Source organism: Hypanus sabinus, chromosome 25 (genome assembly GCF_030144855.1).
Source record: "Hypanus sabinus isolate sHypSab1 chromosome 25, sHypSab1.hap1, whole genome shotgun sequence".
NCBI classification, from domain to species: domain Eukaryota; kingdom Metazoa; phylum Chordata; class Chondrichthyes; order Myliobatiformes; family Dasyatidae; genus Hypanus; species Hypanus sabinus.
In genome coordinates, this window is record NC_082730.1 from 31,564,046 (window position 1) to 32,140,761 (window position 576,716).

The 576,716-nt window shown below is 39.4% G+C and overlaps 1 protein-coding gene across 3 annotated transcripts; it reads left to right on the forward strand.

Annotated features, from left to right (window-relative positions):
- Positions 1 to 96,214: 96,214 nt before the first annotated feature.
- Positions 96,215 to 442,495, forward strand: LOC132381142 (TBC1 domain family member 22B-like). Of its 3 annotated transcripts, XM_059950412.1 has the most exons (13): positions 96,215 to 96,426; positions 101,569 to 101,625; positions 133,100 to 133,413; positions 181,166 to 181,345; positions 228,313 to 228,383; positions 243,839 to 243,967; positions 245,057 to 245,122; positions 284,033 to 284,147; positions 335,776 to 335,882; positions 340,245 to 340,320; positions 359,208 to 359,335; positions 422,718 to 422,813; positions 438,967 to 442,495. In XM_059950412.1, exons 1-13 carry the CDS (start codon positions 96,371 to 96,373, stop codon positions 439,093 to 439,095), a joined length of 1,524 nt encoding a protein of 507 aa, XP_059806395.1. In that variant the 5' UTR covers positions 96,215 to 96,370; the 3' UTR covers positions 439,096 to 442,495. The 3 variants fall into 3 exon arrangements, with proteins under 3 accessions (XP_059806395.1, XP_059806397.1, XP_059806396.1); XM_059950414.1 differs by lacking the exon at positions 181,166 to 181,345; XM_059950413.1 differs by lacking the exon at positions 101,569 to 101,625.
- The last annotated feature ends 134,221 nt before the right edge of the window (positions 442,496 to 576,716 follow it).

The window sequence follows — 576,716 nt, forward strand, 5'->3', positions numbered from 1 at the left end:
AACATACATGCAGTATGTGAGAAGCACTTCTGATGGAAGACAAATTTTCATCCTAATTTCACTTCATTATATATGTGTTTGGGAGCTGAGTTTGATTGGCAGGCTTTCTTAGGGACCTGTCTGCTTTTCCAATAATGACAGTCAACCTTTGCTGGCACTTTGGTTTGAGACTGATGTGAAGATATGAGACTGAGGCTTCAAGACTGCCACCCACCTGCTGTTCCTACAGACAGATGCAACTTTGTTTACTGAACCAGGTCTGTGGTTTCCACTCACACGGGAAAGCAACACCGCTGGAGATAGCAGCATGGGTTTTGTTTAAATGTGCTTTGCAGCTGTGGGTGTCACAAGCAGGGGTACAGTTCACATGTACCTCTAGTTCAAAGATTTGTAAACATAAACTGGGATGAAAGCCATTCTTTTGACTTGGTATGTTGAAATCACTTGTACTGCTCAGATTAAGTAACTATGCAAAGTCTTGTACAGGCAATAATTATACCTGCATCACATTCTCCGAAGCCCCAATGAGTCCATTTCTTAAGCTCCCATCAGAGCTGTTGTATCTGAAAGGTGTGGTGACCTAATTCAACCTGATGATTTATTATTGACCAGAACAGACAGCGTGTCCAGGGCCCTTATTCCCTCTCTGTGTTGTTTGCATCTGGAACTGGTGACATCAAAGATGAAATATCATTGTTCACTGTTCAGGACAGAGAGCGGCAAACAGACAGCACCTATTGGAGGCTCATCAAACATAAACATATATGAGGTAATGCATAGCAACGCATTTTTGTGGCAAATACTATGAGTTCAACATGCAGACATGTTGGGAATCAGATTAAGGGTGCTAATGGCATATTAAAAAGAACACAGATAAATGACTGATACAGCATAGAAGACAGACTTTGAAAGGACCATTTAATTCTCCCCTTTTCCAATCAACCACTCATTCCACTACTCATCTACGCACTTGAGACAACTTCCAGGGGCCTAGTAACCTATCAATATGCATTTCTTCAGGGTATGAGAGGAAACACAGACAGAGAAACACAGGGAGAACATAGATATTCCACATGGACATCACCAGATGTCAGGATCAAACCCCAAGTCTCTTGATTTGTGAAGAAACCGTTCTACTTGCTGCAACAGATGCAACATATCTGTCGTTTTACCTCATTATCATCTTACTTCTCTGATTCTCCTCTATCTAGTTTACATAAGTAGTCAAGGTGATATTGCACAATTATGGTAGCATAGTGGCTAGTGTAACACTATTACAGCGTCAGAAATCTACGTTTAATTCCACACTATCTGTAAGGAGTTTCTATGTCCTCCCCATGACTATACGGGTTTCTTCCCACATACCAAAGATAAAGGTACAGGTTAGTAGGTTAGTATAGGTGTAATTGAGTGATGCTGGCTGGTGGGTTAGAAAGACCTGTTATTGTGCTGTATCTCTAGATAAAAACAAATTAAAATTTTATTTACAGTTCTGAAAGATGCAAACTAAAGATGGAGGTTAAAAGATTCAGGAGAGACAGAGATTTCTTGTAGTTTATAGGATTTCCCTCCCCTTTTTTGGTGGACTATTGGGAGTTGTAAGACCCCAGGAGAGAAATTCTTTCAACAATCGAGGAGAAGGAATGATTAGAAGTTGACAAAGAGAAAATGTGTAGGAATGAGATACAACAATCTTAATTCCAACGAACTCTTCATGACTGCTGATGCCATCTTGTGATGTCAGCTTGAAAGGTGCTTGGCACTGGGAAAAGAATTGGCATTGGTAGATGGGCAAATAAGACAAGAACCAGGGCAGGGAAGCTAAGGGCAGAGCAGTTTTTTAATGCTGATAAAGGTTCATCGATCCCTACAAGTCACCTGATCTGCCGAGCATTTCCAGCACTGGAGGCTTTTCAGGTATCTAGCATATTGACTTTGTAAAGCTGGGAATAATTGCACATTACCCACTATTCTCTGTGCCCCATCGCCCTAATTCCCAAGCCGACTCTATCACAGCAATCTACACACAGACTACCTTACAGGTCAAGTCTAGTCCCTTTTAACATTGTACTTTCCAAACAAGTGGTTTCAATACAAGGCTCAAAAAGGGCACTTTGTACCAGAGCAGATGAACAAAGCAAGTTGACAAACTTGTATCCTTTTTTGTTTTCCCTCATGAGGTGAGCTTTATTGCAAATCTATGGCCAGGTGGTTGATTCCACACATACTTTACGACAGCGACATAACAAACTGTATTCAGTCTTCATTTTGAGGTTTGTTATTTGGCCTCCTTGACTGAAGGGAAAACAAAGAAAATGGAAACCAATTTCATTCTTAACAATTTACTTTAAGGACTAATCACAGGAAAAACAGTACAGACATTAGAAAGGAAATGATCCATAAAGATGAAATAACACTTGGAATTAAAGGGAGCAATTTAAGAACTTTCTAAAGTACTATTTTCTAGTTGATTACCTTCCTACTTTATCGGCAATGAACTACTTCCCATTTAACACCCTCCTTCAAATGGTCCTTGGTTTAGCTTGAGTTTCTGCATTCCACCACAAACATCAGTAATTACTGTCAGACTGATCTAACCATGGTACTTTGCATCTACACTCTCAGCTGGAGCGATTCAGTTCTCTGTGGTTGTCTGCACAGTGTTCTAAATAATTATTGGCATCAATCACTGAAGGCTCACTGATGAACAAGTCTATAAACTGAACATGAAACAGCGTAGAGATTCTGATGGCAAAATGCAAGTTGTTTTTTTTTTCACCACGGTTAACACTCTCAATTTGCAAGTCTTTTTTTTTTTTGGTCTGTTTTTGTAGAGCATGTCAAACATTCATAATGTTGATATAAGCAACGGTCTGACAGGCTGTGTTCGGGCTCCAAGAGAAATCTCAATGGTTCATAAAATAGCAAGAGAAACAACACACACATTAGAGTAGCTAAAGCCTTTGTCCATGTCTGCCAAGTACGATTTCCCACTATAGTATGCCCACAAGTGGAACCGATAATTAGAATCATAGAGCAACTCTGCTCAGGGAGCATGACCTTCCTAGATTACATAACAAGTCACACTTAGTTCTCTATTAGCAAAAAGACTCAACAGAGCTTGTATTTCTTGTGGCGGTTGGTAAAAATCCATCTTCCCCAAAACATACTGGTGTAATTCTACACTGAGAGCATCACAGACAGCATTCTTGTAGCAACCATTACATTTTGGTCAGTGCAACATCTTCCCACAATATATGAAAACTACCATGATCGGTCAGGACAACAGAAAGACCATTGGCTGCAGACAGCGATATCATCACTGCAGGACTCGTACGTGTCCAGGACGACGAAGAGGGCAGGGGATAAAAATAATTGTGAATTTTACCCACCCAACAAATTGCCTTTTCCAATAGCTCCTTCTGGAAAGCACTGTAGGGATATTAAGACAAAAGCTTCACACCATCTTAAAAGTTTCTTCACCCAAACTGATAAACCTGATCAACCACTCAGTTGGCCACACCCCCTCCATCTATGACCTCAGTCACTGCTCTGCACTGTAAACACTTTAAACCACTTTTTATTACACTGCTTACATTGTAAATGCATGTTTGTATTTATGTATTTATGCACTTCTTATTCCATATCTGTACTTTATTTTTATCTAATTCTTTATTCTGTTTTATCATTAAACGCTGTCATTTTTTGTTGCATGTCGTGCTAACATACCACAGTAACTGCCTAATGGATGTAAATAATGTATGGTGAATAAAGTTGATCCTTAATCCTTAATCCTTACATTCACTGCAAGTTTACTTGTTATCACAAGTTAGAATGAAGGAAGAAATTAGTCAGGTATTTTTAGCTGCAATTAGTTCATGGCCTATTGGCATAAATTAAACCATTTAAATCACTTGATTGGAACCATGATAGCCTGGAAAGAGGTATATAATTTTCAGAACATCCTTTTCACATTTCTTTTGACATCAGAAGAAGGATTGAGGCCTGAAACTATGACTGTTTATTTATTTCCATAACCTGCAGAGTTCCTCCAGCATTTTGTCTGCAGGATCTGTTGTGTTTATAAGTAAACTCTGATGTAGTTTATTTTCAAAGAAAGATGGCCTATGTTTTCCTTGACACATTTACTTAAAAAACTGATTTTTTATTTCATTCATAATTTTGCCTTCTTCATTTCTGCATTTCCTCCTTCGTGAGAGTAGAACATATTAATCCACTGGTGAGATTGAGATCCAAGAAACCTCAACTAATTTGTCATTAGGGGAGGAAAATATTAACCATAAAGTCAAATGGAAAGTGGGACAATGCAGGGATGCTACAAGTTAAGTAGGATCTGCTCTCACCCAACAACCACACTCATAGCTCTTGCAGGGTTATCAAAGAAACAGAAATATCTTGCTTTGCAATTAAGCTCTGCTGAAAACACTTTAGTAGTGATAAGACATTAGATCAAAGCAGCTCATTTAGCACAGAGAAGTAAGCAGACCTTGAAATGTCAAAATCCACCCAGTTTCATTTTTCACTGTCTTATTTGACTAATCTGAGGAATTTCTAAGTCATAATAGATTTGATATAGATCATTTACATTATTTAAGTGTAGCTAATTTCAGACCTTTTAAAGAAATTACAATTAATTGGGTTCAATGGAAATGGGTTATTTGTAAAACAATTGCAATCAAAGCTCATGTGAATGAACTCTTCATATTTGATCTGAACTCAAGTGATGATTAATTCAGTAAACAAACATTATTGGAAGAATGCATCCCTTATACTGCTTTGATCTCCTTCTTGAGAAAGTCCACAAGCAAATTTTATTTATCACCCTTTGATGAATCAAGGTAAAACCAGTAAAGAGAAATGCATATGGCATAGAAACAGGCTCTGCCATCCAACTAGTCTATGCAGACTATGTTTCCCATCTAAACTAGTACCTTTTGCCCAAATTTGGCCTATATCCCTCTAAACCAGGGGTTGGCAACCTTTACCACTGAAACTGCCATTTGGACCCGTTTCCCACAGAAAAGAAAACACTGGGAGCCACAAAACCTGTTTGACATTTAAAATGAAATAACACTGCATACAACGTTTTTTTTGCCTTTATGCTATGTATAAACAAACTATAATGTGTTGCATTTATGAAATCAATGAACTCCTGCAGAGAAAATGAAATTACATTTCTGTATGCAACAAAAACATTTTGAACTCCGAAAAAAAGACATTGGGTTGAAGGTTACTTTTAAGTAAAATACTCAATGTCTATTTGAGTCCTTCTTGTATTTATGAAAAACGTCAAACTTAAATTGTCCACCAGCAGCAAACCAAAAATAACGTCAGCCAGCTGTCAACCTGAAAAATAAAAGGACTATTTCACTGAACAATGAAAAAATATGAATATACGTAAAACAATAGGCAATTAAAATATTTATCATACTTGGTTAATGGGATTTCTGCTCCTGGACCTCAGCGCACAGCGTCTGCACATCAGGGCTGTATGATGTCACCTTCATCTTTACACAGGATCACAAGCTGTCATCTGTGAGGCATGCGCGATGTTTGTTTTTAATAAAGTTCATTTTGGAGAACACCTGCTCACATACATATATGGATCCAAAGATCGACAGGACTCCAAGCGCATACTTTTTAATGTTTACATAAATGTCGGGGATAGCATTCCATGTTTCGAACACAAGTTTGTCCGGTTTGAAGAGGTTTTCAATATCACTCCATTTGTGATTCTGAGCAAGAACAGCCTTCTGACAGGCAACATCTTCAAGGTCTGCTGTCAAGCATCTAAACTTGGACACCCATATGTCTTTGTCGGCTATGTCAGCTAGTTCCATCTCAAGATCAAGTTGACTCACACCTGCCAATACAGTCGTATTCAGTAGGGATGGATCGATGCTTATGTGAGTGACCAGGAAGGATAATGTGTTTTTTCCCTCTCTGAACTCACAGAAGCGTTTCCCAAATGATGTTTGCATTGCGATGATTGCGGAATGTAAATACTCTGAATTTATCATGTCGTGAGCTTGTTTGAACTCTCTCAAATTGGGGAAGTGAGACAATGTGCCTTTCTGTAAATCTCTGGCAAGCACTGTCAACTTGCGCTTGAATGCCAAAACATCCTCCAACATGTGTAGGGCTGTACGTCCTTTCCCCTGAAGAGCTGTGTTCAGCATGTTCAGGTGCGCTGTCATGTCTACCATGAAGTGTAGCTTTTCCAGCCACTCTGGCTGTTCCAGCTCAGGAAAGGTGAGCCCTTTGCTGCCCAGGAAAGTTTTCACTTCTTCCAGACACGCGACAAAGCGTTTCAGCACCTCCCCTCTGCACAGCCACTGGACTTTGTTGTGCAGCAGGAGATCAGAATATGTGCTTTCCAGCTCGTCCAGTAACAAACGGAATTGACGGTGATTTAAACTTTTTGCTATTATTTTATTGACAGTCTGAATGACAACATCCATTACTTCTGTGTATTCTGGAGGAAATGCTTGAGTGCACAGTGCCTCTTGGTGCAAGATGCAGTGAAAAGTCAGCAGTTTTCTGTCCAGTGACTTCTGCAGTAAAGCCACAAATCCCTTGTGCGCTCCTATCAAACTTGGTGCCCCATCAGTAGCTACTGACACCAGGTGGGTGGTCCTTATTCCTTTGGCTCTTAAACAATTCAAGACAGCCTCACAGATGTCCTCCCCCCGTGTTTGGCCTTTTAGAGGTATCAACTCAATCATTTCTTCCTGTGGCCTGGCAGAGTTTACATACCGGCAGAACAACGCTATATGTTCAATATCACCTTTGTCTTTAGACTTGTCACAGGCAATTGAGTGGGCCACAGCTGAATTGATGTCATTAATTTGCTGTCTTGTGATGTCCTCTGCCATTTTTATGGTTCTGTCTTTGACAGACTTTGCAGAGAGGGGCATATCCCTGATTTTCTGCACAATTTCACTCTTGTTTTTAAAGTCCATGAATAGATGTTCTGAAATCTTAATGAAAGATTCTTTTATATATTCACCATCTGTAAACTGCTTCCCATGCCTGACTATTTCCTGAGCGGCAACAAAACTAGCATATGTAGTTGATTTTCCAGACTTCATCCACTTCTTGAAATGATTTTTGCTCAGATCAACCTTCCGCGTCAGTTCCGAAACGGCTTTTTTTCTCTCATCTCCATCGGGATATTTTTGAGCAAAGGCTGCGTGTTTATTCTGGAAATGTCTTGCGACATTTGACTTTTTGTTGTTTGCTAGTTCCTCATTGCATATTAAGCATATCGGTAAACCAGTCTCATCAGCAGTGAAAGCAAATGAATCTGCCCACGTATCATTAAACGTTCTGTTTTCTTCAGTCACTTTTCTTTTTTTAGAATTCTCCATAGTTAGCCTACCTTGGATCGAAAAATTAAAGAAATTGCGCACTGGCATTGGCAGCGGTGACTTATATTAATAGCGACAAAACACATTTTATTTAGATTGTACAAGATCACCATAATCTTCAAATTTAGAATTACATTTCATAAACTAACAAAAATACATTTTAATTAAATACTCATCATTTACTTTCCAAAGCCACAGGGAGCCGCAGCACGGAGATGAAAGAGGGTTGCCAACCCCTGCTCTAAACCATTAGTTCATAAACATTTTAGATTAATGCCTCCTTGGCTCCCAGATCACATCCCTAGCAACCCCCTCTCCCTTTCCAGCCATTATATAAAAACAACAAAGAATTTTGATTTACAATGGACAGTGAAAGAAAATAGGAACTACAAATTCAAAGCAGTGACACATAATTGCCAACAAAAAAAACAGATATTTTGAAGCTATAAATACAATTATTTCTTTATTTGATTACAATGAAACTATCTTCATCAACAATTTTGAGCATACATTAGTTAATCCAACTTTTCACTACTTCATTGCTTTTTCTCCTTTCAGTGAGGTGGATAGGCTTGATGTTGTGATATCAGCTTCTGAGCATCAGGCTGAAAGTCATGCAGAAGGAGTCTCAGATCCCCACGTTCAGTAATTTGCAGTCTGTTTTGTTGCTCAGAAAGAAGTTTGGTAACTGCACTGAAACCGTACTCCATGAAATATGAAGCTAGAAAAGCAATAAGGGACATCTCGACCATTTTCCAAGATAGCACTCAGAGATTTCTTTCTGCAACCAAAAGTCATAATATGATTTTTTTTGTACCTCAGCTTCAGCTCAGCTTTTGTAATGAGATCAGTTCTTCCTCCATTCTTCCTGTTAATTTCTCATTACAAGTGTTCAAGAATGGATTTATTACCCAATCTGAAACTTGGATTGTGAGAAGATCCTGAAATCTCTCTGACATGTCTTTATGCAGCTCACTCAGGTGGGCACAGTATACTTCAACATCATCATCTGATATTCGTTCTTTCTCTTCCACCTCAGAAATTGGAAAAGGCAGTGACAGCCAATGTTGCACTTAAATAGGGTTAACTTGGACAGAAATATGGAGACAACTGATCTGACTTTTATAAGATTTACATCATTTCCTTCCAATTGAAGACAGATTTCATAAATCTTTCCAATTATTTCTAACAAACAAGCAATGTCATGCTTGAGTCAATCACTGATGAAACATTCAAGTCAAAAGCATATAAAAATGTCTCAGGCCATTTCCTTTTGAGAGCCATCTGACTTCTGTGTGCAACAGCAAGCGTTCAAACTCTTCATCATTCTCAATACAAGGATTTCATAATAATTGAAGATTGTCAGTTTGGGGTACTTTATTTTATTTACCATTTGATAATACTATTTAATGATCTGTGTGGCCAATCACTTGGGATTTTTGTGCCAAGTTATTGTCTGTGATTTACACAGTGAATGGTAAATTTGTTCGGTTCAGCTTTTCTCAAGAAAGTAATAACCCCATGGTGATGTCCTGCCCATTGATAATGCATCTGTTGCACAAGCAAGAATGTCAGTGAGGGGAATGTCCTTCTGTTTGAAAAATTGCTCAACAACCTGAAGTATTGATTTTCCCTTTGTACTTGTTTTTAGTCCCTTTGCAAATAAGAACACTTGAACCATGCTTTCATCTTTTATGAGGCAAACATAACCAAGCAGGAAAGATTCATTGCATGACAAAGTTGACTTATCCAACTGCAAAGCAAATTCTGTTGGCCTAAGTATGTTGCAAAATGTGTCTTCCACATTTTCAGACATAATCTATTCGTCTTTGAAAAGATTTGTTGCTGAGCAGAGTTGCTTTAATTTTTTGGTCTAGTGACTGCAGAACTGCATTCAGAACCACCTTACTGCTGGGAATCAGTTCTTCTCCAATTGTATAGCAGCTCTTGTTATGGCTACTCATTCCAGAAAACTCCATAGAATTTGTTGACTGAGATTCCACATAATGTCAGATTAACGTATCAAAGAAATAGAGGAGGAACAAAAAACAACTTCTTCTTGATGGAATTGATTTCGAAACTCTAACTTAAAAATTGAAGTCCAGCTAAGTCTTATCTATTTGGCCTTCCTCAGCTTACCAGGGTCTGATGCAATGAATTAATGTCTGCTATTCACAAGGCTGCCTTTTGGATAATTTATTTGGTTTTGGGACAGGGACAATTTTACAACACTATTCAGGACCATTAGCAGCCATACATTTTGTGTAATTTGTAGTTCCTTGACCCAGTGGTGCAATAAACATTTCAAGAATACTAATATTTCATGGAATCAACTGAGCAAGGAAGGAAATGAATCGTTCACTGTTTCTCGTTCCTGGTGCTTAAACATAAGGCCACATACTGGTGCTGTTAAAAATTAATGCATGTTCTCAGTCAGCACATCACCTCTGAATCATAAAATTAGAAACTGCAACTGCCAAGTGGTTGCTGGACAATGTTGATTCATCAGCCTCAATTTTAATCCCTAGCAACTTGATTTCAAAGATATACAAGCAAGATATGCGATAACCTCAGACCACTCTGCACAAGAGCAATCGTCCATACCTTTAATAAAACTCTTTTTTTAATTGATTCATTTATTTTCTGAATCTGGATGTCATTGGCAAGTCCAAAAATCATCACTCATACTTAATGGATCAAAGGAAGCAAAAAAAAGACAGCTGCACCCAATGATCCTCATGTGATGGTCGACTAATTTTAACTGGCCTAACCATGGGGAGATGCTAGACAGAGCTGTAATCAGAAAGACTGTCACTTCAGCTACCTTTGAGTGATTTCTAGCTGTGATGATAGACTAGTAGTGTGAAAGCATCCAATATGCTGCAATCTTCATATTGGTGATTCCAGGCATTTGTTTTTTTCAAAAATGTTTTGATGAATGATACTGTAGTTTAGATTTTACATTAAGATCAGAACATGTGCTGTAGAAGTCCCTCTTTTTCTATCTTTCTACTGTGAACATAACACAGAGAGTCATTGTAGTGGCTAATTCTAACCAAACCAATTGCTGCTGATGGCAACCACCACAAATGTTATAATTGTATGATGAAACCTCAGTTCCAATAAAGTTAACGATATGTATTCGATCCTTCAGTAGCAATTAGCAAGCATGCAAACTTGAAACAATGAAACTTAAGCATACCCGAGTGTAAGTTAAGCGTTATTCTTATGGGCATAAGTCAGTGGTCGACAAAAGATAAAGAATGACATCTGTCAGCCCCCAGCTGAAAACTGCCCAGAACAAAGCATGAACACGTAACTTATTTCCTTCACTTTTACCACGCACCCAATCATGTGACTAGTTACCATAATAAACATGCAACACAGAATACAATGCAGATAGAAGACAGATACATGGCTCCTACTGGTCACCCAGCAAACTATACAGAACAGAGGTCATCAAGCAGAAAAACAAAGACGAGTGAGAAAAAACATCATGAGGGAGTAGCTTTCAAGGTGTTTTTGAAAAACAAATTAATAAAGTGGAGATGCTGATGTAACAATTCCTTCAGCAGGGACACACAGACAAACAAAAAAACACCTCTCATGGAATTTATGAAGTAAGAATTCAGAGAAAGGTGTGAAATAGACAATTCTACAAAGCAGCACAATTCGACCCAATGTTGATGACAACTGGAATAAGTTATGTTAGTGTCAATTCTGGCTGAATAGCAACAAGCACAAAACTGCACCAAGTACTTTAAATTGTGATCCGTAGAGGTGCATCTGACCTTATCACAGCATGACATGCATCTAATCACATCACACCTTATCTGCTTATCCTAACATAAATTGGATTAATAAATCAGAATACTACAACTTTCTCTGAAAACTATCCTTCAATTCTAAGATGTTAATTTCAGCATTGATCAAGGAGGTGGGACTTGGCAAAATTATTTCACCACTTTCTAAGGCGGGGTTAAGTAATTACCAATAGAAGAGAAGTTCTCTTTATTTTCTCTCTCTTCCCAGTTCTTTTCATCTCCCATGGTTTAGGCCGGGGGTCGGCAACCTGCGGCTCCCGAGCCATTTGTGGCTCTTTCACCTCTGTGCTGCGGCTCCCTGTGGCTTTGGGAAATAATTGGTCAGTATTTAATTAAAATGTATTTTATGTTAGTTTGTTAGCTTTTGAAATGTAATTCTAAATTTGAAGATTATGGTGATCTTGTACAATGTAAGTGTGGCGACACATTTTCTGACACATCCGAAACGGCTCTCAATTAGCCAGCATTCCGGCTAAGGGAGATTGCCTACGGGGGTTTGTGAGTACGTGTCTTTTGCAGCATCTGCGTCCATGGGGGCTGGGTTGAGGGAGGCTTAGAAGCAAGGCTGTTTAGTTCGAATAAAGTTATTCGACTGCAGTTTACTGACTGCCTGAACACACCGCTGCAACGTGTTTTTATCGCTATTAATATACGTCACCACTGCCAATACCTGACACCCGCCAGTGCGCGATTTCTTTAATTTTTCGATCCAAGGTAAGCCAACTATGGAGAATTCTAAAAAAAGAAAAATGACTGAAGAAAACAGAACGTTTAATGATACGTGGACAGATTCATTTGCTTTCACTGTTGACGAGACTGGTTTACCGGTATGCTTAATATGCAATGAGAAACTAGCAAACAACAAAAAGTCAAATGTCGCAAGGCATTTCCAGAGTAAACACGCAGCCTTTGCTCAAAAATATCCGGATGGAGATGAGAGAAAAAAAGCCGTTTCGGAACTGATGCGGAAGGTTGATCTGAGCAAAAATCATTTCCAGAAATGGATGAAGTCAGGAAAATCAACGACATACGCCAGTTATATTGCCGCTCAGGAAATAGTCAGGCACGGAAGCAGTTTACAGATGGTGAATATATAAAAGAATCTTTCATTAAGATTTCAGAACATCTATTCACGGACTTTAAAAACAAGAGTGAAATTGTGCAGAAAATCAGGGATATGCCCCTCTCTGCAAAGACTGTCAAAGACAGAACCATAAAAATGGCAGAAGACATCACAAGACAGCAAATTAAAGACATCAATTCAGCTGTGGCCTACTCAATTGCCTGTGACGAGTCTAAAGACAAAGGCGATATTGAACAAATAGCGTTGTTCTGCCGGTATGTAAACTCTGCCGGGCCACAGGAAGAACTGATTGAGTTGATACCTCTAAAAGACCAAACACGGGGGGAGGACATCTGTGAGGCTGTCTTGAATTGTTTAAGAGCCAAAGGAATAAAGACCACCCATCTGGTGTCAGTAGCTACTGATGGGGCTCCGAATATGACGGGAACGCACAAGGGATTTGTGGCTTTACTGCAGAAGTCGCTGGACAGAAAGCTGCTGACTTTTCACTGCATCTTGCACCAAGAGGCACTGTGCGCTCAAACATTTCCTCCGGAATGCACAGAAGTAATGGATGTTGTCATTCAGATTGTCAATAAAATAATGGCAAAAAGTTTAAATCACCGTCAATTCCGTTTGTTACTGGACGAGATGGAAAGCGCATATTCTGATCTCCTGCTGCACAACAAAGTCCGGTGGCTGTCCAAAGGGGAGGTGCTGAAACGCTTTGTCGCGTGTCTGGAAGAAGTGAAAACTTTCCTGGGCAGCAAAGGGCTCAACTTTCCTGAGCTGGAACAGCCAGAGTGGCTGGAAAAGCTACACTTCATGGTAGACATGACAGCGCACCTGAACACGCTGAACACAGCTCTTCAGGGGAAAGGACGCACAGCCCTGCACATGTTGGAGGATGTCTTGGCATTCGAGCGCAAGTTGACAGTGCTTGCCAGAGATTTACAGAAAGGCACTTTGTCTCACTTCCCCAATTTGAGAGAGTTCAAACAAGGTCACGACATGATAATTTCGGAGTATTTACATTCTGCAATCATCGCAATGCAAACATCGTTTGGGAAACGCTTCTGTGAGTTCAGAGAGGAAAAAAACACATTATCCTTCCCGGTCACTCCCTTAAGCATCGATCCTTCCCTACTGAATACGACTGCATTGGCAGGTGTGAGTCAACCTGATCTTGAGATGGAACTGGCCGACATAGCCGACAAAGACATATGGGTGTCCAAGTTTAGACGCTTGACAGCAGACCTTGAAGATGTTGCCCGTCAGAAGGCCGTTCTTGCTCAGAATCACAAATGGAGTGATATTGAAAACCTTCCAAATCCGGACCAACTTGTGTTTGAAACATGGAATGCTGTGCCCGACATTTATGTAAACATGAAAAAGTATGCGCTTGGAGTCCTGTCGATCTTTGGATCCACATATGTATGTGAGCAGGTGTTCTCCAACATGAACTTTATTAAAAACAAACATCGCGCATGCTTCACAGATGACAGCTTGCGATCCTGTGTAAAGATGAAGGTGACGTCATACAGCCCTGATGTGCAGACGCTGTGCGCTGAGGTCCAGGAGCAGAAATCCCATTAACCAAGTATGATAAATATTTTAATTGCCTATTATTTTATGTATATTCATATTTTTTCATTGTTCAGTGAAATAGTCCTTTTATTTTTCAGGCTGACAGCTGGCTGATGATATTTTTGGTTTGCTGCTGGCGGAAAATTTAAGTTCGGCGTTTTTCATAAATACAAGAAGGACTCAAATAGACATTGAGTATTTTACTTAAAAGTAACTTTCAACCCAACGTCTTTTTTTCGGAGTTCAAAATGTTTTTGTTGCATGCAGAAATGTAATTTCGTTTTCTCTGCAGGAGTTCATCAATTTCATAAATGCAACACATTATAGTTTGTTTATACATAGCATAAAGGCAAAAAAAACGTTGTATGCAGTGTTATTTCATTTTAAATGTCAAACGGGTTTTGCGGCTCCCAGTGTTTTCTTTTCTGTGGGAAACGGGTCCAAGTGGCTCTTTCAGTGGTAAAGGTTGCTGACCCCTGGTTTAGGCATTGATGTTAATGAAGTGGCATAGGTTTGGTTCGTTGTTCAATTGCGTGGTTCTACCAAAACAAGCACGCCATCAAATGTATGGAAGCACAAGCTCCCCTCACTTTATTGGACAATTGTGAAGTGTAGGACAGACATGTTAAATAGTGATACAGTATATTTGATAAAACGTTGACAGCATTGTTGAAAGATATTGAATAAAAATATAAGGGATGGACTACATTACAAGACTTTAGAAGAATTGCAAGATTTCAATAGATACTTCATTTGTTTTAAAATGTGCAGTTCAGACAGCACAATGGCGAGTCCGACATACTGTAGATCTAAAGCATTTGTATGCAGCCATAGTGTGAGACCCACAATTTAATAATGTTTCTGCTTGGAACTCCCAAACCCACACCTGTTCTTCTAGAACTGATTAATTTCCAGATACAGATTGAACTTCAACTGAAGTTCACCAGTGCATTGATCATAGCTTTGATGGCACGCCCATAGAAATCAAAAGACACGTCTTGTAAGGTGTTTCTCTATGATTTCTGCAAAACTTCTCACCGGAGGGCATGCATTTAAGGTGAAGGGGGAGGGGTAATTTCAAAGGAGAAATGAGGGGCAAGTTTTTTTACACAGAGAGTGCTGGGTGTCTGGAATGCACTGCCTGGGGTGGTGGTAGAGGCAGATACGTTAGAGAGTTTTAAGAGATATATAGATAGGAACATCAATGTGAGGGAATTGGAAGGATATAGACAGTGTGTAGGCAGACAGGAATAGTTTAGTTGGCCATTTGTTTACTAATTTAATTGGCTCAGCTCAACGTTGTGGGCCGAAGGGCCTGTTCTGGTGCTGTACTGTTCTATGTTCTATGATATCACAGCAGACAATTGGAATAACGCTTGGGAAGTTAAGGCCACACGTCTGTTACTTCAGATCAAATATAAGTTCTGAGATCTTATGGGTTTTGAGGGGGTGATGGGATGGTGGTGGCAAGGACAGCTGGACTCCGTCTCTTCTCTCTCATCAATAATCATTAAGAACTTGTGTGTTTATGTGCAGTATGCTTGCAAATGCTATCGTATTTAAGTTCCTGCTTGCCCCTGTAGCTGTGCACTCAAAGCAGATGTCGGGAAGGTGATTAAAGGTTGAAGCTCTGTCTGATTTGTTAACTGCCTCCCATCCCTCCTACTCCTGTTTCTGGAAGGACTAAATTTCTTAGTGCTTCATTATCTTCATAACTGAGGCTATGAGACATGGTCTAGGCTGGTAAATGAATTTGGATTTTTGTGTAATTCATGGGTCAGTGCCATGTTTAAGGCAATCTGTTGATGTGTCAGAGTCTTTCTGTAGTCCCAGAAAGACTGATGGAAGTTCCTTAAAGTATCAACAGCAATTTCTTACGCCCCTCCCCTTATCATTCCACCTTCCCCAGACCTCGATCTTGCACCAATACCAATTAATTTTCTTTCAGTTTGCTTTTAATGATTTGTTTTTAAAAATGAGCATAATGAATATAACCAGGAGTAGGTCAGGCAATCCCTTAGCCTACACACCACTCAATGTCATATCTGACAGCACTTTGCTGATTAACTTCCATGTCCATCTGAGTCTAAAAAATTCAGGGTAGCAAGCCTAATGATTCACAAAAATCCATCAAAGATATTTCTCTCCAACTTAACAATAATGTCCTCTTCTGAGTCTGCACCCCCAATTCAAGTTACAACACACACAAAATGCCAGAGGAATTTCACAGTTCAAGCAGCATCTATGGAAGTGAATAAACAGTTGACTTTTCAAGCTGAGATGCTTTGTCAGGACTGATGAAAGGTCTGGGCTCGATTATTTGCATGGATGTTGCCTAACCTGCAGAATTTCTCCAATATTTTGCGTATATTGCTCTGGGTTTCCAGCATCTCTAGAATCTCTCGTGTTTCCAGTTACAATAGCCAACTTTCCGTTTTCTACCATGTCAAAATAACTCAAGAATCACTTTGAAGGACTCAGTGGTTGGCTGAATTACAAATACAAATGGAAATCCTAATTATACTTTCTTTTCCCTGGCCTGGAGCTTTGGCCTTCAGAAGCACTGTCTGTATTACCTGTTCAAGTTGAAGTCATCTAACACAAACTATTGATCTTATTCTAACCCCAAGATGGAACCACCGTTCAGATCTCTATTTTTTCCACATAGCTTATTCAGCTCCGGCTCTGGTGTTGTCACATCTCTCCTGGAGTTCAAAATACCAGCAGCAGAGTGCAGTATAGCATCAATGTTACAAGCAGCTGAAGCTCTAGCGTTTAAGGTGTTTTGACAGATTATAATTTGTACACCTTGGGGACTCTCTCGCAATGTGCATAATAAATGCAGTTTTGAGCTTGTTTTACCTGGACTTCTGAAATTGAAAATGCTTACTGAATGCAAAATTTAGGTTAAAAGAATAAATAGTGCTTCCCATTTTGTAAAAGCAACCTCAGGCATAAAACCAGACCAAAAGGAACTCAGAGGTGGTGTGGTCCCCAAGCTTTTTGTTTGTTAATTGGTTTAGGACATTTTGCTGGAGAAATTTTAATGAATTGCTGGTGCATCTTCTGAATGCACTGTATGCTTTGCAAAAGTGGTTGGCAACAGTGAAGCGCAGTGCACACAAAATGCTGGAGGGACTCCACATGTCAGACAGCATCGATGAAAATGAATAAACCATTGACAGTTCAGTCTGAGACCTGAGACCTTGCTTCAAGGCTTCAAGGCTGGAAAGGAAGGGGAAATATGGCAGGATAAAATGCTGGGGGGGGGGGGGTAAGGAGAACTAAGGGTAAGGACTAGCGAGAAGGTGATAGGTGAAGCCAGGTGGGTGAGAGAGATAAAGGTCCAGAGGAGAAGGAATCTATAAGAAATGTGATGGACCATAGGAGAAATGAATGGAGGAGGGGACCCAGGAGGAGATGATAGGATGGTAAAGGGGAGAGGTAAGAGGCCAGAGTGCGGAATAGAAGATGAGAGAAGTGGGAGGGAAGTTTTGTTACCTGCTGTTGATATTTTAAGGAACCTCTGTCAACCTTTCTGGTATCACAGAAAGATCTGCTCTGACACATCAACAGATTGCCTTAAACATGGCACTGACCCATGCATTAAACGAAAATCCAAATTCATTTACTGGCCTAAGCCATGTCTCATAGCCTCAGTTATGAAGATAAAGAGGCACCAAGAAATTCAGTCCTTCCAGAAACAGGAGTAGGAGGGATGGGAGGCAGTTAACAAATCAGACAGAGCTTCAAACTTTAATCACTTTCAAGACGTCTGCTTTACGTGCACAGCTGCAGAGATTTTGATGTTCATTTCATCGGATTGGAGGCTAACTAGACAGAATATGAGGTGTTGCTCCTCCACACAGAGTGGCCTCATCGTGGCAAAACAGGAGACCATGGACTGACATTTCAAAATGGGAGTGGGGATACGAATTAAAATGGCTGGCCACCGGGAAATTTCAGGGAATGTTGTTTTAGCTGGTGACTGAGATATAGGCGCAGTTTTGTCCTGACTATGGTCACGACTGAGATTAAAATCTGAGTCAGCAATGCCCATGAAAATGAGTATGACCAAGCCATCTGTGTCTGAACTGGAAAACCAGTTCAGGTAACACTTTGCTCCTTATTGAACTGTGCGTCAAAATAAAGGTCTTGGCCCAAAACAGACTGTTTAGTCCTCTCCATTGATGCTGCCTAACTTGCTGATTTTCCTATCACATTTTGTGTGTGTTGCTCAAGAGTCATTGTTAAAAATGAAGCTGATCGTTTTCTACTTCTATTTGTGTAAGGATGGCTACCTTCTGTGATGATGACTACATCACAAATGCAAAGCTGAATGGGAATAGTACTGTTTCAGAGTCAACAAATGGACCAAAGGGCCTGGACTAGTTCCACAGTGGGCAAGTCTCCCATCAGAAGTGTGAACTGTAAAACAATTGTGCTAATCACTCTAATTCTTTGATGTCAGAAGTTTAAACCTCTTCATTTTTAATAAGATTTTAAATTCAAATGGATAATAATCAATCTGACACTGCCTCATTACGGAATGGATGGGTCACAGGCAGATCGCATTTTAAGTCCTTCTATCAGCCTCCTTTTTATAGTTCCCTGCATGCCTGCTCCTTGACTTTAATTCAATCAAATTTTTTTGTGCTACGTCAACCAGCACCTCATTTCTCTGGTGTTTTATAGCTTTAGAAGATCATTGGTTTGATTCATAAAGCATAAGAGAGAACACTCGACTGTTAAAGCTCCCCTGTCATATATCAATATCCCATGAGGATATCTCCAGCCAGCCCTGACCATACCATTCAGGATACTTTAATCAGACGAATTACTAATAAATCTTGAAATGCTAAGAATATTTCCTCATGACCTTGTTGATCATAATTTCAGGAGTTTGTAACTTGATTACCTCATTAATTTTCAAGTCACTCTCTTGTGTTTTTCTCAACTTTTGAGGAATCATTACAGACACATTTTATGCTAATAAAGTCTGATGACACAAGAGACTGCCGATGTTGGAATCTGGAGAAACATACAAAGTGATGGAGCAACTCTGAGGTCAGGTAGTATCTATGGAGGGAAATGGACTGTCACCATTTGGGGCAGAAACTCTTCATCTGGACCACGGATTCTCAACTTTGGTTCCACAGACCCTTTGCTTAATGGTATTGGTCCAAGGCATAAAAAAGTTTGGGAACTCCTGATCTGGACTCTACCAGTCCTGATGATAGGTCTCGACCTAAAACATCTACTATCCATTTCTCTCCATAGGTGAGCCAGACCTGCTGAATTTTTCCAGCCCTTTGTGTGCTGTTTCTCACTTGCTAATGCTGTATCAGCGTGACACAGTGGCACACCTGGCAGACTTGCTGGCGCTCACAGGTTCAATCCTGACTTCTGTTGCCAAATGTGGGAAGGTTCCCTGCGATCACATGGAGCTCCTCCTGACACTTCTGCTCTTCTTCCATATACCTACTGACTAGTCAGTTAATAGGCCACAGTTGCATTGGTGGGTGGTGAAATCTTAAGGGAGTGCTGGAAACGTGAGATTTTTTTTCAAAATGGGAATGGTTTCAGTTTTGTGTGAAGGGGGTCCTGATGGTAGGTGAAAATTTGATGGCTGAAAAGCCAGTGCCCATGCTGCAAGATTCTATGACACAACAAATTCAATAATTAATTCAATGATTCATTTGTGTGTGTGACATCTTTTATTTTCAGTGACATATTAACTTCTGAGATAACAAATTGCTGTCCTGTCTCTAACAATTGTTTCCATTCCTTTGGCAAATAATTTTTCAGGCTGTTGATACAGAAAAAAAATCATCTCTGCCCAACTGTTAGTTACTGTCATTTCTACTTGAGCAGTTTCTCCTCTTCCTTCTTCCCCAGAGGACATAGACTTGCAGCCAGATCGTAGGAAACATGTTACCATCTGCTACTTCTCTGGACATTAATTAAGACCGACCTTCAGTGTGCAATTAAATAGACTCATAGAGCATAGAACACTGTATCATAGAAACTGGCCCCTTGACCCATCTCGTCCAGAAGAGCAAATTTGTAAAGAGATCGCTGATTGTTGCAAGACAATAGAGATGTGATAGCAGTTGATTTTAACTTTCCACATATTGACTAGGACTCCCATGTTGTAAAAGGGCTGGATGGGAAAGAGTTTATCAAGTACATTCAGAGAAGTTTCCTTAATCAGTACATAGAAGTCCCAGCAAGAGAAAATACAATACTACTGGAAATCTCCTATTAGGGAATGAGACGGGGCAGGGGTTCCCAAACATTTTTTATGCCATGGACACCCCCATCAATCAAGGAGTCCGTAAACCCCAGGTTGGGAACCCCTGGTGTAGGGGAGCATTTTGAATCTACTGACCATAATGCATTAGTTTCAAGGTAATCATGGAAAAGGATAGGTCTGGTCTTTGTGGTGACATTCTAAATTGGAAAAAGGCCGATTTTGATGGTATCTAGCAAGTGTGGATTGGGACAGGTTGTTCTCTGGCAAAGATATACTTGGAAAATGGGAGGCCTTCAAAAGTAAAATTTTGAGAATATGGAGTTTGTATGTTCCTGTCATAATAAAGGCTGAGGATAACAGGTTTAGGGAACCTTAGTTTTCAAAAGATATTGAGGCCCTGGTTAAGAAAAAGAAGGAGGTGCATAAAGGAATAGGGAGGTAGGAACATACGAGGTACTTAAGGAGTATGAGAAATGCAAGAGAGCACTTAAAGAAGGAAATCAGGAAGGTTAAAAGAGGTCATGAGGTACTCTAGCAGACAAAGTGAAAGGGAATTCTACGGATTTCTACTGATAAATTAATTTCAAAACTTAGGGACAAAACTACTCCACTGAAAGATCAGAGTGATAATCTATGAGCTGAAAAGATGGGGGAGATCTTAAGTGGATTTTTTTGCATACATATTTATTTGGAAGATGGTTACAAAATCTATTGATGTGAGGCAAAGCAGCAGTAAGGTCATGGCCCCTATACAGAGGAGGAGGTGTTTACGGTCTTGAGGCAAATTAGCGCGGATTAAACCCCAGGGCCTGACAGTGTGTTTCCCCGGACCCTACAGAAGGCAAGTGCAGAAATTGTTAGGGCCCTTGCAGAGATAATTGAAACACTCCAACACCTTACCAAGGTAAGGTGCTGGAGGACTGGAGAATAGCTATTGTTCCCTTGTTTAAGAAAAGCTCTAAGAATAAACCAGGAAACTATAGACCTGTGAGTTTGACATCAGTAGTGTGAAAGTTATTGGGCAGTATTCAAAGAGACCAGATATACAAGTATTTGGATAGACAGGGACTGATTTGGGATAGTCAACATGGCTTTGTGAATGGTAAATCATGTCTAGCCAATCTTATAGAATTTTTCAAGGAAGTTACCAGGAAAGCTGATGAGGTCACATTAGTTGATGTTGTCTACATAGACCTTAGCAAGGCCATGGACAAAGTTCCACATGGGAGGTTAGTCAAGAAGGTTCAGTTGCTTGGCATTCAAGATGGGGTTGTAACTTGGATTAGACTTTGACTTTGCAGAAGAAGCCTGTGAGTGTTTGTAAATGGTTAACCTTTCTGACTGGAGGCTTGTGACTTGTGATGTGCTGCCAGGATTGGGGCTAAGCCTGTTGTTGTATTTCATCTGTATCAATGATCTGGATGACGACGTGGTAAACTGAGTTAGCAAATTTGCGAATGACACACAGGCTTCATCCACACTAGACCGGATAAATCTGTAAACAAAGCTTTTTCTCTTCGTTTTGACTCTCCATCCACACTGAAACGGTGTTTTCCTCCCCAGAAAATGGAGCTTTTCTAAAGGGCCCTCCAGAGTGTATAAATTTGAAAACAGCGATTGGGCAGAGCAGTGTGGACAGGGTAACCGGAGATTTCTAAAAACGCTGTCACAACATGCCGGAACAGATGGTGGTGGCAGCACGACATTTCATTGTTTTCTTGAACACAACCTCCCACACAACCTAACAATTTCAGAACAGACGGCAAAGAGACTGAAGCCAGAAGAGTTAGAAATGTACTCATTAAATACTTTGACCCATAACTTACTGAATAAATAAGTATACTCACTTTGCCCTGTTTTCTGTCCTTGCTTGTATGAAGGTGGTTTACCTATTTAGGTAAGTACTTCTCTGACAATAGATGTGTAACAGCCTAATGTAACATTGTATGGAAATACAAGATAACACTGATGCAGACATGTCTTATACATTTAAAAATATGCTTTATTACTGCAACAAAGTTAGTCAATTTTTCAACGTTCATCATCAGCCAGGTCATACTGTCCGTGAACTCCCCATCGGTTGCCTCCATATGCTCCAGTATTTTTTTTTAGTTTTAAGTCCTCCATCTTTACAAAGATGTTGCCAGTACTTGAGGACCTGAGTTATAGAGAAAGATTGAATAGGTTAGAACTTCATTCCCTAGAACATAGAAGATTGAGGGGAGATTTTACAAGAGATATAAAAAATTATGAGGTGTATAGATAGGGTGAATGAAAGCAGGCTTTTGCTACTGAGGTTGGCTGAGACTACCAACTAGATAGCATATGTTAAGGATTAAAGGTGAAATGTTTAATGGGAATATGAGAAGGAACTTCACTCAGAGGGCGGTAGGAGTGTTGAATGAGCTGCCAATGCAAATGGTGGAATTAGGTCAATTTCAACATTTATAAGAAATTTGGATAATTTAATTGAGCACAGATTAGGAATTGGTCTAACATCTCACCCACCAATCCTCCCCTTTACCAGGTTTTACTTATCACCTTCCAGCTTATATTCTTTCCCCTTCCCCCTCCCACCTTCTTGTTCTGGTTTCTTCTTCCTTCTCTGTCCAGTCTTAATGAAGGATTTCAGCCCAAAATGTTGGCTCTCCATTCATCTCTGTAGATGCTGCCTGACTTGTTGAGTTCTTCCAACATTTGTGTGTGTTATGGTTGGTTTAAAACCCTTTGTCTTTAGTTTATATCAATGAGGGTTTACATCAAAGTAGACTAATTAAATTTTAATTGGATTTAATAACATTGTAAGAGAACGATAACAGGGCAGATGTGGAGGGCAGCTAACCTTTGGAAAGGCTGTTATAGCTGATCTGTGAAGATCAGTAAAGTAAGGTTGCCCAGTTGATTACAGTGTTAATACTTACTCCCATGGATTCTTTAAGGACCCTTTACAACTCATGTTCTCAATATTAATTTTATTTACATCACTTGTCTTCTTTCACACGTTCACTGTCAGTCTTTGCTTATGAGCACTAGAGATTCTGGAAACACTAGAAATCCAATGGAACAAACACAAAATTCTAGAGGAACTCAACAGGTCAGGCAGCATCTATGGAAAGGTCAAGGTTTAGGGGAGACACCCTTCTTCAGGACCAGAAAGGAAGGGTCAATTTTTCATAAAATAGTATTGTATTTCTTTTTTTCTTCTTGTAAATGCCTGAAAGAAATTGAATCTCAAAGTAGTATATGGTAATATATAGATTCTTTGATAATAAATTTTCTTTGAACTTTGATCTACCAATGGAGAAACATGAAAGTAGCTGCCATTTTTTAAGAACAGCAATGTACATAAGGGAAACTCCCCTGTATTTGCAGCAACCTCTATAATCTACATTAGTTCTGTACAGCAGATGATGCTGGTATCTATCATCTCTGCACTACCTCTCTCTCTCTTTCAGCATGGCAAAAAGGATATTTCATACTTCCCTTCATCCTTTCCTCGTGAAGAAATGATTGTTTGATCAGTTTCATTTACTGATGATCCTTTGTCAAATCCTTAATGATCTGCTGGATAATGAAAATTATACTGCTTCAGAAACCATGGGTCTTAAATTCATTTCAGGTAAGAGAATACAGCGGGGGGAAATTAAACTGGTCACTCGTTTCTCATTTATTTTCTTCTGCTTTGAAATAAATAGAGATTAAATTCAGGTAGAGTGCAGAAGGATGAATACAATTTGCCATCACCCTACCCCTATCTCTTTCAACATGTGGCCGAGATCACCATCAGTATGACAGTTAAGGAAATCAAACAAGCAAGAGAATCATATACATTTTACTACTTCTTTTATGATCTCAGCAACTAATAAAGTATTGCAATGTACAAAGAACTGCAACAATTACATTCAGAGCAAATTTCCAGAAATAGTAGTGTAATAATGACCATTTGGTGTTACTTTCTTGATGGCCACATGTTGGCAAAGACACTGTGGAAAACCTCATCTGTTCATTGTTAAAATGGTATTATTTTTAAGTGCACCAAGGTAGTTGAGAAGTTAGTATTATGTTTGATCTGAAAGACTGCACCTTTAACATTACAGCGTCCACTCAGTGTTGTGCTGGACTGTAAGATCATCATTGTGAAGTGGGAATATAAGGTACTGGAGCACATCCATACCATCCGCCACAAGCAATGGCCAAACATTTTAATTCAGTTTACCATTCCCATACCGTTGTGTCGATCCAGGGAAGTAGACAGCAGGGCCCTCAAGAATGTTGAAGAGCAGAGAAACATAGGGGTACAAGTCCATGGCCTCCTCTTGTACTGAGATGAGGCTACCCTGAGGGTGGAGGATATTATATTCCATCTGGGTACCTTTCAAACTGATGGCATGAACATTAATTTCTCTATTTCTCCTTCTGGTGAGCAGATCTCTCCCCCACCTCCATTTCCCACTCTGAACTTTCACTTCTTCTCACCTGCCTATTGCTTCCCCCCCCCACCTGAGTCCCCTCCTCCTTCCCTTTCTCTTATGGTCCACTCTTTTTCTCCTCTATCAGATTCTTTCCTTTCCAATCCTCTACTTTTTCCAACCACTTGGCTTCATCTATCATCTTCCAGCGAGCATCTTTCCCCTCCCCCCTCCTTTTTAATCCAGCATCAGGCATCTTCCTCATTCCATCTCATTCCCGAAGAAGGGTCTCAGCCTGAAATGTCAACTATTTCCTTTTTTCCATAGGTTCCACCTGACCTGCAGAGTTCCTCCAGTATTTTGTATATGTTGCAAAGTACGAATGAATTTAAAGGCTTTTTTTTGCTCTTGTTTAATGATAACAGTGTATTTAAAGCTGGTGCAAAATTGAATATTGAGCAGAAAATGTCACTTCTCCTTCCCATTCCCCCAATTTATTCTTGATTTTTTTGCAAAGAATAGAGTAAAACCTTATTTTTTTTTAGTGTGTGTGTCATTGAAATATCTGCTATTGCTCTTCAAGGCTTTCTGGGGATTTTATTTTCTTTCTTCTTCAAAGAAAGAACTAGCAGATCTCCGCAGAGGAGAATTGATGTGACTGGGACCGGCTGCCATGAGTTCAAAAATGAGGCAGCAAAATCCTTTGACCTGGTAACGCTTTTGCTGTTGTACAAAGGTAGGATTAGAGTAACTGGTGACAGAGGAGCTGTTTGACAGTGGAAACCAGGCATCCATCCACATAGAGATTTTAAAACATTCTTTCATTTTCACCAGTTAAATGATGTTCTACCCATGACCTTTTTACAGATGCATATTCTTGGAGTCACACAGCACAGAAATAGGCCATCCAAGATGCCCATCTAAGATAGTCTAATTTGCCCATTTTCTCAATTTTTCTCAACTTCTTTTATCCTTGGATGATACTTGAGGTATTGGCACACTTGGAGTACTGCATGCTTTTCTGGTCACCCTATTTACAGGAAGGGTGTAAAAGCTTTGGAAAGAGTACAGAAAAGGTTTACCAAGATGCTGCCTGGATTATAGGGTCTTGGAGAGGCTGGACAAATGGGTTAATTTATCTGGAATGACAAATACTGAGGTGAAACATGACAAAAGTACCATATAGTGTTATAAGACACTCCCAACTGCACTAGCTATCGGGATTTAGATGCTCTTATTCTCCAGAGTATGGAGAGCTCGTACAGCCCCTTTCAAGGTTTAGGGCAGTCCTGCTAATTGGCAAACATATTTTGGGTGCCGAGAATTGAGTATTTAAAGAGCACCTGAACTGAGGTTTGGTGCACAATCGTAAGCCTACTAGTGGTATTGTCTAGTGCTTGTCTTGTGTTCAGTTCGTCCCCCAGCCCATGAGACAATGGAACTCCCTGCCATCACCCAAGTCTCGTCAATTATGACGTGCCAGTAGCATAATACTGTTTACTTTTAATTTGTGTCATAAATGCAACTTATGCTAAATGTTAGTCTTCCGGAATATGTATTTTTATTTGTGGTAATATTACTTTATGTGTTGTGTGTGAGTTATATGTACTGTGGTCCAGAGAGACATTGTTTCCTTTGACAATATGCAAGTATATGTGTAAATGACAATTAACATTTAACATGAACTTCAACGTGAGTTTGATTCACTCCATTCCCCACTCCCGCACCTTTCAAATCAGAACCAAATGTGCCTAGACTCAGATGCAGACATATGAATTGGGAGTAGAGGTAATCAATTCAGTTCTTCAAGCCAGTTCCACTATCTAATACGATCAGAGCTGATTTGCCAGTAAGGTCAACTCCATGTTCCGACCTTGTCTTGCAGCCTTTCAGTCCCTTGATTATCAACAATCTATCTGCCAAAGCATTGAAAATATTCAAAGGCTTTGTTTCCACTGCTATTTGAAGAAGAGTTCCAAGGAAAGAAGGAAAATGCCTTCTCTCTGTAATTTTTTAAATATTGATAAATATTATTGTGTATGTCCACACACACCAATCAAGATCCCTACTGGCTAGCACTTAACCGTTTCAGACCCTTATTAGTGGTCAGGAGGCTCCCCGTCCTGATCAGTGAGCTGCTAGAGCAGGCATGGGCAAACTAAGCTTAAACCCGTTAAGCTTTTTAATCCGGCCCACAGAACTTGATGAAATTATATTAATAAACCTTGTTAACATATTTTTCCCCGCAATTCTGGCGTTTTCCCAATAGATGACGCACTCTATATACATTGACCTTTGTTGAGGTGCAGTGTATTACTCCACATTTGCGCTTTACTCTTTGTTCGACTCGACCTATTTGTGTGAACAGGCGTTCAGCGTCATGAACATCAACAAAGCCAGCCACAGATCCAAGTTAACTGACCAACACCTCAGATCCATCCTGAGAATCGCCACAACAAAACTAAATCCAGACTTTGATGCGCTGGCTAAAAAGGGAGACCAACAACACTGTTACCACTGAAATTAAAAATAAGTTTCTTCGTTGTGTTGTGTAAAAAATGTATTTGAAAATATTTTTTTCAATAAGCCTTACATGTTACATGTCATTTCTGTTAAGTGATGGACATGAGTAGTGCACAGGTGCACGTACATTCTCAAAATAAAAAATGCACTCCAGATCAAATAACGCGCTCCGCATACTGGTGCGCTGTCACTGTTCTGCCTTTGTGCTGGTCGTTGATGAGTTTTGGCACAGTGGACAATTGAATAAGAAGGAGCAGGACAAGTAGACCTGCATCTCCTACCGTTTTTGAAATAAAGACAGTCAAGAGGAGAGTGATGATGATAATATCTTGAAGGATAACAGAATTTTCAGTGCTTTAAAATAATAACTGTTACTATTAAAAAAGCTGTATTTTATTCATTTAATTTTCAGTGTTTTAAAAGTCATTTCAATAAATAGCTAAATACCATGGGACTTCAAAGACAGATATTTTGTTGTAATGCATTTGTTCATTTTCAATTGAAATTAAAGCACATGTTTTCTACATATCCCATAATATTTTATTTTCTCTTATGAGGTGTATTACCAAAACACTCCATCCATCTGCTCCTGGTCCGGCCTCCCTGTCAAATTTTAGAACCCTTTGTGGCCCACAAGTCAAAAAGTTTGCCCACCCCTGTGCTAGAGCCTTGCCTTTTGAGATCAGTAAGCAAAGGAAGGCCTCCTCCCGAAAAAAAAAATCAGATTTTGTTTTTAAAATGCTGGCAAAGCCACAGCCCAGTTCAGCTAACCATATTTTAAATTCAAAGTATTACCCTAAAAATATGAACTTTACTGCATAGGACTTTTACTATGAATGGTCATGCACTAGGGAGTTGGGAGTGTAATGAAACAGAGGAGTTTAGGAGTATAAGTGTATTGAAAGTGGTGTCATGGGTAGCCAGGGTGATGTAAAAGATGTTTAGCACACTGGTCTTCATCAGTCACAGCACCGAGCAGAGGATTTGGACAAGTCAATGGTAAGGCTGCACTTGGGAGTATTGTGTCTTGCTCACCTTGTTATGGGAAAGATGCAGTTCAACTGGAAAGAGTGCAGGAAAGATTTACGAGGATGCTTCCAAGGCATATAGAGCTGTTTAAACTTATGAGAGGCATAGGTAGGTTGGAGGGGAGATCAGAACTAGAGGGCATAGATTTAAGATGAGAGGAGAAAGATTTAAAAGGTATCTGAGGGGCAACTTTTTCCACATGGTGGGTGGTGAGGAAATGGAACCAGCTGCTGGAGGAAGTGGTTCAATGGTATTACTCAAGAAAAACTTCTAGATGGTACATGGAGGGGTGAGACTTGGAGGGATATGGATCAAAGGCAGAAATTGTGATATGCTGGGTGGGCCACATAGTTAGCATGAACTTGATGGGCCCAAGAGCCTATATCTGTACTGTAATGCTCTATGTCTCCATGACCCCATAAGAAAACTGTAAGCTAAAATTAGCTTTCTTCCTTGCAACAATTGTACTTGTTCTGTCTCTGTATATCTGCTTCTGACGCAGCATTGCATTGTGACAATATAATTCTTTACTCTGACTTCCACACTCAGCAAGTATTAAACATAATTCTGATAAATTATTTGCAATTAGCATAATTTCTGACCACCTTTCTTCACCCTTTGACCTTGCACAATTTAAAGATAAAGAAAAATAAAAATAAAGATAAAACATGCTGCCTTTTCTCTAGCAATCTTCACAAAATTGTTCTGTCTCAGCAACAATATTATAATGTTAGCAATAGAGTTTCTGATATGTCTCAACATGAGATAATTTGCTGATGCTGTAATTCCAAAGCAACTCACACAAAATGTTAGAGAAACTGAGCAGGCCAGGCAACATCTATGGAAAAGAGTAAACAGTTGACATTTTGGACTGAGACCCTTCATCAGGTCTCTATTTGTAACTTCATTAATACAGAATACATTTCTTTGTTGAGCTTCTTTCCCTTGCACATAAGTTATAAATAAAGGGAAATAATCTTTAATCTTTTGAACTACATCATGAAATACAAGCAGATGAACACCATTAACCAGTTCAGATCGTTCAACCAGAGAGAGATAAAAACCCTTCCATTATGACACCACATACATATTAACTACATCAATAGACTCTATTTTCTTTTCAAGTTTTGATAATTCTTCTTGAAAAGAAAGTAATAAATTTGCCCTTTGCTGACAAAGATTGGGGTTTCAATACATTTGTTCATCTTCTTTATCAATACTGGCAATTATCTTACATGTTGATTGCCAGTAATGTTACATTTGAAAGTCGGGAGCATGTATCAATTTGAAGAGAAGCAAGTTTGGAGGATGTGAGTTAATTGGACCAGTGTGGAAGAAATTCTGTTTCTAATTTAATGACAATTGGAAAAATTGGAAAGCACATACTGTTTGTACGGTCAGGTGGAAACTATTTGCTGTTCAGACTGAGAAATAAGGAAGTGTGAAACAGAAGGGTTACATCTATACAAATACCAAGCTATAATTACAATGGGAATTTCACTTCGACAATTTCCATTTCTAATGTGAATACATGAAATGTGTTAATAGACTGAGTCAGCACTTAAATATACATCAAAATAAAAGAACAAAATTTATGGACAAGGCAATTGATCATATGTAAAATTTTAAAAATGTAAATATCAAGTAAGATCACACCATTTTGCCCATCTCACTATTTCTGCCATTCTGGTTCCTTGGGTTTTGCTTTATATATGAAATCACTGACCCTAGAGATCAGTTTTATGATTTTTCCCAGAAGTACCATAAAAGATTGAACATCTTCCCTATGTCTCAGTGGCCAAGGAGTTCAAGGACAATTTGTGTATTACTCATTCTGTCCTATTTTACCCCATTTGAGTCTTCAGTATGGTTTGTAGAGTGTTGTGCCATTGTGATTGGATGTACCAAATGCCAAGTTTCTAAAAATTGCAAGACCTTATTTCAACCTGACTTTGTTTTTGAACACAGCTCCTAAGGTACAATTTCCATTCCAAAGTGCACTCTTTACACCAGGAAGTGTATCTTAACTTGACAATTTGGCAGAGTTGAATTAACTTCACCAGTTGAAGTGAATTACAGTGGATACGTGGTTTGTTTTCATCAATGCCAATTCAGCTTCCTCACACTGTCAATTTAAATAACACATCAAATCAGCTTCTGTTTAGATTTTTATTGTACTTTGAAGCAATAATAAATAATTTGGAAGATTTTTATTTTGTTTTTAAGGACCAGGTTAAAGTTACAACAGGATTAGAAATGTAATTGACATTAAAGTTTCTAAGCCTGTTTGACTAGAATAATATTTGCTGTTCCTCCTCAAATTGTGTGATGTGAGATGTGTGAAGTGAAAGCCAAAATGTTGTGATAAGTTTTTTTTTCATTCAATGGACACTGGCAGATGGGCCAACATTTTCCTTAAAGAACTCAGAAAATTTAAATCTACTGATTTCAAGAAAATTAAAAAGTGACTGGTTTTCTTCAAGACCTACCTCTCTCTATACAGAAGTAGACAAAATAAAAATAAATGGCTCATTTTACAGAAGAGGAAACAGGGGAAGTGATAAATGAAAGATAAGATATATTTTTGAAAGGAACATGGTAAGAGAGTAAAACACAAAAAGGTTTGGAGAAACTCAGCAGGCCAGGCAGCATCTATGGAAAAGAGTACAGTCGATATTTCGGGCCGAGACCCTTCAGCAGGGTCTGTCCTGAAATGTCAGCTGCACTCTTTTTCCACAGATGCTGCCTGGCCTGCTGTGTTCCTCCAGCATTTTGTCTGTGTTACTTGGATTTCCAGCATCTGCAGATTTTATAAAAACACAAAATGCTGGCAGAACTCAGCAAGCCAGACAGCATCTATGGGAGGAGGTAGTGACGACTTTTCAGGCCGAAACCCTTCATCAAGACATTTCGGCCTGAAACGTCGTCACTACTTCCTCCAATAGATGCTGTCTGGCTTAATGAGTTCTGCCAGCATTTTGTGTTTTTATTTATTTCCAGCATCTGCAGATTCATTCATGTTGCATCTGCAGATTTTCTCTTGTCTGTGATAGGGTAAAAGAGTGCTGTGAATTGGCAGTTAACAGTGAAGACCAAAGAGAAAGCATGTATGAAGTACGGATTAAGTGAGAGAGAAAGAATGACTGGAAGGAGGAGAACTAGTATCCAACAGGGTACACCAACAGGAAATGAGAGATGTGCCACATTCACTTAGAGGAAATACCCCTTGGGTTTTGAGGAACAAACTGTGGCGAACTTCTTCATTGAGCATTGCTTCCTATACTGGGTGCAACTTATAACTTTATTGTTATTTGTAACCAACAGACCTGTGCCAGTTGTGTTAATTATAGTCAAAAACAAGTCTTGTGAGTTAAATAAGTCTGGATTGGCAAGTCTTTTGATTATTAAGATTATTAAGGGATTGGACACGCTAGAGGCAGGAAACATGATCCCGATGTTGGGGGAATCCAGGACCAGAGGCCACAGTTTAAGAATAAGGGGTAGGCCATTTAGAACAGAGTTCAGGAAAAACTTTTTCACCCAGAGAGTTGTGGATCTATGGAATGCTCTGCCTCAGAAGGCAGTGGAGGCCAATTCTCTAGATGCTTTCAAGAAAGAGTTAGATAGAGCTCTCAAAGATAGTGGAGTCAAAGGATATGGGGAGAAGGCAAGAACGGAGTACTGATTGTGGATGATCAGCCATGATCACAGTGAATGGCGGTGCTGGCTCGCAGGGCCAAATGGCCTACTCCTGCACCTATTGTCTATTAGAAATTCCAAAATAGTCTTCAAATTGAATTAAGGAGAAAATATAAAAGAAGAAGAGATAATTATACAGCAACCAAATATAATCTAGTAAAAGAAAAATAACCATTGAGATATCCAGGAAGACCACTTCTTGAAGTGGGTGAAAGCTCTTTTGGAAATCTTAGTGCTGCCTCATTTACTCGAAGGACTGCTGAAACCTTGCCGATAATTAGTGGCATCTATTGATGGAAGTTATTAAGATCTGATTTACAATACTCTGCAAAAGTCTAAGGCATATATAGTATATATAGCTAGGGTGCGTAAAAATTTTGCACCGTGTTATAGTAATTTGCACTGTACTGCCATTGCAAAAATAAACAAATTTCATGACATGTGTGATTGATGATAAACCTGATTCTGATATGGGTCTCTATTGTGGATTGAGAGTGGGAAGGAGTCAGAGAGAGGGGAATCATGGTTTGGATAAGGGGAAAGAAAAGGGGAGGGTGATGGAAGCACCTAAGAGACTTTCTGTAATGATCAATAAACCAATTATTTGCAATCAAATGCCTTTGCCTGATGTCTCAGGCTGGGTGTATCTACAACCGTGCCACGCCCTGTCCCTGGCACAACTTTGCCACCTGTCCCACATCCCTCACATGGTGCTTCACTGTCACCATTCCCAACACTCTTTACTCTTGCCAGACTTACTAACTTGCTCTCTGCTTCATACTGACGAACAGAGTACTGTGCTAAATCTTAGGCACCCTAGATATGTCCATATAGCCGGTCGACGGTGTAGAGGCTTCAGCTCTGGACTTCGAGGCGAATGGTCCAGGTTTAAATCTGGCTGGCTCCTTGCAAACATCCCATCTGTACTGGGTTGAGCATCAAGCTAACAACTCAGCCTTGTAAATACACACAAAAGCTAAAGAAATGGCAAGGTGGCTGCCCGATGCATCACAAGGCACAAAGAGGAACAAAAAACAAAAAAAAAAACTATATATATATATATATATATATATACATACACTTAAGACTTTTGTACAGCACTCTATGTACCAAGGATTCTTTAGCATTCAAGTGTTGTTTATGCTTTTGGTACTGTTGACACACCATTAGTGCATTTCTGGCATTTAAAAGTTTTAACAGGCCAAGTTATTTTAGGATAAATCATGCAGAAATGAAATTGCGATCTGCAATGAAAACAAGACCTTTTAAAAGCAGGTGGCACTTGAAAGATGTTGCAGCTTCCCTTGTCCTGTATACTAAACATCGGAACAAGGGTGCACCTCCGCAGTTACACTGCATGCAGTTTTCACGTCATAGACTTTATCCAAGATTCTGGAAGAACACCAGAAGTAGAACTACTGCTCCTACGTCAACAATGCCAGCTAGAATTCACAGTTAGTATGGAGGGTGGACCATTTTACAACTGATTTCCCTTGATAGGGTAGGAGCCAATTACAAATGGGAAATGTGTAAATTATCCCATTTCCGAGGGATTGGTTTTAAACAGCTCCACAGCACAGACACAGGAAGCATGGCACAGCTTCTGAATGTATGAAATAACAGGCAGGGGCCAGAATTGCTGTGTTGAGCCCTGATTCCTACTCTGCCATTCTACAAGATCATAGCTGATCGATAACACCTTTCTTCCGTTTCTCCACAGTCCATGTAGGGGATTATTCAGAAATAATGGAATTATATGGATTGCAAGCATTAATAAAATGAGAATCGATCTTCAAAAAAAAAACACGTTCAAACGTAAATGACAAGCAGTAATCGGTTTTGACATTATAAAGACAGTTTTGTAAACAAACAGTGCTGTCTATAAAGGACAGGTCACAGGGGTCTGGCTGTTCAAGAAATATGGTTTGTACTCTGATATGACCATGGGACATTCTTGTATGTATCAGTTAACGTTAAAACAATGGAGTTATGGTTATTTTCTATATCAAAACAGACATCAGACATCTTCATTTAAATGATTTTGCATTTTTCTAATAGAGATCAAGGGAGCCTTCAGAACCAATTTAATTTTGTTACATAGCATGTCCTATATGGTCATGTGCATATTTGCTCTTTCTACCAATAACTGAGATATTTGTGTACCCTTAGAGAATCAGCTCTCAGATCAGTAATTTGGGTGTCAGACTTCTCTGTCCTCAGACTTTGGAGTGCCCATGTGAATTATTTTGTCCCAACAAGAATGTTTTGACCCTCAGAGGTATTTTATCAGTTACAGTGTGCTTCTACTCTAAATACGTAATTCAACGGAACCATTTCTCAGACACAAAGTATTGAACTAAATAATGACACTAGGGTTAGAGTTTTGAATTAGACAGACAAAATACTGAGCAATTCAAGCAGTGTCTATGGAGAAGAATAAACAGTTAATGTTACAGTATGAGACCTTTTTTCAGGACTGAGTTCTTCCAGCATTTTGAGTGTGTTGTTCAAATTTCCAGCATCTGCAGAATCTCCTGTGTTGATGAATGTCATTGAATTACCTGCTGATACCTTTGTTCTCAAGAGTATAAGAATTTGATGTACTTTGAATTTAGGAAGATTTTTCAGAGGTTACCTCCAACAGAATGCTTGCTTGTCATGATCAATAATGACTCTTCACATCTATCATCTTCCAGCCACCAGAGACTACATCACAGTGGGAAGACTTGTGAAATTCAAATATCCCTGATTTCTGCCTTGAAAGCGTTCAGACGGTTCCAGGTGGGGTTAAGAGTTCTAAGAAGGTTCAACACTCTGAGGGAAGACATTCATAGAATCATAAAGTTATATTATTCCTCATCTCTTTCTTAAACCTTTGTCACTTCGTTCTGTAATGTTCCCATCAGGGGAAACCTCTTTTTAGTGTCCACCCTGTTAATAACCCTCAGATTCTTATGAATTTCAGTAAGATCACTGTTTATTCTTCTATCCTCCAATATCTCTCAACCCAGCCTGCTTAACATCTCTTTTTTTGTCAACCTCCTCATGCCAGCAACCAGTCCAGTGAAGGAACCTTTTCTGCACTGCTTTGAATGGAAGTATAACATGGTTAAAAATGAAGACAACAGCTGCACATATCACTCCTGGTGTGGCCTCACCAGCACCCCGTAAAGTTGCATCAAAACCTCCTACTTTTATACTCTGTTACCCCTTGTATAAAAGCCTACATCCTTCGGCCTTCTATTTACTTGCTTCATCTGCATTACATACACTAGGACCCTCAGATCCTTTTGTAGAATAAAATCAAATGATTAATAATCATGTAGGATTCCTCCAGCTGCTCCGGTTTCCTCCCACAATCCAAAGATGTACCAGTTAGTAGGGTAATTGGTCATTGTAAATTGCCCTGTGATTAGGCTAGGGTTAAATAGGTGGGGTGGTGGGTGGTGCAGCTTGTTGGGCCAGAAGGGCCTGTTTTGCACTGTACCTCTAAATAAAATAAATAAATAAAAATAAAGAGAATTAAGTGAATGAATAAATGTGGCCAATTAGAGCCATGGTCTTAAAAGGAGATTTAAAGATCTTCCATTTACATGGAACCTTTTTATGACCTTAAGATTGCTTTACAACCAGTTAAGTAGCTTTGAAGTATAGTTACCGTTGTAAGGCAAGAAAACGAGCAACGAGCTCATATATTCATCAAATTCATAATTCCATTTTTGCCTTCATGAAATTAAATATCAATGCTGAAGACTGCAAATGCAAGCCATGCTTATAATAGTGCTCTCATTAGGGTTATGAAAAGTTAAGTATCTGTACTTAAATCATTTCATGAAATTAAGCACTTTACAAATGATAAATATAATTACTCCCATTAATACTTTGAAAAATTAGCTATTGGCACTTAGGGGTCATCTCCAAAGCTTAAGTCTAATATGGAAAATATTTAAAACAAATTACATAGTGATTCTGGTTAATTGAAACTCAGGTGGCACATTTGAATTTTAATAGGTGCTTCAATATACTGTACCAAGAAAGAATAAGCTGCTCACTCATGCATGTTACTACGTATCCAGGAGACTTCACTCTTTTCCATCAATTTAACATCCTATCTGTAAAACTCAGTCGCCACAAAGTGAGACTAACTATTAAAATTAGAAAAGGTTTACTACTGCCTCATGTATCGAGGTATAGTGAAAATCTTGTACACTGTCCATATAGATCAATTCATTACACAGTGCACTGAGGTAAAACAATAACAGAAGGCAGAATACAGTGCAGTAGCTACAGAGAAACTATAGTGCAGGTAGGCAATAAGGTGCAAGATCATAACGAGATAGATTGTGATGTCATGAGTCCATTTACTACACTGGTGAACCATATGATAGTCTTTGCCAATGAGATTACAGAGGGGTCTAAATGGAGAACTGATGGTGATTTATTGAGGACAAAAAAGGAAACTGAAAGTCGAGTCAACCCACACAGTTTCTTCTTATTCCTGACCAAAAGCTGTCCCAACAGAGTTTTGAGTCCAAGTTCAAGTTTAATGGTCATTGAACTATACACATGTATAACAGCATTCCCCTGGGGCCAAGGTGCAAAACACCAATGCATCCAGTCACACACAGCACAGAGCACCTATATTTGTGATAGCAGATAGAGTCACAGAATAATATTAGCTCAAGTCCCTGAGTGGCATGGCCTGAAGATTGCTGGTGTATGGGATGTTGTCCTGGAGACAAGCGTGCAGCAGTTTCTCGTTTTGCACTGGGTCAGCTGCAGATGAAGGCAATCCAAACACCAGAGAGCAGCACCGACAGGAGAGACAGCACCAGCCCCCAGCTCAGCACGGATCCCAGCAAAACCCAAAAAACTCGATCTCAGAGCTGACCAGTGTAAAGCAATGCTGCATTATCATCCCAATGCTCTTTCCATTCAATCTTGCCTCAATACTGCATAATACCATGAAAAGATGCCTAGGCTTAGTGGAAAACCATCTTACTAACATCACTACTACTCCAGCTACTTCACAAAACTATCAAAATTGGTTTGCCTCCCTCCTGTCTTAACTCCATTTGGGATACTGTTCCTAAGGAGTAATTCTTCAGGTGTGAGGCTGTTCATTGAAACTGAACCAGCTGTTGCACAAAATATTAATTTTCTAAATGTGGCCAGTAGAAAGGGATGAGAAGATATGTTGCTGCTGCTTTTTGTGATCTTACACAAGGCCTACTCAAAGATACAGTACATGTGTTAGTCCTTTAAAACATGTGAAATGTAATCTCTTCTCAAACGTCAGTTCATGTATATGCCTCTTTGCATTCTAAACTTTCATTCTGTACATTGTATGATTTATTTGCAAATGAGGCAGCTTTGTCCTTAACAAAATTGTAGTATCTGTCAGACTGGCTGTGAACAATAAATCCTGCGTTAAAGTTTTCTCCTCTTTAAGGATTATATCATATGACTAATAGCTCTTTGGACTGCAACAATATTTGTGTAAATTTCCAAGGGCTTTCTGTGAGGAGCTATTAAACAGACACACCCTGTTTCAGCTCCAGACATTCCCATGTACAGTAGTTCAATGCTTACAATCTGCAGAGAAACAGTTTTCTTTCAATTATGTTTCCCTTTAATGTTGAAATAAAGTAAATACTACCACAAAAAGTATTCATTTAATGATTAAAAAATCACATAACTTCAGAATCAAGAACTAAAAGAATAAAAAGATGAAGAGTTTTGAGGCCTTTTTTGACCAGAGTCATTGCTGGCTTGCTGATTATTCTAATCACAGCATCAGAGAATCACAGATGACTGCGGTTTGGAAGGAAGACATTTAGCCTGGCAAGTCTGTACCAGCTCTATTTGACACCAATTAAGCTGGGGGTTCAGCTCCCCTGCTCTGCAGGTTCTTATGATTCAAGATGTTATGCAGTCCTCTTTTGAGCAGTATAATATACTCTGTGTGTCCCTTTGACCCTGTGCCTGCAGTCCAGATCCCAATCTCCAGCTCTGTTAAAAAAAAAAATTATGTCACTGCTGGTTCTTTTGCTAATCACTTTAATTCTTAACATATTGAAGTGCTTGGTTATTGACTGCAGTTTTGATGGAGTCTAGATCAAGGTCTCTTTGAGGGGCTTTTGCTGTTGTTTGTATGCTGGGGGGTGGGGGTGAGAGGGTCGGTGCTTCTGCTAGCATGGGTGGGGAGAAGAGTGCAGTTGGTGCTCTTACTGCTGCTTGTGAGAAGGCTGGGGCTTTGGGGCTTTGGGGCTTCGATGTTTCTGTCATTTATTCGATTGTTTTGTGGATGTCTGTGAAAAGTACAAATTTCAGGTTAAATACCGTATACACTCCCTGATATTAAATGAACTTTTCAATCTGAGTGGTTTTGGGCCCCTTATCTAAGAAAGGATGTGCTGGCATTGGAGAGGGACCAGTCAAGCTTCACGAGAATGATTCCAGAAATAAAAGGGTTAACATATCAGGAGTGTTCAATGACTCTGAATACACACTGGAGTTTAGAAAAATGAGATGGGATCTCATTGAAACATATCAAATATTGAAAGGCCTAGGTAGAGTGGGTGTGGAGAGCATGTTTCCTATAGTGGTAGAGTCTAGGACCAGGGAATTGTAAGTATGTCCCTTTCGAACAGAGATGAAGAGGAATTTCTTTAGCCAGAAGGTGATGAATCTATGGGGTCCATTGCCACAGACAGCTGTGGAGGTCAAGTTACTGAGTATATTTAAAGCAGAGGTTGAAAGGTTTTTAATTAGTCAGGGTGTCAAAGGTTACAGGAAGAAGTTAAATGAATGGGGTTGTAAGGGATAATAAATCAGCCATGGCGGAATGGTAGAGCAGACTCGATGGGCCAAATGGCCTAATTCTGCTCCTATGTCTTATGATCTTATGGTCTAACTCTATGAATAGACACATTTTCCTTCAATCTGCTTGGTCTAATTTTTTTGAAATATTAAATACCTGTAAGAAATCCCCTCTTTGCTTATTCCATGAATAACATCTCTAACTTTTACATTTTATGCAAATTAATAAAGTCCTCATGCTTGAAATCATTTTGACACATCTCTTCAGAAGCCCGTCACCAAGATAGTATACTCCATTCATCAGTGAACCAAGTTATTTATTGAGAATCATATAAAAGTTCATCACAACATTGTTCTTGCCCATACTTAATACCACTACTTCTAAATCCTATATGTTTCTTTAAGCACTTTCACAACTTAGCCTGCCATTTCATTGAAAATTGCGCAGTACTATAATAATCTTACGTATTGCACTGTAGTGCAGCTGTGAAGGAAAAACAAATTTCATGACATATGTGAGTGCTGATTAACCTGATTCTGATATGAGTCTCTGTTGTGGACTGACAGTGGGAAGGGAGGGTGGGTAGGGAGAGAGGAATCATGTTTGGGAAAAGGGGAAAGGAGAGGAGAGGGAGCGGGAAGACCCAGAGAGACATTCTGTAATGATCGATAAACCAAATGTTTGGAATCGAGTGACTCTGACCTTGCCTGGAGTCTTGGAGCTCGGTACATCTGCAGCCACACCACCCCTGCCCCAGCACTCCTTCTCTGCCGCCTATCCCACTCAACTTCCGTGAAGCTCCACCCTCACCATTCCCAACATTCTTTGCTCCCATCAACTTTACAAATGCTTTTTCTGCTCCATGTTGACAAATAAAGTATGTGCTTTCCACTCCCTCCGCACTCCTCATCTTGATGTCCAGGTTCCTGATTTTGATACCAAATCCCCAGGCTTCAAATCCTAATAGTAGTTTTATGACAAACAAGAGAAAATCTGCAGATGCTGGAAATCTGAGCAACTGTGTGTTGCTCAGTCATTTTATGATTTTGAATAGAAACAATATTCCAGCCAGTCTTGCAAACAACCTGCTAGCTAGATAAAGAGCAGTATACAGTATGCAAAATTATGTTATCAGCTCAGTGAGAAAATCCACAATGAGCTTGGAATTACTCTAATAGTTTTAACTAAATCATGTTTGATTTATGTTCAATATCATCTCTAGTTCGTTTATACAACTATGCATGAATCAGTCCTGCAATATAAAGTGCTTTCTTCCTTTTATTCATTTCAAATGCACAGTTCTCCAATTTAGTCTCCCCAGAATCTCTGCCCATCCCGGTTTCACTGTACATGGTGGTATCATTTTTACTGTTTGATTTCCTCCAAGAACAGAATTGATTGCCAATCTATAATAGTGAAATTATTATACAGATCTACAACAAATCCTGTCAAGCTGTACACCTGCTCAATTTATTTTAAATAGTATAAGGAAGACGCAATGGGCTTTTTATCCCAACTTGCTGTGTGATATCATGGAGTGCTCCAAGGTGGTCAAATGTATAAATGTACTGACATTTTTATCCAGATGGTTAAGCTCCATCTGCCTTACTGTAGGTCTGCTATTCAGGTAATGCTAAATTAAATTTGGTATCACATTGCTGTAAGCATAATTTACAGCAAATTGACCTTCTACGCAAGCAGCTGGAATGTACCCTGTCCATATTAAAGGACATTGAGGAGGAGGCTTGACACAAACACAGAAGCGTGGAGATGGTGATATACTGTAAAATAATAAGCCACAAGGGAACACAAAACAAGAAACAACTGATTTTTTAACATGAGGTAAATTAACGTTAGGAACAAATGGTTGAGGCTGACTGGTTTGTATGAATGACCATGGATTGTGGATGTGAGCTGGGTTTAAATAGGATGCAGGTTGGAAACGAGTGTCAGGTGACTCCTGTTATCTGGGTGGAGACTGGGAGGTGACAGCTTGTACCCTGTCACCTCCCTGTTCGACAGCTTTGAAAAACATAATTCATTGTACTCGCTCACAAACCGGTTGCATAATGAAAGGGTGGCATTTCTTCTAGTTGCCGCACAGTGTTGCTTTATTACACTGATCTCAAACTATCCCGAGTACAGGTAATCTCTGTATTTTGGCTATTCCAATAACAGAAAGTCACCCTTACAGAATTCACAATTTATGACCGAGATGCAGAATAAAATTCACTCTCACTGGATTTATGTGAAAAGCAATAAATAAGTAAAAACACATTTTATTTCTTTCTCTGCAGATGATGTGGCTTCACTCTTTGGAACATCACAATAGGGACCATTTTCTAGGAACACAACAATGCTGACACCTTTGTCTTTTGTTTTCTCTGGAGAGTTGCATGCATATCGTTAAGCATGTAGAGCATTTTTTGAATGCAGGGAATCAGTAGACTCTCTTTAGTAAGATGGATGGGAAAATGGGGCGTACTATAATGATATCTTTCAACCTACACTAAAAGAATCTAGTAAACAGAGATTGATGACAACCATGAACACAACCACAACTGAAAAACTGGCTGTTGTTCTCCACTACGGTGGAGTAATTACAGCAGAAGGTGACATGCTTCAGTGTGGATTTTACTCCTGTATTTAGGTCTCAGGTACTCGGCACTGTGAGGTGCATTTAGGAAAATATTCCCTGAACACCAGCGTTGGATATAACCAAACGGTGAGAGCAATTTTTTCCCCCTCCATCTTTCCTACACCTCCTCTTCTTCTTAAGCAGCCTGTCCTGCTCTGCCTGCTAATGGATTATTCATTGATATTATTCACGAACCAGTACCCCGAACAACCAGTTATTGCACTCATTCCTGAAGCCAAATAAAGCCAATAGAAATATGAAGCCATGCTTCATAATATTCTCTGCAGGGTGGCAAGCTCCTAAGAATTCTGAAAACACCAAATCCCAGATGAATCAAAGCAGCACCCAGTAGATACCAATCAAGAATGAACCCAAAAATAATTGATCAATCACTTAACTATCACTGGGTAGGTGAAGCCTTTCCTGCCACTGAAGTGTTTTCAGGTGTGGAAGGTGAACACGCAGTATCAGTTCATTTGTTATGATGCCATTTATCTGTACTGGTGTCAATTCAGTTAAGTGAGAGGATTGCCAGCATAATCTACACACTTCTAACACGGGGTAGTTGTGTCCTTCCCAGTTTGCGTCTCCTGCCATTAATTTGTCTTAGTGTACATCAGAAGCCATAAATTCAGAACTTTCAGTGTTTACCATTTCTGGCCTATGACATAAAAATGTATTTTCCTTAATAAAACATAATATTTCAAAATTTGCTTTCAGACAGGATCTTGAAGAGAAAGCCATATGAAACATTAAGTGGGAGATTCAGTGCTTTTTTAATCTCACTCTTTGCCCTGCAAACCAATTCACAATGGGAAATGGCTGCATTCAGGATGCAGACAATGATCCTTCAACCAGAAAGGTATGCCCCAGGGAACAGCCAATATCAACATAGAACATAGAACAGTACAGTTCAGGAACAGACACTTCAGCCCATAATGTTGCACGAAAAAAATAAGCTAATGACACCTCATTAAACTAATGGGTTCTGCACACTTATGCCCCCTATCCTTCCATTCCCCCTATTTTTATGTGCCTAGAGAAGCAGCTGTTAAATGCCTTTATATTATCTGCCTCTACAGCCACCTCTGGCAATGCATTCCAGGCACACATCTAGCATGTTAAAAAAAGTATTTTGGTTCTCTCTTTGTGCAAATTCTGGAAACTCTTACCCATCAACACCACGTGAGTAACCACACCAGAACAACTCAATTTCAAGAAGATGGCTCATCACCAATTTCTCAAGGATGGACAATACACATTTGCTTTCTCAGTGATGTCCACATTCAATGAAAGTGATACTTGCAAGCTGCTCGCTATTGAACTAATGTTGGTTTTCTGTCCGCTGCATCGTCATTTAAGCCATGAACAAAAAGAGAGGGAACACAATCGGAAGAGAGTAGTGAAGGGACTATAAGGGAAGGAGAAAGAGTGTATTCAGACAAGGAAGCAAAGAAAGTGATTCTTGAAACATTATTACTGATGCTCCCATGATCTTTTCAGCCATCTCTTTCAGAACTCTGGGGTGTAGACCATCTGGCCCAGGTGACTAATCTACCTTAAAACCTTTCCGTTTCCCAAGAACCTTCACTCTAGTGATGGTAACTTCACAGACTTCATGGCCCCTGACACCTGGAACATCCACCATACTGCTAGTGTCTTCCACAGTAAAGGCTGATGTAAAATACTTATTCAGTTCATATGCCATTTCATTATCTATTACTACCTCTCCAGTGTAATTTTCTGGTGGCTCAATATCTGCTCTTGCCTCTCTTACATTTATGTATCTGAAGAAAATTTTGGTATCTTTAATATTATTGCCTAACTTACTTTTGGATTCCATCTTTAGCTTCTTAATGACCTTTTTAGTTGTCTTCTGTTGGTTTTTAATAGTTTCCCAATCCTCTAGCTTCCCACTAATTTTTGCTCTATTATATGCCCTCTTACTGGCTTTTATGTTGGTTTTGACTTCTCTTGTTAGGCATAGTTGTGTCATCTTTCCTTTGGAATACCTCTTCCTCTTTGGGACATATATATCCTGTGCTTCTGAATTGCTTCCAGAAATTCCAGCCATTACTGCTCTGCCATCATCCCTGCCAGTGTTCTTTTCCAATCAATTCTGATCAACTCCGCTCTCATGCCTCTGTAATTCCCTTCACTCCACTGTAATACTGATACATCAGATTTTAGCCTCTCCTTCTCAAATTTCAGGGTGAATTTTTTCATATTATGATCACTTGCTCTAAGGGTTCTTTTACCTTAAGCTCGCTAATCAATTCTGGTTCAGTGCACAACACCCAAACCAGAATACCTGATCCCCTAGTGGGCTCAACCATGAGTTGCTCTAAAAAAAATCTCATAACACTCTTGAAATTCCCCCTCCTAGAATCCAGCACCAACCTGATTTTTCCAATCTACCTCCACATTGAAATCCCCAATGACTATTGTAACATTGCCCTTTTGGCATGCATTTTCTATCTCTTATTGTCATTTGCAGGGCACATTGTTTGCAGGTCTGTACACAATTCGCATCAGGGTCTTTTTGTCCTTGCATTTCCTTAACTCTATCCACAATAATTCAACACCTTCCAATCCTATTTCACCACTTCTAATGATTTGATTTCATTTTTTTCCAACAGAGCAACACCATCCCCCTCTGCCTTACTGCCTGTCCTTTCACTACAATGTGTATCCTTGAACATTAATCTCCCAGCTAGAATCTTCTCTCAGCCATGATTCAGTGATGCCTACAACATCACACTTGACAATCAGCATCTGTGCTGCTAGTTAATCTACCTTATTCCGTATACTGCGCACATTCAAATACATCTTCAGTCCTGTATTCACCTTTTCAAAGAGTTACTTAAAGAACTATTTAGGCATGAGCCCTTATCTCTTCTCCTGTAGTTACCAGTGTGTTGTGTGGCAGCTGATTATGATGAAATCTGACTTCCCTCAATTACCCTTGCAAGGACCAAACAGGAAATCAAATAGGAAGTAGACTCTTCACAATGGGAACAAGTGGCACAATTCTGAATGCTTCATCTGAAAATGATTTTAATTGTGCATGGTTTTCCCAAGATTCAATATGTTAACTGTAAAGTAAATGAGCTTACAGCTAAAAGTAGATGTAATATCTAGGAGAGATAGTCAAAAGAATGAGATAATAAAAGCAAAAAAATTCTAAGCTTATGATCCTATTCCCTCAATAAGCAGAGCAAACAAACATACAAATGAGTATTAATAGCTCATTGTGTGTGTTTGTAATAAGCAATAATAAAGCACGGCATGCAACAAAGAATTGAGGCAGATAGCTCATGCAAATAAGCACTTCAGTATGTCAGAAAGCAGTGAAGTAAGAAAAACAATTAAATGAAATAAAATAACTCTTCCATATCATCCTGCGATACAGATTTAAGTTTCACGGTTAAGGCTTAGAACATGATTAAAAATATATAGATGTTACTTTGGTTTCATAAATTTTTATGATTATGTTCAAACGGTTATTATTGTGCAATCATTTCATCTTTTCCGTTTTAGAGATTTAAGAAAATCAGTCCAAGTGCAAAATGATTTTTGGCTTGCAGTTAGAATTTCAGGCTTTGATCTGTATTGTGCATGGATTACATTTATTTTGAAATTCATTACTTTGCATGTCAAATTTCATTGTATACAAAAAATACTGACAGTCTAAATATCTCAAAGACATTTTTGACAGCAACACAGAGGTTTGTGCTGTTGAAATAGTTTATAGTTCAATGATCCTCGGCAGCAATTTGACTGTATTAAATTTGGATAAATGTTCATAGGAATTTTCCTCCTACGTAACAACCATTTCTAGAAGAGGGAATTTATTACCTACGTGGTCTCACAGCACTAGGAACTCCTCTTAATACCAAAAGTATTTCACAAATTGCAGGTAACAAATTGCTTTTAAACATGTTTTGATTGAACTTGTTGTTTCTGCTGACATTCCGTTTGATTCTGCAAGTCTCTGTCAAAAATTGGATCGCTCCTATTTTTTGATGTGGTTCTAGAACCAGGTTGAGTCTTTCTAAAACATCGATGGAATTATTTAAAGTAAGCATGTAAAATTGCAAGGACATTTAACAGTTGGCAGAAGCATTGTATGCAATCCTCATGGTTTCCAATGTGACCACACTCTGCTCAACCATTCCAACACCTTGTTGCGTGGCAATTGAAGGGAATGTCAGACTGAAAAGGAACAGCATCAAGGTGCAGTAATCTGTTATGGAAAGGAGTGAATGTGCCAAGATGAGGGACGGAATTGCAGAATTTCTGAAGAAAAATGGGAGGACAGAGACCCTGCACAGTAAGAGAGCTGAGAGAGCCACCAAGGTCATCATAAAAAGCTGACTTTTTGCCAGGTGACTTGCTCAAATGTCAGAAATTTCATGACTTTACAAGGTGAGCTGAAGACAATGAAAAGTTCTGTGCTATTCCCCAGTCTTCTCTCTCTCTCTCTCTCTCTCTCTCACACATATTCAAAGACACAAGCATGCACACACACAAATACACTACATATAACCAAACACAGTTCACACCCACATGTATCCACATCGCTTTTCCACGTACATACACAAACACACATACACCAATAAACACAAACCTTCACACACTCCAATATACAAATAGACAGGTTAGACATACAATACACACACACACACACACTTAAAGCGGTTGCTCGTGCCTACCTATCACACACATCCTATGCTTTTGTGTTTCTCTCTATACACCATCATTGGCTTTCTACCTTTACCTCCTCCAAGATCCACTCAAAGGTCAAGCTCCTAAAGGGATGATAATAAAAAGATTACTTAAAATCCTTCTTCATCTTTATCTAGGCAAAGATGTCATGTCCTGGAGCTTTGCTGTTCTTTAATTATTTAATTGCAGCAACAATCTCTTCTTTCTTGGGGGGGATTTGTGTTGATGTTGAGGTCCTCTGATGCCTCTTGCATGTCAGATTCTTTATTTGGTGGTGTTCTATTCAATAATTCTCTGAAATACTACATCTATCATACTTCTTGCTTTTTCTCAGTTGTCAAAAGCAAACCGTCTTATGTCTCGCGAGACAAGTGGATCTGGCATGGAAATTTCCGCATACCAATTTTGAAATTTTGTGTATAGTTCCTATATCGCCTCAAATGGCTGCTGCTTTGGCCTCCTCTACAAGATCTTCCATGTAGATTTTCATATTCTTTCTTACAAGTCTTCACTTTTTTGTTAGTTTCAGTATATGCTAGTTAAATTTTCTACTTAAATCGTGTTGATTTTGCATCTAACATTTTGTTCTTAATTTTCTGTCTGTCTTCTAAGGCTGTCCATGTTTCCTGCTGTATCCATTCTTTGTTCTTTCTAGCTCTGTACCCTGTACAAACCTTGCTGCTCTCCTTGAAGACTGAGGCAATCCACTTCCATATTGTGTTGATCCCGTTTACTGATCCATCCTCTTCTTGCAAGGCTTGCAATCTGTTCTTAAGCTGAATGGTAAAAGCAGTTATGACGCTGATGGAACTGAGGTTTCAACATCAAAACATCTTTGTACACGTGGTTCTGGTCCTAGTGCTTCTCATCACTACTATAATAAGGTGGTGATCACCTCCTGTATCTGCTTCTCTCTTCACCTTTACATCCAGCAAGGATCACCTCCACATACCATCAATGATTAAATGGTCAATATGATTCTTGTCACATCTGTTGGGTGAGCAACACTGTGGATTTCATAGTGTGGAATTGACCAGATCAGACATGGCACAAAATATCACCAATCTTTCACCATTGTTATTCATCATCCCTCATCCATGTGCACCCATGACCCCAATGATGTGCGAGTTGTTATTTCCCACTTTGGCATTCAGATATCCCATGACGATGACTATCTCATGGCTTGGGGTTAACTCTAACTACAATTTCAGCTATAGTAGAAAACAGCCTTTTCATCAATATCACTATCGTATCACTGGATCAGTCATGTTCACTTGCCTCTCTTTTAGCCTGACTCTCATCAGCATACTGTTCATTGGTTTCCGTTCCAGCAAGCACTTCTCAATGCTTTTCTTCAAAATGTTAGCTACACCATTATGATATTGACCATCTTCCCTTCCTGAGAATAAAACTGTTTCACTAGTTGCTGCCTTTAGCCTGCCAGATCCTGTCCATCTGCTTTCACAGATGCCCAGTATATGTAGTTGTAGCAACACATTTCTGGTTATTTGTGCAAGCTTGCCAATGTTGTACATGGTTCCTTCATTCCAAAAACTAATTTTGGTCTTGATTTTGGCCATGCTCAGGGCTTCCTTCATCATGGCAGTAGCTTCCTCTCGGTTTTCACAACTGTCAGTCATGCAAGTGGAGATTCAGGAATACCATTGCACTCAGATGTAGGATTCTTCATTGCTATTTCCATAACCATTTTTCTGATGAGTCGGGCCTGTTAGCCCTGAGCAGAACCCCCAAACTTGGAGGACCCATAGACCACTCTTGGTCTGGCCTCCACCTTTTGACATGTTTGGCATGGGTGACCCTACCAAGGTCCAAAGCACTAACCCCTGATTCCAGCCAATATAGCTTTCTGGGCCATTGAGGTATGCTAACCTGCAATCATTACGACAAAGTAGTGGTCCTCTCAAAGACTTTCTATAAAATAGAGGATAGCAAAACATAGGCAGTAAATCCCTCAACCATACTGTTTACTCAACAGGAAATTCTCAATGACTCAGTGCAGAAACAGCTCACTCAAATGATGTTGGTCAAGAGTTGATTCCTGTTTATCTAGTTGACAATTGACAGATAGTGATAGGAAAAATACAATTGATTTGAGAGGGTCTGAATGAATTGAGAGATTGGCATTTCTAGAAAGCTGTTCCTACAGAAACAACAGCCTTGTTCAACAATAGCCAACAGCCGGATTCAGCTTTGATTCTTTCCTTGTCAATCAACTTGCCCACATCTTTATTCCTTCTCACGTAAGCACCATACCACAAAAATAAAACAAAATAATCAACAATTTCAGGAGCAAAATGGAGAGAAGCATATCTACCTAGACATCAAACTCAAGTACTACCTAAAGACGCAAGCCCTTGAGGAAAGGGTCCTTTTTAATGAGGAAAAAGACAGAATTGCAACAAGGAGCTAGTTGAAGAAGAGGCAGCATTAAAACTGGTTTATCTTTGATACATGCAGCTAGATTGTGAAAGCTCACTCCCAGTTTATTAATAGCTCTATAGAAAGATCCATGGTACATCATTGTAAACCAAGTTATCCTCTCACTAATGTTTAACTAGCAGAACTTTGGTATATACATGTTATTCTTTTAAGACCATATCAGATGCCATAAGGCAATGGGAGAACTAAATATAAAATCAAGAAACTTTCACAAATACTGTTCTGGCTTGTCTCAAGGTCTACACAATCTTATATCATATGTCATATCTGGACCAATGGGCTAGGACCACCAATTGTATTATTTAAGTTACCAAAGTAAAGGAACTTTCTTAACTTTTGTTTGGCAGGTAAGAATCATTAACCTAAGATAAGACTAATGGTGACTGTGATTTTGTGGAAAATATTAAATAAGCAGATTTTACTTGCAACTTCCATATAATGTTGGAACTGTCCTTTAAAAACCATTCACCCGAAGTGAAGACAAATACCAATTATAATATAATTGGCTTGAAGAAAAAAGTGCTGAAGAAATTGAAACAGGATTTTCTTGGTATTCATCAAATCTAAGAACCCTCTTATTGCAATAGATTTCAAAAATGTTTTATTCTTTAAGCACAAGTTTTGTTTGATCAATGTGCAATTGTGAGACCTTGAGAAGACAGTGGTGAAGTACATTTCAATATTATTAATTACCTCATTTTGAATAAAATAAGAAACCAATAATGAAGTGTGTCCTTTACGTATTCTTCCATTTTTTCCCTCAACTTTCAAGGTTCCTTCCTGAGGAAGATCTTCAACGGATAACTGAAGACAAATTTTCACTGAACATAGATAAGGAATGTTTGACTGTGGGCCATATTATTCATACAAAGTTCCTCTTTACCAAATGTCTACTCACTGCTTTGCAATTAAGATCAAGAATTTTGAACAATTATTATCTCCTTCCCTATCAAAGTCAACAGTGATTATTTTGATTTTGTAAAAATATTCCACATCCAACAGCCATAGTTCCCTTTGCTTCTCAGGAAATCTCCACAAGTAAGTCAAAACCCCATTTTTGACTCCCAACTCTCTCTAATATTTTCGTTCAGTTTGCCATGGACATTTTCTGCATATGTTAGTTGTCTCATCAATTCCACCATCTACATTTTGATGGTATGATCCCAGGGTGAAATCTTGAAGTCACAAGTAACCCTTGACACTTTTCTCACTAAACTGCTCACCTTGAAATGCACCTGCCTCACGTTTATGTTATCCTCCATTTTAAAGAATTCCTTTCCTTCAAGTACTTTCTCTCAAACTGCATTCCTCCTTTTCAAAATACCATAGGTTTTGCTAAAATAAAATCCTCTTCACTCACTTCCACCACCCCATTTCCAACTTCCCCTTTCTCTCCAAAACTGTTGAATGTATTGTTGGCCCAAATCCAACACCACCTTTACTACAGACACATATTGAAAATACTGCTTTCAGCTCTTTAATCCTGCTGAAGAGCTGAGAAGGTGCTAATTAAAGTCTTCAATAACACTCCAGGTGACTATGATCAGGGTTCAGGTTTTCTCCTCATACTTGTGGAGCCCACACTCCCTGTGGTGTCATCAACAACACCCACGTGTTTCTTCTTCTGTTCAGTTTATTGGAAAAACTTCCCCAAGTTCCAGTCTTATGCTCACAGTTGTAACTAGAGCATCTTCTATCACACACTTGAATATATTACCAATGAAAATTTGGTCACCTCCCTCTCCCTTATTAGGGAGAGAAAGAACCTGTGGTTTGTCGAATGCCGGATGAAATGCGAAAGTCTGGGATAAATGCAAGTCTGTGTCTTTGTTATTGCCTAACTCACACTTGTGCTCAGTAACAGGAGCACTTATTTTTGTGAGGGGAGGGGAGATAGGTGCGGGAGTGGGGAGCTATGGGTGGGACTTTGAGATTCTCACGTTTAACTGTCATTCATTCTTTGAGGCATTTCTCTGTTTTCATGGATGGTTGCAAAAAGCATTTCAGGATGTATATCGTATACATTTCTCTGACATTAAATTGGACCTTTGAAACTGTGAACCTTTTGAAGAGCCCAAGAATATAACTAAATGCTGTCTTTGTTGATATCATTACAGGCATCAGATCAGCTTTCTGAAGAGTATTAGGAACAATAAATACATTATCTTGTACTCCTTCCTCAATTCCCCTGCTCTATTTGTGATATAGTGTGATAGTATTAGATACACAAAGCCCTAAACTCAAAAGGAGATCTTTAGCCCTATCTGATATGAGTATCTACAGGTGTCTTCACTATAAAGAGATTGCACTGTAACAACCCACTCACCAAACACTTACCTGTTTTGTCTCTGCAGTGAGGTCTGGCTGCCAATATCCATTATTTGAGTGGTGGGTCTCCCCAAGAAGGAGATAGTTCTAGCTAATGAAATTGCTTAAACAGTTTACTTTATGAATTTAGAATATACACATTCAAATTTAAACAGATATTTCTTAACACATATTTAAAATTCACCGAGGATCTCTGATTTATAATGAATTTTTGAATTGCAAAGGATTTATAAACGGAAAATGATTTTCAAACGCTGGGAAAATACAAATTAAAAAGAAAACTCCAATGAGTTTCAGGCAAACTTGTCATCCGTCATAGGAAATGAAGGTTGGGGGAATGAAATCTAGTTCTTCTTTCTATCTCCCCAATTTTCTGTCATTCCCCTTGTCATTCTTATCAATCCCCACTGCTTTCTAACGTTTGTGCCATTTTTCTATTAGTTGATGTTTCCAGCACGTGATGTGCTTCAGATGAGACAAAGCAATTCGCATAGGTGGTCTAAAAGTTTCTGGATGGAAATCCCAGGCATGCAAGATTAATGCACTGATGGCTGACTCTGTGAGTACACAAATATTTCAGCTATTGTGTGATCAACAATACCTGTGACTATCATTGATGTGCTAAATGAGAATATCAGTCTGAAATGCAAGATTCCTTGAACTAACTCACAATGGAGCAAGTAAGTTAGCCATTATAATCTGGTTTGATGTTGGCTAATTAACATAACCATTGTTTTATGATGATTAAATATTGGGCCTACAAGACATCACCTTTTAGTTGTTTACAACAAAAACTGTGCATGGAATATTGGTTAGATATTTAACTATGTAAAAAACATCCCTGACCCTTTGGAAAGATCATGTTGTGTGCCAGAAAGCTGAGGTTGCCAAGAAGCCTCTTGGGCTCTGGCAAGACAATATCCATCACAATAGAACTGAAATCTTGTTGAAACACCCTGCAGCCTAAGCAGCACTGTGTAAAGAGAAACAGAATTAATCCTTCATATTGTTGACTTTCCATGAGAATTACCTTAATGTTGCCAGGCTCGTTCTCAGTCTGAGAGAAGTTACAACTTAAGGCTGATTTATACTTGTGCTTACGGGCTGATTTTCACTTCTGCATAGCTCTACGCCGTAGCGAGCGTGCGTTGGTGTGCACTAAAACACTAGTTGGCGGTGTGGTTTCTATGCCACTGTGTTGAGTTTCTTCGTGAGAGACATGGACGAGGAAATGCATTTCAAACATTTTCGTATGTCAGCAGGTAGATTTGATGATTTGGTTCATCTATTTCCGGTGTACAGACATGACGGAGAAGAAGCAACCGGAAATGCGTAGGAGGAAATGCAATGCGACCAAACAGACCAATCACAGTTGTTGCAGTCTGCGTCGCCGCAATGCATGAGTTATTTTTTTGGGGAGGTGCATGTCACCCTACGGCGTAGGGTATGCAGTACCTACAGTGTAGATGCGACACACAAGTATAAATCAGCCTTTAGAATTAAATATTGGGAAAAACAAAGCTACCATCTTCAGCACCTGCCACAAAGTTCCTAACACTGGGGATGTGTTTTATGCACTTGTGGATAATTTCTAAATAGCTTATTTAGGATCATTATTGTTGACTGTATTGTTCATTCTCTGTAAGAAAACAGCCCACTTTGTAACTGATGATTAATCCTCAATGGCAATGTCATTCCTGACCAACAAATTGAAATTCCTTCACCACCTGAACCTTGACAAGGACCTTTAATTTGAATGCTGCCATTGTTAATACTTCAAACATCATTCACAATAATATTCTCTTTCGAGGTAAAGTGTACCTTGATGGTCTCAATTAATAATTCCTTTCCTAAATGATCAAGTTATCACTATGGAAACCATAGAAATGCTACTGAATATTTTATCAATTTGCTTTTAAGATTAACTGAACAGATGTCTAAATTCTGACAGTTACCTGAACTTACAAAGAAAGGGACACTTTAGTACCTTCATGAAATGTTAATGCCCACACCTGCATAATAGTGGAAATAATTATAATATAATTATTACTTTGAAGTTATTGACTGTTTCCAATCATTTTGCAAATGAATGATAAAAGTAAAAAAGGCTATACATTAGATGAATTAACATTAGAAGAGAGAAACATATTGTGTTCAAAAACATTCTTGTTTGCCTCACTAGCCTGAGTGAATTCTTTGAGGAGTGACAAAACAAACTAAAGAAGGTAGAGCAATGGATGAGGTGTATATGGATTTAATAAGGTATTTGACAGGTTCCTTATGGTAGGCTCATTAAAAAAATCTGGAGGCATGGGATCCAGGGGAACACGACTGCATGGATCCAGAACTGGCCTGTCAATTGAAGGCAAGGTACATGCTGTGTATGTTTACCTGAATGTCTGTAAACAGTGCTGGTCTGGGACCCTTTATCTTTAATATTATTGTAAATGATTTGGATGTGGAAGTGGAAGGGTGGGGTACTATTTTTGTCAATGACATGGTTGTGCTGTGGATAGTACAGAAGATTGTCATGAGTTACAATGGGACATTGGTAGGATGCAGGGCTGGGCTAACAAGTGGCAGATGAAGTCCAGTCCAGAGAAGTGTAAAGTGATACACTTTGGAAGGCCAAACTTGAAGGCAGAGTGCAGGGTTAATAGCAAGATTTTTAGCGTGGATTAACAAACAGATCTTGGGGTCCACATTCATAATTGCCATGCATGTTGACGGGGTGTTTAAGAAGGTGCATGTTGTGCTGGCCTTCATTAGGCAAGAGACTGAGTTCAAGAGCCAGAAGGTAATGCTGCGGGTCTATCAAACTCTGGTTAGAGTATTGTGTTCAATTCTGATCACCTCATTGTAGGAAGGATGTGGAAGCTTCAGATAGGGTGCAAAGGAGGTTTACTAGGAATCATGTCTTATCAGGAAAATTTGAACAAACTAGGGCTTTTCTCTATGGCGCGAAAGAGGAGGAAAGATGGCTTGATAAAGGTGTATAAAATGATGAGGAATAGAAAGAGGACAGCTCGTGCCCCTTCCCCTAAACAGCAATAGATAATATACGAAGGCATAATTTTTAGGTGATTGGTGGGAAGTACAGGGGAAATTCAGAGGTAAGTTTTGTTACACTGGGAGTGGTAAGTGTGTGGAACACACTGCCAGGGGTGGTGGTAGACTACATCTAAGAGATGCTTAGACAGTCAGGTGGATGAAACAAAATGGAGGGCTATGTGGGAGGGAAGGATTAGATTGATCTTTGAGTAGGTTCAAAGGTTGGCACAACATTGAAGGCCGAAGGTCATGTACTGTTCTATCATGTTCTATGTTCTATATTGTTGAAGTATACTACAGAACAGATGGAAGATTTCATTCCCTGAATAGTAGTTAAGGATTCTGTTCACGGTGGTAGAGAGAATCCATGGTTCAGGAAGAAGGGAGATATTTCAGCAGTGACTGTGCAGAAAGCCACATTGTTGGAATAAATATGAGGAAGTGAGAGAAAGAAATAGAATCCTTACAAAAGATAGGTTAATAGGTTAAACTATGAGCTTGCAATTGATGGTTGAGGCTAACTTATCTCCTGAGTTGGAAATGGAGAGACTAGAAAGGGAGGAGACAGATGAACCATTTGAAAGTGAAAGAAGGGTGAAAATTTACTGCAAACATTGTGAACATTTTGAGTTCTGTATGACCCCAGGAGGAAGAGTTGATGGAGTGGGCCTGTGTAGGAATGAAACAAAGACTGCTCCACATATCCCATAAAAGGCAAGGTTTAAAACAGAACTGAGGGCTAATTTTTTTCACCCAGAGGAGATGGGTATATGGAACAAGTTGCCGAAGGAAGTGGAAGAGGTGGTTACAACTGCAAGGTTTAAAAGATATTTTCACAGGTACCTGGATATGAAAGGATTAAAGGGGCAAATGTAGGTAAATGGGATTGGCCTAGACAGGCACCTTGGTCAGCATGGGTAAGTTCGACCAACAAGCCTGTTTCCACACTCTATATCTTGATGGTTCTATGACTATGCCTCTAAAAGGAAAAGCGTTTCTCATTTCTCATTAACTTTATTTCAGAAATTTTATATCCAGTGGGTGATATTCTGTTAATGTCATCTGACAGACTCAACATCATGCAAACAAATTTTTTGAATATATTATGATCAGTTAGTCAAAATTGGGAAACATAAATGAAATCATAATTATGTGAATTGACTATATTGTCTATCAATTTCTGCTTCTACTCAGTAGGTCATTTCTGATATGTGGGTAAATTTATGAAGCACAATCCCAGAGCAGATAATCTAAATTATATTGTAATGAATGGATTGGAAATTTTTACTGGGCAAGATTTTGCTGTATTAACAAGACAAAACTCTTCAATATACAGATGCAAGACATTAAATAAGGTAGGCATGAGATCATCTTCTTAGAGCTCTAGAATTAGATGTATAGATGTACACTCAATGGCCACGTTATTAGATACCTGCTCGATAATGCAAATATCTAATTAGCCAATCATATGGCAGCAACTCAATGCATCAAAGCATGCAGAGATAGTCCTGAGGTCCTGTTGTTGTTCAGACTAAACATTGGAATGGGGAAGAAATGTGATCTAAGTGACTTTGACCATGGAAATGTTGGTGCCAGATGGGCTGCTTTGAGTATCTCAGAAACTGCTGATCTCTTGGTTTTCATTCACAACAGCCTTTAGAGTTTACAGAGAATGGTGCAAGAACAAACAAAAAAAGCACACAGCCAGTGAGTGGCAGTTCTATGGTCGAAAGCACCTTGTTAATGAGAGAGGTCAGAGGAGAACAGCCAGACTGGTTCAAGCCAACAGTATCTCAAACAACGACATGTTACAAAAGTGGTGTGTGCAGAAGAACACCCTTGAATGCACAACACACCAAAATTTGGAATGGATGGTCTACAGCAACCAAAGACCACAAATGTACACTTAATACTGAGTATATTTACAAATTTGTTACATAATAGCAGACAAATAGTGCCTTAATATTCATGGTTTGTTTATATATATCTGTGGCAGAAAGAGCTGCTGCCTCTACAGTCTGGGTTTTATCATTATCTCATTTGCTGTTCTGTGTGGAGTTTGTACCTTCTCCCTGTGACTGTGCGTTTCTTCCTGCCTCGAATAAGTTACCACCATAGCAGGCAAGTGGATAGGTGGCAGGAGAACTTGAAAAAGCACGTGGAAGAAAATAGCTTGCAGGGCCTGACGAAGGGTCTCGGCCCGAAACGTCGACAGTGCTTCTCCCTATAGATGCTGCCTGGCCTGCTGTGTTCCACCAGCATTTTGTGTGTGTTGTTGCAGGGCAATAAGAAGGGTGCAAGCCTGATGAGATTGCTTTGCGCTAGCGGGGACTTAATAGGCCGAAATTCCATCTATAAAGAATATATGAAAAATGAAAAAAGTATTGAAAGTAGAAATTCATCATTTTGCAATATTATGTGGTAATCCATACCAGCAGCAAAACACTGGTATTCAGTTTTCTCCTGTCAAAAATAAAAATGTGTTCTGCAGGTGGAATGGGGTTGAGTTAATATAACAGCTAGGTAGATCATTAATTCCTTAAATGCAATCTTTCTTCTCATTTCTTCATATTTAGAGTTTTGCATTCAGTATCAACTTGCTCCCTTGCCCAGTGCAATAAACACTACTATTGTCTCCATGCCAAAGATACCACAGGACAGATCTTCCATTAGTTGTCCCGGGGGCTATGATGAGCATATTTATTCAGCATTTCATGGAACACCAAGCCTTTTTGTACACCAGTAAATAACAGGTCTCATTTTGGTAGGCTGCCAAATAAACTGTGGTATGTACTAGTGTATGTAGCAAAATGAACGATGCAGTATTTTCTGAAATATTGCAATTTAATATTCAGGTTTAATATCTGTCACTGGTAAAGGGATATAGATGTGTTTGTCCTACTGTAATGTAAGACTAACTAATGTTGAATGTCAAACCTTTTCATAAAACATACACAAATACTTACTTTTGGACATTCAGTGCACAGAACATGAAGCGTGAGACCTCACATGAGTTAGAGATCTGTTTGCTGATCTCACTCTTAGCAGGTAACTACTTCCTTCTACAAGGATCCTGGTGAGTCCAGGATTTCCATGAATATTCAAGTCCTATCAAATGCCAGGGAAATTGGCACATGCAAATATATTCTTGGCAGCGAATGTCATCTGTTCATAAACGGGAACGAGTTCTATATTATGTTAAAACTATGGAGCTCCCTGAAGATGCTCAGATGTGGTGGTAACAAACTAGGGAAAAAACCTATTGAGTTATGCAGCAACAGAAAATTAAATTTTCAAGTTATTTCATTCAGATGAGAAAAATAATAATGAATTTAGAACAGACTTACACTAATTTCCTGATGCTCCTATCTACAACTAATGTGTCTAGAGTATGAACTCCATATGTTCGCAAAGAAGATAAATGCCACAATTAACTTCACTCATGTCAGCATTTATTTTACATGAATTGGCTCCTAAAATCTATTTAAGTATTAAAATTCTTTCCAACATTCACATAGAGTTCATAGATTTCATCAAAAAGGTTTCATCAAGTGTTGAAGTGTTTCTCAGATAGCACCATTAGTTCAGACTATTTCAATATCATGTTTCCTTCTTTGCACATCCTGGTAACTTGCTGATTATGCCCAATCTTTTCCATCACACTGAGCACTGGTACCCTCAGGGATACGTGCGCATTCCGCTGACCACACTGCCAGATTCAGCTCAAACCGCACATCAAGTTCGCTGATGACACTACAGAGGTTGGCCTCATCTGAATACACAGAGGAGGCAGAGAGGATTGTCAAACGACACCAGAACAACAACCTCAGTCTCAACATGGACCAGACAAAAGAGATGATTGTAGGCTTCAAGGAGTTACAGTTCGACCATTCTCCATTGATCATCAATGGCTTTGCCATGGAGAGAGTGTAGAGTGCAATGTTCCTTGGTATGCACATAATGGATGATATAAGCTGGACCCACAACACCACTCACTCATCAAAATTGCACAGCTACATCTACACTTTCTGAGGAGACTGAGGGATACACAGTCAAGAGTGTTCTGTCTGGCAGCATCATTGTTTGGTATGGTAGCTGCAAGGCATCAGACTGCGAGACGCTACGGAGAACAGTAAAAATTGCTTGGAAGATCATCGGTGTCTCCCTCCCCTCCCCCTATAAGCTATTTTATTAGCTTATTTGTAGTATATCCTTGTGTGTTGGCATGTGGCCAAGCGGTTAAGGCATTCATCTAGTTATCCGAAGGTTGCTAGTTCGAGCCTTGGCTTGCGTGTGTGTCCTTGAGCAGGGCACTAAACCACACATTGCTCTGCGACGACACCGGTGCCAAGCTGTATGGGTCCTAATGCCCTTCCCTTGGACAACATCGGTGGCATGGAGAGGGGAGACTTGCAGCTTGGGCAACTGCCGGTCTCCCATAAAAAAAAACCTTACCCAGGCTTGTGCCCTGGAAGCTTTCCAAGGTGCAAATCCATGGTCTATCAAGACTAACGGAGGCCTACACAGTATATATTTGTGACATTTATCAGGAATATTACAGCTTAAATCATTGTTGAGGATCCCTACCAACCACCTCACAATCTCTATGACCGACTACCGTCAGAAGCAACAAGTCTAGGGCTACCAGACTAGGTAACAGCTTCTTCCCTCAAGCTGCCAGACTAATGAACACTTTGGCACCACCAAGCTCTTGTCAGTAGGACAGCAAAATGTTTATCGCAGCATTAACCTGTGCTGTGCATATTTTGAATCAAATTTTATTAGCTTATTTGTAGTGTAGTCTTTTGGTTTATCTGTTGTGTGTGATATATGTTGTGTGGGTTGTAGCATGGTCTGGAGGAATATTTATCAACACGAGAAAGCCTGCAGATGCTGAATCTTAAAATTGAAACTCTTAGCCAATGTCCTAATTGCGTTTGAAGACTGCTTTTGGAAGGCTGTTGATGAAAAAGAGAATTCATATGTAAATTTCATATTAATAATACAAGAAAGTTAACTTCTTGCTTCACTTATAATTCTATGAGTCTGTCCCAGCTGTTAAATTTGTATGTGAACATCATGTTTTCAAACATTGCTTTTGAATTTGACTTTGCATTTAATTATACTCAAGGAATTATATGCTTAATTTTCATCACTGTTGCTTATAAATAAGTTTGTTTTAGTTCTGGCTATAATATCAGTAAATTCTGAAGATCAATTACATAATTTTTTTCATGTACACAGAATTCCGTATTGACAAGATAATTTATAATAGCAGCCTAATAGAGTGCCCTAAGAATGCAGCATTTGAAATTTAGATAGTGACCAGTTAGGTTTATTCAAAGGGACAAGTGAAATTGGTAGTCAATATAGCAATGGGATAAAGTAAGAAAGAGGAAAGTATCCAAACTGGTAAAAATCTGCAAGTATTGTTTATCATTACCAATCTAACTGTGATTTATTATAGGAACCAGAAGTTGAGCCATTTGACCCAAACTTTTTTTTAAATGTTAACTACAAATATCCAATTTTAGCAAAGTATTAAGATCTCTTCAAACTGAATTAAAAATAAAAATATTGAACTATCATGATCTCAGATTCAGGTCCCTATAGAACTGGGTTTCTTCTTATTTTGTGAAAAAAAAAAGAGGATTTAAAATGCTTTGCAGAAAACCAGTTGTTTTCCCCAAAATTCCCTAAAATTCTGCAGGTGAAATTAAGAACATTCATGGATCTGCCAGATCTTGAAGAAACCAATTAGAAGAACAATTAGCCAATCCAGGTTCTGGATTAATAAATAAATTCCTTACATAATTTCTTGTTAAATCTAATAACCATCTCAGTTTAAAATGGAGTTTAAGACAGACAGGAGCACTTTTTGTCTTGGGTTCCCATTTTCTAACCCTTGGCAAGGATTTGTTTTGAATAATGGTTCTTTAGAGGGAGCATTGTGAGCTTAACCAGATAATAAAACTATCAGTCAGCATGTGAGAATGATGGATTTAATGAACAAATTATAGGTCTCAAATGAATCAGGATACAATCAAACTGATGTCAATGTTGTGAACTAGGTTACTTGTTTGTGATCTCATGCCTATCAGCAAAAAGATAAATGCTCAAGAATATAAGATCAATAGAAGCACAAAGTCTAATGCTGAGATGGCCATTTTCTTTGCGGCCACCTGTGCTATACTGAGCAAGGATGTCCACCTCATTGTTGCTTCTTCTTATCCACACAGGCATTTAAATATGGGCAATGAGTTAATTTCTTTCAGGACACTCTTGATGATTTGTTCCGGATGAGAATATTTTTAATACTTGGAGTTGTCAAGTTTCAGCCCATGGTTGGATAAGAGAGAAAAGGTTCTCAAGTTGATATTTACAAGTTTTGAGTTATGTGATCTTTTCATTGATGACTACAGCAGGAGAATAAGACAAGTAAGTTAGACATTATGTCTCTTTATTCATTGCCAGTTTCTCAGTTTGCTGTGATCATGTCTCTCAAGTGCCAAATCACTGAGGTCTGCAATAGTAGACCCATAAGCCACAGATCTTTTCTGATCAAGATCATCTGATAAACATCCATTTAACATGTTTTGATATTCCAACAAGAAGTTCATAATTAAGAAATAGCCAGCAAAGAAGTATTTGTAAACCCCTGTTTTCCAGAGTATACCTGATTGGGGCAAGTAGCCCTATGCAACCCCACCCTCAAAATCTAGTTGGTTGGACATCTAAATTGCTACCAAATGTAAGGGATTTTCCTTATCAAGGCTGATGACCCCCAACCTCATGGCTCAGGTTAAGGCCGTGAAAGGTAGGCCTTGTGATATGAGAGCTGCCAAGGAGCAAGTGGGTCTTCACAAACAGGCCATGCTGAGAGGACTTGAAGAAAGCCATTTATTTATTTAAAAAATACAGGCAGTTGTTTGAAATTCTGCAGCTTCAATGAAATTCCCAGATATTTTACATAACTAGAATTACAAAGATTTTGGATTTTCACCAATTCCAGAATGAAAAAGGATGAACATCTATATCTAGATCTCAGACCAATGTGTGTACCTGATTAGTATTGTTGAACTAGAACACTGAACCAATCTTATTTGCCGAAGAAAGTCCAGACCAAAGGGGGTACTTTTCTAATCAGAAGGCTCCCTTATTGCTATCTTAAAGAGGGAAGCATGAACGAAATATATATTTTACGGGTTATAACTCGGGTTTGACTAATATAATAGTAACACAAAAATGAAACAGCTGCCAGATAGTTCTCAGGGGGCCTATTATCAAACTAAAGTGCTTCTCCAGCTTCTTACTCTAATGCCAGGACTTCAATACATCATTTATGGATACATCGCCAATTTTCCCCAATGCAGGAAATCTTGAGCTCATTTTCAAAGCCAAAGCTTGAAAGTATTATATTTTACTAAATCTGTCACCTGTTATTTATATTCTTAAGGAACATTCTGTGAGGGGAAGATCAGCATAACAGCAAATTGTCTTTTCAGTTCAATAAAACACCAATAGAATCTTCACAAGATTTTTACTCAATAATTAAGTATTAAGATGGGGTAATTTGTTTACTGTGCATACATTTCCTGCTTTTTATTTATTATTGAAGATACTTTAAGGCTGAATTAACCAAAGTCTGATGAATTTTCAATAATAAATGATTAGAGAATTAGAACAGATTTTTAAATCATATACGGTCATTGTAAATATTCAGCACGACACTAAGTAATAACATTATTTCCACTTGTTGAGGATAATCTTGTAAAAATTATTTGAAAGCCCAAGTCTAGATTATATTTAACAAAATTGCCTTGTGAAAGTTTAACTTTGAGAATTAAGTATCACACAAAGAACAAAAGATTGAAACTTAACTGTCTTTACATGGCCAAGATTCAACATTGCTGAATTTCTTTTTCGGTGCTTGAGTACTGTATCTGAGTAGGTGTAACTATTAAAGTAACAGCTAATAATTTAATCTCATGTCACTATTTTCATTAATTGCACTTTATTATTTTGCGTAACTTATCTTCTGTCAAAATCTGTATTCATTCTGTTTGGAAATTTACACCATGTTGGTTCAGCATAAGCAGATTAAATATTAAATCAACTCAGTGGCCACCACTCGATCCAATTTAACTCTGCTAAGTTTCTTCAGTATTTTGTGTGTTGCTTCAGATTCCAGCATCTATGGTCTCTTGTGATTAGATTTTGAATTATTTGAGGCATTCTTCTGCAAAAAAAGAGTTAACAAATCTTGTTGCTAAATGTCTGACAGAACACGTTATCCAAGATTCATAAAGTGATAATGTTCAAAAAGGAGGCTAACTGTATATTTGCATCTGTGCAAAATGTATTTTCTTTTCTGAGTAAGATCAGGCATAAGAAGTATACAGTTCATGGAACACTAATAAAGTAATGTTTAGCAGAGGCAATTTCACATGAAAAAGTTGGCCTTAGAGACCAACCTGATTTCCACTGGGGTTGAAAATTGTTTCATCCAAAGTATAAGATACTTCATTGTACTCATCTGGTAGCATTCATGCCTCAGACACAAAGCTTGTGCGATCAAATCACACTTCAAAGACAGGGGCAAAAATGGATTAATAAAGAAATACTGCATTGTTCAAGATGCTGTCCATTAGATATCACAAATAGTCAAGGTTGCATGCTCTCTTTAGGAGAAAATAAATAAGCAGAATCAGGTTTATTATCATTGGCACGTGGCATGAAATTTGTTAACTTAGCAACAGCAGTTCAATGCAATACATAATCTAGCAGAGAAAAAATAATAAAAAATAAAATAAAAGTAATAATAATAAATAAACAAGTAAATCAATTACAGTATACATATATTGAATAGATTAAAAAATGTGCAAAAACAAAATTGCAATGGGTCCAGGTCCTTGCAGAGGCAAGAGTTCAGTCTAGTCATGACCAACCTCTCAAAGCATTTCATTACTTTTGATGTGAGTGCTTCCTGGCGATATTCATTAAGGCAGCCCACATTATTCTTCTTAGGCACTGGTACAATTGTTGCCTTTTTGAAGCAAGTGGAAACTTCTGCCCATAGGCTTGAGAGGCTGAAAATGTCCTTGAATACTCCCGCTAGTTGGTTGGCACAGGTTTTCAGGGCTTTACCAGGTACTCCATCTGGACCTTTAGCCTTGCAAGGGCTCTCTCTCTTTAACGACGGCCTAACATCGGCCGCTGAGACCAGGATCATGGGGTCATCAGGTGCAGCAGGGATCTACACAGCTGTAGTTGTGTTCTCCCTTTCAAAGTGTGTATAGAAGGCGTTGAGTTCATCTAGTAGTGAGGCGTTGAGTTCATCTGGTAGTGAAGCATCGCTGCCATTCATGCTTATGGGTTTCACTTTAGTAAACAAGTAAATAAGTCTTGCAATTCCATTTCAAAGAAGAGCCTGACTTAACATTTTCAAAACAGATTATCTTGTCATTATACTATTGTTATTCATAGGACCTTGATATGGCATATTGGTTACTGCATTTCTACATTATAACAGTGGCAATTATAAAGTGCAATATATTGTCACATCTCTGTAAAATACAACCAAACAGGACTTAAGTAATGCACAGTTATGGTTAACAACAGAGTAGAATCTATTTCTGAAAGTTGAATATTGACGTACTATAAGTAAACTAACTGCAACAAATATATATTATTTTTCTTGTTATTCAGCCATGATATAAATCTTTTAAACAGTCTAACGGCACTGACAACACAGAATGTGAGAAGATGGTGGAATTTCTGGTTATAAGAAAAACTTACCTCCATTTAATGAGTGACTTGTCTGATACCTCTATTTATTTCACAAAGGGGTGAAGAAGTTGGTTAGCAGCTTTTGTTACAGAATTATTTGTAGACAATTTGACTGGTGACCCTTAACAAAAATGTCACTTGTATCTCTCAAACAATACTTCTTCCATTTATAATACTCTGCTGAGAACCCAAAATATATCAAATAATATTTAAATAGAATATAGTGATTATACCACATATTTTGAACTTTCAAATGATTGATAACAAGGAAAAAGAAAATTGATCGTGAAACATTATTTGAACCTAGTGTATTCCATTAAGTTCTGCTGTGTTGCTAGCTTATTCTGGGGAAGAACTTTGTGTGACGTGTGGCGTTTCCTGAAGGAAAGGGATAGAAAAATGGACAAGGAAGTCCACGGACAAGAAAACATCTGCAGACATTGGAAATCCAAGCAACACACACAAAATGTTGTAGTAACTCAGCAGGCCAGACTGCACCAAAAGGAAAAAAGTACATTCATCCAAGACCCTTCAGCAGGTTAATTTTAGGCAATTTCTGTCATGGTAGTGTAGCAGTTAACACAATGCTATTACAGCTTGGGGTGTCAGCATTCAGTGTTGAGTGTTCAATTCCAAAATCATCTGTAAAATGTTTGTATGTCCTTCCTGTGAGCATATGGGGTTTCTCCTACTCCCACATTGGTACTGGTTAATTGGTCATTGTAAATTGTCCATGATTAGGCTAGGGTTAGATAGTTGGGTTGCAGAGCAATGCGGCTTATTTGGGCTGGAAGAGATTGCTTCACATGTATCTATAAGTAAAAAAATAAAGAGAATTTTTTTTAGCAATAGTATTGGAGCAGATTGCCTCCTATTCCAGCTGATCCTTATGCTGGAAGATGAAAGATTCTGTATAAAATATATATTAAAATTAAATTTTCATTTTATGTGTTTTTTTCAACCCTGGTATTTTATACGCAAGAGGTATCTATTTAGATTATGATGAAGATCTGTAATTCCAATTAATTTTCATTTTAAAAGTTACTGTTTATATAATAATATTGTTAAACAGCATAATGCCAGGCCTGCTTGTTCAGTTGCAGTTGATTGGCTGCAATATGTCAGCTTTTTATGTTACAGTTCATCTTGCAAATTTTAATAAGGCCCAAGGGATTTATTTGCAAACACTGTAGTCTGTTTGATATGTGGTATAAGCTTCAGTGACTCCATCTTAGCAGCTGTTAAATAAAGCACAATTAATAAATTCTTCATATGAATTTATAAGTATGCTATTGAACAATAAAACCAATAAAATGTTAATTTGACAAGAAAATTGGACATTTTACGACTGGTCAAAATTTATGGAGTGACATACGATAAGTAAGTAGGATTTTACAATGCCAAAATTCACAGGAACATTTCTACAGTTGGAAGATTACTGGGAAACAGCCTAATAATCTAATGAAGTGTAAAGCTGATGGTAAATTTTGTGAGCTCCTTATTGGTTCAGAACACTTGCTAGGGTGCAAGATTGTTTCTAAGAGCAAAACATATGTCAGATGTTACCACAAAGACATTTGAAACTGTTATGCAGACAATATAGTAGACTTACATTAATCTGGTACTGAATTTCAAGGGATCAAGTTTCTGAAGATGGAGCTTGACAATTGGTTATGAAGTATGGCAGAGTCAAGTAGTGGTTGGCAATACTGCCCACAGCCCCAGAGAGCTGGCTTCAACTTGTCTTTATGCACACTTTTGGCTTTCTCATTGTGATCATATGGCTTCCTCCTGGTGCTCTGGTTTTGTCCCACATGTCAAAGTTCCGCTGCTTGGTAAGTTAATTGGAGACTGTAAATGAGGTGGAAGGCCCACGGGTATACAAAGGGGTGGAGATTATGGGAATCGAAGAGGAAAAAATGCGATAAGTGGAGATGGATGCTTGATAGACGAAGAGCCCTTTTCTGTGCTGCATGATTCTATCATTTGCAAAACCTATTTGTGCTCATTCTTGAAGTCTCTGATCTTTAATCTGGGGACATAGTCATGAATGGTCCCCTGACAATTTTAGAAGGCTGAACAGCCCAAACCTTTTCTGTGGGCATATACGTACACACACACACACACACACACACACACACACACACACACACACACACACCTCTGCTTGTGGGAGAGGAGAAACAGCAGCAATTACCCTGGGGGTTTCCTAGCATTTTAAAAATAAATAAGCCACACTCCTTGAAATTTTTTACTAAAATTTTGGGAATTTTTTTAAGACCTCTGTAGAATTCATGCTTGGGCACAGAAAATAGTAAATAGCATATTTGCATTCAAGTCTATTTGTTGACAATAACTTACTTTATTCAAATCTTATGATAAATTGGAAGGAATCTTTTTTAAAAAGCCACAGTGAATTTTCTGGTTGAGTGAACTTGGCCTTTTCACCTTGGAGTGATGGAGGACGAGAGATGACCTGATAGAGATGTATAAGATGATGAGAGGCATTTATTGTGTGGATAGTCAGAGGCTTTTTCCCAAGGTTGAAAGGCTGCCACAAGAGGGCACAATTTTAAGGTGCTGGGGAGTAAGTACAGAGGAGATGTCAGGGGTAGGTTCTTTAGGGATTTTTGGATAGGTACATGGAGCTTAGAAAAATAGAGGGCTATGGGTAACCCTAGTAACTTCTAAGGTAGGGAAATGTTCGGCACAACTTTCTGGGCCGAAAGGCCTGCATTGTGCTGCACGTTTTCTATGTATCTACGAATTTTCCCCAAGCCGTTGATTAAAAATCACTTTCTTTTAAATGTTATAAAAATATTGCAACCATTAAATTTAAAGGCTTTTGACAAGGTGCCACACATGAGGCTGCTTAACAAGGTAAGCACCCATGGTATTGGAAGAAAGATGCCAGCATGGATAAAGAATCAGCTGACTGGCAAGTGGCAAAGCTTGGAAATAAATGGAGCCTTTTCTGGTTGGCAGCCAGTGAGTAGTGTTGCTCCACAGGTGTTGATGTTGGAACTGCTTCTTTTTATGTTATATGTCAATGACTTGGAAGACAGAATTGAAGACTTTGTTGCCAGATTTGCAGACAATGCACAGATAGGTGGACGGTCAGGTAGCATTGAGGAAGCAGAAGGCCTTAGACAGATTGGGAAATAGGCAAAGAAGTGGTAGATGGAATAAGGTGTCGGGAAATGTATGATCATGCACTATGGCAGAAGGAATAAAAGCAGAGACTGTTTTCTAAATGGAGAAAATTCAAAAATCTGAGGTGCAAAGGGACTTGGGAGGCCTTATGTAGAATTCCCTAAAGGTTAACTTGCAGATTGAGTTGCTGATGAGAAACGCAAATGAAGTGATAGCATTAATTTCAAGAGGACCAGAATATAAAAGAAAGGATGTAATGCTGAGGCTTTATAAGGCAATGGTGAGGCCTCGCATTGTCATGAAATTTCTTGTGATGCGCTAGAAGTACATTGCAATACATAATAATAAAAAATATAATTAAAAATAGTGCAAAAAGAGAAAAATAAAGCAGTGATGTAGTGTTCATGGGTTCAATATCCATTCAGAAAACTGATGGCAGAGGGGAAGAAGTTATACCTAAATTGTTGAGTGTGTACCTGTACTTCCTCCCTGATAGTAGCAATGAGAACATGGCATATCCTGGGTGATGGGGGAACCTTAATGGATATGGCCTTTTTGAGGCATCACTCCTTGAAAATGTCCTGGGTACTGACTGAGTTCACAGCTTTCTGCAGCTTATTTTACTTCTGTACCCCACCCCGGTCTACTCCAATACCAGACAGTGATACAGCTGGTTAAAATGCTCTCCACAGTACATCTGTAGAAATTTGCTAGTGTCTTTGGTGGCATACCAAATCTCCTCAAACTCCTAATGACATATAACTGCTGTCTTACCTTTTTTGTAACTGCATCGATATGTTGGGCCCAGAATAGTTCCTCAGAGATGTTGACACCCAGGAACTTGAAATTACACACCCTTACCATTTCTGATCCTTTGATGAGGTCTGGTATGTGTTCCTTCGTCTGACCCTTTCTGAGGTTCACAATCAATCATTTGGTCTTACTGACATTGAGTGCAAGGTTGTTGATGCAACACCACTCAACCAGCTTATCTATCTTGTTCCTGTATGCCTTCTCATCACCATCTGAAATTCTGCCAACAATAACTGTATTGTCAGCAAATTTATAGATAGTATTTGAAGCTGTGCCTAGCCACACAGTCATGGGCATAGAGAGAACAGAGCAGTAGGCTAAACACATATCCTTGAGGCGTGCTAGTGTTGATTGTCAGTGAGGTGGAGATGTTATTTCCAGTCTGCACAGACTGTGGTTTTCAGGTGAGGAAGTCGAGGATCCAGTTCCAGAGGGAGGTTCAGAGGCCCAGGTTTTTGAGAGCTTTTTGATCAAAACTGTTGGAATGATTGTGTTAAATGCTGTGCTGCAATTTAATAAACAGCAGCCTGACGCAAGTATTAGTATTTTCCAGGTGATCCAATTCCACGTGAAGAGCCACAGTAGACATGTTGTAGTGAAATGCAAATTGTAGTGCATCTAGGATCTTGCTTAGGCAGGAGTTGATTCTAACCATGACCAATCTCTCAAGGCATTTCATCACTGTAGCTCGACGATATTTGTTAAGGCAGCTCGCCCTGCTTTTCTTGGGCACTAGTATGATTGTTGTCCTTTAGCAGCAGGCGGCAACTTCTGACTGTAGCAATGGAAGGATGAAAATGTCTATGAACACCCCCACTATTTGGTTGGCACAGATTTCCAAAGCTGTACCATATACACTACCGAGGTCTGTCACCTTGCAATGCTTCACCCTCCTGAAAGATGTTCTGACATCGACCTCCGAGACAGAGATCACCGGGCCATTTGCTGCTGCAGGTCTCCTCATAGTTGTAGTTTTATTCTCTCTTTCAAAGTATATTGAGCTCATCTGGGAGTGGGACATCATTACTATTCATATCAGGTTTTGCTTTGTAGGAAGTAATTGCCTACTGTCAGACTTGACATGCATCCAATTCTTTCTCTAACCTCAATTGGAATTGTTATTTTGCTCTCGAGATAGCCCTCCACAAGTTGTACCTGATCTTCTTGGATAGCCCTAGATCACCACACTTGAATGCCACAGATCAGCCCTCAGCAGACTATGAGTACCTTGGTTCATCTACTGCTCTTGATTTGGATATAGACAGTATGTTCTCATAGGCACACCCTTATCCACACAGGTTTTAATGAAGTCAGTGACTACAGTGGTATATTCATTCAGACTTGAAGACGAACCCTTGAATACCGTCCAGTCCACCAACTCAAGTCCTATAAGTGCTCCTCCAACTCCTTTGTCCATACCTTCTTCGTCCCCTCTACTGATACTGCAGTCTTCAGTCTCTGTCGAAATCAGAGTGTAGAAGTAACTTGGCATATTGTGAGCAGATTTGGGCCCATTATCTAAGAAAGGATATGCTAGCATTGGAGAGGGTTCAGAGGAGGTTTACTAGATTGATGCTGGAAGGTTATCATAGGAGGAGTGTTTGATGGCTCTGGGCCTATGCTTTCTGAAACCCAGAAGTGGTATGAGTGATGAACAGACCTGATGGTCAATGGGGTGCAGAGTTAACCATTCCCAACCCCCCTCCTGAGAACAATGAACTATTGCTGTTGCTATGCTGCTACTGAGAGAGAGAGAGAGAGAGAGAGATAAAGCCCAGGCAAGAACATTTGCTACAGATAAGAGGGGGAGAGAGACTGTTGATTTACTGTATTATGACTCTTTCTGGATTATTTATCTTCCACTACAAGGACTTTACTTTGCTCATTAACGTTCCTCAGGAGATAGCAGGAGTGGCCTGATTTGATGGACACGGTCATTCAGAATTGATGGATAGCTGAGACCCCGTGAGTGGGGATAAAAGACAGGTCTGGAGAGACACCCTTCAGACACACCAGTGGACACTGACTGAGTGTTGGGAACCCACAGAAAGGTGGGGGCTTCGGAGACCGAACCAGGAGATTGGTCAGTAAAGCTCACAGTGTTAGGAAAGGTGGGGACTTGTGAATGTGTCCACTCATGCCAGAATGACGAGTCCACCACAGAAGAACTGTCTAGCTGAAGATCAGAGGGGTCATAACTGAATGGCCACAACGATACGACGGATTAAGAAAACAACGGAAAGTTTGCCTGCTGTTGCTGTTACATTTTGCTCGCTCTCTCTCTCTCTCTCTCTCTCTCTCTCTCTCTCTCTCCAACAATTTCAATACAACAACCATAACTACTTCAGTATTTATGAACTGAACTCTATACTTTCCTATGACAATTCATTTACCCCTAGACATCGATAGAGCTTGTCTGTTATTGATTATTATTATTTCTACACTTTTTGGTTTATTACTGCTAACTTGTTTTATATGTATATTTGCATTTTTGATATTGTATTGGGTAGTTTACTAATAAACACCTTTAGTTTGGTACCACCAGACTCCAACGGATTCTCCTTTCTCTGCTGTTCAGACACTGAGTTACGGGGTACGTGACCGAAGAATTTGTGGTTGGGGTTTCTCATTGAAACCTATCAAATCTTGAAAGGTCTAGATAGAGTGGACGAGAAGAGGATGCTTCATAGATTGGGGAAGTCTAGGACCAGAAGGCACTGCCTCAGATAGAGGGCCGTCCATTTATAACAGAGAGGAGGAGGAATTTTGTTAGCCAAAGGATGGTGAATCTGTGGAATTTGTATATTTAAGGCAGAGGCTGATAGATTTTGATTAGTCAGGGCATGAAAGGTTACGGAAAGAAGGAAGAAGAGGCTGAGAGTGAAAATGGATCAGTCATAATGAAATGGTGAGGCAGATTCAATGTGCTAAATGATCTATCTGCTCTTATGTCTTATAGTCTTATGGTCTTATTTTAAACATTAAAAAAAACAACAGAATAATAACATCAGCAAAAGCAGAAGAAAACATTACAGCAACTTCATTATCATGGGTGTCAGTGGGTCTGTTGCCTTAGTTTGTATTCCAGTTCTGGTGGTTACATAAAACATTCAGACAAAAATTAGTTTTTAGTAAATAGTTCTTTATTACCATAAGCTTATAAACATGTAATAATAGTAAATAAGTTATTTATGCAGATGTTATCATAAGTGGATGCATCCTTGATGAGGAAAGGTTATCAGAGGCTCAGAGACTCAGAGAGTCTTGAAGTCAATCCTACTGAAGACTCTCAGTCGGAAGCATTTTCCACTGATGCTACCTGATATAACCATATAACAATTACAGCACAGAAACAGGCCATCTCGGCCCTTCTAGTCCATGCCGAACGGTTACTCTCACCTAGTCCCACCGACCTGCATTCAGCCCATAACCCTCCATTCCTTTCCTGTCCATATACCTATCCAATTTTACTTTAAATGACAATATCAAACCTGCCTCTACCACTTCTACTGGAAGCTCGTTCCACACAGCTACCACTCTCTGAGTAAAGAAATTCCCCTTCGTGTTACCCCTAAACTTCTGCCCTTTAACTCTCAACTCATGTCCTCTTGTTTGAATCTCCCCTACTCTCAATTGAAAAAGCCTATCAATGTCAGCTCTATCTATCCCCCTCATAATTTTAAATATTGCTATCAAGTCCCCCCCTCAACCTTCTACGCTCCAAAGAATAAAGACATAACTTGTTCAAAGGCACCATGAGTGAATCACTCCTGATGAAGGGTTTTGACCCGAAACGTCATTATTACCTCTTCCCATAGATGCTGTCTGGCCTGCTGAGTTCTGCCAGCATTTTGTGTTTTTTACCTAACTTGTTCAACCTTTCTCTGTAACTTAGGTGCTGAAACCCAGGTAACATACTCGTAAATCTCCTCTGTACTCTCCCTATTTTGTTGACACCTTTCCTATAATTCGGTGACAGAACTGTACACAATACTCCAAATTTGGCCTCACCAATGCCTTGTACAATTTTAGCATTACATCCCAATTCCTATACTCGATGCTCTGATTTATAAAGGCCAGCATACCAAAAGCTTTCTTCACCACCTTATCCACATGAGATTCCACCTTCAGGGAACTATGCACCATTATTCCTAGATCATTCTGTTCTACTGCATTCTTCTATGCCCTACCATTTACCATGTATGTCCTATTTTGATTATTCCTACCAAAATGTAGCACCTCACACTTATCAGCATAAAACTCCATCTGCCATCTTTCAGCCCACTCTTCTAACTGGTCTAAATCTCTCTGCAAGCTTTGAAAATCTAATTCATTATCCACAACACCACCTATCTTAGGTGATCTGCTGAGTTCCTCCAGCACTCCGTAAGTGTTACTCTTGATAAAAGTTTAGTTATCAGTTATGATTCACGTATCCGGCATACATTTTTCAGCCATTTTCCAGTGCCTTTACCACTTTCTTTCAGCAGCAGTGCCAGATTAATTTCAAACTGAATCATTACTCTCCCACTGTTCTTGCTTAAGGTGCGTTCTGATATGCTGAGTATTTTCTAAAATTGTTTTATTTTAATTCAGCAATTTTAAGATGACATGTTGTATAGTAATACACAAGTTGGAACAAAATAAGAAAGCTTTTGATTTGGTTTAGATCAGAAAAGATGCCGATGATTGGTGTAACAAGAAGTTGGATTATTTCTGTGAGCTAAATTTAACCTTACACAAACACTAAAGAATGTTGCTTCCAAAATTGAGATGAATGCAGATATATATTTTCCAAGAAGCCAAGAGAGGATTTATAAATTGTTCAGGTGTGGCTGCTGAAGTATCGTCATCATTCTTGACAGATGAACTTACCTTTGTCAATGTCAAACAAGTTCCTCTCCCACCAGCACGTACTTGTTTTTCCTGATTGATGGACATTGATGCAATAGTGTGTCACTGATGAGTCATTTTCAGTAAATTTGTTCTGTCTGTCTTGCTCCTCTTTCCCTGCAATTCAGAACATACTGAAGAAAGTACTGAACATTATTTTACCTGAGAAGACTGAAAAGTTCAGGCATATGATCTGGTGGAGATCAGGAGATATTGAGCTACACAGCTGGTGGTTTATTTGCTGAAAGAGAATTTGAAAGGAATGTTTGGATGAGATGTGTGTAACCCTCTCACCATAGGCTCATGAGTTACCTATGAATGTGAACCCAACCTAGCAGCAGCATAACTTTACAATGCATGGGGAATAATGATGAGAAGGCCATCGTCAATAAATAAACAATACTAGGGTAAATATGATTCAGGTGTGCACAAAAGCAGAAAAGTTTGCAAGTTCCTTTAAGAGAAAACAAAGGCAATTACTTGTATGAATACTGACACACCCATGCAAATTTACTGATTGTCAGGATGCAATAATTTAACTCAAACCAATATAAACTTACATTGAAATTGTATTGGCAAAATATTTTAAGCTATAACAAACACAATACAGGGCCCATTGCACGTATCTTAGCCTAAGCATTGGAGCTCATTGTTGCATAGTCAATCTGGTTTGCTTCACTTCGTTTGCTCCTGGTACCAAACAATTCTGCCTGAAAACACAGTCCAAGCGAAACGTAGATAGAAATCCATGCAATATCCAAAGACAAGGTGTCGAACATTCTTGAAGGCTGTGTGATAAACTAATTAAACTTTATTTGTACATTCTCCATGAGAGCACTGTCTGCATGAGAATTTTCCCAGAAGCAGCATTTGCCCTTCAAAATGGGCTCTGTGAGCATTTCACCATGTTCTTCTACTCTGCCCATTGTCCATCGTCCACTTCCTTTTTCCTTCTTCCTCCAAAATTCCAAAACTCCTGCACTTTTTCCTGAAAGTGGCTACCCCCGATCACTCAAAAATATTCCAGAGCATCTTATTGGTGAAAATGTTAACAAGGCAAATTGTATTGGCTAATACAACTAAGCCTAAATTCATCCATTGAATTGTTACTTTAAACAGCAAAAAACTGAAATACATGATTTCAAAGGAACACATTGCATTTTGAGAAAATCTGCAGAACAAAATACTCAACAGCATAACTATATTAATAAAATAAAACATGGTCTTAAACCAGGGTATTACACATGAGTAGATTCCTAATGCATCATGACAAGTTCTGGGTGCCTGATCTGTTCCATTCTCTCTTTTAGGGATTCAGCTCAAAGAGAGTCCCCAGGATTACACCAGTTATAATCTCTACTTTAAGAGGTGTAGCATTGGGAGATGGTTTTATACCATGCAGTCATAAAATAATTTTGTCCCAATCATCAATGAAGTTGGCACTGACTGCACCTGGAGATTATGACTATGAACAGATTGTTCAAGATGCCAGTCTGCTGAAATTAGATTGTATGGACAAAGGATAATCTCACTCATCTTATACCTTATTAGTTCTTTATTATGGATTTTGGGAACTCATACAATTCATAACAGCAGGAATAAACAAAAGAATGGAGTCAATGTCAACTTTGTCATTTGGGATGTGTTTGTGCAAAGATGAGCTTAATCTGTCACATGTAGGTCGAAACATTGAAACATACAGTGAAATGTATTGCTTGCGTCAACAACCCAGCCAGTCTGAGGATGTGCTGGGGGCAGACTGCAAGCATTGCCATGCTTCCGGTGCTAATATAGCATGCCCACAACTTACTACCCCTAACCCAGTTGTCTTTGGAATGCGGGAATGAAACTGGAGCACCTGGAGGAAGCCCATGCTGTCACATGGAGAACGTACAAACTCCTTGTAGATAGCTGAGTAGATTTCCTCGTGTTTGCCTTGCAGACAGAGGCAGGAATTAAACCTGGATTGCTGGCACTGTGAAGCATTACACAAACTGCTATGCTTCCGTGCTGCCCGCAGTGCTACCGTGCCACCTGTGTATCATTTATAATTGCAGAAAATAGACCAATATACTGAAAAATAAAGTTTAATGGCAAAGTCAGACAGCAGGCTCTAAATATTATCATTTTAAAGAACTGACTGTTCTCTGACTGTATTTCAGTTTTCTAATAGCTAAGTTCACTGTGAACTACGAGGGTGGTTTTATGTACAATAAGCTTGTTGTATCTCAGAAAATCATAGCCTGGAATTGTTCCAGTAAATTGCAGGGAGTTGATCGCAGTTGTTTAGAGGAACTTGCTAAGTGCAAATTGACATTTGTAATTACGATACTGCAGCAGAGATAACATTTTCAAAGTATTTTGTTAGTTGAAAAATTGCTGAGGCCTTGAATACTGTCATACAAATGGCAGTCTTAATTTTTTATTTTCCTGATAACAAGTGATATCATATGAAGTTCTGACTTTTAATAAAGATTAGAAAAAAAAATTCCAGGGTAGTACCTAAATCTGAGGTCTTTCTGGTCAGTATAATCCAAATTGACAATAACACCCCTGCCCAGCCTTGGATAGATTGTAGCGCATTAAGACATGCCAGAACATTGAAGGTATTGGTTTTGAACAAATAAAAAAATAATTCCTTCATGCAAAGAGGGAACAGAAAGATGGGTAATATTCAAAAATTAGATTGCGAATGATTTAACTGTAAGTGAAGAGTTAGCTGCCAACAGTTCAGATATGTTGGTAGATAACTTGCCAAAATAAATGCAGAAGCTTCTATCCGTTAAGCTTTGCTTGTGAGAGAGCAGGAACAACAGGTAACACTTACCCTACCATGCCATTCTTGCCACCTGTGGTGAACTACATATACCTGTTTGGACACACCCCTCTGTTGACTGCTCCTGTGGCTCCTCCCACAGACCCCTGTATAAAGGTGGTTGGAGGCACTGCTCCTCCCTCAGTCTCCAGGATGTTGTGTGGTGGTCTCTTGGTACTAATCGTGGTCTCTTGCAGCTAATAAAAGCCTGTCGTTCGCCTCCTGTCTCCGAGTTATTGATGGTGCATCACCACCCCAAGATTTTACCCCTTGGCTTCAATCTCCATATCTCCAGTCAGTTCATTGTAATCTTCTCAACCCCACACTTCATCCCAATGTTCTGATATCAATTGGAACTTTTATCCTCCTCTCACTTCCTAGAATTCTCCCAGTAAGCTCTTGTTTGTTGCTGCTTGTAGCTTGTCCATTTTTTTATGTTTATGCTTATTAATTAGGCTATGAACTTGGCTAGTCACCAGATAAGTGTGTAATGGAACTGAAATAGTGTGTACTGTTAGATTATGTGATAAAGATTATCAGGGCCTCCACTACTACATTCCTGACTAGTTCATAACCAAAATTAAACAAATCCATTACAATTGTCCTGCAGACTACATCATGTTTACTTTAATCTCATATTTGCTGTAAGTCTCTGTAATAGTCCTTTCCTCCCCTCTATCAGCGAATATGGCCATCGTCATTTTGATAAAATGTCATCTTGTTTGATATTTTTCAACTACTTTAATACAAAAGTGTTTTGATGAGAAAAGTCGTGATAATAATCAGCAATGTTGAAGAGGAGATGAATGGGTTCAACACCAGAAATTATTTAGCATGAACATTTCCAATGGCACAGTGGAATTATGACTTAGAAGAGTTATAATTGTCACTTCTCTGTGGATTTGTAATTCACTAGACCGCATGCGTTCAGTGAAGGAATCAGATAGTTAAATTCCAATACTCACACATCAGTTTATGGTCGGGTAACTTTATTCATTTCCTTGTATTTGTGTGCTGTCCATCCCACATGTGACTTTGTATGAATAATTCCTCCTACATTTCTTTCAACAGATACCTGTTTTAAAAGCTTGTCTCAAAACCCTCTGGCTCCTAATGGTATGGACATGAATCTCAGTCTATTCTCACAAGTAAAGGCCACTGATGTACATCTATGGTATATCCAAATGACTGCTTTAATGTTGGTTATTCGAAATTGAAATATTTTTCCTGAATGTCTGGCTGCCTGAAGGGTCTCGGCCCGAAACATCGACAGTGCTTTTCCCTATAGATGCTGCCTGTCCTGCTGTGTTCCACCAGCATTTTGAGTGTGTTGTTCACATTCATCTTAATTGTTCAGGCAGGTTAATTGCTTTAAGAGTCAAGATTCAAAGGTTTAAAGCACATTTATTATCAAAGAATATATAAATTATACACCTTGAAATTTGTCTGCTTACAGGCAGCCACCAAGCAAGAAACCAAAAAAAAACACTGCACAGAGAAAAAAAAAACACACACACACACACACATCATGCAAATAATAGAAGCAAATCAACAGCATCCCAATCGAGACTGAGTCCTAGATCTGCTCCTGGAATAGCCAGTGTAGGCCCAAGTCTCAGTCCCCATTAGATCACACCAGTGGAGCAGAAATGCATGGCAGACTGGAGCAGTTTACAGCCTTGGTGCTGCAGAGAAAGGAATAAACATTCACAGAAGAGGAAGTGAAATCAGCCTGACTCTTGCCTCCATACCCGACACTTGAGCTTCCAGTCTATCTGGGCTGATGTTTAAATTATCCAAGCACTGGGTAGTGCCATGCTCCAGACCTGGATCCAGGCGTGGCAACACGCCCCGGCCGTCCAGCACAAATCCGTTCTTGATTTCACCAAATCTATTTGGCTCTTGGAGCAATCCAATCTCATACCTGGCTTAGGTGGATGGGGATCGAAACTCTTCTGCATCGACTCCTCTCCAAACCACTCACTCCATCTCCGGCAATGATACAACCTCCATTTACGACCCCGGCTTGAACACGTTGCACCTCGCAAAGCCCCCAGCGCAGCTCATACCCTGAGGCAGCCTCGCCTCAGCCTGCCTCCTCGCTGTCTGCAGTGAGAGTTCACCACAAGTTGTCTCAAAGAATGTCATAAGCAATATTTTTAGTCAAACCTCTTGGCTTATGATTTACCAGTAAGCTGTTGCACATCTTTGGTAGTGCAATCTTAAACCAGAATTCTTCTGGTTTAAAAGCATTCTTCCTCAGTTGTGGCTCTTCCTGGGAATCTTCAACCCTTATTCAAGAAACTCATCCTATTTTGGATGGTTTCATTTCTCTCCCAGTGATGCTGAATCCCAGGAACTCCCACCAATTTCTCTAGGTTTGGGAGCATCTGGCTTATGCAGAATGTTCTCCAAGCCACACTCTCGCCTTTGAAACTTAAAACAACTTTAGGAAGCACCAAATAATCACAGAATTGTGGGAAAAGCCGGAAGAAATATGGATTACTAATAAAATAATTTGCAATGTCTCTTCATACCATGGTCAATGAAAATTAAACTCCTGCCAGATACTCCCATTCAGGGGCTGAAACCATTTTTAGAATGGAGAGTATTTCAAGATAAGTTTAATTTATTTGGTAGTGACTGCAGCTGCTGGAACCTGGAGCAAAAAATGTGATGCAGGAGGAACTCAGTCAGTCAGGCATCATCTTATCATCTGTGGATGAGATAATGTTTTGGGTTGAGATTCTTCACCTAGAAGGCAAATTCTTTTTTTCCTGCTTTTATTTGTGACCTACATAATCAGTTAAGAAGCCATCCTAGTGAAATTAAAAAATTAAAATTAAAACATTTTAAAATACTGAAGTATCAATATGCTGTGCCTGACACTGGGCAGAAAAGTCATACAAGTGCAGTTAGCCAAAAACTAGAAAAAAAAGCTGATTTCCTTTGCTATAGTGACCAATTTCTATGGCATGCCACCTTGTCATTATCCATAGTAAAAGGATTAACATATCTGTCCACTCACAGAAGGTCAAAGGTCATGCACGTAAACTGTCCTTTCATTAAATGCTTCCTCGACTCTCTCTGTGAATACAGTATAAAAGTGCTTGTTTCAGCATTTCCCTAGAAAAGTGCTGCTTAAATTAGCCTAGGGCAGCAAAATCTGGCTGAATGATCATCCAATGAAAGCAAAATGGTTTCAGGAGTGTACTTTCTGTTCCATCCTTGCTTTCTTTAAGATTACTACAGGCTTTTACTCACCAATTATTTATCTTGGATAATAAGCATTGTATTAAATTAATTTTAGCGGTGCATTGTGTAACATCTAATTTCATATGCAAGAGAAATCATTTGAAGTTTGATCATTTGAAGACTTTTCAATGACTTACCTAAATTATTGCTGCATGAAAACCATTCACCAACCCTTCAATATGCTGATTGTTTCCAGAAATTTTCTGATCAAAACACATCTGCATGAACAAATCCAGCTTTTTCAGGACAATAGCACTTAGATCTCTATGACTCTCACTAGTAATTTAAACATCATGATACAAGTTCAGAGTTTCCAGTTTTCTTTAAATTGTCCTGTATTTAGTATTTCCAAACCTGTATTTCTTCCATACTTCTCAAATACTGTAGAAGGAAGCAATTTGGACAATAACACACACAAAATGATGAGGATCAGCAGATCAGGCAGCATCTATGGAAAGGAATAAACAGTCGACATTTCGGGTTGAGACCATTGTGTCTATATTCATGGTGTGAATTCTGTTGAAGTTAATTGTTTGAAGAATGGATACTTATTTGAATATTAAAACCAGGAGGATGCTCTTGAAGTGTGCACAGAACATGCTCTGCATTGGGAGCTCTACAGAGCTGTAATAGCAGTTGACTGTTGATTTGGATTATTCAAACAAAAGCACTCTTCCTTCATCAGTCAGAAATATACTCCTTTGTTAAGAGCCACTTTGCTTACAATTAGCATGATGTTGTGAAAGTAGACTATTTGGCTATGTATTGCGAAATAAGACATGCCTCTTTAAAACACACCCCTAGGAGTGGTTTTAATTGTAAACCTGTCCCTTCTTAATACAACAGCACACCGAAAAAGAAATTTACAGAAGGAAACCCTAGTTTCCTGTGAACCACTTTTTTTGGACTATTGCATTCTAAAGTTACTATTGAAATTAAATCCATTCTGGACAATTGAATAACCACCCTGATTGAAGTGTAAATTATTTAACTAGAGGAGAGCTAAAGGAGGAGATGGGTGTGGCTGCACCTAGGGAATAGCAGTTTTGCATAATTCTGCTTGTATGGTAATCAGGGACAAGAATGTGACTTCAGCCACACCCACTTCAATTATGCTAAAATTAACAATAATCCTTAGAGCTAGTTTAGGTAAAATGATCCCTTCTGGAACAGTCAAAACACTGAACAACCAATATAAATTTTGTTGTCATGTAAAAAACGACAGCAGTGTGATAAATGGGGAGATAATCCATTTGATGTTGATAATTTGGTAGCCCAGAGAAGCTGAATAATATTATTCACCGTGAATATTCATCCAGCATTGAAAAAAAATAGCAAATCCGAGATATTTGGAGTAAGTACTGCACTGAAGTGTCAGAGTCTAGATTACTGGTACACACTGAAGTGTCTGGGAACTTCATTTAATCCTTGGCTCAGCATACTGCAGAACATTGCCTTGGGTATCCACTATGATCTGGGTTTAACATGTAGGGCAGATCCAAGTACAAATAGTTGATTGGCAGGTATTTGAATTCATAATAATTGCTATTCACAACCATACAATTTTATTTACCGTAAAGCACCAAAAATTAATAAAATGCTGTTTGGGATTAACTGAACTAAGCAGTACATCTTCAATATTGTCTCAGGATAGCTCAGTATCCTGTATGCTACAAATTTAATGGAGACAGGTACTTAACCTTCTTACCCCATTAAATCTGTAGCATACGGGATAGGTATAATGTGCAAGTATTCTTCCGCACAGTATAATGGAAGTCAGTGATGCCCCCTCCTCAAGGAAAAGGGACTTTGTCTACTTTTCTAAAAGCAAGTACAATGAGTCTGAATGGGTGTACAGACTTGAAAAGATTGCATGCATTCAAATGTTTCAGGGGCTAATTGACTACAATCACGCAACACTTCAGGTTCTCATTCAAAGTAGTTCTTCATGAATCATAAGGACTAATGTTCCCTGAATGTACATGTAATGGATGATTGTCAGAAGAAATTTTTCTGTGTCTATGAGTGTTTTGCATAGATCTTCTTCTTAAACAGATTGTTCAGCTCACTGTATTTTAACTGCTTTCTGCAACAAAAACACAAAAAGAAAACGGCTACTACAGGTAAAAAAACATATGTATAGTTGCCAGAAAACTTTAGCAATCAGAGATTAACAATAGTTTCTAATTCAACAAAAAGACCCAAGTGATCGAGAGAGCAATAAAGGAGATTGATAAGAGTAGATTATACATATACTGTAAAAGCAAGGATTATAAAATACATACAAATTTCTAGAAAGTGTAGGCCTCCGTTAGTCTCGATAGACCATTGATCTGCGCCTTGGGCAAGGTTTTTTTAATGGAAGACAGGCAGTTGCCCAAGCTGCAAGTCTTTCCTCTCCATGCCACCAATTTTGTCCAAGGGAAGGGCATTTGGACCCATACAGCTTGGCACCAGTGTTATCGCAGAGTAATGTGTGGTTAAGTGCTTTGCTCAAGGATACACATGCAGCCTCAGCCAAGGCTTGAATTAGCAACCTTCAGATCACTAGATAAACGCCTTAACCACTTGGCCATGCACCAAGAACTAGAAAGTAATGAACTTATGAAAACAAAAGTGGGTTCCTTACAGTCAGAATGGGAGAATTTTTAATGTGGATCAAATGCAATTTTTAATGTGGATCAAAACAAGAGTTTAATGAAAGACAAGAATTCACCAAAACTAGTACTAATTAAAAGCTGATGCTGGAGAAATTGACAAAAGTGAAAATCATTAAAGCCTTAAAGCCTGACAACTTGCATCCTGAAATACAAAAAGAGACAGAAGGGATATGATTGATTTATTAGGTGTTTTCTTTCAAATGTCAGAAGAATATGGGCCTGATCCTGCAAATTGGAGGATAAATTGTGATTGTAATTCCTCTGTTCAAAATCAGAGGGAGGGCAAGGAACAACAGACCAATTAGCCTAATATCAGGGCAGGAAAAATGTTAGGCGATTATGAAGGATGTGATTATATGATACAGAAGTAGTAGAAAATGCTAAAAGACTAGACAAAATCAAGACCACAAGATATAGGAGCAGAATTAGGCCATTTGTCCCATCAAGTACACTCAACATTCAATCATCGCTAATTTATTTTCTCTCTAACCCCATTCTCCTGCCTTCTCCCATAACCTTTTATGCCTTACAAATGAAGAATTATCAACCTCCACCTCCACAGCTGTCTGTGACAGTGAATTTCAAAAATTCACCACCCTCTGGCTATAAAAATTCCTCCTTATCTCTGTTCAAAAGGTAAACCCTTCTGTTCTGAGCCTGTGCTGTTTGGTCCTAGATTCTCCCAAATATTTGAAACATTCTCTCCATATCCACTCTATTTTTGCCTTTAAATATTTGTCTGGTTTCAGTAATGTATCTCCCCCTTCCCCAATTCTCTAAACTCCAGCAAGTGCAGTCCTATTTCTTGTGAATCTCCTCTGGACTCTCTCCAATGCCACCACCTCCTTTCTTGAATATGGAACCCAACACTGCTCAGAATACTCCAACACACACACAAAGTAGACATAAACAGTCAACAGTTCCTCCAGCGTTTTGTGTGTGTGTTGCTCAAGATTTTGAACATCTGCTGAATCTTTTGTGTGCTCATTACTCCAAATGTGGTCTGCCTCAGTGTTATGTCCTTGCTCTGGTACTATTAAAATGAATATTAACATTGTAATATGCATTTATAAAAGGGAAATTCTTTTTGACAAACATACTGGAGTTTTTTGAGGATGTAACTGCTGGAGTAGGTAGGCATGAGCATATCAGGTTTCAAGGTAATTTAAACAAGGACTGGGCAAATCCATGATGGATGTAGTACCATGCAATGTTATCGACTTCAGTAAGACAAAAACAGGGGCAGGCTCTTATTCAGTCTTTTCACTCCTTTCTGACATTTGAATAATTGAGATGAAATTATTGATTTAGTCAACAGCAAACATAAGTTAATGGGAAAATGTAGCATACATACACATATAACAAAAAATCATACAAGACTTTCTTGAAACACAGTTGTAACAGGCTCCTTTAATTCAGTTCCTGCCCTGTGATTTCTAACGGCTCATTGGAAGGCAGCATATTTTCAGCTGGAATTATTGTACATGTATATATATGATGGACAGATAATATTGGAAGGCATCTGAATGTAGAGTTCTAGTGTATGGGCCAACAGTCTGAGCTGGTGATTGCAGGGCACAGGTATTGCCTGAGAATCAGTGGTAGGAATAGATGCTGGTATCCTTCACAGTCCTAGTAGAGTGGTCATGGGACCCGGTAGGGAATGGCTTGCTTATCTAATCTTGCTCTGGTCTGAGAATTGCCATCAACATTTCCAAATCCATCTCTGGTAAAATCTCAGTCTACTTTTTAATAGTGTGTTCCTGGCTGCGATCTTCTAGTTTGATGAAATTGAAATCTTCTCATGAATGACTACAATCTCCCTGCATGGCATCTCTGTTCTCGCAGAACAGTAATCTGCTTCCAGATGACAGCAGGTGGAGTCCACTTCTGAGCGGCCCAAGCTGCTACTGATCCACAAATGTTCTTGCTCACCTCTCTGCCTGCAGAAACAACCAACTACTCCACCAGTCATGGCAAAAGGTAAGTCAAGAAGAGTGTACCACTTGAAGAATGGAAATGATATGCTCCTAAACTTGCATTAACTCAAGAGATTCCGCAGATGCTGGAAATCCAGAGTAATACACACAAAATGCAAAAGTCAGCAGGCTGTGCAGCATCTATGGAGGGGAATACACAGTTGCTGCTTTAGGCTGAGACCCTTCAGCAGGACTGGAAAGGGGAGGGGAAAGAAGGCAGAATAAGAAGGTGGAGGGAAGGGAAGGAGTACAAGCTGGAAGGCAAAGTCAGTTGAGGGTTAAAGTAAGTCATTGGGGAGGGGGGATGAAGTGGGAAGCTGTGAGGTGACAGGTGGAAAAGGAAAAGGGCTGAAGAAGAAGGAATCTGATGGGGGGGGGGGGGAGAGTGGACCATGACAGAAAGGGAAGGAGGAGGGGCACCAGAGGGAGGTGATAGGAAGGTGAGGAGAAGAGAAGGGATAAGAGAGGAGCCAGAAAGGAGACTGTAAGAAGAAAGAAGGGGGAGGGGAAGAGATGAACATAAGTTCAAGAAAACAATCTTCATTCCGTCAGATTGGAGCCTACCCAGACAGATATGAGATATTGCTCCTCTGCCATTTTGTGTATGTTAACCTTGCATGACTTCCGGCAGGAGGTTGGAATCAGGTATTTCCGAGCTCTTTGACACCTCATTTAATCTGTCAACTGAGCCAGAAAATTTACATCATTTTCTCATAAATTCTGCCCTTTTGAAATCTTCATTTGTGTCTTTTGGGACACTGCTAATGTGCAACCTTTCCCTTGGAGGAGCTGACACATTTGCTTCCTTAGTTTCTTCTTGACCAGGTGTCTTTCTAGGGGGTAACATCCTCCATTAACCTCACCTAATACGCACACACAGAGTCAATATTCATGCTAGTGCTTAACAGCATCAGGTACAGTGTTACAGAAGCCCTTGTTCCTCCTCCTTCACTGTTTCTACTTTTTATCTCTTCAATTAATCGGTGTTCCTGTATGCTGGGTGGGTGGGGCATGTTTGGTGCACACTAGTCAGCAACTCTTTCCTGATAACTTCCAACAATAACATTATAAAGAACAACATTGTAATGTAAACACACGGCACTCTTTCTGGGTGCAGCTAGCACACATCGAGATTCTTGTGAATGGCCAAAGATCACAGGATGATTTCCTACGAGGGAATTTAGCACTGTTTAAGGACTACCGGTGGGGGAGACCACTATGTGTGGAAGACCTCCAACCATCTAGTTGATAATCATTGCTTGAAGAAGTTGCTTACTCTGGATTGCGAGACAAAACATGCATTTCATGCCACTTCAACTAGGAAGACAAAGATGAAAACTACTTTTAAAATACTGTAATTATATGCAATTATCTTCACAAGTCATTCCAAATTTTAGAATTGTTTCCCACTATGATTTCCACTTGCATGATAAGTTGCCTTATAGAGTGTTCTGTGGCCATCACCCACCAGCTCCCTTGGTTGTCTTCAAAGTTCTCCTGCCACTCTTGGTTCATAGGTTGGCGAGCATAAAGATGAGGTCATAGTGCATGAAGTAGAAGATGGGAGCAATCAGCCTCCCCTACAGAACCATTTTTTTTTGCCTTTTAAAATAATTAGTAACAAGACACAGCATTTGTAAAAGAATTGTTTTTTAGTAGATACTAGTTTTTGAGAGTGTCCTGACTGGCTGCATCACTGCCTGGTATGGGAACTGTACTTCCCTCAATCGCAGGACTCTACAGAGAGTGGTGTGGACAGCCCAGCACATCTGTAGATGTGAACTTCCAACTATTCAGGACATTCACAAAGACAGGTAAGTAAAAAGGGCCCAAAGGATCATTGGGGACTCGAGTCACCCCAACCACAAACTGTTTCAGCTGCTACCTTCCGGGAAACGGTATCACAGCATAAAAGCCAGGACCAACAGGCTCTGGGACAGCTTCTTCCACCAGGCCATCAGACTGATTAATTCAGCTGATATAAAAGCATTTCTAGGTAATATCGACTGTCCTGTTGTACATTCTATTTATTTATTATACTATAAATTGCACATTGCATATTTAGACAGAGACGTAACGTAAAGATTTATGTATATGAAGGATGTAAGAAATAAAGTCAATTCAATCCAAAGGAGAAACTTCCAGCTAATGAAGTAGTTTGAACTCAGTTAATTTTATTTTTAATGAAATGTGTTTAGATTTAGACAAATAGTTATTAACACACATTTAGCCTCACAGAGGATTTTTGATTTATAGAAGTTTTCTGAAGTACAGATTTGCAAACTACAAAGGATATTCGAACACAGGTACAATTCTTACGAAGAGGTATAACATACCAATGAATGTCAGATGAACAAGTCATCTTTCACAGAAACTGAAGACTGAGGAATGAATTCTAGATCTTCTTTTTGTAACTTCTTCTTTCTTGATATTCTCTTTGTCATTCCTAACAATCCCTGATGCTTCTGATATTTATGCTATTTTCTAGTAGATGACATAATCTGTGTGTCATGTTTTCTAAATACCTTTCCTGGGACAAAGTAACTCACGCAGACACACAGATGGTCTTAAAAGCTTCTGTCGACGAGATTTCAACCATAAACAATTAATGCTATGAAGGCTGACTCCATGATTACATAAGCATCCTATCTTGTGATTATGTTTTTTGTGCTAAGTGACGTAACACAATTGTCTTGTGCTTGGTTAATGTGAGAAGTCTCCTAATAGCTGCACTTTGCAAACACCATCTCTTAGTAGCCAGCCATCACATCCCACCCATTCCCCACTGTGAGCAGATATCTATATTCTGTAACACTTTTTGCAAGGCTGATTGCTGCTTGCAATTTTTATTAAGAACTGGAGACTGGTTCTTATTTACAAGAAAAAAGTTGAGCAAAGAACATTTGTTAAAATTTCAACTTTATATGACCATAAAATATTGGAACAGAATTAGGCCATTTGGCCCATTGAGACTGCTCCACTATTTCATCATGGCTGATCCATTTTCTCTCTCAGCCCCAACTCCTGCCTTCTCCCCTATCTCTCATGCCCTGACTAATCAAGAATCTATCAACCTCTGCCTTAAATACACCTAATGATCTGGCCTCCACAGCCGTCTGGAGCAACAAATGCCACAAATTCCTCCTCATCTCCATTCTAAAAGGACACCCCTCTATTTTGAGGCTGTGTCCTCTGGTCTTAGACTCCCTCACCACAGAAAACGTCACATCTACATCTACCCTTTTGATACCTTTCAACATTTGAATAGGTTTCAATTAGGTCACCCCTCATTCTTCTGAATTCCACTGAATAGAGGCCCAGAGCCATCAAACGTTCCTCAGAGAACAAATTTTTAAATTCTACAATCACTTTCATGAATCTCCTTTGAACCTTCTCCAGTGTCAGCACATCCTTTCTTAGATAAGGGGCCCAAAACTGCTCACAATTCTCCAAGTGAGGCCTCACCAGTGCTTTATAAAGTCTCAACATTACATCATTGCTTTTATATTCTAGCTCTCTTGAAATGAATGTTAACATCATATTTGCCTTTCTCACTACAGACTCAACCTGTAAATTAACCTTTAAGGAATCCTGCATGAGGACTCCCAAGTCCATTTGCACCTCAAATTTTATATTTTCTTTCCACTTAGAAAATAATCTACCATTTTATTTCTTCTACCAAGATGCATGACCGTACACTTCCGGACACTGTACTCCATCTGCCACCTCTTTGCCCATTCTGCAATCTGTCTAAGCCCTTCTGTAGCCTCTTTGCTTCTTCAAAACTACCTGCCCCTCCACCTATCCTCATATTGTTCACAAACATGGCCACAAAGCCATCAATTCCATTTTCCAAGTCATTGGCATATAACATATAAAATAACTCTGATGCTTTAAGAAGACTATGCCATTGTACTAGAAAGCTGACATTAGCATGAAGTGTCTTGGGCCCTGGAAAATGAATATCCACCACATGAGGAATTTCACTTCTAAGAAGCAGCTCCTGAGCTAGGTTTCTGGCAGACTCCCCAGCATATGTGAGAGAGCACACACAGAAATCACAGATTCTTTGTCACTTTCCTATAATATCTGGGCCAATGTTTTGGAGCAACCACGCAAAAGCTTTTTAATTTTGCTAATAAAGTATCAGCACCCAGAGTAATTTCTGCATATCCTGAAGGGCACTGGCAGCCCTAGGCTACATTTCTGCATTAAACAAAAACCCTTGAGACCTCTTATGCAATAATGGCAGTCAGCAGGGAAGAACTCCAAGAAATCACCAGCGCTTATACTTAATCATTATGTAAATTTTCTTAAATCTAAGCAGATGCTACCCATCCTTAAAAGACTTTCCAAGCTGTGTCCAGGTATCTCTTTAAAGCCTCCTCCAGGTAAGGACAGAAGGGAATTGGATCAGATTGACAACCATGTTTCTTGTCATTTAATGTATCTAGTGGAGGTACTAAGCTAATTTGTTTTAGACTACATAATAAGTGTATAAGTATGACCATGAGAATATGGAATATAACTAAAATAAGATTATTACGTAAATTGTTCAAGGCTTTGAAAATGGAATTAATTTTCACAGTGAATTGCTTCTATATTGTTTTCAGTACGTTTATAATTTTCTTCCATATTCAAGTAGTAACTTTAACACCATGCATAGTTATTCAGAAAGATAAATTATTTTACTACAACAGCAAACAATTTTGCATAATTTAGTACACTTACCTGCTTCTCTCCTCCAAGGGAATCCCAACCTTAATGACCCAGAGAGCTATGATGGCTGGAATCAGGGCTTTATGCTTTGTCTCTTGGTAGGGCCACCCTTGCCAAACAGATCAAAGGGTAGAGGACAGATTAAGAGAGGTCTACCAGTCCTCCAGGTCTGGGGATTCAACTCAAGCCTATCAAACCTGACTGGTAAAACAGAATTGTTACAGAAACAGCAGTGAAGAATCCTTTGACATCTGAGTGTGACGGTATTCCTGAGTCTCCACTTGGACTTGCATGACGGAAGGCCGAGAGGAAAATAGCAACATGGTGAAGGAAGCCCTAAGCACAAACAAAGATGCCTTAAATGCCAGCAGCATAACAGGCAGTGTAATATAATAAACTTATTTCTCTGATGTTACTTGGCTGAAGTAATGTTTCAATTAGCACCAATACAGATGAATTTCAAACATTTGTTTATTGCTTGGCCCAAGTCCTTGTTCTACCTTTGTAACTAATAACATTTTCATTAATCTATGGAAAACTAAAGTAGTTGAAAAGCAATTGTGCTTCATCTTTGATATCAATTGTATTTTATGATTGGCATGAGAAAATGATTGGGGTACAATTAGTATAAAAGTTGATGGTAAGTACAAATTAAATGGGCAAATAGGGTAAGTGCAGATGGACAGGAAGGTCAATATGGATGAGATGTATCAAAGGGCTTGTTTCTATGCCATACAACTCAATGTCTCTATGTTGTGTATGCTAAATTTATTAGTTCTCCCTAAAAGCATAACTTCAAACTTAGGTTTAAATTCTATCTGCCATTACTCAACTCATTTTATTAATTGACATATTATTTCATGGCATTAGACTATCCTCATGATTAGCAACACCAGCATTCTTTGTGGAGATGTAAGAGAGTGCAGATGCTGGAATATGGAGCAACACAGAAACTATTGGAGGAACTTTGCAAATCAAATAGAAGAGCAGAGAAATGGAGAGTCAATGTTTTGGGTCAAGAACCTTCATTTGAACTCAATAATAAATGTCTGTTAGAGTCTACCGAGTGCTTAGAATTTTTAATAGGATCAGTTGAGTGTGTTTGTGTTCAAAAATCAGTGATTCTTGGCACTGAAATTTGGTGAAAAATAAGCAGTGAGTCAATTCAAAACCTTTTTGCTCACTGTGATTTCAAGCCTTCAGGCTTGGAGATGCCAAAAATGGCTAGGGTGAAAGTGTAATTATTTCACTACTTCAACAAGATAGGAACAACAAAAAATTTAAGGTATTGATAATCATCTTGAATTTTACAATGAAAATGAAGACATGGAGAATGCAATCATCGATAGTATTGTATGAAGACAGCCCACTTTCTGCACTAGGTGTCTGCGCTGATTTTGTTCATTTTGTACATTGGATAAATTCCTCCATCAATAACTATTAGGAACTAATACACAGTTGTATAGTACTGTAATAAGACCATAGGATCATAAGATATGGGAGCAAAATTAGGCTATTTGGCCCACTGAGCCTGCTCTGACATTTCATCATGGCTGATCCAATTTTTCTCTCAGCCCCATTCTCCTGCCTTCTCCCAATATCTCTTCGTACCCCAACCAATCAAGAATCCATCAACCTCTGCCTTACATATATATTAAGACTTGGCCTCCACAGCAGCCTGTGGCAAAGAATTCACCACTCTTTGGCTAAAGAAATTCCTCCTCATCGCCATTCTAAAAGGACACTTCTCTACTCTGAGCCTCTGTCCTCTGATCTTAGACTCTCCCACCACAGGAGACATCCCCTCCACAGCCACTCTATCAAGACCTTTCACCATTCATTAGGTTCAATGAAGTCACACCTCAATCTTCTGAATTCCAGTGAATTCAGGCCCAGCACCATCATATGCTCCTTATAGCCTTACAGGACAAGCCATTAAATACTGGAATCATTTTTGTGAACCTCTTTTGAACCCTCTCCAGTTTCAGTTCACCCTTTCTAAGCTAAGGGGCCCAATACTCACAATACTCTGTGAGGCCTTACCAGTGCTTTCAACATTACATCTCCACTTTTAGATTCTAGTCCTCTTGAAATGAATGTTAATTTTGTATTTACCTTTCTCACCATAGACTCAACTTGCAAATTAACCTTTAGGGAATCCTGCACAAGGACTCCCAAGACCCTTTACACCTCAGATTTTTGTATTTTCTCTCCAATTAGAAAATAGGCAACCCTTTCATTTCTTCTACCGAAGTGCATGACCATACACTTCCCAACACTGAATTCCATCTGCCATTTCTTTGCCCATACTGCTAATCTGTCTAAGTCCTTCTGTAGCCTCTCAACTTCCTCAAAACTACCTGCCCCTCCAGCTATCCTCATATCGCCTGCAAACTTTGCGACAAAGCTATCAATTCCATCATCCAAATCATCGACATATAATGTAAAAAGAATTGGTCCCAACACACTGTGGAACACCACTAGTCACCAGCAGCTAGCCAAAAAAAGGCTCCCTTTATTCTCACTCTTTGCCTCCTGCCAACCAGTCACTGCTTTAACCATGCTACAATCTTTCCTGTAATTCCATGGGCTTGTAGCATGTTAAGCAGCTTAATGTGTAGCACCTTGTCAAAGTCCTTCTGAAAATCCAAGTATACAACATCAACCGATTCTCCTTTGTCTACCCTGCTTGTTACTTCTTCACAGAATACCAACAGATTTGTTTGGCAACATTTTCCCCTGTGCTGTAGTGCTGTTGTCACTTCTCATTTGTTCAATCTTTTATTTAAATACAAATGTTTGTACATAATTTGTTACTCAGTTTGTCTTTTTCATTCCTTTTTAAAGGTTTCCATGAAACTTAAGCCATTTAATTGGACTAGAATGTACTCGTCCTGATGTTGTCCCAATTAACAGGAATCCACTGTGTGTATGTATATATCCACACACAATTTTGGATTCAAGTTGCTATTTTAGCCTGGATTCCCTTTAATAATTTGGACCCTAGTCTCCCATGTGGGTTCTTATCAGCTGCCTATTGAATTTCACGTTGACTACATCAACCACCCTGCTGTCATCAATATAGTTTGTTACTTCTAAGAAAAAAAGTTAATATAATTAGTCAGAAATCAACCCCCTCCCCCTTTTAAAAGTATCACTGCTTATCGGTGTGTAGATTAACACTGTCCCTCATAATTATTTTCTGATAACATACCTGCCACTGGCATTTCAATGGAAAGTGGAGATGCCTGAGGAAGATTGAGAATTCTGCTGCATCCTTTTCTGAGCCTATTAAATCAGCATTCATATCCATTTTTCTGGATGATGAATGTGCTTAAATTCCTGAGAGACACATGGATGGATTGGGAATGATCACTGACATGCATTACATGTGGCACAGCAAATAAAACTATGATGATGCAGCTGAGTGCAGGCAAAGACTCAAACACTTACTATCGTGCTTTTCTTTTGGTGTGCGCTGTGGCTGCAAGGGACAGCAGGAGGAACTCAAAGCATGACAGACTTGCAGAAAGCTGAAGGGACTTCTTCAAAGCAGAAATCTGATCAAATTACGGGAAAGAGAATTACCAGCCATTCAACTGGCAGGAAGTCAAATGCTTCACGTTGTGCCAGGAGGCAGGTCAGTGGATGAACACCGCCAAACTCGCAAGTGTAATATGATCAGGTAGTGACAGGAGAGGGATTGAAGGGACAGAGGACAGAACTCCAGCCTCCACCTGCCAAGTACCACATGGAGAAGGAGGAGGAAGAGGAGGGTAAAGAGTAGTAAATCAGTGTGGAGTGCAGCACCAATGCTGTCAACTACAATTCCACTGGGTAAATAAGCAAACCAAACCAACATTAATGTCTTCCCTTAGGCCAAGCTCCTCAAGAGAATGGCATTAATTTTATATGTAAGTGACACATAAAACCAAAAACAATTCAACCTATAAAGTTTCCATCAGCCCTCAGAACACTGACACCAGAGCAAGCTTGACCTAGTCTCTCTACTCTAATTATGGTTGAAGGTAATGATGCCTTTCTTGTGGATTTCATCATGCAAAATGTCAAATGCATTAATTTCAGGAATTGATGCATTTCTTCTGCTATTTTTGCCTTCTGGAAACACCTTTGAGGTTCAATCTCCCTGATGTTTCCTAAAATTAGGTCAGTCACGAGTTAAGTCCTCCCCACCAATGAGCACATCTACACGGACCATTGTAGCAGGAAAGCAGCATCCATCATCAGGGACCCCCACCACCCAGGACATGCTTTCATCTCTCAGTTGCCATCATAGAGAAGGTACAGGAGCCTCAGGTCCCACACCAACAGGTTCAGGTACAGTTAGATAGATAGATAGATAGATAGATAGATACTTTATTCATCCCCAAGGGGAAATTCAACATTTTTCCAGTGTCCCATACACTTATTGTAGCAAAACTAATTACATACAGTATTTAACTCAGTATAAATATGATATGCATCTAAAATCACCCTCCCAAAAAGCATTAATAAATAACTTTAAAAAAGTTCTTAAATAGTTTATTATTACCTATTATTTATTTATTTATTATATATTTATTAAATAGTTATTACCCTTCAACCATCAAGCTCTTGTATCAGAGGGGACAACTTCTGTCAACTTCAGTCACCCTAATCTCTGAACTGTTTTCACAACCTATGGACTCACTGTCAAGCACAGGATTGGAAAAAGCTGCAGAAAGTTGCAAAACCAGCCAGCTCCATCATGGACACTCCACAGTATCAAGGACACCTTCAAAAGGCGATGCCTGTAAAAGTTAGCTTCCATCATTGAAGACCTTTGTCATCCAGGACATGCCCTCTTCTCATTGTTACCATCAAGGAAGAGCCTGAAGAAACACATTCAATAGGAACAACTTCTTCCCCACCATCATCAGATTTCTGAATGGACAATGAACCCATGTACACTGCCTCACTATTCTTTCTTTTCGCTCAGTTAATTTAAATTTAATATTTTAATATAAACTATATAATTTAATCTTATTGTAATTTATAGCTTGCATTATCGCAAAGCAACATATGTCACAACATATGCCAATGATATTAAACCTGATTCTGATTTGGATTCTCAACGTGTGCAAGAAAACGCTAGCAGCTGCAGCTTCTCCTAGTCGCACACTATCTCACTTGTGAACGTGCTTACTCAACAGCACTGTGAAAAGACTACAGCAGTTCAAGAAATGGGCTCACCACAACTTTCTCAAACGTTCGTAGAGATGGGTAATAAACCCTGCCTCAGTAGCACATACAGGGTGAGAAAGTAAATACTACAAATGACTGGGTGCTGTGTCTCACCGTGGCCGATGTGACGAGAGCCCTGTGCAGGATCAACCCACGAAAGGCTGCTGGATCAGACAACATTCCTGGCAGAGTGCTTAGAGGATGTGCAGACCAGCTAGCAGATGTTCCCACTGACATCTTCAACTGAGCAGCACCACCATTCCAACGTGCGTCAAGGCCGCCACCATCGTCCTCGTGCCGAAGAAGTCTTCAATGTCCTGCCTAAATGACTACCGTCCCATTGCACTTACATCCATCATCATGAAATGTTTTGAGAGGCTCATCAAGAGGCACATCAAGACCCTGCTGCCCCCTTCACTGGAACCCCCTGCAGTTTGCGTACCGTCCCAACCGTTCAACAGATGACGCAATTGCCATCACCCTCCACTTGGCCCTAACTCACTGGACAAAAAAGACACATATGCTGTTCATAGACTTCAGTTCAGCATTCAACACAATCATCCCTCAGAAACTGATTGGAAAGCTGAGCCTACTGGGCCTGAACACCTCCCTCTGCAACTGGATACTAGACTTCCTGACTGTGAGACCTCAGTCAGTCCAGATTGGAGGCAGCATCTCCAAAACCATCACACTGAGCACGTGGGCTCCCCAAGGCTGTGTGCTCAGTCCACTGTTGTTCACTCTGCTGACCCATGACTGTGTTGCAACACACAGCTCGAACCATATCATCAAGTTCGCCGATGATACGACAATGGTGGGTCTCATCAGCAAGAACGATGAGTCAGCTTACAGAGAGGAGGTGCAGCAGCTAATGGACTGGTGCAGAGTCAACAACCTGTCTCTGAATGTGAACAAAACAAAAGAGATGGTTGTTGACTTCAGGGGGGCACAGAGCGACCATTCCCCACTGAACATTGATGGCTCCTTGGTAGAGATCGTTAAGAACACCAAATTTCTTGGTGTTCACCTGGTGGAGAATCTCACCTGGTCCCTTAACATTAGCTCCATAGCAAAGAAAACCCGGAAGCGTCTCTACTTTCTGCGAAGGCTGTGGAAAGTCCATCTCCCACCTCACATCCTCATCACATTCTACAGGCATTGTATTGAGAGCATCCTGAGCAGCTGCATCACTGCCTGGTTCAGAAATTGCACCATCTTGGATCACAAGACCCTGCAGCGGATAGTGAGCTCAGCTGAGAAGATCATCGGGGTCTCTCTTCCTGCCATTATGGACATTTACACTACACACTGCATCCGCAAAGCAAACAGCATTATGAAGGACCCCACACACCCCTCATACAAACTCTTCTTCCTCCTGCCATCTGGGAAAAGGCACCTTAGCATTCAGGCTCTCACGACCAGACTATGTAACAGTTTCTTCCCCCAAGCTATCAGACTCCTCAATACCTAGAGGCTGGACTGACACCTTACTGCCCTATTGTCCTGTTTATTATTTATTGTAATGGCTGCACTGTCTTGTGCATTTTATGCAGTCCTGGGTAGGTCTGTAGTCTAGTGTAGTTTTTTTTCTGTTTTGTTTTTGATGTAGTTCAGTGTAGTTTTTGTACTGTGTTATGTAACACCATGGTCCTGAAAAACATTGTCTCCTTTTTACTGTGTACTGCACCAGCAGTTATGGTTGAAGTGACAATAAAAAGTGACTTGATTTAATTTAAAGAGTTTGTTGACTGGCAAAACAAAGATGAAAGTATTGTATGTCATATTTCTGCTCTTTATCTTGTGATTTGGTAATGCTCCATGGCACAGAATCTGATAAAAGAAAACACTGAGATATGTTTGAATTAATAATTCAGTAAATATATGGAATGTAGTCATTGAGGACAGAATTAGCCCTTTGATTCTGAATCATATTTATATCACAGACTTAAGCAATGTGAATTTGTTGCTCTGAGGTGGTATAACGTAAATACACTAAATTATTATACCAAGCTTAAAAGTTCGAAGTTCAAAGTAAATTTATTATCAAAGTACATACATGTCACCATAAACAACGCTGAGATTTATTAACATAAATACTTCACAAAAATATAAATATAGTGCAAAAGGATATTTTTTGGCAAATATACTTTGTTCCAGCATATATCCATACTGGTCATCAAGTGACTAACTTAAGTAATTCTATTTACCTAATTCACTTTCGTACGTGGTCGGCACAACATTGTGGGTCGAATGGCCTGTAATGTGCTGTAGATTTCTATGTTCTCTGTTTAGCCACACTTGGTCTATAGTTTTCGATGTGTGGGGTGATTTGAATCTCTGTCTAGCTATGAAGGGTCTCTGCCCAAACATAGGTTCTCTATTCCACTCCAGAGATGGTACCTGACCTGCTGAGTTCCTCCAGTATGTAACTCTGGATTTCCAGCATCTGCAGAATCTCTTGTGTAGATATTTAACTGTTGTGGGAGTACAGGTCATTGGTTGGAGATATAATTCATCCTTGTTTATCCTGGTATTTTTGATATCCTTAAAATAGGCATTTATGCACAGATTTTTCTAAATTTTCTGAAAGGAATAAACAAATCACCATTAAACTTGAATTCAAATAAATGTTAAAGTTTGTCTTATTGTCAAATCAACATGCATTGTAAATGAATTTGGTTAAATCGATGACTGTGAAGAATCTTGTTGAAGAAGTTTACCAATCAAAGTGAAGCTGCAACTCCCTCTCCATTGCACAGAAGCTGTTTACATGCCGGGAGTTTTTGTTTTCATTTCAGAATTCAGATGTCTGCATATTTTTAAATTTTGTAGCCTGCTATCACGGTGCTATTAAGGCAGAAGAGGGTTTATAAAACAATAGTCTGCCAACACTGGTCATATAAAGTCATTTAATCTCTCCATCTGGTGTTTAATCATTGTAGTAATCTGACAGCTGAGATCAATGGCCCCACCGGGGACACCTGCCCAGATCCACATGTCAATCAACTCTTTCAATCGTCAAGGAGACGGCGCACCTGGAAATATTACGCACTCTAATTGGGCAGACCGGTGCAGGATGTCTACCCCGGCCAATGAGAAAGGAGCATTGACACCGCTCGCCAACATGGCTGCTTGTCGTATAGTTTGTGGGGATTTATTTCAAATTTTAACCGTTTTTTGATGTGGTGGTTCGCTTTACTGCTTCGGTTTTCCAGTCGCAGTTCGGATAATTTTAAACCGGAAATTGTGAGAGGAGAGTGTCATGGCGAATGAAAACAGGAGGCAGTTCTGGAAGCGGAACAGCAAGGTTCCCGGAAGGTTCGTGTTCTCGTTCACTGACTCCGGGACGGCTGATGCCTTTTGCAATAATTTCCTGCACCCTCACCCTGCTGCTTATTTCGCTTTAGTGTTTGCTTTTGAGATTACAAGCATGCAATCCCCTTTTAGCAATTTGTTTTATTGGGAGCACAAAGGCAGAATTGTTTGTCAGGTCTTAGCCCCCGTGGCACTGTGTAGTTCTTTTCAGTGTCATATTTTACTGATGCATTTTTAATACCTTTCAAAGTAACTTCTGTATAGAGTGGAGACGATGGAAATCTTAGCATAGGCTGGCTGCCTTGTCAGAAAGCATCTAGTTAGTTTTTTTTATTTTGACTTTCACTGAACCCTACATCTGATTACAATGTTGTTCAACTTTTGATATGACTAGTTTTATATCAGGCTTTCTAGAATGATACAATGTAACGTCTGCGTTGAGATCTGATACTTCAAAAAGAACCAAAAATGGAAAACCATCTCTAATTAGTTATTTGCATAACTACTACTTGTCAGTTACCATCCTCGTTAAAATTTCAATCTGTAATCCATTTTGTATAGATTCTGCATCAGAATGCTATCACAAGATAAATAAGCTTATCACAAATAAGAAGTTTTGTCTCTCAGTAGGTTTGAAAAAACTTGTTTTGTTAATTTTCTGAATATTTTAAATCTTGCAATGCCAATGATATTTTTTTGAAGGAAAATGCCTATTTAATGAAAATGTGTGAGATCACGCTGTGTTTTGTTCAGTTGGTGTTAGTGGGTGTTCAGTCTCCATTAAGTTTGTTTACATTCTATGTGTGGATTTAAATTCTTGTTAAACTTTTGTAGTTTATTGCTTATTTTTTTTTTTGTTCATTGAGATGTGGGTGTAATTGGCAAAGCCCTTGTTTATTGCCTACTCCAAATACTCTTGAAAAAGATGGAGTAAGCCACTTTCTCTTACAGTTGTAGCCCTGATGAAGGCTGTGTCCAAACTGCTATTGACTGAGACATTGAAGGAGTACAGTGTACAACTTGGAGGGGAATCTGCAGGTGGTTGTGTTTCCATATGAGTACAGTGGATGTATAATTTAAATAGGTGGCTATAAATATGTTAAAGTCCCATATATTGCATTCCCATGAATCTTTGCATGTCAATGGCACACGTGGGGTTTAAGTACAATTAGTGTAATTTATAATAATTCAAGGATTCAGTAATCTCTTGACTTTAAAGCTCAGCTGCCATTTTGTGGAACAGAACAGTTACACGAAAATAAAGTCTATTTAGTATTTTCATTCTCATTTAATTTGCTGTTTGCTTGTTTCTTCAGGTTATTTCATGTAAACGTCCTGTCAGGTACATGTTATTGGATGTTACATTTCACATTATCTCTCTCCAACATTTTTGACGTTCAGCTGTAAATGTTTGTTTGCGTGCACAGGGATCTGATCCAGGCTGTTAATGATTAAATGTTACACTTGTGAAGTGCTTTGATAATCTTCTGCTAAGTTTGCATTAGGACCAAAAGAGCTTGTTCGTTTGGCATGAAACTTAATTGTGTAGGCAAACACTGTGGATTTGAGACATTTAATTAATAAATTGGCGTCCTGGATTTGTGACACTTGCATGTTTCATAGTTAATAGCGAACATTTTCCTCAATAAGCTAGGTTATTTTTTTAAGCTGCTCAAAGTTCAGCAGCTTCCTATTGGGACAGCACCATGCTAGTTATGCTTTGAAATGACAATTTATCACTAGTATGCCATGTGAATTAAATGGAATATTATGTGCTGTGTAGCACAGTAGTTCTGTGGGTGTGAAATTATGCATTTCTAAAGCAGTAAAACAGGTGCTGATTTGTCTGTCTCTTTGCCTTTTGTTGTTCAATTAAACTTATTGGATGTCTGTACAACTTTAATGTGGAGGTGACATTATCTATCTTCTAAGATACTGATAAAGTTTCTGCTTGACATGGATTACTAACAATTGTCTTGTATGCAATTTTACATTGTTATACCAGATTTACAACTTGTGGTTTTTGGGATTTACTTTAAAGCTAGGCTTAGAAACATCCTCATCTTTTTTGTTGTTGTTAGTAACTGGATGGTGAAAACCTAAAAGTTGTAATGTGAAATTATTAAATGCATGATTAACTCCAAAGACTGCATCCTTAACACTTCACCTAGACTTACTACAGTTCGATTAATGCCCTCTTCTTCCACACAAACACAATAGGATTGCTTTGCCCTCTTCTTTCTCCATTCAGTGGATTACCCCTCATAATTTCTGCCAGCTCCGATGGAAATCCATTACCAGTATATTTTCTTTTCCCATCTTGTTCAGTATTTTGAAGGGGCCATTCTCTCCCTGGTTTAGCCATCCATATCCACAAACTATTTTCCTTCTTTTGGCAGGAGGTGCAGTTTCTGTCTCTTCTTGCCACTTAGAGATCCACGTGATGTTTCTAGGTGAAACTGATATTCTCTTGCACTTTTCCCCAGATTAGGGCATTTTGTTCAGGTAGAATGGGTTGGGTAAAGGAGAAGAGCTTTTTGCAATGTGAAGTGGATGAAATGGGTGATTGGCCAACTTGAACATGATGGGCTAAATGGCTGTTTTCCATGTTGCATTGTTCTGATTTGATTGTGGAGAATGAGGTTCTACGATGCTGCTCAGCCATCAGAAAAATCATCCAACAACATCTGAGAGGAAGTTACTGGTTTTTGAATATTTTTGATTTCTTCAAACTTTCCTCTGAAAGCATATCAGTGTGTTTGCTTTTGTGTAGTATTGAACAGCAAATTATCATTTGGTTTGTAGAAAGACCTAAATTGAATCAAACTGTACCATTTTAATATGCTTTTTAGGTGTGTGTTTCTTAAACTATTGTAATGTAACTGAAATAGAGATAATTTCCAGTAACTGAAATCCCATGTTTTAATTTCAGCACATAATTTTATTTTCTTATTACATTATTTTTCTGTTCAGTAGTTTGATGAGTTAGGGTCTTCAGCTGTCATATTGCAATAAGAATTAGTTGTTTACCAAAAGAAAGTGGGTACATGGTGCTTTTGGGTTAAGGCATCCAATTTATAGGCAATCCATACGTAGAAACAATATCGTTAAATTCAGAAGTCTGATATTCATAAATAAGTTTGTTCTTACAAATGGCAGATCTAGATTTTTCTTTTGCCAGTTTTAGTAATTGTTTTATCGATCTTAAGTGCTTTGATGCCATTCATTACAGCACTGTGGAGTGATTTTTTTTCGTATTTTCAGATTTATTGGCAATCATGCACCAGTTTCTGTGAGTAAGTTACTGTTTTTTTTTGAATATGTGGATATCTTCAAATGAATGGAACCTGTTTGTTACCTGGATAAAAGAGTTACTCTGTAATTAGGTTTGACAACTAGGTTTTTCTTCCACAGTGGCTTCTACATGGTATCGTGGATTAATTGAATTATTTCATAGCTCATTGCCATTATACTTGCATCACAGACGTATAATCTTACCTAAAGCTGTTTTAATGGCCACACACAATGATATGTCACAGTTGAGGAAGTTTACAGGTACCTGGTAAGGTGACCATATATCTGATTTATCATTTTTTTAGTACAGAAGTATTGACAGAGGACCAGAATGTCAAGATCAAGTTTATCAATTGAGTTTATTTGAAGTTCACAAATTACAATTAGTTTAGTAGTCAATGTTGAGACTTGTTATCAGCAGACATAAATGTTGTACATGTGTCATTTTAGCTGCTCTGTAAATTGGAAAATATAAGGGGTTAATTTGTGATGTACTTACCTAGAATGAAAGATTCCTGCTAATTTTCAAGCTAACAGATTGCTTTGCTCTAGTACAGTCAAATTGTGCTTTGTATGAAGTTGGTATAACCAATGATCAACGAGTACCTCTGTGCTTTGGAAGTGATTTGGATTTATCATAATTCTGGAGCATATAGTTAGTTATTGCTTTAAGTTATATAAACAAAAAATGGACAAAGCAAATGAGTATTGTTCAAGCTGATTATTTGCATATAACCTGAGCGGCATCCAGGACCCAGATTACCCTTCACTTCATGTACTTGAAACTTTAATTTTCTTAACTATGAAAATTCTGCTCTGCTTTGTATTTGGATTTAATAATTGCTAAAGTGTAAGTCGTAATTTTCCATTTTATAAAGCATCCCTTGCCTATTGGATGTCTCAAACTTTGGCATTGATACTAAAACTGATTTTTGTTGTTCTACAAGTGATACAGCTTGAGCCAAGACATTGCTTCACCTTTACTATTTGTGGTAGTCCTCAAGGAAGGGATTCTTGATTGCCAACTGATATGTTAAAGGAGATGCTAACAACACTGTACTCTACCAGAGGAATGCTGTCTTTCTCATTGATGTTTTTGATTCTAATTCTAATCTTTGACTTAAAGAAAACATGTAGTTTATGAAGTCAGAATTAACTTAGTGATGCCTTTTTAAAATAGATAATTTGCATGTAATTCACAGTTCATATCCATTCTGTGATATTTGTACATCTTTTTTCATCACCCAATGTTCGATGAGTCTCTCTTAATCAATATAAATGTGATGATAGTAGAGGATTTCATGTCCCTTATTACTTTTGTGGTCTTGAGCATACTGATTTTTCACCATATTTGTATAGTGTTTCATGTTGGTGTATTTCTTAATTCCTCTTGAAATTAAATAGAACTGGACAAAAATTACAGTTGGGTTATGTTAAGGGATAGTATTTGATCCGTATGTGGTTGTAGAATTGAATTGCAGTTGAAGGGCTTGCATCATTCTCTGAGCAGTGTTGTTCAAAGATCTAATTTATACACAGGTTTATTTCTCTCCACTGTCTTTCATTTTAGCTGTTATTTGTAATTAGAAAACGCACGGCATTGCATTATGCAACAAATTTCATTGCAGTGAGAAAGAGTGCTATTTCTTCTGTACTTTCACAGCTCCTTTTATTTGCAGTGCTTCCTTTCATTTGGGAAGATCTTGACTCTAAATTCTATACATGCAATACATTAATGCAATGAATCGGATTTTTCCTCCAGATTTTCTGTATGAAGTGTAAACGATGCTTGCTTTATTCCGTTTTTACACTTATATGGCATGTCTTTCTCTTCTCTTTTTCTTTCCTTAGTATACAACAAGTTTATGGAGCACAGCATCCCCCATTTGATCCCCGGCTACACAAAAAGTAGGTTTGCAGCATAATTCATTGTTCTCTTGTGATTATATGAAATACATTTTCAGCATAATAACCTTCGTTCTGTGAATATAGCCAGAACTTTACAAAGTGATGGAAAAATTATGTAGAGTAAAAGACCATCTGCATGATTAGGATTTCATTTTCATATGGCAATCAAAGTAAACACAGAATAACTTTGTAGCTCAACGTTGGAGTTGGAGGGTAGATGGAATTTCACACTGAAAATCTGTATTGACAAGGCAGACCAGACATTAATGGTTAGTGACTATAATGGGATTGATTTGGCAGGAATCTGGTGCAGGATGCTTATTTTTCAAAGCCTCTTCATTCCAGTTACTGTTACAAAATGTGAGAGTTTTGAAACATGTTTCAAGTGTCATCAAGAGATTGTAATTGCCGTTTTAAGAGCGGTTGCACATTTGTTAGAACATGACAGTGGGATTTGTGTTTGCAGACACATTCAGTTACTTTTTCTTTTACATAATGCTGTTATGTATTACTAACCTCACACTTGTAGGCACATCTACTTTTTGGCCAATCTACCATCTCATGTCTAATCTGTCAATAGGGATAATCTTAAATTTACCTTTCCAAAGCATACGGTCAGCAGCCACTATATTATTTACACCTGTACACCTTTTAATGCAACTAACTAATCAGCCAATCATGTTGCACCAACTCAGTGCATAAAAGCATGTAGACATGGTCAACAGGCTCAGTTGTTCAGATCAAATATCAGAATGGGGAAGAAATGTGATCTAAATGTCCGACCATAGAATGATTGTTGGTGCCGGACAAAATGGTTTGAGTATCTCCGAAACTGCCGTTGTCCTGGTATTTTCAGCACAACAGTCTCTAGAGCTTACAAAGAATGGTGCAAACCCCCCCCCCCCCAAAAAAAAAATCCAGTGAGTGGCAGTTCTGCAGGTGAAAGTGCTTTGTTAATCAGATCAGAAAATAATCAGATTGGTTCAAGCTAACAGGAAGGCGAGAGTAACTTAAGTAATCATGTGTTACAACCATGGTGTGCAGAAGAGCATCTCTGAACGCATATTGAATCGTAAAGCAGATGGGTTACAGCAGAAGACCACAAACATACACCGTGTCCTCTTTTATTAGGTACAGGAGGTATCTAATAAAGTGGCCACTGTGTGTGTGTGTGTGTGTGTGTATATATATGTGTATGATGCATGAAAGTATTGCTGCAACTGGAGTATTTGGGCTTGTTCTAGATTACTTGGATTTGTATGGTTGTTTTCAATTATTTGAGATTGTTTTGATGTATTGGAAATGTGTGTCAATAATCAAGGAGTATGCAGTAGATTCTAGTTAATTGGGGTATCCTGATTTGGGACAATTCTTAAAGAACCTGGGTTCCCTTTGTTTACTTAGGACACTATGCTGCCTAATTCGGTCCAGAGCTGGTCAGTCATGGCCACTTGTTTCGCTGTTGGACACTACATCATGCTTAGAGCATACAGCTGTGTCAGTTGTCGTCACTACCTCCTCCCATAGATGCTGTCTGGCCTGCTGAGTTCTGCCAGCATTTTGTGTTTTCAGTTGTTTGCTTGTGCTCTGTTATCCATTTGGGTTGACTATTGTAGATTTGGAAAGTAGTGATATTTAAAAAAAAAAAAAAAAATTTGACCAAAGAAACTTGAGACCCTTGCCATGAAAAGATTTAACATTAGTTGAAGAAATAACCCCGTTGGACCAAATTATAAGCCATTCGTCTAATGCCACTCATTGTCAGCTGGTAGAGATAACTGGAGTGGCAAAATCTATAACCACACACTTGGTACATTAGTAAGATAAACTGTGAGAAGAATGGGCATTACATGAGGGGCAACAGGGAACACACCCCAAAAAAAGCATGAAGCAATCAGTGATTTCCCATTTAAGTTAGACGAGGTGTGCGTGTCAGTGGGTCAAAATGTCCTGGTCCCGATGTGTCCTAATTAACCGGAATCCACTGTAATTTCCTAAATATACAAACCTCTGTCTCCCATGCACAGTTTTACTCAGTTATGCTAATTGCTGCAAATATTTTTTGTTAAAAAGGAATATGATGGGAAAAATTGGTTTGGGATCCACCTGTTTCTCTGTATCAGCAGGTTACTATAGAAATAAAAAATGAAAAAAAAAATTGGAAACTTGATACTAGGGGGTGAAGGAGTTTTGCTCTTGAGCTCTCTGTTCATTGAAGTTTCAAAATTATTTTTATAGGCTTATAAATGTAAGTGGTTACATTTTGGTACAGTTGCCATCCTGATTATAAATTTCGGTTCAATTTTTTTAATGTAAATATGCCTCTCGAAGGGGGGAGGGGTGTAGGAAAGTAAATGGGCTGTTTCAATGCAAGTTTCTAACAGAGACCAATCCACACCACAGTTCCCAGTGATTCTGCTTGTATTGATACGTTGCGAGTGTCGGATCTGGTAAAAAAAATAGAATAAATTATTCTTCTGAGTTCTGTTGTTGGATGTGGGGTTTGCGGGGTTGGGAGTTCGTATAGAATAGTCAAGGCTAGTGCAGTAGCATTACTCGGAATTCTAGAACATATTTGATTAGCTTTTCCCTCTCTTTGATTACTTGACCTTGTGTGAAATATTTAAACCTTGATTATCTTCAAAACATTTATCCTGGTGACTACCGTATATTCTGGAGTATAAGCCGACCCCCCCCCCATTCTCAAGGTTAAAAAAAGTGCCTTTTTCATGTTACCTTTGTATAAGCTAACCCCTTTTGTAGAGGTTTTTGATTTAACCAGAAAAGATCACAAGATCTCACATGCCAGTACTCAGCTTTGCCGGATCCGGACCCTGGAAATTTTGTGAACTAGTATCTGCTAAGAAAACAGGCCTACACATTGTAGAGTGTTATAGGCGAATATTTAATAAATAAATCAAGGAGAGGAATTTTGGATTAGGTTTCCAATGGAAAAGAATCCTTTGAAATGTAACCCCTGTGAAACCATTTAGCGTCCATCGTAATCTCGTTAAAACATAACACGGGGTGGTGGGATCAGTACGTGTACTCAGTATTGAGTTTGCGACCACCATGTACAAAAGATTAAAACAATTGCGTTATAATGCTGGCTTCAAGCTGAAGGTTGTTGATTTTGCTTAAAGGAACAAATAATTCTGCAGCTGCTAAGAAGTTTAGTGTAAACGAGAGAGATTGAGAGAGTGGAGAAGGGTAGAGGACACGCTGAGGGAATTGCCAAAGGCGAAATGTACAACTGTGGGAAAACATGCCAGTGGCCAGAACTGGAAGAAAAAGTTTTAGAGCAGGTGAATCACCAGCGATCGTCTGGATACATTGTTACCAGAGAAATGATTTGAGTTCAAGCGTTGAAATGGGACGAAAATCACTGTGAGGTCAATGAAAATTTCAAAGCTACATGAAGTTGGTGCACCCGATTGATGAATAGACGTGATCTTGTGCTGAGACAAGAAACAAAGATTGCTCAGAAAAAGGGTGTTGTTTACGTTCAAGAATGCTGCTGGATGGACGAAGTGGGTGGCTTGAACTGGGTTAAAGAGGTGTGGCGTCGACATCCCGAAAGTTGCAGGATGGAAAAGTCGCTACTTGTCTGGGACACGTTCAAAGCGCACTTGTCAAGTGAGACAAAACCAGCATTGAAAGTTGAAAATACGGACATTGCAGTCATCTCTGGTGGTTTGATGTCTGTGCTACAGCCATTGGATGTGAGTTTAAACAAACCAAAGAATTCATGTGTCGACAGTGACAATTTGACTCAAAAACAGCCAATATATTTGACCTGTCTTCCGTGTATTCGTTTTTCCAAAGTTGGCACCCTCTGTATAAGCCGACCCCTAATTTTAGGACCAAAATTTAGGGCCAAATTCTCAGCTTATACACTAGAATTTACGGTACCCAGAAATTGGAGCAGTTCTGCTTAAAGCCACTTTCTAGTTGCTCCTCAAAACTCTCCCATAACTTCCTATTATTTTTATATCTTAAAAAAAACACCCATGTAGCCACCTTGTTCTTTGTACCGTCTTCTTCCTGTTTGGTGTGTGAGTGAATTTTCTATTTTTTAAAATGTATGTTTGATGTCTAGTGTTTAGGACAACCAAGCCATTTTGAAGGGGTAAATTTGTTTTTATCCCAAATCTAAAAGATGTTGTTTTGCCCTTAATGTGACACTTTTAAGTGCCCACTTTTGAGCCACACTGAATTCAGCTTGCTCTCTGACTTGATACAGTAGGACGCTTTGCCATATAGCGAAGCTACATAAGAAAAGCTTGTGTTGAAGAAATTAATTTTCCAGGATTATTACTTATGGAAGTCTTTGAAGGTTCTATTGCAGAAGTGGATTCCACACAGTATGGTAGAATCAAAATTGTGGTTTATTTTATCATGTGTATCATCATGAGTTACACTTTCTTACCAAAAGTACTAGTTCTAGATACAGGTATTTTCATAATTCATTGCCATGAGGATAATCTCCATTCTGGTTTGCTATGAGATCCTGAGATGACTCTGTAAATTGAAATTACTTTATTTTTAAATGGAACTGTTATAGGATGGTCAGGGTTTCCTTACTAATCCTTTCTGGATCCTTTTGGTTTGAGGGCTTGAAGTTTCTCTTCCAACTGGGCTCCTGTTTGCTTGTAATTGGTTGGTGAACTGTTCTTCCCAACTTAGTGTGTTCATGTCAATTTTCTTGAGGTACAGTACACTTCCATTGTTTTTTAGCACTTCCTCTGATCACCATGTGTGTTCTTAGTGACATGTGTATCTAATACTTTAGATGTCAAGAGTTGAACATCACTATAGTGCAATTAATATCTGTGCTTACTGGGTTAAATTTTTATACTTAATAGTTCTAACTATAAATTACATTATGTATTGCTATGTCCTGTTAGCAGAAAACACCAAATTTCATGACATACCAGTGATATTAAAACTGATTCGGATTCTGCTCTGATAAGGATACAGGTGACAGTTCTCAGGTGATATGGAGAATTTTCTAGTGACATTGCAATAATGCCTGTTCAGTGTCTTTGGGTGATGGTGAAGTGCTCAGTTTTCACATCCATAGTGAAGACTGAAGACAAAATCAATCTGTATACTCGAATCTTGAATGTAATACCTGTATCAGTAAACAATTAATGAAACAAGACTAGTTTCCAAAGATATCATATCCTTCACCAAACTTTGTCATGAATGAATATTTTCAGGAAAAGGTTGTTCCATAGAAAGGTAAGCAGTGTATTTATGTTCTGATGAATTGCACAGGATCGTTTGCAGGCTTCCAAGATGTACATTCCTCAGTTGCACCTATATTGCAGCTCAGAAGCGTGGAATGCGAGGGAGGTCAGATGACAGCATGCCTGTTCTCTTGCTGTACTGCTAAACTTAATACTGAGTTCTGGGAGCGACTCTGTTGTTCTGAGATGGGAGGCCAGCTACACTTTATTAGGTCCAGTAGCTGCATGCTGGCCTGGGTAGAAATGGGAAGTGAAAGTGATTTTCTTTTTGCCGTACTTTAACATTCAATTTAGTAAAGTGATTTTTAAATGTAAGTAATTTTTAATTTAATATCAACTGTTATTTTGCCTCTGTTTATCGTTGAAAACAATCTTTCAGTTTCTGATTCCTAGAATCAGGTGGCGATGATTTGTTCCTATGAGACATTAATTAATTGGGCCTACAGTCTATGGAATTTAAAGAAATAAGTAGTGCGGTCATTAACATGCTCAAAGTTCTTTTCAGGCTTGATGCAATGATGATCGTCTTCTGATTTGGACAACTGTTTAGGCTGAGATTTACTTTGGAGTTCTGTACCTAAGAGAAGTGTGTGGGCTCAGTGAATATATCCAGACAGGAAATTGATATGTATTGGATATTGAGGAAAATACGATTAACAAGGGAAGGTAGAATTGAGGTAGAAGATCAGCTATGAACTTAAATGGTGAAGCAGATGAGTAGTTGAATAACCTACACCTATTTTTATGTTATGCTTTTGACAGCACAGGGTGTCGAAGGCTATCGGGATGGAGGCTTCCTGATCAGTAGCTTGAAGCTTAGTTTCTGCTTGCAGACGGCTCTGCTGAGACATGACCAAAAAAACCAAGCAGAGTCCACTTGCCAGCAGAAGGTTAGTTCATATTTCTCTTGCTGGCAGAAGACACTGTCAAATCATGAGGTGAAGTTCTTTGTCTGTAGAATAATGTCATGGAATGGAATTTTAGCATTAATATATGGGGATTGCCTGCCTGTTCCTGCTGATTTTCATCCAGTTCAGTGGCCATTTGCTCCAGTTTACCTGTAGGAAGCTCTAATGCTCAATATGTGTATTCCATCCAATTGAGTTAATTAACAAGGTCATCTAATGCAGGTATTGCAGAGGATAGGTTATTGAGGTCAAACTTGGTGGAGCCTAGTCCTAGCTGCTCTTCAAATATCATTTATAATCTGTGTTTCAGTTTTGTTTGCTCGGTATGAAATGCCACTTGTGTCCTTTTTGATATCTCAAAAGCTGCTGGAAGGCTGGAGGATAATAAATATAGTGTCTTAATGTAAGGACCAAAAGAACAAGCCTGGAAGCTAAAGGCTTAAACCAGTGGTGGGAAAGTTATTGGAAGGCACATAAACTTTTCCCAGGCTTCCAGCTGGGTCCATGTGTCAATTTTAATATATGTTTTGATGACGAACTCTGCCACCTTCATCAGGGATGATGGCTACGAGTGTATAGTCCAGTAGTAAATATACTCAACTCCTGCCATCCGTCCCTCCTGACTAGTTGAAGACTAACCAATCAGGTATCTGCTGTCCCACCTTGTTTAAAATCATATTCCAGTTCTTACTTGGAGCGAGACCTTCGTCTTTCTTATTCTTATTTCAATTAGTTCCTTCACCCAAGTAGTCCCAAAAGCCATTGGCATGGCATAGTCATTTTGTGCTATCAAAGTTAATCCTGTGGTCATTGCATATGTAATGTTCTGCCACTGCCAATTTCTCCAGGTGACCCAAATGGATACACCACCTATGCTCTTTGATGTGGGTTTTCACTGTGTCAATGTGCGCTGCTCTGCATTCACAGGGAATCCTGTAAATGCCAGCCATCTTGAGTCCCAGGTCATCTTTGATCTGCATAAGTTGGGATTTGAGCTACCATATGGATCCTGGAGATCCTTCCAGAAACCGTGGAAATATAGGAAAGATGGGAGTAGCAACAGGTTTCTCCTCATTGTTAGGTTTCCTGGTTTTTCCATTGGCCTTTTTGAGAGCCTGATTGATTTTCTTTGTCTACTAGCTATTCTGCAGGAATGTCATGTCTACTTGTCTTATTTCCTCATTGAGACTCTCTGGGTCTGAAATAGTTTTGACCCAGTTTAGCAGGATTCTCTGTGAATGAGGAGCAGCGTATATCGGCTAGATGGGGCGCACGGTAGAAACTCACATTAAGGAACATGGGAGTTGTGTCCATGTGGGTTACCTGGAGAAATCAGTGGTAGCAGGATTGACTTTGACAGCACAGAAGTTGGCTTTTGGGACCAACTGGTGAAGGAAGTAATTGAAATAAGACTAGAGAATAAGAATTTTTAACAAGGACAAAAGTCTCGCTCCACGTAAAAACTAGAATACAATTTTAAGCAAGGTGGAACATAGAACATATAAAATAAGAGCAGGAGTAGGCCACCTGGCCTGACAAGCCTGCTGTGCGATTCAATAAGATCATGGCTGATCTGACCATAGACTCATCTCCCTCTACCTGCCTTTTTCCCATAAACTTTAATTCCTCTACTATGCAAAAATCTTTCCAACTTTATCTTAAATGTACTGACGGAGGCAGCCTCCACTGCTTCATTGGGCGGAGAATTCCACAGATTCATTACTTTTTGGTGAACCCACAGTTCCTCCTCATCTCAGTCCTAAATTTACTCCCCCAAATCTTGAGGCCATGTCCCCTAGTTCTAGTCTCACCTACCAGTGGAAACAACTTTTCTGCCTCTATCTTATCTATCCCTTTCATAATTTTATACGTTTCTATAAGATCTCCTCTCATCCTTCTAAATTCTGGTGAGTACAATCGCAAACAGTTCAATTTTTCATAGTCTGACCCCCTCATCTTTGGAATCAGCCTGGTGAACCTCCCTTGCACTGCCTCCAAAGCCTCAAGTAGGAAACCAGAACTGCTCGCAGCACTCCAGATGTGGCCTCACTAGTTACCCGATACAGTTGTAGCATTACCTCCCTGTTCTTAAATTCAATCCCTTTAGCAATGAAGACAAGCAATCCATTTACATTCTTGCTGCAGCTGCAAACCAGCCTTTTGTGATGCACATGCAAGCACTCGCAAATCCTTCTGCACAGCAGCATGCTGCAGCCTTTTACCATTTTTAGAACTAATTGGGATTAGTCACATTGGCTTTGTCTTTAGGAAATCATATCTCAACTTTGAGTGTATTTTGGAGGAAGTGACCAAGAGGTTCATGAGGTAGGGTGATGGGCATTATCTATGTGGAGTTTTGCGAGAATTTTGACCATGTCACATGTAGTGGGCTGCTCAGAAGTGTAGAATACCTATGATCCAGGGTAAGATAGCCCTTTATGTGTAGGGTGCAGAGGCTGGGAGTGAAGGATTGTTTTCCAGGTTGGAGATCTGTAATCAGAGTTGTCCATCATATATCTTGTATATTAATGACATGGAAAGGAGCATAGATTGCATGCTTAGTAAGACATAAACTGGTGGTACAGCAGAGAGAAGTAGATTGCCTAAAATTACAATAGGATCTGAATCCATTGGGAAAGAGTATGAGAAATCTTTTAGAATTTAACTTGGATAAGTACAAGGCAATGCATTTTGGAAGTTAAACCAGGTCAGTGTGTACACTGAATGGCAGGGAGTGTTATTGAACAGTAAGACTTTGGATTACACATACTTAATTCCTTAAAAATAGTAACATCAAATAAATAGTGGTGAAGAAAGCAAATGACATGCTTGCCTTCATTGTACGAGGCTTTGAGTCAAGGAATTGGGATGCTGTTTTACCTTTGTAACCCCCTGGGTCACCTCAGGCTCGCTCACACTCGTTCTCGTCTAGGGGGAGCAGCCTTCGGCCCCGCCAAACTGGGTAATCAGCTGGTGTGGATGCTGTGTGATGTCCCCGCCTCGCCCAAAAACAGACAGTACACCATATGCGATTAAATGAGTACAATTTATAAAGGTTACTATAACTAAGTGATTAATAAAGATACAGTATATATGAAGAGAAAAAATAAAGAAAAGGCGCCAAACTTCTCAAAGTCCAAACCACTTCATGCACAACCGTTGGAGCTCAATTTCTGAAGTCTTCTGGCCACCATTTGATTCCCTCCGAACTCCTCGACTCGCAGCTCAGAACCCTCCGAGTGGACAACCAAGCACATCTAGCTTCATCCCCACCTCCTCGGAGTACCTCCCGGCCCGGACCCCCGCTTGGGGTCCGATCCTCGCCCAGCTTACAGCATTGCGTCCTCTCTCTCGACCCCCCTCGCTCCGATCTCTCCAAAAGCCCGGCAACAAAAGCTTACAGACTCAGAAGAAAGAACATTAATCCCCATTTCATTTACAAAGGAATACAATTCTCCCAGCACTCTCTCGCAACAAAGAAACATTCCTGCTTTTAACAAAACAAAGAAACCCTTTCCCAACAGTAACAAAGAAAAAAGAAGAAACCCCCTATACACCTTTATTGGAGGGCTTGGGTGGGACAGTTTTCATGGAACAAAGGAGACTAATAGAAGGTGGAGAAGGGTGTGGAATTGTGATCTTCTAAAAGAATGTGGGTAGAGTAGATAGTCTCAATCTTTGCAGGTTAGGGTAAATTTACACTTGTATCAACTATCCTAGATAAGGGAGAAAGATATAAAGAAAATGGACTCATAGAGTCATACAGCAGGGAAGCAAACTCTTTGGTCCAACTCATCCATGAGTTGCCCAGTGAGTCAGTCCGATCAACCCATTTTTGTCCCATGGCCCTCTAAACCTATCCATTTACCTGTATAGATGACTTTTAAATGTTGCAGAAGTGATTTACCAATATGTTGCTTGGATTTGGGAGCCTGAGTTACAGGGATGGGTTGCAGAGACTAGGACTCATTTCCCACAAGCATGGACTGAAGAGTGACTGATAGAGGTATATAAAATTGCAAGGGGCATAGCCAAGGTGAAAGCACAAAATATTTTCCCTAGAGAGGGTGTGTTTAAAAACTAGAGGGCAAAACTCAGGCAAGAGATTTTAAACGGGCATCAGGGACAGCAATTTCAAGGAACAGGTAGTGCAAAATTAGAATGAAGTTGTCAGAAATGGTGGCTGAGAGGTTTAGAAGGCACTGGGCCAAGCATGGCCAGATGAGTCTAGCTTGCTGGACAACAACAGTTGGCGTGGATGAGTTGGGCCGAAGGACCTGTTTCCATGTTGTATGTCTCAAATCTGTTTGCTGCTTTCAGTAATTGGGTACTTATAACCATATTCCTCGGTGATTAGAGGCAAAAATCAAGAAACAGATGGAAGTGTTTTGGGGAGCTTTCATGTTATCAGGGAGGCAGTTTACAGCCTTACAACACTAATGGTAAATTGGACTGAGGGGCTTGGTGGGAATATGGTTGGCATGGACTCATTTACTCAAGGAACTATATTCATGTTGTACTGTTCTATGACTCTATAATCTCCTATTATGCATAATTACAGCCAGAATATCTGTAGACAACTCCAGTCAATCTTGTATACTTGGACTATTGAATATCTTTTACAAACCTACTGACTGCCACAGCTATCTTGACTACCTCTTCCTATTCTGTTTCATGTAAACTTGCGATTCCCCTTTCTCAGTTCTTTTGTCTCTGCCATATCTGTTCCCAGGATGAGGCTTTCCTTTCCGGGCATCAGAGATGTTATCCTTTAAAGATGGGGACTTCCCTTCCTCCACCATTGATGCTGCCCTCACTCCATCTTCCTAATGCCTTATCAGGGATGAAGTTCCTCTTGCCCTAACCTATCACCCCATTAGTCTCCTCATCCAATGCATTATCTGCAACTTCTACCATCTCCATAGGGACTTTCTCTATAATCGGCTGAAGTGCTATTGTTGTCCATTCACTTCCTCCCTTGCCGCCGTTCAGGGACCCTAACAGTTCTTCCAGGTGAGGCAACACTTTGTGAATCTGCTGGGGTCATCCATTGTTTTCGGTGCTCCTATCACGGCTTCCTATGTATTGGTGAGTCCTGTCGTAAATTGAGGGCCGCTTTGTTGAGCACCTCTGCTCTATCTGCTAAAAGTGGAACTTCTTGGTGGCCAAACATTTTAATTCAGCTTCCTTTTCTGACTTGTTGGTCCATAGCCTTTACTTGTACCATGATGTGGCCACCCTTAGGTGGAGGGGTAACATGTATTTTGTTTGGGTAATTTCCAACATGATGGAATGGATATCGATTTCTCATTCCGGTTTAAAAAAAATAATTTCCTGCTCCTCTCCTCTTCATTTCTCACTCTGGCTTCTTGCCTCTCATCACCTGCCTATCACCTCCCCCAGTGTCACCCCTCCTTCACTTTCTTGTATGGTCCACTCCTCTCATCAGGTTCTTTACTCTCCAGCCCTTTATCTTTCTTGCCCACCTGACTTCACCTATCACCTTCCAGCTGTCCTCCCCCACCTTTTTATTCTGGTGTTTTCTCCCTTCTTTTCCAGTCGTGAAGAAGGGTCTCTGCCCATAATGTTGACTGTTTGCTCATTTCCATAGATGCTGTCTGACCTCTTGCTTATATTATAAGAAGCAGGAAAAATAACAATAATCCACCGTGTGATTTGGAAATCCTGATTATTTTGGCATTTGTCTCAATGGGCCTGATTTTTGTGCACCCTTGATGCTCACTAGGGACCTTGTTTTCCATGCACTGTTGACAGTTGATAGGTTCACAGGAAAACTTGTTTCCTTTTCATCCATACCTTGTGATTTAAAATTTTATATTCTCAATTTCTGAATTGATATGTTAGAACTGTTGCGTACTAATACATCCAGAGATATTAGGCACTCTGTTTACGTTCATATTGAAAACAAATTAAATGTTTTAATCATCTTATTAAAATGTTAAATACAAAACCAGAACAAAGGGAGAAGTGAGAATTAAGCAAAACTTGCTTAACAGAATGACTGGCATAAATGTTAGTATACCCAAAGTAGGGTGAATTACATAACATAAATAGAATGTGGTTTTTAGTTGGTGCAACTAGTAAAAATAAAATACTTTTGAGCAATGTTAGATTTGAGCCAACATGCTGTTATTTTTAATTCTGTTTATTATCGCTGACCTCTGTTGTGAAATTTATTTTTGTTGGGATCTCTTCTGGGGAAAGTATGAGCTGTATAAAAAGGACAGGTTACACCTAAACCCAAGGGGCAACCAATATTCTTGCGGGCAAGTTTGCCAGTTGGGGAGGATTTTAAACTAATTTGCTAGTTTGAGTTTGAGGTAGTTGGTATACAAATTGATGCATTGTGTAGTGTGACTGAAAGCAAGGGTAGGCAGTGATAGAGCAAATTTGCAGTCAGTGGGATGAGTTGAACTGTAATATGGGGGCAAAGTCAAAAATGGTAATGAATACAGGACTCAAGGTGTTATAGTTGAATGCATGCAGTACACAGAATAAGGCAGACAATCTTGTACTGCTGTTAGAAATTGGCAGGTATGATGTTGTGGCCATCACAAAATCTTGTCTAAGAGAAGATCGTAGTTTCGTAGTTGGAAGCTTAACATCCAAGGATATACATTGTATTGAAAGTACAGGCAGGATGGGTGGCTTTGTTGGTAAAACATGAAATCAAGTCTTGGAAAAAGGTGTTATGGGATCAAAGGATGTAGAATCCATGTGGGTAGAGGTACTAAACTGCAAAGGTTAAACTCCCTGATGGGAGTTATATACAGGCCTCTGAAGAGTAGGCAGTATGTAGGATATAAATTACAACTGGAGATAGAAAAGACATGTAGTAAGGGCAATGCTATGATGATCATGGGGGTTTTCAATATGAAAGTAAATTGTGAAAATCAGGTTGGTGTTGGATGCTAAGAAAAGGCAACTTATAGCTTCCTGGAGCAGCTTGTGGTTGAGCCCATTGGGAGAAAGGCAATCCTGGATTTGTTATTGTGTAACAAATCAGATTTGATGAGGGAGCTTAAAGGAACCCTTCGGAGGCAGTGATCATATATAGACAATAGACAATAGGTGCAGAAGTAGACCATTCGGCCCTTTGAGCCTGCACCGCCATTTTGGGATCATGGCTGATCAATTACTATCAATACCCGGTTCCTGCTTTGTCCCCATATCCCTTGATTCCCCTATCCATAAGATGCCTATCTAGCTCCTTCTTGAAAGCATCCAGAGAATTTGCCTCCACTACCTTCTGAGGCAGTGCATTCCAGACCCCCACAACTCTCTGGGAGAAGAAGTTTTTCCTTAATTCTGTCCTAAATGACCTACCCCTTATTCTCAAACCATGCCCTCTGGTACTGGACTCTCCCAGCATCTGGAACATATTTCCTGCCTCTATCTTGTCCAATCCCTTAATAAACTTATATGTTTCAATCAGATCCCCTCTCAATCTCCTTAATTCCAGCGTGTACAAGCCCAGTCTCTCTAACCTCTCAGTGTAAGACAGACTTATGATAGAATTGACTTTGCAGTTTGAGAGAGAACGATAAAGTCAGCTGTAAAGTCAGGACTAAAGGGTATTAGAATGCCCTGAGAGAGGAGCTGGCTGAAGGGGACACGAATAGGGCTGATGGCAGAACTGCAGTGGCTAGAGTTTCTGATGGCAAGTCAGAAGATGCAGGAAAGACGCATCCCAAAGATGAAGTAGTATTCTAAAGGGAGGATAAGGCATTTGTGGCTGACAAGGGCAGTCAAAGATAGCATATAAGCAAAAGAAGGCATGTAATAAAGCAAAAAGTAGTGTTAAGTTAGAGGATTTGGAAGCTTTTAAAAACTAGAAATCAACGAAAAAAGCCATGACGAGAGAAAAAATAAAGTATGGTAAACTCGCAATATTATAAAAGAAGACGCCAAAAGTTATTTTCAGATATATAGAGTAAAAAGGTGGGGGGGGCAGGAGTGTATATTGGACTGCTGGAAAATGATGCTGCAGAGCTAGTAATGGGGGAATAAAGAAATGGCAGGCAGACTATTTGCACCAGTCTTCTCTGTGGAAGACACAAGTTATGCCAGAAATATGAGTGCCTCAGGAGGCAGAAGTGAATGTAGTTGCCATCGCTAAGGAGAAGGTGCTCGGGAAGCTGAAAGGTCGGAAGGTAGGCAAGTCACCTAGACTAAATGGACTGCACTCCAGGTTTCTGAAAGAGTTAGTTGAAGAGATTGTGGAGGTATTAGTAATGATCTTTCAAGAATCGCTGGATTCTGAAATGTTCCAGAGGACTAGAAATTGCAAATGTTACTCTGCCCTTTAAGAAGGGAAGGAGGCAGAAGAAATGAAATTGTATGCCAGTTAGTTTTACTTCAGAGGTTGGGAACATGTTGGAGTTGATTGTTAAGAATGAGGTTTCGGGATACTTGGCACATGATTAAGTAGGCCAAAGTGGGCACGTTTCCTTCAGGGGAAATCTTGCCTGAAAACTCTGTTGGAATTCTTTGAGGAAATAGCTAGCAGGATAGACAAAGGAGAGCCAGTGGGAGTTTAATTGAATCACAGGAAAAATGCTAGCGTGGATACAACACTGGCTGACTGTCAGGTGGCTAAGAGAGGGAATAAAGCGGGCCTATTCTGTTTGGCTGCCAGTGACTAGTGGTGTTACATAGGGGTCGGTATTGGGACTCCTTTTCATGTTATGTGTCAATGATTTGGATGATGGAATTAATGGGTTTTTTTGGCCAAGTTTGCTGACGATACAAAGATAGGTGGAAGGGCAGTAGTTTTGAGGAATCAGGGAGTCCGCAGAAGGACTTGGACTGATTAAGAGAATGGGTTAGGAAGTGGGAGATGGAATATAGTTTATGGAATTGTATAGTCATGCACTTTGGTAAAGGAATAAAAGTGTGGACTATTTTCTAAATGGATAGAAAATTCAAAAATCAGCTGTGCAAAGGGACTTGTGAGTCTTTGTGCAGGATTTTCTGATGGTTAACTTGCAGTTTGAATTGATGGTAAGGGAGGAAAATGCAATTTTAGCATTCACTTTTTGAGGACTGGAATATAATAGCAAGGATGTGGATGGTAGGGTTTTATAAGGCATTGCTCAGACTGTGCTTTGGACTATTGTGAACAGATTTGGGCCCCTGATCTGAAAAGTTGCATTGCAGAGGGTCCAGAGGAGGTTCATAAGAATGTTTGCAGGAATGAAAGGCATACTGTACGAGAAGTGTTTGATGACCCCAGGCTTATACTCGTTGGAGTTGAGAAGAATGAGGGGTATCTCATTGAAATCTGAGATATTGTAAGGCCCAGATTGAGTGCATGTGGAATGGACTTTTCCTGTAGTGGGTGAGTCGAGGACCAGAAGGCATGGCCTCAGAATATAGGGATGGAGATGAGGAATTTCTTTAGCCAAAGGGTGGTAAATCTGTGGAATTCATTGTTACCGACGTGTAGAGATCAAATGATTGAGTGTATTTAAAATGGAGGTTGATAGGTTCTTGATTATTCAGGATGTCAAATGTTATGGGAAGAAGACTGAAGAGTGGGGTTGAGAGGGATAATAAATAAGCCGTGATGGAATGGCGGAGCAGACTCAATGAAGCTGAGTGGCCTAATTCTGCACCTATGTCTTATGGTTTTGTGACAGCAATGCACTGCAAGACATTTAAAAAAAATACTATGCTCTCTATATTTACAAAAAGTGCAAAAGCAGAATGGTGAGGTAGTGTTCAAGGATTGTTCAGAAATCTGATGGCTGTTCCTAAATATTGAGTGTGGGTGTTCAGGCTCCTGTATATTCCGATGGTAGAAATAAGAAGAGGGCCTGCCTTATGATGAGGGTTCTTAATAATGTATGCTTCCTTCTTGAAGGGCATAGGATTGGCATAAATATGCAGACCATCTGGATTGGTGTCAAGTTTGGTGTATGTTCAGATGGCCTCAGTCTTGAAATCACTTGTGGCAAGGTTGGAAATGCACATAGATTATGGTAGTATCAAGAAAAAAATTAAATATAATCTGTGAAATTAATTTGGAATATGCATTCTGCTAAATAGTTTAGTTCTGAAAGTAGAGGAGAAATGCCTTTAGCAAAAACAGAGCTTTGACTGGCCTCACCAATGCATTCAATTGTGTGAGGATGGGCAATTTATTCAAAGTGCTGAAGAAAATTGGCTGCCCATTGAACCTGCTTGACATGTTCTCTTTCTTTAAAGAGTTAGATAGCATTATGCTCTGAGGCTAATCGTGGAATATTCTTTAAATTGTTTCGTGTCTTCCATTTATACAGAATCACTTACACCATAACCAATGGAAAATTGTTCAGTCTTATCTGCCTAATAGCTTAAAAAAATGCACTTGGTCTTTGGGGAATTGCTCTGTGCTAACAATAGCATCCTAGCATTCCCATATGTAGAGATACCTTTAGTGATTAAAAGAGACTGTTCTGTGTCTGTGAAGAGTTTGTTACTAACATCTACATCAGATTGTCGTGACCCAGGAGTCTGCCATACTACAATTATTTTAAACTGAAGATTGAGTGCTGCGACATTCAGACATGTATTGTTGCCTGCAATTTTTTATTTCATACTGAAATCAATAAACTAGAGCACTGTTGAATGCCATACAACAGAGCTTTGATTCATTATAGCATTTGCAGTTCTGTCTTCTGAACATTTTAGAAATATTAATCGCTCTATTTTTAAAAAACAAAACATCCACTTCTGTAACATTGGAGGCCTGGTGCAAACCCTTGTTTTCTCTTCCATGCTAGGAATTTGAAATAAATCTGTGCCCACTGTTGGCACACTTACAGCCATGTATAACTCCATAACATGGTGCAGAAATGCTGCTTGTCAGGATTGGTGGTAAGCAGGTTAGGCTGAGCAATGTGGCTGCTTAGTACTTCAGGTTTCCAGCAAGGCAATGGTGAAGGCAGGAGGTCATGCCTGGTTTGTGCCATAGCAATACTTTTGGAAACAGTACTATAACTTATCAAAGAGCTTGGAAAGCACTTCCAGGTGACACAAAAATTCCCGTGCATCTCCTACAATCTTGTCTATTCCTTTGAATGTGGCTTCTGTATTGGTGAGACCAATAACAGGCAAGGACGCTATTTTGCTGAGCGCCTGCACTCTGCCTGGTCTCTCTGGGGCTCCCTGTTTCAAGAACATCACTGAGGATCTCGTGTGGTCTGTGTGGTGAAGAGGTACAATAGTGCCTTGAAGTTTGGCATGGCCTCACCAAATTCTTAGAACTTTCTATAGGGGCATGCTTGAGAGCATTCTGATCGATTGTACCACTGGCTGGTATGGGAACTGTACTTCCTTCAATTGCAGAACTCTGCAGACTGTGGTGCGGACAGCCCAGTGCATCTGTAGTTGTGAACTTCCCACTATTCAGGACAACTACAAAGACAGGTGTGTAAAAAGGGCCCGAAGGATCATTGGAGATCCCAGTCACCCCAACCACAAACTGCTCCAGCTACTACCATCTGGGAAACGGTACCACAGCTTGAAATCCAGGACCACTAGGTTCTGGGACAGCTTCTTCCATCAGGACATCAGATTGCTTAATTTATGCTAACAGAACTGTATTTCTATGTTATATTGACTATCCTGTTGTACATACTATTTATTATAAATTACTATAATTGCACATTTGAACAGAGACATAATGTAAAAATTTTTACTCGTGTACATGGAGGATGTAAGTAATAAAGTCAATTCAATCCAGTTTAACTCTGCTCCCCATTTCCACCCTTTTGCTCACACGGTTCTCAGCCTTCACTACTGCATGAAGCCAGCAAGAGCAAGGTAGCAGTACCTTCTATTCTACCTGGGTAGTATATGACTTGATGGCATTAACATTGAATTCTCCAATTTCAGGTAACCCACACTCCCTCTTCCTTCCTTTCTTTCTTATCGATCCAGGTCCTTTTACATATTTGTTTTCATACCTCTCCTCCTCCCTGGTTCTTTCTGCCTATCACTCACTTACTCTACTGGGACCCCGACCCCTTCTTTTCTGGTTCCTATCTGCCCACCGTGCCTCCCTTGATTCAATGTGTAGACTTTCTTTCTACTTGGATTTTATAACCTGCAGCTCTTTCTATCCAACTATTAGCTCCTAGCTTCTGTTACAATTTCTATCCTTTGCTTCTCTTCCTCCCCCTCCCCCCAGCCAACCTAGTTGTATCTATCCATAAACACCTCTTCACCCAACTCCTGTTTAATTTCTATTCCTAGCCCATCCAACCCCACATCTTTTTATGTTGGCCATCTCCCCTTTACACACACACACAGACACACACAGACACACACAGACACACACACCCCCCCCCCCCCCCCCAATGCAGGATTGTGACTATAACTGTAGTCTCTGCTTTTCCTCAACTGCTGCCTGACCCACTGAATTCCTTCATCTTTTTTTACTGTAATTACTCATAGTGAGGCAATTCCCTGGATAACATCCTGCCTGCTGATAGAAGTACTGATGTATGGGCATGAAAGTTGCAGCTGTTTTGTTCAGCTGAGACTAGGGACTATTCAACATGTCTAATCATTAAACTGAGTCTTCAAAGCCTGTGTCAGTATGTTCCTCTGTAGGAGAGAGGTCTGGGCAGCAGATGCAAAACCCTGTGTTTCAATCAAATCCCCTTTCTTCATTCTAAACTCTAATCGATGCAAGCCCGACCTGTCTAACCAAGGCATCTCACCTATTTCAAATGTTAGTCTAGTAAGCATTAATTTTCTTTATTCAATGGGGGGGGGGGGGGCGATACAAAAGAGCAGTGGACCTCATAGATGTCTTCTAGTCACAGTGGCATGGTAGCGACCTGAATTCAATTCCTGCTGCTGTCTGTAAGAAGATTTTACATTCTCTCTGTGACTGTGTGGGGTTCATACGGGTTCTCTGGCTTCTTCCCACATTCTGAAGATGTGTAGGCTGGTTAGTAGGTTACCGTAAATTCCGGACTATAAGCCGCTACTTTTTTTCCACGCTTTGAACACTGCGACAACACTGCGGCCTATACTACGGTGCGGCTAATGCATGTTTTTTTTTCATGCCGCCAAAAACATTTTGCCTCGTAACAGTAGACCAATAAAATTGATGAGTAGTTCACAGAGGTCCAATGGAATTGTACGATAAATCAAGCGCACTTTCACAATTAAATTATTGTAAATCAGTCATTTGTACTCACCCTCATCGACATGGAAAACACTTGAAGAAAAGCATATGATGCAGCTTTTAAGTTAAAGGCAATCAATCTGGCGGTTGAAGAAGGAAATCGAGCTGCTGCACATAATCTTGGCATAAATGAATCGATGGTGAGACGGTGGAGACGCCAGCATGAAGAACTGAGTCAATGCAAAAAGACGACAAAAGCTTTCAGAGGTAATCATAGCAGATGACCCGAACTTGAAAACTTTCTTGAAGACTGGGTTAATACACAGAGAGCAGGCGGCCGCGGTGTTTCCACCGTGCAGATCAGACTGAAGGCTAAAGCAATCGCCACCAAAATGAAAATCGAAGATTTTAGAGGTGGGCCATCGTGGTGTTTTAGATTTATGAGACGAAAAGGCCTGTCCGTCAGGGTACGTACGACTCTGTGTCAGCAGCTCCCTCCTGACCACGAGGAAAAACTTGCTAACTTCCGCACATTCACTCAAACAAAGATAGCGGAGAATTCCATCGGGCCAGATGATATAAATATGGATGAAGTACCTTTGACGTTTGACCTGCCTCTCACTTGGACTGTTAATAAAAAAGGTGACTCGTCCATCACACTGAAAACAAGTGGCCATGAGAGAACGCATTTTACTTGTGTTCTGAGCTGCACAGCATCCGGACTAAAGCTTCCACCGATGGTGATTTTTTTAAGCGGCTGACAATGAAAGTTCAGTGAAAGCTGCCATCAAGAGTACAAACTCAATTCCAGCGGTGATTCCTGGGGGCACCACGAAGTATTTGCAGCCACTGGACATCAGCGTGAACCGGGCATTTAAAGTGGCGCTGTGCGTTGAGTGGGAGGCTTGGATGACGAGCAGCGAGAAATCCTTTACCAAAACAGGACGCATGCGAAGAGCATCTTTAACTCAAATCTGCCAGTGGATCCTAAATGTGTGGAGCGGTGTCACAACTTCCACCATCACCAGCGGGTTTCGAAAGGCTGGACTGCTGCGTGATGAAGAGGACTGTGTGCGCTCAAGTGAGAGCGACAACGAAGAGACTGAAGTGAATGACGAGATCCTGAGGTTTTATTCAATTCGGACACTGAAGGACTTTGATGGTTTTAGTGCGCAGAAGGAAGATGAAGAAGGCGATCAATAACTTTTCCTGGTAGGCTGTAGTATATATATATTTTTTTTACCAGTCGTTAGGAGATATTGGAATGTTGTTCGTGCACTGTTCAGTAAAAAAGTATACGCAGCGTAATTTGTGTGTTACCGATACGTATGTATATTTAAAAGTAGCTGTGTTACAGGCACTGTTTGAAAAAAAGCATTTGCAATATGTATTTGTTTTTGTTACCATACGGATTTAATTAAAAGTTAAAAAATCCTCACGTGTAATATCTTTCTGTGTAAATATCACATATTACAACGTGGGACACCTGCGGCTTAAAATCCGGTGCGGCTTGTACAAGTAGAAAATTGATTTTCTTTCTAAAATTAGAGCATGCGGCTTTTAATCAGGTGCGCTCTGTAGTCCGGAATCTACGGTAATTGGTCACTTGTGTCTATTTGGGCGGTGTGGGCTTACTTGTTAGGCCAGAAGGGCCTGTTACCATGCTGTAACTCTACATTAAAAAAAACAAGAACAGTATCTTAGAACTCTTAGAATCTGCTAATTCCATCTGACCATATCAATTAATAAGCTTTACTTGCTGATACTTGTGTTTGCAATGATTTGCCATGCATTGAGCTGACCATTGAATTGTATTCTGGATATTTGTTTCTGCACTTAAGTCAACTGTAAGCAAGTTGTAAAGACAATGGGCATTGAAACAAGCATTTGGGATGTAGTTGTGGTTAATAGTGACAATGTTACAGAGGACTTTAGGGGCAGAGCAAGCAAGACGGACAAATCAGCTGGTTAAAAAGAAGCCACAGAAGTTCCTAGCTAACTGTCTTTGTGCCAAATGCCACAGGGACCACACAAAGTTGACTGCTGAGACTTGCACCAAGATTATTACGAGTTTCTTTGCTTATTATTTGTGTCAGAAGGGCTAAGAATATTTATTGCCATTTAGTGTTTTGAGTTGGAAAATGTATCTATTCAAATGTAGCTAAAATGAAATTTTTGATGCAATGTTATGGTATGAATACCAAACTGTACCCTTTTCTAAAAATCAGAAGTAAACATGCAACGTGCACTCAAAAAGTTTTATATTTCCAGCAGACCTGTGGCTTTATTGTCCAAATGTTATATTTTCAAAATGTAATGCTTATGTGCTCCTGGACTGATGTAATCAACCTATGTCACAATCAGTATTTTTATATTATTTCCCTTGGCTGTTGGTGCAAATCCTGAAAATGTGTAATTGCTGCAAAATGTTTTTTTTGGGTTGAATGGAGAGTACAGTGTCTGAGGTCAGAAATTATTTTGCAAGGTAGAGAATAGTCATTTGGAAGATTTGAGAACTGTTATGAGTATCCTCTGTGAAATCTAAATTTTTGCAGTATGTTTAGAGCTTGTGATCAAAGAGTGAAATGTAAATGTTGTAAAACAAACTTTGATGATTGTGCTGGTATTTCAATACACTGGATAGTGATTCTGTTTTTCTAATGTAGACTATAACAGCTAATTTTTCAGTGCACACTTAAGATTTTTTAAAATTGTTCTGAAGTTAATAATGAATTTGGAATAGCATTTTATTTGTTTTTACCTGATTTGTTGCTTGAGCTAAGTCTGTCTTTGTGGTGATTGTACTTTGTTTTGGCCAGAGAATAGTAATTTATATCTGAGCCAGAGAAATTATTCCATGATTTGTTTAAGATTACAGCTCCTGTCTGTTGTAATGGTAGAGGTTACAGTGATGTGGCAGTAAGCAAACATTTTTTATGGTAGGCTCACTCACTAACTTGTGCTTCAATATTATATAATTGTACTGCTGCTATATATTTTTATTTAAAGTAAGTTTTTGAACTAGTGACTCCAACACCTGAATCTGTCTAATATCAAATTACTTTTTGGACTGGACAGATGATGGTAATGAACACCTGTGAATTCCAATGAGATTGAAGTATGTGTATAACTGCCAAAAGGGTGTGTAAACATGTTATTTGTCAGTAGCATATTGGGAAGAAGCTTTTAAGCTTTTGTATTCCTTGGTTATGTACCTCAATTTAATTGCACTTGTTATTTCTAAATGAAACAGTTTGTTTTTGTTTCCTAGTCTTAAGTTCTTCCTAAATATGAACCAGTTTGTAACAGTATCAAAGCATTCGAACTCTAGATCCCAGGATATTTAGTAAACCAGTAGGTTACTGACTATAAAACTGAAAAAAAATATGATTAGTTCCCAGCTGGTGGTGAATAACTTGATCCAGATCAAAGTGATAGTAAAGGATCTGCGGATATTGACAGTGTTGTGAATCAGGGCGAGGCATAGACACCAAGGATAACATTAATACTTGTTATCCAGCGATGACCGCTGGAAGTGCATGTATGTGAATATTGGGTATGGACGTATTTGAACATGCAGCCAAAATGTTCTTGCAGATTTAAAATGCCGTGCTTAATGCTTACACGTGTATGTGAATGTTAGTTGCTTTTACGAGGTGCTGAAGGATGAGCATGCATTTGGATCCATCGCTTGCTTCAAGAAAGAGGGAAATTGAACAAATCAACCTTTAGATTCTTGCTGACTTTCAGTCATCTGCAGTTTCAGTTAATGGATGCAGTTCATCAGGACTCAATCATCACGAATCCATTAAAGGTTTCAGCTTGAAACTTCGACAGCTTATCTCTTCCTCCTCCCCACCCCCACAACCCCACAAGATGCTGCCTGACTTGCTGAGTTCCTCCAGCAATTTTGTCTGTTGCTGAAGATTTACAGCATTTGCAGAATCTCTTGTGTGCCTGTTGTAATTGATCCCTCTCTACTTTCCCTCCTTCAATTAATCTGTTAGTTTGTGTTGAAGAGGGAACCAACACAATTGATGAGGCCAGGTTGGTGGATATTATCTATTTGGACTTTAGCAAGGCCTTTGACAAGGTCCCATATGGAAAACAAGAGAAGGTTAGATCACATGGGGTCTAGGGAGAACCAGCTAAGTGGAATCTTAATTGGCTTGAAGCTGGAAAGTTGTTTTTCCAAGTTGAGGCCTGTGATCAGTGATGCCACAGGGATTGATGCTGGGCCCATTGTTCTTCATCGTTTGAATGAGCATTAGAAGGACATGGTTAGTAATTTGGAAGATAACAATGAAGTGGCTGGTATCACAGATAATGAAGAAGGTTATCAAAAATTACAAGAGGATCTTCATCAGTTAGGCATGTTGCCAAGGATGGTAAATGGCATGCAGTAAAAATAAGTGCAAGGTATTGCATTTTGGGAAGACAAATGATAATAGGACTTGATCAGTGAATGGTAAAGCCTTGGAGTATTGTAGGACAGAAAGATCAAGGAGAACAAGTAAATGGCTCTCTGAAAATGGCATCACATGTGGACAGGGTGGTGACGAAGGCTTTAGATGTGCTGACCTTCTTCAGTGTGGGCACAGAATATAGTAGCTTGGATGTTATGTTGCAGCTGGAATATTGTTCATGAGTGGTCACCTGCTATAGGAATGATGACATGAAGTTGGAAAGAATACGGAGGAGATTTAGGAAGATGTTGCTGGGGCACGAGGGTTGCAAGAAACTGTACAATTGTAGGCGTAGCTCGGCATATCGTGGAAATCAGCTTTCCCTTCACAGAATTTGTCTACTCTTGATGCTTTGGTAAAGAAACCAACATAATAAAGGATCCCACCGACTCAGATATTCTCTTTTCTCTGCTGTCCTATCAGACAAGCTACAAAAGCCTGAACCACTAAGCTTAAGGACAACTTCTATCATACTGTCATAGGACTCTTTAACAGTCCTAGAGAATGATAGGATAGACTTTTGACCTCTCAAACTACCTCATTATGGCTCTCACTTCATTACCCACCTGCACTGCACTTCAGAATTTCCACTGTATCTTAGTACATTGGCAAATTTGGCTTATTATTGTCACAAGTGTTTGCGGTGTATTGTCAAAGATGGGTGGAAGGATTTTGCATAAGTATTATGCCTTCTTGACTCTGGGATGGGCCTGTTCCAGGAGTTCTACAGAAACATGAGAAGGTCTGCAGATGCTGGATATCCAAAGCAACACACACTTGAAATGCTGGAGGAATTCAGCAGGTCAGACAGTATCCATGGAAATGAATAGATAGTTGATGATTCGGGCTGAAACCCTTCAGGAGTGAGAAGAAAATGGGAGGATGCCAAAGTAAAGAAAGTGGGGGGGGGGGGAGGAGATAAAAGCTAGCTGGAAGGTGATGGGTGAAACCATGTGGGTGGGAAAGGTTGAGGGCTGCAGAGGAAGAAATTTGCTGGGGAAGGAGAGTGGACCATAGGGCAAAAGGAAGGAGGAGGGGAGTCTGAGGGAAGTAATGGGCAGGTGAGAAAAGTAAAAGATCAGCAAGGGAAATAGAGGAGGTGTGGGGGGGGGGCGGGGGGGGGGAGTAATTAGTTTACTGGAAGGAGAAATTGATATTCATACCATCAGTTTAAAGGCTACCCAGATTGGAATATAAGGTATTGCTGCTCCACCCTGAGGATGGCCTCATCGTGGCACAAGAGGATGCCATGGACCAACGTGTTGGAGCAGGAATGGGAATCAGAATTAAAACATTTGGCTACCAGGAAGCCCCGCTTGTGGCTGATGGTGCAGACTAAGTGGCTCCCCAATTTACGACGGGTCTCACCAACGTAGAGGAGGCCACATCAAAAATACTGGATGCAATAGACGACCTCAGCAGATTCGCAGGTGAAGTGTTGCCTCACCTGGAAGGATTGCTTGGGGCCCTGAATCGAGGTGAGGAAAGAGGTATCTGGGCAGGTGTAGCACTTTGGAAGTTTGCAGGGATAAATGCCGGAGGGTGGTGGGGGGAGATTAGGATTACCGTGGAGAGGTGAATGGACAAGGGAATCGTGGAAGGAGCGATCCATGTGGGCAGAATAAAGATATGTTTAATGATATAATGTTCTACTTTTGATGACTTCAGCAAAATGTTTATTTCAATTTACAGTAAGTAGGGTTAGGGTTAGCCCAAACCTAAAGCATTTTTTGCATGATCTTCAACAATTTCAGTTTTACATTGTATCATTCATGTAGCAGTATCATTTTGTGTGTAAGTCAGAGCCTAATTAAAGTACATTATCACATCACAAAAAGGTTGGGGGTGAAGAGATGTATGCAAAGTCTCATGATTGTTCCTTGTCCAAGATACTTCAAGATTTGAAACTACCAAGTTTCTAAAATCCTGCATGTGGTATTTGAAATAGTTTTATTTAGATCAGTTCAGGTTAGAATTTTAGAAGAAGAGAAAATAATATTATACGCTCTCTTTTGAAGTGGAACTATCTTGGGAAGATGCTTTAATAGCTGTATGATCACACTAACTCAGACAGCAGCTTTATGGTTTTAAGAAAACCAACAGAAGTTGATCTCCAATTTATGATTTCTTTGTGTAAGACCAAGCCTTTGTCAATTTTAACAATGTTACATTTATTGTCACAGTCCATCCATTTCCAAAGTAACACCACCTTCTCATGTACTATCATTCAATTATTGGACAGGTTTAAATTGGTTACAGTCTCTTTATGTTTGGATTCTTTACTGCTTTTACCTGTTGAACTTCAAAAAAATTTTTGCCTGGTACTTCAGGTCTGAAAGATGCAAAAAGATCTAAAGGTTTTTCTCTGTTGAAACCTGCACTGGATTTTAACTGAGCAACTATGGGAGAGAGCCAGATTACAAAATCATGGAATTGGACAGCTCTGAACAATGTTGGCAGGAGGCTCATAATAAATATCTTCTTTTCATTTGTAGTTGAATACTTACCAAAAGTGAAGGCAGCCTTGATCTTAATTTTAAAAAAAACTGGTTATCATAGAAGGATGGAAAGTTTTAAAGATCACTAACTGAATGTCCTCAAAATACTTAACCTGAATTAGTTGCCAAGTGGAAGGAAATGGACCATAAATGTCAACTTGCAAGCTATTATGAAGACAGTAATATTTAAAGTAAATGAACCTGTACTTTGTTAGTAGACTACTTAGAAGGGTTTTTATACAGAATTTTCAACTATTAGTCATTGGTATATCAAGTTTAGATTGTTATCTAATTTGTATATAAAGACAATATTTATTGTATACATTCTGTACAGAGTGGCAGTAGTGTGAACACCTGTACTTTTAAAAAGCACTTTGTTTTATTTCACATCTCAGTTAAGCATGTTTTCTTCATTGTGACTTCATTGCAACAATTAGATAAAACTATATCATTATGTTCTTTGGATTTTATGCAGACTGGAAGTAAATAACATTATATAAAAGAAATTACACAAAAAATATTTATTTTTATGCCCCATTAAGAATTATTAAATTGTTAAGCCATGTCTTAAACATTGGTGGAACATTTTAAATCCATGCTGTGGTTTAATATATAGGTATGATTTGTTCTCTAATTAGTCTCATGAAAGCTGTAATGAAACATAGAAATAGTTATAACAAGGCTTTGTTTCTTTAAAGAATTACAGTAACTAAAGCATTTCTAACTTTCATTGTCTACTTCCTGAACTATTTGAGATAAATAATGCAGATAAATAGAAGGAAATTGGAGTTGATCCAGATAATGCTTATAAGCAAAATGTTACTTACATGTAGCACAGGCATTGGCTAGTTGGCAAAGAAGGCTTATTTACATCAACTAATTACTCCCTGTAAATATTCAGCATGTGATCAGACTCCTAATATGTAGTTCACCCAATGTTTTTACATTCAGGAATAAAGTTGGAGGTTCTTGGCAAATTAATAATAAACCTGAGCTGATGCGGATTCAAAGATGGATAGTTTCCACTAACCATGATATAGGGGCTAGATTCAACATTGACTAACCCATTGCCTCTGCAGATGTTGCTTAATACTCTGAATTCCTCCTGCAGGTTGTGTTGTTTTTTTTTGTTGTTGCTCCACATTCTTGTTCCTGCAGTTTCTCTGTTGACTTAACTTGTCTGTGGATTTGCAAGCAACCTTCAACAAGGTTGTGGGTGGATTGAAGGACTGAAAGAAATGAAGTTGTTTCAATTCTATAATTTTGGGGAAAGGACAAATAGGAACAAACAAATAGCTGATGATGGTGGTTTCAAATATAGCGAGGCAAGGTGTAAATTAAGTATTTTTGGATAACTCAAAGTTCAAGAGTTGTGGGCTTAAAATTATCATCAGTGTTGTGATGAGTACCTACAGAGAGCATCTGCGATCATGCCTGAGGAATGGATTGCAGAGATATCCAAGATCATTTTGTGAATTGCATGTATTTGCTTTGTGTAGTTACCAAGAGAATGGGTGGTGGTGATTGTGGGTCATTCATTTTAACGTTTGATGTGACTTGAGTTTTATGGTTGATATTGATTATCTACCAGGCATGAAGGAGGACTAGGAGATCAAAGTATAAAGTAAGTTTATGTATTCATTATGCAACCTTAAGATTCGTCTTCTAACAGGCAGCCATGAAATAAAGAAACACCCCCCCCAAAAAAAAAACATGTATTTTTAAAAAAGACCGTTGAACACCCAGTATGCAGAGGGGGAAAAAACACAAGCAAATAGTGTTTTGAACTGAAGTCCACACGTGTCCCATAGTTCAGCATAGAGCCAAATAAACTTTGTTAAACAGTGATCTGAACTGGCCTTACCTAACCTTGGGCTCTTACACCCTGACCATTTCAATCTGGCCCAGTGTCTAAATTTTTGATCAGACATTGGGTTTAATTACCTCATTACACTCTGGTGCCTGAACCCAGCACGGTGCTTCAATCACGGACAGACGTACTTTATTGATCCCAAGGGAAATTGGGTTTCATTACAGTCACACCACCCAAGAATAGTGTAGAAATATAGCAATATAAAACCATAAATAATTGAATAATAATAAGTAAATAATGCCAAGTGGAAATAAGTCCAGGACCAGCCTATTGGCTCAGGGTGTCTGACACTCCGAGGGAGGAGTTGTAAAGTTTGATGGCCACAGGTAGGAATGACTTCCTATGACGCTCAGAGTTACATCTTGGTGGAATGAGTCTCTGGCTGAACGTACTCCTGAGCCTAACCAGTACATTATGGAGTGGATGGGAGACATTGCCCAAGATGACATGCAACTTGGACAGCATCCTCTTTTCAGACACCACCGTCAGATCGATCGAACTGTAGGTCCTCCTAGCTCTTGACAACAGACCCACCTCCTTGCCTGTCCTCAAATCCAAAGGGAAGTTACAGACTTTTGCTTGAGATGATCATTTGCCAGAAAAAGTGTGATCTGACTAAGTTACCTATTTTAAATAATTAAAATAGCATTTATTGCCTTGTTGAAGTGCCTGGAGGAAGAAAGTGAAAGAACTTTTAATTACATTGTGCCTTTATCAGGATGAATTACACTGCATCACAGTCAATGTACCTGATTACAAATTGTCACGTTGGCATTTATAGAAGAGTGCACGTACTGATGCATATAGTTACTAACGTCAATCATTATATGTTTTTCTGAGGTATTGGATAAGGGAATAAATAGCTAAGCGGAAAAGCTCCCTATATTTCTTTTATGATTGCAAGATGTAGATGAAATTACAATTTGATATATTATCCAAAACAACAGTGCATTCGTTCTCAGATTGTATGGTGTAATTCTCATTGGTCATGGATCCATGACCTTCTGACTTGAACGTGAGCATGTAATCAACTGAGTCAAACTGTAATAAGCTGATTAAACATAGTAATTATGATTATGGCTTAGAATTTTTTATAATATGATTTGAATTTGGAAGATGAATACATAAAGGGGTTCTTATTAAGACTGATAAGATTTGGATTATGGTGTGGGGGGTAGTCTTTGGTATTAAAGCTTAAAATGGCAAGTGGTATGACAATTTAATTGTTTTCAAAAATTGTATTTGATATACTAAATTGAAAATAAAGATCTGTAATCATAAATGCTGGACTGCTCCATGGGCACCAACTGGATTAATGAGCTAAATGAGTAGAATAGTTCTTCAGAAGGAAGACCATCTCCATGTTATTGATCAGATAGTCTGCAGTTGGTTTGGATTATGGTGATACATTCTCACACAATTTCAATAACTGCCTTTCAATTAATTTTATTCCTAATGGTATTATAGTACTTGCAAAGAGGGAACCTGTGCAGATTTGCATGTGTATGCAATTGATGATGGAACATTTAACAATGGTTTGCAAGCCTTAAGCCAAGTTTGATTCAAATAATGTGCAAACCAAATTATTTCTTCCTATGCAAGTGGCTTTGGGGGTCATAATACACAAATTGTCATATTTGTTTTGAAACCGACAAATTGGATTGAACTGTGAGTGAGATTTTGCAGGCAACCGTGGGGGTTATAAATTTTATCAGTAAAGTGTATTGCTGTACACCTTGTCAAAATAAATTTGTTCTGATCTTTGTAAGTCTGAAGCAATGTGGTCCCTCCCTCCCCATCATCTTCAACATGTGTGCCCCCCTGGGGCTGTGTGCTGAGCCCATTGCTTTACACTCTATTCACACAACTGTGCAGCCAAACACATGAGTCATCACATTATGTTTGCTGATAAACAGCACTCATCAAAAATCGTGAGATGGCCTACAGAGAGAAGATGGTAGAACTTGAGACCTGGTGCCAGTGCCAGGCAAATAACCTCTTCCTCAATGTCAACAAGACAACAGCGATAGCTATAAACTTTAGGAGAACTCTCACCACTCACACCACTATTTGCATTGGCAGTACAGCAATGGAAACTGTCAACAATTTCAAACTCCTGGGAGTGCACATTATGTGAAATGTACACTGGGACAATAAGGATAGCTTACCAATCTGTGTTCTTCCTGAGAAGGCTGAAGAGTGCTGGACTATGAACATCTATATTCTCATCATTCTACAGGCGTGCAGTGGAGAGCATTCTAGCTCGTTGCATCTGCATGGTATGGAAACTGCACTTGTACGGACTGGAAGGCTATTGAACAGACAGTTAAAACTGCCCAACACAGCACTGGCATCGGCCTACCTGCCATCGAGGATATGTACAGAAATATGTTGGAAAAGTTCCAGTAGCCTTACGAAGGATGCCTCCCACCCTATTTATGGACTGTTTTCCCATTCTCATCAGGCAGGAGGTGACATAGCATTCATGCCAGGCACATTAGACTCAAAAAGTTATTTTCCCTAAGTAGGAGGCTGATCAACACCTCCACCCACAAGCCCACTTCTCTGCAGTCTCACCACGACTAAATTATCATTTCCTGTCAGCCACTTTGTGTGCAGACAATTCTTTGCTTAGTATCACTTAATGGACATACAATCAAATCGATGTATGTGGTAACTTAAGTACTTATTTCTGTTTACTATTGGGTTTATTTTACTGCTTTTTGTGTTGCTTTGGATTCAGAGTAACATTTATTTCATTCTTCTTTATACTTACATACTGGAAATGACATTAAACCATCCTGAATCTTGAATCTGATGTTTGTTGAGTTATACTGTCCTTGATTACTGCTTGAGACAACTATTATTTAGTTTGGAATGTAGGAGTTTTTAAGTCTAATGCAAAATTTAATCAGTTAACATTTATTGTCATTGTGCTACTTATTTATGTGGCCCATTAAAGATATTTTAACACATATATAAATTTATTTTAAAGTCCTTGGCACTAAATACTAATCCGTCACTGTGTTCATTCATACATAATGTGCCATGTCGTATAATGTGGGCGGTCATGGTCTTGACCATGATTGTTCTTGGCAAATTCTTTTACAGAAGTGGTTTGCCATTGTTACTGTGTACAGATTGATTTCAATTAGTTGTCATTTTTAAAAATAAAAGTAATGAGGTGATTCATTATTGAAAAGCAATTTGATATCAAATAGTGACATTCATGAAATACAAGACTCAGTCATGCTTTGGGGTTAGTGTTTTGATACAGCTATTAGAACAGTTAATTTAATACTCGCGTATCTTTTGTTACTTTTCATTTTGCAGCTTACTTAAAGAAGGTTCCAAGATGTACACACAGTCAAAATCAAAGAGAGCCTCAAGTTTCCATGAGTTTGCAAAAAGCACCAGTGATGCTTGGGACATTGGGGATGATGAAGAAGAGGAGTTCTTGTCTGTTGCTTCCCAGAATCTTAATTCAAAGGTTGCAATGGCAACAGCAGCTCAGGTCATTCAGAACCACAATAAACTAAAGGACCGGCCAGGTGAAAAGTTGCATCAATCGGAATCAATCGATGAGGCAAAAACAAATGGCAAAGTGGTCAAGTCAAACAGCGAGGTGCAACTATCAAAGTCTTCAGGTAAAGATCTGCTTATACAAGTGTAGCTGGAGTGAATTTTTCTTGGTATGAAATAATCCTTTTCTCCCTTTTACTCCCTAGTTTATCATATTTTAATGTAAAATAATATTTAATGAGAAATTTGTAATGTTTGATCATCTAGGAACTTTCAAAAGATAATGGAAAATACTGAACAGCAGAAAATCGACAGCAAGGGTGGGTACATAATTGTTTTTTGACTTGAAGAGGTACAGGATTTGCAGATACTCTACTATTTGATATTTTCACAATGGACTTGGTAATCACATTCAAAGCCTTTTTGGGGCTGTTTTGTACAAGTTAATTAAAGAGGGACTCCATCTTCTATCAGTTAATATATGAACCCCGTTAATGTTTTCTCATTTAAGATTATTTAAGTATTAATGACTCAACTTTATTTTGTTTGCATCCCAATTGAATACTTAAATAATGTTTTAGATTTGTATATCGGATGCACAACTGAGAATTGTTGCATGAGTCTCTGTTTGCAGCAGTTATTAAATTGAAGCTGTTCGGGTAGAACAGCTGTGAAGTGTTCTCTGATGTAATTTCAGGAATGCTGTTATTTGTCTTGATCAACATATCAACTTAACTAACAGACCTTATCCTATGTTATGGTGTGGGGTTTTATCTTCCTAGACAACAGTCTGTGTCATGATTTCCCATTTGATCAAGATACAGCATCAGTGTGTATGTCAAAAAAGTGAATTGTGGAAAAATGTAATAGAAACATAGAAAACCTACAGCACGATACAGGCCCTTTAGCCCACAGTGCTGTGCCGAACATGTACTTACTTTAGAAATTAGCTGGGGTTAACCATAGCCCTCTATTTTTCTATGCTTCATGTACCTATCCAGGAGCCTCTTTAAAGGCCCTATTGTATCCACCACCACCACAGTCACTGGCAGCCCATTCCACGCAATCATCACTCTTTGTGTAAAAACAAACAAACTTACCCCTGACATCTCCTCTGTACCTACTTCCAAGCACCTTAAAACTGTGCCCCCTCGTGTTAGCCACTTCAGCCCTGGGGAAAAAGCCTGACTATCCATGCGATCAGTGCCTCTCATCGTCTTGTACACCTCTCATCCTCTGTTGTTCCAATGAGAAAAGACCAAGTTCACTCAACCTATTCTCATGAGGCATGCTCCCCAATCTAGGCAACTTCCTTGTAAATCTCCTCTGCACCCCTTCTATAGTTTCCACGTCCTTCCTGTAGTGAGGTGATCGGAACTGAGCACAGTACTACAGTACTCCAAGAGGGGTCTGACCACGATCCTATATGGCTGTAACATTACCTCTTGGATCTTGAACTCAATCACATGGTTTTGCTGGACAAGGCACTGATGAGATTTTGGAGGAGACTGCCGGCAAATTGTAATGAAAGACTGTATAGGGTGGGCTTGTTTCCTTTGGAGCAAGAGAGCCAAGGAGAGGCTTAATCAAGATCTATAATACCATGAGAGGCCTAGGCAGATTTCCTTTAGCTGAGAGATTGAAGACCAGAGGGCATGGTGTTAAGGTCGTTAGTAGAAGGATTATAGTAGGTATAGAGATATATTTGCACCAAATGGTGGTGAAGATCTGATATTTCCCATGCTAAAGACTGGTACAGGCAGAAACCCTCAGCACATTTAAAAATTGTGCATGTCCTGAGGTTGGAGGACTATCTGTATGTGTGAGTGGGTGTGTGGGTGGATGGATGGACGGGAGGACGGGGCTTGTTTAGAGCTCTTGGCATCTTGTTGCTTCTTGTGTTCTTTGATCTTCTGCTGAGCATTGTGAGTATGCTATATCAGCATCAGAATGTGTGGCCACACTTGCAGGCTGTCCACAGTATATCCTCAAGTTGTATTGCTTGTTATTGCAAACAAAACATTTCACTGTGTTTCAATATAGATGTGATTATTAAATGAAACTGAAACTGCACTATGTGCAAGGGAGGTGGGACTAGATCAGTAACCACTTCAATCACCATTGTATGCAATGAGATGAAAGCTTTCTTCCTGTACCATGTAGTTTCCAGATTCCACAATTTCACACTCTATTACCAAAGAGCCAGATCAGATTCAACATGACTCAGTTTTAAATGTACAACATGCAAGTCAAATGAAAAGCTTTCTACAGGATTCAAGTACCCAACCTATGGACAGCAAGCATATGTGAGATCAACAGAATGGATCATGATAACCTTTTGGCTGCTGCAGGGATTTCAGTGTGCCTTCTCTCCCACTGTACATTCTCACCTAAAGCCACAACAATTAGAGACCTGGAAGAGGAAGCATTGAGTGTTTATCAATTTCTTTGGTTTCCTTGGCTGCGTAAGTCTAGGGAAGACGTACTGCAGTTCTGCCAGACCTGTGAGATTGAGATGGCTGCCCCATCCCAAACACCGGATTGTGTGGATGCTGTGTAATTTGCTACGTTGTTACAAATTAGTGCCATGAAATAACAGACAGTACACTTATTGTATTTACGAATTATATTAGAATTACATTTATGAATCTTAACTAAAGGGTTAGTAAAGAAAAACAAAAAGAAAAGTTCCCATTTTAATTAAATAGTCTAATGTGCACAAGTTGGAGCTTAACGCTTCACCGATATTCACCGATCCTCAGTCGATCTCAGCGCATGGCTCCATCAAATCATGGTTCTGCACAGGGTCAAATCCTACAACCGGTTCTTTCTAGCGTCTTCTCGCTTCGTCTCCCATTGAACAAAAGCCCCAACACCAAACTTAATGTCCCTCACTCAAAACCTGCCCCCAGTTCCACCAACTTAGTTGAATAGCACACATTCTCATCATCCCTTATTTTCAACAATAACCCAAACAGGCTGAAAGCGGAACAGACTGTTATTATAGAACTGCTAAATGAAATAACTATAGCATAACAATAAAAATATGAACCAGGGTGTTACACCATAAATTCTGAGAGAATTTTATTTTGTATCTCAGTTTTAGTTAGTGATTTGTGAATTCTGTAAAAGCAAATTACTTTTAACTAAATGGCCACAGAGTGGGGTTTGGTTGTGTTTGGTCTTTGAGAGTCTTTGTAAGTTAGTCACAGCATGAACTCACAGAAACAGGCCCTTCGGCTCATCTATTCATTGTAACCTTTCTTTCTGCCTAGTCCCATCTACTGGCATCCAGATCATAGCTTTCCATAACCTTCATTTACTATGTACCTATCCAAACTTCTCAGATGTCACAATTGAACCAACATTCACCTCTTATGCTGACAGCTTGTTCCCCGCTCACACCACCCTGAGTAAAAAAAAGATCTCCCTCTGGTTCCCCTTAAATATTTCACTATTCATGCTAAACCTATGACCTTTAGTTCCAGTCTCACTTCACCTCAGGTGAAAAAGAAGTCTGCATGTATTTACCCATCTATACACCTCAATTTTCTATACCTCCATAAGATCTCCCTCCATTCTCCTATACTCCTGGGAATAAAATCCCAATTTAGTTTTGTGGTTCTCAATCATTTTCTGCTGATGGCTCACTTGTGACTTTCATTTACTTCTGTGGCCCCCATCCTCCATGGTCTCCGTAACTTGCTAAAGTTCTTTTGGTCAACTGTACTAATTCTACCATACATTCAATATTTATGTTTTAACAGGTTATAGGTATTATATGTTAAATGTTGCAGGTGTATATGGAAAAATAGAACAATTTTGAAGCTCTGAATTGGATACCTTTTTGTTTGAATTGTTGTATCACTTTACAACTCAATAAGACATTCTTGCGATATGGTGTTAACATCATTCACATTCAATTCAAATGGATCCACCACCCAAACTGGAATTGTATCTCCAGCAGGACTCTGAACTGAAATTCCCTATCAGTGTGCTGTTGTTTCAAATTATTAAGATGTACAATTAGATCATCTTGCAATTCTATTTTAAGAGTGGCCAGTTTAGGAAATTGCATAAACATGAGATGTCCAGTGCCACTGCTGAAACGTTTTGAGATTTTCAAGGAAAGCGATAGTAGTTTCTGCGTGATATGAGTTTACAGTTTTTTTTCCCTTGTAACTGTTTGTTTAATAAATTCAGTTTTTTCAAATATCTGACAGGTTAAAATATGTCAGAATTACCAACAGCAAATTATTCTCCAAGCTGCTTATCACTTAGAGATGCTACAGTACTATCCAAAAGTGCAAGAAGGTAATGAAGACCTTCTGATAACCATCAGACCTCTATGCATTAGTAGTTATTCAGACATTCTTCCTCAAAGTTGTTGAACCCGACTGTCTTGAAGTGCATTTGATTTGAAGTTGACAGCCATCATTAATGCAGCAAGGATATCTTGCAAACATCCTCCCAATTTTTTTTGTAACCAAATGCTCATGGTGGGTGACACAGTTTGTGCAAAAGAAAAAGTCAGGAACAGCATTTTAAAAAAATGATCAGTGAACCCTCTATCTTCCTACCACAGAAGCATCATCATCAGTTGCACAAGCTATTATATTTTATAGTGGAATTTTGTTTTCCAAGAAATAACTCTTGACTTCAAAAATAGTTTCACCTTTAGTATGTGCCTTAAGCTTTCAGACAAAAAGCATTTCCTCACAGGTATGATCATAATTCAGAAACCTAACATATATCATCAGAAGGGCTTCATTATCACGTAATGTACTTCCATCAGTTTGCAGAGTAAACTTCTTGCAGTTGTATGTCTAGTTTTTTCCATATTATTTGACATTTCATCCTTGATAGTGCTGAGTTGCTCAAGGGGATGGCTTGAATAATTTTATATGCCTCTAACTCATAACAGTAGAAATTAGAACAGAAACTGCAGGCAGAATATGTGGCTTAAAAACACAAAATGCTGGCAGAACTCAACAGGCCAGGCAGCATCTATGGGAGGAGGTAGTGACAACGTTCCGGGCCGAAACCCTTCATCAGGAGTGAAGTAACGTGGGATGTTCGAGGGGGGATAAGAAGTGGGGGGAGGGATAAAGTAGAGAGCTAGGAAGTGATTGGCTGAAGGGAAATGGGCTAGGGGGAAGGTGGAGAATTATGGGAAATAAGAGAAAGAAAGGTAGGGCTGAGGGGAGATTATAGTGAGGGGGGGAAAAGAGAGAGAAAGAGAACCAGACTAAAATTATAGATAGGGATGGGGGCAGGGGTATCAACAGAGGTCTGTGAGTTGAAATTTCATGGAGGCAGGTAGGAGGCTACCTAGGCAGGAGATAAGGTATTGCTCCATCAACCTGCGTGTGGTTTGCCTGATTTTGCAATTAAGTTTGGAGGATCCAAGTCCTCTAAGACTTGCTAAAGGGTATCGGTCCGAAATGTGGACTGTACTTTTTTTCCATAGATGCTGCCTGATCTGCTGACTTCCTCCAGTATTGTGTGTGTTGCTTGGATTTCCAACATCTGCAGACTCTCTCTTGTTTTGGATACAAGTGAAGCTTTGTCTATTTTAGGTGCTTTTTCATTAAGCATTTGTTTTACTGTTGACCTTGATTGAAAATTATCACACCTTTTTTTTAAGTAATCCAGTGACTTGTCTGTCTTGTCCTTGTGTACAGTATTTACCAATTTTCTAGTGTCTACTCACTTAATTGTATTGTTATTACTGTGTGTGTGTGTGTGTGTGTGTGTGTTCTTGTGCACACATGCAAGAAAAGGTTCGCGATCCCTTTACAATTACCTGGTTTTCTGCATTAATTACTCATAAAATGTGGTCTGATCTACATCACAATAATAGACAAACGCAATCTGCCTAAATTAATAACACACAGGCAATTGTATTTCTTCTTGTCAATATGGAGTATACCATTTAAATAATCACAGTCTTGATTCAAAAAGGTATGCGAGCCTCTGGGCTAATGCCTTCTACGAAAGCTATTTGGAGTCAGATGTTCCAGTCAATGAGATGAGATTGGAGATGTGGGTAGTGGACGTGGACATGCCTTGCCCTTTGAAAAAAAGACAAAAAAAGGTAGGTTAGTGACAGAGCCCGCTCTTCTCAAGAAAGATCTGTTTATGTGCACCATGCTTCGATCAAAACAATTTTCAGAAAGCCTTAGAAGAATTGTAAAGATACATAACGCTAGAAAAGGCTACAAAATCATTTTGAAAGACCTGTGTGTTCAACAGTTAGAGAAATTGTCTACAAATGGGGAATTTCAGTAATGTTGCTACTCTCCCTAGGACAGGGGTCAGCAACCTTTACCACTGAAAGAGCCACTTGGACCCGTTTCCCACAGAAAAGAAAACACTGGGAGCCGCAAAACCCGTTTGACATTTAAAATGAAATAACACTGCATACAACGTTTTTTTTTGCCTTTATGCTATGTATAAACAAACTATAATGTGTTGCATTTATGAAATTGATGAACTCCTGCAGAGAAAACGAAATTACATTTCTGCATGCAACAAAAACATTTTGAACTCCGAAAAAAAGACGTTGGGTTGAAAGTTACTTTTAAGTAAAATATTCAATGTCTATTTGAGTCCTTCTTGTATTTATGAAAAACGCCGAACTTAAATTTTCCGCCAGCAGCAAACCAAAAATAACGTCAGCCAGCTGTCATCCTGAAAAATGAAAGGACTATTTCACTGAACTATGAAAAAATATGAATATAAGTAAAATAATAGGCAATTAAAATATTTATCATACTTGGTTAATGGGATTTCTGCTCCTGGACCTCAGCGCACAGCGTCTGCACATCAGGGCTGTATGATGTCACCTTCATCTTTACACAGGATCGCAAGCTGTCATCTGTGAGGTTTTCAATATCACTCCATTTGTGTTTCTGAGCAAGAACGGCCTTCTGACGGGCAACATCTTCAAGGTCTGCTGTCAAGCGTCTAAACTTGGACACCCATATGTCTTTGTCGGCTATGTCGGCCAGTTCCATCTCAAGATCAGGTTGACTCACACCTGCCAATGCAGTCGTATTCAGTAGGGAAGGATCGATGCTTAAGGGAGTGACCGGGAAGGATAATGTGTTTTTTTCCTCTCTGAACTCACAGAAGCGTTTCCCAAACGATGTTTGCATTGCGATGATTGCAGAATGTAAATACTCCGAAATTATCATGTCGTGACCTTGTTTGAACTCTCTCAAATTGGGGAAGTGAGACAAAGTGCCTTTCTGTAAATCTCTGGCAAGCACTGTCAACTTGCGCTCGAATGCCAAAACATCCTCCAACATGTGCAGGGCTGTACGTCCTTTCCCCTGAAGAGCTGTGTTCAGCGTGTTCAGGTGCGCTGTCATGCCTACCATGAAGTGTAGCTTTTCCAGCCACTCTGGCTGTTCCAGCTCAGGAAAGGTGAGCCCTTTGCTGCCCAGGAAAGTTTTCACTTCTTCCAGACACGCGACAAAGCGTTTCAGCACCTTCCGTCTGGACAGCCAGCGATAAAAACACGTTGTAGCGGTGTCAGTAAACTGCAGTCAAAGATAGCTTTATTCGAACTAAACAGCCTTGCTTTTAAGCCTCCCTCAACCCAGCCCCCATGGACGCAGATGCTGCAAAAGACGCGTACTCACAAACCCCCGTAGGCTATCTCCCTTAGCCGGAATGCTGGCTAATTGTGAGCCGTTTCGGATGTGGCAGGAAATGTACAAGATCACCATAATTACATTTCAAAAGCTAACAAACTAACATAAAATACATTTTAATTAAATACTGACCAATTATTTCCCAAAGCCACAGGGAGCCGCAGCACAGAGGTGAAAGAGCCACAAATGGCTCGGGAGCCGCAGGTTGCCGACCCCCGCCCTAGGAGAATGGTGTTCATGGAAGGACACCATGATGGAAACCACTGCTCTCCAAAAAAAATTACTACATGTCAAAGGACCACCTGGATGATCCACAATGTTGCTGGGACAATATTCTGTGGACAGATGAGAGAAAAGTTGAACTTGTTGGAAAAAATGAATGTTATGTTTGGAGGAGAAAAGGCATTGCGCACTGATGTTAAAACTTCATCCCATCTGTGAAGCACGGTGGAAGGAGCTTATTGTTTTGGGGGTGCTTTGCTGCCTCAGGGCCTGTACAGCTTGCAGTCATTGGTGAACAATGAATTCAATATTGTATCAAGACATTTTGCAGGAGAATGTATGAAGCTTACTAGAAGCTGGATGATGCAACAAGACAGTGATCTGAAACACACGAGTAAATCACCAACAAAGTGGTTTAAAAAGAATAAATTTTGTTTTAGAATGGTCAAGTCAGAGTCCAGAACTTAACCCAATTGAGGTGCTGTGGCATGACCTGAAGAGGTATCCCAGAAATATTGATGAACTGAGTTTTGTATGGAGGAATGGTTTTAACTTCCTCTTCGATGTTGTGCAAGTCTGATCAGCTGAAACAGGAAATGTTTTGTAACGGTTATTGCTGCCAAAGGAGGCTCTACCAGTTATTAAGTTCAAGGGTTCACATACTTTTACCGGCCTGGACTGAATGATTAAACAAGGTGTTCAATAAAGACATGAAAAGTACAAATGTTTATGTGTTATTAGTTTGGGTAGACTGTGCTTGTCTATTAATGTGACCTAAATGAAGCTCAGACCACATTTTGAGTAATTAATACAGAAAACCAGGTAATTGCAAATGTTTCACAAACCTTTCTTGCAACTGTGTGTACATGCACGATACTATTAATATAATTGAGTTACTAGAAAATTGGTAAGTATTAAAAAATTATAAGTATCAGTATTGAATGTACATGCACAAATTAGAAAACTGGAGTTTGAGGCAATATTAAAACAAAACAAATGTTTAAAAATGTTACTATATACACAAATTCTATGTGGCAATAAAGGGTGTGTACTCACCAAGAAAAGCGGTTTGCACTTTTTTTTGAAAATATGATAAGAATCAGGCATTTAGTGGAAGTTGTACTGGTAGACTTGTAGTGCCAGATTTCAAGTGTTCTTGCCTCTGCACTTTTGCTGTTTCTGGTAGATGATCTCACTGCAGTAGTTGTAGCCTTCATGTCATGTTTTATCAGTATTATAACACTATCAGTGGAAGGCAAAGCGAATTAGCTTCCTGCTGCATACTCACTGATTAGCATTGCTACAGACAGCCCCACCCAATCCATAGTTTGGTCTTAGGGGATGGAGGTGGAGCCGGACTCTGTGTCGACCTGCAGGGTATGAGTGGCGATTTGTGCATGGGCAAGCAGGAGCAGAGATAGGATTGATGTGCTGTATTCCCCCTCCCCCCACACACACTCTAAGCTGTTTTGCTGTCTAATTTCCATAATATTGAATATTTTTTCATTTATTTCTTTCAGAGTTCCAATTATTTGTTTCCTTTATTTATATTTTTTGGTAATATTTTATTAAAACAGTAAACAATCATGGCCCATTCAGAAACTTCTGTGGCTTTCTTTACCACCCTACATACAGTACCTGTATTTGCAAGGAATTATGAATCTCTATTTCGAGACATGGTGTTCTACCACAATCCTCATTTGCCCTATCATTCACTGTGTAAATCCTCCCGTTTTGTCAGGAGAAACCAGAGTTGGTCCTCTTGATGTGTTCGTGTTGTCTGCACTAAATTCCATCTACCATTTTCAGCTGTTTTTTTTTCCCAGCTGGTCCGGGTCATGCTGCAAGCTTTGGCCTTCCTTGCAGCACATTACATCACCTATTTTGGTGTAGTCTGCAAATTTGCTGATACAGTTTACATTATTATCTAAATCATTCATATAGTTGATAAACAACGACTGACCCAGCACTTAACCCTGTGACACACCACTAGTCACAGGCCTCCAGTCAGGGAGACAACCATCTACTATCATTCTGATCTCCTGCTAAGCCAATGCTGAATCTAATTTATTACTTCATCCTGAATTCCAAGTGACTTAATTTTCTGGACCAATTTGTCAAAGGTCTTGCGAAAGCCCATACAGACACTATCCACCATCTTTCCTTTTCTCAACCATCCTCAAAATTGATTTTTAAAAAAAAAAGCTGTATAAAATTGGTTAGACACTGACTACCTGTAATCAGGCCCTGCCGATCTAAATATCTGCATAACTAGTCCCTCAGAATACCTTCCAATAATTTACCCACAACTGTTGTTAGGTTCACAGGCCTATAGTTTCCTGGTTTATCCTTCAGTCCTCTGGCACTTAATTTATGGCTAAGATTTTAAACATCTCTGCCAAGGCCCCTGCAATATCTGCACCAGCATCTCACAAGGGTCACCTTGTTGTGCCCTAATTGATCCGCCCTAATTTGCCTTAAAACAGCAAGCACTTTCTCTTTTGTAATCCAAATGCAGAGCATGACCTTACTACTTTTTTCCCTCCATTCTATAGACCCTGGGTGTGTCTCCAGAGTAGAGATGTAAAAAAATAATTTAAGATCTCCACCATCTCTTTCAGCTCCGTGCAACAGACTGCCACACTGATCTTCAAGGAGGTCAATTCTGTCCTTTGTTATCCTTTTGCTGTTAATATATCTAAAGAAGTTTGTGGCATTCTTTCCCTTTGTGTGCCAGAGGAACTTCATGTTCTCTTTTACTCCTTCTGGTTTTTTTCCCCAAGTGTTCTGTGTTTGTATACTCCTCAAGTGCCTCATTTGAGAATAACAGCCTATACCTGATATGCCTTGTTAATCCAGGACTCAATATTCCTTAGATGATGGTTCCAAAATCTGTCGGGTTCCTTTTATTCTAAAAGGAACTTAAAAATTCTTTGCTCTCACTATTTCATTTTTGAAGGCCTCCCACCTACCAACCATCTCTGCCAGAAAATAACCTATCCAAATCCAAAATTTACTTCTATATTTGAATAGTATTGAGTGCATAATCTGGTATGAAAGATTTTTTTTGTCAGTGTTGAAATGCTCTTTGGATATGAGGTAAGAGCACATCAATTAGCACCACAGTTACTGTCTTGATAATGAGGGCTATGAGGAGGAATTCCATTATAGTCTTTGATGGGTTGTGAAGTCTAAATCCAATTATCTTTATTCAAAAGCCACTGTCTAGCAAATTCGTGGATGCATTTTCTATGCATTTCATTGCTAAAGTTCTCAGCTAATTCATTGAAAGTATGGGATTATCATAACTGGAAATATTTGACTTGAGTTTCATTGGCTCTTCACTGAGCTCTGAAACATCTGGACAATGAAGATACATACACCAGCAGGCTCTTCATGGACTACAGCTCAGCATTCAATGCTATGGCCACTTGAAACCTATTACTGAGCTGCTAGACCTCTGTGTGCATCTGGATCCTAGGTCCTCTGTTTCCTCACCTACAGACTACAGTCAGTGCGGATTGGCAACAACATCTACTCCACAATCACCATCAACACAAGCGCACCATAGATGCTTATCACCTCCCCTACTTGCTCTTTCCTGTGATTGTGTTGCTAAATAAAACTCCAATGCCATCTTTAAGTTTGCCGATGACACCACTTTTGACTGAATCAAAAGTGATCACAGTTTGACATTTAGGAGGGGGATATCAACAACTCTTCACTCAAATAACAGCAAAACCCAAGAGCCGGTTTTCTATTACAGGAGGAAGAAGCTGGTTGCCCTAAGTCAGGCCTCATGAGAGGAGTGGAAATGTACAGGGTCAGAAACTTTAAATTTGTTGTCTTACCATAATCAGAGGATCTGTCCTGGGACTATAAATGCCATCACAAAGAAGGCCCAACAGTGCCTCTACTTCGCATAATTCCTTACAGGCTCGACAAGAAGCTCAGAGATCTCTGCCTTGTGTATCTTGTATCCTGGACTTCCTGTCAGATTGCCTGCAGGTAATAAGAATGGGCTCCCTCACCTCTGCTACTCTGACCCTCAATATAGGTGTTCTTCAGGGCTGTGTACAAAGCTCCCTCCTTTACTGTCTGTATACCCATCCACCTACAGCTTCAATCTGCTAATTAAATTTACCGACGACACTACACTGATTGACCTAATTTCAGATGATAATGAGGCAGCCGACAGAGAGGAAGTTATCACCCGACAGTGTTGTCAAGAAAACAACCTCCCCCTCAACATTGCAAACACAAAGGAGCTGGTTGCGGACTACAGGAGTAATGGAGACAGACTAATCCCTATAGACGTCAATGGATCTGGGATTGAGAGGGCGAACAGCTTTATATTCCTTAGCATAAACATCACTGAGCATCTCACGTGCTCTGTACATACTGGCTGTGTGATGAAAAAGGCACAACAGTGCCTCCTTCACCTCAGACGGTTGAAGAAGTTTGGTATGGCCCCCCAAATATGAAGAATTTTCTAAAAGAGCACAATTGAGAGCATCCTGACTGGCTGCATCGCTGCCTAATATAGGAACTGTACTCCCCTCTGTCGCAGGACTCTGCAGAGAGTGATAAAGACAGCCCAGCGCACAAGCAGATGTGCACTTCCCATTATTCAAGACCTTTACAAAGACAGGTGTGTAAAAAGGGCTCAAAGGATCATTGGAGACTCGAGTCACCCCAACAACAAACTGTTCCAGCTGCTACCATCCAGGAAATGGTACCACAGCATAAAAGCGAGGACTAACAGGCTCTGGGACAGCTTCTTCCACCAGGTCATCAGAGTGCTTAACTCATGCTGACGCTGTATTTCTATGCTATATTGACTATACTGTTGTACATAATATTTATTATAAATTACCATCATTGCACATTTGAATGGAGATGTACCATACAAAGTTTTACTACTCATGTATATGAAGGATGCATGTAAAAAAATCAATTCAATTCATTAGATTCAGCATGTCATCTAAAACTTTGACAGACTCCTATTGATGGACAATGGAGAGTGTCCTGACTGGTTGCATCACAGCCTGGTATGGAAACATGAATGCTCAAAAGCAGAAGAGTCTGCTATGAGTGGGGAATATAGCCCTCTCCATCACAGGCTAAGTCCTCTCTGTCGTTAAGCATATTTACAAGCAGTGCTGCTACAAGAAAGCTGCATCCATCTTAAAGGAATCAGATCATCCTGGCCATGCTTTCTTCTTACTACTGCCATTGGGCTGGAGGTATCATGGGTGCCATGCTACCAGGTTCAGGAACAGTTATAACCACATAACTATCGGGCTCCTGAACCAGCATGGATAACTTCACGCACCTCCGTGCCAAACTGACTCCACAACTTAAGATTTGCATTCAAGGTCTGTACAACGCAGTATTTACTTGTTATTTGCACAATTTGTTTTCTTTAGTACATTAGTTGATTGTTGTTCTTTGTATTTTATAGCTTTTAATAAATTTATTTTATTGTAAATGCCTGTAAGTAAACAAATCTCAAGGTAGTATATGTATTTTGGTAATATACTTTTTAAATACATGTCCATTTGGTTTATTGCAGACGAGACTCAATGAACTTGTGTCCATTCTCCACTGACAAGTTCCTGTTGAGACCTCCCTTGCATTCCTGTCTCCAGTGAGCTCTGAACCTGCTAATTAAAAGGATATGAAGTGGACATCATCTTTGTTTGAGTGATTATTGACCAAGAGCTAAACCTCTTCAGTCGGTAGTTTGAGGAACTGCATGTTTTGGTGGAATCTTTTGGGTATAACAGCAAGTAGAAATAATAAGAATTTAATGTTATTGGTAAGGTGAGGCATATTAGTCACTTTGCTAGACATTTATATAAACAATTATCAAATTGTTCAAGAAATAAGTTTAAATTTCAAAGGGAGATCAAAAGTCTTCAGTCTGAACCATTTCAGGGTTGTTTAATGTCATTTCTAGTACATAAGTATAAAGGAGAATGAAGTAGTTGTTACTCTGGATCTGATGCAGTGCAAAAAACCACAGTAAGATAAAGGACGCAATTAAATATTAATACATAAGATTGGTATGCATTGTATGTACACAAAGTGTACACAGCATAGAAGTTTCTGTAAATTAGGTACTCTGAAGGAAATGACAAAGTAGTGGTGGTGTGGTGAGGTGGGTTAGTGGTTGGAGTTGTTGGTTATCCTTAGTGGTTTGGGAAAGTTGGTCTTTGAGTCCGGTGATCCTGGTGTGGATGCAGTGTAGCCTCCTTCCTGATGGGAATTGTACAAACAGTCTATGGGCAGGGTGGGTGGGATCCTTCATGATGCTTGCTGGCATTTTCCTGGTACCCTTCTGTATATATGTCCTCTGGTGGGTAGGCTAGTGCCAGTGATGCATTGGGCAGTTTTGACTACCCATTGTAGATCCTTCCTGTTCTGCGCAGAGCTGTTTCCGTACCATGCAATGATGTAGCGTGTTAGGATGCTCTCTACTGCATATCTGTAGCAGACAGTATTGATGTGCATCGTCCAGCTCTCTTGAGGATCAGAAAGTAACGGCATTGCTGAGCTTTTTTGATTGTGTAGGGCAGGGGTCAGCAACCTTTACCACTGAAAGAGCCACTTGGACCCGTTTCCCACAGAAAAGAAAACACTGGGAGCCGCAAAACCCGTTTGACATTTAAAATGAAATAACACTGCATACAACGTTTTTTTTGCCTTTATGCTATGTATAAACAAACTATAATGTGTTGCATTTATGAAATTGATGAACTCCTGCAGAGAAAACGAAATTACATTTCTGCATGCAACAAAAACATTTTGAACTCCGAAAAAAAGACGTTGGGTTGAAAGTTACTTTTAAGTAAAATACTCAATGTCTATTTGAGTCCTTCTTGTATTTATGAAAAACGCCGAACTTAAATTTTCCGCCAGCAGCAAACCAAAAATAACATCAGCCAGCTGTCAGCCTGAAAAATAAAAGGACTATTTCACTGAACAATGAAAAAATATGAATACACATAAAATAATAGGCAATTAAAATATTTATCATACTTGGTTAATGGGATTTCTGCTCCTGGACCTCAGCGCACAGCGTCTGCACATCAGGGCTGTATGACGTCACCTTCATCTTTACACAGGATCGCAAGCTGTCATCTGTGAGGCATGCGCGATGTTTGTTTTTAATAAAGTTCATGTTGGAGAACACCTGCTCACTTACATATGTGGATCCAAAGATCGACAGGACTCAAAGCGCATACTTTTTAATGTTTACATAAATGTCGGGCATAGCATTCCATGTTTCGAACACAAGTTTGTCCGGTTTTGGAAGGTTTTCAATATCACTCCATTTGTGTTTCTGAGCAAGAACGGGCAACATCTTCAAGGTCTGCTGTCAAGCGTCTAAACTTGGACACCCATATGTCTTTGTCGGCTATGTCGGCCAGTTCCATCTCAAGATCAGGTTGACTCACACCTGACAATGCAGTCGTATTCAGTAGGGAAGGATCGATGCTTAAGGGAGTGACCGGGAAGGATAATGTGTTTTTTTCCTCTCTGAACTCACAGAAGCGTTTCCCAAACGATGTTTGCATTGCGATGATTGCAGAATGTAAATACTCCGAAATTATCATGTCGTGACCTTGTTTGAACTCTCTCAAATTGGGGAAGTGAGACAAAGTGCCTTTCTGTAAATCTCTGGCAAGCACTGTCAACTTGCGCTCGAATGCCAAAACATCCTCCAACATGTGCAGGGCTGTACGTCCTTTCCCCTGAAGAGCTGTGTTCAGCGTGTTCAGGTGCGCTGTCATGTCTACCATGAAGTGTAGCTTTTCCAGCCACTCTGGCTGTTCCAGCTCAGGAAAGGTGAGCCCTTTGCTGCCCAGGAAAGTTTTCACTTATTCCAGACACGCGACAAAGCGTTTCAGCACCTTCCGTCTGGACAGCCAGCGATAAAAACACGTTGTAGCGGTGTCAGTAAACTGCAGTCAAAGATAGCTTTATTCGAACTAAACAGCCTTGCTTTTAAGCCTCTCTCAACCCAGCCCCCATGGACGCAGATGCTGCAAAAGACGCGTACTCACAAACCCCCGTAGGCTATCTCCCTTAGCCGGAATGCTGGCTAATTGTGAGCCGTTTCGGATGTCGCCACACTTAGATTGTACAAGATCACCATAATCTTCAAATTTAGAATTACATTTCAAAAGCTAACAAACTAACATAAAATACATTTTAATTAAATACTGACCAATTATTTCCCAAAGCCACAGGGAGCCGCAGCACAGAGGTGAAAGAGCCACAAATGGCTCGGGAGCCGCAGGTTGCCGACCCCCGGTGTAGGGTGTGTTCTGGGACCACGAGATGTGTACTCCCAGGTATTTGAAACAGCTCACAGTTTCCACTGCTGCCGACAGAAGGAGGGATATGAGTGATGTGAGTTCTTCTGATGTCAGTAGCCATCTCCTTTATTTTGTTGATTAAGGCAGAGTATCTGCCTGGCACCAGGCATTGAGCACTTCTACTTCCTCTCTGTAGGATGTCTTGTCATCATTAATGATGACATTGTTGTGTCATTGGCGAACTTGACAATGTGAGTACTTGGTGTTTGGTTGTGCAGTTGTGTGTAAGGGAAAATGTATGACAGTGGGCTCAGCACACCACTCCTGGGGGTGGAAGAGGGCACTCTCTTATTGATGGGAACGATGTGACGGAGGTCAGTTGCACTGTGGTGTATTTAGACTGAGGAGTAAGAGTTTGTTTTCCAAGATCTGTGGGACAATATTGATGAATGTTGAACTAGGTGTGTCATGATCAGGTGCAAGAGAGATGCTGTGATATCTCTGGTGAAGTTGTTCTGTCAATAAGCATATTGGTGAGTGTCCAGTATGGCAGAAATAGAGTTTTTGATCTGTGACATTACCAGGCATTGAAAGTACTTCATGATGATTTGATAGAGGTATATAAAATTATGATGGGTGTAGATAGAGTGAATGCAAGCAGGTTTTTTCCACTGAGGTTAGGGGAGGAAAAAAAAGATGTGGATTAAGGGTGAAGGGAGAAAAGTTTAAAGGGAACATGGGGGGGGGGGGCTTCACTCAGTAAGTGGCGGGAGTGTGGAATGAACTGCCAGATGAAGTGATAAATGTGGGCTCACTTTTAACATTTAAGAAAAACATGGACAGGTGCATGGATGAGAGGTGTATGGAGGGGTATGGTCCAGTTGCAGGTCAGTGGGGCTAGGCAGAAAAATGGTTCAGCACAGCTAAGAAGGGCCAAAAGGCCTGTTTCTGTGCTGTAATGTTCTATGATTGGCATAATTAACAAAGCATTTTTGTCCACAGAACTGCTGGTTGCTGGATACTATTGTTTTTTTGCACCATTCTCTGTAAACTCTAGACTAAAATACTGTTGTATGTGACACTTCCAGGAGATCAGTAGTTTGAGATACTGGCACCAATAATTATTCCACAGTTAAAGTTACTTGGATCACATTTCTTCCCCATTCTGAAGTTTGGAATGAACAATTGAACCTCTTGACCATGTCTGCATGCTTTTATGCATTCAGTTCCTTCCACGTAGTTGGTTGATTACATATTTGCCTTAATGATCACATATACAAGTGAAACTCTGGTTCCGCTGGCTGGGAGGATGATCTCCGGCCCTGCCAAACGTGTGAGATTCAGGTGCAAAACCCCGAAAACCCCTGTTAAAGTGGAAGCTGTGTGATTTGTTCACCCTGTTACAAATAAGTACAATGAAATAACAGATAGTACACGACATACAATTAAACAATTTAGCTTTATAATTCTTAATTTGACTAAAGGGTTAGCAAAGAAAAAGCAAAAAAAGGGCCCATTTAAATGAAAGTCTAATGTGCGCAAGTTGGAGCTCATAGTTCCCTTTGCTGATCCTCCTTTGATCTCCCTGGGCATCATTGAATCGTCCTGCTCATCGAGTTTATGACCTCTTCTCTCTGGCATCTTCTCCCACCGAACAGAAGACCCAGCTCACACTGGTGTTGGGCACACAACGTGAAAATACACTCCCTTCATGCTCACATTCCAAAGCACCCGTTATCTCTAATAATAACCCAAACATTGCTTCTATAGAAAGGCCATTACGTTAGCAGTGAAACCTTTCCCAGAGTGTTACGCAGGTGTACCTAATAAAATGGCCATTTGGTTTAGCAGGGCAATGCTCAAAGGTTGATCTCACTTGGAGCAGGAGTCTGAAGGTTACAGAGTTTCACTTTTGACCTGAGTTTGGCACTCCGAAGAGAGACAAAGGGGCTACTGTCAGATTTATGTTCTTTAGCTGTGGTTCGGAATTGGGTTTACTATCACCAGTATATGTTGTGAACTTTCGTTGTTTTTGTGGCAGCAGTACAATGCCATACTTAAAGCTAAATGACAGTAAAATGATGCAGCTGAGTGAATTCACAGCTGCTTTCGATCCTGTACAGTAGATTCCCCCCCCCCCCCACCCCCCCCACCCTGAACCAGACCATGATGCGGCCAGTTAGAATGCTCTCCAAGGTACATCCATAGAAATTTGCGAGTGTCTTTGATGACATACTCCAATCTCCTCAAACTCTTAATGAAATATGGCTGTTGTCATGCCTTTAAGTTAGGTTGAGATCCCATTAATTGTCCCAAGGGAGCATAATAGATCTCAAGGCAACACATACAAAATACTGGAGGAGCTTTGAAAGTCAGGCAGCATCTGTGTTGGGAATAAACAGTCAATACTTTGGTTTGAGACAGGACTGGAAAGGAAGGGGGAAGAAGACAGTAACGTGATGGGGGAAGAGGAAGGGAGCACCAGTTGGCAGGTAGTGGGTAGGATCAGATGAGGTGGAAGGTGGGAGGGCGGTGGTGAAATAAGAAGCTGGGAATGACAGATGGAAGAGAGAAAGGGCTGAAGGAGATGGAATCTAATAAGACAGGACAATGGACCATGGAAGAAAGGGAAGGAAGAGGGGACTAGAGGGAGCTGATGGGCAGATGAGAAGAGAGGGGGTGAGAGGGTAACCAGAATGAGGAATGAAAAATAAACAAATGACATGGGAGCAGAATTGGGTCATTCGGCCCATCGTCTGCTCTGCCATTTCATCATGGCTGATCCATTGTCCTACTAAACCACATTCTTCTTCCTTCTCCCCATAATCTTTCATGTCCTGACTATCAAGAACTTATCAACCTCTGCCTTAAATGTACCCAATGATCTGGCCCCACAGCTGCCTGTGGCAACTAATTCCATAGATTCACCACCCCCTCTGGCTAAAGAAATTCCTCCTCAACTCTATTCTAAATGGACACCACTCTATTTTGAGGTAGTGCCCTCTGATCCTAGACTCCCCGACAAAAAGAAATATCCTCTTCACATCGACTCCATCAAAGTGTGTCAACATTCGATAGATTTCAATGAGTTCCACCCTTCATTCTTCTAAATTTGAGTGAGTACAGGCCCAGAGTCTTCAATCGCTGGTTATACGATTACCCATTAATTCCTGGAATCATTCTTGTGATTCCCCTCCAAACCCTCTCCAATGTCAGCACATCCTTTCTTAAATAAGATTCAATGGTTTGAAGAATATTTATTATCAAGGAATGCATAAATTATACACCCTTGAGATTTGCCTGCTTGCAGGCAGTCACAAAGCAAGAAATCTGAAAGAATGCAATTGGGGGAAAATAAGCCCAGAGTCTCAGTATTCAGTTCATCATTTTAACAGGACAAATTGTCGCAAGGTTCGCATACTTGAAGCACAGCAGCTGGGGACAGTCTTAAGGTGCTCAAAACTACTCATAATACTGCAAGTATGAATTTTAACATTGCAGTTGCCTTTCCTCACCATTGATTCAAACTTCAAATTAACCTTTAGGGAATCCTCCATGAGAACTCCCAAATCCCCTTGCACCTCAGTTTTTTTTAAATTTTCTCCCCATTTAGAAAGTTATTTGTTTTTATTCCTTCTACTAAAGTGCAGGACTGTACACTTCCTGACACTGCATTTCATCTGCCACATGTTTGCCCATTTTCCTTATCTGTTTAAGTCCCTTTGCAGCCCCTGTTCCCTCAGTGCTACTTGTCCTTTACCCATCTTTGTCTTGTCCACTAACTTGATCCCAATGCCATCAATTTAATCATCCAAATCGTGGGTATACAACGTAAAAAGAAGCAGTCCTAACACAGATCCCTGTGGAATACCACTAGTCACCAGAAGCCAAACCAAAAAGGATTCCTTTATTTCCTGTTTGCCTTTTGCCAATTCACTAATGCTCTATCCATGCTAGTATCCCTCCTGTAATATTCCGGGAGCCCTTCTCTTGTTTCGCAGTCTCGGGTGTGGCATCTTGTCAGAGGCTTTCAAAAAATCCAAGTGTACAGCATCAGCCGATTCTCCTTTGTCTGTCTTGCTTGTTACTTCTTAAAAGAACACCAACAGGTTTGTCAGGCAAGATTTTCCCTTAAGGAAACTGTGCTAACTTTGGCTTATTTTATCATGTGCTGCAAGTACTCCAATACCACATCATTAATAATTGATTCCAACATCTTCCTAACCATTGAGGTCAGGCCAATTGGTCTATAATTTCCTTTCTTCTACCTCACTCTTGAAGAGTGGAGTGAAATTTACAATTTTCCAGTCCCCTGGAACCATGCCAGAAACTATTGGTTCTTGTAAGATTATTACTAATGTATTCATCTCTTCAGCTACCTCTTTCAGAACCCTGGAGTATAGTCCATCAGGTTCAAGTGACTTCAGACCTTTCAGTTTTCCAAGCACCATCTCCCTAGTAGTAGCAATTGCATTCACTTCTGCCCCTTGACACTTTCGAACTTTTGGCATACTATTTGTGTCTTCCACAGTGAAGACTGATACAAAATAGTTACTTAGTTTGTCTGCCATTTCTTTGCCCCCCCATTACTAACTCCTAAGTATAAAATTCCAGCAGTCCAATATTCCAATATTTATTTTTGCTCTTTACTCTTTTTGTACATTTTGAAATCCTTTTTGCACCATTTTAGATTGGCTATATTTTCTCTCCCTTATGGTTTTATTTAGTTCTAGTTTTTAGAAAATTTCCAATCCTCTAAATTCCAACTAAGCTTTGGAGAGGAGGAGGGAGCTTTGAGAAATTAGAAAAATTGATGTTGATATCATTAGGTTGGAGGCTACTCGGACAGAATGAGGTGTTGCTTCTACAACTTGAGTTTGGCTTTATTATGTTAGTCGAAGATAGACATGTCAGTTGGGAATGTGAAGTAGAATTAGAATGGATAGGCACTGGGAGAGCCTGTCTGTTGTGGCAGCCAGTACAAAGGTGCTTGAAAAAGTGATCCCCCAGTCTGCATTGGGTGCCACTGATGTTGAAGAGGCCACCTCCTTCCTCATTCTGGTTACCTTTTCACCCCTTTTCTTTTCCTCACCTACACATCAACTCCCTCTAGTTCTCCTTTCCTTCTGTAGTCACTGTCCTTTTCTATTAAATTGCCTCTTTCACCTTTCCCCTCTCAGCATCTTAGTTGAACCCTTCCCCACCTGCCTTCCCCCTAACCTGGAATGGCCTGTCACTTGTTTGCTTGTACTACTTACACACCCTCCACCTTCGCATCCTGGCTTCTGCCCCTTTTTTAGTCCTGATGAAGTGTTTCAGTTTGAAATATTGACTGTTTAAACACCTCCATAGAAACTGTTTAACTTGCTGAGATTCTCTAGCATTTTGTATGTTGCTCAAGATTTCCAGATCCCATTTCAAGATGTACACAAACTCTTGTGTTTATCAAGGCACTATTTTAAAGGAGGAAAGGTGGTTTTAGGTGGTATTCATGCCAATATTTATCCTTCAATCAACATTGTAAAGAGAAATATGATTCTGGGCTGGGTTTTGATGATGTTGGCTATTGCTATTACAGCCCTCTGATAGCAGTCCTCAACTTAACAGCAATGCTTGCACATACCTTCTCTGAATGTGTAAGACCAATCGAGATGACACTGTATAAACCAGAGTCCAATGATGATAATCATTGTCAGTAAGAAGCCCATTTAAATTCATTGATGGTCTTTGATTCAAAGATTCAAAGTACATTTATTATTGAAGTACGTATACAGTATATAACCCTGAGATTCTTCTTCCAACAGACATACATGAAACAAAGAAAACCATGGAACTGGTTCTAAGAAAAACACCAAACCCCCAACATGCAAAAAAAACCAACAAATCGCGCAAATGGCAAAACAAAACGAGCGAGAAGCACAGAATATAAAACACCAAAATCGTTGAAAGATACTAGGTTCAGTTCAGTCTAGTACTGTGTTGTATGTTATCTGCAGGCTGCAGAGCCAGTCTACCTTGAACAAAATCTCACAAAATAGCAGCAAAAAAAGGAACAGCCAGAAACAGATCATAACGTGAACTTCAGAGTCCAATCGCCCAACCATGTCGATTAAACCTTGCCTGAGATTCAGGACTCCAGCATCATCCTTCAGCAACAAGCGAGAGGGACAATCTGTATACAGGCACCTTTCTCTGGGAGCGGTGAGTGAGAGGGAGAGAGACAGGTCACACACAGGTAGATAGTGCTGAATATCTTCCTGCCTTCTGCTGTCATCGTCAATAGATTTTCATTCTCCTGGATGCTTCAACTAGTGAGAAATGGAGTCGGTCATGCCCCTCTCCAGGCATCTTGGTCTCCTGGCCGCATAGTTTGCTTGAAACGTTACTGAACCCCTTAGACAGCAAAGCGCCAAATCGCTCAATTGGCTTGAAAACACACCACCAAAATGTAGATCACAGGCTCCGACATTTGAGAAAAAAAGTAGAAGTGAATGAAATAGTTTTGTGAACCGTTTGAAGGATGTTGCCCTTAGTTGTGTTGTTCACTGGTGCCATCTTCTTCCTGGCAGAGCCTGATGTGCAGGTTGAATTTTATTTTTAAAAGTGCCTCTGACATTCAGAAATTTTTAAATACTATTACAATTGAAATGGGTAATAAAGATTAACTTGGAACAAACTAATAAGTTATTTATCAATACAGGTTGAGTACCCCTTATTGGAAAATCTCTAGAATCTAAAAATTTTTTGAGCACTGATGTGACAACATAAATGAAAAATACAAGGAGTTGGGAAGGTTCCCAGGCGATGTGCACTACAGACAGATGTAATGAACAGAAATTAATGGAAAAATAGAAAAACTCTGCATGAAGTAAAAAATAAAGATCTTGATTGTATATTGAAAGAGTGGATTCATATGCTGCTTAACGGTATGGTGATGATGAAACAAGCAAAGATCTATCGTGATGAACTAGAAAATGAAGGGTAATGTAAATATTCAGCAGGTTGGTTGCAGAAATTTAAAAAAAGGCTCTGCCTTAACTTTTTTAAAGGCTCGTAATAAAGTGTCTGCTGATCACGAAGCAACAGAGAAATTCACTGAGTTTGCCAAAATCATGGCTGATGTAAATCTAATGCACTGAATGGCTCCACCTATACATATGCGTGATGAACAAATGTAAGACAAAGACTGCTTACAGGTAGCACATAATTCAGAGTTGGAAATGATGGTGATTATAAACCATCTCATCATGTATTCCAAATTCTGAATAAAGTCCAAAACACTTCCGGCTCAAGCATTTTGGATAAGGAGTACTTAACTTGTAATATTAAACTAAAGAAAGCTTAAAATTCACCTTTGCTTCCTAATCTAGTGTGTTATTATTCCCATTGGATATAAAGGGGTCTTGCACTCTATGCTTTCCCAGCACCCTCAACCAGATTAAAATATGTAGCTTTATTTACTGGTTTCCTATGATTGAATTTACGGATGTGGTTAGAAGACAAAAGAAGAATGATTGTTGATGTGTAGTAGTATTTTGGTGTTCTAGTAACAAGATAGATTGTAGATAGTTCTGTTGCAGATGAGTAAACATTTCACTTGTGTAGTAGGGGTTTGTTCATCTTTAAATTGAATATTTTAATAGACCACCAGGGAGCTTTATTGCTTTTTAGGTAGGGGGAGTCTAGGGGTAAAGACTATAAGCTGCTAGTTCTTGTCTTGACTTGTCGCCAAAAATACTTGAAATTAGTATTCATGCCAGTAATTCATTGTTCAAGCTTCTTGCTCCTTCATAGCTTGAGGGTGAAGTTCTGAAGCAGTAGGCCAGTGGAATGTTTTCCCATCACGAGAAAGGTGTGTAATGAATTGTAACATTATTGCTGTAGCAGTACTACTAAAATATCGATCATTTTGCTGCCATGCTGTGGAAGACCATGTACACATTTGCAAATTGCTTGTGGGACCATCCATAATCCACTTTATTTTGAAAACTAGGTTATTTCTGTTTTTCGATCTTTTACCTAAATTTTGTGGCTGCTACTTATGTTTACATAAAATCTGTGATGTATTTACTTTGCTTATCTATTTTGCTGTCTTGGTTATTAGTGAACAATTTTCAATACAATGTAGCACACTCAATTAGATGGAAGTTGATGGTACTGTATGTCTGTTTTGTATATCTCTGCCACCTTTTTGTAATTTGTTACTCCATCTTTTCAAATTACACAAAATTTCATTTTGACCATCAGCATTGTGGAAGTTGGGCAAATTAGAATCCTGTTACTTGCAGCTGGCAAGTGGATGAGCTGCCGGATGTACTAAAATTTACTTAACTTAAATTATTATTGAGGAATTCTTCAGAATATCCAGACTGGGAGTAAGAATTCAATGCTGTTATTTGTGGTGGGGATTTGAGGTTAGTTTGTATCCGTGCAAAAACAGAAGTGTTTCTACTTGTGACTGACATTGGTGACAGCCCCATGATGGTCATTAAAAATGTGTCACTTCTAAGTCGACGGTTGCTATTTTCATTGTGTGTATATATAAGCAGTGGTATTTCACTGGTGGTGACATTTGTTTTGATAGGGTTGGTTGGCATGCTTCCTTTTCTTCTCTGGAATCTCAGATTATTCCAAACCAAGATACTGCAATGAAAGTCTCTGTTTCTGCCAGCTATAAGGGCTCTTTATAAGATGTGATCAGCTTTGTTCCTAATTAATGTTGGTTCACATCATGATTAGTGCAGATTTGTTGTTAGGTCACAAGATTGATTGGGATAGGAGAGGAGACATTTATACTGTGAGTTCAACAGATTTTTTTTTGGCAAGTAAATTTGAAGCAACTGCTGCAAAGAAGGAAAAGGTGGGGAACTTTCAAAATAATGCAGTCCTGAATTATATTTGTAATTGCTTTTATTTTCATATAATAAAATTGAAACGTTTGATCGAGCTGGCAGTTTCAAATTATGGGGCTTGTTATGTAGCAATTCACTTTTTTGTGGGATACTGTTTTAATCCTACTCTTTTTCTGATACAGCAACGACCTTATTGTTGTTGCTTCCTCTGCATATAAAGACCTTTTACAACTGGTTTTCATCCTACTTCTCCTTCATATGGTCTAGCTCCAACTCATCCCTTTCTTATCTCCCTCTGTCCCATCTCAGGGAATTGGCAGTCCACAAACATCCTTTGCAAACACATCATAACTTGACTATACTTCCGTTCACCCTGCCTCCTGTAGGAACTTCATTCCCATTTCCCAGTTCCTCCTACTCCATTGCTTTTGTTCAAGTGGTAAGCCATTTTGCACAGGTGTCTTCTGTAACATCTTCCTTTCTGAATTATGGCTTCCGCTCTGCCATCGTGTCAGACCTTCAATGGTTCTTGTGTTTCCTGTAACTCCTTTCTTACCACCTCCTCTCCTGAAAAGAACAGGAGAACCTCTGGCCCTTGCCAACTACCTTACAGGCCTTGCATTCAGTGGATCACCCTTTAAAATTTCTGTTATTTCCAACAAGCTCCAGATTCTCCTTCCTTTTCAGTATTTCATCAGAATTGCTCCCTTCATGACACTCTGGCCTATTCTTCCATCCCCACCCTATCACTCCATTTTATGGTATTTTTCCATGCAGCTGCAGGCGATGCAACTTTTGTCCTTTTCCCTTTGTTTTTCTCATCATCTAGTGGCCGATAGAGTCCTTCTAGTTGAGGCACTGATTCATTCAGTGATTGCAAATGAGAAAATCTGCAGATTCTGGAAATCCGAGCAACACACAATCAAAAGTGCTAGATTGGAAGGTTGGCTGTCTACAGATCCTCGATTTCAATCACTGGTTCTTTGACTTTTACGTATCCTACAAGGATTGGAAAATCACCTGTCTACAGACCATAGAACCAATGCCGGTAGGCCTAGATGCCTCCAGACTGCGAATTCTGCTGTTGATCTCATTGCCTCTAACAATCCAGAGCAGACTCAAAACCCGGACTTTGTTGCCATCAATACAGGTTCCAGTGACCTCGGACATTAACAAGGTGCTGATGGAGCAACCTCCAACTCGGATTCCAGCGTTGACCTCCAGGACGGGTCTTCACACGCTGCCACTGGAACCCCTGTCTCTCCATCTCCCCTTCTCCCACCACCACTCCACAATCCTGTCTCTCTCAGGTCCAACCGCCCCCTCCTGGATCCTAGGAGACTCCATCTCCCTCTCAACCCACCATCTCTGAACACTCCAAAAACTTCCCTTCTCAGATACCACCAACCCCTTTCCCAACTCCGATCCCAACTCTCACCATGCCAGTTTTCAACTTTCTCTCTGACCTTCCCCTCTCTGAGACAGAATGTTCTTTCCTCAATAAAGGCCTTACTTTTGTTTCCCTGCGCTCACACCTCAGTGAGTTTCCCCACCCATCACAACACTGAGCTTTTCTTTGCTCTTCATCTCCGAGCCTATTTCTTTGGCAAGGACTGGTGACTCCCCACACTGGTGACTCCTTCTCCCGTCTTCAGTCCTCCTCCTCTTCCTGCACACCCTGCCTTGGTTTTCCGCCTGCTCTGGATCTTTTCATTGCCAACTGCCAACGGGACACTAACCATCTAGACTTCAACACTCCTCCCTCCTATTCCAACCTCACTCCTTCCAAATGCTTGGCTCTCCACTCCCTCTGCACTAATCCTCACCTCACCATCAAACCTGCAGATAAAGGAGGGAGATTTTGTGGTAGTCTGGCGAACTGACCTCTGCCTTGCTAAGGCCCAGTGCCAACTCTCAGACACCTCCTTTTACTTGTCCCTGAAACAGGATCCTACTAAGAAACATCAGGCCATTATCTCCCACACCATCACCAACCTCATTGTTCCTGCACCCCACAACTGTTTCAACCTCCTACCCCAAATCCCCAAACCTGTTTGTCCTGGTAGACCTATTGTTTCAGCTTGTTCCTGCCCCACTGAACACGTATCTAAATGCCTCAACTCTATTTTATTCTCCCTGGTTCAGTCGTTTCTCGCCTACATATGTGAAACTCTTTGCTCCCCCCCCCCCCCCCCCATCTTTCAAATCTACTTCTCAGTATTTTTTCTCCAGTCCTGCCGAAGGATTTCTGCCCGAAATATCGATAGTACTTTTTTCCCGTAGATGCTGCCTGGCCTGCTGAGTTTCTCCAGCATTTTGTGTGTTACTCAGTTATTGCAATTTGTTTTATTTCTGTGTTTACAAAGCAGTCATTGCATTGGAAAAATTATAAATCCAGATTGGGTGATCATTTTGTGCAGCATCTGAACTCAGACTGGAGAAATGACCTTGACCTTCTGTTTTACTTCACTATCTCACTCCATCCTGACATTTCTGTCTTCAGTTTTCTGCACTTTTACAATGATGTGATGTGCAAGCTCAAATTGCAGCTCATCTTTAGCACAGGCACTATTCAGTCTTCCAGATAGGACATTGATACCCCAATTTGAATTAGAAATGGCCATTACAGCCTGTTGTCATTTTGACACCGTCCTCCTGGGCACGTACCACAGTTTTGCTCTCTCAGCACTTACCAGGGGCAATGGTGAAAGCATATGCAGTAGTGGAAGTTAGAAACATAAATATATAGGGAACAAAAGAATATGGATTATGTAGATACTAAAGGGATTTAATATAATTTGGCATTGTGTTCAGTGTGCTGAAGGGCCTGTTCCTGTGCTGTACTATTTAATGTTCTAACCTATTTATACAAACAAACACACTTCTATCTGCCCTCATAATCTTTTGTACTAACTGAATCAGAGAGAAATACACTTAGTTCTACCCATCCCTCCTTTCCACAAACTAGTTATTTTGGATTTATGGACAGTTAGCAGTTGACCTATCAAAAAGCAATTGTGTATTTTCAAAACCATTAGTTCTGAATTGTAACAGGTGTTTAGAACCATTTCTGATCACAACATTCATATTGTTCAATGTGATTTAAAATGTGTATCATTTTAGGTAATCAATATAATAACCTAAGCCTTTAACAGCTTGGGCTCTTTGGGCTTATCCTACTCACTTTGAAATCTGCTATTGATTGATAGCTTTGCTCAAGTAGTCTAGTGCTTTTTTAAAATTTAACTGGATCAAAGAAGAAAGAGAAAGATGACTTGCAGAATGTTCTTCAAGTCCTTTCTTATCTATTGGGATTTGAATTTGCCCTTCACGAGAAATCTATTAGAAAACAAGTTGGTCAAGTCATGAAAGTTATTGCAATTTTACAGAAGTTGCAAGACTGCTTCTCCTTGAACTTCTGCCTCTACTTGTTGTTGAGGTTGTTTAGCGTCGAGGTAGCGTGGAGTTAGCAGCTACCACAGCTTGGGGCATCAGAGTTCCATTCTGATGTCATCTGTAAGGAGTCTGTACGTCCTCTCCATGGAATGCATGTGATTTCTCTGGGTGCTGCAGTTTCCTCCCATAGTCCAAAGATGTACTGGTCAGAAGGTTAATTGTCCTGATGAAGGGCCTCGGCCCAAAATGTTGACTGTTCATTTCCACGGATGCTGCCTGACCTGCTGAGTTCCTCTGGCGTGTTGTATGGAAGGTTAATTGGTCTTCGTAAGTTGGTCTGTGGTTAAGCTTGGGTTGAAATTTTTGTTGCTGTGGCAATGTGGCTCGAAGGGCCTACTCGGCACTTTATCTTCATTATTTTCAATTAGGATAATGTCTCTGATTGACCTACCTCAGTTAATGACTTAACTGAAGGAATTTTAAACTCCATTTACTTCAGATTTAAGTCGCTTTCTGTAAGAGGGCAATCATGAGTAATAAAGAGGTAAAGTTGCCATTCGTGTCCCATCATCCCGCCACCTTAACAGGGATAAGGGACAAAGAGAAACCTTTGTCGTAACAACACTCTATGAGCCTTTGCTTCCAATACATAATTCTCTGCAACTTTTGCGATCTTCAAAGGAATCCTACCAGCAATCCCATCTTTACCTCCCTTCTCCCCCTGTTTTCCACAGGGATCACTCCCTCTAATTCCCTTGCCCATTCGTCCCTCCCAACTAATCTCCCTCCTGGCACTGATTACTGCAAGCAGCCAAAGTGTTACACCTGCCCACTTGCAACCTCCCTTGCCTCCTTTCAAGAGCCAAAGCATAAAGCAGTCCTTCCAAGTGAGGCAACACTTCACCCACAGGGAATTTCCCGGTGGGCAAATATTTTAACTCCTATTTCCATTCCTAACTTTCCCCCTCCCCCATTTCCTGCCCCCCTTTCCCTTTCCTCCTCCTCCTCTGTTCTTTGCTCTGGTCTTGTATCTCTTCTCACCTGTTTATCACCTCCCCCACTGCCCCCCCTTCCCTTCCCTTCTATGGTCAACTCTTGTCTCCTATCTGATTCCTTCATCTCTAGCCCTTTATCTCTCCCACCTACTTGGCTTCACCTATGACCTGGTTATCCTCCTTCCACTCCCCCTGCTTTTTATTCTGGCATCTTCCCCCTTCCTTTCCAGTTCTGAGGAAGGATTGAAACAAACTGTTTATTAATTTCCATTGATGTTGCCTGACCTGTTGAGTTCTTCCAATATTTTGTGTGTGTTGCTCTGGATTTCCAGCATCTGAAGAATTTCTTGAGTTTCTGTTTGATATTAATATGCCTGGTGCAGTTCATGTTCTGATCAGTACTGACAGTGTGTTGGTGATGGATTATCTGGTGATGGTAGTGCTACTCAAATGAACAGGTGATGTCTCTGTTATTGAGGTGGCTACTACCAAGCACTTGAGTGGTGTACATTTTATTACCCATTCCTGAATATTTTCTAGGTCGTGTATACAGTCACAGACTGAATCATTTACTGAAGAACTGCAAATTGAAATGAATGTTCTGGAGTCATCAGTAAACCTTCTTACTAGAACTGTATAATAGAGTGAAGATAATGAAACGATTGAAAATGATTAGGTATTGGACGCTGCCTAAACAAAGTCCTGCAGTCATGTCCTGAGGCTAAGCTGATTGACTTCCACCAAGTACAACTGCTGTCCTTAATACAAAATATGACTCCAACAAGTTGAGTTTTCTATTTGAATCACATTCACTTCAGTTTAAATGGGGTCCCTATATTGTTTTGCAACCTATTTCTTTGATATCATGGCATTCGTGTCTTTGTTGAACTTAGCACTTTTGTCTGTGTTTAGACCAAGGCTGTAATAAGTTCTAGAACTGTGTGGGAAAGGCAAAGCACAATCTGACATCCAATTTCTGAATGAGTTTAGCTTGAGAGTACTATTAAGGACACTACGCTCAGTGGACACTTTATTAGGTACACCTGTGGGCATCATGATAGTGTAGCAGTTAGCATGACACTATTACAGCTTGGGGTGTTGAATTTCGGAATTCAGTCTGGTGTCCTCGGTAAGGAGTCTCTCCTACTTCCCTGTGGAATGCGTGGGTTTCCTGAAATGCTCCAGTTTCCTCCCACAGTCCAAACACGTACCAGGTAGGTTTATTAGTCATTGTAAATTGTCCCATGGGTTAAATTGAGGTTGTCAGGGCTTGGTGGGGCAGCACTGCTCAAAGGACTGGAAGGACCTACTCTGGACTGCATTGCAAAATAAAATAAAAATCTGTACAGCTGTTCGTTAATGCAAATATCTAATTAGCCAATCATGTGGCAGCAACTGAATGCATAAAAGCATACATACATGGTCAAGAGGTTCAGTTTTTCAGACTGCACATCAGAAGTGTGACCGTGGAATGATTGTTGGTGCCAGAAGGGGTCAGAAACTGCTGACCTGTTGGGATTTTCATGCACAACAGTCTCTAGAGTTTATAGAGAATGGCACAAGAAACAAAAAAAAAGTATCCATTGAGTGGCAGTTCTATGTGTGAAAAAGCCTTGTTAATGAGAGAGGTCAGAGTAGAATGGCCAGACTGGTTCAAGCTGACGGGAAGGTGACAGTAACTCAAATAACCATGTATTACACAGTGGTGTGCAGAAGAACATCTTTGAACACACAGCGGTGTGCAGAAGAACATTTTTGAACACACAGCATGTCAAACCTTGAAGTAGATGGGTGAGTGGCAGCAGAGGAACACGAACATGCACTCAATTTCCACTTTATTAGGTACAGGAAGTACTGAGTAAAGTGGCCATTTAGTGTATTTTACTGATTGAGATTTGGTTGGATGGTAATTTAGTGAATTGGGTTTGACCTGATTGACATCAATATGACATACCCGGGCAATATTCCACATTGTTGGGTGGATGCCAATTTTAAACTGTACTGGAATTGTTTCATAGGAGCTGCATCTAATTCTGGAGTGCAACTATTTGCATTATGGCAGGGATGTCTCAGCACGTATTGAATTAAAATCGGTTGAAGGGGCTATCACAATACCTGTGATGCTGGGAGAAAGCCAAGGTGAATAATGGACTTGTCATTTTGGTGGAAAATGTTTGACTCCTTCAGCCTTTGGCATTTGTGTTGGTAGAATCTTTTCCTCTTATTAAATGATTAATTGCCCACTAACATTCGCAACAGTATAGTAGATCTTTTGAGTTCCTCTGACTGTGAGGTAGATTAGCTCTGTTAGTTGCATGTTGTGATTGCTATTTTGCACACATGCTGTCCTGTGTTGCAGCCTAGCCATAATGGATGCTGCTACTGGCATGCTTTCCCACAGTGGTCCTCTGAATTTATTGTTACTATTGAATTAGTGATGTACTGAGCCATGATACACTGGCCACATATGACAGAATATAATTCTGCTGATAGTCCACACTGCCGCACGATTGGCATAGTTTGAATATATCTTATTTCGGTGATAGTAGTGCAACACAATTTGATGGAACTTTGTTTCTTTAGGGACTATGCAGTGATCACCTGTCAGTGTTGTAACTTGTAACTGAGATTTGTGAGGAGATGTTGTTGGCTTTATGCTGGTTCATTCACCATCTGCTGTTAGCATACTCTTTTGGCAGTCCTTTGAAAATGGGACTTTTTTCTGTAGCATTTAACCACATTATGTAATGGGCAGGTAGGATCCTCACCCAGTGAATATTTTTGTGCCTTTCCTACTGGAGGAAATAGCAGCCATATTCAGACAATAAAAATGTATAAAAATATAGTAACCATTAATTCAAACAAGAACCAGCCTTTTCAAATGCAGCCTGCAAACAATAATTGGTTTTGAAATCACAAGAGGAGCTGTATAAACAGCAACTACTATGAAGGGAAATGAGATCAGCTTCTAGTGGGAGACAACTTAAAAGATCATGAGATGGTCTGGTGTGCGTTGGTCAACACATAGACTTGTTACTTTGGCAATGTTTAGGGATATTTTTAATCCTTTGGCAGATTGATGCTTTGTGGTTGTATTAGAATGGAGGGTAAAAGTACCCAAGAAGAAGAGATAGTTGGCATTTTAGCATGAGATCTGTGAGTGATTCGTTTATGAGGTTGATTGAATTGGGAGATGGATTATATAAAGATGCTGTGAGAAGAAAATATAGTGATTTAAAGATGTGATGGAGAGTCCTGTTGGGCTGAACTGTCAGATATTTATATATCATCAGGAAATCTAGTATATATTTCTGATGCAAATGAACAGTGTATGGAGGAACATTGGCTATGGTAGGCAGGATTATTTTTTTAAAAATTCATTTACTGGCTATGCCAGTAGTTATTCATCCTTAATTACTGAACTGAGTTGTCTGCTTAAGTGACTAAGGAGGGCAATTATGACCAGCTGCATTAGTGTGTATCATTTGGCCAGAGTCTCTGAGGGAACAGATATTATTTCCTGAGTTTTACATTATTATTAATGGTCATATCCTTATTTAAACCCTTCTACTTTTGAACCTGCTTCCCTCAAGCTCTCAGCCACTCTACCTCCTCTCTTAGAAAACATCCTGAAACCTACATTTATCCACTCTACCATATGTTATTTTGGCATCCTGTGCAGTCTTGTGTGATATGTGCTGTATCAATACATGTTTGTTGTTTCTAGCCTTAAAAGTTGCAGAAATTTTTCCATTTCTCCTCTCTGGATCTGTGGATATCCATGATGTGGGCTGAATTAGCGGCCCTGTAATTGTACAGACTAGTAGATTAAGTATCTTTCATCAGTAGTGCAGCAGTTCACGTTCTGTTTCACCTCTTCAGCGATGCGGGTTAAGTCCTGATCAAGGGTCAATAAAAAGTAGTGAGATGTAAGCAGAGTGGCCATTATGTGGGTGGGCCAGGGTTACTAGAATGGGAGGCTTTGGCTTAACAGGCTTTGGAGAGAACAGGTGGCGTCTTAAGGGTGCTGAGTCTTTTGGAATCATCTAACTGATTGTAGAACTTAAACTTAAGAAGCAAGACCCAAAGGTATAACAAGTGCAGAAAGGATGGTTGTTAAGGCAGTGGAATACTTCTGTAAGATGTGGGATTGCAGGGTATCTAATGGTCTCCCTGATAACTACATCTGCAGAAAGCACACCCAACTTCAGCTTCTGACCGACAAGGTCAAGAAACTAGAGCTAGAGCTGAAGACTTCATAGATGAGACTTGTACTGAGATGTGGAGGCTCCCCAGTGAATGGGTGGTCATCAGGAGAAATGATGGTGGTAAGCGGGTTTAGTGCAGGGTTCCCCTGTGGCCATTCCCCTTAGTAACAAGTATACCCCTTTGGATTTTGCAGGGTGACTTACTAGGGTGCATCAGGTGCAGCCAGGCCAGTGGCAGTGTGGCTATCTGAGGCTCAGCAGGGAAGGGTAAAGTTAGGCAGAGTGATAGTGATACAAGATTCAGTATTTAAGGGGACAGTCAAGAGATTTTGTGGCCATGACAGAGGCATCAGGGTGGTGTGTTGTCTCCCTAGGTGCTAGGTCCAGGATGTCTCAGAGTGACTGCAGAATAATCTCAAGGGGGGAGGGTGAGCAGCCTGAAGTTGTGGTGCAAATTGACACCTAAGATATGGATAGAAAGGGGGCAGAGTTCCTGGACAGTAAATATAGGGAGATAGGAAAAATGCTGAAGAGCAGGACTTCCAAAGTAGTAATCTCTGGATTGCTCCAATGGCATGTGCAGAGATAGCATGATAGTACAGTTGAATGAGTGGTGGAGGATCTGATGTAGGAGACAGGGTTTCATGTTCTTGGATAATGGGAATCTTATTTGGGGCAGGGGTCATCTGTAGGACCATAAGACAGGAGCAGAATTGGATCATTCAGCCCATCTGGGGCAACGAATTCCACTGATACACTACTCTCTGGCTAAAGAAATTCCTCCATATCTTTTCTAAATAGATGCTCCTCTATTCTGAGGCTGTGCCTTCTGGTCCAAGACTCCCACCACATAGGACTTCTCTCCCCATCTCCATATGTCCCATCTTTTGCTTTTAAGTTGTCTTTGCCTTCACTCATCAGCCATGGTTGCATCATCCTCCCTTTAGAATACTTTATCTTTGTGATGTATCTCTACTGTGTCTTCTGAATTGCTCCCAGAAACTCCAGCCATTGCTGAGTAATCCTTGGGTTTGGCTACAGTGGCAGACAGCCTCCGGCCTGGCCAAACCTGAGAAATCTTGTTTGGGTGGATGCTGCGTGATGTGTTCCCCTGTTACAAATCAATACCACAAAATGGCAAACAGTACACATTACGTAATTAAACAATTGAGCTTTATAAATTTTAATTTGACTATAGGGTTAGTAAAGAATCAAAAATAGGAAAAAAGAAGGGCCCATTCTCATAAAACAGTCTAATGTGCAACGTTGGAACTCATGTTTCTGTCCACTTGTTCCCCATTGACGTCCTCCGAGCGTCGCCGACCCTTGGACCCTCGCTGCGTCCACTCCGCCCAGCGGTCTACTAGTGCTCTCCACTAGTATCTTCCCTCTTCATCTCTCGCCTAACGAAGACCGCGAATACATTCTCTCAGATCCACAAGAAGGAAACAATATGCCTGTCATTGAATAGCACACATTCCAAAGCCTCAGTTATCACTCGTCATAACCCAAACATTGCTGCTACAGAGAAAACATTACATTAGCAGTGAAACCTTACAGCATGTTTCAGCTGTTCTGCATCATTCCTGGTAGTGTCCTCTTCTGATTAACTTTGGCCAGCTCCCCTCTAATGCCTCTGTAATTCCCTTTACTCCACTGTAATGCTGATACAACTGGGTTAGCTTCTCCCTCTCAAACTGCAGGAAGAATTCTACCATGTTATGATCATTGTCTCTGAAGGGTTCTTTTACCTTAAGTTCTCTGATCAAATCTTGTTGGTTACTTAACACCCAATTCAGAACTGCCTTTCCCCTAGTAGTCTCAACCACAATCTTCTCTAAAAGCCATCTGCTCTAAAATTTCCCCTCTTGGGATCCAACACCTACCTGATTGTCTCAATTTGTCTGCATATTGAAATCCCCCATGACTATTATGACATTGCCTTTTTTGCACGTGTGTTGTATCTCCCATTGTAACGTATGCCATGCCTTTGGCTACTCTTTGGGGGCTTGTATATACTCTCATCAGGGTCTTTTCATCCTTGCCATTTTGTATTTCTAACCACATGGATCTTACATCTTCTTCTTATCCTACATTACCTTTTTCAAAAAATTTAATTCGATATTTTTTTTTACCAACAGAGGCCTCGCAACCTCTCTGCTTACTTGCATGTCCTTTCAATATAATGTGTCCTTGGTTGTTAAGCACCCAATTATGATTTTCTTTCAGCCATGACTCATATGAGTGATGCTCATAATGTCATACTTGCCAATCTAACTGTACTAAAGGATCATATACCTTAATTTATACAATGCAAAATTCTGGAGGAACTCAGCAGGCTCGGCAGCATAAATAGAAAAGAATACAGTTGATGTTTCGGGCTGAAACCTTTCATCATTATATTGTGTGTGTTGCTTGGATTTCCGGCACCTGCAGATTTTCTCATGTTTGTGATTGTACCTTAGTGTGTACACTGTGTGCATTCAAATATAAGACTTTCAGTCCCGCATTCATCAGGCTTTGTGATTTTGCCCTATGTTACACTTCAACTCATTCCACTAACAGTAATTTTGCCCTATCTTCTGCCAGTCCTCCCTCACCGCCTCACTGCATACATCTACTTGAATACCAACTGCCCTATCACTCTGGCTCCCATCCCCATGCCAAATTATTTTAAACCCTCCGCAACAGCTCTGGCAAACTTGCCCTTGTGGATATAAATCCCCTTTGGATTGAGGTGTTACCTGTCCTTTTTGTACAGGTCATACTTTCCCCAGAAGAATCCCAATGTTCCTAAAATCTGAAAAGCCTTCCCCCTGCCTCAGCCACGTTTATATCTGCCAAGTCATCCTATTATTACCCTCATTGGTACATGGTACAGGCAGCAATCCAGAGATCCTGCTTTTGAGCTTTCTATCTAACTCCTTAGATTCTCTCTACAGTTATCTCTTCGCTTTTCCTATCTATATCATTTGTACTGAAATGTACCACTTCTGGTTGCTCACCCTCTCCCTTTAGAATGCTCTGGTCCTGGTCTGAGACATCCCTGACCCAGGCACCTGGGAGGCAAAATACCATCTAGATATCTCTTTTATGTACACAGAATCTCCTGTCTGCTTTTTTAACTATGGAATCCCCTATCAATACTGCACTCCTTCCCTCTTCCCTTCTGAGCCATGAAGCTAGACTCAGTGCCAGAGACCTCGTCACTGCAACTTCCCCCTGGATAGTTTGCCCACCCCAACAATGTGCGAAGTGGTAAACTTTTGTTGAGGGGAATAGCCACAGGGCTATTCTTCACTGGCTGCCTATTCCCTTCCCTCTCCTGACAATCACCCAGCTCCCTGTCTCCTGCAACCTAGGGGTGATAATCTACATACAGCTCCTATCTTTTACCTCCTCATTCTCCCGTATGAGCCAAAGGTCATCTAGGTTCAGCTCTGGTCCCTTAAAATGATCTCTAAGGAGCTGCAGCCTGATGAACTTCATGCAGATGAGGATATCAGGGAGACTGAAGGCCTCCAAGAGTTCCCACGTCTAGGTCCCATTCTCACTTCACTAGCTATCTACTAATAGATAAAGATAGAGAAAAAAATTACTAGAAACTTACTTAGAACCTCTGTCTGTTGTCTCTTAAGAATGTTGTTGCAAAGCCAGACCACCCACTATCCATTCCTGCAATGACCACTCTGCTTTCCCCTTTTTATTGACTTTTGCCATGTGGCTAATAGATCGTTATGATTATTACCAGCCAAAAAGTACCGAAATGCCAAACATTTTTTTAAAACCTTACTTTGCTGCATCCATACAAGTGCCAGCTCACAATGATTGAAACACACCAATTGAAGGCCTGTAAAAGAGGAACTGGTTACACCTAAACTAGAGCAGAACCAGTATCTTAGCTGGGAGTTTTGCTAGTGATATCTGGGAGGATTTAAACTGGTTTGCAGGGGAATGGAAACCAGAGGACCAAATCAGAAAGTGGAAGGATGGAAAGGAAGGTACATGTCAGGGCCAATAAAACAGGAGCAATGTAATAGATAAGATAGGACGGATAGCTTGATATGTGCATATTTTAATGCTAGGAGTATTGTGGGGCAAAGGAGATGAACCCAGAGCATGGAACAATGATGTTGTGGCAATTACGAAGACTTGGTTGAGAGAGACAGGAATGAGTGCTTAATGTCCTAGGGTTTTGAAAGATCGAGAGGGAGGTAAATAAAGTGGTGTAGTTGCAGTACTAATCGGGCAATGTCACAGCTGCTTTCAATGACATAATAGAGGGGCATCCACTGAGTCTATATGGCTAGAACTCAAAACTGGGAGGATTCAGTCATTCAGGGATCATATTACAAACCCCCTCCCTCCCAACCTGCAATAGCCACTGGAACACAAGGAACAGACATACTGGCCAATTAAGGAAATGTGTAAAAACAATAGGATTTTTGTCATGTGCATTTTCAACTTCCCTAATATAAACTGGGATCTTCTGAGTGCAAGAGGCTTAGATGAGGCAGAATTTATTAGATGCATCCTGGAGAGGCCATGGAATGTCCTTGGCAATTAGGATTAAATAGAATCCCAAGGCATCAAGAGCAAGAGGATAACTAGAGAGGAAGAAGGACCACTCGAGGATAAAGGGGGATCATTTGCCTGGATACAGAGGATGTGGGTGAGATCCTTAACGAATGCTTCGTATCAGTACTTCCAAGGAGAAGGATGTGGAGAATACGAGAACAGTGTTGAATGTATTGCTATGCCAGGACACTTCAAGGAAGAGGTAGTGTTGTGTCTTTTAAAGAGCATTAAGGTGGATAAATCCCCAGGGTTTGATGGGTTATTGAGAGAGGCAAGAGAAGAAATTACTGGGGCCTTGATCAGTATTGTTTTGTCCTCTCTAGCCAGAGGTGAGGTACCTTGTTCCATTCTTCAAGAAGGGAACAAGGGATAATCCTAGAAACTACAGACTGGTGAGTCTTATGTCAGTGGTAGATAAGTTATTGGAGAGAGTTCTTTGGGATAGGATTTATGAGCATTTGGAAAACCACAACCTAATTAGGGAGAGCCAGTATGGCTTTGTGCAGGGCAAGCCGTGTCTTACTAACCTGCTTGAGGTTTTTGGCAAGGTGACAAGAATGATCAATGAAGGTGGAGCTGTGTATGTTGTCAACATGGAATTTAATAAGGTGTTTGACAAGGCCCATCATGGGAGGCTCATCCAGAAGGTTAACAACCACGAGAAAATCTACAGATGCTAGAAATCCAAGGCAACACAAGCACAAAGCTGGGGAGCTCAGCAGGCCAGACAGCATCTATGTAATGGAATAAATTGTTGCTGTTTTGGTCCAAAATCCTTCATCAGGACTGGGTAAAAAAAAAATGAGGTCAGAGTAAGGTGGTGGGGGAAGGGTAGGATGAAGTACAAAGGGTTAGGTGATGGGTGAAGTAGAGCTGGGAATCGATTTCTTGACTTCCAGTAATTGCCTCCCTTCATCATTCCGCTTTCCTGTTTTTATTCTACCCCCCCCCCCCCAACCTTTTTCCTTACCTGCCCATCACCTCCCTTACTTTTCCTTCTCCACTTACTTCTATGGTCTTCTACCCTCTCCTATCAGATTCTACCTTCTCCAGTCCTTTATCTCTTTCACCAACTTACCAGCTATTTACTTCACCCCTCCCTTCTCCTGGTTTCATCTATCACCAACCACCTTGTACTTCTTCCTCCACTTCTCGCATCATCTTACTCTGACTTCTCATCTTTTCTTCCAATCCTGACGAAGGGTCTTAGTTGGAAATGTCAACTGTTTATTCCTTTCCATGGATGCTGACTGGCCAGCTGAGTTCCTCTAGCATTTTGTGTGTGTTGTCCAGAAGATTAAGATGCATGGAATCTATGCCAAATTGGCCATTTGGATTTAGAACTGGCTTACCCTTGGAAGACAGTGGTTGAAGGGATTATTCTAGCTGGAGGTCTGTGATTAATTGCAGGTATCTGTACTAGGGCCTCTGCTGTTTGTTATGTATATAAATGATCTGAATGAAAATGTAGATAGGTGGTTTAGTAAATTTGCAGATGACATGATTATTTTTTATTGTGGATAGTGTAAGACTGGCAAAGAATGCAATGAGAGAAAGATCAGTCGCAGATATGGGTGGAGAATTGGCAGATGGAATTTAACCCAGCCAAATGAAGTGTATCACCTTAGTAGATCAAATGTAAAGCACTGTAAGCACAAGATCCTGAACAGTATTGATGCGCAGAGGGATCTTGAGGTTCATGTTAATAGCTCCCTGAAATTTGCTACACGGGTTGGTAGTGTGGTTTTGAAGGCATATGGCATGCTTGCCTTTATTAGTTGAAACATTGAGTTCAAAAGTTAGGAAGTTATGTTATGGTTTTATAAAACACTAGTCAGGCTGCACCTGGAGAATTGCCTTCATTTCTGGTCACCCCATTATAGGAAGCATGTTGAAGCTTTGGAGGGGGCGCAGAAGAGGTTTACCAGGATGTATCCTGGATTAGAGGATATGCTCCATAAAGAGCTTGGGCAAACTTGGGTGGTATTCTCTGGAGCGGTGGAAGCTGAAGGTGGGGTTGGGATGGGGATGATCAGACAGAGGTTTATAAGATTAAGAGGCATAGCGAGACAGACAATATCTTTTTTTCATGGTTAAAATGTTTTCAACTAGTGGGCATGCATTTAAAGTGAGAGGGTAATTTCAAAGTTTTTTTTACAGTGTTAAGTTCTTGTAATGTACTGCCAGGGGTGATAGTAGAGGCATATATACAAAGGACTTCTACCAGACGTTTAGATAGGCACAGGAATGTGAAGAAAATGGATTGATATGGACATCTGTGGACATAAGGGATTAGTTTAGTTGGCTACTTGATTACTAATTAATTGGATTTGGCACAATGCTGTGGGCCAAAGGGCCAATTCCTGTGCTGAGCTCTACTGTTCTATGTTCTAAGTTAGAAATGAAGTTTATAATTATACTGCTGATATTGAAAAATGTTTAATCTCATTTAATGTTTAATAACACTGACTTAATTGATGATCCAATGCTCTCTGAAATTAAAGTGATTTGATGGCAATATTAAATATCTGGTAAATTGAAGAGCAGAAATTATAGATACCTGTGGCGACCCATTTCCTGGCACATCCGAACCAGCTCACAATTAGCCAGCTTTCCGGCTAAGGGAGATAGCCTACGGGGGTTTGCGAGCACAGAGCTTTGGAGCCTCTGCGCCACGGGGGGGGCAGGTTGAGGGAGGCTTAAAAGTGAGGCTGAGGATTTCGAATAAAGTTTTTCCTTCGACTGCAGTTACCGACTCCGTGTCGTAATTTTAGCGCTGCATGTAGCACACCGCTACAATTGGTGACCCCGACGGTCCAAATGATTTTTGGACCAGAAATGACCGACGCCACCTCTGTTCATGCGGTTTCGTTGAAACTGCCGGGTTTCTGGACACAGCGACCGAACCTATGGTTCCAGCAAGCCGAAGCCCAATTCCACGTTCGCCAGATCACCTCAGAAGACACCCGCTACTACTACGTGGTGAGCTCCCTCGACCAGGACACAGCGGCCCAGGTCGCGGAGTTCGTACAGTCACCCCCGGCAGATGGCAAGTACACGGAATTCAAAGCCCAGCTCCTCAGGACTTTTGGACTCTCACGGCGCGAGCGGGCTACCCGTTTACTGCACCTGGATGGCTTGGGAGACAGACCTCCATCGGCTTTAATGAATGCGATGTTGTCTCTGGCCGGAGGACACAAGCCCTCCCTCATGTTTGAGCAGGCATTCCTGGAGCAGCTGCCCGAGGACATACGCCTGCTGCTGTCTGACGTGGATTTCAGTGACCCCCGGAAGGTGGCAGCCCGGGCGGACTTGCTGTGGAACGCCAAAAAGGTGAGCTGGGCGTCCATCGCACAGATCTCCCAGCCACGCTCCCAGCAGCAAACCAGTCCAGGCCCGGCCGCAGAGCCCGCCAACCCCCGGCCCAATGAACACTGGTGCTTCTACCACCAGCTTTGGGGCACAGAAGCCCACCGTTGTCGCCCGCCCTGCAAGTTCCCGGGAAACGCCATCGGGATAGCCTCCTGTATCTGTGGGATAGAAGGTCGGGACGCCGGTTTTTGGTCGATACTGGTGCCGAGATCAGCGTTTTACCTCCGACGAGTTATGACACCCGCAGCAGGGCACCGAGGCCTCCCCGAGGGCCGTGAACGGCAGCACAGTAAGGACCTATGGCACCCGTCAGGTGCAGCTACAGTTCGGCTCCAGCCAGTTCACGTGGGACTTTACACTGGCCGCCGTAGCCCAACCGCTTTTGAGTGCGGATTTTTTGCGGGCTCACAGCCTACTGGTCGACCTGCCCAGGAAGAGACTGGTACACGCTGAGACCTTTCAGACGTTCTCCCTGGGTGCAGCCCAGTTGCCAGCCCCTCACCTCGGCTCCATCACGCCGTCCGACAACGACTTCACCAGGGTCCTGGTGGATTTCCCATCGGTTCTGGCACCGCAGTTCACAGCGGCCATGCCCCGACACGGCATACAGCACCACATCCCGACCCAGGGACCACCCCTCCACGCCCGCGCTCGGCGGCTTCCCCTGGACAAGCTCCGACTGGCGAAGGAGGAGTTCCAGAGGATGGAGGAATTGGGGATCATCCGGCGGTCCGACAGCCCATGGGCCTCCCCCCTGCACATGGTGCCCAAAGCGACGGGAGGCTGGAGACCGTGCGGCGACTACTGCAGGCTGAACGAGACTACCACACCGGACCGCTACCCTGTGCCGCACATTCAGGACTTTGCAGCAAACCTGCACGGCGCACGGATCTTCTCCAAGGTAGACCTCGTCCGAGGGTACCATCAAATCCCGATGCATCCTGACGACGTCCCCAAAACGGTTCTCATCACCCCGTTTGGCCTTTTCGACTTCCTCCACATGCCGTTCGGCCTGAAGAATGCCGCACTGACGTTCCAGCGGTTAATGGACGCAGTGGGACGGAACCTGGACTTCGCTTTCATCTATTTGGACGACATCCTCATAGCCAGCAGCAGTCGTCAGGAGCATCTGTCCCACCTCCGTCAACTCTGCGCGCGACTGAGTGAGTACTGTCTTACAATCAACCCCGCCAAATGCCAGTTCGGACTCGATACCATTGAGTTCCTGGGCCACAGGATTACTAAAGTCGGGGCAACCCCTCTGCCCACTAAGGTAGATGCGGTCCGCCACTTCCCCCGACCCACCACGATCAAAGGCCTTAAGGAATTCGTAGGTATGGTCAATTTCTACCACAGCTTCCTCCCTTCAGCTGCCCGGATCATGCGCCCCTTGTTCGCCCTGATGTCGGGTCCGAGCAAGGACATTACCTGGGACGAGGAGTCCGCCGCCGCTTTCGTTCAAACGAAGGAAGCTTTGGCGAACGCCGCAATGCTGGTACATCCCAGAATGGATGCCCCTACCGCCCTCACAGTGGACGCATCTAACACGGCAGTCGGTGGGGTGCTGGAGCAACTCATCGCAGGTCGCTGGCAACCCCTGGCGTTTTTCAGCAAACACCTGCGGCCGCCCGAGCTCAAGTACAGTGCTTTTGACCGGGAACTGTTGGCGCTCTACCTGGCAGTCCGGCATTTCAGGTACTTCCTAGAAGGTCGGCCCTTCACCGCGTTCACGGACCACAAACCGCTTACCTTTGCGTTTACGAAAGCGTCCGACCCCTGGTCGTCCCGCCAGCAACGCCACCTGTCCTACATCTCTGAATACACGACGGATGTCCGGCACGTCTCGGGTAAGGACAATGTCGTGGCCGATGCGCTCTCTCGCCCTACCGTTCATGCCCTTTCCCAAGGGGTAGACTTTGAGGCAGATGAGGAGATTCCGAGTTACAGAACCGCAGTCTCCAGTTTGCAGCTCCAGGACCTCCCCGTAGGCCCGGGTGAGAGGACCCTACTCTGTGACGTCGCCACCGGCCAGCCCCGTCCCGTCGTCCCGACAGCCTGGCGGTGCCGTGTTTTCGACTCCATTCATAACTTGGCGCATCCCTCCATCCGGACGACTGTCCGGATGATTTCCAGCAGGTTCGTTTGGCACGGACTCCGCAAACAGGTCGGTGAATGGGCCAAAACGTGCATGCACTGCCAGACGGCCAAGGTGCAGCAGCACACCAAAGCCCCACTGCAGCAGTTCCATCCCGCCCACCGGCGTTTCGACCACATTCATGTGGATATCGTGGGTCCTCTGCCGGTGTTGCGCGGAGCGCGGCACCTCCTGACTATTGTGGACCGGTTCACAAGATGGCCAGAAGCGGTCCCGCTCACTGGCACCACCTCCGAATCTTGTGCCCGAGCCCTGATCACCACCTGGATATCTCGCTTTGGTGTACCGGCCCACATTACCTCTAACAGAGGCGCCCAGTTCACCTCCAGCCTGTGGTCAGCTATGGCCAGCCTTTTGGGGACTCAGCTGCACCACACAACTGCCTACCACCCACAGTCGAACGGGCTAGTGGAGCGTTTCCACCGTCACCTGAAGTCGGCCCTCATGGCCCGCCTGCGAGGAGCCAACTGGGCGGACGAGCTTCCCTGGGTCCTACTCGGCGTCCGCACAGCACCCAAAGACGACCTGCAAGCCTCGTCGGCCGAGTTGGTATACGGTGCGCCCCTGGTGGTCCCCGGGGAGTTCCTGCCAGCCCCACGGGGGCAAGAGGAAGATCCTGCAGCAGTCCTGGGCAGACTACGCGAGAAGCTCGGTAACCTGGCCCCCATACCCACTTCACAGCACGGGCGGAACCCGACCTGCGTACCCAAAGACCTGCAGAACTGTAAGTTTGTGTTTGTATGAAGGGGCGGGCATCGGCCACTGCTGCAGCGGCCATACGAGGGGTCGTTTATGGTGCTCCGGAACAACGGGTCCACGTTCATGCTGGACGTTGGGGGGAAAGAGGAGGTTTTCACGGTGGACCGACTCAAACCGGCCCATGTGGACCTGGCACAACCGGAAGAGTTTCCGGCACCTCGGCACAGAGGCCGACCTCCGAAGCAGGTTCCGGCCCAGACTGTGGACATTGGGGGGTGTATCGCCGGTTCTGGGATTGGGGTTATGTGGCGACCCATTTCCTGGCACATCCGAACCGGCTCACAATTAGCCAGCTTTTCGGCTAAGGGAGATAGCCTACGGGGGTTTGCGAGCACAGAGCTTTGGAGCCTCTGCGCCACAGGGGGCAGGTTGAGGGAGGCTTAAAAGTGAGGCTGAGGATTTCGAATAAAGTTTTTCCTTCGACTGCAGTTACCGTGACTCCGTGTCGTAATTTTAGCGCTGCATGTAGCACACCGCTACATACCTATCTAATCCATGGGCCTTGCTGGATTGAACTTGATATTTTGAAATAGTTTTAACAATGACCAGTGATGCTAAAATTATGAAAATATGACTAATTGATAGGAGATACACTGCAGGTTGACCACAGATTTTCTGCACCCTCGGTTTCTGAGCCTTGCCGGATTAACGTTTTTGCTGGATTAAAAGAGGTTGTGCAATAATAATGATAAAATGGAGTGTAGAAGCTTAGAGCATTATTAATTAAACAAAAATTGATTGTAAATGTATTAATTACTGTGCTTTGAAAGAATGTTGCTTCTCAGTTACCTTTATAAACATTTCATCCAGGCCAAGTTGATTTGATCTGTTCCTGTGTAATTTTTCTTGCATCAAATAAAAATTCATTGTTCTGTCCCAAAGGTACATTTCTCAAACTCTTTGATTACGTCACCCAATAACTCAATTAACTTATCAATAGTAAATCCTTCCATTTCATCAGTTTCATCATCATCACTGCCATCTTCATCACTTGGAGTGTTTTTATCAGCACTCAGAACACTGTCTATAGTTTCAGTCTGTAAAGTGATGCATAGCAGGTGTTTCGTTGTTGACAATCATCCACTCACATAGATTCAGCTTACACACAGGAACAACTATGTCCTAGCTTTTTCAGCATTTCAACCTTCTCTTGGATCAATATGGACTGATGTTTATGTTCAGCACCAGCACTGGTACTTGCACTTATCTTCGAAGCCCTATCTAGGGTTAAATTTATGTAAAATAAGCAAAAATGAGCACAAAATTTTGGGAGTACCACCAAATGCAATGTAAATAATAAAAATGGTGTGCTCTTTTGTCAAAATGAGCCTCACCACAGATGACACTATGCTCATCATACACAGTGCCATCTGGTGGCCAGCCAGTAAACACAATTTCTTGCGAATTGAGGTGCTGAACCATCACTTTCCAGAAAATTGGTGGTCAGCCTATATACATGCAGACCCTCTGAAGCATTTCAGAATGGATAATACCTCCACCATCAACACTGCCCTCAAAAGCATCTCTTCCACTTCACACTCGTCTGCTTTTACTCCATCCTCCTGCCACCCTACCAGGTATAGAGTTCCTCTTGTCTTCACCTACCACTCCACCAGCCTCGGTGTCCAGCACATAATTTTGTGAAACTTATGCCATCTCCAATAGGATCCCACCACCAAGCACATCTTCCCTCCACCTCCCCCCCCCCCCAACTCTGCTTTCAGCAGTGATTGCTCCTTACGTGACTCCCTTGTCCATTTGTCCCTCCCTCCTGGCACTTATCCTTCCAAGTGGAACAAGTGCTACACCTGTTCTTACACTTCCTCCTTCACTACCGTGCAGGGCCCGAAACAGTCCTTCCTGGTGTGGTGACACTTCACCTGTGAGTCTGTTGGGGTCGTATACTGTGTCCGGCGCTCCTGGTGTGGTCTCCTGACGTAGATTGACAAACCGCTTTGCCATGCACCTGTGCTCTGTCCGCCAGAAAAAGCAGGATCTCCCAGTGGTCACCCATTTTAATTCCACTTCCCATTCCCATTCCCATTCTGATATGTCTGTTCGTAACTTGCTCCACTGTCGTGATGAGGCCACACTTGGGTTAGAGAAACAATACCTTGTATTCCGTTTGGGCAGCCTCCAACCTGATGGCAGGAACATTGATTTGTTGAACTTCTGAGAATGACCCCCACCCTCCCCCCTCCTTCACCATTTCCCATCCCCTTTTCCCTCCCTCACTTTATCTCCTTGCTCACCCATCACCTCCCTCTGGTGCCCTCCCTCCTTTTCTTTCTTCCATGGCCTTGTGTCTCTTTCACCAATATACTTCCCAGCTCTTTACTTCATCCCTTCCCCTTCAGGTTTCACCTATACCTTGTGTTTTTCTCTCTCTCCTTCCCCTACCTTTTAAATCTACTCCTCAGCTTTTTTTCTCCAGTCCTGCTGAAGGGTTTCAGCCTGAAACGTCGACTATACTTATTTTCCTAGATGCTTCCTGTCCTTTTAAATTCTCCAGCATTTTTTGTGTGCTGCACGGATTTCCAGCATCTGCAGTTCCTTGTTTGTGATTGGACAAGTATGCTACATGGAGTATTTTCTGTGTTACTATTCATATTGGATCTGACCTCACAATCAACCTCATTTTGACCTTGCATCTGATTGTCCTGCACTGCACTTTCTCTGTACACTTCATTATGCATTTTGTTAACATTTTACCTTCCACTACAGTACTGTGCAAAAGTCTTGAGCACATAAATATAGTGAGGAAACCTAAGACTTATGCATAGTGTTGTAGTAATTTTATGTATTCCACTGTACTGCTGCCACCCCAAAAAAAAATCATGACATGTGAGTGACAAAGCTGCTTCTGATATGGGTCTCTATTGTGGACTGAGAGTGGGAAGGAGGCAAGGAGAAGGAGCGGTTGGGAGAGGGGAGGAAGCATGAAGCGTCAGAGACATTTTGTAATGATCACCAAACCAATTACTTTGCTTGGGGATTCAAGGCTTGGTGAGCTAACATCCTTTGCTCTCACCAGATTTACAAACTTGCTGTCTGCTCCACATTGACAAATAACAACACTGGCTATTTATATCTGCTCAAAACTTTTCCACTGTACTGTGCCTCAAAGTACTGTGTAATGAATGATCTGTATGAACAAGATAGGTTTTTCACTGTTCATTGGTACATGTGACAATAAGTCAATTCCATTTTGCTGTGGCAATGTAAATATTTTTCATTGGAGATCTATGAAGAGGAAAAGATAGAACCAGCCTTTTTATGTTATTGTGACTAAAATGATTTAATTCATTAAGTTTTAGGGGAGATAATAACTCTGACCTTATTTTTATTCCAGGTGTCTCTTTAGGCAGAGTAACACTCCAGAAACAACAGTCACTCCCTTCGCGGCCTCTTATTCCATTAGTTGCAAGAATTTCAGATCAGAATGCATCAGGAGTACCACAAATGACCATAAGAGAAAAATCTCGCCATGAGAAATTCAAGCAGCTTTTAAGTAGTGCACATACTGATTTGGGTAAGTTTACAAAGAATCGGGTCCCATTGCATTGCAATTTGTGAATCTTGTGCCTTGAACTAGCCTATATAAAACATTGGATGAGTGAGAAGCTGCAATTTTTTTCTATATGCTTCAGCAACAGATTTTTAATTTCACTACTTTTTTCTCCCAGGTTTATTGCTATTTCTCTTTGAGTCTCATAGCTCTTTTGTCTCTCTTTCTTGGTTGCTCTTATTCCCTACCCCCAATAGACAGTATATACTTCTGTTAACTCTCAACATGTTTCTTTTAAAACTTAACTTTCCAAAAATTTTTGTATCATTTATGATGATAGGTCTAAAACACTTTTTTTTTACTTTGAGTTTGAGATTTGTAATATTTTTCCCAGAAGTTCCTGTTGCCCTGAAGTGTATACCTCCAGAAGAAAGTAATATTTGCTGAAATTACCATAGTATAATACAAAGCACTGATACAATCCATTACAGATGATTTGTTTACATTGCATTGGGTAGTCGAGCAGTAAATATTGAAGTGGCTTAGCGTTAGATTTGAGTCATAATGTTCTTAATTTTCTTGTGAGTCTTTTCAAGCTGATTAAAGGTTAAGTGAAGCCTGACATATTGGATTCACATCAAGCTGTTTAGTTACTTGTTATTCTTCCTGCTGGAGCTTTTCTGTTCGCTTTCTTGGGGCTGGAAAATTCTTCCTATCCATCATTAATTGTCTTGCAGAATTAATGGACCAGTCATAAACATGTATACTTGATCAGATAGCTCTGACGCTTACCCTTGGCCTTACAAAGGTGGTCTTGATATGTCTTGTTTGGGCATCTCTCCAAATAAGACTTTAAAGAATTTATTCAATAAAATGTCATCTGTCTTAAGAGTATTGGGAGGAAGGTCTTTTTTTTTTTCTCATCTTCATTCTGGCAAGCATGATGTGTTTATCTCCCAGAAGAATGTCATGAAATTGTGGAGCATGGAGATGGGTCCTTTGGCCTAACTGGCCAATGGCAACCAAGATTTCCATTTAACCAAGTCCTACTTGTTTATGTTTGCCTCAGTATCTCTTTAAACCTTTCCTACGCACATCCTGTGGAGGACTGGAAGATTTCAAATGTCACTACACTCTTTAAGAAGGGAGGAAGACAAAAGGGAAATTGTAGGCCAGTTAGCCTAACCTCAGTGGCCGGGTAAGTGTTGGAGTCTTATTAAGGATGAGCTTTTGGGGTACTAGGAGGATAATGATAAAATAAATCGAAGTCAGCATAGTTTTTGTGAAGGGAAATCTGGCCTGACAAATCTGTTGGACTTCTTTGAGGAAGTAACAAACAAGGTGAACAAAGGAGAGGCAGTGGGTGTCATTTACTTGGATTTTCAGAATGCATTTGATAAGTTGTCACACATGAGGCTGCGTAACAAGATGAAATCCTATGGCATTACTGCAAAGATACTTGCATAGATAGAGGGATGGCTGACAGGCAGGAGGCAGTGAGTGGGAATAAAGGTGGCCTTTTCTGGTTGGCTTCCAGTGACTAGTGGTGTTCCTCGGGTCAATATTGGAACCGCTGCTTTTCACATTGGTTCAGTTATTTAGATAATGGAATTGATGTCTTTGTGCCAAAATTTGAGGATGATACGAAGATAGGTGGAGGGGTAGGTCGTGCTGAGGAAGTGATGTGATTGCTGCAGGACTTAGACAAGTTGGAAGAATGGGCAAAAAAGTGGCAGATGGAATACAGAGTTGGGAAATGTATGATCCTTCGTTATGGTGTAAAGAACAATAGTGCAGACTATTATCTAACTGGGGAGAAGGTTCAAACATCAGAGGCGCAGAAGAACTTGGGAATCCTCTTGCAAGATTTATAGGTCGAGTATATGGTAAAGAAGGAAAGTGCAACGTTGGCATTTATTTCAAGGGGAATAGAATATAAAAACCAGGTGATAATTCTGAGACTTTATAGGACACTAGTCAGGCTGCACTTGGGGTATTGTCAGCAGTTTTAGGCCTCATATCTCAAAGGATGTGTTGCCATTTGGAGAGAGTCTAGAGGAGGTTCACGATGATGATTCCAGGAATGAAGGGGCTAACCTATGAGGAGTGTTTGGTAGCTTTGGGCCTGTACTAATTGGAATTTAGAAGATGCTTAGGGATCTCATTGAAACCTACCGAACATTGAAAGGAAAAGGACTTGGTAGGGTGGATGGGGAGAGGATGTTTCCTATGGTGGAGTTATTTAGTACAGCCTCAAAATTAAGGTAAGGAAGAATTTTTTTTGACCGAGGAGTAGTGAATCTGTGAAATGCTCTGCCGCAGACTGTGGTGGAGGTCACATTTGTGGGTTTATTTATAATGGAAGTTGATAGATTCCTGATCGGCCAGGGTGTCAAAGGATATGGCAAACAGGGTAGTGTATGAGTTGAGTGGGATCCTGGATCAGCCATGATGCAATGGTGAAGCAGACTAGATGGGCTCAATGGCATAATTCTGCTCTAATGTCTTAAACCTGCTCAGGTGACTAATAATGTATCTATCTCAGCCACTTCCTTTAGTGGCTTGTTCCATATACAGACCAATCAATGGATGAAAGGGTTGTTCCTCAGGATACTATTAAATCTCTCTCTCTCTCTCTCCTTAAACCTTTGCTGTCTGGTTCTTCAAAAAAGGTTGTGCATTGATCCTGACTATACCCCTCATGATTTTATAAACCTATGCTCCAATGAATAAAAATCCAAACTATCCAACCTCTCACCATAATTTAGTCCCTCAAGTCTTGGCACCAAAATATTTCTCAATGTGAGGTTAAATGAATGTGAGGTTAAATGAACTTTTGCTTGGGAGTATTGCTTAGTGTAGCACAGCTGTTGCACTTCAACTCTTATTAGCTTCATGTTTCAATTACTTGAATCTAATCATGCACAAAAGGATGACTGAATGCAGACTTGTCAGGAATGACTTGCTTTTGTGAGAATTGTGACGAAGATTGATGACTGTAGAAAATATCAGGAAACTGAATTCTTAGTTGCTCTTGAAATGCTTTTGATTCTGCCATCTGCTTTGGATTTTTCTCAGGGCACAAAACATTTCAACTTAGATTGCTCATGCTGTTGCAGCTGTAAATAACCTTTCTGTAGATCAAGCCTGTGGATAAACTGTAATTCTGGATTGTGACACACGATGGTGCTAGCATGCTGATGAAACACAATTGAAACTTATTTGAAATGATCAGTAAGGATATGTCTTTGGTGCCAATAATACAACAAATTTGATCTGTTTGTTCATTCTGGAGTAATACTTATTCAATAAGTAATTATAAGGCACCATTTGTATATTTTTCTCCCCTGTCTGTAAATCTGGAATGAAGCATCCTTGAAATGTAAAACTTGCCACATGACTGAATTTCTTTATGACCGTTTAGAAGGTGCAAGCATGGGAAAGCTGGGTCTTGCCATCTCTATGTCAAATGTAGCATTGGCTCATGTTGTATTGAAACCAGTAAGATGTTAACTGAAGCAGATAGTGTTTTACACTTCCAGTAAAGAAAGATTTCTGTACACCAAATGGTTTTGAATATTTTATGCTCATGACTGCTACTTGACTTAAGTAGTCCCTGATATCAGTGGTTATTGTGAATATAATCTATAATAACCCATCCATGGATAGTGAGATGAAATACATTGAATAGGTTATTTATCCTGAAGAATAATACTCGTGATATTTCATAAATTAAATAAAATCTTTTTGTGTGCTCTCATTTGCTGCAACAGTATTTAATCATTATGTGCCAATTTATTTCAGTGTATTTCCATATTCTGCAGACCTTTTTTAGAGGAGAGTTATCTTTGGGCTTGTAAATCTTCCAATTATTCACTTGCTGTTTTGCAAACATGTACCTTTTCCTTATATTCAACTAATTATTTATTTCACTAATGTTCAAAATTTAACTCCTGTCATTTAAAAAAAAGCTAGTATATTAGCATTAATTTATAAACCCTTATTTCTTGTCAGTTATGCAAAGAAAACCAAATGTTCAAAATACTTAAGGGATTGACCTGAAACAAAAATTTTCTGTCACCATAAATGATCCTTGACTTGCTAAGAATTTAACACTTTTTCTTTCATGCTTCCAGTTTTTCTAGTGTTGCTTTTGAATTGTAAAATGGTGCTTGCATATAAAAAATGATGCCTGCCATGCAAGAATAAACTAATTTTACATTGATGCTCTGTTTTCCCATTTCATGTAGTAGACTCAGGCATGCAACTTCAACCTTGATACACTTTTAAAGAAACTGCTCTTTCCTCAGCATCCTTTTAACTCAATGTTTCTAGATGTTGGTGAGTGATGAAGGGAAGGAAAAATAATAATGTATATGGAGAGGTTTCTGACAAAGGCTGAATGTTGGTTGGGGTGAAATCTGAAGGGATGAATGGCTATCTCTTGGCTGCTTCCATCCTAATCATCATAGAAATCAGTTATCACCCAATCCATGTTAGACTACGTGAATGAAATAAAGGCTAAGAGCACCTGGATACTGCCAACATTTTAAGATCAGGCAGCAAATCGGTAGTAACAAATATTTGCATTCTTGCTGAAGTCTCACCACCTGCTTTTTCAGTAGAGTGAAATGCTTTTGTCACATGCTGACCCCAAATCCAGGAACGTCTGTCTCCCATGCTGTTCGTAAATGAATGAGGTCCGTGTACTGTGTGGACTAAATAGCTCAATTGCACAGATGATTTGAGAGTTGCTGCTCTTGACATCAAGGTATCAGTTGATTCTGTATAGTATTATTGTGTCTTGGTGCTAATGATACCAATCATTAGCAAGGGAGAAACACACTGAACTTGGATTCAGGCCATACATAAAGATATATAGTTGTGGTTATTGGCAGTCAGTTATTTTAACCCAACAATATTGTTGCAGGAGTTATTCAGGACATTGTCACATCCCCTTCTGTTTTCAGTTGCTTCATCAGGTACATGTGTTCCATCATTAAATCTAAAGTGGAATGTTTCATGACTGCAAAATGTTGAATTCCATTTTCAATTCCTGAATGAGTGGAGCATGTTAATTTAGTAAATGGCATATTGTATTCATGCTACGACGGTGCCAGACAATACATATTAATTAAGAGAGAGTTCAGCCATATATGCTTGATGTTCAGTCATCTTACTATCACAGTTGGGATGGAAGGTCGTGAAGAGTTTGCCTAGTCATACACCTGGACTAACCACACAAATGCTTTGTGTGCTAGTCAGAGGCAGCATCTGGGTATCCATTGATGTTTGACACACCAGAATCCTCCTTCACTGCGGAAGACACTAACAGAATGCCAGAAATGTGAGAGTATCAGGCGGCAGAAGTGAGTGTCATTGCTATTGCTAAGGAGAAGGTGCTTTGGAAACTGAAAGGTCTGAAGATAGATGAGTCACGAGGACCATGGACTACATCCCAGGTGTCTGAAAGAGGTAGCTGAAGAGATTGAGGAGGCATTAGTAACGATCTTTCAAGAATCACCAGATTCTGCAGTGGTTCCAGAGGACTAGAAAATTACAACTGTCACTCCACTCTTTAAGGAGGGAGGAAACCTGAAGAAAGGAAATCATAGGCCAGTCAGTCTGATTTTAGTGGTTGGAAACATGTTGGAGTCTGTTCATGAAGGATGAAGTTTTGGGGTATTTAGAAGCACATCACAAATAGGCCAAAGTCAGCATCATTTTCTGACAGAGAAATTTTGCCTGACAAATCTGTTGGCATTCTTTGAGGAAGTAACAAGCAGGATAGACAAAGGAGGGTCTGTGGATATTTATCTGGATTTTCAGAAGGCCTTTGGCAAGGTACTACATGATGCTACTTAAATAAGAGCCTACTGTATTACTAGAATCGATAGAGAATTGGCCAACTGAAAGTTACAAGAGGTCCAGGTTCGAGGTCCAGGTTCAATCTCCAGAAAGCCATCTCATGGATGAAGTGGCAATTCTTAAACCAAACTTGAATCAATGATGGTACAAGGTACATTTATTATTAAAGTACGTTTGTAGTATACAACTCTGAGATTTGACTTCTCCCGACAGCCACAAAACAAAGAAAACTATGGATGCTGTTCAAAGAAGAACATCATTCTTAACCATGTGCTTAATAAAAAACAAATAGTGCAAATGGAACATGAACATAACTATCCCATGTGCAAAGAAACAAATCATGCAGATGGCAGCAAGAACATCAAATCCCAAACCTCCCTCTCATGGAAAAAAAAACACAAACAAATCATGCAAACAGCAACAAGAAAGAACAGGTGACAACACAGAACTGAAAGGGTCCAAGAGTTCTAAAAAATTGACATGCTTGTATAGATGTGCAGTGGAGAGTAGACTGGCTGCATCACAGCCTGCTATGGAAACACTAATGTCCTTGAATGAAAAATCCTACAAAAAGCAGTCCACCATGGTAAAGCCCTCCCAACCATTGAGCACATATGAAACACTATTGCAGGAAAGCAGCATAGACCATAAGACATAGGAGAACAATTAGGCTTTCTGGCCCATCGAGTCTGCTCCGCCATTCAATCATGGGTGATCCTTTTTTCCCCCCCCTCCTCAACCCCAGTTCCCAGCCTTCTCCCTGTACAATGTCCTGTGTATGTTACTCAAAATGGCTTCTTTGGTTTGTTACGAGTAGGGATGCTTCTTTGTCGGATAAGTGTTTCTCTCGCCGTTGTTTCGCTTTAGAATGGCTGATATGGTAATTGTATTCATTTGTTAATCAATGGGGAATGTTATTGTGTCTTGTGAGGCTGGGAACTTGGGGGAGGGGTTTTCGTGGGTTTTTGGTGTGAGGGGAGTTGGGAGAAAGATGCCGAGGGAGGTGGATGTGCGCACGGAAGACCACTGGGGAGTCCGGGGTGGAAGATGTGGAAGTCGGAGGCAAGTGACGAAGGGTCAATTGGTTCGATGGTTGAGCTCCAACGAGTGCACTAAACAGACTGAACTTTGATAAGTTGGCGCCTTTTGTTTTTTTCCTTATATATATATATATTGTATTGCCTAATACTCTTTTAATTTTAGTAAACTTTTTAAAGTGTATTTCATAATGGTATTTGTTGTGGGTTTGATACTGTTGCCGGCGTGAGGCATAAACTCGATTCTCACAGCACCTGTGTGAATGGGAGGTGGGTTGGTGAGTGGCTGGATCTCCGTTTCCCCTAGACATATACCAGCCTTTTGGGTAAGTGTTACATAAACACTATTGCAGGAAAGCAGCATAGACCATAAGACATAGGAGAACAATTAGGCTTTCTGGCCCATCGAGTCTGCTCCGCCATTCAATCATGGCTGATCCTTTTTCTCCCCCCTCCTCCTCCCCAGTTCCCAGCCTTCTCCCCATAACATTTGATGCCATGTCCAATCAAACCTAGCAATCTCTGCCTTAAATACACTCAACGACCTGGCTTTCAGAACTGCATGTGGCAACAAATTCCATAAATTCACCATCCTTTGGCAAAAGACATTTTTCTCTGTATCTTTGTTTTGAAAGGACACCCCTCTATCCTGAGGCAGTACCCTCTTCTCCTACCATGTGAAAATCCTTTCCACGTCTACTCTGTCTAGGCCAGGGGTCAGCAACCTTTACCACTGAAAGAGCCACTTGGACCCGTTTCCCACAGAAAAGAAAACACTGGGAGCCGCAAAACCCGTTTGACATTTAAAATGAAATAACACTGCATACAACGTTTTGTTTTGCCTTTATGCTATGTATAAACAAACTATAATGTGTTGCATTTATGAAATTGATGAACTCCTGCAGAGAAAACGAAATTACATTTCTGCATGCAACAAAAACATTTTGAACTCCGAAAAAAAGACGTTGGGTTGAAGGTTACTTTTAAGTAAAATACTCAACGTCTATTTGAGTCCTTCTTGTATTTATAAAAAACGCCAAACTTAAATTTGCCGCCAGCAGCAAACCAAAAATAACGTCAGCCAGCTGTCAACCTGAAAAATAAAAGGACTATTTCACTGAACAATGAAAACATATGAATATACGTAAAATAATAGGCAATTAAAATATTTATCATACTTGTTCAGGTTGACTCACACCTGACAATGCAGTCGTATTCAGTAGGGATGGATCGATGCTTAGGGGAGTGACCGGGAAGGATAATGTGTTTTTTTCCTCTCTGAACTCACAGAAGCGTTTCCCAAACGATGTTTGCATTGCGATGATTGCAGAATGTAAATACTCCGAATTTATCATGTCGTGACCTTGTTTGAACTCTCTGAAATTGGGGAAGTGAGACAATGTGCCTTTCTGTAAATCTCTGGCAAGCAACGTCAACTTGCGCTCGAATGCCAAAACATCCTCCAACATGTGCAGGGCTGTACGTCCTTACCCCGTTGAAGAGCTGTGTTCAGCGTGTTCAGGTGCGCTGTCATGTCTACCATGAAGTGTAGCTTTTCCAGCCACTCTGGCTGTTCCAGCTCAGGAAAGTTGAGCCCTTTGCTGCCCAGGAAAGTTTTCTCTTCTTCCAGACACGTGACAAAGCGTTTCAGCACCTCCCCTCTGGACAGCCAGCGATAAAAACACGTTGTAGCGGTTGCTACACGCAGTCAGTAAACTGCAGTCAAAGATAGCTTTATTCGAACTAAACAGCCTTGCTTTTAAGCCTCCCTCAACCCGCCCCCCATGGGCGCGGATGCTGCAAAAGGCACGTACTCACAAACCCCCGTAGGCTATCTCCCTTAGCCTGAGTGCTGGCTAATTGTGAGCTGGTTTGGATGTGTCAGGAAATGGGTCGCCACAACGTCTTATTTAGATTGTACAAGATCACCATAATCTTCAAATTTAGAATTACATTTCAAAAACTAACAAACTAACATAAAATACATTTTAATTAAATACTGACCATGTAGCGGTGTGCTACACGCAGCGCTAAAATTACGACACGGAGTCGGTAACTGCAGTCGAAGGAAAAAACTTTATTCGAAATCTTCAGCCTCACTTTTAAGCCTCCCTCAACCTGCCCCCCATGGCGCAGAGGCTCCAAAGCTCTGTGCTCGCAAACCCCCGTAGGCTATCTAATAGTGAGTCGGTTCGGATGTGCCAGGAAAAGGGTCGCCACAACCAATTATTTCCCAAAGCAACAGGGAGCCGCAGCACAGACGTAAAAGAGCCACATGTGGCTCCGGAGCCGCGGGTTGCCGACCCCCGGTCTAGGCCTTTCAACATTCAAAAAGTTTCAATGAGATCCCTCCCCCCCCCCCCCCCCCCCACATCCTTCTGAATTCCAGCCAGTGCAGACCCAGAGCCGTCAAACGTTCCTCGTATGATAAACCTTTCAGTCCTGGAATGATCCTTCTGAACCTCCTCTGGAGCCTCTCCAATGCCAGCACATCTTTTCTAAGATGAGGAGCCCAAAACTGTACACAATACTTGAGGCGAGGGCTCACCAGTGCCTTATAAAGCCTCAGCATCACATTTTTGCTCTAGTATTCTAGACCTGTTGAAATGAATGCTAACATGACAGTTGCCTTCCTCACCACCAACTCAAACTGCAAGTTAACCTTTGGGATGTTCTTCACAAGGACTCCCAAGTCCCTTTGCATTTCAGATTTTTAGATTTTCTCCCTGTTTAGAAAATAGTCCACATTTTTTTTCGACTCCAAGGTTCATGACCATGCATTTTCCAACATTGTATATCATTTACCACTTTCCTGCCCATTCTTCTAATCTGTCTAAGTCCTTCTGCATCCTACCTGTTTCCTGAACACTACCCGTCCCTCTACCAATTCGTATCATCTGCAAACTTGGCAACAAAGCCATCCATTCCATCATCTAAATCATTCAAATACATATTATACAGCATAAAAAGAAGTGATCCCAACACTGACCCCTGCGGAATACCACGATCACTGGCAGCCAGCCAGAATAGGATCCTTTTATTCCCATTCGCTGCCTCCTACAAAACAGCCAATGTTCTAACCATGTTAGTAACTTTCCTGTAATATCATGAGCTTTTAACTTGGTAAGCAACCTCATATATGGCACCTTGTCAAAGGCCTTATGAAAGTCCAAACATAAAACATACACCGTATCCTCTATATCTATCCTACTTGTAATCTCAAAGAATTCCAACAGGTCTGTCAGGTAGGATTTTCCCTAAAGGAAACCATGCTGTCTTTGTACTATCTTGTCCTGTGTCACCAAATACTCCATCTCCTCATCCTTAACCGTTGATTCTAACATCTTCCCATCCACTAAGGTCAGGCTAACTGGTCTATAATTTCCTTTCTGCTGCCTTCCTCCTTTCTTAGAGTGGAGTGACATTTGCAATTTTCCAATCCTCTGGCAACATTACAGAGTCCAATGATTTTTGAAAGAACATTTCTAATGCCACCGCAATCTCTAACACTACCTCTTTCAGTACCCTAGGATGCATTTCATCTGGTCTGGGTGACTTGTGTACCTTTAGGTCTTTCAGCTTTTTGAGCACCTTCTCTCTTGTAATAATACTGCACTCACTTCTCTTCCTTCACACACTACAATATCAGGCATATTGCTAGTGTCTTTCACAGTGAGGACTGATGTAAAATATTCATTTAGTTGATCAGCCATCTCCTTGCCCCCGTGATTATTTCTCCTGCCTCATTTTCTAGCAATCCTATATCCACTCTCATTTCTCTTTTTATATTTAATATATTTGAAAAAATATTATCTATCATCAGGGACCCCACACCCTGGACATGCTCTCTTCTCATTGCTGCCATTAAGAAGAAGGTGTAAGAGCTCCAGGACTTGCACCACAAGGTTCAGGAACAGTTACTATCAGCAAGCTCTTGAACCAAAGGGGATAACTACACTCAACTTCACCTGTCTCATCATTGAAATGTTCTCACAACCAATGGACTCACACTCAAAAATTTTTCATCTCGTTCTTGATACTTGTTGCTTATTTTTTTGTCATTGTCGTTCCTTGTATTTGCACAGTTTGTTGTCATCAATACTCTAGTTAAACACCCTAGATAGGTGGTCTGCTATAGTTATTCTATAAATTTGTTGAATATACCCCAAGAACATGAATCTTTGTTGTATACGATGATATATATGTACATTGATAATAAATTTACTTTGAACTTTCAAATTTGACTGCTAGAAGGAATGGGATAAACGGAAACTTTTCTGGTGGCTGCCAGTGACTAATAAACTTGCAGGTGTCAGTGTTGGGTGCACTTCTTTTCATCCTGTGTGTCAATGATTCTGAGAGAATTAATGGCTTTGTGACCATGTTTGCAGGTGATATAAAGGAGGTGGAAGGGCAGGTAATGTTGAAGAAGAAGGGAGCCTGCAGAAGACTTAGATTGGGGTAATGTGCAAAGAATTGGTAGATGGAGTATAATGTGTGGCAGAAGGAATTTGGGAAGTGAAGTATGTGCAGCGAAAATTATGACTGAGAAGGCGGTCAGGAAGCTTAATGGTCTGAGGGTGGATAAATCTCCTGGACTTGATGGAATGCACCTTCGGGTTCTGAAGGAAGTAGCTGGAGAGATTGGGGAGGCATGAACAATGATCTTTCAAGAATTGTTAGATTCTGGCATTGTACCGGATGACTAGAAAATTGCAAATATTATTCCACTATTTAAGAAGGGTGGGAGGCAGCAAAAGGGAATCTATAGACCTGTTAGCCTGACATCAGTTGTTGGGAAGTTGTTGGAATCGATTGTTAGGGATGAGATTACGGAATGCCTGGAGACATATGACAAGATAGGCCAAAGCCAGCATGGTTTCCTGAGTGGAAAATCCCGCTTGACTAATGTACTGCACTTTTTTGAGGAAATTACAAACAGGGTAGACAGAGGAGATGCGGTGTACTTGGATTTTCAGAAGATGTTTGATAAGGTGCCGCACATGAGGTTGCTTAGCAAGATAAGAGCCTAAGGAATTACCGGGGAGATACTAGCATGGTTGAAGCATTGGCTGATCGGCAGAAAACAGAGTGAGAATAAAGGGACCCTATTTTGGCTGGCTGACGGTTACCAGTGGGGTTCCACAGGGGTTGGTATTGGGACAGCTGCTTTTTACAATGTATGCCTTAAATGGACAGACTAGAAGGGCCAAAATAGCCTGTTTCTGTGCTGTAATTGTCATATGGTTATATGCTAAGGAAGGCAAATGCAGTGTTAGCATTCATTTTGAGAAGACTAGCATCCAAAAGCAAGGATGTAATGTTGAGGTTTCATAAGGTCAGACATAAAGTATTGTGAGCAGTTTTGGGTCCTTTATCTAAGAAGGAATGTTCTGGCATTGGAGAGAACCCAGAGGCGTTTCATGGGAATGATCTCAGGAATGAAAGAGTTAATATGAGAGAGTTTGATGGCTGTGAGCCTGTACTTGGTGGAGTTCAGAAGAATGATGGGTGGGGGTAGGGTAGGGATCTCATTGAAACTTATTAGATATTGAAAGTTTAGGATAGAGTGGGCATGGAAAAAATACTTCCTGTGGTGGGGACTGTTGGACCAGAGGGCACAGCCTCACAATTGAAAGATGTCAATTTAGAGCAGAGGAAAAAATTCTTTAGCCAGAGTGTCGTGAATGTATGGAGTTCTTTGCCATAGACGGCTGTGCAGGCCAAGTCATTGGGTATATTTAAAGCAGAGGTTAGTATGTTTCAAGGTGTCAAAGGATACAGGGAGGTGGCAGGTGGAAAGGGTTGAGAGGGAGTATGCTCTCCTTTGATCTTTGTTTCAATACAACAATTGGTTCATTAATTTTTAATTTCCTATTTTTGTCTGTAATATTGTTACCAACAAAAATAGCATTTTATTATATAATTAGCTGCTACTATTTTATTTGCCATATGCACTTGTGTTTGTAATGTGTCACTGGAAATCTTTGTCTGAGAATTGCCTCAGTGTTGTACCATCAAACACTGAGGGTCCGCACCATCCAAGGTGTATGCCTACTTGTTAGAATCGTCATGGAGATATAAGATCATCACACCAATCGTCATATAAGAGCCAAAAACCTATACTCAATGATTTAGAGTCAGCTTCTTCCCCTCCACTGTGAGATTTCTGAATGTTCCACGAACCCTTGAAATCTGCCTCATTATTCCTCTTGAATATTTTTATCTTTTAAATTGTTTTTTTTGTCTTTGCTCTGTGCTGCTGCTGCTGCTGCAAAACTGATGACTGAAGGCAATTATTTCAATTGTTTTAATATTTACTTCAAAGAAGTTTATGTTCACCAGTCCCTAGACCACAGGTTCTGAACCTGGGGTCCATGAACCCCTCGAATAATGGTAAGGCTCCATGGCATAAAAATGGTTGGGAACTCCTGCCCTAGACAAACTGGGTGACAAATCAAAGACATTTGAGGAGCCAAGAGAGATATGGATGTGTTATCCACATTATTTCTAGATTGGGTTCCATGCTGATGAAAATTAAGCATGATGTTATCCTTGTACCCCATTCACAGTTGCACTTTCTTAGAATATTCCGTGCAGAGCTATTTGGAGCGAAACCTTGTTATTTTTTGCTGTTGTCACTTCAAATTTCAAAGTAAGTTTATTATCAAAGTACATGTATGTCCGCATATACAACCCTGAGACTTGTTTTCTTGCAAGCATTCTCAATAAATGCAAAGAAACAATAAAAGCAATAAATATCAAGAGCATGAAATGAAGAGTCCTTGAAAGTGAGTCCATATACTGTGGGAACAGTTCAGTGTTGAGATTAGTGAAATTATTCCTTCTGGTTCAAGAGGCTGATGGTTGAGGGATATTAACTGATCCTGAACCTAGTGGTGGATCTGAGGCTGCTGTACTATCTCCCTGATGGCAGCAGTGAGAAGAGAGAATGGTGGGAGTCCTTGATGTGGATGCTGCTTTCTTGCAACAGTTCTCAAATTAGATGTGCTCAGTGTTGGGGAGGGCATTACTCGTAATGGGCTGGGCTGTATCCACTACTATTTGTAGGCTTTTCCATTCAGGTGCATTGGTGTTTCCATACAAGGTTATGATGCAACTAATCAATATACTCTCCACCACAAATCTATAGAAGTGTGCCAAAGATTTAGATGTAATGCAATCTTTGCAAACTTTTCAGAAGGTAGAGATGCTGCCCTGCTTTCGTTGTAATGGCAATCATGTGCAGAACCTAGGACAGGTCCTCTGATTATGATAACACCGAGGAATTTAAAGTTGCTGATCCTTTCCACCTCTGATTTCCCAATGAGGACTGGCTCATGTATTCCTCTTTAGCATTTGTAATGCATCAGCAGTTACATCTATCTGTGGCCAAGTAGCTAAGCAGTAACCAGACTGATTCCAGTTTTATTCCTTTATATTAATAACATGTTGTATGTTGCCTAACTTTAAACAAAGGAGTTTAATCTAAAGTGGATCTAGCAGGTATTTCTTCTGGTAATAACAAAGCTTTTTCTTTTCCATTTCCTTATACTTTTGAGATTAAATGTGCACCAGCTCTTGGAGTTTTAACAGAGTATTTCTGTTGTAAAGGGAAAAGGTAGGATTACAGTGAAGATGCTGTCATAATTTCTTGGGCATTCTGTGGCAGCTATGTGAACTTCAAAGTTAAAACATGATGTTTGTTATCAAACTTACAAGTACATGGATGCACAGGTACAATGCAAAATGCACATGCAGCAACATCAGTAGAACTCCATCACATACAGTAAGCAGCATTCAGAAGATAAGTATAAATTAAGCATAAAATATACAGTTAATTTTACACGAAAGAACATAATTAAATCAAAAAAGTCCATTGTTATTCATGACTTAACATTGTTTAATGTCATTTCCTGTACACCAGCGTAAAGGAGAAAGGAATAATTGTTACTCCAGATCCCGATCAACACACAAAAAAAAAATGGACAATAGATAAAGAACACAATATTAAAAAAAACCTTGCAAGATGGTGCTGGTGAACCACGTCGATATGTTGCAGGAAGTTTATAAAACTTCTATTTGTACTTCTGAGCTACTCTGACTGTAACCTGCAGGCTGTAATTTCCCTGTAAGTAACATACTTTTGAACTGTCTTAACTAGCGATCTCATTACCTTCTGAAGGAATTGATGGATTTAATTCTCAAGCATGCAGTGCCATGGCCAAAAGAGAGGGAGGAGTGGTGGAGGACTCCGAGCCAGACTGAAATGCTGGGGAATGAAACTTGCTCTGTCCAGCATCTTGTTAGCAAATGTGCAGTTGCTAGAGAATAAGATTAAGCACCAAAGGGTAAGACTGCTGTATCCGAGGAATGAGGAATTTCTGTGATCTGTTTCATAGAGATGTGGCTCTCTCTAGACATGCCAAACACACTGGTAAGACCTGAGGTTTTCTCAATACACTGGATGGACAAGACTGCTGATTTGGAGAAAGCAAAAGGTGTTGGGTCTGTGTTTCATGATAAACTCTAGACTGTGCCGCGTTTAAGGAGTCAGAGGATCTGAACAAATACACCTTAGTTGCCAGAGTTCAAGGGTGCCCCACACAATCATTCAGTCTTCCCTAACAAGAAGCCCTGGATGAACCTGAGATCCGTAATCTGCTGAGGGCAGATCATTGGCATTCAAGTCAGGCGATTGAGAACATTGGTCCCAATAAATAAAACATATAAGACACCTTATATACATTAATTGTATGTCCATTAAGTGATGCACAGCACAGGAGTGTCTGTATGTAAGGTGCCTGATAGGAAATTATAATGTATTGGTTGTGGAGTGTGTGCACAGTTGGATTAATGGGTGGAGGCATTAATCAGCCTTGCTGCTTGGGAAAGTAACTGTTTTTGAGTATGGTGGTCCTGATGTGGATGTTGTCTAATTTCCTCTTAGATGGGAGTGGGACAAACAGTCCATGCTCAAGGTGGGTGGGATCCTTTATGATAATGACCCTTTTCTGACACCTTTCTATATGTATATCCTTGTTGGTAAGTTGACTAGTGCCTGTGATGTGTTAAGTGGTTTTGACTACTCGTAGAGCTTTCCTGTCTGCCGCAGCACAGTTTTCATACCATGCAGCGATGCATATGTTAGGATGTTCTCCACTGTATATCTGTTGAAAGACATATGTAAAATTACATAGTCCAGCTTTCTTTAGCCTCAGAAAGGAGAAGCATTGGTGTGTTTTCCTGACGGTGTGGAATATTTTCTTGGACCATAAGAAATTGTGTGAGATGTGCACTCCCAGAAGTTTGAAACTGCTCAGTTTCCACTGCTGTGCCGCTGATGTAAGGAAAGGTGTGAGTTCTTCTGAAGTCGTTAACCATATCCATTTTCTTGATGACATTGACGAAGAGATTATTTGCCTGGCACCAGGCCTCGAGCTCTTCCACTTCCTCTCTGTAGGGCATCGTATTGTTTTTGCTGAATGACCCTACCTCTGTGAGTGTCATCAGGAAATTTGACAATGTGATGACTTCAGTGTTTGGCTGTGTAGTCACGTGTGAGCAGAGTTTACAGCAATGGGCTCTGCACACAGCCCTGGGAGCACCTGTGTTGCTTAGCATGTTAGGGAGGGAGGGTCGCTGGTGCAGTCAATACTGCTTTTCTTTGCATAGTCAGTAATACCCTTGCTGCCCAGCCACATACACCATGATTCTTTACCGGTTAGGTGTTCCTGAATTTTTGTTGCACATAGGTGGTCTTTGCCTTTTTGATGCCTATGATTGCTTTCTCTTCGTTGCTCTGAGAGCTGTTCTGACACTAGACTTGAAGGCAGTATACTGGGCTTTTAGTAGGGAGTGCAACTCTGTGTTCAGCCAGGTCTTCTGATTGTGCTGTGAGATGACATTTCTTGAGGTGCCAGTGTCATCTACAGGTTTAGTGCAAAATGATCAAGGTGGTTATCGTGTTGCTAAATTGTATGACTAGGATTTTTCTGGTTGGTTCAAGACCAAATAGTTGATGTGAAGTAGCTTCAAAATCAGGGTTATTATCATTGTCTTGAATGGCATGAAGTTTTTTTGTTTTGTCAGCAGTAATACAGTGCTATAAAGTACTATATCAGGGGTCGGCAATGTTTACCACTGAAAGAGCCAATATGGACCCATTTCCCACAGAAAAGAAAACACTGGGAGCCACAAAACCCGTTTGACATTTAAAATGAAATAACACTGCATACAACGGTTTTTTTTGCCTTTATGCTATGTATAAACAAACTATAATGTGTTGCATTTATGAAATTGATGAACTCCTGCAGAGAAAACGAAATTACATTTCTACATGCAACAAAAACATTTTGAACTCCGAGAAAAAGACGTTGGGTTGAAGGTTACTCCATAGTTAGCCTACCTTGGATCGAAGAATTAAAAGAAAGCGCGCACTGGCGGGTGTCAGGCATTGGCAGTGGTGATGTATATTAATAGCGATAAAAAGCACGTTGTAGCGGTGTAGCGCTACACGCAGCGCTAAAATAAAGACACTGCAGTCAAAGGTAACTTTATTCGAACTAAACAGCCTTGATTTAAAGCCTCCCTCAACCCGTCCCTGTGGGCGCGGATGCTCCAAAAGACACATGCTCACAAACCCCCGTAGGCTATCTCCCTTAGCCGGAATGGTGGCTAATTGTGAGCCGGTTCGGATGTGCCAGGAAATGGGGTCTCCACAACGTTTTTAGATTGTACAAGATCACCATAATCTTCAAATTTTGAATTACATTTCAAAAACTAACAAACTACGGGGAGCCGCAGCACAGAGATCAAAGAGCCGCAGGTTGCCGACCCTTGTATTATATAGTACAATACAAATAGTGCTAGAAGAATACTGAGATACTGTTCATGGACCATTCAGATACCTAGTGGAGGGAAGGAACTGTTTCTGAATCATTACATGTGGCTCTTCAGGCTTCCCTACCTCCATCCACTTCAGTGGTGGTAATGAGAAGATGGCATGTTACTGATGATGTGATTAGTAATTTAGTCATGGATTTTGCCTCCTTAAGGTACCGTTTGTTGAAGTTGTCCTCAATCATGAAATTGTTTTGCTTGTGATGAAGTTACCTCACTGTTTCCTCTCTGCGGCTGTGAAAAGATAGCATGGCCTGGATGGTGGGCATCTTTGAAGCTGGATGTTGCTATATAAGGCAGCACATCCTTTAGGTACTACCAGTGGTCATATCTACATTAAGCTGTGACTGATACATGCTTGGAATTTCAATGCGGCAGTTCTTAGGTAAAGCTACATTTTTCATTCAGTGAAATGCATCAGCTAAGTTTTACATAGAAAAAAGTGTAATATATCATATTTACCTTTAATGTTTTTGTGATTGATGATGGATGTTGGTCAGGACAGTGGAAGAATCCCTTTAGCTTTATGTACACTGCCTTGGTACTCCAAGACACTATTAAAACTTATTGAAATTGCAGAAGTTCATTGAGTTAAGTGTTGAAGTTTCATATGTGGGACTTGGAGCACCAGAGTAATAATGAGATGTATAGCCTGAAATAAGCAGTCTGCTTTATCAGCTGAGTACCTGGCTGTTTAAAATCCACTCTAATCTGTTGATAGATGAAAATGTTTATGTAGTTGCATATATTTACTGATAAAAGTGCAAGTTACTAAGCTTTGCATTACTGAGTTGGAGACTAGATGTGTTTTTATAGATTTTTCTGTTTTTTGTTAATACATTTCAAATATATGTAAAGTTTTCGTTTGGAATGAATTTCCTTATTTTTAGGTGTAATTTTTAAAATACTGTGTAACATTTCTTTCTCACATGTTCTAACTTTTTTCCTGCTCTATAGTCTCACTATTCCTTCAGTGTGGAAATATTTGACTTTTTGCATATAATCTACTTAAGTACATTCTCTAACTTGAATATTAGAGCATGGTCATGGTTGAAGTTCTTAAGATCTATTCAGGCTACGTCCACACTAGACCAGATAAATCTGTAGCCGAAGCCTTTTTTCTTCGTTTTGACCCGCTGTCCACACTGAAACGGTGTTTTCCTCTCCTGAAAGTGGAGCTTTTCTAAAACGCCCTCCAGAGTGTTTAAATTTGAAAACGCTGATTGGGCAGAGTAATGTGGACGGGGTAACTGGAGATTTCTAGAAACGCTGTCATGACGTCCCAGAAAGATGGCAGCATTTCAATGTTTTCTTCAATGCAACCCCCCCCCCCCCCCATACAACCTAACAATTTCAGTACAGATGGCAACGAGGCTGAAGCCAGAAGAGTTAGAAATGTATTCACCAAATACTTTGACCCATAACTTACTGATACTGTCCTTGCTTGTATGAAGGTGGTTTACTTATTTATGCAAGTATTTCTCTGACAATAGATATGTAACAGCTTAATGTAACATTGTATGGAAATACAAGATAACATTGATGCAGACATGTTTTATGCATTTAACAAGGTGCTTTATTAATGGAACAAAGTTGGTCGGTTTTTCAACGTTCGTTGTCAGCTGGGTCATACTGTCCGGTAACTCCGTCGGTTGCCTCCATACACTCCAGTATTTGTTTTTTTATTTTTAAGTCCTCCTGCACGAAAGCCAACAGCTGTCCGTCATTTGGCAATTTCCTTGTAAGTTTTTCTACTCTGTAACTGGACAAACGCACACAGCGAGATTCGACACCAAACACGTCGCGTGCTTTCTGTAGATGTGTCCCGCGCATGCCCAGTAGGAGGAGATTCACCTAAATACCCATTTTAACATGGACGGAGGTACTTTCAAAAATGCTTGGTGTGGACGCCTATCTTTTTTACATAAAACTGTCATTTTTAAAATTATCTGGTCTAGTGTGGACGTAGCCTCAGTTTGTACAAGCATTCTGAAGAAAGCATAGGGTTATCTACTGTCTCTATCAAATTAGCTTGATTATGATTGCAGAGGTACAGGTCTGTTTCTGTCACTTTTTGTGAGTGGTTAAGAGTAAGGACAACTTGCTTGGGTACGTCACTTTTTTTTATATTGCTGGCCAGCAGTCATTGTTAGAAATGTGTGCTTGCATTTCAGTTGAATGCTATGATGTGATATGACTTGTGCTCATATAGCTTATTAGTTTTTGCTGTTTTTGCTTCACACTTAAAGTATTAGAACTTCGGTGATCCACAAATAGTCTGTGGTGTCAATAAGCACAGAACAGTGGTACCACTGGGGAAAGGGGAAGACAAAAATTGGTAAAGGGGTCTGAGGTCTGAGCTGGCACATCCAGGACCTTGCTGCATTTTTTGTCTTCCTAAATTCTCTGGTCATTGAAGAACTAACTAGAAAACTGAAAAACTTAAGACTGCAGAGTAGGTGTCAATTATTATTACTGAAAATTTGATATTAATGAAATTCTCTTAAAATGGCTAAGCCTCAAAGTTACTAGTCTCCCTGGAATGCTTTTCTTTTACCTTTTGAATGTAGAAAGGACTATTATGGTGTTTTTAAGCTGATTCTGATGGGTGCCCTTATCGCTGAACATTCTTTTGGGGCACTTTTTTAGCCATCAGTACATAAAATTTCAAAAGCAGTGTACTCAGAGAAATGCGGAATATGGAGGCTTGGGCTATGTATGATACTCGTAAATGAGAACACACGGAAGGCTGCTGGACTAGACAATATTCCTGGCAGAGTGCTTAGAGAATGTGCAGACCAGCTAGCAGATGTTCTCACTGACATCTTCAACATCTCCCTGAGCAGCGCCACTGTTCCAACGTGCTTCAAGGCCGCCACCATCGTCCCCGTGCCGAAGAAGCCTTCAGTGTCCTGCCTCAATGATTACCGTCCCATTGGCACTCACATCCAACACCATGAAGTGTTTCGAGAGGCTCGTCATGAGGCATATCAAGACCCTGCTGCCCCTCTCACCGGACCCCATGCAGTTTGCGTACTGTCCCAACCGTTCAACAGATGACGCAATTGCCATCACCCTCCACCTGGCCCTAACCCACCCGGACAAAAAAGACACGTATGCTGTTCATAGACTTCAGTTCAGCATTCAACACAATCATCCCTCAGAAACTGATTGGAAAGCTAAGCCTATTGGGCCTGAACACCTCCCTCTGCAACTGGATCCTAGTCTTCCTGACTGGGAGACCTCAGTCAGTCCGGATTGGGAGCAGCATCTCCACACCATCGCACTGAGCATGGGGGCTCCCCAGGGTTGCGTGCTCGGTCCACTGCTGTTCACTCTGCTGACCCACGACTGTGCTGCAACACACAGCTCGAACCATATCATTAAGTTTGCCGATGACACGACCGTGGTGGGTCTCATCAGCAAGAACAATGAGTCAACTTACAGAGAGGAGTTGCAGCAGCTAACAGACTGGTGCAGAATCAACAACCTGTCTCTGAATGTGAACAAAATAAAAGAGATGGTTGTTGACTTCAGGAAGGCACAAAGCGACCACTCTCTGCTGAACTTCGGCTTCTTGGTAGAGATCGTTAAGAGCACCAAGTTTCTTGGTGTTCACCTGGTGGAGAATCTCACCTGATTCCTCAACACTAGCTTCATAGCCAAGAAAGCTCAGCAGCCTCTCTACTTTCTGCGAAGCCTGAGGAAAGTCCATCTCCCACCCCCATCCTCATCACATTCTACAGGGGTTGTATTGAGAGCATCCTGAGCAGCTGCATCACAGCCTGGTTCGGAAATTGCACCACCTCAGATTGCAAGACCCTGCAGCGGATAGTGAGGTCAGCTGAGAAGATCATCGGGGTCTCTCCTCCTGCTATTACAGCTATTACACTACACGCTGCATCCACAAAGCAAACAGCATTGTGAAGGACTCCACGCACTCCTCATACAAACTCTTCTCCCTCCTGCAATCTGAGAAAAGGCACCAAAGCATTCGGGCTCTCACGACCAGACTATGTAACAGTTTCTTCCCCCAAGCAATCAGACTCCTCAATTCCCAGTGTTTGGACTGCCACCAACTTACTGCGCTCTACTGTGCCTATTGTCATGTTGATTATTTATTGTATTGCCTGCACTGGTTTGTGCACTTTATGCAGTCCAGGGTAGGTCTGTAGTCTAGTGTAGGTTTTTTTTTGTGTTGTTTTACGTGGTTGAATGTAGTTTTGGTATTGTTTCATGTAGCACCATGGTCCTGAAAACCATTGTCTGGTTTACCAGCAGTTATGGTCGAAATGACAATAGAAAGTGACTTGACGACTTGCTTTTAAGGCAATAAAAAAAATTGGTGAAACAGAAGACCAGGAAATTAAAATTATGGTTGAGTGAGCTATGATGAGGAAAGTGAGAAAGAATGGCATTAAATAAGAAAACTTGAATGAAAAAAATGGACTGGAAAATAGCAAGACAGTTGAAAAAGTTGATTGAATTCTCCATGTAGGTGTTGAGTATGTGTTGAGTAAAGCTACCTAAGTGAAGTCCCACTGTTAAGTAAACTGAAGGAAAATAAGTTCATTAATTGCATAATGTTTTTTTTATGGTCAGTTCACATGAATAATAGCCTTTTCAGAAAGAAAGTGTGACTACATATTCTGCTGCAGCACATCACTGTCCCCAGAAAGATGAATGCATGCACAAGTACCCATTTTATAGTAAGTCTCATGAAGAATATCTCTCCCATTTCGTTCTTTATTAATTTTGTAACACTCAAATGAAAAATTAAGTCCATGTATGGAGGAATTCTCTTATTGCTCTTTTATTTCTGTTTGTTTACTGGTTGACAGTTTAGTTGTTAATGGTTCTATTAATTTTTGCTGCACTCTAAATTATGATCTTTAAGTACATCTCTGAAGGAAATGTCACGCTGCCTCTGGGGAAGATTTATGAAGTTGACACAAACCCAGTAAGAATTGCACGTTTTATACAGCAACTAATCAGTGGAATAATACTGGACTCATTACATCTCCTTTTCCATTTACACTCACAGCATTCCAATAGAATAAAGTTATAATTGTGCCAAAATTGCTGTGATTGAAACTCCTGTGAGTGTATAAAGGAGCTGGAAAACATAATTTCAGAATTGTGCACAAAGTTTGACACATTCTGTCCTGTTTTTTAAATTAATATATATAAATAAAAAAAGAACCTTGCTTTGGGTTATTGAAGAACTTCTTGTTTTTGTGTGTTTAACACATCAAGATCATTATCAAGATTTAAATGGAAGATTTAATGTGTGTGGATGTAACAAAATAAAATGAAAGCTATTAAAGAAGGTGAATTTTGAACAATTGGAGATATAAACATTATTTTGCATTTTCTGAAATTATTTTTTTCATAATTCTTGAAGTATTTTTTTTAGAAAATGTAACAATTCAAAGAGCAAGGATAAAAAGTTAAATTGGCATTTAATCCACTCAGAGCTAAAGATATTCTGACTGCTTGAATACAATTCAACATGCTATAGGACATTTTTACAAGATTTGTTCCTAATACATTGATTTTAAGAATTATTGTATGTCTGATTCAGTACTTTGTAACTGTTCCAATTGTACGAATACTAAGGTTTACCATAATGTGAAATAATTTTAGTATTTTACAAATTTAGTACTACATCAACAGGGAAAAATAAAATAAATGTTTATGGATTAGGTTTAATTGAGAATTACTTCACTAAAAGGTTTTGTACTATCATGCATTGGAAAAGGGCAGAAGTAAAATGATCTTTAAAGATGTAGACGTTATGCCACAGCTGCGTTCACAGATCCCCAGCTATCTCATTCATTAAACACATTGATTTAACTTCCCTTTTCTAAAGTTCTATTACTATGACAAGCTTCATGTCATTGATTTCTGGTTGACATGTAATTTACCATGGTGAAATAAACCAGAGCAATTTTTTGTGTTGCATCACGAAAGGTTTTAATTTATTTTAGACAATTATTTTGTGCATAAATCTTTTTACTCCTTATTTAATCCTTCCTCTGTAACCCTGTAGTTACTTTTCCTCATGCATGTGTCAATATTATATGCTTCAATTTTTCCACATGTTAGCAAATTCTGTGTTGAAAAAATATACAGTACCCGACTCCCAAGTGCTTCATTTATGTCTATTATATAGTAACACTTGTTTTGAATTTATTTCATGTGGAACCATTTTCAAGATCAGACTTATTGAATCATGTCATTGTTCTTTCTTTTTCAATCTTTTTACTGAATTTCATATATAAAAAACATATCGTAATATTGAATAGGTTATGAGTGCATTAGACTTAATGTTGAATTAGTAATAAGATAACAATATCTTATTAAAATATCAGCAAAAAAAAGCACATTAATCAATCTAACCTATATTAATTATACATGAAAAAGAATAAGAATAATCATCAAAAGAAAAAAAAATTAAAAATACAAGAAAAAAGAATATATTGAAAAAAAATTAAACCTGAACTAAACTAACATGGGCAATAATAACAGTTTATATGTATATGATAGTGTCAAAAACTCCAGAACTCCATACCAGAACAAGAATAAAAAGAGAAAAGGTCTGGAAGAGACCAAATTAATTCATATGAAAATGTCGAATGAACGGTCCCCAAGTTTCTTCATATTTAATTGATGAGTCAAAAATAGTGCTTCTAATTTTTTCTAAGCTCAAATAAGAATTACTTTGAGAGAACCACTGAAACGTGGTAGGAGGATTTACTTCTTTCCAATTTTGTAATATAGACCTTCTGGCCATTAATGTTACAAAGGCGATCATTCGTCTAATTGAAGGGGAAAACCGGTTACCTTCCTCATTTGGTATACCAAAAATTGCAGTAATAAAATGAGGTTGTAAATTAATATTCCAAATTGAGGAAATAATAGCAAATATGTCCTTCCAATAGTTATGTAAAGTGGGACATGACCAAAACATGTGGGTCAATGAGGCCACATCTAAATGACATCTGTCACATTGAGGGTTAATATGAGAATAGAATCGAGCAAGCTTATCTTTAGACATATGGGCTCTATGTACAACCTTAAATTGTATTAAAGCATGCTTAGCACAGATAGAAGAAGAATTAACCATTTGTAGAATTTTTTCCAATTTTTCTGTTGATATATTATATTGAAGTTCTTTTTCCCATTCTTGTTTAATTCTACCTGATATTTCTGGTTGTATCTTCATAATCATATAAATAAGAGCCACTAATCCCTTCTGACAAGGATGCAAGGTAAAAATCATATCTGAAAAATCTATCAAAGTTGAATTGGGGAAGGATGGTAGAACTTTATGTAAAAAATTTCTGATTTGTAAGTATCAAAAAAAATTAGATTTAGGTAACTTAAATTTGTTGGAAAGTTGGTTGAAAGACATCAAACTACCTTCAAAAAAAAAGATCTCAAAAACATATTATACCTTTCCTTTTCCATATGCTAAAAACTTGATCTGTCAAAGAAGGTTTAAAAAAGAAGTTAAGTAAGATAGGGCTATCAAGAACAAAGTTTTTCAGAGTAAAAAACTTACGAAATTGAAACCAAATTCGTAATGTGTGTTTGACAGTAGGGTTGGATAACTGTTTATTGAATTTAACTAAATCAGCAGGAAGAGAAGAACCAAGAACAGAGAATAGAGAAAATCCTTGTGCATCATTGCATTCTAAATTTACCCACTGTGGGCACAATGGTGAATCCAAATCTAATTTCCAATATATTAAGTTTCGAATATTATTCGCCCAATAGTAAAATCTAAAGTTAGGTAAAGCTAAACCACCATCTTTTTTAGATTTTTGTAACTGCCTTTTACTTAACTTGGGGTTTTTATTTTGCCACACAAATGAGGAAATTTTTGAATCAATGTTATCAAAAAAAGATTTAGGAATAAAAATTGGTAAGGCTTGAAATAAATATAAAAATTTCGGTAAAATCATCATTTTAATAGCATTAATTCGGCCAACTAATGATAAGGATAAAGGAGACCATCTTGTAGTAAGTTGTTGAATTTGATGAAGCATAGGTAAAAAATTCAATCTGAATAAATCTTTATATTTCTTGGTAATTTTTATACCTAAATAAATAAAGTTATCAGTAACAACTTTAAATGGTATCCTGTCATTCAATAAAGTTTGCGCATTTAAAGGGAATAATTCACTCTTATCCAAGTTTAGTTTATAACCAGAAAAACTACCAAATTGAACCAACAAGGATAAAATAGCGGGAATAGACCTGTCAGGATCAGAAATATATAACAACAAGTCATCAGCATAAAGTGATAACTTGTATAACTTCTCATTACGGGTAATACCAAAAATATTAGGGGATTCACGAATAGCAATGGCTAAAGGTTCTAATGCAATATTAAATAATAAAGGACTTTAGGGACAACCTTGTCTCGTACCACGAGATAATTGAAAAAAAGAGGATCTGTAATTATTTGTAAGAACAGAAGCAACAGGTTTATAATATATTAATTTAATCCATGATATAAAATTAGGACTAAAATTAAAATTCCTCAAGGCATTAAATAAGTAAGTCCATTCATCTCTATCAAAAGCTTTTTCAGCATCTAATGAAATAACACATTCTGAGGTTGTGGGTGAAGAAGTGTAAATTATATTAATCAATTTTCTAACATTAAAAAAGTAATACCGGTTCCTAATAAAACCAGTTTGGTCTTCTGAAATAATTTGTGATAGTAACTTTTCTAATCTAATAGCTAAAATTTTTGTAAGAATCTTAGAGTCTACATTTAATAGCGATATAGGGCGATAAGATGCACATAGAGTAGGATCCTTATCTTTAAGAATTAGAGAGATAGTAGCTTCATAAAAAGACTGGGGTAGTCTCTTCTTAGTAAATGCATCATTAAAGATTTCACATAACCAAGGGGAAAGCAAAGAAGAAAAAGTTTTAAAAAATTCTATAATATAACCATCAGGACCAGGAGCTTTCCCTGAGTTCATTGATGAGATAGCCTCTCCTATTTCAGCCATAGAAATAGGAGCATCGAACAAGCTCCGATCTTCATCTGTCAGTTTAGGAATATTCAAATTGTTAAAAAAATTATCCATCATGGATAGATCGCCATCAAATTCTGATTGATATAAAGATTTATAAAAATCTTGGAAAGTATTATTAATTTCTTTATGATCAGTAGTCAGATTAACGTCTTGTTTTAATAATTTTAATAATTTGTCACTTAGTCAAAATAACTTTTAATTGGTTAGCTAACAATTTACCAGTTCAATCACTATGAATATAAAATTGAGCCCTAGTCTTAATTAATTGATTCTCAATTGAAGAAGATAATAATAAACTATGTTCCATTTGAAGCTCAACTCTCTTCTTATAGAGTTCTTTGGTAGGAGTCACGGAATAAATCTTATCAATTTCTTTAATTTTATCCACTAATAAAGCAATATCTAAATATCTTTGTTTTCTTTTACCGACGGAATATGAGATAATTTGTCCATGGATAAAAGCCTTAAAAGAGTCCCAAAGTATTCCTCTGTCAATCTCTTCAGTATAGTTTGTTGAAAAAAACAAGTCAATTTGCTGTTTTATGAAGGTGATAAATTCTGGATCTTGAAGCAAAGTAGCGTTAAGTCTCCAAGATCTAGTATTATTGAAAGAGTCCGAAATCTTGATAGATAACTTCAAAGGTGCATGATCTGAAAAGGCAATAGAGTCATATTTACAATCAGTAACATCTGTTAATAAACAATGATCAATAAGGAAATAATCAATTCTAGAATAACTGTGATAAAAATGTGCAAAAAAAAAGAAAATTCTTTATTTTTAGGGTTCAAAAACCGCCATATTTCAGTAATTCCCAAATCAACCATAAAGGAATTAATAAGTAAGGCTGATCTATTCGGAAGAATTCGAATAGGTTTAGATCTATCCACCGAAGGATTCAAACAACAGTTGAAATCTCCACCCATTATTCATTTAGATTAGGGAGGGAAGTAAATAAACGTTTAAAAAATTCAGGGCAGTCAAAGTTTGGAGCATAAATATTAACTAGAGCCACTTTTCGATCAAAAAGTGAGCCAGTTATCAACAAAAATCTGCCCTGTGGATCAGAAATAATTTCATGATGTGTAAACGAAATTGAGGGGTCTATAAAAATAGACACACCCCTAATTTTGTTGACCCTTCCAGAACCTAAAAAAGCATTGATTATCCTCCCTCCTAATATGGGTCTCCTGTACAAAAATAATATTAGCATTTAGTCTATGAAATACTTTAAATATTTTTTTACGTTTAATCGGATGATTTAAACTATTAGTATTCCAAGAGATAAAATTAATAGACTTATCCATCATGCCAATACTAATTGTATATATCTTAAAAGGTTAAAAAGATAAATAACCCATAATTCAGGAAGAAGGAAAAATGATTCAGGAGCAACCAGAGAACATGACACTTCAACAATATTAATTATCTAAAGTCGGCCCATAAACTAAAAGCAAAAAATAAAAAGCAAAAGCATGAAAAAAGATCTCTCCCCCCTCCCCCAACCCCACAAAAAAAAGCCAAGCGGCAGGCGCACAAAGTAATACTAATATTACCCCCATTTCAAGATGGCAACTTAATGAAAAGAAAAAAAAACTATATAACACCCGGATATAAATACAGGGTTGTAAAAAGAAAGAATATATCAATCAAAATGAAAAAATAATATAATAAAGCAAAAGAACATTAATAAAAAAGGATAAACATTAAAGTTTAAAATAGTGTAATATGCCTTTAAAAAAAGATTCCATATTCAGATACAAGAAAATGATGTTTCAAAAACAAAGACTTATGGGAAGAAGAAACGACATTTTGAAAAAACCATATTACAGAATATAAATGTAAATTCACCAATCTATTAAAAAAAGGTCATCAAAATAGGATTAAAAAAGGATTCAATAATCACTACAATATATAAAAAAAAGGTCCAAAAATCCAAAACATTCGTCCCATTTTCAAGTACAAGCAAATAAATGCTTATGGAAAGCAAAGTCTTATGGGAAGAAGAAACGACATCTTAAAAAATAAATCATTATTACAGAGTATTAACATGTATATCCAATTCAGAAGAAAAAAATTAAGAAAAAAAACATTATAGTAAAATTAGAAGAGCATCTATAAACCATGATAATAAAAAAAGACCAGGTCTACAGACCAAAGTAAAAAGCTATACCACAGCTTCTTAAGTTAAAGCCCAAAATGAAATGGCATCTTCTCTCCAAAAATTCTTCAACATAACACATAGTTCAACTTGTACTAGAAGACCGATATTCTTCGACGAATTTCTTCGCTTCTTCCGGAGTATTAAAGAAGCGCTGACTGTTGTCACTCAATGTAATTCTGAGATTCGCTGGGTATCTTAAAGCTTGTTTAAGTCCAATCGAATGAATCTCTGCCATCACTGGTTTAAAAGCGATTCTCGCCTTCATCACATCAAATGAATAATCTTCAACAATACGAAACTTGTTGTTTCTGTGAGAAATCATACCTTTCTGACGAACTAATCGGATTAAAAGCTCTTTCTCCTGAGGATAATGGAGGCAAACAATCTCAGCTCGTGGCTTATCTCTCGAGATCGAAAATCTCGAAACTCTGTGGGCACGATCAATAGTAGGTTTAGCCCGCAAAGCGTCCTCACCAAAAATTTCCCACAATAAGTTAGAGAAATATTCAGTTAAGTCACCAGACTCACCATTTTCGGGAAATCCGATAATTCGCAAGTTTTGTCTGCGAGATCGGTTTTCAAGATCGGTGATTTTAAACTTTCTCTGCTCCACTATTTTAACGGTCGACCGTAACTTCTCCTCCAAAGTTTTAATAGTACGTATTTTTTCACAAATGAACTTGTCAAGAGCCGCAAACTTTTCTTCATGCCGTTCAATATCTGCTGCCTGCGATTGAAGCTTGGTATCAAACGATCTAACGACTTCTTCAAGCTCAGACATTTTCGCAGTAAGCTTATTTTCCAGACTTGCAAATTTAGTATCCAGTTTAGTATCCAGAAGACTGGAGATTGCCTCAAGAGATGGAGGGTCTTTAGATGATTTCTTGGATACAGACATTTTAAGTTTGAAAAGATTAAATCAAGTATTATTTTAAAAAAGAAGTAAATCGTGAGTATCAACCCATGTAATTGAGTACGAAAAGATTTGATTAAAGTGTGATTATAGTTTAAAAAATGAAGAGCGCCTGAAAGGCAGATGTCTACGTCGCCATCTTGAAACTCCGCCCTCATGTCATTGTTGTAAAGAAATCTATTTCAGGCTCTTATGCAGAGAAAAGGTCCAGATATGGATTATGTTCAGCTGATTGTTTTCTCTTTCCAGAGCTTCACTGGCTAAAAACACTTCGATACATACAGCTCGCTAAAAAGTGGACTGTTGTAGGAATCTATATAAATTTGAAATGACCTTTGTAGCTCTAAAAATGAACCCTTGTGCTTCAAACTTGCTGGAATTGTGTCCTTATCTGTTTAACTGGCTAATGTGCCAGTTGCCAGGTTTTCTTTGTTTCTGTACATTCCAATCATATTGCATCCAATCAAAGCCAATTCATTTGCCCTTTACTTTATTAAATATTACAATTTAACTGCCTTTATTAGGACCTTATTTGAGCTATTTTTATAATCTCCACATTGATATCTGTATCTCTAATTCACTGTCACTTGAAGTTCTCATTTCATACTTCTAATTCCTGTGCTCAAGGCTGCTTTACATTTTGGCAATTATAGTCCCAGCAACATCCCTGCAGGATTTTACTTTTAACATTGTTGACTTGAGAAGCTTTCTGAAATTCCTTGCTGTTTTGTTTTTGTAGCTGTCGTTTAATCTGTTCTGTTAACTGTTCTGCTGTCATCATCTTCGAGTTCTCTTTTCTTATCCACTCTATTGCCGTTTTCTACTTTTTAAGAGGATTTGGTGTGGCTTAAATATAAACAGTTTCAGAATTCCACGTAAACATTTTGCTCTTACTGTAGTAAAATAAAGTGAGGTACCCTGGCATGTCTCCTTTTTAAAGCAAAACTGTTAATCTGTGGGAGTGATTAAAATATTTCTTAATACTTAATGAGTTACCTGTAGAATAATTGGATTAATATGTGGTCCCATCTCAACTTTGGAGCTCAATAGCTTGCATATGATGTGAATTGCAGAATTATTATGGTGGTATGGAAAAAGTGCCATTGTGTAAGGTATTTAGTTCCAAATGATGAATTGAGTATACAACGTTTGAAAGAACACTCTTAATGTTGATTTGGATTCGTTCGTAATCTTGGGTTGAATAATTGACTTTGAAGTGTGATTACAAGGCGGAATTATAATATCATGGTTCAAATTGAGTTATGAAGCTAGAGAGATTTATAGGTGCCATGCACACCCAATCATTAGATCTCAGTCTTTGGGAGGGGGGAATACCCCTGGAATAACTCATTGTGAGATTGGTTCTATTTATTTTTAAATATTTTAGTTTTAATCAATTTAAACACAAAAAAGTCCGCGGATGCTGGAAATCCAAAACAACTCTCACAAAGTACTGGAGGAACTCAGTAGGCTAGGTTGCATATATGGAAATGAATAAACAGTTGACATTTACTGGAAGGAGAAATCATATACCTGGACAAAGGGTCCCGGCCCGAAACATCAACAGTGCTTCTCCTCATAGATGCTGCCTGGCCTGCTGTGTTCCACCAGCATTTTGTGCGTGTTGCTTGAATTTCCAGCATCTGCAGATTTCCTCGTGTTTGCTCCCCTGTGGTATAGTTCTATATCTTAAAGAAAACAACTAATTTGCACAAAAAAGGTAACAAGCACACGCTTAACTGAATTTAAAGCAGATCCCTTATTTACGTTCAAGGAATGCTCAGAATACAGCTGTTTCTGTGTCGTGCAAAGCAGAGGTAATGCTAGCTTATCTAATATAAATTAAGCATTAATATGCCACAAATAAAGACTTTAATTTATTTGTTTCTTTATCTTAAAATGATGCTGTCTATTAACCAGAATACTGCAGCTGATTTAATATCACATAAGGACATCTGTTTCCAGTGAAATCAGCTTTGGCTTCCAGATGGCCACATAATAAAGTAATTTGGTAGGCAATTCTTTCCTGTATCTTGCATAGAATTAATATATTATAAAATATGCTTCCTATATCTGCAATGCATCTCTTTTTTTCGCTTAACCAAATCAGCTGACTTACTAATCACTTCAACTACATTTTCATCCAAGGCTCTCAAACTACAGAGTTTCTAGCATTGATCCACATGAAACAGCACTGGTGACAGCATTCCAGTCAAAATGACACTCTGCCACCATGTTTTTTTTTTGTGGCTTGATCAGTTTTATATTCAGTCCACCAAATGGCCAATGGATCCCATACATCTTAATCTTGATCATACTACCATGAGTGAACTTGTCAAATGGTTTCCTCAGGTACAATTGTATGAGGAAAATTTGAACATGTGCATTAACATTTTGAGATCTTTTCAGAATCAAAGTCAGGTTTCATGTCACTGGCATATGTCATGACATTTGTTGTTTTACAGTAGCATTGCAGTGCTACAGTACTTATTGTAATTTAGTTTTTATTAAGAAATGTATATTTATTAAATGTACTGCAAAATGTGAGCAAAAAGTAAGGGAGGTACTGTACATGGGTTCATTGTTCAGAAATCTGATGACTGAGGAGAAACAGCATTTCCAAAATTGTTTAGTGTTATGTCTCAACTATTTGGAAATGTTTCTTTCCCTCTGCCATCAGATGTAATTTGAATGAGACCTTGGAATAGAAATATAGAAGTAGCAGATTTGTATAGCTGTGAAACATTGTGAAAGAATTAACTTCCCATGGAATTGTTTTGTTTTCTTCTCCCATTTTATTCTGCTTAAGTTTTTTTCTACCTCATTGCAGTGGGAATTAAAAGGACTGAACAGTTACCAGGATGGAGGATAAAAATTTCAACTGGAAATACAAAAATTATGCCATGAGGGCAATTTTATAACAGTAATGGTGATTTCATTATGCAGGTAGATTGGGGAAAATCAGTTTCCTATCATCTATGTTCTATGATCATAGAATATAAAGTAGTACAGCACAGTACAGGCCATTCGGCCCACAATGTTGTGCCAACCCTTAAACCCTGCCTCCCATATAACCCTGCACCTTAAATTCCTCCATATACCTGTCTAGCAGTGTCTTAAATTTCACTAGTGTATCTGCCTCCACCACTGACTCATGCAGAGCATTCTACACACCAACCACTCTCTGAGTAAAAAACCTTTCTCTAATATCCCCCTTAAACTTCCCACCCCTTACCTTAAAGCCATATCCTCTCGTATTGAGCATTGATGCCCTGGGGAAGAGGTGCTGGCTGTCTACTATCTTTTCCTCTTGATACCTTGTACACCTCTATCATGTCTCCTCTCATTATCCTCCTCGCCAAAGAGTAAAGCGCTAGCTCCCTTAATCTCTGATCATAATGCATACTCTCTAAACCAGGCAGCATCCTGGTAAATCTCCTCTGTACCCTTTCCAATGCTTCCACATCCTTCCTATAGTAAGGCGACCAGAACTGGACACAGTACTCCAAAGTGTGGCCTAACCAGAGTCTTACAGAGCTGCATCATTACCTCGCGACTCTTAAACTCTATCCCTCGACTTATGAAAGCTAACACCCAGTAAGCTTTCTTAACTACCCTATCTACCTGGGAGACAACTTTCAGGGATCAGTGAACATGTACCTCTAGATCTCTCTGCTCCTCCATGTGATCAAGTATCCTGCCATTTACTTTGTACTTTGTCTTGGAGTTTGTCCTTCCAAAGTGTACTACCTCACACTTCTCTGTGTTGAACTCCATCTGCCACTTCTCAGCCCACTTCTGCATCCTTTCATTGTCTCTGCAATCTTCGACAATTCTCTGCACTATCCACAACTCCACCAACCTTTGTGTTGTTTGCAAACTTGCCAACCCATCCTTCTACCCCCACATCCAGGTCGTTAATAAAAATCACAAAAAATAGAGATCCCAGAACCGATCCTTGTGGGACACCACTAGTCGCAACCCTCCAATCCAACTGTACTCCCTCCACCACGACCCTCTGCTTTCTGCAGGCAAACCAATTCTGAATCCACCTGGCCAATCTTCACTGGATCCCATGCCCTCAGACTTTCTGAATAAGCCTACTGTATGGAACCTTGTCAAATGCCTTACTAAAATCCATGTAGATCACATCCACTGCACGACCCTCAAATATATGCCTGGTTACCTCCTCAAAGAACTCTATCAGGCTTGTTAGACATGATCTGCCCTTCACAAAGCCATGCTGACTATCCCTGATCAGACCATGATTCTCTAAATGCCCATAGATCCTATCTCGAAGAATCTTATCCAACAGCTTTCCCACCATAGACGTAAGGCTCACTGGTCTATAATTATCCGGATTATTCCTACTACCTTTTTTGAACAAGGGGGCAACATTCGCCTCCCTCCAATCCTCCAGTACCATTACCGTGGATGACGAGGACATAAAGATCCCAGCCAGAGGCTCAGCAATCTCCTCCCTCGCCTCGTGGAGCAGCCTGATGAGAGGGAATTTGTAGAATGCCTACGAAATGGCTTTTGGTTGTGTCACTACCTACTATTAAAGTACAAATGCTGAAGAACAGAAAAGAATCTGAATCAGGTGTATTATCACTGGCACGTGATGTGAAATTTGTTAACTTAGTAGCAGTTCAATACACACAAAATCTAAAAGAGAAAAAAAAGATCAATAAACAAGTAAATCAATTATGTATATTGAATAGATTAAAAAACCTGTGAAAACAGAAATACTGTATACAGTCGGCCCTCCTTACCCACAGGGGATTGGTTCCGGGGCCCCCTGTGGATACCAAAATTCGCAGATGCTCAAGTCCCTTATTTAACGTGTATCAGTGCGGTGGTTTTTAGGACCCAGCGGAACCCCGGACTTTATTGAACATGTCTCCGTGCGGTGGACATTAGGACCTGGCGGTGCAGCACTGAATCCGCAGTGTTTCAGTTCACGAAAATAATCATGATCGTGATTGAAAAATAAGGTGGAAATAATTAACCAATTGGAAAGAGGTGAAACGCCATCAGTCATTGGAAAAGCGTTAGGCTACAGTCGGTCAACGATCGGAACAATTTTAATGGAGCATGTGAAAGGCCCTTCCCCGATGAAAGCTACAACTATTACTAAGCAACGCAGTGGTTAAATTATTGAAATACGTTATGTTTCTTAAGTGTTTTATATGCATAGAAAGGTAAAATATGTACTACATACTAAGAAAAACGTTGACTAAGTGAAGCTAAATAATACTGGATGTACCTATTCCGACTTCAAATCCGACTTAAAGACGGACTCAGGAATGGAACTCATTCATAACCCGGGGACTGCCTGTACTTTTAAATCATTTCTAGATTACTTATAATACCTAATACAATGTAAATGCTATGTAAATAGTTGTTATACTGTATTGTTTAGGGAATAATGACAAGAAAAAATAGTCTGTACATGCTCAAGCAACGAGTGCTGGAGAGAGAGCTTCCGGGTTTTCCCAATCCACGGTTGGTTGAGTCCGTGCATACGGAATCCGAGGATAAGGAGGACAGACTGTATTTTTAAAAAAAATGAGGTAAAGTCCAAAGATTCAACGTCCATTTAGGAATTGGATGGCAGAGGGGAAGAAGCTGTTCCTGAATCGCTGAGTGTGTGTCTTCAAGCTTTTGTACCTCCTACCTGATGGTATCAGTGAGAAAAAGGCATGCCTTGGGTGCTGGAGGTCCCTTAATAATGGACGCTGCCTTTCTGAGGCACAGCTCCTTAAAGATGTCCTGGGTACTTTGTAGGCTAGTACCCAAGATGGAACTGACTAGATTTACAACCTTCTGCAGCTTCTTTTGATCCTGTGCAGTAGTCCCTCCATACCAGACAGTGATGCAGCCTGTCAGAATGCTCTCCACGGTACAACTATAGAAGTTTTTGAGTGTATATGTGACATGCCAAATCTCTTCAAGCTCTTAATAAAGTATAGTTGCTGTCTTGCCTTCTTTATAACTATGTTGATTTGTTGGGACCAGTTTAGATCCTTAGAGATTTTGACACCCAGGAACTTGAAACTGCTCACTCTCTCCCCTTCTGATCCCTCTGAGAACTGGTATGTGTTCCTTCATCTTACCCTTCCTGAAGTCTGCAATCAGCTCTTTTGTCTTACTGACGTTGAGTGCCAGGTTGTTGCTGTGGTACCACTCCCACTAGTTGGCATATCTCTTCTGTACGCTCTCTTGTCACCACTTGAGATTCTGCCAACAATGGTTGTATCGTCAGCAAGTTTATTGATGGTATTTGATCTATGCCTAGCCTACCAGTCATGTGTATATAGAGAATAGAGCAGTGGATGGACTAAGCACACACCCCTGAGGTGCACCAGTGTTGATCATCAGTGAGGAGGAGAGGTTAGCATCAATCCTCACAGATTGTGGTCTGTCAGTTGGGAAGTTGAGGATCCAATTGCAGAGGGAGGTACAGAGGCCCAGGTTCTACAACTTCTCAATCAGGATTGTGGGAATGATGGTATTAAATGCTGAATAGCATCCTGACAAGATGTTTGTGTTGTCCAGGTGGTCTAAAGGTGTGTGGAGAGCAATTGAGCTTGCATATGTTGTTGACCTATTGTGGTGATAGGCAAATTGCATTTGGTTCAGGTCCTTGCTGAGGCAGGAGTTCAGTCTAGTCATGACCAACCTCTCAAAGCATTTCATCACTGTCGATGGGAGTACTACCGGGTGATAATCATTCAGGCAGCCCACATTATTCTTCGTAGACACTGGTATAAAAGTTGCCTTTTTGAAGCAAGTGGGAACTTCTGCCCATGGCAGTGAGAGGTCAAAAATGTCCTCCTGCTAGTTGGTTAGCACAGGTTTTTAGAGCCTTACCAGGTATTCCATTGGGACCACCTGCCTTGCGAGGGTTCACTCTCTTTAAAGACAGCCTAACGTTAGTCTCTGAGACGGAGATCACAGGGTCATCAGGTGCAGCAGGGATCTTCACAGCTGTAGTTGTGTTCTCCCTTTCAAAGCAGGCATAGAAGGCGTTGAGTTCATCTGGCAAGAATAGCATTGCTGCCATTCATGCTATTGGGCTTTGCTTTGTAGGAAGTAATGACTTGCAGACCCTGCCAGAGGTGCCGTGCATTCAATGTCGACTCCAGCCTGATTCAAATTGACTCTTCGCCCTTGAAATAACCCTCCACAATTCATACCTGGTTTTCTGGTGCAGGCTTGGATCGCCAGACTTGAATGCCACAGATCTAGCCTTCAGCAGATGACATACCTCCTGGTTCATTCACAGCTTTTGGTTTTGGAATGTACAGTCAGTCTTTGTGGGCACACACTCAGCCACACAGGTTTTAATGAAGTCGGTAACAACTGCAGCATACTCATCCAGGTTTGAAGGTGAATCCTTGAATACAGTCCTGTCCACTGATGCAAGGCAATCCTGTAGGTGCTCCTGTGCTTCCCTTATCCATACTTTCTTGGTTCTCAACTGCTGGTGCTGCAGTCTTCAGTCTCTACCTATATTCAGGGAGTAGAAGCACAGCTACGTGATCAGACTTCCTGAAGTGAGGGAGTGGAATAGCAAGGTAGGCATTCTTGATGGTGGTGTAGCAATGGTCCAGTGTGTTGTCCATTCAGAATGGTTCATTCTGAAAAGTCTTTTAGGATTAATGGATACAGTCCTTCCCATCACAGGAAAAACTGTTCCCATCTTTGAACAGATCTAAGAAGAGCACTGTTACAAGAACATAGAACATAGAAATCTATAGCATATTACAGGTCCTTTGGCCCACAATGTTGTGCTGACCATGTAACCTACCCTAGAAACTGCCTAGAATTTCCCAAGCGCATAGTGCTCTGTTTTTCTAAGCTCCATGTACCTATCTAAGAGGCTCTTTAAAAAACCCTATTGTATCTGCTTCCACCACCATCGCTGGTAGTGCATTCCACGCACCCACTCTCTGTGTGGAAAAACTTACCCCTGACATCCGCTCAGTACTTATTTCCAAACACCTGAAAACTATGCCCCCTCATATTAGCCATTTCAGCCCTGGGAAAAAGCCTTTGGATATCTACACAATCAATGCCCCTCATCATCTTATACACCTCCATGAGGTCACCTCTCATCCTCTGTCGCTCCAAGGAGAAAAGGCCAAGTTCCCTCAACCTATTCTCATTAGGTTCACTCCAATCCAGACAACATCCTTGTAAATCTCCTCTGCAGTCTGTCTATAGTATTCACATCCTTTCTGTAGTGAGGTGACCAGAATTGAATGCAGTACTTCAAGTGGGGCCTGACAAGGGTTTTGTATAGTCGTAACATTACCTCATGGCTCTTGAACTCAGTTCATTGATTGATGAATGCCAATACACCACATGCCTTCTTAACAACACTGTCAACCTGCATAGCAGCTTTGAGTGTCTTATGGACATGGACCCCAAGATCTTTCTGATCCTCCATACTGCCAAGAGTCTTAACATTATACATTCTGTCTTCAAATTTGTCCTACCAAAATGAACCACTTCACACTTATCTGGGTTGACTCCATTTTCCATTCCTCAGCTCAGTTCTGCATCCTTTTGAAGTACCGCTGTAATTTCTGACAACCCTCCTGATTATCCATAACACCCCCAATTTGTGTCATCAACAAATTTACTAACCCACCCTTCTACTTCATCCAGGTAGTTTGTAAAATCACGAAGAGGAGGGGTCCCAGAATAGATCCCTGCCAAACACCACTAATCACTGTCCTCCATGCAGAATACTAACTGTGTACAAACACCCTTTGCTTTCTGTGGCCAGTCAATTCTCGATCCACAAAGCAAGGTCTCCTTGGATCCCATGCCTCCTCACTTTCTGAAGGAGCCTTGCATGGGGAACCTTATCAAATACCTTAGTGAAATCCACATATACTACATCCACTGCTCTACCTTCATCAATTTGTTTTGTTATTTCCTCAAAGAATTCAGTCAGGTTCATAAAGCATGGCCTGCCCTTGACAAAGTCATGCTGACAATTCCTAATCTGATTATGTCTCCCCAATGCTCATAAATCCTGCCTCTCAGGATCTTCTCCAACAACTTGCTTACCAGTTAAGTCAGACTCACTGGTTTATAATTTCCTGGGTTGTCTCTAAGCCCTGTTTTGAACAAGAGAACAACATTTGCAATCCTCTAATCTTCCGGTCCTTTTCCCATTCCTATTGATGACGCAAAGATCATCGCAAGAATCTCAGCAATTCCTCCCCTGCTTCCCACAGTAGCCTGGGGTATATCTCATCTGGTCCCGGTGACTTATCTAACAGTGGTTTTCAAAAGCTCCAGCACATCATCTTTCTTAATGTCTATCTGCTCAAGTATTTCAGTTTGCTGTAAGTCATACGCACAATTGCCAAGCTCTTTTTCCCTGTTGAATACTGAAGCAAAGTATTCATTAAGTACCTCTGCTACCATCTCTGACTCCATGCACATGTTTCCACTATCGCACCTGATTGGTCCTATTCTCACACTGCTTTTGCTCTTCACATATTTGTAGAATGCCTTGGGGTTTTCCTTAATCCTGTTCACCAAGGCCTTTTCATGGCTTCCTCTGGCTCTCCTATTCCATTCTTAAGCTCCTTCCAAGCAACCTTGTAATTTTCTAGAGCTCTAACAGTACCTAGTTTCTTGAACCTTTTGTAGGCTTTTCTTTTCTTAAACAAATGTTTTTTACATCCTTTGTACTCCATGGTTCTTTTACCCTACCAACCTTTCTCCGCCTCAATGGAACAGTCCTATGTAGAACTCCATGCAAATGTTCAGTTAACATTTGCCACATTTCTTCCGTGCATTTTTCTGAGAACGTCTGCTCCCAATTTATGCTCCCAAGTTCCTGCCTAATAGCATCATATTTCCCTACCCCAATTAAATGGTTTCCTAAATTGTCTGCTCTTATCCCTCTGCAGTGCTACGGTGAAGGAGATGGAGGTCACCGCCTCCAAACTGCTCTCCCACGGAGAGATCTGACAGCTCATCAGGTTCATTTCCCAATACTGGATCAAGTACAGCTCCCCCTCAGGTTGGCTTATTTACATATTGCATCAGGAAACCTTATTGAACACACCTAAAAAAAAAACTCCACCCCATCTAAACCCCTTGCTCTAAGGAGATGTCAGTCAATATTAGGGAAGTTAAAATCACCCATCACAAGAACCCTATTATTATTGCACCATTCCAGAATCTGTCTCCTTATCTGTTCTGTAATGTTCCTGTTACTATTTGGGGTGGGGTCTGTAAAAACCCCCAGTAGAATTATTGCCCCTTTCTTGTTTCTGACTCAGTAGACCATCCCTCCATGACTTGGTGCTTTTCTGCAGCTGTAACACTATTCCTAATTAGCAATGCAAGGCCCCCACCTCTCTTGCCTCCCTCTCTGTTATTTTTGAAGCATCTAAAGCCTGGCAGACTCACCAGCCATTCCTGCTCCTGAGTCATGCAAGTCTCTGTTATAGCCACTATGTCATATCCACGTATTGATCCATGCTCTAAGTTCATCTGTCTTGTTTATGATGCTCCTTGCGTTAAAACAGACACATCTCAAACCATTCAGACAGTGCATCTTTTCTCTTACCATCTGCCTATCCTTCCTCACAAATTCCCTACTAGCTGTCTCTACTGTGTCCCCATCCTCTACCTCTTCACTTCAGTTCCCACCCCCTTGCAAATCTAGTTTAAACCTTCACCACTAGCATTAGCAAACTTCCCTATCAGGATATTGCTCCTTTCAGATTCAAGTGCAACCTGTCCTTTTTGTATTGGTCACACCTGCCTCAGAAGAGGTTCCACTTATCCAAAACTCTGAATCCCTGCCCTCTGCTCCAATCCTTCTGCCATGCATCTATCCACCACCTCATTCTATTCCGACACTCACTGTCAAGTGGTACAGGCAGCAATCCCTAGAATACTACCTTTTGAGGTCCTGCTTCTCAGCTTCCTTCTTAACTTCCTGTATTCTGCTTTCAGGACCTCTGCCCTTTTTCTACCTATGTTGTTGGTGCCAATATATACCTCGACTTCTAGCCGCTGACCCTCCTATTTAAGGAAATTGTGGACACGCTGAGAAACATGAATCCTGGCACCTGAAGGCAAACTACCATCCTTGTTTCTTTTTTGTGCCCACAGAATCACCATTTTGTCCCCCTGACTATACAGTCCCCTATTACACTGCCATCCTCTTCTGTTCTCTACCTTTCTGAGCAACAGGGCCAGACTTGATGCCAGAGACACAGATATTGTTGCCTCCCCTAGGTATGTTGTTCCCGCCCACCCCCCAACAGCACTCAAAATAGAGTGCTTATTGTTAAGGGGGACAGCCACAGGGACGCTCTCCATTACCTGACACCCTCCCCTCTCTTGACTGTCTCCTGTGGCCCCTGGCGTGACTACCTATCTGTAGCTCCTGTCTGTCACCTCCTCACTTTCCTTAACAAGCTGAAGGTCATCGAGCTGCAGCTCCAGTTCCCTAACTCAGTCTCCAAGGAGCTGCAGCTCGATGCACCTGGCGCAGATGTGGCCATCAGGGAGGCTAGAACTCTTCTGGACATTCTACATCTGACACCCAGAACAGAAAGCTGCCCTAGCTGTCATACCCACTATTCTTGATAGAGGGGGAAGAAAAAGCAACCCAGCTCACCTAGGCCTGTCCTTGCAGAAGCCCCAATGAGCCAAAGCCGTACTACTCTGATGTCCACTCCTTCAATGACCACTCCGCTAGACAATACCTCTCATTTATTTTGGAACTTTCTCAGCGTCAGTGCATGCTGACTAGCTACTGCGTTTGCACACTTCTCCCTGACTTGTGTGAAGCTCAGTGTCCCTTCAAATTGATTGGTTTGCCGCTGATGTGCCGAGCCCTGCTCCTGCTTTGAACTCTTTTCCCCAACCTTGTGAAGCTTACTCTCTCTTTGAATTGATTGGCCTGCTGCAAATGCAGACCAGCTACCAGAAAGTAGCAACTATCATTAAGGATTTCCACATCCAGGCCATGATATCATCTCACTTCTACCATAGGGAAGGAGAACTTGGAGCTTGAAGTCCCACACCTCCAGTTTCAGCATCAGTTATTACCCTTGCACTGTCAGTCTACTGAACCAGCATGGATAGCTTCACTCACCTCGGCTCAGAACTGATTCCACAACCTATGGACTCACTTTGAAGTTCTTTACAACTTGTGTTGTCAGTGTTATTTATTCATTCATTCATTCATTCATTCATATGTTTTTTCTGTGTTTGCACAATTTGTCTTTTGTACATAGTTTTTTTGTGAATCTTGATTCTGAATCATTGAATCTTGAATCATTGATTCTGTTTTCTTTTTTCTGCTGCAGTTGTCTGCAAGAAAATGAACTCAGGACAGTATCTGGTGACACACCTACTGCCATAAGAAATTTATTTTGAACTTTTGAACTCTGAACATCAACCAATCAATTGAACAGATATTGAAGAAAGCTGGAACTTGATATGGTCAAATTATTATGATTTAGATAATGACTTGGTTGTTGAAAATCAATTTTCTAATTTTCTAATCAATTGCAGGAGGTATAACTATTTAAGTTTTAACAAATACAGAACAGATTGCATTGGCTTAGATTATTGCATCAAAATCTGGAGTTGATTATGGTTACGGCTTGAATTTTTAAAATTTGTTAAAAAGGGAACAACTCAAATAAGCAATCCAGTTGTATTGGAAGCCAATTGTTTGTAAAACTGCTTTAAACTTGTCAGAAACTTTGGGGAGATCTGGTTTTATTGGAAATTAAATATGAAGGTTTACCAGGAGAATATTTTTTTTTCCCTCAAAGCTAAATCACTTTTGTGGTGGCAATAAACATTAGCTATTCAGAATTCACATTTTCATTCGTATTGCTTGATCAAATTATTCACATAGGTATCTACCAATCAATTCCATTTGGTTGTGTTGCATTGGTTGGTGTAACAAACTAAAATAATGTACATGTGGCTGGAACTGAAGTGGAAACACAAAAATGTTTGAGTGAAAGAAAATAGAGATTTATAAAAGAAATAATCAGTACAGTATCTGAGCTGGTCTAGAACTCTTGCTGATTTTGATCTTTTGTAACTCAGATAACAAATTTAATACATTTCTTGACTGGAGCTACTTTCATAGTGGAAAACAGAAATTTTAAAAAATGAATTTAAAGTAAACTTATCAAAATATGTACGTGTATATGTGTCTGTTTGTCTCTATACAATACAAAATGTTGTAGTTGGACAGTCTTCTAAATCTTTAAAAAAAATCACTCCCAACCGAATAGAAAATTTCAAGCCAAAGCTACAGTCCCTGATGGAATTGACATTTCTTGCCTTGTTAACAAGAGTATTGACATTGCTATTAAAACTCTGAAGTATTTTACATATGTTCTAAAAACAACTAAATAAAGCTAAGTGAATTAATTTAGGTCTGCTTATTATTTCTCCAATTATTTGCCTTCCCATTCATTTCAAAAGCATCTGTTGTTTGGGGGAGAAAAGTGTGGGTGTCAACAAGAAGCTTACAATCTACGTTGATTGCAAAAATCTGTTTGCCAAAACTTTCAGATAAATGTAACTTATTTTACAGTTTTCAAATCTTTTAAAACTGTCATACTTCTTAAATTGAAGCATACCTCTTTGTTGCCCATATGTAGTAGTATGCCTTGGTTACTGAATTACTTGCACTAACTCTGTTTCTGTGAAAACATATGGGGCAAATCTCCCACTTACACATCGGATCTGCTTTGAACTGCCAGATGTTGAGTTGATGTCTGGGCAGTAACATGGCCCTTTAAAATGTAGGTTAAGTGGAGACATTCACTTCAGTGAAATGCTGACTCTGGAATATCTAATCTGCATCAGTAGATTCCTTATGGGAGCTTCCTGCTGAGCCTGTGCCAGTTTAACTTGGCATGATTATAATTGAAATAAATGGTAAGAAATGGCAACTGGTTAGCGGTAAATAGATCCATTAAATTGGTTTAATTGCTGCTTTAAATGTGTTCAGTTGTTTACTCATTTTTTTTTAGTGTGTTTTATGTTGATTTATTTTTGTTAATATGAAGACATTTGTGAACATTGGATCTTATCAAGATCTTTTACAACCTTTGACCAAAGAGTTTGGTCTCATTGGGTGTCAGAACAATTTTGTGCTCTGCTGGGCTTTGCCAGTCAGCTGGAAAATGAAAAGTAAACCTAGAATCAGGGAGACATAAATATCTTAATGCAAAAACAGGCAACAAAGTGACTTGCTGGTCAGCGGAAGACTTGGTGCAGTGCCTCACATGAATAAGTGACATTAGTTCTTCTTGTTTGTATGACAATTTAAATGCATTCCAAAAGCAGTTTGATTTTGTGACATTAAAATAAAACTTGTAAAGGAATGACTGTTCCAATGGCAAAATTTGTTCAGATTTACCAAACTACTTTCCTTCTAAAAAGATTTAAAATGATCCTTTTGCATATTTTTCAGTAATATTTGCTTGTCTGAAAAATTCCTTCACCATATTCCAATAAAATCCAAAACAAATTTGGTTGTTGTGACTTTAAAACAGAAGGACTCATTTTGCATAATTCCCAACTCAAGTATTCACGTGTCATCTTAACTTTAGTTTTTCAGGGTTGATGACAAAATGTTGATTGTTCACGAAGCCGAAGCATGCTTTTGACTGATTAGTGTTTTCATTTTACTGGTTGAAGGAAACTACTAGAATTAAGGTTGATAAAATAATGTTCTATGGAAAAGGGAAAATTAGAATAATTTCCAGGAAAATAAAGCAAAAGCACGTGATTTTGAAGATGCTGAAAATTCAGAACAATGTACACAAAATGCTGAAGGGACGCAGCAGTTCAGACATTATCTATGAAAGTGAATAAAATAGTTGATGTTTTAGGATGAGACCCTTCATCAGGATGGGAAAGGAAGGGGGAGGGGTGATGTGGAGAGGAAGAAGGACAAGCTAGAAGGTAATTGGTGAAGCCAGGTGGGTGGGGAAGGGACGTGATGAAGTAAGAAGCTGGGAAATCATAGATGGAAAAGGCAAATGGCTGGAGGGGAAGGAATCTGATGGAAGAGGAGAGTGGACATTGGAGAAAGGGCAGGGGGATGTGGTGCAGGTGAGGAGTAGTAGTAAGGTGCCAGAGTGGCTAATTGAAGAGGAGGGAAGGGGTTCACCTCCCAGCTTAACTGGCTCCACCTATTACCTTCTAACTTGTTCCCCCTTCCCCTCCATCCAACTTCTTATTCTGGCATCTTCCCCCTTCCTTTCCAGTCCTGATGAAGGGTCTCAGCCCAAAATGTCGATTGTTAGATGGGGATAAGGATCCTGTTATTTCTGGGGATAAGGATCTAGTTGTAAATGATGTTAAGGATCCTGTTACAGATGAGGGCAAGGATGCTGTTAAACAATGTTCCTTTGTTTAAAAAAGACTCTAAAAGTAATCCGGAGAAATTCTAGGCTGGTAAGTTTGACGTCGGTAGTAGGTAAATTATTGGATGGAGTACTAGAAGATAGGATCTACAAGTATTTAGATAGACAGAGATTTATTATGGAGAGTCAACACAGCTTTGTGCGTGGTAGGTCATGTTTAACAAATCAGAGTTTTTCGAGGAGGCTACAAGGAAAGTGGATGAAGGGAAGGCAGTGGATGTTGTCAACATAGACTTCAGCAAGGTCTTTGATAAGGTCCCACATGGAGGTTAGTTAGGAAGATTCAGTTGCTAGGTATACATGGTGAGGTAGTAAATTGGATTAGATATTGGCTCAATGGGAGAAGTCAGAGAGTGGTAGTGGCCGATTGCTTCTCTGAGTGGAGGCCTGTGACTAGTGGTGTGCCACAGGAATCAGTGCTGGGTCCATTGTTATTTGTCATCTATATCAATGATCTGGATGATAATGTGGTGAATTGGATCAGTAAATTTGCTGATGATACAAAGATTGGAGGTGTAGTGGACAGTGAGGAAGGTTTTCAAAGCTTACAGAGGGATCTGGACCAGATGGAAAAATGGGCTGAAAAATGAAAGATGGAGTTTAATACAGACAAGTGTGAGGTATTGCACTTTGGAAGGACAAACCAAAGTAGAACAAACAAGGTAAATGGCAGGGCACTGAGGAGTGCAGTAGAACAGAGGGATCTAGGAATACAGATACAAAATTCCCTAAGAGAGGTGTCACAGGTAGATAGGGTAGTAAAGAGAGCTTTTGGTATATTGGCCTTTATAAATCGAAGTATTGAGTATAAGAGTTGGAATGTTATGGTGAGGTTGTATAAGGCATTGGTGAGGCCGAATTTGGAATTTTGTGTCCAGTTTTGGTCACTGAATTACATGAAAGATATTAATAAGGTTGGAAGAGTGCAGACAAGATTTACAAGGATGTTGCTGGGACTTGAGAAACTGAGTTACTGAGAAAGGGTGAATAGGTTAGGACTTTATTCCCTGGAGTGTAGAAGAATAAGGGGAGACTTGATAAGGGTATATAAAATTATGATGGGTATAGATACAGTGAATGCAAACAAGCTTTTTCCACTGAGGCTAGGGGAGAAAAAAAACAGAAGATATGGATTAAGGGTGAAGGGGGAAAAGTTTAAAGGGAACATTGGGGGGGGGGCTTCTTCACACAGAGTGGTGGGAGTGTGGAATAAGCTGCCAGATAAAGTGGTAAATGCGGGCTCACTTTTAACATTTAAGAAAAACTTGGACAGGTACATGGATGAGAGGTGTATGGAGGGATATGGGCCAGGTGCCGGTCAGTTGTACTAGGCAGAAAACTGGTTTGGCACAGCCAAGAAGGGCCAAAAGGTCTGTTCCTGTGCTGTAATGTTCTTTGATTCTATGGTTATATGGTTTATTCATTTTCATAGATGCTACCTGACCTGCTGAGCTCCAGCATTTTGTGTGTGTTTCAAAGTATATTTGGGCTCCTTAACTGCCATGTTAGGTTAGTTATGAAATTTTGTATTTAGTAAGGGAACTGGTGTGAACTTGTAATTCAACTTCTCGTGGATATTTTTCTTTTAACAGAAGAGCTGAGGAAGTACAGTTGGTCTGGTGTTCCACGAGATGTCCGTTCTGTTACGTGGCGACTTCTATCGGTAAGTCGTATTGGAATTTATGTGCTGTTATGAAAAGCAAGGTAAAGCAATTACAATTCCATTCTAAGCACCAAAGAGTTTCTAATAGTTCTGAACAAGCCATAATAGATGTGTCTTTGTGTAATAATCTGTGGCTTAGAATTTGAAGACTTCTACACGTCAAGATAGTTTTTGTTTGAGGAAATCTGCAAAAAAAAAGTACCTGGTGAGTCTTTTTTTTTAAAGCTGAATATCCTTGCTTAAGAGTACTGTGGAATTTTTTTCAAACATATTTGCAACATAAATAAGAGAATGCTATTAAGCAATGATATTGCCAGTTTCTTGATTTTTCTGAGAATTAACAAAATATAAACTTGTACAAAGATGTGGCATAAAATGCATGCAAATTTTATTCATGGTTATGAATCACTACACTGGTAATTAAACAGATAAAGAAGGAGAAAGTGATCAAGTGTAAGTGGTAACAGTATCTGTTTATTCAGGTTGTAATAAAAACTGATGTGCACTGTTAGTTAAACAGTAATATTTTTCTAAAGTATTATATTGAGGAACTGATTTTGTTGAACACTAGAGGTCATTATGGGTGCAGCAGTATGCCCATTAAATAGTACCTTGCAGACAAAAATCATCCATGGTCATTAGATTTTTTTTTGCTCTGCTAGGGTTTTAAATCTGACATTTGGGATAGAGTCAACATGAGTTATTACCTTGAGCAGAAAAAGTAAATGGATATCAAAAAGAAAGCAAGCTGTCAGTAAATTGGCGCATACAGTTAAGCTTATAAAAGCAATTTTTATCTTGGATGAAACCCTGATTTTTAAATATACAGAACCTATTTAAAAAGAATTCAACCCCTTGGAAGTTTTCATGTTTTATTGTTTTACAACATAGAATCTGAGTGCATTTAATTTGGCCCTTTTTTGATACTGATCAACAGAAAACGACCCTTTCATGTCAAAATAATAACAGATTTCTACAAAGTGATCCAAATTAATTACAAATTTAAAGTGCAAAATAATTGCCCAAGTCAGTATTTCGTAGATGCACCTTGGCAGCAATTACAGCCTTGAGTCTGTAGATATGTCTCTATCAGCTTTGCACATCTGGACACGGCAAGTTTTCCCCATTTTTCTTTACAAAATTGTTCAAGCCTTGTCAGATTGCATGTGGATCTGAGTGAACAGCCCTTTTCAAGTCCGGCCATAAATTCTCAATTGGGTTCAGGTCTGGGCTCTGTCTTGACCACTCCATGACATTACCTTTGTTGTTTTAAGCCTTTCCTGTGTAGCTTTGGTTTTATGCTTGGGGTCATTCTTCCCAGAATCTTCTCCCAGTTCTCATGAAGACTGCATCAGGTTCTCCTTCAAGATTTCCTGTATTTTACTGCATTATTTTACCCTCTGCCTTCACAAGCCTTCCTGGGCTTGCTGCAGTGAAGCATCTCCACAGCTTAATGCAGTTACCACTATGCTACACAGTAGGAATTTTGTATTTTTATGCTGCACAGTGTTTGGCTTACGCCAAACATAGTATTTAGTCTGGCCATAAAACTCAATTTTAGTTACATCAGACCATTGAACCTTCTTCCAACTGACTTCAGAATCTTTCACTGGCTTTCTGGCAAACTCTAGCTGAGATTTCATATGAGTTTTTTTCAACAGTGGTTTTCTCTTAGCCACTTTCCCCATAAAGCTGCGACTGGTGAAGCACCCAGGCAATAGTTGTTGTATGGACAGTCATTGCCACCTCAGCTTCTAAGGCTTGTAGCTCCTCCAGAGTTAGAACATGGAATGTCGTAGGTCTCTTGGTGGCTTCCCTCATTAGTCCCCTCCTTGCATGGTCGCTCAGTTTTTGAGGATGGCCTGCTTTAGGCAGATTTACAGATGTGCCATATTCTTTCCATTTCTTGCTGATTGACTTAACTGTACGTCAATGGATATTCAGTGACTTGGAAATTTTCTTGTATCCATCTTGTAACTTGTGCTTTTCGCAAAGTTGTTTGGGGTGTAGTTTTGTCATCGTGATGTAGTTTTTGCTGGGATACTGACTCGTCAGCAGTTGGACCTTCCAGATACATGAGTATTTTGCTATGATCAGTTGAAACACTGACTGCACACAGGTGATCTCCATTTAACTATGTGACTTCTAAAACCAATAGGCTGCACCAGTGATGATTGAGTGTGTCATTTTAAGGGGGGGGGGGTGAATACTTATGCAATCAATTATTTTGTGTTTTATATTTTTAATTAATTTAGATCACTTTGTAGACATCTGTTTCACTTTGACACAAAAGTCTTTTTATTGTTGATCAGTGTCAAAAAAACACAAATTAAATTCATTGTGTTTCATTGTTCTAAAACAATAAAACATGAAAACTTCCCAGGGGATGGGGGTGAATACTTTTTAGAGGTATTGCATACAGTTTAATGTTTTTGCAACAAGAGGTAAAATTAGCAGAAACAAATTGGGTTTTAATCAGAAGTCTTCAGAAACTTCCTAACAATCATTTTTATTCTGGTTGTGAGTATATTAGTTTTAAAATGAGGAGCCAGTATTGCACCACTAGATGAAAAGCTGCCTACATTGCCATTAAACATGGAGATGATTGAATAAACAAAATTATTTACAGTGCCTTGAAAAAGTATTCAACCTTCACAGAGATTTTCACATTTTACTGTCTCATTTTTGATATTTAAAATACATTGAAGTAGGATTTTTTGAGCATTGTGCATTGTTAAATCAGAAAAATTCCAAGACTTGTCAACAATTTACTAAAAATAAAAAAAACAAAGTTGAGGGTGAAACAGTATTTATCCCCTTTGTCATTACTACTTTAAGCTTCCTCAGCTGCATACTGTATATTTCCTTAGCAACTCATCGAATTTGTTGATGTAAAAAATCGGAAGATCACATGAAAAAATACACCCCCCCCCCCCCCCCCCCCCCCCCGGTAAGGTCCTGCGTTATGGTAGATTTTCAGGGAAATGATAACAGAGAAGCACAAATCTGGGAAGTGTACAAGACGCTAAACATACTATGGAGCTCAGTGTGGTCCTTTGTGGGGAAAAATATGAAACCACAGTCACACTGCCAAGGTCAGGCTGTGCCGCTAAGTTTCATCATTGGAGAAAAATGGAACTTGTAAGAGGCAATGGTGACACCACCAGTCACTCTGAGTGAGATGCAGAAGTCAATGACTGCAACTAGAGATAAAGTTCATGGTTCCACTGTCTCTAGCGCCTTGCACAAAAAGGTTATTTATGGAAGAGTGGGAAGGAAGAAGCCCTGGCAAAAAAAGCACATCTTTGCTTGTAAAATGCTTGCAAGCAACATTTAAAAGATACTGTAAAGATGTGGAAGAGGAAGGTCTTGTGGTCAGATGTGAGTAAAGTGGAACTTTTTGGCTTCTACACTAAGTGATATGTGTGGAGTACGTCTAATATTGTGTATCAGCCAGGTAACACTATTCTTACTCTGAAGAGGCCCAGTCAACCTGGCAATTCAGTTTTTCATCTTTTACAATTTTCCCTGTGGTTTGGGTTCTACTGTGAAAAAAGAGCATGCAATTCACAAATAAAACTTCAGTTGCATTTTTCAAAATCCCTGGTTGTGATACTCATTTAATGTGAACAAAGGATTGGGGCTAAATTCTTTTTTTGATTCATGGTTTGGAATACAAAGTTGAATTTCAGGATATCTGACGTTTAGGCTATCCTTTAATTATATATCTTGGGCTCCTATACAGTGGAAGCTATTTGATTTCATTGACAACAAATTAGAGCTGTAACCATGTGGTCATTAATTGGGACAAAAAAGTGTTCATTGTTGCTCTTTCCTCTGTGCCCATTTCTGGAGAAAGAATATCTAACGAAATTTTTTACAAAACCCTTGACACCCACAGTTATCTAGACTACACTTCTTCCCATCCTGCCTCTCAAAAGTTGCCACTTCCTTCTCAGTTTTCTTGGTCTTCACCACGTCTGTTCTCATGATGTAGCTTTCCATTCCAGGACATCTGAGATGTGCTGGAGCAGCTTTAGTGTGAGTGAGCCACTGTTTTCAGTGGGCATGCTTGAGTGAGAACAGACTTGGGCTCTTAAGTATGTTTTTAGTAAATTTTATTTTTTCCATTTAGTACATGGCTAGTGGACTGAGAATTGGTTTAGAGTTAATAATATTTTCCTTCTGTGAGGTGTGGGAGCTTCAAGTCTCCCTGATAGTTACACAAAGCTGCACAAAGTGCACCGAGCTACAACTCATTGATTTATGGGAGAATGAGAAGTAATAGATAGGAGCTACAGGAAGTAGTCACTATGAAGTTGCAGGAGGTAGGAGATGGAAAGGAATAGTGCAGAGTACCCCTGTGCCTGGTCCCCGCAACAATAAGTATACTGCTGTGGGCACTGTTTGGGGGGATGGGGGGGGGGATGGAGGGATGGGATTTACCCAGGGAGAAGTCACAGCGAGGAGGTCTCTGGCACTGAGCCTGGATCTGTGGCCCAGAAGGGAAAGGGGGAGAAGAGGAGAGCCGTAGTGATAGGCGATTTGTTGGTTAGCAGAACAGAAAGGGGGTTCTGTGGATGAGAATGCGATTCCTGGATGGATTGTATCCTCCTGAGTCTCAAAGTCAGGGACATCTCAGACAGAGTGCACAGCATTCTATTCGTGGCAGGGATGAGTAGTTGTAGGTCATGGTCCATGTAGATACCAAGGACATGAGTAGGATGGCTGACAACATCCTGCAAAGTGAGGTCATGGAGTTAGGTGCAAAGTTAAGTAAAGGACCTCCAGGGTTGTGATCTCAGGATTGTTACCCATGCTACATGCTATGATTCCAAAAATAGGAAAAATCACACAGTTTAACACTTGGCTAAAGAATTGGTGCATGAAGGAGGACTTCAGTTGTTTGGATCATTGAGCTCTGTTCCAGAGAAGCTGGTTCCTGCACAGAAGGGAAGATTTGCACCTGAACTGGAGGGAGATTAATATCCAAGAGAGAATGTTTGCTCGTACTGCATGGGAGGGTTTTATCTGGCTTTGCACAGGAATGGAGACCAGAGAGCCAGAACAGATAGTGGTGTGGTTGTGGAGAAAGATGCTGTTAAATCTACTTACAAGGTTAGAAATCAGAAGGTTGAGCATGGTGGGACTTGTCTTCTGAGCTGTGTATATTTCATTTCAGGGATTATAGTACAAAAGGTGAATGAGCTCAGGGTATGGATCGACACGTGGAATTATGATATTGTAGCCATTAGTGAGGCTTGGTCTAAAGAGAGCAGGACCGCAGTTCAATTTTCCAAGGTTTCATTTTAGATGAGACAGAGTGGGAGGAATTAAAGGCAAGAATGTAGCATTACTTGTCCAGAAAAATGTCATGCCAGTGTTTAGTCAGGATAAACTGGAGAGCTCATCAAATGAGGCTTTGTGGTTAGAACTGAGGAATAAGAAAGGTATGACCACATTAATGCAATTATATTATAGATCACCTAGTAGTCCACGATATTGAAAGGAGCATATTTGTAGAGAGATTGCAGACTGTTGCAAGAAACAGAAGGTTGTGTTAGTAGGTTATTTGAACTTGACTGGGACTTCCTTACTGTAAAAGGACTGGATGGAAACGACAGTCAAATGTGTTCAGGAAAATTTCCATAATCAGTACTTAGAAGTCCCAACTAGAGAGAAAGTGATACTAGACCTTATATTAGAGAATGAGGCAGAACAAGTGACAGATGTTGTGTAGTGGAAAACTTTGCATATAGTGATATAACACCATGAGTTACTAGGTAATTATGGAAAGGTATAAATCTGGTCCTTGGGTTGAGATTCTAAATTGATGCTATTAGAAAGAATCTGACAAGGTGTGTATTCAGATATGTTGCTTTCTTGCAACAATGTACTTGGTAAATAGTGGGCCTTCAGAAGTGAAATTTTGAGAATGCAGAGTTTGTATGTTCCTGTCAGAATGAAAGGCAAGAATAATAGTTTTAGGGAACCTTGGTTTTCAAGAGATATTGAGGCCCTGGTGAAGAAAAAAGAGTGTGCATTGCAGGTATGGTCAGCTGGGAACAAGTGAGATACTTGGGTATAAGAAATGCAAGAAAACACTTAAGGAGGAAATCAGGGTGGTTTAAAAAAAAACATGTGGTTGTACTAGTAGACAAAGTGTAGGAGAATACAAAGGCCTTCTACAGATATATTAAGAGCAAAAGCATAGCAAGGGACAGAATTGGTCCTCTGAAAGATCAGAGTGTAATCTATGCATGGTACTGAAAGAGATGGGCAAGATATTAAATGGAATTTTTGCGCCTGTATTTACTTAGGAGATTGACACTGGGTCTACAGAAATGAGGCAAAGCAGTAGTGAGGTCATGGACCCTATACAGATGAGCGGAGGAGGTGTTTGCTGTCTTGAGGAATGTTATGGTGGATAAGTCTCCAGGGCCTGATATACTGTTCCCTCAGACCCTATGGGAGTCTAGTGTAGAAACTGCTGGGGCCCTAGCAGAGATATTTAAAACATCCTTAACTACAGGTGAGGTGCCAGGATATTGGAGGATAACTAATGTTGTTGTGTGTTTTAAGAAAGGCGCAAAGAATTAGCCAAGAAATTATAGGCTGGTGAGCCTAACATCAGGACTGGGAAAGCTACTTGAAGGTATTCTAGGAGACTAGATATATAAGTATTTGGATAGACAGGGACTGAATAGTCAATGTGGCTTTGTGCATAGTAGGTAATGTCTAAGCAATCTTACAGAATTTTTGAGGAATTTGCTAGGAAAGTTGATGAAGGCAAGCCAGTGGATGTTGTCTACATAGTCATTAACAAGGCACTTGACAAGGTTCCGCATGAGAGGTTGGTCAAGAAGGTTCTGTCACTTGGCATTCAAGGTGAGGTAGTAAATTGGATTAGGCATTAATTTCACAGAAGAAGCCAAAGAGTGACTGTAGATGGTTGCCTCTCTGACGGAAAGCCTGTGACTAGTGGCGTGCCACAGGGATCAGTGCTGGGTCAGTTCTTGTTTGTCATCTGTATCAATGATCTGGATGATAATGTGGTAAACTGGATCGGCAAATTTGCAGATAATGCCGAGATTGGAAGTGTAGTGGTTAGTGAAGAAGATGATCAAACCCTGCATCAGAGTCTGTACCAGCTGAAAAAATGGGCTGACAAAGTGGCAGATAAGATTTAATGTAGACAAGTCTTGCACTTGGGAGGAACAACCAGGGTAGGAGGTTACACAATTCCTGTAAAGTGGTGTTATAGGTAGATAAAGTCTTAAAAGAAAGCTTTTAGTACATTGGCATTCATAAATCAACATACTGCGTACAGTAATTGGGATGTTATGTTGAGATTGTATAAGATGTTGATGAAACCTAATTTGAAGTACTTTGTGCAGTTTTGGTTGCCTACCTACAGGAAAGGTGTAAGTAAGACTGAAAGAATGCAGAGAATTTTAGAAGGATATTCTGGAACTTGAGGACCTGAGTTTTAGGGAAGTGTTGAATAGTTTAGGACTTTATTCTCTAGAACATAAAAGATTGAGGGGAGATCTGATAGAGGTATATAAATTTGAGGGGTATAAATTGGATCAATGAAAGAAGGCTTTTTCCACTGAGGTTGGGTAAAACAATAACCAGAGGTCATGGGTTAAGTTTGAATGGTGAAAAATTTAAGAGGAACTTGAGGGGGAACTTCACTCAGAGGGTGGTGAGATTTGGGTTGAGCTGCCAACATAAGTGATGGATATGGGATCAATTTCAACATTCAAGAGAAATTTGGATAGGTACATGGAAGGTTCATGTTTGGGTACTGGTTGATGGGACTAGTCAATCAGTGGTTAAGCACAGACTAGGTGGGCAGAATGGGCTATTTCTGTGCTATAGCGTTCTATGATTAGTCCTTATTTTCTTTCAGATAAGGGAGCTTCCCTTTCACTACCGTCACTGCAGCCCTCTCTTGCATCTCCTCCATCATAAATGTTTGCTCTCACCCCATTCCCCTTCTAACGTAACAGGGACACCTATCACCCCACAAACTTCTGCATACAACATATTTTTTCACCCGCACGTTCTGCCATCTCCACTTTCTGCAGGGATCACTCTTTCTGCAACTCCCTTGTCTGCTTGTCCTTCCCCAGTGATTTCTCCTTAGGCATTTATCCCTGCAACCATGCTAAATTGTTAACCTGTACCTTCACCTTCTCCCTCACCATCATTCAGGGCTCTAAGTAGTCCTTCCAGAAGAGTCAGCACTTAGGATACACTATAACTACTTCGTTATCACATTGCATCGGGTGCCTCGTCTATATTGGTGAGACCTGATGCAGATTGGGATATCACTACACTGAGCACATTCGTTCCATCTGCTATAATCACCAGGATCTCATAGTTGCTAGTCATTTTAATTTCAGTTCTCATTCTCATATCTGTTCATGGCTGCCTGTGCTGTCAAGGTGAAGTGAGAGACACATCAGAGGAATAACACCTCCTATTCTTTCTTGGTAGTCTGTATCTCTTTAGCACCAACATTAATTTCTATAACTATGGCAACTTACTCCACTGTGTCTTCCCTCACCCGTGCCATCTTCCCTTTTGCTTTGACCTTGACCTTTCACCTGTTCTCTTCCCCCTAACCTTCCGCATCACCCATGTTTTTCCTCCCTCTGGTTCCCACCTCTTTTATTCCATAGTCTACTGTGTTCTGTTAGACTTCATCTTGTTCAGCCCTTTGCCTCTTCCATCTGACACCTCCTAGCTCCTCACATCATTTCTACTCTCCCCCCCTCACCTATCCACCTTCCCCTCTCACCTGAATTCACCAGTTATCTATCATATTCCTCTTCCTTCCACCATGTTACTATTCTGGCATTTGCCCTCTTTCTTTCCAATTTTGATATAGAGTCTCATCCTGAAATGTGGACTGTTCATTTTTCTCTGTAGATGCTGCCTCTATCATTTTGTGTGCTGCCAATATAAATTCTTTTGAAAAGCATGCAAAAAGACTTTAAAAAAAACAGGAAATGAAAAACAATTGCAAGTGAATAGATTTGCGTTGTTTACATACTAATTACTAATTAGTAATGGGTAAAGATCTCTTGTTGATCTACCTTTGGATTCTTGAAATAAGTTCATTTAAACTTTTGACTACTTTAATCAATTTGTTGTTCCCCTCTGTGCCTTTGTGGTGCATCAGGTGGCAACCTTGCCTTTTTTTTAAGCATTTGTCTTTTTTATGAGGCCAAGTAGCTAGCTAGCCAGCATAACCCAGCATACAAGGAACTGGCCAGATTTGAACCCTGAACCACTTGCCTTGAAGTCCGGTCCCATTGCTGCTGCACCATCGGTTGGCAACTTTAATCAGTCTTAGATATTAATTTTTTTTTTCTTTGTGGGCTTCCTTTAATGCAAGTAACAATAGAGGATTGAAATATTTTCTTTGTATACTTGTGAAAATCAAGTCTCTATATATCTGTTGTTAAACTACTCTAGTCGTGAATAAACTGAAAGATTTAACCATATTCTTTCCAAGGAAGTTTTATGTAGCTAATGAGTTGTTGGTTGTTGATTGTGCTGCCTGGTGTTACGTTTTGTAATTCTGAAACTCAAAACTAATTGAAAGGAAATCATAGAGCTGGGGAAAACTCGTGTATGCTTAGTTTTTACTCTCATGAGGCGTGCACTTATGACGTGGTAGCATCGTGACGGATGCCCTTCACTGAAATATTAAATACACAACACTCTTCCCTGCTTAGCTCTAAATAGTGTAGTATATAATACAACTACTGTGTAAACATCCACAGAATATTAATTTTAAATTGTCCCCTTCTGACCTACATATCTAATCGCTATGGAGGATTTCTACTCTTGTGGAGTAACATCTGTCCTGACAAGAGGGCTCATTCTGCTTGGCAGGTGAGACTGGTGGCTATAAAACAATCTCAGGTTCTGGGGCCTCCTCCATGGGGGTTTGTAGGAGTTAACTGGGACTGCAGGAGGTATTTCTAACAGCTCCGGACAACTTCCTGTTTAACAATTGACTCTGCTTTCCTCAAGTGATGGATGTGTTGTCTTCAAGATGACATCAGGCGCCATCTCCACTGTGTACAGGAGTAGTTCAGTTCTGTCCTTAATCTTTCCAAGTACTTCAGCAGGTCAGAATGAAGAGACTCAGCTCAAAACATTGACTGTTCGCTCTTGTCCATAAATGCTGCCTGGCCTACTGAGTTCATCCAACAATTTGTGTGTGTTGCTTGAATATCCAGCGTCTGCAGATTTTCTCTCGTCTCTGAGCTGTACACGGTTTTCTTATCGGAGTGTTCCACGAGGATTCTAACATTGTAATGCATTGGTAGACAAATGCTGTACATCTTTATTTAGTTGTGTCAATGTTCCCAGAGGTGTAAAGATAAATCACTGAAAGATGTGGTCTGGAATTAATTTATTGTTGTGGAAATTGGAATTGTATGGTAATGCTGTTCAAAGCAATTACCTGTGAACCTTTGAGTGCAAAGAATTGGTCAACTGGAGATATTTTGGGACTTCTATTCCTTTTGGCATATGGTTACAGTAAAACTCAATCCCCTTCAAATAGGTGCTTTTATTGGCATGATAGTTCAAACAGTATTGGCTTTGGTATCACAATGTTTAATGCATCCTAAAACTGCACTTCTTAATGCATCAAAGTGAGTTACTTTTCAGATGCAATTTAAACATTTTAAAACAGCATTTTTATCGTGTACTCAAATCCAGTTCTGCGCTTTTTTTTTGAGAAAATGTAGCATTCACATTATTTTTTTTAGCTTATCTTCTCTTTCACTTTTGAACTTTATTGCTGATGACTGTTATTTAGAATTCCTACTAATATAATTTGCATGCTTCCTTATGGGATCAGTAACTGAGGCTAGGATCAAGGAAGTGAGAAGTGAAAATAGATTTTAAGTATGTTTTGCTTTACTGACTGATGGGCTCAGCCTGCGACATTACGCCATGTCCAAATGTTTTCCTTAAAAAGAGCAGGAAATTAATGCTGTGTGCAGGGCTTGTTTGCTGTCTGAGTTTTCTGGGGCATTTTTGAGGGACCTTTCTACTGATGTTGGAAGCTTTGCCATTCCTTGAGCATCTGTTGGAGGTCAGGATATCTTCAAGTAGAAAGAAATGCTATCTGCACCTGTTTCTGGTAAATGGAAAGCAGTGAGCTCAGTACAGTCAGATTTATAAGTGCATAATTAGATTATATCAAAGGGGAAGAAACATAATTTAGACATTATATGCTGGATTCTGTAAAGGTTAGCGTGCAGTTTGAGTTGGTATTAGGAAAGGCAAACACAATGTTCAGCATTCATTTTGAGAGAACTGGAATAAAAAGGCAAGGGCATAATATTGAGTCACTGGTTAGTTTTGCTACAATATCATAGGAATGATGTGCTGACTTTAGACGTGTCCAGAGGAGGTTTACAAGAATGATTCCAGGAATGGAAAGGTTAAAATATGAGGAACAATTGCTGGCTCTGGACCAGTACTTGCTGGAGTTTAGAAGAATGGGGTGGGGGGGGGGGGGGTGGAGGGGAAACTCATTGAAACTTACCAAGTATTGAAAGACCTGTATATAATGGATGTGGAATGGATATTTCTAATAGTGGGAGAGTCTAGGACCAGAGGGCACAGCCTCAATAGAAAGATATCTCTTTAGATTAGAGAGGAGGGGGAGTTTCTTTAGCCTGAGGGTAGTGAATCTTCACATCTCATTGCTATAAAATGCTGAGGAGGCTAAGTCATTGGGTATATTTAAAATGGAGATTATTAAATTCTTGATAGTAAGGATATCAAAGTTTATGGGGAGAAGGCAGGAGTATGAGGTTGAGAGGGAAAATAAATCAGCTAAAATTGAAGGGTGATGAATACTTGATGGGCTGAATGGTCTAATTCTGATCTTGTGTCTTATGATTTAAAGTATATGTCTATTCCCAACCATTAACAGCATAACTTCTTAAGGTACTCTGAGTGAACATTTTTATTGGTAATTTTTTTGTTGTTGACATGAATGCAAGTGTGTGTAAATGCTTCTCAATAATATCACAGGCTGCCTGTCCAGTTAATCTTTATTTATACAGATTGTTTATTTTCAGGATTGACCCTTGATGAATAGTGAAGGAATATTATTGAGATGAACTGATGAAGTTTCATTATATGGGGAAATTATGGCTTAATCAGTCATTGTAATCTAAACCATGTATCATTTTGAATAGTTGGTCAATAAAAGTAATTTGGGAAAAAAAACTGATGTATGTTGAGCTTCATTATTGCCCAACTTTTCTTTAAAAATAAGGGATATTGAATACCAACATTTATAATTTAAAAATAGAACTTCATAAAGAGAATTGTGCTAGCAATATAGAATGCAATCTTACTGTCAATTTTGGATTAATGCAAATTGACCTTGTGATATCAGCAAGCAATTTCCTTATGAAGTAATTATGAAATCCGAAGGCACAACCTATATCACCTGTTTTTACCTGGGAAATGTTTTCAAAAGGATCTTTTTCACTTCCACTCCCTCCCCAGCTATAATGGTTCAGAAACATACAGTTGTGCCACCTGTGAAGGAAAGTTAGGAATCAGTTGCAGGAAACTAGAGTTTGAGAAATGGGAAGAGCAAAGTGAATGCCTGAGACTTCATGTGAAGAAAGGTGGTGGTGCTTTTTTTGAGTGAGAGTGGCAGAGGTGTAAACAGAAGATGAATAATGAGAAGACCAAGGAAAGAAATAAAGTGTGTTAAAGTTATGGAATACTTAATGCAACTGGAATTCTGAAATTAAAGAGAATATAGGAAATTCCCACAGGTCAAGCACATTTAACTAGTTGCATTTTAGTCTGATACAGCAATTCAAATGTGCTGGAACATTAAAAACTTGCAGACTGTAGTGGAGAGGCACGTCTCTCCCCTCAATCAGTAGTATCTATAGAAGGTATGACCTCGCCTCAAGAAAACAACATTGTGGCGCAGACCATATTAGGTCTGTGGCGGATGTGATCTTATTGACTCTTCATGTGGCTTTGGATCACCTGGACAATACTAATACTTATGTCAGGCTAATGTTTATTGACTACTACCCAGCTTTTAACATGATCATTCCTACTGTTCTGATCAAAAAGCTTCAAAACCTGGGCCTCTGTACCTCTCTCAGCAGCTGGATCCTCAACTCACTCACCGGAAGAGCACAGTCAGTGCAGATGAGAAATAACAACAACATCTCACTAACAGGCATACCTCGAGGATGTGTGCCTAGCCCATTGCTCTACTCTCTTTCCACCCATGTCTGTGTGGCTAGGCACAGCTCAAATGCCATCTGTAAAGTTGCTGATGACACAAATATTGTTGGCAGAATTTCAGATGGTGAAGAGAAGGTGCACAGACGTGAGATAGATTGGCTGTTGTTAGCTGTTGTCACAACAACCACCTTGTACTCAACCTTAGTAAGACCAAAGAACTGATTGATTCTAGGACTTCAGAAAGGGTAAAACGAGGGAACACACACCAGTACTCATCAAGGGATCACAAGTTGAAAGGGTGAGCAGTTTCAAGTTCCTGGGTGTCAGCATTTCTGAGGATCTATCTTGGGCCCAACATCTCAATGCAGTTGCAAAGAAGCAGCTACATTTACTTTGGAGTTTGAGGAGATTTGATATGTCACCAACAAAACTCATAAATTTCTACAAATGTACCAGGGAGAACATTCTAACTGGCTGCATTACTGTCTGATGTGGGGGGAAGCGGGTGTGGGAGGGCACTGCACAGGATTGTAATAACCTGCAGAAGACTCATAGGCACTAGACTCACCAACATCTAGTACATCTTCAAGAAGTGATGTCTCAATAAGGCGGCATCTACCATTAACGGATCCCCATCACCCAGAATATTCCCTGTTCTCATTACTGCCATCAGGGAAGAGGTACAGGAGCTTGAAGGCACATACTCGCCCATTCAGGAACAGCTTCTTCCCCTCAGTCATCAGATTTCTGAATGGACATTGAACTCATGAATACTACTTCACTACTTTTTTTTCCATGTTTTTGCACTAATTATTTAACTTTTTAAAAATATATACTTTAGTTTTTATTATATATTCCAATTTACAGCTGCTGCATAACAACAAATTTCACAACATACTCCAGTGATATTAAACCAGAGCTGATGAGGATCAGTAAAGATCCTCACCATCCAGGTTATGCATTCTTTTTGTAGCTACCATTGGGCAGGAGGTAGAGAAGCCTGAAGTCATACATTACTCGGTTCAGGAACAACTACTACACTTCAACTATTTGGTTCATAAATCCACTAGCAAAACCCTAATCATTACAGTTCAGCATCGCTATGACCATTTTGCACTAAAAACATCTTAATTTTTTATACAACACATACAAAATGCTGGTGGTACGCATCAGGCCAAGCAGCATCTATAGGGAGAAGCACTGTCGACATTTCGGGCCAAGACCCTTCGTCAGGACTAACTGAACGGAAAGATAGTAAGTAGTGGGGAGATCGACGTGAGTTCAGTGAAACCCTCTCTTGCTGCCCCCCATCTATAGTTTCTTCGGCCCCTCAACTTTTCGATCATATTTTGACCCAGACCCACTATTACAGCCATAGCCCCCCACTACTTTCAAATCTCTTACTATCTTTCCTTTCAGTTAGTCCTGACGAAGGGTCTTGGCCAGAAACGTCGACAGTGCTTCCCCTATAGATGCTGCCTGGCCTGCTGTGTTCCACCGGCATTTTGTGTACGTTGTTTGAATTTCCAGCATCTGCAGATTTCCTCGTGTTTCATTTTTTATATTCTAGTTGTATTTCTCTGCAAGAGAAAAAATGTATAATTTATTTTTCTTGAAAATGCTGCTTATATGATGCTATGTACCTGTGATCCTTCTGCAGGATTTTCAGTGCACCACAGCAAACACATATTTGTACATGTAACAGTAAAACAGTAAAATTTTGGCTTTGACTTTGAGCGAGAGATGTGTAACAAGTTGATGACCTTTAACCTTATCCAGCCAAGTTCTTTGGAAACTAGGAAGGCTGGTTTACTGATATTGTTAAATTCCTTGTTGGCTGTAAAGGACAGTTCGGTGGGAGATCTGATACAACTTGATATGGTCCAAGCAAGTCTGTTGAAGGATAGATAAAAAAATTGGAAATAGAATGACAATGAACCAAAGACTTGTAGAAAACTATAATGGCTTGTATGTTTATTTACCAGGTTTATTTCTTTGTGATGGAAGGTAATACAAATTCCTTTAGACTGGATGCTAGATTATTTCTTTGAATTTCATTTTTCTGCTTTTCCTTAAAAGACTGGTAAGCATAGTCTGGGAAAAGCAATGTGACTGCAGTATTTTCCTTTTATCTTCATCAATAATTCCAATTTTTGTTTTTAATGCCGATGCTTTTTTTTTGATAGGGATATCTACCTGCAAATATGGAAAGAAGGGAAATCACTTTGCAGCGAAAGCGGGAAGAATATTTTGGGTTTATTGAACAATATTATGATTCCAGAAATGAAGAACATCACCAAGATACCTATCGGCAGGTACTGACTGCTGGCAAGCTACTTCGTGTTGTACAAATGCAAAGGATTTTATGAAAATATCTAACTGAACTAGATGTATTCAATAAAGAAAAAAATATTTAAGTATAATATGTCAGTGTGCAGTTATCTAATGCTTATCAGAAACCTAAAGCAAAATTGAAGAGATGTCACTGCTGTTGTATAGGCATACGTGCCTGCAGTTTGTAAGATAACAAACTGTTCTGAAATTAGTGATTAGGTTAATATATTTTTGCAGTTTTGGGTCATGGATAGATATTGAACAGTACTGTCGTGACATACATCTTTTCTTCTAACTGAAAGGGCAGTTAAAGTCCTTTCTTCAACTCTTCTTGTGAAAGAAGCGTCATTTAGTATGTCAGCACTGATGACTGCTTCTTAGTATCAGTCTGCCTAGTGTGTGAAGATATTGGAGAAGGAATTGAGCGTGGAGCTTGCACACAGATGTGAAATCTCTAACATTGAATTATGCCTTTAATGAGAGTTATTTTAGTAAGGAATATGTTCCTTGTCTTTGAGGGACCTACCTTCAATCTGTTTGTAATTTAATAAAATAATTTATTATAATTTAATAAATTATTTTTAAAGTAATACCGTCAGGGGACTTCCCTGGATATTTACAAATTATTTATCACACCTTAATTTTGTTTGTTAAATCAACAACTATAAGAAGTAATTTGAGCTTTAAAATATGTCAAATTGCACAGATTAACCAGACTTGATGATTTTACTTTGTATCTCCTTAAGAATTAAATTCTGATATTTAACTAAATGAATAAAAGAGATTAAAGTGACAGCTGATGAATTGCCATATTAATTTAGTCATTCAATAATTTCAGTTATGATAATTTTGAACCTTTATATAATGGTTCACATTAATGTTCATCAATTCCACTGAGCTGGTTCTCTTAATACCATGTGACTTTTAAGTAAACACATTTAAAATCTAAGCAGATAAGGAAAAGAAAAGCAATTAAGGATTCAACTTAACGACATTCTTTCAAAATGAAATGCAACAAATAATAATCTTTCTTGCTGTGATAGCATCTAATTTTACCTTTCTGTTTACAGATTCACATTGACATTCCTCGAACTAATCCTCTCATTCCTCTCTTTCAACAACCTTCTGTTCAAGAGGTGAGAATGCCAAATATACAATTTACAATTAATGTTACTTGTTATAGGATTAAAATTAACCCCCAGAAGTGGTTTGAGGTCAGTTGTTCAGAAGACTTCTTTTAAAAACTATAGCCTCATTATATTTAATGTATAGAGTACTTGCCTTAAATAATGTAAAATAAAGAAATTCTGTACTTTGGTGGGGAAACTATCATATGTTGGAATCTTGTGGCAATTCCTTGTGGATCAGTTTGTTAGAAAAAGCTGAGTGTACCTGTGCCATCACATACTGGCTTTGCACTTGAATGTCAATTTACCATGGAAACTAGAGAACATTAGAATACAGGTCCACTCTGTATTGCTTCACCTCCTTTGGAACTCGCACAAAACAAAAATTGGGACAGAAAATATGGTAAATTCTCATCTAATCAGTTATCATCTGTGAAGGTAGAAATAAAACAAATTTCACAGGGTAGTGATCTTGCATGAGAGCTCTCACGAACACTGATTAATCTAAGACATCAAGTCTGTTTCTGTCTTCATAGATACTGCCTGACCTGGTAAGTATTTGTAGCATTCTTTGGTTATACTTTTTATTCAGATTTTCTTATGTCAGACTTAGAGCTGGAAAAGGGGCCTTGTATGGAGTGTGAGGATAGACTTACAAACTTCTCAATTGTTCTCAAATATTATCACATTGTCAAGCACAACTTCCCTAATCTAATAAAGATGCATGCAATTTTGTTTCTCTTTTTTAAAACAGTTAAGCTACCATTTCCTGTTTTTAATTCCCAAAGTATTATTCTAGATTGCAAAGGCTGTATGATATTCTGATGCACCAGCCAATATTTGATAATCTTTCCATTATTGCTGTTGTCTTGAGTATATTATTTCCTTAGGCAAGTACTGCTTTTCTTTTCAAGGTGGTCATCATCACACCACTTTTTGAAGGTGCTTCACTGATGCTATTTTTTTCAGTCTTTTTTTAAAGTAACATATTTTACCTCAGATCTTTACAACTGTAAAAATAAAAGTTAAGAGGTGGTCATTTATTCCTTATACAAGCACGAAATATAATTGAAAAAAAACTCCCAGGTACAGCAACTTGAAAGGATCCTAAATTTCATGGAAGGAATTATAACTGTCTTACTTTTCAGTCCCCAAAGTGTCTTCCAGGGAAGCATCTGAATTTTTTGAAAGCAGTATTCATGTGGTATTGCTTCACTCATATAGAGTTCAGCTTTGAGTAAAGGTAAATATATTTTAAAAAAACAGAGTTCTTAATATTGATCACAAATCAGAATTTGTATTGATAATTTGCTAAAAAATCACTGTGAAATGCCAGTCACGTACTTGATTAATTTTTGATGTTGGTAGGGTATTCTGCGCTCGTAGCATGAGAACATGTCTGCTCTTAAGTCTCCTCGATTATTCCTCAATCCAGGATTTTTTAAGCTTTCATACAGAATCTAACATTTATTGTACAGAGAATGGCAACATAACACTGTCCATCAAACAACTTTATGAGCTCTTCTCAGCCTTCTTTAAAGATGCCTGGGAAATTGTATTAGCTGCTGCCACAAGCCTAGGAAATACATTGCAATTTGTACTGATTTATTTTCCATACATACAATTATCCTTGGATATTTGGGAGAAGATTTGGTTTTCATTGTGGGATTACTTATGTGCAGAAAATGTGGTTTTGCTATAATATTTTACAATGATATTCAATGAGCCAAGAAAGAAAAAAAAAAGTAAATTGCTGTGCTGCTCTCAGATCCTATTGGCAAAGAGACAGCTTTAGAATCAGGAATATATGAGTGATGATGGCATTAATGAGGGGAGAATATAATCTCTGGATATAAACGTAAACATGCATTTGCACAAACATAGGTAAGAGATGAATATAAATAGACTAACTGTAACTAGATATAATCTAAAAATTGCAGATATTGAAACTCTGCAATAAAGTGGTAAAATGCTGGAACTCTGAATATCAGGATGCATGTGTTGAAAGAGTTAAGTTTCAGATCAGTGACTATTGTTAGGATTGAGTAAAAAACGTTCTTAGTTCTAAGTTTAACAAAGAGAATATTTCTGACGGGGCAGGGCCAAGCTTGCCTTAGGTCAAACTGTTGAGGTTATCTAGCTGTAGGATAATGAGAGCAATTACAGAGAGAGGCATTACAAACAAAGAATCTTGAAAGTTGTGCATTTAAGAAATGCCATATTGGTCACATTTTGCCAGTGAGATGGACAACAAAAGCATTGAGCTAGTTTTGCAGATTGATCCATGGTGGAGCTGCCCAGTTCTTAAACAGAAAATATGAGTTAGTGGAATTCAATATCATTCCTTAGTCTGTGATATCCTCAGATTGAAGATGAAGTTCCTCAACTTACATTTGGCCTTTTTATAACAGTGAAGGAGGCCAAAGGTAGACTGGACACAAAATAGAGAATTAACTCAGCAAGCAAGTGGAAGTTTGTGGTTTTCTGTGAGAACTGAAGATGAGCACTTTACCAAGTGGTCACCCAAAGTAAAGGAATCCAGGTTGTGTGAACTGAAAATTGTACAGTTGTTTGGAGGAAGTGCAAGCTGTTTAGGATCCCGGAATGTGGAAAGGAAATAGGTGCAATGATACATTTCCTGTAGTTGCTCAGGAAAGTGCCATGAGAAGGGCAGTGGCAATGGAATACAGGGAATGGTTGCTTTGGAATATTAAGGGGGGGGGTGGGGGTCAAGATGTCAGTGGATTGTCAGAGCAGGTAGTAGAAATTGTAAGGAATAATTTATTGAATGTAGTCTCTAATGGGGTAGAAATTGAAAACCAGAAGAACCTTGCTTAGTTTAAATTGTGATCAGAGTTCCACAGAACAGCTTCATTTACCATCAAAGGGCCTTTTAACAGTGGTAGATAGGAAACCATGATCTGGGAGAAGAAAGCACCTTGAAGGCACCAGATATGATAGAGGTAGAGGAACTTCAAGAATGGAAAAGTGGTTCTTGCAGGAGGCAAGATGGATAGAATTGTATAATCAAGGTAGTTGAAGGAGCCGAAATGCTTTCTGGTATACGGTGCGTTTGTCTCTTGCCACTTCCCTGTGATGGAACTGGAAAGATCCAAAAAGGGAAAGGAAGATGATAATGTTAGACCATCTCAAAAGTTAGAAGGTGGAAATTTGTAACAGAAGTGGCATTTTGAAGGTCTGTTTAAAGCTGTCTAAATGTTCTCACATAGAATCCTGCATCTAGGTGACAACATACTCATGATCCAGACTAGTCTTTCATATTTTATCCTGCTATATGCTGACTAATTCCAAGTTCAGTATTCTGTGAATATAATATTGGTTTCTCCAAATTGTTTTAAAAATCTGATATTGATAAGATTATATCATATAATCAAATTATATAATCTGTGCTACCTTGAACTAAAAATCATTTTGTAATGACTGTTGTGGCATTTACTTGGAAATTAGAAGTAGAAAGGATCTGTCCCAATCTCCTCAAAATGCTTTAAATTCAAATTACCAAAACGTTGATATCTTCCTAGTACAAAAGGAGGTAAATGATAGAATACATTTCTCTTATTTTGAGCAAGAAAAATATGCCCACCACAGGGTAACTATAATTGCACTTAAAACATAGGATAATATATTGTTGAGAAGGAATTTTGTAGGCTTGAATTAATTTAATTAATGTACACCAAGCATGGTCAGAATTGTTTCAGTAATATTGGAAGTCTTAAATTATGTAAAATTATTGTATTTCACTTGTCAAAATGTCATACAAAATAAAAATTGTTATGTCTTGAAGAGTAATTTATCTAGATCTACTCAGCAAGGTTATAGGGAAGGAAATAATTACATTTAATTAATATCCATTTAAAATGAAATAAATGGAATGATCATACAGATACAAGGAAATCTGCAGATGCTGGAAATTCAAACAACAACAACAACAACACACAAAATGCTGGTGTGTTGTTCTTATCATACAGATATTTCAGTTTGTGGCATGATGTATTTGCCTCTCAGGCTGAAGAGAATATGAAGACTTTTAATTAATAATTTTGAAAATAGTCATGCAAAATTTAAAAAAGTTGTAGGAAAGTACAAAAGGTTAACTAAAATTAAGGTTTAGAATCAACTATTTCCCAGCTAATTTCAGCCTGACCAGATTCATACATTTTTACCTTTGTTTTTTATGTTTTTCATATATAGCCATTTCGCAACCTTCTGGTGCTAATTTTGCCCACATTAAATTGCAATAGCAGAGAAATTGGCAACATTTGGCTGGTTTGTCGAACTATATGATTGTTTTCAAAATTTAACAGAACTGGAAAGCTGGGAAGCAAATGCAATTACCGTAAATTACAGACTATAAGCCGCTACTTTTTTCCCACGCTTTGAACACTGCGGCAACACTGCGGCCTATACTACGGTGCGGCTAATGCATGTTTTTTTTTCATGCTGCCAAAAACATTTTGCCTCGTAACAGTAGACCAATAAAATTGATGAGTAGTTCACAGAGGTCCAATGAAATTGTATGATAAATCAAGCGCACTTTCACAATTAAATTATTGTAAATCAGTCATTTGTACTCACCCTCATCAACATGGAAAACACTCGAAGAAAAGCATATGATGCAGCTTTTAAGTTAAAGGCGATCAATCTGGTGGTTGAAGAAGGAAATTGAGCTGCTGCACATAATCTTGGCATAAATGAATCGATGGTGAGATGGTGGAGACGCCAGCGTGAAGAACTGAGTCAATGCAAAAAGACGACAAAAGCTTTCAGAGGTAATCATAGCAGATGGCCCGAACTTGAAAACTGTCTTGAAGACTGGGTTAACACACAGAGAGCAGGAGCAGGCGGCCGCGGTGTTTCCACCGTGCAGATCAGACTGAAGGCTAAAGCAATCGCCACCAAATGAAAATCGAAGATTTTAGAGGTGGGCCATCGTGGTGTTTTAGATTTATGAGACGATAAGGCCTGTCCGTCAGGGTACGCACGACTCTGTGTCAGCAGCTCCCTCCCGACCACCCATGAGGAAAAACTTGCTAACTTCCGCACATTCACTCAAACAAAGATAGCGGAGAATTCCATCGGGCCAGATGATATCATAAATATGGATGAAGTACCTTTGATGTTTGACCTGCCTCTCACTCGGACTGTTAGTAAAAAAGGTGACTCGTCCATCACACTGAAAACAAGTGGCCATGAGAGAACGCATTTTACTTGTGTTCTGAGCTGCACAGCATCCGGACTAAAGCTTCCACCGATGGTGATTTTTAAGCGGCTGACAATGCCAAAGGAAAAATTCCCAAAAGAAATCATGGTGAAAGTCAATAAGAAAGGTTGGATGATGGAGAGTCTAATGAAGGATTGGCTGAGAGAGAGCTACGCCAAGCGACCAGGGGGATTTTTTCACAGAAAAAAAGCATTGCTCGTTACGGACAGCATGAGGGCCCATATAACACATTCAGTGAAAGCTACCATCAAGAGTACAAACTCAATTCCAGCGGTGATTCCTGGGGGCACCACGAAGTATTTGCAGCCACCGGACATCAGCGTGAACCGGGCATTTAAAGTGGCGCTGCGCGTTGATTGGGAGGCTTGGATGACGAGCGGCGAGAAATCCTTTACCAAAACAGGCCGCATGCGAAGAGCATCTTTAACTCAAGTCTGCCAGTGGATCCTAAATGTGTGGAGCTATATCACAACATCCACCATCACCAACGGGTTTCGAAAGGCTGGACTGCTGCGTGATGAAGAGGACCGCATGCGCTCAAGTGAGAGACTGAAGTGAGTGACGAGATCCTGAGGTTGTTCAATTCGGACACTGAAGGACTTTGATGGTTTTAGTGCGCAGCAGGAAGATGAAGAAGGCGATCAATAACTTTTCCTGGTAGGCTGCAGTATATATACTTTTTTTTACCAGATATTGGAATGTTGTTCGTGCACTGTTCAGTAAAAAAGTATACGCAACGTAATTTGTGTGTTACAGATACGTATGTATACTTAAAAGTAGCTGTGTTACAGGCACTGTTCGAAAAAAAGCATTTGCAGTACGTATTTGTTTATGTTACCATACGGATTTAATTAAAAGTTAAAAAATCCTCACGTGTAATATCTTTCTGTGTAAATATCTCATATTACAACGTGGGACACCTGCGGCGTAAAATCCGGTGCGGCCTGTACAAGTACAAAATTGATTTTCTTTCTAAAATTAGAGCGTGCGGCTTTTAATCAGGTGCGCTCTGTAGTCCGGAATTTACGGTAATAAGAGACATGAAATGGCATTCAATTTTAGTATTCATCAGAGGGGCAATTGTTTTTAGCAGGCAGCTGTAATAAGTTCAGCAGTTAAAATAGGCTGTTTTTTAAATTTAATTTGTACTTTTACAACTCATTTAAATTTGATTTTTGCTTCTTTTCTGTATTCCCACTCTTTTACAAAGCTATTCATATCTAGAAATCATCTTTGAATGGCCTGTTTTTGGTCATGGACCTTTTTTAGCTCTGGAAGCAATGTGATGCTATGTGATCTTCAGGGAGGAGGTATGCATTATGCAGCTGGCTGGTATAGTTAGTTTTTTTACTTGAACTGCTGCACACATCCTGACATACAATCTCTTTCACCTGCATTTGGGAGATTCAAGTGTATGGTGGATGTGGAACGTAATAAGTTCTTGATGTGAAATAACAGTTCTTGACATTTCAGTTTTAAAATAAAGCTTCAGCTCCTAATCTTCATTGACAGTAATCAAGATTAAATTGCTTGGTAATAACAAATATCAGATAGGCATAGCCTCTGTCCTGCTAGGCCCAGGATGAATAGTTTACATGCATAAATGTTAAATTGTTAAATTGATCTTTTCGTTACAATCTTAAATGTTCAACAGTTACATATTTAGTGTGTTGATTAAGTGACTCAGCTGCAAAACCAAGCGGTAAACTTTATCTACTATTATGTTTGTGCAGCTTAGAGTAGTGCTTGTCACATTATGTAATACTTCACAGGTAAAATGTTTGTGGCATTATCCTAATAGGCTAAATTGATCACCATCTGTCAAGGCCAGCACATTTTTGCATTAATGGGGACTGAATGTAATAAATGACACTTATCAAGAATGATGTGTTAAAATTAAAAAAATGCTGATACTGGACAGCATAGTAGTTTTTGTAACGGTAATTTATTTAATGTTTGTTCAATTATTTATCAAGTATGTTAAGTATTTTTAATATTGAAGCTAACAATGACCAGAAAGTGAACAAATTAACTGACTAATTTCTAATATTCCTTGGTGGTCTTTTATTTCATGAGAAGAATTTCTGCATCCTGTATCCTTTCAAGGAGTGTGGTCGAAATCCTAATCTCCCAAGTAGGCTGCGACTGAATGGCTGATTTTTCAGAGCAAAGGAAGTTTTTTACTACTTGGGTAAAAGAGAGGCGAGACTGTGCAAGCGCGTGACATCAGCCAGTAGAGTGCAAAATATTTAAAAAGAAGACCACCATATCCAGCAGGCAGCATCGGATGGGCAGTGGAGTGAGAGGGAGACAGAGTGATGGGGCTTTGGCTCAGTGGGCTTAGGTAGTAACAGGACGAGGTGGGTTTACCTGTGTTAATTGCAGAAAAGAGGTAGTATGTGTGCGAGGCCAGTTTTCTGTGCTCGGTGTCAGATGTGGGGGGTGGGGGAGGATCCTGGAGTCTCCCAGCCTCCCGGACGGACATATCTGCACCTGGTGTGTCAAGCTGCAGCTCCTGAGGGACCGAGTTAGAGAACTGGAGATGCAGCTCAATGACCTTCGTCTGGTCAGGAAGAGCGAGGAGGTGATGGAGAGGAGTTATAGGCAGGTGTTCACACCGGGGCCACGCGAGACAGACAGGTGGGTCACTGTTAGGAGGGGAAACAAGAAGAGTCAGGTACCAGAGAGTACCACTGTGGCTGTACCCCTTGACAATGAGTGCTCCTGTTTGAGTACTGTTGGTGGGGGGGGGAACAACCTACCTGGAGGAAGCGGCAGTGGCTGTGCCTCTGGCACAGAGTCTGGCCCTGTGGCTCAGAAGAGTAGGGAATGGAAGAGGAAGGCAACTGTGATAGGAGACTTTATAGTTAGAGGGTCAGACAAGCAATGGAAAGAAACTCGGATGGTAGTTTGACTCCCAGGTGCCAGGGTCTGGGATGTTTCGGATCGCATCCAAGATATCCTGCGTTGGGAGAGAGAACAGGCAGAGATCGTGGTACATATTGGTACCAATGTCACAGGTAGAAAAAGGGAAGAGGTCCTGAAAAAAGACTACAGGGAGTTAGGAAGGAAGTTGAGAAGCAGGACCACAAAGGTATTAATCTTGGGATTTATTGCCTGTGCCATGCACCAGTGAGAATAGGAATAGGAGAAGCGAAAGAGGATAAGACATGAAAGAATAGGACCTATCAAGAGTGACGGTGGGAAAGTGTGTATGGAACTGGAGGAAGTAGTGGAGGTACTTAATAAATACTTTACTTCAGTATTCACTATGGAACAGGATCTTAGTGATTGTAGTGATGACTTGTAGCAGGCTGAAAAGCTTGAGCATGTAGATATTAAAAAAAGATGTGCTGGAGCCTTTGGAAAGCATCAAGTTGGATAAGTCGCTGGGACCGGATGAGATGTACCCCAGGCTACTGTGGGAGGCAAGCGAGGAGATCGCTGAGCCTCTGGCGGTGATCTTTGCATTATCAATGAGGGAGAGGTTCCGGAGGATTGGGGGGTTGCAGATGTTGTTCCCTTATTCAAGAAAGGGAGTAGAGGTAGACCAGGAAATTATAGACCAGTGAGTCTTACCTCAGTGTTTGTTAAGTTGATGAAGAAGATCCTGAGAGGTAGGATTTATGAACATTTGGAGAGGTATAATATGATTAGGAATAGTCAGCCTGGCTTTGTCAAGGGCAAGTCATGCCTTATGAGCCTGATTGAATATTTTGAGGATGTGACTAAACACATTGGTGAGGGAAGAGCAGTAGATGTAGTGCACATGGATTTCAGCAAGGCATTTGATAAGGTACCTCACGCAAGGCTTATTGGGAAAGTAAAGAGGCATGTGATCCAAGGGGACATTGCTTTGTGCATCCAGAACTGGCTTGCTCACAGAAGGCAAGGAGTGGTTGTAGACAAGTCATATTCTGCATGGAGGTCAGTCACCAGTGGAGTGCCTCAGGGATCTGTTCTGGGACCCTTACTCTTTGCGACTTTTATAAATGATCTGGATGAGGAAGTGGAGAGATGGGTTAGTAAGTTTGCTGATGACACAAAGGTTGGAGGTGTTGTGGATAGTGTGGAGGGCTGTCAGAGGTTACAGCAGGACATTGATAGGATGAAAAACTGGGCTGAGAAGTGGCAGATGAAGTTCAACCCAGGTAAGTCATTTAAAGTAAAATTGGATAGGTATATGGACAGGAAAGGAATGGAGGGTTATGGGCTGAGTGCAGGTCGGTGGAACTAGGTGAGAGTAAGCATTCGGCACGGACTGGAAGGGCTGAGATGGCCTGTTTCCATGCTGTAGTTGCTATATGGTTATAAGTGTGAAGTGGACACGAGGACACAGGTTTAAGGTGCTGGGGAGTAGGTACAGAGGAGATGTCAGGGGTAAGCTTTTTACTTGGAGAGTGGTGAGTGCGTGGAATGGACTACCAGCAATGGTGGTGGAGGCGGATACGATAGGGTCTTTTAAAAGACTTTTAGATAGGTACATGGAGCTTAGTAAAATAGAGGGCTATAGGCAAGCCTAGTAATTTCTAAGGTAGGGACATGTTCAACATTACTTTGTGGGCCGAAGGGCCTGTATTGAGCTGTAGGTTTTCTATGTTTCTAAACCCATCAACCATCCCCTCGCTCAGGGGAATAAGTTCCTCATAGTTACTCTAAATTAAACTCGTACACCTCAGTTATATTTCCCCCTCAGCCTTGTGTTCCAACGAAAACATTGTGAAATAATCTAATTTTTTGCATCGTAAATTTTTTCTATTCCTTGCAATATCCCCATTACTATGCTTCCTCACTTAGAGATAATGGATTACCCATTTAAGCTGGAGATTGAATTTTAATTTAATTCTAGAGGTACAGTATAGTGCAGGACTTTGTGACCCAAAGAATCCACCGTGCTTAATTGCATCCACGTGATCAATTAACCCACTCACTCATCCATCTTTGGACCATGGGAGGAAACTGGAACAGCTAGAGGAAACACATGTAATCACGGGAAGAACATACAAACTCTTTACAGACAATGGCAGAATTGAACCCATTTTAATAGTGTTACACCGACTGCTACACTACCATTCTGCCACTAGAGCGTACAAGAATCATAAGTCTGAATCTTTCTCAAATGGCAGTGGAATAGAATCTGAATATTTTAAGGTAGAGTTAGCTCAGTAGTTGTTGAAATCATTGATTAGGTTTCACTTGGAATCTTGTGTGCAATTCTGGTTGCAATGCCATAGGAAGGATGAGATTAAATGAGATGGATGCAGAAAAGATTCACAGGAATGTTGCCTGGACCGGTGGGATTGAATTTTTTATTAATGTTTCTTAATTGTGCATATGATTTGTTTTTTATATGTTCTATCGCTGAGCAGCAGTGAACCATCTGATTGGCCTATCAGTTCTCTTTGGGAACTAGTTGACTTGATCAGCATTTCTGATCGGGCTATTGTTCACGATTGCGCTTAATAAATAAAAGTTTTTGGATAGGCTGGGACTTTTCCCAGGCGCTAAGGAAGCTCAAGGAGTAAACTTTTAGAATTTTTGTATAATCATTAGAGGCATAGATTGAGTAGATGGTCTTTTTTCCTCCAGCATAGAATTTAAAAGTAAAACTAGGTTTAAGATTGGAGGGGAAAGATTTAAAGGGGATCTGAGAGGAAAGTTTCTCACACAGATGGTGGGTACATGGAATGAGCAGTCAAAAGAGGTGATAGAAGCAGGTACATTAAAATGTTTAAAGATTTGAATAAGGATGGTTCAGAGGAATATGGACTAAATGCAGGCAAATCAGATTTGTGCAGAAAGGCATTTTGGTTTGCACAGACAATTGGGTGTAATGGCCTGTTTCTGTCCTGTATAACTCTAAGAAGTTCCTACTCCTTTGGTTCTATAATCTGTGTTTCAGTTTATAAAGGAAAAGATCCTCTGAACCTTTCAGGTCCCCATTAACCTACTTTGTTTCTCAGGATACACAGTATAGTTATACTATCATTGTAACAGTAGTAATCTTGCTCAATACAAGAGTAACCGCAGATCTGGTCATTTGGTGTATGCACTTTGTTGAGCCAATTGTGCAAAACTGTCACCTGAAGGATTATGATAGAATGCTTCTAAATGAGAATGCTACACCTATATGTTTGTGTACAACTCTTAATATCCTGCCCAATTTTGTTTATTTCTTTGCCCTTTTACACTTTCCAAACTGGATTACCTTACAATTTTTATAATTTCATTTGCATCTTTGTCCCAACTGAAGTCTATAAGCTTTCCTCCTCATTCTCATTATTTGACCAATATTTGTATCAAATACAAGCTACTTTATTGTGCTTCCTACATTTAGGCAAATAATCATTAATATATTTGCTAAGTATGAAGTACTGAAGCCTGTGGAACTTGACCAGTTCCAGACTGGCACTGGTGAACCACTGTGGCTTTCTACGAGCTATGTGCAAAGCCTATATACCTATTTTGAAGTACTCTTATTGCAACCTGCAGCATTTAATTTCCCTTTAAGTAACATACTTTGACCTGACTTAATGAACTACAGATTTCACGATCTTCTGAAGGACTCTGAGGACTTAACTCTTAAGCAAGCAGGTACGGCTTCATTAAGTAGATGAAGGTTCATCGCCATGGATGGAAGCGATTCAGGAGGGAGGGACTGCAAGCCCGACTGAACCACAGAGCAATGAGGCTCCTCTGCTCAGCATCTTGTTAGCAAATGTGTGGTCGCTGGGTAACAAAATTGAGGACCCAAGGTCGAGGGTGATTTTTTGTCGGGAAATGAGGATTTGTTGTGATCTGTGTTTTACCGAAACATGGTTTACTCAGAGTATGCCAGCTTCAGCGATCAGACCTGTAGCCTTCTCGATACACAGGATGGACTGAACTGCTGATTCAGAAAATTGTAGAGATGCAAAGGGACTTGGAGTCCTTGTGGAGGATACCCTAAAGATTAACTTCCTGGTTGAGTCGGTGGTGAAGAAGGTAAATGCAAAGTTGGCATTCATTTCTAGAGGTATAGAATATAAGAACAGGGATGTGATATTGAGGCTCTATAAAGCACTCATGAGACCATACTTGGAGTATTGTGTGCAGTTTTGGGCTCCTTATTTTAGAAAGGATATATACTGACATTGAAACATAGAAAACCTACAGCTCAACACAGGCCTTTCGGCCCACAAAGTTGTGCCAAACATGTCCCAACCTTAGAAATTACTAGGCTTACTCATAGCCCTCTATTTTTCTAAACTCCATGTACCTATCCAAAAGTCTCTTAAAAGACCCTATCATATCTGGTTAAAAGACCCTGTCGTTGGAGAGGGTTCAGAAAAGATTCACGAGAGTGATTCCAAGAATGAAAGGGTTACTGTATGAGGAATGTTCGCCAGCCCTTGGGCGATATTCCATAGAGTTCAGGAGGGGATCTCGTAGAAACATTCTGAATGTTAAAAGACCTGAACAGATTAGATACAGCAGTTATTTGCTATGGTAGGGGAGTCTTGGGCAAGAGGGCATGAATTCAGGATTGAAAGACATCCATTTAGAACAGAGATGCAGAGAAATTACTTTAGTCAGAGGGTGGTAAATCTGTGGAATTTGTTTCCACGAGCAGCTGTGGAGGCAGTCATTGGGTGCATTTAAGACAGAGATAGACAAGTTCTTGATTAGCTGGAGCATCAAAGGGTATGGGGTGAAAGCAGAAGAGGGGATGACTGGAAGAATTGGATCAGCCCATGATTGAACAGGGGAGCAGACTCAGCGGGCAGAATGGCCTACTTCTGCTCCTATATCTTATGATCTTAAAAGGCAGACGGTGGAGGTGTGTGTTTCATTATAAAATCTTTGTGTGCTCAGAGATGTGGCAATTTTTTTGTACTCCTGTTCCTCTGACCTGGAACACCTGATGTTCAAATACTGACTGATTTATCAGAGATTTCTCCTCCATGATCCTGACCACAGTTCACAGAACACCAGCGGCAGACTAGAATCAAGCACTTGAGATACTGCTTGATGTCTTCACCCAATGAGAACAGTCCATGCCAACGCAGTTCAAATCATAGTCAAGCGTTTCATCCTGGCTCGTTTGAAGAAATCCTTACCTAATTACCATTTGCATATAACCTGCAGCACTGGAGGTTCTAACAGATTAGACCATTTAGACCATTAGACCATATGATGAGTTATAACTCATCATAACTCAAGATGAGTTATGCCTACTATTCCATATTCAGAGAGTTTTTCGGTAAATCTGACCATTTGGCCACCCTTCTCATAGTAGCTTGAAGGCAGAAGCTAAAAAGCAAGGCTGCAAACATTAGAACATTAAATAATTTGTTTTAGGAGGCTGAGGAGCATCTAAGGATCTGCTTTGAGTCAGTGGTCTGAGCTGGTTTCAAGGACTTGTATGTGGATTTGAATGAATAGACCATGGTTGTCATGAACTTTAAAAACAGTCCTAGACGTGTTTGTCCCCACAAAATCAATCAGAATCTTCTCAGCCAGAAGCCTTTGTTGAACCATGAGATCAGCTTTCTGCTGAGAGCTAGATAAGATCAGAGGCATTCATGGCTGGCGATCAGGAAAGATACAGGAGGTTCAGGTGCAATCTTCAGAAAGCTATCTCACAAGCGAAGTGGCAATTCCGGACTAAACTCGAATCAATGAAGGATGCTCGACAGCTGTGGCAAGGATTAAATGCTATCACCACTTACAATGTTAAATCAAGCGACATAGGTGATAACAGGGCTTTGCTTTCAGATGAGCACAATGCCTTCTATCACAAACAACTGAAAATCTGCAGATGCTTGAAATCAATGTAATACGTACAAAATGCTGGGGGAACTCAGTAGGCCTGGCAGCATCTATGGAAAAGAATGAACAGTCACTGTTTCAGTTTGAGTCTTTTGACTGTCGAGACATGGAGGAACTATCATGAAACACCCTCTGATTACCCTGTGATTTCATTCTCTGAGGCTGATGCGAGAGTATCCTTCATAAGGATGAACGCACAGAAAGAATCTGGCCCAGATGGGGTACTTGGCCAAATACTAAAGACCTGTGTTGATCAACTGACTGAACTGTTCACTGACATCTTTAACCTCACGCTTTTGTCAGTCTGAGATACCGACCTGCTTCAAGCAGGCTTCAATTATACCAGTGCCCAAGAAGATAATGGTGACCTGCCTGAATGACTCTCATCCAGTGGCACTTGTATCCACAATGCTGAGAGGTTGATGATGAAACATATTGATTTGTGCCTGAGAAGTGACTTGGATCTCCTCCAATTTGCCTACTGGTCCACAGCAGATGCCATTTCACTGGCTCTTTGCTCAACCCCGGATCATCTGAACAGCAAAGATGCATATATCAGGATGCTCTTCATTGACTACACTCAGCATTCATTGCTATCTTCCCCTCAAAACTAATCAATATACTTATATACCTTGGCCTCAATACCTCCTTATGCAATTGGGTCCTCAGTTTCCTCACTTGCAGACCCCAGTTAGTTTGGTTTGACCAGAACATCTCTTCCACAATCTCCATCAGCACAGGTGCAGCATAGGGCTGTGTGCTTAGTTTCCTGCTCTACTCTCTTTACACTGATGATTGTGTGGCTAAGCACAACTCCAGTACCAAATTCAGTGTCCTGATGACACCACTGCCATAGGCCAATAAATCAATGGTGGTGTTGAATTAGCATATAGGAGGAAAATGGAAAATCTGGCTGAGTGGTGCCATATCAACAACCTCTCACTCAATACCAGTAAGACCAAGCAGGTGATTATTGTCTTTAGGAGGAGGAAAACAGATCCATGAGCCGGTCCTTACTGGGTGATCAGAGGTGAAGGGGGTCAGCAACTTTAAATTCCTCAGTGTTATTATTTCAGAGGACTTGTGCGTCCTGCACATAAGTGCAATTGCAAAGAAAGCTCAGTAATTCCTCTACTTACATAGAAGTTTGCAAAGATACGGCATGACATTCAAAACTTTGAGATACTTCTATCGATGTGTGTTGGAGAGTATGTTGACTGGTTGCATCACAGCCTGGTCTGGAAGTACCAATGTCTGGGAGTGGAAACCCCTACAAAAGGAGTGGATATAGCCCAGCCCATCAAAGGTAAAACCCTTGCCACTATTAAGCACATCTACACGGTTTTGTCGCAGGGAAGCAGCATCTATCATCAGGGAGAATGATTCCAGGAATGAAAGGGTTACTGTATGAGGAATGTCTGGCAGCTCTTGGGCTGTATTCCCCAGAGTACAGGAGAATGAGGGGAAATCTCACAGAAACATTCTGAATGTTAAAAAGCATGAACAAGTTAGACATAGCAAAGTTACTTCCCATGGTAGGGGATTCTAGGGCAAGAGAGCATGACTTCAGGATTGAAGGATGTCCTTTTAGAATTGAGATGCAGAGAAATTGCTTTAATCACAGGGTGGTAAATCTGTAGAATTTGTTGTCATGAGAAGCTGTGGAGGCCAAGTCATTGGGTGTATTTAAGGCAGAGATAGATAGGTTCTTGATTAGCCAGGGCATCAAAGGGTATGGGGTGAAAGCAGAAGAGGGGATGACTGCAAGAATTGGATCAGCTCATGACTGAATGGTGGGCGGACTCGATGGGCCGAATGATCTACTTCTGCTCCTGTATCTTATGGATCCCCACCACCCAGGCTAGGCTCTCTTCTCACTGCTGCCATCAGGAAAAAAAGTATAGGAGCCCCAGGATCCACACCACTAGGTTCAGGAACATTTATTAACACTCAACCGTCAGGCTCTTGAACCCAGGAAGATAACTTCACTCAACTTCACTTGCCCCATCCCTGAACCATTCCCAGAAGCTATAGACTCACTTTCAAGGAGTCATCTCATGTTCTTTATATTTATTTATTATTTTTTCTTTCTTTTCGTGTTTACACAGTTTGCTCTTTTTTGCACACTAGTTGTCTGCCCAGTTGGTGTAGTCTTTCATTGATTCCATTATGGTTGCTGGATTTATTGAGTATGCCCATAAAGAAAACAAATCTCAGGGTTGTATGTCATGTTATATATGAACTTTGATAATAAATTTACTTTGAACTTTGAACTGTGGAACCCCATTGATAACAGACCTGGCTCCAAAAGTGCTTCTCAAGCATTATTCTTTGCTTTTTTCTATAGATCTCATCTTTAACTTGACTTGCTGTCTCCCTTGGATCCTGTGGTCTTTGATCACTCTGCCATCTGCAACCTTTTCAAAACCCTTGATAAAATCCATGTAAATTCTATTATGTGCTGTTCTCTCATTGAATTCTTTGAAGTTGTAACATGGAAAATCAATCAGGTTCATCATCCTTGCCTTGACGTTAATTTGTACCTTTCTAGGTTTATTCTCTCCTTGATGCTTTTTCTAAATCTAGCTAATAAACTTGACACTCAACTACAAACAGCAATTTGCATTCCTCCTAACTGGAAGACATCCAAAGGTACTTGCAATTTGAGCTTTATTACTTTTCTATCTGTTCTCTCTTATGAATATTTTCTGGCATGCATTTCTGATTTCATTTTATGCCTTGCAGTTTTTTTTTCTGGAGAATCAGTTGCTACACTTCAGTTTAGCTGACTCTTATGTCATGTTGAGCTGTTTCTTGCTCCCTTCTCATATTCTGCAATTGCCACGGTTTTTCCCCGAGCTTGTTTCAGTTGACTTTAAGCCATATTTTACAATTTTATGATTTTTTTTGGTACCTGTTTTGCAAAGCAACATTCCAACTTGTAGTATCTGAGGCTTTTGTCATGGCTAATTAACATTTCACAATCTTAATAACTAGTGCTGTGTCAGGACAACGAGGTTCTTTCCCATAAACTTTAACAGCTCTGTAATAGCGAATGAAAGCTGAATCTTGGTGTGTCAAGTGATACAGCTAGATATCACTTAAGACATTATTTTACGAGAAAAAGCTAGGAAATAATTCAATAGAAAGTCACAGAATCTTCACTCTTTTGTATTCTGCTGTATCTTTAAGTCAGTTTAGCTAAAACCACAATAATTTTGCTTTCACAGCTGCACATTTCAGTTACGAATCGAGCAGGATCTAATCTTACTGATATTAATACAGACACCATCAACTGCATTTATATGGGTACTTTATCACAGTCAATGTTCCATGGCGCTCCACAAACTACGAGTAGTAATAGAAGAATTAAGGTTGCTGATGAAATGCATGAGAAAAAAGATTGGGTTATTAGACTTTTGAAGATGGCCAAGTTAGCAGTAATAAAGAAGAGCTGTTGAAAGAGAAAATTCTGGGGAGAGGAATCATGATGACTGAAAGCTCGGCTTCATTGGTGGAACACAGATGATGTGCATGCATTGCAACGATTCTTTTATCTTTTGGATTGATCCTCTTTACTGAAAAGAAACGTGAAAGGGATAAATCTGCACTGATATTCATGGTTGATTCAGTTTGCAGAATAAGTAACTTTAATATCCATGCTAGTAAGTATAATGCTGTTAGGTAAATATTGCAGCTATTAATTCAAACAATAACCAGTCCAGTCTTCAGTTCTTAAGGTGGATTGTAAATTGCAAGCAGTAAATTGAATTTAAAAGCAGATCTTTGCAAGTAATCTGTCTGGTCCACAGACTAAAAGATCTGGTTTGCGCAATGGTGACCATGAGATGTTTCCATATGTGTCAGCCAAATGTTAAGACAATGGCTTTTGTTCTGGCATCTTTCCCCTTCCTTTTCAGTCCTGAAGAAGGGTCTCTGCCCAAAACATTAACTGTTCATTCACTTCCATCGATGCTGCCTGACCTGTTTTCCTCCAGCATTTTGTGTACTGCGCTTGGCATCTCAAACACAGTCACAGGTACAGGCAATTAATAGTTTATGTACTCAGACAGCCCTGACAGCATTAATTTTGGGTGTCTGGCTCTCTGTATTCAGACGCTTTTGGTCTACATGTGTGAATTGTCGACCCAAAATATTGAAGTAAATAATGTCATTGTAACTATTGAAATTGTATTGAATCACCTGCTGTTCCCTTTGATCTTAAGGGTATAAAAATATGATATACTTTTGCATTTGTGAGCCTCCAGTTAGATTGTTTACAGAAGAATGTCTGCTTGTTGCGATGAATAAAGACGTCTACATCATCAGCTTCTGTGTCTCTCTAGGGACTTTGTGTGGGTCATATTCTGTATCTGGTTTTGGACACTTCTTTTGACCTTGCATAAAGCATTTCATTTGACTGAAGAATAGTTAAACTACAGTTTTTTCAAATGTGGAGCAATGGGTTAGATGTTATAGACAGTGCCAAAGCAACCTTGCACCTAAAAAAAAACCTTTCCACAAAGATTTATTCGAGCTGCACCACCCTGGCAACCCCCAACAAACCCAATTAATCCTATTCTAATCAAGAGACAATTTACAATGACTGATTTACCTACCTGGTATGTCTTTGAACTGTGGGAGGAAACTGCAAACCCTGGAGAAAACCCATGCATTTCTTGGGAAGGGCGTACAGAGCCTCCTTACAGAACAATGCTGGAATTGAACTCTGAACTCTGGAACACCCTGAGCTGAATAGCGTCATGCTGACTGCTACGCTACCATTTTCTGTGGCATGGTGTTTCCCCACATTTGTTACCATAAAGTAACAACAGCTAAGTCTTTGTGCTGACTTAAATTGAAAAGTCCCCATCATCAGCAAGGTAAAAATGGTAAAAACAAGGTAAAAATGGCCACAAATTTCAACAAAATGTCTAAATATTTCATAAACAATAAAAAAATCGTAATTGTACAACAATATCGTAAAAACAGCATATCTAAAACAAATTATTCATCGTTCAAAATTATTTTCAACATTGAGTCAGTGAGTCACAAATATATCAAAAAATTGGGAAGGAAGCAAAGAGGCCATAAATAGTAATTATGGCTTTACACCTAATTAAAGACTTATTTCTTGTTCAACTTTTTTCGGATGCTTTTGTGCATATCTGAAGCTCTCATCAATTCATTGATTGTATAAAGAAAACTGCAACAATGCAAATCGGAGGTGTAATGATACTGAACTTCCATGCTCAACATCATTTGCTGTCAAATTTCTTTGATAACAATTCATGCAAATAACTTTGCTATTAATCAGAAAGCCAATTCTGTGTTAATCATTTCAATTCTATAGATATTCGGAGAACTCAGATTCAGATATATACACGCCAGAGAGTGATAATAGTCAGTTAATGCTTAATTTATTTTTTCTTGAAGTTTCAATTTATTAGTTTGAATTTCATGTTAAATAAAGAAATAGGATTGATAATTCTATTAAGCAAGAGTGCCCTGGAAAGCCATCCAAGCACTGGAGACTTTTTCCTCATTGTAATACTAAAATTTTTCACTTTTTAGTTTCACTTGCTCTTGATGCATTTCTGGAAAGCTTAATAGCTAAATTGATTCATTTAATGGAAATACTCTTTGAGCTGGCAGATGCCATAATAGAATACATCACACGTTATTACCACCATTTCACAGGGAAGTCCTGATGACAGGCTGCATGATATTGCCTGTTTGAGTGCTTGTATGGAGGGAATTTCGTAACTGGTGCAATTGACTATATATTTAAAATTACCCATGGACCACTTTTATATGTAATAAATATTACTTCTAGATTGATCTTTAGCAGGCATTAATTATTTTTCCAAATTGGTCTATTTGTTTGAAGATAATGCAAAATAACAAATTCCGTCTGTTTTTCTGCAAATTATGTATTTCTTTTATTTTTAATTTTTTACTGTGGTAGTTCGTATTGTGAGGACACAATATTCTTTGACTTGTAATGCCAATTTTTGACATACCTTTGCGACCATAGTAAAATGTTTGCCATTGAAGCATTTGAACATTGATTGCATCTAGTTTGAGGTCCACAAAATGTGATTAAATTAAGAGTAAAGTGAATGAAATCATGTACAGAAGCTTAGTAGTTGAGGTAGTTGCAGGTGCATTTGAGTTTTACAAAGAGTTCTTGAGCAACATTATTATAAAATAAGCAATTGAAGTTGATGTGCTGCATGTAATATAAAACATTAATCATTGCACTTATCACAATTGCTCAATTTTATATGCATATCAATCAGGCTTTCTCAATTTAATCTTCATTTTCATAGTCATGCCTCTTTGTTTTTGGGTACAGGATGCTTCTTAAGATTCAAATTGTGTAATTTGTATTTCATAATGTTGATCTTTTGATTTTTACTCTACTTAATTTTTTTTTGAGGTGGTGAGTTTCAGGTTCATAATAATTTAAGTAATCCAGACCCTGAATTTTTAACCATTCCTTCCCTCTTCCCTGGTACATAGGGGTTTATCCAGGATGCTGCCTCAATTAGAAGGAATGTGTTATGGGGATAGGTTGAATATGCTTTTTTTTTCTGGAGCAGTGGATGGTGAGAGGGAGACCTTAGAAAAGTTTATAAGATTATGATAATCATAGGAAGAGTAGACAGGTGGTATTTTTTCCCCCTGGTCAAAATGTCTAATATCAGAGGGGGTGTACCTATGGTGAGAGGAGGTAGGTCCAAAGGAGATGTGTAGGGCAAGATTATTTTTACAGAGTGGTGGTTTCCTGGATTCTGATGCCAGGGTGGTCGTGGAGGCAAGTACAAAGGTGCTTAAGGTGCTTTTTGATAGGTACAGGAATCTGTGGATAATGGAGGGATATGGATATTGTGTAGGAAGCAAGGCTTAGTTTAGTTAGGTGATTATTTACCAGTTTAATGTGTTTGGGTCAATGTTTTGGGCTGTAGGGTCTCTTTCTTTGCTATACTATTCTGTTCTATGTTCTCCCTTCTTGGACAATGCCATCTTCATATGACTCTAGTCCTTCAGCATTTGACTTTGATTTTTCCTGTGTTGTCGTGTTAATCTTGGCTGCCATTGTTAAGCTTATATCTTTATTCCTTATTTCTCTTCATGGCCTTTGTAGATCCATTCAAGTATACATCTCAGAGCTTGCCGACAACTACCTCAAGTGATCAGTCCTAGTCTCTTGACAACTATTACAGCCAATATGTTAACTGAGAACAAGTCCTACCACATTCCCGTTTCACTGGCCCCTCTGAGTGTTGTAACAGTTTATCATCTATTAGTGCCTTTTTCTTTCTTTTCAAAATCTGTGCTCACTTGTCAACAAGGCCCTTGCCATCTTTTGAGTTTATTATCAATCATTGTTTCAACGTTGTGGCTTTGACAGCAAACTTGATGAGGGTAATGTGTTATCTTCTTCCAATAAAAAGGCTCCCTGCCTATCCATAGCTTCTACTTTGGGTCCAGTCTAAATTTATATCGTGACTGTGGGGCTTTAAACAATAAGAAATCATGCCTTTGTTTCTCCCTCTGCTCCTGTATTCCCTGTCGTCCTTTGAGATTATCTTCTCCTATTTTCAAAGTTTTAAGTAAATTTATTATCAAAGTATATTTCTCACCATGTATTACCGTGAGATTCATTTTCTCGCAAGCGTTCACAGTAGAACAAAGAAATGCAATAGAATCAATGAAAAATTATGCACTCGCTTACAAACAACCAATATGGAAAAGAAGATTACCTATACAAATATAGAAAAAGAAACAAAATTAGAATAAATAAATAATTCTGAGACACCTGTTGTTTCTCCACTCATTTAAGATTATCTTGTTGGACAAATGAGAAAACGTTTATCCTGATTTATTTCTTTATTTCATTTAATATGCAGAAGAGAATTGGAATGATCTTAAATTTACTGCAGAAAATATAAATCCCAGAATAATCTAATTTGGTCTTTTCTTTTCACATTTGTGTACATAGTTTGGCTCGCTTTCCTACCCAAAGCCCCCTTCTAATTCCACTTGTGTCTGTGTTACTTTTTTTGTGTCACTCCCTCTTGGGAATCATGGTGGTAGGAGGAGTCTGTGGTTTCTTTCACTTGGGTCACTTGCACTCTCTTGTACCCCACACAGCTTCTTCATTCCATTTTGACCATCCAATGCCATGCCAGTTTTCATAGCTGAAGTTATGTCTTTTTAAGAATTTACACACTGTGAAATTATTCTCAGTGAATTTAATTGTAATCTCTTCATCAAATTTTCTATTAAATGAATTCCCTTTTAATACACTGCCGCCTATTTTTTTTTCTCTCAAATCCTTGGAGTCCACCTGTGGATCTACTCCATCGAGAACTAATTATGGAGGTAAAGAGGGAATCAAATTTATCTGAAAGGAGCTTTTTGAACTCTTCAACAGACTCAATTATTAATGTGATTGCTCTCGATTCCATCTGCAACAAACTCTCCATTTCATTCTTGTTACCAACCCAGACCAACAAAAAGTTGAAAATAAAACTCCAGTTATAAAGCAATAACACCTTAGGGACAGGATATATCTCTGCTGACTTTCAAAAAGTTAGCAGCGAGATCTGCAACATGAGCATAAAGGCTGATTTATACTTGTGCGTATGGGCTACGCCGTAGCCCTGATTATCACTTCTGCGTCGGTCTACGCCAGGGGTGGGCAAACTTTTTGACTTGTGGGCCACAAAGGGTTCTAAAATTTGACAGGGGGGCCGGACCAGGAACAGATGGACGGAGTGTTTTGGTAATACACCTCATAAGAGAAAATAAAATATTATGGGATATATAGAAAACATGTGCTTTAATTTCAATTGAAAATGAACAAATGCATTACAACAAAATATCTGTCTTTGAAGTCCCATGGTATTTAGCTATTTATTGAAATGACTTTTAAAACACTGAAAATTAAATGAATAAAATTCAGCTTTTTTAATAGTAACAGTTATTATTTTAAAGCACTGAAAATTCTGTTATCCTTCAAGATATTATCATCATCACTCTCCTCCTGACTGTCTTTATTTCAAAAACGGTAGGAGATGCAGGTCTACTTGTCCTGCTCCTTCTTATTCAATTGTCCCCTGTGCCAAAACTCAACAACGACCAGCATAAAGACAGAACAATGACAGCGCGCCAGTATGCGGAGCGCGTTATTTGATCTGGAGCGCATTTTTTATTTTGAGAACGTACGTGCACCTGCGCACTACTCATGTCCATCACTTAACAGAAATGACATGTAACATGTAAAGCTTATTAAAAAAATATTTTCAAATGCATTTTTTACATAACACAACGAAGAAACTTATTTTTAATTTCAGTGGGAACAGTGTTGTTGGTCTCCCTTTTTAGCCAGCGCATCAAAGTCTGGATTTAGTTTTGTTGTGGCGATTCTCAGGATGGATCTGAGGTGTTGGTCAGTTAACTTCGATCTGTGGCTGGCTTTGTTGATGTTCATGACGCTGAACGCCTGTTTACACAAATAGGTCGAGCTGACCAAAGAGTAAAGCGCAAATGTGGAGTAATACGCTGCACCTCAACAAAGGTCAATGTATGTAGAGTGCGTCATCTATTGGGAAAATGCCAGAATTGCGGGGGGAAAAACGTTAACAAGGTTTATTAATATAATTTCATCAAGTTCTGCGGGCTGGATTAAAAAGCTACGGGCTACGGGCCGTAGTTTGCCCATGCCTGGTCTACACCATAGCGAGCATGCGTTGGTGAGTGCCAAAACGGTAGTTGGTGGTGGGGTTTCTATGCCACTGTGTTGAGTTTCTTCATGAGAGACATGGACGAAGAAATGTATTTCAAACATTTTTGCTTGTCGGCAGGTAGATTTGACGATTTGGTTCATTTATTTCGTATCGGTGTACAGACATGGCAGAGAAGAAGCAACCGGAAATGCGTAGGAGGAAATGCGATGCTCCCAAGCGGACCAATCACAGTTGTTGAGGTCTGCATCGCCATGACGCAAGTTACTTTTTTGGGGAGGTACACGTCACCCTACGGCATAGGGTATGCGGTACCTATGGAGTAGATGCGATGCACAAGTATAAATCACCCTTTAGGTACAACCTGAGATCAGTTCTTTTGTTGCGAAATCCCTCATCTGTGCCTTTATTTCTATACTTGATTATTTCATCATACTCCTTGCCTACTGCTGCAGCTTCCTGAAACTTGATCATTAAATATTCCCCTAACTTTATCCTAAATCACAGCTTTCCATTAACTCAATACCTTTCTTAACTGATGTCCACAGTAAGGTATGGTTAAGCAACGCATCGATGCTGAATTAATTATTTATTTAAGAATCCTCCTAAAGTTTACTCCTCAAAGTGTCTTTTACAGTTGTCCATTTGCTGCATATACTGTGGTGCCTAATCTTGTAAATATACTTGTGGAACATAGAAATCTTCAACACAATGCAGGCCCTTCAGACCACAATGTTGTGCTGACTGTGTAACCTACTCTAACAACTGCCTAGAAATACCCTACTGCATAGCCCAATATTTTTCAAAGCTCCATGTACCTATCTAAGAGTCTCTTAGAAGGCCCTATTATATCCGCCTCCACCGCTGTCCCATCAGTGTATTCCACGCACCCACCACTCTCTGTGTGGAAAAACTTAGCCCTGACATCTCTGTATCTACTTCCAAGCACCTTAAAACTATGCCCCTTTGTATTAATCATTTCAACCCTGGGAAAAGGCATCTGGCTATCCAAACAATCAATGCCTCTCATCATCATATACACCTCTGTCAGGTCAGCTCTCATCTTCCATCGCTCCAAGGAGAAAAGGCTAAGTTCACTCAACCTATCTCATGAGGTACGCTCTCTAATCCAGTCAACATCCTTGTAAATCTCCTCTGTGCTCTCTCTATAGTATCCACATCCTTTCTGTAATGAGGTGACCAGAACTGAGCACATACTCCGAATGGGGCCTGACAAAAGTCATGTATAGCTGTTAAGTTACCTCATGGCTCTTGAACTCAATCCCATGGTTGATGAGTGCTAACACAGCATATGCCTCCTTAACAACACTGTCAACCTGTGTAGCAGCTTTGAGTGTCCTCTGGACACGGACCCCACGATCTCTCTGATCCTCCACACTGCCAAGAGTCTTGCCATTAATATTATATTCTGTCTTCAAATTTGACCTACCAAAATAAATCACTTCATACTTATCTGTGTTGAACTCCATTTTCCACTACTTAAACCAGTTCTGCATCCTATCGATGTCCTGCTGTAACCCCTGACAACCTTTCAGACTACCCACAACACCCCCAAATTTTGCATAATCAGCAAACTTACTATCCCACCTTTCTACAGACCATGTACAACCACCCTTTGCCTTCTGTGGGCAAGCCAGTTCTGGATCTACGAAGCAAGGTTTGCTTGGATCCCATGCCTCCTTACTTTCTGAAGGAGCCTTGCATGGGGAACCTTATCAAATACCTTACTGAAATCCACATACACTACATCCACTGCTGTACCTTCATCAATGTGTTTTGTTACTTCCTCAAAGAATTCAATCAGGCTTATAAGGCACGGCCTGCCCTTGACAAAGTCATGCTGACAATCCCTAATCAGATTATGTCTCTCCAAATGCTCATAAATCCTGGCTTTCAGGATCTTCTCCAACAACTTGCTAGCTACTGAAGTAAGACTCACTGGTCTGTAATTTTCCTGGATTATCTCTACTCCTTTCCTTGAACAAGTGAACATCATTTGCAACCCTCCAATCCTCTGATACTTCTCCCATCTCAATTGATGATGCAGAGAGTATCGCCAGAGACTCAGTAATCTCCTCCCTTGTTTCCCCACAGTAGCCTGGGGTATATCACGCCTGGTCCTGGAGACTTATCTAACTTAATGCCTTTAAAAAGCTCCAGCACATCCTCTTCCTTAATGTCTATCTGCTCAAGTGTTTTAGTCTGCCCTAAAATATTCCCACAATTGCCAAGGGCCTTTCCCCTAGTGATTACTGAAGCAAAGTATTCATTAAGTACCTCCAATACCTCCTTCGACTCCATGCACACTTCTCTGCTATCACATTGGTCCTATTCTTGCATGGTTCAGCCTCTTGCTCTTCACATACTTATAGAATGCCTTGGGTTTTTCTTAATCCTACTCACCAAGGCCTTCTCATGGTCCCTTCTAGCTCTCCTAATTTCATTCTTAAGCTCCCTCTTGGCAACCTTGTAATTTTCTAGAGCTCTATCGGTACCTAGTTTATTGAACCTTTTGTAAGATTTTCTTTTCTTTGTAACTAGTTTTTCCACATCCTTTGTACATCATGCTTCTTTTACCCTATCATCCTTTAACTGCGTTAGTGGAGCAGACCTATGCATAACGCCATGCAAATATTTGCTTAACATTTGCCACATTTTTGCCATGCATCTCCCTGAGAACATCATCTCCTAATTTATGCTCCCAAGTTCCTGCCTAATAGCATATTTTGCCCTACCTAATTAAATGTTTTCCCAAAATGCTTTCTCCTTTCCCTCTCCAGTGTTATGGTAAAGAAGATGAAAGTTATGATTACCATCTACAAAATCCTCTCCCACCAAGAAATCTGACACCTGACCAGGTTCATTTCCCAATACCAGATTAAGTACAGCCTCTACTCTAATTGGCTTATCTACATATTGCGTCAAGAAACCTTCCTGAACACACCTAACAAACTCCACCCCATCTAAACATCCTGCTGTAAGGAGATGCCAGTCAATATTAAGAAAGTTTAAAATCTCCCATTACAACAACACTATTATTATTACCAGCTGCAGGCATGCTTTCCATTACCTGATGCTCTCCCTTCTCTCTCTGGACAGTCACCCACTTATCTGTCTCCTGTGGCCCTGGTGTAACTCCCTGCCTGTAGCTCCTATTGATCACCACCTCACTTTCCCTAACAAGTGGAAGGTCATTGAGCTGCAGCTTCAGTTCTCTAACTCGGTCTCTAAGGAGCTGCAGCTTGATGTACCTGGCACAGATATGGCTATCAGGGAAGCTAGAAGTCTCCCAGATATCCCACATCTGACACCCAGAGCAAAAACTGGCCTTGCAGTCATACCCACTATTCTTAAGCTAGAGGAGAAAAAAGATATAGAAGTAACTTGTCTCCTTACCTCACCTAGGCCCGTCCTGGCCGAAGCCCCAGTGAGCCAAAGCCTATCCTCTAACTTGCGCTACACCTGCTCCGCTAGGCAGTGTCTCCCTTTTATCCCGGAACCTTGTCAGTGGCCTTGCACGATGATGAGCTACTGCCTCTGTGCAATTCTCCTGATCGAATCTGCAGCTGAAAGAAACTCCTTGCTTTTTATATCTTCTCAGTGGCCTTGCGCGATGATGAGCTACTGCATTTGCCCACTTCTCCCAGTCGAATGCCTTGCGTTTCTGTCCAGTTCTATTGAACCAGGCTTCATTGCTACCAGCTGGTGAGGAATACATTCTAAATGAAAATTGGTGTCTCAGAGTAGGTGAGCATGTACAGCACAGTATAATTGCGGTAGCAGGCTACTTCAGTGATCAGATTAGGTAGTTATTCATTGATGTATATCAGTACCCAAGCCACAGGAGCTCCGTTATCTGATTGTTGCACTGTGATGTTGGCAGTGATTGGTGTAGCAGAGGGTCACATGTTTTTTAAGGTTTTATGGTTTTTTATAGTTTTAATTGGAGATTATACTTATACAAATTCTACAAGAAATGGAGTATCACAAACGTGAGAAAATTTTGCAGATCCAAAACAACACACACAAAATGCTGGAAGAACTCCTTGATTCCATCCACAACAAGCTCTTCAGTTTTCTTCCCCTAATCAAGGGCATCGGCCCCAAACGTCAACTGTTTACTCCTTTCCATGGCTGCTGCCTTGCCTGCTGAGTTTCTCCATTGTTTTATGTGTGTTGTTGCAAAAAAAAAAGTCTTCGATTTCTTCAGGAATATCTTACTTTGTGTTGCCAACTGCTGGCCTGGAATATCTGCTGGATAAGCTTTCTCCTCCTCCTTTCTTCCTCTTGCTGCTTTTCAGGCTCTTCTGAAGATTCTTGGAATTTGGGTACCTTTTCCTTTGGCACTTCCTGCTATCATAGGCAAAGCTGTGTAGTGCACAGCACACAACAAAGTCTTCACAAATGCCTGGTGTCAATTTCTGTGGACAATAATTTGGCTCTCTTATTGTTTACTCTGTATACCTCAGACTTTAGGTACAACTCTGAGTGATGACCCCCTTCTGTTAGGCTGTTAGACATACCTTATTTTTTAATTCTTTCTTACTACTTTTCTAATATTTGTATATCTGTACACTCGTAATGCTACTCTGACACTAATTTCCTTTGGGATCAATGAAGTATCTTTCTATATAGCTATCTATCTTTACAGTTTGTCTAGTTATCTTCTGTTGGATGAGACAGACCTCACTGTCTCTGCCTCTTTGATTGCCTTCACAGCCCAAATATTTGCCAATTGTAACAAACTTATTAGCTAGTATTGACTGTCGCTCGGGGAGGTCAGACATGTTGTAAGGCAGGAGCTACTAATCCCCAGCCATGAACCCCAATCTCAGTGCTCAGCACCATCCCTCAGCAATAGTTTCTCCACTCTGAACAATGGTTAATTTCTTGATTTGGGAGAGTTAGCAGAGTGTCTGCCAAGGTCTTAGCAGAGCAATGCTGTCATTAATGCATCTCCATATCTAATGATCCTTTTCAACCCAGACTCCACTGACACTTGTTCTTGCGAAACACATCTTGAATACTAAGTAGGTACTGGATATCCGCAGTATCTTTTTTTAATGCCATGTCACTTCTTTGCTTCCTACTACAGTTTCTACTTGTGTTTTTCAGGAACTGGTGGTGATTTCTGCTATTCTTTGTTTGGAAGATTTAACAATCTTTAATATTTAGTGCTAGATTACTTGTATCTACATTACTTTCGATGTACAGAGTTACTGTATCCACAGTAATGTAGATCTTCATCTGGTTCCTCTGAATTCTTCCAAGTGATGGCTCAACTTGACAATATTAAACTGATCTTTTTGTATTTTGCTTTACCTACCTGGCTTGATGCGCAGTGTTAAAGTTACACACCACATATCGCTTATTGTCGAGGCCAGAAAGCTCCACTTTAATCTCATCCAACCAGAAGAGCTTTGTCCATATTTTTGCAGTATCTTCGAAGTGACATTTTGCAAAATCTTTATGGGCAAGAGTATGCATTTTTTTTCAAGCCAGGGCTTTTTTCTTGCCACTCTTCCACAAATACCCTTTTTGTGCAAGGCCTTAGAGATTTACGAGCCACAAACATCATCTCCTGTTGCAGCCACTGACTTATGCAGCTCACTCAGGGTGACTATTGGCGTCACAGCAGCCTCCCTTACAAGTGCCATTCTTCTCTGGTGACCAGGTTTAGAAGGGTGGCCTGACCTTAGTAGTGCGACTATGGTTTCATACTTTTTTATAATGGACTCCACTGAGCTCCAAGATATGTTCAGTGCCTTTAAGATGGTCTTGTATTCTTCCCTAGATTTGTGCTTCTGCATTACTATTTCCATGACCTTCATTTTGTCTTCATTTTGATTTGGTCTATTAAAAATCTACCTTACTGTTGGACCTTTAGAGAGAGAAAGGGTAGTTATTCTTAAGAATTTCTTGAAAATGTGATCCTCTGCATCAACAAATTGGGTGAGTTGGTGAAGTAATACATACGTTGCACCTGAGCAAAATTCATGTAGTAATTACAAAGGAGATGAATAATTTTTTCAGCCTCACAATTTTGTTTTATAATGTTTAGTAAATTGTTGACAGGGTTTGGATTTTTTCTTTTGATTTGATATGATGCATAATGTTTGTAGACTACCTCAAAAATTCCTATTTCTAAGTATTTTAAATTTAGAAAGTGAGACATTAAAGTGTGCAAATAGTTAACTCTGCCAATGCACTTTTTGTATATAAAATATGGTCAACACCATTCACAGAAACAAGGAGTACCTATGAGAATAAAATATCTAACCTTGTAATTTTTCAACTAGCTTTTCTTGTGGGCAGAAAACCTCAAATACTTGTCACATTGAAGAAAGTTAACATAACAATCTAGTAATAACAATAGAAAAAATCTGACTGTTTTGCTTTCCCCATATGCATCCTGACCTGTTAAGTTTTCCAGTGTTTTCTGTTTTTATATCAGATTTCCTGCATCTGCAGTTGTTTATCATTTTCGGCAGTCTGGTAATCTAGATGTAGATTTGCCCATTTTTGTCGTTCGCTACTGTCCATCCCTCAGGTTTGGTGATTGTCATCTAAGTCATTTGACTAAAGACCTGATCAACGAAACAAATCCTCCCAAGTTAAAAATATTGTTTCTGAAGATATAATTTTACTTTCAGAAATAATAGTATAATCTGAAAGACTGCGGTAAATTTCCTGATCAGTTTGTTTTAAACAGTGGAAGTAATCTGTTGAATCTGATGTCTTAATTAGTGATTTCACTAAATTCCCCTGATTATACTGTAGAAGACTGCAAAATGGTGTTGCCTCAAGAGTTAGGGGCAACAACAGCAGGTTTATTCAAGTTAAATGATGTGCAATGGAAGTCCTGATATTGCTGTCAATACTGTAGAGCAGTAGTCAAAGTAAATTGTGAATCACAATTTGTTTTCAGAAGCATTTTGAAAATGTGCTTGCAGATATTATCATGATATACCAAAATATAATAATGGTAATAATAAGTACTTTATTGATCCTGAGTGGGAAATTATTTTGTTACAGCAGCAACATTTAAAAACACAATTGGCAATAATAATAACAATAACTAATAATGAAGTACTGCATAATAATATACACAACAATAATTAACCATTGTACAATAATGTGCAATTCTGTGTAATAATGTACCAAATAATAAAATAGACACAATTGTACTATGATGCGTGTTCTATAGCACAGAGGTGATCTACTGTATATCATTATTGCATTTTGTAGGAAAGATTTTCTGTACTGATCCATGTGACAGTGAAGCTGAACAAACCTGTTTGAAGGGATACTCCACTGCTTATTCAGTACGTTATGGAGAAGATGTACATGATGGTCCATAATGGATAATAGTTTGTTTAATGACCTCCTATCCACCTCTAACTCGAGTCTGGATTGTAGACAAGGACAAATTCAAACTTTTTGATTTTATTTATTCTTTTTGCATCATCAGCAGCTATGCTTCTCCCCCAACATAAAGCCACAAAGAAAACTGCACTCACTAAAACAGTAAAAGATCTCCAGCATCTTGCTGCATGCATTGAAGGATCTCAACTTCCTTGGAAAATAGTCTGCTTGTCCACTTTTTGTAAACCGCCTTGGTGTTCATTTTCCAGTCAATTCTATTGATGATATGAACACCCAAGTATTTGTACTCCTCCACCACTCTAACTTCTTTTCACAGAATGCATACAGAATCAGTTCTCTTCCTCCTTAGATCAATCACCATCACCTGGTTTTGGCCATCAATGCAAAATGGAATCGTTGTAGAATACACCTTCTGGTGCTACTTGGGCACATCTTCAGTGATGAATCAGGGGTTGTAGGATGTTTTGTGTCTTTAATCATCAGACACCGCTTGCCCGGGCGACCCAGCTGGGGGTGATCAGTCCCCGATTTGTGTCCAAGTGGTGCAGTAATCCACGGATCCCCCCTCTGGATCCACAGCCACCACGAGGCCTTTTCAGCAGCCTCCAGAATGTTCTTGGTGGCTCTTCTGCACTGCAGTTCTTTAACTCCAAGGAGCTTAAGAGTCTGCTGTAATGAATGGCCAGCAAAGCCCTGGCACCCAGCTTCGACAGGCTCACAGCGAGCTCTCCAGCCATTGCTCCAGCATTCTGCAATAAGATCTGTGTATTTAGCCCTCTTGCGCTTGTTGGCCTTTTCAATCCAGTCTTCCCAGAGGACAGTAGGTTCCAGCAGGACCACTGGCTTTGTAAACTCCGATATTAACATCACATCCGGGCAGAGCATAGTAGCTGCGATGTTCTCTGGGAACTTGAGCTACCTCCCTAGGTCAACTTGGAGCTGCCAGTCTCGTGCAGTGGCAAGAAGCCTTCCCGAGGAGCTAGGTCGATGTTGAGCCTTCTCCCCTCCTCTAATAAAGGTGATGGACTGTTTGGGAGCGTGCGGAGTTTTGCTGTCTTGAATCGTTGTGCTGATTGTGTCCGCCATAGACCTTAAGACTTGGTCATGGTGCCAGCAATATCACCCTTCCCCCAAAGCTTTCGGGCAGCAACTGAGGATATGCTCCAAAGTGCCTCTCTTCTGGCACAGTTTGAATGCTGGAGTGTATTAATCTAAAATACCTATATACTTCTTTAATAGAGATGCTAACAGATGTATGTTTAGAAGTTTAATTAGAATTTTAGAATTGAACTTGAAGCTTAAAAAGGCTCATGCTTTTATCACAAACAAGAGAAAATCTGCAGATGGCGGAAATCTGAGCAGCGCACATGAAGTGCTGGAGGAACTCAGCATACCAGGAGCATCTATGGATAAAGTACGGTCAACATTTTGGCCCAGATCGTTGACTACTTTTTTTCATAGATGCTGCCTGTCCTGCTGAGTTCCTCCAGCATTTTGTGCGTGTTGCTCATGCTTTTATGTTTGTTGTGGTGTTTTGATGAACTTTGTTTTATAACTGTTTTGTGACAACAGAAAAATGCTGCTTTATGGATCATGTTCCAGGATTAAACTCGTGTAACTTCTGCATTTCTTGATTACTTGCTTAGTTTGACTTTTAGGAAAATCCATTAAGCAATCAAACCTCTTGGGCTTTAGTGTGGTGCAACCTTTGTACATTGCCACATGTCTGACAGGATCTGAATTGCTTGCAGCATATTTGATGATAATCACATTTGGCCTTTTGTTTCATCCTTTCAGGGATTTATTTTGTTAAGGCTGAGTATTAATAGCATAATTAGACATATCCTGTAAAATAGCAACAGCTCTTGTTCTTATCCCACATACCAGGAACTGTTACTCATTTTCTGCCTTTTCCTACAAGGCTTAGAACTAATTAGAGCTATTTAACAGCACTCAGAGTTCAGGCTTTTTATTATCACTCATCAGCCAGCTGTGATTGAGGAGATTGGTGTTCAAAGATATACAGCTTAGATACTGTGTGAAGAATTTTATTTGAAATAAATGTTTGAGTGAATTTGTGCGCTTAATGAAAATAGTCAACCACAGTTTAGTTGCAGAACCTGACATTATATTGCTGTGGAAGCAGAGTAAATCATCTTTATGTTATTGCAACTTGAGTGGAAACTTGTTCTGTGCCAAGAAAATTATGCATGATTTTTATCTGTAATGTTAAACATATTGTGTGCTTCAATGTTACAGAGATTGCTTCTATTATTAAGTTAGCATTCAAACTCATGTCATTATGCAAAGTGAGGTACGGCTGTAGTACAGAGGGTGCTAAGTTTCAACTACTTGGGTAAGCTATTTTCCCCCCAGGATTTTGGATGCAAAATGGATTTGGTGGCAAATGTATATTGTTCTGTCTTGGGTATTCTGATCTAGCTTGGCTGTGTAACCAGCAACACTGATTTTATGTTTTATCAATACATATTTCCTGTAACATTTGGCAAAGTCACCATAAAATTGTAAATTGGACATTAAAACCAGTCCAGTTGATGTTGTTGCATTAAATTTCACAAGATAAACCAAACTTCATAGCACTGATTATCATACCACAAATTTGCTATACATTTGGCCCTCCTTATCCGCGCATTCCGCATGCGAGGGCTCACCCAACCGCGGATCAGGAAAACCCAGAAGTTCTCTCTCCAGCAATCATTGTTTGAGCATGTGCAGACTTTTTTCCCCTGTCATTATTCCCTAAACAATACAGTATAACAACTATTTATATAACATCTACTTTGTATTAGGTACTGTAAGTAATCTAGAGATGATTTAAAGTACAGGCAGTCTTTAAGCTGGATTTGTATGTAAGTCGAAACAGGTACATCCGGTATTATTTAGCATCAGTCAAATGTTTGTCTTAGTATATAGTTTATATTTTACCTTTCTATGCATATAAAACACTTAAGAAATGTATGTATTTCAATACTTAAACCACTGCGTTGCTTCGTAATAATTGTAGCTTTCATCAGGGCAGGGCCTTTCACATGTTCTATTATTCTCACTTTATCCTTTTTGGCTTTTCCAATGACTAATAGCATTTTACCTCTTTCTGATTGCTTTATTATTTCCACTTTATTTTGTTACGCCTGTGCTCTCCCCCCTCCTTTTTGAGAATCGCAAGATCGCTATTAAGTCAGGTCAGGAGACCCAGGAAATGAGAGAAAGACATGCAGAATCCACAAAGAGTTTGGAATGTGTCCTGGCCTCCGAAAGGCGGAACCATTGATAACGGCTATTGTCTCTTGGAGACGGAATTGTGTATTGAGCGTTGTGCTATTCGTCAATGCCCTCAAGGAATCAGGCAATGTGGGCTGGTTGGGGGATGGCATCCTCCCCAACCTGATTGACATCTGAGACCCTGTGAGTCAGGATAAAAGAAGGTCTGTGGGAACAGCCCCTCAGACGCACCAGAAGAAATGCTCGAAATCCTGTAACAGCGTAATAGCGAAAGCCGGTGGAAAGCCACGTGTGTCTTTTTCCATCTGCCTCGGAATTGGTGGGCCTTGCCACAGGAGAACGGCTTTAGCTAACAACAAAGGGGAAATCAGCCCCCAACGACTCCCGAAGGATTGACATCATAAAAGGAATGGGCAAGTTAAACATCCGTCTTTCTCTCCAACCAAAAAGCTGCAGCTTTAATGAACTTAAGTGACTTTTATATTTCCATCGGACAATACATTATCCCCTAGACAACGATAGAGCTATTTCTTATTGATTATTATTATACCCGCACTTTTAGATTTAGTATTGATGACGTATATTATCTGTATGTTTGCATTGATATTATTTTTGTGTATTTTTATCAATAAATACTGTTAAAAATAGTACCATCAGACTTCAACGGATCTCTCTATCTTTGCTGGTAAGTGACCAAGTTACGGGGTACGTAACAATTTTCAATCGTGATTGTTTTCCGTCAATGGAACAGAAACACTGCAGATTCAGCAGCAGCCGCAGGTGGCAGGTCTGAGCTCCCCCAGGTCCTAAGGTCCACCACACTGAGGCAGGTTAAATAAAGGACTTGAACATCCACGTTTTTTGGTATCTGCTTGGGGGGGGGGGGGTTCCAGAACTAATCCCCCATGGATAAGGAGGGCTGACTGTATTCATTGTACTTTGTTTAATTTGTTTATTGATTTGTACAAAACTGAGAACAATATAATTTGTTGACAAAGCTAATTGTTTTTGAGAAGATAATGGTGAGCTGCTTTATTTGAATCTCCGCAACTTGTGTAATGGCACAATGTTCTGTTAACTACACTTAAACGTGTGGAAGGAATTACAAAGCGTTTTCAAGTCAGGATAGTGTGTGACCTGAACAGAAGCTTCCAGGTGGTGTTCTTATAAGATTTTTGCCTTTGGATGTGGCAGCTTGCTGAGGTGTATTTTGTAGATGGCACCTTGTAGCTATGATAGTGCAATGGTAGTGGAGGGAATGAATATTTAGGGTGAACAATTGGGTGCCAGTTAAACCAGACTGGATGACACTGAGTCTTTTAAGTGTGATGGAATACCACTTATTCATGCTTTGGGTGTGAAACCTTGTATATGGATGGTTGAGAGACTTGGGGTGGGGGGGGGGGCCAGTGGTGGTGGTATCAGGTAAGTAGATCAAGGATGCCTGACATCTAATTTACTCTCATGACCTCTACTGTTGAGGCCAATTTTGTTAACTTTGTGCTCTTTGGTAATATTTCGGATGTTGCCGGCAGTAGACTCAGCAATGTCAAGTGTGTTCTTTAAAAAAAATAATGGCTGGTTTTTGTTTGCTGGATATTACCTGCACTTTACCAGCCCAAGCCTTAATGTTGTTTGGATTATACTGCTTGCAAAATGATTTGTGTATTGTGTAATCATCTGTACACATTCCCACTTTTGACCTTGCAACAAATTAAAAACATTGAAGATGCAGCAGAAATGATTGGAAGTTAACAAAAAAAACCAGCAGAAGCTCAACGCATCCACTTCATAGAAAATCCAGAGAAAGCCAACTATGATTCTGGGAACTTTTCCAAATATATGGAATGTTGACAGATACCTCAGTATTTATTACAACAAGAGATATAACAAAAACGAGTCAAAGATTCATGATTTCATGGTTTCAACCAATTCACAGATTTGACCGTAGTTTTGTTTTGGCGCTTAGGTCCTCAACAATATATTCTTTGTTCTTTTGATTTGTCTTCATTTGCACTCTGTCATTTCCTTCTGTGGCTTTAGTTATAAATAGTTTTATCACTATAACTGATGCCAAGGCATAAGGAACACAGTGAATTCTGATTAATAAATGTCTTATTTCTTGTGATATAATTTATATTAAAATCTGGGTGTTTGCTCTTTCACTGGCTAGAATAAGAAGTATAAAAGGCAAGTAGATTTGAGAACCCATTCCACTCTTTCACTTTAATGACTTCATTTCAATTGTGAACTTTGTTGTAGCAGCTAGACTAATACAGTTTTCTTTATCGTGTAAAATAAAGCTGTTATAGCAGTCAAAAGCCCAAGAAAGCAAATGGCAATCAATAAAAACAATTGCCAAATCCACTCTTCATTAGATGGAAAGACAGAAACCTGAACTGCCATAAAAATATCAGATATGATTTTTGTGCGTTTTATCAGATTTTTTTTTAGCATACTCCAACTCTGTTTCAAATTGATGCATTATTATTTTTGTGTGTTCATACAAAAAAGGTCATGTAGTAAATTATCCTTAGCTCCAGGAGTTTTAGTTCATCAAAATGGAAACAAGACTGCACTATCCAGTTGAATTGATGTTTTCAATATTTATCTCCGAAATAATTCTATATAATGATAAAAGCATTGCAGCTATATTCTGCTGTTTCGTGATTTGTACACATGCTGTACCTGCCAGCGATTTAACAACTATGACCTGTTAACCATATGTAGTCAGCCTCATAAGCAGTAGCAAACACGAGGAAATCTGCAGATGCTGGAAATTCAAACAACACACACAAAATGCTGGTGGAACACAGCAGGCCAGGCAGCATCTATAAGGAGAAGCACTGTCGACGTTTCGGGCCGAGATGTGGTGTGGATCTTAAGGGCAGTGGTCAAGAAATAGTGCTTAACATAGAACAATACAGCACAGTACAGGCCATTCGGGCCACAATGTTGTGCCAACCCTTAAACCCTTCCTCCCATATAACTCTCTACCTTAAATTCCTCCATATACCTGTCTAGTAGTCCCTTAATTTTCACTAGTGTATCTGCCTCCACCACTGACTCAGGTAGTGCATTCTACGCACCAACCACTCTCTGAGTAAAAAAACCTTCCTCTAATATCTCCCTTGAACTTTCCTACCCCTTACCTTAAACCCATGTCCTCTTGTATTGAGCAGTTTACCATTCATTATGCTCACAGCATCTTAGTCATTCTGTAAGGATTGGAATTGCAATTAAGCATTTGGATATTTTATTGTAATGTTATATATATAGAAAGTGATGTGGACATAAAGATGGTATTAAAATGAGATAAGAGAAATACAAAAACAAAAAGTTTTAAAATCTTGACATCAGTTAATTTTTTAAAAAGTGCCTATTCTTGTTAAACTGTATTGCTAGTACTACAGAGGTAATTTGGCGACAGTTGTGGCTTATCAGTTGAAAATTCTTTGCACTGGAATGCGCAGGTTCGAATTGTTTGGTATTTTTATTTTAATAGATAGCTAATGAGTGATAACAGCAACTCCAAGCCCTTGTGCATTTTGGTGGTCTGTTTGTAGTAGGGTAACTTGGGCAACATTCAGATTTCTTAATGCTTATACCAAGCAAACTATTGTTCACCTTCTTTCAAAATAGTATTGTTTGTTAACCTTGCTATTATTTGCAGAGTATGTTCTGCTTTGCCATATTGCATTAATATGTTGGGCTTAGGATAGATCCTCTGAGACGTTGATGCCCAAGGACTTGAAGCTGCTCACCCTTTTCACTGCTGATCCCTAGATGAGTACTGATGTGTATTTTCCCCTTCCTGAAACCTACAGTCAATTCTTTGGTCTTACTGACATTGAGTGCAAGGTTGATATTATGACACCACTCAATAATATCACTCCTGTGTATGCTTCCTCATCAACCTCTGAGATTTTGACAATGATTGTTGTGGCATTGCTAAATTTATAGGTGATGTTTCAGCTGTGCCTAACCACATGGTGATGAATATTGATAGAAAAGAGCAGTGGGCTATGCATGCATCCTTGAGGTGTGCTTATGTTGATAACCTCCTTTACCTGCTTCATTTTAATAAACACCATTATGTATTTACTGCATTGGGAATCCTATGATCTATGTATGATATGACCATTGCATGTACTAAGTCCAAGATATTTCATTTTACACCAAAACCTCTGAAATGGTTGTGCACTGCAGTTTTTTCTTTACTATTGATTATTCTCGTAATATTTTACAATTTTATTGAAGGCAGGAATTTACTACGTATCTATTTTGCATATATTTACTTCAAATTTTGTCTTCTAAGTTAAAGGAGTGATCAATGTTCACTTGAAATCCAGTGATCCATGTAATATAACATGCTTAAATATATTGAAGTATGCTTTTGGAAGTTATTACTATAAAGTTGAGCAAGTTCATCTAAAATATGCATTATGTTTGTTTTTACAGATCTTTGAACGAATCCTCTTCATATGGGCCATTCGACATCCAGCAAGTGGTTATGTTCAAGGAATTAATGACCTAGTTACTCCTTTCTTTGTAGTATTCCTTTCAGAGCACGTGGGTATGTTTATATAATTCTTGAAGATTGATGACAGAATATAAGCCATGAATGTATCAAGTAAATGTACCTGAGATACTTGGTCACCTTGTTATTTAAGAAAACTAAAACAATAAGGTAAACGGCTAAAGGTTAGACCATGTTTGTTGTGTTACACAAATGGCATTGTCTCTCTCAACAAAACTCTTTTAAGGTACTAGAGAAAATGGAGAAAATTACAAAAACTAGACTGTGGGGATTTTAAAGATGCAATATTAATGAGGTTCGATCTCTTGAAAAACGAGTGCTGAAGTTTTTGAAAGATTTGCAGAGGTGTTCTGAACTTGAATCATGAATAAGACCGTCTTGCCAACAAAGAATTTGAAAGGAATTTCTTTATACAGATCATGTTTAAAGTGTATAACTTGCTTTCACATAAAACATTTGAGGCAGCTGCTTTTAACGGGAAACTGAAGAGTAAAGAGTGTGAGTCAGAGGTATTTTGAAGGTGTGCAATAAATGGAAACAGAAATGGTAATAGATCTTTTCAAGAAGGCAGGTACTGTATTCTCTTTCAGAAAAAAAACATCCCTTTCAGACTTAAATTGTTGCTTAAGTGTTTGACTACGATAAGCAGTATAGCTTAGAGGTTCCTTTTTTATTCGAAGAAGAAACATCCCTGTAAAATTTAATGAAAAGAAAAATTCTTAAGATATTTCTTTTTAAAAGGAAATAGCCATTTCCACAATTACTGACAATAATTCTTGTTTTGAAAGGCTTTGGGCTCAGGGGACAGATTGCCATTGATTGAATAGCTGTAAGAATTATATTTTTGGTTGTAAAAATCAACCTGTAGGGATTTCTGCTCTTACTGCTAAAAGCAGCAGGTTAGTATAGTGGTTAGCACAATGATTTACAGTACCTGTGACCTTGGTTCAATTCCCACCGCTGCATGTAAGGAGCTTGTATGTTCTCCCCATGACTGCGTGGGTTTCCTCCAGGTGCTTCAGTTTCCTCCAACAGTCCAAAGACATACCAGTTGGTGGGTTAATTGGTCATTGTAAATTGCCTTGTGATAATCTCAGCCATTAGACTGTATAAGGAGTCAATATATAGCCAGGGAAGTGATGACTCCTTTCTGTTAGACTGTTTGACGTAACTTATGCATGGTCCCTGTCATCTAAACCTCTGAAGCTTGTAGCTCCTCCATAGTTGTTATCTCTTGATGGCTTACCTCATTAGTCCCCTTTTTGCATGGTCACCCAGGTTTTGAGGACGGCCTGCTCTAGGCAGATTTACAGTTGTGCCACATTCTTTCCATTCATTGCTGATTGACTTAACTGTACTCCGAGGGATATTCAGTGGCTTGGAAATTTTCTTCTATCTGTCTCCTGACTTGTGCTTTTCAATAACCTTTTTGCAGAGTTGTTTGAAATGTTCTTTTGTCTCCAGTGTAGATTCTGTCAGGATACTGACTCAACAGCAGTTGGACCATCCAGATATAGGTGTATTTTTATTGTAACCAATTGAGCACCACGTCTGTTCAGTAGTGATCTCCATTTAACTAATTATGTGACTTCTAAAACCAATTGGTTGCACCAGTGATGATTTGGTGTGTCATATTAAGGGGGGGGGGGTGTGTGGATACTTATGTAATCAATTATTTTGTGTTATATTTGTAATTAATTTAGATCACTTTGAGGAGAGCTGTTTTCACTTTGACACAAAAGTCTTTTTTTCCTGTTGCTCATTGTAAAAAAAAGCCAAATTAAATCCACTGTGATTCAATGTTGTAGAACAATAAAACCTGAAAACTTCCACAGGGGTGAATACTTTTTATAGACACTGTACTTGCATCCATTAATCAAGACTTCAAGTACAAGAGTTGGAATGTCCTATTATAGTTGAACAAACTTTAATTAGGTATTAGTATATAATTTGTGTTATGTACAGTTCTGCTTACCATGCATTACATGAGGAAATTGGAGTGCTTCCGTAACAAGAAAAGATTGAAAAGCTTGGGTCTGTTTCCCCTGGAGGGGCAGAGGCAGAGAGGTGATTTGATGGAGGTTTATAAAATTAAAAGCTCTGGATAAGGTATTTAGCTAGTGTCTATTTCCCTCAGTAATTTGAGTGAAAGGAGGCTTTAAGAGAGTCTGAGGAAGAAAATCTATCACACAAATAGTAGTTGGTATCTGCTATGTGCTGCCAGAGAAGATTGTGAAGGCAAGAACATTAATGAAATTTAAAAATCATATCAAAAAATACTTGAGCATGATAGAACAATATGGAATTACTGCAAGCATATAGGATTAGAAAAGATATGCATGTGTATGGTGGGTTGATCGGCCTGTTTCTTTGTTGTACAATTCTGACTTTGTATTGTAAGAGATAAAGAATTTAAAAACTTCTTTCAGTGTAACAATCTTTATATTCAACACGCTAAAATAATGACAATGATTTGGCCTTCAGAAACCATAACAAGGATGTGTGTTTAACCTTGTGCTCTGCTTTATTAATACTCATGGCTGTGTGGCTCAAGCAGCATGTATAAATATGTATAACCTCTGTGTTGGCCAAATCTCAGATGGCGATGGGGTGGTGTACAGGAGCAAGATAGATCGGCTGGATAGTGGTGTCACAACAATCTCGCACTCGATGTTAACAAGACCAAGGATATCGGAAAAGGGAAGTCAGGAGAACGCATACCAGTCCTTGTTGTGGGGACAGTGGTGGAAAGGATGAGCAGCTTCAAGTTCCCATGAGTCAATATCTCAGAGTACCTATCCTGGACCAACACATCGGTGAAATCACAAAGAAAGCACATCAGTGACTATACTTCATTCGGATTTTAAGATCCTAGCAAATTTCTACAAATGTACAATGAAAGAACATTCTGATTAGTTGCATCATTGCCTGCATAATTTCCAATGTACAAGACTGAAAGTGGCTGCAGAAGATTATAGACTCAGCTAACTCCATCGTGGGCACAGCACCATCCCTTCACATCATTGAGGACATCTTTGAAAAGTGGTGCCTCAAGGAAACTGCATCCATTATTAAGGACACTGACCATCTGGGACATATCCATTGCCTCTATCAGGCAAGAAGTACAGGATCCTGAAGACACACTCGATGTTTTGGGAAAAGTTACTTCCCCTCTGCCATCAGATTTCTGAATGTTCCACGAAGTCTATTTTACTGTTCCTTTTTTGCATAATTTATTTATGCCTTGCACATTACTGCTGCCACAAACAACAAATGTTAGTAATAATAAACTGATTTTGATCTGAAAGAAAGGTGCTACTGTAGGAAACCTCATATGGGTTCTTGTCAGAAACAACTCAATTGCTGTCATCGCAGTAAACAGATGTTTCTGTAGTTGCTGGAGCCAACTTCAAATGTGAAGTGTAATATAAAGAAAGGAGCTTTCTGGAAGTGAAACAAAATGAATAGTAACATGAAGAGCCACTTCTATGACAAGAGAACGAAAGAGAATTGTTTATTCTCGTTGCTCCTATAGACAGCACGGAGCAACAAATCTTGAATTCTCATTGGGCTTGTAATAAGTTGCAGGTTTTGTTTAGTGTAGTTGTTACAAGGGAAGATGAAAAATCTTGAGGCTTTATTGAACAAACTGTGGAATACTTGTTCAGCCCCAGTTGAGAAGGTCATTTATCTGTCTTATGTCACCGGGCTTGTAGGTGTTATTTTCAAGCATATTTGGTACTCAGATTTGTTGATGTAAAGGGCAAAACTTATCAATTGTATTCTGTGTTCTTATCACACAGGGAAGGAGATTTGAATTAATTTCTACTTTGTTTCACTGGGGGCCATTTTTTTAGAGGCAAGTAGAGAAAGGCAAATTGGAACTGATTGTTATTTTAATGTGAAAACTAAAATGGGTAAATTAAATCCAGGCTTCATTAAAACATGACATTTATTTTTATTGTCAAAATGACCACAGAAAATTCAGCTGTAGTTAATTGTAAAATTTATTTGTCAGAATGTTCTGATGTTTCTGACACTTGCACAGTAAACACCAACAAAGCTTGGTATAGAAATAGATAAACACTTTTATCCCTTACTCTTTTTTCAAAATCATTTATTAAAAAGCTGGAATGAAGATGTTCCCCGGCCTCCCCATATGGCATTCTTTCATATTTAACTTTTTTTGTGACCTTTGCTTGCATTGTTCACAAACTTCTCCAATGACCTATAGAGGGTGCCACTGCATTTCTATTTTTCATTGCAGCAACATCTAATGCAAAACAGTGGATGTGTTGGAACCATATGTTTGCAGCCACAGAAAATTCTGGCCTAATGTCTTGATTGTAAGTGAATGTGTGCTAGCATGTAGATAGCATAATCATTGCTTAATGCCTTATCAACTGATGAGCACTAAAGAACAAAACAAAAGTACTGTATAATATTCACCAAGGGACAATGCAATAGCAGAAATTCAATAATATCTGAGATGGGAATGGATTTTTCTTTGTTGCTGTTGGAACTATCTGGAAGGTTTCCAATCTAGCAGCTGCTTCATGATCTTTGCAGATGTTGTACACCTGCCAATGACTTTCTGGTTTTTAGGTTTAAAGTGATGATAGCAGCATTAGATTGAGAATAACAAAGATTTTCTGTAGATAATTCCCAAAAAAAATTAGAGCTGTCATTCACAACGTTACGTTCTTAAGCATTTGATAATCTACAGTCTGATCTACAAATCTAACTCACTATGCTGCAATTCCAGTCTTTGACTTGGGTCTTCCTGGATTATTAATGTTCAGTATTATTCTTCTTCAAAAGTACCTGAAGGATCTTAATATTCAAATACACTTGGGGTTCATGAAATCTTATGATGCTTAACTTCTAAACAAGAAACAAGTAAAAATGTCTTGGAATAACATGTAGTTCTGTCCAATGTTTATTTATTACTTTATAGGATTTATAGGATTATTATTTTTATAGGATTATTCATTACTTTATAGGATTAGTACTGTAATCAAATGCAGTACTTTTCTTGTCTTGTGGCTATCAGCATTGAGGTGGAAGGAATAAAGGTATTTTCTAAATGAGGAGAAAATTGAAAAATAAGAGGCACAAAGAGACATGAAATCCTTATGCAGGATTTTCCCCTGGTTAGCTTGCAGATTATGTTGGTGGTAAAGAAGGCAAATGCAATGCATTTCGGGAACACTAGAATATAAAATTAATGATGAGGCTTCAAAGGCATTGGTCAGTGATTGGAGTATTGTGAGCAGAATACTAGGTAAGTTTAGGAATAGAGCACACAGCCTCAGTATAGAGGGATGTCCATTTAGAATAGAGATGAATTTCTTTAGAGGGTGGCGAATCTGTGGAATTTATTGCCATGGACAGTGAGAAGGCAGAAGAATGGGGTTGAGAGGGGTAATAAATTAGCCATGACTCAAAGGGCTGAATGACCTAATTCTACTCTTATGGCTTATGTTCTTGCAGAAGAACAAGCAAATAACTTGCAGCACCAAAAATAAAAACAATATTTCTCATTTACATTGTTTGCATTGTTGAAGACTGACCTACCTTGAATGACCTTCCCAAATTTATTCATGCAACTAAAATATTGAAATGAAATCAGATGAAATCATTTTTTCAAGAATATTCTACCAGGTCAACATTTCAGATTGAGGCAGTAAGCAACACATTGGGAGCCATGTTAGGTACCTGCTGTGAGTGCTTGAAAATATACTGCAGTGAGAAACTTGAGCATTAAAACTAATTTGACTTCCCGACAGCACAGTCCTGCCACAAAAGTACAGTCGTGAAAAATCCTTGGCACTTTTTAAAAAATAGAATCACAAGGCATTCTATAAATACATCAGGAGCAAGAGGATAATCAGGGAGACAGTGGGACCACCCAAGAATAAAGGGGGGAACATTCGCTTGGATGTGAAGGATATGGGTGAGGTTCTTAGTGAGTACAGGTTTCCCCCACTATTCGAAGGTAGAGCATTTCTATGAAACGGTGCGTAAGCTGGAATGTCGTAAATTGAAGAAGCAATTACCATTTACTTATATGGGAAAAATTAGTGAGTGTTTGCAGACCCAAAAAATAATCGACCAAATCATGCCAAATAACACATAAAGCCTAAAATAACAGTAACATATAGTAAGAGCAGGAATGATCTGATAAATACACAGCCTATATAATGTAGGAATACTTTTCTACAATCACTGTAGCACTGTCCACCGCAGTGAAAATCTCACGCAAGCGCTCTTGGCAGCGCTCGCGGCAAAAGCACAAGGCACAAGCGCTCCCGGCAGAAATACAGGGCAAAGCGCTCCCAGCAGAAACACTCTGTCCAGTAACCTTTAAGCTCTGAAGCTACCAAATAACACACAAAAATACACAGCCTATATAAAGTAGAAATAATGTACGCCCAGTGTAGTTTCACTTACCAGAATCGGGAAAAGAGCAAGCACACTGATGATGGTGTGTTAGACTGAGTCGTCGGAGGTTGGGGTGGTGGGAGATAGAGATGTCATCTCATCATCATCTGTTTCCATCAGGGCGGGCAGGCAGGTCACCTTCTTCTATGTCTGCCTGTCGAAGTTCGTCGTCTGCTGTGGCTGATGTGGAAAGCTTGAAAAATGACAGTATGCTTGACTGCTTAGCCTCGCGCATTTTCCTATCATATAGTTCTTTGTAAGCACTCAAATCATCCTGCAAATATGCCCTAAACCTACATATCCTTTCAAAATTAAAGTCATACTTTTCTGCAATCATTGCAGCGTTGTCAATTGCCGCAAAAATCTCACGCAATTGCTTCTCGTTCAGTTCCTGGACGACTTCACTTTTGGGCTGTTTGCTCCTGCATTCGGTTTCAATTGTTATCCTTTCCTCTTCATCAGCTCTTCATTTCTCAGTTCTTGGTCATGGGATACCAGAACCTCTTCAACATCATCTTCGTCAACTTCCACAAACCCTTAGCCAAACTATGTCCTTACTTTGTTCACCACGATTGAAATGCTTAATTATGTCTAGTTTTACACTGTGTAACACCCTTACGCGCTCTTTTAGGGTTTTCTGATACCTTAGAACTCATCTTGTTAATGGATGCACAAAATAAATTGACATAAAGCACAGATGCTCACAGGCATGTGTTTAAGCAATGCCGGCTAGAATGCAGTTCCAGAGGAGGAGCTTGGCTGCTCGGCGTGCGCGCTGCCTTTTTTCGTAACAGTGAAAACACCTTCTATTAGCGAAAACAGGTAACTAATGTAGGTCTTTCGTAACAGCGAGTTGACGTAAAGCGAACGTTCGAAAAACGGGACACCTATACTTCACATCAATATTTACCAAGTAGAGGAATGTATAGGGATAGGGAGATCATTGCTGAGAATATTAATACACTAGGGTATTTTGAAGTTAAGGAGAATGTATTGTTTGGTCTCTGAAAGAGCATTAAGGTGAATAAATCCTCAGGGCATGATGGAATATACTCCAGATTATTAAGAGAGGAAAATGAAGATATTGCTGGGGTCTTAACTAATATCTTTATGCCCTCTCTGGTCACAGGTGAGGTCCCAGAGGACTGGTGAGTAGCTAATGTTGTTCCACTGTTCAAGAAGGAAACCAGGGATAATCCTGGAAATTATAGACCAGTGAGTCTCTTGTTAGCTGTAGGGAAGTTACTGGAGAGAATTTCTAGGGATAGAAGTTACGAGCATTTGGAAAACCATGGCCTAACTTGGGAGAGCCAGCAGAGTTTTGTGCGGGGCAAGTCGTGCCTTACTAACTAGATTGAGTTTTTTGATGAGGTGATGAGGGTGGTTGATGAAGGTGGAGCTGTGGCTATTGCCTACATGGATTTTCATAAAACATTGGCAAGGTCTCTCAAGGGATGCTCACCCAGATGATTAGGATGCATGGGACCCATTGGCTTTTTGGGTTCGCAACTGCTTGCCCATAGATGACAGAGGTTGGTAGTGAAGGGACTTACTTTAGCTAAGGGTTCCCAACCTTTTTTTATGCACGAACCAATACCATTAAGCAAGGAGTCCATGGACCCCAGGTTGTGAACCCCTGTTTTAGCTAGAGGTCTATGATTAGTGATGTTCTGCAGGGATCTGTACTGGGACCTTTTCTGTCTGTGATGTATATAAATAACCTGAATGAAAATGCATGTGTGTGGGTTAAGTTTTGTAGACAATATGATGATTGATTGTGTTGTGGATAGCATAGATGTCTGGCAAGGAATACAATGGGATATAGATCATTTGCAGGTATGTGTGGAGAAATGTCAGATGGAGTTTAATCTGGCCATGTGTGAAATGTTACATCTTGGTAGGTCAAATGTAAAGAGACAGTATACTGTTAAAGGCAAGATCCTTAACATTGCTGATGAACAGAAGGATCTTTGGGTCCATGTTCATAGCTCCCTGAAAGTAGCTACACAAGTTGATATGGCGGTTAATAAGGCATATGGCGGGCTTGCCCTTAGTTGAGATATGGAGTTCACAAATCAGGAATTTATGCCGCAGCTTTATAAAATTCTATTTAGGCCGCACCTGGAGTATTGCATACATTTCTGGTCACCTCAGGATAGGAAGGATGTCAAGACTTCAGAGAGGGTGCAGAGCAGGTTTACAGGATGCTTCTTGGATTAGAGGGCACGTGCTATAATGAGAGGTTGGACAAACTTGGGTTGCTTCCTCTGGAGTGGAGGAGGCTAAGAGGAGATCTGATAGAGGTTTATAAGATTGAGAAGTGATAGATGGAATAGATGGACAGTACCTTTCTCCCAGGGTTGAAATGTCTAATACCAGAGGGTATGCATTTAAGGTGAGAGGAACACTTTCAAAGGAGATGTTAGAGGCAAGTTTTTTTTTACACAGAGTGGTGGGTGCCTGCAGTGCACTACCTGGAGATTGTAAGAGAGGCAGATAGATATACTAGGAACTTTTAAGAGGCGTTTAGATAGACACATGAATGCAAGGAAAATGAAGGGCCATGGACATCGTGTAGACATAAAGGATTAGTTTAGTTGGCTATTTGATTACTAATTTATTTGGTTTGGCACAATATTTTGGGCTGAAGGGCCTGATCCTAAGCTGTATTGTTCTATGTAATTCCTCTTCAATAAGGGAATATCTTTCAATTTTTCTAAAGGTTTCTCAGGCCTTCATAGCTTCCCTTTCCATTACCAAAGTGGCGTCTCTAAATTTGTGCACTGCTTTGCCAAGTTTGAGTTACTTCAATCATGTTTCTGTTTTGAACACAGAAATATCTCAGTCTAAAATCTCACATAATTTCCTTTATGACTGTATCTGTAACTAGAGTGTATTTTTCAACGAATCTTCGACATGGTGACAGCAGCATCCCTCTCCAAGTGCGAGCTTTTATTGTTGTGTATCATTTGAATGGCAGAGCAAATGACCTGCTTCTAGGCAACTATCCATCTGTGCCACTGTGCAGCAGACTGAGATGGTACAGAACGAGAAGCTAGACTGACTTGCCTTAGTCTCAGGAAACAGTTCGCTGATTCTGGATAGTTTGGCAGAAGTGAGTGCAGATATGATGTGTGCTGCATTAAAATAGGTTAGTTTTTCATATTTATTGAGAATAAATTTTTAAAAATCCTATTGCTTATGTAATAAGGAGAGATGTTGTGTACTCATATTATTTAATATTTATTTGCATATTTATTTAATTCCAATTAACCTTAACCTAATCACAGGACAATTTACAATGACCAGTTGACCTACTCTGTATGTATTTAAGCTATGGGAGGTATCTGAAGGACCCAGAGAAAACCCATGGATTCCACGGAGTGGATGTAGCGTTTCTTTAGAGAATGGTGCCAGAATGTAGTGAATACACTTCTGGCAAAAACAACTAGACTCTATAGTGTCATGCTAGTTATTATTTTTAAGTTTTATTGCACTAATTCTGAAATTGGACCTGATGTTTTAGAGTGCAATTAGGTGAGCACCTAATAATGTTACTCATTGCATGCCCACCACATGATTTTGCCTGTAGAGGCATATATTGAAAGACACTTTTCGATGCTCTGATCAACAATCTCATTCAAACTAGAGCTCATTGTACTAGTTTGTTGCTTTTCCTTCCATTTGAAGATGAGATCTTCTGAGATTGGTAGACCTGATTGCAGGATCATCAGATACCTTTCAGCTTTTGCATAAGGTACCCAAACAGTGAGTGTTGTCCTTGTCATTTTTCTATTAGGTACTCATTCTGTTGGTGCCACACATTTCAGGAAGGGTTAGGCTATAGCTGGCTATTCAAGATGCTTGGGGACCTTGGGGGCAAAGAGGTTAAAAACATACAGTACTCATCAGCAATAAACAGATTTTCAGAATCTATAGCAGTAGCTCATTCTAACTCAACTGACCTTATGTACAATGTGTTTGCAAGCTCAGGTGTTGGAAATTCATCATCACCACTCGAAGGTCTTTGGCTGTGCTCTTCTGGCAGGACTGTGCTGTCAGGAGGTCAAATTAATTTTAATGCTCAGGTTTCTCACTGTCGTATCTTTTCAAGCACCCACAGCAGATGTCTAACATGGCTCCCAATTTGTTGCCTACCGCTTCAATGTGAAATGTTGCTCAGATAGTATAGTCTTGAAATAATGATTTCATCTGATTTTATTTCAATATTTTGGTTGCGTGAGTAAATTTGGGAAGGTCCTTCAAGGTCATTCTTCTTGAAACTGTGGTGGTTGCCATTGATTTAAAGCATTTCAAGCATTTAAGGTTACATGAATTAGATGGAGAGGAACTCTTCCAATTGTTGAGGCAGGGATCAGAAGAGGAATGTAATTGGCAAAAGGACCAATAGTAACATAAGGAAAAAAGTTTCTTTTTGCACAGCAGTAATGAAGTTCTGCCAGGCATGTCAGTGGCGGCTAATGCAACTTTGAAATGTATGGGAGAGCTGGATTGTTATCTGAAAGGAAAGAAAAATTTGCAGTGCTGTAAGTAGAATCCAGCAAAAAGTATAAGTGAAGTCCTCCATATTTCCTGTCACAAATGGATATGGCAATGCACAAGCCAAGACATAACTTGCCCATATTAGCCATTGTGTGAAACCATCCCAGTCTCCAGGCCTCTGTAAGCTGCCCCTACCCAGTCAGGCCCTGTAGCAGATTTCTAAGCTTGGTGCAAACCACAGCTTGTTGTGGCCCGTTATATCTCTGAGAAGAATTTCCTTACGGATGTATTTTTTCTGATCACTCCTCATGCCAGTCCCTGAGGTTGAGTTGTGGGTTCAGATGTAGTGACATACTGTTATCTTAATCACTGTTGTCCCCAAAATCTTGACTCAACACTAGTTTTCTGCTCCAGATGGTCTTTGAGTAGAAGGAATAAGAGAGTTGCCTTACTAACCTGCCTTATTGAGTGTCTCTAACTTTAGGTCAAGTAATAAACTACGGAGTGGTCAAAATGAAACATCCTTTGCAAACAAACCCAGCAGATTCCTTCTCGCTTTTGCTTGTGTGGTGGCTTAGACCAGTGCGATTCTTCAGCCTGTAAAGGGCAAGATGGTGAGATGCTGAACTTAAAAGAACACCTCTCTCATGTGGTGGCATCTCTTATGTTCTTTGCTTCTTTATCTCAAAAGTAGGATGTTGGCAAACTGTTTTGACTGGTCCTGACTGAGGGTCTTGACATAAAATGTCAACTGTCCATAGATTCTGCCTGACCTGCTAAATTCTTTGGCGTTGTGTGTTGTCCAGATTTCTAGCATCCAGTAATTTCTTGTCTGTGTAGCTATCTTATCATTCTGCTTTTGGAGATTTGACTTCTTTGTGGGGTAAAACTTCAATGTTTATGTGTAGATAAGAGATGTGGATATATTTACAGGTTCTGTGGTTATGATGAACTATGTAGGTTTTTTTGTGTGATGGAGAAATATTTTAGTTTGTGGCTTATCGCAGCTTGTGTGGTGTTTCTTTCATTGTCACCCATGGGTAATAGTTCATTGCACCAACCCTTTATATAGCTTAATTCATTATGACAGCTTGTTTCAAACCTGTCTCAATCACTGGTGCAGCTTGCTTCCTTTTTGCCTGTGAATTCTTATGCATTTAGTGTATATTGGCCAGCATAAAGAAGCTTGAGGTGAAACAGAGGAAATGTCCTTTTCAGAATAAAATGCTGATAACCTGGCATATAATTTAGTAGGGATGACATAATTTCATTCACAGTTCTGCTTCAATTTCTCTGAATGTTAAGAATTCCCTAAGTCATTACTACTATGTTACAATTTTTAGTGTTTTTTTATTTTGATTTTCTCATTTTATTGTGTTTTTTTCCTAAACACTATCAATGGTTATCTTGAGATGAACTTGAGTAAGGGAGTTTGTTCCTGCCTGTCCTGAGGCACTTCCCTATTTTTTCTTTCTGCGTATCAATGTGAAACTCTTGAAATGTTGTGATTTGGTTGTTGGACGGTTATGACTTCAATTTAATCTAAATTGATTGCCAGATATGTTGGTACGCAGCTCAGAGAATGCAATATTGTTGAAGCAGCCATTCAGTTTTGCTGTTAAACTGGCACCACATAGTTCTAATAGATCCCAGAGGAGAAAAAGAAGTTTTTCAGAAAGAAAATTTGTATTCTGGCAAAACACTTCCCCTTGGTCCGTAGTACTTTGAATATATTGTTTTAGAAATTCAGCAGTAACTATTAGGGGCATGTTCTTGCTACATTTACTAATGATTTATGTTTTAAGTATTGAGTAGTACTGAAAGGCTTTGATATTGCCTTCCTTTTGCATAATGTGTCATTAAAGAGTTGTCAAAACATCAAATGATTACTGGTGAGGGTGGGGGGGGGCAGATTCATTGGGATAGTGTCTTGGAATTAAGTCATCATGTTACCAGGTTATGGGCTATGTCTTGTGGAATGATTGGGTTTGTGATTCTGAACTAATGCTTGCAGATTTAGATCATGTGTTGTGGTTTGGGGTTGTAAATTAGTGTGAGTTGTGGCTGAAGTGTTGTGAAGGGTAGCTTTTTATGTCTTTTTTTTACAATCACAAGACAATGCTGTGGATATTAAGACCATGAAGTACTGCAAGTCTACCCTATTAGTGAGTTGCTCGATAGCAGTGGAGCTGGACCATTGTTGTTTTGTTTTGCATGGAATTGCTGCTTACCATTGTGCCAAGATGGTGTGTGGTCCTAATAATGTTGTGAGTGATTGCCTTGAACATGTTTTTTTTTTGTTGTGAATGCAAGACCCTATTGGACATTGGTTAACATAGAATGCTCCAAGTCTGGTTCACTGGTTCATTGGTAAGACCAACAGTGGGGAAGATGTGTTGATCCTCATGCCACAAGGTCATCTGTTGCAGCCGCCTGGGGAAGAAGGCATCTGAAGTGGCCTTTTTGGTGTGCTGAAATCCGTTTTGGATTGGGTGCTGGTCCCTCCCATTGGTGCTCCCATGTGCTGTCTGCTTTGGTGCTGCCCTGCTGTGCTCACTTGATGGAAGGACAAGTTGGACCAGGACAACATCCCATACATGTCCAATCTACAGGCCATGCTGCGCAGGGACGGTCTTTTTTTTGTCTGACTGTACGCTTCTGCCTTTGTTACCATATGTGCCACAACACGTGTGTTGTTGGTAATGTGGTTTGCACCTTGGCCCCAGAGGAATGCTGTTTTGTTTGGCTATATTCATGTATGCTTAAATGATAATTAAACTTGATGGATAGGTGCTTAGTGGTTGAGAAGTGTGTGGGTGATTTGTGATCACTGAGTTTGTGAACTGAAGCTGTAAACAAGTTAGAAATAAATTAAATTAAAAGGTGTGTACCTGACTAGCTATCCCAATGTCAGCCTGCAGCCTGCTCAGAGACCCTATTTTTACTTGCAAGTACTGTGAAGAGTACTACTGTTGTTTACAATCTTCAAAACTACTGCAGCATTTTGCAGAAGTCTTAAGCACCCTTGCTATATCTGTGCCCAAGACATTTGCACAATACTGTACTTCAAATCAGATCAAATTCAAGTTTAATTATCTGTCATTCACCATGCATGAATACAGCCAAATGAAACAGCATTCCTCTGCGAACATAGACAGCACATTTAAAATACCAAGCAAAAAAAAAAATAGTCACACAAGAAAACATACATAGCCTGAGTTTCTTAGCAACATGTCCCACAAATTGATGCTGCAGTTCCTAGCAGTGTGCAGACACACACAATCCAGCCTGTCATTCCACCAATACTGGACAGCAACATCAGTGGATGAGGCCAGCTTCCAACTGAGCATGGATGCCATGCTACACCGCTTCCGGCATCTTCTCTCCTGGACTGCAGCAGCAGGCAAGCCCGTGGCTTGAGGCTTATTCCTCGCTACAACCGAGGTCGTGCAGATGCCCCCGTGTCTGTCATGCCACCAAGCAAGGGAAACAGGCTTGAGGCATCTTGCATTATTGTCTAACAGAATCTTGTGACTGCAAGAAAAACATCCAAGAGAATTACCCAAGTCGCCTTCGCACACCAACTCTGATGCCTTCCTGTAGCAGGCAGTGACATGGTCTGTATCCATTCCAGTACCTCTGCCAATGAGCAGCTTACTGTTGAGGTAGATCTGCAGTACCCAAAGTTCTTGGAATCTAACATTGTCTTGCTATTGTAAAAAAATACATTAAACACGGGAAAAAAACACTTTTGGTTGACCTCCGAGTGGCCAATGCATCAGAATACACCTCTATCTTACTGAAAGTCTGATTTCAGGTTAAGATTTATTTACCACATGTACATCTAAACATACAGTGAAATGCGTCATTTGCTTTAACAAACAACACAGCCATTGATGTGCAGGTGGCAGCCTGCGCCACTACTCATTATGGTGCCACATATAGAAGCATACCCACAATGTTCAGCAGAATAGCACATGCAACAACAGCAACAAAACAAGACTGCAACTGCAAAGCCTGCTCCTTTCCCACCCTTCCCTCTATCCACGGCTCCTTCGCACACACTGGTCTCTGATCCAAGGGCAGGCTGTTTCTGGGCCTCCAGTCCTTGCCCCTGGATTCTCAGGCTCGCAGACATCAGTCTTCCAACTTTGGGCTTCACCCCAGGACGTAACAATTATTGTTTTGATGTTTTGTGCATCGACTCTCAGACTTGCAGGAACCTCCTACCCTGGTGACTTGGGGTCTTCTGACTTCTTTGAGCCTTGTAACTCCAGTCTTCTGGCTTCCATCTCTCTCTCTCTCTCTCTGGACCGACCTCCAGACTTCCACTGATTTCTGGATATTGACCCCAGGGTTCGTGGACCCCAGGGTCAATCATGGGTTTAGCCTCAACATCTACACTCTCACGGACCTTGTTTGACTCTTGGGCTTTGACTTTCAAATTTATACAGACCTAGAATTTTGGTGGCCTTGAGGGATGTACTTTTCTCCATAGATGCTGCCTGGCCTGCTGAGATCCTCAGCATTTTCTATGTGTTGCTTGGATTTCCAGCATCTGCAGATTTTCTCATTTTTGGAAGATACGGTTACTGGCTCTCCTGACTCCCACCTGTCCCCAGGACTTACCTCACTTCTCCAGTACTGATGAAGGGCCTTTTCTGTTATGGTTGCTTGACCTACTGAATGTATCCACTGTTCTGATTTTGAAATTTTATAGATCCAAAAGCTGCAAGATTGACCTTTGTATTTGATCTGTTTGTTTACTGCAAGCTGGTACAAACTGTAATGTATATTGCCCTCCGTCAAAAAATCTTACATTAATCATATGGTACTGGCAAGATATTAAATAATGAAAAGATAGTTTAAAGTTACCTTTGCAAGTGATAATTTAAAAAAATAACTGTAGACCATTTAAAATGAAAACAGGCTAGACTTGCAGTGATTTATTTTTCAAACTTTAAACTATGTTGGTTTCATGACTTAAAACAGTAGTTTCTTCATAGTTTGGGTCATTTGCTTAATTGAAAATGAGTTGGTGGTTTTAAATTATCATTAGATGGCAAGGTGATCAGGGAATTCTAATTTTGTGTGTGCAAATGGATTTTGATCCCCAAAAATATTATGAGGAGGATCCATATGTGAACATTAAAATGCTTGAGATTGCTTTTGCAAATTTATTTGCACTTTTGATGAGATCTCAAGTATCTTGACCTTTTCAGGATTAGTAACAAGACCTTACTCAAAATTTCAGCTGTTTTAGACATTGAGTACATCACATTTTTATTCTAATGTCAGACATTTGTGTGAGGTTAATTACTTAATTAAAATAAAGTATTAATAAGGTACTTGAGTAGGTCTAAAATCTGGTGAGAGGATCCGCTTTTGACTACAGATCCTATCGATTAGTGGTGTTTTACAACTATCAATTGTTCACCTAGAATGTGCAGTGTAGAAAAAGGAGCATTGCTTGAGTCATTCAATCGATTCTGTTTTGCTAATCTTAGCCATGCTTTTGTGATCATTAGAGAAAATGAAATTTTGTGCATATTCCTGCATCATTTCATTGGAACATAATGGAGTATATTTTTCCTGAAGATAATTCAAGTACTGTGAACATCATTGATTTGAGGTTTTCTGTATTTACTGAGCGAACTGAAGGTAAAGAAAGTAAATAGAATTGTGGAATTTGTAAGAGTTTAGTAGTTTATAACTAAAGTTCCAGTTTTTGTTCTTAAGCCTTTTGAGTTGCAATGGAGCTCCTGCTACTATTTGGTTACAGATTGCATAGCATTGGTATGCACAAAGTGTGCATGTTATTAGGTATCCTTTGTACATAAAAATGTGGCAACTTAAAGCTGATTTATACTTGTGCATATGGACTACGCCATAGCCCTGATATTCACTTCTGCATAGGCCCTACGCCGCAATGAGCATGCGTTGGTGTGCGCCAAAATGCTAGTTGGCAGTGGGGTTTCTGTGCCACTGTGTTGAGTTTCTTCATGAGAGGTTCAATATGATGACTCATTCGGCTGAGGGGTTGATAGACTGGACATACGGAGAAGGTAGTTACACCCAAGGTGCAGGGCATAGGTAATTAGGTGACCAGGAGGGGGAAAGGAGATAGGCAGCCAGTGCAGAGTACCCCTGTTCTGTTCCTCTCAACAACAGGTTTGGATACTGATGCGAGGGGGTGGGGGATAACCTGGCAGAAGAAGGCCACACAAGTCAGTTCTGTCACATTGAGTCTGGCTTTGCAACTCAGAAGGGAAAGGGGAAAAAGAGGCAAGGGAAAAGAGTGATAGGGGATTTGTTGGTATGAGAAACGGAGAGGAGGTTCGATGGATGAAAATGGGATTGCTGGATGTAAGCTGCTTCCTGGGTGCCAGGGTCAATGTCATCTTGGATAGAGTCCACAGCATTGTCAAGTGGGACGGTAAGCAGCTGGAAGTCGTGGGCTATGTCAGTACCAATGGCATGGATAGGAGGGGTGACAAAGTCCTACTAAGTGTGTTCAGGGAGTTAGATAGTAAGTTAAAGGACAGGACCTCCAGGGTTGTGATTTTAGGGTTGTTCTCTGTGCCATGTGCTCGTGAGGACAGAAAGTGGAATAGCATACAGTTTTAGATGTGGCTAAGGAGATGCTACAGGAAGGAGGACTTTAGATTTTTGGATCATTTGGCTCTCTTCCAGTAAAGGTGCAAGCTGTACAGAAGTGGCATTTGCACCCTAACTAGAGGGGGCTAATATCCTAGTGGGAAGATTTACTTATGCTTCACAGGGCCAGGTTTAAACTAGAGTTGCAGGAGGCTAGGACCAGAGCACCAGAACAGATAGTGAAGTGGTTGTGGAGAAGGGTGTTAAGCTGTATACAAGGTCAGAATCAAAAGGCTGAGCATGTGGGATGAATGTTCTGAGCTTTGTATATTTCAATGCAATGAGTATTGTAGGTAAGACAGATGGGCTTGGGGCATGGAACAGTATGTGGAATTATGACATTGTAGCCATTAATGAGAAATAAGAGAAAATATGCAGATGCTGGAAATTCAAGCAATGCACACAAAATACTGGAGGAACTCAGCAGTCCAGGCAGCATCTATGGAAAAAAGTACAGTTGATGTTTCGGGCTGAGAGCCTTCAGCATCTTGTGTGTATGTGTAGCTATTAATTAGACTTCGTTGCAAGAAGGGCAGGACTGGTAGCTCAGTGTGTTGCCCTTAAGGCATTTCTTAAGCTTTATTACATTTTCGCTTTAGTAATTCGATATGTTGAAGTAAAAATATTAACGCTCATTCTGTTAATAGTAATAATGGTTGATAAAGTTTATTTTCTTGTGCTATTGAAAGTGTTGCTGGATAGTTTGTGTTGAAGTGCTTTTAAAGTTGTTGATGGCTTAAGTAGGTTCTGACTGTATGTTGTATTTTAAAATAGTTTGTTGTAGTTTTATTTTTACAAGTATTTATGATGTAAATGTGATGCCAAGAAGGAAACAAGTACTGTATATATTTCGTCCTGATGAAGGGTCTTGGCCCGAAACGTCGACAGTGCTTCTCCCTAAAGATGCTGCCTGGCCTGCTGTGTTTTACCAGCATTTTGTGTGTGTTGTTGTTTGAATTTCCAGAATCTGCAGATTTCCTCGTGTTTGCTGTATATATTTTGTATTGTTTTATCAACAGTTTTCACCATACGTTAATGTGGAAGGGTGAACAGTAAATGGTTAATCTTACTGCGATCCTTGCCTTCATTGACTATGGTTTAACTTGGTGTTTAGTTCAGAGTTCCGGGAGTTTTAGATGTGATGAAGTGGGAGGGATTAAATGTGAAGAGAAAGCATTATTTGTCAGGGAAAATGTCACAGCAAGTTGCAGAGAGGTCACAGACTATTGCTAGAAACAAGTGATAGTAAGTGATTGTATCTTCACACGTATTGACTGGGACTCCCATACTGTAAAAGGGCTTGATGTGAAGGAGTTTGAAATGTGTTCAGGAATGCTTCCTTAATCACTACATAGAAGTGCACTCTAGAGAGTGTGATACTAGATATCCTGTTAGGGAATGAGACAGTGCAGGTGGCAGGTATTTGTGCTTGGGAAAATTTTGCATTAGTTTCAAGGTGCAGTTATTATGTAAAATGATAGTTCTTGTCCTCGGGTTGAGATTCTAAATTGGAGAAAGGCCGATTTTGATGGTATCAGAAAGTATCTGACAAATGTGGATCTGCATAGGTTGTTTTCTGGCAAAGTTGTACTTGTAATGTGAAAGGCCTTCAAAAGTAGAATTTTGAAAGTACAGGGTTTGCATGTTCCTGTCAGAATAAAAGATAGCAAGTTTAAGGAAAATTGGTTTTTGAGAGATATCGAGGCCCTGGGTAAGAAAAACAAAGGAGATGTGTATCAGGTGGAAAAAAATGAGGTACTTTAGAAGTATAAGAAATGCCAAAGAACATTTAAGAAGGAAATCAGGAGCGTTAACAGAAGGCATGAGATTGTTCAAGCAGACATGGTGCTGGAGAACTTTAAGGGTTTTTACAGATATATTAAATCTATGCATGGAACAGAAAGAGACGGGGGAGATCTTAATTTGATTTTTTGTATGTCTTTACTTGTGAGATGGACACGGGAGCTATAGACCTGAGGGAATGAAGCAGCAAGGTCATGAACCCTATATAAATTACAGAGGAGGTATTGACCGTCCTGAGGCAAATTAGGGTGTATAAATCCCCAGAGCCTGACGGGGTGTTCTGTGACTATGCTGTGCATTCTATGAGGCTCTCCATTGATCAGGGTTAGTCATTGGTGTTGCATCCCAGCTGTCTACATGATATGCAAGCCAGTATGTAAGCCAGGACAGTGTGGTATGGGGAGCAAACTGATGCCCTCATAGCATTTCCACGCAGTTGATAATCCAAAGAATGCAAAGACTGATACAGGTTTGCTCCAATGGCATCACAGGAGTTGCCAGCCAGTATTGAAGTCAATTAAGGACTGCCTTAGGCAGTCCAGCTCCAGAGTTTTCCTTGGAGTTTTCTGCTGAAGCCTTCCCCCTGAGTGGGTATAACTGCAAAGCAGCAGAGGTTTGATATCAGAGTTTTTACTTTTTCCTCTCTGGCCTGCCAACCATGGCTGACAAGCTCCTTCTGCCTGAAGCGACTGGTTTTAAGGTATCAATAATCCACCTTTACCTCTTCTGCCAGTACAAACAGTTTTGCCGTTATTAGTAGTTTAGCCACACATGAAGGCAGGAGCTGGTCTTCATTGTCAGAGGCTACTTGAGATGCTCACCCTTGGGAACATTTAATAGGTAGTGGGAGCTTATCCCCACGACCACCCCCAGCTATAACAACCTTAAGGAACCATCAGTGTTATAACACATGGTTACTTAAGTTACTGTCACCTTCCTGTCTGGCTGGTTTCCTCTAACCTTTTGCTCATTAACATGTCATTTTTGCTCACAAAACTGCGGCTCATTTTTTCTTTGTTTTCACATCATTCTCTGTAAATTCTAGTGACTATTGGGTGAGGAAAAACCTAGGCGATCAGTGGTTTCTGAGATACTCAAACCACTCTGTCTGGCAGCAACAATGATTCCCCTGCCAAAATCACTTAAATCACATTTTTCCCCCATTCAGTTGTTGGGTCTGAACTACAACTGAACCTTTACACCATGTCTGCATGCTTTTGTGCTTTGATTTGTTGCCACATGATTGCTGATTAGACATTATAGCTGTACCTAATAATGTGACTACTGTGTTTAATGTAATATTTGCTTTATTTATGTAAACTCCAGGAGGAACATACAAGCTGAAACTTGTGTTCCATCATTTCCTGCTCCCTTTTAAACTCATTTTGTGTATATGCCTTTAGATATTAAAAGAGTAACGTTCAATTTTCTAGAAAATTGATTAGACTGACATCACCAGTCCCAAAAATGGCAATTATTGAAGCTTATTTGCGATGCTATAAAGAATTTGCAGAGTGGAACTGATTGGACCATTCTATAATCGTTCCCTTCCGATATTATTTGAGTATATTGTATCTTGCAGCTTTACAGCAGTGGAGGATTTTTTAATTCTTCAGAAAGTTATAAAAGAACAGTCATATAAGGCAGAAGCTCAAATAGAAATTAAAATTCAGTAAATCGCAAAGATCTTCTTCAGTTACCATAGCAGAGATTAGAAGATAGCCATGTAAATCATGGATACTTATCTTTATTTCTTCCTTGCTTCTCCTCAAACACTTTTCTGCAATTATAATCACAATTTCAATAACATCTTGCCAATTTTATGAATGGGTGGTTCACTTCAGGATTTTTTTTAAACAAATACACCAATATTGAATATTTTAGGTTATCTCTGAAATAAAATATAACTCCTGTCAAGGGACACATAATCCTTTAGTTCCCATAAAATGCAACAAATTGGAACTGGTAAAAAGAAATTCAAAGTAATGTTATTACAATGCCGGACAGTCACTGGGTAAGCCCACATAAATGTATGTAAAAGAAAGTCTTAAAGTAAAATCAAATTTCAATTTAATTAAAATAAAGGGTATTTATTGGCATGGTTGAGTTTTATTGCTGAAAAATAATCTAAACCAATATTTTCAAATGGACTTTGGGATTTATTTCTGGCAATGTTGGTAAAAGATTGTCAGATTCAAACTTTGATATTTTGAGTGCATGTACAGAAGCCATCTCAATCAGGATTGTATACAAAATTAAGAGTATAACAGAAGAAAAATGTGCAAGTCAAGAAAGCACTGTATAAAAAGAACTTGATGTAGCGATGTGCTACACACAGTGCTGAAATAACAACACGCAGTCGTTTATAACGTATAAGGTTTATAGTCGTAATAACGTAAGTCGTTTCGAGACTAGTTTATTCAAACTTCGCGGTGCTGGCATTTAATCCCTAGCGCCCACCATCTCCGGGCGGAAATGACATCAGAGGTGCATTACCAAAGTCTCCACCGGCGCGCTGGCTATTTGTGAGTTGGTTCGCCTGCGTAGAAAGTGAGTCGCCACAAACCCCCCCCCCCCCCCCAAGAACTGGCAACACACCCCCCAATGTCCACAGTCCGGATCAGCCTCTGTTTGGGAGGTCTGCCTCTGCGCCGCAGTGCCTGAACCTCGACCGGCTGCACCAAGTCCGCATGGGCTGGTTTGAGTCGGTCCACTGTGAAAACCTCCTCTTCCCCCCAATGTCCAGAACGTACGTGGACCCATTGTTGTTGTTGATCACCTTGAATGGCCCCTCGTATGGCCGCTGCAGTGGTGCCCAGTGTCCACCCCTTCATACAAACACAAACTTACAGTTCTGCAGGTCTTTGGGTACATGGGTCGGGGTCCGTCCGTGCTGTGAAGTCGGTACGGGGGCCAAGTTGCTGAGCCTCTCGCGTAGTCTGTCCAGGACTGCTGCGGGTTCTGCCTCTTGCCCCCTTGGGGCTGGTATGAACTCTCCTGGGACGGCCAGTGGTGCGCCGTACACCAACTCGGCCGATGAGGTGTGCAGATCTTCTTTGGGAGCTGTGCGAATTCCAAGCAGGACCCAGGGAAGCTTGTCCACCCAGTTAGGTCCTCTCAGGCGAGCCATGAGAGCTGACTTCAAGTGACGGTGGAACTGTTCCACTAGTCCGTTCGATTATGGGTGGTAGGCAGTTGTGTGGTATAGCTGTGTTCCCAACAGGCTGGCTACAGCCGACCACAGGCTGGAGGTGAACTGGGCGCCTCTGTCGGAGGTAATGTGGGCCGGTACCCCGAAGCGTGCTACCTAGGTTGCAATCAGTGCTTGGGTGCAGGGATCAGCAGATGTGTCGGTGAGCGGGACCGCCTCTGTCCATCTCGTGAACCGGTCTACCATAGTTAGGAGGTACCACGTTCCTCAGGACACTGGTAGGGGGCCCACAATATCCACATGAATGTGGTCGAACCTCTGGCGGGTGGGTTCGAACTGCTGCGGTGGGGCTTTAGTGTGCTGCTGCACTTTGGCTGTTTGGCACTGCGCGCACGTTCTGGCCCATTCACTGACCTGCTTGCGAAGTCCGTGCCACGCAAACTTACTGGAGACCAGCCGGACGGTTGTCCTGATAGATGGGTGCGCCAAACCATGTATGGAGTCAAAAACTCGCCACCTGCAGGCTGCCAGGACGATGGAGCAAGGTTGACCACGTCGCACAGGAGGGTCCTCTCACCTGGGCCTATGAGAAAGTCCTGCAGCTGCAAACCCGAGACTGCGGTCCTGTAGCTGGGCATCTTGTCGTCTGCCTGCTGCACCTCCGCCTGTGCTGCATAGACCACCCCCAGAGATAGGGCCTGGACAGCTGGTCTGGAGAGTGCGTCTGCCAGGACGTTGTCCTTTCCCGAGACATGCTGGATGTCTATCATGTACTTGGAGATATAGGACAGATGTCGCAGCTGGCGAGCCGACCAGGGATCGGACATCTTCGTGAATGCGAAGGTCAACAGTTTGTGGTCCATGAACGCGGTGAACGACCTGCCTTCTAAGAAGTACTTGAAATGCCGGATTGCCAGATACAGTGCCAACAGCTCCCAATTGAAAGCACTGTACTTGAGTTCGGGTGGTCGTAGGTGCTTGCTGAAGAACGCCAAGGGTTGCCAGCGCCCCTCGATGAGCTGCTCCAGCACCCCACCGACTGCTGTGTCGGATGTGTCCACTGTGAGGGTGGTTGGAACGTCCATTCTGGGGTGCACCAGCATCGCGGCATCTGCCAAGGCTTCCTTGGCTTTAACGAAAGCAGCCGCGGCCTCCTCGTCCCAAGTAATGTCCTTGCCTTTACCAGACATCAGGGTGTACAAAGGGGGCATGATACGGGCTGCTGAAGGGAAGGAAACAGTGGTAGAAGTTCACCGTACCAACGAACTCCTGTAGGCCTTTGACCGTGTTGGGCAGGGCAAAGTGGTAGATTGCGTCTACCTTGTTGCCCCGTCTTTGGTAATCCTGTGGCCCAGGAAGTCGATGGTATCAAGACCGAACTGGCATTTGGCCAGGTTGATCATGAGGCCGAAATCACTCAGGTGGGAGTAGAGTTGGCGGAGGTGGGACAGATGCTCCTGGCGACTACTGCTGGCTATAAAGATGTTGTCCAAATAGATGAATGCAAAGTCCAGGTCGAGTCCCATCGCATCCATTACTCGCTGGAATGTCTGTGTGGCATTCTTCAGGTCGAATGGCATTTGGAGGAACTCAAACAGGCCGAACGGGATGATGAGTGCTGTTTTGGGGATGTCTTCAGGGTGCACTGGGATTTGATGGTATCCCTGGACGAGGTCTACATTGGAAAAGATTCTTGCCCCGTGCAGGTTTGCTGCAAAGTCCTGTATGTGCGACACAGGGTAGCAGTCTGGAGTTGTAGCCTCGTTCAGTCTGCGGTAGTCGCCGCATGGTCTCCAACCCCCAGCTGCTTTGGGCACCATGTGCAGGGGGGAGGCCCATGGGCTGTCGGAGCTTCCTATGATCCCCAATTCCTCCATCCTCTTGAACTCTTCCTTCGCCAGGTGGAGCTTTTCTGGGGGGAGCCTTCGTGCGCGGGCGTGGAGGGGTGGTCCCTTGGTCAGGATGTGGTTCTGAACTCCGTGTCTGGGCATGGCTGCCATGAACTGTGGTGCCAGAATCGATGGAAAGTCTGCCAGGATTCTGGTGAATTTGTTGTCTGACAGCGTGATAGAGTCCAAGTGTGGGGCTGGCAACTTGGCTTCACCCAGGGAGAATGTCTGGAAAGTCTCGGCATGTACCAGTTTTTTCCCTTGCAAGTCGACCAGCAGGCTGTGAGCTCGCAAGAAGTCAGCCCCCAGGAGTGGTTGGGCCACTGCGGCCAGTGTGAAGTCCCACGTGAACCGGCTGGCGCCGAACTACAGCTGCACTGTACGGGTGCCGTACGTCCATATCGTGCTGCCGTTTGCGGCCCTCAGGGTGGGTCCTGGCTTCTTCTTGCGGATGTTGTACCCTATCGGGGGCAAGACGCTGATTTCCGCTCCGGTGTCGACCAAGAAGTGGCGTCCCGACTGTTTGTCCCAGACGTACAAGAGGCTGTCCTGGTGGCCAGCTGCCATAGTCATTAGCGGCAGCTGGCCCTTGCAGGGCGGGTGACAATGGCGGGCTTTTGTGCCCCACTGCTGGTGGTAGAAACACCACTGTTCACTGGCCTCCTCACTCCTGCCTCTGTGTTGTGTGCGCCCCCCTGCCGGGCCTGGTCTGGTCCGCTGTTGGGAGTGTGACCTGGTAATCTGACCAACGGACGCCAGGCTCTCCCTCTTGGCTTTCCACAGCACGTCTGGCTGGTCCACCACCTTCAGGGGGTCGCTGAAATCTGTGTCGGCCAGCAGCAGATGTATGGCCTCAGGCAGTTGCTCTAGAAACGCTTGCTCGAACATGAGGCAGGGCTTGTGTCCGCCAGCCATGGCCAGCATCTTGTTCATCAATGCTGATGGCAGTCTGTCTCCCAAACCGTCCAGATGAAGCAGGCGGGCACCCTGCTCATGCCATGATTGGCCAAAGGTTCCAATGAGCAGCGCTTTGAATGCTTCATATTTGCCTTCTTCCGGGGGCGACTGTATGAAATCCGCAACCAGGGTGGCCGTCTCCTGGTCAAGGGCGCTCACCACGTGATAGTAACGTGTGGAATCAGAAGATATCTGCCAAATCGAGAACTGAGCTTCTACTTGGCTAAACCACATGCGTGGTCGCAGCGTCCAGAAAGTCGGCAGTTTTAGCGAAACTGTGTGAACAGATAAAGAGTTGGTCATCTTTGGTCCAAATCCCGTTTGGACCGTTGGGGTCATCAATGTAGCAATGTGCTACACACAGCACTGAAATAACGACACGCAGTCGGTAAGTTGTTTCGAGACTAGTTTATTGAAACTTCGTGGCGCTGGCATTTAATCCCTAGCACCCGCCCTGCCCAGGCGGAAATGACATCACAGGTGCATTACCAAAGTCTCCCCCCACACGCTGGCTATTTGTGAGCCGTTTCGCCTGCGCAGAAGGTAGGTCGCCACATTGAGATATAAAATAGAATGTTAAATTACTCTTCAAAGTACTTGCAGAAAAGCAAGTAGAAAAAGTATTTGCGTCAAACCCCAATTGGCAAAGTCAGCGATTTATGGATTTTAGTGTTTAATCTGTTAAGGAATCAATTCACTGAGACTATACGGTTGAATGTGTTACTTTTCTTTTTGTGTAAGCCTACGATTGGAAGGTGTTGAATTGATTGCCTAATCGTAGTAGAATAATGAGTATTTGTATATGGTAATTTGCAAGATTATATCTTGTGCACAGATTGTTTTCTATATTGATTGTTCACTAAAATCAGTAAACTAATGTACAAGAACACTGAAGATACTGAAAATCTGAACCCAAGTCTATTTTCTTGAAATTTCTTTTTTTCTACTTTTGAAATGCATGAAATCAGTTTCCAGTTTCTGTTGTGAAAGGTGGATGAGCACAGAAACTTTAGTGTTTCCAAAGAACAATGTGTATGCTGCTTAAAATAAGGCAGATTATAGTCACTTGGGAACATCTTTATAAAGAATTACTCCTCTGTAGGTTTACTGGCCTGAGTGACTAATTTCTTTTATGTAGTATTCCGTAATAAGATTCTGTAGAATTTGAAAGCACTCATCACCAAGTTTGAAATTAACCATTGAAGTAGTACATCTTTTTCATTTCAACGATGCCTATTGATAGCAGAGCTGGAAGCAGTTCTTTGTGCTGACATACATTTGTTGGAAAGAGAATCGGTTTTGATGATGACTTACTGTTATTTTCTCTAATATGGGAAAATGTCGTTCATCAAAATACATAGAATTGTGGCACCGTTAAGTGGTGACTGTGTGCAGCTCCAATGGGAGTCATCAAATATTCCTGTTTAAGACTACTGCAGCTGAAATCCATTTACAGCCATAGGTACTTGAGTAAGCAATATTGTTTTAAGTAGTTTAAAAAAAATATTCCGATACTCAAGAGGACTGCAGATTAGGGTCACAAGTATAGTTCCACATTAAGAAAAAGGAAGTGTGGAAGATGTGCCAGTCTGTAGGTGTGATTGAAATGAAGAGGCCTTAGGACCCCCCCCCCCCCCCCCACCTCTGGAATATCCTGCTGGTGACCATGTAGTCCCTGGAAAATAAAATTGAAGACTCAGAGGAAGATTACAGTAGAAGAGGAACATCAGCCTATGCTATATACTTTGCTTCACAGAAACGTGGCTCACCTCTGTCATTTTGGATGCAACAGTGCACTCCAATGGCTTCACCATTCTCTGGAGGGATAGGACAATTGAGTTTTTTTAAAGGTGGAGGAGGCAGAGTATGCTTTATGATTAGCTCATCATGGTGCAAAGACGTGACAGTTCTGCCTCAATCCTTCTAACCTGACTTAGAACATCTAGCTGTCAAGTGACTTCCATTTTATTTGCTGACGTAGTTTTCCACCATCACTCTAGTAGTGGCCAATGTCAAGCAGGCACTGGAGGAACTGAGCACCATGATCAGCAGCATCAAAGTAGTGCACGCTGAGGCCTTCCTTATTATTCCAGAGTATTTCAATCAGAATAACTTGAAATCTCTGAACAACTACCACTGACATCTAGTATTACCTTGGAGCCAGAGGAGCCAACGTACTTAAGCACTGTTATATCACCATCAAGAACGCTTACTTTGCCATCCTACACCAACACTTTGGAAAGTCAGATCACCTGGTTATACTTCTACTCTGGCATATAGGTAGAGACTAAAGACTGCAGTACTAGTGGTAAAGACCAACAAGGTATGGTCAACGGAGTGGAGGAGCGCTTACTGGACTACATTGAGTCAGTGGATTGGACAATATTCAGGAATTCATCTTCGAATTTGAATGATTATGCTATGGTTGTCACTGACTTCATCAGGACATGTGTGGATGAGTGTGTGCCTTCAAGAACACCTTGGACATATGCAAGCCAACAACTGTGCATGAGCGGGAGATTTGTAGTTTGCTGAAGGCAAGGTGTATGGCATTCAAGACCGATGTTCCGAAGCAGTACAAGAAGTCAGTTATGACATTTGGAAGGTTATTTAAAAAGTGGAAAAATAAATTCCGGTTGAAGTTAGAGAGGGAATTGGATCTACGTCTGTCCTGGCAGGGTTTACAGGTCAACAAGGTGAAACGTAACATGAACAGCGGTGATGCTTCACTCCGGATAAGCTCCACACGTTTTATGCACACTTTGAAAGGGAGAATAACACTACACCTGTGTGAATCCCTGTGACCTCTGTCTCGAAAGCCAACATTAGGACATTTTACAAATGGATGAGCCCTCATAAGATGTCAGGCCCTGATGGTGTGCCTGGTAGGACAGTGAAATCTGTGCCAACCAACTGGTGGGGAGTGTTCAAGAATATCAATCTCCCACTGCTGCAGCTGGAGGTTCCCAGTTGCTTCAAAAGGACAATAATCATATCTGTGCCCAAGAAGAATAAGGTGAGCTGCCTCAGTGACTATCACCCAGATGCACTCACGTCTACTGTGACAAAGTGCTTTGAGATGTTGATCATGGCCAGAATAAACTCCAGTCTAAGCAAGAACCTGGACCTGCTGCAATTTGCCTATCACCACAATAGGTCTACAGTGGGTGCAATCTCACAGGCTCTTCACTCGACCTTGGATCACATGGATATTAGTAATACCTATGTCAGACTGCTGTTTATTGATTTCAGCTCAGTGTTCAACACAGTCATTCCCTCAGTTATAATCAACAAGGTCCAAACTTGGGCCTCTGTTCCTCTCTCTGCAACTGGATCCTCGACTTCCTCACTGGGTGACTACAATCAGTGAGGATCAGAAGCAACAACTCTTCCTTGCTGACACTGGCGAAACTCAAGAATGCATGCTTAGCCCACTGCTCTGCTGTCTCTACACCCACAACTGTGTGACCAGGCCCAGCTTAAACTCCATTTATAAATGTGCAGATGACACAAATATTTTTTTGGCAGAATTTCAGATAATGATGAGACGACGAATTAGAGCGGGATAGATCAGCTGTTGTGTGGTATTGCAACAACCTTGCACTCAACCATAGTAAGACGATGATTGTCGACTCCAGAAAGGGGAAATTGAGGGAACACACAATTCCCCATCAAGGGATCAGTAGTAGAAAGAATGAGTAGTTTCAAATTCCTGTGTGTCAACATTTCTGACCCTACATATTGATGTAATTACAAAGAAGGTATGTCAGTGGGTACATTTCATTAGGTGTTTGTGGAGAGTTAATATGCCACCAGAGGCCTTCACAAATTTCTGCAGACATACTGTGGAGTGCATTCTAACTGATGCATCACTGTCTGGAGTCATGGCATAGGATTGAATACAGGAAGTTGTAAATTCAGCCAGCTCCATCATGAGCGCTAGTCTCCCAGCATGGAACACCTTCAAAAGGCAATGCCTCTAACAGGCGGCATCCATCAGTAAGACCCACCGCCCACCCCCAAACACCCAGAATACGCCCTCTTCTCATTGCGGCCATCAAGCAGGAGGTACAGGAGCCTGAATAGAGGCATTCAATGTTTCAGGAGCAGCTTTTTCCTATCTGCCATCCAGTTTCTGAATGGGCAGTGAGCCCATGTACACCACCTCAATTTTTTCTTCTTTTTGCTTTCCTTTTGCATGAATATTTAAGTTTTTTTTTTGTGCAGTGGGTTCTGGTTAATTGGCACAGCCGCTTCTTTGGAACAACTCTTAAAGAACAAAAACTAATCAAGAAAACAGCCAGGATTCCCTTCATTTATTGGGGACACAATGATCCTTATTTTGGGAAGGAAACTGTTGCCAGTCATTTCCTAACTTGTGTGAGTTGTGAGCATGTTGTGTGGCTATTAGACATTACACTGTGCTTAGAATAAACAGTTTTTAAATAATATTACTTATATGTTTGTGTTCAAAAAACCTGATTTTTGTCAGTGATAGTTGGCGAGGAATAAGCAGTTAGACAATTCAAAACTGTTTTGCTCACTATGATTTCAAAGTATTCAGGCTTGGAGACGCCAGAAATGGGCGTGAGTGGAAAAATTAAATGATTTCATTTAATGACCTCAACAAGTTAAGAGCTACAAGAAACTTGAAGGTATTGACAGTCATTTTGAATATTACAATAAATGCAGATTTGGTAGATGCAGTTGCCGAAAACACTATTCAAAGGCAGTCCACTGTCTGCAGAAGGTGTCTGCTGATTTTGTTCATTTGTTCATCAATCAAAAGAACATGTCAGTGAACACTGAATAGGTTTTCTGTCAATAACTATTAAGAACTTGTGCATGGTTTTATAGTACAGTAGTAGTTTTGGTATTGTTCTAATTTATTCTGTATTTCATTTAAATGCATTATTTGTTCTTCAGTTAAGCAGCTTCTTCTTTTATATGAGTCCTGACAAAGGGTCTCGGCCCGAAACGTCGACAGCGCTTCTCCCTATAAATGCTGCCTAGCCTGCTGTGTTCTACCAGCATTTTGTGTGGGTTGTTGTTTGAATCTCCAGCATCTGCAGATTTCCTCATGTTTGCTCTTTTATATATAGCTTTTTAACTATTTCCATGAAAGTTTGGCTAATTGGGGCAGCTACCTAAATGTGTCAAAATGTACTGGTCCCAATGTGTGCCAATTAACGAGAATCCACTGTGTTTCATTTTGTAATTTATTGTTATTTCTATTATTATGTATTGCAATGTACTGTTGCTGCAAAAACAACAAATTTCACAACATATGCCAGTGTTATTAAAACTGATGAAGAATTTGAATAAGGCTTTTTTTCATTGAAGCATGCCGTGACGTTTGTTGTTTTGTAATGGTAGTAGAGTGCAAGACATAAAAATTGTAATAGCAAATAAATATATTGTCTGATTGACAATACAGATGCAGTTGGATTATGCTAAACTATTTCCATATTTACATCCCTCAAATTTCCCACTGGCAACTGAAGAATATTATTTGCTATTTTTTTGAGTAATTCATGAAATTCCAGCATTTTCTTTCTGGACGTTACAAACATTCCTGCATATATTGCCCATGCCTGATTGCCCTTATGAAGGTGGTGGTGAGTTGCCTTGTTGATTTGCTTCTATCTTGAAGTTATTTCCCCAGTGCTTTTCACAGAGTGTTACAAGTTTTAGATCCTGATAAAGAACCAGGAGTATATTTTCAAGTCAGGATGGTGCTGATAAATCCCCTTGGTCACAGAGAAGCAAGTTGTAATTTATTATATTGATTAGTTTTAATGCAGTGGGAGGCCAGGAATTACAAGTAGAATGATTGAAATGTCAAATTGCAGCAAGGCTGCATACATGTTTGAAGATAACATATCAAAGGCTTGGTCATAGACATGTGGTAGGTACAAGTCAAGGAAGATTTATGGATGACAGCATATTTGAAAGATAAAAGGAGTGCACAAGTATAGATGGAGCTATTTAAAGTTTGAATTAGCAGAGGGCCAAGGTAAGTTAAATATCATCATTATGATCAGCTGCCAGTGGGAAACTTGAGGGAAGGAAATAGTTTAACTATTTAACTTACCTTGGCCCTGAAGGAGAGTGAGCTGACTTCCATAGACAAGTGCACCTGAAAAGGCAAAGTGTTTACATTTGTCATGTTACATTTAATGTGTTAATACACTTGACTCCTTAAGTTGCAGAAATTAAGCTTCTATATAGAAAAATACATTCAGCTACTGCTACAATCAGGTCTTTCATGAAAATGATATATCTAGCTGTAAAGGGTAGGAGATAATAATGACCTGTTTGTGTATGCATTAGGCATCAGAAAGTTTATACCTTTACCTGCAAATTTGAATTAAAATATTGTTTAGTATATGCAACATGACTAAGATCCTTATTACATCTAGTCGGCTTATTTGGTTTCCCACATAGCAGGCATTTCAGGTGTTTTCCCATCCAAGTAATGATCAAGGTTAAATTTGTTTAACTGGGTACATAAAAGGAGTATATAAACAGCACAGATCCATCACTGCCATTTGAATGAATCTGGTAATACATTTAGGATATTTTATCTCTTTATTCTTTGAGTGCAATCTATCAAAAGATGCAGTGGAGTCATTGTTATAAGCTTGTTTTGCCTTTTATGTCAAGTTGCAAACTTTGAAGATAATTAATGGAAGTCTCAATTTACAAAAAGATTATAAGGAAACATTAAAATACAGTTGTAGTTGGACTTGATTACCAATCAAAGTCTACTCCCTTTGGCATCCTATATAAATTATATGGCTGACAAATGTAGTAAACAATATTCATTGCAATTTTAGATTAAAAAAAAAGGACAATTTAATTTTGATAAAAAAACATGATTTTCCTTTTAAAACTTCTACTCTGAGCTGAATCTTTCTCAGAAACATGTGCATTTTCCTTATTGCAACATCTATCACACAAAGTTGTGTGTAAAACTTACAAAATGGACATCCTAGCAGATGGTTGACTGTAGTTAGACAGATGTCTTTGTGTAGTTTGGGATCAGTATTGAGCCATCTGATCCAGATTCGATCATGACGTCTGCGTGGAATTCGTATGTTCTTCCTGTAAGCGTGCATGTTTCCCTGAATGCTTTGATTTCCTTTTACATCCCAATTATGCTGGTTATGCTCCTATGCCCCACCATTATAATAGGTGGGGCGTAGGAGATAGCAGGCACATGAGAAAGATTGAATGGGATTCTTCTGTGCTCCAGCATGGACTTGATAGACTGAATGGCTTCAGTCTGTGTTGCAAGGAATTATGTATAAATGGATTAGCTATATATTTCATGTTATGTTACACACATTGGAAGAATATGCGCCAGTTCACTTGCAACCTTACCGGATATAAATCTGTCATCTAACTGCTGTGTAGCTGTTTCATTGAGGTCAAAAGTATGCCATGTCTGTAAATTTCAGCTGTAAAATTTAGCTTGCAGTTGGAAATTGAATCTCTTACTAATTTTATCTGATTCGAACTGTGATCTGTAGATTCCAATTTTATCTATGAAAAATTTTCATGAATCATGCAGAATATTATGAGTTCTTCTGTGGAATAATTCTTGATGTTTTGTCAGCAAATGCATCAAGGAAGATCTTTCTCACAACTAGTCTGTTTTTCATGGCATACTCAGAGTTATTCACCATGGAAGTAGAATCTTTAGCTCAACTTAGCCATGCTACCCAAGTGGTCTATCTGAGCTAGTCCCATTGCCTGCATTTGACCCATACCCCTTTAAACCTTTCCAATCTATGTGCCTATCCCAAAGTCTTTTAAATGTTCTGATTGTACCCATTTAAGCCAGTTCATTTCATATAGCCATTATCCTCTGTATAGAAAAGCTGCCTCTCAGGTTCCTGTTACATCTTTCCTCTCTCGAACCTATTCCCCAAATGTAGTTATAAACACTCCGACCATTGGAAAACACTGACTTATCTTTAGCTCTATAAGGTCACCCCTTAATCTTTTACACTCCAGAGGGGTAAAAGTTGCAGCGTATTAAGCCTTTCCTTAAAACTCAAACATTCAGTTCCAATATCATCTTCATGAATCTTTCTGTACCCTTTCTAGCTTAACGACATCCTGCCTATGCGTGGATGATCAGAGCTGTGCACAATACTTCAGGTGTTGTCTCATGAATAAGCGGTACAGTTGTAACATGACAGCCCCAACCTTTGTACTCAGTGCCATGACTGATGAAGGTAAACATGCCAAATACATTCACCAGCAGACATGAGGAAATCTGCAGATGCCAGAAATTCAAACAACACACATAAAATGCTGGTGAAACACAGCAGGCCTCGCAGCATCTATAGGAAGAAGTACAGTCAATGTTTCTGGTTGAGACCCTTCATCAGGACTAACTGCAAGGAAAGATAGTAAGAGATTTGAAAGTAGTGGGGGGAGGGGGAAATGCGAAATGATAGGAGAAGACTAGAGGGGGTGGGGTAAAGCTGAGAGCCGGAAAGGTGATTGGCAAAAGTGATACAGAGCTGGAGAAGGGAAAGGATCATGGGACGGGAGGCCTAGGGAGAAAGAAAGTGGGAGGGGAGCACCAGAGGGAGATGGAGAACAGGCAGAGTGATGGGCAGAAAGAGAGAAAAAAAAGGAGGGGGGAAGAAACTGAATATATCAGGGATGGGGTAAGAAGAGGAGGAGGGACATTAATGGCATTAACTTCTTCTATAGATGCTGCCTGGCCTGCTGTGCTACACCAGCATTTTGTGTGAAATACATTCACCACCCTGCCTATCTGTGTCTCCACTTTCAGGGAGCTCTATACTCCTCGGTCTCTGTTCTACAACGTTCTTTAACATTGACTGGGGGTAACTTGGGCTGCAGTGCTGGGGATGGTGGCTTGGGAAAATCCCTTGACATTGGTTTGCCATAGGTGATACATTCCCAGCCCCTTGTGTTTTGGGTCTCAGATCCACAGAGAGAAGTGAACACCGCTGCCCTATAAATCACAACTTATGTGGCAGATCCAAGTTCTTGAATTTCAAATACTTCTTTCCCTTAGTCCTCCAAAGACTGTGCTGATACGTTGAAGCCAGTGGGGAATTTGTATCTCATTCCATGTTCTGTCATTTGAGGTAATTAACAGATGCAAATTAAAAGATTCAGAGATGTTTTTAAAGCTTAAAGATTGCAGCAATCTGAAGCCCTGTGCAAGTAATGGAGGGAGTGCACTGCGACACAAGCAACCAACCTGTATATTCTGTCAATCACCATCTGGTCCATCTGTGAAAGACTTGTGGTTCCCACATTAGTAATGGGTTTATTTCTACTCTGTTTAGGGTATTTTAGTGGAAAGAATATCAGTCTGGTATCTATTTAATTACAGGGACTTTTTTTTCTTAGTTTATCTTTGAATAAATAACCCATGCTTATGTACTCATAGATTGGTAACAGCTTATCTCAGTGAAACCTCTTCTCCAATGCCCATGGACAGTTCATCCATCCTTTCTTAAAAGGGAACATATTATAGTTTGGTAATTTTTTCCCGTCATAGAGCCTCTTAACTTTTTACCGTTTTTTGAAACACTGAAATCAGAACTAGGCAGAACTTTCTGACCCAATGTATTCTGGAACCTTGATATAGTCTCTGCTTGCATGGGTCTAATTTTGCCATAGCATTTATAAAAAGCAGCCGCCCAACAGTCTAGACAAGATGCCTACATCTCTTGGTTCTTTTCCAAATCTTTTTGTTTTAATTCTGTTTGTGCTTCAGTTTCTGTTTTCTAATCCAATAATCAGAAGTAAAAGATTTATCTGATTTAAAAAAAATATTATTCAGCAACCTCTGTGCAGCAAGGGTTTGTAGCTGCCCCTCGGGAAAACTGGCTTGATATTTAATGAAGTGTTGTGCCACTTTTTCCTGTTAGTTACAATTATATTATTGTTTTTTCTTTTAGTGGAATCTTTTTTAAAAACCTGGTAATGTGATATTTGCAGACTTTTTTGTGATGCGGCAAATGCACTTTTATGAGGGGTGACCTCATTGAAACCTATTGAATGGTGAAAGGCTGTGATCGAGTGGATGTGGAGAAGATGTTTCCTATGGTAGGAGAATCTAAGACCAGAGGGGACAGCCTCAGAATAGAGGAGTGCCCTTTTAGAACAGAGTTGAGGAGCGATTTCTGTCGCCAGAGAATGGTAAATCTTTGGAATTCTTTGCCACAGGCAACTGTGGAGGCCAAGTCTTAATGTACATTTAAGGCAGAGGTTGATAGATTCTTGATTGGTCAGGGCATGAAGGGATACAAGGAGAAGGCAGGAGACTGGGGCTGAGTGGGAAATTATATCAGCTATGATGAAATGGTGGAGCAGACTCGATGGGCCAAAAAGCCTAATTCTGCTCCAATATCTTACGGTCTTCTGTCCTATGAACAAAACAAAATTGCACATTAGCGTACTTTAGCACAGGTTTAATTAAGATCTAGTGAGTTATTTTTATGAATATGCAGTAAGTCAGAAATCTCTGGCCCAGTGCTTTATAGCTGAATATCTCCAGAATATTTAGATTTTTTAACACCTTTCACTTTGTTTTTAAAAACTTACAACATTTTTATTTTCTTCAAAAGAATTATGTAAAAATATTTGCTGTTATCATTGTGTTGTAATTTATGTGAACCAGCTTCAAAAATCACTTTGCCTTTCAGGGACAGAATATTGTCTCAATGCTCATAGAAGTAAAAGAATGACGAAGTTATATATTTTAAATTGAACTATGCGATCACAGTAAGTCCAAAGTAGGATAAAGTGTTTTAAAATTACTAATTATAGATCTACTGTGAGGAAACTTCTGTATAATTCAAAGAGAAGAATAGAGGTGTGACATTATATTGTGCTTCTTACAATATCAGCATTCCCAAAGCTTGTCACACAGCAGAAGTGTTTTGATAGGTAGTCATTATTCAAATGGAATATTTGGATTGGTGTTCTTTATTAATGTAGTAATTCAGTAAGTTATATAAGGTAAGGTACTTTTTCAATACCCCTCATTTAATTATATGACAAATGTACCAGTGACCCTTAACTTGTTGGCGGCCTGCTCTTGGACAATGCTGCTACTATCAGGCATTTTAGAAAAGCTCTTTAGCGAGAAGATGGCTCCCAGCACATCAGCTCAGTGTAGTTTTTGTGCAATGATGAGCTTCCCCCAGCTAAAGTGTCAAGCTGTACTCACCAGATGGGCTTTTCTTGAAGGCGCACAAACTATCACTGAAGTTAAAGATTTATGAATGTTTTGAATAATCACATGCAGGTAGAAATACCCAAAAACTTTTAAAATGGCAATTATTTAAAAATAAAATTACTGAGTTATTTAAAATACTTAAAAACATACGTTTCAGGGCAATTAAATACATCTGGGCTATTTTAAATCAAAGGAAGAGATCCACTTACAGTTCACCTAGGAGTTCATTCTTCCATTGATTTCACTGCAGTCTTTGTGTTTATGCCAGCTTTAATCTGGCACAGGCTTAGTGGGCAGATTTCCCAGCCCAATATTTTGCATTTTATTTACAAAAATTCCTTAATCTGTAACTTATAGAACCTAGAACATTACAGTGCAGGTACAGATCATTCATCTCAAGATTTCTGTGCTGATCACGGTAATGTTAACTAATCCTATCTGCCTGCACACGGCCTAAAATCCTTCCATTCCCCGATTTGTCGTATACCTGCTTAAATCCTTCTTAAATGTCATACCTGTTTAACCACTCTCCTGACAGAACATACAGGCACTTAGAACTCTCAATTTCAAACAAAAAAGGCCATAATTCCCCTCCAAACGTTCCCCCTTCATCTTAAATCTGTGCCCACTAGTATATGATATTTACACACTGATGGAAAGACTCTGAACTCTATCTCCTATAATGTATTTACTTCAATCAGAACTACATCTCCCAGCCTCTGATGCTCCGGAGAAAGTAATCCATGTTTATTCATCCTCTCACTGTAGCCAAAACTCTCTAATCCAGGCAACATCCTGGTGAATCTCATCCACACGATTTCTGTAATTTAGTGACTGGAACTGAATGCAGTGCTCAAATGTGGCCTCGCCAAAGTTTTGTACTGGTGCAACACAACTTCTCAATGTTATCCTCAGCGCCTCAGTTAATGAATGGAAGTACATAATGAGCCTTCGCTACCTTCCTTTCTATGTGTAGTCCCTTTTAGGGAGCCATGAATGCACCCGAAGATGCCCTTGTATATCAGTACTCCTTACAGTAGATACGCAGGAGAGATCATCCTAACAAGTTGCATTGCTGCATGGACAACAGCACTGCAACAGAGAGGAAGTATCTACAATGTGTAGTCAAAATTGCCCAATGCATCAGCGGCACCAGCCTACCTGCCATCAAAAACTTGTATACAGGAAAGTGCTGGAAAAAGGCCAGCGAGATCATGAAGGTTTCCACCCACCCTGCTCATTAACTTTGTCTCACTCCCATCAGGGCGGATGCTGCATAGCATACACCATACAGTTACTTTCCCCAAGCAGTAAGGCCAATTTCTGCCTTATCATTTCTTGTCAGAGTCATCTTATGTATAGCCACTTCTGTACCTAATGTAATTTTATGGATATACAATCAATCTGTGTATATAAGCTATCTTATGTATTTATTTTTTATTCTAAAATTGCTTTCTTCATTATATTATGGCTTTTTTGTGTTACATTGGATCCAGAGTAATAATTATTTTGTTCTTTATACTTGTGTACTGGAAATGACATTTGACAAGTCAACTTAACAGTCAATGTTTTGTTTTCCAACTGAAATGGCTTCGCTCATCTCCTTAAAAAAAACAAGTTGTCACATTACTTAATACCTTACATTTGCATGCTTCAAGGCCTTGCAGACATCGTGAATCAAAACCCTTATGTATACTTACAAAAATATATGCTCATTATGAGGACTAAGCAGGCAACTCCATCCCAAGTAAAAATATCTGTTATTAACCCTCTTATTGCACTAATATGATTCTGTGCTGTTTTGGTGCACTGACCAAAAGATTGGCTTACAGCTACCTTTGTTATGAAAGTAACTCAATCTTTCAAGTACTTTGTTGACTGTAATGCACTTTATGAAATCTTGAAGATGTGGATAGCAATATACTTAATTCAGACTTTGGTAATTATTGTGTGTAACTCCCAGTCTGTCATCCATGCGATTAAATTTCTCCTTCCCTAGAGATGGGGGAAGAGTTCATTTGATCATATTTGAAAATAACCATGATTTATTCTGAAAATTGTTTCCCAGCCACCCTTCCAAAAAAAAAGTGTTTGCATAAATTTTGGCTGGTGCCTGGAATGATGGCAGAATGCAGGTTTTGTGATCAATATACTCTGCCTCACAGTAATTATAGAAAACATAATTTATAATGGATAATATCTTGTAGAGATCAAGCCATGTTAGTAATATATATGAATAGCATTAATGACCTTTGAATTCTATACAACAGATCACCACAAATTCTGTTTCCTTTTATGGTTGTTTCTAGTTATAGGTTATCAGAAAAGATTTGCTGGTGTTTTTCTTTTAACATTAATGATATATTTTCTGCTTGAAACAGAGCTTATAAAGGTTTCAGTATTATTGAGATCTGAATTTTTGTACTGTACTTTATGTACTAGAAATAATTGCACTTTTGACTAGTAGTTTCATTCTGTAAACAGAAAAGAATAGGGAATTAAACATAAGAGGTTCAACAGATGCTGGAAATGTTGAAGAACATGCACAAAATATTGGACAAACTCAGCAGGTTAAACAGTACCTATGGAGGGGAACAAACAGTTGATGGTTCAGGATGAGACTGTTCCTCAGGACTGGAAAGGAAAGAGGCAGAAGGCAGAATAGAAAGGTAGGGGAAGGGAAGGGGGTACAATTTGGCAGATGATAGCTGAGACCAGGTGAAGGGGAAGGGAGGGTAGGGGCGGTGGAAAGAAGGAAGAAGCTGGGATGGGATAGATGGAAAAGGTAATGGACTAAAGAAGGAGGAATCTAATAGGGGACAGTGGAAGAAAGGAAAGGAGGAAGGGGAACAAGGAGGGGAGTAATGGGATGGTAACCAGATTGGGCAACGGAAAAGGGGAGGAGGAAGGAAGGGGGAGAAATTACCGGAAGTTGAAGAAATCCAAGTTCATGTTATCAAGTTGGAGACCACTCAGACAGAATATGATATATAGCTCCTCCAACCTGAGGTTAACCTCATTTTGCCAATGAAGGCCATGAACAGACATGGGGGAATAGGGTAGCCACTGGGAGATCTTTTCTATCCAATATATCATTCTCAGAAGTACTGCCATCTCCAGTGGGATCCTACCACTAAGCTCATCTCTTCACTCTTACCGTAAATTACAGACTATAAGCCGCTACTTTTTTCCCACGCTTTGAACACTGCGGCAACACTGCGGCCTATACTACGGTGCGGCTAATGCATGATTTTTTTTCATGCCGCCAAAAACATTTTGCCTCGTAACAGTAGACCAAAAAAATTGATGAGTAGTTCACAGAGGTCCAATGGAATTGTACGATAAATCAAGCGCACTTTCACAATTAAATTATTGTAAATCAGTCATTTGTACTCACCCTCATCAACATGGAAAACACTCGAAGAAAAGCATATGATGCAGCTTTTAAGTTAAAGGCGATCAATCTGGCGGTTGAAGAAGGAAATCGAGCTGCTGCACATAATCTTGGCATAAATAAATCGATGTTGAGACGGTGGAGACGCCAGCGTGAAGAACTGAGTCAATGCAAAAAGACGACAAAAGCTTTCAGAGGTAATCATAGCAGATGGCCCGAACTTGAAAACTTTCTTGAAGACTGGGTTAACACACAGAGAGCAGGCGGCCGCGGTGTTTCCACCGTGCAGATCAGACTGAAGGCCAAAGCAATCGCCACCAAAATGAAAATCGAAGATTTTAGAGGTGGGCCATCGTGGTGTTTTAGATTTATGAGACGAAAAGGCCTGTCCGTCAGGGTACGCACGACTCTGTGTCAGCAGCTCCCTCCTGACCACGAGGAAAAGCTTGCTAACTTCCGCACATTCACTCAAACAAAGATAGCGGAGAATTCCATCGGGCCAGATGATATCATAAATATGGATGAAGTACCTTTGACGTTTGACCTGCCTCTCACTTGGACTGTTAATAAAAAAGGTGACTCGTCCATCACACTGAAAACAAGTGGCCATGAGAGAACGCATTTTACTTGTGTTCTGAGCTGCACAGCATCCGGACTAAAGCTTCCACTGATGGTGATTTTTTAAGCGGCTGAAAATGAAAGTTCAGTGAAAGCTGCCATCAAGAGTACAAACTCAATTCCAGCTGTGATTCCTGGGGGCACCACGAAGTATTTGCAGCCACTGGACATCAGCGTGAACCGGGCATTTAAAGTGGCGCTGCGCGTTGAGTGGGAGGCTTGGATGACGAGCGGCGGGAAATCCTTTACCAAAACAGGACGCATGCGAAGAGCATCTTTAACTCAAGTCTGCCAGTGGATCCTAAATGCGTGGAGCGGTGTCACAACTTCCACCATCACCAGCGGGTTTCGAAAGGCTGGACTGCTGCGTGATGAAGAGGACCGCGTGCGCTCAAGTGAGAGTGACAACGAAGAGACTGAAGTGAGTGACGAGATCCTGAGGATTTATTTAATTCGGACACTGAAGGACTTTGATGGTTTTAGTGCGCAGGAGGAAGACGAAGAAGGCGATCAATAACTTTTCCTGGTAGGCTGCAGTATATATATTTTTTTTACCAGTCGTTAGGAGATATTGGAATGTTGTTCGTGCACTGTTCAGTAAAAAAGTATACGCAATGTAATTTGTGTGTTACCGATACATATGTATATTTAAAAGTAGCTGTGTTACAGGCACTGTTCGAAAAAAAGCATTTGCAATATATATTTGTTTATGTTACCATACAGATTTAATTAAAAGTTAAAAAATCCTCACGTGTAATATCTTTCTGTGTAAATATCACATATTACAACGTGGGACACCTGCGGCTTAAAATCCAGTGCGGCTTGTACAAGTGCAAAATTGATTTTCTTTCTAAAATTAGAGCGTGCGGCTTTTAATCAGATGCGCTCTGTAGTCCGGAATCTACGGTACTTTACGTAGGGATTGCTCTCTATGTGACTCCGTTGTCCACTCATTTCCTCCCTGCTGTTCCCCCTGCTGATACTTGCCACTTATCCCTGCAAATGGGACAACTGGTACACCTGTCCCTTGCCCTTCCTACATTCCACCATTCAGGGCTCCAAGCAGTCCTTCCAGGTAGGAGAAGCAACATCCTACCTACGAGTCTGTTGAGGTCATCTACCCAGCCTACAATTAAATATTTACTTCATGGCCAGAATATTTTCCCCTTTGGTTATGTTCATAATTGCATTACTGCTTGTGAGCCTTGCACAAATGCATTCTGCTCTCTCTTTATTAAGTGATTTCAGAAATAATTAATTAGTGTAAAGTGCAGACATTCTGAGGGAATATAAAGAAAATGAGGAATTCTATTTTCAATTCATTTTCATTATGTCATTACACATTTTAGAAACTTGTTTTGTGTAAATTGGTTGCAGTTCTCTACAATACCGTAATGTCTGCATTTCAGAAGTAATTCTTTGGCTTTGGAATCTCTAAGGACATGAAAGATTAAACGTAGTTGTTTTCAGTTTTTGCATATTGGAGCAGCTGTGTGAGTGCAAATATTTCCCATTATTTATACCCATTTTTCTTCACATTAATAGGTGTCTTTTCGATAGGGAGCATTCGTTGATAATATAATATTAACAAAAATGTGATAAATTGCCAAGACCACTTATGCTGGGTACTCTGTTTTAATAATGCAGACCTGTGCTGCTTTCCCATTACTTAAGTAGCAGTTTGTCTTTGTTGCTTGTTTGCAATTCCAGCCAAAGAAGCCTTTGGGAAGTGTCCAAAGTGCTTTCCATATACAGATCTTTGTTTGCCATTTTTCATTCATTTGGCATGAACATTGCTGACAAGGGCACCTCTCGGTTACTGGATTGAACCACTGCATATAATGAGGGCACTCCCTTTGTGCTGCTCGGTTAAAGCTTTCATGGATTTATACCTTGCAGCAATAAATTAAAGTTGATTCATTTACAGATGGTGTTTGGGATCTACAACGGTGGCATTCCTGTGTTTCATTCCCAGCACTCCCCCTCTTAATTTTGTGACAGATTTTTCAGATTTGTGATATTCTGTCGAAGAAGCCCTGACAAGTTGCTGCTATGCATTTGGTAGATGATGCACACTGCTAACTTGGTGCTTTAGAAGTGGAGGAGATGAATTTTTAGGGATCAAAATGGGATGCAGATTCTTTTATCCAAATGGTGTTGAACTATTCAAATTGCATCTTACCAAACTGTTTCTTTATGTGTCTGAATCTACCTTGTAGGAGGTAGTAAGACTTCAGGTAGTCAAGAGGTGAATTAGTTAGCACCTGACAGACAGGCCATGACTGCTTGCCACAATCACATGATCATAATCGCATCGGTGTTCTGTTTCTGCACAATGGTGGCTGGTGACTTCTTTCCACCCTCCACCCCTCGTCGCCATCCCCCAAATGCTGGAGGTTGTAGAGGGGAGCATTACATTGATAAAGCTGTTGAGTGGCAACTGCAGGAGTTGGTAATTTTCTTGCACTTATATTGGCGAGAGGATATTTTACATCTCATCCTGAATGTTATATTGGTGTTCTGTATACACATGTAGTCTGCTTTATTATCAGATACCTTGTGCATAGAAAGGAACTGTTCCCACTTCTGACCTTATCATGCAGATCTTTGATGAAGTAAGATATTGCCCTGAGGAGTTCCTGCAGCAATATCCCAAAACTGAGATAATTGGCCTTCAACATCCAGCCAGAGCTGAGTCTTTCCTTTGAATCCTGTTAACTGGGGCTCCTTGTTGTCACATTTTTCAAATGCATACTTGATGTCAGGGGCAGTCATTCCCCACATGCCTCTGGAAATCAGATTTTTATTTCATATTTGTATTGAGCCCTTAATGGAAGTTTGGACCCAGTGAAACCTACTCATGGTGCACTACAAAGACCAAAGAAGGTGAAAAACAAAAGAGGCAGAAGTGGATTTGGGTAAGCCAGTTAGTAGCAGAGGTAAAGAGACCAAAGTTTGCAGGAAAAGCATCATCAATTAAACAGAACAGGAAGTGAGGCAGTTGCTGTTTGTAAGTATGTTAAGTTTTTCCCTGTCATATGTACCAGGTCAGGTGCCATGCACAAAAATTTCTAAATCACCTGATGACTTTCCCACATTTTATTATTAAGTTTTTAGAATAAATGTTGCTGAGTTATGCCCTATATTATGCTATAAATAATCCTTATAGCCTTAAAGCACCAACATTTGTTACACAGTAGTGTCATATATGTCAGAAATCCTAGCCAGCAATACTGCATTGATATTGAATTGCATAAAAAACAGTAGATGCTGGAAATCAAGAGTTAAAAAATGCTGGAGATAACAAGTTGGGTAGCATCTTGGAAGAATCATTAATTGGAACCTGATGTGCTGAGTACCCACAAAATTTGTATATATCCTTATGCTGCTACCTTGTCTATATTCTAGCTTTAGCCAGATTGTTGTGATGTCTTGAAAAAAAAATCTCAAAGAACCATTCCACACATCATTCTTCTGAAACTTCATGAGTTAAAGTTGGGTGAATAATAAACCAGATTCAATTTTCCGTCAAAGTTCTGATAAATTTGAAAGTCAGTAAGGTAATAAATACAAAACCAAAAGAGAATATTGTTTTCTGATTAAATGTGACTATTCTCTTTATGTTATCATAATATTGAGCAGGGAGAGCAATTCAAAAATAATACCAATCTTCCATATACTTATAAATTGTATCATCTTAATCTTTTTCATTATTTTTGTCATTATTATTACTTTGGTTTTGATATAAACCAAGTTGTTTCAAACATGATTTGCTTTAGATTGTGTGCTTGAAGTGTAGAACAATTAGTGATAACAGTGCCTATTTTTCCTCTGATTTATTGTTTTAGATTGCTATATTGCTGATGTTGCTTTAAAGTAGAAACTTAAACTAGAGCAAGAACAATGTAGACAGTGTATGAAGTCAAAAGTTAGTGCAGTTTTATGTCACTCATGGTAAAACTAGAGAAAGTTCTGAGATGTGATTGGTTGCAGAAAATCCAAATTCAACCATCAAAAGGACTTCAAGAATCCTCCAACCTTAAATTCTAAAACGGAGGTGAGAACAGCTTTTCGAAACATCAAAACAGCACTTGACACATTTTGGTAAAACTGAAGTCAATTTTCATTGGATCAAAAAGACTCTAAAGGCTGGAGTCAAACCCTGCAGAAATGAAGAGGATTGCTGTTGCTGGAGTTGAATTATCCCAACTCAGACTAAGTACTGTAGCAGTTTCTCAGTGCCATATTCAAGGTCCAGTCATCATTATCTTCAGTGAACTTCAGTGGATCAGAAGGTTGGTTGTTGGCTGATGATTGCATAGTGTTCAGTTTACCTGTCATAAATTCTGCAAATGAAAGGGTGCAACAAAAACTGGCCAACATCAGGAATGAGCACTTCCAACAGAGTTGTTGTAGTTAAATGCAGCACACAAAAAAAACGCATTGAACAATGACATTGCCTACTTATTAATAGTAATTAGTTCAAATAGCTCAAAAGATACACTACATAGTTTCAAACAATTACTTAATCCTTTTGCAACTTCCAAAACCCATCACATATTCAAATATTACCCACTTTTGATGAACTTGGCTTAGATTTGAACTGAGGCTGTTATTCTCAGAGCCCCAGACTCGGGGTTGACTTCTTCATTGCTTGGTGTCGGTAGTCATTACTGCTATTTATCTCATCAGACAGCTTTGTATATATTTCTTCACATACCTTACATCCATTGCTTAGTTTATTGTCAACTGTATGGCAGAAGTCCAGTTTTATTCTTAGAAGTATGTGCTACTTAATCGTATCAAAATCTAGTTGGTGCAATTCAATAATGACCTCAACCATCAGTTACTTAATTATCAGAGTGCCTGTGGTTTTGTAGTTTATCAGACTGTCCCTTTCACAAGCTGTCAGTTATGTAAACATTTTTGTTCTCATTTGCTTGTCCTGTTCTCCAGATGGTTTGAGATAGGTCAGAGTCGAATGTAAAGCTATCTCAGCTATGTTCTCACGTTGGCCAGGTGTCAAATCCATGACCTTCCTGCCCTTCACTTTGTTTCTTTGTTCTTGGCACCCAGTGTCTTTCCTTCAAACCACCAGAGTGTCCTCCTAGAGCCTGATGGGATTCTTGACATCTTTCTTTGGCTGCCACAAGGCACACGTTCCCTTCATGTGCCTCTCTCAGCAACTAATTAAGGTTGACACTATTCAGGACAGTGTAAAGTATAATGGGTGCCATATCTGCCACCCTAAACAGTCATTCCCCTATTTGTGTGTACCATCAAAAAATACACGACTCTTACCATACCTATAGTTATCTCATAGACTGTGTAACAGTTTCTTCCCCCAAGCTATCAGACTCCTCAATACCCGAATCCTGGACTGACACCTTGCCCTATTGTCCTGTTTATTATTTATTGTAATGCCTGCATTGTTTTTGTGCACTTTATTTAGTCCTGTGTAGGTCTGTAGTCTAGTGTAGCTTTCTCTGTGTTGTTTTTTTTTAATGTAGTTCAGTCTAGTTTTTATACTGTGTCATGTAAACCATGGTCCTGAAAAACATTGTCTCATTTTTACTATGCACTGTACCAGCAGTTATGGTCGAAATGACAATAAAAGTGACTTGGCTTGACTCAAGAGACGGATTATGGCAACAGGCACATGGGAAAATCATTAGCTGTAAGTTTCCTTCCAAGTCACAAATAATCTTGACTTTGAAGCAACTACCAGCCCTTCTTGGTCTCTGGATCAATATATCCTGAAATTTCCCTACTGAGCAGCATTGGGCAAGTACCTTTGTTAGAAGGACTGCAGCAAGTCAGTAAGTGGTTCTCCTCCAATTTCTTAAGCATATTTAGGGATAGGCATAAAATGCAATCATCCTCACTGTGCCCAGATAGCAGAGCATGAATAGAGTTACAGAAATGATTAAAAACCTCAAATATCATGTAAACATTTACAAATTTAAAAAAAATTAACATTTTGAACTATTTCAGTCATTAACACATATTTTAGAATCACATTTTACTCAGTAAACATGACATGCTTTTTTGAAGTGTATGTCTGATAACAAAGCAAAACCTTCTCAAAATCTATAACGTTGGGACTTAACATTGCTTAAATTCACATTAGGATAATTAATGATTCTGTGAGATGGCTGCAAGCAGCAGTGTCTGGAGTAGTACTGAATTATTGGTTGTAATTGGTTAGCTGTATATTTTACAGTTGCTAGGACTTTGTTGAGTGATTAATGCAAAAAAAATGATTCTGCTGTAATTACACAAAATCTTGCCAATGAATTTGTTCTGGTTATTTTGTTTCTAAAATGTTGATTTATGCTTGAGAACGCACTGGTTCTTCCCATTAACTTGAAAACGGAGTTGAATTATATATAGCATTCAGACAATGTTTGTAACAGTAGTCTTTAAAGGGTCACAGTATAATTGTTTCTTCTTGTTATGAATATGTAATGCATAGTTATTATGTCATAATATTTCACATCTTGAAAGTTAGACAGAACCTGAAACAGATTTTCATACAGTGAAATCATAAATGAATCTTGTGTATTAGTAAAATAACATGGATTCCTGGGCATGACAGATTCTGTGGGCTCTGTGATGTGGATTTCCTGTGCTTCATATGAGTTGCTGTCAGGTGCCTTCTCTGCATTTACCAATAGTGATGACTTTGAATCCAGCTGGGTCCCAACCTGGGCAGCAGCAGTATCTGCATGGAAGAAAGGCTTGACAATCTACTTCCATATCTACTAGACTATCCGTAGTGTCGGCATGATTCAACAACAACAAAGTGTTTGCTGGAGGTGGTGACTGTGGCTGATAAATTAGGAGCTTAGAGAGGCACATGGATGAAAGAAAGATGGAGGGTATGGGCTATGTAGGAAGCCCACAAATCGATCCTTGAGTAAAGTTAAAAGATTGGCACAAGATTGGGGGTCAAAGAGCATGTACTATGCTGTAATGTGCAAAAATAGGATTATGTTGTAGGTTAATGATAATTTCCTAATCACATTAGTGAAAACAAAACAGTGCAATTTGTGGGGAGGGGGAAGTTGGGACAGGAAGTATGGGATTAATCATGAATCTTTGGGGGGGGATTGATGTTGATTTTCAAAGGAACGTGCTTGTACTTGGAATGTCGCCTTTTACAATGTCAGTTAATAGTATTTTTAAGATCAGTGAGATGATTTCATAGACAAATTAAGCTCCAAGAAGCTTCAAAAGAAGCAGGAAAAATCCTCGAAAATAAAAATATTGGCTCATCATAGCAAAGTTGGGATGCTGGGCTAAGGTTTGACCTGATAGTCAAAAGCAACATAATAATACTGTATTGATTTCCATATACCAATTTTGCTGATCTAAAATAATCTGTGCTTTTAGACTGGTGATTGTAGAGACTAATGCTACTGAAGAATATTTAATTATCCTATTTCAAGGAGGATAAATTTGATAATTCCTGAAAACAGCTGCAGTGGTTCTGATGAACAGTTGAATTTAATTGCATTATAGGCATCTGGGAGAGTTTCATGTTGATGATTACATCCGCCCAACGCTAACCAGGAGGCCCTTAAATGTTCAGGAGGAATTGAAATTGATTGCCAGAGAAGTCAGTGCTAGCAGTTGAACCAAAGGTATTATGCTGCAAGAATATAAATTACTTTACAGAAATCGTTTACAAAAACAGGTGCATCATAATTTATTTCTTGCTGTACAGAGGCTGCAAAAAGTAAGGTTGAGCTGATGGTGGGGTGCCTGTGCATCTTTCCCCATGCAGGATATAGTACAACCCATTATTGTGATGGCTGCTCTTCTTTGGAAATTTGGAGGATTGTACCTAATCCTCTTCATATTCTTAACTTCCTCATGATCCATAACTTATTTTGATGTAGTTACTATAAAGTTTAAAGGAATATATTTCCTACTTGCCAATATCATCACAATATTATATTACTCTTGCAACACCTTTATTTCATCCAGCTCAAGATCTGTAACCTGCAGTAAAAGAGCAGCAAGAGGAATGTCATAAGGAAGCTCAGTTTTACAGCTGCATTTGCATGGCGTGTAACTTCACGGGCATTCACGCTTGCTCCCGATTGTAGACTGGAATTTATGAATGTTACATGGCGATGACTGTTTTTTTATGGGGTTGACAGGTTAGTGTGGGAGAAAGCTGAAATCTTTTTTTATTGTGGGGAGTAAAATAAGTACCAATATTTGCAATGTAAGGTCAAGTAAGGCGAGGGGTGCTGAAATACAACTAGTGTCAAGTGCTGAATACTTGTCCAGCATAGAACAAAACAAAGTAACAGTAATTGTAATGGAATTGATTAATGGATTAATGAATGACCAACAAGGTAGTGGTGATGATGACCTTATAGAGATGTGTTCAATAAACTTGATTTTGCCTCAGTGGGAGGGAGGAGCGGGTGCAAGGAGAAATTAGAGTAAATGGCAGCACTAAGAACTGATACTGCTTAATGAAAGAATTCCACTTTCATGGACAAGTTGTTGATTCTCATTGGTAAGACTGTACTTCATATGATGATCTTGTACAAGTCATCTTGCACAATTTTAAAATTGTTATATATTCCATCTGCAGACTCTGCACAGTGTATTCATTATTAGTTGATATTAACTAAATACTGCATATCCATGTTAGCTAGTTTCAACCTGTATCTGTTTGTTTTACGTAGCATTGTCTCATTAAAATGAATTATGCTGGACTGCCTAAACAATGGGGACTCTGGCATCCTGTTATCAATCATCGTGCATACATCTTGTTAGAAGATATCTCAGTCTGTACAATAATCATATACTTATCTCGGGTGCATAGGGAGTTGATTAATCTCTCAAATGTTTTAGGAATATCAATTTGGAGTTCAGCTGTAGTAACTAAAAATAGAAGAATGCCAATTGAAAGGGTTTTCTTGGAATTCAAGTTCAGAAGAGACAATGATGGAGTATGTGAATCTTTAGTTAGTAAAATCAAAAATCAGTATTTTAGATTACCAAAGGTACTATTTTTCCACAGGGGCCATTAGGTGATAGATCTCTACTTGATTGTATGTGGTAGAAAGTGTGGCTCCTGTGAGCTAAATTAGCTTTACCTGGTAGATTTGTGCATTCCTCTGTGTAATGATATTGTGCTTTGTGTTACTTTTTTTTGGATGAAATGCCAAAATAAGCTACAAAAGAATAGCTGATTCTAGTCAGAGTGCAATGTTTTTGAAATTATATGTAACAAAGGAGAAAATTTTCATTGTTCAAATAAAAGTGCTTACAATATTTAACAGAGTTGAATGCTTAAAACCTTTGGGGTGACAAAAGGCTACTCTGAATAGGTAAAAGATTAGCTTTATTTGTCTCTTGTACATCAAAGCATCAGAATACAGTGAAATGCAACATTTGCTTCAGCATCTAACAAAGTCTGAGATGTGCTGGAGGAAGACAGTAAGTGTTGCCAATGCTTCTTCCCCCAACATAGCCTGCTACAACTTATTAACTCTAAACCATACACCTTTGAAATGTGGGAGAAAACAAGCACCAAGAAGAAACGAGAAAATCCGCAGTTGCTGGAAATCCGAGCAACACACACAAAATACTAGAGGAACTCAGCAGGCCAGGCAGCGTTGATGGAAAAAAAGTACAGTTGCTGTTTCAGGCTGAAACCCTTTGGCAGAACTGGGGGAAGAAAAAGCTGAGGAATAGATTTGAAAGGTGGAGGGAAGGGAGAGAGAAATGCCAGGAAATAGGTGAAACTTGGAGGAGGAGGGATGAAGCAAAGAGCTAGGAAGTTGATTGGAGAAGGAGACAGAAGGCCCTGGGAAAAAGAAAAAGAGGTGAGGGGGGAGGAGCACCAGAGGGAGGTGATGGGCGGGCAAGGAGATAACATGAGAGAGGGATAAGAGGATGAGAAATGGTGAAGGGGGGGTAGGCATTACTGGAAGCTTGAGAAATGAATGTTCATGTCATAAGGTTGGAGGCTACTCAAATGGAATGTGAAATGTTGTTCCTCCAACCTAAATGTGGCCTTATCCAAGTTTCACTTATCACCTGCTGTTTCTTTCTCCCCTCCCCCACCCTTCAAGTCTACTCTCAGTGCTTTTCTTCAGTCCTGCCAAAGGGTTTTGGCCCAAAACATCGACTGTACTTTTCTTCCATAGATGCTGCCTGGCCTTCTGAGTTCCTGCATCATTTTGTGTGTTACCAAGAGAAAACGCTCGCAATCACGGGGAGAGTGAGTAGTCTCCTTATGGGCAATGATGGGAATTGAAACCTCATCTTACAGCTGGCACTTTAAAGCATAATGCTAACCACTACACCACTGATATGAGTAGTTAGTTTCATCTCCAGATGAAAAAGACTGAAGAAACTTTTGTAGAAGTCTGAAGTGAAAACAAATGTCAGAAACGCTCAGCAAGTCAGAAAGCATCTATATGGAAGGGGAAACAAACTTTGCATTATTTATTTAATAACTTTTTTGTCATTTGCCTACTAGTGTTCTAAATATTACTCACATTTTCTGTGTTATTTCAGATTTATAGATTTGACAGTGTTTCTTTTTGCCTGTTCATTGCCAAGTTAACTTGAAGATTGCAACCATCAACTTGCTTGGAAAAACTAAGCAGGTTGATCTCCCCCTACTTCCCCCACCCCAAAACAAATACTGTTGGACTTGCTGATTTCCTCCAGTTGATAGTTTGTTGCTTAAATATCTGCACTTTTTTTCTGCTCATTATCTTGAAGGCTGATGACCTTTATAAGGATATTTCCACTTATCATGATAGATTTATTCTGAATGGTCTTGGGGAATATGACACCAGCAGCTATTTCATTTGTGTAATTTATTAATTTTTCCACTGTACTGTAAAATAACCTGCTTCAAAGAATGTTATATTTTTTAAACCCCTTAGTTTCCTTATGTACAAATTAGGATTTTTTTAAAACATGGGTTAACTGTAGAAATTTTTTTTTCATTCTTATCATTGCAGAAGAGGATGTAGAAAATTTTGATGTAACAAATCTGTCTGAAGACGTGCAAAGGAATATTGAGGCTGATAGTTTCTGGTGTATGAGCAAGCTATTGGATGGAATACAGGTAAGATTGTTATCCAAAGTGATAAACCAGTTGGTTTCAAACTTTATTCAGCTACCATCCTACCACCCATTCCATGACTGATCCTTGGAAATCCTTCATTTTGCTGTTGCATTGGGTCAGATTAGTTTGCTCAAATTTTTCATTTGAGTTTTAGCTATAAGTTAAAGATTTTTGTCAACTGGACATCTTGCATTCCTATCTCATCAGGCATAATTGGGTAAAAATAATTCTACATCGAAGTGTCTTCAAAATTATTCGATATCTAGGTGCCGCCTTCATAAGCTTTCAGTATATTGATTGGGCCATAGAAGGTCATTTGACTTATTCAGTTCTTTGCAATAAGAGATGTTACATTTTTCTTCCCCACCCACATATCAATCAGCTGCATCTTCAATGTGTAATACATTTCAGTTTCTGACTTTGAAACCATTGTATCTCAACAGGTGTTTGACTTCGTGTGGGTGAGGTCCAGTCTTTAAAATTTGATTGTAATTTTTGGGCAGTAATGAAGTTGATTGATGGGGGTATGGCAGTCTATGTTTTCTCTGTCAACCTTAGTTAAGCATTTGACAAAGTCCCTTCTTAAAGGCTGGTCTAGAATTTTAAGTTGCATGGAGTTGGTAAATTGGATCCAAAGTTAGCTTGGTCATTGGGTTTTCCTGACTAGAGTCCTGTGACCAAGGATCAGTGCTAGCATTTCTATTGTTCTGAATATATAGTAGTTATTTGAGTATATTTGAATACATTACGTGTTGGATTTTGTGGATAATATGGAAAATTTGTCAGTGTTTACTAATGATACAGATTGAAATTATGGGCACAGAAATATCAGATGGAGCTCAATCCTGACAAATGCCAAGTGCTACATTTCAGAAAGTCAAGTGCAAGATGAAGTAATGCAAAACCTTCAGGGATATTGACCTACAGGGGGAACTTGGGGGTGCAAGTGTTTTGCTCCCTGAAATTGGCAACTTGAAAAGTTGTATGGCTGTATAATACATTGTTGAGATCACATTTGGAATATTGTGTGCAATTTTAGTCACCAGACCATAGGATAGATTGGAGGATTTGGAGAAAATATTGCCGAGTTTTTTTGGGATGTTTCCTGGATTAGAACATATAAGCTGTAAGTAGAAGTTGGACAAACTTTGTTTTCCCTGGAGCATTGAAGGCCGAAGGGAGGCATAGATAGGATAGCAAGTCTTTTTCCCACGGTGGGGATGTCAAATCTTGAAGGGCTTAGTTTTAAAGTGAGAGAAGGAAAGATTGATATTTGTAAGACTATTTTTTACATACAAAACGGTTGATGTATCGTGTACACTGCCAGAGAAGGCAAATACATATACAGGTGGGAAATGGGGAGATGTGAACCATGAGAAGATAGGTGGGATTAGTTTAGATTGGCACCATGGTTGGTGCAGACATAAGAGGCTTGTTCCTGTGCTATACTGTACTGTTTTATGTACAAAAACAACAAGGTTCTGAGAAGAACAGTGAAGTTTCAGGGAATGCAGCTTAGAAAAGGGAAAATGAATGAATGGATCAATATAACTACTTCACTCAGATGATGTACAATTTTGGAATGGATCTCGAGAAAAGTAATTGAGGCTTAATGTATCGGACAAGTCATAAAATAATGTAGTGAATTGTGTTCTGTGTTTTAATTCTAGTACTGATTAGATAGCTAAAAACACCCATTGTGGGTCTCTCTGCCCCCCCCCCCCCCCCCCAAAGCTCAACTTTCAAGATACTGTGATTTAGATTCTTCTTAACCCTTGTTTTTGCCAATGCCATTCAAGTATTTTATATGAAATAAGTGATCGATGTTATTCAAGAGTATACTGACACCTATAATACATTTTCTTTCATGATTTGGCTCAGATTTTTTGATAATTTGATCCATTTGCACAAGAGGTCTGCCTCATATTGCTTTGTCTGCTTTTGATTCATTATTCAATGCATCTACTAAGTAGCTAAAGCCTATAAATAGTGATTTGTTCTCCAACTCTCAAAAAAAATGTAATAAGGATCTTATGGAGCATCAGACTGAATCAAGAATTAAAGCTTTTAAAGAAGAATGTTTATTAACTGTAGACACATGATTGCATGAAGTGATGATATTTTGCTCATAGGTTTAGATTGAAACAGTGAAAATAAAATTATGTTTGGAATCATTCAATCACAGTAAGTTCCTCAATCTTTTACTGTTATGCAGTTACTGTACATCATCTGTGATCTTTTTCATAATCCCATCTCCATTGCTGGACTCTTTGGCCAATGAACATTGGCCTATCTCTGTATATTTGCAATTGAACTTACTTTTGAGTGGAGGAAGTTCTAGATTTTTGATAGCCTTTTTGTGAAGTATGACATCCTAGTCTCACACTAGGATGTTTCCTAGATTAGAGCATAAGGGCTTTTACAGATATATATGAGCAAAAGATATTCTACAGATATATCAAGGGATAAAATTGGTCCTCTGAAGATCTCTGTGTGGAGCTGAAAGAGATGGGGGAGATCTTGTGGATTTTTTACATCGGTATTTACTCGGGAGACAGACACAGAGTCGATAGATGTGAGGCAACGCAACAACAAGGTCATGAATCCTATACAGATTACAGAAGAGGAGGTCTTTGCTGTCTTGAGACAAACGAGAGTGGATAAATCCCAAGGGTGTGACAATGTGTTCCCTTGGTATCTTTGGGAGGCTAGTACAGAAATAGCAGGGGCCTTAGCAGAGATATTTAAAACATCCTCAGTCTCAGGTGAGGTGCTGGAGAATTGGAGGATGTGCTGTTTAGGAAAGGCTTTAAGAATAGGCCAGAAAATTATAGGCCAGTGAGCCTGATATCAGTAGTGAGAAAGTTATTGGAAGGTATTGTTAAGGGATCATATAACAAGGGTTAAGAAGAATCTAAATCACAATATCTTGAAAGTTGAGTTGGGGGGGGGCAGAGAGACCCACAATGGGTGTTTTTAGCTATCTACAGTACTAGAATTAAAACACAGAACACAATTCACTACATAATTTTATGACTTGTCCGATACATTAAGCCTCAATTACTTTTCTGGAGATCCATTCCAAGATTGCACGTCATCTTCTGAGTGAAGTGCATATATTTGGATAAACAGGGTCTAATTAGGTATAGTCAACATTGCTTTGTGTGTGGCAAGGTAGTAGATGTTTTCTACATAGACTAGCAAGGCCTTTGACAAGATCCCACATGGGAGGTTGGTTAAGAAGGTTCAGTCACTTATCATGCAAGATAAGTTAGTAAATTAGATTGGACATTGGCTTCATGGAAGATGCCAGAGAATGGTTGTAGATGGCTACCTTTCTGCTTAGAGGCTGTCACTAGTGGTGTGTTGCAGGGATCGGTGTTAGGTCCATTGTTGCTTGTCATTTACATCAATGAACTGGATGATAATGTGGTTAACTGGATCAGCAAATTTGCAGATAACATCAAGATTTAGGGTGTGGTGGACATTGAGGAAGTCTATCAAAGCTTGTAGCGGGATATGGGCCAGCTGCTGAAACGAGCTGAAAAATGGCAGGTGGAATTTAATGCAGACAGGTATAAGGTGTTGCACTTTGGAAGGTCCTGCCAGGGTAGCTCTTATGCGGTCAGTCATAAGGCACTGAGAAGAATATTAGAACTGAGTGATCTGGGAATACTGATCCCTAATTCCTTGAAAGTGGTGTCACATGACAATAAGATTGTAAAGAAAGCTTTTGGTGCATTGGCCTTCATAGGCCAGTGTATTGATTACAGGAGTTGGATGTTATGTTGAAATTGTATAAAACATTGGTGATGCCTAATTTGGAGTATTGCATTACAGTATTTGTAGTTTTGATTACTTACTTACAGGAACGATGTAAATAAGATTGAAAGGATGCATGGGAAATTTACAAGGATGTTGTCAGTACTTGAGTTATAGGAAAGGTTGAATAGGTTAGCACTTAATCCTTGGAATGTAGAAGACTGAGGCGATATTTAATAAAGGTATATAAAGTTGAGGGGTATAGACAGGATAAATGCAAGCAAGCTTTTTCCACTGAGGTTAGGTGAGACTGGCATGAGAGGTCATGGATTAAGGTGAAACATTTAAGGGGAACATGAGGAGAAACTTTATTTAGATAGCGATGAGAGTATGAAATGAGCAGACAGCGCAAGTGTTGGATGAGGGATCGATTTCAACATAAGAGAAATTTGGGTAAATACATAGGAGGGGTATGGAGGGCTAAGTTTCAGGTGCAGGTTATAACACCTTTTTTCATTTTGACAATTAAAAATAGATCCTTTTTGGTAATGATTTGATCATCTATTATTACTAAGCAAATTACTTTTTGTTTTCTTGAAGGACAATTACACTTTTGCACAACCAGGGATTCAGAAGAAAGTAAAAGCACTTGAAGAACTCATCAGCAGAATTGATGGTGAGTCTGGAAGATATTATTGACAGCTTGGATTCCTCACCAGAATACTAGCTATTCTTCTTGATTTGTCAAAGTGTCATTGTTAATGTAGGGTGTAAACTTGTTTATGGAAATACATTTTATTCATGCTAGGATGAGTAGGTATACTAGTAAAATTTAGCTTTTTTTTTGTGCTGTTATTTGGAATATCATCCTATTTACTGCTGATTTTAATAATAAAAAATCAAATCCAGTTTATTTCATCATGAAGTGTCTCTTCTATCAGTGAAATCTGATCAATGGTAGAAAATTGATTAACCAGAAAATAAGTTTGATACTCGCTTGACATGCTATTAGTTTAGGGTGAGTTTGCACATGAATCTATATTCTATGCTTTAGTTTCACAGGAAGTTGTCAATTGTTTTAAACTTCTTTGCAACCTGAACTATTCAATGAAATAGTATGCAAAAATTTGAAACTTTTAAATGCATGATTTATTGACATCATCAGCCAAACTGTTGTACTGTGTTTATGTTTGACTTGATTTTATAGTGGATCATTTACTTGTATATAGAAGCTGTGTAACGCTAGTAAGCTGCTATGGCAATAGTATTTTAAATTAGTACAAGATTTGTAAGGTTCCATTTTCTCCAAGTTCTGGTTTCTAATTTCAGCTGAGTATTGTGGAAGTGAATGAAAACCGTGACAAACACAATTCCTTTGTGAACTTTGGATTGAATCCCATCTATTCCATTGCTCTTTGTTGCAGTTTTTTATTAAATAGGTGATTCAAAATTCAAGTATGTGACCTTAAGTGTGAGAGATACTATGACAGTCACAAGAGAAGAGAGGAGGTGGAAGGAAGACTAACTAAAGCATTTCCATCTTTGCATACAAGAATTTAAATTGTTGTAATGGGAATCAGACATAGCTAGAAACTTGTACAAGCAAATCCAATCTGTGTCTTCTCAGTTTGAGCTCCTCAGTTCTTATTCTCAACATAACTGAAGAAGTTAACCAGCAAATTCTGCCCCCCAAAATACACTCAGTAACTTATTTGCCATGAAATATGTTTTATTGCAGCATTGCAGTGCAAAGATGGAAAATTACTTTAAATTACAAATTAGGCCATAAATGTATGCTGTATCTCTAAATAATATAATACTGTAACAACAACAACAAAATAGTGGGGGGGGGTTGGATAAAAGTATAACAAAGTATACTCATGGGCAGTTAAGAAATTTGATGGCAAAGGGGAAAAATCTGTTCCTAACTAGTTGAGTGTAGGTCTTAAGGCTCCTGTATTTAATTCCAGATAGTAGTAATGAGAAGAAGGCATGTTCCTTGAAAATGGTGTCACATGTAAAATAGGGTGGTGAAAAAGGCGTTTCATGCACTGTTCTTCAGCAGTCAAAACATTTGAGTAAAGAAGCTGGGATATTATGATGCAGTTGTGTTAGTCTTTGGTGAAGCTGCACTTGGAGTACTATGTACAGTTTTGGTCGACCCATAAGTTGACATGGTTAAATTGGAAAGAGTGCAGAGAAGATTTGCAGGAATAGAGGGCTTGAGTTATAGGGAGAGGCTGGCCAGGCGAGGCTTTTATTTCTTGGATTGCATGAGAATAAGGGGTAACTTTATGGAAATGTTTAAAATTAAGAGGTACAGACAGGGTGGATGGTAACAGTTATTTTACTCAGGGTAAGTTTAAAGTGAGAGGGTTAAGATTTAAAGGAACCTGAGATGTAACTTTTTTCCCTACACAGAAGGTGGTGAGTTTATGGTATGAGCTGCCAGAGGAAGTGGTTGATTATAATTTAAGAAGCAAATAGAGGAGCAAAGCTTAAAGTTCAAAGTAACATGATCAAAGTGCATATATGTCATCATATACAACCCTGAGATTCATTTTTTGTGGACATACTCAGCAAATTCATAGATTAGTAACTATAACAGGATCAGTGAAAGATCAACCAAAGTACAGAAGACTCCAAACTATGCAAATACAAATATAAATAAGTAGCAAAAGATAGAAACTTTATTGATCCTAAAGGAAATTACAGTGTCACAGTAGCTTTACAAGTGCACAGATACACAAATATTAGAAGAGAAGAAAAAAAAAAGTTACCTCAAACAGTCTAGCGGAGGGGTGGGGGGGCTCATCTTCCTCCGGCTATAGGTTGGCTCAATATGGAGCCTGATGGCCAAGGGTAAGAATGTTCTCGTATCGCACTCTTTGGAGCAGCACAATTGTCCTAGCTTATTATTAGAAGTGCTCCTCTGTTCAGCCAAGGTGGCATGCAGAGGGTGAGAAACATAAATAACGATAACATGAACTAAAAATGTCTTTGAAGTGAGATCATTGGTTGTGCGAACATTGCAATGATGGGCCAATGAAGTTGAGAGAAGTTATGCCCTTTTATTCAAGATCCTGATGGTTCAAGAGTAGTAACAGTTCTTGAAACCAGTTGTTCGAGTCCTGAGGCTTCTGTACCTTCAACCTGATGACAGCTACGAAAAGAGAGCATGACCCAGGTGGTGGTGATGTCTGATGATGGATGCTACTTTCCTAAGACAGTGTTTCATGTAGATGTTTTCAATGATTGGGAGGGCTTTACCTATGATGTACTGAGCCAAATCATCTATTTGTTGTAGGATTTTCCATTCAAAGGCATTGACGTTTCCATACCAGGCTGCCAAAATACTCTCCACTGCACATCTGTAGAAATTTGTCAATGTTTTAGATGTTATACCGAATCTCCACAAGCTTCTAAGGAAGTAGAGGGACAGCATTGTTCTCTATGCAATTGCACTTAAAGTGCTGGGTCAAGAAAGGTCCTCTGAATTACTAATACCCAGGAATTTAAAGTTGCTGACACTCTCCACGTCTGATCCTCTGATGAGAACCAGCTCACAGTCCTCCAGTTTCCCTCTCCTGAAGTCTAAAATCTTTGGTGTTGCCGACATTGAATGAAATTTGTTGTTATAACAACACTCAGCCAGATTTTCTCCCCCACCTGCACTTCATGAAATCTCGGAGGGAGCTTTCAGTATTTTGTTGCAAAATATTCATGTAAAGCATAATTGGCATTGGCTGAATTTAACAGTTCATTTGGTAAATATTGGAAATATCCATTTGGTCAAATAGCATCAAAGAAGATGGAGAACTGGGTGAATATTTCAGGGATGTGAGCTTTGATTATTAAAAAAATCCATAAAATGTTTTGAAACATTTTGGTTCACTCAAATATGAAGTTAAATCTATCCATTGTAAAAACACATGCAGAAGGATACATACAGTAGTGAGTATTTACAGACAAATTCATGTCATTTACCTCTTTTTGTTACGTTGACAGCTTTTGTAGTTAATTTCTTTTTAAAATTGATAACGCATTTTAGTTTAAAAAGAGACTTTTGGATAAAACCATTCTCTTAATGATTGATTTAAACTTTTATCTGAACTTAAAGATGCACTTTGATAAAATAGTGACATAGATTGTACATTGATAATAAATTTATTTTGAAAAATTTGAAAAATAGAATTCTATGAAGGAAAACATCCATATCCTGTTATCCCTGAGGATAACTGTTCCCAATAATTAATGTTTAATGATCTTGGGAGATGATAAATTTTACATGCTTAACAAAGGCGATAAGCTTATGGATGTTGAATGGAAGAGTAACTCACACTTCATAAAAATTTAAAGTTTATAACAGGCTAAATTGCCAGTTAACACTATAGTTTAATTTTAAATGTTCAACTATATCATGGATGTTTTTCATAACATCGAAACAAAGTATTACCTGAAACATGGTGTTCCTTTAATAACAAATTAACTGTTTTGTTTTTTTTTGCCATTCATAGCTGTATTGCTTTTGAATACTCATTTACAAATGTGTCCATAAAATTATTCCCGATAGATTAACATAATTTAATTCCATGCAACAGAAAATTTATGATCTTCACTTTTGGCTTAAACATGATAGTTAGTGGAGATTTGTGCAGTTCCTTTGAAGTCTTATAATGTTCTTTCAAAGTAATTATAGTATTGCTGAACAGTATGAATAAATTAATCATAATCTCATGCTGAATAGTTATGACAGTGCCAAATATTTAAAATTAACTGAGCTTCTATTAGTGAACGCTGAATTAATTTTACACGTTCATCTGCATCGTAGTGTATACTGTATATTGAGAGAAACTGGGCTATTGACAGGTTAAGCAGTTTAGATCCTAAGAAAGGAAGGATGTAGCTGGGAAGCTGGAAAACTAGCATTAAGTTTTCTTGCTAATGCAGAACATCAATGAAATCCTAAGAATATTATGTTCTAGAGATTTTTATAGGCCATATTTCCTCTACTTGAAAAGCTTTCTACCAAGATGCGAAATACTTTAAGGATGTTGTTTCGACCGTGACAGCTGTCCACCAGAAATTAAATATATTAGCTCTTCAATGCTTGCATACTGCTGTACTTTGAAACACTTTACATTTAGCTAGCTGACTTCCAAATTCTGTGCTTTTGTTGGTGCACAATCAATTCTCCATTTCCTTCCTTCTGTCATTGAATCCTGCACTCTGTTATCTTTGCTCTGTGAGCACCCTCTCCCAATATACAAAAACTACAGCAAACTGTCAGGTCAGCAGGAAAGGTCATTGTCTGCAGTCTACCATCACTGCAGGACTTGTAAGTATGCACATCAAATAAGCAGGCAGGTAAAATCACGGTGCACACTACCCACCCAACAACCAGACTTTTTCAAATGCACCCTTCTAGAAAACGCTATAAGGTTATTAAAGCAAAAAAAAACTTCACGGCATCTTAAGATTTTTTAAGTTTTTATGATTTTAATCTGGTCAACCATTCTAGTTAGAATTACCCCAGTCTCTGACCTGCACAGGAAAAACTTTAAACCACCTTTTTAGTGATGTTTACATTGAAAAGTTCGAAGTACATTTCTTATCAAACTATGTATACTGCATACCACCTTGAGATTTGTCTTCTTGCAGGCAGCCATAAAACAAAGAAACACAATAAAATCCATTTAAAAACACACACAACAAAGATGGTTAAACACCCAATGTGCAAAAGTAACAATCATGCAAACAATAAAAGAAATAAAATAACACTCCCAAAAGCGAGTCCACGGCCACAGAGCCGGTTCATACTGAGGCGTGTGAAGCTGGTCTGGGAGTCCGATAGCTGCAAGCTGTTGCCCTGAAGCTACTTCAGTGCTGATGCAAATAAATCTCATAGAGTAGTGAGCTGAACTCCGGTTCATCCTTCATCCTCAGCCTTGACATCTTGATCAAGTCCCACAAATAGTTTTAAAAAAAGTAAACAAAAATACACAGAATATGAACTGCAGAATCCCCAAATGTGAATCCACATCTGCAGAGCCAGCTCATTGCTGAGGCAGCTAAACCCCGATGGTTGCAGAGCAACTACTGCAAGCAGACAGCACTGAGCACCTGTTAGCTTTCCACACTCGTCCTTGACGATTTTAATCTTGGTCAGTGCTTTAATTGGTGTGGAGTAGTGGAGCTTATCACAGGTTTGTCTTTCGCCATCAGGCTTCACTGCAGCATCCACCCCCAGCAATGGTCGCCCTTGCTGTAGTATCTGCACTCTTGAAAATCTTATTTGTCAAATCCCCCAGGAGATGGCAAAAATGGCAGATTGTTTAGTCAGTTCAGAAGAATATCCTTAAAAGAGAAATTTGAGGCTGCAGATTGCAGGGATCACATTTCAGACAAAGAAGTAGTATATCTACTAGAATATCTAGTAGATGTGCAAAACATCACCATTGGTCATTTATATTTTTATGCATATTTTATTCTGTATCTGCACTTAAAATTTTAAATTAATTTTTATGTAATTTTCTTTATAATTATTGAATGTTGTTTTGTGTTACTCGGACACACCACAGCTAATTCCTAATACATGTAAATGATTTTGGTGAATAAAGTTGATCCTTGATATTTTAGCCTGTACCTGTGATTCATAAATTTCAAAAGAAGGTTTGAATCATAAAAATACTAGGTAATGTCATAGTTGCACCTTTGGTATTGTTTAAGGAGCATAACAACTTCTAACACTGTTATCTCCAGTTACAATGATGTTTTGAGAAATTGGTCAGAGAATGCTCAGAAAATGCAATTGATTATTTTTTTTTAAGAAGTAGAAATGAGGAATCAAAATTAGTATGACTGAAATTACAGAATCCTATTTGGGCTTAAGGGTGAAAGAAGAGATGGCTACAAGATCCAGAGTCCGCAGACCAGATCAAGACCCGGAATGCGGGCTCCGGACCAGACCGTAACACCTAATGCTCTATCAAAAGATCTGGGGCTGCAGTCTGAAGCTACCTATTTAGAAAACAAGCTTCTTGTGGGGTTATCAAGTACAACAATGTGAGTGCAAAGACCAAAGAACCTCTGGATTGCATCCACTAGGGCAATTGTGTTCAGAGTCAACACAAACATCTAAGAAATTGATATGGGAAAGACACAGAGACTTTTAGGTTTTTGAAGTCGATTCAGGTTCACACTTTCTATTTTCGTTCAATATTCATTCTGAACATACAATGTTTATTTAGGACAAATATTGCCCATCATGAGCCTTGATAAGTAATATTGATGGAGTGTTGGCATTGCTGTGGACCTTATCATATCCTATTTCAAAAGATTCTAATAGGTGATGCCGGTGGCATTGTTGGTGCCAGCTGAATCATTACGTCTGGAGCTGATTACACAAGACAGCACCTACTTGGCATTATCTGTAGATTTTATCCGAGCAGGCTTCCAGGTACTGAAGCTCACCAGCAACATTTCCTATTGAAATGTCCCTTTTAAATCAATTTGCAATTCAGTTTATTTAATGAAAGGAAGAAATGGAAGTTCATTGAAAAATGATGCCATTAGGAGCACATTAGAGGCTACAAAAATGTCAAGTGCACCAACATAATTCCTTTGTTCTATCTTGTGAAATCATACCCAACTCCTAGGAAAAAAAATCACTAGTTCAATCAAATAAACTTTTGTATGTTTTGCATTTAAAAATACAAGTGCTCTTTGAGCCTATTTCTAGGCAATTGTTCACAAAAGCATTTTTAGGTGTTGTCATGAAACCCAAACAGACATTCATCTCCAGTAATTGATGGTATCAAGAGACATGGTTGTAAAGTGACCAGTAATGGGAACTAAAAGTTCTAGTGTATTTGGTATTTTAAAGAATAGGCAGAAAGTAAAAGAGGTAGGATTGATCTATTAAAAGGATTAACTCAGCACAGTGATTTTGGCTCAGAGATCAAGCTGTAAAATTAGTTTGGGTAGAGATATAAAAAAAAGACATTGGTGGAGTAGTTCACCGGATGTGTTATAAGTGGGTCATTTTCCAGATGGCAGGCTTCAGTAAGTGAGGTTATAGAGATTGATACTGAAGCTCAACTACTTTCAATCTTCATTAACGACTCAGATGAAGAAACAGAATTTTACTACATTACAAAGATGATGTAATGTAGGAAATCATAGTGAGGAAGAAAAGAAACCGACAAAGGGATATAGATTAGCTAAACCCAGTGAGGAGAAAATTTTAATTGGTTTATAATTGTATAAAATTAACAGACTGAGTCATATAAAGCATTTACATAATTATAAACCACGGATTTGCTTGAGCCTGCATGTTCAGTTCATCACCCAAGCCAAGTCTTTTTTTGGGAGGGTTCTCCAGCATTACTCAAAGGAAACACCAGTTAGGTGCTATGCCATGTCAAATCAGGAATAGGAATCAATCTCTATTTATTTTAATGAGAATACTCAGCCAATGGATTGGGGAAGGCAAGTCATTTTGATTTTAATTATTGTCCTATCATTTAGTTTATTAGTAGTTTTTAAGTTGTTTGTGCTTTAATGAACTTTACCTTTTATTGTAGTTTTTAATAACTTACATCAATTTTAATTGTTTTAAATGTATATTTTTGTATATCAAAGACATTTAATATTTTGTAAAACACTTTACAGTTTTGCCTTCTGTCAAATTCTGCTTGGGTGTTCTGAGTTTGAGGGCGCAGGAAGAACTGTATGATTCTCATTACTGTTAAGGTTTCACAATGCCTTGCTATGGCGAGGTTCTATCCACACATCCATTGATTATAAGGCTGGGGAAAGAAATAGAAGGCAGGCTGAGTTCGACATGATTTAGGCTGTTAACTCATTGTAGTTTGCAGATCTAAAAATTACTGTGAAATATTTGAAGAAAATGTATCTGCCTGCTGGTTTAAGCAGTGGAAGATTGGGAAAAGAAGCAAACCGAGTAGCCACGATTTTTTTTAAGTTGCACTTAGCTATTATCAGTGACAGTGTCCTGGCCTTACAATAATTAAACTTTATTTTTAACCTGAAGATACATATATCTTTCATGTAGTTATCATGAACAATGTTGTTTTATTGATGTCAGAAAAAAATACTATCAGTTTCTAAATCCTGTATTGCCATCTTTACCACTAGCTACACAGAACTGATGAGATACTCTGAATACCAACCAGGATAGCAAGATGTGAAGCTATTTGCAGTATCAGTCAGAATCAAGTTTATTATCACTGGCATGTGACATGAAATTTGTTAACTTAGCAGCAGCAGTTCAATGCAATACATAATCTAGCAGAAAGAGAAAAATAATAATAATAAACAAAATAAAACATAATAAATAAACAAGTAAATCAATAACATATATTGAATAGATGATTCAAAATGTGCAAAAACAGAAATACTATATATTTAAAAAAAGTTATGTTGTGTCCAAAGCTTCAAAGTCCATTCAGGAATCGGATGGCAGAGGGCATGAAGTTGTTCCTGAATCGCTGAGTGTGTGCCTTCAAGCTTCTGTATCTTGCTGATATCCATTTGTCGTGGAATTGAATAAAAAATTTGGGGAAAAAAAGCTCTGATTCTCATTGCACTGTTTAAAAAAAAAATCATTTTATCAAGATCTTAATAAAACTTGCTTAGCTAGTTACATCCTTGGTCTTTCACTATAAACAAGAATATGTGCTATCCCTCGGTAAAAGGATATGCCTTGTGTCTAATTTTTCACTCAAAATTCTCTCCTTCAAATTCATTATTTTCTTACTAGCACCTTAAAGAACCTGGCTTTGAACTTGCCAATAAGCAGGTTTCCCAGTGACACTGAACCAATCATATTGCACCACTTGTTCAATATTATTGGTGTTGAAATGGTGTTTATTCTGTTGTTCAACAAAAGATTTTCAAATTGCTGTATTGTCAGCAAGAGTTTATTTAAACTACGTTCTCCCCTGATGTCAGAAAGTCACTACCAGCTTTCTGATTGTCAATATTGATTTCCATAGGTAGTGTCACAATTTTAAGGCTTTTTTTTGGGGGGGGGGAGGATTTCCCTATTTGATTATAGCAGTAACCAAATTGAAATAAACTTAAGTTTTATGTTCAGATATAAAGCAAGTTTTAGAAATGAAAAATAATGCAACTCAGATTTGGTCATTATGGAAAAGTTATTTATTAAGTCGATAAAATGTGTGTTTTTTTTTGTAACTGCTTTGGCCATATATTTTTAAATGAAAAATGAAGGAGAAGCAACTGCTGTAAAACTCCTTTTTCATTGTATGCCTAGAATTACCTTCAAATTAACAATTGTACAAAGATAGAGAAGGAGTATTTTAAAACAGGTGGAGAAAATATAGATTTTGCTGGAAGAAAAAATTGATTTACTGGCAACCTATCAGAGATGCTAAGAGACAGTACCAGTCTGAAATAGAGACTCTGCCCAGTCATCAGCTGTGTCAGGGCTAACATACTATAACGAGTTACAAAGCCAAGTTGGGCAACATCTCCAACAGCTGCACATCCCTCTGCTCGACTCCCTGTTTAAATGTGACCTCATCGGCAGATTCTGCTTTACCTCCATCTACGAGTTTGCAATGATACCACTGTAGTGGACTGTATCTCAAATAATGATGAGTTGGGGTTCAAGGAAACAGAATTTAGTGAAATACTGTCAATGGCAATAACCTTTCCCTCAATGTCAACAACACAGAAGTGCTGGTCAATACATTACGAAGGTAGGGGGAGGGGGTGGTGCACATGTTCCTATTTACATCAACTGTGCTGAGGTGAGAGTTTCAAATACTAAGGTGTAAACATTACCAATAGCTTGTCCTTGCCTAGCCATATTGATGTCACAGCCAAGGAAGCTTATCCACGCCCATGCTTCAGGAAGCTGAAAAAATTCGTCATGTTCCTATCGACCCTTATCATTTTTTATTGATGCACCAGAAAACCATTCTGTGGATGCATAGTGGCTTGTTATGACAACTGCTCTGTATGTACCCACAAGTAACAGCTGAGAGTTGTGGACACAGCTCAGGACATCACAGGAACTAATCTCCTCTCTATGAACTCTGTCTGTACTTCTTGCCGTCTCAATAAAAGCCATAAGATATAGGAGCAGAATGAGGCCATTTGGCCAAGTCTACTCTGCTATTTTGTCATGGCTGATCCAGTTTTCCTCTCAGACACAGTTTCATGTCTTCTCCCTGAATCCCTTCATGCCTTGACCAATCAAGAATCTATCGATCTCTGCTTTAATATCCATAAAAACTTGTCCTCCACAGCTGCCTGTGGCAAAGAACTCCACAGATTTACCAGTGCCTAGCTGAAGAATTTCTCATTATTTCTGTTTTTAAAGGACACCCCTCCATTCTGAGGCTGTGTCCTCTAATTGTAGACTCTCCCACCATAGGAACCATCCTGTCCACATCCACTCTTTCAGGGCCTTACCATTCAATAGGTTTCAATGAGGTCACCCTTCATTCTTCTGAATTCTTGTGAATACAGGCCCAGATCTTTCAAATGCTTTTCATATGACAAGCTATTCAATCCTGGAATCAGTTTCACGAACCTCCTTTGAACCCTCCAGTTTCATCATGTCCTTTCTAAGATAAGGGACCCAAAACTGCTCACAATACTCCACAAGTGAGGCCTCACCATTGTTTGTAAATTCTCAACATTATATCCTTGCTTTTATATTCTAGTCCTCTTGAAATGAAAGCTAACATCACATTTGCCTTCCTCACCACAGACTCAACCTGCAAATTAACCTTTAGGAAATTCTGCATAAGGAATGTGCAAAACCCTTTGCATATCAGATTGTTGTATTTTCTCTCCATTTAGAAAATAGTTAACTTACTCATTTCTTCAACTAAAGTGCATCACCATACACTTCCTGGCACTGTATCCAATCAGCCACTTCTTTGCCCATTCTTCTAATCTGTCCTTCCGTAGCCTCTCTACTTCCTTAAAACCATGCCTCCTCCTATTTACACATCATCTGCAAACTTTGCAGCAAAGCCATCAATTCCATCATCCAAGTCATTGACACATAATGTAAAAAGAATCGGTCCCAACAGAGACCCCTGTGGAATACCACTAGTCACGGGCAGCCAACCAGAAAGGGCTCCCTTCATTCCCACCCACTCTTTGCCTCCTGTGAATCAGTCACTGCTCTGTAAAGAACCCAACGTAATCAAAGACCCCGCACATCTTGGATATTTTTTCTTCTCCCCCTTTCATCATGCAGAAGATATAACAGCCTCAAAACATGTACCACCAAACACAAGCACAGTTTATTTTCCACTGTTATTAAACACTTGAATGGAGATCTTTAACGATAAGATGGACTCTTGGCCTCACAATTTACCTCGTTATGATCTTGCACAGTATCGGTTACCCGCACTACATTTTCCTGTAGCATTTACACTTTATTCTATCTTTTTGTAGTTTTACCTTATTTTAGCTTAATTCACTATGTAATGATTTGATCTGTATAAACTATATGCAAGATGAGCTTGGTACACGTGACAATAATAAAACAATATTAGCCAATATTAACTGTATTAAAATAATGGGAATATCATTTATAAATTTAAAAATTCTGGCAGATTGAATTATTGAGAAAATATATTCCATGCTGTTTGTTAACCCTTGGGATGGTGACAAAATTATTATTTCTAGAAAGCTAAGCGATGAAGTTGAATTACTTGCATTTATCACATATTTCTGTCGTACAGTTTATGCACAGGACTATCATAAAAGCAGAAATGCATATTTTATTTTGAATGCTGAAGCAGTCTGCTGTTAACAATGGAATTGTTTTCACTGTGTCTGCAATCTTCCTGTTGTGATTGCTGCTTCAGCACTATAAAAAAGCCTCATACGTTTTACAAAATTGCAATTTACTGCTGTAAGTGCAGAGTAGATTCAATTTTATGTGAACCTTGAAGAGATGCCTGATTCAATTTGCAGTTGTCTTCAGAGCTATTGAATGTGAACTTTGTTCTCACCCACTAACTAGCAAATTGTTGAAATGCTTTACCCTTTTAATTACTTAGACTTTAAATATTATGACACTTCTTGGGGGAACAATGTTTAGGAAGGCTTGCTTTCTCTTTACATCAGTACACATTTAAAATTCAGTTACCTGTAGAATTAATAACTTGGGAAGCTATGCTAACTTTGTGTTGGATCTCAGTTAAGTTACACTAAAGAAAGCTGCATAAAGTCTGTACCAAAATTGTGAAAATGATGTTGAAGCAGTGGAGGTAATTCAGATAAGGTATAGAAATACAGTGGTTACATAACAGGAAAGAATACATAGAGTTAAAATGGGCACGGAGACATCCAGTAGGGAATTCAGAAGTAACTTCTTTTCTGAAAGTGCTCACTGTGTAGATCTGTATATACCACAAGGAGTGGCTGAAGTGATTAGAATAGGTGCATTTAAGGAGAGACTGGACCAGCATGCCACTGAGAAAGTAGTAGTAATGTTAACATCTTTGGATGTGGAAAAACAGAAAGTAGCTGTAATGGAGCAAAAATAGCCACGTGTGCTCATTTGGTCAAATGGCCTGTTTCTTATGTGTCCTATGTAAGATGATGATGATTTATGGCACTTGATTTTGTGTTCTCAACATCTATGAGGCTGACTGGGGCAGTTTTAAAGTAAGGGTTGTCAAGTATAACACACTAGTCACAAATACCCAGATACCAAGATGTGGAGAAATTGATCGACTGGTGGCAGTTCACTCTGAGTGTCCATTAAGAAGATTCCGATGAGAACTTTGAGCAGAACTATACAATAAAGCTTGATGGGCACAATAATCATTGGAACCCCAGTCAAAAAGCCAAAAAGTCTGCACATAGCAACAAAGAACAGAAAGGATTCAAACGTAAGTTTGACAGTGGGCTTATTGCAGAACATGGAACCCGTTCTTTCTGAAATGAATCATCGACTTATTTGCATTAGCATTTCTGTGGAGCTCTTAATGATGTTTGGTGTGGAGGTTAATGTCAGAGATTTCATTATAACCAAAAATGGGTCTTATCAGTAACCGCACTGCTGTCTTGAAAGCTTAAATTGCTGCTTTTGTGATTCTGATTCACTGTTGATAGGAGTTCCAGAGCATCAGCAGATCAGTGGTAAGAATTGATGGCATTCAAGTCTTGCCACAAAGATTAAGCACCCTTTGATGTTTCAGGTATAGTCCGGAATTGCCACTTCACCCGTGAGATGGCTTTCTGCAGATCATACTTGGACCTCTTGTAACTTTCTTGGTCACCAGGCTTGAATGCCTTTGATCTGAACCTCAGCAGATTGTAGATCTCATTGTTCGTCCAGGGCTTCTCATTGGGGAAGACTGAATGATTTTGTGCAGACACACTCCTCTACAACAGTTTTAATAAAGTCCGTGACAACTATGATGTATTCATTCAGAATCACAGATGAGTCCTTGAACATTTCCCGGTCCATCATCATGAAGCAATCCCATAGCTGCTTCTCTGCCGCTCACAACCACCTCTTTGCTGCTCTAATCTCTGGAGCTTTGCTCTTCAGCCTCCTCCTGTATGCAAGTCTGACCATGGAACAGCAGGCATTCCTTGTCTTAATATAACAGTAGTTGAGTGTGTTGGGACCTCTGGTTCTACAGGTTATGCAATAGTAGTAATTGGACAGGGTTTTCTTGAAACAGCCCAGTTTAAGTCCCCAACTATAAAATGAAATACATCGGGGTGGACTGTTTCATGTTTGGAAATGGCATCAGGCAATAACTCAAGCGCTTGGTTAGAGTCAGCTGCTGGTGGTATGTAAACTGCAGCCTGGATTAGAGGAAAACTCCCTTGGTAAATAGAAGGGACAGCATTTGACCATTAGGTATTTATGTTCAAGAAACATGAGTTCTGTGAAAACGCCACATCGGAGTACCAACAAGAGTTTATCATGAAACGCACACCTCCATCTTTTGCCTTTTTTAAATCAGCAGTTTAGTTCATTCTGTAAATCAAGAAGCTTTCAAGTGTCATTGCTGTATCTGGCATGCTGGGAGTAAGCCACGTTTCATTCAAACATAGAACACAATGATCATATTGGAGTTCTCAAGTTTGAAATGATGCAGTGTGAAACTTGAAGGTATATGGCTGCTCAATATCTAACACCCTCCCCCCCCCCCCCCCCCCCACCAAGACCATCTATATTTTTCTCATTTGGAGGGCTAACAATCTTGCATTCTCCATCTCCAGCCACTGGAGAAAGATAAATACTTATGAATATTGGGCACAAAAGGAAGGCACAAAATTAATGAGTTTCATTTTGTATTCCTTAATAACTGAATTAATCAAATGGACTTGATCATGCATTTAGTGATTTTTTTTGCTTACTTCTGGGGTAAACTGATGGGAAAAACTTAAATGTTGTTTGGACAAGAGTGTTATGACATTAGTGGACAGGTGCAGAGCATATTGAACAGTGAAGGGTTAGGTGTTACTCATATTGCTGATAAGTATTCTGATCATGTCAAAGGGAGGCCTTTGTTGTAGCATCCTCTTCCTTTTGTGCTTCCTCCTCAACTCCCTTGAGGAAAGTGCAGTTACAAAATAGAAGCAAAGGCTTCAAATCAGCATCGTACACTAGTTTGCATTATAATCTCACTACTCTGCATTCTGCAGTGGTAATTGGGCATGTGTACACACAAACCCCTATACCAGCATGGTATCGTGTTCACTTTCTGTCAAAGGTTTTCATAAAGTGAATGCTTCTCTAACAGTATTTAAATAGGTTCAATAGGTATTTAAATAGGTTCAATAGGTACATTTAACGTCGGAGAAATGTATACAATATGCATCCTGAAATTCTTTTCACATCCACAAAAACAGAAGAGTGCCCCAAAGAATGAATGACAGTTAAACGTTAGAACCCCAAAGCTGTCCTCCCCAGCTCCCCTTTCCCACGCATAAGCAGCACTGAGGCAATGACCCCCCTCTCCCACCAGAAAAAAAGTGTCGGCACCCTCCACCGAGCACTCAAGCATGCAACAAAGCATTAATAAAGACACAGACTTGCAGTACCCCAGAGATTACTCGTTCACCCAGTAATTCGACATACCACAGGCTCTCTCTCTCTCACTAATAAAGGAAAAAGTAGTGTCACTGTTTCACAGCAAGAGGGGAGACATAACAAGCAACTCACTGATTTATGATGTTAAATGTATGTTGTGTCGCTTTTTCAAAGCTCTGCGCCCAGAAGACACAGGTTTCTGCACACACAGCCAGCAGCCAAACTGCAGTTTCTGATGTTCTCCTTCTATGCCTCAGTCAGGGGCACCAGCCTGGAATAACCCCATCGAAAATCCAGAACCCTGAAGGTGCGCTCGTCTTCCTGCTGAATCCTTAGGATATCAAAAAGTAGCCAGTCGTGAGGCCCTGAGGGATGGTTCCCATTCCTGCAAATAACCAAAGTCAGAGTGTAACTCTAGGTCAGGTCTTCAAAAAAACCGTGAAAAGGGAAAAAAGAGATATCAAAGATGAAAATAAAGCTGTTTCCTGAAATGCAAGCAAAGGTGTCGCTGTTTATCGCCATCTTGACTTTACTCCACCCTCCTTTTGAGCATGAATTTGGATGCACTATTTTATGATACAACTTCATATTGCTTTCTTAGTCCATGTGACAGTTCTAACTTGTTTTTATGAATATAGCCTTGTTTATTTTGGATATGTTTGTGTCATAATAGTGTATGAATTCATACAGTGTAACTTATGTTCATGATTATGATAAAGCTGCATAATATAATAAAGTGGTCATCCAGTGATTACAAAGTTTGTATATTCTAAATCTCTAAGCATATATTTGCAGTGTAACTCTCTAACTAGGTCTATTTCTGTTTCTTAAACGAATGTAACTGTTAACCACAATAGGATATTTGTCTTATATAAGAATGAGTGTAATATTTTTTAAGAAATCTTGTCTCTCTCTCTCTCTCAGTTCCTTTGTATTTCTTATCACAGAATATAACTAGACTTCACATGCTCATTGTTTCATGTTTTAATGTTCTCAAATTAACACATTATCTTGAAGAAATTCATACAGGTGTAATATTAAGTTAAATGTCAAACTAAATAAGATCTTCTTAAAATGGAAGTAGGAGATGCTAGATTGATTCTGGGAGGAAATTCTAGAATATGATTCTCAGGTGTGTAGAGTGAACAAAGTTATGGCATCAGAAACTTTTCACCAGACACTTTTGCAAAGTATTGTAGTGATTTTATGTACTGCTGCAAATAAAAAATTAATGACACGTGAGTGATGATAAACCTGATTCTGGTATAGGTCTCTAATTGTTGACTGAGAGTGGGAAGGGAGCAGGGGGAGGGGAATCATGCTTGGAAAAAGGGGAAGGATCAGGAAGAACCAGAAAGACGTTCTATAATGATCAGTAAACCAATGATTTGGAATTGAATGACTTTGCCTAGTGTCTCAGGGCTTTGTACTCAAAGCATCCCCATCCCTGGAACTTCTTCTCTGTCACCTGTCCCATACCCCTCCTTCAGTGCTCCACCCTTGCCATTCCAATCATCCCATGCTTCCATCAGATTTACAAACTCACTCTGCACTCTACATTGACAGATACAGTACTGTAGAAAAGTCTTAGTCCCGTATATAGTTAGGATGCCTGAGACTTTTTCACAGTACTGTACATTTCAGTGTAAATTGGGGGAGATTCTCTTCTCAGGAGGCTCGGTCAAATGCAGTTTTTGTTTTCAGAAGAGATTTTTGCCACTATATTTTGCCAGGTACAAATTGTGAACATTGCCATCTTCAGCAGTGTACTTATATGTTGCCTAACTGTTCCTAAACTTTGATAGTGAGCATTTTACAAAGTATTTACTGAATTGAGCTGATCATGCATTCACAATATATCTAGCAAATATCACTAGATAGAAATTCAAAACAAAGTTTTCATTTCATGGTTATGGAAGTCTACAATATGTCATGATCCGACTACTATTTCAAAATTCCAACTACATTTATCATCAAAGTACGTATACATGATACAAACCTGAGAAATGTCCCCTTACAGGCAAGCAACAAAACAGGAAACCCAAAAGAACCCATTTAAAAAAAAGACGAACACCCAATGTACTGAGAGAGAAATCATGCAAATAATGAAGTATGCCAAAGGCATTAGAACTACACACAAACCCTGGAGCGGGCCCATGGCCTTGGAGCAAAGAACAGAGTAAATGATGCAGAGCAGTGAGCAGAACTGGCCCGACCTTCGCCTATGAAGGCTTTATAAATCAGAGCATTGACTATAGGAGTTGGGATGTAATGTTAACATTGTACAAGGCATTGGTAAGGCTGAATTTGGAGTATTGTGTACAGTTCTGGTCACCAAATTATAGGAAAGATCTCAACAAAATAGAGAGAGTACAGAGAAGATTTACTAGAATGTTACCTGGGTTTCAGTACCTAAGTTACAGGGAAAGGTTGGGCCTTTATTCTTTGGAGCATAGAAGGTTGAGGGGGTCTTGATATTTAAAATTTAAATTTTAAAATATTAGGTATTTAAAATTATGAGGGGGATAGATAGAGTAGACGTGGTTAGGCTTTTTCCATTGAGAGTAGGGGAGATTCAAACAAGAGGACATGAGTTGAGAGTTAGGGGGCAAAAGTTTAGGGGTAACACGAGGGGGAACTTCTTTACTCAGAGTTGTAGCTGTGTGGAACGAGCTTCCAGTAGAAGTGGTAGAGGCAGGTTCGGTATTGTCATTTAAGATAAAATTGGATGGGTACATGGACAGGAAAGGAATGGAGGGTTCTGGGCTGAGTGCGGGTCAGTGGGACTAGATGAGAGTAAGCGTTCGGCATGGACTAAAAGGGCCGAGATGGCCTGTTTCTGTGCTGTAATTGTAATTGTTATATGGTTATATGGTCCCGTTTAAATCATTCAAACATCAGATTATTCCTTGCTTTAAAACCCAAGCCCCGTTGCATCAATAAGCTTTGGGCCTGGAGCCTGTCGCCATGTTTTGGCCAGTATCCACCCTTTCCAAATAGGCACAGTGCATAGATCGATCAAACCTCGCTCTCAGTTTAACTGAGTGAGCTCCAAATCTATCTCTCCTCTACCCTGACTTTGCTCCGCTCAGCATACTCCAACTCTATCTCAAACATGCCTCGACCTCTCCTCTACTTGCACCCACACTCTTTGACCCTCAATTCAGCTTTGACTTTGCTCACCTCTTCAGTATTTGTGGTGGTCTTTTACCTTTTTTACAGAAAAAGTGTTATTAATAAAGTATTTAGTTCTTGCTTTGGGAACTGCCAGTAACTTGATGCCCGGCTTCTGCAGCACCATCTTAATCTGGATTTCATTTGAATCAAGCTAGATGGACATGAACTTGAGATTTATTGCTCAGTTAGCACTGGAATTAGCATGCTTGGTTTAAAGGAAAAGCTATGAAGAAAAATATCTATAAGTGTGTTTCATGCAACAATAGGACATTTATTTTATATAAAACTGAGTGCAATTTTTTTCTCCACAGAGCAAGTCCACTTTCACTTCAGGAAATATGAGGTAGAATACCTACAGTTCGCATTCCGTTGGATGAATAACTTGCTGATGCGGGAACTGCCACTCCGATGCACCATCCGTCTTTGGGACACCTATCAGGTAAATGTTGCATCACTGTACTTCCAGGATAGTCCAGTGTTAACACCTTTAATATATGCATAAGTGTCTTTTAATGCAAGGCCAGATTTAAGGCAGCTTACACTGGGTTAAACTATTGCCAGAGGGGAATAAAAGCAATTGTAACAGCAATGATTTTAACATGTTCCATTGAGTGACATTTATATATGTTCATGTGTAAAGTGAGAGTGTTTGAATGTTGTCCCAGATCTGATATGTCTGATTCATTTATTTATGATCTGTTTCATCGTGAGTATTTTATGCTTGTGATTTGAATGTTAATAGATGTAAGTTGGCTACCATAATTATTTCCCAGCTTAGTATACTACATGACAATATGAAACAGAGGTTAACAATGCTGTACTTTTTAAAAAATTCACTTAGCTACAAGTGATATTACATTTAGATTTTAGAAGTTTGCTTTTTCATACAATTAAATCTAAACAGATACCTAACTTGACTAGAGCAACCAGATCTAAACTGTGCTCAGCACTTATTTCTTTTCCCCATAAAGCACCTGAACTTAAAGCATTTGCAGACAAAAAGAAAGGGACTTGTTGCATGGCCCATTTATTGCTTTTAACCAGAAGAGGATACATGCACTCATGCTAAACAAGTTATGCTGAACCAAATTAAGTATTGAGCAGGGGTAGTACACATCACAGCCCAACCTGACCAGATATCACAGTCAGGTCCAATTTAGCAGGAATCAAATAGCAAAGCTTCAATGCTAAGTATATGCAATGAATGTGACTCTGATAAGTTTCCAAAAGATATGGATTATAAATAACCACTTTTGTGGAATAAAACTGTGCACTAATTGTATTTTGAAAACAAACAAACTTTATACTCAGTTTTTAAAACCTAACTATTCAAGCTCCGTGCTCACCCTACAATGCCTTAACAATGCTAGAGGTCTTCTTTTCCTACCCACCACCCCATAAGCCTCCTCATCTAACACATTATTTTCAGCAGCTTCGGCCATCTCCAAAGGGATCCTACCACCAAATATACATGCCCCCCCCCCCCCCCCCGCTTTCAACAGGGATTGCTCCCTCTGTGATTTCCTTATCCATTCATTCCTCCCCACTAACCCTGCCAAAGCGCTGCACCTTCCCATTCACTTTCTCCCCTGGGTCCCCTCCTCCTTTCCTTTCTCCCATGGTCCAGTCTCCTCTCCTATCTGATTCATAGCTCTCCAGCCCTTTAGCATTCATACCCACCTGGCTTCACCTATCACCTTCTAGCTCTCCTCCTTTCCAGCCCTGAAGAAGGCCCAAAATGTCAACTGTTTATTCATTTCCACAGATGCTGCCTGACCTGCTGAGTTCCTCTAACATTTTGTGTATGTGTCTTTGGATTTCCCAGCATCGGCAGAATTTCTTCTCTATTCATGATAATGACCAGCTGCTCTTGGGGCTTCTCTAATTTATAAATGCTGGATAGTCCCTTGGTGTCTTTGTAGTAAATTAGAGAATGCAATGCTAGCATCTTTATATCATGTTCACACAATTACCTATATTTTGCTGGCAGGTGCCTGTGATACTGTTCTTGTTTTTCTGTTTGTTCAGATACATCTGAGGTCAGATGCTGAACTCCTGAATTTACCTCTCCATTAGACTTTTTCAGTGCATGATGCATTTGAACTCTCCCATTGAGTCTGTGGATTGATGCCAGTTTTTTTGTGCTGAGGGATGAACTTGAAGTTGCACACAGGACAGGATTTAGTAGCCTATTGCTTTCCGTAGGTAAAAGGCTGCAGGGGAACAAGATAGAAGATAACATCTTTTTAAATCATAAACACATTGAGACTCTGCAGATGCTGGAATGAACTCAGAAGGTCAGGCAGCATTGTGGTGAGAAATAAATAGCTGATATTTTGGGTCGAGACCCTTCATCTGGACGTAATGTAATCATGATGAATGGTCTTTGCCCAAAACATCGACTGTTTATTTCTCTTAATAAAAACTTAATTAGTTTCATTTTAAATACTAACCTAGCATTTCTCAGAAATCTTCCAGAAACATCTGAAGTCTTTAACATGGACAGTCCACAAAGTGAAGGTGATTCTTTGTTTTCTATTAAAGCTGCTGGAGAGTTTGAGGGACAAGGCTGCTTCATTGCATTGCTTAAGGCACTGCCATGTCTCAGGGACTTGTCGTGCCTCCGGGAGACGTCAGGGCAGCAGCATGAAACATCTGAAGGCTACAGGATAAGAAGGACAGTTTGAGAAATGGACACAGATATGGAATTGACATTTAAAGCAGTGGAGTTTGAAGTAAAACATTTTGTTAGAATAAGATGAGGCAAAAATTGCCTTTTTTGTTCAAAGCTTAGCAAATTAGAAGTTTTTTTTTATTAAAAGAGCCACAAAGTACCCAAGGAAGTTTTGTATGAAACATGGTATGGAACTTCAAACACATTTTAGCAAAGCGTTGTAGTAATGACCAAAGGTTTGTGTGGAAAAGCTTTACTAAAACAGAACTAGGTCTCAGAGACTTCACTTAAATGGAGGAACTCAAAATTAAGGTAATTCTCTCTTAAGCCAAGCAAATTATGAGATTCGATAGAGGTGTTTACAACCTTATGTAGTTAGTGTAGAATAAATTAGCAGAAAATGCTTCCAGTGGATGAAGTTTTGGCATGCACGGAACACAGGAGGAAATAGAACTTAGAATAAGTACAGAGTACAGGCCCTTTGGCCCACAATGTCATGCCGACCCTTAAGCCCTGCCTCCCATATAACCCCCCCACCTTAAATTCCTCCATATAACCTGTCTAGTAGTGTCTTAAATTTCACTAGTGTATCTGCCTCCACCACTGACTCAGGCAGTGCATTCCATGCACCGTTCTCTGAGTCAAAAAAACCTTCCTCTAATATGGCCCTTGAAATTCCCACCCCTTAACTTAAAGCCATGGCCTCTTGTATTGAGCAGTGGTGCCCTGGGGAAGAGGTGCTGGCTGTCCACTCTATCTTTTCCTCTTAATATCTTGTGTACCTCTATCATGTCTCCTCTCATCCTCCTCCTCTCCAAAGAGTAAAGCCCCAGCTCCCTTAATCTCTGATCATAATGCATATTCTCTAAACCAGGCAGCATCCTGGTAAATCTCCTCTGTACCCTTTCCAATGCTTCCACATCCTTCCTATAGTGAGGTGACCAGAACTGGACACAGTACTCCAAAGTGTGGCCTAACCAGAGTTTTATAGAGCTGCATCATTACCTCGCGACTCTTAAACTCTATCCCTCAACTTGTGAAAGCTAGCACCCCATAAGCTTTCTTAACTACTCTATCTACCTGGGAGGCAACTTTCAGGGATTTGTGGACGTGTACCCCTAGGCCACTCTGCTCCTCTACACTACCAAGTATACTGCTATTTACTCTGTACTCTGCCTTGGAGTTTGTCCCTCCAAAATGTACCACCTCACACTTCTCCGGGTTGAACTCCATCTGCCACTTCTCAGCCCACTTCTGCATCCTATCAATGTCTCTCTACAATCTTCGACAATCGTCTACACGATCCACAACTCCTCCAACCTTTGTGTCAACTGCAAACTTGCCAACCCACCCTTCTACCCCCACATCCAGGTCGTTAATAAAAAAATCACAAAACGTAGAGGTCCCAGAACCGATCCTTGTGGGACACCACCAGTCACAACCCTCCAATCCGAATGTACTCCCTCCACCATGACCCTCTGCTTTCTGCAGGCAAGCCAATTCTGAATCCACCAGGCCAAACTTCCCTGGATCCCATGCCTTCTGACTTTCTGAATAAGCCTTCAGTGTGGAGCCTGTCAAATGCCTTACTAAAATCTATGTAGATCACATCCACTGCACTACCCTCATCTATATGCCTGGTCACCTCCTCAAAGAACTCTATCAGGCTTGTTAGACATGATCTGCCCTTCACAAAGCCATGCTGACTGTCCCTGATCAGCCCATAGATCCTATCTCTAAGAACCTTTTCCAACAGCTTTCCCACCACAGACATAAGGCTCACTGATCTATAATTACCCAGACTATCCCTGCTACCTTTTTTGAACAAGGGGACAACATTCGCCTTCCTCCAATCCTCCGGTACCATTCTTGTGGACAATGAGCATATAAAGATCCTAGCCAAAGGCTCAGCAATCTCTTCCCTCGCCTTGTGGAGCAGCCTGGGGAATTTTCCATCCGGCCCCAGGGACATATCCGTCCTAATGTATTTTAACAACTCCGACACCTCCTCTCCCTTGATATCAACATGCTCCAGAACATCAACCTCACTCATATTGTCCTCTCCGTCATCAAGTTCCCTCTCATTGGTGAATACCAAAGAGAAGTATTCATTGAGGACCTCGCTCACTTCCACAGTCTCCAGGCACATCTTCCCACCTTTATCTCTAATCGGTGCTACCTTCACTCCTATCATCCTTTTGTTCTTCACATAATTGAAGAATGCCTGGGGGTTTTCCATTACCCTACTCACCAAGGCCTTCTCATGCCCCCTTCTTGCTCTTCTCAGCCCCTTCTTAAGCTCCTTTCTTGCTACCCTATATTCCTCAATAGACCCATCTGATCCTTGCTTCCTAAACCTCATGTATGCTGCCTTCTTCCACCTGATTAGATTTTCCACCTCACTTGTCACCCATGGTTCCTTCACCCTACCATTCTTTAACTTCCGCAACAGGACAAATTTATCCCTAACATCCTGCAAGAGATCCCTAAACATCGACCACATGTCCATAGTACATTTCCCTGCAAAAACATCATCCCAATTCACACCTGCAAGTTCTAGCCTTATAGCCTCTTAATTTGCCCTTCCCCAATTAAAAATTTTCCTGTCCTCTCTGATTCTATCCTTTTTCATGATAATGCTAAAGGCCAGGGAGCAGTGGTCACTGTCCCCCAGATGCTCACCCACTGAGAGATCCATGACCTGACCCAGTTCCTTACCTAATACTAGATCTAGTATGGCCTGTCAACATATTGTGACAAGAATCCGTTCTGGATACACTTAACAAACTCTGCCTCATCTAAACAATTGGACCTAATCAGGTGCCAATCAATATTAGGGATGTTAAAGTCACCTGTGATAACAACCCTGTTATTTTTGCACCTTTTCAAAATCTGCCTCCCAATCTGCTCCTCAGTATCTCTGCTGTTACCAGGGGGCCTATAGAATACTCCAAATAGAGTAACTGCTCTCTTCCACTCATACTGACTCAAAAGAGGATCCTGCTACCCACCCTTTCTGTAGCTGTAATTGTATCCCTGACGAATAATGCCGCCCCTCTCCCCCTTTCCCCCTCTCTAACCCTTTCAAAGCACTGAAATCCAGGAATATTGAGAATCCATTCCTGCCCTGGTGCCAGCCAAGTCTCTGTAAAGGCCACTACACCATAATTCCATGTATGTATCCAAGCTCTCAGTTCATCACCTTTGTTCCTGATGCTTCTTGCATTGAAGTACACACACTTTAGCCCTTCTATCTTACTACCTTTACACCCTTTATTCTGCTTCTCCTTCCTCGAAGCCTCGCTATATGTTAGATCTGGCTTTGCTCCATGCAGTTCTCCCACTGCTCTATCATTCTGAGTCCCTTCGCCCTTGCAAGTTAGCTTAAACCCTCCCGAACCATGCTAGCAAACCTACCTGCAAGGATATTGCTCCCCCTCGAGTTCAGGTACAACCCATCCAATCTGTTCAGGTCTCACCTTCCCCAGACGAGATCCCAATGATCCAAAAATCTGAAACCATGCCCCCTGAACCAACTCCTCAGCCACGCATTCAACTGCCATCTCCTCCAATTCTTACCATCACTATCACTGGCAGCAATCCTGAGGACACCACCCTTGAGGTCCTGTTTTTCAGCCTTCTGCCCAGTTCCCGAAACTCACACTTCAGGACCTTATCCATCTTCCTGCCTATGTCGTTGGTACCAACATGTATCATGACTTCTGGTTGCTTTCCCTCTCATAGCAGGATGTTGTGCACCCAGTCAGAGACATCCCGGACCCTGGCAGGTGTCCTTCTCATGTCCACAAAATCTCCTATATGATCCCTTGACTACAGAGTCCATAATGACGAGAGCTCTCCTGTTCTCCATCCCACCCTTCTGCACCACAGGGTCAGACTCAGTGCTGGAGGCCCTGCCACCGTGGCTCACCCTGGTCGGTCGTCCCTTCCAACAGTATCAAGGATGGTATACTTATTATTCAGGGAAATGGCTACAAGGGTGCTCTGCACTTCCTGTCTACTCACCTTCGCTTCCCCCCCCGACTGTCACCCAACGACCTGCTTCCGGCACATCACCGTCTCAGGAGGAATTGTAAAACCTAACTGGGGGCAAGCTCGTACTCCGCCTCTTCGTGTCAAAGCCTCAAAGCTCCACTGCTTTACTGGCTGCTTTCCAATGGCCGCTCCAGCAGTTTACAAAATACAAACAGTCAATTAATTTCTTTAGAAGTTCAATTGATTCTGGTATTTTTAAATAGTTTCCTAACTTCATGTACACCTGAAGAAATACATTTCCAATTCAGGCTAAATATCAGCTTCTCAAAAATCTTTTTACGAATGCCTGAAATCCGCCTTTAATAATCTTAATGTTACATCTTAATTTTGCAAGCTCGTTTGCACTGAAAACCTTTCAATACTTTCTGGCATATTTCCAATAAAGCTAATGGCAATTAAAATAAATACTCGTTAAAAATTAGCTTAAAAGCATCTCCAGCAAATGGGCTATATCATGCTTGAAAGCACCCCTTGTCCCCTTTACAACTAAGATTTATCAAGGCTGCAGTTACTTGGGTTGGATTCTGGGAGCCTATCCGACTCTCGAGACCAACAGAGAGGTATCCTTGGGTGAGGAAGTCCCAAGGTGCTACTCCCAGTATAAGCATACAGCAAGGAAAGCTGAAGATAGAGACAGGTATAATAGCTGAAAGCATCTTTAGATGTTTTTTAAAAAGCCTCCAACATTGGGAAGTTTGAAAGCATCAAAGACCGAAGTAAAGAATAAAAATAATGAGATTTTTTAAGTGGAAAATTTGATAAGTTTTTAAAAGAAAATAAAGAATAAAGTAATGTACTATAATCTTTCTCCAAATCGATAGATCAATAATGGTCATTGAAATTAATCAAGGTCTTGGTTAGTCAGGCCTGATTTGATAGAGAATATGAAGTAACCTCTTCTATTTGTCTACATATTCCAGATTTCCACATTTTGTAATCCATGTATGGCAGTTCTTGCTCCGCAGCTATTGAAACAGCCTAATGTTAGATGTTTTATTTGGAATTTAGAACAAAATTTAACATAATCTGGCTTTAAACTGATAAAATAGGAGCTACAAGGGAGATGGTCAACCCTAAGTTGCAAGAGACAGGTGGCTGTCAGGAACAAGAAAGGGAATAGACAGCCAGTGCAGAGTTGCCTTGTGGCTTTTCTCCTTGATAATAAGTATATTGCTTTGGATATGAGGGCTGGACCTACCACGAAGAAGCTGCAGTGGCCAAGTCTGGCTCTGTGACTCAGAAGGGAAGTGGGGAAGAAGAAAAGTGCTGCAGTGATAAAAGGTTACATAGTTAGAAGAGCAGACAGAAGTTTCTATGGACATGAAAGAGACATCTGGATGGTACTTTGCCTCCCAGTGCTAGGGTCAGAGGTGTCTCCAATTGGGTTCTCCACATTCTAAAGGGAGATGGTGAGCATCCAGAAGTTGTGGTACATATTGGTACCAACAACATATTGTAGATAGGAAAAGGGATAAAGTCCTGAAGGGGGAATATAGGGTTAGGTAAATGCTGAAAAGCAGGGACTCGAGGGTAGTAATCTTTAGATTGCTGCCTTTGCCATGTGCCAATGGAGGTAAGAATAGTTAAGATTTGGTAGATGAATGCATGGCTGAGAAGTTGGTGCAAGGGAATGGCTTCAGATTTCTGGATCATTGGGATCTCTTCTGGGGAATGTATGACCTATACAGTAAGTACGGGTTATTCCTGAACCTGAAGTGGACAAATATCGTTGCAGGCAGGTTTGCTAGAGCTGTTCAGGAAGGTTTAAAATATTTTGGCGGAAGGTGGGAACCAGATTGATGAGTTGAGAACTACACTCCCAAGTTTCTGAAAGGGGGAGCTAAAAGGATTGTGGAGGCATTAGTAACGATCGTTCTCAAATCACTAGATTCTGGAATGGTTCTGGAGGACTGGAAAACTGCAAATATCACTCCACTCTTTTTGAAGGAAGGAAGAAAGAAAAGAAAATTATAGCAGTTAGCCTGACCTGCGGTTGGGAAGATATTGGATTCCATTATTTGGGATAAGGTTTTGGATAACTTTGGAGGCACATGATAAAATAGGCCAAAGTTGGCATGGTTTTCTTCAGAGGAAATTCTTGTCTGACAAATCTGCTGAATTTCTTTGAGGAAATAACAGGTAGAATAGACAAAGTACCGTCAGTGGATGTTGCTTACTTGGATTTCTAGAAGGCCTTTGACAAGGTGCCGCACATGAGACTGCTTAACAGGATAAGAGTCCATGGTGTTACAGGAAAGATACTAGCATGGATAGAAGATTGGCTGACTGGCAGCAGGAAAGATTGGGAATTAAGGAGGTATTTTCTGGTTGGCTGCCAGCAACTAGTGTGCTCTGCAGAGTCAATGGATATACCATTTCTCTCTCTCTCTCTCCCCTCCCCCACCTTTCAAATCTCTTTCTCTCCTCCCCCACCTTTCAAATTTTTCTCTCTCCTCCCCACCTTTCAGATCTCTCTGACCCTCCCCCCACCTTTCAAATCTACTCCCCAGCTTCTTTTCTCCAGCCCTGCCGAAGGGTTCCATCCCAAAACGTTGACTGTACTTTTTTCCAGAGATGCTGACTGGCCTGCTGAGTTCCTCCAGTATTTTGTGTGTTTTGCTCAGATTTCCAGCATCTGCATTTTCTCTAGTTTGTGTATGATAGAATTGAGGGCTTTGTGGCCAAGTATGCAGATGTTGTGAAAATGGATGGAGGGGGATGTTGGTGTTGAGGAAGCAGGGAATCTGTAGAAGAATCTAGACAGATTAAGAGTTTGGATAAAGAAGTGACAGATAGAATATGGTGTCAGGAAACGTATGGTCATGCACTTTGATAGCAAAAATAAAGGTGTGAACTATTTTCTAAATGTGGAGAAAATTCAAAATTGAAGGTGCAAAGGGACTTGAGAGTTCTTGTGCAGGATTCCTTAATCAATTCACTGGTTCATTCAGAGGTAAGGAAGGCAAATGTAATGTTAGCATTACGTTCGAGAGAACCAGAATATAAAAGCAAGTATGTTATGGTGAGGCTATATAAGACATTAGTGAGATCAAAGTTGGAGTGTTGTGCACAGATTTGGCCCCTTATCTAAGAAAAGATGTGCTGAATTTGAAGAGGGTCCAGAGAAGGTTCACAAGAATGATTCCAAGAATGAAAGGGTTAACTTACATATGAGGAGTGCTTGGCCTGTACTCATTGGAGCTCAGAAAAATGAGGAGTGGTTCTCATTGAAACTTCTTGAATGTTGAAAATCCTCAATAGAGTGGATGTGGAAAGAATGTTTCCTGTGGTGGGCATGTCCAGGACCAGAGGGCACAGCCTCCAAATCGAGGGAGATCAGAGATGAGGATGGTTTTCTTTATCTTGTGGGTGTAAATCTGTGGAATACTTTGCCATGGATGATTGAGGAGGCCAAGTCATTGAATATCTTTAAATGGAGGTTGATAAGTGCTTGATTAGTCGAGGCTCTGAAGGTTATGGGAGAAAGCAGGATAAATGGGGCTGAGAGGGATAATACAGTAAAATAATGAAATGGTGGAGTGGACTTGATGGGCCAAATGGCCTAATTGCACTCCAATGTCTTACGGTCTTATGATCTTACATTTTGGAAGTCATTTGTGATATACTTTTTCCTATGTGGAGCATTATAAGCATATGGAGGTTTTTTGTAAGGTATCATACTGTACTGCCTCATTAAAATTCTTAATTGGAATTACCATCAAAAGCAACACCATATTTTATACCTTAATATCATCCACGGCTGCTGAACACAATGTTATAAAAATATTTAGTTCTTATACTGACTTCTGCTTTTTTTTCTTGTTTTTGACTCAGTTCTGAAATTGTTTAGGGCTTTGAATTCTATAGTTATACTTAATGAAGTAGCATGCAATTTAGCATTAATTGTATTTTAATTAAATTTTGAATTGATCAATTGCCAATGAGAATGATTGGCGCTTGCAATGGAGCTAAATATGTGTCACATTAGAAATAGAGAAATAACTTTTGCAGGAATTTGGAAATGAGTTTAAGGGAATTAATTGGAGGTACAGTTGGAAATGTTTTGTTTTGGTAGGACATATGGAAAATTAACAAGTGGAGAAAGCAAGTTCTAATGTGGTAATAATTTCAGATGGGAGGGTGATTCTTAATGGTGAGAATCTGAAAATTGTGTTTGAAACCGAGATTGGATTTGAACAAAAACAGGAGAGTAACTTGCATCCAAAGATTATTTTGTAATGTATCTACTGGAACAAAGGGAGTAAATATAATCTGAGTTCCAGATGAATAGGTTTTTAATGCAGTATGAGATGTGCATGATTCTATTTTGTATAGGGAGAATTGAACAACCATTTAAAATAGCATCAGTGAAATTTGTTCTGATAAATGTGGATGAAAGTTTGGCTACAATGAACTAACTTAAAGAAGTCATGTTGGTGGTCCTTGTAATGGCTTTGATTTTTTAAAAATTTATTGAGTTTTGAATAGAAAGTAATTCCAAATAATACAACATTGACTTGCAGTGGTGATAATTATTGCACTCTGTTCAATGTGGCTTCCTATATTTTAATTATTTCAAAGTACTCTTGCCCTGTAGTCCTTTGGAACATTTGCTCCATGTTGCAAGAATTCTGTCTTAGTCTTTCACTAATTCTTCCCACCCTCTTCTAATTTCCCAACCTTAATGCTGCAAAGCTTCACGAAGCAGTTGACCAGCCATTAGTTTACCCCTAATCTCTCTGAGGAGACACATTTTGATTTTACACCCTTGCCTGCTTGAATTCGAGTTTGGTAACTCCTTTTGCTGTAATGCTTGTTTCTACTGAACTTCAAGCTGTTAGCGCTAGTGATACTGTTTCTTTGATGCTTAATGGTCCATGTGTACATACCGTCTCTATTTTTCTCAGCAGGGATATTCTCCTTTTGTTTGTAAAGTTCCTGCAGAATGAAACTGACTTTCCATAGCCACAGCTGATTGCCCTACATCTCATGACCATATTTTGTTTTCGTTCTCCCGGTTCCCTGTTGAGAATAATCTCAAGTTAATAACCTCTGCTTTTAATTAGTTACTTTCTTCTTCTTACCACCTTGTCTTTCACAGCACATCACAGATTTATTTACACAACTTAACTATTATAACACATATATGTCTTATATTTTAACTGATTTGTTTCAAGGGGTATTCTTGGCTAACCATACTTTGAGATGCAGCTTAGAGTCAAATCACTCCACTGGGTTCAGAATGAGTGAGTGTCTGAGGATGTAGCATGTTTTTAATTAGAACTACTTTTGAACTGGAGAACATTTAGGGCTAAGTATGGTTGTCCATGATATATAGGTTTGTAGGGAGAGGAAGATTCAGTCTATTTGCCTCATTCATTTAGATTTTCAACAGTATCATCTTTCATTTACAAACTAAAGTTGCTTTTTCATAAATTAGTGGCTATGCCACATTTGTTCTTTAGTGGGGCGGGGGGGGGGGGCATTCAATTTTAAAAAGAAACATTACCGCGGCTTATCTATTATTACTTTGTCATTAGTAGTACATTACTAAGGAATGGAAAATTTGGATTAAAAATAGTTAATAATACATTTTATGTAAATTAATTTGAAAACGTGTTTTGCACACACCACTTGCAAATTGAAAGACTAATTTGTTATCAACCAACTGAAATTTCATGTATTTATTAATTTCTTTAACATTATGATGTAACTGGCAGGACTGAAATGTGCTGATTTTAACTAGACTAGTCCAGTTTAAGTGGTGACATTTTTGTAAGTTACTGAGTCTGTGGCTCTGAAATTACTATGACAACCAGTTTGAGGGAATATTCTGCTAATAGAATGAATCCAGTCAGATAGTTACAGACCCACTAATTTATGAATATCTGTTGAAATGCTATTACTTAGAAGTAATCTTGGGCTTTAGTAACTATGACTGCTCACTGGAAACTACCATATTAAAATTAAATGTGCAAAACCTTTATTTGGGGACTAAATTAAAAATATATTTTCCCCATGTACAGCACAATTTGTTTTCTCCTTCCAGCTACTGTATGACTACTTTATGAGTGAAAATGCTTTGATTGAAAAATGTATTAATGAATCATATTTTGTTTTTCTGCTATTATTGGTACACCGAGATTGAAGGGCACAGGTACAGCTGAAATGAAAAACAAACATCTCCAATAGACAGTGCCAGAGTGAATTTTAAAGGCTCATAGATTGCATGAAGAAAATATTTCAGTAAGAGGGAAATAAAACTCCATGAGTCACAAGAAGAAATTGGGAACTACAAATTAAAAATTATGTTGTATTGAAAACAAAAGGGATGTAAAATAACTTACTTGTTAGGCAGTGGAATAGACAAAGACTTTCAGAATAGGAAAAAGTTCTGTTTGTTACAAAAATAAGAAATTGAATTCCAAGTTCCACAATAGCAGATTGAAAAACAAACTGCTGGAGGAATTTAGCAGGTCAAGCTAAATGGGTGGGTATGGAGAGATGAGGAAAATCAATGTTTCAGGTCAAGATACTGCATCAAGATTCTGCATTTTAGTCCCAATACAGGGCAACAAATCAAAACATTGGTAGTTCCTTTTCCTTTACATATTTTGTTCCATCTACTGAGTTCCTCCAGCAGACTTTTTTTGCTCCAGATTACAGCATCTGCAGTCTCAGGTGTCTTTGCAGTACCATATCAATAGTTTCAGATGTTAGAGGTAATGTTATTGTATTTGATCACTGCATATTTCAACAAAACTTAGATTGGCATATTCAAGTGAATCTGCAGATGCTGGAAATAAATAAAAACACAAAAGGCTGGCAGAACTCAGCAGGCCAGACAGCATCTATGGGAGGAGCTAGTGACGACGAATGTCAACACTATCTCCTCCCATAGATGCTGTCCAGCCTGCTGAGTTCTGCCAGCCTTTTGTGGGTTTCGGCCCAAAACATCGTCACTACCTCCTCCCATAGATGCTGTCTGGCCTGCTGAGTTCTGCCAGCTTTTTGTGTTTTTATAGATTGGCATATTCACTGAATTCCCAACAGTGTAGTAAATCGGCACTGATGCCAAATCCTCAGTAGCCCTAAATATTTCATTACAAGTACGTGACTGATACCTTCATAATTTAATTTTACAGATGATTTTTGCCATAAGGAATTTTTAAACAACCCAACGCCTATACTGTATACCCAGGTATAAACTCACCCACAGCTTAGAGAGTTCACTGGAGGAGCCTCTGTGAGGGTAATGCTTTAACACTATACTAATTTTAAACAGCAGACACTGCTGACTACTTTCTGAGATTTAGAGCCTACCCATGTATCTGGGATGAAGACTAGACAAAGCTTAAAATGAAACATTTTTGTGGTTTTGCCAAATCAATAATATGGAAAGGGACACATGAAGTGTACAGTATGTGATAAATAATAGGTCTGACATTTATTTAATTTAAAGCTGTAATTTAGTACATTACAGTTTTTGATCAGTGCATCAGGTTTTTCATTCTCATTTCTGGATATTTGCCATTGATCTTTTTATTCTATTTTTGGTTGCTATCTCACTTAAGATAAAGCAACCCCAACATTTTGCCAAATAGCTAGACTGAATTTTGTATTAGTCATCATGTAAACTTTATTAAACGAAAGGCTGCAGTATCTCACCACTCTGCGAGCCAATGTTATCTGCCATCATTTTAATTATCTTTCCCAAATGTTCCTAAATTTCATCTTTTTATTTACACATGCATACAATAGGTCATCAGATTGTAATTCTAGTTTAAAAGTTACAAAAGCTTATTCCCAGGCTTATTCCCCTACCTGACGTTACTACATCCAATTTGTCACTTCTATCTGCAACAAATTTCTTCCCAGGTTTGCCTTCCATTGCTGATTTTTCTCTCATATGCATGCATTCGTCAATTGGAGCCACCTGTTTGCCATTTCGTGATTTTATTAATGAACTTAATGTTGTCATTCCTCCTCAACCTGCCATCATTTTTCTGAAGAAATGACAAAATTAAATAACCTTCTACGAAACTAGCAAGTGAGAACTTCAAGGGGGCTCAAAGATTTTACATATATAGGATCTGAAAAGTGGAGCGCAAAGGATTTCCATAACATTTATAGACGGGGCTTTTTTGATCTATGGTTAATGTTTCAAAAAATCTAATAAATTATATTAGTATTACGTTATACTGGAACAGAAAAGTGTTTTATTTCCCTTCATCTCAAAAACATGAAACTGATAATAAATATTTCACAGTCCAGGTTAAGGTTTAGGGGAATAAACGACACCCAAGGTTTTTGTTGTTTGATACCACCATGAAATTACCTTTCAGACTTATCAGTCAGAGCTGCATATTAATAGGTGCAATTTATGCATTGTATGTTGTTCATAGGGGTGGAAACTTTCAAAAATCATTAATTGTTAACAGGATTTATAGAAGATAGTACTTGAATCAACTATATTTCAAATCTTTGTACTCTGATAACGCAAGACATTATGGGCTTAGATTGGTTAACATTGCACTGTTCAGTGACAAGTATCAGGAACCAAGAAAAATTCAGATTCTGCTGAAATTCATTCTTGATTTTTCTAAAGTTTTCTTTGTGAATTGTGTTGATTTTTATTAGAATCAATTTGATTATGATAAGGAATATAAAGAAGAATTACTAGAGGTACTCCACAGGTCAGGCAGCGTCTGAGTGAGAGAAAGAGTTAATATTTCAGGTCGATGATCTTTCAGTTGAATCATTCCACATTTTTTTCGCACTTGGTGTGCACCATATCACAGATATACCTGAGTTCTCTTGATTCTTTCCCCTTTTACTACAACTTGATATGTTCAATTTCACACTTCTTGTAGTCTGATGAAAGATCATCAACTTCAAATAATAACTGTTCCTCCCTCCATAAATAGGTACATAATCTGCTTCCAATACTACTTCCAATACATTTTTTTATATTTCAGATTTCCAACACTGGCAGTTTTTTGTTCTTTGAAAGTGTCAGATGTTATTCACATGTTTGCTATTAACCACAACAAAATCAGCCATTTTAAAATGTCTTATATGGGCCCTTTGCAGAAGGTCCCCAAATTCAAAATTACCATAGCCCAGAATAACAATTTCTTATTTTTTAAGTTCTGGTTTCATATTTTTAAGTTTTATTTGTTACAAAGATTTGTAATCAAAGATTGTTATATTGAACCTTGTTAGTACAGTGGATTCCAGTTATTTGAGACAAATCGGGGCCAGTACACTTTGGCCTAAACCAAATGGCTGCCCCAATTTGCCAAACTTTAATGGAAAGTTAAATAGGTATAACGAAAGACAAACTACCATTTAACTGATATCAAATTACATATTAAGTGAAATATAGAACAAATAGAACACTACCAATAACATTGCAGTACTATAAAACTGTATATTAGTTCCTAATGGTTACCAACAGTGGAATTCATCCTATGTATGCTGTTGTGTTCCTTTGATTGGCTGTAAATGAACAAAGTCAGCGCAGACACTTAGTGCAGATAGTGGACTGCTGTCATATAATGCTTTTGATGTTTCCATCTTCCAAATCTTTATTTTCATTGTAATATTAAAGGTGATTGTTGATACCTCAAAATTCTTCATAGTGCTTAACTTGTTGAAGTAGTGAAATCATTTCGTTTTCAGTCCTGGCTGTTTTGGGAATCTACAAACCTGAAGGTTTGAAACTGCAGTGAGCAAAACAGTTTGGTGACTATCAGTAACAAAAATCACTGCTTTTTGAACACAAACATACATTGCTGATGCCTTTTAAAAACTGTTTGCTCTAAGCATGGACACACAAGTGCACGTGACTGACATGAGGTAGAAACCATTGGGCAACTATCTCCTGCCCCGATTAAGAGGCATTCTGTCCCAAATAAATAAACAGAATCCTGGCTATTCTGTTATAGTCTTTGTTCTCTAACAGTTGTTCCAAATTAAGTGCTGTCCCAATTAACTGGAATCCGCAGAATTATTTATGGTGTAGCTAGATGTCACAGTGCTCAGGAAAGATTTTCCTTTCTTAATAAACTGGCAAGTGTAATTGTCTTGTCTAGTTTTTGTTTTATATATAAAAACATGCTTTAATTGCTTTTCATAATGAAGTATCATGTTCTTGCAAAATTTGAAAGACCGGCCTTTTCTGAGACAATCTCTTGGGCCCATTGCTTCAGAAATTAAGTGCAAAGCTGATTTAGTACTGCTGAGCATTCTTAAAGGAATTAATAATTTCTTAAGCACAGTAATGAATTCAACATTCATCATTAGAACTGACCAAGCGATCATTGATTAATTTGATAGCTTTAAATGCCAAAATTCTATTTGCAAATAATTTTGATCTATGATCACAAGAACACAATATCACCTACACCTTTATCCCAGTGTATTTGGAATTATTTAATTAAAGCAATAATTGCAATAGGATATGGTGTTCAATGTTTCAATCAAATCCTCTGTTACTCTTCTAAATGCCAGGTGACAGAAGCCTTGCCAACCATTCCCTATTAACCAAACCAATTATTACAAAATAATAGTTTAAGAAACCTCTGAACTGTTCCCATTGAATTAACATCCTTATTTAAGTAGGGAGACTAATACTGCTCACAGTATTTCGGACATGGTCTCGCAAATTCTCTATCTAACTAAAGAAAAAACTTCTCTATTTTTGCAATCAATTCCCTTAGCTATAAACAATATCTTTATTTTGGCTCTCTTAGTTATTTGCTGTACCTGTGTTTTAGCCTTCATGAAACACATAGAAGGTACCCAGAGGATGTGAAAGTCATTGATGATGAGACAGCATTCATTGTCTATCCTTAATTCTTTTCTGAACTGAAAAGATAACCAAGGATCAACAACAAGATGTTCTGTAAATGTAACTTATAATTTTTTTTGTAATAGACTCACTGTAATCTCAGCCTCCCCTCTGAAGCAAGGGTTAAGATTGCAGTGAGTCTATGACAAAATAAATATGATCTTTAATATTGTAACTTCTTTGAAAGAAAAGTTGTCATCTTGATGAGTTTATGTATTGAATGGAAATATAATATATAGTTCTTAAGCTTTTGCAAGAACAAATTCCAACTTCTTTGCACTTTTCCCTCAATGAGTTTTGGGAAATTTTATTAAGTGATTTAACATTAAAAGCATTAAAAAAGAGGTTGTCTACTTTTAAGTTACCCTAAATCAACCCAAACTTTTTGTAATTGTATGCATGCAAATATGTTCATATAGTTCACTGGGTTGGAGGAAATTTATCAAGTGTTATTTTGTATTCAAGTGCAATTCATGAATTGTATTCATTTATGCAATCCGGTCTTATACCATTGATATTATTTTCCTTCACAAACAGTATGTGTATATGTGTCTCACAAAGTAATAATGTGTAATGCTCCTCTGTACAAAAACCCCAGTGAACTTTGTCTCTCCATTCTGGCAAACAATTAACCTCAATTGCAAAGTAAGTTTTGTGTAGTGGTCCATTTAGCTCTATTCTGACTAATGTCAATATTTCAACCAATATCTTTCTCTTCCCTTTCTCCTGTATCTTAGAAACATTGATCATAAAGGACAGGATCCCCAATGGACACTTGGCAAATACAATTGAGGGAATCTTGCTATGGGGTAGTGTGGGTGTAGTACTTTTTTTTAGGGATTATATGGTTCAGCACAACATGCAGGGCTGAAGGGCTTGTACTGTGCTGTAGTGTTCTATGGTAAAGTGGTCAGCAGCTTTGTAAGTTGCTTTCGGGTTATATTGAGAATGCTGCATCTAAATAATCTGTTGTAGTTGCTAAATTTAGCATAAAAGCATGAATGGTAATTTTGCAGCCAACCACTTGACAGCAGCAATCTGAGTTCAAAAGTTAGACTACTTTTAAAATATCTTTCATATTTTTACTCGTTACTCAATCTGTGCTGGGAATTGGAGAAAGACAGCAATTCTTCTTCAGATAGCAATAGCTTCTGCTTCATTTCCTTTTTAGATCACGTTTCATTTGCAACTACATTTTTGCCTCCATAATAGCACAAATGATCATCCTGACCCACTCAAAAAATCCTTTCTTTCATTGCCTAAATCCACAAAATGCCATTTCAATGGGTTTTCTGTTCAAATATGTTTCATGCTGTGATTGCTTAAGTGGCTGCAATGTCTTAATTGTTCTCTTGGGGTAAAAGTTAATCATTCTTTAAGCCTTGAAAATACAGTGTTTCCAAAATCCATTACATACAGTAATCATCACAACAACTTTTCTTCCTCCTTTCCTTCAATTGTTCTTCAAAGCATGCTTCCTGCTCCCTTTTAGTAAATTAATGTTGTAAGTGTAATAAATTCCATTATAAAATAGTGAACTTAGCATAAAAGCCTCCCACTACCGATATCCTGCATCGTCAGCTTTTATTGCTTCTAACACTACCTCATAATGGAATTTATTGCTTAATTAACATTTTCTACCACTTAATTGAAATTCAGTGTTGAAGCACTTCAAGTTCAAATAACATTCATGTATTTTTAGTTTCTTAGTTACAACACCAGGGTTGGAATTATTTTCCTATTAACGAGCAAATAATTTCAACTCAAGTTCTGAATGAGGGATATGTAGATGGAATTTACTAAAGCCAGATAATGAATGGCACCTATCATTGAGTTCACTTGTCCTTGCTGTTTAATTTCCATGAGACTGCAATTGAAGTAACTATGTGCTGGAGATGTTCAGGGCATCTGAGATCTCTGGGGAAGTAATACTAATCAAATTGATGAAATGAGTCACAGTGTCAACTGGAAAGTATAATGAGAATTGTAAATTCAATGTCAGATCAGAGACTGAAAACAAAATAAAAAGAAAAGGATTATATTAAAAGTAAAAAGAATAAAGTGGTGGACAGAAAAAATAACTTTTGTACATCTTTCAATCCATGAGTCTGTATAATTGGTAAAGTTAATATATTTTGCTGGAGATTGTTCAATAATAATTACCATATTATATGGCAAGTAATAGTACCTTAGAACGAACTCTAAATCTATGATGCACTTTTTCATCTACTATCTAAGCACACGATCTTCAGAATAAAAATACAAAGTACTAGAAACATACACTGAATCAGGAAGCTTCTGTATAGAGCAACAGTCTTAATATTTCAAGTCTATGACCTTTTATGAGGATGGTTCTGACAAACCATTGACCTGAAATATTAACTCTCTTCCTTTCATTTCATCAATTTTTTGACCTTCATTTACAAGAACTGGGCCTTTTTCAATTTATTTTGATTTGACAAGATTGGAAAAGTGATTTCTGCAAGATTTGCAATTGCATCCTGAATCCGCAGCTTATGAGATCTTAGCAGTTAATAACTCATCTGCTCTTTCTAAGTACATTGTTCCTGTTGCCTCCATCACCAACTGTACTGTTACCAACCGAATTCTTCTCAGCAAGTAGAGTTTATTTCATCATACTTCCTCAGTTGTAATTGGCAGAATGTTTTTAGGATTTTCGTAGAAGATTCACTTTGGAGATTCTTCAGTACAGCTTTTTGTGTGGCTGAATGATTTATTCTTGATCTATAGTGACCAAACCCTCACTCTCACAAAATGGGATTCTCCTACCTTCAGATCAGTGGTGTTACTTGATTGAACACAAGGCCTGACACTTGTTTAACATGAATGTTACTTGACACCCAACAACCTATGCCTGAAATCTTACTGCATGTAGTCATAGACTATCTCATTTTCAGAAAAGTTCCAAGTTGAATTGAACATTGTGCGAACTTCCTCCTCCTTACCATATCTTGTCATCAATGAATCAGATAAAGCTGATTGGGCTAGGAGTAATTCCTTCAGGAGCACTGACAGAGATGTTTTGGGACAGGCAATTGATCTCCAATATCAACAACCATTTTCTTCTGTACTAAGTGTGACACCAGCTACTAGAGTTTCTGCCTTTGATGTCTGTCGATTTCAGCTTTATCAGATATTCTGCATTCTGTCAAATGATCTCTTGATATTGTAAGTGTTACGAACCCCGTAACTGGGTGACTTACCAGCAAAGATAGAGATGTCCGTTGAAGTCTGATGATACTATTTTTAACAGTATTTATTAGTAAAAATACACAAAAATAATATCAATACAAATATACAGATAATATACATCGTCAATACTAAACCTAAAAGTGCAGGTATAATGATAATCAATAAGAGATAAGCTCTATTGTTGTCTAGGGGATAATGTATTGTCCGAAGGAAATATAAAGTTCCCTGCAGTTCACACAAGCTGCCGTCTTTTTGGTTGTCGCTGTGTTACAATTGTTGGAGAGAGAAAGAGAAAAACTTGCCGACTTTCCTTTATGATTTCAATCCGTCAGGAGTCTCGTTGTCGTGGCCATTCAAGTGTGACCTCTCCTTTAGCTAAACCGTTCTTCCGTGATGAGCCTGTCACCCAGGCAAGGGAGGACGCACACGAGCTCTCACCGGCTTCGCTATAAAACGTTGTCACTGGATTTCTAGCGTTTCTCCTGGTGCGTCTAAAGGGGTGTTCCCCAGACCCCTCTTTTATCCTCACTCACGGGGTCTCAGATGTCAATCAGTTTGGGATGATGAAATCCCTCAACCAGACCACTCTGGTTGTCCCCTGAGGGGTTTCAATGAATAGCACAGTACTCAATACCCAATTCCCTCTCCAAGAGACAATAGCAGTAGTCTTACTACTTAGTAGTTCCGCTTATGTCAGGAGACATTCCAAACCTTGTGTATTCTGCGTCTCTCTCTCTCTCATGATGTGTATCTCTCTCATTTCCTGGGTCTCAGACCCGAAGTAATAGTGATCTTGCGATTCTCAAAAAGGAGGGGGCGACTTTGTACCCTTAGGCCCCTCAGAGTTGCTTCACCTTCGTAACATAAGCAATAAATTTCACTAAAACTCCAGAATTCAACTCTGATCCATGTTTTGAACAAGGCTGTTATGAAATTAAAGCAAGTGATCCTGGCAGAATGTCAACTGAGCACTGTGTCATTTGTAAGTAACTCTTGATAGCATTTCTGACAACATCTTCCATCATTTTGCTGATAATTGAATGTATTGGATGATATAGTTAACCAGATTGAATTTGTCCTGGTTTATGGTGCAAGAGGCCTCTTTGGATGCTGTTTAATTAATTTGGATTTATTGGAACAACTTTTCTTGAGACCATGACATCAGCACTGCAGCCAGGTGTACATTTGCTTAACCAGTTCTACTAGTCACTTAATGTAATCTACTGAAGACTGTTTTCTTTAATGGTTGGGGTTTCAGAAGGAGGACAGCATGGTTGTGAATGTTTCAGCACTCTCAGGTATTCTGAGCTCTGCTGTCACCAAGGATGAGAAATTTCTGTGGCCTCCTCTACCTGTTAGCTGTTAAATTGGTAACTAGATATGTCAGCACTGTGGGCCTTTAATTTTATCCTTTGAGTGTAAGAACGCTTGGTTCTTCTTATTGAATATTTATTCTGCTATTTAGCATGTGTGCAGTCCTGTTTTTATGTTCTGTTGACTTGTCACCTCGTATTTAGGTATAATTAATGCTAACGTCAACATGCCCTACCATATTTTCAATTGAATCAGAATTAATACTCTTGCTTGAGAAGTGCAGTAAGGGATATATCTGTCTATGAGATTAAAGGTTACGTGAGGCAGTTCCGCTGATGGTCAACAGTGTCTGGTGGATATTCATGTTAGAGCAAGATATGTTCTGAGCTAATGATATTTAGCACAATATTAGTGCTACTTAAAAGTAATATTGTTAGAAGTTGGGATTTTACTTCAGCAAAAGCAGTCTTGTTCCCATTGGTTAGACACTGTTTGAATGAGCACCTGCAATATATGCACATGAGATTAATTAATTCACATTTCTGCTGGGCAGTTGGATTGCATAGAAAGAAAATACCATTTGAACTACTTACAAAAGACTCAATTGTATTTTACTTATTTGACAATGTTGAAAATACTGATTTGATTTAATTTTAATTGTGTAAACCAGTTGCAGGACCACTATAATTTGTGATTGGAAGTTTTGAACCTTTCACTAGATCTTCATTTTTAAGTCAATGAGAAATGTTACATAAGCTGCAATTATCTGGAGCTGGAAGCTTGAATAATGGTGATCAGTAACTTGTCCTTTGAAACCTGATAAGTATGAATATCTAATGATAGCTACACAGGAAGTATAAGAACATTTCTGTAATTAAAAGTTGTGTAATCTTTTAATGACTTTTTTTGGCAAAGTCTAAAGTATCAGAAGTCAAGGGGGATCACATTTTTCTGTATTCTTTCATATAAAGTCCGTGCATGATAAAATGCAAGAGTTTGCTGTGCCTTTTTTATTTTATTCATGACATTTATAAAGTCACTGTGGTGATGAATGGTTTTTTCCAGGTGGACTGCCCTTCTGTCAGTGGATGGTCATCGCGTCCTGTTTTCCCAGACCTTCGTGTTTAATTTTACTATCATCATTTCCCTTCATGTCCTCACTACTCTCCACTCCCCATGCCCCTCCAGCACTGAATTTTCCCCTCTGAAGGTCAATATTGGCCTACAGCTTATCATTTTGCTCTGCACCACTGATGGTAGCTTTGTTTTTTGTTTGCAGTGCCTTCCCAAAGTTATTTCACTTCTTCATCTCCTTAAAGTCTTCTTTTCTAACTCTATCCATTTTGGTTTATGTAGCTGTTAAAATACTGTAAGTTCTTATAAAATGTGTCTTTGGCAATAAATCTGATCTTAATTAGCAGTAAATAGTGAAAAATAGTTCTAGACAGAATGACAACCTATTGACTAATTATACTGTTATAATGGGATGAATTTATTACCATAGTTTGATGAAAATGCATACTGATAAGTAAACATCATTCGTGTCTAGGCTACGCACAAGCAGTTATTGTAGGTTGGTACTATGCCCTTGATACCCCAAGGATTGTGGATTTGGTAGTGGATGCGGACATGTAAACTAGAAAAATCACCATGTGTCAGGAAGCAATTCTGCGTTTGTTGCAACATATTTAGACTGTGTGCAAATAGCCAACTTGGGAGAATCAGATTGCCAATTACCTTGTATTAGTTGTGCAATTTGTACTGATGATTGCATCCTTTTAAGGCATCATTACATTTAAAGAGTTTGATATTTTGGATTAAAAGAAACATGCTGGTCAGGCAGCAAATATGGAAAGAGAAACATAGTTAATGTGTGAATTCCAAAGTCTTTATCAGAATTTGGAAAGGAGAGAAAATAAATAGAGATGTATTAAACTGATGAAATCATTATTATGTGTGAGGTGAACACAAGAGATTCTGCACATGCTGGAAATCCAGAGCAGTGCACACAAAATGCTGGAGGAACAGCAAGTCAGACAGCGTCTATGGAAATGAATAAATAGTTGACCTTTTGGGCCAAGACCCTACATTGGGACTTGAAAGGAAGAGGAGAGACACCAGGATAAAAAGGAGGGTGTGGGGATGCAGGGCAACACTATAAGCAATAGGTGAAGCCTGATGGGTGGGAAGGGTAGAGGGTTGGAGAAGAAATAATCAGAGAGGAGAAGAGAGTGGACCATGGGAGAAAGGAAAGAAGGAAGGGCACCAGGGGAAGTGAGATGTAAGAGCCAGAGTAGGGAATGTTTTTAGTGAATGAAGTGGTGTGGTCAATGAAGCAGTCCTCCAAGATATGCCAGGTCTCACCAATGTAGAGAAGGTCACCAGGAGCACCAGATAAAATAGACAATCGCAACAGATTTGCAGGTGAAGTGTTGCTTCACTGGGAAGGCTTGCTTGGGGCCCTGAATGGAGGTCAATGGGCAGGTGTAGCAATTCTGTCACTTGCAGCGACATGTACAAGGAGGGAGATTAGTGGGTAAGGATGAATGAACAGGTGGTCCTTGTGAAGAGTGGGGAGGAGGTAAAGATGGGGTTGGTGGTACTTAAAGATGGCGGAGGTTGTGGGGAATGATGTGTTGGATGCAGAGACTCATGGGTGGTAGGTGAAGTCAAAAAAAATATTCCAGTTAAGGTGGCATGAAGATATCGTGAACGTGGATGTCCAGGAAATGGAGGAGATGTGCATGAGGGCAGAATCAATGGCAGAGGAAGGAAAAACCTATTCTTTGAAGAAAGGGGATATATCTGATGTCCTAGAAAGGAAGGCCTCATCCTGGGAACATAAACAAGAGAAAATCTGCAGATGCTGGAAATCCCGGCAACACGCACAAAATGCTGGAGGAACTCAGCAGGCCAGGCAGCATATACGGGGGAAAAAAGTATAGTCAATGTTTTGGGCTGAAGCCCTTCAGCGGGACAGGAGAAAAAATGCTGAGAAGTAGATTTAAAATGGGGGGGGGGGGAGAGAGAAGCACAAGGTGATAGGTGAAAGCTGAATGGGGAGGGATAAAGTAAAAAGCTGGGAAGTAAATTACCCAGTACCAGGGATAGGGTTACCTCTTGAGATTAGAGAAGGTGGGAGGAGCTGAAGGAGAAATTGTTGAGGTTGAGGATCAGTTCTGCCAGATGGAAGAGGGTGGTGGTGGAGAGGTTGTATGGTTGCCCAATGTATCAGACTGTCTGAAAGACAGAATTAGTATTACAGAAAGTTAACTTTATGGCTGACTGGCTGGTTCTGATATGTTTGGGAAAAATGAGTTACCTGAAATTATGAAATTCAGAATTAAGATCTGAAGGGTGTAATGTGGAAATCGATGTGGTGTGGAAGACTCAGCTCTGTTGGAATATTACGGAAGGCCACTTTTAATGCTGGATGGTGCGTTAAAGTGGCAGGCAGCAGAGATTCAGAATCACTGTCTGGATTAAATAGTAGTGTTCTATAAAGTAGTCCCCCTTCAATGGTTCTCCATTGCAGAGGAGACCATTTTTGAAATTCTGAATGTTGTGCAGTAGACTGGAAGAAGTGAAAGGGAATCTATTTTTCATCTGGAGAAACTACTTGAGTCCTTCAGTGGTGTGAAGGGTCAAAGTGAAAGGAGAGTTATTTCATTTTATGGGTTTGCTGAGGACATGGCATAAAAAGGGAGTCAGATGGTTTAAACCGGGGAGTCACAGGGTGAACATTCCCTTTTGTATCCCAAAGAGGACAAGAAGATGTGACTGAAGGTGGTAGAAAATGCAAAGATCGATCTGTTGAATGCAAAAGATCGGCATGTTGAAAGCTGAGGCACAGAGGTGCATTCAAGGGCCCTGCCATCTTTGGTAGAGAAGAAGCCCCTTTTGAGAGACAAAAGTGAAGCATCTATGTGGAAAGTCTCTTTACAGCAAATATTACAAAGGGGGAGAAACCAGAAAATTCCAAAAGAGTCCTTACAGGAGTCAGGATGGGAGGAAAAATGGTGGAGATACCTGAAGATATAGATATTAGCCACTAATTTATTCCCTGCAGTGGATATGGGCAATCCAGAAATGGAACGTAAGAGTCAGAGTTTGACCATTGGAAAGCCAAACCTAAACACCAGAGAAAGAATTCAGGGATGGAACCTGGGGAGGGCTAAAATAAGTGACATTCCATACATCTCACTGAGAGAGCCCATGCTTCTGTCACTTAAATCTCTGAGTTAGAAGAAGTGGTAGAGTTGAAATAGAAACCCACAAATTGCTGGAGGAACTCATAGGTCATGCAGTATCTATAAAGGGATGTGGACATTTGATAATTTCAGTAGAGACCTTCTATATGGACAAGAGTCTGTTCAATGTGAGAATGAATCCTGCCAAGCAAGTGAACATGTTTGTGGATAGGAACTGGTTGGGCTTCACTTTCATGTGCCACCTGTAGAAAATTCCAATGGTGGGGAGGGATATGACCATGATGTATTGGGCAGAATTCACTACTCTCTGCAGCATTCGAATTGCAGTACCAGGTCATGATGCAACTGTCAAGATATTTTCAACAAGGTATCTGTACAAGTGGTAGGGTTGGATGATCAACTGAACCTTCTTACTCCTAAGAAAGTAAAGACACATATGTTTTCCTTTTGATTGTATCCACGTATTGGGCTCAGAGAAGGTAAACCAATATTTTAACAGCCAGGAATATAAAGCTGCTAACTCTATTCACCAGTGATTTCCCATTGTGGCTTGATGTATATTTATCCACTGCATTTATTATGTATTACATATGTTATATCTGATGGGACAACCTGATTGATAAGTCCACATTTCCAGTATCATTTATTGCTTCCTCCCAGTCATTATTTTACTTGGTAGACAAGCATTTATTGCCTGCCTCTAGTTTCCCTTCAGATTATGGTGCTGAATAGCCCTTTTGAATGGCTGTAGTCTTCAGTGAAGATACTCTCACAGTGCTGCTGGTGAGGGACTTTGAGTGTTTATGTACAGTGGTGATAAAACTCCATGTAGAATACATCAAATTATTGCCTCCTAAGATAACTTAATTAAGGTAGTCAGTGATTCAGCCAAGTTATTTAGATTATGTTCCCTTCCCAAATTCCTTGCTTATTCTCAGAGCTTTGTACATTGTCAAAGTCATAAAGTTATATTGCACAGAAACAAGACTTCAGCCAAAGTTGTCCATGGTGACTGAAATGCCAATCTAAGCTAGTTCCATTTACCTGTGTTGAGTTCATATCCCTTTAAACCCTTCCAATCCATAAGTCTGTCCAAATGTTTTTTAAACATTTCAATTGTACCGCCTCTACCACTTCTGCTGGAAATGTATTCCATATATCCACCACCCTCTAAAACTCCAGCACCCTTGGGGGATAAATACTGTCACTGCTCTGTGAAATTATCCTCTTTTTAAGGCTCCAGGACTTCTGCACAACAGTTTGCACTAAGTCTTTTCTAATGCTGTTTCTCTAACCTCTTACACCACTACATCAGATTACCATGACATGGACAGTTGACTGTGTCACACAGATCAAAACACTTTGCATCAGTGGTGCTTTATTTTAAACTTCTGGCATCTTTACATGTATTCTCTGTAGCATATTTAACGTTATTAAAGAGTTAATTCATTCATTGGCTCTGCAGTTTATAGAGTTGTAAATCAATTGTTTTTCAGTGGTAAGTCATGATCCATGGTTTCAGCTTCACTGTTAAAGACTAGTACTCTCCTGGCTGCAAGTTAGAGAAATGAAGGAACAGAGTGTCTAATGGGCAGTGTTAACTGCCTTTGTCTCACATAAATTGCAGGATAGCTACTTAAAAATAGCATTGGATCATTCCGACTGCATTTTTACTGACAGCCAAATGATTGCCAATTTGATTTGGATCCTGAAAGGGACGACTATGATGCATGGTTATTTCAGGCACAACAGGAAATTGACAGCTATTTGTAATGCATGCATCTTTAATATTGGAAGTTTCTGAATCCAAATTTTGGCATAAATAGATAAGAGCATTCACCAGATATATTGCATGGTCATATTTGGATTAGAATAGTCTGACCGTAAGTTCATAATTGGCAGTGGAGATTATTGAAACAATGATCATAGAAGTTTCTCCTGCTGCATAAAGAGAGGGTACTAAAATACAGCTTTGACTGCAAACCATGATCATGCATGTATTTCTCTTCTTTGTTACTGGTATTTAACTGGATGATAGGAACAGCACGAGACTCTTTAGAGATAATGCTCTTTCTACCATTCAATGTACTAATGCCATTTGTCCATACGTGATCTGTATTCTTTGATAACCTATCCTAGTAAAAATCTGCTTTAAAATTTTCATTGAAGCCATGATCCAAAGCATAGCACTTTCAATGTCAACTCAATCTCTTAAACACCTCCATTATGTCAACTCTCATTTTTCAATAGTCAAGAATCACAAAGAACATTTCTTTTCACTCTTTTGCTATTTAAATTTTACTCTTTAGGCTCTGGACTATTGTAACCAATCTGATCTAAGCATTAGCCAACTTAAGCATAGCAGTTATCATAACGCTATTACAGTCAGGGCATCGCAGTTCTGAGTTCAATCCTGGTGTCCTCTGTACGGTCTTCCCATGAAAAGCATAGGTGTCCCCCGGGTCCTCTGATTCTTCCCAGTCCAATGGCATACCTTGAAGGTTAATTGGTTATTGTAAACTGTCCTGTGATTAGGTGAGGATTAAATCGGGGTTGCTGGGGCAGTGCAGCTCAAAGAGCTGGAAAGGCCCATTCTATGTTGTATCTCTAAATAAACTTAATAGGTAAGCATTTCCTTTTCCATTTGTTTTTCCAGCTGAAATTAGAGAAAATCTGATATTCCTATAGCTTATTGAATGCAATGAATTGAGTGATTTTTTTTCTATTTTCTTCATCCAGTTTGCTGTCAAAGAGCATTGTATGTATTTAAATATATTTAATTAATCTTCATTGTAGTTATAGTAGGTATACAGTGGATAGCAGTGACTACACTTTCCTTATAAATCATCTGTTGTGTGTCTATATTTAAAAATGATTCACTAGAGTTTAAATCCACTTTTTCTCTAATTAAGGTCGCATTTCTTTTCTTAGTCCTGCTTGATCTAATCATTTGCTTGATTTTGAAGGCATAGTACTACAATACAGCAACAGTCCTTTGGCTCAACTCGCCAATGCTGACCATGTCAGTCTGAGCTAGTCAGTCACATTTGTGCATAAGTGACCCAAATCCCTTCTCAATTCTTTTTGATCTGTTCACCTTTCTAAAGGTCTTTTAAACATCTTAACCATCTACCCACTTTAAAAATTTTAAATCTCTCTTTTCTGTTATATGTACAGTTGCAAATAAGTGTTCTGTTTCTGTAATTAATTGAAATACATTTGAGCAGTGCTTTTCGCCCCCCAGTTTTCAGAGTTGTACGAATGAATTGAATAAATATACTATTTTGGCATTTTGTTACATCAGGGAAAGACCAGAATTTCTTGTCACAAACAGCTGCACGTATGGAAAACAGACAGGCACACATACTTTATTAATCCCGAGGGAAATTGGGTTTTGTTACAGTTGCACCAACTGAATAGTGTAGAAATATAGCAATATAAAAGCATAAATAATTAAATAATAATAAGTAAATAATGCCAAGTGGAAATTAGTCCAGGACCAGTCTATTGGCTCAGGGTGTCTGACACTCCGAGGGAGGAGTTGTAAAGTTTGATGGCCACAGGTAGGAATGACTTCCTATGACGCTCAGTGTTGCATCTTGGTAGAATGAGTCTCTGGCTGAATGTACTCCTGTTCCTAACCAGTACATTATGGAGTGGATGGGAGTCATTGTCCAAGATGGCATGCAAGAAGTCTAGAAGGATCATATGTTCAGTCTAGACTGCTCCATCATGTGACCATGACTGATCTGATGTTGGATTCAGTTGCTTTTCCTGCCTGTTGCCCACAGCCCTTGTCCTTCCTATAGAGCTAGAATTTGTAAATCAGAGTCTTGAATGTATTCAGTGATTCGGCCTCCACATCTCTTTGGAGAATATACCAAGTTCTTGAGCCTTCCTATGAGAAGAGATCCCTCCTCTTTCAACCTTGAAATTTGAACTGTTAGAACTTTGAATAGACATCCCTTTTCATGGAACTAAGATTGTCGGCTTCATGAACACCCCTCCCCCATAAAACCAAATACACATAGACACGCGCACATGTACAAGCACACTCCCCCCCCCCCCCAGGAAAAAGAAGTATTTAGTTTAAATTAACATCACAATCGAAAGAAGAATTGTTCTGTGAGGAAAGATTAAGTACACCGTGTTTGTACAGAGCAATGAGAGGAGATTTCTTGTAACACTGAATTCTGAGGTTTGCCAGGATAGGTATAGGAATGGTGTTTTACACATCTGGGGTGTTTTGAACTAAAATAATGGCTGACATTTTAAAATTGAAATAAGTTCTCATTTCACTTGGAGACCAATGAGTCTTTGCAATTCTCTATCTAAGATGTTAGTGAAGGCTCAGTCATATTTAAGATGGACATTCATAGTTTTTTTAAAAATATGTAATAAAAGAATATGGGGTAGGTACAGCATAATTGTTTATGGTGTAAGATCAGCCATAATTTTAATGAATGACAGATGAGGGCAAATTATCTCCACCTATTTTGCAATAAAAGGCCAAAGTTTCATTTACCGTTCTGCATTATATCTATGAAGAATCATGAAATCCTTTATATAGCAGGTTTTAGTCATCTCTATTTAATTGTTAATTTGCATTTCTTCTAACCCAAGTGGATAACCTCACATATCCCTACATTGTACTCACTTTGTCATTTGCTTATAGGGAACTACTAGTGTTGTTGGTGGTGCTGGCTAGTAGGGCCAAATGGCCTACTCCTGCACCTACTGTCTATTGTCTATGGTCTACTGTTGCCTTGCAGACTCCCTCCTGTCTCTTGCACTTGCAGCAGACTGCCATGTAAAACCTATTACATTGTCAGGTTTCTTCACAATAGATTCCCTGCTGCAGCAAAATAGCCCAAATATTATTCAGTCCAGGCAGCTGTTTTGAGACTTTATTGTTAATCCTAGACTCTAATCAAACTAATGCTCATCTGGTTTCTACCCATATCTCATATCTCAAAGTTGATTGGCCATTGTAAATTCCCTCTAATGTGTAAATGCATGGTAGAATGGGTGGGTGATGGTAGAATGTGGGGGAGTTGAAGAGATTATGGGGAGAATAGGAAATAGAATTAACGTAGGATTAGAGTAAAGTGTGTACTTGATGGTTGCTGTACACTCAATAACCCAACAGCTTGATCTGTACAGTATTTCTGACTCTGAACTTTATTTTATAATCCAGGAGTAATAATTCTCAGTCCAACAAAATATAGGTGACGCCTTTCTTAAATCAATTATTCTGTTTACTTAATGTTTGAGCTGTCACCTGTTACATTCCTCCTCTGCCTTAACTGTGAATTTACCAAAATAAGAATCAACTCTCAACACAGTATAGATAAAACCATTTGCACAACTTCCTAACCACAATACTTTTATGGAAATACTTCTACAGGAACATTTCTGTATTCCAGTTATTCTTTCCACTTCTAATTCTTTATGAAAACTATTCAATTTAGTGTTCTTGTTTTTTGCATTCATTCTCTTTCTATTTGCATCTCAGACTGTCACAACTTGACCTCCTTATTTTTTTCAGTAATATTAACATAATTCAGCAATTTATTTGTCATAAAAGGCTTCTGAGCAATATATGCAGAATCCATTTTTGTTTTTCCCATTCTTTTTCTTTATTTTCATCTCGTCCTTTGGAATGAATGGGTAATTAAAATTTCCCAGAACAGTAATTCTGTTACTCCTACTGATGGCTATTATGTGCAGGTTTTCTTTTCCATTTCCCTCCCACAGACAGGGAGTTTTCAGTAAAAAATTCACTGATGTAACAATTCTTTTGTATACTTAAAAACATGCTACAGATATCCTGCATAATTGTTTGTGGTTCAGGTATAAACTGAGAACAGGGAGAGAGGCAAAATTAAAAATAAGTATAAGATTTGCCAAATCAAAAGTAATTTGCTTTTTAGTCACTTCTTTAACTCCAATATCCCCAGTTATTCAGTGTCTGTCCTGCGTGTGTATGTGATTATGTACTTTTCTCTTGAACAACACACACACAATGCTAGTGGAACACAGCAGGCCAGGAATCATCTAAGGAGGAGCACTGTCGACATTTCGGGCCGAGACCCTTCGTCAGGAATAACTGAAAACTAACTTTTCTCTTGTTTAGTTTATTTTTAAACGTTATTGGTCTGATCAGTGTCTGCCACAAGCAGATTTTCCCTTCTGAGTGCGAGTGGCAGTGATGGTTCCTCAGCAGAGAGCCATTGATATCATGATGTCTCTCCAGAACTGGTTTAGTGAAATGAGGTATCGGTAGGGAGGGAGGGGTGGGAATGGGTACTTCTCTGCAGCTTTAAGTGTCAATCTAGGATGACGTGGTTCGAGAATCAAGGGTGTCAAGAGTGAGTGGCCTCAAAGGTTCTTCAAGAATGAATGTGAAGAACTGCAAGTTGTGGTCCTTGCTGGTGCTGTGAATGTTAGATTAGAAGAGGATAGGAAATGAAAATGAGTTTTAAAACAATACCTCAAAGATAGAAATCCCAGAATTGTTCTCAATGCTACTCATTAACAAGCATGGAGATGCAAGGACAGGGCAAATTAATGCACGGTTGAAGAGATAATGCAAGACATTCTAGGCCCAACAATCCAATGTTGATTCACCTCAATCCAATGTTGATTCAATATCCTTCCAAGGATATTGACTTCTGAGTGGGTTTAAATTAACTTGGCAAGGGATTTTGAAGGATGATAAAGCTTAAAGTCAAAGTTTGATATGTAGTAGGCAAAATACTTATTTTTTGACAGTCAGAACAGGGACGGGCAGCAAATTGGGTCAGTGTATGAAGAACATGGTTATGGTGATAGAACAAAGGAGTCTGAATGGTAACACAATATAGGAATGTAAAATTATGAGAGGCATGGGGTAGATAGGTAGAGTCTGTTTCCAAAAGGAGGAGGATCCAAAGCTGGAGGGCATTGATTTTAGTGGAGCGTGGTAAATTTTTCACACAGTTTTTGGTATGCCAGAGGTGGAGATAGGGATGGTAGCAACATTTCAGAGGCAGGTACCTGAAAAAGCAGGGCATCAAAGGATGTGGAGTTAATGCAGGTAAGTAGGATCAGTATAAATAGGCATGATGGGACAAACATGATTGGCCAAAGCACTTTTTTATGGTGTACACCTCAATTACACGATACCTAAATACACTTTACGTTCAAGATGCTATAGATGAACTACAGGCACAAACTTCCATTAAATTGTACCTGCTATTACAGAAACTTTTCTGTAAGAAATAAGACAAGTGGCAGTAAAGAAGATTTTCAGAAATTAGAAGGAGATCTCCATCAGCTAGCTAGGCCAAGGAATGACATTTGGCATTCAATCCATCTAATTGTGAGGTGTTGCATTTTGGGTAGTCTAAACAGGATAGGACTTTCACAGTAAACAATAGGGCAGTGGGGATTGTTGTGGAACAAAAGTACCTTGGAATACAAGTACACGACACCAGAAAGTGCCTTCATGGTTAAACAGATGGAGAAAGTGTTTTGGCACACTGGCCTTCATCATTCAGGGCACTTAGTATAACAGTTGGGATGTTATGAGTAACTCAGTATTATGTTCAGTTTTGGCTAACTTATTATAGGAAATACATCATTAAGTTTAAAAGAGTGCCAAGAAAATTTATTAGAAAGTTGCCAAGATTCAAGGACCTGAATTAGAGGGAAAAGTAATTATGAGTAGCTTGGAGTCCATAACTCTTAAGACATCTATAGCTGGGAACTCAATATTCTAGAGTTTTCAACATTTGGGAAGATCATTTAAAAAGAAAAGAATTAGTACAGCACTATTAATAAATTTCACAACACATGCCAGTAATAATAAACCTGATTCTGATTCTATTGATAAAAGTCAATAAGGCATGAAGTATTGTCGTATACTCGTCAAAAGGCATTTTGGTACCACAGATCATGATAAAATAGTAAAATTGATTTGAATACAAGTAAAAACAAACAACAGGGGACCATGTGAATTGGCAGTTAGATAGAAAACAGTCGAAATAAACTGATAAGCTTTGTCTGACAGATTGTGACTCATGGTTACCAGAAGAATCTGCTTGTGTCCCATCTGTTCACAATCCATTCTCAATAGGTGACCAAATGTAATATTTTTGAGTTTGATGGCAACATATGAGAATGTAAGCAGTGAGTTTCTGCAAAGAAACTTCAAACTGATTTGGAGCGAAGTGACATGACAGATGAAGTATATCGTGGAAAAATTGAGTTATTGTTATAAATTGTTATAAAAGATGTTGAGTATTTTTACTGAGATTGTGGAGACTGCTGGCAGTCCAAGGCACCTGAGAGCCTTTGTATTACTAGTTTCTAAATGTAATATGCAGGTAGAGAAAGCAGAAAGGAGAGCATATGCTATGGTGGCCCACATTGCTGGACACCATGAGCAAAAGAATAACTATGTCTTACTAAAATTAGAGAGGGCTGTATTGAGTCCGCACCTGAGTATTATGAGCAATTTTTGTCAACAGAACAAATAATCAAATGTACTTGTTATAGAAGAAGTGTAGGAAAGATTCTCCAGGCTAATTCTTGAGGTGGCAGGTTTGTCATTTGATTAAAAATTGAACTACCTTGGCTTCTGTTCTTTAAAGTTTAGAAGAATGAGAGTTGGCCTCTTAGAAGTATACAACATTTTCTCCCAGATTCAGCAGGGTTGATAAGAGAAGGATGTTTGTCCTCACTGGGGAGCCCAGAACAAGAGATAATAGACTCAAAAGTTAAAGGAAATAAGCCATTTAGGACCAAAGTTCAACTCTCATCCAAAAAGCTAAGTCAGTGATTTTATTCAAAACTGAATGAAATAGATTTTTTGTGTATTAGAATAATCAAAAAGTATGAGATAAGGCAGAAAAATGATGCTGAGGTGAAAGATCAGTCTTGACCTTGGTGATTGGTAGAATAGGCCCATGTGTATGAAAAGCCTACCTTTGTTTCTATTTTTTTATGTTCATATTAAAATCAGAAAATTTGCAATAACTATAAGTATGAAGCACAAACAGAAATGCTGGAAACATTCAAGAAGTTAAGTAGCATCTTTGGGAAGAGAACAAAATACTTTTCTGGTCTACCTACATAATCAAAATTCTTCATCCCTGGAATCATTCCATGATATCACTTACACATCCTTATTGAAGACTGTAGCTCCTTCCTAAAGTGTGCCACTGAGCCTAGCACAACAGGTGTGGCTGAACTAACAGAAGCAGTGAACTCAATAGTAAAGAAAAATCTGAAGTATAAACAAAAATGCTATAAATAGTTAGTTTCCATGAATGGTAGTTCATCTGCTAATTGTTTCCAACATTTTCTGCTTTTTATTAATACTCTTTTAAGCAAGCAAGACTCCATCTCCTGCTAGCAATGTTGTGCTTAAGCAGGACGTAAGCACTTTCTATCTCTATTAGAGAAGTGTTCATTTCTCACAAACACATCAGTAAGTACATAAGCTCATTAAAAGTAAGCAAGCCTATCAATATTTGCAACAATATTGTATTATGAACTTGATATCTTATACTGGGTTGCTGGAATGTACTTTTAAAAATGGTAAATATAGTTAACTGAGCAATAAATCAATGTGTCTAGCTGCCTTACTCTAGAATCTGTAAGAGTTCTTATAATCTCTTAATAACCATATGAGTATATCTAAATTCAGCTAGCCAAGTGTTTCATATCAACTCTTTTGAAATTTGCTAGTTCCATTAGCTTCAGATAGCAGTGGTTCCTCATTACTTGATGTAAGTTAAAACAGGACTGATTCAAAGTGCCCTAAAGGGAACCATCAATGAAACAGTTCAGTTAGGCACCTTCTTCCAACTTTAATGTGGTGGTCAGAACAGCAGTTGAGAAGGTTCTTTCATCAAATCTGTTGCTGAAACCATGTCCAAAAGCTATTTCCAACATCTATCTCTGAGTGGAAATTTATGAATTTTTTATTTCCACTTAAGTACTTAACAGGTTTAACAATTCAGCTCACTGGAAAGTAGAATGATGTGAAAATTACAAACAAGTAAACATACTTTTTTAGCCTCAGTATATTCCAAGGAAAATGAGAGAGAATTCAATCTTTTGACTAAATCAGTTTTTTTTATCTCCGTAACAGTAATGAATAGCAGATTTTTTTTTGGTGCAGATTTGACGGCTACATGTTGACAACTGTGTAGGCCAATAACTATTCTTCTGTTCCTCATTCTATATTTTCTTATGATATGGAAATACCATTCAACCCATTGTGCCTATGTGGGTCAGAAAACGTCTGCATACCTCACTGTTTCTCACTGTAATCTATTTTCCTTACAGTCCAACCAACTCCTTTGCACACCCTCCACTCAGCTGCACAATGGGGTAATTTACAATGGCAAGCATTGCATTTGGGACAAATGTAAAACACCCAGAGGGAGCCCACGTGATCACTCGATCACTCGACAAACTCAAAACCATAGGTCAGGATTGAACCCAACTCACTGATACTGTTGGGTAATAGTTATATTTTCTTTAAAGCTATTATGGCATTTTAATTTGAATTGGGACGCTAGACCTCATTTGTGTATCTCATTTGAAAGATGGCACCTCTGTTAATGCAAAATCTCAAGATGTGACACTTGTGTGTAAACCCCAGACCAAAGTTTGAAAACGCTGCTTTCCTCTTATCTATCCAAGTTGCACTAACAGCTGTTGATGTCAAAAAATCAATTACCTTTTGTGAGACAAGTAGTATGTAGACAAAACTGGATAGGTCTGACGGCTCCTCTCCTGAACCACATGAGCAGTAGTTTTCTTTTTACAGTATTCTCTTAATCATTTTTTCTAATATCATCCCACTATCGTCCCTCTATTGTGGCAAAATTTAACCCTACATTATATCCTGGGTGGGAGCGCTGTATCTTGATGTAACATCCCATTCCCAACAGTGCCAATCTCATTATTACTTAACACTTTTACAAGAGCAAAAGCTAAAGATTAAAAAAACCTGAAAAGTTAAATACCATGGCTAATAAAGAAATTATGACCACTTAAATTTTGGTTAATGTTATAGTTCAGTTATTTATCAGTTGTATCAACTCAGCAGCTCCTTAGATTACAAATGACATGACTTAAATCCAACTTCAGTCAAATTCTTCGATACATTTTAAAGCATTTTTCAAGCCATTTCTGTTCATTTCATTGTAATAATATTTTGGGGGTGGGATATTCACTGGAATTAAAAAATTATAGCAAGTGAATGTCGAGCAATATGATACAGGCAGCAGAGAATCCAGGCGTCTCTTACTTGCTGTGAAATCAGTTTGTAGAAAGCTGTATGTGTGTTTAGGTATTTGAAACAAAGGTAAGGTAATATTTGAGAAAAACATAAAGAGAAATGAATTTTAGTTGAGCTGATTTTGTATTGGATCAGTGTTCGTTGTAGTCTATTACAATATGTATTTCCACCATGGCATTGCAAATGTTTATCTTTTTGCACCAGCTTGTTATTCCAATATGTGTGTTCTTTTTTTAAATACTGAGAGACTCTTCATTAATGATTGATTGTGCAGTGATGAATTGAAGATTGACTTGGGCTTAACCCAGCAACCTAACCTAACAAAATAAGTGACCCAATGCTACCAGAGGCCACATCTCAGATGATTCCACAAAGTTACAGACCATAAACATACTGGAGTAAATATTAGTTATGTGGTTGGGACTGCTCATGTATTGAATAGTTGACCATAGTAATACTTAGGCATTCACAAGTTACATGATAGACACAACATTGTTCAACTCTCATGCTGGATCAAATAAGGAAGGAAAAAACATAGAGTGGATATCGGCGGAAATAGTGAGATTCAAATTTATCTATATTGTCTTTTTTTTATTTAAAGGTAAATGTACTTTTATTCTTGTATTCAAACCACTTACATGTTTGAATACTAATTAACAAAGTTTCATTGTATTTTAACAGACAAGTCTGTAACATTTACCATGAAATTTTGTTCTTGAGAATAGGCTCAATCGTGGCTGGTTATGACGTTCATGCCTTTCTATTCATTTAGTTTAATTATTCCCAAATTGATAACCTCGGAAATTAATTTCCTTCATGATTCAATGCTTAGATCACTGAAGTTTTTGATATACAGGAATAAAGACAAGTACGGGGCAAATTTTGCAAATTTCACATGGCATGAAACTTGTATGTGTAGGAATTATTGAGGAGATTGGGAACTGTCTTCAGGAATTATTCAGCAAGATGATGAGCATGAGATATGAAATTCAATGCTGGAAGGTATGATATATATTTTATTGGGAAAATATGTGACCAAATGATACATGCCTAATCTTATTATTTGTAGCAGATAGAACAGATATGGGAGTGAGCACCCTGATTTTCAGGTGTCACTTCAGATCCTGGTGGAAAGAACAGATGCCATAGGCAGTAGCTCTGTGGAGTTGTCTCATAATGTCTTAGTTGGCTTGTGTGTGGCAGCTAACTGGTATTTAGCTGTTAATTGAATGGAATGCACTTATTGTGAACAAGGAACTTGTAATTTGGATTTGCCTCAAAAGAGTTCTTAATTTTTGGAGTGCAAGTTAAGCATTTAACATTTCTCTTATACTTTATTGTGTGCTATACATTTGTGTATGTGTGTGTGTGTGTGTATATATATATAAACAATATAAACTTTAAGTGAAATATGAATTGGATCGTGGCACTTCTTAGTTCAGTTTTTCACTGGGTAAAACATGTTCTGTCATTACTTTCAATTTTTCCATCTTAGTTTTTATACTGGAAGTTGAAGATGATTGTAAATGATGAGAATGAGGTGAATAGAAAAAAATTAGTTTGTTCTAACAAAGGGCAGTTGGAGTATGGTGGGCATCTTGGAAGAGGAGGCTGTTCAGAGGATGGGGAGCATACTTCCTGATGAAGGGTCTCAGCCCAAAATTTCGCCTGCTTACTCTTTTCCATAGATGCTTCCTGGTCTGCTGAGTTCCTCCGGGACTTTCTGTGTGTTACTTAAGAAAACATTGGAGTGGTTCAAACATATTATATTTGGCTTTGAAAGATGAAATTCCATAACTTGACGATCTGTCAGTTTACTCTTCTAGAGCAGGTTTGGTCTGGCTTGTTTGTATTCCCTAGCATTACACTAAGGAATTACTTCCCTGCCTGACCTGTATCTTAAGACCCTGTTGATTTCAGAAGACTGTTGGGCTTTAGATCAGAAACAATGGAAAGTTAAGTTGCTTTATTCATTCAAAGCAAAATAACTAATATTTAATAACAAATGTGTTAGTAACACTAATTTAATAAAATGGTTACTTCACTCTTAATAACCGGTAAATATTCTGAGTGTAAGAGACATATCAAATTTATTAAAATCACTCACACTTTCACAGTTGGTAAAGCCTATTTAAGGGTTCCCAGTTCTTCTAGTGCCAGGACCTCCACGCTGGGCACCATATGGACCATACCACAACAATTGGGTGTGGAAGGATTAGTGTGATAAACCTATATTTCGCCTAGGAAAATGCAGGAATGGGCAGCCAAAGCCCCAGTGGAATATTAATGGTGGAAAAAGAGTTGCACATTTTTCTGATATTATCATTGGAATTTCTACCTGGATTAAGGAGCTAACTTGTACTATAAAGATTCATGTTAAGTGGCACACATCAGGACATGTAAGTTTTGGCCCAATTCATCAGCTGCCTTAATGAGCCAATGTTCCATGGAAATAATTAAAACGGTACAAAAAAAAGGCAAACTGAGGAACAAATTACGTATTTAAATGAAATAAAGAATAAGTTAGAACACTCCCAATGGTACCACAGTATAAAACAGTGTACTAGTTCTTAATAGTTATCGATGGAGGCAGTCATCCAAAGTACACTGCTGTGTATGGGTTGACCTGTTACCCCAGTGATTTAAGGACATGACTGTCCTAGCATACAAAGTCAGCTCTGGTGGACTGAATGGATGAGATTCAACAGTCTCATGAGACGGTTTTGAATGCCTCGTGGCGAGCAAAGGACATGGTAAGACACAGGAGAACTCACAATTTTCCACTACAATAGAGGAAGATCCTAATTTGTGATGACTACTCATACCACTGGACCCTGACTTCCAAGGTAAAGAGAGTGGAACCGTCCCAGTGCAATGGTTTTTCTTTTTTAGAAACTTCCCTGCACAGCTTTCACTGTTATCATCCGTTTCAATGAACATGCTATTGTGTTCTTTTGCTTGACTGGAAGTGAACAAATTAGTGCAGACAGCTAGTGCAAATATGGACTGCATTCATGCAATGCTTTCACCGACTGCACATACTCCAAATCTTCATTTTTATATAACATTCAAGATGATTGTCAATATCTTCATAGTTCCTAACTTGAAATGGTGAAATCCTTTCATTTTCACTTGGCATCTCCAAACCACAGTAAGCAAAACAATTCTAAATAGTCTTGCTGCTTATTTCTCACCAACTATCAGTGACAAAGTTCACTGCCTTTTAGCACACAACTGACACTAAAAACTGTTCACTCTAAGCATGGTGTATTTGTCTAATGGCCACATAATTACACACAACTGCTTGACAAGTCTCCTGTCCAATTAAGCAGCATGGTGTCCCAAATAAATGAAGGATATCCCAGCTATTTTCTCAATGAGTTTTTGTTCATTAAGAGTCGTCCCAAGAAAGTGCCTGTGCTAATTAACCAGAATACATTGTAATAATAAAACCATAGCTTTATTTGACAATGCAGACAATTGAGCTCAAATCCAGACAACATTTTATTTTTATTCCTACCAAAGGCATTTAAACGAATACTGCAGTGGAGTCAAAGATGGCTTTAAATATATATTAATATCAGTTAACTATATCCCCCATGGTTTAATTCTATAAATCTATTTAAGTAACCTATGACAGCACTGTGTCATGTGAGACACAAGTAATTTTGTGTTTTGATAACCTTGCGTATCTTGCTTATAATTCTCAACTCATCAAATTTCACGTCACATACTGGTGATAATAAATCTGATTCTGATAAAATCATTATTATAAAAAGTAAAGGCTTAACTCAATTCTGAGAGGTTTGTTGCTTTACTGATTTTATATTAACATTTGATGTTTAAAGCCAATATTAATAATTTTTAGACAGAGTAACTTTTTGCTGTTGTGTTTTTCCTCTCCACTAGTCAAAACCATATTCTTGGTCCCATCCATGTTAAATCTTCTCTGAAGAATATATTGCATTCTGTAATCCAAGATATTATGGAGTGATATTACTGTGATAAGCTGTGATTTATTCATTTACAAAGTTTGTTTTATAGTACAAGAAGGAAAAAAAGAAAATAGGTCTGCCTGCTTACCACCTTCTTTCATTCAATCATGAAATCATTTTTCCTTTGCTATCTTCATTTCTGTTAAAAGGGCCAGAATTTTGGTCACGTTAATCAATCTGTTTAAAAAGACTGCTTATTTAAAATGATTTTTAACATTTCTTGTTTTAAAATTAGTTGATTTTCAATATAGATCTGTTATTGCTCTAATGTTGTGCAAGGAGTTTGTGTTACAGGGATTGTCATCTTTGTATTCAAAGTTGTTGACTTTTTTTGGGGAATGTTCGGTATGTTTTTGGTTTAAGCAAGTGATCTATTGCCATTCACTCTTTCACAGGAGTTTTGGAAAATTACAAAAGTTGATTTACATAAGCAAACTATTTCTCTAAAACTAGTTTTGCATTTCTTGCAAACCAAGAGTAGATGATCTGCATGAAAATTACAGGTATCATAAGGTCATAGTCCAGATTTTTTTTATTTTCCTGTAAATCATAGCTTAACATGCTCGTATCTTTCCTGTTGTGCCATAGGCTTTTATCTTGTTTAGCTGCCTTGTGTGTGGCATATTATTGCTCTCAAATTTCTGGTATGCAGCTGGTGTCTTTCCACAGTGATGCAAAAATACGTATTCAGTTCTCCTGCCATTTTTTTGGTCCCCATTCCTACCTCTACAGTATCATTTTCTAGCAGTCCACTGTCCACTCTTGCTTCTCTTTTAGTTTCATTTATGTATCTAAATACATTTTTGCATCCACTTTTGTATTATTAGCTAGCTTACTTCCATATTTAATCTTTTCTCTCATTTAATTTAGTGCAGAAAGAAAAAAAATAGTGAGATAATTTTCGTGGATTCATTGTCCATTTAGAAATCGGATGGTGGAAGGGAAAAAGCTGTTCCTGAAACAACGTGTGTGTGTGTGTCTTCAGCCTCCTGTAACTCCTCCTTGATGGTAGCAATGGGAAGCGGACATATTCTTTGGTGTTGGGGATGTTTAATGGTGGATGCCAACTTTTTGAGGTATTACCTTTTGAAGGTGTTCTCAGTGCTGGGGAGGCTAGTGCCCATGATAGAGCTGGTTGAGTTTACAACTCTCTGCAGCTTTTTCCGATTCTCTATAGCTGTCCCTCTATCGATGGTGATGCAACCAGTTAGAATGCACTCCATTATACATCTGTAGAAAATGTCTTTGGTGAAATACCAATTCTCCTCAAACTCCTAATAAAATTAGAGAGGAGGGAGGCAGAAAAATGGAAATTATAGGCCAGTTAGCCTAACCTCAGTGTTTGGAAAGATGATGGAATTGATTAGTAAGGAGGAGGTTTCAGGGTACTTAGAGGCACATGATGAAATAGGTCAAAATCAACATGGTGTCCTTTAGGAGAAATTTTGCCAGACAAATCTATTGGAATTCTTTGAGGAACTAACAGCTAGAATAGACAAAGGAGAATCAGTGGATGTTGCCTACTTGGATTTTCAGAAGGCCATTGACAAGGTGCCGCACATGAGGCTACTTGATAGGAACCCATTGTATTTCAGGAAAGATATTATTATGGAGAGAAGTTTGGCTGATTGGCAGGACGCAAAGAATGGGAATAAAGGGGCCTACTCTGGTTGGCTTCCGGTGACAGAGATCACAGGGTCACTATGTGCTGCAGGGATTTACACAGGTGCGGTTTCATTCTCCTTTTTGAATGCATGCATAAAAGGCATTGAGCTCATCAGGAAGCACCACAGCCGTGATGTTATGCTTCGCCTTCCTGGAAGAAATGACCTGTAAACACTGCCAAAACTGACATGCATCTGAAAACATCTAAAACCTCAATTGGAGTTTTTTTGCTCTTGAAATAGCCTTCCATAGGTTATACTTAGACTTCTTGTATAGTTCTAGATTACAGGTCTTGAATGCCACAGACCTAACCCTCAGCAGACAGTGGCTTTTGGTTTGAGTATGTCTGGTCTGCCCTCAAAGGCACACACTCATCCATCCACACAGTCCTTGATAAAGTCACTGACAACTTTGGCTTATTCATTCAGATTTGAAGATGAATCCCTGAACACTGTCCAGGCCACTGACTCAAATCAATCCTGTAAGTGCTCATCCACCTCTCTTGACCTTCTTGGCCCTAATCACTGGTGCTGCTGTCATTAGTCTCTGCTTATAAGCTGAGAGTGGAAGTACAGACAGGTGATCAGACTTCCAAAAGTGTGGGCATGGGGTGGCAAAGTAGGTATTCTTGATGGTATTATAACAGTGGTCTAAATATGATGGCTCCTCTGATTCCACAGGTGATATGTTGCTGGTAGTTGTTCAGAGATTCCAAGATGACTTGGTTGAAATTTCCTGCTGATCACCTCCTGTGCCTCCCTGATATTGGCCTCAGATGGAATGTACACCGCTACCAGAATGAGGTCAAAGAACTCCCTTGGTGGATAAAATGGATGACATTTGATCACTGGGTGTTCTAGGTAGAGTAAGCAGGACTGAGACTGAACTGCCAAGTTTTTGCACCACAATGAGTTACTCGTAAAGTATTCTCCACTATCTCTGCCTTTAAAAGACTGAGCTGTCCTGTTTAAGTGGAGAATGAGAAGCAATCGAGTTGCAGCACTGCATCCAAAATGGCAGGGCATAGCCATGTTTCCATGTAAAGTACACTGCAGTCCCTGTTTTCCCTCTCATACAGTAATATTGTTCTGCGGTGTTCAGTTTTATTTTCCAGAGTCTGTATATCCGCAAGCAGCATAGTTGGGAGTGGAAGTTAAGGTGTCTGTGTTTCAATCTTTAATGTGGACCAGTGCAGCACCTTGCTTTCATTTTGTTAAAGGTACTCGTGACCCAAGTTTGTTGTACAAAGCTCATAGATTTTGAATATCAAGAGACTTTTTGAAACATCGTAAAATGACGCTGGTAACTGAAGTACCTGCTGCTGTATGTGGATTTCAGCTGTAGTAGCCCTAAATGGGAATATTTGATGAATCTAATCAGAGCTGCATGCAAACAGTTGCCACTTAATGGCATCATCTTACTGGATATGGATGGTATCTTAATACAATCTGACCAGAATAGGATTGATTTATACTTTTTAAAGGATCAAGGTCCCTAAATTTCATGCAAATGAGTAAGATATGCACAGCAAATTTGGAAGTTACTCAGTTTCGCAATACTTGTAAATCCAGGTATTGTGCGTGCATTTTTCAACTTGACTGTTTTGTGATTAAACCACCTTACAACACCATATTTCTGGGATGAACAGCAAAGCACAAATGTCAGGTCTATTCTTCTTCTGCTGCATGGTTTTGACCCAAAATACCAGCTCTCCCTTTGTCTCCATCGATGCAACTTGCCCAGCTGAGTTCTTCCAGCTGTTTGTTTTCTGCAGCAGATTCCATCAGCCTTTTTGCCTCCTCATTAAATTCCTTTTTATATTGCTGGTACATTTATATATTTAAATAGAAATTTCTGACATTAGGGCTTTTTAATGTAATGTTAGCTCCAGAATTGAGTATTTCAGACTTTTCCACCATTCAGTAGGTTATGTGGTCCATACTTCAACTTTATTTACCTGTTATCTTTAGCATAGTATAAATAAATATCCAGTTCCGTTGGCATCATAAAAATGTCATTCACTTTTGAGAATTACAATTGATCCAACTGTCACAGGCTTGAGAATGAAATAGGTTTATAATTTTTTCAGCTCAGCATATTTAAAAAGTACTCTCCAATTTCATGACTAACTGTTCTCACTCTAATTTCAAAATTTATGGCCTATATTTTGTAGTTTGTAGCAAAGTGAAATGATATTCAGAGTTCAAAGAATATTGCTGCTATAACAATTTCTAATATTCATGGCTAATTCTGTTATATGGGGCCTTCAATGAAATTTATAGCATGGCTCCTGACACAGTGTTTTCTAAATACTTTTGTTTAGTCTTGATTTCTCACTTTCACTTTACTCCCTGAATTAATTGCTTTGAGAGATTGCTACCACTCTTGAGGTTGCCAAGTCAGCGTGGTTTCCTCTTTAATGCAGTTAAGAGGCTTTTGTTTTTAATTTCAGCATATTCTTTGTAGTACAAATTAATTTAAATATTGTTTGAGACACTATATCTTCATTTTGAGATGCTTGCAAATGTTTTCCAACTTTAAATCCACTTTTCATGTCTTACATGATGCACGCAGCAACTTTGTGTGTTTTGATTGTGGTAGCAGTTCTTACACTTCCTTTCCATATTGTTGTCAATCTGGTCATGACCATATCTCTAAGTTGTTGTTTTAATATGTCAATTAATCTTCTGACTTGGTTTGTTATGATGGAGCCTCAATGCTTAAATGTTCACCTCGTTCAATCATTTATTTTATACTTGTGTTACTTACTCAGTGGCAGTAGATTTAAAGTTGTTTTGTCAGGGCTAATGCTTTTCCATCAGTGTCCATTTTTTGCCCTTAAGCCTTTGCATAGGATCTGCAGTTCTTATTCATCTCAAACCATTAGGCCAATGCATGAGCAACATGTAGGTTGGCAATCATTGAATTATATCTGATGTAATTCCAACAAAGTTATTTGGGTTAGATCCATTATGAAATTGAACAAGGGGAAGGGAGAAAATCCTGAATGTAGTTGAAACACTCATCTGCTGTCCAACATTTCACAATGTCTGGTTTCAATGGTTTTAGGAGATTATAAATGAAAGCACTCTCTGTGCACCATTGCATGAGCAAGGCCCATTCTACAGTACACAAAGCTTTGGGTGTCGTGTACAGTGTATGAATATCACTGAAGTATTTCTAGCCCACAAAGATTAATGAAGCAGTTTTCCACATCCATTTTGACTGCAATTGAGTTGGGCAATTGTTGGAGAAAGCCTCACTTGTCAGTCCTTGTATTTTTTTGCTCACAGTTATATTACTTGTAAGAAATTCATCATGTATTGCAAGCCTACAATTCAATCTAAATGAATTGGAGAACAAAATACAGAACCAACAAAATAAACACAAGAGATTCTGCAGGACTGGCAACAGTCCCGATGAAGGGTCTTGGCTGAAAACATCAAATCTATATTCCTTTTCATTGATGCTACCTGACTTGCTGAGCTCCTCAAGCATTTTGTGTTTGTTATCCAACAGAAAGCGCTTTTTTTTCACTAACTGCATTTGGTGCAGATCCCATTTACTTCATTGTTTCTGAAATTTCCTGTAATATGACACTACAATAGAGAAACATATGAAACTAATAAAGATCAATAAGGCCCAGTACTGTAATGCTGAAAATCTGCAGACACACCAGTAAATGCTGAAAATCCTCAGCAGGTCATTGAACTTTTTGCAGAGAAAGGAAAAATATTAGCAATTTAAATCTCTGACCAAAAAAAAAGACAGTGTTCATTTTTTGACAGGACTTCAATTACTGAAGTAGAACAAGGTTTTGGTAATTAAACAAAGCCTTATTAGCTACAGATTTGAAACCAATTTCTTGAACCACCTAAAATAGTTTTTTGTTAATTTTAAGGCAAGGGTTAAGACATATAATTGTACTTGCTATGTTTCCTCCAGAACAGGGGTTTCCAACCTGGAGTCCATGGACCATTTGCTTAATGATATTGGTTCATAGCATTATAAAGGTTGGGAATCTCTGTTCTAGAGGGAACTGAGCAAGTACAATTATGATTTTAGATGTCTTATTCAAATAAAAGTTTTTTCACTGTTCCACAGAAAAATAAATTAGAATATGCAGAAAATCAATTGCACAAACCCCTTTTTTCTGTGATTAAAGTATTTCTTTCAGCAACGTAAGTAAGTTGCAGGATGCAAAAGATGGAGAGTCTTAACATCCAAAGGGAAGCTACATGTTGACCTGTTTGAGATTCTGGTGGGAATAATAATGTGGTGGTGGATATGCCCCTGATTCTAATTCTAATGGATGAAAATAAATAAATAAATTATACACACACACAAACACATGTATAACACACACACACACACACACACACACACACACACACACACATATAAACATATGTATGTGTATATGTATATATGTATGTGTGTGTATGTATTGTGACGGGGTCCTGAATTGACCCTTTGAACTGTGCTCTTAATAAGAAAGAGAGAGAGCGAGGTGTACAATGCAGAGACCTTGTTATTGAGAGAGAGAGAGAGGCAAAGAATGCTCGGAAGATTGATGTTATGGTTTCTCGGCAGTTTGTTTGCATTTCTACAAGGACACTGCCTGCTTGTAAATTCTTACAAAGAGAGAAGGGCGGAGCAGTTTAATGGACAGCTGGTGTTCAGCATGCTGAGATAAATGCCAAGGCAGCTGCTGGACACACACACACAATTTTTGGACACTGGATGAGCTTTATTATGCCCACAGAAAAGGTGGGTTTTGGAAGGTTGATCAGGAGAATCGTTCAGTGGCTCTCGCAGTGCAGAAAAGGTGTGACCGGTGGGGAGTTATTTGTATGTCCAACCCTGGCCTGGGTTGATAATTCCATCACAGAAGAATGGTCGCCTTTGTTATGGTCACAGTCGGTAACTTTAAAAGGATTTTGGAGGACAACGGGATGATCAATGGCACCAGCTCACCCGAAGATCTACACATCTCCCGCTCCCTCTCCTCCCTCTCCCTCTCCTCCCTCTCCCTCTCCCTCCATGACTACTTGACTCAATACCACAAACTGAACTGAACTTCACTCATCAGCATAAGACTGTATCCATTTACCCCTAGACTTGAAAGAGCTTGGTTTTCCTATTTCCACAATTATATATATAGCTATAATCATTGCTAACTTGTTTAATATATCTCTATTTATATTACTGTGTTGCGTAGTTACTAATAAACACTATTAGTTAATAGCAATAGCACTCCAAAGTGTTTTCCATTTCTGCTCTTCTTTAACCCGTATATATATGTATGTGTGTGTGTGTGTGTGTGTGTGTGTGTGTGTGTGTGTGTGTGTGTGTATATGTATATATATGTTATACACACACACACACACACACACACACACACACACATAATGAATTTCTAAATATCAGAACATTTACTATAAAGAACACTAAACTGTGAAAACAAATCAGATCAATATTCAGTACAGCCACCTTTTGCATTTTTTAAAAAAAAGCTGCATCAGTTCTTTTAGATATACTGTTGTGCAGTTTTATAAGAAAATCGGCTGGTAGGTTGCCAGCATTTTGGAATCTTGCCAGATTTCTTCGGAAGACTTTGCTGTCTTGCTTGCTTCTGTCTTTCCAGGTAATCCCAGGAAGCATCAATGATGTTGAGATCAGGGCTCTGTTCAAAAGTTTCAAGCACGTTTGTTATCAAAGTATCAATACCTTATAAATCCTTGTATGAGCCTCCTTAGAAGCAGCCACAGAACAAAGGAACCCACTAGAACCCATTTAAACAAAGGGAGATCAATGAGCACCTAATGTGCCAAGAAAATAAAAAAAGACAAATCGTGCAAACAATAAAAGTAAGTAAGTAACATTCAGGACAGAAGTTCACAAAAGTGAATTGGCAATCCCTGTATCTGACTGGTAGTTGTAGGCCACACCTCAGTTCCATGGAGAGGTGAGTAAATCTCATGGAGCAGTGAGCTGAATCTGCCCATCCCTTGCCTCCAGCCCCAACACTCAAATCTTTTCAATTTGCCTGGTGTTTATTTTGCCCAAAACTCAGGTCATTCCTTGTTTTTTGAGCAGGTCCATACCATCTGAAACCATATAAAAAATCTAGACCATATAAAATCTGAACCATATTAAAAAAGTCTGCCAGTACTGTGTGTGTGTGATATACACGCATGTGCGCACGCACAGACACACACACACACACACACACACACACACAGGCAGTATATTACACACATACATGCAGTATATGACTTAAAAGTCTGCATGTTTGTGCATTTTGACCTCTGAATCCTCTATATAGGAATCAAGTATATGCAACGGAATTTTTAGAGCAGATTTTTCCACATTCACTTCCTTATTAGGCACTAAAAGTTATCAAAATAAAAAAAATTGAAATAAATTAGGTTGTACATCAGAATCAAAGAGTCTGTCTCAAAAGTATTTATCATAGTGGTAGTTTTTGGTTTATAAATTTTGGCTTGGTGGTGTGTGTTTCATTTTGCAACTCCTTGGAACTTTAATGTATTCAGGTTTAGTTCTGCTATTTGAGTTTTTAGACCAGCTACTAAAATAGAAGCAATCCAATCAAACATAATCCTAGCCTTTCTAGTCGTGACTGATTTCATGCCTTACAGTAAGGGTATTTTGCATTCTACTACACGCATCACAGAAGTATAAAAGAGCACCTGAGAGACTGCAGATGCAGAGATTTTTAGTGGGAGGAATGATTCAGCCTCTGCAGGCTTCTCTGTTATCCTGCAGTGTTTTTGTCAAACTTATACAGCTCTGAACTTGTATATATGATAAAAAAAAATTCAAATATAGAGAGAGTTTATATTAGATTTGTTCTAATTTTTACTTAAATACTCCATGTAGGTGTGGGTAAAATGTTCCTTTGGGTTTGAGCTGCTTGTTGTATCCTTGGATCTGTTCAAGATGTTCTAATGTAGTAGATTTTCTTTCAACATTTACCAAATCTATCATTCAGTATTGTTATTAATGCATATTTGTTAAGGTAATACGGTTAAACAGGATTTGCAACATGTAGTGAAGCGTGCTCAGGAAGAAATAAATCTACCTTCTCTGTAGGACAGGAAATATTGGATTGATTTTGTTTTCCACTGCTCAAAATACTAAACACATCCTTCTAAATGCATGGATGTTTAGCCTTGCACTATTGACAAGGTCTGATCTCACAAAGTGGCACTGTTGATAACCTGTGTGTTTCATTGATCAAATGTCTGGCAAAGTAATTCATTATTGGCTGCTAGTCCTATGCGCATACAGGATAATTAACTACCAGTTGAATTCCCTTCCTGATACTCAGTTCCATTGAGTTTTTTGTGGAAGTGAACAGGGCTCCTTTCTATTCTTTAACCTGGCACATTGCTAATTGTTATTATATACTGTTCTTGTCACCACAATGGGCAAATGACAAGTAAAAAATCTAAAGTTAAAGTAGATTTCAAAATAATGTCGAAAAAGGTAGGTTGTAAATAGCACAATATTAATGAAGAGAGTTATGGTTGTCATTTTCAGAAGGGTCCAATTTCAATGAGATGAGAACAGATTTGACCCATGTAAACTGGAATCAGAAATGTGCAGACAAAACTATAATTAAACATTGGAAGGCTTTTGGAATGTAATTATTTCAGCTTCTGTTGACCTGAATTGCTGGGAGGGACAAAGCTGGAACAATTAAAGCCATAGTTCTGCAGATGATTAAAAAAAATAGGAAAATAGAAAGCAAAGGAAGAGCATAGGACAGATTCCAGGTAAAGGTGATTACCTGGAGTCAAGGTGATTACAGAAAAGAAATAGAGAAAGAAATGACAGAGTCAGCTCAAGTACATGAGGAATAAATAACAGAATGCACAAACGTTATGTTTGCTTGTTGAAAGGGGAAGCATGTAAATGGCTGGAGACCAAAAGTAACTATATTCACAAAGGCAGAGGACATGGTTGAAGTACTACATGGAGAGTTGTATCAGTCGTCAATGAAGGTGCCTCAACAAATGCTGTAATTAAGATTCTAAATGGTTAATAATTTACAGAGGATATATCAAGCAACACAAAAGCTGGAGGCACTCAGCAGGCTAGGCAGCATCTATGGAAAAAGAATAGTTGATGTTTCGGGCTGAGACATTTTGGCAGGACCTGAAACGTCGACTGTACTTTTTTCCATGGATGCTACCTGACCTGCTGAATTCCTCCAGTATTTTGCGCGTGTTGCTTGGATTTCCAGCATCTTTAAATTTTCTCTTGCAGAGTATGTGTCACCTAGTTGTTGGAGGAAGTGATGGAGGATATTACGGAGCCCCTCACCATAATCTTTCAATTGTCTATAGATTCTAGGTGGTATAACAGGATCAGAAAACTGTTCAAAAAGTAATCCAGCTTGTAACAATGGACAGCATACCAAATCTCAATGGAGAGAAGATTCTGGAACCATAATCAGGGACAGAATAAATAGTCAATTGGATCCATAAAAGAAAGCCGGCTTAGATTTGTTGAATGCAAATTAGCTTAAATTACCTTCATAAAGAATTGGAAGAAATAGCAGATAAGGTAGATGAAAGATGTGGGGTTGATGAGGTGCATATAAATCTTCTAAAATAATTTGCATAAGGTTCTGCATGTTAAGATTAACATCAAGGTTGAAAACTGAAGTCAAGTCAAGTCACTTTTTATTGTCATTTCAACCGTAACTGCTGGTACAGTACACAGTAAAAATGAGACGACGTTTTTCAGGACCATATAAAAGCTTGCACAAGCATGGAATGGTGAAGTGTCAGGAAATAGAGGGTAACAGCAAAGGGTTGTTTCGCCAAACTAGAGGAAAGTTTACCATAGAATTTCCAAGGGGATGCTATGAGGACAAGTTAGACTTGAGGGCACAGTGTGCAATTTCCAACTTGGCCATTAACACAAAATCTGATGGTGATCTCTGAAGAGGACACAATAGTCTGAAAGGAGATGTTAACAGTTGTTGGAGTGGATGACTAGATGACAGATGAAATCTTTTTTCCATTTTTGTAGAACAAGTGAGAACAATCTATATTAATCTAAGAGCAAAATTTGAATTGGCTTTATTTCCTACATACTTCACATACATGAGGAGTAAAAAATCTTTATGTTACATCTCTGTCTAAGGGTGCAATCATAGTCATTTATAATAATTTATAATAAATAGAGCAGTCAAGGTAATATAGAAATACACTCAAATCAGTGTGAGTTAAGCATCTGATGGCCTGGTGGAAGAAGCTGTCCCGAGCTGTTGCTCCTGTCAGTTTTGAGAGGGGTGCAAGAACACAGTAGCACAGTGAGTGGAGCTGCTGCCTCAAAAAGCCAGAGGAACAGGCTTCAATCCTGACCTCAGGTACTCTCTGTGTGGAGTTTGTATGCTGTTCCTGTGACCGCATGGCTTTCTTCTCGGTGTACTGCTTTCCTTTACATCCATAGATACGTGGGTTTAGGTTAATTGGTCACTGCAAATGTTCTCTACTGTGTCAGGAGGGCACGGAGCGACCACTCCCCGCTGAACATCGACGGCTCCTCGGTAGAGATCGTAAAGAGCATCTAATTTCTTGGTGTTCACCTGACGGAGAATCTCACCTGGTCCCTCAACGCCAGCTCCATAGCAAAGAAAGCCCAGCAACATCTCTATTTTTTGTGAAGGCTGAGGAAAGTCCATCTCCCAAACCCCATCCTCATCACATTCTACAGGGGTTGTATTGAGGGCATCCTGAGCAGCCGCGTCACTGCCTGGTTCGGAAATTGCACCATCTCGGACCGCAAGACCCTGCAGCGGATAGTGAGGTCAGCTGAGAAGATCACCGGGGTCTCTCTTCCCGCCATCATGGACATTTACAGTACATGCTGCATCCGCAAAGGAAACAGCATTATGAAGGACCCCATGCACCCCTCATAGAATCTCTTCTCCATCCTGCTGTCTGGGAAAAGCTCCAGACTATGTAACAGTTTCTTCCCCCAAGCTATCAGACTCCTCAATACCCGAAGCCTGGACTGACACCTTGCCCTATTGTCCTGTTCATTATTTATTGTAATGCCTGCACTATTTTTGTGCACTTTATGCAGTCCAGTGTAGGTCTGTAGTCTAGTATAGCTTTCTCTGTGTTGGTTTTTTTTTATTATGTAGTTCAGTCTAGTTTTTTGTACTGTGTCATGTAAACCATGGTTGTCTCATTTTTACTATGCACTGTACCAGCAGTTATGGTCGAAATGACAATAAAAGTTGACTTGACTTAAATGAGTGGTGGAATGTGAGTGGATTTTATAACAATGTGAAAACAATAAAAAAAGTTATTGAAAGATTGGTATAAATAGGTGGTTAATGATTGGAACAGATTTGGCCTGCTAGAAAGCCTAATTACTTGTTGCAAGTGAGTGAGAGTGAAATTCATAAAGGGTGTAAATAAGATCCATCGGGGAAAAAACGTAAAGGAGCCAAGAAGTAGGAATGATTAAAAATAAAATGGATCCAATTCTTTTTAACTGCTGAACTGAAGCAGATATTTCTGTTAAGTAATTAGGAATGTGATAAGGCCTTACTCCAACACGTTAAGGCTGGGTTTAGTCAAATGTTGTAAGACAAAGTGCTTGAAGGTTTTGAAACCAACATAAGTGGTTGGAGTTCAGAATCAGGCTTAATATCAGTGACACATCATGAGATTTGTTATCTTTGTGGCAACAGTACAATGCAATACATATAAAGAAAATGAATTTCAGGAAGTGTGTTTATATTAAATAAATCAGTAAGGCAAAAAATAATACAAATTTAAAAAGTAGTGCAGTAGAGTTTATGTGTTCAATATCCATTCAGAAATTGGATGGCAGAAGGGAGGAAGCTGTTCCTGAACTGAGTATGTGCCTTCAGGCTTCTGTACCTCCTTTCTGATGGTAGCCATGAGAACAGGGCATGTCCAAGGTGATGGAAATCCTTAATGATGGATGCTGCCTTTTTGAGGCATTGCTCTTTGAAGATGTCCTGGATACTACAGAGGCTAGTGCGTATGAAAGAGCTGACTAAGTTTGCAACTTCCTGCAGCTTATTTCGATCCTGTGTAGTAGCACCCGCCCCCTCCCATACCAGACGGTGATGCAGCCAGCTAGAATGCTATGCATGCTACATCTGTAGTAATTTGAGTGTCTTTGGTGAATAACCAAATCTCCAAGTTCCTAATGAAATATAGCTGCTGTCAGGGATCCAGTTGCAGAGGGAGGTAAAGAGGGTCAGGGTTTGGAGCTTTTTGACCAGAACTGTAGGAATGATTGTTAAAAGCTGAGCTGTTGTCAATAAACAACATCCTAACATAAGTAAATGAAAAACGAATTGAATTGTGAAACAGATTGAAAGGGTTGGAATGGTTTGTTCCTGCATCTGCAAAATAAATGGAATGTCCATGAGTTCTACTTTGTTGAATTGCAAATGTAGAAAAGTGTCATTTCATTTTCAGAACATTAATGAACAGGCATGGTAGTTTCATTAACTTTATTTTATTGGCTTTCAGATTATCTTTCTTGTTTATTTGATTTGTTCACGAATTCTTCAATTTCCTCGTGTTTGTCCATTTTGAATTTAATTAATTTTCAAAAGCAGTTTCTACTCAAATAGCTTAAATATAAATTTAGAGTTCTATTATGTTATGGGCTACATTTTCTGGTTGCTAATCACCTTTATCAGTCTGTCTTGATTCAACATATGTGATGACATCATACTCCATGTAATCTTCCTTTAGTATATTTTTAGCACTGCGCAACATTTCAAAACTTTTAATTTCTTAGTAGAAGTCAATTTGTTCTGATGAACATATAAAGCTGCTATTTTTTAAAAATCACTTTTGTTTGACTTTTTTTTTAAGTGCTTATCAATACCCCAACAGAAAAGATACAATATTAGTATTGATGATGCTATTTATTAAACCTCAGTCAATCTGTGAGAGTTCCTCTTGTTTCTATTTTTAAAGAATTCTATTCAGAGCGGACCTGAGTAACACATTTGTGGAATTAATTGATTTGCTGCATATCACCCAGGGCAAAAATGTCATAGAATTATCAGAATATCTTTCCCATACACTCTAATGCGCAATTGTGATTTGTGAAGAAAGGAGATGTTCACTGTGCTGAATGCATACAATCAATAATACTGCTTTGTATGTTGTCTTGGATATTTTTGGAACTGCATTCAGGTTTATTGTACTCTGACTGTACACATATAGAACTAAAAGAAACAACATTCCTCTGGACCATGGTGCACCTACAAAGCATATATTGCACACAGCACATTAAATACTACTACAAACGTTAATGAAATCTAATTCAAAATGCATGTGAAATGTACAGTGCAGGTAAAAACAGCTTGCTGTCCTAGTGACATAGTACTTATTAGTTTCACAGCCTGGGCAAGAAGTTTCAGGCTAGTCTGGCAGTCCTAGTTTTGATGCTGTTGTACCTCCTTCCTGGCAATACTGGATCAAAGAGATTGTGGGAGTTAGGCATCCTCAATAATGCTTTCTGCCCTTCATATACAATGCTCACAGTAAATGTCACAAATAAGGGAGAGAGAGACCCAGACAGTAAAAACCTCAGCAGTTTTTACTTTCCTTTGTAGGGTCTTGCAGTTTTTCAGCTTCCATTACAGACAATGATGCAACCTGACAGGACACTTTGGATGGTGTTCCTGTAGCACGTCGAGTTGGGGAGCCTTATAAACCTCATTCTCCTTAGAACGTGCAAACACTACTTGCTGCGCCTTCTTGACTAATGAGGAGGTATTGTGGATCCAGGTTAGATTGTCAGTTATGTGTACACTGAGGAACTTTGTGCTTTTCATTGTTTCCACTGTAGAGCCATTGATGTGCACTCTCTTCATAGCAGAGCGATTGATGTGCAATGAGGCAGGGATAGAAAACTGCATCACACTCCTGACTTTTTCTCTGTATAATATAAAAGGCTATGCGAAGACTGAAAGTAAATCAATTGTCAAAGAAGACCTACTTCCCTATCTATTTTTATTGTCACAAAGGGGATATTTTCCTGTACTTGATCAAAGGAGACCCTCTCCCTTTAGCTGGGAATTTTGATATTGGAGGATTTAGCAGCAGTACTGTGATTAAATATTAAAGGGAATTGGTTAAATTCTCATCAGAGGTTGTCACTGTCACTTATCACCACAGGCCAAAGTATTGTCCAGATCTTGATGCCTGTGGTTGCAAATAAAATTGAACACCTTTAATCATCAGCAAGCAATCTCAGTGCTGGCTTGTATCTGTGCATGCTGTTGTGTTAAGTATTTAAAATGCTTATCATTCTATTTTGTAGCTTCACTGTTTATACCTCACTGCAGGTTAGAGTAGTATAAGTCAATCATGGCACGAGCGAACCAGGTTCAATTCCACTGCTGTATGTAAGGAACTTGTACATTCTTCCTGTGACCATGTGGGCTTCCTCCAGTGTTCCAGCTTCCTCCCACATTCCAAGGATTTCCTGGTTAGAGTTATGAAGATGTTAGCATGCTATGTTAGAGCTGAAAGCTACACACAACACATTCTTGAATTGTGTTGTTAAGGCAAACGATGCTTTTCACTGTATTTTCTGATGTTTTGATGTACGTGTGACAAAAATGCTAATCTATTCTTTCTGAGTCACTTGTTACTTCCTTAGATGGTAATGGGAGAATGATGGATATAGATAAATAAATCTTGGAAACAGGATCTTTAACTGCACCAGTTCATGCCAGTCAAGGTATCCATCTTCACTGCATTCACTGCATTTGCTGCATATGCCCCTCTAACCTTCCCTATCCGAGTGCCTTTTAAATGTTGTAAACCACTGTCTCAACCACTTCCTCTGGCAGTTCATTCTATATATGGACCACCTTATGGTTGGAAAAAGTCATCACTCAGCTTCCTACTAAATCTCTGTTCTTAGATTTGGCTTATGCTATGGTTTGAGATTGCAACTGTGTATTGTGGCTTTTAAACTATTTTGAAACCAGTTGGTTCAAAGGCTACACTTTACATCATAAGCATTTTACCAAAACAACTTGCCTGTAAAAGAACTTCTTTCAGCATACAGTATGTCCTAAAATGTGATCAAAACTTCATGGAAGTCCTAAAACCAGATAAAGAGAACCCAATTGAATAGATAACACAAGAACATTATACTTGTTCATTTATTTATTGAGAAAAATGATCCAATATTACATGTATTTGTTGGAAAATGTATGTGAAGCTCTAGGATTATCAGTTCATCTAAAGGAGAAATTAGAGTCAGGTGTTTCAATCAATGGGATGACAATCAGATGTGAGTGTGGAAGGCCCTGTCCTATTTAAAGAACATAAACCTGGGTCTTCACCATGCAGATTTTTGAAGTGTGCCATGCCTCAATCAAAGGAGATTTCTGAGGACCTAAGAAAAAACATTGTTGATGCTCACCAAGTTGGAAAAGGATACAAAACTATTTTGAAAGAGTTTGGGCTCCACCAGTTCAGTCAGGCAGATGGTGTACAATGGAGTTGTTACTCTCCCAAAGAATGGTCAACCAAAAAGAAAAAATCACTCCAAGAACAAGGCATGTAATATTCCAGGAGGTCACAAAGAACCCCAGGGTAACATCTAAGGAGCTACAGACCTGTCTTGCATTGGCTAATGTCAGTATTCATGAGTCTACCATTAGGCAAACACTGAACAATGGTATACATGGCAAGGTTGCATGGAGAAAGCCACTACTTTCCAAGAAGAACAATGCTGCCCATCTAAAGTTTATTGAAGACCACATGGGTAAGCCTGAAGGCTATTGGAAGAATGCTCTGTGGATGGATGAGTCCAAAATAGAACTTTTTGGCTTAAATGTGAAGCGTTATCTTTGGTGAAAAGCGAACACTGCATTTCAGCATAAGAACTTCATTCCATCTGTGAAACATGGTGATGGCAGTGTCATGGTTTGGGCCTGCTTTGCTGTCCTGGGACCAGGACGGCTTGACATCATTGACGCAACTGTGAATTCTGAATTGTACCAACAAATTCTACAGGAAAATTTCACGGTATGTGTCCATGAACTGAAGCTCAAGAGCAAGTGGGTCATGCAGCTAGACAACGATCCTAAACACAAGTCAGTCCGCCAAAGACTGGTTAAAGCAGAAGGCGTTCTGAATGGTCGAGTCGAAGTCCTGACCTTAACCATATAGAAATGTTGTGGAAGGACCTGAAGCAAGCAGTTCATGCAAGGAAGCCCACCAATATCCCAAAGTTGAAGCAGTTTTATAAGGAGGAATGAGCTAAAGTTCCTCCAAGCTGATGTGCAGGACTGATCAACAGTTACTGGAAACATTTGGTTGAAGTTATTGCTGTATAAGGGGGTAATACCAGTTACTGAAAGCAAAGGTTCACATACTTTTCCAAAAAATACATGTAATATTGGATATTTTTGTCTAATAAATGGAAAAAGTATAATGTTTTTGTGTTACTTGTTTAATTGGGTTCTCTTGATCTAGATTTCGGACGTGTGAAGACCTGATCATATTTAAGCAGAAATAGAGAAAACTCTGAAGGGTTCACAAACTTTCTTGCACCACTGTAGAACGTTGTTCTTACAGCCCATCATTAATATGCTAGCACTTGCTGAGAGAAATCCAAAACAAAATGCCCACTCCAACTGGATCTCTGCCTTTTTAATTATTTATCCACTCTCCCCGGAAAAGATTCAGTGATGCATGTCTCTTCACTTTCTTACAAAATAACTATTCCGTGCCCAAGCAACTTTGTATAAAGAAATTCCTCATTTCATTTTGCATAGAGTTAATGTTAAATTATTATTTTTAATTCTGGGAAAATGGCCTTTACTCATTCTTGTTTTCAAAACACTTCAAAGATTTGAATTTTGAGTTAAATTTCCACTTAGCTAGAGGGAGTATTCCCAGAACTTTGTTTTATTTTATAAATCAAATTTCTGTTAGCTCTCTGGCCATACAAATTTTACCAACAAACTTTTTCCTTTAGATTACAGCAACCGCAAATTCAGTATATTTAATTACAGTTATCTCTGTATTGACATTTCCAAATGTAAAATTGATAATAATTTTGTGGAAACTCTCCACTGAGGTTGTAATTGTCAATCACACTGCTTTCTACTTGGCTTCAATAATGTTCAGGACACTCCACCTGACCTATCATTTGGTTCTTAATAAATTTAAATTCTTAAAATTAGAGCTTCCATTCCAGCTCTTTTTTTAAAATGTCAGCTGTGGTAATAATTCTGCTTTTCTGACCTGCTTCTTTATTGACTCATGATTTGTTACTCAAACATTCCTTTTAATATTCCATCATCAATTGCTATTTAATGTCTTTGTCACCTTTCTTTATCTCTTATTGTTTACAATCAGTTGCACTTTCATCTCATTTCACCGTGAAATATAAACTCTCTTCCTTTCTTCACAGATTCTACCTGACCTGCTATGTTGTCCCAGCTTCAGACCATCAACATCTTTGCTATTTTTTTTTCAAAAATTCTGTACATTATCTCTTTCTGGAATCTTGTAAGACTTTCCCACAGTGACAGATATTCTGGGTGAACATCACTAAGGCTCAGCATTCATTAAATACATCTTTGAAATACAAGGAATTTGCTAATTTATATTAATAAGCCTCAGAAAGATTTAATTTCCTATGAAAGAATTGAATTGAAATATATTTCTGCTTTTACTTCACTTGGCAACAGTGTTTCAGTATTAGAAGCTCAGGGGAGAGTGAATTCAACAATAATATTGCAAAGTTGTGAATTTCATTATAAGCAAGTCATTCTCTCCCTCTTACATACATCCTCTCCTTTACACTGTCTCCTTTATCCTTTTGTGCACTTCACACACACTCTCACTCTCTTACTCTCTCACCTACAGGCTATCTCTTAAATGTTGTCTCTCACTCTCACAAGCTCCCTATCGCTCTGAATCCGTCTCTCTCAGAATCATGTCTCTCTCTGAATCCGTCTGTGTGTGTGTCTCTGCCCCTCCCCTCCCTCTCTCTCCCCCTCCCTCCCTCCACTCCTCTCTCCCCCTCTGCCACCCCTCTCCAATATGGCATGTAAGAGACTCTGAATTCAGCTGGCAGAAGGTACTATGGTCTGATGAAATCAAAATTGAGCTTTTTAGCCATTAGATTAAATATTATGTTTGGCTGAAACATGTTGGTAGCAGCATCATGGAGTGGGGATTCTTCACTGCAGCAGGCCCTGGAAGGCTTGTGAGGGAGAGGGTAAATTTGCAGGGGAATCCTGGAGGAAACCTGATGGAATCTGCAAGAGAACTGCAACTTAGGACAAGATTTGTTTTCCAGCAAGACAATAAACCCAAGTAGAAAGCCAAAGGTACACAGGAATGGCTTTAAAACAACAAAGTTAATGTCCTGCAGTGGCCAAGTCAAAGTCCAGACTTAAATTCAATTGAGAATTTCTGGCTGGACTTGAAAAGGTCTGTCAACTCACGATCCCTATGCAACTGACAGAGCTTAAGCATTTTTGTAAAGAAGAATGGGGAAAAATTGCAGTGTCCAGATGTGCAAAGCTGAAGGTGCATCTAGTAAATACTGACTTGAAGGGGGTGAATACTTATGCAATCAATTATTTTGTGTTTTATATTTTAATTAATTTCAATCACTGTAGAGATATGTTTTTACTTTGACATAAAAGATGACATAAAAGAGTCTTTTTGCATTTATCAGGGTCATAAAAGCCAAATTAAATCCACTGTGATTCAATGTTGTTCAATGATAAAACATGAAAACTTCTGGGGAGGGGTGAATACTTCTTATACGCACTGTATCTCTCTCCCTGTAACTCTTCCCCCTCATCCTCCTCCTGCCCTTTCACTCTCTCGCGCTCTCTCTCTCTCTCTCTCATACCCCACCACACCCACAACCCCACACATATAGAACTGTTAATTTATTGCATTTACTTAAAAGTAATCTTGTCAGAGTGCTACACTACCTATTATTCTATGAAACTAAAGGTTAAAGCAAATTGCAAGAAGCCCAGCAAAATCAGAACAATTTAACAAGCACCCCACCCAGGTGGTTAAAACAATACATGACTGATCCTTCAGGTCAGGAAGATCCCCAACTTAAAAGACATTTTCTGGTTTCAAATGTAACAAAGTGGCAATTCGCCTATCTGTGAAGCATAGTGAAATATAATTTGAATGTCTTCTCGTTAGGCAGTACCTTGAGATCGAGGATGAGTTCTGTTCTGAATGGTTTTGAGAGCTCTGAGCTAGTTATTAAGTCCAGAGTGGAGACCAGAGACTCTTCTACAGAAGTGGCGGGAAATGCTAGCAGATGAGTAGATTATCATATGATAAGCTTCCTTTCACTTCATATATGGGGCTTCTGTATGTTGTCATGAGGTTCCCAGCACTGTCCCTGTGCTTCATCTCCAGGGTTTAGTGGGTATATTACCATTTCTTCAAGGAAGCTATCAGCACATCCATGAGTGAAAATAGTTATCAGATAAGGACAGGGTCTAGCTGAGCAATCATGCCTTTTATTATCTACCTATCAAGGAGGCAGTATCAGTCACCCTTCCAAACTCAGCATAAAGTTAATAGCTTGAAGAAAAGGCCAAGTTGTTGAAAGAGGAATGAATGGAAATAGAAAACTTAAGTTTATTATGAGAAATAATTGTTGGATCAAGAGCACTGGAATAATAAAGTGGAAAAGCACTGGGAAAATAAAATGTGCTCACAATGTTCAGCACTCAGACATCCTCCAGAAAGACAGTGTTGATGTTGCTTATGTAAAATTACAAAAGGATGGAATAGACTGTCTTCAGGAATTAATAGGTTAAAGACATAAATTTTTTGTGTAATAAATTGTGATTTTAATTATAGGGGAGGTATAGTCTGAGAAATCCTTTTATGGATTAAAGCAGTGAAACACTAGGATCATAACTGTCCTGAGGTGCTTATATAAGCTTGCTTTTCTTCATGGTTATATGTGAGTAAATTGTGTCTTGCATTTTTACATACTGAGGGGATGTTTGTAAATTTTAGATTCACTAAGTAGTCCCTTTGTAATCTCTAAACAATATTTTGATAAAATTCTTATACATGTAAAAGCAAATCACATGAATGGTTGATATTATCATGGGTAAAAAGACCAAGTCAAGTATGTGAGAATATTTTGTATTTTTGATTTTAAAGTAATTTGTGATGCAGAATCATGCAGGTGTTCGAAATTTGAACTGGAGCAAATTATATTAGAAATACTCAGCAGAATGTGCAGAGAGGGCAAATTTGCTATCTTTTTCTTACTCAGATATTATGTAGCCTGCTGAGAACTCTGAACACTTTCTGTTTCATTTATAATGCAGCTATGTTTTTTGACTTTGCCTGCCTTGAAATAATGCTGTGTGGTGTCTAGATTTCATTGACATTAAGATGACTGGGCTTATCCCTGCATTCTCTGGTGACCTCTGACTCCATCCATGTGTATAAGGAAGATGGGAAGTATTTGACCAGAATCGCTAGAATTTCTTATGTTTCTTAGCAACCTAAAACCCATCTATGTGCACTTGTTTTGGGAATTCAGTTATTTTAAAAATAGCCAATCGTTCAAAAACCTTCCATTTTAAGTTTTAAGTAACCAGTGTGTTTACTACCTCTTCTTTCACAATTAATGCAGGTTGCAACATTTATAGGCTAATTATCGCTCTTTCTTTAGTAATTTTCTCTTCTTCCTTATATTTCTAAGGAAAGTATGATACCACAGATTTTGTATTTAGGTATTTTGTATTTGTATTTTGTATTTAGATTGCTTCACCTAATTGAGGAATATTCATATGAGTCTTGTAGTAGGTTGTAGTGCACCTATTAAATGAAGGCAACTTTATCATGGTTTTCCCATATCTAATGACTGAGTGCACTATTCAGACCTGAATCAATAAACAGTTGTGAGAAGCAGCAGTGCTTACTATATTTTTCTGTCCCTGCTCTACAGTGTTACAACTAATTGCAATATCTTTGTACCACCAGAAAATAAACTAATTTGTTGAAAATTTGAACCTTCTTGATAATGTAAAATTAGATTATTGTGTGAATAACCATTTAGCAACTAGAAATATTTGGCAGGCTTATTTCAAATCAAGGCTGTATTAACAAAGTGAAATATGGAAAAGATATTTCAACAAGTAATCTTATACCTGTCAGAAATCAATAGGAATTGTCTTAAACTATATTGATCAGTCTTTAACTATAAGAAACTAACCAGCAGGTCTTAATTTTTAGCTTAATTGTTTTAAGCTATCCCAAATTTACTTAAGAAGAAGCATTTATCAACCATATTGAGTAATATCAGATGTCTGCCACATGCTCATCTGATAAATTGAGATAGTGTTTTATTATTGTGTTCACTTGGCTCTTGCAATAGATTGAAAATTTAATGATTTATACCAGTGGGCATTCTGGTCTCTGAAGTAACTTCAGTTGATATTATTCTCTTGCAGTCAGAGCCAGAGGGATTTTCTCATTTCCACTTGTATGTCTGTGCTGCCTTCCTCATCAAGTGGAGGAAAGAAATTTTGGAAGAAGATGACTTTCAAGTAAGTAATTAAATTTTGTTCAAGAACCGCAATATGTGTAATATTGTTAAATTACCTCTTCAATGGCCTATTTATTAACTGTCAACAGTCTGCTTAGACTATTTAGGATGCTGTAATCAAAGTTCACCTAAAACCAATATAAGTCTGCACGGACCAATGGACATGGGAGTAATTTAAGTGGCAGACTTGGCTGTGTAGTATCATTCTCAGCTTAGAATTAGACATTTGTGAATGCAGGTCCAAAGTCAGGTATTTCAGAAGACTCCAGTCTACTTTTCAATGCAGAATTGATGCAGCATTACACCTTTATATGAGATGGGGCTCTGCACTTTTGATTGGAAAGATTTTTTTATCTCACAGTGCTGTTTCAAGAAGAGCAAGGCAATATTCCTAATATTTTAAGCAAAATCTTAAAATCAGGTTAACAATTTCTCATTACCATTGTGAGATCATGCTGGGCATAAGTTTGCTTTTGTTTTCTATCTGTTACAAAACTGACCATATTTCAGAAGTACTGTAGAATGGTACAATGCTTTGAAATGCCCTGATTATGTTGAAAGATGCTATGCAAACAATTTTTAACTGCTTCTAATTGCACACTGCTTAGCACCTTCAGAAGAATGTGTTCCTTTTTTTAAGCTTTTGTTTTATTGCTCCCTACCTTTAAGGAAAAAATTGTTGTCTAGAATATTGGTTGCATTCACATAAGCCACACCAATGCATTTCTGTGTTCATCCTAAAGTCCATTCAAAACACCTCTTCACTCATAATATTCTTATGCTTTTAATATGAAATTAGCTAATAATGCTAGAATACTTTTGGTCTCAATTTTCTAAATAATAATAAGTTTCTGCTATAAATATTGATTTCAAAATTTCTAATAAATAGCAGCGATCCATCATGATATCGCTGTTCTTGTTAAGCTTATAGTTGTGTGCAGCCACTATCTCTTCAGACCTATGATCACAGTCATCCAACATCCATTACAAATTTGGGCATTATTTGTATTTTTTTGTCAAATACTGGAATATAAAAAAAAAACAGCCTCTATATGTTGATAATATTCACCAACACAAGTGTCTTTTATTACCTCATGTCTATCAAAATGAGTTACTATAAGCAAAATTATGGCAATTAATCTCCATACATGAATCATACAGTAGATTTACAAATAGAAACACTTCAGCAAAGTTTTATAATAAATAAAAATACATATTTACAGTTAGTTCTAACTTAATTAAAGGTGACTTTAAACAAAACTGCAAATATTTATTGAAATTTCCATGCAATTAAAGAGCTGTGAATCTGTGGCACCTCTTTAAAATTAAACGTGTACTGCAAATTTTATCAAATAAACATGTCAATAGATATTTTCATTTCAAAGGTTAGAGACATTGTTTTTATAATTAAGAAAATAAAAAAGTAATAATACCTTTTTATTATTCACAGTTGATTGCTAAAATTATTGATGTATAATCATTTCAATATGATGTATAAAGTTATTAAATCAATAAAAAAATAAAGTCTTGTATTATACAGCATTTGTAATATAGAGATTATTTCAACAACCCTTCACAGAAGCCTAACCAGACAAAAGGGAACCTATCCTGAACCTTTTTTTCATAGATATGCATAAATAAAATAGTGAAATCTGTTTTTATGAATAGTTTGGAGAGAGGGTGAATAATAAGATTGGTCTTCATGGTATTTTAATCACTGCTAAATTGATCTCCATTGATCTAGCTAAAAGAGCTTATCACCATTAAGGTACACTGAATCTCGTGAAGGCTTTTAGGTCCATTCATAATCAACCATGCTACTTTCTACATATTATGCACTTGTACACCTATTTTATATGATTTATTTTGTCTACTCTCATTTTTGTTTTCAAAATGTAACACTTCTTAATTTCCAGCAAGAAACTTAATCTCCAAACTATCCACCCGTTCAACTAACCTGTCTGTACCTTCAAGGTCTTTTCTCACTGCCTTTATGGTTCTCAACACCTGCAAGTTTTCTTTATCTGCATATTTGGAAGTAAATTCCCCCTATGCCATGTCCAAGTCATTAATATCTATCAAGGAAAAGCAATGGCCCATACACCAGTTCGTAGGAACCTACATTATACTCTTTCATTCTGTCCAAAAATATACTTTGTTTGCCATAATTTAGCTTGTTTTCTATTCATGCTACTGCAGCCTCATTGTTCTTCGTGGTGTTAAATTTTACGCTTGTTATGTGGCACTTTTAGAAGCCCACATATACACTGCCCTCATTTAACCTTACCCTTATACTTGGTGCAGTGGTCCAGGTTCCAACTATACTTTCTAGGTGAAGCTTCTCCACCATTCAATGCTCAGAGCTAAAAGGAGATGGATCAGAAAAGCTAATATTTAGCTTGTAAGTATCAATGGAAACTTAAGTATATAGAGTGGCAACAAAAGGGATAAGGTATTAATAGTTAAAGATTTCTAGATTACAAAAGGTATCTGTCTGTTCTGATTCCACCTCCTGTAGAACTAGCCCCAGAGTCCCTGGAAATTAAAACTTTATCTTCTACAGTATAACAACTCTCTAGCCACATATTTATTTTTACTGTCATGATATTTCCCTTCTCAGTTGCCCATGGCACATGAGTAATCTGGAGATTACATAACTCTTCAAAATGTACCTATAGAACTTCGCCCTTTTTATGATCAAGATGTGTCATTGGTGTCAGTATGGGGCATAACCATAGCTGTTCACCTTCCTCAGCAGAATTATTTGTAGCTACTCAGCAATGTTCATAATCCTGGGAGAAAATATAAAATCAGGAATCATATCTGCAACCACAGAAACACTTGTCACTTTAGAATCCCTTAACTGCAGATGCATTGATCTTTTTTCTCCCACCTTGTCTGTTTGCGGTTCACTTGGTACCATAGTCTCCAAGTTTTGGCGGCACTTTCCAGGGGTATTCTCTCCTTGGAGTAAGTATTTGTTTTCCTGGACCACCTGTTTTTTTCTTCTATCTAGCAGCCATTCATCCTCTCTCAGACCTGCACTTCCTGAAACAAATTATTCATGAATATTCGACTTCACTGACGGACCACAGTGACTCCAGCTGTTGTTCAAGGTCCAAATCGCAAAGTTACACTTCTCAATTTGATGATATTCCCTGCACCGATGATTGTCCAGGACATGTGAAACATCCAGAAAGCACATGATATACATTCTGGTAACCTGTGTGCTTTGACATGTCAACTAAAGAGATGAGCTCAATCAACTGTTACCGAATTTACCATAAATACAATTATTATTAAATTGCCTACTGCTTTATTTACCCTGAATGTTGTTTATTTTTAATTCTCTGACTGTTTAATTAAACCAAAAGCTTATTTAAACTCATGAATGTTCCACTTCCCACACTACTTTGACATACTGTCTCCCATGCTATTTATTTTCTCTTACCAGGACTGTTTCACAAACTACTTTTAATCACTGGCACTTTGTCTCTTGCTTCCTTTTAAGTTCAATATCCTGCCATTTGTTTCCTCGGAATTAATAGCACACTGTATTCTGTGCTCCTTCTACTTACTCAAATTCGCTTTCACATCTACTTTTTTAATACTCACCTTTTGAACTGCTCTTTCGGGTACATGATTCCAGTCTCTGAGCTGATGGCTACAGACATGGACTCAAGTTACAGGGTGCTTTTTACCATTGTGATCCCATTCAGCCATGCCAGGAGATTTAGCCAGTTAAAAGATGAAAGGCACAAAGATGAAGTGAACCTGCAGTTTATAATTCAGGATAGAATGTAGGAAAAGGGTGAAAATGCGTGTTGGAAGGAGGGATCAATAAGATTACGCAATCACCTTCATTGGTCTCTACATCATCATCAGCCATAATCTCTGTATTAACTCTCTATTAAAGTCATTGATTGGGATTTTGCATGTTCCTTTATCAGTTGTGATTTGTTTTGATCATGAAATGCCTTCTCCCAACTAAAGGAAGGGAACTAAGAAAGTAACTCTGTTGCAAGGTGACTTATTTGAAATTCATTCCTCTTCCCCTTCAACTCCTCTGTGATAAATAACTGGCAGTTTGTGGAGTATGCAAGTTTTGAAATATTCGTAAATACTTGAGAATGCAGGCCTCAGATTACAGGGGAACGGTCCTGAGTGATGGTTGATATGCAAATGATTGAGGTGAATTGAATGAAGTATTGTATAAGCCTGTAGGTGGATTTGTTAGGAGGAGGGAATTAGTGGATTGAGGCACATGAGGGTATCAGACAGTATCTAAAGATACTGCATCTCTGTCCTTGGGACTCAATTCCTGACGATGGTGTTGTTTCCTACTTCCATCTAATTGATTATCTACTTCAAAATCCTCAGTGTTGCTGGAAATATAGAATGTTGTTTTTTTTCATTCTGTTTACAGTACGAGCAATGAAATTTGTGTCAATTGATTAAATTTGATAGAAAATTCTGAATCTGTTTTGTGAGAGCATTGTCATGGGGGGTTTACAAACAAGTAATGCCATTGTATCACAAAGAGTTTAACATTTTGTCAAATAATTTAAAGGTAAACCCATACCAGTCAATTGAATAGTCATGCACTGTTGAATTTTCTGTTGAAAGCCACTATCCAGATAGAACACTAAATCCCAGAAGGTTATATTTAAGCAACTTACCAATACCACAAATTAGATTTTTGCTATGGTTGGTTGGTAAACAGTTACATTTAGCTGAACAGTTCTTTTGTCGTGCTGTTTGAATACAGTAAATCAATTTTATTTAGTATTTTTTAATGTTTTGGGGATTACTGTTTTAGGGTTAGGTATTTTGCACTTCAAGAACACCAAAAAGTCAACTGGCCTGATTTCAAGTTGAGCCATGACCCAATGTATAGTTCGATGCTTGTTTTAAGACTAATTTGTTTCTTTTCAAGCTTACTCCACTCAGGATTCTCCCATCGAGTAGTGTCTTTTGGCAAATAATACATTTTTGTAGAGGTTCCTGTGGCTCCACAGCCTTCCTGTGTTGCGTATCAGTTGATAATTAGTCCTGCTTTCCAACACCACACACCCCCACACCACATCTCCTCATCCAAATGCTTTCCTTTTTTTCACAAGGCTCCAAATCCTGGTTGGAATTGCTCCCAGAGAGTTGATGAATGGAAATTAGATGCAACAAATTTTACACACTCTTTACAGAAGCTTGGATCCCTGCTGCAAAGGACTTTTCCTCATAGTTTTGGATCGTTCACAAGGTTCAAAAAACCAGAAAGCCATTCACAAGCTGAGGATGGGTGGAGAGAATGGGATTTAGCAGAATAAAAGCCAGTGATGGGAACTTATTTTTCTCAGTTACTTGTTTGTATTGCTCTGATGACTGAGTTATTTTGACAACAATTCCCATCCTCAAGAATAGCAATATAGTAATTCACAAATACCTTGTATATAACTGGTAGAAATAACAAGGGCACCTTGATATCCTACTGAAAGTAAAAGTTTGACTACTTACCTTCATGACTTCATAATCAATGCCATTTTGTCATGTTCCAACCACATCCTTGTTTTAGTTTTAGATTCTGCTTGAAGATGGCAAATCTGAACTCGTGACACCTGGCACCATCACTTTGGATGACTAGTCCATAGCCATTTTCTTAGTTGCCTACCTCCTGCTTCCTATCTCGTTCTTTTGCAGTCTTCTCTTCACCAGAGAGAGCAACTGCTTTGTAGAACATCTCTAATAAGACTGAAGTACAACCACAGTTGTCTGTTGTTTTATTTTTCCTCTTCACTTCAAACTTCACCTCTCTGTCCCCGGCCTTTAATTTTCTACAGAATTTGAATGAAAGCTCATGTAACAGCACTCAGATATCTCAACTGAGCACATTCAGTCATTGCAGATACTGAATCTGTAAATACCATTTACTCCCCTAGACCTCTTCTGTCCCTTGTCTTACAAACAACACTCTTCTCTGACACCACTGTTCCTTTTGTCATTTAATCTGGACCTTACGATTTGATAATTTTTCCTTTTTATTCTTCCTATCCTTCCTTTACAATTTCAAACTTGTTTATCTGTATGTCTTTCTGATGTGTTCAGATGATCTGATGTGATAGGGCAACGATCTGATATATTACTTCCCTCCACAGAGGTTGCCTGACCTGCTGAGTATCTCCAGGATTTTCTGTTTTATTCACACAAGTAAACAGATTATCTTCATTCCATTCCTAATATTTATTTTTATTTCATGTACACTATCTCTGCTTATCTGTTTTTCCTAACTGTCTCTGTAACCTGTGAACTCAGCTTACATTTTATTCCTCTATCTCATGGTTTAATTCTAGATAGCTCTGAGGGCTAATTGACTCTCTACAGCCAGTGATGGCAGGGAGCACTATTGCAACAGGAAATTTATCAAGTAAACATTTTCAAGGTTACTGCCAACAGAGATTGGGAGAACTGCACCTCACTCCAGGAGATTTTTGTACTTAACTAGGTATTGGCAGTTAACTCTCATAAAACCAAACAGGCCCAATGTTCAAATTCATGCAAGCTTGGGACGTACTTGTCACCTCTGAAATCCATCCTTGTGGTGGTAAGGTGGAATGCTTATCACTTTTCGCATAGAAGAATTAAAGCAGCAGTTAGCAGGAATCAAACAAGATTATTTCTTAGTTTTAAATGCATGCACTTAAAATAAAAGCTATTGGTCTCCCATACCTGTTCTTGTTGCTGGTAACCTGGAAAATGTTTGATAAATTTTCTGTTCTGCTATTGGGTGCTGCAACAAGAAAGGAGCAGCCATCATCACCATCCAGGCTATGTCCTTTTCTCAACACTATGATCGGACAGAGGGTACTGAAGCCTTAATTCTCACACCACCAGGTTCAGGAATAGTTACCGCCACCACAGCTAGGATATTGTCAGGTTTTGTAGCTTTTATTGTGGCAAGCACTTGGCTATATTGAGTGGAGTAAATAGTTAGCTAAAGACTGGCTTCTTTGGTAAGGACTTTGAATCCACTCAGCAGTTCAGGCTGAAAATGACTACAAATTCTTCAGCTTCATCTTTTTTTTCTCTTAAGTCCTGGTTGTGCATCGTTTATTTTGAACTTTGAGGCCGTAGGTTGTATCATTTGTATTATAAATGTACCAAGTTCAAAGTTTTGGTGGCTTGGTAATGGATGCATCTGGGAATGTTTTGCATGTATAGAAACAGAATTTAATATATAGATCTCAATGCTGAAGTTGTTCTCTGTATGAATTTGTACACCTTTTCATTGCATTTGCTGTTTAATTGTACAATGGCTTTGACGAATGATATTTTAGGGCTACTGAACTTTAATCTGTTGATTATATGATTGCTTAGCTATGTCTATGTTATAAGAACATAAGAAATAGGAGCAGGAGTAGGCCATCCAGCCCATTGAACCTGCCCCACCATTCAATAAAATCATGGCTGATCTGTCCGTAAACTCAGCTCCATCTACCTGCTTTTTCCCTATAACCCTTAATTTCCCTTACTATGTGAAAACCTATCTAACTGTTTAAGTATATTTAGAGAGGAAGCCTCAACTACTTCCCTGGTCAGAGAATTCCAGAGATTCACCACTCTCTGGGAAAAACAGTTACTCCTCATCTCTGTCCTAAATCTTATCCCCTGAATCTTGAGGTAATGTCCCCTAGTTCTATTCTCACCTATCAATGGAAACAACTTTCCTACTTCTATCTTATCTATCTCTTTCAAAATGGTGTATGTTTCTATAAGATCCCCCCTCATTCTTCTGAACTCCCAGGCAACTCAATCGCTCCTCATAGGTTAACCCCTTCATCCCTGGAATCAACCTGGTGAACCTCCTCTGCACTGCCTCCAAAGCCAGTACGTCCTTCCCTTATGACACTTTGCTACATGGTATACAGTTCTATACTGCAGATTTTAACTAGACCTGTTGCTGTCACACCTTTTACAGTCCCTGTAGGATCAGAATTGATCCCTTGACTAATGGAAATGAAAGAGTGATCAATATCCTAACTCGAGATTAGATGTTGTGGGGAATACATTTCTGCTCCTGATGTCCCAGACTGTCTCATCTATACACAGTTCTGAGCTGTCATTTCTGTTAAGAATCCATTGTGTTAGACAATGATGGTGTCTACTTGCATCTTGAAGAGTTGACTTTTCAAAATTTATACTGTTCCTATCAATACTGTAAAGGTAAGGTCTATCCATGTTCTCTCAACACTTGTTGCAAGCCCATTCCGGTGCCCATTCTAGACTGCCAGCTTGGTCAAAGAAGGAATTACCAAATTGGACTTAGAAGTGCCTCATTGCCACACAAGATGCGTACTGTGCCCCTTGTTACCCAGAGGTAACAAAGTGGTGTTTTGATCCATTAACTGACAGAATTGGACAAGTGAGAGTCAGTAGCAGGTCCCTTGCCTATGTTCATCCAAATATATTGAGACTTCCTAGATTTGGATGCTGCACTACGGACTTGAGACACCTATATTTTGATAGTTTTAAAGCTATCCTTCAATCCCTTGTGGATCTATTCTACTGGCAAGGCAACATATGTTACAAAGTTGCATTGTGGAGTATCACAAAGTCAGACTAATGTTTGGCTCATCTAAGGCATGCCTCTCCAAAATTAGGCTGTGAGGAGAATATTACAACCTCAGTTTGACCAGGAATGAATTTTGCTTTATCTCGTATCAGTGCCAAGGTCTTTATGGAGTGCAATTTTTTCAAGCAATTCTGTTTAAGTTCAACAGACCTTTGTAACTGTTGAACTACTTCAGAGCAGAGGCAATAGTCAGTTACATGTTTGTTGTTTTGGAGTCACAGTTAAGCCAGTGTGTACAAGCCTGTAAGATTTATTTCTGTAAGGAATACAAGAAAGTCAGATAGGTTTTATGGCAATCCAGTAGTTTTAAGGTTGCTGTTATTGTGATTCCAGATTATTTAACTTCTGCAGATATCATTGAATCCATCTTCCAATTGATAGGGCTTTGAAATAGTCCAACAACTTGATTACTAAACCATCATGCCCACCATTGAAAGCATATCAGTGCCAGTGGCAGCTCTGTGCTCAATTTATCTGTCTGCCCTCATAATCAAGAAAGAAATATTGCAAGGTGTTGAATGTAACTCCACTACTTAAACAACAATGGGAGAGAGAAAACAGGAGTTGCAGAATAGTTAGCCAAGTATCAATAGATAGGAAAATCAAGCAGCTATTATAAGCAGTAACATGATGCTTGGAAACTATCAACAGATTTTTGAAGGGAAATTGTGTTTGATAAATGTATTAAAACTTTGGACAATTCACCCTGTGGAATAAATCAAAGATGAAGCAGTGGATATGGTGTTCTTAGACTTTCAAAATGGCTTTGATAAAAATCCCACATGCGAAGTAACTGACTAAAATGTGAAATATTGGGGATTATGTATTGGCATGAATTGACAATTGGTTGGGAAACAGAGGAGAACTGAATGGGTGTTTTTGGAGAGGAAGCAGAAGAATGGAGTTGAGAGGGAAATGGATCAGCCATGATGAAATGGTGGAGCAGACTCAATGGGCTAAATGGCTCCTATATCTTATGGTCTTTTTCCAGGAGCAAACAGTAACTAGTGTGGTATCAAATATATCAGTGCATGGGCCTCAGTTATATATCAATAATATAGCAAAATACAAGTTTTCTGATAATAGCGAACTGTGTGATGTTGTCATTCATGAAGTGGATGCAAAGAAGCTTCAGCTGACTCAGATTAAGTGGAAAAAATTTGACAGATTGAGTGAAACAGGGATGAATGTGAAGTTGTCCACTTCAGTAGGACCGTAGAAAGGAAGTTAGGAGAAAGAAAGGAAGAACAGCAGGAAATGTTGGTATACATAGCAAGAGATTTGGGTACATTAATAAGGTTATCCTTTTATAACTATACAGTGAGACCACTTGAAGAAATGTGTGCTGACCCGTAAGTAGCAAAATATATGGATTTAAATGGTAACAATATTTTGCTTAGCTTTTAAATAAACTAGTATTGCACATAAAAAGGTCTCTTGGATAAATCACACTACTACTAAGAATGTTATTGGCAACTGATGTTTTGAAACGTAATCTTTCCATGAATTTCAGTTTCAGAATTAATTTATGCCAGTGTTTTAAAGATTGAATTAGACCATAAGATCCAATTTTCCCCTTAGCCCCAATCTCCAGCCTTTTTCCTGTATTCCTTCATGTCTTGACCAATCAAGAATCTAAATTGTTAGTGATTGTAATAAACAGTAAAACAAAATGACATATGAAGATCACCTTTGATAATCTTAAATCTGCAGTTTCCTTTGCCATTTTGTTCACTTCTTAGATTTAATATTGCCATGATAGAATATTATCTTGCTTTATTTATTTTGTTTCTTACAGAATCCAGCATCCAGTGCCTTGAAAAAGTATTCAGCCCCCACAACTATTTTCATATTTTATTGAATTTCCTAAATTAAAATATGCTGAAGTAGGATTTTTAAGCTAATCTATAAAACATTGTGCATTATGTCAAATCAAAAGAAAAAAAAAATCCAGAACCCATTAACAATTACTAAATATTTAAAACCAAAATTGAGACTGAAAAAGGTATTCATCCCCTTTGTAATTACTATGCTAGCTTTCCTCAGGTGCAATATATTGTGCTATCTTACCATTTCACCCAATTTGTTGATATGGAAAACTGGAGGATCACCTGTTTTCAATGAATTCATAAAAATAAATACCCCCTCCCTCTGTAAGGTCCACAGTATGATAGATTTTCAACCGACAAACGAAAATGAAGACAAACGAGCATTCAAGACAGGGAATTGATAATAAAACACGAATCTAGGGAAGAATACAAACCATCTCAAAGGCACTAAACATAACTTAGAGATCAGCACAGTCCACTGTGGGAAAAAGTGGAAAAAACTATAGAATAATTAATAAGGTTAATTATAGCCAAACTGCCTAGCCATACGGCCACCCCTCTAAACTTAGTCACCAGAGAAGAATCACACTTGTAAGAGGCTATTGTGACGCCAACAGACACTCTGAGTGAGCTGCAGGAGACAGTGGCCGCAACTGGAGTTGAAGTTTACGGCTCCACAGTCTCTTAAGACCTTGCACAGAAAGAATATTTATGGAAGAGTAGCAAAGGAGAAGTCCTAGCTGAAAGAAAAAGCATATCCTTGCACGCAAAGCATTCGTAAAGTGTCACTTAGAAGATACTGTAAAGATGTGGAAGAAGGAATTTTGGGTGGATGAGACTAAAGTGGAACTTTTAGACCTCAACTAAGCAGTATGTGCGGCATAAATCTAATATTATGCATCAGTCAGGTAACACTTAACCCCCTGTAAAGTATGGGAGAGGTAGCATCATCCTATGGGGATGCTTTTCAGCTGAAGGGACTGGAAATCTGGTCAGGATTAATGGGAAGATGAATGCTGCTACATACAGAGAGATCCTGCTCGCCTCAAAATAGAAAACTTAAACTTGGGAGGAAGTTTGTATTTCAGCAGAACAACAAACCAAAGCCCGAGTAACCATGGAGTGGCTTCAAATGAAAACAATTGATGTCCTTGAGTGGTCCTTCAGAGGTCTGACTTAGTCTAATCGATCATCTCTGGCAAGATCATTTCTGCCACTCCCAGCCAACCTGGCACAGCTTGGCAAATTTTGCAAGAAGGATTGGGCAAATTTTGCTTCATCATGTTATGCAAAGTTAATAGAAACTTATCCAAAAAAGACTACTGGGTGTAATACCTCTGAGAGCTGGTTAGCAAAAGGGGATGAATGCTTTTGAACTGCTGACATTACAATTTTTGAATTTTTAGTTTTTAATGCTTTACAATTTTCCCTTTTTTTTGGTGGGGGGGTGCTGTACTGTGGGGGGGAAAAAGGAACATGTGATTCACAAATAAAATTCCCGGTTAAATTGATCAAAATCCTTGGTTGTAACACTTGATTATGTGAACCAAGGGTTTAGGGCCAAATAATTTTACATATCAACCAAAGTGTCTTGTTGTAGTTCTGAGCCCTAAAAATATAACTGTTCTCCTCAGCTCATCTTTTGTTGTAATTTTATTATGCTCAGTGTCTCATTGGTTATTTGTTTTTTATTTCTAAATGGTTAAATTGGATTGATAATTTCAAAAACTGCCACACTGACTTCTTCTGGAGTAGAGGAGGATGTTAAGGATGATGGGTGCTACATTCAAAAATTTATATAGTGGTCAAAGTAAAAATTATATCTTCAGATATGATCCTGCAGTTAATTTTAGCACAATTGTCCATGACAGCCAGTTCTAATTTGCCATAAACACACATACATTTCTAAATGGACGTAATGGATTTTGATAGGTTATGGAATCCTGAACTCCACCATGGATGGTCTGAAGCCCGAATGTGACAAAATGAGGGTTAGACATGAGACTGGCAGCCCCATCCCATAAAAACCTAGAGCTACACAACCCCCAGCAGAACTTTCAAGACCTCATCCCTGAGAGAGGAAGGATCTTCAAAGGTGGGCTTCACATGGGAGCAACTTGAAAGACTGACCCAGGGTAGAGGACTCTGGTGAGCTGCTCTCAACAGCATATGCACCAGTAGGGGTGATGGGCTTAAGAAGATTAGAATCCTGGCCAATTTTCCTCTTCAGTCCAGGTTGTATGTGTCCAAAGAAATATCATAAATTTGGGCCCCTCTGAGACAATATGTATAAATTAATCCCTAAAAGACCATCTTGTTCACCATCTTTATTAGAATTGCTTCTAAGTAGCAGATGAAGTTGATTCAGGATAATCATTCAGCATGATTAATAATCTTGTTTACAGAAATAAAATCTACGAAGAGTACAATCCAAAACAGCTCTTAACATAAATGTGCATGTATTTTTTATTTGTGGTATGAATTGTCATGGCATATTGTGTGTAGTGGCAGAGTTATTAGCACTTCTATTGTCAGAAGGCCATAGGTTAAAGTTACAATTGACAGACTTAAGCACAACAATTTCTGAAGCTCCCAATGTAAGGGAGTCTGCTGTGGCTGCCATTGTCAGTCTTATTGAACTGTGGGTTATCTTTCCATCTTAGTTAAACCAAGAACCCAAAAGTTTGTGAAGGCTATACCTGGTGTTCGGGTCAACGTATCTATAAACTAGCATAACCAAAAGAGGTGATCATGTTATTATAATGTTTATATTGTTTGTTGTGCACACATTGGCTTCTCTTTGCCGGTCTAGTGTGGCACTACACAAGTATGTCATTAGCTATGGCACTCGGGGATGAGGTGAAAGAAAAGTACTACTGTACAAGTCTTTCTTTCTGTCAGAGATTATGGTTTAAACTTAATTGGTTTGTGATTCAGGGAAAGACTGTGGAATAAATTAGAAATTGGCAAAATGTTGAGAAGCCTTGTATTCTAATTGCAAGAATTAAATTGGGATTGTGGGAACTGTTGAGTAAGTTACTCCAGGGATAAATATTAGGAACCACACCATTTCTAATTATATTTAAGATATAACATTGGATGTCATGACACAAAATAAGCATTCTAATGCAAATGGTATTTTGAATTTAGAGGGGAAATTTAAAAACTCTGAACAAATTGAAGTATGATGAATCGAAAGAGCAGTATAATAATGTGTAAAATTCAGCATAAAAGAATTAAATGGGCATGATTTAAGTTGGTTGGTACAGGACTATGATTGCTGTAAAATCTTCCATCGTGAGGAGCAAGTGATTGTTTTCCTGGAACAAGGTAGGTTGGAAAAGATTAGTGAAATGTGTTAAATTAGTTATAGAGTTATAGATACGGGTCCTTTGGCTAAAAGAGTCCATGTCAACCGTCAAGCAGCCGTATTGACATCAATTTGCTCTCTGATTCTACTACTGTTCAACTTCAAAGGGCAATGTAAAGTGTTCAAATAACCTGCCAACCTGCAAGTTTGAGAAAACAGGATAACGTTTGAGCACTGGGGAAAACCCACACAGATATAGGGAGATTGTTTAAATGGGTTCTGAAACACATTACCTGAAATGGAGACATATTACCCCTCATCATATTAAAGAAAAACATAGTTGAGCACTTGAAGAGCTGCACTTTGCAAGGCTGAAGACCAAGAGTTCAGAACCAGGGGTAAGCTGTGTGACTTGGTGGACCAAATGGTTCTGATATTCTAAATATCTTGAGACCTGATGAATATGAATAAAATTTAAATAGTGCACATGTTTAACTAATCCAATCATGCTGAATAACAGGTAACATAGGAAATATAACTACTTGATGAGAGAGTGAAGATAGATTTGGAAGATGAACCGTGAGAATATTATTTTATTTCTTATATTTTCAGGTGAACACTCATATTATTCTATCCTAAAGTGCATGGAGAACATTCCACATTAACCTAAACACAAATGCTGAGGTCTGGCTACTGCAATGAGTGAGCAACAGATCTTACTGATCAATTTAGATCTCTGAAGTTTACCAGTTCGCAATTTTGGAATTGCAAAATTGTACAGTCAGCTCTATATTGTATGTTATACACCATTGCATAGAAAATCTGGGCAATTGTGATTTTAAAAACCTGTAGAATTTGATTTGAGATTAGCCAATCTCATATCACACAAGTCCTTGAGATCTGACAAGAAAACAGTTCTAATAATATGAGGTTTTTAGCCCATAATTCAGCAGCAGGCTGTTAATTGAATAGATAATATATTCCTGATAAACTTAGGTGTATTTAACACCTCAGTAGATCCCAATTCTAATTTACAATATTGAAATATGCCTCTTAAGTAATTAGTAAATGGAATAATGCTGTTGATCCTAATTAGATGGCACTAATTCACCATGATTGTGTACGGTGAGTTGTTCATACTAATTTGCCATAGTTTTCCATAATGAGCAAGTGATTCCTTATTTAAAAATAGGTAAAATTGTTTCTTTAGGAAATACAGAGTAGTTTAAGTGTTATTTGTTAAGAAAATTAGGGTTATGATCGTATTATTTTAATATCTAAGTTGACAGAGTTAAGATTTGTTTTAATGTTTATGGATGTAGCTTTCAATGTAATTACACATTCTATTAACAGTTTTGCAGTTCATTCTATTTAATTTCTTTAGTAGGTCTCATATTATCTCCTTAATGCTTTTCTATCGCTGCCCAGACATATACCAGTTAATATTCAAGATTGTTGAATGTCATTTCCAGTACACAAGTGTAAATTAGAACAAAATAATTATTACTTCTGATCTGATGCAGAACAAAAGAGCACACTAAGATAAAGAACACAATAAATATAAATATGTGAGATAACTTGTATACATAGATTGATTGTATGCCCATAAAGTGATGTGAGGTAAAAGAATGTCTGTGCAAATGGGCACTCTGACAGGAAATTATAAAGTAGTGGTGGTTGGGAGTGTGGAGGGTTGAGTTAGTGTGTAGAGATGTTGATCAGCCTTACTGCTTGGGGACGGTAACTAATTTTGAGTCTGGTGATCCTGGTGTGGATGCTACGTAGACAACTCCTTGATGGAAGTGGGACAAACAATCCATGAGCAGGGTGGATAGGATCCTTCATGATGTTACTGACCCTTTTCCAAGCTCTCAAGCTCTTCTTCATCTGGATTTTTTAAAAATACCTGTAATCCAAAAATGGGGTGATGTTAAATGGTAATGAGCATATTTCTAAGTACTTTGTAGTATTTACGATAGTAGGCAAATGCAAATGCAAAAGTAAATCACACGATCTCCTTTCTAATCACCATTATTACACAGTGCCTTCTGAGTGATAGCTTTGCATTCTCCTTCTGCAATCCTTCTATTGCAAGTTTTGTTATTTATTGAAAATAATATGCAATTACTTCTGATTTTTTGTAAGACACCCAGATTGAAAGTCAAATTTTTTGCATTGCTTGATAATATCATAGTCCAGTATACTTATCATCTTAGCAATGATTTCAAACTGTGTTTCATAAATGAGTTATTTTGTAAAGTTTAATAGGCTATTGGTTATGCATTTTTTAAGCCATTTCTGTGTTTAGAATCACTAGTTTTAACAAGAGGCAATCTTTGTGTCTGTCTTGATTTTTCTATACCAAGCTGAAATCTGTGTTCTTCATTTGAAGGGTCTACTAATGTTGTTGCAGAATCTACCGACAATCCACTGGGGTAATGAAGAAGTTGGTTTGCTCCTAGCAGAAGCCTACAGACTTAAGTACATGTTTGCAGATGCACCTAATCACTACAGACGATAAGTGGTTAGCAAAAGCATTGAGAAGTGATTAAAACTCCCTGCAGTCTTACAGGTCAATAGCACAGAAGCACTATTGGCTAAGACAACTAGAGTTTCAACTACTGTGAAAGTAGTTTCTATTTACTTGAAGCTTTTCTTAAGCTATTATTGTAATATACTAAGTTGGGCAAGACTGAGGTCTTCCTCGGTGTGCTCTTAATGAAGCCTTGTTAAATCTTTGATACTAGGTTATACATAGTTCTTAATAGAAAAGGATTTAAAAGGCATTATAAAGTGTATTTCTATTTAATAATTATAATGTATGTGTCCTTAACTTGAACTACTGTGAGTTTATGTTTAGAAAATTAGTTACAACATTTGGGCTTAGTGTGCATAAAGCAGACTAGTTAAATTTTACTCATTCTTAAGCACAGCCAGCATCTAATTCACAATATTTTTATTGTGATTATTGTATAAATATACACTTCTCTTAATCTTTGTTTTAAATTCACCAATTTTTTTGTAAGTTTCAGCTGTATCCATGAGGTGAAATCATTTTAAATATTTTTGATTTCTACTAATTATCATTTTGATAAGCAAAATATTTCCTTTTAATGTAGAATGTGGGGAAAAACATCTTTATAATTTTTTAAAAGATCTGCTTTATGATGAGCACTAATGATATATATTAAATAAAACAATTCTATTGCCAATAATGATTTCAAAATGTACTGAAGCCATTCAAGATTAAAATATGTTTCTCAGGTATATCATTTTCATTTATGTGCCTTTTGACCTATTCTATTTATGTAAAGTTGAGGAAATATTGCAATATTTGTATTTTGCTTTAAACAGGGTGGTTGTGAAAAGTTCTGAACATATCTTTTATTTCCCTCTTGAACTGCGAATAACTTATGGGCTCTAGAGTTCTTAAAATGTTTTGTGCATCTAAAATATATATATACATATATATTTTATAAAAATATATATAATATATATGAGACCTGAGAAACAGATTTTCCTGTTGATGGCTAACATGAAGTGAAATCTCTGAAATTAGCCTTTTTTAACCTAATTTATGATCACCCTTACTGGTTTGAGAGACTGATTTTATGGTGTTAATTCACAGGAAATGTTTTCCCATTAACTGGACTGTTAATGCAAATCACAAAAGCTGATGTCACTCTCAGTTTGCTGATTGTTTTCAATTATTCACAAGGAAAATTTAGAAAAGATAGGTAAATGAAATTGAAGTCCAGATTTAGAACAATATATCAGAGTAGCAGACAAGCCAAGGACTGAATAATGTACCTCTATTACTGTGAGTAAGGACATAAATAGGTATGGATAAATGGAATTGATGTACAAATTAGCCTTGACCCCCTAACAAAATTTCAAATATTCTAAGATTGAAATGACCTACATTTCTTACTGATCCTGTTTTCAGGAGACATTGCTGCTTCCAGTCCACTGATATGAGCTGCATCCCACAAGATAAAGCCAGATGCATCATTACTCTGATAGCCAGGATGCTCACAATCTTTATCAGGCAATTCCTGCCTGTTAGGTTGGGCAACACCTTACAGATAAATTCTTGGGAATCAGGCTTGAAACTTGAACTAGTATTTACAAGTCTATAAGTCTTTTTACAGTCGGGACTCTGGGTCAGCTTTATGCTGTTTATTCCCTTGATTGTTTTTGGTCAGTTTATAAAATGCAGTATTTGCTTACTTTTATGTCTTTCTTCATTCTGTGGTGTCCTTCCTCAAAAAAAAAATCATCTGAAGGCATTTAGTAAGTCAATACAAAGAAAAGGTAGAAAAATTATGATAGTTTTGGATGCCACAGATAAATTTGATTAGATTTTAAGTAATTTTATTTCAGATTTTTTAGCTATTAATGTGAAAATTGCAAATTTCTTTTTTATTTGTTTTTATTACTTTATTTAAAGGACAATTATTGAAAACCACTCTGTCATAATTATAATGTACTTGTGTATATGTCACTCTGGAAATATTAAATAACAAATGTTAATTTTTAATTGAATTTAAAGCAAAAACTGTTTTATTTGTAATTATAAACAGAACATGCTGGACATATTCAGCAGGTCAGGCAGCACCTTTGGAAAGTGAGTATTGATGTTTCAGCTTGATGCCCTTTTCGTCAATATGATCTGATGAATGGCCATGAATCTGAAATATTACCTTGATTTCCATCTGTAGTTTTTTTTTTGCTTTTTGATTACTTTAATTTCCTTTTTTTTCCAAAAGGAATAGTGAAATGTGCAGATTATTTCCTGAGCTATTATGTAAATGTGTAAATTCACAAATATGTTTGAAGTCCTAATAACTGGTTCTGCTTCCATTTTTATATTAGCTTACAGATTATCACATTCTGGTTAAAATGAAGCACATGGATCAAAGCACAATTAATTTCTTTGATTCCCAGTGTATAGCTTTTTTTTCCCTCTTAAAAACAGCCTTCTTGGGTGACTTCCCTGTTGCTACTGATCTTAGAAATGATTTGCCAGTATAAGGAGAGTTAAAACTGAAAGAAAAATGACTAAAATTTGGGGATAGTTGGATGATATCATAGTTAGGGGGAAGGGTTATTCTTGTTTGAGATTTAAATCTGTTTTAAACTGGCAAATGTATATTATAGAACTGCAGGTGTTTTCACTCTTGCAAATAAGGGAACTGGGCAATCAGTACTGCATTCATATATGTGATGTTGATTCCTCTGTTGTTGGGTAAATTTGGTACTTTGGTCAGGAATTAGGTAGTAAGTGATCTTTTAACATTTAGGAAGAGATGAGTTCCACGATGAAAGTGTGAGCAGAAACAACACCATGAACATACAAATTCATGTACCTTTACTAATTTTCTGAATTGTACAGGTGTGGTAGTGTTTTGCCACAATTGTATTTGACATCTGGAATTGTAAATATTAGTACTGTGTGTATGACTGAAAAGCTTACAGTCACACCGTCAAAACCAGAAAGATGTTGCATGGTTTATCAACAGTTTCTTTAGACCTTTTGGATGTAAGTGAATTATAACTGTGACTTTTCACCTTTTCACTGTGTGGGGTTTCAATATGATCAAAAGGCACAATTTATTGTCAATTGTGCAATAGGTCCAGATGACATGTTTTTTTCCTTACGTGCATTGTGCATTAGCAGTTATAGTCCTGTTTTGGAAATTACACAATACAAGACATTTCATTTAAATTGTTTGACATAAACTTGCAGAACCACATAATATAGCAAGAACACTCTTTCAGCAGTGAGAAAATAAATACTTAAGCCCTTTGGATGTTACTGTTTTTGAAAAATGCCAAATTTTTTAAACCATGTTTCTTTTTAATGCTTCTGTAGACAGTGTTATTACAAGGCTTTAAAAATTAAATTCTGCTCCACATTAGTCATTGGCCTTTGAGTTTTATTTCATCTGTACAGCCCATTCTATGCCTACAATCTGTGTTGCTTATTTTAAGAGGTCTGAACTGGAAATTGAGCAGGAAAACCATAGAAATGTTATTTCCCATATTGATCAAATTCTTCAAATTTGGATTTCAAAGGTTAATTTATTGTCAAAGTATGCAACTCTGAATCTCTTCTTCTCCAGATAGCCATGAACCAAGATAGAAAATAAAGGCAGCGCTATCATAAGCCCCCAGATCACTCCTTCCCATGCAAAATTGGAGCAGGCACATCAACCCCCAAATCCTACTCCACCACACATGGAAAAAACTAGAGAGATTTGGAGAAAAACTCAACATAAACTGTCATATTGGAGAAAATGAAGTCAATTTACAAAATGCAGAAAACCTGGGTAACATTCTCTGGTCACAGCAGCAGGCCTTTTCCTCTCCAGTAGCAGAGCAAATCCCGGACATCAAAAGGCAATCTTGCCTCTCTGGCAGCAGAGCAGAGAGATCCCCCAATGAAATAAAGGTAGTCTCATTCTTGGTAGTAGAGTGATCCCAGCAGCAATCAAAAGGCAGGCAGCTGGCACTCACCTTCTGCATTCACCCTAATGTTTCAATCTCTCTTGTCGCTTTAATCAGTGAAATGGGGTCGAACATCGGCTCATGCCCCATCCCACAGCCTTCTCAACATGAAGTTTGCACACGCTGCCTCGGCCTCCCGGAACCCTCTGGGAGACTGCAGAGTGCTGGAACACCCAATCTCCAAACTGAAAATCACAGATTCCAACAGTTCCAGAATCACATTCAAGTCAAAAAACAAATGTAAAATACATAAATGAAGTGAAATATATGTTTTCATGATCTATCCAGAAGATGTTGACTGAAGGAGCATTTTACAGAAGCACCATCTTGACCAGAAGAAATCCATTTGATTAAATTCTAATAGTCTTTAAATATAATTATGTCTGTTCATTCAAAGTAAATGCCTCATCTTGACAAGCCAACATGCCTATTAAACATCGGTGACTTTACAGTTTATTTCTTCTGTGCATCATGACTCCCAAAATTGGAAACTAGTTTTCAGGTTTATGATTTTGCTGGTGGTGTAGTGACATCAGCACAGGACTTTGAGGCAGGTGGTTCTGAGTTCAAATCCAGCCAGGTCCCAACCTGGGCTTTATCAATATCTGTGCAGAAGAAAGGGCTGGCAATCTACTGCCATATCTTGCTATGAAAACCTTATAGACAACTACACTATCCATCGGGTTGCCATGAGTCAACAGCAACAAATACAAGGAAAACGTTATCCATCATTTGCTAACTAAATATAACCAAGAAGATAGAATATAATTTGAATATAATATTTACATTTCACACAAGCATGAATTCAGTAATCTTGCTGTCCCAATGTAAGGCCATACTCCTAGCTGAAGTGGTTCTTGTGCAAGTCAATTCTCAGTGAATTCACTTGAAGATTTGTAATGCAGTCTTCCTATTTATTGCTTCCTCAGTATGATATATCCTCTTTTAATAGTATTTTATTTCACAAGGAGGTTGTTTCATGTTGATTTGCAGTTACAGCTATGGTGGGAAAAATTCTTAAGGTAGTTTTGACCAGCACTAGAGTTATAAAGATGAGTGCCTTTTTACATATATTAATTTATGGCAACACCATTGCCTAAGTTTGGCAATACTGACCACATTATAAAACAAGTAAGTACTTGTGTGGAATCCTATTTGTTACATCCAAGTCATTTTTCAATAACTTGTGATTTGTATGCTAGGGACTTATATTATCTACTTGAACACCCTCTCCCTGGTTTATTCCAGGTAAGTTTCCTCCCATTTAAATTTGTTCTTTCAGACATTAGTTTTAATGTTATGGTTTTTATTGGTTTTGTTTGCCTTATTTAATCTAAAATGGTGCTTAGGATTTGCCAATTTTATTCTGGCTGTATATAATAGATGTTGTGATCACTATCCAGGTGCTTTCCTTGAAGAATAGGGAGTGCATACTTCAACTTTTCCAATAACTCAGTGGCCTGACTATGGAGGTAAGCACTTTTAACATTTATTTTTCAGTAACCGAAAAATATTCAGCACACGACCTTGATTCAAATAAGCTACAAAATGTATTCATTCCTGCTTGCTTTTCCCATCATCAATCATCAGGTTTCCTGTAAGTCGTCGCCCTTCATCACTGCTTCCTAAAGCACTCAAGTTCTAATTCTGCATCAGGTAGCAATGTTTCACCAAGTTCAGTGAAGCCTTCACTTTCCAAGGGATAGATAATGAGACTTAGAGCTCCAGATAATGCAACATCAGTATAATGTCAGTAACATGCCAGAATATTTGAAAGGGATTATTATATTATTAATCACTTGTAGATGTTCCAGAAAATTTGATGCTGGGCTGTATTTGGGAAATAGTAAGGCAAATGAGCAAAAGCACAGACAAAAAGATTACAGGGAGCACTCAGTAGAGGAAAGAAAGATGGAGAAATCAAGGTTCATGTGAGAATTCCAGAAGTTAGTTGCTGGAGTAAATTTAACTACATTCAGAAAGCCAAAGTGGAGAACTACAAGCAGCTTTCACAGTTATCAAACTTGAAGAGCATACAGTATTAGGAAAAGGTGAGACTATGAAGGGACTTCTAAATGAGGGTGAGAGTTTTAATATCAAGGTTTTTATGTACCGGTATATCAAACAGAACAGCTGTTCGATGAATGAAACTTGATATGACTTGCTTCCAGTCTTGGTGGGTTCTGAGGAGACTAATGAAGCCAGAGTCTTCCACAGATAGAGCGGGCAGATGGGTGGTTTGTCCATTGGTTAACTTCTGCTTATGCACAGTTTCTATGTGTCCCCAGCAGGTGGATCCTGGGTCTCAATAATGATGACAATTCCAGAAGTAAACGAGCTGCTTCCGGAGTGACATTATGGAGGCACATACGACATCTGAAACCTATCTCGTGTTTAAGTATGAAGCCTCTGTTGGCAGTTTGGGTGGCATTCAAGCAAATACCAGGAAGGGTTATAGATTTAGTGACTATGGAATTAAATATATAGCTAAGGTCAGAGGTAATAATTTGAGTCTTCTCAGTATGTTGCTTGAGAAAGCTGCTGTTCCATTTGAACTACATGTTCTGAAATCTGACAATTTGAAGAAAATACAGGGGTTAAAAGAACTGTTTCTGAGGTTGATCTGAATGTTGTCTCTGCACACATAGTTTCTGTTGCTGAAGGGCAAAATGAAATTGGATGGATCCAAGGATTTACTTTAAGAGATGACTCTGAGGATTGAAAACAACATGCAGTAATTGAACATTGTGCCATGTATATTAATGGCTTTAAGATACATTCTGGACACAGAAAACTGACAGCATACATTAATCTAATATATCAATATTTAAGCTTGAACAAGGCTCCCTGATTAACTTGATGAAAGAAATAAAGACATTGATCCCTACCAATAATTTTCAGAATAATCATGTTTTAGCACCTCCTTAACTTCATAATGAATGACAGTATGACCTTGTCACATTTCTAAGACCTATAAACCTCACATATATGGCACCATACTTCAGCTTTAATTTCAGATATTGCCTAGCAATACTATAGTTTTAAATGATATTTGTTGGTCCTCTGCCAATGTCATTTGAAAACAAGAGCAGATGATAACTGAAGAACAGCTAGACAAATATCAGTGCAAAATCAGCAGCCACTCTAACTTGCAGAAATATTGCGTATCACCAAGTGTATTTTAAGCATGTATAGAAAAATTATTGACTGGTTATGATATTGAAGGTATATTCAATATATGAATTCAAAATAGACGGAGTCAAGGTAATTTAACAGCGCAACGCTATTACAGCTAGGTGGTTGGAATTTCAAGCTCAGTTCCGGCGCTAACTGTAAGGAGTTTGTACGTTCTTCCCACGTGTGCATGTGTTTTCTTCGGGTGCTCTGGTTTCCTCCCACTGTCCAAAGACGTGCCGGTTCGTAGGTTAATTGATCATTGTAAATTATCCTGTGATTAGGCTAGAGTTTAATGGGTGTGTTGCTGGGCAGCATGTTTTGTTGGGCCATAGGGCCTGTTCTGTGCTGTACTTCTAAATAAAATAAAATTTCAGTAATTTTCAAACATGTTGTTGCAGGGACTAATCCGCAATTTGCCATTTTCTAATTTGGTACGAGCATTCTCATCCATTTAGGCCATGCAAGTTTTGCGAGATTATTTTGGTATTACTCAGCTACATTTTTACTGATTGACTTTTAATCTGAATATCTGCTTTGTATTTGAAACGTACCAGAGCAGCCTACACAAATGAATGTGATCCCGCATTAGTACGTTAATTGCATGCTATTGTGGAACTGTGGTCTTGAGCAAATGGCTTCTTGATAATTTCAATAACCCACTATGTTGTCTCCCTATATCAGGTCTCAGATTGGAGTCCAGACATTGTTCTCTTGCTTCCCCAACTCTTAGCTTTCTCACTGACTCAAACAACCTGCAACAATCAAGGTGCAGAAGTGAAGGCAGACCAATCTGTTCTGACCTTACATTCTCCAAGATTGCTCATAGGGTATCACTTCCTTTTTTTCAATTCTATCTACTGGGCACAAGAACAAATGAGAAACAGCAGGGGGAAAAGAAAATGTGGGATGTATGCTCAGCTGTGCAACTTAAAATCATGATTAACCAATGATTAATCCTGATAAGTTACTTTCATTGTTGAAGTCCAATAAACTGAAGGCATGTTGGTATCGAACTGCAGATCTAAATTTCAAATCCTATTCAGGCATGTAAAGGAATGAAGAATCACATTCTCCTCGCTCCTCCTTTGTAAAACTCCCTCAGACTATAGATTTATGAGTAGTTACATACATTAAATGGTATCACCAGCACACAAAATGGCTTACACTTTTAATTCTAGTCTAATCAAATACAAAGATATTTAATAACAGTCTGCCATATCTGCCAGATATAAAGACACCTACATGAAGCATTTCAATCTTGCTTGTAGGTGTGTATGAATTAATTTGCTCCAAACTGAGCCTGTTATTATAGAAAGACCAATGTTATCTCTGATGTGAATTGAGAGTCATCATATTACTGAGATAACCATTGTTCTTTTGAGATGAGCTGCAATATGTTAGGACAATGACCCCACCTGTCACAAAACCATATACTTTCTGAATGGGTCTCGGACACTTACATTTTTCATTATGGTGTAGTAAATACAAGAATAAACATCTTTTGTGATGTGAAAGCAGTGTGTTTATTTATTCATTTGTAAAAAGTGGTCAATATAAATATGACCGGCAATAATTTCCTCCTCAATGTTGCCAGAGGCATGAGTTTGAGTACTTTGCGCAGGGATGATAAAAGATCAGTAATATATTGTGTGATTTGGAGGGAAGCTGTATGGCCTTTTCCTCCAAGATCATAGAGATCATGATTTTAGAAAATGTAATTGAATAATTATGTAAATTGTAGTGTGTACTGCAACCAAGATTCTCCAGTGGTTGTTAAAGTGGGTGGAATAGCAGTTCTAAAATTATTTCTTTTAGTGATTTCTGGAGCTGCATGCTTCCAGAAAAGAAGATATTCAAACACGTGACTAAATTGTGCATTGTTGACAGTAGTAAAGCTTGAGGAGATGGGTGTGAATCATAAGATCATGGGACACAGGAGCAGAATTAGACCCACTTGTCCCTTTGAGTCTGTTCTAGCATTCTATCATGGCTGATTTAACCCCTCAACCTGATTTTTTTTTTGCCATGATGAGCAGACTCTGGAATACTCTTGTAATATTTAAGTGATGATGCTGTTATGTTTATGGTCTTGGATGGTATTTGTGATGATGGAATTGGTGTTGTAAAACCTTTTTAATATGAAGTGGAAATGGTAAATTCTTTTACTAGAAATAGACTTTTTCTGGCAGTTATATGGTGCATTTGAGTATCGCTTGACATTCATTTGCTTATGCTGTCCAGTTCTCTTTGCAGGCAGCCACAAACTGTTTAAACGCCTCAAACGTATGGAATGGAACTTAACATCAAATCCTCAGTGTCTTTCCTTACAATCAAGGGAAGGCCACTGTTGCAACAGCTGAAGATAGTGGGTACTACGAGCAGTGGCAAGGATAAGACTTTAAGATATAAGGGAAAAAATATCAAGGATTGCTAACAATCAATCAGTGATAATCTTGTAAGAAATACAGTTTTGCAAACAGCTTACATGGAACATAGAACATAGAATAGTACAGCACATTAAAGGTCCTTCAGCCCACAATGTTGTGCCGACCCTCAAACCCTGCCTCTCATATAACCCCCCATCTTAAATTCCTCCATATACCTGTCTAGTAATCTCTTAAACTTCACTAGTGTGTCTGCCTCCACCACTGATTCAGGCAGTACATTCTACGCACCAACCACTCTCTGAGTGTAAAACCTTCCTCTAATATCCTCCTTGAACTTCCCTCCCCTTACCTTAAAGCCATGTTCTCTTGTTCTAAGCAGTGGTGCCCTGGGGAAGAGGTGCTGGCTGTCCACTCTGTCTATTCCTCTTAATATCTTGTACACCTCTATCATGTCTCCTCTCATCCTTCTTCTCTCCAAAGAGTAAAGTCCTAGCTCCCTTAATCTCTGATCATAATCCATACTCTCTAAACCAGGCAACATCCTGGTAAATCTCCTCTGTACCCTTTCCAGTGCTTCCACATCCTTCCTATACTGAGGCGACCAGAACTGGACACAGTACTCCAAGTGTGGCCTAACTAGAGTTTTATAGAGCTGCATCATTACATTGCGTTTCTTAAACTCTATCCCTCGACTTATGAAAGCTAACATCCCATAAGCTTTCTTAACTACTCTATCTACCTGTGAGGCAACTTTCAGGGATCTATGGACATGTACCGCCAGATCCCTCTGCTCCTCCACACTACCCAAGTATCCTGCTATTTACTTTGTACTCTGCCTTGGAGTTTGTCCTTCCAACGTGTATCACCTCACACTTCTCCGGGTTGAACTCCATCTGCCACTTCTCAGCCCACTTCTGCATCCTATCAATGTCTCTCTGCAATCTTCGACAATCCTCTACACTATCGACAACACCACCAACCTTTGTGTCATTTGCAAATTTGAGAACTAAGAGAAATAGTAACTTTTATATATTCCTTTAAAAAGTACAAATGGCACTAAAACTATGGTACTTTGTACAGTTTAGCTGGACACCACGGGCAGGAATGCTGTAATTATAATGAATTCAGTCATAATGAGAGAAGTCAGGTACTTCAATATCTGCATGTGTGATTGCAAGATGTTACCTCCCTAGTGCCTCCTTCTAAGGAGTCATTGAACTAACCATAAAAATAGCACAAAGCTGAATCTAGGAGATGAAAGAAAGCTTTTTGAAGTAGATGCATATCAGCCTATGCATGTAACCTTGATAAGTTCAGGAAGACCACAAATGCAAGCCACATATATTGCATGTTAGCACATTATTCTTTTGGTTAACATGTATGACTATTTTATGTAATTATATTCAGATACGTCTGGCAAGTATTGCCAGATTATGAATCAATCTAATTCCTTATCCCTGTTATCTTTACAAAAACAAACTGAAATTTTACAGACAGCAGAAACTTAAAATGAAGTACATGAAAAAATATTGGCAGGTCAAATCAAGTTGCTCACAAAGATGTTTCATAAATACTTGAAATGCACGCAGTTAACAAAGGGAAGTGTAGGACTTTCGAAAGGCTGAAAAAGCACCCTGTCCATTGATGCAGAAGACATGAACTAACCATAAAAACCTCACGGCTGGATGAATGGAAGGTTTCATGTAATGGCCATTGCTTCTGAACTGGGAAAGATAGAGACTGAACAATTAATTACCAGTCAGCAGAGCATCACTAATGAACAAATTAATGAAAAGACTAAATTCTGGAGGAATTTTGAAAGAAATAGATTAATAAAGAGTAATTGATACTGATTTATTTAAGGCAAGGTTGAAACTGAACTTTTTAAGGTGAGGAAGAAATATTTATTTAGCCACATTTTGACTGAGTTCCATGTGGAAAACTGACTGAAAAAGAAGTTATTTGAATCACATGGCAACTGATCAGTTGAATCTGAAATTGACTCAGTAGCAGGAAGCAAAATACAATAGTCATTGGATGTTTTAGTGACTGAAAGACTGCAATGTGGTTCTCCAAGGCAAAGTCTTTTCCTTCTATTGATTTAGTCTGAAGAGTTCTGATTAAGTTGTCAGGCAATGGAAAATTTGAGAGGTGAGGAACAAGGCTTTGACCAAAGAAGCATTTCAGTGGACTAGTCAAGTGGATATTGGAGCATGATGCATGTTCAATAAACTCGCAAATCGCAACTGAGGTAGAAGACTTACAGGTGTTCTCAGATGAAGTTAAAGCATGGACAGTTCCACCCAGGCTAACATATTGGTAGCTCCCTTTGGGCTCAGCTCAGGATTCAGTGAAGGATACTTTCCTTTATTAACAAGGAATATAAGAGTGTGGAAGTTAACATTACATGAAGGACTAGTTAGGCCACTGCAAAGGTATTCTGAATGACTGGAAGAATGTGACTTTACAATGTTTCCACCGTGACTACATAATTTTAAGAATTGAGAAAGATTACTTGAGCTTTCTTTCTTTGGAAGGGGTTGAGGGTGATTTAATCAAAGTGCATTGAAGTTTAGAAAAAATACAACATATATTTTAGATAATTCTATAAAACATTAGGGAAAGGTTCAGGGAAAATATTCTCATCCAGAGGATGATAACAGTATGATGTAAATTGTCTGAAATATGATAGAGAAAGAAATGTTCAACACATTTAAAAGGTAACCAGTGAAAGGCTACCCACATTCCTGTATACAGACAATGAAATTGGTTGAGCTTGCTCTTATTTTGCTTTGGCTCCCATTCACACAATGGGCAAGGGGCTTCTGCACCATAAATTTCAATGAAAGTGTAATTATCTGTCCCAAGAGTTTCTGCAATTATATTCTGAGGTTTAGATGACTGGCTTTCAACAGCTATATTTATCTTTCATAATGTGACATATGGCTCCAGCAGAGATACAGTACATGATTCACAATGAATTTAGTGCATTTTAGTTACATTTCTTTTCTTTCACAATGTCACTGCCCGAACGTACGGCCTCTGCATGAAGAAAAAAAAAATTAGTACTTGTACTCCACGGCCACTTTATTGGGTACACCTGTACAACTCGTTAATGTAAAATCTAATCAGCCATTTACATGGCAGCAACTCAATGCATTAAAGCATGCAGGCATGGTCAAGAGGTTCAGTTGTTTGTCAGATCAGACAACAATGGGGAAGAAATGTGACCCAAGTGACTTGGACAATGGGATAATTGTTGGTGTCAGACAGGGTGTTCTGAGTACCGCAGAAACTGCTGATGTAGTATTTTCACACACAAGTCGCTAGAGTTTACAGAGCAGGCTGCTAAAAAAAAAATATCCAGTGAACGACAGTTTTGTGGGTGAGAACACCTTGGTAATAAGAGAGGTCAAAGGAGAATTGCCAGACTGGTTCAAGCTAACTGGAAGGGAATAGTAACTCAAATAACTATGTGTTAAAAACATCAGAAATAGGAGCAGGAGCAGGCCATCTGGATGATCGAGCCGGCTCCGCCATTCAATAAGATCATGGATCTGGCCGTGGACTCATCTCCACCTACCTGCCTTTTTCTCTATAATTTCCCTACAATGCAAAAATATATCCATCATTGTCTTAAATGTATTTATTGTTGTAGCTTCCACAGAAATTCCACAGATACACCACTCTCTGGGCACAACATTTCCTCTTCATCTCTGCCCTAAATCTACTCCCCAAATCTTGAGGCTATGTCCCTTAGTTCCAGTCTCACCTATCAGTGGAAACAACTTTCCTGCTTCTATCTTATCTATCCCTTTCATAACTATATATGTTTCTATATGCTCCTCTCAGTCTTCTGAATTCCAGCGAGTACCGTCACAGGCAACTCAATCTCTTCTCGTAGTCTAACCCCTTCATCTCTGGAATCAACCTGGTGAACCTCCTCTGGACCACCTCCAAAGCCAGTATATCCTCCCTCAAATAAGGAGACCAGAACTGCATGCAGTACACCAGGTGCAGCCTCACTAGTACCCTGTAGAGTTGCAGCATAACCTCTCTGCTCTTCAATTCAATCCCTCTAGCAATGAAGGCCAACATTCTGTTCGCATTCTTGATAGTCTTTTGCACCTGCAAACTAATCTTTTACAGTCCATGCACAAGTCACACTGCACAGCAGGATGCTGCAATATTTTACCATTTAAAAAAATAATCTGCTGTTTCATTTTTCCTTTCAAAGGGGGCGACCTTGCATTTACCAACATTTTACTCCATCTACCAGACACTTGCCTACTCATTTACACTATCTGTATCTCTCTGAAGACTCTGTATCTTCTGAACAATTCGCTGTGCCACCCAATTTAGTATCATCAATCAATAAACTTAGCTACAATAAGATGATAAGATATAGGAGCAGAAGTAACCCATTTAGTTCATCAAGTCTGCTCCGCCATTCAATCATGAGCTGATCCAATTCATCTAGTCATCTCCACTTCCTTGCCTTCTCCCCATACCCTTTGATGCCCTGGCTAATCAAGAACCTATCTATCTCTGCCTTAAATGCACCCGATGACTTGGCCTCCACAGCCACATGTGGCAACTCTGTATCTCTGTTCTAAATGGACATCCTTCAATTCTGAAGTTGTACCCTCTTATCCTAGACTCCCCCTACCATGGGAAATAACTTTGCCATATCTAACCTGTTCAAGCTTTTTAACATTTGGAATGTTTCTATGAGATCACCCATCATTCTCCTGAACTCCAGGGAATACAGCCCAAGAGCTGTAACACTTTCATTCCTGGAATCATTCTAGTGAACCTTCTCTGAACCCTCTCCAATGTCAGTATATCCTTTCTAAAATAAGAAGCCCTAGACTGCACACAATATTCCAAGTGTAGTCTCACGAGTGCCTTATAGAGCCTCAACATCACATCCCTGCTCTTTTATTCTATACCTCTGGACATGAATGCCAACATTGTATTCACCTTCTGCACCACTGATTCAACCTAGAAGTTAACCTTCAGGGTATCCTGCACAATCAGCCCCACCTTCCCCCTATACTGTATGCATTAATTCCCCATAAAGCCAAAATAATTATCATTCTCAGTCCAGAATACACTCATTAACTAAGCATACTCAACACTTGCCATGTCAAGAATTCTAATTATTCACAACCCTGAGAACGACAAAATTTTACCTTGTCTGAAGCAGAAGTGTTTTATCCTTTATCCCAAGACCAGCACCACATTCTCCATTTCTGTTTCCAGGGTGGAAGTAGCCTTTGGCATCTCCTCTGTCAAACTGACCAGCTTCTAAAGATCAGAATGCCAGTGGGATCACCTCTCATTCCTTAAAAGCTAGACAATATAGGTCTATATTTTTTTCTCTCAAATGTTACTCAAATGCTTTTTGGGAGGGTGATTCTAGATGCATATCATATTTATACTGAGTTAAATACTGTATGTAAGTAGTTTTGCTACAATAAGTGTATGGGACACTGGAAAAATGTTGGATTTCCCCTTGGGGATGAATAAAGTATCTATCTATCTATCTATCCTCCCATCACTGAAATCAATCTACTAAGTGATCTTCATTTTGCTGCTGGTTCTTTTGCCAATCACCCGAAATCTGTATCTTCTGATTACAAACACCTATGTTCTCTATATTAATGCAAAAACAAATAAAACTGCAGATATGAATTAAAAACAAAATTACTTAAATAACTCAGTTAAACAGTATCTGTGGATAGAGAAACCAATTCATCTCTCTGTTCAGACACCCTTCCTCAGAACTGATACTAATGGGCTGAGCTCTTCCAACATTTATGCTTTTGTCTCTTATAAATCAAAGGTGGTCATGATTATAAACACTCTCCCAATCAAATCTTTTCTTAAGCTTCATTCTCTGCTTGATGAGCCCTGTATATTTTTTCCAAATAATACTAGTCCTCGACCTCTGAAATCTGTACAATGAGCTGTGCCTGCAAAGAGGAAAACAATTGAATAACAACAGTATTCTTGATTACAAATAATTTGCACTAAAAGGTTTAGAAATGAAAGCTTCAATTATTTGACATCAGATTGCCAAGTCCACACTGCAGTCATATCAGTGACATTTCGCTTGAATAATTCTACTTTACTGTCAAGGTGGATTTCCTGTGAAACAGAAATTCACTACTTAGCTTTGTGTGTTGGGAAAGGGCATGAGATCTACTGAAAGCATACACTCTAAAAGTGTTGATGTATTTTAATGAATGTGGACTGGGAATGTCAACTTATATGGTAATGAACCTGACACTTGCCAAGTTCTTACAACTCTGTGCAAAGACATTACTCTTGGGTAAATCAACTTTTATTTTCCTATTTTGTGCATAGCATAGCTGTTTTTTCCCTTGTCTGATCTTGAATGCTGATCGTGAACTTCAAAATTCTACCTCAAGTTAATTACAATTTAAATAAAAGCTCATCCAGTTGGAACAAATGCAATTACTTTATGTGACTCCTAATTGACTCTCTTTATTGCTTACACCAAGCTGTAATTGACTGGTAATAGCTTCTTGCATCTATGTTGATTAATTAATACATTCTCTAAGGATAATACCCTCTTTATCATTGTTAAAATGATCTGACATTAGTTGTAATCCATGTGGAGACACTGATACCATCAAAGACCCTTTTGTTATTTGGAGATATAGGCCAACAATGCAAATAAGGAATGATTTCTGAATTTCCAAATATCTTTTGATAAGAAAGCTTTATTGGAATATTACAACTTGAATTATAAATGTCATGTTTTATTTTCTATCTGAATCAATTAATATTTACAGCAAAGATTTATAGGTAGAAACACAGAGAAGGAACCAAACCAACAAAAAGTTGATGACATTCAAAAGTTGGCTGCAGAAAAAGGGAATGAGTGAATAATAGCTTTGTGTCTGCCTGTAATTTGTAAAATAGATTTTCTCAAGTTTTTCTCCAAATCTTGACAACAGCACAAGTACAGAGGAAAACATCATGAATTCAATTTATGTATTCATGCACAAGGTTGTTCACTTAATCTCAAAAAACAGAAACCACCAATGGAAAAACATCTGTATGCATTTATATAACATCATTAATACATTTTACAGACATTCAGTTTGAAATGATGCCAAAACCAGTACCAATGATGTTTGAAAAGGAGTATAAAATCTTGATGAACATTGCAGGAGGCAGGTGGATGGAGGTTAGAGCCTGGTTTTCTGAAAGCCACACTGAAAAACAGTGGGTGAAGAGTAAGGGTGTACAAAAAGTGAGAACTATAAAATTCACCATGATCTTGGTGAACAAAGTGGCAGTAGAGATGAAAAGATTTAAACTAAAGATGAGATGTTTAAGTTGTGGTTTTGGTCAGAAATTCAATGTTATTGTTGCAGTAAAGCAGCATCCATTATCAGGGACTCCACCACCCAGGTTATGCTCTCTTCTCACTGCTGTCATCATGAACAAGATACATCATGAGTGTGGCCTCAGGACCCACACCACCATGTTCAGGTACATTTATTACCCCTTAACCATCCAGGCCTTAAACAAAAGGAGATAAATGCACTCACTAGTCCCTTTATTGCACAGTCGCTCAGTTTTTGAGGACTGCCAGCTCTAGGCAGATTTACAACTGTGCCATATTCTTTCCATTTCTTGATGATTGACTTAACTGCACTCCAAAGGGTATTCAGTGACTTGGAAATTTTCTTTTTAATCCATCTCCTGGCTTGTGCTGTTTAATAACCTTTTTTGCAGATTTGCTTGGAGTGTTCTTTTGTCTTCATAGTGTATTGTTGCTTTGATACTGACTCACCAGCAGTTGGTTCTTCCAGATACAGGTGTATTCTTACTACAATCAATTGAAACACCTTGACTGCACCCAGGTGATTTCTATTTAACTAATCATGTCACTTCTAAAACCAGTTGGTTGCACCTGTGATGATTTATTTTGTCATGTTAAAGGGGGCGAATACTTATGCAATCAATTATATTGCGTTTTATATTTGTAGTTTATTTAAATTATTTTGTAGAGATCTGTTTTTACTTTGACGGGAAAGAGTCAGTTTCTGTTCTCAGTGTCAAAACACCCAAATTAAATTCACTGTGATTCAATGTTGTAAAACAATAAAACATGAAAACTTCCAAAGAGGGTGAATACATTTTATAAACACTGTATGTGCTTCGATAATAAATTTATTTTGAACTTGGATTGATGAAATTGTGAGGAACTAAACTAACCAGAACAATAGCTACGGAGTTTGCAGTGGAGGCTAAAGACAATTGCTGTCTGAAGCTATTATTTAAAGAAGCTGTGATTCTTTCAGAGACACAAGAGATTCTGCAGATGCTGGAAATCTTGAGCAACACTCAAAGATTGCTGGATCAGTTCAGCAAGTCAGCAGTATAAAGAAGAATCTGAGGGTGGGGAGAGATAGGTGGAATAGGTAAAGGGTTAAAGAAGAAGGAATCTAATGGGAGAGGACAATGGATCATGGAAGAAAGGGAAGGAGGGGAACCAGAGAATGGTGATGGAATGGTAAGAAGAAAAGAAGGGATGAAAGGGAAACCAAAATGGTAAAAATTACTAGAAGTTGGAGAAAATGATCAAAATGGGAAGCTACCCAAATGGAAAATGAGGTATTACTCCTCCAGCCTGAGTTTGTCCTCATCATCACAGTACTGATGTACCATGGAGAGCATTTTAACTGGCCGTACCACCATCTGGTATGGGGGGGTGTTGGGCAGGGATACTGCACAGGATCACAATAAGTTGCAGAGTGTCGTAAACTTAGCTCTATCATGGGTGCTACATCGTATCCAGGACATCTTCAAAGAGTGATGCCTCAAAAAGGCAGCATGGATCATTAAGGTCCCCCATCACCCAGGCTATGTCTAGTTCCCATTGTACCATCAGAGAGGAGGTACAGAAGCATAAAGGCAAACACTCAGTGATTCAAGAACAGCTTCTTCCTGCTGCCATCTGTAGGTCATAGGGTGGTAGGTAAAGACAAGGAGAACTCCATCTCTGTTGCAACAGTGGAGAGATGGGGTGAAGGCAGATGTGTAGGAAATGGAAGAGATGTTGGTGAGGGCAGCATCAATGGTGATGATGAGTTCCTCAACCTCCAAAATTGTCAACCCTCCCTCCTTTGTTTCTTTTTTCCATTCTCCATTCTAGTTGCCCTCTCTCCTCTTCTCCTCACCTGCCTATCAACCCCTTCTGGTTCCCCTCCTCCATCACTTTCTTCCATGTCCTCTCCAATAAGATTTATCCTTCTTCAGCCCTGTACCTCTTCCACTTATCAACCCCCCATCTTCTTCCTTCATCCCTTCTCCCCCACCCACTCAACTTCCTCCTACCTGATGTCACCTATCACCCGCCAACTTGTATTCCTTCCCCTCTCCCCACCAGAAAACTAAACTGCGGCAGATAGAACGGCTCTAACAAGGGTTGTCAAAACTGTCCAGCGTATCATCAGCACTGGCATACCCACCATCAAGGACATGTATAGAGAAAGATTCCAGATTAGGACCAGTAACATCAGGAAAGATCCCACCCTACCCTGCCTATGAACTGTTTCTCCCACTCCCATCATGCAGGCTACATAGCATTCATGCCAGGACCACCAACATCAAAAACAGTTACTTTCACCAAGCAGAAAGGCTAATCAACACCTCCACCTACTAACCCATCCCTCTACACCACCCAAACCTCTACACAACCCATCCCTACTACACCACCCAAACCTCTACACATCCCATCCCTCTACACCACCCAAACCTCTACACCTCCCATCCCTCTACACCACCCAAACCTCTACACCTCCCATCCCTCTACACCACCCAAACCTCTACACCTCCCATCCCTCTACACCACCCAAACCTCTACACCTCCCATCCCTCTACACCTCCCATCCCTCTACACCACCCAAACCTCTACACCTCCCATCCCTCTACACCACCCAAACCTCTACACCTCCCATCCCTCTACACCTCCCATCCCTCTACACCACCCAAACCTCTACACCACCCAAACCTCTACACCTCCCATCCCCACTGCACCACCCAAACCTCTACACCTCCCATCCCTACTACACCACCCAAACCTCTACACCTCCCATCCCTCTACACCACCCAAACCTCTACACATCCCATCCCTACTACACCACCCAAACCTCTACACCTCCCATCCCTCTACACCACCCAAACCTCTACACCTCCCATCCCTCTACACCACCCAAACCTCTACACCTCCCATCCCCACTGCACCACCCAAACCTCTACACCTCCCATCCCTCTACACCACCCAAACCTCTACACCTCCCATCCCTCTACACCACCCAAACCTCTACACCTCCCATCCCTCTACACCACCCAAACCTCTACACCTCCCATCCCCACTGCACCACCCAAACCTCTACACCTCCCATCCCTACTACACCACCCAAACCTCTACACCTCCCATCCCTACTACACCACCCAAACCTCTACACCTCCCATCCCTCTACACCACCCAAACCTCTACACCTCCCATCCCCACTGCACCACCCAAACCTCTACACCTCCCATCCCTACTACACCACCCAAACCTCTACACATCCCATCCCTCTACACCACCCAAACCTCTACACCTCCCATCCCTCTACACCACCCAAACCTCTACACCTCCCATCCCTCTACACCACCCAAACCTCTACACCTCCCATCCCTCTACACCACCCAAACCTCTACACCTCCCATCCCCACTGCACCACCCAAACCTCTACACCTCCCATCCCTCTACACCACCCAAACCTCTACACATCCCATCCCTCTACACCTCCCATCCATCCCTATTACTTTATATTTTCCAGTCAGAATCACCTTATGTACAAACACTCCTGTGCCTATAGACACTTTATAGATATACAACCACTCTGTGTATATAAGCCAGCTTGTGTATTTTATATCTATTGTTCTTTTTAAAAAAAGGATTGTGTCCTTTATCTTGTTGTGTTTTTTTTTACACTGCATCGGAGCTGGACTAACTATTATTTTGTTCTCATTACACTTGTGCACTGGAAATGACATTAAATAATCTTGAATGTTAAACACTTTGAAAGTCAAAACTAAGCCTTATCAAAGATGGCTTTTTAGATGCCTCAGGAGATTCTGTTGATCAAATAAAGAGATTTGAGTTGCTCCACCCTGTTTGTCACATACCACTTCCAAAACATCAAACAATAAGTATATATGTAATTGTGATATTCCAAAACCAATGGCCATTTAAAGTACTTTTGTCCTAGCAAACCTCGAGTTATCTGATTGCATTCTGCATCGCCATTCAGCTCATGGCTTAAATGATTTTGTTAGGCAACTTATTTTCCTTGCACTGATATCTTGACAAATGAGGTTAAAATGTCACTAACTTTAAAAATCTGTTAGGTGAATGAAAATACTGTCTGCTTCTGCCAATGATGACAAATGCCTCTGCACAATAGTATGTTAAGTGATGTATAAAGTACTTGTGAAGTTATAGTTAGTGCAGGAACTTTTAAAAGTATCTCAGTCTCGGGCTGCAAAATGTGAAATGTTGAGAGCCTCTTTTTCTGCTGGCTTTTTCCAAATTTGCACTACTTTGTTGTCCAAACACCCTTGTGCTTATTGTCCTTCATTTGCCCTCACTAAATTCCACTGCATCAACCATCTCTTCACCATTTGTTCTCCTTCTGGAAATCCCCAACCCTACAACTCGCTAAGATCATACCTCCTGTTAATTGGTCTCATATAGATCAAACGTCTTCACCACCTTAATATATGAGGTTTCATTCACCCAGGCCCTAGGCTCTAAAATTTATTACCAAGGCTTTACTCCTCCCTACCCCCTTTATCAGTCCCTAAGATATTTCTTTCTGTAAAACACCTTCTGCCCCTAATCAAATTTCCTTTCATAGCTGGGTCAAAAATAGTTGTGCAATGTTCCAGTGAAGGATGTTTCACCTCTTTGACTCCAGATAAATTGCTGCTAGAGTTTCCTGATTCCACCTTTAATTCATGGTCACAAGAGCACCTTAAAAATGCTGAGAAAACTCTGCAGGTCAGGCAGAGTCTGTGGAGGGGAATAAACAGTTGACGTTTCAGGCTGTGTATTCCCTTCTATAGTTGCTGCATGACCTGCTGAACTCCTCCATCATTTTTGTGTGTTGCTGTGGATTTCCATTATCTGCAGAAGATCTTGTGTTCAGTGAAGCACCTTATTTGGAAACTGAAATTCTAAATATGTTTCCTCTGCTCAAGGTAAGACAAAATTCCTTGACAAAGATTACTTGTTCAGTGAATATATATTCTTTTAAATTGCACATACTGGAAGTCTGAAATTAAAACAAAAAAAGTTGAAAAATCTCAGCAGGTCAAGTGCATCTGCGGAGAACAAAGAAGAGTTAACATTTTACGTCAGAGTCCGTTCGTCAGAACTGGGAAAGAGGAATTAAGTTGCAGAGAAGGTGGTGAAGGAGATAAAAGGTAGATTGACTTTAGATCAAATATTAAATCTGGCACATTTAGAAATAATGTGTATTCATATGGCATACTCATGGTTTGCACTGTCCCAGATGCACCTGAAAGCAGCTTGTATCTTGAAAATAATGCTATTGCTCAAAGAACCAGGTACTGTGTATCCACGGGAGAGTTCAAGTGATACCTTTTGCAATCTCTTTATTATCCTGATCACAACTTTCTACATTCTGTTTTACATTCTGGTTAAACTTGCCCTCTGCAAATTCAAAAACTTGTAGTCACAACAGCAGTTTCCAGTACCTTGGAGACCCTGAGGTCCTGCTGTATTTTGCTGTCAAAATATTAGCAATACTCAGTGTGCACACAGTCATTTATGGATAAAGTAGCCCACCATATCCAAAGGCTGCTGTGCTCTGTGGCTGATTTCACAAAAACAGCACAGCAGTAGTTGCCTCACTGTTGAGATTCATTGAAAGATGTTAAGGTTTCTGTATTTGCATGGTAGATATTTTAACCAAACGTACACTTAGTGACCATCTTATTGGGTACAGGAGTGGAACATAATTTGTCTTCTGCTGCTGTAGCCTATCCACCTCAAAGTTCGACATGTGTGTTACGATGTTGTAATGCATGATGATTTCGGTTAATGTAGCCTTCCTGAAGGCTTGAACTATTCTCTTCCGATCACTCTTATTAACAAAGCATTTTCACCCACGGAACTACCACTCACTGGATTTTTTTTTTCGTTTGTTTTTCATACCACTCTGTAAATTCTAGGGACTGTTGTGTGTGAAAATAGCAGGAGAACAGCAGTTTCTGAGATACTCAAACCACCTTGTCTGGCACAGTCACTTCACAGGCAAAGTCACTTAGATCTCATTTGTTCCCCATTCTAATGTTTGGTCTGAACAACAAATGAACAACTTGACCATGTCTGCATGTTTTTATGTATTAAGTTGCTGTCACATAATTGGCTAATTTGCAGGTGTGCAAGTGTACCTAATAAAGTTGCCAATGAGTGTAAATAGCTCAGTCCAGACATCATTGGTCTAACTACCCCTTAATAAACACAGAAGGAATTTACTGCTAATTAACTTTTTGCTACTGAAAACTAACTGCTTAAAACATTAGGTAATTTCCTCCAGATGGTCAGTCTTAAAATGTGCTTATTTTTATTTTTTCCTACCTTTCTTTTCTCTTCCTTATGTTCTTTCTCCTTCTTAATCCAATCTTTCCTACCTCTTTTTAGTTTTCCTTCTGTTTCCATTATGACAGGTGCTCATTTACAGCTTTTTTTCATTCCTGCTGCTGTTTATTTCTTTGTCCTTCGTTCAACTGACCTGCTGCTATTCATGTTCCTTATATTCTTGTGTGAACAAAATATTGAAGGCTTCCTATATCCCAGTAAAGTCATCAGTGCATCCAACAACATCATTGTGTACAGACATGAATTATTTCACAAGATACATTAGAAAGAAAGCCCAGCACACAATACCAAAATTGAGAGGTGATTGTGAGAGGCGGCGGAACGGCTACGGGATTGCTTTGAGTTGGTAGGCTGGCCAAGTTCAAGGACCCATCAGAGGATCTGATTGAATACACCACGATTGTCACAGACTTTATAAAAACAGTCATAGACGTGTGTGTCCCCACAAAATCATTCAGAGTCTTCCCCAACCTTGGATGAAGCAAGAGATACGCAACCTGCTGAAGGCCAGATCAGAAGCATTCAGGTTTGGCGATCGAGTAAGATACAGACAGTCCAGGCGCCATCTCTGGAGAGCCGTCTCACAAGTAAAGTGGCAATTACAGACCAAACCATAATCACTGAAGGATGCTCAACAGCTATGGCAGGTTTGAATGCTGTATCTCTTGCAAAGTGAAATGCAGTAGCATAGGTGATAACAAGCTTTCGCATCCAGTTGAACTCAATGCCTTGTATGCTAGTTTTGTCTGTCAAAACATGGAGGAACCATGAAGAGCTCTCACAGACCCCGATGGCCCTGTGATATCAGTCCCTGAGGCCAATGTCAGAGCATCTTTCAGGAGGGTGAGCCCATGGAAAATATCCAGCCCAGATCTTTAACCTCTCGCTTCAGCAAACTGATATACCCACCTGCCTTAAGCAGGTTTCAATTATACTGGTGTCTAAGAAGAATGTGGTAACCAGCCTCAATGTCTGCCATTCAGTAGCATTTGCACCCACTGTGTTGAAGTATTTTGAGAGGTTGGTGATGAAACATATCAACTTCTGCCTGGAAACAACTTGGATCTGCTCTACTATGCCTGTTGGTACAAGAGGTCCACAACAGATGCCATTTCATTGGCTCTTCACACAAACCTGGAAGATCTGGACAGCAAAGATGCATACATCAGGATGCTCTTTATTGACTATAGCTCGACATTCAAAACCATTCTCTCAAATCTAACCAATAAGTTTTAAGACCTTGGCTTAATACCTCCTTGTATAATTGGATCCTCAATTTCCTCACCTACAGACCCCTGTCAATTTAGATTGGTAATAATATCACTTCTACAATCTTCATCAGCACAGATGCAGCACAAGACTATGTGCTTACCCCCTGGTCTACTTGCTTTACACTTACGATTGTGTGGCTAAGCATAGCTCCAATGCCATATTTATGTTTGCTGACACCAGCACTGTTGTTGGCCAAATAGAAGGTGATGACAAATCAGCATATACAATGGAGATTGAAACAACACCAACCTCTCACTGAATATCAGCAAGACCAAGGAGCTGATTATTGACTTCAGGAGGAGGAAACCAGAGGTCCATGAAAGTCATTGGGGGGGATCATAGGTGGAGAGGGTCATTAACTTAAATTCCTCAGTGTTATCATTTCCAATATCTGTCCTAGGCCAAGCACATAAATGCACATGAAGAAAGTACAGTGGTGCCTCAACTTCCTCAGAAGTAAGCAAAGACTTGGCATGACATCTAAAAGTTTGACAAGCTTCTATAGATGTGTTGTGAAGGGTATATCGACTAGTTGCATCATGGCCTGGTATGAAAGCACCAACACCCTTGAATGAAAAACCCAATAAAAGGTAGCAGATATGGTCCAGTCCCCACCATTGAGCACACCTACATGGATTGCTATCACAAGAAAGCAGCATCTATTATGAAGGACCCCCACCATGCAAGCCATGCTCTCTTTTCACTTTTACCTTTAGAAAGAAGGTACAGAAGCTCAGGACTCACACCACCAGGTTTATTAACCCTTAACCATTGGGCTCTTGAACCAAAGGAGATCACTTCGCTTGCCCCATCACTGAACTGTATTCACAACCCTATAGACTCACTTTCAAAGATTCTTCATTTCATGTTCTCGATATGTATTGCTTATTTATTATTATTTTTTCTTTACACTTGTACAGTTTGTTGTCTTTTGCACGCTGGTTCTTTGTCTGTTCTGTTGGGTTTTGGTCTTTCATTGATTCTATCATGTTTCTTGGATTTACTGAGAGTGCTGCAAGTACTATGCAGAAGGCGTATGCACATGTTAAAGCGAGGGCACCTAAGTCCTTTGCACAGTACTGTAGGAATTTTATGTATTGCTCTGCTGCTACTGCTTCAAAAAAAAGTTCATGTTCTATGTGAATGATGACAAACCTGATTCTGATATGGGTCTCTATTGTGGGCTGAGAGGAAGGGGGCAGGAGAGGGGAATCATGGTTAGGAAAAGGGGAAGGAAGAGTGGAGAGAGCAGGAAGCACCAGGGAGACATTCTGTAATGATCAATAAACCAATTGTGAGGAATCAAATGACCTTACCTGGTGACTCGGGTGGATGTGTCTGCACCAACACCGCACCCGCCCCAACTCTCCTCCTCTGCCATCTGTCCCACACCCCTAATGTGGCACTCCACCCTTGCCATTCCCAGCATCCTTTTCTCCCATCACATATACAAGCTCGCTCTCCACTTTATGGTGACAAATACAGTACTGTGCATAAGTCTTAGGCAATCAAGCTATACTGTATAAATAGCCCGCCATAAGTCTGAGAATATTATTGTTAATTCATTCCTGAAACAGCAAGCATCCAAATTTATTGGACTTCAAATCTCCCTTTCATTCTACCCAATAAGCCTGTGTTTAAATGCTGTCACTACGTTAGTATGTACCCAGAATGTGAGTAAGTATAAACAGAAGATCTCAAATCTCTCTTCTGTTTAAATAATTGGTTTCTTCGGAGCTTTGAAAGAGCAAGGTCAATATAGTCCAATTGTCGAGCTATTATGATTTCCACTACAAACACAAGTCATTCAGACGCCTATGCTGTACTTTTGATATCAGCTTCCTTTTTATCCCTGCCTTCTTCGAGAATGTAGACCCTTACTTACCTGCACTTCAGTAGTCTATACACTTTATTCTGCATTGTTATTGTTTTACATTATTTTAGCTCAGTACACTGTGTAATGACTTGATCTGTATTAACAGCATGCATGACAAGCTTTTCACTGTATCTTGGTACATGTGACAATAATAAATCAATACCAATATCAAATAATATCTGAAATGAAAGTTGTGGTGAGAAATCAAATGTTGTATCCATGAAGACTGAAAAACATTCATCTTTCTGCAATTCTACCAATGATTTTAAACTTCCTGCTCCATCAAGTTGATAGCATTTTTGAGATGTAGTCAATGCAGATGTTGCCTTCCATGAGGAATTTAATAAATATTTCTCCAGTACTGACTTTCTGATTGAACTTGACATCTTAAGTCTTCATGGCTGCTTGCTGTTTCTGTGCCAGTGAACTGTTCTGATAGGTGATCAGGGTGTTTCCAAATATCAAGATCATTGATAATTGCACTTTGAAAGAACTTTGCAGGGAAAATGACATCAAGATTTATGGATGAAATATATCAATGCACAACTGATATGAAAAGAGATTGTCAGACACTGTGCATACCTTCCTTTCAACACCTGGACAGAACATTCCTGTTGTAATAATAGCTGAATCCATAGTAATCCAAAACCTCCTGAAGCTCTTACCCATGTTACTCTATAATGCATTAACCACTGTTAAAATGACAATGTTAAATTGTTTTTGCTTCGTCTGCAGAGCAGAGACCTGATTTGTCTGTTCTGTACTATTTGTGATCTGCTTCTAGTCTTCACATTGATACCCTGCATAGTCAGACGCACCATTGATCAAACTGGTGCTTGTAATCTCTGTAGTCAAGATTTCTTGTCTTTTCTCTCTCATTGAATGGGCAGGATGTCTAAAGTTGTGATCTCAGGATTGTTAACCCTGCCACGTGCTAGTGTGGCCAAAAATAAGATCATACAGTTCAACATGTCAGTAAGGAATCAAAGCAGAGGGAAGGGCTTAATATTTTTGGAGAAAGGGTAAGATGAGGGAACATAAACCAAGCCTCATAGAGGGATCAGAGGTGCAATCATGGAACAATTTTAAGTTCCTGGGTGTCAATATCTCTGAGGACTTAATCTGGATGCAACACATTGATGCAGCTATAAAGAAGGCAAGATAGCAAATAATTTTCATTAGGAGCTTAAAGTGATTTGGTTTGTTAACTAAAACACTTGGAAACTTCTACAGATATACCATGGAGAGCAGTCTGACTGGCTGCTTCATTGTCTGGTATGGGACGGGGGGCTGGGGTGCTACTGCCCAAGATCGAAGTAAGTTGCAGACACTTTTAAAATGAGTCCGCTCCATCATGGGTACTAGCCTCCACAGCATCCAAGACATCTTCAAGGAGCAGTGCCTTAGGAAGGCAGCATCTATCATAAAGGATCCCCACCACCCAGGGCATGCCTTCTTCACATCAGATACAGAAGCCTTCAGCGCACACACAATGAATCAGGAACAGCTTCTTCCCCTCTGTCATCTGATTTCTAAATGGACATTGAACCCATGAACACTGCCTCAGTACTTACTTTTTTCCACATTTGCTCTACTTATTTTAACTTAACTATTTAATAGGCATATTTAAACTTAAAGTAACTCAGTTTTTCTCCATATTTATTTATCATCTATCACATTGTACTGCTGTCGTAAAATTAACAAATTTCATGACATATGCTGGTGATATTAAACCTGATTCTGATTCATTAGGCTCTCTTCCAGGTAAGGAGGGAGCTGTACACAAATGATGGCTTGCAGCGGAACTAGAGGGGACTAATACCCTAGAGGGAAGATTTGCTTGTGCCGCATAAGGGTGGGGCAGTGTTTAAACTAGAGTAGCAAGGGGATAGGAACCAGAGCTTCAGAACAGTTAGTGGAAGAGTTGTGAAGAAAAATGTTGTAAAGCCTGCATACAAAGTCAGGAATAAAAGGTCAAGCATGGTAGGACTAATGTTTTGACCTGCGTGTATTTCAAGGAAGGAGTATAGTAAGAAAGGTGGATGAGATTAGGGTGTGGATCAACACATGGAATTATGATGTTGTGGGGCAGGGCTGACAGCTCAATGTCTCAGGGTTCCATTGTTATAGAGGAGTGGAGGGGTTAAAGGAAAATTGGTGTCATTATTAGTCAGGGAAAATGTAACTGCAATGCTCTGACAGGACAGACTTGAGAGCTCATCACGCGAGGCTTTTTGGGTAACACTGAGGAATAAGAAAGGTGTGACCACATTAATCAGATTATATTATAGGTGGAATCTTCTAATTCTGACTCCTCATCTTTTTTTCTCCAGTCCTGCTGAAGGGTCTCGACCTGAGACATCAACTGTACTCTTTTCCATAGATGCTGCCTGGCCTGCTGAGTTCCTCCAGCATTTTGTGTCAGTTGCTTGGATTTCCAGCATCTGCAGATTTTCCTTTGTTTGTGATAAAGATGTAATAGTGATTTTAACTTTCTGCATATTGACTGGGACTCCTAAGCAGTAGAAGGGCTGGATGGGAAAGAGTTTGTCATATGTGTTCAGGTAAGTTTCCTTGATCAGTACATAGAAGTCCCAGCTAGGTAGAGTGTGATACTAGATCTTCGATCTCCTGTTAGGGGATGAGACAGGGCAGATGTCAGAAGCTTGTGTAGGGGAGCTCTTTGCATCTAGTGATCATAGTGCCATTAGTGTCAAGGCAATTATAGAAAAGTATAGGTCTGATCCTTGGGTTGACATTCTATATTTTGTTGGTATCAGAAAGGATCCGGTAAGTGTAGTCTGGGGCAGCTTTTTTGTCTTGTAGAGGTGTACTTACTAAGTTGGAGGCCTTCAAAAGCAACATTTTCAGAATGCAGAGTTTGTATGTTTATGCGTTTATGCATCCTTGGTTTTCGAGAGGTATTGAGGCCATGGTTAAGAAAAAGGAGGTGCATAGCAGGTATGGACAGAGAGGAACAAAAGAAGTACTTGAGGAATATAAGAAATGCAAAATAACACTTAAAGAAGGAAATCAGGAGGGCTAAAGAATGCACAGTTGCCCGAGCAGACAAGGTAAAGGAGCATTCTAAGGGTTTCTACAGATACTGTATATTAATTTCAAAAAGGTAGAAAAGGACAAAATTGGTCCTTTGGAAAACCAGAGTGGTAATCTATGCATGGAGCCAAAAGAGATGGGGGAGATGTTAAATGGATTTTTTTTTTTGCATCTGTGTTTATTCAGGAGATGTACACAGCATCTATAGATATGAGAAAATTCAGCAAAACATCATGGACCCTATACAGATTACAGAGGAGATGGTGTTTGCTATCTTGAGACATAGTAGTGTGAATAAATCCCTAGGGCCTGACAAGGTGTTCTCTCAGACCCTGTGGAAGGCAAATGCAGAAATTGCAGGGCCCCCAGCAGAGATATTTACAACATCCTTAGCCATAGATGAGGTGCTGGAGGATAGCCAATGTCATTCCATTGTTTAAGAAAGGATCTAAGAATAGTTATAGGCCAGTGAACATGATAATCAGTAGTCAGGAAGTTATTGGATGATATTCTCAAGGACCAAATTGGATAAACAGAGACTGATCAGAGATAGTATGATTTTGTGCATGGTAGGTCATGTCTAACCAAACTTGTAGAGCTTTTTGAGGGGAAGCCAGAGAGTGGTAGTAGATATTTGCTTCTTTGATTGGAGGCCTGTGACTGGTTCTGTGATGCAGGGATCAGTGCTGGATCCATTGTTATTTGTCATCCATATCAATGATCTGGATGAGAATGTGGCGAACTTCGTTGGCAAATTTATGGATGACACCAAGATTGGGGATGTAGCAGATGGCAGAGAAGACTATCAGCACTTGCAGCAGGGTCTGAGAAAGGGCAGAAAAATGGCAGATGGAATTTAATGCAGAGAAGTGTGAAGTCTTGCACTTTGGGAGGACCAGTCAGGGTAGGTCTTATATGCTGAGTGGTAGGGCACTGAGGAGTGCTGTATAATAGAGTGTTCTTGGAATTGAGATCCATAATTCCTTGGAAGTGGTGTCACAGGTAGGTAGGGTCATAAAGAAAGCTTTTGGCACATTGGCCTTCATAAAACAATTTATTGAGTACAGGAGTTGGGATGTTATGTTGAAATAGTCTAAGACGTTGGTGAGGCCTAATTTGGAGTACTGTGTGCAATTCTAGTCACCTACCTATAGGAAAGGTGTTAATAAAATTGAACTGGTACAAAGAATATTTACAAGGATGTTTCCAGGACCTGAGGACGTGTTATAGGGAGAGGTTGAATAGATTAGAACTTTATTTCCCAGAGCACAGAAGATTCAGTGGAGATTTGATGGAGGTATACAAAATTATGAGGGGTATAGATAGGGTAAATGCATGCTGGCTTTTTCTACTGAGCTTGGGTGAAACTACAATTCGAGGTTATGGGTGAAAGGTGAACATAAGGGGAAATTACTTCACTTAGAGGGTGATGAGAATGTGGAGAGAGCTGTCAGTGCAAGTGATAGATACAGGTTTGATTTCAATATTTAAGAGAAATTTGGATTGGTACATGTGTGGGATGGGTTAGAGGTCTATGGTCCAGATGCAGGTCAATAGAACTATGCAGATTATGGTTCAGCATGGACTAAATGGGCCAAAGTGCATGGTTCTGTGCTGTAGTGCTCTATAACTCTATGTTCCCATTAAAGTCTGGGCCATGTGCTCCAAATGTTGTTTCAGCGTTTCCTGTTAGAGATCCACAACCTTTCATGTCCCACCAAGTACTGGCCTAATTTGGTGATGAGGGTGTTGGCTGGGAGCTGTAGCACCCAGCCTGACCTTTGACATTAAGCTGTTTGCTTGGGTTGACAATGTTAAAACCAATGGTTTATCCAAGGTCTCTGTGTGGAAATCCTCATACAACCACATCATATTTCTTCCTTTTTAATTGTCTCTTATTCAAAACCACTATGTCCTAGGATGCCTGATTGGTAAATGGTCAACACTGTTGGCCTTGGGTCAGCTAGCTGGGTCCCAGAGGAAAAAAACCGTTTGTCAGATCAGTGTTCTACGTCTGCCAGTTTACAGGGCAATTCAATGCAGATATTTCCTTCATGTCCACTTATCAACCCAGCACAGAGCCATCTTGCAGTTATTGTATCTTTGTGTTCCTCCCTATCTCACCATTGCACAGACCTGCCTGTCCTAGATATGGCTATCATGCAACTACCTGCAATCTATCAAATGGTACAGATTTGTTTTTAAGTAGCCATAGTAAATCAATTGAACAAAGACATATCAAATTTTTCTAAACTAAACCTGATGCTTTTCATTAGATCCCATTATGCTCAAGTCAGGTACCCAGCCTCTAATTTGGAGGCCCTGTAATATTTAAAGAAGAATATAGTTGCCATTGGTCAGGTGAACCAATAGATTATGATATTTATTTCTGGGTTGAGGGGCCTTTCTGAGAAGAGGGAAAGATTATTTTTTTCTTGATGAGGCTAAGAAAAAGGAAACAATTATTTAGCTGAGTGTCTGTTTGTTCTGGCCAAAAACTTTAGAACTCATAGTCATGGTCTCAGTATAAGATGAAGAGAAATTTCTCAGATGTTAATGAATCTTTAAAATTTATTTTATTTTATTTAGAGATACAACGCAGTACAAACCCGTCCACCAAACAAGCCGCACCACCCAGCAATCATCTATTTAACCCCGAGCCTCATCACAGGGCAATTTGCAATGACCAATTAACCTACTAACTGGTACATCTTTGGACCGTGGGAGGAAGCCAGAATGCCTGGAGAAAACGGACACGGTCACAGGAAGGATGTATGTACCTCTTACTGACAGCATCAAATTAAACTTCAAACTTCAATGCCCCAGGCTCTAAGAGTGTCACACTAACAACTGCCCACTACCATGGTGCCCTAATTTCTGTTGCTTAGCTAGTTCTTTCTAATTTTTCATGTTTACAGCCTTTCAATTTTGTTAAACATTCTCATGTTAAACTTTGTTATTTTGATAAAACTTTGAGCATTTTTATGTACATGTGATGTGCTTTTGTTTTATCAGATCTTCTGTACCAATAAACTTCAAGCCAGAGACTTAGGAATTCCTCACTATCTAATTAAATAAACCCAACATATTTGATTCTGCTTCTTTCTTCTTTTGCCCAATAAGCTGCCGGCATTTCAAGCAGCAATGAAGGTTCTCTATCTCTGGCGGCGTTTCGCGGCTTCCTTCATCATGTCAGTAGCTTCCTCTCTGTTTTTTTCTCATGCAAGTCCTGCGTGGAGACTTGGGAACACACTGATGTAGAAGGATTCCTCATTGCTGTTTCCGTAATGGTTTTGTTTGACCAGATAGGGTGGTTGATCCTGAGCTAAACACCCCGAACCTGGAGGACCAGTGGACCACTCTTAGTCTAGCCTCTGCCCTTTGACCTGTTTGGCATGGGTGACCCTACCAAGAGCCAAAGAATAAAGCCGTGACTCCAGCCAACACAGCTCTCTGGGTCACTGAGGCATGCAAGCCTCCAAACCATGACAAGGTTTGTGATCCTCTTGGAGGCAACACATTTGATTGCCTACATTTAATTAATCACAGTCCCTATTTCATTCAATATATTATTAAAGCTTGGCATCTTCCTCTCCTGTCAGTCTTCAGTGTGAATTCTAATACCAAGTTGAACTGCCAGCGCTTGAACAGGAAAACTTTCTCCACTTTTGTTCTTGGAGTCTAGACCAAACATTCTTCCAAATATATGATGAGACCAAATACAGATTTAAGCTCATTGCCAGCAATGAATATTATCTAAAACTTAGAGCAGAGTTTGTATCTGTTGGTGGGTGATCTGAGAATTGAATATCTGTACTCTGTTTGATACGAACAGATGGGTAGTGTATAAACTTTTCACATCACTCAATTTTGCAAATAACATATCCAAGTTTATCATAAAAGTTGTATTTTTTCTTGAATTCTGCTTCAAATAAAAGGCTGTTGTTTGTGATTTTGCATCTTTAATAATACCATTGTTCTTGATGAAACCTGAGCATCTAACTTTTATATAAATTGACTCAAATGCCTGAGATCTGCTTGCCTCCTTAGTCTCTAATGTTGACAGGGTTTACAATGACTGATCATTCAACAAATAGATATTACAGCCCCACAACTCTGCCCTAATCCCTTAGATTTCATCTGTTTTCTATGTCCATTTACTTCTGAGCCTTCTCCTAAACTAAAGTATCTGTGTCTATTTGTAACTTAATTTTGGATCCATCTTTGGAGAGTTCTTCTGAAATGTGTTGTTCTGATGAAATGTTTCAAGTTTCAAGGACCCAAGCTGCTTTGGAAACACAGTAAGAACATTAAACAGTACATTATAGGAGAAGACCCCTTGTCCCACAATGTCTGCATCCACCGTGAGGCTAAATTAAAATAAGCCCAACTGTCTGCATGTGAGCATTTAGTGTTGCTGTATCTCAGCTACGGGGACCTTATATTGATCATAGAAATACTTTATGGTCTCTCTGTGTTGGGTTTACACAATCTTCCCACAATTGTATGAGATTCCACTCTTGGAATATTGTATTCAGTTCTGGTCATGTTATAAGAAGGATGTAGAAGATTTAGAGGGAATGCTAAGGAGATTTACTAGAATGCTGCCTAGACTAGAGGGAATGTCTTCTGATAGGTTGAAAAAGCTTGGGCTGCTCTCTATAGAGTGAAGGAGAATGAGAGGTCACTTGTTAGGTTTTTATAGGCTGATAAGAGGCATAGCTGGAGCCTCTTTCAGAGGCAGAAAAGGCTAATACAATGTTGTATTATTTCAAGGTGATTGGGGGGATGTTAGAGGTACTTTACATAGAGAGTGGTAGGTGCATGGAACAAACTGCCAGGGATGGTGGTAGAGGTAGATACATTAGGGACATTTAAGAAATACTTAGATGATAGAAAAATGAAAGGCTATGTAGGATGGAAGGGTTAGATTGATGTTAGCGTAGGTTAAAAGATCAGCACAACGTTGTGGGCTAAAGGGACTATACTATGTTATAATGTTCTATGTTCCTCAAGTTGCGTCTGTTTCTTCCCATATCTCACATGTAGAGAGACAAGTTTATTGCTTGTTGAGAATTACACAGTAAAGGAAAGTCAAAGTATTGTAGGTGCTGGAAATCTGAATTAAAAACATAAAGTATTGTAAGCACCCAGCCTGCCATGCAGAATCTGTGTAAGGGAATCAATTAATCTTTCAGATCAAAAACCCATTTCAAAACTGGGTCAATAAGAAGACAAGAGATGCCTCCCACTTGCCCTGCAGATTGAAGCTAACTTCGTTAGCCTGAAATACTAACATGACTTCTCTTTCCGCAGATGCTACCTGAATGCAGAATATTTCCAACATTTTCTGTTTCATTTCTGTAAATTACTCCTACTCTCTGTGTGACAAAGTAATCAAAGAGGAGTTAATCGTATTGTGAGATTGAATACGTTGCCGAGGCTAAAGGGAAATTGGATGAAGAAAATAGAACCAAAAGGATCAGGGAGGGACAGGGACAAAACTGATTGTCCAAGTGATGAATGTCAGCACTTTAATAGGAAAGTACTGTAAATGCATACAATCGACCATTCCAATGCCTTGGTAGACCTCACATGTCTTGTCTAGATTAACTGCAGACCTATGATTACTTTTTTGCGTTTGCATTGTATACTTTCAATTAAACCTGTTACTGCCATGTCAAGCTTAATTGTTCTACTAACCCAGGCTGACCTTCCATCTCTTGCAATTCAAAATATAATTACTTATTTATGTATTATTAAACACTCATTTATTGTTATTGCTGAGCTGCTAATCATTGGCACATTGCAGGTGAGGATACAACAGAGCTGAAATTCAGCCCAGCAAGAACATTTAATATTTTATGCCTCTTTCACTGCTGTCTCTATGTTGTGACTCAAATATAACAGTGCAGTCAGGAAAAGGTAGGATATTTTAAAAATACCACTGCATCTCTTCTAGTATCATCTCAGTCCCCCAATTAACCAAGCTGTAGGGAAGAAAAGGAGAAATAGGGCCAAAACAAAATGACATGGATTTAATAAATTCTGCTCTAGTGACTCTTACAGACTTGAAAGTTCAGAAAAAATATTTTCAGTTTTTCCCTTTTCCCACAGGACTATATGTAGAAAAATGCAAAGCTGGATTGTTGCTATTTCGGTTCAGCAGATGACTTGTCACTCAGAAAAATGTCAGATGCAAATTAATATGAAGGAAAATGGATGGGAGCATCAATAAGTAGATAGATTACTGTACTCAAAAATGATTTTCTAAAGTAATAGTTGATAAATATATTGAACTTGTGGTTCAAATGAAGAGAACACAAGCCAATCGATACTATCACTGAGTGCAGTATCATGAGCTGGTATTAAAAGAAAGCAAGATGAAAACAAAGCAGACTTTCTCCAGGGACTTGGAGGAAATTTCCATTTCAAAAACAATCTTTAATTGGATATTTTTTAAAAGAAAAAGTAGCAAATTTTGTGACAAGGATGATTTGATTGAAGAAGGCTAAAAGAACTTAGTTAGGAAAGCCTCTGTGCAACCTTGCCAAATAAATGGGTGTTTGGAGAATTGCTCTAATAAATTCACACAGTATTGGAAGAAAACAAACCACAGGAGTTTTCCCTTAATGGTACTGAGGAAAGGCAGGAGAACTTTGTTGGATCATCTCTAGTTATTTTCTCACAAGCAGAATTATATTAGTGTTTCAGGGTCTTGGTGTGATAATGTTGGTGATTAATCAAACATACTAAATTACGACTTGTCTGGCAATCTGGTTATTTGATTATTATTTTAAAGCTGGCAATTTGAATAATTTGTTCAAATAATATATTGCAGAGAGAGATAAAATTCTAAAGGTGATAGAGTTTCCATATTGAGCGTTATCTGGAATCCTGGAGTTAATTACAATGTTAGGTTGTTCTGGTTATTTAAAGGTGATTTTTCTCTCGAATATTTGTAAAGGTTTTCATGAACCATTATGATTAGGCAATCTGTTCAAACATAATCTAAGTAAAATTACTGACATTAAAATAATACTTGCTACATTTCAAAGTGATTACCTGTGTGTAGCCCAGTTTAATTTTTTTGTAAATACTTAGTTGTATCCTTGTGTTTAAAAATAAATCAGTTTAATTTCAAGGCCATCTTCAAAGGTTAGCAAATGTACACAATTAGTAGAAACTCAACATGACAGTTAATTTAGTCTTGAGAGTGTGGGCAGTCTACTGACAGGCTGGGTTCCAGTTTACTCGGATGCTGGTAGTTTTTTTTTAAATCACTGAAAAGAAATGGGGAACACGTAGAATGCTGGAGGAGCTCAGCAAATCCAGCTGCATCTATAGAGGGTAATAAGCTGTCAATGTTCCAGCCTGAAATTCTTCATCAGAGCTGGAAGGGGGAGGGGGTAAAGGGCTGCCTGTCTTGCTGAGTTCCTCTAACATATTGTATGTGTTGCTCAAGGTTTCCAGCATATGTAGAGTCTCTTGTGTTAGAGAAGTGGGGAAACTCAATTTTAGCTGAGCAGAATTTTATTCTTAAACAACCCAACTTTACAAACTTCAGATAAATTGCATGGAAATAACAAAGGGCAACCTTGTAACTTTGGTAATAGAACTCCAAGCTTCCAAGTACCCGGCTTCAAATCTCAGAGTTAAAAATGTCTCCTGTTGTCATTGAGTTAATCACTTCAGTGTCCACCGTACAGAAAGTGAAGTGAAGCAGGAAGCTCCACACAAACATTAAAGCATGAATGACACACAATCCACTGGAAGAACACATCAGGTTAAGGAACATCAATGGGAGGAAAGAAATTGTCAATATCTTGAGTTGTAACCCTGTGTCAGGACAATTTCTTGCCTCCCACTGATGATGCCCTGAGCTTTCTCTGTGGATTGTGTGTTGCTCCAAATTCCAGCATTTGACGTCTCTTGCATTTCCATTAAATCAAAATCTATTCTTATCAATGCCTTCTTAAATGACAATATAGCGGAAAGCACACCCTGAACTGGAAGTTAAAACCTAAGAAACCGATAAATGCTCAATCCCATTGACATAATTGGAAGAAAGCTGTCAACCCATTAATTAAAGCCATTGTGTTATGTCAGATTTTGATTTGTAGCGTGAAGATGAAAATATGACTAATAAATAGCATCATTCATTGGGGTGGAGGCACGTGCTAATGAAAGTAAGGTGCAGAGTTATTTAAAACAGACTATGAACAATGGGGGTTTAATATTCAAATGTTTTGATTCATTGCAGTATGTCTGAAGAACAAGTTCGGTTAGCATATTTGATGGTGCCTTGGCATTCAGAGGTTTCCCAAATCGATGTCAGTTGTAAAATTACCCAATTTCTTTTATTGTCTCATCATACAAATACTTTTTCTTTTGATGTGACATTTTTTCATTTCTATAACAATGCAAATGGGACCATTATGTCAAGGCACATATTTCAGTGAAGGCAACCATTTATGTACACAGTGTGTCACCGGAGAGAGCACCAGTGGGAAGCTATTAAACCAGCCAATGCTAGTACATCCAGGAAATTAACAAGTTCGGAAAGAAATAGATACGATGGCTTCAAAACTGCTAACACGATTTGTGATTAATTTGAATAGACTTTAATTTTTTGTATGGATATCCTCTGAGAAGTGATTATTGGACTGGAAGAAACAGCACATTTTAATGAATATTTATTCAGATTCACTAAGATGGACCCAGCAAGTGAGCACAAGCTGTTAATGCATGTATCACAAGAAAGTTTACACATCATGGAATACTCAATATGGTGCTGTTTCTCACTGCTTTTTGAACAGTGAGGCAATTGTATCCATTTATATAATCACAAATATTTTCAAGGGGATTCTGATCTCAAACCTCTGTTGCCTTGCGACTATACCCACACATGGTGAAGGCTTCAAGATTAAACCTTGAGGTAAAAATCTGAATGTGGAGTCCCTAAGGCAGTCCTATGTTGAGTTCAATGCTGACTGGCAACCCCTGCGATGCTGCTAGTGCCAAACTGTATCAGTCTCTGCTAATCCTTTGCGTTCATCAGATGCTTGGAGGGGGAACTTGCTCTGCGGGCAACAGCTTGCTCTCCATGTTGTACTGCCCTGGCTTGCATATCAAGATAGCTAGGACACAACATCCATGGTCAACCCTGACCAACGGAGGCCATCAAAATTTTAGGGAGGTCATAGAAAGTGCAATTTGGAAACTTGCATGTCTGCATTCTGTCAGTAAATCCTTGTCAGTGTTGAGACATGTAAATATTGACTGAAAAAATTGGGATTCTCAATTAGGAAGAAAGAAATGTCACAAAGAGGAGAAGTTTTCTGGAAGAAGGGCACTGAACCAGTCTGGAAAAGTGGGTAGCATTGCAAATCAGACTCAGAACAGGACAAAGGAAATGCGTTCTAAAAGACTGCCTGCCAGTCTTTTATATGGAGATTTTTTCTTCATAACATAACCTTAAGCTATGTTTCATCATGTCTGTCAAGACAGAAATGAAGGCTCATTGTTCTCCACTATACAAGGTGATATTCAGAAAGTGACAGTTTGACAGTTAACTCATACAAGGGGAAGAGTGTGAATGTGCTATGGTAGAGAACTGCAGACAATAAAAGAACAAAATCTATTTCTTTTATTAATTGTCAAATGTTATATCTTTAAATAAAAACATCCTTTAAATCACAATTACTTGACTTTCTGAAATGGTGAGTATTGGTACTTAGGTCTAATGTGCCAGGCCACTGGTACTTCCCACCACATGCTACCTTGCTGGCATTTTGTGGCATTTCTTCTCACCCTCAATTAATAAATCCACTTAGAAACCAATGTGAAAGTTGTCCTAGGTAAATACTTACTTCCATCAGCACTGGTTATGGCCATCCTCTTGATTCATTATCAGGAAAAAGTTGAACATTCAGTTGGCTCTGAATAGTGTATGATTTTCAGAAAGAATTTAGACAATGGAAATTTTTCCACTTGAGATCTGTCATTTTGTACCTAATGGATTTTCAAGCACTAGTTAAACTTTAGCCACAGGCAGCCAGACCTGGTGGTATGGGAGGAGTTGATGCATTCTTAGGCTGAATTTCGATTTTGCCAGTATTGTTTTTTTCTCCTTGTAGTATTTCCATTATTACAATTCCAGCAATTTATTTCATCAGCATTAAGCCAGCAGTCTGCTAGTTTCTGAAATATAAATTATTTATTCTAAGGATATGGAAATCATTGTGCAATGCATACTCAAAATTTTGGAGAAACTCTGCAAGTCAAGCAGCATCTATGAGGGGAATGTTTTGGCTTGAAACATTGACTATGTATTTCCCTCCGTAGATGCTGCTGACCTGCTGGGTTCCTCCAGCGTTTTGTGAGTGTTCCTCTGGATTTCCAGCATCTGCAGATTCTCTTGTGTTTGGAACATCATTGTTCCCCCTGTCCGTTTTGGTGTAGTACAAAAGATCAGGTCCTCCTAGCCCCATTTCGCTCCTGTCCAGCTGGTTGCCACGTAAGTTGTAGCCTTGACAACAATCCCTGGAAATCTCTTGGACTTCCCAAATTCCTTAACTTGAATGGCCCTGATATTGTCAGGCCTCAGAGCCTACCACACCCAGTTGTAGATCGCCAGCGACTACCTAGTACAGGGCTTTGAGACCCTCCCATCACAGCAACACTGGACAGAGTTTGTGGCCATGTTGGCTCTAGAATCTGGAACTCTTCTAAATGTAGAACATGGGGTCTACCCACCAATGAAGCTTAGCAACCACTCTCCTCCTCCACTACCAAAGTTATGGAGCTTGGGAACTTTCTAACACCGTGACTGAGCATCCTTCGAAAGCAGAGCCTCCACGTCCTCCCAAAGCTAAAATTAGGAACTCTTCCAATGTTGTGTTTCTGGCCCTTTTGGGATTCAGAACACTCACAACTCCAAGCTCGGTATTAGGGATAGATGGCAAGTTTCAGGTATCAGTGACCAAGTGGCAAATTGAGCTGTTCCTTTGGCCATCAGCTCCAGACACTGTTCCTTATCCACCTCTGGACCCCCGTGGAACTGGGCCATCAGGTATGGTTCTGTCATTTTATATTGGTGGCAAGTGCAGTTCTATTACTCTGTAAAATACTGAAAGACATGGGAGTGACAGGGTGGAAAGGCAAAGGCTGAAGTGCAGCAGCGACTGGGCCATGAAACGGTAAACTTGGAATCAGGAAACAGTGTTACAGGGTGGAGTGAGAGCAATGGCAAAATGCCTTTAAACAGAATTTAAAGTACATCAAAGTCCAGGATTTGTTCATTTGCAGAAGTACATGTATGCATTGGGGCAAGGAAAATCTTACTTGCAGCAGTGATACAAAGCGTCAGAAAAGCCGCAAATAACAAGAGGAAGTTAAGCTATATACAATTTTTTTCAAGAAAGAACACAGTTACAAAAACACGACAACGTCCAGTTTAGTTCTAAGTGATCCATGTCATCATCATGTTGCTAAACTGCGGAGATTAAGGTCGTTTCAAGAGCTGAATATTTGATGGAAAATGGTTGTTCTTGAACTTGGTTGTGCGCCTCCTGGAATTGCTATGAAGGGATGTGCCCATGGTGTAATTGGGCAGAGTCCACTACATTTTGCAACTTCTTAGATCCCCTTATGTATGGCTAAAATAACTTGTTAATGTAATTGGCCCTTAGAAGTCCTCTGAATTGTCTACCTGGTCTTTCCTATAGAACGAAGAGGTACACCTTTGCTCAGCTGTGAGAAAAGAATTTCTTACAACATCAAAGAGCTTTGCTTTTCCTTCATTTCATTGGACAGCTCGAACAGTTAGTTGAAGAAGAAACTTTTTAGAGTTCCACATTCACATTTAAATGTGATGTGCTTTTTTTGGCATGTTCATGGAGTGATTTCTTGCTAACATGTGATGCAACTGATCATAAACGCCCAGACACAAATATCCTGTATATTCCTCCGCATTTTGCAGGTATGATCATGTATGAAGTGCCCACTTCATATTTTTTAACATTATATCATAAATGCTCCTTATTATTTGTTAATTTATTTGTGGCAATACGACTTTGTGTTGTGTGTGAGTTACATGTTCTGGATTATGCACCTTGGTCCAATGGAACGATGGTTTGTTTGACAGGGTGTATGTGTACAGTTGAATGTCATTGAAGATGAACTTGACTTGATTCTGATTCTGGAACTTGACTTCAACAATGTTAAGATGCAGGGCTAGAAAATGCTTTGCTTCCTTTCAATGGTTTTTAAGCAGCATTGTGAATTATACCAACTCTGTTTCTGAAAGTCACAAAGAGTGAGAATGTGAAAGTGAAGCTCACAAAATGGAAACATGTCACAGTCAGTATTGAACCCATCAGATGCAATGTCTGTATCCTTTTAACTATTCTGCTCTATTAAATTGATATTTTTTGATAATCTCTATAACTTCCGCAGTAATTTTTCCCATCTCTGTCTCTCACTTTCCCTGTCAAACTTGCTCACATACTTCCATTTCAATGTTGGAGTTCCCATGCTGGTGGTGCTGTGCACTGCATTAACACTGATATTCTTCTCCAGTTAATAATTTTTGGCATTTTAGAAGCCATCTCCTTCAATGTACTCATCTTGCATGTACACTCAAACATGTATCTTGTGCATTCATTAATCTAGATTGAATTTTCATCTCTGTTAGACTTCATATAAGCTTCCTCTGCAGCACTCAATTCAGGAAGGTGCAGAATTATGAAATTGAGATTTACTCTGCAATGCCACTGTATAATTACTAACAATCTCTCACCAACCTTGCTTCCCAGCATTTGAAAATTTCTACCATCTCTGGGGCTGATGGATTAAAGTGATTCTGCAGCCTCATTAAACAGAACAATTTTATGTTGCCTGGAGGTCTGCTAAAGTAACAGAGGCAACCAAACCTATTTCTATTCATAAGGTTGCTTTCTAACATTCTCGTATGCTTCATTTCAAGTAAGCACCATTTTGCCTTTGTCTAGGAAAAAAAAGTCTTCATTCTACAAAGAATTGAGTTGCTACATTACTTTATCAAGGACTGTAAACCTCCTGATGTAGCTGAATTAGGAAGTTATTTTCTATCATCTCTGCTTTGGCAGTTGCAAGGCTTAACTCAGTGATTCCATACATTAGCCTTTAATTCTCCTGTGCTCTGTTCAGTGCACGATTCCTATTGTTTCCAGTCTATGTTTTGACATTATAGTGACTCACCCCACCACCATAAGTTGTCAGCCACCTGATGCATTCGATGACTGCACTACTTCAGCAGGCTAATTCTTTGTTTGGAGGGAACCAACATAGTCACAGGACATGCAAGAGATTCTGCAGGTACTGGAAATCCAGAGTAACACCCACAAAATGCTGAAGATCCTCAGGTCAGGCAGCTTCAATGGAGGGGAACAGGTCAACGTCCTGACAAAAAGTTTGGCCCTGTTACGTACCCCATAACTGGGTCACTTACCAGCAAAGATAGAGAGGTCCATTGAAGTCTGATGGTACTATTTTTAACAGTATTTATTGATAAAAATACACAAAAATAATATCAATGCAAACATACAGATAATATACGTCATCAATACTAAATCTAAAAGCGCGGGTATAATAATAATCGATAAGAAATAGCTCTATCGTTGTCTAGGGGATAATGTATTGTCCGATGGAAATATAAAAGTCACTTTAGTTCATTCAAGCTGCAGCTTTTTGGTTGGAGAGAAAGACGGGTTAAAACTTGCACATTCCTTTTATGATGTCAATTCTTCGAAAGTCGCTGGGAGTTGATTTCCCTGTTGTTAGCTAAAAACTGTTCTTCCGTGGTAAAGGCTCACCGATTCCGGGGCAAATGGAAACGGACGCACAAGGCCTTCCCACCAGCTTCTGCTATTACGGAATCGCTAGCGTTTCTTCTGGTGCTTCTGAGGGGCTGTTCCTTCAGACCCTCTTTTATCCTGACACACAGGGTCTCAGATGTCGATCAGGTTGGGATGATGCAATCCCTCCACCAACCTCCCCCTCAGTTCATTGCCTGGGGGCTTCGATGCATCATACAGGATGCAATACACAAGTCCGTCTCCAAGAGACAATAGCCGGTATCAATGGGTCCGCCTTTCGGAGGCCAGGACGCATTCCAACTCTTTGTGGATTCTGCATGTCTTTCTGTCATTTCCTGGGTCTCCTGAACTGACTCAATAGTGATCTTGCGATTCTCAAAAAGGAGGGGGCTACCCTGCACCCTTCGGCCCCTCAGAACTGTGGCACATTCGTAACAGCCCAAAACATCAATGGTTTATTCCCCTCCATAGGTGCTGCCTGACCTGCTAAATTCCTTCACCACTCTGTGTGTTACTCTGGTCACAGGGAGAAAGTGTAAACTCTACAGACAGGTCCTCGGATTAGGATTGAACTACAGGCTGCAGTGCTGTGATGCAGCTGCCCTACCAGCTGTCCCACTGTGCCATGCTTGTGGTTTGGCAGCGAAGTAACAAACAGTATGTGCAAAGTCAGACGTAAAGAGCTTTAAAAGCTTTTCTCTGATTTATTTGCCATTCTGGAACAGAGCACAACATTAAACACATGATCAACTGTGACTTGACACTTGGTTACCCGTTGTATTGAAGGAAGAGACAATATGTAAGATGGCAGGTGTATTTATTTCAATAAATGGCTTGTGGAGCAAAGGTTCTTTAATTAACAGTGTGCTGAGTAGCAGTAGACTCATTCCATAGTACTGAGGTGTGAATTCTTTGTTCTGAATTGCTCAGTATGCAGTGAGAATTTCCACGATTGCAGATTACTATTCTGGTGGAGCAAAAAAGCAACATTCAAAGTGTTGTCATTGTACTTGTATTTCCTATGACGTGGAGATTATTTGGCGTATTGGGTCTCTTCCAGCTGTCACTGGAATCCAATCAATCATGCACCAGGTATTTACTGGTAACCCATTACCTCTTGTATGTTCATCAGCTTAGCCCAGATTCTCCTACCACCTACGTGCACAAGAACTGTCTATCAGAATGTTCTGGGACCTCAGAGGAACCTAGAGTGTCCAGGGGAAAGTCCCATGGTTAAAGGGAGAATGTGCGAACTCCACACTGACAGTATCCAAAGTCTGAATCAAACTTGAGTCAATGAGACAACAGAACTACTCCCTGTGCCACCCACTGCATTAAAGCATGGTATTCCTTTGTTTGGCGTGGTTACTTCACAGTACCAGTGATCATCAATCGTCGTTTGATTCCTGCTGCTGTCTATAAGGAATTTGCATGTTCTCCACATGATCACATGGATTTCCTTCCACATTCCAAAGGAGCACAGTTAGGGTTATTGTGAGCCTGCTATGAAGATGCTGTAGTAACACTCCATGTTTATCCTCTGTTCCATTCACCCACATCTGCAGTAAACACATCTTTTATTCTTAAAGATAGCGATTAGTTTTATTTGTCTCATTTACATCGAAACATACAGTGAAATGCATTACTTGTGTTAAATCAAATCAATGGGGATTGTGCTTCTGGCATCAATGTAGCATGCCCACAACTCACTCGCCCTAACCATGTATCTTTTGGAATGTGGGAGGAAACCGGAGCACCCAGTGGAATTCCATGCAGTCATGGGGAGAACGTACAAACTCCTTACAAGCAGCCACTCGAATCAAATCTCGCTCTTACAGCTGCCGCTGAAGGTATTGCAATAACCAATATGCTACTGTGCTGCTCCAAGGTAATAAAGCAATTAACATTCCTGCGCCAAATGTTCTTATTCAAATATTCTTGGGTTGACTCATACATCTTGAACAAGCAGGTCCCAGTTAGTGTGGATCTGGGTCTTCTGAGTCTCTTATTTTGGTCAGTTGTCTCAGCCAGCTTACCAGGTTACATTCATGGTGTGCTTTATCAGCATAGATAGTATTTTTAAAATTGTAGCTTTCACATTTAGTAGGTTTATAGAACTGCAGCTGATATCAGTACTGTTTATAAGCTCTCAAATCATCCTACATAATCATGATAACATAAAATAAGAATATGGTAAGCTGTTAGCTATGGTTGGTGCAACAAAAAAAAGCTTGCCTCTCCATTAACTTGTATCTCAGAACTATACCTTAAATAGAAATCTACACAAACAGAATTGCTTAGCACAAAAGCCCACCTCATCCATGCCGACTGTGATTAGGCCCATATCCCTCTACTCGTCCACTCCCTCTGGTCTCCAGGTGCCCTTTTTAACACGATAATGTTATCTGCCTCCACTGTTTTCGCTCAAAGCTTTTTCCTCTACATTCCCTGAGAGCTCTTTGAAGTATCTTTCCTTTCACCTTAAATCTATGCCCTCTAGTTCTAGATTTTGCTGACTTGGTGGGAGAGGAGGGAAATTTCTAACTATCATGTTGCTTCTCAGAACTTTATGAACTTTTGTATAGTCACTCTTCAGGCTCCAGTGTTCAATGACGATAAACCCATCCTATCCAATCTCCCGTTTTAACTGCAGCCTCGAGTCCAGGAAACGTTCCAGTGGATCTCTTCTCCATCTTTCCATTACTATTGATGCTTTCATTCATGTGACTACCAGAACTACAGACAATACTCTAAGTGCAGTCCAACAATGGTTTATGCAACTGCAAGCTGACATCTCATCTCTAAAGCTCAATGTATTATCCTATGAGAGTAAGTGTACGAAATACCTTTCTCAGTACTCCGATAGTTAAACTAAAGCATGGCAGTGTGGCAGTTAGTGTAATTGCTTTACAGTGCCAGCGACTATCAATCAGGGTTTAATTCCCCCTGCGGTCTGTAAGGAGTTTGTATGTTCACTCTGTGTTCACGTGGGATTTCTCTGGGTACTCTGGTTACCTTCCACATTCCAAAGGTGCACGGCTAGGGTTACTGAGTGGTGGGCATGCTACGTTGGCACCAGACACTGGGTAACACCTGCAGGCTGAACCAGCGCAATCTTTGGACTGTGTCAGTCGTTGACGCAAGAACAACACATTTCACTGCATGTCTGGATGTTGTGATGTGCATATGACAAATATAGGTTATTACTTTCTCTCTTTAATCTTGTTAAATTCCATGTGTAGTCCTTAGGGCTGTAATACGTTGTGTGTCTGTGAACCTATGGAATCATAAAGTTGATTCCCATCTATCCTAATCCATTTTGCCTTCTTTAGGTCACTATCATTCTCTGTTTAGTGGTGACACAGGTAGATAGGGAAATGAAAAAGACAATTGTTATCCTGTGTCATCACTTTGTGTCTGTATATCAACACTCCCAACTTTCCTGCCATTTACTATCAGGGTCCTTACAGAATTTGACTAGCTTGCAACAAAGGACTGTTCAGACATTAGGTTAGCTGTGCAGTCCTGTTGCAGAGGATCACTCTGTTGCAACCCACATCATACAGTAATACTTCCATCTCACTAACCATTAAACAGTGCGTAGTGGTAAACAGTTCCATTGCTTGCTTTTAGATTCACACATGCACCTTCCTTTCCCTTTCATATCATTTTTGATTATTTTCCTATTCATTCCCTTTTGTTAAATCCCATAAGAGCTTCTATACTCTCACAAATGGTTTTCTGAAAACTGTTTAAATTTGTACCTTACATTATGTAGTTAAATGGATTATGAATAAAGGATGTGAACAGCATATTTTGCATGAATCTATAATTTATATATAAAAATGTATTTTGCATTGTTCAGCTATATCAACATACTTGACAAACTTTTTTGATGAGCTGTTTCTGTAATTTAGGGTTAAGGCAGAAGTCTTGTAATCATAATATCGTTTTGTACTTTAGTACAAATTCATGAGTAATTAGGAGATAATCATTCTGTTGCTCTTTCTTCTATAGATCATTTCTAATCTCCTAAATTCTTTTAGAATGACATCAATTTTTCTGTCTTTGTCTTCCAGTTGTCTGACCACTCTCTCTTCTCCCACAATAATCTTTTCCAGAATTTCTAAGACTGGATTTCACAGTGGGACTGCATATGTGCAACTTCTTTCACTATTGAATCTGTTACTACTGTTGTGCCTTAGTTGCTAAAGTTTTCTCCTTGAACTGAATTCTCTTATGTTGAGCTAATGTTAGCTCATTAGATGGTCTTGCCCAGACACTTCATCATCTTCATAGGAAGAAAATTATTGAGACAATAATTTTTTATATGGTTATATCTGTTATAGTCTGCTCCTCACTATTCCTGATCAGTGGATAAACCACCACTTCTTCCTACTGCTGGTAGATCACTGTATCTCACCAGGATCATGTTGTGGAAACCTCTGTCCCTCCTACATGCATCACATTAACTCAGATACATTGCAAGGTTTTGAGCATCTGATTTCATTTCAGTTTGTCCATTTTGTTTTCTGCTACTTAAACCTCCAGTTTCAGCAAAAAAAAAAACAAATTTGACATTTTCCTATAACTATTAGTTAACTTGTAAGTTTTAAAATTGAATCCTCCAATTTTCATTAAATTACCCACTTTTCCCTTTCCTCCTCCTGCTTCAGGTTCTTCTTTTAGAGAAAGATTAATTTTGGAAATAATGATCTCATTTTGTTCCAGCCTCAGCTCATTGCAGGTTTACACAATGTACTGTAACAGTGTGTAGGCTGCTAGCATCATGTTGCTTTTGAAAAATATCTTTAGTTCCCTTGCATGTCACAGTGGAAATCACATTGTTACTAGGCATGTTGCAGCCTTCTGGACTCAATATTGAAATCTATGCCTTCAGGTAATTTGATTTTTTTCAATTGGTTTTAATAGGTTTCAGTAGGTACATTTAATGTCAGAGAAATGTATACAATATACATCCTGAAATTCTTTTTCTTCACAAACATCAATGAAAACTGAGGAGTGCCCCAAAGAATGAATGACAGTTAAATGTTAAAGCTCCCCAATCTCCCCCCTCCCACGCTGAAGCAACAGCAAGGCAATGACCCCCCCACCCCCACCAGCAAAAAAACATCAATGCCCCCCACCAAACACTCAAGCTTGCAGCAAAACATCAATAAAGACATAGACTTGCAGTACCCCAAAGACAACTTATTCACCCGGTAATTTGACATACCACAGGCTCTCTCTCTCCCTTAAAAGGGAAAAAGAGATGTCCCCATTTCACAGCGAGAGGGGAGACATGCCAAACAATTTGCCAATTTATGGTGTTAAGTCTGTTGTGTCGCTTCTTCCAAGCTCTGTGCCCAAAGATCTCAAGTGCCTGGGCACACAGCCAGCCAGCCCACTGCTTACAATCTTCCATCTCCCACAATGCACTAGGCAGTGGCACCAACCTCGAGTCCAGCAGCCTTCAGAGCCTGTATCAGATACGTCCTTTCATTTCCCCCTTTTCTCAGTGAGTTGACAGTGTATCCAGACAGACCTAATGGGTATGCACTGTTTTTGTGCACTTTATGCAGTCCTGTGTAGGTCTGTAGTCTAATGTAGCTTTCTCCATTTTTTTTTTACGTAGTTCAGTCTAGTTTTTGTACTGTGTCATGTAACACCATGGTCCTAAAAAACGGTGTCTCATGTTTACTATGTACTGTACCAGCAGTTATGGTCGAAATGACAATAAAAGTGACTTGACTTGACTTGATGTCCCCTGACTTCAATTTTCACAGCCTCTACAATTCTTTTAGCTGCATTCTATTGTCTGTGCTTGCACTCTCCAACTGCTCCCATTCACGCATTGACCACATAGTCTTGTTTACAGCTTATCCTCATGGACAACTTGGTTTGATGCTTTCAGACACATCTGTTACAAGGATAAACTCCTTAGTAATAATGATCAGATGGGCACAGAGAGAATCTGTAATTACTGACAAGAGCTTTTGTTGTCTCAATAGTAGAAAACAATAATTTACATGAACACCTGTGTGCACACTACTGTGGCACGCCATGAACAGTCAAAGAATAGCAAAGATAATAACTGAAAATGGTGTCTATGCTGACCATATGTTCCTGTGATCTTGCTCAAATTTCCACATTCATGGTAGTGGGTCTCTGATGGTTGCAGAGTTATTGTTGCTTTTGCAATTGAATTATCTGCTTTTATATTTGTTCCTTATCAGTTCAGATGTTGAATTTCAGTGTTATTGGCTGTGGGTCATCTGACTGACCTTTAACATCATATTGCCTCTAGTTCAGGCAAGCATCCATTTATTGCCCTTCTTGCACAAGTGACAACTGGCAATTGGCTCCTTGTTCTAAATCAGTTCCCAAACTAGTAACCAGCTGGAATCGCTCACGGCAGACACAGGCCCCACCATTCCCAAACCTGCATGTGATATTTAACCAAAGAATAGCTCACAAACAACTTCTTATTTGGAAATAATTCTGAGTCCAGCAGATTACATGCAGCATCATTGTGTCTACTTTAAAATACTAATCCAGCCAAGCAACTCTGGTTCACAAAATGAAAGATGTAGAGCAGTTTCACAAAATGGCAGCCTCCACCTCCTTCAAGCATATGGCAAGAATAAAGATAATTTGTTTGTCTACTTCCATGATCCTTGATGCATTTGAATTCACTGATTTGTAGACTGTAGTTCTTTCTTGCCAAAACATCCCACTCTCTCTGCAGCTTTACCAACTTTTTTAAAAATTGTTATGATTGCACATAATTTTATCAAACATAATTTCACCATGATTTATTTCAAGATAGTATTTGAACTTTGACTCAGAGACATATTACTATTATTTAAGATCTATTTAAGTGTACTCTGGGTTACTAAGTCCAGTGAAGTCTCTCCATATTGCTCCATATTGTGTCCATATGATATGGTATTGCCAACTCTTCCACTTGACCATCCACTCATTGCTCAAGCTCTCTTAAGGCATCTTACTTTTCTGTCTGTTCTAGTCAATTGAAGATGAACTGCCTCATGTTAATGAAATGGTTCCACGCAGTTAACCAATTCCTGTTCTGCTAGTTTGTGCACCAGCAGCTGGACCTTCTGCTTCTGACTCTCCAAGGTGATGAACTGCTGTTGGTTCGGGTCACTCAACAGCCCCAGGGTTGTTCTGTCATTTCAGCTCATCCTCAGGTCCTGCTGTCTCTGTCCAACCACTCCCGGGCATCATCTTTACTCTTCCTTTCCTTTCTGACAAATGGTCTTCAACCTGTAACATTATTTCTCTTCTCACAGATACAGCCTGACCTGCTGAGTGTTTCTGCATTTTTTTGTTTTTGTGTTGGTTGGCCTTTGTTACCAGACAGAACAGGTAACTCATGTAGTGGTCAACATCTACCACTGAATGTAAGTATTAATAATCAGTAAAAATAAGTTAGATGTTCCAGACTTAAAAAGTTGCAACTAAGCTTTCAAGCCTTTCTCCTGGGAATTATGATGTGTACTTCAGCTTTTTTTTAACATGTGCAGTGCAAATTGATTTCACTTCCCATAGTGCAAAAAAACTAACCTTTTCTGACAGGGCCAAAAATGCAATATAGGCCAGAGATAAAACTGTCTCAGGGTTCACCTCTTTAGTTTAAAGGGTGACGATTTCTATTAAAATAGCGGACAGATGAATGTCATATAAGTATTTTATGCTTTTGTCTGCTATTTTGGCACCAGGTATTTATTAAAAGCATTTTAAGCTTTTAGAAAAACAACATTTTTGAAATGAACTGCAGTCTGATCAACATCTATAAGAGATAGTGATGTCTTCCTTTCGAAACCTCATGATAACTCAATTCTAAAGCTTTGCTTCAATGATGTTGCATCCATTTCTGTCTTAAAGTTGCTTAAAATGTACAAGAGACAAGACTCCTGATTTTCTTTAGTGCAAAAAAATTCACAAGCACCACACAATGCTGATTATAACGTGACATTCAAATTGCAAACTGCAAGATCCCACAATCATTAATGTGATAAATATTTTTTTCTCTACTGTGAGTGAAATTACAGACACAACTCCACAGAAATTCCATTGCTCAACTACAAATACTACCACTGAATCCTTTATGTTCATCTCAGAAGATAGAAGGAAGCTGAGCATCTTATTTGAATGATGGACTTCAGACAGTACAGTGTAGTTAGGTTTGGTTATGATTGTCACATGTACTGAGATACAGTGAAAAGCTTTTGCTTTGCATGCCATCCAAACATATCATGCTATGCATAGTAATATCAAGGTAAGACAACAAAAACAATACAGAATATAGTGTTGCTGTTACAGATAAAGTGCAGTGCAGGTAGACAAGTAGAGTAAAAGGCCATGATAAAATAGACTTCAAGTGTTCATCTTTTTGTATTTGAGGGCCCATTCAAGCATTTGATAACGGTCTGGTGGTACGCAGTCTCAACCATTTGTATCTTCTACCCAACGGAAGAGGGAAGAAGAGAGAATGACTGGGATAGGAGGGCTCCTTGCCTAGACCAGTTGTCTCTGGCTATGTCAAAGCAAATATTGTATCAGCACTCAACTTTTTAACATAAATCTACCAGGAGTAATAGAGTAGCAGAGCGTAGGTGAAGCTATTCAGCTGATCAAGTGTGCACCAGAAATGTTCTCCTTAGAAGCTAGTTTTTCCAATGGACTCTTCAATACTATGATGTGATCTTCGGCAGACATCCCAGCTCTCAGGTCAGAGACCCTCTTGGCTCAACTTGTGGCAAATTAAATCTTAGCAGTCAAAATGAACGGGAGAGACTGGCTTCCAAGATAAAGGTAATTATTTCTTCTTTTAAAAAAAAATTGTTAATGTCAATGCTTTTAGTCAATTTTTAATGCCCAGAGATATTTTTAAAAAGTTAAATATTGTGGGAAAATGTTTTTAATCATTTCAGACAGCAACACTGACACCTTTGGTTGCTGGTTGGCCTCAGAGGAGGGTTGCACCCGGCTGTCATAGCCGTTCTGTGACTGCAGCTAACCGTCTGCACTGTGCCAGCCTCAGGCAGCACACAGCCTCACTGAAGTGCTGGAAGCAGGACTCCTAATTGACAACTTCCTCCAAGGACCTTGGTCAATCAAACACCGTGCCAATGGTTTTGGAGAGCGCTGACCTGATATTTTCCTTCATTTGGGTGGTTCAGATTTTTCTAAGTTGCAAGAAAGTTTTCACATTACAGTTAGATCAAACAGGCTAAGTATTTTAAAAATGAGTTTATTTAGTTAAAAATATTCATTATTAAAAATTCTTACCATTCTGTTACTTTCAATTAAAATCTTTTTTTCAATTTTTGTAAATGCATACCTTTGCACTATAGAAATCTTCAGATACTTAAGCATTCTGTTTATGTACGAACTGACTAAGAAACTACAAAGCCGTGCTATTTTTCCTAGATCTGAGCAGTTTTTGGTCACTGAACTCTGACAGGTTAGATTTCAAAGGGATCAGGGCAGACTCCAGGTTATCTGATGAAAGCAATTTGCATATCTTCTGGCTAAACTACAGATCTGGGAATTACAGAAACATGATGCTCTTGTGGGACAGCCACGATTGATCATAGTTTGGCTGCTTGCAAACAGATGGTGGGGGACTGAGGAGAGATCGTAAGCATATTTAATTTTAACCTTTCATTTACTTGGAACAATTGCTTCTGTAACAGACTGTGTACAGACAACTGACTGTTGCAACTCCTGTTAATTATTTGTCTTCTGGAAGATCTATGGATCATTGTCGTTTATTAGACTTCGGCATCAGTTGTTCCTAACTTACCTGATCTGAAACTACAATAAATTATCTACCAATGTTTTTATGACGTGTTCATAATTTGACTAATTTTTGTTCAAGTTGCTTCTGATCAATCTAAAATCTTCTTAACCTGAAGCAAATTCACGATGAATTTTAATATTATGGTTGCTCCATGGAATCAATAAAGCCGAATGTAAAATATAGCTATTCTTTGCAGCTTAAAATTTTAAAATTTTAAGTTAAAATGTTGCTTTTACTTTAATCCAGATAAAATGTTATATTGAATTCAGGATTATAAATTGCCCAAGTGTTGAATTGTAGAAGTTCAATAGCAATTATAATAAATACACTGGTGTTAGCATAATAAATGGTCCAAGCTTCTTCATAGAAGGAGATGTAATTGCTGTTCAACAACCATAGTCAGATCTCTGTAATACTTTCGTTGTATATCACCTAACTCACAATTAACCAGCTCAAACTTAATACTTTGCCCCTTTCTCCAGCCTATCCTTCTCTGTAGCACTTAAGGTCCAACCTGAACTTTTGACATTTGACCCACTCACAAGATTGGCACTGTTGGTTGGAGGATCCAAATTTTAAACTTTGGACCTTCAAATCAAGCTCTCTTCTCTTATGCTTCCCTGTGGACTTTGATCCCAATACTAAACATTGGAGCCATTGTTTCCCAATTTAATCACATCTCCTCATCACAGAAAACCTTGCTTTCACAACCTTGAGCTTTGAAAATAGTGTTCCCCACCTTTAAACCTTCCCAAGATCCAAAAGCAATACTGCTCTGATAGACACATCATTTTGGTCCGTTCTACTGCCATAGAACCTGGTTATTCCTATATCCCCTCTCCTCTCTATTCCATTTACATCTACAACACATGTGAGGACCTCCAGTAGTTTAAGTTTCCTAACCTGACATACACTCAGTTGTCACTTATTAGTTACAACTGTACATCTGCAAGGTAATGCAATTATCAAATCAGCCAATCATGTGGTAGCACTCAATGCATAAAAGCATGCAGGCATGCTCAAGGGTTTCAGTTGTTATTCAGGCCAAATATCAGAATGGAATAGAAATGTGATTTTCAAGTGATTTTGATTGTTAGTACCAGATGGGATGGTTTGAGTATCTCAGAAACTGCTGATCTCCTGGGATTTTCACGCACAACAGTCTCTAGAGTTTACAGAAAGAGTGGCAGTTCTGTGAGTGACAATGAGAGAGATAAGCAGAGAATGGCTAGACTGAAGGCGATAGTAACTCAAGTAACTCACACCTCTTACAACAGAAATGTGCAAAAGAGCATCTCTGAACACACAACAGGTCGAACCTTGAAGTGGATGTGCTACTGCAGCAGAAGACCACAAGCACACACTCAATGGTCACTTTATTAGGTACAAGAGCTACCTAATAAAGTGGCCACCATGTTTATCTCATTTGAAAGTTAGGCATCTGATCCCCGTAAAACTTCCATCCCTCAATAAGTCAGCCTGACTACAAGGCAAGCTTCTTGCTACCCATCACTACCTTCTCTGCTCAGTTTGTGTTGAACAACTTTCCATTTGACTACACTCATTTCTTCAAATAAATAGTGTTGCCATGGGAACCTGTGTGAGTCCTGATTATGCATGTCTGTCTGTGAGGTTTGTACAATATTCCTTCTTCCAGCCCTTCAGCTGTCCAGTCCTGTAACAAAAATTCAATTGAACTGTGAAGAGAAGTCCATAACCATGCTTACATGCTCTGCCATTCTCTGTGAAGTGAGGAGGAGAAGTGCCTTGACAGAGGCGCATAAGATCATAAGAGGTATAAACAGAATGGACAGAAAGGCAATGACTAATAACAGAGAACATAGTTTTAATGTGTGTGGAGGGAAGTTTAGGGGACACGTCAGAGGTATGTCTTACACATAGATTAGTAAATGTCTAGGATGCACTGCCAAAGGTGGTGGTTGAGGCAGAAACATTAGGGACCTATAAGAGACTCTTAGATAAGCACAAGGGTGGAAGAAATAATGAGGGTTATGGGCTGTTTAGGAGGGAGAAGTTAGATTGATCATAGAGTAGGTTTACTGTATATTTCATGCCCTGACGTTCATACCAAACTGTATTGTTCAATGTTCTTTGTTAAGATCATGGCTGCTCAGTTTGGATCCTTCACTCAGCAATATATTCTGTCTGTTTTGACTTTTCAGTGCTCTTTGTTTCAGTCAAAATTGCAGCAATCTCTTCCTTAGAAAGATTCTGCTTTCTTGGCACCTTGGTAAATCTTCATCAATTAACCTCAGAGAGTGGTTAAAAAAAAGATTTCTCTCCTCCGTCATGATAGGCAATCCCTTTGTTACCTGTGCATATTTTTGTAGCCTTTTTATGCTCTCTTCACTTCACACTTACCCACCTACCTTTGTCTAATTGGCAAATTTAGCAGCCATAACTTCTGTATCTTTATCCCATCTGTTTCCCATCCTGACCGTTTTTGTTTTTATTTAATTAACGTTATTTATGTAAATTGTAAAAGTTGAAGGCCCAGCCCTGATGCTTGTGGCACAGAACTCTTTGTCAATCAGCCTTACAAATAAGTGGTGGAAATATTGTGAAGTGGTGATGTTATCAAGTACAATATCCCTGACACTGAGTTAAGGTTTGACATGATGTATTTGATATGAGAAGCAAACATCTTTTTGTTTCTCATTATCTTCTGGTCGAAAGAGCTGTGCACATTTGGACGCAAAAATTATTGAAATGGTGCATACTGTCTTTTGTGGAAGTAATCAAATCAAGTCAACTTATTTACATGTATACCGTCAATGACACAAAGTTTCTCTGAACCAGAGTGTACACATAACACATATATAACACACAATAACTTAGGAAAGTAAGGGTAAAATCTACAGATGAATTATGCATGAATATCCAAAGTAAGGTGCATAAATTAAATGTTGTCAGACACAGAATAGATTAGCCGATGAAATTTCAAATGTGATGCTGCAGGGAATTCAGAAGCCTGGTGGCCTGAGGGAAGAAACTGTTTCCCCTCCTGGCCATTCTTGCTTTTATGTATCTAAGTCTCCTGCCTGATGCTAAGTAGATTCTGGATTTATTGTAATACATAGCTTACCCATCTGTTGCCTTGCCCCATTGAGTCCCACGCAACTCAAACATTGACTAAGTCTACAGATGGTAATGGAGACACGAGAGACTGCAGACACAGAAATATGGAGCAAAAAAAAACAATCAATCCAGGTGCAGAGATTTGACCCAAAACATCAACAATTCCAATCCTCCCAAGGATGCTGCTCAATCCACCGAGATACTCCAGCAGATATTTAGTAGTTTTCAGATGTCAAAAAGAGTGCCACCGGTGTGAAGCTGACATTTTGGAATCTTGCTTTCTTCTATGGAACAGCAGTCAGTCCTGGAGCAGGGATTTGACCTGAAACGTCAACAATTCCATTCCTCCCACAGTTGCTGCTCAACCCATCGAGATCCTCCAGCAGATATTTAATTGGGTTTAGGTAGAAGCTCTGTGCCGCCACTGTGAAGCTGACATTTTGTAATCTTAGCTTTGTTCTATGCATAATCATCTGGGTTAGTGTTCCGCTGAAGCAGAAAATATACCTGCACAAAATGTACAAATAACTTCATTAAAGCTGTTTCCAATGCAGATCAGGAGGGTTTACCTGATGCAGCAATTTCCTTATCTTCCTATTTGCCCCGTTTGCTCTCATAAAAATGTGAAAACATATTCTGACCTTTAAGTACTGAAGACAGAACTGAAATGCTGCAGACTTCATCGATGTAATTGGAATTCATGAAATGTGCATTAGGTTTAATGTTCTCCTTTAAGTTTTTGAAGCAAAAAGAACATGCAAGGGAAGCTGCAAAACTGGTTCCTCACAACTACAAGCAGAGTCCCCAGTGCCCACCCACGCAGCTGCTTCTACCGTCCCCGTTGTATTTACTCTGGAAAGTCTGAGGACAACTGCTTTTGCAGCTTCTCCTTCAGCAGGGTGGCAGGCAGATATGAGCCATCTGCTGCCGACTGACTCTCAGCCATTGCTGACAACACAAATGTCATTGCAATGGCAAGAGCGATCCCAGCACCAAATTCATCCGCTTCCACCGTCTTTCCAGCTCCCGGGGGGGGGGGATGTGTGGCATCGGGCAATCTAACAGTGTGCCGATGCTTTAAACAAGTCACTGATATGTTATTCATCAAAGAACATAGGTTTTTTTTCATTTACTGGTAAAAAAAAACAGTAGTAGAAAAAGGAAGGCATTGCAGTGTTTCTGCTTTGCAGTATTCCCAGAGCCTGGGATATTATTGATGGCACCTATGTGCCCCCCTGGACTGCTGCACACAATGCCTTGGTGTTCATGAACTGAAAGCACTTCCACTCCATCAACGTCAAGGCACTCAGTGAACAATCCAGGAGAATGCGGGTCAATGCCAGCTTCAAAGGCAGCAGTCAGCACTCCTGTAATTTAAGGCAGTTTCTTGTGTCTTGCTTATTTATTAGACGAAGTCATAGTGTAAGGACAGTTTCTGAAAGCTAATGGTGTTCAGTGCTGAATCATGACACTTTTCTGATGCCAGGAACACCCCAGAAGCATTGCCAAAATTGTTAATGAGCATTATAATGACCCTCCATGAGCAGCATGTTTGCTGTCTGTAGAAACAGCTCTGCAGCTATGCTAAAATGACTTTTTATGCTCCAAAGGCCATTTTATGTTTGCCGGTATTACATGTGTAATTGGCTAAGAATGTTTTGACCAAGAAAGACAAATGGAATATGTCAACCGCATTACAACACACACAAAGTGCTGGTGGAACACAACAGGCCAGGCAGCATCTATAGGGAGAAGCACTGTCGATGTTTCGGGCCGAGATCCTTTGTCAGGACTAACTGAAAGGAAAGATACTAAGAGATTTGAAAGTATGAGAGAGAGGGGGAAATGCGAAATGATAGGAGAAGACTGGAGGGGGTGGGATGACACTAAGAGCTGGAAAGGTGATTGGCAAAAGTGATACAGAGCTGGAGAAGGGAAAGGATCATGGGACGGGAGGCCGTGGGAGAAAGAAAGGTGGACGGAGGGAAGCACCAGAGGGAGATAGAGAACAGGCAGAGTGATGGGCAGAGAGAGAGAGAGAGAAAAAACAACAACTAAATATGTCAGGGATGGGGTAAGAAGGGGAGGAGGGGCATTAATGGAAGTTAGAGAAGTTAATGTTCATGCCATCAGGTTGGAGACTACCCAGCCAGTATATAAGGTGTTTAAACAAAAGGGCTTCCCTTCTTCCACCATCAACTCTGCTCTCAAACGCATCTCTCCCATTTCCCGCAAATCTGCCCTCACCCCATCCGCCCGCCACCCCCTTCGGGATAGGGTTCCCCTTGTCCTCACCTACCACCCCACCAGCCTCCAGGTCCAACGTATAATTCTCCATAATTTCCGCCACCTCCAACAGGATCCCACTACCAAGCACTTTTTTCCCTCCCCCCACCTTTCTGCTTTCCACAGGGATCGCTCCCTACGCGACTCCCTTGTCCACTCGTTCCCCCCCATCCCTTCCCATTGATCTCCCTCCTGGCACTTCTCCTTGTAAATGGAACAAGTGCTACACCTGCCCTTACACTTCCTCCCTCACCACCATTCAGGGCCCCAGACAGTCCTTCCAGGTGAGGCGACACTTCACCTGTGAGTCGGCTGGTGTGGTATACTGCATCCGGTGCTCCCGGTGTGGCCTTTTATATATTGGTGAGACCCGACACAGACTGGGAGACAGTTTCGCTGAACACCTACGCTCTGTCCACCAGAGAAAGCAGGATCTCCCAGTGGCCACACATTTTAATTCCACATCCCATTCCCATTCTGATATGTCTATACATGGCCTCCTCTACTGTTAAGATGAAGCCACACTCAGGTTGGAGGAACAACACCTTATATACCGGCTGGGTAGCCTCTAACCTGATGGGTGGGTAGCCTCTAACTTCTGTTAATGCCCCTCCTCCCCTTCTTACCCCATCCCTAACATATTTAGTTGTTTGTTTTTTTCTCTCTCTCTGCCCATCACTCTGCCTGTTCTCCATCTCTCTCTGGTGCTCCCCCCTCCCCCTTTCTTTCTCCCTAGGCCTCCCGTCCCATGATCCTTTCCCTTCTCCAGCTCTGTATCACTTTCGCCAATCACCTTTCCAGCTCTTAGCTTCATCCCACCCCCTCCGGTCTTCTATCATTTCACATTTCCCCCTCCCCCTCCTACTTCAAAATCTCTTAGTATCTTTCCTTTCAGTTAGTCCTGACGAATGGTCTCGGCTCGAAACTTCGACATTGCTTCTCCCTATAGATGTTGCCTGGCCTGCTGTGTTCCACCAGCATTTTATGTGTGTTGCCTGATTTCCTCATGTTTGAACCACATTACAAATAATCTTTGCAAACCCTCTTGTTCCCCTGTGCAGGGAACTGAAATAAGTTTGGAAAGGAAAGGTTTAGAGCAATGATTCCCAACCTTTTTTGTGTCATGAACTGATACCATCAAACAAGGGGTCCATAAACGCCCTGATTTAGAATGATATTTGCCAAATGCAGGCAAATGTAACTAGCTATGGTGAGTACTTTCATAAGCAGAATGAGTTAGGCCATAGGACCTATTTCTCTGCTGACCTACTCTTGGACTAAAATTCTGCTCAGATTAATTCTAAGCACCCAGCTCCTTCCCTAAGGACAATGCAAGTTGGCTCCAGCACACTGTCCAGAGATTGCATTCCTAGTAAACTGGTTGTTTGTTACCAAAAATATCAGGGTGGAGGGAAAAACTATCAGAATGCAGAATAAAATGTTAGAGTTGCAGAGAAAGTCCAAAGGTAGGCAGGTAGTAAGGTGCAAGACCATGATGAGGTAGATTTTGTAATGAAGAATATTTTGTGACTAAAATATTCATGGGGTGGGGAGGGCTGGAGCTCATGCTCTGTTTGTATCGAAGATGCTGAGGTTGAGAGGGTTGAAAGCTTCAAGTTCTCTGGAGTGAGCATCACCAATAGTCTACTCTGCTGCCACCACATTGATATCACAACAAAGAAAGCGCCCCCAGTGCCTTCTCTACTTCCTCAGGAGCCTAAAGGAATTTGGAATATCCCCTTTGACCCTTGTCGGTTTTATAGTTGCACCATAGAAAGCATCCTATCCAGATTATTCATGGCTTTGTATGGCAGCTGTTCTGCCCATGACAAGAGACTGTAGAGATTAGTGGACATCATGGAAACCAATCTCCCATTTACGTGTTCTGTCTACATTCCCCCTTGTCTTGCTAAAGCAGGCAACATTTCAGAAGATCTCACCCACCCCAGACATTTTCTTTTCTTGTCCCTACCATCGGGTAGAAGAATCAGAATCAAGTTTAATATCGTTGGCGTGTATGGTGAAATTTGTTAACTTAGTTGCAGCAGTACAATACAATATATGATAAATACAGAAACAGTTAGGGTGACTATATATGCGTGTATTAAATAGTTAAATTAAAAGTACCAAAAAAACCCAGAAATGATTTTTTAAAAAGTGAGGTAGTGTTAATGGTTTCAATGTCCATTTAGGAATCGGATGGCAGAGGGAAAGAAGCTGTTCCTGAATCACTGAGTGTGTGCCTTCAGGCTTCTGTACCTCCTTTGTGATGGTAACAATGAGAAGAGTGTATGTCCTGGATGATGGGGTTCTTAATGATGGATGCTGCCTTTCTGAGGCACTGCTCCATGAAGATGTCTTGGATACTACGGAGGCTCATGCCCAGAATAGAAACACCTGAAAATACATTCCATTATACTCAAGGAGAGCTTATATTTGTGAGTGCTGATAAAAGGTCTTGGCCCAAAATGTGGACTGTTTATTTCCTCTCTAACTTCCTGAGCTCCCACAGCATTTTGTGTGTATTGCTCAAGATCTCCACATCTACAGCATCTCTTATGTCATAACTTCTAACCTGCTGTTATAAGACGATTAAACATTTCCCTAGTACGATAAGGCGGACTCTTCACCTCACAATTTACCGCATTATGACCTTGTATCCTACTGTCCGCTTGCTTTCTCTCTAACTGTAGCATTTTAATCTGCATTCTGTTACTGGTTTCCCTCTCTACTAGCTGAATACACTGACGTAATGGAATGATCTCTACGGATGTTATGCAAAGCAAAGATTTCCATTATAGCTCGGTACACGTGATGATAACAAACCAATTTACTAGAGATTCAAATAGGATGTTTCCTCTGGACAATGTGCTTGGAACCAAATGGCACAGTCCTAAAGGAAGGAGGTGGGAATTTAGAAATAATTCGAGCAGAAGTTTAGTTATAAAGTGGTACAGCACAGAAGCAAGCGCAATGGCCTAACTCATCCTTGTTGACCAAGGTATCCTCACAGTTAGTTCCATTTGCCTGTGTTAGGCCCTTAACCCTATAGATCGGGGGTTCCCAATCTTTTTTCTGCCATGGAACCCTAGCATTAGCCAATGAGTGCATGAACCCAGTTGTGAACTCCTGCTCTAAACCATTCCTCTCCATGTGAACCTGTCCAGGTGTCTTTTACTTCACTTATGTAAGTATATTTCTGGAATTTTCTCCTTCGGTTCTGGGTCAGTCACTGAATGCTTCCAAGATAGACCCTAGCCCTTGCATTCACAGATGGACATGGGGATTGTATTGGTAGGTGGAGAAAGATGGTCAGCTGTACTCTTATTGAATAGTGTAATCAGTCTGCAGCGACTCCTGCTCCCATCTCTTATGTTTCTCGCTTTTTCAGCAATGCACTTCAATGATAGCGCAATGCCAGTTATTCTCTTTCTTTGTCTTTCTCCTTTTCTGAATGTTCTTCTGCAGCAAAGGATAGCGCACCAACGAAAATTGTTGAAATCTGCAAACCTTAAAATTGTTGAATGCATTTTGTTTGCTGTGCTTTAGTCATTTCATTACAGCAGATCAGATTGTGAGGCCAAGGGTCCTTCTTATCGTACAAGGGGTATGTTTCAGAGTGAGATAACATTGGGATAGAGAATGTCCTGGAGCCTGGCGATGTGTGCTTTCAAGCTTTTGTACCTTCTTCCCAATGGGAGAGGGGAGAAGAGTGAATATCCCGGGTGGATGGGTCTTTGATTATGCTGGCAGTTTTATTTGAGGCAGTGAGAGGATTAGACAGAGTTCATGGAGAGAAGGCTGTAGGGCAAGGGGGATGTATTTTGTTATTTACTAATTGTCCAATTATCTGGACTTCACGAGAGTGCACATGAGGGGGAGATAAGGCAGGAATAACAACTTTTTGTCAATGAATGGAATTTGCAAACACTAGAAAGAATATTTTCACCAGAAACTTGGGTGCAGGTGAGGCAAAGTTATTCAGCACATGATATCACAAAAGAGGGACTTTATTTGTTTATTTCCTCACCTTTGCTGAACCATGCAACAGATTATGAGTCTTTTTCACGATGAATAGATTTTCCAAGGATTTTTAACATTTGTTGTTAAAATAATCTAACCCTGAGCAGGTCTTCCCTTTTCAGGATATTTGCTGCATAATTCTCTTATGGCACCTTTGTTATACACCTCATGCCACGTTTGTCTGCCACCAGTCTTGTGTTTCAATAGCTACTGAACCTTTACTAGCTTTCCTTTGTTAAATTACATAATATGCAGTTGAAAAAGAAATCCATTCATTTAGGACCGTCCATCGTCAGTTGTTAAATTCTTTGTTCTCTGCTCTGTATCAGGAACAGAAAGACTGCTACCTTTTGATGCTCTCTCACTGAATCAAATCCCTAGAATCCAATCAATGTAGGTTTCTGCTTCTGTTTAAGAGGGGTATTTTACTGAGTTGAAATAAACTCCCATAAATAAACAGTGCCACCCATTGTATTCACACAATAACCATCACCCCTTCAATCAATATTCACCCAAAGAACATTCAGAAAACTAGCTGATTTACCAAAACATCATGGGAGAGCAAGGGCAAATGTTTTTTTTTTCTGAATGCCTAATTGTCAGGTCCAACTTGAATTGTAACCTTGAACAAAACTGGATGTTGGCTAATCAAGCTTTCCTTCTAATTAACGTCTGAAACAAAAGACATTATTAAAAGGTTTGCTTGCAATACTTTGCATATCTTCAGCATACAAAAGAGGTCATGCTGATTTTTCAGACTCAGCTCCATTAACCTTAGAAATGAAAAGATTAAGGATAAATTTATCACTGCTGGCATCAAGCTTTCCTCATCAGAAGTCTACACCAAAGAGTCAGCAGTTCATCAGAATTTGCATTTGCTGGAAAGCTATAAGGCCACATTTCCTTGACTTTGAACTGATTGACTAATTCATGTTTTAAATTGAACAATATCAAAATGTTTGTTTTTTAATTTCAAGTTCATATCCCTTTAAAACTCAATATTATGAGAATTTTTACTGCTCAGGAAATATTCTTGTCACAAGGACATAAGAAACAGGAACAGGGCTAGGCCATCTTTGAACTTCCTCCAGCATTCAATATTATATCTGGCTTTTTATCTCAGGGTTATTTCCTTGCACAGTCTTCACATTCCAGTTAATGTCTGGAAATTTGTTGATCTCTGTTTAAAATGAACAACTGAGTCTTTAGAGCCGTTTTAGATGGAGTTCCAAAAATTCACCACTTTCTCCTTGAAGAAATTTCCCCTCATGTCAGTCCTACGAGGCCTACCCATTATTCTGAAGCTGTGACTCCTGGTTCCTAATTCCTCAGTCAGAGAAAATACCTTCCCTGTCTGTTGAACCTCCTTTCATTGTTTTGGACATTAATGAGCAGTCTACTCTATCTCTCAAAGCCAAAGTAAATTTATTATCAAAGCACATACATTGCACGTGTCACGATATATACCATGAGATTAATTTTCTTGCAGACATTTACAAGAAAATAAAGAAATACCATATGATTTATGAAAACTATACATAAATGAAGAATGACACAGTCATTGTGCAAACGAAGACAAACTACGTGAATAAAAAATAATGAAAGAATATGATTTGCAGAGCTAGCAAAAGTGAGTCTATAAGTTGTATAAGTCAAGTCAAGTCAACTTTTATTGTCATTTCGACCGTAACTGCTGGTACAGTGCATAGTAAAAATGAGACAACGTTTTTCAGGACCATGGTGTTACATGACACAGTACAAAAACTCAACTGAACTACGTAAAAAAAAACAACACAGAGAAAGCTACACTAGACTACAGACCTACACTGGACTACATAAAGTGCACAAAAACAGTGCAGGCATTACAATAAATAATAAACAGGACAATAGGGCAAGGTGTCAGTCCAGGCTTCGGGTATTGAGGAGACCGATAGCTTGGGGGAAGAAACTGTTACATTGTCTGGTCAGGAGAGCCCGAATGCTTTGGAGCCTTTTCCCAGATAGCAGGAGGGAGAAGAGATTGTATGAGGGGTGTGTGGGGTCCTTCATAATGCTGTTTGCTTTGCAGATGCAACGTGTAGTGTAAATGTCTGTGATGGTGGGAAGAGAGACCCCGATGATCTTCTCAGCTGACCTCACTATCCACTGCAGGGTCTTGCGATTCAAGATGATGCAATTTCCGAAGTGTTTAGTGTTGGGGTGAGTGAAGTTATCCATGCTGGTTTAGGCGTCTGATGGCTGTAGAGTAATAACTGTTCCTAAACCTGGTGGTGTGGACCATAAGGCTCCTGTACCTCTTTCCGATGGGCACGGTGAAAAGAGAAAATACTTGGATGGTTGCGATTCTTGACGTTTGATGCTGCATTTTTTGTAGAGGTGTTCCTTAAAAATGTGTACAGTAGTGATCAGACTATGATGGACTGGGCTATATTCACCAATTTCTGTAGACTTTTCTGTTTTGGAGCATTGGCATTTCCATATCAGGTCATGATGCAGTCAGTCAGGATTCTCCTCACTATGCATCTATAGAAGTTAATCAAAATTTTGGATGAGATACCGAACCTGTGTAAACTTTTAAGAAAGTAAATGCGCTACTGTTCCTTCTTTGTGATAGTGTTTACATGCTGAACCCAAGACAGATCCTCATACAGCAAGTGATCATTGTTTCACTCCTTCTGGGGCATAATTATCTTTTTTAATGTTTTGTGCACTCCACTCCACACGCTATCTCAAGAAAGCCTAGAGTTAAACAAATAATCACTGGATTAGTTACTGGAATATCTTGTCTCCTATTGCTATCAATTGTAGATGGGATTGATTATGTAATTTTTTTCAGAGCAGAATAGCTAGACTGCCCTAAGTGATGAGCAAGGAGTTTGGAATATTTTGTGCATTTTCATAAGTGTGCTCAGAAACTTCGAACTTCTCAGAAATCCTGGGTTAGCTGCTTAGCTATGAACTTATCAAAATAAAGGTAACAGCCTTTTTGCAATGAGTATGTACACAACGCTGGAAGAACTCAGCAGGTCAGCAGCATCCGTGAAAAAAAGAGTAGCCAACGTTTCGGCCGAGACGCAATGAGCTTGAAATAGCACTACTGACTGAAAGTGAAGAGAGAAATATATGTATTTTATATAAATATCTATATAGTCATGCTGATGTTAATTGCAGAACACTTTAGGTTTTATAAGTGCAATCAAAAGGAATATATAAATAAAATATATATAAATATATAATGCTGCAAAATATAAACATACAACACCAAAGTAGATCTATTCTCAGTGTTTCATGAATTAAATCTTGTTTGCAACCATTTTCAAGTCAATGCTGAAATTTGCCTGATATTTTCTGTTGTAAGGTACCTAGATGCCATTCCCATGTAGAAAATGAATGTAATGACAACATTCCCCTGTGATTCCCTGCACATCCCTGAAGGATTGCATGGGAATGTGCTACTGAAGTTGTGCAACAGCTTATTGGTAATTCAAAAGACAAGAAATACAACTAAAAATATTATTAATAACACTTTTTCTAAAATAAATGGTCAAATATCACTGCAGACAATGGAAAAGCAAGCAGAGGCACAGCTGATTCAAAGGATGTGCCATGCTAGTGTATCGCAAAGCTGAATAATTGGTTGCAGACGGAGTTCGTATCGCTTTTGCTGTTGGAGGAAATGATTTGGAGAGGAGCTGATGTGGAAGAGTTTAGATGCCCGTCTGCCTAACCCTGGTGCAAGCTTGGATTGCCCCGAGTAGACTTGGTGACCTCAAGACTGGCTTTGGGCTGTGTGCCCCAGATGTGTCATAATCTGGGTCCTAAAGTGAAGCTGTCATCTCTGCTAATTTCACAGCACTTTGTCCCGCTAATATGGTGAACCGAGATTGAGGCTTCGGCCTACTGCAGCTGCTCTGGGGATCGAATCTGTGGACTCAAACTGGTTCACGCCCTGTCAATTGTTCCCATTGTTGTGGGGGGGGGGGTGCGGGGTGTGTGTGTGTGTGTGTGTGTGTGTGTGTGTGTGTGTGTGTTTTTTTTACTTCTTTCTCAGTACAGTGGTTATGGTCTTTCTTTTCTTTTCTAATGGATTATATGGAGTTCTTGCTTTGTGGCTGCCTGTAAGCAAACAAATCTCAATGTGTATAACTTACACATTCTTTGATAATAAACATTTTTTGAATCTTCATCCTGAAGGTGTCTGTCAATGTGGACTCTCAGGAACCTTGGTATGAATCTTGCATACTTCCCTGGAAGTTTACTACATTTAAGCTTATCCAGCATTGTGGAAATGTGATTGGCTGAGACAACTCAAACTTGATTGGAGATCCATCCACTATTTGCGTAACACATCCCCTACAATAAAGTCAAGTGAAAGCAAATTAAGAAAATTACTAGATGATGCTCCAACTGTCCCTGTGCCGAACACCATGAACAGTTGCCCAACAGAGGACAAATAGATGTTGGTGCTAACCTCTATGTCTCTGGTTGGTAAGCAGATTGGACCAAGGAAGGTTCATACTGCTCAGAGAATCATAAAAGTGTTGAAAGCAGTGGTCCAACTACAACAGTTTTTGTAGGCAACATATCTAAGAAAGCTTCTGATATGTTAATAAGGCAGTTACTTGTGAAATATGGCTTGGTTTTAAGCTGGAAGAGAGTTCAAGGAGCTTAAGGGAAGTTACAAGTTTTTGGAAAGAACCAGAATCTATTCTGTGTACATTAAAGTTATTGCCTAAACTTCAAATGGAAGATTAAAAAGCTGGTTGTATGCGTAGATGCAAAGACCAAGGCCATACAGGATGAATAGAAGGCCAAAATAAAGGAGTCAATGGAGTACAAAAACAGAAGATTTGTCCGTGGATATTGTGAATGAGGAAACCAAGTGGAAATATCAAATCATAAAGGGAGCAATAAGAGAATACTCCAGTGAACTGAATGCACCATCCCATGATCAAGATGCACAAAACAAAACAATCTCTTAGTGTATATTTAAGCCCATTACTGAACTGACAATGCTCATAAAATTTCTTCAATTCAGCCAAGTACACCGAATTGGACTCCCCTTCCTTTTCATTGTGCTTATGAAACCTAAAGTGTTCTGCAATTAACAATAGCTTTGGTTCTAAGAGTTCCTGCATCACTTTAACAACATCAGCAAAGCTCATTTCTGATAGTTTGGTTGGAGCAGTCAAACTTTGAAGCAAACTCAATGCACTTAACAAAATTGGCACTCACTTCTCATTGGTAGTTTCATTTGCTTCAAAATAGTCAGTATACATGAGCCAATTACCTGCTGTGTAAGCAAATCCGTCATTCTTCCTAATCCAGCCATTTCTGCTGTTATTTTTATGGTTATTGTCACCTGGTACTTGCTCCCTATGAACCCTGAATTCTTACGTTTATGGCCTTTTTAAAAAATTCGACTGTCTGCACGTGCTGGGCTGTATTTTTTATTCACCATGCTCTCATCCCATCCTCATTACCAATGTTATATCTTGTAACTTCAAAACACTAAACTAATCCAAAGAAAAGCATGGGAGTCCGAAATGCAGATCTAACTTTAGGCCACACATATCACATGGTAGCATAATGACATATGCAATTCATGTATTTCTACGTATAACCTGTAATAAATTATTTAAAGGAACAAGAACGCTTAATCAATATATTACTCGAAGATTATTGTAATATCAAATACACAATCAGCATCCATGGTTATTGCCTATTAGAAGTCCTTCTCTGCTGATTTCTAAGGTGAGAATGTCTAAACTTTATTCTCTAAAATATTCTATGTGTCAACATTCACACAAGGACTTATTAGTAATGGGATCAAAAAATATGAAACAGAAGTATAATAACTCTTGTCTTGATATGAATCAAAAGTATAGCACCTCTTTAAGCTTTCAGAATATCATAAATAGATTAATATTTGATGACTTGCCTTTGAAATGTAGTTTTTGTTGGGAAATGAAGCCAATTTCAATGTAACAAGCTTCTCTTGGCAGCATATAAAAAAAAATCACCAGTTAATTGTGGTATTAGGCCAGGGAAGAATGCTTGCCAGAAGACAGGGCGGATTTCTTGTGTTGAGCAGCAGGAATGCATCTTTTCTTCCTAACTAACTTAGTTAAATATCTGAAATAGAATCTCCATCAATCTCTTGCTATTGCATATAAGGCAAAGACTATTAGAGACTAATACATATCCTTTTGGACAGAGGATTACAAAGATTTACCCTCTAGCTGAAGAAATTCTTAACTCCTTGTTTAATTAATTCCTTGTTTCAAGTTTAATCACTTCAGACTCAACCTACACAATCTGATTTTCATGTCCTAAGCAATGTAAACTAATTCAATTTTTACCTGACCTTTTGTAATGTATGAAGCATGCTGGCAACCCTTTGATACCCTAAGATTCAATGGGATGGCATAAAAGATGGTGTACCATGATGCTCAGAGTTTACATGCCGTGATTGGCTTGTTAGATATCCAGGCTGCAACCCCGAAAAGCTTTATTGGCAGATTTCAGATTTTCCACATTAAAGTCATTCTATCTGCTGCAGCATTGAAATGGGTTGCTCAGTTAGAATGAAATTCTGTGGTAACCAGGCCTCATCTCATTGTTTGATGACACAATCCCACCTCATTAGGGTAGTGTTATGAAGGTCCTTGTCAGTACATTGTTCACTGAAACACATGAGAAGTTGGGCCTTGTCTATCCAAAAAGCAGTGGTCTTCTGCCAGCTTGTCTCTGTTCAATAACACCCACCTGATAATAATGGAAAACATGGACTACTCTGAAATTCTGGGAAGTTACTCCATACAACAGGGATGAAATTCACCATCACTTTTTCTGTGCCAAAGGTGCCTTTGGCCAACTGAGAAACATGATCTTTAAATGGGTCAGCTATGATCCTGCCCTTCAATACATTTCTGAGACTTGGATTACCTGTAATAGATATCTCAAATATTTGAAAACATATCCTCAAAGTAGAATCAGTGAAATTATCCAAGTCCATAAAGATGGTAAAATGCTGTCCCCTCCTAGGACAGCATCTTCTACATTGAGTTCTAATTTCACTTAATCAGATCTGTTATTCAGGCCACATCATTTAGAAGCAACAAAAGACAATATTCTGAGCTCCATTATGAGAATGGATTACAAAGGGAGATATTCAAGGGTGTCCTTTAGTATTTTTTTGAGAAAATGCATCTTTCTCGATGACAGTTAGAAATTCCTGGTACAAGGCTGTTCAAAGAAGCAAAGCAGTATTCAGCACTGAGAGCCTTGTGGCCATTAACTGAGAGCATGTGGCAGCTGAATGCTTGTGGACGTAGGAGTGCATCACCTTCCCAACAGTCCATCCCATGAAACACCTCCTGCTCCAGCTATGGAAAAGTCTACGATTCTCATATGAGTTTCATTAGTCACCTCAGAAGCCACATACATCCCCAATCCAGAAGGAACTCCTCAAAAGAAGATAAAAGTAGTTCATTCTTGTCATGTGGCATCATTTTCATTTAAGAAACTATGAATTAGTTACAGACTCTTCTATTCCTTTATTTTTTGTCTTATTTTCAACAGTGACTGAAGAAAAAAAAGTAACAGAAGTCTTTTCAGCTTTTAGAAGATTTACACCATTTCCTATTTTTTTCTTAAATGAAGTACAATATGAAAATAAAAATACAAGATGTATTTCATTTGAGGAAAAGAACCATTTTGACTTGCATCTTGAAAGAGCATAGATTGGGTTTATAGTATGATTTTTTTTCCCCATAGTGGAGGTATCTAAAGCCAGATTAAGCAAGCGATAAGAAATACTTGGGCAATCTGGGAAGAAGCTTTCTCAACCAGAGTGTGGTTGGAATCTGGGGCGCACTGACTGAGTGGGTGCCGAAGGTAGGTACATTACAACCGATAAATACTTGAATCGCCAGCGCTTAGAAGGCTATGGAGCAAGTTCCAGTCATTGGGATTGGTATAGAAAGGTATTTGATGCTTGCCATGGACATGATGGGCTGACAAACTGGTTTCTGTGCTCTATGTCTGATTATTTTGTGCCCTACGTGGTCTTTGTTAAACTCAGTGAGAGAGGATTCTGTGTTCCATTGTGAGGTCTGTATTCCAATTTGTATTCAGTTGCTTGTAAACTGAGTTGCCTATTGTATTGAATTAAATATAACTGGATGTTGGGCGTTGAGTACAGACCGTGCCTGCATGCATTTATCACCAAGGACAAATTTCTCAGCCTACTTTTTTTTTTATTTTCTGGAGAATATGTCTTTATTTGAGGAAATTGTATGATTCAGCTGCCACGTGCAGTGTGTCATTGATGTAAATATGTATTTTCTTGTGGGAGAAGTACACAGTCTCTGAAATCTTACAAAAATATATTATTCAAAAGGTCAGAGAAATTGCTAGGGTACTACAGTAATACTTCTGAGCACAATGTTCTATCTGCAGAAATGCTGATCAAAGAAAAGTAGTTTTGTACAAGAACGACTGTGGAGTCTATGGCAACAGATAATTCTTCTGAATCAGGTTGTAATGTATGTTGAGATGTGCCTGTTTCTGTGCTGTAGTGCTGTATGGCTCTAAGTCTCTACCACACTTACTGTTGGCTCTTTGCATTTTATTGGCAGCTGAAACTGACAAATAATGAATCTTCATTTTGTAATGAAAATTAAATTATTTTAACTTCAATGTGGAAGAATATTAACAAAAGGAAGCAGGAGTCAACTGTTTGGCCTTCTACTCCATTTCATCGAGATCATGGCTGATCTTCTACCTCAACACCTTTTTCAAAGGCACAATTTAAGAAATAATTATCAATGGCACAAGCTAATAAATACGTGCTGAATTGCTTCCTATCATAATGGTTACTATTCTAGCACCAGGCAATTATTATAAAGCTCTACCAGTGGTAGATTTGACAGGAAGGATAATAACTTAGAAAAGGATTGTACTTCACCAGCATTGCAGATAACTTACAGACTAGTCCCCAGCAGCATGAATTCTAGGCAAAGCAACCTGAACTTTTAATACTTCCCCAGGATAATTAATAATGCCTAATATGGTATCTTCATCCTGAGGAAACTTAAGAGCTGATCCATTCACGAATACTCATCCCTGGAAATCATAATCAGAAATAATGTGTTATGTAACCCAGATTAAGCAGACACCAATAATGCCCCTGTGTCCACTCTTAATTGGATGATTTTTGCAATGTCAGAGGTGTCAGGATCATGTTGTTAAACTTTGGTCACGATAAATTTAAATAAATTGCTGAGCTCCTTCCCTCTGCAGGAGCACGTCATATTGCTCCTTTTGTTTCATTAACCTTTTCGGATCTCTTGATCTGGAGGTCTACCATCTTTTTGATTAAAACGTTCTCCTTGACTTCCCTCTTTACTTCTGTTTAATTTAGACTTGGGTCTCTTGATATTTGAATGTTTCACTGTGCTGAATATATTACAGAGACCAGCTTTGTCAATATACGTCATAATTCAAAAAAAAAACTTCAATTTGATTACTTCTGAAAGAACAGAAACCGGCAGTTCTTAACCTTTTGTTTTAATTTAAATTTCTTGTAGCCAGAATCATCTTTGTTGCTTATGTCTGTATTTGCTTCAGGGCAATAATGCCCTTTCTCGTTTAGATGAGTGGATTCATGTGGAGAACCTTATGTAAGTGTATGATTTCTTCTGATTTGTGTTGAAGCCATCTTATAACAATATACACCCTATCCCTTTTAATTTTATCTAAAGGCCAAGCCTTTAGCTAACCTGGGCCCATTAAGATATCCATAATAATACCTCCGTTTTTAAGACATTAAAATAATATGATTGTTCATTCAATATGTAATAAGATTTACAGGAATGCAGACACAATAAGCTACAGTGAAATTGACAGTTCAATAGCATGGTTGGATGAAATATAACATTAGAAGAATGATACCAGGAAAAAAATCAGAGAAATGAAAGAATTGTTAGAATGAGAAGGAATAATAGAACATATAACATAGAACACCACAGCATGGTACAGGCCCTTTGACCCATGATGTCATCTTGACCTTTTAACCTACTGTAAAATCAGTCCCAACCCTCCCTCCCACTCCCATATTTTATTTTCCATATACCAATAGATAATGAATGAAAATAATGTTTTGCCCTAGTTGTGTGGAAATTGTTAATGCAGTAATATGCAAGTGTATTTTAAATGCCTGTAGTAACAAATAATTGATTGGTTTTAAACTCTTCTCTCGTTTGACATGTTTGGGATTTATAGTTCCAATTTTTTTTCCATGATATTAAGAAGGAGATGAGAGCAGAAAATCAACTGCTATCTCACTTTAAAAAAAATCTAGCATTATCTCAGCATTAACTTTATAAAATAACACTCTCATTCTGTCGTCCTCAGGGCTGTAGATTTAATCAACTCTTGACAATGAAGCTGAGGCTTCCCTTTGACTAAGTTGATTATTTAAATGTTCATCTTGGTTTCTGTCATTTCTTAACAGAGCATAAGACCATAAGATAGAGGAGCAGATTTAGGCCATCTGGCCCATCAAATCTGCTCCACCATTTCCTCATGGCTGATCCATTTTCCCCTTAGCCCCATTCTCCTGTCTCCCTCATCTCCCGCAGCATCCTTTCATGTCCAAACTAATCAAGAACCTATCAACCTCTGCTTTTAATATTCATAAAGATTTGGCATCCTCAGCTGCCTATGGCAACGATTTCCACAGATTAGCCACTCTCTAGCCAAAGAAATTCCTCCTCATCTCCATTATAAAAGGACACCCCTACATTCTGAGGCTGTGTCCACTCATCTCAGACTCTCCCACCATAGGAAATATCCTCTCCACATCCACTCTGTCAATGCCTTTCCCCATTTGATAGTTTTCAATTAGGGTACCACTCACTCTTCTGAAATCCAGTGAATACCGTCTAAAGCCATCAAATGCTCTTCATTAGAAAAACTGGAATGATTTTCGTGAGCACACTTTGAACCCTCTCCTTTTTCAGTGCATCCTTTTAAGGGGCCAAAATTGCTCACAATACTCCCAATGAGGCCTTACCAGTGCTTCATAAAGTCTCGACATTCCATCCTTGCTTTTATATTCTAGTCCTCTTGAAATGAATTTGCAGTGGCATTTGCTTTCCTCACCACAGACTCAACCTGCAAATTATTCTTTAGAGAATTCTGCACAAGGACTCCCAAGTCTCTTTGCACCTCAGATTTTTGTGTTCTCTCTCCATTTAGAAAATAGTTAATCATTTCATTTCTTCTACCAAAGTGCATGACCATACACTTCCTGATTCTGTATTCCATCTGGCACTTTTCGCCCATTCTCCTAATCTGTCTAAGTCCATCTGTTCCTCTCTACTTCCTCAAAACTACCTGCCCCTCTACCTATCTTCGTATCATCGACAAACTTTGCATCTAAGCCATCAATTCCCTTATCAAGTCAAGTCATAACATAAAAAGAATCGGTCTCAACAGAGACCCCTGTGGAACACCACTAGTCATCGGCAGCCAATCAGAAAAAGCTCCCTCTATTCCCACTCTGCCTCCTGCTAATCAGCTACTGCTTCATCTGTGCTAGAATCTTTCCTGTAATACCATGGGCTTGTTAAGCAGCCTCATGTGTGACACCTTGTCAAAGGCCTTCTAAAAAACCAAGTACACAACATCAACCGATTCTCCCTATTCTATCCTGCTTGTTATTTCTTCAAAGAAGTCCAACAGATCTGTCAGACAACAATTTCCCTTGAGGAAACCATACTGACTACAGCCTGTTTTACCATGTGCCTCCAGCTACCCAAAACCATATCCTTAACATTTGACTTCAACATCTTCCCAATCACCGATGTCAGACTAACTGGCATATAATTTCCTTTCTTCTGCCTTCTTGAAGAGTGGAGTGACATTTGCAATTTTTCAGTCTTCTGGAACCATTCCAGAATCTAATGATCTTGAAAGATCATTACTAATGCCTCCAAAATGTCTTCAGCCACTTCTTTCAGAACTCCAGGGATGTATACCATATGTTTCTGGTGACTTACCTACCTTCAGACCTTTCATTTTCCCAACAACCTAGCAGTGGAAACTTCACTTACTTCATGACCGCTGACACCTGGAATATCCAGCATACTGCTAGTGTCTTACATAGTGAAAACTAATGCAAAATGCTTATTCAGTTTGTCTGCCATTTCCTTGTCCCCCATTACTACCTCTCTAGTGTCATTTTCCAGTGGTCCAATGTCCACTCTCACTTCCCTTTTATACTTTATGTATCTGAAGAAAATTTTTGTATCCCCTTTAAGAGCAAAAATTACTCAAAACAAAACTTGTTTTGTTTAGGTGACATGTATGTTGGCAGTACTTCCAAAAAAGATATCGCCTTGAAGTAAAGAAATATACAAAGAATGATATAATTCTGGATGGCTTTAGTTCAGGTCTAAATGAAAACAAGTGTGGAGACGATTTTGTGCTTTGTTCACAGGTGGTTATGAAGACAATTTCATAGTTGGAAAGTGTGACAGTTGATGCCAAGGTTCTGATTAGAGGTGTCAAATTTGTTATTGAGCACTCTCTGATGAAAATCAAATTCCAATCAAGGTCTTCATCAGAACTAGAAGAAAATGCTTGTGGTAATTTCACATAAGGAAGCTGTGCTGGGGAGCCACCTCTGTCTGTTGATTTCCACGCAACCAGCATGTAACTTCTATGTTTAATATGGGCTTTTAAGATTTGTGTAATCGGTGAGACCCCAAGACCTCAGGGACCATGTGGAAAGCATGACAGGAGCATGGTATCAGTGGAAAAACTGATGCATTGACTCATCAACAAGTTGGTCTTTGGTCACTTTGTTCACAATGGCTGGCTAGAATGATGATAGAAGGACCATAAAAATTGTGCGTTTTTTTTTTGCTAAGTAGTGAGGAAGTGATCTATGTTAAAGAAAGTGTCTATATTTAAACATCCATACTGTATATGCTAAATTAGGCTAATTTCTTATAATTGTCATTTCTCTTGCCCTCTCCCTTCCGGCTGTCCTTTGTTGTACGTGAACTAAAAATATCTTCAAGCCCCAGTGGACTAATTAAAGAAGACTTCAGATTTCCATCCAAACCAAATTTTCTGATTTTTTTTCTCTCTCTGAGATAATTTTCAGAAAACCAGAAATAGAAGATGGATGTGGTCTGGGAAAACCATACTCTCATACTGAATCAACATTTCTCTGAACAAATCCTCATGATCACTTACTAATTTGCCTGTGAATAGGGAATATGTGTTCCTGAATATAACATGCACACACTTGTGCAACTACCCAAATCAATGCTTGTGTTTTTTTTTACTCTTTTTAGGAATCACATTGAATTTTAAAAATACATTTCTTTTGCTTTATCTTTGTGATGTAGTGGTCTATTAATTGATCCTTCAGGGTTTTTAAAAGAAAGCTTTATCTGAATGCCTCAAATTCCCATATTACTTCTGTCTTTTGACCCAATTATGAGAATAGTAATAGTTGAGAAAAAGGAAATTTTGCTAACCACTATAATTTAATATTGCCTAAATTCTATGCTTAATTAACTTTCCCAACAACAGTTAATAGCAAAGAGTGCACACTCAGTAGTGAAAACTGAAAATGCTGGAAATGCGTCTGACCTACTGACTTTCCCCAGCTTAAATCTTTAATACTCTTTTTCAGTATTTACACTGTTTAGGCATTTGAAGTCATTAATGTTGACGGGATGTTGGGAGAGCATGGAAAGAATTCAAGTGTGAGTGTCTCAGATAATGCAGTCAGTTCCAAGCATTACTGGCAACTATTAAACATGTGCCTACAACTTGGAGAGATATTGTGAATAAAATCTTTCATCAAAATGTTCCCTTATTACACAAAGTATGTTTACACATAGTCACAAATGTAAAATAAAGGTAAGGAAATATTACAATGTGTTTTACATTTCCTGGTATAAAAATCTGCACCTTAACACTTGGCAGAACATCTTGCATTTTGGAGGAAGCATAAAGAGTTATCTATTAGTCATGATAACTTACTGTCCTTCATGACTAGCTAAGAACTTTTATTCCAAGTTTTCTTTCTGCTTCTGGACAATTTTGTATAATAGTAACAATAATTTCATGCAAAGTTAATATATTTTATTTCACAGTAGATGGTATACCATCAGGAAGGAAGACCAGGAGCCCAAGGACCCACATTCAACATTTTTGGACCAACTTCTTTCCCACTGCCATCACATTTCTGGTTGAAAAATGAACACTACCTCACTTTTTCTCTTTCGCACTTTTGTCAACGTTCCGTAGTTGTGTGTCATTGATGGTGATGCTTGGCTGTGGTGGGGCGCTGTTAGGTGCAGGCTGCAGGAGGACCTCTGTTTTACCAAGGCTGATCGTCAAGCCGAACAATTTAGATGTGGCGGAGAATCTGCTGACCATTGTTTGTAGGTGGTTTTCTTGGTGCACCATGAGTGCGCAGTCGTCTGCAAAGAGCACTTCTATGAACAGCTTTCGGAGGGTCTTTGTATGTGCTGCAAGGCAACGTAGGTCAAAGAGTGACCCGTCCAGGTGGTATTTGATATAAATGCCCAGGTTTAGGTCTTTGACGGCATGCATTAGTACTTGAGTGAAGAAAAGGTTGAAAAGTACTGGTGCAAGCACACAGCCCTGTTTAACACCATTGGAGATGTCAAATTTCTCGCTAGGTTCATCAGCTGAGAGAATCTCTCCAGTCACGTTATCATGGAAGAAGCGTATGAGGTTGATGAACTTTGGAGGGCAACCAAGTTTCCCGAGGATGATCCTCAAGGCTTCTCTGTTGACAGTATCAAACGCTTTAGTCAGATCAATGAAGACAAAGTACAACTTCATGTTCTGCTCCGGGCATTTCTACTGCATTTGTCTAACAGTAAAGATCATATCTACAGTACTGCTTTTAGGCCGAAAGCCACGTTGCGATTCTGGGAGGTTTCATTTGGATACTGTTGAACTAAGTCTATTGAGGATGATGCGAGCCAGGATTTTGCTGGCAATGGAAAGTAGGGAGATGCCCTGGTAGTTCCCACAGTCTGTGCGCGGGCCTTTGTTTTTGTATAGGGCAACTATTGCAGCATCCCAAAGGTCAAGTGGCATTACTTCCTCTTCCCAGATACTGACCAGGACGTCCTGGAATGCTCCGAGTGACTCCTGGTTGAGGACTTTGAACAGTTCTGCGGGAATGCCATCCTTGCCTGGTGCTTTGCCACAACTCGTCTGTTTGATGGCTGTGCTGACCTCGGTCAGGGAGGAGGGGTTATCGAGGTGCTCATGGACTGGGCTCTGGGGAATCTGGTCGAGTACTGGCTGGTCGACAGTGAAAGGACGGTTCGGGAGCTGACTGAAGTGTTCCTTCCATTTGGTGTTGATGCCCTTTTTGTCCTTGATAAGCGAGGATCCATCTGCAGAAAGCAGAGGAGCTATGCTTGACTTTGAGGGACCAAAGACAGATTTGATGGCATTGAAGAACTGCTTGGTGTTGTTTGTGTCAGCATAGTGCTGAACCTCATCCGCCTTCTTATTCCACCATGTGTCGCGCATTATACGGATTTCTCTTTGAGCGAGTGCCTGATAGGACTTGAATCTGTCCTTTTTGCAGGTGGAGTTCGGGTCATCCTGCCAATCTTTGAATGCCTTGTTCTTCTTGGTGAGGAGGTCATCAATGGTGGTGCTATTCTCATTGAGCCAATCTTGGTGGGTGCGCTTTCTGCGGCCTAGGGTTGATTTTGCCATTTCAGTTCTAGCACTTTTGAAGTGGCTCCACTTCTGGATTGGGTTACCCATGAGTGACTGGTTTGTTGATAGTTTCTGTTTAAGAGTATTTTGAAATTCGCGTAGACACGGAGGGTGCTGGAGTTTGGAGGTATTAAAGAATGCCCGTACTGCCTTTGGACACTTTTTGTGAGACTGAACGATGTGTAGCTTGAGGGCGGTGCGGAGGAGTCTGTGGTCCGTCCAACACTCTGCTCCTCGCATGGCTCATGTGATGACTATGTCTCGGATGTCATGTTGACGGACAATGACATAATCGATCAGCTGCCATTGTTTAGATCTACTGTGCATCCATGTTGTCTTGAATTTGTTGGCCATTCTGAACACTGTGTTCGTGATAGTGAGGTCATACTCTTCACATTTGCTGAGAAGCAGGAGGCCATTGCTGTTCATCTTCCTGACTCCATGTCTGCCGAGCACTCCATTCCACTGATCATGGTCTTGGCCAACTCGGGCATTAAAATCTCCCAGCAAGATCAGCTTATTCACTGGCCACACTGAGTACAGGGTGGAGTCAAGGTCGGCGTAAAACTGCTCTATGGTTTCAGTAGGGCTGGTCAGGGTGGAGGCAAAGGCACTAATAATAGTTGCATGTCCTTTTGGCTGAGAGGCAGACGTAGCTTCATCAATCTTTCACTGATGCCAACAGGCAGGTCAGGGAGCTGTTTTATCAGAGTACTCCTTATGGCGAAGCCCACCCCATGGATCCTGTCTTCGTTCTGCGCCCTTCCTCTCCAGAAGAAGTTGTAGCCGTTGGCAAGCTCAGTGATGGATCCCTCATCTGCAACCCTGGTTGTGCTCAGCACTGTGATGTCAATGTTGTGGTGAGCAAGTTCTTTACCAATGAGAGCTGTTCTCCTTTTAGGTCTTGCAGTGCTTTCCTTATCCATTAAGGTGTGAATGTTCCATGCTCCTAGATGGAGAATCCTTTTCTTTTGATTTTGATTTCGACCGCAATGATTGGGTGATCCGTCAGTCGTGGTTAACTGGCTGGATGATCTAGGGCAGGCGATGTTTAGGCCACCTTTTCTAGGCCCCTCCCTGATTACAGGGTGGGCAGCGCTGTCCTAAAAAGGGCTGCCCAGTTACCCTGGATGCCGCCGGACTCCCCTACTGCCCCGGATTCAGAGGAGAATGACCATCTGTCCAAGGGCCGCCTACGTGCAGGTTTGCAACTGCAACTCAGTGGTCACCTCCTCCTGTTGGTTCGCTGCTCCCATCGCCGGAGGACTTTTGAAGAGAGAGAGAAGATGAAGATGCACAACACAAGGACCTGTGCGTGAAAGATATTATAGTGAAAAAGCCTTAGCACAGAGACAGTTCCACTCTCTCGGCTTTGGAGGTCAGGACCCACTGGCACGAAGATCGTTACACATGGTGGCCTCTTCGGCTGCAGGAGTTGCCGGACAACAGATTGATGAAGTCCTCCCTATTGACCGCCTACGGGACTCCAGCTCCGGATTTCTTCTCAGGGTTTACTCCCATAGCTGTTCCCATGATTGGGTGTGGCTGCAAAGCAGTGGAGGTTTTAAAATCAGAGTTTTCCTTCTCCTAGGTGGGCAGTCGAGCAGGACTAACGAGCCCCACCTGCCCGAAGCATCTGGTTTTGAGGTGCCAGAGACCCGCCTTTGCCCCTTCTCCCGTTGGTAGGAACAGTTCCGCCACGTGAGGGCTGGGAGCTGGACTTGGTTGACGTCACACATGTCACACATGTCTCCATAATTAATTGTGAGGCAGTTTTTCCTCAAAATTTCAGTAGCCAATTTGCCAATTGGAAGCAAGTTTCTTTCACTTATTTGTTTCTCTGGATATGGGCACTGTTCATTTCCCTTCCCTCATTGTCCTTGTGGTGCTGGGCGTCCCCAGCCTTGGAATGTAACACTCTTTCTGTTGAAGGTAATCACACATCCCTGCTGGGGGTGGCGGGGATAGTTTTAGGATTTTAATTCAGTGATGATGAAGGAACAGTGATATACAGTACATTGACTCCATAAGATCGTAACTCATAGGAGCAGAATTAGCCTGTTCAGCTCATTGGGTCTGCTCCGACATTCAAACATTTATTTTCCTTCTCAACCCCATTCCCCTGTCTTATCTCATAACCTTTAACTCCTTTACTAGTCAAGAACTTAACAAGCTGTTATCAGGGACTATGATGTACTGACGCAGAAAGCAAGATGCAGCTTCTCAAGTTGGGTTTCACTAGAACAATACGATGAAGAGAGAACCGAATGAAGAAGAAGTCAAGACCAATGACCCTGATCAATACTCCAGGAGTTCATCTGCATAACAAACTGTTAATTTGAGGCACATTACATCTGTTCCCATCCTGCTCTCAGCAAATACCTGACCTGTGGAGTACACTTGTGCATTTATATTCCAGCTGGCTGATCCTTATTTGTTCACTAAGGGATTATTGAATACTGGCTTGGAGGAATCAGTTACTTTATCCAGAGGGCTTTGTTGGTAGCAATTGTCTCGGCACTTGGTTGTGTCCTTAGCTGTGTCTAGACATTCAACACTTATATATTTGGCAAGTTCTTAAGGCTGTGTTATGTTTGTTTTCTACAGGTTTCTGCATTCCAGTGCCAGGAGTGTAAGGATCTAACTCATTTTAATTTATCTTATTATACAGCTCTGTGACAGACAGATAGAAACTTCATGAGAGTGGCTTCCTTCTTCTCCTTCAGGCAGAAGTTCTCTGTTCTGCTTCGACTTCACCCTGATTTGGCAACTATCAAAATAACCTATGAAATGGAGCATTGCTGCTCAGAATTTCTTTCCCATCACCCGAGTTTCCAACAATTCTTCATCAATGCCACCCTGGCAGTTAGATAGATTGAGAAATTCTAGCAGTCCTGGGAATTGCCATTTACCTTTATCTTACTTTGTTATTCTTCATGCAAAGTAGATACTGGACTTAAAAAAAAGGAGAAATCTCATGCATGGAATTATTTGCTGAACACAATATGCTTCCAGCCCAAGGGAGGAGAAATGAAGTTGTCTTTTAGTTCAGAAAGACTCTTTTTCTTCACATAACAGCTTTTGTCAGTCAAGTGCAAATCTGAAGTATAGTTTTAAAAATGAGCAAAAGGTGAACTGAAAGGAAAGTTAAAATTAATCCAAATTCTTAAGACTTATTTGTTATGATGTCACTTAGTGCATTAATTTCTGTTAAATCATCAATGCCCTCTTGTTAATGGATTGCAAGTTTGTTTTTTGAAGAACTAAACCTTGTACAATACCTGAAGGTCAACCTCTGTGGAATGTCTTGCCTCTGACAGATTGTATATATGAAGATAAATTAATAGACGTCTTAACCTCCTCTCTGGAACCAGACAACACAAGTCCCAGCAACTCATTCCACTGCACAGCCACAAATTAAGTTACGGTGATTCAATTTGCAAGTGGGATCCTTTATACTCCCATACATCAGGGAAGATGGATTTTATTACATAGCTACAAAATTGCTGCCTGCTATAGTCACTCATGCAGAGGAAGCCATCATCAGTGTATTTTGACATTTAATCAATATTCACCAAGAGTCTGTGAAGAAGTATTAGACTCAAAGTGTTGGTGTAACCACAAGTGTTGCACTGACTGAATGACATTCAGATCTTGATTTTCACATCTACTTATTTTCATTGGTTCTTCTGTCATAACTTTAAAAATGCATTTATTTGTCCCCTCAAAATTCTATCACATGGTGCAACATTTTGATATGGTAAGTAGATAAATTGGTTTATTATTGTCACAGTTACCAAGGTACAGTGATAAAAGAATGTCTTTGTACCATCCAGATTGTGCATTAAGGTAGTTCAGGGAAAAACAAAAACAGAATGCAGTATAAAGTGTTTCAGTACAGAGAAAGTGCAGTGCAGATAAGACAGTAAGGTTGTAACAAACTGGAAAGAGAGGTCAGGAGTCTGTCTTAACGTGCCAGGAAACAATTAAATAGCCTTATCATAGCAGGATAGAAACAGGGCTTGAGAGCTGCGATACATATTTCAGGTTTTTGTGTTTTCTGTCTGATTGAGAGTGGTGGGGGAGGAGAAGTGGAAATGTCTGGGCTGAGTAATGTCTATGATTAAGCTGGCTTCCTTATTAAGATAGTGAAAAGTGCAGAAAGAATCTAGAGGTAAGGCTGGTTTCCATGCTGTGCTGAGCTGTGTGCTCAACTCTGCAGTTCCTTGGGTCATGGGAAGAAGAGTTACCATATAAAGCCATGATACATCAGGATAAGAGGTTTTCTGTGGTGCATCAAATAAAAAAAAACAACCTTTAACCTCTTGCTTCTGCAGCCTGAAGTATCCACCTGCTTCAGACAGGCTTCAATTATACCAGTGCCTAAGAAGAACGTGGTAACCTGCCTCAATGACTATCATCCAGTATCAATGAGATCCACTTTGATGAAGTTCTTTAAGGGGTTGGTGAAGTAGCATATCAACTCCTGCTGGGAAGTGAATTAGCTCCACTCTAATTTGCCTACCAGCACAACAGGTCCACAGCAGATGCCATTTTATTTACTTTTCACTCAACCCCGGAATATCTGTAGGTCAAAGATGCATATATCAGGATGCTTTTTATCGACTACAGCTTAGCATTCAATACTGTCACCCCCTTCAAGACTTTGGCCTCAAAACCTTCTTGTGTAATTGGATCCTTGATTTCCTCACTTGCAGACCCCGGTCAGTTTGGATTGGCAACAACACCTCCTCTACCATCTCCATCAGCACAGGACACCACAAAGCTATGTGGACCCCTATTCTATTCACTTTGAAATTACTACTGTGAGGCTAAGTACAGCTCCAGTACCATATTTAAGTTTCCCGATGACACCACTGTCATTGGCCAAATCAAAACTGATGATGAATCAGCATATAGGAGGGAGATTGAAAATATGGTTGAGTTGTGCCACAACAACAACTTCTCACTCAATGTCAGCAAGACCAAGGAGCTGATTATTGACTTCACAAGGAGGAAAGCAGAGGTCCATGAGCCAGGTTTCATGGGGTATTAGAGATGGAGAGTCAGCACCTTTAAATTCCTCAGTGTTATCATTTCAGAAGATCTGTCCTACGCCCAGTACAATTACAAAGGCAGCATGGCAGCACCTCTAACTCCTTAGAAGTCTGCATGACATCTAAAACTTTGACAAAATTCTATACGTGTCAGATGGAGAGTAAATTGACTGGTTGCATCACCAGATTTTGGAGAATCTGACAAGAAGCAGTGGATATGGCTCAGCCCATCACAGGTAAAGTTCTTCACACCATTGATTGCATCTACACAGGGCACTGTCGCATGAAAGCAGCATCCATCGTCAGGGACTCCATTGCTCTCTTCTCACTGCTGCCATCAGAAAAAATGGTAGAAGAGCCTGGGCATCCACCCCACCAGGTTCAGGAACAGTTATCCCCCCTCAACCAATTTATCCTCTTGTACCAGTGGGGATAACTTCACTCAGATTCATCACTGAACTGACCCCACAACCTAAGAACTCACTTTCAAGGACTTTTCATCTCATGTTCTCAATATTTATTGCTTATTTATCTATTATTATTGTTTATTTTCTTTTTCTTTGTAGTTTGTTGTGTTTTGCACATTAATTATTTGTCTGTCTTGTTGGGTGTGGTCTTTCATTCATTCTATTATGCTTCTTGGATTTGCTGATTATGGCCACAGAAAACAAATCTTAAGGTCGTGTGTGGTGACATACATGTATTTTGATAATAAAATTACTTTCAACTTTGAGGACATTTTTCTTTTTTGATTCTTGCCTTGTACATAAATAAGAATCAGCCTCTTTATTTAGACTGGAATGGTAATAAAATATGAAGGAGTATTTTGATCTCAAATGTTCAACTGAAGTGACCACAATTGTACATGTTAATCTATCAATCTCCTTGAGATTTGCCTACTGCAAAATAGATTTGACTTCTACAAAACATTGAATTGAATTGACTTTATTTCTTATATCCTTCACACACATGAGAAGTAATAATCTGTCCACACCACTCTCTGCAGAGTCCTGCGATTAAGGAAGGTACAGTTCCCATACCAGGCAGTGATGCAGCCAGTCAGGATGCTCTCAATTGTGCCCCTGTCGAACGATCCTAGGATTTGGGGGCCCAAACCAAACTTCCTCAACCGTCTGAGGTGAATGAGATGCTGTTGTGCCTTTTACACCACACAGCAGGTGTGAACAGACCACGTGAGGTCCTCAGTGATGTGGATGCCAAGGAACTTGAAGCTGTTCACCCTCTCAACCCCAGATCCATTGATGTAAATCGGGGTTAGCCTGTCTCCATTCCTCCTGTAATCCACAACCAGCTTCTTTGTTTTTGCAACATAGAGGGAGAGGTTGTTTTCTTGACACCACTGTGTCAGAGAGATGACTTCTTCCCTGTAGGCCACCTCGTTATTGTTTGAGATAAGGCCAATCAATACAGTGTCGTCAGCAAATTTAATTAGCAGATTGGAGCTGTGGGTGGCGATACAGTCATGGGTATACTGGCAGTAAAGGAGGGGACTCAGTACGTAGCCCTGAGGGGCTCCTGTATTGAGAGTCAGAGGGTTGGAGTTGAGGGAGCCCACTCTTACAACCTGCTGGCGATCTGACAGGAAGTCCAGGATCCAGCTGCGCAAGGCAGGGTCAAGACCGAGTTCTCTGAGCTTCTTTTCGAGCCTGGATGGAACTATGGTGTTGAATGCTGAACTGTAGTCCAGGGACAGCATTCTTACATAAGCATCCTTCTTCTCCAGGTGTGTAAGGACGGTCTGTGGAGCAGTGGCTATTGCGTCATCTGTCGATCGGTTGTGTCGGTAGGCGAATTGTACAGGGTCCATATTGGGTGGTAGCAAGCTGCAGATGTAATCCTTGACCAGCCAACTTGACCAGTATTTGCTTCTTATTGAGGCGAGTGTGACAGGACGCCAGTCGTTCAGGCATGTTACAGTACCTTGGTCTTTTTTGGTACAGGGACAGTGGTGGATAATTTGAAGCAGGAGTGCACTCTGCACTGTGAGAGGGAGAGATTAAAAATGTCTGTAGACAAACCTGCCAGTTGTGATGCACACATCCTCAGTGATGGTGTGTGATCTAAAATGCTTCATCTCAATCCATTTTGAAAAGCACAAGCATCAAAAAGTTGTTCCTATTTACTGTATCTCAATGAAGTTGACGTGGGTAGGAAAGACTAGCTGCACATGTCACCTCCACGTTTTGGCATTGAATATTTGATAGTTGTAATCTGCAGTCATTCCAAAATGTGTACACATGGGCTGACTCTTTCAAACCCTTGTCTATGCTGGGATAGAAACAAACCTTCAAATGACTGCACTGAAAGTAAAAATACTCAATACCTTAAGTGAAATACTGTCGTTAATATGCTTTGTAATCCTTTGTGTATCATTTGCTGCAACTTTAAATGGTGGAGCACTGGTTAACTTTTTATGACGGAGAAATTGTGGTTCTTGCACTAAACAATTCAGACACCCCTCCCTCCAATAAATCATTACATTTGACTTTTTAGGGGAATTACAATTTCTTGATTGTTCATATTTGGTTTCTAGATGTAATAATATCAGAGTGTCTGCTGTTGCATTGACTTGAATCCATGTCATAAAGCTCCCGGATACCATTCTTCTGACTGCTTTCATAGAATGCTTTACTTTTAACAATTGTACAGTATCTCAGAATTTGTGGCCAGCAGTCAACCCATGACAGCTGTTCACCGATGGAAACGTTCCCATTTCCTTAAGTAAGTGAACATTTATCCTAATTCTCAGTGGTGAGAGCCCATGTGACAAGAAGGACTTCTGTGACTTGACTGCCATTATGTAGCTGGGGAAAGACAGGATGGGCAATAAAGAGTCAATAAAGGTAGTCAAAGGCTTTAAAAGCAAAGAATTAAAAAAGCAAAAAAAAATTTAATTATCATCAATCGTCAATAACTATTGTTTAAAGGCAATTACCTCAGTGCTTTACATTGAAACCTCTAGAGAAAGCCTCCCAGTAACGGGTGTCCCTAAGCTTGCTTGCGCTGATTTCCCAGCAAAATTAGCAGGGAATATCTGAACCCCAATTCTCCCAACCTGAACTGCATGAGGAGCCCAACAGCAAGGGACTGTTGATGAAACATCAATGAACAAACTGTCTGCAGATTAATGACTCCCATATTCACGCCTGCATGAGTGATAATCTTAAATTATGCAGAGAACTGCTAGCAATTACATGCAAAACTGCTGACAATTCCCCACAAAATTCAACTAATAAAACTATTAATGCTGTCCTGTACAAAAAAATAATGTTTATAACTCATATCCTGTAGAAAGGAAGAATAATTATCCCTGTGACAGAACTAAAGAGGCTGGGAGGAGCAGAGGTTCCCAACATTAATCACAGACTGATTCATTAGATTACATTCCAGAGGTTATGAGTTTTTTTTTTGTAACGCTTCATTGATAGTGAAAAGGAAAAGATAATTCAAACCCAGCCACTGACTGTGGCTAGATAGTTCTTTTAGCTTTGCAGAGAGATTACTTTCAGTAGCTTGTTTATATTTATCCATAAAATTTATTGAAGATTTCATAAGATACAAACAAATATTTTAATTGAATATTTAATGTAATTTTATTTACCTATGCATATTGAAATGATATAGTACCATTAGGTGGCACTGCAAACATGTATTGAGCAAACAAGATATCTCAGCTGAGGAAGGTTTTGTCTTCAATTCCTCCAATAACTCTCCCCAATTTACCACATATATTTGTCACCGCTTTCATTTTACTTAACCTTAATTATCCCTGTGCAGTATTTATGAGGCTGATTATTATAATCTTCTGCAAAGCATACTGTTCTTGTCCACAAACTCCTATTGTGATTATTGGTCATGCATGGACAAGTGGTTAAGGCTTCAGTCTAGTGATCTGAAGGTCGCTAGTTTGAGTCTCAGCTAAGGCAGCGTGTTGTGTCTTTGAGCAATGCACTTAAAACCACACATTGCCTTGATGACATCAGTGCCAAGCTGTATCAGCACTTGCCCTTCCCTTGGACAACATCGGTGTCATGGAGAGGGGAGACTTGCAGCATGGGCAGCTACTGGTCTCTCATACAACCATGCCCAGGCCTTCGCCCTGGGAACTTTCCAAATCCATGGTCTCTCGAGACTAATGGATGCCTATTACAGGAAATTGTTTCTGATGCAAACAGCATTTCCCAATCAATTTTCTTACATCAGGTATGATGTTAGAGTCAGAGGAACAGTCTATTTGATGAAATTTCCTTTTGGTTTACAAAGACTTTCTCCAAATTTGCTGCATAGAAAAAGACCAAAATTAATCAACCATTTTTTGGTAGGAGCAACATACATGAATGTAGTGATCAATTACTTTGCTCACTGCCTTGCTCAAATATTTAAAAAAAATACAAATGGAAACTTTTGTTTTTTATCTACTGACTTTATTTTGGTAGGCAGGATGACCACTGGAAATAAGAGGATCCTTCGTTGCTATATGTAAATTGAGGTCATTAGGGCTACACAAGAGCTATAAAGTCAAGCGGAGTCACTATATAATTCCAGTCATTTTATTAGTGCAATGTGAAATTTATATAAATAATCATCTAACTGAAGTATTCAATTCTTGATTTGAGTTGGTGGACTGGATAATATTCAAAGACTCATTAGTGGACCTAAATGATTGCGCCTCAGTTATCATCCAGGATACTCATGGGTGAGTAGGTGCTCAAAAAGATTGCAAACCTTCCCCAACCAGATGAACAAGGAGATTTGGACTCCGCAGAGGACTAGATCTATGGCATATAGAACTAGTACCACAGAACCACATAAGCGGTCAATCTATCACCTCCAGAAGGCCATTAGTGATCATAAAGAGGTAATTTTGGACTACTCGGGAATCACAGATGCAGGTTCAATAGATGTGGTGGACCTTGCACGATGTTGGTGCCTTTTATGCATATTTTGCTAGGGAGGACAATGGGACAGTCATGTGAGTCCGCCTGTCTCTGAATGGCCCTGTAATCTCAATCCCAGAGGCTGACATCTGGACATTCTCAGGAAGGTGAACCAATGAAAGGCGTCTGGTCCAGACCGCGTGCTTGGCTGCGTACTAAAGATTTGTGCAGATCAACTGGCTGGATTGTTTATGGATACATTCAACCTTTCATTCCTGTGCTCTGAGGTTCCCACCAACTTTGAAAGTGAAGCTATTGTAGCGGTGCCCAAGAAGAGTGCGGTGCCCTGTCTTAATGAATACTCTCTGGTAACTCTTATTTCAATCATAACGAAGTGCCTTGAGAGGCTGGATTTAGTGAAAATCAACTTTGCCTCAATGATGACCTAAGCCCATGTTAAGTTACCAGCAGACCAGATCAACAGCAGATGCAGTTTCTCTGGCTCTTCATTCAGGACAAAAGGGACACATATGTCATGCTGCCCATTATTGATGAAAGCCTTGCGTTCAAACTTATGATCAAACTTCAAGACCTGGGCCTCTGTACCTCCTTCTGCAACTGGATCCTCAACTTCCTCATCAGCATACCTCAATCAGTAAGCAATGGTATTAACAAATCCTCCTCACTATCAATATAGGTGTACCTCAAGGCTGAGCGCTTAACTTCCTGCTCTACTCCCTATTCGCACTTGACTGTGGCGAAGTACAGCTCCAATATCATATGCAAATTTACCAATGCCTAATCTACTAGTAGTCAGTGTGCTGGAGAAAAATGCAATACCAGGTTGAGTGGTACTGCGACAGCTGTCTCTTGTTCAGTGTTAGTAGAAGTAAATGACTGATTGTTGACATCAGGAAGGAGAAGGAGGGTAAACATGTTCAAGTCTACATCGATGAATCAATGGTGGAGTGTGTCCATGGCTTTAGATTCCTGGTCTTTAATGCATTGGATGACTTATCCTGGGTCCAACACAATATGGTCCAGCACAGTAGTCTGAATGCTCAGGAACGTAAGAAGCTGCAAAGTAGCATGGACTCATTGCAGCATATCACAAGCACCAGCTCCCCATCATTGATTACTACAGGAGGTACTGCCTTAAGGAGGCAACTTCTATTATTAAAGGTTCTTATCATCCAGACCATGCAACCTTCTCATAGCCACTGTTGGTTAGATGATATAGAAGCCTGAAATCCTACCCCACCACATTCAAGAACAGCTACTTTCCTCCTTTCAACCATTCAGTTCTTGACCTAATCTGCACAACCCTAATCATTACCTCACTACAGCAACACTCTGATCACCTTGCATTATAATGGACTTCTGGTTCCTTAAGATTCTCATAGCTGGGAGCGGTAGTGAGGTTAAGCTCCCATTATCTATTAAATATTCCCAATAGCGGGTGCCTCAAATATCCTCTGACAACCAAGTCACATGTAGCTTAGCTACTAACCCCAGTGGAGCTATTTCTACTGACAGGAGAAGGGGCAAAGGTGGGTTACTGTCGGCTTAAAGCCAGTCACTTCGGGCAGATGGGGCTTGTGAGCCATGGCTGGAGAAGAAAAACTCGTATCACAGACTTTCACTGCCTTGCAGCTGTACCCACTCATGGGGAAGGTTTCGGGAGTAAACCCTAAGGAAAAATCTGTAGCTGAATTCCATAGGGTGGTCCTACATTAAGTTCAACACTCCTGTGACAACGATGGTGCCAAAGTTTGTAGATCTCTGCTGTTTCTTTACTACGTGGAGAAGGGAGCCTGTTGCATGAGCAACAGCTTGCTCTTCATATCGTACTGCTCTGGCCTGCATATCAGATAGACAGCTAGGACGCTATTTCCATAATCGACCCCAACCAATGGAGGGCCTCAGAGATAATGGCCTTTGTTTCTTTCGTTCTGATTATATTAATTCATGTTTTCCTTGTGAATGCTTTTTTTCCCAATCTGATGCTATGTACTTGTGATGCTAATTTTTCATTGCACTTGCTCATATGACAATAAACTCGAATTATTGACGTTTTAGATTTCATTCTCACCTATACAACATTTCTGATCTAAGTATATGTAATGCTCACGCAATCGGTTGGTGAATGTCTAGGGGAGGATTTGTCCACCTGCCAAACCGCATCTCCCGTATACGTGGATGCAGTGAAATGCACACTGATACAAACTCGCCCACACAATATCAAAATGCACACCATGTACGTTTACAGAATACACTTTATAAATCTTACTAGAACTAAGTGATTAATAGCGATACAGTAGATATGAACGAAAGGAAAGGAAAGAAAAGGCGCCAGAACTTATCAGGGTTCAGTCAATTAGTGCTCAATTGTTGGAGCTTAACCATCGAAGTCTTTGGTCCACTGTTCGATCTCCTCCAACCTCCATGACCTGCGCACCTGGGACCACCCTCGGTGATCGACCAGAGCACCTCCAGCACCATCCACCTTCCTCGCGATCTCCTCTTCAACTCTCCCAAAAAATTTGCGAAAACTACAGCTCACAGACCCGCAAGAAAGAATCACATCTATCCCAATTGGTTAACAAATGAATACAATTCTCATTATCAGTAACTATAACCCAAGCAAGCTGCGAGAGAAAGCACTCTCTCACCAGTTACATTAACAAAGAAGCATCCCTACTTTTACTTAACAAAGAAGCCATTTTGATTAACATACACAGCAACATAATAAACCCTTTACATATAGGCACGGCATAAATTAGATTCTAGGTCTATATCCATTATTATGCGTTAGAAAATGGACCAGTTTTGTATTATACTGATAATTTTGGATAGATTGATAACGCTTACATATGACATTTTGTCTAATAATACCGCCTCCAAGAATTTGAATTATAATTGTGTAATAATGCTTTTATGTGGTAAAACAAATTCTGTAGAATTTAATTTTCTTCTAAATTCTTGAAAAATTTCTTGGCTTCAATAATGTATCCAAAATAAAACGTATGCCATAAGTCAGGAGATACAGGTAAAATCTCATATTAGTAAATGTTTCAAAAGTACATTTAATGTCAGAGAAATGTGTACAATATACATCCTGAAATTCTTTTTCTTTGCAACCATCCACAAAAACAGAGGAATGCCCCAAAGAATGAATGACGGTTAAATGTTCAAACCCCAAAGCCCCTTCAGCTCCCCCCACCCATGCATAAACAGCAGCAAAGAGGCAAACCCCACCAGTAAAAAAGCATCAGTGCCCCCCACTGAGCACTCAAGCTGCAGCAAAGCATCAATAAAGCCACAGACTTGCAGTACCCAAAGACTACTCATTCATCCAGTAATTCAACATACCACAGACCCTCTCTCTCCGCAATAATGGAAGAAGAGGTATCTCTGTTTCAGAGCGTGAGGGGAGACTTAACAAGCAGCTCGCTGATTTACAATGTTAAAAGTCTTAGTTAAAACTTAGTTAAAAACATAATATTCACTTGCACAGTGGTGTATCCTTGAAACTTATAGTCAAAATTATTCTATTTTCAATAAATATTTCCTACTAATTTTAGTGAAATTATTAGACTAGTAAGTGTTTGGTGTTACGTACTCGTGACACATGACAGTGAAGCCCTTGTCATGTGACTGGGGTTGAAGCTGTACTGGACTTGAGGTGATGGTCTTGTGATGGTGGTGATGTCATTTTCCCGCCAGTAGAGATCATGTGACGGGTTTTTTTTACAGGTTATAAAAGGTAGACCCCACCCTGTGAGGAGGGGCAGTTCGTGGCTGGATTTGCCAGGTTGACTTCATGCCACTGCGTGTTTGAAGTGATGACGCAGTTTAGTTGAAGGATGAAGTTTTTATTTAATGCCTAAAGTTTAAAAGGTTATTGCCAGCAGGTTCTTTATGATTCTGTTAGTTCGAAATTAGAGGAGAGTGAAGATTCGAAGTTGGAAGTTAAAGATCGAGGAGAATCGCTTTCTACAGTGAAACGGGGGGGGGGCACCTTTGTTTGATCCTTATTTGGAAGGATTTCGTTGACTATCTTCGTGTTAATCCCTAGGTTTACCTAGAAAGGATTGAAGGTAGTGGAGAAGGAAAGGTCAGTGCCTTTAAGCCATTCTGTTTCGTGAATTCTTCGTGGGAAGTTCGACGTCGGGGATCAAAGCAAGCGACGTGAAAGGGAACCTAAATCATCCTGTAAAGTCTCTCCTTTTAAATGGACTGTGAGCATATCGAACTTTTGGCAATACCACTTTAAAGAACTGTTTTGGAATATCACTTTACGAACTGTTTGGGCTGCCGCTCAGCAGCTGTTTCCGATTACGGTAGTGTTTGTTTACTTTTGGGGGGTTTGTTTTCTGTGTTTAATAAACGTGTTGTTTGTTATAAGAAACCCTTGCCGATCTCATATATTTATTGTTGCCTGAATACGTAACATTAAATATGGGGGCTCGTCCGGGATTGAAACTTTTGAGTTTAAATGATTGCTGACTTTTAAATCGGTGTTTTGGAAACGGGGATTACTCGGTTCTTTTGTTTGGCTTGTTGTGGTATTCGGCAGCAATGAATATTGATGAGTTTCTGGCTTCACCAGCTGCGGAGGTGTTGGCGAAGGCGAAAAAAAACTGAGGTGTTTGAGATAGCTAGTAGATTGCGACTTAAAGGTATTTTGCAGACTACTTCTAAGGCTGTAATACAGAGGAAAATCACGTCACACTATGTGGATTCGGGTGTTTTTGATGAATTGATTTTAGAGTCGTTTCCAATAAGTAATCTGGAGATGCAGTTGCAAATCGAACAAATGAAATTGAAGAGGTGTAAATTGGAGGTGGAACAAAAGCAGAGAGAATTTGCATATGCAATGGAGGAATTAAGGACTGGAAATCAGTCTTCTGGTTCTAAAAAAATGTTTGTTGCTAGTCAAGAAATTAAATTGGTCCCTCCATTTAGTGAAACAGAAGTGGAAAGGTATTTTCAACATTTTGAAACTATTGCTCGGATGTCAGAGTGGCCGAAAGATAAACGGTCAGTGTTGTTACAGAGTGTAATTAAAGGCAAAGCACAACAAGTTTACACAGCTTTAACAGCTGCGCAAGCACTTGATTATGATATTGTAAAGAGGCATATCTTAAACGCATATGAGTTAGTCCCAGAAGCATATAGGGAAAGATTCAGAAATTTGAAAAAGTCTGTGGAAAAAACTTATGTGGAATTTGCCTATGATAAAGCTGTATGTTTTGAGAGATGGGTTTCTTCTAAAAATGTAAATGGGGACTATGATACATTGAGAGAGCTGATTTTAATGGAGGAATTTAAAAGAAGCATTCCTGTTGAAGTAAGGACCTACTTAAATGAGAAGGATGCTGATAAATTGCAGGACTGTGCTAGATTAGCTGATGAGTATGTTTTAATCTATAAGAACAAATTTCCTCAGGGCAGAATTTTTAAGAGGAAAAATAACACGGAGACTCCAGGTAAATTTGAAATTAAATCGGAGGTTAATGAGAAAGTTGATGAGAAAGGAAAGCCTGTGAAGGAAAGACAGTTTGGTCTTACTTGTAACTTTTGTAAGAAGCCTGGCCATGTAATAGCTAACTGTTTCAAATTGAAAAAGAAAGAGAAGGAAGCAGTTCCAGATGCTTGTGTGCAACATACTGAAGCACCTGTAAAGTTACAGGGTTTGATAAACACAAATGAGGCTTTGTTAGAGTCTGACCAAGTTAGAAAGGGATATGATCATTTTATAACTGGAGGGTTTGTATCCTTGAAGGAAGGATCTACTCTGGTGCCAATAAAAATCCTTAGGGATACTGGTGCTTCTCAATCATTGATGTTAGACAGTGTGTTGAAGTTTGATGAAGAGTCTGATACTGGTGAGGTAAATTACATAAGAGGTGTTGGAAGTGATTTTATGCCTGTACATTTACATAAAGTAAATTTAAAGTCGGGGATAGTTACAGGATTTGTTAAAGTAGGATTACAGCATAGCTTACCTGTGAAGGGTATTTCTTTATTGTTAGGTAATGACTTGGCAGGTGGACAAGTTTTTCCTGAAGTGCATTTGACAATGGAGTCAGAGGAACCAGAGTTGAATTCTAACACAGATTCTTCCTGTGTTGTGACTGGAGCTATGGCTAAAAAGATTGATGCGCAGAATGAGGTGGTTATTCAGGACTGTTCAACTCAGGATTCGAGTTTTGAGGATGTGTCAGAGACTTTCTTATCTTCGTTGTTTGAACAAGATTCTAGGAGTAAGTCTGACTATAAAGATTTATCTTTGTCTCGGAAGGAGATGATAGCAGAGCAGAATAGAGACTCTGAGATTATAAAATTAAAAGAGCATGTTTTACCAGATAGTGAAATTGATAAGGTGCCAGTAGGATATTACTTGGAAAAAGGAGTGTTGATGAGGAAGTGGAGATCGCCTACAATTCCTGCAAGTGAGGATTGGAATGTTGTTTACCAGGTAGTTGTTCCAAAAGCTTATCGAAATGAGATTTTGACTTTAGCTCATAGTGTGCCTTTAGGTGGACATCAAGGGGTAAGGAAAACTGTGGACAAGATTTTAAAACATTTTTACTGGCCTGGTCTAAGAAAAGATGTGGCGATGTTTTGTAAAACGTGCCATACTTGTCAAATTGTGGGTAAACCAAGTCAGGTTACACCAGTAGCTCCATTACAACCTATCCCAGCATTTGGTGAACCATTTTCTAAAGTTATTGTAGATTGTGTTGTTTCATTACCAAAGACAAAAACTGGTTATCAGTATTTGTTGACTATCATGTGGACTTCTTCTAGGTTTCCAGAGGCAGTACCACTTAGGAATATAAAAGCTAAGACTGTGACAAAGGCCCTTATAAATTTTTTTACTTATTTTGGATTACCTAAGGAGATACAAACTGATCAAGGCAGTAATTTTATGTCTGAATTGTTTCAACAGATAGTTTATAAATTGGGAGCTAAGCAAATCACTTCGTCTGCATACCATCCAGAATCGCAGGGTGCCTTGGAGAGGTTTCATTCTACCCTCAAGAATATGATTAGGACATTTTGTGTGGAAAATGAAAGTGACTGGAATGAGGGTGTAAACTTACTTTTATTTGCAGTAAGGGAATCGGTACAGGAATCTTTAGGTTTTAGTCCATTTGAACTTGTGTTTGGGCATAGAGTTAGAGGACCTTTAGCTTTGTTGAAAGAACAGTGGATTAATAAGGAAGTACACACTAATTTGTTGGACTATGTGTTGAAATTTAAGGACAGGTTACATAAAGCTTGTAGCTTAGCTAAGGAAAATTTAAAGTTGGCTCAGGAGAAAATGAAGACTTGGTATGATAAAGACGCTAGGATGAGGATGTTTAAGCCTGGAGATAAGGTGTTGGTTCTTTTCCCAGTGCAGACAAATCCTTTACAAGCTAGATTTCATGGTCCTTATGAAATTGTGTCTAAAATCAAAGATGTGGATTACGTGGTAAAAACCAGATCGTAGAAGGTCAACACAACTTTGCCATATAAATACGTTGAAACCATATTTTGAGAAACAATCTGATACTGTGACCGTTGTGGTTAGTGAAAATGAATTTGATTTAACTAGGAAAATGATAGATGATTCATCTGACTTTCATTCTAAATCCAACATTGTTTCTGTTAGGTTACCAAATTCAACCATTCTGGAAAATATTGATGAAAAATTAGCACATTTACAGTTAGAGCAGAGACAACAGATGAAGGAGTTGATTTTTAAATATAGGGAGTTGTTTCCAGATGTTCCGAGAAGGACTACTATAGCTTCACATGATGTAGATGTTGGGGATGCCAAACCTATTAAACAACATCCATATAGGATGAACATGGAAAAATGTGAACTTGCTGAGAAAGAAGTTGAATATATGTTAGAGAATAATATCATTAGACATTCTAACTCGAATTGGAGTTCGCCATGTGCTATGGTGCCAAAGCCAGTTGGTAGTATTAGGTTTTGTACGGATTATAGGAAGGTGAATGCTGTAACGAAAACAGATGCATATCCAATTCCTAGAGTAGATGATTGTGTAGATAAAGTTGGAAAGGCAAAGTTCCTTACAAAGATTGATTTATTGAAAGGGTATTGGTGTGTTCCATTAACGCACAGAGGTAGAGAGATTTCTGCATTTGTAACTCCATCTGGGTTATATGAGTATAATGTTCTTCCATTTGGGATGAAGAATGCCCCAGGTACTTTCCAGAGGATGATTAACTTTGTGATTCAGGGATTGAAAGATACTGATGCTTATATTGATGATTTAGTGACAGGAAATGATACTTGGGAAGCACACATTATTGCGATGGAGAAATTGTTTGAAAGGCTTTCAAAAGCTAACTTAACTATTAATTTAGCTAAGAGTGAATTTGGACATGCCACTGTGACTTACCTTGGTTATGTTGTGGGTCAAGGTAAGGTAGCTCCTGTTCAGGCAAAAGTTCAGGCAATTTTAGAGATTCCCACTCCAACGGGGAAAAAAACTCTCAGAAGGTTTTTGGGAATGGTAGGATATTATCGGAAATTTTGTAAGAATTTTGCTAATGTTGTCCTTCCATTAACTAACCTTCTGCGGAAGAATGAGAAGTTTGTATGGACGGTGTCTTGTCAAGAAGCATTTGAAAAATTGAAAACAATGATATGTCAACAACCTGTGCTTAAGGCACCTGACTTTGGAAAACCTTTTTCATTGGCTGTGGATGCTAGTGATGAGGCTGCAGGAGCAGTATTAATGCAAAGGAATGAGGGTGATGAGGTTGATCATCCAGTAGCTTACTTTTCTAAGAAATTTAATAAGCATCAAAGAAATTATTCGACAATAGAGAAAGAATTGTTATCTCTTGTTTTAGCTTTGGAATATTTTGAGGTATATGTTAGTACAACTCAGAAACCACTTATTGTTTACACTGATCATAATCCGTTAGTTTTTCTGAGTAAGATGAAAAACAAAAACAGGAGATTATTAAATTGGAGTTTGATGTTACAAGAGTACAATATTGTGATGACTCATATTAAAGGTAAAGATAATGTGGTTGCTGATTGTTTATCTCGATGTTGAATGTACACTGTAATTTTTTTTTATGGAGTGTTTTTTTTTCAATTGTAACACTCCTACTGTATTGTGAGTTATAAGCTGTTATATGATGGTATTGTATATTGTGTATGTTATAAAATTTATACCTTTGTTTTTTTTTGTTTTTCTTGTAAGCAATTGTTAAAATTTTTTGTTCTTGTCAGACCAAAAATGTTTTTTTTGGAGGGAGGTGTTACGTACTCGTGACACATGACAGTGGAGCCCTTGTCATGTGACTGGGGTTGAAGCTGTACTGGACTTGAGGTGATGGTCTTGTGATGGTGGTGATGTCATTTTCCCGCCAGTAGAGATCATGTGACGGGTTTTTTTTTACAGGTTATAAAAGGTAGACCCCACCCTGTGAGGAGGGGCAGTTCGTGGCTGGATTTGCCAGGTTGACTTCATGCCACTGCGTGTTTGAAGTGATGACACAGTTTAGTTGAAGGATGAAGTTTTTATTTAATGCCTAAAGTTTAAAAGGTTATTGCCAGCAGGTTCTTTATGATTCTGTTAGTTCGAAATTAGAGGAGAGTGAAGATTCGAAGTTGGAAGTTAAAGATCGAGGAGAATCGCTTTCTACGGTGAAACGGGGGGGGGGACCTTTGTTTGATCCTTATTTGGAAGGATTTCGTTGACTATCTTCATGTTAATCCCTAGGTTTACCTAGAAAGGATTGAAGGTAGTGGAGAAGGAAAGGTCAGTGCCTTTAAGCCATTCTGTTTCGTGAATTCTTCGTGGGAAGTTCGACGTCGGGGATCGAAGCAAGCGACGTGAAAGAGAACCTAAATCGTCCTGTAAAGTCTCTCCTTTTAAATGGACTGTGAGCAAATTGAACTTTTGGCAATACCACTTTAAAGAACTGTTTTGGAATATCACTTTACGAACTGTTTGGGCTGCTGCTCAGCAGCTGTTTCCGGTTATGGTAGTGTTTGTTTACTTTTGGGGGGTTTGTTTTCTGTGTTTAATAAACGTGTTGTTTGTTATAAGAAACCCTTGCCGATCTCATATATTTATTGTTGCCTGAATACGTAACATTGGTAACTACAATATGTAGCTTCATCAGCTTTGTGTATTTGTCTTTAAAAACACAATGATGTACAGGTTAATGAATTGATAGCTTCTCGCCTTCTAGGGTTTAGATTTGACTTTTAATTCCAAAAGCATGTCAAAATTAATTGTGGATAAACACCCCATTTACATTCTTCATGTTTTATCTATGAAATTCACCTATTGTGATTTAGTGTGACTCTGAATCCCCCCCTCTAAAGATAAAATTGAAGTAATGTTACAGTCCATAAAATGTGCTTTAATGCTATCTGCAATATTGTTCGACCATAATAATGAGTGTAAATGCAAAGGACAAGATGTACCGATATGAGGTCTTCTCTAAAACATTTGAGAATCTGCCAGGATTGAATGAAGTCTGTGCTTGCTCTAATTGTTGCTCAGTGTTATCCTCTTGCAATGATGAAAGGTTGCTCATTTATCATTGATTCCAAGAGACACTTAAAAATCTCTGAGTATGAATGAATCTGATTAATTGTTTTGGTTGAGATTCAAGCCTAAGTCTGCGAAATATGAGTGAACATCTGTACCATTTGAGTGTGTTGAAGGTAAAGCTCTGAATTGTATCCAATCTACTTTTTGAGTAGATGTAATTCAGGGTTTTTACTTCAAAGCTCTGATAGCATAGAGTCATGGAGAAGTACAACATAAGAACAGTCTCTTCGACCCATGTAGTCCTTGCTGAAACCATTTAAACTGTCTACTCCCAATGACCTGCACTAGGACCATACCCCTCCATATCTCTACTATCCATCTATTTATCCAATCTTCTCTTTAACACTGAAGTTGAGCTTGGATGGGCCACTTCTGCTGGCAGCTCACTCCACACTCTCACAACCCACTGAGAGAAGAAGTTTTCCCTAATGTTCCTCTTGAACTTCTCACCTTTCACCCCTAAGCCATGACCTCTGGTTGTAGTCACACCCAATCTAAGCTTTTTTTACGATCCTATCTACACGTGACTCTACTTTCAACAAATTATGGACCTGTATTCGTAGATCCTGTTGTTCTACCACACTCCTCGGTACCCTATCACTCACTGTGTAAGGCCTACCCTGGTTGGTCCTACTGACATGCAAAACCTGACACAACTCCATATTATTTTTTTGCATTTCAGAATCAGGTTTATTATCACCAGCATGTGATGTGAAATTTGTTAGCTTAGCAGCAGCAGTTCAAAGCAATACATAATCTACCAGGGAGAGAGAAAAAAATAATAAATAAAGTAAACCACAATAAATGAACAAGTAAATCAATTACATATATTGAATAGATTATTTGAAAAATGTGCAAAAACAGAAATACTGTAAATACCAGCCGACTCACAGGTGAAGTGTCGCCTCACCTGGAAGGACTGCCTGGGGCCCTGAATGGTGGTGAGGGAGGAAGTGTAAGGGCAGGTGTAGCACTTGTTCCGTTTACAAGGATAAGTGCCAGGAGGAAGATTGGTGGGAAGGGATGGGGGGGATGAGTGGACAAGGGAGTCGCATAGGAAGTGATCCCTGCGGAAAGCAGAAAGGGGGGGAGGGAAAGGTGTGCTTGGTGGTGGGAACAAATGCTACACCTGCCCTTACACTTCCTCCTGCACCACCACTCAGGGCCCCAGACAGTCCTTCCAGGTGAGGAGACACTTCACCTGTGAGTCGGCTGGTGTGGTATACTGTGTCCGGTGCTCCCGGTGTGGCGGTTTATATATTGGTGAGACCCGACGCAGACTGGGTACCCACTTCGCTGAACACCTACGCTCTGTCCGCCAGAGAAAGCAGGATCTCCCAGTGGCCACACATTTTAATTCCACATCCCATACCCACTCTGATATGTTTATCCATGGCCTCCTCTACTGTCAAGATGAAGCCACACTCAGGTTGGAGGAACAACACCTTGTATACTGGCTGGGTAGCCTCCAACCTGATGGCATGAACATTGACTTCTCTAACTTCTGTTAATGCCCCTCCTCCCCTTCTTACCCCATCCCTGATCTATTTTGTTTTTTTTTGTTTTTTCTCCCCTCCCCCTTATTTTCTTTCTCTCTCCGCCCATCACTCTGCCTGTTCTCCATCTCCCACTGGTGCTCCCCTCCCCCTTTCTTTCTCCCGAGGCCTCTCGTCCCATGATCCTTTCCCTTCTCTAGCTCTGTATCATTTTTGCCAATCACCTTTCCAGCTCTCAGCTTCACCCCTCCCCCTCTGGTCTTCTCCTATCATTTCATATTTTCCCCTCCCCCTCCTACTTTCAAATCTCTTACTATCTTTCCTTTCAGTTAGTCTTGACGAAGGGTCTCGGCCCGAAACGTCGACAGTGCCTCTCCTTATAGATGTTGCCTGGCCTGCTGCGTTCCACCAGCATTTTGTGCATGTAGATTGAATCAAAATCAAGTTCTTCTCACATATGGGGAATCTGCTGGTGGGGATTCAAAGGCAAGAAGCCATAATTAATATTTTGCTATTAATATATTGACCATTCAGCCAATCAAGTCTGTTCCACTATTCCATCATGGCTTATTTATTATCCCTCTCAACCCCATTATCCTTCCTTCTCCTTTTCATCTCTGTTCTAAATGGCTGCCCCTCTATTCTGAGGCTGTACCCTTTGGTCCTAGACCTATGACTATTGGAGATACCCTCTCCACATCCACTACATCCAGGTGCTTCAATATTGGATAGGTCTCAATGGGATCTCCCCTCATCCAAACTTTAGCGACTAATGTCTCAGAGCTATCATATGCTTCTTATTCATTAACCTTTTCATTCCAAGAATCATTCTCATAAACTTTCTCTGGGCCAAACTGCTCACATTACACCAGGTGTGGTCTGACCAATACCATATAAAACCTCAACATTTTATCCTTGCTTTTGAAGACTATAAGACATAAATTTGACCTTTTGGCTCAATGAGTCTGCTCCACTAATCGGTCATGGCCTATCCATTTTCCCTCTCAGCCACAATCCTCTGCCTTCTCCCCATATCCCTTCATGCCCTGACTAAGCATGAATCTATCAATCTCTTCCTCAAATATACCGAATGACCTGGCCACCATAGTTGCCTGTGGCAAAGAATATCACAGATTCACCACCGTCTGGCTCAAGAAAGTCCTTCTCATCTACATTCTGAAAGGATGCCCCTTTTTTCTGAGACTGTGTTGTCTGGTCTTAGATTCCTCCACTATAGGAAACATCCTCTCCACAATACACTCTGTTGACACCTTTCAATATTCAATAGGTTTCGGTGAGGTCACCCATCATTCTTCTGAGGTCCAATGAGTAGATGCCCAGACATATCAAACACTCCTCATATAACAAGTCTTTCAATCCCAGGATCATTTTTGTTAACCTCCTTTGTACCCTCTGCAATGTCAGCATCTTCTTTCTTATATAAAGGGGCCAAGACTGCTCAGAATATTCCAAGTGAAGCATCACCAGTATTTTATAAAGCTTCAACATTGCATCCTTGTCTTTATATTATAGTCCTATAAAATTAAAGCTAACATCACATTTGCCTTCCTTGCAACCATCTCAACCTGCAAACTAACCTTTAGGAAATCCTGCATGAGGACTCCAGAGTCCCTTTGCACCTCGGATTTTTCAATTTTTGTTCTATTTAGAAAATAATCTTATGCTTTTATTTCTTCTACATAAGTACATACACTTTCTGATCCTGTATTCAATTAGCCACTTCTTTGCCCATTCTCCTAAACTGCCTAAGTCCTCAGTAGCCTCTCTACTTCCTCAAAACTAGTTTCCTTCCACTTGTCTTTGTTTCCTCTGCAAACCTGGCCACAGAGTCATCAGTTCTTTCATCCAAATTATTGATATATGATATAAAATGAAGCAGTCCCAACACAAACCCCTGTGGAACACCACTAGTCACTGACAACCAACCAGATAAAGGTCCCTATATTCCCACTCTTTGCTTTCTGCTAACCAGCCATGCTCTATCTATGCTGGTATCTTTGCTGTAATACTATGAGCTCTTAACTTGTTAATTAGCCTTATGTGTGGCACCTTATCAAAAGCCTTCTGAAAATTCAAGTGCACAACATCCACTGTCTATCCTGCTTATTATTTCTTCAAAGAATTCCAACAGATTTGTCAGGCAAGATTTTATCTTAAGGAAACTATGCTGACTACAGCTTATATTATCATGTGCCTCCAAGTATACTGACACCACATCCTTAACAACCAACTCTGATATATTCCCAACTATTGAGTTCAGACTAACTGGCATATCGTTTCCTTTCTTCAGTCTCTCTCCCTTCTTGAAGGGTGGAGTGACCTATGCAATTTTCCAGTCTTCCAGACCATGTAGAACCTGGTGATTCTTGAAAGATCATTGCTAATGCCTTCACAATTTCTACAGCCACCTCTTTCAGAAACCCTGGGATGGATATCATCTGGTCCAGGTGTATTATCTACCTTCAGACCTTCCCATTTCCCAAGCTCCTTCTCCCTAGTAATGACAAGCTCATATACTTCTGCTTCCTGACTCTTTTAACCTTCTGGCATACTGATAGTGTCTACCTCAATGAACACTGATGCAAGATACTAATTCAGTTCATCCACCATTTCCTCGACCCACATTACTATCTCTCCTGCATCATTTTCCAGCAGTCTGATATCTATGCTTGCCTCTATTTTACACTTTATATATCTGAAGAAACTTATGGTATCCTCTTTAATATTATTGGCTAGCTTACTTTTGTATTCCATCTATTTCTTCTTCCTGTTTTTTTTTTTTTGCTGTTTTCAGTTGGTTTTAAAAGCTTCCCAATGCTCTAACTTCCCATTAATTTTTGCTCTATTATATGCCCTCTCTTTGGCTTTTATGTTGGCTTTGACTTCTCCTGTCAGCCATGGTTGTGTTATCCTGCCTTTAGTATACTTCTTCCTCTTTGGGATATATATACCCTGCACCTTCTGAATTGCTTCTGGAAATTGCAGCCATTGCTACTCTGCTGTCATACCTGCCAGTGATCTTTTCCAATCAGTTTTGGTGAACTCCTCTCTCATGCCTCTGTAATTCCTTTTACTCCACTGTAATATCATTATATCTGTCTTTAGCTTCGCCTTATCAAATTACAGGGTGAATCCTGCAATATTATGATTATTATGAATATTATGATATATTATGAATATTATGACATATTATGATCACTGATCCCTAAGGGTTCCTTTACCTCAAGTTCTCTAATCAATTTCAGTTCATTGCACAACACACAATCCAGAATAGCTGAACCCCTACTGGGCTCAACCATGAGGTGCTCTAAAATTCCATCTTATAGCGCTATGGTCACTCCTCTTGGAATGAATGCGTAAGTTGCATTTGGGTTCCTTACCACCAACTCAGCCTGCAAGTTAATCTTTAGGGAATTCTGAACAAGGTCTCCCAAGTCCCTTTGCGCCTTTGCTTTGTGATTTTGCTCCCTATTTGGAAAATTCCTTCTACAAAAGTGCATGACTGAACACTTACCTACACTATATTCTATCTGCCACTTCTTTGCCCATTCTTCTAATCTATCTTTTCTTCAGCAGACACCCTGCTTCCTTAACACTACCTGCCCTTCTACCTATCTTTGTATCTTTAAAAGTGAATGTAAGGGATAGCTTGTGCATCTTTTATAGACTATTAGATGAATATGTGAGAAGAAATGGAATAGACACATGCTAGAAAAGGTGATTAAACTAAGATGTTAAAGCAGAAACCGAGATGCAGTCAAACAAATTGGTCATATAGTTTATTTTACTGCATTCTATATATTGTATAATATGCCTCTATTAATGTTTATTACATCATATTTTGCCTGGAAGAACCTGTGATGCATTTTAGTCATTTGTCTTTGATATGATTTGGATTCTTTTAAGAAATAGCCTTTGGTAGATAATTGATTCATTTAACATCTTACTAGGCTGCCATTGATATAACTCTTTGGATGAATGCAAGTTCACTTTAACCAGAAGCATGGTAATATAAGAATTGTATGACTGGCCTGGTCACACCCATGACTAAAGCACTTAATCCATTTTCCAAGACTCAATTGAAAAATTATTAATTACAGTATATGGTTTATGTGATGGTGAGTGGCTGATTTTTTTGTGATTGGACCTTATCATTGCAATTTGACTTTGGATCAAAATAAATTAGTACAGAAGTCCTTCCAAAAAAATGAGCAACCAGGCACACAGGAGGTAAAATCAACATGTTAAAGAAGAAAGATGAAAATCTGTGATAGGGTTTACAAATTTTGTAATATTAAAAACAAGTGGATAGATAGTAAAAAAAAAGTCAGAGGTATTTATGATATTCCAAGTATTTCAAGATACTTTTGAACTGTTGAATGTAGATTAAAGTGCTTTTTTACATATCCAAATTATATGTTTTCTGCATATTTGGTCAATTTAGAGAAGAGCTTCTACTGTATTTTATCTGTTCCCCCAAACATTCTTGATATAGCACTTCCTCATCAATAAAAATTTAGTCACAGGCTTAAAATGATTAGGATGGAGGTCCATTGCTGCTAGCTTTCTGGTGATGTAGATTTTTACTTTCACTACCCAATTGCATTCCATGGATCAGAATAATTGCTGATGGGAATGATAAATTTGTAAGAGTGATACATCAGGGATTGAAAACCATGAACATATTATCAGCATAATGACCAGAACAAAAGAGAACTGATCCAAGTTTACCTAACAATTATTTGGAAATGTCCCCACAAGACTTAATCTTCAAATTATGCCCTGAAAAAATTTTCTGATTTTTTTCCCATTAAAAGTGGTAAGTAATTTTATATAAATTATTTAATGACCACTGAAATGCCTTTCAATTATGCCTTTCACATTTAATTTTAGACATCTTCTGCCTTTAATTAAAACAATGATACTTGTGTGTGTGGTGGTTTACACAAAAATATCATTAATAAAAAAGTTGGAGATGGGAGCTAAGTTAACAGGGATTTTTACTTATGGAACCCGAGCTGAACACATATATACAGATCAATACACGCCCAATAGCGCATGCTCAGTAACATGTTACTACGACATAAAATAGTCCCGCATTATACAGTACAATACTATTAGCATGTGTGATTAACACATAAGTTTTGGTCAATGGCCACGTACAACATTTTGAGTATTGATTTCTTCTTCAATAGTGGTGCTATATATTTTCATTATTTATGTAGGGTAATGGATGACATTTTATTTTCAGTTTAGCAATCAGGAGGCATTGTCTCAGCTACTGATCTGTTGTTTTGATTTGATTTTAATTTTGGGTCAGACATCTGTTTGGCTTCATTTGTACTAGATTGTGACAGAAAGACAATCAACAATGCAAAATATTAATAACAGTCAAAGTTAACCTTGAACATCGTTTCATCTTTTTGCAACAATAGCTGAGACACAAAGTGTAGTGCATTTGACAGAAGTTTAATCCAGAATTGCCAATTACACTTATACCTCCTCTTGTCTTTCATCAAAAGAATGTTTATTGAATGGAAGGGTTGATATTATTTGTTTATAGACTGAAACCTGGTAGAATTTCAGAAAAGCATCAATACAATTCTGCTTTCAACAGAAACATGCTCAATCAGTTAAGAATTTATTTTTTTTATTCTTAAGCCTTTTTTAAATATGTTTTTCAGTGATACTGTATCTGGAATTTTTTGAAGTGTGGTTGTGTACTGCCGTCTAGAAAAAGCACAGGGGTTCAACTGGAGGACACCTTGTGCAAAGGACAAATGGCCTTAGTTCCAGTGCCCACTTGGAAAATATGTCTCAGCACCTGCTTTTCTGCTCCACATTGCGGCATTGGAAGTCTCTTGTCTCTGGAAAATACATCTTCCTGCCTGCCTGTAATTTTCAACCTAATCTCTGCCTTGTCTCTTTCAATCTCCCTTGAAAAGATGTTTCTTTTTGTTGCTAACATTAAGCACTTTCATCTGGTATTGATATACCTCAACTGTCTTGGCCTGTCATACTATGCCATGTGCTTGGATCCTGGATTGCTATCAGAGTAGCACATTACTGCCTCTCATCTGACCTCCTGACAACATTTTTCCCAGAATTAATGGATGGACCATTAATGGTGAACTACTCAGATTACAGTGATGCCGGAGGGTTTCAGCCTGAAACACCTACTGTATTCTTTTCCATAGACGCTGCCTGGCCTGTTGAGTTCCTCCAGCATTTTGTGTGTGTTGCTCAGATTTCCAGCACCTGCAGATTTTTCTCTTGTTTGTTTATTTACAATTTATTTGTAAATTCTTTTGTTTTTCCCTTGTAAAGTGCCTGAAAGAAAATGAATCTCATAAGTTAACATGCAGAAAATGTACTTAGATAATAGATTTACTTTGTACTTTGAATTTTGAGCAGACCTCAGCTAGTTTAATATAGGACTGCTTCAGTTACTGAATTCCTCTTTTTCTGAAACTTATCTGTTCTGCTATCTGATTATCCACCATTAACCACTGATCAAAGACTCACAGTCCTTCAAGCCCTACTGAAATCTGTAGACCCTCAGTTTACTAATCACCTTCAAGTACATTCCAGCTATCAGTGTAATCTGAGTAATTCACCCAATTGTAGATCCATGCTCAGACATACAAGAGGATGCAGAAGCTGTGAAGTGGAGAGAGGAACTGCGAAGAACTCAGTGAGCCAAGCATCATCTCATGAAGGAGAGAAGGGAAGGAGTTATTAACATTTCTGATCAAATCCTTCTAATCCTACCTCTAGCCTACCCACCACAGGTGCCACTTGACCTACTGTGATTGTTACTTCATACTGAGTCTCATGCGATTTCATTTGCTCTGCCTCTGAGCTCGATCACAGGAAGCTTTATGGACTACACGCTTTCCTTCATGCCCCATATATTGGTCCTAGATAGTTGCTGAATGCCAAAGTGACAGACCTTTTCCCAAAATAATCATCATTGCTCCATGAAGGGAGCAAATATCATGCCTGTTCTGGCATCAATGAATTTGCATGCAAGATCATTTCAAACACATAAACTATTGAAAAATCTATTAAAAACTTGTAAAAACCTTCAGAAGTGTTCCTCTCCAGTGAAGTGAATAGTAATTTTCTGTACAAGGAAATCACGTTGATTCCTCACTGTCAGTGGATATTCTCTGGAATCTCAAGTTTCCTCACCAAACTCCATGAGGAGCAGTGTGTCAGAGAGGTGCTTAGAAATCAGTTGGATTACTGATCACAATTTAGAAAATTTTATATCCTGAAACGAGAGAGTTAGGCTCATTTTGTTAACCGGTTAAATGCACTGCAATTTCCCCACTTGTGTACCTGGTTTGATACTGCATAATGACATCTCCAAAAAAGAAAAAGTAAATTCCGAAGCATTTCAATTCATAGTTGGGGACTTCACTCAGGTTTGTTTAAAGGAAACACTGCCCAATTACCATCAGCAAATAACCTGTAACGCCGGAGGTCCCATCAGAGTAGACCACTGTTATACTAGGATAAAGAATGCCCACCATTTCATGTAAACCTGATCATTTGGCTGTCCTTCTCCTTCCTTCATACACAGAGGCTAAAGAGCAAAATTCCAGAGATTAGGACAACAAAGAGGAGGTCATAGGAGGCAGAGGAGTGGTTATAGGCTTGCTTTGAGTCAGAAGACTGGGCTATGTTCAAGGACTCATCTATGGATCTGAATAAGTACACCATGGGAGTCACAGATTCATTTAAAACAGTTGTAGACAAGTGTGTCCCCACAAAATTACTTTGAGTCTTCCCCAATCAGAAGCCCTGGATGAACAGTGAGATACATAATCCGCTGAGGCATTCAAGTCTGGTGACCAAGAATGTTACAAGAGATCTAGTGCCAACTACAGAAAGCCGAATCCATGGTTGTGACAGAAGAAGCCTCTCCCCACCTCCCCACCGGCCACCACCCATACAGTCAGTCTGCCAGAAGGCTCTCCATGGTAGACCTGTAGAGACTTTCTGGTGTCTTAGATGACAAACCAAATCTCCTCCACTTCCTGATGAAATATAGCCATGATCTTGCCTTCTTTACAGCTGCATCGATATGTTGGGAGCAGGATAGATCTTGATACCCAGGGTCTTGAAGTTGATCACTCTCTCCACTTCTGATCCCTCTATGAGGTATGGTTCAAAGTCCCTCGTCCTACAATTTCTGAAGATCACAATAAGCTCTTTGGTCTTACTGATGTTGAGTGCAAGGTTGTTGCTATAACACCACTCAACTAGTTGGTATATCTTGCTCCTGTACACCCTCTTGTCTCCTTCTGAAATTCTGTCAGTAATGGTTGTATCATCAGTAAACTTATAGATAGCAGTTGAGCTATGCTTAGCCACTCATGGGTATAGAGAGAGTAGAGCAATGGGCTATCACACATCCCTCAGGTGTGTCAGTGTTGATCATCAGTGAGGAGGAGATGTTATGACCAATCCACACAGATTATAGTCTTCTGGTTAGGAAGTCGAGGATCCATTTGGAGAGGGAGGTGCAGAAGCCCTGCTTCTGCAGCTCAACGATCAGGTCTTTGGGCAATGATAGTGCTAAATGCTGATCTATAGTCAATAAAGAGCATCCTGATATAGGTGTTTGTATTGTCTGGGTGATCTAAAGCCGTGTGGAGAGCCACTGAGATTGTGTCTGCTGTAGACCTATCGTGGTAATAGGCAAATTGCATTGGGTCCAGGTCCTTACTGAGGCAGAAGTTGATTCTAGTCATGACCACCCTCTCAAAGTAGTTCGTCATCATAGATGTGAGTGCTACTGGACAACAGTCATTAAGACAGCTCACATTACTCTACTTGGGCACTGGTATTTTTGTTGCCCTTTTGAAGCTGGTGGTAACTCCTGACCATGGCAGCGAGAATCCTTGAATAAGCACTTCAGTTGGTTGGCACAAGTTTTCAGAGCTTTACCAAGTACTCTATCAGGGCCTGCCACCTTGTGAGGGTTTGCTTGACCATCTAAACATGCGGAGACCATCACAAATTCTCACGACACCCAATGACCCCATGATTTTAGCCCTTGAGACTGATGTGTGAGCAGTTTCTGGAGGAGGAGCCCATGAAATATATCCAGCCCAGACAGAGTACCTGGGTAAATACTAAAAAAAACTGTACTGATCAACTGGCTGGAGTGTTCACTGAAATCTTTAACTTCGTGCTTTGGTATTCTGAGGTACCCATTTGCTTCAAGCAGGTTTCAGTTATACTGGTACCCAAGAAGAACAGGATAAACTGCCTCAATCCCTGTTGTCCAGTAGCACTTACATCCACAGTGATGAAGTATTTTGAGAGGTTGGTGATGATATATATCAATTCCTGACTGAGAAGTGATTTTGATCTACTTCAATTTGCCTAACAGAACAACAGGTCCAAAGCAGATGTCATCTCATTGACTCTTCCTTAATTCTGGGACATCTGGATAAAAAAGATGCATATACCAGGTTGCTCTTTATCAACAACAGCTCAGCATTCAATACCATCATCCCCTCAAAACTAATCAATAAACTTCAAACCCTTGGCCTTAATACCTCCTTGTGCAATTAGATCCTTGATTTCTTCACTTGGAAGCCCCAGTCAAGTTGGATTGGCAACAACATCTTCTCTACAATTTCCATTAGCAAAGGTGCACCACAAGGCTATGTGCTGAGCTCCCTGCTCTACTTGTTTGGCAGTTATGACTTTGTGGCTAAGTACAGCTCCAAAGCTGTTTTCAAGTTTGCTGCTGACATCACTGTCGCAGATTGAATCAAAGGTGGTGATGAATCAGCATATAGGAGGCATATTGAAAATTTGACTGGGTCATGCCAATACAACAACGTCTCACTTAATGTCAGCAAGACCAAGGAGCTGATTAAATACTTCAGGAGGAGAAAACCAAAGGCCCATGAGCTACCATTATTGGAAGATCAGGTAGAGAGTCAGCAACTTTAAATTCCTCAGTGTTATTATTTGAGGGGACCTGTCCTGGGCTCAGTACGGAAGTGCAATTACGAAGGGAAAGCACGGCATTGCCTCAACTTCCTTAGGAGTTTGCACATGTAACCCCCTGGGTCGCCTCAGGCTCGCTCAGCTCGTTCTCGTCTAGGGGGAGCAGCCTTCGGCCCCGCCAAACTGGGTAATCAGCTGGTGTGGATGCTGTGTGATGTCCCCGCCTCGCCCAAAAACAGACAGTACACCATATGCGATTAAATGAGTACAATTTATAAAGGTTACTATAACTAAGTGATTAATAACGATACAGTGTATATGAAGAGAAAAAATAAAGAAAAGGCGCCAAACTTATCAAAGTCCAAACCACTTCGTGCACAACCGTTGGAGCTCAATTTCTGAAGTCTTCTGGCCACCATTCCCCTCCGAACTCCTCGACTCGCAGCTCAGGACCCTCCGAACTCCTTGACTCACAGCTCAGGACCCTCCGAGTGGTCAACCAAGCACATCTAGCTTCATCCCCCCTCCTCGGAATACCTCCCGGCCTCGGACCCCCGCTTGGGGTCCGATCCTCGCCCAGCTTACAGCATTGCGTCCTCTCTCTCAACCCCCCTCGTGCAGATCTCTCCAAAAGCCCGTCAACAAAAGCTTACAGACTCAGAAGAAAGAACATTAATCCCCATTTGGTTTACAAAGGAATACCATTCTCGTTATCAGGAAATTGTAACAAACAAACTTCCAGCACTCTCTCGCAACAAAGAAACATTCCTGTAAACAAGCTTCCAGCACTCTCTCGCAACAAAGAAACATTCCTGCTTTTAACAAAACAAAGAAACCCTTTCCCAACAGTAGCAAAGAAAAAAGAAGAAACCCCCTTTACACACAGATTTGGTACAACATCTAAAATTTTGACAGTTCTATAGATGTGTAGTGGACATTATACTGACTGGCTCCATCATGGCCAGGTATGGAAACACCAATGCCCTTGAATGTAACATCATACAAATGGTAGCGGATATGATCCAGTCCATCACAGCTAATGCCGTCTTCACCATTGAACACATCTGCACGAAGTGTTGTTGTAGGAATGCAGCATCCATCAACAAGTACCCCCTCCACACAAGACATGCTCTCTTCTCGCTGCTGCCATCAGGAAAAAGGCACAGGAGCCTCAGGACTCTCACTACCAGGTTCAGGAACAGTTATTATCCCTCAGGCTCTTGAACCAAAGGGAATAACTTCACTCAGCTTCACTTCATCACTAAAATGTTCCCACAACCTATGAACTCACTTTCAAGGACTCTTCATCTCATGATCTCAATATGTATTGCTTATTTATTTATTGCTAATATATTTTTCTGTTTGCATTTGCACGGTCTCTTTTTGGTTACACACTGGTTGAATGCCCAATTTGGTGCACCTATTCTGTTGCAGTTATTATTCTTCTACAGATTCGCTGACTATGCCCACAAGAATACGAATCTTAAGGTTGTATATAGTGACATATGCTGTATGTACTTTGATAAGAAATTTACTTTGAACTTTGAATTGGTTCTAGCACTGTTCGATATTATTAATCACTGTTAATTTTTCCAGTGATTAATGATATCAAGACTGCCTACACTTCTTGCTGCCTCAGTAAAGCAGTCAACATAATCAAAGACTTCTCCTATCTCATCATTCTCTTTTCTCCATTCTCCTGTCGGGCAGAAGAGACTAAATTCTGAAAGGTCATACCACCAAACATGTCTACAACGTTTGTCACTCTGTTATAAGACTACTGAATAGATCTCTTTTACAATAAGACATGCTCACTTCTGCAATGCAACAAAGGCTTGAAACAGGTGAGTGCATTTCACAATCATTGTTAAGAATGAGTTTTCAGAGTCTCAACAATATTTATTTGAAATAAAAAGTAATCAATTCAGCATAAATTTATCCTTTATTCCAACATTATTTACAAAAATGTGGTAAAGAAATTTAATTCAAAGTTAAAATCCTTAACTTGGATTTGAACACCTGGGATAATTAGCATCACATGGGATATAATTACATGTTAACCTGAAACTGCATGCTGACCACAAAGACTAAAAGTTATTAAAACTGTTTAAAGATGGATATTAAATGGTAAGATTTGATTGTACTTTTCTCAGACCTTAACTCAGCTTTTGGTTCATTACAATATTTAAGTTTCTTTTTATGTGACTGATAATAAATGAAATATGCAACTAATATAAACATATTAAAAAGTTCAAATAATTTATGATTTTAATAATGTCATATTGTGATAATTCCCAGTTTTGTGCAATCTGTAGTCTAAGAATATTAAAAGAAATTAAAGAAAAACTGCAGATGCTGAACACTTAGATTAAAAATAACAATAAATGCTGGAAACACTCAGCAGGTCAACAGCATTCGCACAAAAAACAATAATGTGATGCTGAGTATCTAGAATAAACTCTCAAACTTTGTTTGAACCTTCTAGTTTCAGTTCTAATCACTTCCAATTGTATTAAATCTTTCACAAAACAATTCATCACAATGTGGTTCACATGAACTTATTGAGTAATATTGACAGTAATAAAGGGATATTTGAGCAGCTGTCCAAAAGTTTAGTGAAAGATGTATTCATGGAATGCTCTGAAGAAAGAAAGAGGTGAAGATTTTAAGCAAAATTAACACAGAATTCTTACATGTTGTTCTACTCACCAACCTAGTTGTATTGTCAAATGTTTGCTTTCTAAATATATGTGTTTGACTTTAATAGAATTTTCATGGAAGATTGTATTGATTTTCTGTTTAGAATATATCTTTATTGTTATCAACACTGGAAAAGTTAAAATGTTGCTTAGGAAATTGAACTACAAGAGAGTATAAGAAGATTTTTTGATATTGCTGAGTTTCTGAGTGTCATTGTGTGTGAAGAAGTTGTATAATGTACCATGTTCTTATTAATGTTCAGCCGGTCAACATCGTAGATGATAAATTAAAGGGGCAATTGGGAATGATGAAACAGGAACAGATTATTTGAAAGAGCATGGCTTCATTAAGACATTGAAAATCAAGTTTATTACCATAGGCATCCATACAAATGCCATGAAACTTAACTTTATAGAAATAATAAAGATAAGTTAACAGAAGTTAATATAATTTACATGACAAAATAAACAGAAATAAACATATCAACACCAGGTTGAAAGAGAAAGAGAAAAAAATAGTCCTAAGTAGCATTGAGGTTTTTTAGGTCAATTAAAGAAGCTGCTGTTGAACCTTAAGCTGTGGGTCTTCAGCTTCCATTCAGTCCACCCAGCAGTGTCTGCACAGAATTTGTCTCATTAAAGAACTCATGTATCTATTTAACGTTCATTTAGTTAATTATTTTCTGTTAGTTCTTCGTTGGCTTATAAATGCATTCTATTATCAAGAGCCCCCCCCCCCCCCCACCACCACCCCATCACCACCACCCCACCATTAAGGCCATGCTCTCTTCTCACTGCTGCCAAAAGGAAGGAGATACATGAGCCTCGAGTCTTATACCAGCAGCTGCAGGAACAGTTATTGCCCCTGAACCATCAGACTCTTAAACCAATTCACTCAATCCAACACTGAACTGATTCCATAATCTATGGACTTACTTTTAAGGATTCATATTGCTTATTTATTACTATTATTATAGCATTTTTTTCTCAGATCAAGCTGGTAAAACCTGAGATATGGGCATCGGCAAGCACACTCATTTCCAAATTGTTGGGAAATTTTGGACTATTCTAGGGGTGTTTAGTATTATGGTTTCTGGACATTTACATAAATATTGATGTGTAGGCCGTATTGTTTAATGCTATTGGGATGATACCATTTATAGATATTTCTATCGGGACAATATATACTCTGTTTATGTTCTATAGTCTTTCAATTTCTTCTTTAAATTCAGCTTATTTCTGGTGTTTTTCACTATTGATTTCTGTATGTTATGCAGATTTGGAATGCTATATCTATTAAGTAAGTTATTTTTGCTTTTTTATCCTGTAATGTTATATCTGGATGGTTATAATAATAATATTATTATTGTCTTTGTACAGCTTGTTGTCTTTTGTGCATTGACACAAGTCAGGGATATAGTGGAATATTGTCCTGCCATTGGTAAGAGGTAGAGTAGCCTTAGGACTCACACCACCAGATTCAGGAACAGATATTACCCTACAACCATCAGGATCCTGATTCAGCATGGATAGCTTCATTTACCTCGATTCTGAACTGATTCCACAACCTTTGGACTCATTTTCAAGGAGTTCTCAGTATTATTTGTTTATTTATTTATTACTATTGTTGTATTTTTTTATGCACAAGCTGGTAAAACCCGAGGTATAGGCATAGCCAAGCACACTCATTTTCAATTCCTAGGAACTTTTGGACTATTCTAGTGGTGTTTAGTATTGTGGCTTTCTAAAGATTTACATAGATATTCTGTGTAGGTCCAACTGCTTAATGCTATTGTGTAGTAACTTTGGGATGATACCAGTTGTAGATATTACTATTGGGACAGTATACCCTGTTCATGGTCCATAGTCTTTGAATTTCCTCTTTTAATTCAGCATATTTTTGGTGCTTTTCAATTATTGATTTCTGTAAGTTATGTGTGTTTTGAATGGCTATATCTATTAGGTAACTTGTTCCTGCTTGTTTATACTGTAATATATCTAAATGGTTATGATGGATTGTCCTATCTGTAATAATGGATTGGTCATAATATATTTTGTAGGATTCTGTCTCTAAAACTGGATCAGGCTTGTATTTATAGTAAGGTATGGTGTCTTTTATGAGTTTGTATTTTAAAGCAAGATTTTGGTAAATGATGTTTGTCACTTGATTGTTTCTGTGTAAGTAATCAGATTGACTTAAACTGCTGCAGATTGTTTTTAGCTTCTCTCAGCATTTTCTGCATTTATCTTTTTGAATTTTGTTGGTCTTTTATTATGTATTTTTGATTTTTTTTGTATGTTAACCACCTGGTCCTGTATTGCCACAAGGAACTCTTCTATTCCTGGGAAGAGATATCCCACCCTGAGCCGGGAGTCTGATACTTCCTTCTAGTCTGCTCAGATCATGGAGATGCCTTTCATGGAGGGTCATGGTTAACCTTTTCTTCTGTAATAATTATTTCTTCATTTTTCTGGGTTATGCTTTTATTTAAGTTTAGTGGTGTGTACTTCTTATCAGAATTTCATATGCTTGCATGGAGTGCCAAATCTTGCTTTCTTTGATGAAAACATATCTTTAGAAATTACGTCTGACTGTTGTGAAATTTTATTTAATGTCTGTTATTCCTCTTCTTCCTTCTGCCCAAGGCAGTATTAGTCTAAGTGTGTTCAAGTGTACATTGTGTTTTCTAAAATTTTGTCATTTCAGTTCTTATTTTGCTTTGTAAATTTTCCAGCTTTGGATCAAGATACTATGCCGAAAGAATATGTTTATATGGGTATTGTGTAAGTGTCTATTGCCTTTGTTATATTTTTACTACTGAGCTCTGTTTGGCAGATTTTCTTAAGTCTTGAAGTGAATTTGGTTAGAAGTTTTTTCTTTTATTGCACTATGATCTATTTTTGTTGCTTGTTGAAATCCCAAATACTTGTATGTTTCATTTTCATCAATCAATTGTACTGTACCCTGCCGCTTTGTTTTATATTATACTAGCTCTTCTGTGCTTTTTCCTTTCTGTTTAATGTTCTGCACTTAACTAGTCCAATGTTCATGTTTATATCTTCTGAAAATAATTGAACTAATTGGTTTAGTTTTGCTGATGAAGAGGGTATAATTTCAAATCATCCGTGTACAGTATAGAAGGCATGTCAAGGTATAATTCGTATCATTTGTTCTGACTTGATATACTATTTTTGTCCAATTCCATAAATTAGAGAGTGGGTTTAAAGCTAGACAAAGCCATAGTGACCTTAAAGAGTCACCTTGAAAAATACCTCGGTTTATTTTGATAATGGTGGTTGCTCTTTTTTGGTTGTTAATTGCTAGGGTGATTATAGTACACCAATGCTTCATCAAATGTTGTATGAATTTCACAAGTATTGGGTGTGTAGTTTATCTATATTAAATACTTTTATTAACCATGTGTGTGGAACAAAATCAAATGCTTTTTGGTTGTAAATATAACCATTAAAGATTTCTGCTTTTCCTCTGGGCTTGATTTAGAATTACAGAACCTTTTATCCGTTATTCTTTACATCTTTTCATACTCCTACGGCATCCTTTCTGTTCTTCTGTAAGTATATTGTGGTTATCTAAATGAGTAGTAATTAGTTGCGAGATACATGATGTTACAATTATATCTATAGTTTGTAAACAAATAATTTGCATTTTTCTCCTTTAGGTAATGGTTATGTTTTACTTTCTGTCAATAATTCAGTCACTTCTTCAGGGTTAAAAAAAGTTGTATTAATAGATTTGGATGAAGACAAGTAAAATTTATATCAATAATTATGAATATTATCACTGCCAGTACTTTTCCAATTGTGGATAGTTTTAATAACCACTTTTAACATATATTTTGCAACCTCTTGAATAATGTTTTGAATAATGTGAGTGTGTTCTTTTTCCTCTCTAATTCTACTTACTTCTTGATTGTTTGTCACCCTGTTTGACCAGATATTGGACCAAAAGTTTGTTATCGCTGTGTTTGTTATTAATTCTGTGCTAGGGTTACTGACATTTTGGTGTGGCAAATTTAGTCTTAATGTCCTGTGTAAACATTTTTCCTGAACTAATAATTCAGTTTCCTTTGTCTGGCACAGTGCATATCTCTATTTAGTCTGGCTTTGTATGCACCAAACTTTTGTTTTAGTGTATCTATAAATTCTACAATGCTTTTGTTCGGTTGATCATATATTGTACGGACTGTATATTTCCTTAGCATTCCCTTAGCTTTTCTCTTATCTTTCTTACTTGGTTTATTGATTTTATACTCTATTAGGTGGGCTATTTCTCCCCTCAAGGTTTCAATTCTGTTCCATAATCTCTTCAGCCATTTCGGTGTACTTATTTCATTATTCAGTTTTTGGGTTTCTATTAATGTGTGCCTCTATTGTATTGCACTGCTGTTAATGTCATGCAGAATGTTATTGTGTGTAGTTCTTCAAATGTTTCAAGTTTTCCTAAATATTGTGGTAATATAATAGTGTTGAAAGTATTAGTAACTTCTGCAAATTTTGATGAAGTGTTTTGTTTTGGTATGTAGGGACTTTTTGTTGGGTCCGTGCCAATGTATCCTGTCAGTGTGATGTTAAATGTAAGGATAATTTTGTGTGTCAGCTCAGCTTCATCATCAGCATTCGGTGGAGGCGCCACATCTGTCATTTTTGCTATTGCTGACAGGTTGTGTAACAGTTGTAAATGTAATTCTATTTTCATCTGTGCTTTTGGTGTGACCGTCTTCATTATTTTCTTGTATAACGTTGTTGTGAGCATTAAGTTGGTTTCTTTCTAACTCTTGTGCAACTTCCTGTTATCCTTGGTTTAACATGTCTATTGGGATTAAGTTATTTTTTTACTATCGCTCTACAAAGATCAGCTATTCATTGTGCACTTACTTGTATGAAGGGATATAGTGCTACAAAGTGTAGATGAAGTTTGTCCCTGTACGCTGTCATGTTAGTATCAAGTTCCGTTAATCGATAATATACACACATTATGAATGTGTTTACTTCTAATGACCACTTCATGGGTGTCTTTCTTCTCTTAAGTCCTTGAGTGATTCCAGCATAAATTGACTGCTTCCCTGAGAATAACATTTTTGCAAGGTCAAGCACTTATTCAATTTGTAACCACAAACTAGTAGTTCCAAGAAGAATAATTCTATATCTATATAGATATAAAATTCTATACAGTGCAGTTTTTCCAATTTTGGTTGAGCAGTGCTACAATGTTGTCCATATTATTCATGCTCTTCATAGATCACAAAGCGGCAAATCTAGTTTACAATCAAGAGTGGAACAAGTTAGAAGTAAAATTTTGTTTTGAATTAATCATATCTAATTGGTATAAAGAAACCTTGTTTAATATAACCCCCAGATGCCGTCTTGCATCTTGATCCGTATAACCATATAACCATAACCATATAACAATTACGGCACGGAAACAGGCCATCTCGGCCCTTCTAGTCGGTGCCGAATGCTTATTCTCACCTAGTTCACTGACCCGCTCTCAGCCCATAACCCTCCATTCCTTTCCTGTCCATATACCTATCGAATTTTACTTTAAATGACAATACCGAATCTGCCTCTACCACTTCTACTGGAAGCTCGTTCTACACAGCTACCACTCTATGAGTAAAGAAATTCCCCCTCGTGTTACCCTTAAACTTTAGCCCCATAACTCTCAAATCATGTCTTCTTGTTTGAATCTCCCCTACTCTCAATGGAAAAAGCATATCAACATCAACTCTGCCTATCCCCCTCATAATTTTAAATACCTCTATCAAGTCCCCCTGTGTTGCCCTTAGTAATTATTTTTGTTAGTAATTATTTTCTAGTTAAAGTTAAGGTTGTTGAAAGTAAATTCGATGTCTGTGATGTATCGTGGCATGCGATGACGTCACACCCGGTTTCACCGCGTCTTGTGGGAAAATGCCGGTTTGGAGAAACGGGAAGGAGGGGGCTTGTGTGTGCAGGATCAGCGCGAGAAAAGTTTTCATTCTACGCACTAAGAAACATCATAGAAGCAACGCCGTAAGTTTATATGATAATTGATATGTTGAAGTAAAAATGTTATTGCTGATTCGGTTAAAAGTAATGACGGTTGATAAAGTTTATTTTCTTGTGTTAATGAAAGTGTTGCTGGATATTTGTGAAGTGTATTTAAAGCCAGTTGATGGCGTAGGCAGATTCTGACTGTATGTTGTACTTTAATGTAATATAGTTTGTTGCAGTTTTACTTTTACAAGTATTTATGATGTAAATGCGATGCCAAGAAGGAAACAAATACTGTATATATTTTATATTGTTTTATCAACAGTTTTCACCGTATGTTAATGTGGAAGAATGAACAGTAAATGGTTAATCTGCGATTGTGCCTCATTGACTACGGTTTAAACTTGCTGTTTATTTCAGAGTTCTTACTCCTGAATGAGAACATTATACCTCCCTCAACCTTCTATGCTCCAAAGAATAAAGACCTAACTTGTTCAACCTTTCCCTGTAACTTGGGTGCTGAAACCCAGGTAACATTCTAGTAAATCCAAGGAAATAAATCCAAGGAAATTTGGCATTCTGTTTGTTTTAGAGAGAAGGCCAATGCATTTCTCCTGGGTACATTATAGAGACGAAATATAACATAAATCTAAAGAATTTAGACTAAATAATTAATTGGATTATTTGTCTGGGCATGTTATAGTGATGTGCCATTTCCCTTGCCAAAAATTGTTGCTATTTCGTGCACGTCTGACCCTTTTCATTAAAATCAACAGATTGAAAACTGATGTTTTGAGTGGCACGGCTGAGGTATGCCTATGACTCGAAATTCCCAACAGTTAAAAGTCTATTACTGTTGTAAAGATTAAACAATTAGCATCCGAGACTATCCTGTTCATTCACTCGTAATTTGTAATTTTAATATGGTTGCACTGTATTCCCACCGAACAATCAATTTGAGAATTGAAATGTTTCATAGTTTGTAAGTTCATAAAAATCAATACAGGCAGTCAACAAGTTACGAATGCCTAACTTATGGACAACTCGTACTTATGAATAGAAGGAGGAAAACGCCATCCGCCATTTTAAGTCGGATCACAACGCTGTCCACCACTTTAAGTCATTGCCGTTATCACTGTGTTGAGTGCGTAACTTTGAATTTGGCTTAAATATTTCTTAGCAAGACTCACTCTGACACCCCCCTTTTCCAGTCAGCTCTGCCCCCACCCATTTAACCTTTCTCAGAGCAGGTGGAGTTTAGGACCCAGAGCAGCACAAGACCCGCCACACGCAGCTGCTGCTGTATTTTTTTTATTAAGTGCGATCGTGAACAATAGCCAGATCGGAAATGCTGATCAAGTCAACTAGTTCCTAAAGAGAACTCTGACAGGCCAATCAGACGGTTCACTGCTGCTCAGTGATAGAACATAAAATCCGCAGTTTTCTGTTCCATTGATAGAAAACGATCACGGTTGAAAATAAAGAGGAAATAATAAAGCGATTGGAAAGAGGTGAAACACCATCAATAATTGGAAAAGCTTTAGGCTACAGTCGGTCAACGATCGGAACAACTTTTCAAGGATACAGGTAGAGGATAAGGTGAGCATGTGAACAGCCCTGCCCTGATGAAAGCTACCATTATTACTAAGCAATGCAATGGTTTATTTATTGAAATACATATGTTTCTTAAGTGTTTTATATGCATAGAAAGGTAAAATATATACTATATACTAAGACAAACGTTTGACTAACTAACGCTAAATAATACCGGATGTACCTGTTCCGACTTAAAGACGGACTCAGGAACAGAACTCGTTCATAACCCGGGGCTGCCTATATCCACAATGAATGCTTCTACTCTAATAATTTTAATTTTCTTGTTCATCACCAGTTATGCTCAAAGTAACACTTATGTTCTTCAAATTCTCTCAAAACATTCTCAATGTTAGACCATAAAACATAAGTGAAGAATTAGGCCATTCGGTCTATTGAGTCTGCTCCGCCATTCCATCATGGCTGATTTATTATCCCTCTCATTCCCATTCTGTCCATATGCGTAAATCATGCTCTTCACAAAGGTTTATATTCTTCCATGTCATTCTAATCCACAGCATATTAAGAACTTTAAAAATTCCACTTAATGCACATGGTTCGCTTTATGTTTTTATGCAATTATGTAATTATTGATAATTAATAGCCTAAGCTCATACCAATGAATATCACTTTATAAATACTTTCACCTAACAATAGTGGACAAGTATATTCGCTTAACTACTAGGCATGCAAGTAAAACAGCAGTAAAGTCATCTTTTAATTTGTGACAATCTAATTAGGGTTATATTTATATTTTGTACGGTTCTAGTGCATCAGTTATTGGGGGTTCTTTTGTTCTAAAGGATATTTCCTAAACTTCTTCTTTACTGAGAAGGTAATATTCTACTTATTTTGTGATTGTCTGCAGTTATTACATTTAAAATGTATCTCATTGACTGTAAAGTGACTTGCGATGTAAGTCCTTTATCTATGGTGCTGTTTCTTCATTTTTGATATTTTGTTTGAACATATAAACATAGAAAACCTACAGCACAATACAGGCCCTTCGGCCCACAAGGTTGTGCCAAACATGTCCCTACCCTAGAAATTACTAGGCTTACCTGTACTGTAGCCCTCTATTTTTCTAAGCTCCATGTACCTATCCAAAAGTCTCTTAAAAAAGCCTATTGTACCTACTCTGTACACACAGAGTAGGGTTATGGTTAGGGTTAGGGTTAGAGCCAGAGGCTCAGCAATCTCCTCCCTCGCCTCCCACTGTAGCATGGGGTATATCTCATCTGGGCCTGGCGACTTATCCAACTTGATGCTTTCCAAAAGCTCCAGCACATCCTCTTTCTTAATACCTACATGCTCAAGCTTTTCAATCTGCTGCAAGTTGTCACTATTATCACCAATTCACTATCATCTCCACCCCATCTAAACCCCTTGCTCTAGGGAGATGCCAATCTATATTTGGGAAATTAAAATCTCCCATCATGGCAACTCTGTTATTATTACACCTTTCCAGGATCTGTTTCCCTATCTGCTCCTCAATCTCCCTGTTACTATTGGGCAGCCTATAAAAATCACCCAGTAAAGTTATTGACCCCCTCCTGTTCCTAATCTCCACCCACAGAGTTCAGTAGACAATCCCTCCAGGACGTCCACCTTTTCTGCAGCCGTGACACAATCTCTGATCAAGAGCGCCACCTCTTTTGCTAGGACCTTTTGAAATTTTGGATATTTGGCAAATTGAAATGCCAAAGCATAATTCAATCTAAAATAGTTGTGTATCTTCATATAGTGAGCAAACAGATATTGGAATCGTATCAATCAAGGAAGTGTAGTGGTGTGCTACACGCAGCACTAAAGTTACGACACGGAGTCGGTAACTGCAGTCGAAGGAAAAACTTTATTCGAAATCCTCAGTCTCACTTTTAAGCCTCCCTCAACCTGCCCCCTGTGGCGCAGAGGCTCCAAAGCTCTGTGCTCGCAAACCCCCGTAGGCTATCTAATTGTGAGCCGGTTCGGATGTGCCAGGAAATGAGTCGTCACAGAAGCATATAATTTGTGAATGTGGGGACTTACTAGTTTGTATTAATTTAAGAATCTCTGAAATGAATGGTAGTGGCTTATGAAATCCTTCAATTTGCTGACTTGATATCGCACCATTTTCCCTATTAGCCCAAAACTAAATAACACCAGCATGTCTAGTTTTAAACTTGCTTCAAAAACATGCTTAAGATAACTTTGGAAGCAATTAGTAGAATCTATAGGAAATGTTTACACATTCTTTTCATAAAACAAGCAGCTTTATATAATTATCATTTAATTAACAGACTGTAGTACCTCCAAACCTTGGTTCTCAATCTTTTTTATGTCATGGACCCCTCCCATTAACCGCGGGGTATACGAGACCCAGGTTGGAAACCTGTGTTCTAAACAGTTCTTCCATATTTTGCTGAAATATGTATCATTTCACGGCTTCTATGAGGGCAAGGTCTTCATGGAATCCACTGCAGTTAGATATTTTGCAGTGGGCATCATGCAGAAGGGGAGCAATGGAAATTGCTGGACTAAAAAAAATAATCAGTGAATGGTTTTTTTATTGAGTGAAAGGGTTTGTGCATTTACTTCATGCTGGGCTGTACACTCAAGAGTTGCTTCACAGGGCAGATTAGGGATTGTCTCTCAGGCAGGAAGGTTTGTCATAACAATTCTGGAGTATGAAATAAAAATGGAACTTATGTATATTAAAAGCAGATGAAGAACAATGATTGATAAAAGTCATTGAGGTTAATCTGTTTGAAATTTCTGTTGCCTGCAATGAAATGAATTTGCTGCACTATTGTCAAAACAGCTCTGAAAGTAGTGTCAACTGCAAAGTGAATAAGATCCATTATGACAATTTGAAAGTTCAATCTCTATGATCTGAAAAAATTCCTAACACTTGGTAGTTATTTTCATCTTCCAGCCATCAATGCTGATTTGAATGCCTCAGTATTAGAACTTGTAACCACTGGGAACAATCTTTGAATTTTCTCAGTTGTACTTGTCTCTAGTATTTTTCTTAATATATATTTTCCTCGCTGTTTACTTTTTCTGCAGGATTGTGCAAGTCAGTTCTTGGATATCTAGAGAACATCGAATATCTCAACTAAATTATCAGCAAACATTTCCATCAATGTCAACAAGAATGAAATTTGGTTGGTGCTTCTAAAGGAGTGAAGAGGATGATGGTAATAAAATTCCAAAGGAGAATATGATAAGCAAAAAAAGGTTGCTTTTGCCATCTCAAAATGCTCTCCCACTGGATTCTTTTTATATGAGTAGACCAACGATAAAGCAGGCCACCCATTAACCATCAGAAATGCCCGATATGTCACCCAAGCAAGCATTGTACATTGTTGCACACAGAAAATGCTGGAGGATCTCAGCAGGTCAGGTGGCATCAATGGAAATGTTTTGAGCCAAGATCATTCATCAGCCTGATACATTGACTGTTCGTTCATTTCCACAAATACTGCCTGGCCTGCTGATTTCCTTCTGCATTTGTGTGTGTTGCTGTGGATTTCCAGCATCTGCCAACTTTCTGGTGTTTATGAATTATTGGACATCTCTGAGCATCTCTCGGGTTATCTGCACATTAATGCATCAGATACATGGAGGACCTGGAATGAAAATTACAGATGCCATTTAATGGACAGTGTCCCCATTTTCAATTAAATGTGATGTAGATTTTCATGGAAGTATAATTGCACAGCGCACACCTTTGTAGGCTAGCTGATCCAATAACTTCTCAGTTATATGGTCATCAAATACGTTATATAGGTTTTGCATGAATACTTAGCAAGTGTATGGGTTACTTATCCTCTGTATTCTACCATATTTTACGCATTATGATATTTCTTTGGAACACAAGAGACGACAGATGCTGCAATCCAGAGCAACAAACAATCTGCTGGAGGAAATCAGTGTGTCAAGCAGAATTTGTGGGAGAACAAGGATTATCACCATTTTGGGTTGAAACCCTGAATCACAACTGAGAGCAGAGAGGCCTGTGCAAAGAGAAGGGTAGTGGTGAGAAAGGAGTCGGAGGCAGCTGTAGCCTGAGGATGGGTTTAAGATGACAGGCAGGTGAGCAGGTGTGGAGCTGGGAGGCCGTGGAATGTGATTGACAGATAGTGGTAGACAAAGAGAGGAAAAATGAAGGAGATGTAACAAGTCGAAGGGGAATTAAGGTGAAATTTTTAGCTGCTGGAGGGAGATAAGTAGGAACACAAGGGGCTACTAGTGCTGAATTCTGATAAGTAAAGCTGTTAAGCATGAGGAGAGAGGAGAATGACAATTGGAACCAGAACCAGAAAGGGAAGGAAGTGGGGGGAAAACACTGGGTGAGCTCTATGTGCAGTGGATGGATGGATACAGGAAGGGGCAGGGGATGGAGACCATGAATGGGGTGCTAAGGAGATGAAAAATAAGGGGCAAAAATAGAAGCACCAGAGGAGGATTGCAATGGTGACGCACCATCAATAACTCTCTGAGATGTGAAGGCGAGATATCGGCTTTTATTGACTGGAAGAAAGAACAGGCAATAGTTGACCATCATACTACATCCTGGAGACTGACGGCCGGGCTCAGGCCTCAATTGCCTTTATAACGGGGTCTGTGGGAGGAGCCACGGTCAGTGGGAGGGGCCACAGGAGCAGTCAGCAGGGGGCGTGTCCAGGCAGGTATATGCAGTTCACCACAAATGGGGAAAATGGGAGTAAGGGAAAGGCAAGAAAAACAACTCGCCGATTACCGAAAATAAGAACACTCAGAAATTCATGCCATTGGGTTGCAGATCACCCAGGCAGAATTTGATGTGTTGTTCCTTCATTTTCTGTTGCATCTCACCTGGCACTAGAAAACCTAAGGGTGGACAAAGCTGTGTTGGAAGGCGAAGAGCAATTGAAGTTATATTTTTAAAAATTTATCTGCTGGTAAATATTTAGATTAGAGTTTTCCTGCAAGCAATGCTGACCTTTGGATGAGTAACTATTGTCTTCATTTTTTAAAAATTCCTTTAGTTTAATTCTGATGATTTATTTCTTCAGTTCTAACTGCTACGTGTAATTAAATATAGTTAAATGTATTGGTAGCTATGTGTAGTTAAGTGTATTGGTAGGAAAAATTAGACTCCATAACATATAATGAAATATAGGAGTAGAAATATAATTACTGAGAGGTTATACAGTTTCTTGACACCGTAAAGTCTATGAATATAATATTTGTGGTCAATGTTTAAATAATTGAATAAAACCCTCATAACTGCCAAGAAGAATGACTAACACTCTTCTGGCCATTTTAAATCACTAAAAGGAAGATAAAGTTAAAAATTGAAAATTGTTCTTTGCTGATGATTTTTATGGAGTTTTGGTAACCAAATTTAAATTCGCAGATTCACATATTCAAACATACATATTCATATTCAATTGTAATTTTATTTCCGATGACAGAAATGATATATTTTACTTTATTTTAGAGATGCAGCATGGTAATAGGCCTTTCTGACTCATCAGGTCCACATTGCCTAGTTACACCCATGTGACCAATTAACCAACTAAGTTTTTGGAATATGGTAGGAAACTGGAGCACCCAGAGGAAACCCATGTCATCACAGGGTGAATGTACAGATTCCTTACAGACAGCAGCAGAATTGAACCTGGGTTAATGACGCTGTAATAGAGTTACGCTACTGTGCCATCACAAAACATGTAACTTGGTTCTACTGCTCCATTGAGGAGATTGAAAGATCTGGATAGAATGGAAATGCAGAGAGTGCTTCCAATGGTGGGAGAGTGTAGGATGAGAGGGCACAGCCACAAAATTGAGAGACATCTATTTAAAACAGAGATGAGGTGGAATTTCTTTAGCTGGAGGGTGGTGTATCTGTGGAATTCATTGCCATAGATATCATGGAGGCGAAGTCATTGGGTGAATTTAAAAGGGATGTTGATTGGTTTTTGATTAGTATATCACAGGTTATGGAGGAGGGGTGGAGGATGGCAGGAGAATGGGGTTGAGAGGGAAAATGAATCAGCCATGAACAACTTGAAAACTTGACAGGCTAAACAGCATAATTTTGCTGCTATGTTTTAGTGTTGTATGTCTGCACTCAATGTATGTCCATCTCACTTTTCATTTAATCCAAGCTAACAGTTAGCATAGCACTCTATCCCTTTATTTCTCTTTACCTAGCTTTCTCTTAAATGCATCTATATTCTTCATCTTACATATTCATCATAGCTGTGAATTTCCTATTGAACTGTTCTTTGGGTTAGAATCTTTCCGCATTATTCCTCAGAGGATTTACTATTCAATTTCAGTCTACTGTCGTGAATACTTTATAAAAATTGTTGTAGAAATTCAATCACACCATTTTCCTTTAAATCAGAAATATAAAATGTGATTATGGCCATTTCCCATTATGTCAAAAATACAACCAGCCACATCTCAACACAAAATATCTCTGCAGATTGATTTCACGTTTGTTAAATTGGTTCCTACAACAAAATTATCATGCAGGGTGTGCAGAGTAATACACAGGAAATACGGGGAGCCGTAATAATTCACTTGATTTATTTAAGTTCTTTTTACCCCCACAGAATGTACAAGAACAGCACATAGCCATGGTCAAAATGTCATCCAGTTATGTTACTGCCATTTATATACAGTAGACTGCTTTCCCAGTCTTTTAAAAGAAAGAAACTAGATTTGAAACCTTTATAAATTTACTAGCTGAATCACTCAACAGGGATTGAAATTTGGCTTCAGCTTCATAACTCTACTGGTTTTGTTTGTGTTGATATTGAAAATGAGACAGATATTGATGCAGAATCATTTTTTCAACAAATGCAAGAAGCACTTCAAGAATATATTCAAACTCCTAGTTTTCACTCCTCTCTTGGGCATCTAATGGTTTATTTGAATATTTCACTGACTCTTATCAGACAATTCTTGGAAACATACATTAGGTAGCTATTTTATTGGGTGCCTCCCGTACCTAACAAAGTGGCCACTGCGTGTATATTCATGATCTTCTGCTGTTGTAACCCTTTAACTCAAAGGTTGAATGTGTTATGAGTTCAGAGATACTCTTCTGCAGTCCAGTGCCATAACGTGTGCTTACTTGAGTTAATGTTGCCTTCCTGTCAGCTTGAACCAGTCTGGCCATTCTCCTCTGACCTTCTCATTAGCAAGGCGTTTTCACCAATGGAAACACAGGTAAGCCTGCCTCACGAGGGTCACCATTTGGAAAAACACAAATGGTATGCCACAACAGCACATTACTGCAAAGGGCTTTATTTAGCGTTAGGTGGATAAAGTGCAAAAGCTGCTCAAAAGTTGTGAAGAAAAATATTTACAAGTTGACAAATTAAAATAAACAATGTACAAAAATTTACAAATATACAGAGGCTTTCTCCATGACACACTTTGACTTTAACTTTCTGCTAAAACTATTCAGCAACAGTGAACTCCAACCTCCACACCCCTCGAGCAAAGCCAGACTGAGGGTTTAAATCTGCCTCCAGCTGGCCTAAAAAGACCAGGAAATTCTACTGTTGGTCTGGGGCTGGGGGGTGGGGGGGAGTAATCATGAGTCTAGACCATAATAATTATTTCAGAAGCAGAAGTGGAATATTTAAACATTTTTAAATAGGGATTCCAATGTCCTTCAATTTTATTCCACAACAAATGCATTAGACCCATAGATCAGTGTCCATATGATCAATGAATATAAAAGAATAATGCCTCCCCCATCTGAAGGGATTGTTTTGATTCACCAAGCTAGTGATTGTTTTACTGTTAGGGTGGTTGAACAGTGAACTCCCAAGAACTGCAGGACGGGAGGGCAAAGTGTGTGAACAACTGGGGAAACTGGACCAGGGGTAGAACGAGGAGGAGTGACTAACCTGGCAAAGGGGCAGGGTCACTGGGAGAATTAGCGTTGCCAACCTGTTCTGTCACATCACCCCACCTCTTCTGGATTGCACGAAGTCTGCCATGATGTTGTGCTGACCTGCCTGATGATGGATGTTGAAATGGAACAGTTGTAGAGACGAGTAGCATCTCATGATGTGTGTATTCTGGTCTTTCACAGAGTGGATCCAGCTGAGTGCTTTGTGGTTGGGCTCCAGAATGAATTCTCTGCCTAGCAGGTAATACTGGAGGCTCTCCAAGGCCTGTTTTATGGCAGAATTTCCTTCTCAACAGTGAAATGCCTTGTCTCCCATGGTAGCAGCTTCCGACTAAGGTACAATACCAGCTGTTCTTCTCCCCCTTTACCCTGGCCCAGGACCACTCTAATTCCCGCTGCTGAGGCATCAAATTGGATAGTGAATGGTTTGGTGAAGTCTGGGCTGGTGAGGACCAATCGGAAACACAAGGCCTCATTCAGAGACTCAAAGGCTTCCTCACATTCTTTAGTCCATCGGACCGGACTCTTTGCAGACTTCAGCATCAGTTCTGTTAGTGGGGCTGCCAAGGTGGCAGACTGAGGAATGAAACAGTGATACCATCTGAATAACCCCAGGAATGGTCAGACCCATTTCTTTGTGTGGGGCCGGGGACTATTTCTGATGGCCTCAACCCTGTCGATCACAGGCTGAACCAGTCCTTGCCCTAGCTGGTGGCCCGGGTACCGTGTCTCAGTGAGGGCACACTCACACTTCTGGATGTTCAGTGTCAAGCCAGAGGCTGCAATTTTCACTTTACTTCAACTGTTTTTTCTCAGACTTTTCCTTCCGATTCAGCTGAATCAGATTCTGCTGCATCCTGCATTTTCTGTGGATCAGCAGGTCCACAGGCGCCGATCCTATTGCAGTGGTGTCGACCTGTAGCTCAGAAGAAAATCTGTGCTCCCATCTTTTACAGTAAGGACTAATCTGTCTTGCGAGACGCATCCCTTAAGGGCCTCTGTCATTGTGTGTTGATTTTTTAACGTAGAGCTTGGATGATAAGATACGAAGCAATGTCTGGTCCCAATTCATTTACCAAATTGCTCAGGTTAAAATTATAGATATTTGAATCAATCCTTTGATACCATTCAACCGATGGACTCACTTTCAAGGACTCTACAACTCCTGGTGTCAATATTATTTATTTGTTTGTTTGTTTGTTTGTATTTGCATAGATTGTCTTATTTTGCACATTGGTTGTTTGCCTTTCCTGACGAAGGGTCTCAGCCCGAAACTTCGACAGCGCTTCTCCCTATAGGTGCTGCCTGGCCTGTTGTGTTCCACCAGCATTTTGTGTGTGTTGTTTGAATTTCCAGCATCTGCAGATTTCCTTGTGTTTGTTTGTTTTTGTTGTGTAGTTCTTCATTGCTTCTGTTGTATTTTTTTATTCTACAATGAATCTATACATATAGATGCATATATTTATATAGTCATATGGCATATATAGACTTCAATAATAAATTTACTTTGAACTTGAAATTCTGCTACTTACCTGCACACAAGGTATTATTTTACCAATCAGCCTGCACATCTTTAAGAGGTGGGAGGAAACAAGAAGACCACACATGGTCACAGGGAGAACATGCAGACTGCATACAAAGTGCACCAGCGATCTAAATGAACACAGGTTCCTGGTGCCATGAGAGAGAAGCTCTCCTAGCTTTGTGATGATGATTATCAAGCCTTTCAGATGTATTTTCAAGTATTTGCAGTTTTTCTTGTTATGTGGAAAATTCAATTGGAGCATCCCCCAGGATGCATAAACCATGGTGCATCTTTAACATTCCGTATATAAGCCTGAAATATAAGACCGTTACATATAAGGAATTAATTAGGCCATTTGGACCATCAAGTCTGCTCTGTCATTTCATGATGGCTGTTCCATTTTCCCTCTCAACCCCATTCTCCTGCCGTCTTACCATAACATTTCACACTCCGACAAATCAAGACCTAACCAACCTCCGCCTTAAATACACCCTTAAATGCCCTGGCCTCCACAGCTGCCTGTGGCAACAAATTCCCCAGGCTCATCACCCTCACATTACTACAAATGAGGCCTCACCAGTGCCTTATAGAACAGCACAACATCCTTGCTTTTATATTCTGATCCTCTCAAAATGAATGTTAACGTTGTACTTGCCTTCCTCACCATTGACTCAGCCTGCATGAGGACTCCCAAGTCCTACTGCACCTCAGATTTTTTAATTTTCTGTCCATTTAGAAATAGTCTGTGCTTTTGTTCCTTCTACCAAGTCCATACATATCCCAACACTGTATACCATCTGCCACTTCTTTGCCCATTCTTAATCTGTCTAATTCATTCTTCAGAACCCTGCTTCCTGAATACTACCTATCCCTCTAACTACCTTCATGTAGTCCACAGACTTGTCCAGAAAACCGTCAATTCCATTATCAAAATCATTGACATATGACATAAAAAGAAGCGGTTCCAACACCGACCCTTGCAGAACATCTCTGGTCACTGGCAGCCAACCAGAAGAGACTTCCTTTATTCCCAATCTATGCCTCTTGTCAATCTGCCAATCCTCTATCCATGCTAGTATCTTTCTTGTAATACCTTGGGCTTGTTAAGCAGGCTCATGTGTGGCATCTTGTCAAAGGCCTCTGAGATCCAAGTAAACAACATCCTTCAATGCTCCTTTGTCTATCCTGCTTATTATTTCCTCAAAATTTCCAATAGATTTGTTAGACAGGATTTATTTCCTAAGGAAACTATTCTAACTTTGATGTATTTTACCATGTGCCTCCAAGTACCATAACACCTTATCCTTAATGATCAACTCCAACATCTTCACAAACAAGAGAGAATCTGCAGATGCTGGAAATCTGAACAACACACACAAAATGCTGGAGGATCTCAGCAGGTCAAGCAGCATCTATGGAAAAAAGTACAGTTGACATTTTGGGCGGAAACCCTTCGACAGGACAGGAGAAAAACAGATCGGCTTTTCTGCTTTTTTTCTCTAGCCCTGTGGAAGGGTTTCAGCCTGAAACGTCGACTGTACTTTTGTGTGTGAAACTCCAACATCTTCCCAAACTCTGAAGTCAGGCCTATAATTTCCTTTCTTCTGTCTCCATCACTTCTTGAAGAGCTGAGTAATATTTGCAATTTTCCACTCACCAGGAACTATGCCAGCATCTAGTCATTCTTGAAAGATCATTACCAATACCTTCACAATCTCCCCTGCCACCTCTTTCAGAACAATGGGGTGTAGTCCATCTACACCAGGTCACTTATCCACCTTCAGACCTTTCAGCTTCTCAAACAACTTCTCCTTTGTAATGGCAATTGCACTCACATCTACCCCGACACTCTTGAGCATTCAGCATAATGCTAGACTCTTCCATAGTGAAGACAGATGCAAAATACTTATTCATTTTGTTTGCCACTTCCTTGACGTCCATTGCTACCTCTCCCGTGTCATTTTTGAGCAGTTCAATATCTACTCTTGCCTCTTTTACTCTTTAAATATCTGAAAAAAGAACTTTTGGATGCTCTTTTATATTATTGGGCCAGCTTAGCTTCATATTTCATCTTCTCCCTCCTTATGGCTTTTTTTATTGTCTTCTGTTGGTTTTTAAAATCTTCCCAATCGTCTAACTTACCACTAATTTTTACTCTATTGAATGCCCTCTCTTTTGCTTTTATGTTCATTTGATTTCTTTTGTCAGACACCACTGCATCATTCTGCCTTTAAAATATTTCTTCTTCTTTGGGATGTGTCTGTCCTACGCCTTCTGACTTACTCTCAGAGATACCAGCCATTGCTGTTCTGCTGTCATCACTGCTAATGTGCCCTTCCAATAAACTTTGTCCAGTTCCTCCCTCATGCCTCTGGCATTCCCCTTACTCCACTGTAATACTGATACGTCTGACTTTAGCTTCCCTCGCTCAAATTGCAGGATTAAATCTATCATATTATGATCACTGCCTCCTAAGGGTTTCTTTACCTTAAACTCCCTTATCAACCTCTTTTCATTCCACAAAATCCAATCCAGAATATTCTTCCCCCAGTGGGCTCAACTACAAGCTGCTCTAAAAAGCCATCTACAAATTCTGTCTCTTGTGATCCCCCACCAACCTGATTTTCCTAATCTACCAGCATGTTGAAATTCTCCATGACCTTTGTAACATTGCCCTTTTGAAACATGTTTTCTATCTCTAATGGTAACTTGTGAACCACATCCTGGTTACTGTTTGAAAGTATTAACTTCCAGCAGGGTCTTTTCTCCCTTGCAGTTTCATAACCCTACCCACAAGGATTTTACATCTTCCAATCATATACCACTTCTTTCTAAGGATTTAATTTCATCTTTTATCAACAGAGCCCCCCCATCTACTCTGCCTACCTGTCTGTCCTTTTGATACAATGTGTATCCTTGGTTATTAAGTTTCAAAAATGATGGCAGAATATAGTATTAATGGTTAGACTCTTGGCAGTGTGGAGGATCAGAGGGATTTTGAGGTCCGAGTCCATAGGACACTCAAAGCTGCTGTGCAGGTTGACTGTGTGGTTAAGAGGCAGGTGGCCTTCATCAACCGTGAGACTGTGTTCAAGATCCAAGAGGTAATGTTACAACTGTGTAGGACCCTGGTCAGACCCCACTTGGAGTACTGTGCTCAGTTCTTGTCACCTCAACACAGGAAGGATGTGAAAGCTATAGAAAGGGTGCAGAGGAGATTTACAAGGATGTTGGCTGGATTGGGGAGCATGTGTTATGAGAATAGGTTGAGTGAACTCGGCCTTTGGAGCGATGGAGGATGAGGAGTGGCCTGATAGAGGCATATAAGATGATGAGAGGCATTGATCATGTGGATAGTCAAAAGCTTTTTCCCAGGGCTGAAATGGCTAACATGAGAGGGCACAGTTTTAAGGTGCTTGGAAGCAGGTACGGAGGGGATGTCAGGGGTATGTTTTTTATATGGAGAGGGGTGAGTGCGTGGAATGGGCAGTGGTGGAGGCGGATACAATAGGGTCTGCTAAGAGACTCCTGGATAGGTACATGGAGTTTAGAAAAATAAAGGGCTATGGATAACTCTCGGTAATTTCTAAAGTAAATACATGTTTGGCACAGCATTGTGGGCCGAAGGGCCTGTATTGTGCTGTAAGTTTGTTTCTGTGTCTATGTTTAGAGTATGTTTTATGTATTGCACTATACTGCTGCTGTTAATCAACACATTTTAAGGCATATTATCAGTGCTAATAAACTTGATTCTGAATTCTGAACCAGTAGGAACTATGAGGCATCCTTCTGAAGTATTAATCCCACTCTTGCTTTATCTATGGATATCCGAAATGAGTTGATAGCTCCTTCAAAGAAGTTTGTATTGGTCATAGGCTGTTAGCAACCTAGCTCTCTTTTTTCACTGCCGCTCAGGGCAAACTTGAGTTCCTCCCCCCCCCCCCCCCCATTTACTGTGCAGTAGAAACAACGTTAGTTCTCTGTTGATGAGTAAGAAGAAATAAAGGGATTTCAGAGGGTCATATTTACAGCAGCAAATGCCTGCCTGGAATTATTGAGAATATGGAAATATAGAAGATTCAGGCTGAATTAGAATGATAACGCAGAAAAAGCCTGGAATTTATCTTTAGCTTTGGAAACATCTCAATAATATTTACTGTGGCTATAGGTATTGCTTGAGAGTGATTCCTGTTACTTGCCACGATACTTGCAAACACATAAAGGAGATAACAATGGCAACAATTAAGGCACAGTAACATTTGTTCGTGCTCAGAAGGTGACAGATGCTCTGTTCTGGCTGATGCATTTCTTCATTATTCAGCAGGTACAGAGAAACAGTTGAGCACCGCAAAAATATAAAACATTTGAGTTCTTCTGGTCTGTTGACAGTATCTCGCACTGCAAATGGAGTAAAGTATCACTAGGCATTCAAATTATGTTGTTTGATATTTTTATTCAGCTATGGCTTTATATTAGGTGCATTAATTGCTCTGCTGAGGTATTTATGAGTGAACAAGCCCAAGTTTATCATTTATTTACAGCAAACTACATGGTGTACACCTTAGCCATTCAAAGGCTTGTGCACAGCAACGTTTGATTCATATGGCATTGACTCAGGAGAAACGTCAGCTGCATAATGTATTGAAATGGTAAGCAGTTTATAATTAACTTGTATTTAAAGATTTATCTGTTAGGCTGTATAGGTATTTGCCCATTCTAATCAATTGTGTTGTGCATACATATTGAAGCAGCTTGTGTGAGTAGCATTTCATGAGCAAAAGTGAATGTAAAATTTACCTGATGTTAGGCCATAGGGACAAGATTTTGCTATTTCATCCTCTGAATGTATTCCACTGAATAGGGGCATCAACCCAGATTTTCACCAAATTGACAAGCTAAGTTCACTAGTTATGTGCCCTCAATACCCACAAAGTAAACTTGAGTCAGAGTGCTTCATTTGGAAACTAGCTACCATGTATTCAACAAGGTCCAGCACTGATCAACCACTAGGGGCTGAACTTTCTGTTGCCCTGAGGAGAATGATGGCAGACAAAAGCAAGTTCACCCAATAGCTGTAGTAGATAGCCCCGCCAAAGGGCTTTGGCCTGAAGCGTTGACTGTAGTTTGTTCCATAGATGCTGCCTGGCCTGCTGAGTTTCTCCAGCATTTTGTGTGTATCGCTTGGATTTCCAGCATCTGTAGGTTTTCTCTTGTTTGTTGTAAATTTGGTTTACAATTTTCAGGGGTGTTGATGGGACTATTGAGACATTGAATTGGGTTTTGGTGAGGAGATTAACGTAAAAATGTGTTATTGAGATTGCCAGTTCCGTTTTAAGATGCTGCTGGTGAACCTCAGTGACTTCTGGCTGATGGCTGACAAAACAAGGACATACTTTGCTAATCACTGTTTTTTTGGCAAATGATCATTGCAAATAATAGTCTGTAGCTTCCATTTGGACATGAAATCATTTAAATGTGGCAGAACCAAGGTGAGGTGGTAGACCTGAAGCTTAGAGTGAGGAAGACCTGAGGTTTGATTGTTTTAAATCCTGTGCCAAATGGGAAAGGTCTGAGCTCAATGTTTGGATGGAGAATTAAGCTCCAAGCCAAATCTGAAGGGTCTGGTATATGCTGAATTGTGGCGGTGGGGACCAGACTCCAAAGTGTATTGAGGCGATCGAACCCTGATGTTTGACGAAGAACGTGCTGTTCCAGGTCACTGCTCCATGGCATTTACTCTGCACTGAGCTATGCTGAACTATGGGACTTTCTCTGTGGACCTCAGTCAGAACACTATTTGCTTGAGGTTATTGGCTTGCATGATTTGTATTATTCTCTCTCTGTGCACTGGGTGTTCAATGGTCCTCTTAATTTTATGGGTCCTTTTTCATTTCTTTGACTCGTGGTTGCGTGTTAGGAGATTATCTCAAGTATGTAATGTTTCCATACTTTAATAATAAATACACTTTGAACTTAATGGGCCAAAGGACCTGTTTCTGGTCTGTATTATTCAATGACTCAAAATCTGTTCAATTTTGGGAACTGGATTCTTGTATGTGCATGTGACCATTCTCGTTTCCTTCCCTTCAGAGCAGGATTTTACTACTTTACGGAGCAACTAAATGAAATCATCAAGTTGCAAGAAAACAAATCCCCTTTAAAAGAGGTAAAGCTGGGAGTGATCAGCTTATCAATTGATGAGAACTGCCTCTGAGTCAGAAAGCCATGAGTTCAAATCCTGCCTGAGAGAATTTGGTACAATATAAAATTCTTGGCTGGCTTTTTGCTCTTTTTTGGGATTTAAAAAAAAATCCCGTGGTATTATTTTCCAGCTTACTATTGTCAATACTTCTTAAAATGAACCTTACATGCTCATTAGTGTATTCTTTGCAGGACTTGCTGCATGCTAAGCCATTGCTATTTTTCGCACATTATGATGGTGTTACTTTCGAAGTACTTAATTGACTGTGAAGTATATTGTGATTTCCGAAAAGTTGTAAAACATTTCTTGTACATACGGCTTTTTCTTACTTTAAAAATCTACTGGCCATGTTAATTGATTATCTAGAACTGAACATAATTCATAATTTTCTATCTCCTGGTCTTATAGAATTGTAGAATCATTGCACATTTCATTCGTGTGTAAATCTCTGTAAAAACATAGATAAATCCCTGAGGTCCCACTTCAGTGTGTAGCACCCTTACCTGTGACAGGTAAGGACATGTGCTCAGGGAAGAAAATTTCTGGATAGTTGAACCATGAATCCTACCTGTTAACTCAGTGTTAATGTTCATTTCTCAAGAGAAATAGTTACTCTGGAAGCCACAAGATCTCCTAAAGATTCTTCAGTGAGTCATTTAAAATAGGATGTTTAAAGAGGGTGGCAGGGAAGAAGATGACTGCAGTGTTGCAGCCAGCATAGTACTTTATTGTGCCAGTGATTGGGGTACATTTCCCGCTGCTGTTTGTAGGGAGTTTGTACGCTCCCCCCATGACTGTGTAGATTTCATTCAGGCGCTCCAGTTTCCTCTCATATTCCAAACACATGCAGGTTAATTACTCGTGGGCATGCAATGTTGGCAGCAGAAGCATGGCAACACTTGCGGATGACCCTGGCACATTCCGGGATGGTATTGGTCTTTGCTGCAAAGGATGCATTTCACCGTGTCTTTCAACATCTTGATCTGCATCTGGCAAATAAAACTGATCTTTAATGTAACATACAATAAACACAAAAATAAAAAAAACCTCAGAAATTGGAATAGTCCTGAATCTACCAATAACCATGGTGACCTGCTGAATTAGTTTGCAATTCAAGGATCAAGTTATTCATGAACTTTTTTTTGGTGTTCTACATGATACCATTATACATTCTGATTAATCTATCAGTTGCTTGTCAATGACCTTGCATTTTAAACATCAGTAAGGTTTATAAATAGTTCTACAATCACAGCCTACATGCCTGAGCATATAG

What these genes read in the sequence shown, in the direction of transcription:
- LOC132381142 (XM_059950412.1), top strand. Translation starts at nt 96,371, where the DNA reads ATGGCGAATGAAAACAGGAGGCAGTTCTGGAAGCGGAACAGCAAGGTT. An exon ending in AGCTATTGGATGGAATACAG is followed by an intron (nt 335,883 to 340,244) that starts GTAAGATTGTTA and finishes GTTTTCTTGAAG; the next exon opens with GACAATTACACTTTTGCACA. An exon ending in ACTCATCAGCAGAATTGATG is followed by an intron (nt 340,321 to 359,207) that starts GTGAGTCTGGAA and finishes TTTTCTCCACAG; the next exon opens with AGCAAGTCCACTTTCACTTC.